This window comes from Ursus americanus, chromosome 33, assembly GCF_024610735.1.
Source record: "Ursus americanus isolate L20-20 chromosome 33, mUrsAme1.1.p, whole genome shotgun sequence".
NCBI classification, from domain to species: domain Eukaryota; kingdom Metazoa; phylum Chordata; class Mammalia; order Carnivora; family Ursidae; genus Ursus; species Ursus americanus.
Genome location: NC_142159.1, coordinates 21,440,010 through 21,968,329, shown reverse-complemented (window position 1 = coordinate 21,968,329; position 528,320 = coordinate 21,440,010). Strand labels below are relative to the sequence as shown.

The 528,320-nt window shown below is 49.0% G+C and overlaps 6 protein-coding genes and 1 long non-coding RNA gene across 18 annotated transcripts; 6 read left to right on the top strand and 1 right to left on the bottom strand.

Annotated features, from left to right (window-relative positions):
• The first annotated feature begins 26,703 nt into the window (after window positions 1-26,703).
• On the top strand, window positions 26,704-78,195 carry TNFRSF8 (TNF receptor superfamily member 8). Of its 4 annotated transcripts, none has more exons than XM_045777948.2 (14): window positions 26,704-26,879; window positions 33,719-33,835; window positions 41,117-41,269; window positions 44,911-45,004; window positions 45,356-45,522; window positions 48,099-48,215; window positions 50,595-50,744; window positions 57,703-57,796; window positions 57,998-58,143; window positions 59,526-59,627; window positions 59,717-59,770; window positions 66,623-66,648; window positions 68,790-68,997; window positions 72,619-78,195. In XM_045777948.2, exons 1-14 carry the CDS (start codon window positions 26,858-26,860, stop codon window positions 72,861-72,863), a joined length of 1,695 nt encoding a protein of 564 aa, XP_045633904.2. In that variant the 5' UTR covers window positions 26,704-26,857; the 3' UTR covers window positions 72,864-78,195. The 4 variants fall into 4 exon arrangements, with proteins under 4 accessions (XP_045633904.2, XP_045633902.2, XP_045633901.2 ...); XM_045777946.2 differs by having other exon boundaries at window positions 45,353-45,522; window positions 68,793-68,997; XM_045777945.2 differs by having other exon boundaries at window positions 45,353-45,522.
• A 17,183-nt stretch (window positions 78,196-95,378) lies between these two features.
• TNFRSF1B (TNF receptor superfamily member 1B) lies at window positions 95,379-129,208 on the top strand. Of its 3 annotated transcripts, XM_045777932.2 has the most exons (11): window positions 95,379-95,547; window positions 113,933-114,032; window positions 115,775-115,903; window positions 116,488-116,637; window positions 117,158-117,251; window positions 117,679-117,917; window positions 118,440-118,517; window positions 119,124-119,158; window positions 124,513-124,720; window positions 127,160-127,474; window positions 127,561-129,208. In XM_045777932.2, the coding sequence occupies exons 1-10, from the start codon at window positions 95,470-95,472 to the stop codon at window positions 127,441-127,443; spliced, it is 1,395 nt and encodes a 464-aa protein (XP_045633888.1). In that variant the 5' UTR covers window positions 95,379-95,469; the 3' UTR covers window positions 127,444-127,474; window positions 127,561-129,208. The 3 variants fall into 3 exon arrangements, with proteins under 3 accessions (XP_045633888.1, XP_045633890.1, XP_045633887.1); XM_045777934.2 differs by having other exon boundaries at window positions 127,163-129,208; XM_045777931.2 differs by having other exon boundaries at window positions 127,160-129,208.
• Window positions 129,209-137,190: 7,982 nt separating this feature from the next.
• Window positions 137,191-377,435, top strand: VPS13D (vacuolar protein sorting 13 homolog D). Of its 4 annotated transcripts, none has more exons than XM_045777919.2 (70): window positions 137,191-137,306; window positions 140,323-140,494; window positions 146,193-146,270; window positions 148,657-148,847; window positions 148,946-149,026; window positions 152,144-152,260; window positions 154,768-154,872; window positions 156,072-156,242; window positions 156,648-156,748; window positions 157,449-157,617; window positions 157,777-157,878; window positions 158,048-158,249; window positions 159,450-159,629; window positions 160,722-160,852; window positions 161,687-161,762; window positions 162,185-162,355; window positions 163,353-163,483; window positions 164,723-164,855; window positions 167,100-169,310; window positions 170,447-170,598; window positions 173,263-174,294; window positions 177,578-177,668; window positions 179,441-179,567; window positions 181,401-181,581; window positions 191,153-191,335; window positions 196,035-196,257; window positions 201,237-201,447; window positions 203,558-203,729; window positions 203,900-204,012; window positions 206,396-206,608; window positions 209,808-210,073; window positions 211,428-211,561; window positions 215,162-215,317; window positions 216,527-216,737; window positions 217,255-217,329; window positions 219,651-219,857; window positions 221,053-221,142; window positions 223,576-223,716; window positions 225,824-225,946; window positions 228,310-228,384; window positions 231,997-232,099; window positions 233,114-233,266; window positions 235,345-235,480; window positions 236,585-236,632; window positions 238,756-238,906; window positions 239,007-239,217; window positions 243,013-243,260; window positions 244,791-244,982; window positions 245,289-245,415; window positions 246,986-247,128; window positions 250,576-250,706; window positions 250,926-251,101; window positions 254,004-254,127; window positions 254,855-255,090; window positions 258,136-258,244; window positions 263,484-263,647; window positions 264,538-264,646; window positions 267,382-267,561; window positions 269,324-269,440; window positions 270,424-270,573; window positions 278,139-278,288; window positions 279,198-279,294; window positions 281,508-281,656; window positions 291,683-291,817; window positions 292,621-292,788; window positions 326,105-326,237; window positions 328,999-329,194; window positions 363,400-363,531; window positions 372,330-372,570; window positions 374,394-377,435. In XM_045777919.2, exons 2-70 carry the CDS (start codon window positions 140,398-140,400, stop codon window positions 374,523-374,525), a joined length of 13,164 nt encoding a protein of 4,387 aa, XP_045633875.2. In that variant the 5' UTR covers window positions 137,191-137,306; window positions 140,323-140,397; the 3' UTR covers window positions 374,526-377,435. The 4 variants fall into 4 exon arrangements, with proteins under 4 accessions (XP_045633875.2, XP_045633874.2, XP_045633877.2 ...); XM_045777918.2 differs by having other exon boundaries at window positions 231,994-232,099; XM_045777921.2 differs by lacking the exon at window positions 228,310-228,384.
• A 33,522-nt stretch (window positions 377,436-410,957) lies between these two features.
• On the bottom strand, window positions 410,958-449,922 carry DHRS3 (dehydrogenase/reductase 3). Of its 2 annotated transcripts, XM_087858497.1 has the most exons (7): window positions 449,215-449,922; window positions 448,893-449,042; window positions 419,059-419,202; window positions 418,274-418,393; window positions 417,737-417,975; window positions 413,400-413,525; window positions 410,958-411,475 (listed from the first exon to the last, which is right to left on the bottom strand). In XM_087858497.1, exons 2-7 carry the CDS (start codon window positions 449,040-449,042, stop codon window positions 411,391-411,393), a joined length of 864 nt encoding a protein of 287 aa, XP_087714623.1. In that variant the 5' UTR covers window positions 449,215-449,922; the 3' UTR covers window positions 410,958-411,390. The 2 variants fall into 2 exon arrangements, with proteins under 2 accessions (XP_087714623.1, XP_045633872.1); XM_045777916.2 differs by having other exon boundaries at window positions 448,893-449,922.
• Window positions 449,923-450,172: 250 nt separating this feature from the next.
• On the top strand, window positions 450,173-452,049 carry LOC123779614 (uncharacterized). The gene is made up of 2 exons (XR_006776241.2): window positions 450,173-450,427; window positions 451,100-452,049. It is a non-coding gene; the product is annotated as an uncharacterized LOC123779614 (long non-coding RNA).
• A 7,060-nt stretch (window positions 452,050-459,109) lies between these two features.
• On the top strand, window positions 459,110-503,791 carry AADACL4 (arylacetamide deacetylase like 4). Of its 3 annotated transcripts, none has more exons than XM_087858314.1 (4): window positions 459,110-459,295; window positions 496,020-496,236; window positions 499,444-499,507; window positions 502,721-503,791. In XM_087858314.1, the coding sequence occupies exons 1-4, from the start codon at window positions 459,161-459,163 to the stop codon at window positions 503,493-503,495; spliced, it is 1,191 nt and encodes a 396-aa protein (XP_087714440.1). In that variant the 5' UTR covers window positions 459,110-459,160; the 3' UTR covers window positions 503,496-503,791. The 3 variants fall into 3 exon arrangements, with proteins under 3 accessions (XP_087714440.1, XP_087714441.1, XP_045633909.1); XM_087858315.1 differs by lacking the exon at window positions 459,110-459,295 and adding an exon at window positions 485,610-485,690; XM_045777953.2 differs by lacking the exon at window positions 459,110-459,295 and adding an exon at window positions 493,576-493,818.
• A 14,146-nt stretch (window positions 503,792-517,937) lies between these two features.
• On the top strand, window positions 517,938-525,396 carry AADACL3 (arylacetamide deacetylase like 3). The gene is made up of 4 exons (XM_045777922.2): window positions 517,938-518,105; window positions 521,024-521,240; window positions 522,712-522,775; window positions 524,622-525,396. Exons 1-4 carry the CDS (start codon window positions 517,938-517,940, stop codon window positions 525,394-525,396), a joined length of 1,224 nt encoding a protein of 407 aa, XP_045633878.2.
• The last annotated feature ends 2,924 nt before the right edge of the window (window positions 525,397-528,320 follow it).

Sequence of the window (528,320 nt, the reverse complement as noted above, 5' to 3'; positions counted from 1 at the left end):
AGGACCGATACATTGCTCTAGAGCAGGAAAGATAAGCTCCCATTCAGCCATTGACACCTTCTGCATACCACATCAGAATGGAATAGAATCGAAGCTCTTAAATGCTTTAATAGCGCAGGATATAGTTTCCATTGGAATGGTGACACAAACAGGGGCTACACAGGGATGTCACACAGCACCTCCATCATTGAAGATATTCCCACGGAATTTGTCATGCCCTCATGGAACTGACATCTCTTCCAATGATAACACTTATGGACACGCTCCAGGCTTATCAAATGTTGGATGCGATATTACATGGTGGAATGTTTCTAGTTTAAGGGACTACCCGTTACAGAGTCCTCTACCGCAGGCCAACATCACGACTTATAAACCACCCACGAACATTACGAATTGTTGGAAATCTGGGCACCCTGTAGTTAAAACGGAATGGTTCACAGGACACTCTATGACACCAGTACAATCCTACCTAAATGAGTTTTGGCACATGAGCGGTAAATGGGGCAATATGATCTTTACCTGTGCTTGTACTCTAGATAATTTTGAAGATTTATTTATTTATTTATTTATTTATTTATTTATTTATTCATTTATTTATTTAAGAGAGAGAGCACAGGGGTGAGGAAGGGCAGAGGGAGAGGGAGCGAGAGTCTTAAGCAGACTCTGGGCTGAGCATGGAGCTCTACACGGGGCTCGATCTCACGACCCTAAGATCACCACCTGAGCCGAAACCAAGAGCTGGGTGCTCAACATCCACATATAATGTTATTTTAATATCAAAATCTGAAGTCAACCCATACAATGTAACAAAGGAAGCGATCATACCAATATGTCCATTAGAACAATTACACTCGGGGTGCCCAGCTGGCTCAGTCAGTGGAGCACACGACTCTTGATCTCAGGGTCGTGGGTTCGAGCCTCATGTTGGGTGCAGAGATTACTTAAGAAAAAATCTATCCTTTGGTTAATGAAACCTCAATTTTCAGCATGGCGGAAAACATTGGGAGTTGATTTTAACGCAGAGTTAGCGACACGGATTGATCCGGATGTGCAATAGTATTTCTTCTCGTTGATCCAACCATTGGCTGCACAGTGGGTGGAACGTACCTGGTTAGCACAGCATCCTACCTGTGAGAATACACCAGAATGGATTCATCCACACCAACTGACAGAGCTAAAGGAGTCACCTTGGACAAGTGTGGTGTGTTCCCCAGGAGTCCGGGCCCACGTATCATTGAGAGAGAGTGTTGGAATGCTACACACTCTATGAGAACATTCCATGGGAAGCCACAAGGGATGCATGGTAGTACCGACCCAACACCCAAACTCCTCAGGCCAAATATGTTTGAACGTATTTTACCTAACCCTCTGAGAATATACAAACCCATGCCGCAGAGCGTTGAAATAACCTTCCAAAAGGAACGATTCTATTTATACTGTATACAACCTGAATAAGGTTTAGGGCACAGAGCTAGGAACAACCAGCCATGAATGGCCCAAATGACCACCCCAGGGATAGGATTAGGTTTAGAAAGCCTACAATCCTGCTAGGATTAGGCATCATCGCTAACTTTATTACCTCTGGAATTCAGGGAGCAGAAGTCCAGACTATGAAGCAGGAACTATTTGCATTTAAAAAACACATGAACCCCCCAGTTCATGCAGTCATAAATTCAGGTTCCAAGATCTCCTCGGCATTCAGAAAACTATCTTCCCTTGTCTCAGCTGTGCATGGTTACCATGCCTGCCAACGGGACTTCAAGCCGAACACCGACCATAAGGTCCAGGCCCTCCAACAAAATTCACTTCAGCTTAGAGATTTCTACGTAAGAGACCAATTAAGAAATAGTTGCCATCGAATGGATAATGTCCTCCGGAGAGCATGGAATGATATTGGAAACATTATTGCAACAGGAAAAATGTATTCTTCTGATTGGACAGACTCTCTTTTATGATTAGACACCTCCAGACCTCGAGGGTGTGATAGTACCGGGCGATGTCAACTTTCATGGCTCAGACTATTAGGGGGTCAAAGCTTATTAGCATATGACACATGTGCTGTGTCACAACAAATACATGGTAACATTGTACTTCTGGCAGCACATACACCCCTCTGGCTTGACGGATGTTTATTACCCCCAGAGATGGTATTCCAGTGGTCTCATATCATGTATTCCACCGGCATGAACTGGAAATTAATCCTAATCTTTGTCCTTTGACAAGGACATCCACTGAAAAGTTATTTTTGTCACGGGACTCTTTATTTATTTTTTAAAGTTTATTTATTAGGAATTTCTACCCCCAGGGTGAGGCTGGAGCTCAAGACCCTGAGATCAAGAGTCACATGCTCTTCTGACAGGGCCAGCCAGGCGCCCCTGGACATGGGACACTTTCATTGGACAATTTGTGCTAATAGCTTTTCAGAGGTCACGTTCTCTCCTCATGCTAGAATGAATGATATTATCATCACCATAAACAATGAATGTATTAAAATGTTGTATGCTGTTAAGGTAACACTTTTAGATGAAAACTTGGAAGGACCCAGAGCAGCCCATCAACTCTTACCCAGCAAGCCTACCCACTTTGAACACGTTGCACGGGCCATGCGTGCGAGGCCTCAGCACTCAACACCAACCTACGTGCGCTGAACAAAGATACACAAGACTTACATAAAGAACGTTCCTTTCTAGAGCTGTTAGCAAAACCCTTCAAACACATGATTTTTTCTGGTTCATGGTCTGACTTTAAAATACTTAAAGATGGGATGGAATTCTGCCTGTGCACACGTTTGGGAATCCATTAAGGAAATTCTATTGCTTTTAGTTATTATTTTTGTAATATATGTTATTTTTTTTTTTAAGATTTTACTTATTTATTTGACAGAGAGAGACAGCCAGCGAGAGAGGGAACACAAGCAGGGGGAGTGGGAGAGGAAGAAGCAGGCTCCCAGCGGAGGAGCCTGATGTGGGGCTCGATCCCAGGACTCTGGAATCATGCCCTGAGCCGAAGGCAGACACTTAACGACTGCGCCACCCAGGCGCCCCTGTAATATATGTTATTAAACACACTGTTAGAATGTTATACCCCCCTAGGCTGAAAAAGGAAAAGTCACAAAAAGACTATGATTAGCCATAACCCCTCTGTTCTTCTCTAGATGGACCAAGAGCCGATGTCAAAGATTCCATAAGAATTTTTGGACTTTTATCTGCCTATAGTTGGAAATGTGAGTCTTATTTCATTTATTTGAATTACTTTGTTAACTTGCTAACTTACCTTCATTAAATCTAGATTTGGTTTTTCCTCTCTCTTTTTGACTTAATTTAATTATTAGATGTGACTTTGAGTTGAAGTTTGTTGACTGACTGATTGATTGATTGATCCAACATGGGGCTTAAACTCAGAACCCTGAGATCAAGACCTGAGCTGAGATCAAGAGTTGGACGCTTAACCCACGGAGCCACCCAGGTGCCCCAGAGTTTTTTTTATTTAAATCCTTACCTCATTTTGCTTGATTCAGTTTAATATATCTAACTTCTTCAGATTTGATGGGATCTTTATTTTACGACATCAATTAATGTTTCATACGGTTTGTGTTTTGTTGATTTTGTTTGATTTTCATGGAAAACGTGATTAAATAATTGAGATCTGCCTTCTTCCATGTGACCAAACTAGGACTGCTACCCTGCTTTAAGACATATTTGATTTCTGCATGAATCTTACAGATTTGTCATGAGCAATCACGGGCGGCCTGTCGAGAGCAAGATGGAGTCAGTCACGCCAAGCAGGGGCCTGTGTCAAGCAATGTCCCAGGCAGTGAAGGGAACTGCAGCTACCAGATCTCGCTGAGACCCGCACCAGCTGAGGATGCCCCAGAACTGATAACCAACAGAAGCAGACCGGGTCTGCAGGGGCCCGAGACGGATTCAACCCCTTTAAAAGGGGAGGATGTTTGCAGCGAACTGTCAGAGTCTTCAGATATGAGCCCTCTCTGTCTGATCGCCTCGAGAAGGCAGCCGCACCCAAGGCTCTGCCCGATGGATCTCTGAATAGAAGCCCGGGGTCTGGGGACTGTCCCTGCACTGACTTGCTGCCTGTTTTCTCCTTAGAGTCAGTATCAGTCAGTCGGGTGGGGGAGGGGGTGGGAAGCGACTCACTCTCCAGATTTCTCTCAGCACGCACACTCTGGGCCATCTTCTTATGCAAACCAGCAGCGAGCTAAGAAGGAGTCCCTTGGGGCTGTGGATGGTAACTGTTGGGTTTTTCTCAGCCCAGAACAGTCCCAGTCTCCAGGCCTACCTGAGGCCTGAGTTGGGGCTGGGCCTCAGGTGCCCAAGACCTCCAGGATTTCAGGCCTGATGAGCGCCAGGCCCAACCAGGCTTTAAGGCCTTTTGGCTCCTGTGTGGCAGGAGAGAAGGTCCTGGGTGTGGGGCTGCCCCTTCCTCAGTGCTGTGGAGGGACTGGGCGGGGGAAAGGCCAGAGGACTTTCTGAATGAACTCTAAGCGCTGATGGGCAGCTCCTGCCAGGAACAGGGTCCCTCCTGGCTGGGACTGTGGCCTGCTCCCGTGCCCCCTCCTGGGCTGTGGTGACAGTATGACAATGGTGCCCACATTCTGTTCTGGGTTTTACTTTCCGAGCCTGCTTTTCTCGGCATCCACACCGCACTCCTAGAGGGCTGACATCGCCCATGCCTCCCAGCGCCCTTGGCCTCAGCATTCAGTCATCCAAACAATAGGGCAGTGAGCCAAGCCCCACTCCTGTCAGTGGACAAGACAGGCAATCCCTGCTCCCGTGGGCTCCCATCCTAGGGGGAAAGTCAGGCTCCTGGCAAATAGTTTCAGATGGTGGTGTGAGGCTTTTCTTGAAAGGAGCGAACAGGGTGAGGTGACAGAGACTGGCCCCAACAGTTTGGGGTTGGGGGAAGGTCTCTTTGAGGCGGTTTCATCTAAGCCAAGACCGGAAGGATGAGAAGGGCAGCATTTTAAAGATTTATTTTTTTAGGGCTGCTGGGCTGGCTCCATCAGGGGAGCATGTAACTCTTGATCTTGAGGTCTTGAGTTCAAGCCTCACGTTGGATGTAGAGTTTACTTTAAAATTTTTTATTTTTTTATAGTTTTATTGGGGTATCATTGACGTACACACTTTACCTATTTAAAGTGCTCAATTTGGTGTTTCGGCCCACGCGTACACCCCTACAGGCACAGCCAAGGTAGCGAACGTATCCGTCACCTCCCAAGTTTCCTTGGAGGGCCAGCGTTTTGAAAAGTTGGGGAATAGGGTTTCAGACAGAGGGACTGGCGTGTACAAAGGCCCTGTGGCAGGGACAAGCTTGGTGGCCACAGGAACAGAAAGGAGGCCAGTAGGGAATAGGATAAGGGATAAGGTGGAGGTGGTGAGGGGCACGAGCCCCACCTGGGGGTCTTTTTGGCTTTGAAGAAAAGCTTGGTTCTGAATCAAAGTGCTTCCTTGACACCCCCTTGACCAGTGAGTGCACAGTCACTTTGTATTTGGCCATCAGACCCTCTGGTCCTGTCCTCACCAAGGCTCTTCTGAGAAATCAGCCATGTGGGTCTTGACACCCGCTAATGACTTAGTAAGTGGTTTCCCCCAGAAATGATTTACATTTTAACCGGGGCCTTCAATACCTCCACCCATGGGAATGACTAGTGGTGGAATTTCAGGCTGAGGGACAGGCCCATGGATGGAGCCTTGATCAATCACGCCTTTGTCTCCGAATTCTCAGCCCTCAGAAAGTGAAGCTGGCTTCTTGAACGTTCTGGTTGTAAGTTACGATTGGAGGACAGGGTGCCTTTGACTCCCTCCCTCAGACCCTCCAGGGTTGGTCCTTGTGAGTCTCCCCCCGCTGGACTTCCAGAGACCCTGCTCTCATGGGGGTGGGGAAGAAGGGGAAGTGGACCGAAACACAAAGCCAATCCTCATAGAGCAAATTCCTTTACAGCAGCCGCTCTGGGAGCTTGAGAGCAGCCTCTGGGGCAACCGGGAAGTGTGGGCTACCCCTGGGGCTTCAGGACATCACCATCTGGGGATGCCAGTCACAGCAAGGACAGCCACCACCCTAGAGAGCGGGGAGAGGCTTACTCTACAGTCACAGACGGGTCCGAATCACGGCTCTCAAAATTCAGTAACTGGGTGGCTTGGGCAGGTTATTTCTCTGAGCATCCGATTTCTCATCGATTTTTAAAAATCATCCCTTAAAAAAAAAATAGTCACTTTGCAGGGCTACGGTGCTGGGTACCTCGAAAGCACTTTTGACTCATTCATTCTGTATTTTTTTTCACTGATGTCCATGTCATGCCACGCTCTGAACATTGGGGGCCAAGTCCCTGCCCTGGGGTGGGGGTTGGTGGGGGGAAGGATTCTTTTTCTCCTAGGAAGCCGCCAGACCCTGGCCTTGGTTTTTCCATCTGTAGGGTGGGCGCAGTGCTCCCTGGAGGGAAGCGTGGCTTACCGGGCTAGGCAGGGCCCTGTGAGGCACGGTCCCCGCTTTCCTGAGTGGCTGCCCCTGGGCCCTCCTGTCCAGGCACCCGGGATCAGGGACCTCGCTGCGGGGACACGCCCGAGGGGACACACTCTCCTCACCTGTGCCTCCAACTGAGCTTCTGCTACTCTCAGTTGTTTGTTTCCTTCTTGTACCCGAGGCCTCTGATTCCGTGATTAATATTGGACTGGGCTTGGTTTCCTGAGAGTGGAAATGACTCACCCCCATTCACAACGGCTCTGCTGAAGCAGGAAGGTCTGGGGGAGATGGGGACTCCGTGATGGGGAGCCGAGGCCCACAGGGTCATCCCCGCCACAGGCTGGGCCTTGGCCAGGTCTCTTTCCCTCTCTCCTCTTAGCTTCCTCCTCTGTCGCTCTGGAAGGTGGAAGGCAATATTGGAAACTGGAAGGAACAGAGGGAGCCCCTACACGGCTCCAAGGCCCAGAAGCTCACGAGGATTCAAATCACCTCCTGGGGCTCGGTCAGGAGAGCAGGGCCTCCGCATGGTGCTAGTCACACGAACCTTTTACCCTTTGCCGTCGATATCACGGTTCATATTGTGCATGAAGAAGTGGAGGCTCAGAGAGGGTGAGTGACTGGCCAAAATCCACACAGCTAGTAAGTGGCAGAGGTAGAATCTGACCCGGGCTGTCTGGTTTTAGCATCTCTGCCAGCCTAGAAGAGCAGGGCTGGACGTGTCCTGCAGGCAGGAGCCCCCAGGCCTCCTCTGCTTCACTCTCCCTCTGCTTCAGACCAACAGGACTTACAGCAGACTGTCAAATCCCAGCCCATTTCACAGATGAAGGCACTGAGGCCTGGACGGGGATAATTGCATGGCCCCAGGTTCCAGGGCTCCCTGCTCTCCATCTAGTCTTCCCATCCCTAGAGCTGTCCCTCATCAGGCTGGAGCCAAGACTGAGCCTGGACGTGGGCACCGAGGCCCGGGGAAGCGCCCCACAGCAGGAAGACCAGCAGGCTGCTGGCCTGCCGAGGTGCAGGGGAAGGTCACCCATCTGGCATCACCGGAAGGGCCAGGGAGGACCCCTGATGCCCCGGAGCCTGAAACCCCTGTGTGAGTGATGCCTGGCTGGAATGGTGAATGCCACGGGAAACTCATCCCTTGGCAGGGGGAACACCAGACTGTGAGCATGTCATCTGTGGTCCCCACAGGAGAGGTCTGGGGCCATCGCGGGCGTCTGGGTACCCGGTGGGAGTGGGGCAAAGGGCAGAGAAGCCCTTTATATTTCTCTGCTTGCAATTCGGAGATTTCTACGTCCACTGTTTTATTCTGCGCTCATCACAGCCCTCTGAACAGCCTGGCAGTTTTCCAATCCACGCCTGGCCGAGAAGGCAACATGCGCCCCCCGTGAACCCCGTCCACCTCCAGGTATTCACGCCCCTGTGCAGTCCCCGCCCACACGGGGAGAGCCAATCTGTGTCACCAGCAACACGGTGTGGAAGTGACGAAACATGACCTCTGAGGCTAGATCATAAGACATTGTGGCTTCCATCTTGTTTCTGGGGGATCACCTGCTCCGGAGGAAGGCTGCTGCCCTGTCGGGTACTCGAGCCACCGTGAGACTGATGTCTCCTGCCCGCAGCCATGGGAGTGGCTGCTGCTGGAAGCGGGGAGTCCAGTCCCAGCCAAGCCTTCAGATGCCTGCGGCCCCAGGGGACGTCTCTGAGCCAGAATCACCCTGTCAAGTCCCTCCTGAGTTGCCGACCCACAGAAACAGTGCAGTGTAATGTGTATTAAGCTGCTAAGTTTGGAGATACACAGCCACAGAGAACTAATATGTTCAGAGAAAAGAAATGCCTTCTGACATGGTTGGACCAAGACTCCCATACCAGTGCTCTTTTTCCTGGGGAAAGCAAGGGTGACAGGGGCCTAGAGGGAGAAGAGAAGACAGCTGAGACCTCAAGGTCAGACAGGATTGGAGCCAAATCCCAGCCCTACCACTCTCAAGCTGTGTGACCTCAAGCAAGTTACTTAACTACTCTGAGCCTCAGTTTGTGCATCTGTGAAGTGGGGATAGCAATACTGACCTGAAATCTTGTTGCCAGGGTTAAATGGCCTGGGTATCCTGCTTGGGGGGGTGCACTGCTGGATCTCATCTGGGCAGCTGGGAACCCCTGATGTTTTTCCCTTCCCAACTTTAAGGAGTGAACTTCCTGCCCCCAGCCCTCAGTGGCCACTACTCACCACCCCCTGAAAAGCCAGCGCTGAGTGTCCAGGATCCAGCGAGTGTTCTGGGCCTCGAGACAGGGAGACCTCGGGGGGGGGGGGGTTGAGTTGGAGGCAGCTAGACTCATAGGTCTCGCCAGAGAAGCCCCCTAACGGAGAGTCCTACTTCCATCAAGGCTCCCAAGGAAGGTACTCAGAAAAGGACCTGGGCGAACATTTCCAAAGCCCAGGCTTTCCTCTTCCGAGTTTCAGCCTCCTAGCTGCCTGCTGCTGCTTGGGGCAGAAAGAATCCCTTTATCCGCGGAGGGTATTTTGGGGCTATTTGGGGCCAGGGTTCCCAGCTGTTGGGGAAGTCCCTGGATTTCCTGAGCCAAGTCGGAACCTTGTGTCTTACTCAGCATCTCTTTGGTGACACAGGCTCCCCGTTCCCTTCGGAGCGCTTCCTGCCGTGCCCGCCTCCTGCCCCCTTCCTCTGAGATGAGATGGTGCGGGCAGGCTCCGCTCACCTTCCTGCCCCCCCCCCCGCAGGCCCTGGGGGCTGGCTTCCACAGCTCGCACAGGCGGGCACGGCCCCTGTGATCCCACAGCAGGGCCCGCCGCTTGCTGCACCTTGCATGGGGCCCAGGGACTTCCCCTCCTGTTCTTCAAAGCACTTTCACACTTGTTAGGGGGTTCGCAAACCACCTGGAACCCGCAGGAGGTGCCCGGTGGGCTCTGTCCGGTGCCTGCTCTTTATAATCCTATGAGCCGCCACTTTCCTGGGTGGCTGCGATTCCGACAGTAGAGGCTGGGCTTCCCGGGGCTCCAGCCCGGTCCCTGGCCACACAGCATGCCCTTCTCTCCGCCGGCCAGTTGTGCGCCCACGGTCCTGTGCCAGGCACCGGCTCAGGCTCCTGAGGCATCCTGGTCCTCCAGAAGCAGTTTCCTGCGACCGAGGGATATATGAACCAGTCATTACAGTCATGACACAGTAAAGATCAGTTCTAGAATTGAGGTACCAAAAAACGACAGAAACCGCCTTTCTGCCTGGGAAGATGGCTGGGGGAGGGGAGGGGACTGTGCCAGGAAAGTGACAATGAGGAGATGACCTTTAGGGGAGCAGGCTGTGAAGGGGAGCAGGAGTCCGAGGTGTGTTCCTGGTGGAGGACAGGGATGGGTAAAAGTGGAGGACCGGGATGGGTAAACGCATGAATGAGGCGGAGGCAGGATGGCACGTGTGGCTGGAGCCGAGGGCAGTGGGAGTCGCTGAAGGGGAAGCCAGAGCAGTAGGACTGAGCCAGGAGATGCGGGGTCTCCAACACCACTGGCTTTGAGGACCGCCGGCCCAGTGGATTTCCTTGTGCTGTGCCTCGGTTCTTCACCTGCACGATGGGCACAAAGTGGGTTCTTCTTCATGGGGTTTGCCGGAGGTTTCGAGGAACCAATGCCTGAAAAATCGTAGCACAAAGTAAGCACTCATAGGCAGCTATTGTTATCACTATTAAGTAAATAATCTGATTTTTCATGGGAGAATGCCCCCCACCCCCATTGCACTTCTGCAAGGCTTCTGTGCAGGGGAGGGTTTGTGAAAGTTCCCTGAAGAAGTCCATGAGGGGAATGTTGGGGCAGGGGGAGGTAGAGACAGGTTTCCAGAGCATCGCTAGTGGGACCATTTTTACTGGATGTGTAATATTCCAGTAAGTGGATGCACCACAGCCCATTACCCTTCACCCCTGTCGTCGTGATTCTTAGGGTATTTCCAACATTTATAAATAATGCTTTAGGAAACATTGCTGTGTTTATGATTTCCTTTATTCTTTTCCCAGCTCAACCATTACCTTCGTTTTTTTCTTTACTAGGGTGAAATTACTGAGCCCCAAGTTGTAAACATTTTTTTTTTCTTTTCTTGGCAGGGGGCTTTTGTTAAAAATTGCCATATTGCTTTCTGAAAAGGGTTGTAACACTTACCAGCAGAGTATGAATGCATATTCCAATTTCACCACCATTTTGGGGTTGGATTTTACCAAAGTTGTTTTTATATAGAAGACAAAAAAAAAAAAAAAGCACAACACAAAAACACAAAAACCCCTGATGATTTAAGAAGTCTAAGAAGGTATCAAAGGTTGTTTCATTTGCATCTCTTGCTAGAAAGGTGGAATTTTTAAAACTTATAATTACATGCCCTTGTATTTCCCCTGGGTAGGCTGCCTTGGTGGTGCTGTTTGGTTGTGCCTGTATGGGCTTAACAAGTGTTTATTTATTCAGGGCGAAGGCTCTTCTATAACAGAAAGCCCTGAACTGGGAAGCAGTTGTCCTGGGCTGCTCCTGACCCTGTCTGGCTCGTGAACATCATGGGTGGTCACTTCCATAATCACTCACTTAATTGTTGAACATACATGCTCATACATGCTGAGGGGAGGCACTGGGCCTGGGCACCCAGGGGAGAGCCCGGAAGGGGGTCTCCTGAAAGGATGCACCATTACAGGAAGCTTTTCCAAGTGGAATCCAGGAGCTTGAGGAGAGTTGGGTGTGGTGGGAAGGGCCGTTCTGGAATGCGCTGGTGGGAGACTGCTGGGAGGGCCAAGGAGATGAAGGTGTTTCTGGAAGACCGGGGGCTTCTACCTTGCGGGGACAGACCAAGACGCATAATCCTGAGGATCACTGGGCTGTTCTGGGCTCAGGGCAAACAACTGGCCATCTTTAACTGGAGCACCTAGAACTGGCTGCCTATTTCTCGGTCTCCAGGTCTGAAAAAAAATATAACACAAGCAAATGAGTCCTTGACCTGCCGTCTACCTGGGGGTGCTCAATATATATGTTTAGAATGCAGAATGAAAGGAATAGAGAACCCATGGGATGGAGAAGCGCTGGAAGGGAAAATTATCCCCCTGCGAATGAGAACTTAATTTGAATGAGACTTGTGTGGTTTATTTCTTTCAAGTAAGAGTTCTAGGCTCTTCCTCTAGGCAGAAAACTCTCAGGGGATGGGGAAGTATTTGTGGATTGACAGCCAAATGCTCTATACTCTGTCCATCAGTCCCTTCAACAGTTAGTCCATCCATCCACCCACCCATCCACCCACCCACCCACACACCCATCCATCCATCCATCCATCCATCCATCCATCCATCCATCCACCCACCCACTCACACACCCACCCATCCATCCACCCACCCACACACCCATCCATCCATCCATCCATCCATCCATCCATCCATCCATCCACCCACCCACTCACACACCCACCCATCCATCCACCCACCCACACACCCATCCATCCATCCACACACCCACACACTAATCTGTCACCTCACCCACCCACCCATCTATCATCCATCTACTGATTCATTTTTTAGCAAATATTTATTCAGGGGGTGTTGGCTTTTTCTGCAGTCCCCTGACTCTAGCTGTCCCTTCTAAAAGAATCCCCAGGGCAAGAGAGAAGGTCTGGGTTGATCCGTGTTTGAACCTACTCAGGGCTAGCCCAATATATCTTGGAGTGGGGGTGGGGTGAGACCATTGTGCCGGGAGCCTCCCAATCTCCTGAGTCCCCCACCTCCAGGGTCAAGGGGTGCTGGGCAGGGCGTCCTGTGTTGGGGGAGCTGCCTTCCCTGGCCCTCGGTCCCACGGGGCCAGGCAGCAAACTCCCTGGAGCTGGGGAGGACGCCTTCCGTCCAATCGGGGCAGGTCTTTCAAAGAGCAGGAGGGGAGTGCGGCTTGTCCTGAGTCATCTCTGCACGTGTTTGTCCGCGCTTTCTTTTTTCGCTGCTGGTAGCGTTCCTGGAAACCGTTCTGGGTACCAGTGCACCTCTGGATGGTGGGGGAAGGGAAGAGTTAAGGCAGAGCCCTCAGAGCAAGAGCAGCCCACTTTTGAAGTGACTTCACAGCTGCGGCCGGTGCCGGGGAGGTGCGCTGGGGAAGTCTGCCGGCGCCCGCCGCTGGGGTTCACCCAGGTGCGGCTCCGCTTGGGCCCCGCACGTGGGCGCAGCGCGCTTCCCAGGCCGCCTAGGTGGGCACGTCCCCGGCCAGCTCAGCCTTCCGCCCGCCGGGATGTGCCCCCTCCGCGCTGTGCTGGGACTGCTGCTCCTGGGGGTGCTGGGAGCCTTCCCGCAGGTAAGAGGGTGGCAGGAGCCTGGGAGGTGTCAGTGGCCCAGAGTCCCCTCCTTGCTACCACTGCCCTGAGCCCCCGGGAGTGTGGGGAGCGTGGGGGACAGGGGAAGTCTCCTCACCTCATTACCGCCCAGCTGGGGTGAGGGGGCACAGATGACAAGCAGGGGGACAGGAACGTGCAAGGATTCACAGGTGGGAGGTTGGCTGCCTGACAGCTGGTGGGGGCCTCTCCTCCCCCCACCGCAGCCGAATGCTGCCATTATTCATTCAATGGGCAATAATGGAGCTGTGGGGGTTGCCTGCAGGAGGAGGGCTGTTTGTGGGTGGGGGTCCTGGGCAGGCCAGGTGGGGTCTCCGTGGCCAGAAGAGGTTGGTGTTGGGGCTCTCCTTGCTACTAGCCCCTGGTCCCTGAAATGGTTGGCGAGGGGGAGTTGAGTCCGGGTGAGATGCAGGGATGAGGGGGCTAGAGGGGCCAGATTAGTCCCCTTGCCCCCACCCGTCTGGCCGATGCGTGGATCCCGGGCCCTGGAGCACGTGGTAGGTGTCTGCCCCTGGAAAAAGGTCAGTGGTGGGGCTGACCTCTGTTGTAGGAAAACCCCAGAACCGAATTTGGGGACCACTTTAGGAAAACTGAGCCCTCACTAGTGGCCAGCCCTGAGCTAGGCATAGGGTGGGGGCAGAGCTCAGATTAACCGGACGTGGTCTACTCTACTGGGCGCTGAGCACAGGGTCTGAAGAGGAGAGAGGCCTGTGGCTGACCATAATACCCTGGTGGAATGCAGTAGGTGTCGGTGAGACCCTGCTGGGTGAGACCCTGCTGAACCTTGGTACCAAGCGCAAAAGGTGGTCTGTTGGGGGAAGGGGCAGGCCCATCCTCTTTAATCCTACAGAAAGGGAAGGCCCTATTGTAGACGTTGGCCCTATTCATCCCATCCTTGGGTCAGGGGGAGGAGGGATGTGGAGTGGGCTCCACGCAGGAGGAGGAAAAGTGTAAGTAGAAAAGGAGGACAAGCAAATGTGCCCCCCACCCAGCCCCACCCAGTCTTCCACAAGACAATGTGAGACAGAAGGCAGAGGGGGCATTGGGTTTCCTGGCTGCAGAACCCTCCTGGCCCTTCTGTTGATGACCTGGGGGAGGGTGTGAGTTTGGGGTGCCAAGGGCTCGGGGAGATAAAGGGAAGGAAGGAATGTGAGGGGGACTTGCGGCTTTGCTCAAGTGTGGTGGCTGGAGCTCCCGGGTTTCCTTTCTATAGAGCGAAACCCCTGTTTAAATTTTTTTGAAGTATGTATTTAATTATGCAAGGAATATATGAATATATCCTCAATGCAAAAAAATACAGATAAAGCTAAATCTTTGGACCTCCCCTCATCCTGATTCCTTTGGTCAGTGCCGTCATGCTTGGTGTTTCCCTGGCACACCTTTATAAATGCATGTCCCTGTTTTATTAGTTTTAGAGAAGTAGGTAGGGTTTCGCATAAACTATACGGAACGTACAGTTCTTCATTTGGCTTTTACGTCTGCCATATGTCTTGGACATACTGTCTTGGCCATCCTCTGTTCCTCTTTTATTTATTTATCCCCCTCCCCCCGTTTATCTTTGAAAATGCTATGTAGTATTCTACCAAGTGGGGGTTCCATACTTTTATTTATTTAGGTCCCTGATGGGTGGGTGATAAGGTTCCTACCTCCGTTTCTGTTTGTTTGCAATTGCAATACACACCCCCCCCCCAATAGGGATGCTTTTGGGAATGTGTACGCTTCTTTCCCAGAGAAGCAGCTGAGGCCAGAACGTAAAGGTTATAGGGTACAAATGCATTCAGGTTACAAGATGCCACCAAATTGTCTTCCAGGGTGGCTGGACACCCCCCCCCCCCAGCAGTGCCTGAGCGTAGTGACTTCCCCACATCCTAACCGACTTTTGATCTTATCAGAGTTTTTATTTTTGTCAATGTGACCCGTGAAAAGGGCCATATCCTTGTTGTCTTCATTTGCATTTTCCGCCTACCAGAGAGCCTGCGTGGTGACTCTCGCGGGCTCAGACACTGGGGCAGTTCTTGGCAGGAATTGGGCTGCCCGTGGGGGAGGGGGCTGCCTGCCCAGCTTCGTAAAGCCCTCCGACTCCCCCAAGCCTTCTTCCGCCTCTGCGGTCCCAGTGAAGTTTTGGGAATTCATCGTTCAAAAAAAAAAAAAAAGAAAAAAAAAATCCCAAGTCGGGGTTGAATTTTAAATCCTTTTTTCTCACCGTCTGATTTGAGACTCCATCATTTTGTGGCTGACGCCTGAGGCAAGAATGCCTTTTTGCTGTGTGTCACCTTCTGAGAAAGAGCTTTGGCCTCTGACGCCCCACACTGCAGTCTTTCTCCCCGACGAGAGTGGTTTTGGTCATGTGACCCAGGATGACTCTGATATGAATCCTGAGAAGCTTACATGGCCCTCATGCCTCCCCCTGGCCTCCATCTTTCTCATCCGGTCACCCCGGGGGTCGGTCGGTCAGTCGCTGGCGGCAGGGCAGGGAGGCCCAGGGCCTCTCCCTGAGCTCTGCAGACTTTACATTCTTGTCGTCCTCTTCCCGCCGCAACAGAACTCCCTCCGGCACCCACGCCCTCCCATCCCAGCTCCCTTTCCTTCCAGGAAGATCTAGGCCTTTGATGCTCCGCGGGGCACGGTTCTCCTGAACGAGCCTTTGCTGGGGTGATTCATAAGCTTGACGTGTCTCTCGTCCCACAGGGCTTTCCAGAGCTCCACTAGTGACCCCACAGAGCGGAGTGCTAACAGTGGGTTCTAGGTACCGGCAGGGGGGCGGGAGAGACTTTCCCGTCTTGTTTGGGAAAGGGGACTTTTGCCCCAGCTCACAAGCTGCAGGAGGCAGAATTCCACCTGATGCACCGGGAGGAAGGGACCCAGCGCGGGTGCCCGATGGGAAGGGGGAGAGGAGGTGTGGGCTGGGCTTACTCAGGGCCTCCCCTTCCTCAGAGAGAGGCCTGGGCAGCCGGGAGAGCACAGTGGGGTGAGGGGGGGCATTAGTCAGCTTGAACTCAGTCAATGCTGGAAGAAGGGCAGCGTTTACTGTAAGTTTGACTCTGCTCCCACTCATATCTGACCTAGACTTGTTTCTTGAGTTGATTGTGATTCATCCTTAAGCTCAAATGCACCTTCCTCCAGGCCTCTTTTGCCTCAGGAACATCATCAGAGGGAAAATGGGGCTGAGGGAGATCTGGGGAGCCCCAGAAACTTGGGGGTCGTTGGCCCAGATGGTTAGTTTAGCCCAGCCTGGGCCGGCATGGCCTCATCGGGCTCATGCACTGACCCTGGGGGTGGCCCGTCTGGGGTCACGGCCGCCATTTTCCAGACAAGGATGCAGACGCTCAGAGGCAGGGGACGGTCTTGCCCATAGCGCCAGGACGGGTCAGGGGCTGAGTGGAACCAAGGCCTCAGACCCAAGGGACAGAATGTCAAAAAAGGCAGCTCAGCCAGACCGGTTCTCCAGCTTCTCTCTCTCCTGCCACCTCCCCCTGAGGCGCTGTTGGGGTGGAGGGCGGGAGGTATCCTTCCAAAATCTTTGCTGCCTAGGGTTGGAAACCACTGGCGTTCTCAGTGGCCTCCCTGGTGGGGCGAGACCTTTTCTATGCTGCCCAATTCAATTACTCACTGACTTCTTTGGTCTTCGGGGATATTCCTCCAAGTACTCAACTCATTCATAAAATTCATTCATAAAACCATAAAGGAGCAGCCGCTCTGCGCCTGGCGTGTACTCAGTGCTGTGGAGAGGTAAGCCATTATTAAGCTCCTCCTGGATGCTAGGTATTGTGGATGCAGGATGAAGGTGAACCGGTCCTTGCCCCCGAGGGTGTGGGAAGAGGGACCCAGAGGAGAGTGACCAGCGCTGTGGGGAGATCTGTCCCCCACCGCAGGGGCCTGTACTCGCTTCTGCTTGTGCTGGTTGGGGACAGCCTTTGCTGCGGGGTGGGGGAGAGAAGGGGGCCAGGGGGCAGAGGTCGTGATAAGAAGCTGTATATCGTGGATCACGCCAATGTCCTCGCCAATGGCCGGGTCGAACAGCATGTCTGTGGGGGGGTGTGGGGATGGGCTCTTGAAACTTCATCATTGGCTTCTGTGCACGGTCTCTGGGCCTCCAGGAGCTGCCTGCATGATGCGGTTCCTGCAATGCAACAGGCCGAGAGTTCTCTCTGTCCACACAGTCTCGTGCTGGAACAGGGGGCAGTGGACACTGGGCCCCTGGCTTCCCTCCCCACGCAGGCTGGGATGGTGGAGGTGGTCCCTTCTAGCAGGTGGGCTGACATGAGGAGGAATCCAAGGCACCTCCAAGAGCGGACAAAAGCTAAAGTACCATGGGGAGGGGGGGCAGCTCCCTATTCTTTAACGCCGTTCAATTTTCCCCGGCAGCCGCTGGTGTCCCTCAGTGGGGGTGGGGTTGCCGCTCCTGGGACTGCTAGCCCAGGGCTGGCGGATTTGATCACATCCGAGGTATCGCTGAATGTGAGGCCCGAATCCTTGCTGCAGCCCCAGAACTTTCAGGAGGACCGTGATCTGAACAACTGGCTCAGGGAGCTGGTCTGGGGTTTCTCTAGGGCAGGCGGGGCATCGGTGAGAAGTGAGGAGTTACCCGTCGCAGAATTTGGACCCAAAGCCAGACCTTGATTATGCTGACTTCCTTGCCTCCATGCGGTCCATCCCCTCTCGTATCAGTTGCTCTATAATCTTCAGTGGCTCCCATTGCCAAAGGCAACATTTCCCAAAGTCACTTCCAGGGAACAGGTGTTCCATGAGGAAAGGGTTCCATGACCAACTAAGATTGGGAAACAATTTGTCTCTGCCCCCCAACTTGTCGTTGGTGAATCAGAGAGCAAGCAAGCTCCTTAAAGGCCCCACGTTTTAAGCTGTAAACTCTCAGATGGAATCCAGTGGTTGGTGGGTTGGTTGTATTTTATTCTTTGGTTTTTTGTTTTTTGTTTTTTTCTTGTCACCTGTGGATATCGGGTGGAACCAGCATTTGGTGGCACGCCGTGTGGGAAACGACGAGTAAATGCAGCCTGTCTGGCCCCGAGTCCTGGGCCTCTTCTCCTTCTGCTCCCACTGTCTCGCCCCGCAAACCACAATTTCCCTACTGCTCTGTTGTTTCCCGCTTCTGGACCTTCTCCTCTGTGGTGCCTTCTGCCAGGGAAGTTCTCCCCTCATTTTTCCTGCCCAGATCTTACCTTCCTAAGAGAAAAAGCGGAAGTGCTCCTCCTCCAAGAAGACGCCACGAATCCCCCACGTTCTTGTTCTCTCCCTGTTGCGTGATGCTCGCGTCATTCCGCTTTGCTTTGGTGATCCCCGTGTTTTTCTGATCGTGTCTCGAGGCTCTCCTTCAGTGATTCGTCCAACAGATGGCTGCGTAGTGTCTCCCGCGGGCCGGTCGTGGGAGCTGCGCTCGTGGGCTGGGACTCTCTGGCACTGGCTTTCGTGGGGCCCCGCAGCGCCGAGCCCAGCGCCTGGTCCCCTCCCCGCCCCGGGCCTTCAGGGAATGCTCGGTGGAAGGGGACACGGCTTTATTCTTTGCCTTCTGGGTTGGGGACCTGGTTTAGTTCCCTCGTGGGGCGTCTTTACCACCCATTTAGTGGCTCAGAACAACACAGAGGATTATCTTTCCGATCTGTAGTTCCTAAATCCCAAATGGCCCTGGGCTGGAATCGAGGTGTGGGCAGGTCTGCGAGCTCTCTGGAGGCTCGAGGGGGAAAATGCATTACCTTGCCTTTGCAGCTGCTGGAGGCACAGCATTCCACGGCCCAGGCTCCTTCCGCCTTCTTCACGCTGGCTGCATAGCCCCTCTCTGGCGCTGGCGCCGTCCCCAGCTTTCTCTGGCACGGACTCGTCTGCCCTCTCGAGGACCCTCCAACTGTGCTCACTTGGACAATCCAGGGTCGTCTCCCCACCTCAGGGTCACTCGTTAGCAGCCTCAGTTCCCCTTTGCCACATAAGAGACATCATCAATGGCTCTGGGGATTAGGACGGGCACCTCTTTGGAGGGGCACTATTCTGCCCACCCCAGAGCCCTTCTGGTCTTCTTCCATCCCACGGGGGAGATTCACAGGGAGCACGGCTACAGTTCTTGTGAACTCCATCCCAGGGAAGGTCTCAGCTGTTGCTGGCATTGGCTTCTACCAGGGGTGCCAGACTCCCTTCTCTGGGGGCGGCGGGGGGGTCTGTTTCTGGGTCTACTGTCTTTGGGTTTTATCTCCAAACGTGCAGCCATGGATGGACTGTGTGCCTGTGGGTGTGTTTAAGGTTGGGGAGGAGCACGGCTTCTATTTTAGGTGGTCTCTTGGCCTGGAGCTCCAGTGCGCCCGGTGGGTGGAGAGCGGGGCTCAGGATCCCCAAGGACCAGGAGATGACAACACCCAGCCTTCTGGCAGAGTAACCGAGTAGTTGCTTAGGAGCAGGGCTGTCGTCAGCAGAATACCGGTCCCTTAAAACGGCCACGTCCTAATCCCTGGAATCTGTGACTATGTCACCTTACACAGAGAAGGGCACTTCGTACCTGTGATTAAGGGTATAGACCTTGAGAGGGGGAGATCAGCCTGGATTATTCAGGTGGGGCCACTGTCCTCACTGGAGCCCCTTAAAGCAGGAACTTCCCTGGCTGTGTCAGGCAGAGGCGATGTGGAAGAAGAGGGAGATGTGACGGAAGGATGTGACAGAAGGATTTGCCCACCAGTGTGGCCTCTGCAGAAGGAGGAGAGGAGCGGTGCGCTAAGCAATGCCATCCAGGGGACACAGCAGTTTCCAGAAGATGACCTTCACTGATGGGTAGCAAAGAGATGGGACCTCAGTTTTCACGGCGAGGAAATGGATTCTCCCCCATAGCCTCTGGCAAGGATGCAGCCCAGCCCACACCTTGATTTTCACCTGCTCACACTTGACCTGGACTGGGTGGGGGGGCGAAAATGGGGGATCTCTGAGGGAGCGGCAGGAAGGATGAGTTGGGGGGTGTGCTGGACAACGGGAATGGGGTGGTCGGGGAGCAGCACGTCCCATAGGGAGGGAGGGTAGGGGTGGAAGTGGGGATGGGAAGCAGGTGGGAGAGGGGGCCAGAGGATGCACAGGCCAGCTGGGTCTCCTGGGCCACTGTCGGCACTCTGGGTTTTATTCATAGTTCCATTGGAACCCTTCAGCAGGGGTGGAGGGAGGAGACCAGGTCTGTGTCTTGAAAAGATCCCTCTGGCGTCTGCGCTGTGAGTGGGGCACGGGGCTCACGGTTGTTGGGAGGAGGGCTTTGGAGGGCTACTGGCAAGTCCATATTGGAAGGCGATGAGGAAGTGTTAGTGAATTTGAGGGTAGTGCCAGGGGTTAAGCAGTCAGGACTAGTGACACAGAATGTAGTGGATCAGAGCCCACACAGGACGGTTCGGGCCAGATCCTGGCACTAACACTGTTCAGCTGTGTGATTTTAGGCCAAGTTTCTTAACCTTCCCATGCCTCAGTTTCCCCATCTGTGAGATGGGATAGATAGTAGGTCTAGGGTGGGACCTGGGATTCTGCATCTTTAGCAAGCTGCCAAGTGGGGCCAGTGCTCCTGGTCCAGGCACCTCACCTTGAGTAATAGAGGCAGGGATCCCCTGGGATAGGGGTGGGGTGCCATCCCCCCAGCTCTGCCTGCCTCTGGTCCCTTTGGCTACTTTGCATTTGATCTGACTCCTCCAGCCCCCCACCCCCCACCTCTAGCCGCTTGGTTCCTGCAGGTGCGGCCCAGCTCTTGTTCCTCTATGCCGCTGAAACCAGGTGGGGCTTTTTGAAAGTGAAATTTACCAGGTTTTGTAGGGAAAACCAAACCAGCCTGAAAACAGGCGGGTTTAGAAATGGAAAGGCTTCAGGCTGCTCTCTTTTTATCTTGATGCCACCAAGGTCAGGCCCCAGGGGTCTGGCTACACAGCTCATTACCCTGTGGACACCTCGCTTGGCCTTGAACCCGCTGGGGAACCCCACCCAAAAGCCCCCCTTCCAGTCCCCGGGCTTCCCCCTCCCACTCTCCCCTCTCTGATGCCCCTTCTCTTCCAGGTCAGGGCCAGTTCCCCAGGGGCAGCAGGAACTGATGGGCCATCCAGGGTCTGGGCCCATGGCCAGCGGGGATTGGCGGTGCCTCAGTGTCCACGGGGTCAGTCTTCTTGGGGCTGCCTTTGTGCTGAAGGGGAAGGCCTGTGTGAATGGGCAGTGGTGCAGGGCAACAGGGGACGTGGGGGCCAAGGGGGAGATGGCAGAGGGAGAGCAAAGAGCAGGGCCAGAGGTGAGGGCTGGGCCTGGGGCGTGGGACTGGGCCAGCTTCTGGGGATCACAGAGTTGCACAGGTGAAGCTCAGGGCTCCAGATGCCCCCCCCCCCCCAGTTTATGGGAAAGTGCGGTTGTCTCCCCTCCTGGAGCAGCAGCTCCTAGAGGGTATTCGGGGGCCAGCTCAGCTCTCTGACATACAGTAGGTGCTCGACACCCTTGTGGAGCGGTCAGAGTGGTTGGGAGTCAGCTGACCTCGACTCAGATCCCGCTCTGCCACCAGGTGCTACGTTGGGCAGGTCCTTCTCTCTGAGACCAGTTTCGGGGGTAGTAGGGTCTCACAGTAGGGTCCCACAGGGCTGTTGGGTTCAACAACTGCTGTTGTTACTTCTGCAACACGTGTGCACTGCGCTGGCCCCATTTTCTGGGTGCTTGTAAAGCCATGCATGACGTCATAGGCAAAAAAATTCCCCACTGTCTCTGCCAGAGAAGGCCAGCCACAGCTGCCTGGGGGCATCTGCAGTGGATGCTGGGGGATGGCGCTGAGCTGTGTCCCCACCCGGACTCGGCCTCTGCCCCTTCCTCACAAGCCCCACACCGGAGCGAGGCCCCCACTCTTCTCCCAGGGCATCCTGGCTGAGGTCCCAGCGTCCCTGGGGACCGCGAGAAGACAGCGCCCCCTCGTGGCAGCCGTGGATTTACAAGGTTTATTGTGAAAATTGTTGCCGTCTTTCTTGAGCACCCATGATTGACCCGTGTGGTTTTGTACAGTTGCTTTCTTTTTCTCTCTCCCTTTATGTATACATAAAGAATACAGAATCAAATATAAAGTCCGTATTCACCAGCTATGTCAATATTCTCTACAGACCCACTCAGATTCAGAATCCAATCCAGACATTGCATTCAGCCACAATGTCTCATTAGTCTCCCTATTCTGGAACATTCCACAGCTCTTCTCTCTCTTTCATGCAAAGAGTCCAGACCATTTCTTTTGTGGAAAGTCCTCAGTTTGGGTTTATTCGATGTGTCCTCATGATTTGATTCAGATTATAGACTTTTAGTAGAAAGACCACAGATGTGACATGGTGTCCTTCTCAGCACAATAGACTCTTTTTATTTTACAGATGGGCAGCCTGTGGCCCAGAGAGGGGAAGAGAACTGAGGACACAGTGAAGCTCAAATATCCTGTCGGCACTTAGTAGCTGTGTGACCTCGGGTGGGTAACTGAACCTCTCTGAGCTTCAGTTTCCTCATCTGTAACATGGGCTGGTGATCTGGCCTCAGAGGGCTGGCAGTGACATAAAGGAGGAGATGTGTGACTGCAGTGGGGGAGAGCGATACGCAATACCATGGGTTCCCCATTCTTCTCTGCACCCCCCACCCCACTGACTCAGGATGTGGTGGCAGGAAGTGAAGGGTAAGAATTCAGGCTCCCCTCAGTTGCTCCCCTGACCCTGGAGAGAGAGCAGGGCCTGGACTGACAGCCCCCTCAGAGTCCATAATTATCAATGAGATGAGTGGGCAGCCAGAAGGGGAAAACCCAGGCCAGGGACCCAGAATTTTCCCCACTCTCGGCAGGCCTGAACCTTTGCAACCCCACCCCGCTCGACCTGTAGGTGTCCAAGCTCACTTGTGAAATGCCGTGGGTCAAGCAGGTCTCTGTCCCCAGAGAGGCTCCCAGGAGCTCCCTGGTTTACGTGAGAAGAATGAGATCCTGCTGGAGGGAGGAGGCTGGGTGTGGGTGGGTGAAAAGACTGTCCTCAAGCCTGGGGCTCTGGGTTAAATGAGAAAGGAGGCACGCATGTGCCACGGGACTGGTGGTGTACAAATGTCAGATTATGTTTATTTCCCATTTATATGGTAACATTTCAGACGTGCAAAAAAAGAAAAAAAAGAATAACGTAATCAAGGCTCTACATATCCACCTTCCAGCCACACTGGTGTCCTTCTGCTCTTTGACTATAACAGAAGTATTCATTTATTGGTGTTCACTGTTCCCTTGGCTGGAGAGGAGAGGAGAGAAGCCCCTTAGACCAGCCAGGTCTCTCCCCTGTGGGGGAAGCGGGGAGATGGTTTCTGTTTTCTCCCCAAACCAAGAAAGCCCGTTCATCTCATTCATCTCACAAGTGGCCACCTGGGCTCTGCCAGGCACCCCCTAGGAGGCTGCACATAGAGAGATGGGACACAGCTCCCTCCTTCCCTCTCCCCTCTCCCTCCTGTCTGCCTTCCTGGAGCCTAGAAACCTGCTTCATGTTCCTCTTTCTTTCTTTCTCTTCCTTCCTTCCTTCCTTCCTTCCTTCCTTCCTTCCTTCCTTCCTTCCTCCCTCCCTCCCTCCCTCCCTCCCTCCCTCCCTCTCTCTCTCTCTTTCCTTCTTTCTTTCTTTCTTTCTTTCTTTCTTTCTTTCTTTCTTTCTTTCTTTCTTTCTTTCTTTCTTTCTTTCTTTCTTCTTTTTCTTTCTTTCTAGATTTTATTTATTTATTTGAGAGAGAGAGCATGAGCAGTGAGGAGGGGCAGAGGGAGAGGGAGAAGCAGACTCCCCGCCAACCAGGGAGCCCAATGTGGGACTTGGTCCCAGGACCCTGAGATCATGATGTGAGCTGAAGGCAGGCGCTTAACTGATTGAAGCACCCAGGTGTCCCATGCTCCCCTTTCATTCTAGGGCAAAGGACAAAGTTCCTCCCCTAGGATGTCAGCAGAGATTTTTCTCTCTTAAGCCCCCGTCTGACAAAGGGACTTAACTTTCAAAGAGCCCTGGAAACATACGGGGGAACTTGTTAAAAATGTGTATTCCTGAAAAAAGTGAGTGTTGGCCCCTACTTTACACCGTGCACCGAAATGAAACCTGACTATGGAAGATTAAGGGATATCATCTAGCAGATAATGTGGGAGAGCATCTGAATGACATCAGGCCAGCAAATATTTCTTATAAAGGACATTGACCATGAAAGAAAAGATGAATAAATTGTCCCTCATTAAAACTAAGGCCTTCTGTTCATCCAAAGGCTCCCTGGGCACCTGGGTGGCTCAGTCGGTTAAGCACCTGCCTTGTGTTAGGGTCATGATCCCAGGGTCCCTGAATTGAGCCCGTATTGGGCTCCCTGCTCAGTGGGGTGTCTGCTTCTCCCTCTCCCTCTGCCCCTCCCCCTTGCTCGTGCTCCCTCTCTCATTTGCTCTCTCTCTCTCTTTCTCAAATAAATAAATAATCTTTAAAAAAATTAATTAATTAACAAAAAATTTCCCTTAAGAGGGGCGCCTGGGGTGGCTCAGTTGCTCGAGCGTCTGACTCTTGGTTTTGGCTCAGGTCATGATCTCAGGGTCTCGGGATCAAGCCTGATGTCAGCCTCCATGGTCTGTGTGGAGTCTGCCTTGGATTCTCTCCTTCTTCCTCTCCCTCTGCCCCTCCCCCCACTAGCATGCTCTTTCTCTCGCTCTCTCTCTAAAATAAAATAAAATAAAATCTTAAAAAAAAAAAGGGCCCCCTTAAGAAAGTAGAAAGGCCAGCCATAGAAGGGGAGAAGATATTTGCAGCACATTTATTCACCAAAGGGTTTGTATCCAGAATATATAAAGAGTTCCCACACATCAATAAGAAAAGTCAGACAATCCAATTTTTAAAAAAATAGGCAAAAGACTTGAAGGAGCATCTTATACAAGACAATATCCAAGTGGCTAACACACATGTGAAAGAGACCCAACATCATTACTCCCCAGAGAAATGCAAACTAAAGGATACAATGAAATAACACTGCACACACAGCAGCATGGCTAAAATTTTTAAAACCGACACTCCCAAATGTTGGCAGGGATGGGGAGCAACTGCAACGCTTACACCCTACAGCGAAGGGTCAGTACAGCTTAGAAAACTATGGAGAGTCTATCAAGGCCGAGCATATACATACTTTATGACCCATCCTTCTATCCCTGGGCGGAGTCCAACAGAAACGTGTCTATTTGTGCACCAAAATATATGTATAGGGCTGTTCCCAGTGGCATTACTCATAATGATCAGAAGTGGAAACAACCCTAAGGCCCATCAAGAGTAGAATAGATAGACCAGTTGTCCATATTCACGCAATGCAACACTACACAGCAACGAACTTGAATGAATGGTTGCCATATGCCACAGTGTGGGTGAGTCTCACAATATAATGTTAAGCGAAAGAAGCCAGTTGCACGAGAGCAGTGATGGTTTTACCTAAGTAAAGCTCAAAAGCCGACAAGACAAATCTATGGTGGAGAAGTCGGGTTAGCAGCTGCCTTTGCGTGTAGTGCGTGGGAAGGGGCGCGAGGGAGGGTGCTGGGTGCCGGCAATGTCCTGTGTCTTGATCTGGGTGCTGGCTGCAAGACATGGTCACGCTGGAAAAATTCAGTGGGTGGGCAATGTCTGTAGAGCGTATTAGACCGCAAAAAACAAATTTACTAGAAATTGGTATTGCTGGGTCCATGCCAGGGGCCAGGTAGGAGGCAACTGAATTAATCAGTCCGGGGGAGAGGGGACCAGGTGGAGCAGGCGGGGGGGACATTGGTCAAAGGCCGAGAGAGTTTGCCGGGGGGTTGGATGTGAGCATGAGAGGAGAGAGGGCAGAGCCCAGGTTTTGGGCTGAGTGACGGAAGGCTGGAGAGCCATCACCTCCCCAGGGGGAGCGGGTCTGAGGCAGGTGTGAAATCAGGTGTTTCTGTCCTGATTCTCTTCTAAAACTTGAGGCTCAGTCTCAGGCCTGGTGCTGATAGTGAGTAGAGATCGGGCCTCCTGGGACCCGAGGGGCAGGAGGGATGCGTGTCTGGGATCAGCCTGGTCTCACCAATTTATCCTGCCCTTCAGGATGGAGTTCGGAGGGACACCTGCAAGGAAGGCCCCAACCACTCCTACGACGAGACTGCTGGGAGGTGCTGTTACCGCTGCCCCGTGGGTGAGTGGGGGTGCTGGGGAGGGACTGGAGGGGATTTTTGTCCTCAAGTTATAAAACTCCAGGGTGATTGGTGAGTGGGCAAGACGGAAGCCCACATTGTCATCATCACGTTGGCTATAGATTTCTGAAGGTTTTGTTTTTAGTTACTGGCTGGCCCCTTATGAACACTAACTGTACTCACACTGGTCTGAGACCTTCAGATGCATTGCATGAACTTATCAGTATCCTTTATTAATCCCATTTTGCAGATGAGGTTGGCGGGGTGCTGTAAGGTTAGGTATCTGGCCCAAGGTCACAGAGCTGGGAAATGGTGGAGCTGGCCAGGGCTGGAGCCCAGGGTTCTGTGACTCCGTAGCCTGGGCTCTCGACACCCCTTGACTGTCCCTCATTTCTGAGTCTGGAAGCCCTTTGTGGTCCTCATCTTTTCCAGCCCAGAACATGCATTTATCTCTGGGCCACCTGAACCATTGATCTCTCTGGAACCAGGCTCCCTGCTCAGAGTCCCTTCCTGGAAGACTCACGCAGCCCCAGCACCATGATTGGCTCCGAGTAGATTATCAGCCTGCCCACCCTCACTTGGCCGGTGCTTCTCAGGCCCGAAAAGGCGAGCAGCCAGAACGGGGTGGTGAGGCACTGGCATCCTCCTGGTTGTTATCAGAATTCCCAAGGCACATCCAGTGGCCGGCGCCGGGTGGGGCACGAGATAGAGCTGAACCCCGGTCTCTGAGCTCCGGCGCAGAGGCGGGAGCGGGGGAGACGCTAGTTCCCGCATTGGAGGGCATGAGGACTGCCTCGTGCTTGGAGGACAGGAGGCCACTGGAAGTGGGGGGTGACCTTCAGGATAGGTAGGAGGCCCACCTACCCATCCTCTCAGCCTGCCAGCATTGCTGTCTGGAGGGTGACGTCAGACCATGGCACGCAAAGTCACCAAGGGTAAGTGGCCGGAGCTGGGCGGGAACCCCGGTCTGTCGCTAGACCTGCAGCCTTTCTGATCCATCGCAAGGGCAGACCGAGCCTAAGATCAGCGCTCCCCCCAAGGACCCAGAAAAACATTTTGGGAAAGAATTTGATATTTTCTATTTCTAAAAATGGTTCAAAGTTGTCATGGTAGGGGAAAAAGTAGAACTTTATTGGATTTTCTAACCTTTATTTTATGGTTTCGTGTAGGTTTTGAAGTACCTGTCAGGTAGGGGCCTGTGCTTTCTTTAGTGCCTGGGACTCCTGTGCCTGACTGGCCAGCCCCCACCCACTCCCCCTATGCCTGCCCATCCCCCACCTAACCCTTCCCCCACTCTCTTACGTGCTCACTCCCTCCCCTCCTATCTCCTTCACCCCCTCCCCATTCCTTCTGCCACGCATTCCCCATCCCATCCCCCCACCTAGCTCAGGCTGCTGGGGTGGGGCTGTCATAACACAACACCACAGTCGGGGGGAGTGGGCGTGGTGTGCGGGGGTGGGGGACACCTCCACGACAGACATTTGTTTCCAGACCATTCTGGAGGCTAGAAAGTCCAAGATCAAGTTTCCAGCAGGGTTTGGTTTCTGGTGAGAAGCCTCCTCTTCTTGGCTTGCAGAGAGCCCCCTTGTCATGGCGGAAGGAGAGAGAGGGGTGGGGGAGAAGGAGAGAGAGAGAGAGAAAGAAAAAAGATACATTTTTCTTTTTCCTCTTATGAAGCCACCAGTCCTGTTGGATCAGGGCTCCACCCATAAGACCTCATTTATCCTTAATCACCTCTAAAGACCCTATCTCCAAGTAAAGCCACACTGGGGGTGAGGGTTTCAGCATATGGATTTGAGGGGGATGCAATCAGGCCGCAGCTCCATCCCTGCCCCCACCCGCCCCCTTCATCCTCCCACTCCTCCCATCCCCCTTTGGCTTGCTCTGGCACCCATTGGTCCAACAACTCTTCATGGCTCCATCTTATCGTGAGGTCACTGGCTACCTTTCCCAGCCTTTACCCCTTGGCCTTTCTTCTGTGCTTTCAAGTATCTGGGCCTTTGACATGCCTGCCTGCCCTCACTGCTGCTGGCACCTCCCGCAGTCCTGGCACCCCTTCCTCCAGGAAGCCTTCCCTCACCAGCCCAGGGCTGTGTGGCGGCTTGCACACTTCTTCTCCCCTGGACAACCGCAGTCAGGGCTCAGGGATGGGGGGTGCCCACAGGGCTCTGTGACTTTCCACAGGACCCATGATTCCAGCTGCAGGAAGAAAGACAGACACTTGCTTCCCACGCCCTGCAGCTCCCTTCACCCCCGCCTGGCACAGTCCCCACAGGGTGAAGTGGGTGGAGACAGAGTGATGGCTGCGCCCCCCGCTCCCTCCACTTAGACGCTGTGACTTGGGAAGAGAGGTTTGCCGTCCCCCACGTTCGCTCTCCGTGGCCCCGTGACTGGGGGTGGCTGAGGACCTCTTGCCCGTGTGGTGGGCGGGGCATTTTGCTGGAGTTTTATTGACCCTGTGCTTCCGGCAAGCAAGAGGAAAAAAGAAAAACCCACAAAAACCCCTTCCTCAGTCTCTGGGGGAAATTTCTGACATTTTGCCCGCCCTCTGCAATCAGCGCTCAGCTCAGCTGTGTGGCAGTGTTGGCTGGGGGTGGGTTGCTGGAGGAAGGAAACTGGGAGACCTTTGAGACTGAGAAGTTTAGATGTCACTGAATCTCTCTTCTTACCCAGCCTGTAGTGCCCTTCGTAGCATCCTTGACAACTGCTCCCCGGCCCTCTGTTTACATACCGTCAGTGATGGGGAGCTCACTCACAGCTTCACACCAAGGACAACAGTTATGGCCCATGGAGCGTGCTCTACGCCAGCCCAATGCCGGCCCTTCACCTGCATTAGCTCACTGAACCCTAGTAGGAACCCCAGAGAGGAAACTTGGACACGGCAAGGTTCAGAGATTTTCCCATGGTCACGCGCTAATAAGTAGCTGGTGGGGGCCACACTGGAGCCCCCACTGGCTATCTCAGAAAGTCTGAGTCTGGCTAACTCAGAAACCTGAGCTCTTCCCCCTTACCTGGTGCTGACGCCCAAGGCAGAGCACGTCAGCGAAGAGCCCATGTGGGGGCTACAAGCCCCTTACTTCCTGGATCACCCCCCTCCCCGACTTTAGTGCCCAGACCCGCTCCCCAGAGTGAGAGGAGGGGAGCCTGCAGAGGTGTGAGGCTGCCTCGCTGTGTGTGTGGGGGGGACAATGTGAAGCCAGGCCCCATGTTGGCAGAGAGCATGGCTTGCTTGGGGCCTGGTGAGTGTATCCCATCTTGTCCCAGGAACTGAGGGATACTCCAAGGGCTGTGAGCAGGAAGGAGGAGGAGGAGGAGGCGTCCTTGGCCCTCTAGCCCTTGGCCAAGCTTGGGGGGCCACAGTTCCCTACCCAGTCTGTTCTCCCTCCGTCACCAAGAGGGACACATGGCAAACATCTTTCAGCCCCAATTCCAGAGCCCAAGAAGAACGCATCTGATGGTGCAGATAAGCCCAGATGTCCATCTCTGCTCTGGTTCCCCCCCCAACCCTCCCAGACCACTGCAGGGGGTAGGGGCAGGGTAGGGGGTCGTTCTCCAAGAAGGGCAGCCCGTGGGCTGGGAAGCCCTTCCAAAATGCGTCTGCTGCCTCAGGCTGTTAGAGTTTGGGGTAGTGCTGCTGGCGGCCATGGGAACACACTCTTAGGGAACCTGACCTGACTGGAAGGGTCTTCCTTGAGGAGACGACATCTAAAGGAGTCCTGGGGATGCGCAGGGGTTGGCCAGGCCAAGGTGGGGAGGGGGTGTGCTCTGGGCAGAGGCAAAGAATGTGCAAAGGCCCGGGGGGGGGGGGGAGCAGGGTGGGTCGCTGGAGAATTGGGAGGGTTCCTTTTGACAGAAGCCCGAGCCTAGGGTGTGCAGGGGGAGCAGGGGAGGGCAGGCCGGAGGGGCTGGCGGCCCGACTAAGTCCGGAGCAGTTCTCAGTGTGGGAGTTTCTTTGGCCAAAGCAGCTGCGGCCGGGTTGCAGGACCCTGAGTCAGAGGTGAGGGGCGGCGTGGGAATGTTCGCACAACCTTTGAGAATATCTGGAGTCAGCAAAGCGCCCTGAGACCGAGGGTGTATGGCTGGAGACAGATCAGGGGCAGAGGGACCCCTTCTAATACCATCTCTGCAGCCCTGGAGCCTTTCTCAACCATTTTTGTTTCTGATTTTGAAAGTGATTCAGGGCAGAAGATCTGTGTGGAAAATGGGAGAAGAAAACAGGAATGAATCAACGCTCATAATTCTTTGGCTCTGGCTGCTTCCAGCCCCCGGGGCCTTTCTGTTCCTGGCATGAGCCACGCTTGTTCTGCCCTCGGGGCCTTTGCACGGGCAGTTCCCTCTGTCTGAAGTGCTCTTCCCACAGCCCTCTGTACAGCTGCCCTCCTCAGTTCTCGCAGACTCGGGAGAGGCCTCCCTGGTCGCCCTCTCTGGAGCTCTCCTGCCTCTCCCTCTGCCTTCTCTCTTGGCTCCTGCTTTATTTTCTTCAAAGTTTGTGGGCACACTGGAAACCGACTTGCTAATTTCCTTCTGTACCTGCTTGCCTCTCTTCCCCCAGGCTCGAGGACAATCTCCACGGGAGCGGGGACCTCACCTTCTCTAATCTCGAAGTCAGAGCCTGGCACAAAGGTGGTGGTCAGTAAATGAGTTGAATGAATATATAATCCTACCACCAAATTAGTCACTTGAGTCCTTGACTAGATTTCCTGCAGCAGGGGGGTTTCTAGACTTCACCCCAAACAGCCCCTGGTGCTGAGAGGTGATTTTAAAGGGATCCAGAGTGGGGAACTGGATGGGGTCAGAAGATCAGGAAAATTCCACCAGGGGATGGCATTTCAGTGTGACCTGGTTGGATACAGAGGGTTCCCGGTGGGTAGAAATGGAGATGGATGGACACCTCGGCCTGGGCAAAGAACATTTGTATTCATTCCCTAGGGCTGCCATCAATAAAGTGCCACAAACCGAGCAGTGGACACAACAGAAATGGGTTATCTCACAGTTCTGGAGCCTAGAAGTCTAAGATCAATGTGCTGGCATGGCCACGTGCCCTCTGAAGGCTCTGGGGAAGATTCTTGCCTGTTTCCCAGCTTCTCATAGCTCCTCGGCTGGTGGCAGCATGAGTCCGGTCTTTATCTGGCTGTGTTCCCGTATGCACGTCCTGTGCCTTGTATCCAAATTTTCCCCTTTTTATAAGGACGCAGGTCATTGTGGATTAGGGTCCAGCCCAATGACTGCATTTTAATTTAATGACCTCTGTAAGGACCCTGTCTTCAAATAAGATCACATTCTGAGATACTGGGGTTAGGATTTCAGCGTGTCTTTTTTGGGGGACATAATTCAGCCCATCACGACATTCCAGGACATAGGAGGGGTGCCAGAGAAAAGATCAAGGTACCCAGTGGTGGCTGCTGCATGGAGCCCATGAAGTGAGCCATGTACAGAAATGCCAGAGCAGGGCTCGGAGCCAGAGGGAGGCCTGGAATTGCGAGGCTGGGTCCATATTGATGAGGTGGTCAGAGCACGAATTGATCAGATACCGGTGTCAGGCCCTGTGAGAGGGGAATCACTGGTGTGCAGAAAGGAAAAGATTCAACCTTGAGGAGCTGACAGTCATGGGAGGAATTCAGATACTAAGACAATTCATCCCACAACTAAGTGTGATGACACTGGATTAAATAGATTACAGCAGAGTTTGGTATAGGAGGGTGAGGTACATGGATCTCTGACAGTTTAGAGCAGGGATCCAACCAAGTTGCTGACAAAGTGACACCTTGACAATGATGTGAAGGCTGAGCAAGAGTTTTCCAGGGGAAAGGGGAGAGGCGCGTTCCTGGCAAAGGGCCAGCTTGTGCAAATGCCCTGGGGGCAGAAGGGAGCATGGCCCCTTTGGGGGACATGGAGATTCTGGTGTGGCTTGAGATTAGACAGTAAGGGGACTGTCGGTGGGCAGAACCACCTTAACCACAGTAAGGACCTAGGGCTCTATCCTGGGAGCCATGAGATGCCTTTGAAAGTTTTAGGCAAGGGGTGATGGGGTCACATTTACCTCTCTGAAAGACCACTTGGGGAGGTACTGAAATTTTCTGAGTTAGAGGATGCCAGCCATCAAGCTAGTATTTCTGAGAGGTTCTTAACACGTTTTTCTAGAGCAGGCGATTACCTTGGGGTCTAGGGACTCCCAAGTGTCCCTGGGTAGATTTCAGGAGGGCCTAAACCTGAATGAGTTCACTCCTTTTCATCAGTCTCTAATTTAAAATGCCCTGTATGAATTCTTTCCGTCATGAATTAAGACAACAAAGCACGGTAATGATATTGTAGTGTCTGCAGCTTTTTCAACAACGGAAATCAGATATTCTCATGATATCTTGCAATGATATCACAGTTGCCACAGATATCACGAAATAATATTTATGCTCATCGGTACGTTGAAACTATGATATTTATTAGATTTTGTTTAATGAGTTTGCAAAGAATCACATATATTGCTATCACTTAAATTATTTTAATGCTTTGATAACCGTGCTCTCACATAGCTAGGTTCCTTGGTAATCCCATGTGTTTTATTCTAGGCACTTAGAAACATGATTCCCAGTGGTGTCCCACATTTCCCCAGAATGACTAGGTGATACAAGAAATGTTGGGGGCCCATGGTTTAGCCTAACTTACTTATGTCCAAACAAAGTTAGGGTAGAGGAATAACTGGCTCAATAACAGAAGACGGTGGTGTCTAAATTCGGTTTGGATGTCCTCAGGAGTCCACTTCTCTCTGTCCTGGACTCTACTTGCGTCTGAATCACCTCCTTCTCTGGCAGGCCGTGGCCACGCTGCACCTGCCACGATCCGGCAGCTCTGGACTTAAACTGCCCTTTGCACCAGGAATCCAACAATAAAGAGAGGCGGTCTTAACCGGTAGCTTTTGTGAAACTCTCAGAGATGGGGCTCATTGGCTGGCATGGGTCATGTGTCTCTGAACCAATCATAGTGGTGAAGAAGATGTACTCTGATTGGCTTATTGGGGTCACGTGCCAATCCGGAAGACTGAGGTATTCTGATTGGCCTATCTCCGTCATGTGCCCATCCTGAAGGATGAGGTATTCTGATTGGCTTATCTGGGTCACGTGCCCATCTCGGACTCAAGCTGCGGGTGGTAAGCATGCCGGCTGGTGTGGTCGCTGCGCGCAGAGTTGGGCGGGCAAGCGAAGGTGTTCTACTCTTTTGCCCCACGGAGTCGGTATGAGCCGCCATGCTTCTCCCATCCTTGTAGAGTGCGAGTCAGGGACTGCAGGCTGGTCTGCGTGTGTCCAGTCAGGCTGGCTCTGGCTCTTCGGGGTCTAGGACTTACGGCTCCCCAGTTCCTGCGGTGAAACAGGACTCCCGCCCGGAATGACAGCAGCCGGTGCTCCTCCAGCGCTTGCTGTGTGCTAAGCACACCTGTTTATTTTCACAATGCCTTCACCTCACTGTACAACCCGAACAGGGGGATCCTGTTAACTTCGTGGTGCCCATGACTCACTGGATCTTGCCCAAGCCAGCAGTCGGAACCCCCAGGCCCAGGTCTTCCACGCAACCTGTGCGGCTTCTCCCGCCTGCCCGCTGACCTTAGGCAAGGCCTGCCCTCTCCCCGGCAATGCCTCGGTGTAGAGCCCGAGAGCTGGACTGCCGTGTTTGGGGGGTTTTGGGGTGGAGCTGCGAAGGGCTTTAGGGATGAGAGGTAAGGTCTGGGGTGGTGAGGTCTTCGCCAAGGCGGCCTGGCCTGGAGCTTCTCTGTTTTCTTCCCCAGGGCTGACCTCGCAGCAGCCGTGTGCACAGGGGCCATCGGACTGTGGGAAGCAGTGCGAGCCTGACTACTACCTGGACAGGGACGGCCGCTGCAAGGCCTGTGTGACCTGTGTTGGAGGTAAGGACCTTGTTCTTCCCTCTAGGGGCAGCTTCCGGGGCGGGGGGGGGGGGGCTCTGGGGGGTAGGCAGAGAAGGTGGAGAGCCTCAGGATTTGGTGCCTGGACTCCGAGTTGGCCCCCTGGTGCCTTAGTGTACCCCTCTGGATTTGTGAATTGGTATCAGCCATGATATTTGGCATCCGTTTTTAGAGACTTTGTTAACATGTTTCTTCAAGGGAGGGACTCACATTTATTGAGTTTAATCTTCACAAAACCCCTAGGCGAGTATTTTTTTCCCTTTTTAAAAAAGTAATCTCTATGCCCAACTTGGGGCTCAAACCCATGACCCTGAGATGAAGAGTCACATGCTCTGCAGACAGAGAGCCAGCCAGGCCGGGGGGCGGGGGTGCAGATTCTTTTTTTTATCCCTGCTTTACAGTGATTAAACCCAGGCTTAGGGAGGTTAAGGGCCTTTCCAAAGTTACAAAAGCCTGGTAAGTTGAGCTGTCTGTCTGACACCAAGAGCTGTGTGCTTTACCTAAGACCGCAAGTGCTTCCAGGAGGCTTCCCATAGCACTTTCATTGTTAATCTCTTATTATGGTTAGTGAGTGTGGTTTGTGTGCTCTCTGGTGTTCGTTTTGTTTTGTGTGGGTTTTTGTGGGGTGGGGTTGGGAAATTTGTTGAGATTTCTTGTGCCCTAATAAATGTTCATATTTTTAAAGCATGTTTAGTGTGTTTGGAAAAAAAAACATGTGCTCTTGTTTATTGGGTACAAAATTCTCCATATACCTATTAGATCAACCTTGTTAATTGTGTTATTTAATAATATGCGTTCTTTTAAAATAATTTTTTAAGTTTATTTAAGGAATCTCCACACCCAACGTGGGGCTCAAACTCACGACCCCAAGATCAAGAGTCACATGCTTTATTGACTGAGCCAGCTAAGTCCCCCAAAATAATATGCACTTTTTTTTTGCAGTCTTATTTATTTTTGTCACCTTCTCAAAGGTTGACGTCTGGGATAGATGTGTAAAATCCATCTCCCCTGTGCTTGTTTTTCATCAGATTTTCATTGTGTTCTATTTATTTTTGCGCTCTATATGTCAAAGCTATGTTATTAGGTACAATGTTCACGAATACTGTGTTTTCTTGGTGGGTTGGACCTTTCATCAGCATGAAATATACCTCTTTTCTCCTTACAATGTATTTGCCTTAATTCCATTTTTGTTTGATATTAACATTGCCATTCTTCTTTGTCTAAGTTAGCATTTCTCTGGTATATCTTTAAGTTTTTAAAAATATTAAAATGTTTTAAATGCTTTAAAATGTTTAAAAAAGGTTTTAAAACGACTGCATTGTATTAAATGAAAGTTATATGCATTCATTATGAAACATTCAAGCAATACAGAATTGTGAGGAAGAAAGCCAGCTCTGCCCCTTCTCCCTCGTTGGAGGTCTGTCTGACACTTCTCTGTATCTCTATATAGAGGGAAGAAGAATGGGAAGGTTCACAGCCAGACACACACACACACACACACACACACACACACACACACACACACACACGAGAGGGAGGGAGGGGCAGAGGGAGAGGGAGAAGCGGACTCCCTGCTGAGCAGGGAGCCCAGGGTGGGTCTTGATCCTAGGACCTGAGATCATGACCTGCACTGAAGGCAGCCGCGCAACTGACTAAGCCACCCAGGTGCCCCGAGAAAAGGGATTTTTAAGAGGATGAGATCATACTGTTTATGATGTTCAAGTGATTACATTTAATTTTATTCAAATGTATCAGAGGAAGAAGAAACTAAAGTGAAAATAAAACAATCACAAGAGTGCAGTTTCTAAAAATAAAATCCTCTAAAATTAAGAAGAGGTTATGAAAATCAAGAAGCAGTTGGAAATCATTAAAGGAAAAACTATCTCTTGTGGTAAAATCATGTTCTGCTTGTTTCAGTTTTTAGATGGGGTAGAGTAGATTGGCTTCCTGTAATGAAAAATGAAGTAATTAGCTTGCTGCCTCCTTGTCCTCTTCCTGACTTTTATTACTTACTTACATTTTTTTTTTACTTTGTTATTGCCTATGGTGTTTATATTCTTTTCCATAATCCTGAGTCCCTTGGCCTGTTAGCTTTACTTTGCTATTTAAACTTACTCATTGTGCACTACGAGTACATTGACCATGGCTTCTCTGTTTCTGAATTTTTCATTTTGATTTATTGCTTGGTTGGTTAGATTTCACTGACCTATGGATTTTTCAGGAAGGACTCATCTTTGCGCATCCCTCAAGGGATTCTTTCGTGTTTGAGACTGTTTCTTGCCTTTATACTCGAATGACAACTTGGACAGGTATATGATTATTCCTAGGACCTGTTTTCTCTAGAACTTTGTAGGCATTGGTGCATTGTCTTCTTGTGGTGAATATTGCTGTGGAGGGGTCTGCTATCTGCCTTCTTTTTTCCCCTTTGTAGGTGACTGCAAGAATAATTCTTTCATTATCCTTAAGGATCAAAAACTTACCAGAATATGCCTTGATATTAATTGTTTGGGAAGAATTCTTCCTGGTACCTGGAATGTCTTGTCTCTCTCTCTCTTTTTTTTAAGTTTTTATTTATTTAAGTAATCTCCATACCCAACATGGGGCTTGAACCCACGACCCCAAAATCAAGGGTCTCATGTTCCACCGACTGAGGCAGCCAGGTGGAACATAGACATAGAATGTCTTTTCTATCAGCAGATTTAGTTCTTCTTTATTTCAGGGAAATTGACCTGGATTTTTATTTCTGCTAAAAATATATCTCAGTGTTAATTTTATGGATGCCTCTTATCCTTAAGTTTGATTGTGTTTACCTTTCCTCCCTGTCTTCTTCTTTTCTTAAAAGATTTATTTTTTTGAGAGAGAGAGACAGAGACAGAGAGCAAGCATGAGTAGGGGAGAGGGGCAGAGGGAGAAGAAACAGGCTCCCCGCTGAGCAGGGAGCCCGATGATGATGATGATGATGATGATGGTGATGGTGATGATGGTGATGGTGATGATGGTGATGATGGTGATGGTGATGATGGTGATGGTGATGATGGTGATGATGGTGATGATGGTGATGATGGTGATGGTGATGATGGTGATGATGGTGATGCAGGGCTCCATCCCAGGACCCCAAGGTCATGACCTGAGCTGAAGGCAGACATTTAACTGACTGAGCCACCCAGCGCTCCTCTCCCTGTCTTCTTTAATTGCATTAGTATCTTCGTCTTTTTACCTTGCATTCACTGATATTTTCTCAATGCTTTCTTCATGTCATGAGCTCGGTCTTCTTTCTGATCTCTTCTGCTGCTTGCCTCCCAGGTGTCACCAGGGCTCCCAGGACACTGGTAACGTATTTATTGGATTTCTTGGTGGTGCTTTGCATGTCAGTTTGTTTTCTTTAGCTCCCAAGTCTTCCTTTTTATCCCATCCTTTTTAAATGATCCTCTTTTCTTTGAGGTTTTCCTTTTCTGAATTTGTATTCTTTTTTTTTTTTTAAAGAGATTTAATTTATTTGTCAGAGAGAGAGAGAGCACACAGGCAGGGGGAGCGGCAGACAGAGGGAGAAGCAGGAGCAAGGAGCCCGATGTGGGACTTGATCTTAGGACCCTGGGATCATGACCTGAGCTGAAGGCAGACATGCCTAACCAACTGAGCCACCCAAGCGTCCTGCTGAGTTTATATTCTTATTAACTTCTTTTATAGTATGAAGCACTCTTGGGATTGCTTTTGTTTCAGACTGGGTTCTTTATCTTTCTAAAATGTATTCTATCTCTTTTAGATCTTTTTCTTTTTCTGTCTTCCCTTCTCCCTCCCTTCCTTCTTTACTGCTATGTAAAGGGTCGTCTTCTCTTTTTTCGCTTAAGCTTAGCAGGGGCTGCAGCTGTTTCTGTCTTCTTTCTGCCCTGCTACAGTGTGGCTTCTCCTTTACACCCACCCCACCTCACTGGGCTCTGGTTTGTCTTTTCTGCTCAAAGCTTCAGCTGGGGGCAGAGTGTTACTTTTCAAAAATACTGTAGTAAAATGTACATAACATAAAATTGATCATTGTAACCATTTTTAAAAAAGATTTTATTTATTCATGAGAGAGAGAGGCAGAGGGAGAAGCAGGCTCCCCGTGGAGCAGGGAGTCCAACATGGGACTCAATCCCAGGATCCCGGGATCGTGACCTAAGCCAAAGGCAGACGCTTAACCGACTGAGCCACCCAAGCACCCGATCACTGTAACCATTTTAAGCATACTGTTACATGGTATCAGGTGCATTCCCATTTTTTGGCAACACTGTCACCATTTTCCAGCTCCGGAACTTGTTCGTTTGCCCCAGCTATGACTCTGTCCCCATTGAACGCTAGCTCCCTAGCACGGTGCCCCCAGCCTTTGGCAATTACCATTCTACTCTCTGTGAATTTGACTACTCTAGGAAGTTCATACAAGTAGAGTCCTAAAATATTTATCTTTCGCGACTGCCTTATTTCCCTGAGCATCATGTCTTCAAGACATGGTAGCAGGTGTCAGGCTAGTACACCATTGGATGGCTCGACCACATTTTGTTTATCCGCTCATGTTGATGAAGACTTGTGACGCTTCTACCTTTCAGCTGTTGTGAGTAGTGCTGTTGTATACACGGATCGACAACTATCTGTTCAGGTCCCTGCTTTCAGTTCTTTTGGGGTATGCACTCAGCAGTGGAATCGTTGGATCATGTGGTCATCCTGTTTAATTTTTTGAGGAATCCTGAGTGTTACTTTTGAAACTGATTTTAGGAGCCGGAGGGCCTGGGTGGGAGGCAGAGTGCAGCCAGGGCTGGGCGCCATCATCCTTGCTGGGGCAGGGGTCTGCCTTCCCTTCCGCCAGAGGCATTACCAGAGCTCCTGCTGCCTGAAAAGAGGAGTGGGACCTCTGCTCATTTCCACTGGGCCTGCCGTCCTGAAAGTTAGCAAGTCCGGCAGCCTTTTCCACCTTTGCCCAGGCCTGTGATACTACGTTTGGGCTGCTACTCTGAGGGTTTTTATCTTGAATTTTCCAGGGATGTCAACTGTTTGCTCTCAGTCGGACTCTCTCTTTGATTTTCTAGAATTCTCAGGATTTTCCTCTCCTCAGGATGGCTCCTGGGGTGCAGGCGAGAGTTAGGGGCTACTCTGGGGCCACTACAGCAAGCAAGAGAGAGAGACGAGACAGCCTCCTGGGATGGTTTTAGGGGCCAGGCCTGGGAGAAGCGCCCATCCTTTTTGTCCAGATCTCATTGGCTAGAATCCTGTCACATGACCCAAACCCAACTGCAAGGGAGGCTGGGAAATGTAGTCTTTCTGTGAGCCCACATGAAACAAATTGGTGCATACAGCATTGTGCTCCAGAGGATTCCTTTTTATGGTTTCAATTTCCTTTCTTTCCTTCCTTGAGCTCCACTGGATTCCGTTTTATAGCTGCAAATTGCTGAGAATAGTAATTGTACTGATTCTAACGGCTTGTTCTGTGTTTTGTTTTGTTTTCTTTTTTTTTTTTTTTTTTTAAGATTTTATTTATTTATTCGACAGAGATAGAGACAGCCAGCGAGAGAGGGAACACAAGCAGGGGGAGTGGGAGAGGAAGAAGCAGGCTCATGGCGGAGGAGCCTGATGTGGGGCTCGATCCCAGAACTCCGGGATCACGCCCTGAGCCGAAGGCAGACGCTTAACCGCTGTGCCACCCAGGCGCCCCTGTGTTTTGTTTTCTTTTATCTGCTTTTTCAAGAGTTAGTTCTGTTTTGATTGTGGAGATCTTTTCTCTTGGTGCTGGTTTTCTCTCGTGCTTGGTGACCCTTCTGCACATTGTATCTGATCACTGGGGTCGGGGAGTGTGTTCTTTAGTGGCTGATCTTCTGGGTCTGCAGGGTCCCTTCCTCCCACGAAGGACCAGCCCCGGGGCACTGTCACGCTCACCTCACCCAAGAATCTCCTGGGGGAGATGCTTGGCTTCTGGATCAGTGGCCTAAGTGGGTGAGAAGTGTTGGGAGACTGACCCAGCTGGGGGCTCCCACTTCCCCGGGACCTGCCCCTGCCCTGCACCCGCTGGGAAACTGGAGTACCCCACCCCAGAGCCTCTCCCAGAATAACCCTCTTGGGTATATTTTGGGCTGCAGGCTTTGGTCCCCTTCTTCCATGCAATCCTACCTGCCTTCCATGTTTCAGGAAGCCTTCACCATTTCTTTGACCAAGGATGCCCTGTGTTGCTTTCCACAGATGTTTGCATTTGCCGATTACTTACACCAGGGATTTTTTTTTTCTCTCTTTTTTTTTTCTCTTGAGATGAAATTTGCCATTTTATTTATTTTTAAAAATTAAATTAAATTATTTGTTCTTGCAAGTAAGCTCTTCGCCCAACGTGGGTCTTGAACTCACGACCCTGAGATCAAGAGTGGCGAGCTCTACCGACACAGCCAGCTGGCCCCCCTAAAATTCACCATTTTAAAGTGTGCAATACAGTGGTTTTATTGTACTCACGATGTGCACCCACCACCACTATCTGACCTCAGAGAATTTCCACCTCCCCCAAAAGAAGCCCCTATCCTTCTGATTCTCCTCCAGTTCCACTCCCTTACAGTTGTACTCTACATTCTGTCTCTGGATTTGCCTCCTTGGACATGTCACAGCCATTAATATATGGCCTTTAATGACTGGCTTCTTTTACTTTGCAGTGAAAGGTTCATCCGTGTTGTAACACAGGTCATTCCTTTTCATGGCTGAGTAGTATTCCATTGTATGGATATACCCCATCTTGTGTATCCATTCATCATTTGATGGACACTTGGGTTGTTTCTACTTTTTGGCTGTTACGAGCAATACAGACATGAGTATTAGGTTTAGGACCCTCCTCCCAAACCCCTGGCAACCACTGATCTTTCTAGTGTGTCTCTATAGTTTTGTCTTTTCCAGAATGTCACAGAGTTGGAATCACACAGCACGTAGCCCTTTCAGACTGGCTTCTTTCATGTAGCAATGTGCATTTAAGGGTTCCTCCAGGTCTTTTTTTTGGCCCATTTAAAATGGGGGAATTAGTTTCTTTTTAATACAATTGTAATGGGGATCTGGGCGGGGAAGTGGAGGCTGCCTCATTGGCCCCGCCTGGCTTCTTGCCTCCATTGCAGGAACACTCTGGAAAGAAGGGCTGAGCATGCCAGCTCCCTGCCCGATGGGAGGCCACAGCGGCATCTTCTATCAGGGGCCAAACTGGCTCTGAGGGTTCTCTAGGTCCCTTCCCCCATCCTCCCTCTGTCCACCGTGACCCTTGTTTATGTCCCTTAGACGAACTTGTGGAGAAGGTGCCGTGCGCAGGGAACTCCTCCCGCGTCTGTGAGTGTCGGCCTGGTATGTTCTGTGTCACCTCAGCCATCAACTCCTGTGCCCGCTGTGAGCCCCACTCCACCTGCGCACCAGGGATGGTCGTCCAGTTCCGGGGTAAGTATCCCCAGCCTCAGCCCAGCAGCGAGATCTGGGCCTAGCTGCACCTCTCCCCCGCCACTGCCCCAGATCTCCAGATGACCTCCGACCTCCCACTTCCTGCTTCCTGTTGGACAGACCTCTCTCTCCTTTCGAGATCCTGTAGGCACACCTACTGCAGAGCCCCCTTCCCTGTACTTTGTGTCCCGAGCTCAGAAAGACCCTGGTGGCCGGAGGCACAGGCCTGCCTGGACGAGGTTTTGGGTTGGTTTGAGGCTCGGGGCAGAAGTTCTCTGATGCCTCGTAAACAAGAAGCAAACCTCAGGTTTCTGTCCTGGGAGTTCCCCAGAGGATTAGGGCCGGTTTCCCCAACTCACTATTGAGGCATTGGGAGTTAGAGTTGCTGAGAACTTGGGTTTCTTTTTCAACTTGCTGTGTGAGCTCAGGCAAATTCCTTACCCTCTCTGGGCTTCTAATTTTCTGACAATACAAGGAGGCTCATGGCCAGAAAGGAAGTAAGGGGCACAGATGCTGTGTGGGTGGTATTGAGGGCACCTTTCGGAAGGGAGGCATGGGGAATGGTTGGGCTTTGGACCATGGCCCCATGGCGGTGCCATAGCCACACAGGCTAGGGAGGAGGCGAGATGGAATCAGAGGGAGCCACGCCCACTGGGGAGAAAAGTGCCAACACCGAGCCATGACACTACCACTTCTAACCTGGTCCTTTTCCAAAGCCCCATCCTTACTACCTTCTCCCCCACCGTCCTTCCTTCCTTCCTTCTCTCACACCCCACGGACAGCACATCTCCCAGTCCCATAGCATTTGTCCCCCTAATTCTCTTTCCCATTCCCCACCCCCATTTCCTCCTGTCATTCCTTGCCCATGGCAGACAGGCGGGGCCACCCTTGCAAAACCAAATCTGATTCTCTCTGTCTCTCTCCCTGTCTCTCTCTCTCTCTCTCTCTCTCACACACACACACACCCTGCTAAAAAAACACTTTAGTATCTTCTCATTACTCTAATGATAATGACATGATTCTTTGGCAGAAGAGAACAGATTTTTGGAGGAACTTCTTTTTTTAAAGCTGCGCCATTTGGCATTTCTGGGCTGCTGGCTTATTTGGCTCCACGTCTGGGATAGATGAGCAAAGAGAAAACCCAGGGGACTCACCACTGCACCATTCCTTGTGTTCCAAGGCCTTCTCCTCTCCGCTGTTCAGAGTTGTCTTCGTTTAGTCACACGCCCACAGCCGTTTAGCTGTTCTTAGTGGGAGGACTGGGGAAAAGGGCATCCGCTCCATCTTCCTGCCGGCAGGTTCCAGGGCGTGATCCTGCACACGGCCCTGTGCCATGTTGTCGTCCTTCCTCCAGCCTCAGACACTGCGCCAGCCTCCCTCCTTTCTTGGCTTCGCATGGTCTGCTCTCTTTCGGTTCTATGGACGTTCGGTGCTTCTCCCTCTTACCAGGCCTTTGTGTATGCGGTTCGCTCTGTCTATGACACCCTTCCGTCCTGTTCCCTCAGTCAGCTCTCTGTCCAGACATCACTTCCTCAAGAGGCCTCCTATGGCTTGTCACAGGTCATGTCTGCATTGCGATCTCTTATCACACAGCATCCTTCGCAAACATGGATATGAACATTTGTGTCTGTCTTGGTTTGATCAGTGCTGGCCTCCCTCCCCGGGCCGTGGCTTCGTGAGGGCCAAGACCATGCCTGTTATGCTTCTCGTCATCTAGGGCCACAAGCGGGGCCAGGGGGTGGGGTGGAAAATGTCTGGGCTGGGCATCAGACACCAGGGGTACTGTTAGCTTTGCATCTGTGGGGCGTGTTCTCACCCCATCCTAGGCTTCAGTCTCCCGTCGGTGAAATGTGAAGTTGTCACTAGAAGGCCTTGGGGGGACTTTCCAGCTCAGAAACTTGGATCTCTGGGAAAAGTAGCTGGAGTTCTCGTTTCAGCCAGTGAGGCCCTGTCGGTGGTGTTCCTGCGACTGCCACATGGTGGCGCCAGAGGCCGCTCTCTGCTGCCCCTGGACCCGTGCTGCCCCTAGCGGTCCCACTGGCCACATGGGGCCACAGAGCATTTAAAATGTGGCCCGTTGTGTTGAGATGGGCTGTCGGTGTAGAATATTCACTGGATTTCAAACACTTAGCAGACAAAAATGTAAAACAGCTCATTAGTTATTATTTGTTTTAATTTTATTTATTTATTTGACAGAGAGAGAGACATCCAGCGAGAGAGGGAACACAGCAGGGGGAGTGGGAGAGGAAGAAGCAGGCTCCCAATGGAGCAGGGAACCCAATGCGGAGCTCGATCCCAGGACCCTGGGATCACACCCTGAGCGGAAGGCAGACTGGCGCCACTCAGGCGCCCCCTCATTAATTATTTTTTATATTGACTATCTACTGACCTATTTTAGATCTGTTGGGTTAAATAAATTAACTTCCCGTTTCTTTTTACTTTTTAAAATGTGGTTACTAGGCAATTTCAGATGACATACTTGATTCCCATCATATTTCTATGGGACAGCCCTGCTGGCCAACTCCTGGACTCCCCCATGGGTGCTCCCAGAGGGCAACTCTCCAGCCGTAGAATGGAAAGTAGTTTCTGCTTTAGAGTTGCCCGTAGTTAAGCTGCATGGAAACGGCTGGCATAGGCGTTCTTTCCCGAAGGGCTCAAAACTCCATCAAGCAGATGGAATTTGCCGTCTTTTACAGCTGAGGAAATTGAGGTCCAGAGATGGGTAAATTGCTCCAGACCACAGAGCAGGGACCGTCTGAGCCAGGCCTCATCACCCCACCACACTCAGAAGCACACATCCGCATTGCTCGTGCCGCCTCCCCTGAAACCTTCAGATCATAATCCCACGTGTGGGACACTTTCTAAGCAAAGGACAGGAATCCAGATGGGGAAGAGGACATGCTATTGATTCGGCATTTACTATATATCACACAGTGTGATGGGCACAACGAGGACGCGATAGAGGTGTCAGGCGAACTCAGATCTGCCTGATGGAAAGTGCTGTGTGTTTTCCTCTTTACTCTGCTTGCACCCAGTATTCTCCAGGGATCTTTGGGTTGCTGGTAACAAAATGTCAAAATTTTTTGGTTCATGTAACTGCAGAGTCTGGGGCTAGCTCTGGATAGTGTCAGGCATGGCTGGATCCAGGAGCTCTGTCTTTTCCTCTATCTCATCTCTACTCCACTATGTGTAGGTATCTGTAAGACGCCTACCAGCAGCTCCCGGCTTCTTCCCACCCAACCCCAGTGGAAAGACAGCTCCTCCTTCCTACATTTCAAAACCCAAAACCAAGACCTTGATATTGTACCTCACGGGCATGCCTTGGGTCATGTGCCTGTCACTGAACCAGCCATCAGGGTCAGAGGAATCAGATGGAATGATTGGTCCAGCCTGGTCTGTGTTTGCTCCTGGAAGGGAGGGATGTGAGTCCGTCTCAGCCCTTGGACACAGATACTGAGATTGGAGAGTATTCCCCAGGGAAAATCGGGCCACTTTACCCCAACAGGGATTGGACACTGGGCGGGCACAGACATCAGTTCATTCCGAACTCTGGGTTGTGGTGGTAAAAGATCTGTGCCTAGAGTCTTTAAGCTCCTCAGTGACGTCTGTCACTCCTGCATTGCGGTCCCTCCCCCCTGCAGGCACAGCAGAGAGGGACACCGTCTGTGAGGCACCTTCCCCAGTGACCAGCCCTGACTGCAGCACCAACCCCGAAGCCTGCCAGGCTCCCACCAGGTGACTCCCTCTCTCCCATCCAGCTGAACTTGGCGTGGGGCTGTCCCGGCCCACGGATGCCCGGAGCCCAGCTGGCTGTGGTGTGGGTGGGGTTCAGCCCAGGGTGTCAGGACTCCAGGGTGCCTCTCTGTCAAGGCCACAAGCCACTTGAGGCCCCACCATGTGCTCAGTCTTCCCTGAGCACGTGAGAGAAAGGCCTAGAAGACACAGTCCTTGATCCCAGGAGCTGACTGCAGGGCTGCCAGAGGCTGTGGGCAGAGGGTCTCTGCAGAAATGGTTGCCCTTGAGCACAGACCTCCCTTTGCCCTCTGAGGACAATGGCACTGCCATTTCTGGTTTCCTTCTCAGCAGCACCACCCGCCGGGCCGGGCCGCTTGGTTCTTCCTCAGCAAGCTCCAGGGCCAGGACCAGGACCATGCTTCTTGGAGGGGGCGCTTCCCTCACTCTGGAAGATGATTCCACAATGACGAGGGCCCCCAGCTCTCCCTCCTCGGTGCGGAAGCCCAGTCCAGATCCAGGTGAGCTCTCCAGAGAAGCTGTGGGTTGTTCCCCAGGGCAACAGCCTCTCGTTGGCGGGGGACCCGTGTGTGGCGGTCCAGGCAGGGGGGCCCTGGGCTGTGGTCATTCCCAGTCCGGGGAGAAGAGGGTCTCCAGGTCTCTTGGGGCTGAAGGCATCGAGGGCCAGAGTGGGTCATGGAAGAAGTCATTCGTTCGACTGCTTGTGTGTCTCCTAAGTGCGACATGGAGGGGCTTGTGAGGGAGCAGGTGTCGATCTGATGCCCTCCTGGTTCCCATGGCGACGGAGGGGCCACTCTGTTTGCTCCTGCTTATGACTGACTAGCTTTCCATGGTGGCTCATGTTTATCCAGTCTTTGGATATTTGGGTTGTTTCCTCTTTCTGGCTGTAATAAACCATGAAAAACAAGTCTTTGCGTGAATGTATGTTTTCATTTCTCTGGGGTTTGTCCGTGTTTTAGTTGACTTCTTAATAGGATGACTTATAATTCTGGGTTTGGGCCCTTCATCCTATAGTGTTTTGCGGAAGCTCTCCTCCCACCCGGTGGCTTGCCTTCTCCTCCTCTTTATGGTGTCTTTGCTAAAGAGATGTTGTTTTTTAATTTTTTAAAAAAGATTGATTATTTATTAGAAAGAGAGAGAGAGAGAGAGAGCATGCACGTGCATGCGTGCGCATGTGTGAGCAAGGGGAGGGGGAGAGGGAGAGAATCCTCAGGCAGACTCCCCGGGGAGCGGGGAGCGCAGAGCGCAGAGCCCGACGTGGGGCTCGGTCCCAGGACCCTGAGATCATGACCTGAGCTGAAATCAGTAGTCCGACGCTCAGCTGACTGAGCCACCCAGGCGCCCCTAAAGAGATGTTCTAAATTTTAATGTAGTCATGGGCACCTGGGTGGCTCAGTGGGGTGAGGCATCTGCCTTCAGCTCAGGTCGTGATCCTGGGGTCCTGGGATCAAGTCCCGTGTTGGGCTCCCTGCTCAGCGGTGAGCCCGCTTCTCCCTCTGCCTCTGCCCCTTCCCGCTGCTCGTGCTCTCTTTCTCTCAAATAAATAAATAAAATCTTAAAAATAAGTTTTAAAGTAGTCACATGGATTCATCTTCCCCTTTATGACCGGTGCTTTTTAGGTTCTGTTTTATATCTTTTCCTCCACCCAAGTCTCGAAGACATCTGTATTTATTTTCTAGAATCGTTACCATTTTCCCTGTCATGTGTAGATCCGCTGTCTGCCTTGGCTTTTGTGTACGGCGTGAGCAGTGGTCATGTTGAAAGGTCCACGTGGGTGTCCAGTTGAACCAACACCTTTTCCCGAACAAATTGTCCTTGCCCACTGTCATGCAGGCCGCCTTTGTGTCCAAAGGTCCGTGTGTGCCCGGGCGTGATCCTGGACTTGACGTTCTGTTCCGTTGGTCTTTTCGCCTAGTCTGCGTGGATGCCATACTGTCTCGATCCTTGTAGTTTTTCGTTAAGTTACGACGGATGGTGGAGCAACTTCTCCACCTTTGTTCTTCAGCCCTGGGCCGTCTCCTGGTCACGTGCATTTCTGCATGCACTTTAGAATCCACGTTTCAGATGCCGCAAAATGTCATATTGGGGTTTTGGTTGGGATTGCGTTGAATCTAGCTCGGTTTAGCGAGAGTCCGTATCTTTACAGCGAATCTGTATCTGTCCGGTACATGGCAAAGCCCTCCATTTATTTAGATCGTTTTTATTTTTATTAATTTTCCTCAGGTCTGCTTACACTTCTCCCAGTAACGTTTTATTATTTTCTGTGTAGAAAGATTTATAGCTTTGTGCTTGATCTCTAGGTCTTTGATGTTTCGGACAATGATGGGAGTGGCATTTTTTTTCAGTATTTTGTGTTCTAATTCTCCATCGCTGGTATTGTTTTGAACCATGTGACTAGCCAATATTCGGCAGCCTAACCTATCAAAACAGCAGTTTCATATGGATCGACCCAAACGTTTTGAACCATGTGACTAGCCAATATTCGGCAGCCTAACCTATCAAAACAGCAGTTTCATATGGATCGACCCAAACACTCAGTTGATTTTGATGTCATAACATTATATCCAAGTACCTAGCTGAATTCACTTGTTAGTCCAAATAATGTATCTGCTGATTCTTTTGGGTTATCTGTCCTCTTTAATGACGCCATCTCTCCATGACAGCTCGATGTCTTCATCTCCAGGCCTTACTGCTTTTCTCTTTTCCTTGCCTTCCCACATTGCCTGGGTCCCCAGTGCCACACCGAGTGGAAGCTGTGGCCAGTAGGCATCCTCACCTCACGTTGATCTCAGAGGGAGGGTGGCCTCCGAGTTCTGAGGAGGATGCTGACACAGCAGTGAGGCTGGGGAGAGGGCGTAGTGGCAGTGCTGGATTGCAGAGGGAAGGGACTGGAAGCAGGGGGGCAGTTGGGGGGCAGTGAGTGCTCTTCTCCTGTGTGGCTTTAGACACATTCCTTCCCTCTCTGGGCCTCAGGACTCCCTCCGAAAGATTGATCTGACACATGTGGAGTTTGGGAGCGGAGGTGGGGTCTCTGCTAAGGCGACCTGGCCTGCAGCTTCTCTGCTTCCTTCCCTAGGGCCGACCTCGCAGCAGCCGTGCGCACAGGGGTCATCGGACTGTGGGAAGCAGTGTGACCCCGACTACTACCTGGACAGGGACGGCCGCTGCAAGGCCTGTGTGACCTGTTCTGGAGGTAAGGGCCTCGTTGTCCCCTCTAGGGGCTCCTTCCTGGGAACAGGGGGTCTTGGCCGAGAATCTGGGGTTGGGGAACCCCGAGTTCGTTCTGGACTGCTCAGCCCTCAGGAGCCTAGCTCGCCTCACTGGCATCTCTGAGCAGTTGCCTTTACTGAGTTCCACTCTCAGTTGCGGGTTGGTGGTGGTGAGTCCTTCTCAGAGAGCTCCCATTTGCTCACTCTTGCAAGGAAACATTCGTTATTGCCTACCTGTTCCAAACTCGTCTCGTTATTTTTGGTAGCTATCTTCTGGTGTGTGGATTATGATTCTCTCCATTGTACAGAGGAGAACGCTGAGGCCTTCAAAGGCCACAAGCCCTCGAAAGTGGCAGGGCCAGAGTTTAAGCTTGGAGGTTCTGGGCTCTGGTCAGTCAGTCACTGCACTGTCCTTAGAGCATGATCAGGACGGGCACTTACTGGGTAACTGCTGTGTACACGGCCAGCTCTGCACAGCCTCATAGCACCACCGGCTGCCCCCCCGACGTCCATGAGGGCCACGCAGGGCAGGGGAAGCTGCCCAGACGCCCGACTACCATGGCTGGTCTCGGCCCTGGCCCCTCACAGAGGCCACGTAGTAGGGGTGTGTGATCATGTCTCCTCGTCCAAGGTTTCTTTCACACCCTGGCTGAAGTCAAGAGAGGCCAAAGCAGAAAGAACACTGTTTGTTGTCACTGGGGCCCCGTACCAGTTACTAAGGCCACATAGCAAGTTTTCTCAAAACCACTCATTGTACTCAGGAATTCCGTGGCTCAGAATTCAGACAGGGCGCTGCGGGGATGGCTGGCCTTTGCTCCACGATGTCTGGGGTTTGAACTGGAAAACGTGAAGGCTGGAGGCGGGAATCATCTGAAAGCATTTTCATTCATGGGTCTGGGGTTGGTGCCGACTGATGGTGGGGCCTCGGTTGCCCTCTGTGTTGGCCTCTGTGTGGCCAACTTGGGGGTTTCCTCGGGGCCTGGTGGCTGGATTCCAAGGATGGGGTAGGGGTGAGCACAAGCCATATCCCTCTGTTGACCTCTCCTCGGAAGTCACGTGGCGTAACTTCCGCCAGTTTCTACTTCTTGAGGCAGTCACAAATCCCACTAGAGTCAATGGAAGGAGAAAAAGCTTCTCAACGGATAAGTGGCAGAGGTCTAGAAGAGCAGATGGGGCCCAGAAATACTGCTCTGGCTGTGTTTGGAAAAAATATAATCTGTCATAGCCACCATGTCGGTTGGAGAAACGAGGTGGCTCTGGGTCTGAGAATTCCTTCGGCTCTAAGGATGAAAGCCCTGTGAAGCAGTGGGGTGGAGAACAGGGGCCAAGAGCACAGACCCTGGAGCCCAAGAGCCTGGGTTCGAACCTTGGCTCTACCAGTTTGCAGCTTATAAACACAAGCAAGTTTCTTAACGTCTCTGTGCCTCAGTTTCCTCATCTGCAATGGGCACAGTAATAGTACTCTCTCGGAGTGCTGTTGCAGGAATTAAATAGGTCAAACTAGGTTAATCTGGGCAGAATGCTAAGAATAGGACCCCCCACGCACACTCAGTGGTATTACTGCTCTCTTGCTTGTACTCAATGATATATTTTTTAAAGATTTTTTTATTTGAGCGAGAGGGAGAGGGAAAGAGCACAGAGGGAGAGGGAGAAGCAGATTCCCTGCTGAGCAGAGAGCCCGATGCGGGGCTCGATCCCAGGACTCTGAGATCCTGACCTGAGCTGAAGGCAGACACTTAACTCACTGAGCCACCCAGGCGCCCCATCATTGAAAATTTCAAACGTGTTCAGAAATAGAGTCAGGAATGGTTATGGACATCACCCAATTTTAAAGAATGATCAAGTGGCCAGTGTGGGTTCATCTATACCCATGCCCGCTCACCCTCTTCTCTAGATTATTTTCTTTCAGCGGCTTTATTGCCACAGGATTGACGTGCAGTGCCACGCACATGTCCAAGTGTGCCGCTTGGTACATTTCGACATGTATGCAGCTGTGAAACCATCACCGCAATCAAGGAAAATGATTTCCCCAGAAAGTTTCCTCGTGTTCCTTATCTTCCCTCCCACCATTGCTCACCCCGCTTCCATTCCCAGGCAATCATTCTGCTTTCTGTCACTGTGGAAGAGTTTGCATTTTCTAGCATTTTCTGTAAACATAATCATATAGTACATACTCTTTTTTTTCTCTCTGCCTTCTTTCACTCAGCCTATTTTGAGCGTGCCCCAAAATCTGCTCAACAGACTAGTCACGTGAGTGTTTGCTTCCAGGCAAATGCTTCTCTGCTCTCCTGGGGGTTCTGTGGACCCCCTGCCCTTGCCGTCCCAGATCCTTCCTCATGACCCTTCTCTGTGTCCCTTTGAAGACCTGGTGGAGAAGACGCCGTGCACGTGGAACTCCTCTCGAGTCTGCGAATGTCGAGCTGGTATGTTCTGTGCCACGTCAGCCACCAACTCCTGTGCACGCTGTAACCCCCACTCCGCCTGCCCACCAGGGATGGTCACCAAAGCCCAGGGTAAGCTGTCTGCGCCCTCAGCCAAGGGGCTGAAGTCTGTGCCCCTGCAGCTGAACTTCTCTCCACCCCAACTGGGCAAATGACCTTCAACCCTAGCTGTTAACTAGGTCAGGTTTGGGCTTTGGTTTTGTTTTAATAGTTAGATCTGGTAAGCGGAATATAATCTAGATCTGGGGGCGCCTGGATAGATCAGTTGGGAAGAGCATGCGACTCTTGATCTTGGGGTTGTGAGTTCGAGCCCCACGTTGAGATTACTGGAAAAAAAAAAAAACCACTTAAAAAAATCTAAATTTGGCATTTTGGTAAGAAATTCTTTTTTTTTTTTTTTAATTTTAAGATGTTACGTATTTGAGAGAGACAGAGGGAGAGAGACAGCACAAGCAGGTAGAGCGGCAGCAGAGGGAGAGGGAGAAGCAGGTTCCCCGCCGAGCAGAGAGCTGAAATGTGGGGTTTGATCCCAGGACCCTGGGATCGTGACCTGAGCGAAGGCAGACGCTTCACTGACTGAGTCACCCAGGCGCCCCTTGGTAAGAGATTCTGATGATTTTTGAAGAATTCTTCCTTCTGAAATCGGGCTGGTAAAATCTCCACCTGTTTGAAAGGTTGTTTCATTGACTCAAGATTGAGCAACATGAAATTTTTGAAGATGGTTCCCACTCAAGATGGTAGACATTCGGGGCGCCTGGCTGGCTCAGAGCGTGCAACTTGTGATCTCAGGGTCATGAGTTTGAACCCCATATTGGGCATAGAGCTTGCTTAAAAACAACAACAACAAGAGAAAACAAAGAAAAAAGGATGGTAGACTTTTGCCAGAGTGCAAAAAAAATATAAACTCTCGACGGTGGGGAAAAAAGAGGTTCGTCAGCAGACAAGAGATTTCAAGAAATTTCTAGAAGGTAGAAAACAGATGAAAGGGTGGTGACAAATGAAATGAGGGGAAGACCAGCTCGCCCCGGAATTCACTCCATGGGTGCTGCAGGAAAAGTGAGAGCTACCTTGCTTGTCAGACCCCCACCGAGGCTCTGGGCTCAGAGCTGTCAAGTAAAATGAAGGATGGGAGTGAAGCGGAGAATTGAACAGCGCAGTGGGCTGCAACTTCATCTTGAAAATAAAAATTAAAAATCCGAGACACTGGTACACCACGGACACGGACCAGTTGGAACGGATGATGGCTGAGTTTTCAACCTCCGGTGAAAATGGTCAGCTTTTTGGTTAAAGACAATGAAGGAATATCTGGGGAACATAGGGCTGCCGGTGTGGTACCGCCACCTTGTGTAAAGCCGTCTTTGGTTCTGTGTTTGCAAGTACAGCCTGTTGACAGGCTACCCCTGCTAAGTCACCCTGAAGTGAAGACTGCCAGCCTGCACCCCCCACCGTGGGCCCAGAGTTCCCAGGCTGACCTCCTACTTAGGGAAGAGACCCACTGTAGAAAGGCCGGGCTAGCCCCACAGCAGAAGAAACCTTACCCGCTACTGGAATATACAAATAAATATGTATATTTTTTGAAGTAAATACGAGTGAGCAGGAAAGCTATTCAGGCTGATAAGGAAAACCAGCTGCATGATGGAGAATAACAAGATACATTAACAGAAAGCTTACTATGGATGGGGCAATAGAAATATGGCTTCAGGAATAGGAATAGACATTTACAATTTTAAATTAGTGTCCACAGAAAAATTCAAGAAGTTGTTACATCCATCAAGAGAGAACAGAATGCCGTGAAGAAGAAACAGTAAGAGAGAAGAGGACCAAAAAAGGCTTTAAGAATGTGTGCTTGTTACCAAGTGTGGCCTCTCAGCTCTCAGTTCGCCTTCAGCACCTGCGGTGCGGTAAAGGATTGGGCTCTTCACGTGATTCTCCTAGTGAACATGATGTTAAATTTTGCCAATAGAGGGCACTGGGGAGCCATTGCAGGAAGAAGGAGGCTTCTCTCAGCCGCATTTGCTTTTTCTTGCTCTTGCTGTGCAGTCTATCAGCAAAGCACGGGGGTGGGGACATCTGGTCGTGCCCTGCCCCAGTCGTGCTCCCAGAGAAGACAGTCCCTGGGCAACCTCACAGCCCCAGCCGGGGTCTGGTGACCACCTTGGTGTGACCCTCCCAGTAGGGACACTGCTATTCTCTGGGCATCGCGTCAGCAGAAGTGCCATAATTCCCTCTGTGCACCCCCTACCCCAAGCCTTGGGTCTTCTGCATTGCCATTTCTTATGGCCCTCCTGACCTGGTCACTGTGTACTCTGGGCCTTGTCCCCACAGTGATGCCCCAACTTTCCTTATATACTTGACCTGAAAAATATGAGACTTTAGATTGAAGGGACCTACCAAGAGCAAAGCAGGATGAATGAAGATTACTCACACCTAGACATAAGAGATGTATTTATTTATCCATTCACTAGTTGACAGACTTTTGGGTTATTTCCAGTTTGGAGCTATTATGAATAAAGCAATTACAGACATTCTTGTACAACTCTGTGTAAGCATATGTTTTCATCTCTCATGAGTAAATACCCAGGAGATGGATGACTGGATCACCGTGCCGGCCACACAGAATGTCTTTGAGGGCCAATTCAAAGCCTGTCACCACCGTGATCTGATCTTACCCCCATAGTTATATAGATGGAGAGAATCATATGGTCAGAGCTAGAGCTAGAACACAATGATCCTGAATTCTAGCCCGGAGTACTCTCTACCAGACCACATCAGCTCCTTCTTAGTTCAGAACCTAGAATTTTCTATTCAGTTAAGATTAAGTTTGAAAGCAGAAAAAAAATATTTTCAGACAAAAGAGGGCAGAAAGATTTCCCCTCATGTGTCCTCTCTTAGAAAGTTACTTGCAGGGGCGCCTGGGTGGCACAGCGGTTAAGCGTCTGCCTTCGGCTCAGGGCGTGATCCTGGCGATCTGGGATCGAGCCCCACATCAGGCTCCTCCGCTATGAGCCTGCTTCTTCCTCTCCCACTCCCCCTGCTGTGTTCCCTCTCTCGCTGGCTGTCTCTATCGCTGTCAAATAAATAAATAAAATCTTTAAAAAAAAAAAAAAAGAAAAAAGAAAGTTACTTGCAGATGTTATCTGGCTAAATGAGGAGCCAAAAACAAACAAACAAAAAAAGCCATGAATCTAGAAAACAGTGACTCTATCCCAGGAGAGCAGGGAAGTCCCCGTATGACAGCTGTATTGCAGACCAATTGAGCCAGTTAAGAACAGAAAAATAGAGGAGGGCTCCAGTGAATTGTCTTGTCTGCTGGAATGAAAGAAAGAATTGCAGTACACTTCATAAATAATACGTTTGAAAAACTTGATGATATGGTGAAGGCACATTTTTCTTTTCTCAACAAGAAAACGAAAGGCAGTTAAGAACTCTAGGGAAAATAAAAAGCTGACAAGAAATTTACACTTCAAATATGAAGATGAGAATTTCATCTGATTTTAAGTACTTGTTGGATGCACAGAAAGAGAATCCGTTTGACCTTGATGCTGACTAAGATCATTCTCCTTTAAATGGCCCAAGGATCAGGTGTTTGGATTTAAAGAGAAATATTTCAGTCTGGTAAATAATATCCTTTTTAGTTCTAAATTGGGAGTAAGAGTGGGTAGTTTCTTTTTCTTTTTCTTTTTTTACTCTTTCTATGGGCCCTTACCAGAGAACACAGGCAGACTAAATAGGGGCTAAACAATACCTTCTGCTCACCTCCAGATTTAAAGGAGGAGGAAAAGGGGAGGGTCACTACACCAGGGAGGAAGGAGGAAGGCTACAGGTGAGGTGTGATATACATGGAGAGGTTAAGAGAAACCCAAGGAGCACTGGGTCCACCTTCTCCACTTAGAGTAGGACAGCAGTACTTTTTTTTTTTTTTTTAAGGTTTTATTTATTTGAGAAAGAGAGAGAGTGAAAGAAAGCATGAGTAGGGGTTGGGGGGAGGTAGAGGGAGAGGGAAAAGCAGACTCCCCATTAAGCAGGGAGCCCAACGCAGGGCTCGATCCCACGACGCCAGGATCATGACCTGAGCCGGAGGCAGACACTTAACCCACTGAGCCACACAGGTGTCCCCAGCAGGTCCGTAGCTGCTTTCCAGTAGGTGTTCCAGTGGGAGCTCAGACTGAGGCTGCCTTAGAGGCCAGAGGGCTCTCTCCTCATGGTGTTAACCTGGAGTAGCCACAGGTGATGTATTTGAACACAAGAACTCCTCCAATCCTCTCAAAGTCAACTCCAGTTGAAACCAGTGACATTTTAAATGTAATTCAAATACTGGTTTGCAAATAAATAGGAATTATCATAACAAATCCTATCATCTTCCTCATAGCCTAAAGCCTACAGGCTTCAACTAATTCAGTTAATAGTGTGGTGACCCTGAGGAGAGAAGTAGCATCTCTTCGGAGACACCCCCCCCCCCCGCCACCCCCCCCACCCCCCCACCCCCCCCCCGGCAAAAGAGGAGAGTTCCTCAGGACCCTGCTAATCCAAGAAGGAAATTAATCCTTGCTTCACTTTCTCTTCAAAGTGTTTCAGGAAAAATCTGAGAAGTATCATGAGAGCTTTTAGAAGGGAAATGAATGTGGGTGGGAATCTGCTTTGTACCACATCAGAGGAGGGGTGCCACCACAGGGACATGGGGGTAGAGAAGGATCACGGCTGGGCGTGACCTTCTTCAAATGTGGGCCAGTTTTCTAACCCTAGCAAAACAGTTAATTGTAAACTTGTAAGAATGTGCTCAGTCCCCAGGCAGGAGGTGGCGTGGTCCGATGGAGTGTGCGGTGGGCTGGAACCTAGGAGCCCTGCCTTCTGGCTCTAGTTCTGTGGTTCTCTGCCATCTGTAAAAAGAGTGGCTGGGTCAGATCAGAGGAGACCATCTTTGAATGGGTCCTCAAAGGCATTCTGTCTGGTCCGCACAGGACACAGCCTTCCCCCTCCGAAGTACTCAAGAGGAGTGAAATTATATGTCCTCCAAAGACTCGTACAAGGACATTCAGAGCTGCCTTATTTATAATAGCTTCTAACTGGAAACAACCCAGATGTCCATCACCTAGTGAATGGGTACATAGATGGTGGTATGTCTCTACAATGGAAGATGACTCCGGGCAGCCTGAGTGTATTTCAGAAATATTATCCTGAGAGAAAGAAGCCAGACCCCAGAAAGTACTTACTGCCCGATTCCATCTAATGAAATTCTAGAACAGGCACCCTGATCTATAGTGACATAAAGCAGACCAGTCGTTGCCTGAATGTGGGAGGAGGATTTATGGCAGAAGGGCACGAGGAAACTTTCTTGGATGCTGGAATGTTCTAGATCTTGAATGGAGATACAGTTACATGGAAGGATACATTCTTCAAAACCCATCAAATGGTGCCACTGAGGGGACATTTTCTCCTATATACATTATGCCTTACTAAAGTTGATGTCAAAAGAAAAGAACTTTCAAAAAATGGAGGCTCCGTTTAAATATCAAGCGATAGTATTTACGTTTATTTATTTATATGTATTTATCAGGTTTCTCTGTTACGTAAAAACAGAAGGTTAGAGCCACCAAGCCACCGTCCTGTGTGATCACAGTTGGCTGGAGATGGGGGGCAGCTTTTCCACTTTGATCTTTTGAGACATAAACCTGACTGTCTCAGCCAGCTCTAGCTGCAGACATAGCGGTGACAAATGACGTTGACATTTCAGGGCTCAGCTCTCCTCCACGGGTCTACTGGGCGCTTTGCCGTCTTGCCTGGGCTCGCAGGTTTGGTTTGGGTTTGCTTTGAGTGTTTCTCATACTTCCTGGGACCAGTGGGGGCCATTACCTGCCCAGAGCATCATCTCCTTACAGCCAGGGTGGAAGTGCAGAAAGACCCAGGCGGGGGACAGGCACACCGTTCCTTCCATCCTGCTCCCCTGACCATCTGAGAGTCACAGGGCATTGGTGAGGCGGAGACACAGACACCTCCCCCACCTGAGGAGGTGGGCCCCACATGGAATCTGCACTGATCCCATCCCATTGCTAATTAAATCCCCACTTTGGGGAGCAGGACCTAATTTTTAAGAACAGCTTTGTTGCTGTATACTTGACAAAGCCCAGAATCTGTAGTTTTCAGTGTGTAATTCAATGATTGTAAAGACATTTACCAAGTTGTAAAACAATCACCACGATCTAAGAAGCCTCATGCCTTTAGTAGTCAATCCCCGTATCCGTCCCCGCTTGGACAAGCACGGATCGATCCCGCTCTCTGTTCCTGTAGATGGACCTTTTCTGGCCACTTCCAGAATATGTGCTCCGTGTCGGGTTTCTCTCACTGTGCACGATACTGTCGAGGTTCATGCGTGCTGTAACGTGTGTTTGCGCGTTGTTCCCTTTTATTGCCGCACCATATGCGGGTTTATCCATTTCCCAGTTGATGGACGTTTGGGTTGTTTCCGCTTTTTTGGCTCCGAGAAGAATGCCGCTGTGAACACTTGTGTACAGCGGATAGTTGTGCCCATGTTTTAACATGGCTGCTCACCAGCCTCTCCCGTGCGCTTGCTCTCCTCCCTCCCCCACCTAGGGGCCACCCCCGCTTTGATTTCCTCTGCTTAGATAGCCCCACCCACGCAGACACTCCAGCAGTGGCCCCTGAGGGGAGCCTCCCCGGTCAGATGAGGTCGAACCTGACCACGAGGGGAGCCTGCGTGCCTTCAGGTGACACCTGCGTCACGTCTGTGGGCCCTACCACTCCTGTGAGCCCCCGACCGTAGGGATCCTGTCTCTTTTGCTCACTGTCATGTCCCAGCTTCCAGCTGAGTCCGCAATACATAGTAGATGCTCAATAAGGAGTTGTTGCCTGGAGGGAAGGACGGAGGGAGGGAGAGAAGGAAAGAGGGCCAGGACACCAGCCTGAGTCTCTCTGGCTGCAGTGTCCTTCTGACCTCACCATGCCGCCTCCCTGGAAGTTACCAGTCCTTCTGGGTAAGGCTCCTCGATGCCAGTTTTAAGACCACTCCCTGCAGGTGCGGTCGAGAGGGATGCCCCCGGTGAGTCGCCTCCCCCCGAGGCCCGCCCTGAGTGCAGCACCAACCCACAGGACAGCAAGGCGCCCACCAGGTGACTCCCTAGCTGTTTTTGGGGGCAGCTGGGCTGGGGGTGGAGGTGGGGCCTGGGTTGGATCTCGGTGCCAAGGTCACAAGTCATTTTGGAGGATGTGTGCCCGGCTCTGTGCTGGCACCACTGGGAATGATTCCTGAGCACACTCTCCCCTTTCTTCATTTCCACCGTCAGTCTGACTTCTGGCTTCTCTCCTGGCAGCGCCACGGCCCCTCTGGTCTCCTCGGCAGACCCCCAGATCAGTAAGGAGCATGGAGGGGGCATCACCCACGCCTGGGGAGACACCCCCATATCAACAAGCATGCCCATCTCTTTCTCTTCCACGGGAAAGCCCGTTCTGGTTTCAGGTAACGATTACCTCCCAGAAAGGAGGGTCTGCCTCCCAGAGGGCCAGGAGGAGGGAGGCTTTACCCCTGGGCAGCAGCGTCCACTGGGCGGGGGAGACCAAGGCTGACCCCAGGTTTCTGGCTTCTTGAGCAGGAGCTGCGCCTTTGTTCCTCAATTCTGGGCAGGGATTTTCTTCACAGCTTTATCCCCATGGGCCATAATTGCTACTCAGAAAATGCTTGGAGAATGAAGACATGGTGACCTTGACTAGTTGCTTAATTCCTTTGAGCCTCAGTTTTGTCGCACGTACCCCGCAGGGCGGTAAGCAGTGTGGTATTTGTGGCCAGCACCGTGGAGACGTTCTGAGGGGCTTCGGTTTAGGGCTTGCAGTTCTAGTGTCAAACACTAGGTGGCGGCAGTCCTCCGGCCAGTCGTCCTCAAGCGGGTCCTGGACTTGCCGCCTCAGCAGCTTGTTAGAAGAGCAAATTCAGGGCTTCGCCCCTGCCCCGCGGAACCTCACAGTCTGTATGGTAACATGGTCCCGGGAGATCTGCGTGCTCGTTAAAGTTTGAGAAGCACACATATGGCACCTACTACTTTTAACATCTGAACATGGACTTAGGTAACTAAATGATCTTCATAAGGGACAAAAGAGAAAAAGGAACAAGTACTGAGTTACCTTGTAATAAAATATAGCCACGTAGCGGCTAAGCATGTGGGCGCAGGAGCCGCCGGGCCTGACGTGGCCCAAGCCGTGATTCTTGTGGTTTACCCTTCACCATTTTAGCGAGTTGCTTAATCTTCACAGGCCTCGGTTTCCCTCGTCTGTAAGAGGAGATGGTCATGGTGTCTACATGGTATTCAGGGAACAGGTGCTGAGTGCCTGCCCTCGTGGAGCTTCCCATCTGGAGGGGAGCTGGGGGTCCTTCCAGACTCCCCGCTTCACCCTCCTCGCTGCTCCCCCACCCCCGACTCCAGCCACACCGAACGTGCTGCCGGCTGCCCGGGGCCGTGCCTGGCATGTGCCCTCCTCCACGGCCCCCAGACGGTGTTCTTTTGGACCTCAGTTCCTTCCTTCTGGCTCCTTGATGCCTCAATTTCTCACTGTCTAGAAACAGTTTGTTCTTCTGTCAACTGTTTAGCTGCCCTGATAGGCTCCCTCGAGCCAGGGGAGGGAGGGCAGGTGGATAAGGGCTGCACCAGGGAGGCCTCAGTTCCCGCTTGGGGAAGGACCGGGTCCCGCCAGCCCCAATGGCATCTGCATCCCAGGAGAAGGAGAACACAGTCCGGGGTGAGGACGGTCTGGGGCGGTTGCCGCCAGGCCCCTGGCGCACTGCCACGGTGTAGACTCCGGAGCCCCCAGCCTCAGGACAGAGAATGCAGGGCTGCCTCTGTGTTCCAGGGCCAGTGCTCGTCTGGACGGTCTTGCTCCTGGCGGTGGTTTTGGGCTCCGTGTCTTTCCTACTGTGCCACCGGAGGGCCTGCAGGAAGTGGATTCAGCAGAGTGAGTGGATGTGTCCTTGGGGCCAGGGGGAGGGCCGGGTCTCTGCGCTGTCCTCGGAGGCTCTCCGGCCAACTCCACTGCCGTTTCAGAGCTCCACCTGTGCTACCCCGTCCAGACCTTCCGGCCCAAGCTGGAGCCTGTGGGTAAGTGTCCAGATGTGCAGAGGGGGCCACTCGGGCCACATGGACACAGCAGCTCCGGGCCCTGGGTGTGGGGCTCCCTGTAACGCGCATGCAGCGTGGGTGGGAACTGTCCTCTACGGCTCTCCACAGCGTTTGGATGGCGGGCTGGCGGGAAGGTTACAATCCCTCTTGTCTTTCATTCTTTCCTCCACAGTGCCCACCCCCCGGAGAGGCATTCCTGAATGCCTTCCTTTCCTTCCTGGCCTCCCTGCCCCTTCCTCCCCCCTCATTGCTCTGCACCCCCTCTCCTACTGGCAGCGAGGGGCCTAAGGGACTGTAGGGCAGGCTGATAGGGCTGGAATCCGGGTTCTGCCATTTACGAGCTACATGGCCCTGGTGAGTTTCTTCATTCCTCTGCCGCAGTCGCCTCAGCTATAGAAGGGGACGGTCAGAGGGTGGGCGTGCAGCTCAGTTGAGGCCGGCTGGCCGGCGTGGTGCAGAGCACTCGGTGTGGGGTGTAGCAGGTGGTTGCTGTCGGCTGACAGGCTGGCCTGTGTTTGGGACCTTTTTCCTCACCGGGAATCTCAGGGTTTTCTGATTTCTAGGCTGTTCTGAAGCCCTCCCTGGTCCTGGCACTCGGATCCTGGCCCAGCTACCAGGCCAACTTTTGCAGACCACCTGTCAGAGTCCCTGACCTATTTCCAGCCCCCGTGTGTGTGTGTGTGTGTGTGTGTGTGTGTGTGTGTGTGTGTGTGTTGGCGGGCGGGGGTGGGGGGTGGTGTCCCAGCCATCTGTGCCAAGTGCCTTTTCTCCCCTGTGCAGCCCTTTCCAGGCAGGGCAAGGTCTTCATCAGCACTCCACAAGCACTGATTGAGCACCTACTGTGTGCTGGGCCCTGACCACAGGGGAAGGAGTGGACACCAATTGTCTGAGTTTCCCTTTCTGGTTTCAAGCCAGGTTTCCATAGAGGGTTTCACCGACCCAGGAACCCCAAGGGAGTTGGGTGATGATCTCCATTCATAAGGAGGAGTCAAGGCTCAGAAAGGTGGATAGCTGGCCAGGGCCACACAACCGATGAGACTCAAGACTCACGTGCTGGTCCTTGAGATTGTGGGCTTTGTCTGTCCCCTCTGCCTTCCTCCCCTCAAGCTCTGTCTACCTCCAGTGTCCACGCATGAGCCCAGTGGGCAGCCTCGGGCCAGATCACGGCCCTTTTGCCCCCCATCTCCTTAGGACCCTCAGAGACCCTCTCTGCAGCCTGCCTTTGGACTTGGGCATAAAACCTATCCACTGAGGCCTGTTTTGAATTGATGAGTTTCACAGCAGGTGCTTGTGCGCTCTTAGCGAGGGGGGTTTTTGTGTTTTGATAGTTTCAAGCCTTTTTCCATGAGCTGTCAGCCTTCATGTCTCATTGAAACCCGTGTTTGCTTTCTTGACATTTTTCTAGTATTAGAATTTCCATTGCTGTCAGTTTATTTTTTTCTTCAAACCTTCGTGATGGCAGTTTTGCCACAGAGACAGAGAGAGAGAAAAGCACCTTCCCTTAAGAAGCCAGACCTACAAGAAACCAAGCCCTGAGACTCTGTGGCGGCCATCCGGTTTGGGGCTGTTTCTGGCCCTCTGGCTTCCGGCGGGTCCCTGGGGGTTCTGGGTTCCCAGGTCTGAGCTGGAGGGAAGGTGAGGCCAGGATAAGCACCCAAGGGCTCAGGATGAGAACGGACTGAGTGAGGTGGATGCCCCATTCCCTCCGGAGCAGTGGGTGCTCGAAGGGGCGACGGAGCTTTCATTCACATGCTTGCTCATTTGTGTACTCGAATCGTGTCCAAGTGGCTCTGCGCTGGGTGCAGAAACGGGTCCTCGCTCTAACGAGTGTTCGGACCAGCGTCTGTGGCTTCCGGGGACTAAGGGCTAGCAGGACGGGGATGCGTGCCCCAGCCCTCCCTGTCCTGAGTTGATTTGACTCTGTGGCCCATGTCCTCGGTGGCAGGCTTTCGTGGAGTGCAGATGTACAGCGGACCCGGGAGGCGCCTGCTGTTTTTATCCCCATTTCACAGATGAGGAACCAGGGACACAGGAAGGTGCAGGAACTTGTTTAAGGCCACTTGGTTCATAATAGCCCGGGGGTGGGAATCGTGCCTGGTTGCAAAACACGGACTAAAATTCTTCATTTTAATGGACACTAAAGTCCTTGTCTGTTACTTCAGGCAGGTTTAAGTAAAATTGTTTTGCAACAATTTCAGGCTTACAGAAGAGTCACAAGGACAGGACAAAGCACATGTTTTTCTCAACTTTTTGAGATGAGTTGGTGACTTGATGCCTTATCATTTCCACATACTTTAGTGCGTGTTCATACAAACGACAGTGTATTTTTATGCAACACAGCGACACCATCAAAATCCGAGACTTCACACTGATGCATTGCCACGGACGAATTCTCAGACCCCATTCCATATCCTTCCTTTGTCCCAACCATGTCCTTTACAGCAGAAGACTCCAGAATTTCGGGTTGCATCTGGTTGTCACGTCTCTTGTGTTTCCTTCAGTCTGGGTCCATTCCTGTCTTTTCTGTCACAGTTGTGACCTGGCCACTTTTGAGCATTCCACCACTGACTTGGTGGGCCTGGTGCGTCCTCATGGTTGGAGACTGGAGTCAGGTCGTGCATCTTTGGTGGCGGGAAGATCCCAGGAGTGATGCTGAGCTCCTCTGGTGGCAGCCATCCTGCCAGGTTCCAGCCGGTCGGTCACTTTCCCTGCGTGGCTGGCTGGGAGCACTTGACGTGAGCGCTGCCTGCCAGGCCGCTCCTGCACGAGGCTGTTCTTTTCTCCTTGGCAAGCAGTAAGCTCTTTCGGGGGAGGTACTTTGAGGCTCTGTGAAAAACCAGTTCCTCATCACACTTTCTTCTTCTTCCTCTATTTATATCTGCATGGACTCGTGGCTTTCTATTTTATTCTCTTGCCATCATTGTTTATTTTTTTAAAGATTTTATTTATTTATTTGACAGCGAGAATAAGAGAGAGAGAACGAGCATGGGGGGGGGGTCAGAGGGAGAAAGAGACTCCCTGCTGAGCGGTGAGCCCGATGAAGGACTTGATCCTGGGACTCCAGGATCATGACCTGAGCCGAAGGCAGTCGCCAACCAACTGAGCCACCCAGGCTCATTATTTAGTTTGATGTTGAGATTCGGCCCTTGAAGCTGGCCCCCCGTGTCCTTCTCTCCCATCCTTCCATGTTCTGAACACTTCTTTACTCTAAGACCATCCCAATTTACCTGGTACTTCCATGCCCTCACCCTGGAATCAGCCGCGTCTCCCAGGAGCCCAGATCTGAATCTAGGGGTGCCTGTTGCCAAAGCCTGGCTGAGCCTCTGTGCCAGACTCCTTCCTCGGGTCTGTTCTGCTTCCCACGGCAGCCAGGCCTCCAGGCCAGATGGGGGCCGGGACTGAAAGGGAGCGAGCGGCTGGGATGGACAGGACTGTTTAGCATCTGTTTAGCATTTAACTAAACTCCGTTTAGCGCAGAACTCAAGGGCTTGGCTGGAGTGGCCCTCACGGCAGCCCCAGGGGTGCCATGCACTTGTCCGTTGGGGGGGCACCGACTCATCCTTGGGTGCTGGACACATTTATGAGAAGATCATAGTTACCCCCCAAAGCGAGGAAGCCAATAAATGAAGACAGTGGACTGAAGCCACATTTTTAGAGAAAGTGCACTTAGGAAATCTGACCTCGGTACTCCGGACGGCCTGTCCTGGCTCTTTATCGAAGTGCACACGTGGCTTGTAAGGCAGCTGTAGGCAGACATTGGTGCCTCCGGATTCTGGTGAAAGGTGAAAAACCTTTAGGTTATTTTATGCTTGTTTCCAAGAGTCGGTATCAAATGCTGGTTTTCTCTTCACTGTGATCAGCGCTGTGCCGCGTTAACGTCCCACCACGTGCTAGGCAGCCTCCGGGCCACGTCCCTTTTTCACATTGAACTTTTTTTTTAAAAACGTTCAACAGACTTCAGTTTTTAGAACCGTTTTAGATTTGTAGAATATTTGAAAAGACAGTACAGAGAGTTCCCGTGTGCCTCACACCCAGTTTCCTCCTCTGTTTGCAGCTCACGTCAGTGTCTGTCACAGTAAATGGGGCAGTATTGATACATTACCATTAACTAAAGCCCATACTCTATTTAGGTTTACTTAGGTGTTGGTTTTTTTTATAAGAGACTTTTTTTTTAAAGATATTTACTTATTTGAGAGAGAGAGTGCATGTGTGCATGAGCTGGGGGGAGGGGAGCGGGGGGAAGAAGCAGACTCCTAGGACCCCAGGATCATGACCTGAGCTGATGGCAGATGCTTAAGCGACTGAACCACCCAGGCGCCCCTAGGTTTACTTAGTTTCAGCCAACGTAGTTTTTACTGTTCCAGGCTCCCACCCAGGATACCATGTTACATTTAGTTGTCATGTCTGCTTGGGCTCCTCTGGACTTTTCTGACTTTCCTGTTTTTGATGACCTTGGCAGTTCTGAGGAGTGCCAGCCAGTTATGGGCAGGATGCCCCTCTATTGGAATCTAATGTTTTCCTCCAGATGACAGTGGGGTTACAGGTTTGGGGGAGGAAGACCCCACAGGCTCCGGGCTGTTCTCATCACGCCATATCAGGGTGTGTGCTCTCAGCGTGACTGATCACTGGGTGCCTGCACGTTTTGGGTCTCATTTCATCTTCATAAAAGCCCTCCAAGGTTGGCATGCTGTGTCCGATTTTCTAGATACGAGGACTAAGGCTGGGAAGGTGGAGTGAGATTGTGTTGGGGGTTCCCTGCCGGGAAGGTCTCTGCTTCAGGATTGCTAAGCTGCCTCATTGTTTGGCATCTGGCTTGTTTTCAGTTTCTTGGTTATTATAAATACCACCTCTGCGGACAGCCTTGTTGTGTTCTCTTGGGTTATTTCCTGAGGGTGTGTCCCTGACGAGGGATTACTGGGTCAAAGGGTGTGAGGATTTCCCTGCCAGATGGCTCTTGAGAAACATGGAACCAGTTCACAGGGCATGAGCCGCCGTGTTCCTTTTTACCCACATCCTCTCTAAGACTGAGGTTTATCACTTTTATTTATTTTATTTTATCTTGTTACTTTGTCACACTCTTTCCCCCTGGCCACCCAGATCATAGCTGGCTGTTTACAGAAGTCAACATTGCTCTCAAAGGACAAAGATTAGGCTTTGGTGACATCATTTAAAAGAATGTGCCTCAGGTCAGAAGTGTTTCTCAAAGCAGTGGCTTGGGGAGCAGACAGTGGCCACCCAGCGGAAATGAGCGCAGCCTCTCCAGGTGACCACTTTGTTGGGAACAGACGAAGGAGACTTTAACATTTGTTAAATCAAGACTCCAGAAGGGGTGTCTGGGTGGCTCCGTCGGTGAAGCATCTGACTCTTGATTTCAGCTTGGTTCATGATCTCAGGGCTGTGAGATCGAGCCCCGTGTCGGGCTCTGTGCTGGGCATGGAGCCTGCTTAAGATTCTCTCTCTCCCTCTGCCCCTCCCCCAGCCCTCATGCTCTTTCTCTCTCTCTGTATAAAAAAAATTAAAAAGAAGAAGAAGAGGAGGAAAGAATCCAGAATTGTGTCATTTTTTACATGTTCTTCTTTTGACCATCATTCTGGTTCATTTCCTCTTTAGACGCTTCTTACGTTGCTGGTAGTCACTTAGAAGGCACACGTGAGTGTACCCCCAAACCGACCGAGTGTCTACACAGCACATTCAGACCTCCTGTCATGTTGGTAGTATCGCAGTTGGTTGGCCTCCAGTGAGTGTTTCAGCTAGGATTCTGGGCTGGTGGTTCCCAGAGCTGCTGATGTCAGAATGTTCTGGAGATGACTCAGCTTACTGGCATTTTCAGAGCAGATTTCTCTGGTCAGGTGCCCACACCTAACAGCAGCATATTCCAAGTCTCTAAGAGGGCCTCCTCAGGACTTCTAAGGGGAGTGTGTCCCCGGAGGGCGGTCTATGCTGGGAGTTGATTTGCCCATCGTAGACCAGACGCCTGGGTGTCATCTGCAGCTTTCTCAGATGGCCCGTGGGCCATGGTTGAATGTCACCGTATGCTTGGCCATGACCCGGCCCTGTATTTGATAGGAGAGAAGCGCTGACGTGGAGGGTGGGGGTTTGGGATGAGAAGATCAAGTTGCACCCTAGGAATCCATAAGCCAGTACCTGCTGAGTCCGGCGGGGGCGGGGGGGGGAATGGCAGGCAGTGGGGTGATGGTGAGCAGCTGTCCTCCTCGAAGGTGGTCCCACGAGCTCTTTTAGGCGCATGTTACTGAAAACTGAACTCCCACCAAAGGCCTCCAGGGTCGATTGGCTTTGGGTGTGTCCAGTGCAGGGTTCAGCCAAGGCCCCCAGGATCGGTCATAGCTGCTCTCAGCCAGCCTTGAGGTCCTCCACACGAGCTTTTACCCAGTGCGAGCTTTTACCCACTGCTCCAGGGAGTTCTGGGTTCTCTAGCCCCGGGGGCTACAAGGGAGGGGCAGTAGCCACAGACCCACTTCTGAGCCAGCAGAGCCCTCCTCTTCGGCTCCTGAACCTCTCCTGAACTTCTCCTGTGCCTAGTGAGGTGGGGGGGCTGGGAAAGGAGTCTGGTGCCCTGATTGGCTTAGTGGCTGGGGGAGAGGTGGTTCCCAGTTGTCCTGCAGCTGCTGCCGAGGCGAGTGCCGGGAAGTGAGCCTCTGTGCCCAGGCGTGGGCGCGGATTCTGAAACTGTCCACTGTTGTCCAGATCGTCCACTGTTGTCCAGCCTGAGGGCCTGACAAGTGTCAGCTGCCACCCATACATGGGCTGGAGCAGGACCAGGCAGCTGCTAGACCCTCCTTGGTGAAGTCACCACTCTTTTTCTTTTTCCAGACTCCAGGCCCAGGAGGAACCCGACAGTAAGTAGCCTTTCCTTGCCCTGCCTCCCCAGTTTTGTGCCCCTCAATTGGACTCCTTCACTAACAGATCTGCTGGTTCTGAGAGCTGCTGGTGGGTCATTCCCCTCCCACAGTGACGGGGGTGTGGGCTCCCCTTGCAAGTTCAGGCTGGGTCTGCCCCATGTGGGGTATTCTGAGCACAGTGGGGCCACGGCCAGGCCCTGGCCGAAGATGGGGAGCCCCACCCCCTCAGCAGTCTTTGGCTCCTGGCTCGCCCTGCCGGGGACTTCCAGAAGGGCCTGGCAGACCATGGATTTGGTTTTGGCTACTTTGGGTGCCAGGTGGGGTTATTTCCCCTTTCTCCTTCACTCCCTGTGGTTCTCATTCTCACAGCTGGGATGACAAATCCATACTTGAAAACTTGGCCATCATGGGGCGCCTGAGTGGCTTAGTCAGTGACGCGTCCGACTCTTGATTTCAGCTCAGGTCATGATCTTACGGTCGTGAGATCGAGCCCTGCCTCGGGCTCCGCACTGAGCATGGAGCCTGCTCCAGATTCTCTCTATCTCTCCCTCTGCCCCTCCCCTCCTGCTCATGCTCTCTCTCTCTTTCTCAAAACAACAACAACAACAACAACAACAACAAAAACTTAGCCATCCCGTGTGGAGCACTTACTGTGAGCCGGGCACCTTGCTTTGTGCTTCTCAGAGTGACCGTGGGTAGTCCTGACAGCACTCAGAGGTTGGTACTGTCATCCATTTTACAAAAGAAGAAACCCAAGCACAGACAGGAGAGGCGGGTCCGCAATTGGAAAGTAGATCAGCGAACCCTGGTTTGATTTAAACCCTGGTTTGTGTGGCTTCAAAGCTGGTACCCTGAACCGTTGCCCCGAGCTGGAAGGACCTCTTCACCTGCCTTTTACAAAGAGCTTGCTTGTGCAGGTGCTGGGCCGGGGGCTTTGCAAACCTTACCCTGAACCTACAGTTACCAGGGAGGGGGCCCAGACACCCCACCCTCACCAGGCTGGGCCTGGCACCCTGCTCTGCGTCAAGCCTCTGGGAGCAGCCTCGGGGGGAAGGGGTAGGAGAAGGGATGTTACCCTCCAGAGCCGAGGGACAGGTCAGGACAAAGTACTCTATGTGGCTGGGTCTCAGCTGTGTGTGGTTCACCCATTTTTTTTTTCCATTTATCAATTTTTCCGTGACTTTCTTTTAACTCAAACATTCATACATGGAGAAAGGTTTCCATCCTTTAATTTTTTAATATAGCAGACAGAACCACAATATGAATTCCGTTTCAGATTATGGGAGGTCACATTCAAATATGCTGGGGTCAGATAAGTGGCTGTTACAATACCAGGAAATTTCATGAAAAGGGCATTTAATGATTTGTGAGATAATCAAACATTTTTTGGCCATGGGAGTCAGTGTTTCCATAGTAACTTGTTTTAAATGCCGTCTTTTGGACTTCAGATGATTGTAAAAGGGTAGTCAGGGTTGCGTGGACATACTTTGTGAATCACTCGAGCTCATTCCATTTTGAAGGCTGAAGGTACATGTATGTGTTAGAACATTTCACGAGACCACCTCTCCTTCAGACTTACCTATCAAAGTCAAAAACGAAACCACCATTTTCCTGAAGACACGGCTATTTTTAGAATACATTAGTGTAATCATAACCGACCACTGTCCCAGGAGTCAGGGCTGGGGAGTTGGGGTGGGTCTGGAGTGCACACTTACCCACAGGGGCTTATAAGCATGGCTTCCAGAGCGAGGTGCAGGGTTCAAGTGCTGGCCCCACACTTACTTGAGCAAGTTACTTGACTCCTCTGTGTCTCAGTTTCCTGGTCTGTAAAATGGGGAGGGTGCTAACATTAGCTGCTTTATAGGGTGGTTGGGACGATTCACACGTGTCAAGGCCACACACATGGTAAGCGCTGGACGGGATGCTGGCTACTATCGTTATTTAGTACAAGTTAAAAGCAACAGGACTTCTGAAACTCAACACAGGGCATTGGGCTCTCAAAGCCGAGAAGCCGTGGGTGGTGTGTGGCAGCTTTAAGGAAGAGAGGGGGACTCACCGGAGTCTACAGAGGTGACAAACAGGGGCTTCCCGGGCGGTTGGGGGCACCCTGCATCAATCCACACCCTCTGTGCCCACAGCAGCTGAAGAGCATATCGGTGGTGGAGTCGGGCATGGGAGAGCTGGGCTTGATGAGCCCCCCGGCTGTGGAGAGCCCCCCCAACGGGGCAGCCTGCCTAGAGAGCATGCGGCTGCTGGAAGCCAGCCCCCCTGCTGCTGGGAGCCCCTCATCCCCCAGGGACCTCCCCGAGCCCCGGGTGACCTCAGAGCATACCAACAACAGGATCGGTGAGTCTGCCGATTTGGCGGTGCTGGTGTGGTCAGGGCTGAGGGGGCAGGGGGAGCTGGGCACCGGACCCTGGGCCCCCGACGGGAGCCAGAGACCCTGGACCAGGAAGGCCGAGCGAGGAAGAGGCGTGGGTTCTCCCGCAGGCCCTCATGAGTAGGAGCAGCTCTTTGTGAGAGAGTTGAACATGCTTAGATGTATTGCTCACCTCCTTCCATCTTGGTAGCCTGATTTAAATTTCTGTAAAATCGGAGTAGTAGTGATTCTGCTCTCCAAGGGCATTGCAAGCATTTGTGAAGTTGTCTTGGTGGGTAGGGGTGAAGGTGGGGGAGAGGGGCTCCCCCTTCCTGGGGGGGCCCGCCAACCTTGAAGTGAGATGTGCACGCCACCCCCACCCAAAGCAAAGAGCGCCTTGCAGGGACAGGAGGAGACATGCCAGTGACAACAAGACCTGCCACTTGTCTGGGCAGAAGTCCTCTCTCGTTGTCACATGGGCTTCTGAGGACAGTGTCTGCCTCCCCTTTGCACACCCGGGGCAGCGGCACTGTGAGGTAGGTGTGGTGAGAGATGTTCCCTGTCGCACAGCTGCGGGGTGGCAGAGTGGGGACTGGGCCCCACCCCACGCCTGCGGGACTCCGAACGCTTTGGCTTGCCCACACCGGTACCGGCCTCCACAGAGGCACGGAGGCCAGCCCTTCCCGAACTGCGGCCGCCCTCCACCTCAGGCAGACCTTCCGCGTTGGCCTCCCAAAGGCCTCCCTGCCTCCTCTCCCTCTTCTCTCCACCCTGGTACACTCAGAGTGTTTCCATCAAAATACGGGCCTGTCCATTCTGCACCCGGCTTCAACCCTCGCGGGGGGGGGGGGGGCGGTCCCTGTCACTGTCAGGATGAATTCCAGAATTCTTATTCCAGCATTCAGGCTGGTCACTGGTCACAAGCTGCCTCCTCCCCACGAGACTCACCTGCTTCCTGACCCCTCCCGCCTGCTTCGCCCCCTCACTGGCAGTTTCCAGGGTTCACAGAGCCCTCTCTCCCTTCGGAGCTTCTCTGTGGGAGCTGCTTCCTCACCTGGGACAGCCACTCCCCCTTTGAATCTAGTCAATTCTTGATGTCCTGAGGTCCCTGCTTATTTGCCTCCTCTTCCAGGAAGTCTTCTTGGCCCTCCACTCTCCTGTGTACACCAAATGCCCCTCTGATGTGCTCCCCCAGACCCAGTACTCTCAGCCCCCCGCCCTGTGACTGTGTTTGTGGCCTCCCCACCTCCTCGCTCCCACCTGGCTGTGAGCTCCCTGAGGGCAGGGCCTTAGCGAGCCCCATCTCTGTTTTCTCTGGGGGGTTAACCATTGCCGGGATAATACCAGGGGGGCATCTGTAATTGTCCTACACATTTCTATAGCAGGCGTTGGTGGATAGAACTCTGTGGGGCAGGGTCTCTCTTATGAAACCAAGGCATGGTAGCCTTCAGCAAGTTTTATTTAAAAAGAGTGTTATTTGGGGCAGTACCACCAAAGCCATCTCCTTTAAAATTCCTAAGATGTCCTAACTTGAATGTTTGGGTCTGCTGAGTGCAGTGCCCGGAGCTGCGGGGGTGGGTGGAGGGAGGTACCAGCCTCCTAGGACGGCTGCGGTGTGGGCAGCCTGCTTCAGCCGGCCTGTTCGCCTCGCTGGTAAGCGGGGTGGTTGGGAGAGAGGGCCTTGGAGGTTCGCTCAGGAGCCTTTCGTCCTTCTGACACCACCCCAGAGGAGCACCCCTGCCCACTGAACCTGTCTAGTACCCCAGGGGGACCAAACTGCAGCCTGAGCTTTATCCCTCTGCCCCTGGGCACCAGACAGGGGGAGCCCCTTCACCTCCCACCCCACCAAGATAACTTCCCTGGATTCTAAAGCCCTGGGTGGGGTAGAAGGTTCAAGCAGCTCCTGAAAGACCCTCCTTTCTCCTCCTATCTTGCGGGGGATTGCAGCCCTGTGATGAGGGATAGAGTCGGGATGTGAGGGAGGGATAGCCTGGCCCCTGGCTTTGGTTCTTTGGACAAACCCACTTCCACTTCTCTCCCACCCTGCTCCCTACGCCTCATCTTCTCTAGCCCTGTCTGGCTGTTCTGTGCCCTCTCTAGCTCCTCAGGGTCCCCTCTCTCTCTGGCTCCTGCCTCTTCCTAGCCCCTCTGCTCAGGCTCCCAGGGCAAAGGGCCTGCAGGCCTTGGTGGAGGGTGTGTGGCTGGGGCCTGGGGCCCTGCTTTCCCTTTTGGGGTGTGTGAGGGGCACCCAATCCATAGCTTGCCACACTTGCAGCTTTCTTCTAGTCCTCGCTGCTATTTTGAATACTTCCCTCTTTCCTGGAGGTGTTAAAAACCAAAACAGAAGAGCCAGCATTATGCAATGGGGTTTTGGGTGCAGGGCCCCCAAGGATCTTTTGGGTGTTCCTGAATCAGAGGGGTATAACTGGGTGACCCAGAGAGGCAGGGATCCCCAGCCCCTGCCCCGCCCTAGCTCTCAAGTTCCCTCTTGAGCTTCCTCATTCAGACTCCAGAGAGAGTCCCAGGGACAAACTGCTGGGAGCTGGGACCCTGCCCCGAGCTCAAGGCCGTCAGAAGCTGGGCTGAGTAAAGGCCAGGCTCCTCACTTCCCAGCTTCTTGGGCAGCTCACTTAACTCCCCTGAGCCTCTGAAGCACCCCCATTCCCCACAGCAGATGGTGGTGAGGACTGCAGGGAGTCCTGCCTCTAAGGGGCCGGGCTGCTGATTCATCCGAGCAACACACACAAGCAGCCCTACTCTGCACGGGTCAGGCAGAGCCTCGAAGGCCTCAGGCGGGAGATGGGCAATAAGTAGTAAATGCTGAAATACCGCCCTGAGCAAAGGATCACGGGCTGCTGTTCATTATTAACAGGCTGGGGGTCTTAGACTGTGATCTACTGTCTGGTTTACCTGAGCAGGAAAGGTTCGCAGGCCACAGGACATTCACTACGAAAACCTGGAGCAGCCCAGGCAAACCAGAACACGTTAGTCACCCCGGGTTTCTGACGGAGGCACACGGACAGGAGTGTAAGGGCAGCCAGTCGGGTGGGAGTGTTCTGAGATTTCTACTAACTGCCTGGCGACTTTGGGCCAGTCATTGAACCTTTGGGGGCTTCAGGTTCTTTATATCTGTCCACAGGGACAGGAATAGACTGTCCACAGTGCGGCAGTGATGTGAGGACTTGGGTGTCATGTGTGGAAGGGTCTGGATGGTGGCCAGCACGCTGGCCTCCTCCGCTGCTCACTGGGGCCGCAGTCACTCCCTTCTCTCCCCAGGGCTCACTTTCTCTCCCAATGCAGTGCTCTCCTTCCTACCTGATCCCCGCATAAATGCTGAGAAGATCATGGGCCTGTCCCACGAGGGGGCCTGTCCCACAAGGGGGCCAGTCCTTAACTCCTCGGCACACAGTTTCTAGCTGTTGTATGTCCTTCGAGCCTCAGGACGCCCGTGAGGCGGATGGGGCTGGCTCTGCATCAGAGAGGTTGTGCCACCTGCCCGAAGCCACACAGTAGGAGTGACTGAGTTGGAACTTGGACCTCCTCTGCCTTCTCGCCCTGTCCAGCTAGGGCCCCGGTCCCCTCACTTCACCCATCCCTTTGCCTTGCAGACAAGATCTACATCATGAAGGCTGACACGGTGATTGTGGGGACCGTGAGGACCGAGGTGCCTGAGGGCCGGGGCCTGGTGGCGCTGGTGGGGCCCGAGTTCGAGGAGGATCTGGAAGTGGACCATGCCCCTCGCTTCCCGGAGCAGGAGACAGAGCCGCCTCTGGGCAGCTGCGGGGATGTCATGTTCTCAGTAGAAGAGGAAGGAAAGGAGGCCCCCTTGCCCATGACTGTCTCAGAGAAATGAAGCCTGGCCTGGGTGGGGGCTGAGAGGGCAGCGGGGTGCCCCCTGGGAGACCAGGGTAGCCCTGGTGGCACCAGGCCGGTGGCAGAGGCCCATGGGGCCTGAACTGAGGTTCCAGCATCCAGGACTACAGGGGTTCCGGTGGTCTCTAGTTGCATCCTCACCCTGCTGCCCCCCAGCCCAGACCCTCGGGGAGCCCGGGCTTGTGCAGGAGAGACAAGCTAGGGGCCGGATCTGAATGGCAGAGTTTGTGGGAGTGGCAGATGGACAGCGGAGACCGGGCACCTTGTCTCCTGGCACTGGTGGGCGGATGCCCAGAGCCCTGAGCATCAGACGGACACCGCCGCGGCTGGAGCTCCCTTGCGGCAGAGGCTGTGAGATACATACCCCTGTGCCTTCTACTCTCCCCCTGGGCTGCAAGAGTGATGCCCCCTGGACCTCGCCACCATGTCGGCAGCCCCCAGTTACTGTAATGGGGCCCCCTGTGGGCACTGAGCCAGCGCCTCCTGAGTCAAAAGGGAAGCCAAGGGGTGAGGCGTCGTTGGCTGACCCCATCTTGGCAACAGCCACTGCTCCGTGCCCTGTGCCCTGTGTCGAGGTGAATGCCCAGCCTGGCCCCCAGCCGTGCCAGGGCTCGAGTGAGACCCTCCTGGTGCTGCCAGCCCTCCCCTATTCTGTAGCCCCCAAGGAGGGCTGGGGGCCTGGCGTCACTGACTTGTCACACAAGGTCCCCACCAGCAGTCCCCTCCGTGGGAGGCATCTTGGGACCCAGATGTCTGCAGAGGCTCAGAAGCTGCAGTGCCCCGCCCCAGCCGCAGATCCTGCCCACCCAGCTGCCTGGAGAAGGGCCCACTGAAGGGGAGCCCTAGGCCCTTCCTGGGTCCTTGTCTGCACTGTGGGCACCTCTGCTGTGTCCTGGGAAGATGCGCCTTCCTCACACCTGCCGTGCACACGGAGCCCGGGACCCCAGCCCTGCCCTCGCGCTCCAGCCACTCTGCACCTGTGGTTGGGATACGGATGTCAAAAAGCATCATGGTTTCGCCCAGACATTCTGCCTTATTCTGGATTCTCAGAAAAGCAAGTAGTCCAGTCTGGACTTGAGGACTTTTGCATTTCACGCTAAGGAGTAAAGCTGTCCCGACTTGGGTCTGCTGGCCTTCTCTCCCCAGGGCTTTCAGACTCATGTAAACAAACAAGGGGCCTTGGAGAGGGACGTGTGGGCAGATGACGGGGCTGCCCGCAGCTCAGGGCGTTCAGTCTCAGCCGCCTGGAGGCCCCTGGAATTACCCACTGGAGGCCAGGCCCAGGAAAGCTGCTGTTTACTGACCAGCCTGCTCACTCTCTGGAGGAAGTTGGGGCTGGGTCAGGAATCACAGGGTAGTTTCTGAAACTGCTCAGATGTTTGGGGGAAAGGAGAAGGGGCTAGGACACTGAGAGGGACTCACATCGGAACCTGAGGACGTTGCCATGTGGTGGACAGTATTTGCCCAGATGTCTCGTGCAGGGACAGTGTGGGTGCACCGTGCCTGGAGCTCTGGCTGGAAGGGGCTGGAGGATGCCCCACCACGCTGAGCAGGGCGCTGGCTGTCTTGACTTGAAGATATGGACCCCATGTTGGACAAAATGAAGCACTCCCTTGCCTAAAGTCCCTTCACAAAACCTTCGATCCTCTGAAACTTTTGATACTAAGAAAATTTGTAAGGTCCCTTAAAAATACCAATCGTAAGTTTTCAGGAAACTATCTTTGAGATTGGAGAGTATTTGAGAACATCTGAGCAGGAAGGGTCTGGGCAGCGGGGGTCCCTCTTCACCCACCCTCCCCCAGGATAGGGGATCCCTCTTCACCCATCTACCGAGGTAGCCAGCTTCTGTGCCCTGTGTCGAGGCGAGTGCCCCGCCTGGCCCCCAGCCCTTCTGGGGCCAAGTGAGACCCTCCTGGTGCTGCCAGCCTTCCCCTATTCTGTAGCCCCCACGGTGGGCCTAGGGTCGACTGACTTGTCTCACAATGTCCTCACCAGTCCCCTCCGTGGGAGGCATCTTGGGACCCAGAGGTCTGCAGACACTCCATGGAGGGAGGCTGCTAGGAGCTGGGGCAGCCATTCCTACTGCTGGAGTTTCTTCCTTATTCTCGGAGGCAAACCCTTCCTCCGTGTAGTTGCCACTCTCTGGTCTAAGACCTATCCTCTGAGGATATTTAAAAGAAAGCCTTTCTTGTCATCAGACTCCCTTTGGCTATTTGCAGAAAGAGATTCTGGGCCTTCCCGTGGCCCTCCCTCTGGGCTGGGCTGAGCTGCCCCACAGCTTGGGAAAAGAGAGTTCCAAAGTAGCAGCGTGAATGCCCAGCTTTGGGGTCAAGGAGAAGACTGAGGGGTAAATGGAAGCCTTGGACTTGGGACCCGAGCTGGGAGGGGCCCAGCCTGCAGCCCTGATCTCAACTCAGGGCCAGTGTGGGGCCTGCTCCCCACCACAGGCAGCCAGCCCAGGGGTCCCCCCTCTGACTGTGGTGCCCCTGTGGGGTGGAGGAAGGAGATAGAGGGCTGTGGTCAGGCCTCACCCACCCCATCCCCAGGACTCCAGCTCACGCCCAGACTTTACAATCAAACCCAGCCGTTTACCCAGTGTCTCCCTGCCATGTGGTTGGTCCGAGAGCTAGGGCGAATTTCCCTGCCCTGACCAGTGGTCAGGGACCACTTCTTAACCTCTGTCTGTTCTGACATCCAGGTGGGCAGAGGACAAGGGCCTGCTGCTCAGGGTAGCAGATGGCAGGCCGTAGGAACCTTCCCACGCACGAGCACCATCCCTCTTCCTGAACAGCTGTATCAGGGAGTGACGGTGAGTGATGTGTCCCAAGAAAGTTACTGCGTTCAAAGGAAATTTATTCTTTCCCAAGGCAGTCTGGTAGGTGGTAAGCTGTTCTCGGTTTGTAGAATCTCTCAGGCTGGGGCACCCCCTGAAATGGAATAAGAGGCTGAATCCAGAGCCTCAGTCTCCTCTCACTCCTCCCCGGGGCTGAAATCAGGGAGACCAGTCATCCGGAATGGCTTGTTGGTCTAAACGGAAATGAACATCTGTGCAGGGACAAGGCGGTTTTCTGGCTGCAGGTTCTTGGGTGCCTTCTTTCCCACCCGTGTTCTTGACCGTGTCCTCCAAGAGATAACAGTGGGGGGTGTAGGGTGGGAGGGGCAGGGCCTGAGACAGATGAACTCCCAGCATAAGGCTTGATGGGAGGTCAGAATGAGAATATTAAAAGTTTCAAGGTCGGCTCTGTGGGCCTAAGGAGGAGCTGGCAGGGGCCGCCTTGGGCTCCTGCACCCTCCCACAGGTCCCCCACCCTGGCCTGGCACCCGTGCTGGGCATGCACCCTGGGGCTATGCCCAGGGACCAGAGGAGCACAGGTCACCAGTGGTTATGAGCGAGGTGCAGCAGAGAGGCCTGTCTACTGCTCTCTGGAGCGTGGACACAGAACAGCAGCGATGGGCAGGTGGGGATGGCTTCTGAGGTCAGACTTGGGATCAAATCCCAGCGCTACCACTCAGCAGCTGGGCGATCGTGGTTATGTGCAGCCCAGGGGTCACACGGGTCCAGCTGTTGCCTGATACCACTGGGTATCAGTCTCTATCCGATAGGGTCATGGGATTCTGCTAGAGGCCGCCTGATCTGTGGCTCGTGCTTGCTGCTGGCAGCTTGTGTCCTGGGCACAGCGTGGCTGCCCCCTGACACGAGCGAGCCCTTCCTAAGCTGGCAGAATTCAGCTCCAGGTACCCTTCAAAAGTGCGTTGTAATTGGTGGTTGGTTCCAGCAAGTCTGTGTTGGCTCCAGTAAGGTTCACCAGGGCTATCAGGCTCTCCTGGGACCTGGCCTCCCTTGGGGCCAGGTTGCAGTGGGAAACCCTACAGTGAATAGGCTCCTTCTTGCTCTGTGTGGTGCCCCAGAGAACACCTCAAGTCAAAGTCCTGGGACTGGGCTGTTTGTTCAATGTCTGAAACTCGGCAGCGTTTGCAGTGTGCTGTGGGTCCCTCTGCAGGGGACATCCTGCTCACAGTTCTAGTGTATTCCAGTACTGCTCAAGATTTTTCTCGAGTGGCCTCCCTCGCCCCCTTTTTCCCTTTCTCCCATCCTTTTAAAAACACCTGTGATGAGCCAGGCCCAAGTCTAGCTGCAGAGACAGACTTGCTTTTGTGGGTCCTGTGTCCAGTGGATGGAGACCGATGACAGTGCATAACTGATCAGTGAACAAGGTGATTCCAGAATTCATCATGCCGTGTGCTATGAGAAGCCCCCATCAGGGGTCTGTGGCAGAGTGTCTGTAGGGGAGGACCAGCTCCGGCCAGGTGGCCGGGGAAGGCTTCTCTGAGGAGGTGTCCTCTGAGCTCAACCCGAGTGACACGACAAGTGAGGGGCTGGGGACTTGCAGGCAGAACATTCGGGAAGTCAGGAGAACAGCCGCTGCAAAGGCCCTGAGGTGGGAATGCTTCTGGCCTGGAGATTCAGGAAGCAGGGCGGAGAGAAAAAGGGGGTGAACAGGAAAGCCAGCGGGCCAGATCACAGAGGGCTTGCTGGGCTCCTGGGAGACACTTAGATTTTCTCGTAAAAACCTCAGTCCACGGTGGTGTGTCTTTTTCTCTATTAGAACAATAAACATCCTGGTATTATCTCAGTAATAGGCGTGAAGGGCCAAAGCAGTGGCACCAAAGGTTGCCTGAACCTCTTTCTGAGGGCAGTCTAGGAAAGAGGCAGCGGGGCCTGGGCGCCGGGAAACAGTTGACCGGGCTTTCTCAGAAAAGGCAGAGTTCGGGGTGCCTGGGTGGCTCAGTCATTAAGCGTCTGCCTTCGGCTCAGCGCGTGATCCCGGCGTTCTGGGGTCAAGCCCCACATCGGGCTCCTCCGCTGGGAGCCTGCTTCTTCCTCTCCCACTCCCCCTGCTTGTGTTCCCTCTCTCGCTGGCTGTCTCTATCTCTGTCAAATAAATAAATAAAATCTTAAAAAAAAAAAAAAAAAGAAAAGGCAGAGTTCAGACGACATTCCTGGCTGATAGCAGCACAGGGTCCACGGCTGATGTCACTGCAGGGGGCTGGGAGCCAGGCCGTCTAGCTTCCCCTTTCTTTGGGTGTCTTCCAGGAGAGTAAAAACCACACCGAAAATTCCTGGGGGAGGCCGGGGCCTTTGTTTGGGTGCGGGGGCGTGGGGCCTCTTCGGACCCGGCCTGCGCTGGCCCCCTTCCACTCATCAGCCCGGCTTCTCCTGCCCGGGAAGGGCGCCGCTCCATCAGGGTTCACTTCCCGCTCGAGCAGTTCCAGCCACATTGCCCTCAACTTCGGTTTCCTGGATCTGCAACATGGACTTAATCACTCCCTTACGAGATGGTTCTGAGGTGCTGGGGTAACCCGGGTCAAGTGCTTGGCCTGGCGCTAGGCACCTTCCCTGTTTGGTATGGGGCGGCCCCTGTAGGCATTTCAGGAGCTTTAGAGCTGGCTCCTGCCTTTCTACATTCTTTCTGTATTTGGGCTTCATTAATAATAGCTGAAAGGCTGAGTATCAGCGCTCCCTTTTACAGACTGGGGCTCAGAGAGGCACATAAACTGACCCACTGTCACACAGCCAGGGAGGCGCCCTCCTGTCCACGTGGCTGGGGTGCCCCTGTGGTTGAGGTGCATTTATATTGAAGTTATCGGGCCCTGTGCCCTCTGGACAAGCTTCCTTTCACTTCCAACTTCCCACAGCTGGGAGGCAGGAAGGAGGTCGGTTTTAGTCCTCCTCTCCTGGGGAGGCAGAGTCGCCGCAGGCAGCTGGGTAACCCGCCCGAAGTCAAGGGGCCGGCCAGGTGTGGCTTTCTGAGTCCCCCTGGTAGGGCGGAAGGACACGGAGCTAGCCCAGGCAGAGCCTCTGTCCTTGGAGCCGAGCTCCCTGAAGGTGGCCTGAATCAGAGGAGACTCGGGACTGGGAGCACAGGCAGCGCAGAGAGCCTCCAGACGATGCTATCGCCTTGTGCGTTCTCAGCCTCTCCTCGTGCCCCCCTCTCTGCCCCACGCCCCCGAGGAGCCCTGGAAGGAAGACCAGTCAGGTGCAGGCCTCCCCGGATCACAGATGGGAAAACTGAGCCCCACAGAGGTTAAAGCCGTTTGGCCTAAGGTCCCAGCTTGGTGCTGCTTGGTGGAGACAGGGAGGCTGGGGGTGGGGGGTGGGGATCACTGTTCAGTCCAGGTGAACGGTAGAGATGACTTGGTGCTTTTCATTCTTTCCTTTACTTATTTTTTTTAATTTGGTGCTAAAACAAAAGTAACTGCGGGAAGTCAGTTGGGTTCTTAGTGATAAGGCAGCTTGGCAAGCGTGGAGGTAGTCCGCGTAGTCAGAGACGAGAACATCGCAGAAGCCGTCTGCAGCCACCTGAGCACGTGGCTTGCTTGGTCCAGCAAGGCTCCTGCTTTGAAGGGCCGGCGCTTGGCTTACTGCTCTGCTGTGCTGTCCAAAAAATTGTTCATCTTTGAACAAGGCCCTGGGTTTTCATTGGGTCTCCCAGATTACATAGCTTCTCTGCATACGGGGCAGCAACCTTGTGTGCTGGGATCGTACTCAATGCAGAGACACTTTTCCACACTTTGCTACTCACCCTCACGGTGACCATGATTACCGACGAGCTCGCTGCGCCCCACTTTTCAGTAACGTTGAACGGCTAGTAAGTGACCTGAACCGTCCCGGTTCTCTCTTGCTCGTCATCAGCCACCTCAAAACTTAGTGGCTTGCGACAAGCTCCATCACTGATTTTGCTCACACACCTGCAGTTCGGCTGGGCCTTGGTGGGAAAGCTCACCTCTGTTCACAGCTGGCTCCGGGGATCGCACTTCTGAGACAGCCGGCAAGTTGGCGCGGGCTGTGGATTTCTCGCCACAGGCCTCTCTCGGGGAGGCTAAGGCTTCCCCACAGCATGGCGACCGCGTTCCTAGAACAAACAGCCCCAGCGTGGGAAGTGGGACCAGCCAGGTTCTTAAGATCCAGGCCCAGCAACGGGCCCAGCGTCACTCTGGCCGTACACTCTTCGTCAAGCAGCCCCAGAGCCCAGGTTCAAGGTGAGGGGCTGCAGACCCGCCAGCCCACAAAGGATTTTGAGATCTTACTATGTGACAGGCACTTTGCATGCTGCCTCGTTCCCTCCTCCCAATAATTGGACTGCTCTCGCTCCCAAAGTTGCCGCAAGGAGGCTCAATCACGTCTCCAAGGTCACCTGGATGGGATTGGAGTTGAAGTTGGTCTGTGTCCAGAGTGTGAGCTCTGACCACAGGGATGCCCTGTGCATTCAGGGGCCTCCCCACCCCCCACCCCACCCCCCCACCCCCCGCAGGCAGAATGTGGCAGGGCCAGAAATCAAGCCTCCCTCTGTTTGATTCGAGAACGTTTGAGGCTTTTAAAGTAATTGGCTCCAATACCCCAGGTTCCAGAGGGAGAAACTGAGGTTGGGTGGCAAGAGCTCTTGCTGGGCGTCCCCTGAGAAGGAGGGCAGGGTCTGGCACCTTCCGAGGCAGGATGGGGGCCCCCTCTCGGGGCTGCACCGGCCTGGCCAGGAAGTCACAGAGAGCTGGGGGCAGATTATGCAAGAGTCCGTTGCAGGCACATTGTTTTTCATTGTGATGACACTTTGCTCAGGAAATACCCACAGCGTCGTGTGAAGGGAGGGAGGTGTCGTGGCAGGCATCAAGGGAGGGCTCCCCGCCGCAGGCTAAGACCCCTCGTGAACGCTGGGGCACTCTCGAGATGGACCAGCGTGCCCCAGGCCAGGTTCAGGCCCCGGAAGTTCTCGGAGAGCCTCCCTGTCCCCTGTGAACTGGGCTCTGACAGAAGGGGTACAGGCTCCATTCCCGCCATCCAGGAAGTCCTACCTTAGTTAGAAACACAGTAAGAACTCTTATTGAGGCTTTCTTTGTTCTGGAAACCCCACGGTGCCCGGGGCAGTGATCGCTACTGTTACCCCTCTGTTCCAGGCGCGGAGACAGAGGCACAGAGCAGTTCCATCTCTTGCCCGAGGTCACACAGCTGCGAAGTGGGGGCGGCCAGCATTCCAACCCAGGCCACCTGGATGGAGTCCAAGTTGCCAACCACTGGGCCATGCTGTTCCATTGTAGCTGAGGCTGGGGTCACCACTGTGCTGCGCCCCTGAGTCCCAGGCCCTGCCGAACGCTACTCGGGTGTCCGCTGGGCTCAGTAAACGTACAGCGAATGGAGTTTGTCTCCTGCCTGCCATCTGCCTTTCCTTTCTGAAGGCCGGCTCTGACCAGGCTGTTCTCTCACAGAACCTTCGATGGTTCCCCAGTACCTGTAGGCCAAAGTCTGCCAATCAAGCCCTCACAGGCCGGTCCTGCTACCTCCCATATCTCCCGTATCCAGACCACTCTGAAACGTGGCTGTGCCCTGTCCCCTCCCATCACCAAATACAGGGGGGCACGTCTCACCGTGAAATCTCAGCCCAGCACCCCGGTTCCCAAGCCTCCATCCTCAACTATCTTCTCCAGAAAGCCTTCCAGGACCATCCAGGACCAGGACCTCTGGGTCCTCTGAGTTCCCACAGCTCTGACTGTGAAAAGGGTTGGAGGCCTAGTTCCAGCAGGCTCCCAGGAAATATCTCTGCGTGAAAAGAGGAATTCGTCCATTCATTGAGCCGCTCCCTGAGTCATTTAAGCAACAAGCCGTACAGAGCACCTACTGTGTGTCAGGAACTGTGCCGGGAAACTCGGTGGGGCTGGGAGGAGACGGGGGTATAGGGTACTCAGGGACTCAAAGCCCACCTGGGGAGGCATGCCAGGAGTCTGACAGTGGCCGAGAGCGTGATCATTGCTGTGACCAAAGTAAACGTGGGGCTCTAGCGTCCGCTGTGTGGCATCGGGCCAGGACGGTGGGCGTCTGCCGCCTCCTCTGTAAAATGAATTAAATAAGAGTACCCGTCCCAAAGAGAGACGGCAAGGATGGAGCTCATTCATTGATTTGGGAGTTCATGAGCTCAAACTCTGTGTGCTGCTAGGTGCTGGGGACACAGCCCTGCCCTTGTGGAGGGACAAGAGAGAGAGCATGAGATAGCGCCAGCCAGCCGTAACTGCTTTAAGGACTGAAAAAATGCAGTGGTGTGCAAGGCCCCTAGTGTGGGTCAGGGGTGCAGCCAGGACTTGGGGATTCGGCACATGACGTACAAAGGTCCGGGCTGGGGGGTGAGAAATTCGGGGCATGCAGTGAGCAGCTGTGATGGGGGTGTCAGAGACGAGAGTGGGGAGGAGGGTGCCTCTGTCCTGCATTCCCATGTCGAGGTCTCTGAGGAGGGAGGGGCGAGATGGTGGAGGCAGGGCCGTGTTCTAGGGGCCGTTCTTGTGCAGGACCTGGGAGGGAGACTGGAAGGGCTGGGCTGGGTGTTGGTGGGAAGTTGCCACAGCCTCCCCGGGGGTGGAGGAGCTGCAGGGGAACGGGGCCTGAGGGGAGTGTCCTTTGAGTGTGGAGGGGAAGAGGGAGGCTGAGCACCCTCCGGAAAGTGAACCTTCCCCTACACACTGGGGGACCCAGGGCTGACCACCGTCAAGGTCTGAGTCTCCTTTTATTGAACACCTACTATATGCCAGGTGCTGTGGACTCCCATATTCTGATTTTTGCAGCATCCCCGCAAAGAGGACTTACTTATCCCCATTCTAGAGATGAGGAAATGGAGGCTCAAGGAGATGCAGTGATTTGTCCAAGGTCAAGGTCACATGCCAGTAAATGGCCTGAGCTAGGACTTGAACCCGTGTCTAGGTAGTGGCAAAGTCGATGCCTTCTTGGTGTTTGAGATCCCACCGTCATTGCTAGGTGCTCCAGTTTCCTGGGATCCGCATTTGGGCACATGGCTGGAGCAGGGTCTCCATGAACCGTGGGTGAAGGGACACGAGAACTCTGCCTGGCACACAGTAGGTGCTCAGTGAATATGTGTGGCATCTGCAGGGAAAGTGGGACAGGCCTGGGGAATGAGGTCCTGTAGACAGACACCACGTGCGTGCTGATCTAGGGGTGGCCGAGTCACTGTCATCTAATTCAAGAAGGCCCCCGGCCCCTGAGTCAGATCCCTCTGTCCCTCCCCAAGCTCTGCCTCCCCAGCTTCTGCAGGGGCTGTGCCCACACTGAGTCATCCCTGTCGGGCCCTGCCCAGCTCATCTCTGACCAGTAGACATGTCCTCATAAACATCTGAATGAGTGAAGACTGGGAAATCATACCAGGGGAAAAATTATTTATTTCTTCCTCCTTTTGAATTGGGGAAGGGAAAACTTGCCGGGAAGATGAGGTCAGTGACTTCAGTCCTGTGCACTCCTTGCTGATGAGCAAGGAGAGGGCTCGTGGGCCGGGTACCACGTCAGGGAGATGGGACAGAGCCACGCGATGTCCAGCCTGGCAGGACACTGCCCCTTGCCCGCCCCCCCACCCCCAGATTGCTCCCTGGCTGCTCCGGCTCTGAGCCACGGTCTCCCTAATGAGAAAAACATGGGTGGGGTCACCTGGCCTCGAATAGGCCCTCTGAACTGGTGGGGCTCAGAGGTGAGGCGGCGCCCTGACATGGCCTGAGGCAAATGGGGTGCAGGGGTCAAGGCCGATGTGCAGGAGGAGTCGGGACCCCCAGACCTCAGAGCCCCATGCAGCCCCTCCCTCTCAGAGTACAGATGGGGAAACTGAGGCCTGGAGATGAGAGACGTGTCCGAGGTCACCAGCCTCAGAACTAGAACCCAGGTTGCTGGTGCTTTAAATATGAAAACAGGGGCGCCTGGGTGGATCGGTGGGTTGAGCGTCTGGCTTCAGCTCAGGTCATGATCTCAGGGTCCTGGGATGGAGCCCTGTGTGGGGCTCCGCAGTCAGCGAGGAGTCTGCTTGTCCCTCTCCCTCTGTTCCTCCCCCTCACTCTTTCTCTCTCTCTCTCAAATAAAATAAAATGTTAAAAAATATATATTAAAACCCCAAATCCTTACAGATACGGAAGTAAATATAATCTGGGGGAGGGGAGAGGATAAAATGAATAAATACAGTAAAAGTATAAGGAAAATTATAAAAATTATGCATGATCCCATGCCCCTTATGACCACTTCAAACATTCTGGTTTCTTTCCCTTCCTCTAAATAACTTTTTAAAATTATCTTTGGTGATTTATTAACAAAATAAAACCTCCCAATCTAAGGTTACGACTCTTATGGGTCTTTGTTCATAGCTCTCCTCACGTGGTTAAAACCATTTCTATCCCACAATTATAATTCACTAGCAATTCATGACTTGGACTGTCTGCACGACCTCACCTCTACGGAGCCCCCACTGCGGGATTTGCTTCTAGCGATTCTAAATGGAACTTCTAGAGGGTGCCTGCTTTTAGTTATTATTCTTTTTTTTTTTTTTAAGATTTTATTTTTAAGTCATCTCTACACCCAATGTGGGGCTCGAACTCACAACCCCGAGGTCAAGAATCGCATGTTCTCCTGACTGAGCCAGCCAGGCGCCCCTCTTGTTCTTTTATTTTGCATAGCAGACCTGCTCCTTCTCAAACTCGGTGCTGTATTAGGGAATCACCTTTGCCTATTTCAATTTTAAAACAATGCACATTATTCTGCATAGTCTGGATCATGGATCCAGACCACGGAACTTAAGGGTTCTGGGGCCGTAACTCAGGAGTGAGCCACGTTAGTGGGGAGCAGACCTTCCCAAGCTCCCTCCAGATGAAGTAGCAGCCCTCGGGTCTGTTTTACAAACGGGTTTCAACCCTAATTGTCGTCATTACTGATTTCCCACTATGTGCCAGGTGCTTTTTACCTATCATCACGCCTACTCTTCACAGCAGGCTTTGGGGGCAGGTGTAGTTGTTGCTGCCGTTCTGCAGATCAAGAAACTGAGGCTCAAGGAGGTGTAGTGACTCTTCTAAGGTCACACAGCCAGTGAGTGGCAGAGTTGGGATCCAGATCCCGGTAATCTGAGAAAACTGAGTTGTCTCTCCATCTAAAATTCCACTGGAACAAAGAGTTTTATGGCATATATATATATAATATATACACACACATATATATGTATTTGTGAGTCTCTGGTTTAGCTCATTTTCTTTTTCTCCAATGCCAGACTTCCTGTAGAGAGGGCAAGAGACCCCTGTAGCTGGAGACATCTTGGAGGGCTTCAAGAAGGAGGTGGGGTTGGAACAAAGCCATCCCATCAGAGGAAAAAGGCATCGCACTTCAGCGTGAGAGCGTTTGTGCCCAGACTGCCTGGGGGTCCAGGTGGGAGCCCTCTGGGAAGGTACTTTGGAGGAAGCCTTTGAGGAAGGGGAGGTAAGGACAGGTTTAGGAAAGCTATTTTCTCTAGGAAAGGCCAAAGAAGATGTGACAGGTATGACCTTTGCCTCCTGGCTAGCTTGTCTGAAGAGCTAAGGCCACCAAGTAGGTATAAGCTACTGGTGATGGGGAGATGGGCCCGGTAATCCCACCTCTCCCTGAGGGCCAGCCTGGAGAAAGCCTTGTGTTCGGGGCACAAGAAGAACCCCAGGCTCTCCATCTGTGAAGTGGAGCCCCTTTAGAACGAGTGGTACAACTTAGCATATTAGGCACTGCCTGGGGGTCTGGCAAATCCCTTATGAAATGGAATTTTTCAGATTTTAATGATATTCATCGTAATATCAATTTGTTCTACGTTATGGATTCACACTCTGCTGGCTGTGTGGACGTGGATGAGCCATGTAAGATCATCTCTTTTTTTTTTTTTTAAAGATTTTATTTATTTATGTGACAGAGAGACAGCCAGTGAGAGAGGGAACATAGCAGGGGAGTGGGAGAGGAAGAAGCAGGCTCCCAGCGGAGAAGCCCGATGTGGGACTCGATCCCGGAACGCCAGGATCACGCCCTGAGCCGAAGGCAGACGCTTAACGACTGCGCTACCCAGGCGCCCCCATGTAAGATCATCTCTTAAATCATCTCACAGGACTACTGGGCTCCGCCATTCAGCTCGGCTGGAGACATGGCAGAGATCAGGTGGGAGTCAGGGTGGGTAGAGTGGAGGGATAGGGAGGGGTGCTGACACCTTTCACCTGGACACACCCGGACATCCGGAGAAAAATAAAAAATATTAAAAGACACAGAAGATGCTCTGAACAAATGAAGGCTACACCGTGGTGACGGGGATATGTCGATGCTGCCACGAAGTTAACTGTCTTCCACACTGAATTATTAATTCCGTGCAAATCACGGCTGGAGCTCGAAGAACGTACAAGTGTATTTCAAAATGCGTATGGAAGAATAAAGAACCCTGTAGAATTCAGTCGATTGTGCAAAAGAAGAGCAAGGGGGACTCACTCTAGCAGATACTGAACAGCCTACAAAGCTCTACTAATTAAAACCATGTGGAAGTATCCTAGGAGCAAGAAGACCTATGGAGGAGGAGATAGTCCAGCGTAGACGCGCGTAATCATGACCGGGGATTACAGGCTGGGTCCCGGCCGGCGGGACAGGAGAGACCAGCTCACTCGGTAGAAAAATGAAGCCGGGTTTCTAGATTTTACACACCACATACAATCTGGTTGTATTAAAGACCTCGATGCAAGATGTAAAATCATAAAGTGAATGAGAAGAATTATGGAAAAATACCTCTTTATCCTACAGGTTGAGAAGGACCTTTTGATGAAGATGCAAATGGAAAAAAGGTTGGCGGATTCGATGCCATTACAATGAAGGATGGATGGATGGATGGTAGATTTAGCAACCCTAGGCAAGGGCACCAGACCTATGACAGAATGAGAGGAGTATTTGTGATGTCTAAAAATGACAAGGGATTAATATCTAGAATATACAAGGAATTATTGCAAAGCTACAAGAAAAAGACAGGAAATAATAGAAATACGGTCAAAGGATGTGAATAGGCAGTTCACAGAAGGGGAAACCCAAATGACTAACAAGTAACGGAGAGGTGCTCAAACCCACGAATATTCAGAGAAATGCAAATGCAACCGGAGTGGGTTCCACTTCACACCCAGCCAATTGGCCAAAATCAGACTGCTGGCTGACGGTGAGTTTGGGGGAGAGCGTGAGGAAGTGGGACCCTCTCACCCCCCTGATGTGGCCATGCCGGGGCGACTTCCGGCAGGTTGTCAGGGAAATAGGTACACGGTTACCCTCAGACCCAGCAGTAGTCCCGCTGCAGAGAAATCCAACCCCCCACAGACGCCACAGGACACCCGGATGGAGCTCAGGGTGGGAGGGGAACGGGAGTAGGGACGGGGAAAGAAGGAAGCAAGCGCAGAGCTTTCCCTACAGGGGTGTGATTGAACCGGATCTCCGTGAGGTCCAGCAAAGAGCGAGAGAGAAGTTAGGCGAAAAAAGAGTCCATTCATACCGGCTAGCAGATTATAAAATCCTTGGGGATTATTCACAAAACAGGGGAGGGGAGTGGAGGGATCTGTTGAGGGGAGCCCCTCCTGCCCAGGCCAGAGCTGCCCAGTTTGTCATGGGGTGGAGACCTCAGAGGGGACCTAGGGAAGGCAGGGAAACTGAGGCAGGGTAGGGCGCGCCTGGGGAGAGTGGGGCAGAAGGCAGCCATTGTGTCTTTGCGTCTTTAACTAGAAAGTGGGAACCCGCTGCTTCCCAGCTCCCCCGGGGCCTGAAGGGGAGGCAGTGAACTGGGGTGAGGAGGGGGGTTTGGAGAGTGGGGTGGGAGGTGGGTGGCAGGTTGGAAGGTTGGGGGCTAGAGGGCAGAGGGGTTGGGGGTTGGGGGTCAGGAGACTTTGGGACCCTCATCCCTCAAGTGGGAGGAATGTTCGCAGGGCCCGGGTGAGGCTGAAAGCAGAGAGGAGAATTGAAAGCCGTCTGAAAATATGAAGGGCTATAAAAGGAAACCCACTGACGAGATCAAAGGTCCTCGCACGTGGGCACGCGGGAGTCCCCCATGCCACTGGTGGGAGTGTAAACGGGTACAGCCCCTTGGGAGAGGGATTTGGCAGGACCTAGTGAAAATGAAAATGTGCAAACCCCACCACCTGGCAGTTCAACTTTCTAGGTTTACGACCTAGGAGTCTAGGAGGCGCTCAATCCTGTGTTTTGGGGTGGCAGGCACAGGGATGGGCATCCCCCAGCAGGGACTGGAGCAGAGCTCAGCCACCCGCCCCCGGGAGTCCCAGAGCAGGGAGCAGGGAACACAGGGTGGGGCAGGCGTGCAGGCTAGCACGCCAGCAGGTACAAACAATGAGCCAGGTTTGAACTCATCAACACGGAAAGTTCTCAGAAACGCAGCCAAGGGGAGGGGAAGCAATCAAGGGCCAGAAGAGTGAGGCGGGTTTTCTACCATTGCTGTAAAAGCAGAGGGACGGATATGGAATGATGCTCCATGTTGTTGGTTTGAACCAGAAGGCAGCGAACGGACTGGAGAGAAATAGGGCACAGTCAGAGGAACAGTTGCCTTTGGGGAGAAGGAGAAGCGATGAGAACTGGGGGGTCAAGAAGGGCTTCGATTTTAATGATAAAATAATTTGAAGCAAAAATAATTCAACAAAATACAGAGAACCTACTGTTTTAAATATATATATAAAATCAGTGTTTGTGCTGCTTTTCTAGGTGCTGGGGACCCAGGAGAGAGCAGAACAGTGAAAGTGCCTGCCATCATGGTGGGAGAGACCGACAATACACAGACAGAATTTATACAAGTGCTAAGAAGGAGAGTAAAGCAGCTGTTTTAGTTAGGGGGTCAGAGAAGCCTGTCTGGGGAGGTGACACTTCAGTAGAGGCTGGCGGAAGCGAGGAAGTGAGTCATGCAGGCATCTGGAGGAAGGGTGTTCCAGGCAGAGGGAAGTGTAAGTGCAAAGGTCTGGTGGTGGGAACGTGCATTGCGTGTTCAGGACCAGCCAGGAGGGCGAAGGGGTGAGGGGTTACGATCCGAGGTCAGAGAGGAGTGAGGACAGCCTGGACGTTAACACTGGTCAGTTCCGGCTGGTGGGAATATGGGTGTTTTTGATCGACGCCTGGAATTTTTTTTTAAATTAGAAAAACCTGAACAATGTGAGGTTAAAAACAGATGGGTGTAAAATACAGTGGCCTGGCCTGCGGTGGGATGAGAGGGAGGTCTCATCTGGTGGGGTCCTGTGCGGGATCAAGGGCCAGGCATTCCTGCAGGACAAGCACACCCTCTTTGTTCAAGGCGGGGATTTTGAATCCGGCTCAGCCCTGCTCTGCCCCCACCTCCCCACGTCTTTGGATAACCGGATCCTCAACCGTCAGGACAGGAGAGGCACTGGGTCCTCGTCCCCAGAGGGCAGAGGGGCCAGGTGATCATGCCATGGCTGCCTCTTGTGCACCCAGCGCAAACAGGGCTCCTCGGTCAGGTCAGGCATCCTTCTTAACAGAGCCCACGCGCAGGCTCACAGCCTTTCCAAACTCAGAGCCCTGCCGAGGAGCAGGAGGACATCAAGGAAATCAGGCTCTCTCCCCCAATCTAGTTCAGCTCCCTCCGGTTATAGAGGAGGAACGTTGGCTCAAGGTCACACAGGGAGGGACTAGGATGGGAATTCCCCCGGACTCTTAGCTGGCCCCATTTGCAGGGCTTAGAAACTGAGGGTCTTCAGAAAGTTTCGGGCTGGTTTGGGGGTTGGTTCTTGAGGCAACTTAGAGCAGGGAGGCTTGGGCCGAGTGAGGGGAGGAGGAGGGCTGGAGGCTCTCTGGATTCCCTTCCCCAAATTGCCTGGGGTCCTCGCTGAGGGTTGGGGAGAGGGAGAGCTGCACTCCTTGGCCCTCCTCTCCTTTGGAAGGACATTGGGACGGGAGCTGGCAGCTCGCTATGGCCAGCTTAGCCCAAGATGCGGCCCTGGCATGGCAGGAGGGCAAGGGGGAGGCACGGAAGAAAGAGGCAGTTTCGGGGCTGTGGCTAATACCAAGTGTTACTTCCTGTTCGTGATTTTAGGACATGAGTCATCAAGGGGCTGGCCCAGAGCATTTAGGGCGCTGAGATAAGCAGGACAGTGGGAGGAGAGAAGGTTGCTCGCCCTGGCTGTGGGCCAAGCTCGTGGGGAAGGGGAGGGGCTCAGACGGCCCATGCAGCCCCTGCAAGACAGGATCTCACAGGGGGGCCCCCAGACCAGGTCAGAGGGAGCTGGCTTCACTGCTAGTTCTGTGAGCTTCCCAGAGCGTGAGCTGCCACTCCCCACCCAAACCTCAGCTCTGCCTTCCAGACCGCCCTTGGCCACAGCACCTGCTGCAGCTAAACCCTCCGTGTTCCCAAAAGACAGCCATTAGTCACCTGAGGGCGCACTAAAAAGCCAGATCAGCAGGCCATCAACAGACAGGATGGGGCCCCGTGGGGCCCAGGAACCTGCATGTTTAACAAGCCTTCCAGCTAACTCTGATGCGTTCTGAAGCTGGAGAGCCATTCCTCCAAGCGCCTTGCACACAGCAGGTGTGCAGCCAATGTTGGAGGGCAGACGGGCTGTTCTTGGGCCCGATGCCTTCCACGCCACCTGCCTGCAAAGCAGAGTCATCAACTCGGTGGGGCGAGATGGTGGGGGGCTCTCTGAGGGCCACGGGCTGCACTGGGAAGGGAGGACAGGCTCCAGGGAGCCCCAGGCCAAGGGTATATCCTGGGCATGCAGCCCTTGTGTTGGGTACCAGAGGGCCACAGTCCTGTCTGCTGGAACCTGCTTATTCTCCACGACCAAGGAACAAAAACAGTGCGCTTTTTCTGCACCGTGAGGCTTTGCTGTGTGAGACATGCATGGCCTAGGACACCAAGTTGAGTGGGTAGAGCCTGGGAGTGATGGGGATGGACTAGCTTCTTAGGGCCTCGACCCTAACATCCACTCACTCACTCCCTCGCTCACTTCTGCACCCCTTTATTGCCCCCTGCATACGCTAGTCCCGTTGTGCAGTCCAGCTTTACTGAGCCCCTTCCTCTGTGTATCTATCACCTGGTCACCGGGGAAACAGCAGGGACCATGACCAAATCCCTCTGCCATCAAAGACCACCCAGTCCAGTGGCATGAGAAGCAGCCGCCTGAGCAGAGTTCCTTGGCCGTGGGGGACAAACTCCGTTGGAACGCACTGTTCCCTTTACTAGCTGTCTAAGTTTGCTCTAAAGCTTGGCCCTTCTACAGCAAGACAATGTCTGTAAGCCATCTGGCCCAGAGGAGATTTCCAATAACTGCTAGTATTGCAATTACTAAGAGAGGAGAGGGACATGTAAGCAACTAACCATACGGAGGTGAGTGTTTTGCTAAAGGTCTGTAGAAGTACCAGCCCTGCCTGGGTTGCTGGGATGTGGTTAAGGGCAAGTTTCACCAGAGGGAGTTGGGCTTCAAGTTGAAGGGACAGGTAGGTGATCACCAAGCAGATGGAAAGGGAGGACATCCCAGGCAGAGGAACCCTCACGGACAAAGGCACGGAGATGGGGACTCAAGGTTATTCAGGGAGTCCAGGGTGGTGAGAGTATGGGGCAGCGGGGGCGGGGCGGAGGTCTGCCTGGCAGACGGTCTGGGCCAGGATGTGAAGCCTCCGGCGTCTCAACAAGGAGACTGAGCTCAGTTCTGAAGGGTGCGGGGAGCCACAGGCTAGGGCGTGGAGGACCCCAGGGGTTCTCCGTGTTGGCGCTGTGCACATGTGCGGCCGGACAAGTCTCTGTTGTGGGGGCTGTTCTGTGTGTCGTATTTAGAAGCACCCTGGCCCCCACCCACGAGACGCCAGCAGCACCACTTTGCCCCCCGCAATCGTGACAATCGCAAATGTCCCCAGACACTAACAGACGTCCCTTGCGGGGCAGGGGGCAAAAATCGGCCCTTGATTTCAGAACTACTTGATCAGGGGGAAATGACATGACTGCCTCATGCTTTTGAGAGCTGGCCCTGCCTGACCGCACCATGGAGAACAGAGGAGAGGGACGGAGCTTGAAGGCCAGAGGACCAGTTGGGTGGCCACTGGAGCATCACAAGGGAGAAATGGCCAAGGCCAAAGCTGGGGCTGTGGGGTAGGAGGAAAGGGGCCGGGTGAGCCAGACTGAGGCAGGGTGTTAAGGGGACTTCCTGTGCTGTTGCTGAGTCTTACCAGATTCCCAGTTGATAGGTACAATATGGTGGGTGCCGAGATCAAACCCCAACTTGAAGAGACAGCTCCAGGCCACCTGTGAGGTTGTGCTGAGAGACTGAATGTCACGTGGTTCAGCCAGAATTTGCCATTGCCCAACCCCAGCCCAAAGACGATGCTGGGTTTGGAGAAGCGGAGAGAAGGGATTTGGAGAAGGGTGTGGCCATTGTGCTGAGCACGCCCTGCTGCCTCTTGGGGGAGGGGGTGCTTCCCTTTATCTTGGGCAAGGCAGAGGGGCCTTACAAAGACCACTCAGAGCTTGATATCCAAGGAGTTTAGGGCCCAAAATCCTGATAGGAGTTCTTGCCTGCGTTGTGCACTCCCGAGTGGCCAGCACCCCAGGGCGGGCACCCTGCAGTGCTCGATAGAGGTGTGTGACATGAGTTAGAGTCCGAGGCTAGATGGGCCCGAGGTGGCCGACCCAGAGCAAGACGGGGTGCGTGAGGTGTGAGCCCAGCTGCTACAGGTGAAGGACAAAGGGCAATCGTGGATTCCAAGGAAGAGGTGAGGTTGGGGCCATCTTCCTCTGGGGGAGGAGCCCTCGCCAGGAGAAGCCTGCAGGAGCACCATTCGTGCTGCACTGCGGGCAAGGGGCTGCAGGCCGTTGGGGCCAGCAGGAGGTCGGGCAGCTAGAGTGCTGGGGAGCTGGGGTCAGAGGAATTACCAAGAAAGCCTTCAAGATGCCTACGAAAGTGCCTCCAGAGAACGAGCCAGAAACTGCTTCCCAAAGGCCCCAATGTGAACGGGGTGACACCTGCAGCTGCCATAGAACAGAGGGTTGGGGGAGGGTTGGGGGAGCTTCTCCCTAGCCATACCTGCCAGAGTCAAGAGAGAAGTCACGAGATCCTCTCCCTCCGACACAGTATCCAAGGCTGGGTTCCGCGGGAAAAGGGAAGAAGCCCCCCCCCCCCCCCGCCCCGCCACCCCCGAGACTGGAGCTCTGATGAGTTCCCAGGACAGGACCGAGGGTTGTTTCTTGCCTGAGATGCCTGGAAAAGCTAAGGACCTGCCCAGGATTTCATGCAGAGGCTAGGCACAGGCAGACTCCCGCAGCGCGTTTGACGGGGAGGGTGCCTCTGTCTTGGACCAGTGCCAGCTGGCGGCCTGTGCTCAGCGACAGGCCCTACCATGCCCCGGCTCTGCTCTCCACGGCAGTGGGCTGACCCCACAAACTACATTTCCCAGTTCCTTTGTCAAATGTTTTCCATCTCAGGTTCGGCCAGTGGGAGGCACTGGTGGGAGATGAGTGCCGGGGGTGGGGGGGGGGGTGGGGGGGGTGGGGTAGGACACAAGGGAGAAGCCAGGATATTTCCCTCCTCTGTGCTTCCTGTGCTGTCTGTCTCCTGCCGAGGCTCTGTCTCCTCCATGGTTCCAGATCACCCTGATGTCCTGGCTCCCGGCGGAGGAAGCGGCTCCAGCCCCAGAGGTGGAGGTGGCTTCTTAGACTTGCTAATCTCAGGGTTGTCTCCCCTCCCCTAATTGTTCTTTTAATTCCTCTAACATCTTTATAACCAATTCCTTTGTAATATATATTTTTGTTAACTTCATGCTTTTTTTTTTTTTTTTTTTTTTTTAAGAGAGAGGGAGCACAAAAGTGGGGTCGGGGAGGTTGGGGAAAGGCAGAGGGAGAGAGAATCTCAAGCAGGCTCCATGCCCAGCTTGGAGCCCAATACCAGGCTTGACGCGGGGCTCGATCTCATGACCCTGAGATCACGACCAGAGCCGAAATCAAGAGTTGGTAACTTAACTGACTGAGCCACCCAGGTGCCCCCAAATACTCTTTAGAGAATCACTAGGCAGAGGGTTTGCTTTCCTCTTGACTTGGCTGTCACCCACCCCTTAGGTCCAGCTGATGGAGGTGGGCTGGGAGGTGGGATCCCAAAAGGATCCCCACGTTTGGGTGGTGAAGGTGCCATTTGCTGGGATGGGGAGCCACCAGAGACGATGAGTCTGTGGGACCCACTGGGTTTGAGGTGTGTGTGGGTCATGCGTGGAGAACCATTTGCCCCTGCTTCCACCAGGTGACACCCCGCTCCTGGTCTTTGGCTCTCTTACGGATCAGGGAATCCTCAGACTCCCAGGTGAGACTTGTAAGGGCCATAAAGAAGAAGTCTTTATGCTAGTTTGAGAGGCTGACTGTGCGGAGTTCAGTTCGTGGGCTGTGCTAGCCGCACCCTCAGCATGGCCTATCTCTCAGAAATGTTTGGGAACCAGGTAATTTCCCAGACTCCTGGTCAGGAGGTGGGATTTTCCACCCCACAAATCACTTCCCAGTTTCTCATTCAGCGCCTAGAAGCGCCATCCTTGCTGTTTCCATCATGGGGCAGCCTGCCACGAGGGAACGGGGGAACAGAAGAGTCTCCTGCCGTCCTGCCCACCCCACTCTTCAGAAATGCCCTGTGTGCTGGTGGTGAGGACTCCCAGAGCTGGGGGAAGACACTCTGGCCACACAGGGCTGGTCCTGGCATTAGAGTTGCCACTCAAAGGAGGGTGGTAACGATGGCAGCTTGAGTGGGAGCTCAGTGGTGATGTGAGCCCTAGGGAAGCCAGTCAGCCCCTCTCTGGGCCCCCTCAACTTCCTGGATGGCTTTCTGCCCCAGCCTCTGTTTACCTGTCAGTTACCTAGACAGGGAAAGCAGGGCAGGGTATGGCTCACTCTCAGAAGGGCTTGAAGAATGTTTAAAGATAGGGGGCCCTGGGGTGGAGCACAGGACTCTTGATCTCAGGGTTGTGAGTTCAAGCCCCACACTGGGCATGGAGCCTACTTAAAAAATGTTTAAGGATAAATGAACAAATGAATAATAGTAATAGCAGCTAATATAGTATCACGGTTTAAGTTACAGATATATTTTGTAAGCATACACACATTTATGATATATACTATCTTTTAATTTTCAGAAAATGTCACCCTATGAGGTTAATGCAGAGACTCAGGTGGTCTGGCTCTAGTTTAAATGACTGAATTATGTAGAACACCGGTGGTCTCCCCAGAGCAAGTGTCACCTTTGTGAGATGTTTTTCCAAGTTAGTGCCCCACCCACACAGGACCGGGGACCCTGCGGGAGGTGGGAGGGGTAGGCGGACGCAGCCCAGGTTGAGAGGCACAATCTGGGGGCAGCAACAAACCCGGTGGGAGGGGGACTCGAAGGGGAGGGGGCCCCCCCGCGAGAAGGAGGCTGCGGGGTCCGCGAGGGCTGGGAGTGGCTGGCGCTGGGGGGAGACAAACCCGGGGGTGGGTCGGGCGGCGGAGTCGGGGTTCCAGCTGGGCCCCGCGGGGGGTGAGAGCCGGGGGGGGGGCGTGCGGGGGGGGAGGTGCGGGGCCGCGCGCCGGGGAGGGGGCGTGGGAGGAGGTGTGGCACAGAGGCCCCGCCCCGCCGCCCCGCCCCGCCCCGCCACCTGCCTCCCTCCAGCCGCCCGCGCGCGGGGTTTCGCTTTCCGTCCAAGGCGCCGGAGGCAGCGGAGCGCGGAGAGGAGGCGCGAGGGCGCGACAGTCAGGGACGGCCGGGCCCGCCCGCGCTCGGCCGCCGCCGCCCGCACCATGGCGCCCGCCGCCCTCTGGGCCGCGCTGGCCGTCGGACTGCAGCTCTGGGGCGCGGGGCACTCCGTGCCGGTCCAGGTGGGTGACTCGCGCGGCTCTAACGCCCACCGCCTGGCGCGGACCCCCCATCCCGGGGCGCCCCGGCCGCGCTCTCCCCCGGGGCGCGTGGCTCGGGGCGACCCAGGCGCCGCCGTCCGCGGGCGAGACGGACGCGGCGCGCGCGCCTGGACACCCGCTGGAGCCCCCCCCGCCCCCCGAGGCCGGCGTGGCACACGTGCGCTCGGCCACGAACTCTGGTACCCGCGGCGCAGCCCGGCTCCGCCCGCGCAGGCCCGGGTGTTTGGGGGCTGGCCGGCCAGCCCTGGGCTGACCCGGCTAGAGCCTGGATTCCAGCTCCGACGGACACCCTCCCCCTGCCTCCCGCGGCGGGGGGGAGGGGGTTCCGTACTGGGGCTCTGTCCCCGCTGCGGACGCGGGCACCCTCTTCAGACTTCCTCCTCCTCTGGGCTATGGTTTTCCTCTTTCTTAGAAATACCAGGGTTGCACGCCTGAAAGAACAGGGCCAGGTGTGCAGTAAGCGCCTAATAAGGGCACGGGAGAACTGTGGGCTGTGTCCCGTGCTCTTTGCACAGACCCCCTCCCTAGGACCGACTTGGGATGTCCGGCGACCATTTCAGAGCCTGTTCTCTGTGGGCTCTGAGTAATGGGGAGGAGACAGTGTGTTCAGGTTCCCCTGGCTGAGCTCTGGGGACACACAGGAGGTAAGGGAGGATTTCTGGGCGGGTTATCAAAGACAGCTGGGACCCTCAGGGACTCCAGGAGCATGGAGAGAGGTGCTGGTCAGCATGACCTGCACGCACCACAGTAGCAAGGTGGAGTCTGCAAAGGGATTGCTCATCCTTTGCCTTCTTTGGCTGTCTCCATAGTCTGGTAAGACAGAGTAACCCCATTTCACAGAGAAGGCAAACTGAGGCTCAAAGAACTTGTATTTCATTGAAGGGCCTGGGGGTGCTCTTCCTTTAAAGGGGGCATTTTTCCCTCCAACCCGCCTGCACCAGCTGGGGAGGAGGTATTCCTCCGTCCATTCCTCATGAGCTCACCCTGATGGACGTGTGGTGTGCCGACTCAGGGGAACATCTTGACCAGGAGGAGGGAGGCAGGTGGCACTGGCTCATGAGGTAATGTGAAGTGATTCACTGGCTGCGACTAGAGATAACTTTAGAGTCCAGTTCTTGAGGGCAGAGGATGGAGGCTGTCAGACCAGAACTGACTCGCTCGCCGTGGGTGCGAGGATGTGTCCTGGGGTCTGCCCCAGAGGTTGTCCTGAAAACCGAGGAGGGTCACAAGAGTCCCAGCTCTGAGAGCCTGAGTGCAGGATCAAGTCACAGACTCAGGCCTCAAGGGGTGTTGTCCTGTGCTGGTGAACCTTGGGGTCATGGGAGCCCCTCGGTGGAAGAGGTACAGGGCTTCTCTGTGGGACACCAGGCCTGAGTCCTGGAGTAGTGGGAGGGGTCCTCCATGCCTCTCACTTCCCAGCCCTCCTGACCAGCAGGTTCCCTCCCCCAGGACTATCTCCACAGCCTTGGGGCTGGTCTCCTGAGCCGCCCCCCCCCCCCCAGCCTCTCCCACTGATCGTCCTTGGTGGCATCACTCCTCTGTCCCTGCCTGAGAAGCCTGCTATGGCTCCCAGTGGCGGAGGCAGAAATTTCCCCCAGAGTCCCATGTTGGAGTGAGTCAAGGGTCTGGGTTCTTTCTGCCACCTCTCTGCATCTGTACCCCACATCCAGTGAGATAAGGTCATTACGCTGTCCCCTTTACATGGCACTCCCCTTGCCCCCTCTTTCAGGGCCTTTCCCACATGCCTCCCTCTCCAGGAAACCCTTTCCTCATTCTCCCAGTTGGATTGGATCTTCGGCTCTTTGTTCTTCCCAAGGACAGACTCTGTTCTGCTTTTTAATCTCGTTGTGTCTTATCCACTTCAACAGTTGGAAATTTCCTGGAGTGCAGGGCCTGTGGGGTCCTCCTCCTTATTAGTACCACAGTAGCTTCTTTTTTGGAACGAAGTGCCAGGCGCTGTCCTAGGCCTTTCGTACAGAGCCCCACTGAAAGCTTCCTTACAGCTACTCCTAAAAGGGGGATGCCGTTGTTCACATTCGGAGATGTAGAAGCTGAGCCCCAGAAAGGTGGTGACGTTTCCCAGGATTGCAGAGCTGGGGGCGGGTGGGGGCTGTGGAGATTCGAACGCAGGTCTGCCGGATGGCAGAGCTCCTTTCGCTACCCCCTCCCTGTATCTGGGTGCCCCTGCTGCCCCTGTCAGGTCCCGCACACTCACTGTGTAGTCAGGAACATTGGCTGTGACTCAGTGTAGTGGCAGAAGGAGCCCCCAGGAGACCCGACCTGGCTGCGGCTGCGGCAGCCTCATGCCCTTAGGGCTTTTGCCTCCTTCCAAAGCCGTATTTGCTGGCTGGTGTGGAACGCTTCGTTCCTTCCTCCGGTCATTCATTCATTCGGCAAATAAAGGCCAGGAAAGCCTGCAGGGTAGGTGAGCACTTAGTGCCCTCTGATGGGGGTGGGCTGCATTCCCAGCCGTCTGGCTGTCTGCTTGTTGCTGGGGATGGGGTCAGGCCCATCTCCCACTGCAAGTCTTGAGGCTGAGGGCTCCCCACTTCCCCCCTCATCACCCAGGGACCCGGGGCCAACTCGAGTTAAGGGGAGAAGTTGGGGCTCCCAGACTGGCTTGGGGACGATGGCCTTTGGTGTGGAGATGGGTGAACAGTGTACTTGCTGTTCCAGGATGTCCCTTTGTGCTCTGCCTGACATCGCAGAGGGGAACCTGGGTGCTGACTGAGGATGTGGCCTGGTGGCGGGGCACTCCATCAGAGGGCAGTGGGCAGGCGGCCAGGGATCCCGATGCGTGCCATTCATTCATTTCCCCGACATTCATGGACCTCTACTCCAGGCCCACCCTAGTGCTGGGCTCTGGGGACCTTGAGATGCCCATGACCCGGCTCCAGCCCTCCAGGAGCCCTATCACCAATGGTCACAGACCTGGGCTCTGCCCCTACCTGCCCTCGTGAGCCGGGCCAAGTTAGTGAGCCTCCGTTGTCCCATCTGTGGACATGGGAAGTATTTCCCACCTTGCTCTCCTCACAGAGCCGAGTGGGTGTGAAAGGCCTTGCAGCAGAGATGGTTGAGAAGATGGCTCAGAACCTGGCTGGCATTTTTGTGTTGGGTAGTGACCCTCACTGCCATCCTGGAGCCTGACCCAGGGGCTCCTGGAGCCCTGCTCCTCCCCAGGGCTGGGAGATCGTTTATGGTCCTGACCATCCTGTGCTTCCTGGAGGAATAGCCAGGAAAGTTGTGTGTTGGGTGGGGGAATTTTGATGCCAACCATGGTTCATGCGTGCGTGTGTGTGTGTGTGTGTGTGTGTGTGTGTTATATTTAGTGCTAGTTCTCAGTTTTGCGCCATGCTGGCTGCTTTTTTGGTCCTTGAGCATGCCACACACACACACACCTACCTCAGGACCTTTGCACTTGCTTTGCCCTTCATCTTGAAAGCTCCTCCTGCTGATATCCCCTAGTCTCATTCACCCCACTTCTTTCTGCTCAGATGAATCCTTCTCAGAGAACCCTTCTCTGACCATCCTGCCTAAAAAATCTCCCTACCAGGTGCTCTCCCTTGCCTGACCTGCTTGGTTTTTTTCTATATAACACCCATCACCTGTTCTGTTTCTTTCACTTTCATTGCATCTTCCTCCTGGAATGTGAACAGGGAGAGGGCAGGGACCTGCTTGCCAGTATAGACTCACAGCCTAGGGCAGGGTTTCTGGTACTCCTGATACTGGGCCATGTAGGTGTTGTGGGACCGGCCTGTAGCAACTTGCCTCTACTGGCTTGATGCTGGTAGTCACCCCCCTTTCGTTGTGACAACTAAAAATGTCACCAGGTATTGCCCTGGTTGAGAACCCCTGGCTTAGAATAGTGCCTGGCATGTAGTAGGTGCTAAAAAATATTGAATAAATGAGCAACGATATTCGTTTGACCTTTATCATGGCCCTGTTTCAGGGATGAGACCGAAGAGTGTGAAAAGCCAGCGGTGGCAGGGCTGGGTTCCAGGCCGTCTCCCTCTGTTTGGGGTATTTCTCTGGGCTCTTCTTCGTGTTGCGCTTGGGTCTGCTGAGGCTAGGGGTGCTCTCCCTAAAGTGCTCCCTCCTGTCCCCCACCTCCCCACCCGAGCTCGTGATGGGGCCACCCACTGGCAATGACTCAGGGCTCTAGTAGGCATGTGACTTGCCTAGAAGCAGGCAGGGGGGGAAGCTGGGGGTTAGGGAGGAGAGAGGGGTGCCACCAGGGGAACGGGAACAGAGTAGAGAAGCTGCCACTCCCAGTTCCGGACGCTCTGGCGGGCCGGGGGGGAAGCAGTATTGATGACTTAGGGGAAGGGCCCAGGCCTCAGTATCAGGCAGACCTCAGCTCAAATCCTTACTCTGCTGTTTACAGGCCATGTGTTGTTGCCAAGTCGTTCCGTCTCTGGGAGTCTCTGGGTTCCCATCCTCCCTGGCTGGCTGTCACGGTTAAAAGTGCTTCGCCGGCTGTACAAGCGCCCTGGTGGCTAGTTGAGCATTTGTGGTTTTGCGGGGCCTGACCTGACTCTGGGTTGTGGGATGGTGCTGGGGCCGAGGTGGGGACAACCATGGATCAGTCTCTGTCTCTGAGCCATGGGGCCCCAAGGTGTGGGTGGCAGACCTCCAGCTGCCCAGAGCTTCTTCCCAACGTCCCTGAGCACAGCTCTCATTCTGCCTGCCTTTCCCTGGCTGTCTTTCCTACCCCGATGCCCCTTGCTGGGCCTCTCACACCACCTGTCCAACTGGCTGGCCTGCGGACCCTAGCATGTGGCCATGGCTGGGGGGTCAGGAAATCACACCCCTGCTCCGTTCATGAGTTACAGGTGCTCTGTGTCATTTGAGAGTGAACGAGGGGGTACATGTGGCACAGTATAGAGGAGTCTGATGACCTCACTGTGAAGGGGATGTTCTGGCCTCAGCTTTCCTACCTGCAAGATGGGCCTTCTAGGCTATCTCTAAGAACTCTTCCATTTCTAACCTCTGTGATCCTGAAATTCTGTTTACTTGTAATCTCTAGAAGGGAACGCCCTGCGAAGGATCCCCTGAGGCTGTGCTGTCCATTCTCCAGCCTCCAAGGGGCTGCCCAGACAGCAAGGCCCTGAGGAAGGAGCGCCCGCCTGGGTGTCGGGAGAGCAGAGTTCCCAGCCGAGCACTGTCACTGGCTTGCTGTGTGACCTTGCTCGGGTTACTTAGCTTCTCTGGGGCTCAGCATTCCCATCCATAAAACCTCGCACCACTGATCCCCACACTCTCTTTGGAATGTTGGGGAAGTGCCAGCTTTGCACGCGCTTGACAAAGGCCGTAGACTGAGGGGTGAGGGGTTCCAGAAGTTTTCCCAGGAAGGAGAGCCCAGCACACCCCACTGTTAATATCTTGGCTTCCCAGACTGTCTTCCTGCTGACCTCAATCCTGCTTGCTGTGCCTGGAATGATTTCCTTGCCTCGCACCGTTGGCATCAAGAATTCCTGGCTGCCTGTCAGCTTGCTTCCTAGACGAGATGCAGAAGCTTCAGGCAGAACAGAATTCATGGGTTTCCTGCCTCCCTGCCCCTTAGTAAAGTTAGAAGCCAGACCCGTTGGGGCCGCAGACTGTGGGTAAGGCAGTGCTGTGGGCATTCACTGCAGGGCCTGCTGTCTGGGAACCCAAAGGTTCGGGGAAGCCTGGGTGGGGAGTGACAGTTTCCGCGAAGAAGTCCTTTGTCACCTATGATGGGCACATGGCCCTCGCCGTTGGTTCTGAGTCCTGCTGGCCCCCTTCACAGCCCAGGGCTGTGGGCATTTGTCCCCCTCTGCTGAGCTGTCAACTGGGGGGCTGGGACTCCGAAGCTCAGGGCCCACCCCTGTGGGGCCCACGGTCATTTTCCACAGTGGCGTGTTGTGAGGTCACGGGCGGGGGGTAGTGACATCACTGTGGTTTGGGGCTCTTGGGTTGCGCACGCCGTAGGAGGAAGTGTCTGTTTACCGACTGGGGTTCGGAAGAGTAGACTTCCTTCTGCCCCAAACGTGAGCCGTGCTGGGGGAGCCGAGTGGGGGGCGGCTGCCCAGGAGGCCCCAGGCTGCAGCTGTGGTCTTGCCTCTGCCCTGCTTTCTGGTTGACGGTGACACCGTCCTACCTCTCTGAGCCTCCATGTCGTCTTTGCAGAGGGGGAGGGGTGGGGACAGACTATGTCTCAGGTGTCACCTGTGCAAATTTATGCTCACTGGACTCTTGGTTCAATTTCTAGAATGAGAAGGCCCATCAGCCAGCTCTTTCACACCAAGCGATGCATGGGTACGGAGGGAGGCTGCAGGACCCACTTCCCAGGCCCCCAGTGGCCGCCGGCCTCCCCACTTGGGCAGCAGATGCCAAGTGGGCACGCGTGGGGAAGACAGGCAGGGTGGAATGCGGGCTGACTTCACAAGCCCCGGGCTAAGTCTGTTTCTGGAGCTCTGGGTCCTCAAGAGGCCAGCAAACTGCTGCTCTGTCCCCGGCTTGGAGCCGGGGCCCTGGGTTGACCCAGCTGCTCTGACCAGAGACTAGGGTAGAAATCCCCAGGGGCTTTTGTTTGTTTTCCTTTGCTGTCCAGACAGTGGCCCACCCATCTGTTTCACTCTGAGCTTGGCCTTGAGTGGGTATGGCTGCCGTGGCCACGGGTTCAGGGAATTGAGTGGGCCTGGGGGGTGGGGAACAGAGTGCGGAGGGGTTTGGGGACAGGCAGGCTGTGTACGGGTATCTTCTGGGCCGTCCGTGGGAGACCTTGTCAAATGTCTACCAGGAGAGACGCCCGAGGCTGCAGAAGCGACTGGAGCATGAGGCTGGGAGCTGGGGGTCTGAGACCTGGTCCTGGCTCAGCCTCGAGCTCTGGAGGGCTTGGCCAGCTTCCTTCTCCTCACTGAGCCTCGGCTGCCCTGGCTGGAAATTGAGATCAGCAAGGACCTCGCCCACTCCTGCCTTGGAGTCCTTTGGCCCCAAGTGTTAGACTGGGGGAGGCAGTGCAGGGGTGGGTAGAGGGTGGAGTGAAGTTCTGGCCTCCACATGGCCCCCACTCAGAAGGCCCTGGTCGGAACTTGACAGTGAGTCTCCCGGGAAGGGCTCCCAGCACTTCACCTTAGTGAGCAGGGCTGCCCACCAGCATCCCGGGCAGCCCTGTCTGTCCTTCCTCCTGCTAACCCACAGCCCGGGGCTTCTGTCTGCCACTCGCAGAGACCCCGGGTTCAGCTCGTTCCTGGCCAGCTGTTGCCTGCTGCTGCAGGGCTCCTGCTCCTTGCTGTCCTGCGCTGCCAGAGGTCCGGAGCCCCCCGCCCCCACCTCATGGCACGATGCCCTCCCTGTCCTCCCAGCCATCGCCCCCCACCCCGATGGCTCCACTGTCTTCCGGGCCTGGCCCCTTGGCCCCCTGACCCTCATCTTTTCTTGTCACTTTCCTGGCTCTGCCTCTCCATCCTGTCCTCTTCCAGGTCCTCCTTCTGCAACGACCACATAGGGATCCCTCTAAAAGCTGAGCCCCCCCAGGGTGGGCAGGTTGGGAATGAGTGAGCACCGGAGGGAGAAAGGTGTGGAGGGAGGCATGGAGGCGGGAGTAGCAGGGGACAGTAGCTAGATGTCCTGGCGGAAGCTAAAGCCTCAACGAGGAACAGCGATGGCTCATGAGGCTGTCAGCTGTTTGGGGCCGGTTAACCCAAGTAGTAAAAAATATAAAGATTACATTAGAAAGTGGGAGCTTCTGTGATTTTTGGGAGCATTTCTCAAACATTTTACATGTCTTTTTTTTTTTAAGGTTTTATTTATTTGAGAGGGAGCGAGAGAGAACATGAGGCAGGGGGAGGGGCAGAAGGAGAGGAAGAAGCGGGCTCCCTGCTTGGGGAGCCCGATGCTTGGCTCGATCCCAGGACCCTGAAGGCAGATGCTTAACCGACTGAGCCACCCAGGCACCCAGCACTTTACATGTCTTATTTCACTTACTCCTCACAACAGCCCCCCGAAGTGTATACTGTCTGCGGATGAAAAGATTGGCGTTTATTAACCTCATTTCTTAAACAAGCTAACTCTCGTGCTGCTGGCTAATAAGGGGGGAGTCTGAATTCAGAGCCAGGCAGCTTCACTCCAGAGTCCCTGCTTTCAGCACCATCCTCCCCTCCTATCAGGGTTGAGGCAATAGGGAGCCACTGATAGTTTTAGAGCAAGGGAGTGACTAGAACAGAGACTAGAGTAGGAGGATCGCTCTGGCCCTGGCAGGCCAAATGAGGTAGAGAATGTGGAATAGTTGAAGCCAGAGCCCTGGGCTGAGGCAGTAGCCGAAAACAGGAAGGAAGGATCGAAGGCTTCAAGGAGGAAAGGAGGCCTTTGGACTGGACTCAAGATGTGGTGTGGGACAGAGATACTCAGGAGGAAGAGGAGTTGTCTCTCTCTGTCCCATCCTGAAACACAAGGCATGTCTGCCTTCAGCCCTGCCCCAGCTTGAGCCAAGCGATTCTGGTCATTGTTCCTAGAGCTGTCATGGGGAGCCGTAGGGTGACCTGGGCTCCTGCTGGGGTGCCGTGAGACCGGGCAGGCTGACCCACTCCTCCCAGGTGTGGTGTGGGATGTGACGTGCCCCCCACTGGCGGGGGGCAGGACTTCCGGGGGGGGCCCCGCTCTGCTGCCAGAGTACCCGGGGACCTTGAGCTCCTCTCTGAGCTTCGCTTTTCCCCATCGGTAAGGTGGGGATAAAGGTGTCTCTGTCACTTCCCATGGGGGCTGGGAGAGTGCAGTGAACCAAGGGCTGGGGTTGACATCTGGGGGCGGGGGGCTTCACGGGGCCAGGCAAGGATCTCATGCCTTTCCTGAGCCCTCAGTCCTCACAGCCCCCTGGGGAGGGGACCATCACTGCCCCCATTTTATAGGAGAGGCAGCTGAGGCACAGAGGGTCAGCTCTGTGCTCAGGGTCTCAGCTCACTGGAGGCAGAGCCAAGATTCCACCCCTGGCAGTCGGGCTCCAGAGCTCTGCATGCAAACCACCACCCAGATGTAATGGTGGTCGCCTGTAATGGTGGTCGCCGTGGCTGTGAGGGACTCTTCTCTGAAAGCTGCCAGTTCGTCTCCCCCAACGAAGGACAGACATCTCCCTCTCTGAGCCATTTCCCGCCCCGTTCTCCTGCTGGCTCCAACTCATTTCAACTAACTGGAAATGAACACTTCTGCTTCTGTTAAACAATTCAGCATCTATTAGGCACCTGCTGTGTCCTGTGCCCTGCGCCTAGAGCAATGAGTAATAAGAAGCCAGCAAGTAACGCTTGGCTCTTACTGCCGGTGAATCATAATGGCCCTATGTGGCGGGCACTGTGTTTGTCCCCATTTCATAGATGACAGAACCGAGGCTGCAGAATGGCAGAGCTGGGATTAAAACCCCGGTGCCTGGCTCAGAGCTCCTATTACGCTGTGTAGCGAGGGGCATGGAGCCTGTCTTTGAGGCGGAGACACTGCAAAACGAATGATGAACCAAAAAGTGGTCTGGGCAGTATAGAGATGGACCCAGGTTGTCCCTGGGGCCCTCAGGAGGACCTCTGGCCCCATCTGGGCGTTCAGAGAAGGTTTCCCTAGGGTGAGAGTGGAGAGGACTCTTGAAAGAAGTGGGAGAGTTGGCCGCGGGGGTGTGGCGGAGTGGGTGGGGGTCAGGATGTTGGGGCAGGGGAACAGCAGGAGTGAAGGCATGGTGGGGGCGGGGGTGGGGGGGAAGGCGCCACATGCTGCCCTGTCTGGGAGGCTATGGTGGGGATGCTGCAGGGGCTGGACAGCGGTGCCCGGGTCCCAAGCTGGGGACACTGAGCTTGGGCCTGAGCATAGTGGAGCCAGAGGTTTAAACCAGGCCAGACTTGGCTGTAGGAAGGTGGCTGCAGGTCCATCTGGAAAGCCGGGGGACCAAGAGGGAGGAGGCTGTAGCCAGCAGGAGACGCCGAGAGCGGGAAGGTAGGAGCCAGGTACATTGAGGAGACCACTCCGACAGGCCGACAGGCCGGTGTGTGTGGGGGTGGGGGGTGGGAGTGGGAGGGGGTGTCCTCGGCCACTAGCTTCTCGGGGGCAGGACCACACCCTGCTAGATGCAAGCCCTGGCATTCAGCACAAAGCCTGGCCCCAGAACCGGATACCAGCCCGGGCTTCCTGTCTGGCCCTGGCTCACTTCTAAAGCAACATCACAGGCAGGAGGCAGAGAGTGGGATGTGTCACCCCCGGGCCGCCGCCTGTGATGTGGTCCGTCTTTCCTGACGCACATGCTGTTCCTCTCCATGACGGCAGACAGGCCTCTGCTGCCCGGCCCCAGCGGCGGCGCCGCCGGCTCGGCCTGGCCTGATGTGGCTGCACCCCCCGAAGTCCCCGGGCTCCCCCGAACCCCCCAAGATGGAGCCCCAGACGGCTCTGCCGCCTCCCACCGGATCGCAGGGCCCCAGGGGCTGCCATGCAAATGATGGGGTTTCTCTATTGCTCGAAGATGGTTTCCACCTGTGTAGGGGTGTCGGGGTCCTTCGGCAGACGTCTCCGCCCCTCCCCATGGCCGCGGCCTCTGCCCCTGGGACCCTGGAGACCTTTCTGGGAGAGACACTGCATCCGCTCACGCCTTGCTCGCTGAGTGTTCTCAGAGGGGTCACTGTCCCTGCCGGGGCCCCTCTTCTATGACACAAAGAAACAGGACCAGACCACAGGGTATGAAACTGTCCAAGGACACGGAGATGGACATGGCTGTGACGAGCTCCCGTCTGCCACTTGCTGGCTACGTGCTCTTGGACTTAGTGCGGACTCTCCAGAGGCCTCTGTTGCTTCATCCCTAAAACGGGGTGATAGCGACCTCCTCGCATTGGTGCAGGAATAAAGGAGAGAATGCATGCGGTGCCAGTGCTGTGTGTATACAGTAGGCGTTTCTCCTGGGTCTGCACGGTCTCTCTGTCTTTCTGGCCCTGGGAAAAGAGTAGGTTTGAGAGGCACATGCTACTCCCCGAAGCCTGAAGCTTCTCCCTGGGGCCTCTTCCCACCGTCTCCCCTTCCTGCCCTCTCACCGCACACAGCGGAGCTCCTGGGGGAGGCCGGGACGGTGATCCCTTCCCAGTGATACTGGCATCTAAGCTGGGGGAGGGTCTCCAGAAAATTCGAGAGTCTTGAAGAGCCCAGAGATGTTGTGCTGACAGTGGCCGGAAGAGCAGAAGGCTCCATCCGGAGCTGCCGTGCTCTGAGAAGACAGTGCCTGGTGACAGCCGCTTCTCCTTCCCCGGGCCTGCCCTGCTTTGCCTTTCTCTCTCTCACTGTCTATTTATAAATAGGAGAAGGGACGGAGGGCCACCACCTTGGGTACATACGGGGCCAGGGCCGGGCCGGGCTCCAGGAACGGGAAGGACAGGAAGTCATCTGGTGCAGGGTTGCCCAATTCCCCAGGACAGCGCTGACTCAGACTCCAGAATGAGACTTGCGAGGCGGCCCGGGCTCTGCCGCTCGCTGGCTGATGGCCCCCGTGAGGGCCCGGTGCATGTCCACCTTGACCTTGTCCCTCCTGCCCTGCTCTCAGGCTGCTGGCATTCCTGCTCCTCCAGGGCAAGAGTGAGGGGGGAGGAGGTCGGGGGGGGGGCGGCGAGCAGGAAAAGGCATGCCTGACTCCCCAGGTGACTCTCGTCTGGCTGTAGCTTTGGCCCTGGCAGGTCTCCGAGGCTCCCGTGCTTTCAGGTGCTCACCGCCATATTACTGTCCCTCATCCTGGACACTGCGTCCCTGGGTTTTGGCTCCTCACCCCGGCTCTTTATTTTAGGGGTCCTGTGAAGCCCCTTTGAGACCACCTGAGGCAGCTACCCCAGGAAGCTCGCCATCTGGCCCGTGGGACTCTCTCTCTCTTTCTCTTTCTCTCTCTCTCTCTCTGCCCCAGTGAGGCCTCCACCCCACTGTCATGGCAGTTGGCCTGCCACGGCCTCCCAAATTTAGCTCCTTGAGGAGTAGGCCTGGGGTTAGCCCATGGGTGACCCTATAACTCCAAGGGTCACAGGTCAGCTTCCCCACACTTGGCCTCCAGGTGGGAGGGAAGCCCCTCCTCTACAAGGCCCACCTGAGCCATCTAGCACCTCACAGGCCCCGGGCAAATTGCTGCCCAGAGTCCTGTCCTTACCTCGTCCATTTTTAGCTGAAACCAAGCAGAAGGAGCCAGTTCTTATAGTCTGTCTGACATAAGTCTACAACTCAGGGCCTTTGCAGACCCTGAGCGCTCCCCCAGGGGGCCCCCTGGGAGCCTGGGAGCAGGTGATGGACCCAAGTTCAGACGCTCCCCCCCCCCCCCCGCCTTTGTTCCTACAACAGCCCCAGGAGGAGGCAGGGCAAGGTGTTGTGTCACCATTTTACAGCTGACAGTGTTGAGGCTCAGAGAGGGTAAGTGACACCTGCAAGTCCCCGGCGTATGCCCCCAGATGCTCTCACCTCCGTCTAGGGCTCTTCCCGTGATACCAGGTTCTGGATCTCGGGTCCCTCTCCTGCCAGAGGCCAACTGCACAGGCTGCCCTCGCCCTGGGAGAAGGCGTGAGGGGCGGAGGCTGGGGCCTGCCAGCCCCTCCCCGTACCCACTTTCAGCCTGGCCTCACACCCCCGCCCCACCTCCCGGCTCATTCAGTCTTTCCGCCTCTCATGTGGGCGGCCACCCACTCACCCACCCGGTCCTCTGAGGTCTGCGGAGGGGCCTGAGCTCTCTGACACCCGTCGTTAAGAGGGCAGAGCTGGAAAGGGCTTAGAGCGTCAAGCAGGCCCGCAGCGCCGTTTTCCAGACAAGGAAACTGAGGCACAGAGATGCCAGTGACTGCCCACCACAGAGGGGGTGCCTGAGTCGGACACGGAGGACCTCTGGGTGGGCCCAAGGGCGTTGAAGTCCAGTCTTCCTGGGGTGGGGGTGATGAAGGCACCAGCTTGGTGCGAGGGAGGACGCGTGCTGAAGGCGAGGAGACCGTCTGAGGCTCAGTTTCCTGCTGTGACTTGAGAGTAACCCCAGTGCTGACCTCACAGAGCTGGGATGGGGACTCAGGGCCGGCGAGGTGCTTGAACAGCTCTGCACGATGCTTGGTGTGGAGGAGCCTTGGGAGGAGGCGCGGCCGCTGGGCCTGTGTCTGCCGTCCTGACCCTGGCCCCCGCCGCCCGGCCTAGCTGCCTGGCCTCCTCCTGGCCGTGCCTGCACCACGCCAAACCCATTCTCCCGATGCCTTCTGGCCCCAGGCGGGGCAGGGACTGGGCAGCGTTCAGTGCAGTAATGCCCAGCACTTGGACTGGCAAGTGTTCGGTGTGTTTGTTGAATGACTGAACGTTCCCACTTTTGTCCCTGACTTTCTCTGCCTTTAAATGGGAGGTCGCTAAGATCTAGTGTCTGAGACCCCTGCTGGCCTCCAGCAGCTGCACCTCCATCGTGGGCCCCACTTCTGGGCTTTATCCTTCTTTTCCTGGGCTCCCAGGCATCCTTCCAGCACTTGGCAAAGCTGAGCCTGCAGACGGGTCCTCTCAGGAGCCCAGTGACACAGGCAGTTCTGGGAGGAGCCAGGTCTCAGGTGGCGAATGTCCCTGCCTGCTGTGGAAGACCGGCCTGTTCTGAGGTTCCTGGGGGGTCTGCTGGGAAACCAGGTCAGAGCTGAGCTCAGAGGGTGGTGGCCTGAGCCCGAGAGGGGTACCCTGCACGGGGGTGTGTATGTGTGTGTAGGAAGGAGAGCCCGAGTGACAGACAGAACCTGTATGTCCTTGTGTGCCCCTGTGAGCCCCTGTGAGCCCTGGTGAGCCAGGGCCCCCGTCCCTGTGTGGCACGGAGGTAGATGAACCGAGGGCGGGGGGGGGGGGGAGGGCGCTGCAGTGACCCGGGGACAAGGAGCTGGCTCCTTCTGCTGTCCTGAGGAGGGGACCGAGGATTTCTCTAGTGGGATCAGGACAAGAGTCACACCCCAACTCCACCCCATCCTTCTTGGATGACCTCAGACAAATGACTTGATCTCCGTCAGCTGTGAGCTGGGCATGCGCCCACTGGCCTTTGGGGGCAGAAGTAGGCTTCCATGGAGTGCCTGCAGCCTGGCCCGCACACAGTAGGTGCTTAATGAATATCCCGTCGTTTCATTTCCTCCTCAAAGGGCTAGAGCTGAGAACGTGGAGGAGTGACGGAGGCCAGGTGGTGGGAGGGGGTGCTGAGTTTTGGGGGGCACCTGGGGTTCTGGGTCTGTGTCAAGAGGGAAGGGAAGCTTGGGTCCTGTGTTCTGGGGACCTCCCCAAGAGAAGGGAGGCAGGAGGGGAGGCAGCAAGGAGTGGCGCTCTCGCGCTCTAGCCTCGGGGGGCTGTCGCTTCACCTCTGGGCTGCTGGGAACGTTGCGGGGAGACTCCGTGGGACCACGGATCTACACGTACAGTCAGTCGCTCCCGGGAGACAGCAGGTGCGCAGTGCACTTTTGCTGCTCTGTTCTGCGGGTTTCTCCTGTCCTGGGAGAAGGGGGCCCCATGTTGAGCAGAGGAAAGGGAGCTGCTGACCCTGATGTGAGAGTGGGTGAGGGGGCGCCCTGATGGCCTCCTTGTGCGTGGTCCTCCATCAGCCTGCCACCAGCCAGGCCCTGGAATGATCTAGAACTTTTGGGAGACCAGGGAGGTGGCTTTGCTTCTTTCCCTCTCCATTTCACACAGTTAGAGGTGTCTCATATATTGTATGTTAGATAGGCCCTTCCTCCCTCCCTCACCTCTCTTCCTCCCTCCCTCTCTCCCTCCCTGCTTCCCCTTCCTCCCCTCCCCCACTTCCCTCCCTCCCTCACCTCTCTTCCTCCTTCCTTCCCACTCCTCCCTCCCTACTTCCTTCCCTCCCTCTCTTCTTCCCTCCCTTATCTCCCTCTCTCCCTTAACTCTCCCCCCCTCCTTGCATTCATCTGTTTTCCTTTCTCTTATTTACTGATTCCATCCATCCATTCACCCATACACCTATCCATCCATCTTCTCTCCAGTCCCCCATCCCCACACTGGGTCACAGCTTGCCCCCTGTTAAATGAGTCGTTAAGAGTCATCAGTGATTTCCAGATTTTTCACCTGGGGACCTTGTATTTTGGAAGATTGGGTTTGCCACACTGCTGAGTAAATTGAGTACTATCCAATTTATTTCCTCATTTTAAAATGTCAGTTAGAGCTCCCCTGTGGGTGGGTGATATGTGGGTGTGAGCCTCCCCAACACCAGCCAAAGGATCTAGAAGCTTCCATAGATCGCGTTTCCCCAGAGCCCATTGGCCCCGTGCTGGGGCCGTCCAGAGACCCCTGGCCCATGTGGCTTCTGGGGTGACCTGAGGCCGGCTCCCTGGACTGTGGGTCAGCCGGGCCTCTGCTCTGGGGAGCTCCACAGTAGAGGGAGTGGTGACCTTTTGTCCTGCTCTGTGGAGGGGCTTTCTGTTCCTCATTGTTAAGCCATGACAGGGCTGTGGTTGGTTTTTTTTTTTTTTTTTTTTTTCTCCCTGTCCAAGAGGATAAACAGGCCTGGAGATTGCTCAAGGGAGGGCTGACCTCCTCTGCCCGCTGCCAGCCCCTCTGGTCTGGAATCGCACTGAGCAGCAGGAGGAAGTATAGGGAAGGGTGTTCATAACAAGATGCTGACCGGAAAAGGCCCTGGAGGGGAGGCCTCTGGGTAGTGGCCTGGGGGCTGTGGGGTCCTGCTGCCTGCCTTTGTCCAGGAACCCTTGGCCCGTGGGTGGAGAGAGAGCACAGACTTGGCCAGGGCAGGGCCCTTTCCCATCAGGCCTTTTGGACCCTGACAGGAAACCCTCCCCCCAGCCAGGGCTGGCCTCCCAGGGCTGTACCCTCCCAGCTGCCCTCAGGGTGCGGCTTTCCCTCTGCCCACCCCCCCCCCCCCCGGAGCTGCACCGGCCCGGGGCTTCTCAGCCCCACGTGAGCGAGGGGCTTCCTTGGTTACTGCCGAGGGTCCTGGTGGGGATGAAGCCCACGGTGTGCTGGGTTGGGTCCCCGAGGCCTGTGCCGGCCACCCTGCGGGAGAAGGAGGTGCAGCCCTCCCTGCTCTCTGGGCTGCTCTCTGGGGGTGCTCAGCCAGAGGGAGAGCCACAGCCCCTTCCCTTCGGGAAGCTGCACAGTGGCAGCCTGCAGGGAAGGCCCATCGGGGGCCCGGGGGACAGTCAGGCCCTCCGCCACGTTGGTGCACAGTCGAATGGTGTGTGTAAAGGGGGCTGCAGAAGGTACGAATCTCTGGTTTAGGGGCTGCCCCGGCCTTTGGTCTCTGGGTCTCCTCTCTGTGCCCCCCGCCAGGTCATCTTGCTCTGTCCACAGGTGCCAGATAATCGGATAGGCGCAGCAGCGGAGTGTCAGAATCCCTGCGGCGGGGGCGGGGGTCTTTCTCTTTCTTTCTTTTTATAACCGAACAGCTTCCTGAGCCCACTCCCTGAGCTTCTGCCCCGTTTGTTGGGGTGGGAGTCATTAGTAACATCATTATGCAGGCCCCCCAGATGTTTTGGACACTGACAGTGAGCCTCACCCCCAACTGTGAGGAGCCCTGGTAAGGGGCCTTGCTTTTGTCCAGCCCTTTTGTCCAGCCCGCTCCAGGACCACACGGGGAAGGAGGAAGGGCTGGGATTGAGGGTGCGTGTGTGTGTGTGTGTACACGCGTGTGTGTGCACGCACACGCCCAGCTATGGGCGTGCAAGCTGGTAGTCCGGATGGGAATGGAAGTTACTTTTTTCAGCTCTGTGCTGTGCAGAATGGTTCCCGCTTCCCTTGCTAGCCACCTGTGTCTTCCCCAGCCTCACTAGAGGGGCTTTGGCACTGGCCCTGGGATGGAGCGGGGGCTTCAGGGGGCAGGCCAGCGTGACGGATGCACCCCCTGTTTATGCTTCGTGGCCGTGGTGCTGCATTGGCCCCCTTGACGAATGATATTGTCATGAAGCCCGCTGCACCCTGAACATCTACTGAACACTTACAACGTGAACACCAGTACGTGCTAGGCTCCGGGGTAATAACAGAGTTACGCCCACCCCACAGGCTCAGAGGGCACCCAGCTAGTGGGGGCACAGCCCTGTGGGCCAGGAGCCCCTGAAGGAGGAGGTCGGGATTCTGGGTCCGAGTGATGATGGACCTGGGAAGCTTTCACGGGGAGGCTGCCGTCGGAAGAGATATGTAGAATTTTATCTGAGGAAGCGTGAAGCTGTTCCAGGTGGATCAGGCAGTGCGGGCAGGAAGCGCCACAGATCGCTCTGTCCCAGGGAACCCCAGCCCCGGGGCTCGTCTCCCCCATGACTTGCAGCTGTTGGCCCTGAGCTGTGTGCAGCCAGGGTGGGGGTGGTGCTGCCCGCCAAGCCACTCGTCCTCTCCTCGGGGGGCCCGGCAGAGGCTCTGGCAGTCCCGACTCCCAGGCAGTGTGTGGAGGGGGAAGGCCAAGGCCCACTTCCTTGCAGCCTGACCCCCCAGGGGGGTCCCTGGAGCGTGAACTATACGTAGTGTCAGTCCTGCAGGGAGGCCGGGCCGGTACTGGGCAACACCTAGGGTGCCTGGGGGCTGGGCGCCCTGCTGGTACAAGGGGACCTGAGTTGGGGGGGGGCGATAGTATCCACTGGGTAGAGCACCTGGCACCCCATAGTGCTCAAGGCATGGTCATTGTCATTATCGTCATCGACCGGCCTTTGTCTACTGAGCCCCGACTTGTGGGCCCTGTGCTGGAGTCTGAGGGCCTAGAGATGATGGGGCTGTTGTTTCTGCCCGTGTCACAGACATTGGTGGTGTGTGCGTCTATGTGTGCACATGTGTGTGTATGTGGGGGCACACGTACTTGTGCACGGTGTGCAGGTGCACAGGCACCCCCCTACCCCACTTGAGCAGAATGAGCTGATTGTCAGCAGGGGCATATCCAGTGTTCAGAGAGAGCCCAGAGGAGGAGGAACCTGGCACAGGCTGGGGGAGTCAGGGAGGGCTTCCCAGAGGAGGCAGCACTCAGCTGGAAGCACCAAGGGTGTGTGATTCCCAGGTGCAGGAGGGAGCAGGAGGCATCCTAGGCAGAGGGCAGCTTTGTGCTGAGCACCGTGGTTCTCTGTGACTGAAGCCACTGCCTTCTGGGCAGCTTTGGGTCCCCACGTCTGTCCCCTGGAGTGTTAGAGGAGCTAGCCCCACTCTCCGGCCAGCTGGCTTGGCGCCACCACCTGCAGACATGCGCGTGTGGCAGTGAGGGAGGGAGAAGAGGCGATAAGAGAAGGTGGGGGCTCTCCTGTCCACCTTCCTCTCGAAGGGGGCCGTCCGCACATCGGGAGAGCCCCAGAGGGAGAGGGCCTAACACTGGCAGGCCACAGGACCCCCATCCTGAGGTGTTAGGGGTGACAGGATCTAGGCATGGCCGTGCTGATGGCTGTCCTTCCCTTCCCTCTTCCAGGTGGCGTTGCTCCCCTATGCCCTGGAGCCTGGAAGCAAATGCGGGCACAGAGAGTACTTCAACCAGAGGGCCCAGATGTGCTGCAGCATGTGTCCGCCGGGTGAGGGGCAGCCGCTGGGGCCCTGACTCCTGGACGCCTGGGGGCTGGCGCCTTGCAGGGAGCGTGGGGATGGGGCTCGGAGCCGGGTAGGGTCACGGCCCTCAGTTCTAACTGAATTCCTTCTAGTTCCATGAGTTGGCCCCATGCTGCCTCTTGCCTCAGGGTCTTGGCACATTCTGTTCCCTCATGCTGGCATAATTCCCAACTCCCTTCCCCAGGTTAACTCCTACTTTTCCCGTAGACCTCAGCTTAGATGGACCCCTCCTCCAGGAAGCCTGCCCACACTGCCTGGTCAGATCTGGCCCTTCCTTTGAGCTCCTGCTGGCCCCCAGGCATCCCCCATGGCAGCAACTTTTCACCCTACAGTCATGGCCTGGCTCCTCTTTTGCCACAGCCACTGTGTGCTCCTGTGTGTGGGCTTGTTCTCTGCGGAATCCCCGGCGCCTGGCACGGCGCCTGGCACATAGTGGGTGCTCAGTACATATATGACCCAAGCAGTGTGTGCTTACCCATCTCACAGTTGGTGGACCTGAGGCCTAACCCCAGTTGGGAAAGCTGAGTAGCTCAACTCTTGGTGTCCTCCACCTGCTCGTTCATGGATACATGCCTTCCTGTACCATTTGTAAAGCATCATCTAAGTGTCAGGCACTGTCCTAAGTACCGGGAGTACCACGGAGAGCAGGGCAGACAAAATCCGCACCCTCATGGATTTTGCATCTAATAGAGGCACAGGCAAAGAAGCCAACAGAGGAAATAGTTGTGTGGTCCTATCAGAGTAAATGCTGTGAAGAAAACAGGGCAGGGCAAAGCCGATGGAGCAGGACACACTGTTTGGTACGGGGTGGTCAGGGAGGGCCTTTCTGCAGAGTCGACACTTGCAGAGACATGCAGGAGGTGAGGCAGAGACATGCAGGAGGTGAGGCAGTGGGTTATACAAATATACAGGGAACGGCCTGCCAGGTTGGAGAAACAGCAGGTGCAAAGGCCCTGAGGTGGGAGCCTATCTGGTGAACTTGAGGAACAGTGAGGCCAGTGTGTGGCCCACAGAGAGTAAGTTAGCAGGGGCCACAGTAAGAGTTTAGATTTTGTTCTATAGAAGCTAGGAAGCCGTCGGAGGGCCCTTGAGCCATTAGCCTGAGGTGTGGGTGGGCACACGTGTACCTGTCATCTCCCGCTGCCACTTTAAGAGACCTCCCAAGTGACTCTCTGTTAACTGGCAGTCTCTGTAAGAAGTTACTGGATTAGCACAGCGGTGGGTATGGCAGGATAGGGCTCAAGGCTCAAGAGAGAAACCCCTTAAAGGTTTGCTTTGGTGTTCCCCCATCTCCTGGCATGCCTTCTCTCCTGGCCCACAAGAGTCCCATATCCTCATCCTTGATAGGAAATCAGGGACAGCATTCCTACTAGTGGTTGTGGCCCTGCTAGTTCATACCCACAGGTGGAGAATTTTAGCCAACTATAGAGAAGAAAGGAGCTAGCAAACCAGTTCTCACTAAAGTGTGATTGACTAGTACCAGGCAGTTCCAGTGGTGGAATGCCAGGCATCTGGAAAGAGCAGAGGGAAAGGCATTGTACGAGCATCAGGGCTGTGGCGATGGAGTGACAGCTGGGGCCTGCAGGATGTGAGATGACTTGGCGAAGGACCTGGAACGCTTTCAAAGAGTCTTCCTACACAGGCTCGGGACGCTGGGGCTCTGGGGGGTGGTGGACGAGCCACTGACCTCTGGCCTTTGCTTTCTCAGGCTTCCATGCACAGTCGTTCTGCACCGAGACCTCAGATACCGTGTGTGCCCGCTGTGAGGACAGCACCTACACCCAGCTTTGGAACTGGGTTCCCGAGTGCTTGAGCTGCGGCTCCCGCTGTAGCTCTGGTGAGTGGGCTCAGAGAGGGGGCTGGGCCCCGGAGCCTTCCCCAGGCCACTGTGCAGTCCGCCCCTCCGGCTGAGTGCTGGCTAGGATTACCCCAGGCCCGTTGTCCTCATGCCCCAGAACAGGAGGTTATATGGGTACAGCCCTTCCCTGTTGACCAATGGCCTTTTCTTTCTTTCTTTTTTTAAAGATTTATTTATTTGAGAGAGAGCGAACAAGCAGAGGGGAGGGACAGAGGGAGAGGGAGAAGCAGACTCCCTGCTGAGCAGAGAGCCCGCCGTGGGGCTTGATCCCAGGACCCCGGGATCGTGACCTGAGTGGAAGGCAGGTGCTTCACTGGCCGAGCCACCCAGGCGCCCTGCCAATGGCATTTTCATCCTGTCTCATCACATGCTCCCCAATAGCCCCATGGGGCAGGCAGGCCAAGGGCAGCAGGGGGAGAACTGGGCCCATTTTCGAGCTGAGGAAGCCAAGCCTCGGAGAGCAGGTGTGCTTGCTCGCGCTGTCACGGAGATGCTGCAAGACCGTAGCGGGCGGGGCCGGTGGAGGCGGGGCTGATCCTGGGCTGCCCTTCTGGCTCTTGTAGACCAAGTGGAGACTCAAGCCTGCACTCGGGAGCAGAACCGGATCTGCAGCTGCAAACCGGGCTGGTACTGCACGCTGCAGAGGCAGGAAGGCTGCCGGCTGTGCGCACCACTGCGCCAGTGCCGCCCGGGCTTCGGCGTGGCCAAACCAGGTATGCGGCCAGGGCCCGCGGTCCTCAGGGACCCCCGTGGGCCTCTCCTTCATGGGTGCCAACCCATCAGCCGGGCCTGGGAACATGGGCGGTGGCGGCCAGGTGCTTGCTACCACGCAGCTGTCCACCCCTCCCCGTCGCAATCTTCCCTCCAGCGTGCAGGATCAGGCACCTACCGTGGGCTAGGCCTTGGGGGGTCCAGAGAGGGATCAGATTAAACCCAAAGATCCTGGAAAATCGGTGCCTCAGAAGGTGGACCCACGTGATCCTGGAGACCAGGAAGTCACGAGAATTGGTTCAAGTACAAAGTGCCTGGCTGCGCGTGTGTCTGTGTGTGCGCGTGCATGTGTATGTGTGTGCGGTCACACGTGTGCAAGTGTGCTCCCGTGTGTGTTTTAAGGGGCAGAGGTGCAGACAGAGGTCCGTAGGCCCCTCAGACTTCTCCTAGGCCCCCCGTGCTGAAGCCCGCTTGTTCTACTAAGAGTTTGAGGTGGTGACAGATTCCGATTCTTCCCTGAAGGAACTGCAACGTCAGATGTGGTGTGCGCTCCCTGTGCCCCAGGGACGTTCTCCAATACGACGTCATCCACAGACCCTTGCAGGCCCCATCGGACGTGAGTGGCTGAGCGGTTCGGTTCTGGAGGAGCAGGGAGGGCGGTCCCTGGGTGACTGTTGGTCTAGAGCACAGAGCGGCCATGCCACGGGACGTGAACCCCCACCCCCCCAATCCACTGCCTTGGGAGCCTTATTCACCACCAGGATGGCCCTATCCCATAGTACGCGGGCGGGTGGGTCCCAGGACAGCCAGCAGGTGTATAGTTGCCTTGCCCTGGAAGTCAGCACTGGGTCGGGGGGCATGGGGAGTGGAAGGGGTGGGCACAGAAAGGGGTGGTCTTGAGGGCGGGTGTGGCACAAGTGCTGTCTCCCGCATCGTGGCTGCTGGGACTCCCTGCCTGCTGGCCTGGCTCCCATGAGTGAGCCCGGCCACGCCGAGCCCTTCTGGCCTCTGTCGTCCCCTGACCAAACCTCCCCCTCCCCCAGCTGTAGCTCGGTGGCCGTCCCTGGCAACGCCAGCGTGGATGCAGTCTGCACCTCTGTGTCCCCCACCCTGGGAATGGCCCCACGCCCAGCCTCCACGTCCCAGCCAGGGCCCACGCAATCGCAGCGTGGGGAGCCAACTCCAGGGCCCAGCATGGCTCCTAGCACCTCCGTTCTGTTCCCCATGGTTCCAAGCCCCCCCACTGAAGGGCTCAGCACAGGCGACATCTCTCTTCCGATTGGTAAGTCCCAGGAGGGCTCGTTCAGCCTCTCTACTATCTCAGAGCCTTACTGAGCACCTGCTGTGGGCTGGACCCTGTCCCCTGTCCTGGGAGGCAGGTGGTGTCTGCCTGTCTTCTGCCATGACCTACCTGGCACTGTCATTAAGAACTGCTGGGTGGGAGTGGTGGGGTCAGCGTTTTATCTGCAAGGGGAGATGGTCTCCTGGTTGCCGTTTCTGATGAACTCATTAGCCGGTGCGCTGGGCAGGTCACCTCATGGGTTTCCCTTCTGGGGTTAGGACTCCCATCAGGCCACAGATCTCAAAGTGGTCACCCGGGGGCTGAATGTGGCCGACAGACATGTTTTGTTTGGTACGTAGTTTTTGGCTTGTTGGTCTTGTAATTGAATTTGAGAGCCTCTGGACTGAGCTTGCCCCTCCCATGGCAATCCAGGCATCTTTGGTCACGGACTTGGCTGCCTGGCCCCCGGTACGTTTGAGTTTGCTTTCTGCAGCTGCTTTGAGCTTCTCTTTTTCCTTCTAGGACTGATTGTAGGTGTGACAGCCTTGGGTCTGCTGATAATAGGGCTGGTTAACTGTGTCATCATGACCCAAAAAAAGAGTAAGTTTTCATTCCTTCCTCTTTCGTGCATTCATCCATTTGCTCTGGAAGCTTTTCTAGGGCTCCTCCTATGAGTCTAGCACTGGGCATAGCCTTGTGGGTCAGACGGAGCTAGCTACTGGCAGTACCTGTTCCGTGGGAGCTCAGAGCGGGGGGCAGAAGGCCTTGCCCCTAGTTTACCTACTAGGAGGCAAGATGCCATCAGAGCATTCCAAGGGGGTGGCAGTCTGGGATTCTTGTCTGGAAATCCTGGGGGATTTCCCCAGGCCTTCTGGAACAGTGGCTTCGGAGCTGAGTCAGATGTCCGTGGGTGGACGTGTGCAGGACAGAGAAGGCAAGCTAAGGAGAGGGCATGGAGTGAGCAGAGAGGGGGGTGCTGGTGAACAGGTGAGCATGGTGGAAGGGAATGGGACAGGGTTGCGCCAGCTGGGGAGCTGGGAACGGGGGCTCCCGTGTACCTCGTCTGGTGGGTGATTGTTGCCGCCCAGGGCGGGGCCTACTCTGAATGGTTCTGCTTGGGCCCCGTGCTCCCCTCTTCGTTCGAGCAGGTGTGGCCTGAGGAAGCCACTCTCCCTGACTTGTCTGTCCCCTCTCTCTTCTTCGCAGAGAAGCCCTTCTGCCTACAAGGAGAAGCCAAAGTGGTAAGTGTCCCTCTGCCTCCCTCCTCCTCCCCCGGTCTCCTTCCTTGGTGGGCCGTGGTGTTCCCACGGGAAGTCGTGGATGGTGAAGGTTGGTCCGTCCCGTGTGAGGCAGTGTGCAGCCCTGCGGGGCTGAGGAAAGGCCAGCCAGTCTATCCTTGGTGGTTAGGCAGCCCTCCCTGGGCTAAACGAGAATGGGAGTGTGAAGTGCCCCAGCAAAGAGCAGGGGGTCCGTGGTGTCGGTGTCACGCACCTGGTCACGGACCCCTGTTGTGATGCTGGGCAGATGTGAAATGACTCACGACGCTTGTCTCCTCACCATTAGAAGGAGACGGTGTGGCTTAGCCCCGCGTGAGGGCTGTGCTGGTCACTCAGTGGCCACCGTTCTCGGTGTCTCCCTGAGGCCTCACAGAGCACTTCCTCATGGAGCCGTGCGGGGGGTACCCTGGTGTTCCAAAGAGGGCCTGGGAGGGGGTCGTCTCCGGGCTTGAGAGGGAGCCTGGGGGTTTGGGTGCCGCGTCCTGCTCTCTGCTTTGACCAAAGCAGCCCACCTTTGGTCTCGTTTTATAAAGCGGGGTCTGGGAGGGCCTCATGCTAGAACACTGGCGTGGCAGCTCGTCAGGCATTTGGTTGCCAGTGACTTAAAGCAGAGGGGCTTTCTTTTTCTCATGTCCCAGGTTGTCGAGGGGCTGCCAGGTGCTGGAACTGTTCAGTTACATCCTTCTGTGAGGCCAGCAGGACCCCAGGCTCTGTCCCCTTCCGCCTGTCGGCTTCTGTTCTCTTGCCTGTGGCCTTACCTCGCAAGATCGCGGGCCCCACTCTGTAGGGGAGCTCCAGGTTTGAGGCAGAAAGAAGAGGGGAACGTGGCCAGGCCGGCGCTGGTGCCTTTGCCAGCAAGTCAGACACTGTCCCTGAAGCCCTGGGTGGGCTTCTTCTCTGGTCTCATGGGCCAGAGCCGTGTCATGGGACCACCCCTGGCTGCTTTTCCAGCCTCTGTGGTGGAGGAGAGGAGGGCAGGGCTTGGGAATGGGTGCTGGAGGAACCAGTACACCGTGTCTGCTCTAACCTCTACCTGGTTGGAAGGGCAGAATTTTTACCCACTTTACAGATGAGGAAGTAGAGTCTGAGGAACTCCCTCCATGTCCCCAATCCTGCTCGGGCAAGGTTTCTCAACTGTAGCAATTTTGATATCTGGGGTCAGATCATTCTTTGTCCCTGGAGGGGAGGGGGGCTGTCCTGTGCACTGTGGGCTGCTCAGTCATACCCCTGGCCTCTCCCCATGAGATGCCGCTAGCATCGTTTCTCGGGAGTGACAACCAAAAATATCTCCAGATATCGCGGAATGTCCCCTGGAGGCCAGAATCGCCCCTGACCGAGAACTACCGTGCTAGGAAGAAGCTCAGCCCTTGGTGGCCCAGTGCCCAAGGTTTACACAGGGAGTTGGACTTGGTAGGGACCTGAGACTGATCTCAGCTCCTGATGTGGCTGGCAGGAAGAGAGGTGCAGAGAGGGACCGTGATTTGCCCAAGGTCACACAGCACTGTCTCTGGACTCGTGGCCCACCTGTCCTGCAGTGTTGCGTTAGACAAACGGACCCGCTTGCAAGTGCGAACTGTTTCCCATTCCCCCAGGGTACAAATGCCACGCCCTCCTATCTTTTGGCTTCAGTTCAGGGGTGCTCACAGCTGGTGCCTCGTGGGGTGCAGAGCAAGTGCACCCCCAGGCTCTACCCAGCCTCCTTGCTCCCGCAGTGTCTGTCCCGACCAAGTGTTTCCCAACACTTGCGCCCCGGAGGTGTCTTGGGCGTGGCCCAGTGGCCTCCACTTCTCCTTTCCCTTCACTGAGTTTCTGTTCACTGAGTGTAACTCGATTGTTCTTTGAGTGCGGTTCAGCAGAGAGCCCCGTGGTGTGCTGGTAACTGGCTCTCTGGGCAGCTCAAAAACAAAAAACAAAAAACAAACCACCCAGACTCTGATTTGTGGTGTTTGTTCACACCATATAAACATTCCCCCCAAGGCTGGTTTCAAGCTCCCGAGAGCTTACTCACTGGTGGCTGGGAAGAGGCCCGGAGCCACCCACGCCAGGCCTCTCGCCTGCACCCGGCCACCGAATCCTCACACAGCCCCGCGAGGGAAGCACTACGGCCGATTCCATGTTACAGAGCAGGAGACAGACTCAGGGAGGGTCAGTGACCCAGGGAAGGTTAGACCCCTGGGTGAGTGGCCGAGTCCAGCTTGGAAGCTCGGTGGGAATCCGCAGGCTTTGCCCTTCCCCGCTCCCCCCATGCTGTTCCGCCACGGTAGACATTCGGCCCGCAGCAGGGCCTGTCCCCACAGGTTGGGCCTCCTCCCCGGGGCCCTCCAGTGCCCCGGCTCCCACCCCGGCCCCACGCTGAGCCCGTGCCCCACTCTTCCTCAGCCTGCGGGCAGTGGCTGTGCCTGCCAGGAGGGAGCCTAGCTGGGCTATGCATGGGAACTCGCCCACTGTCACTCCCGCCGACGCCCTCCGGCATGGGCTCGTGTCTCACAAGAGGAGTGAACGATTGTGAGGCGCTGAGCGTGTGCCAGGCACAGTTCTGAGCATTTAGTCTCACAGCCACGCTCCGACCCAGGCAGTATGATTATTGCCCCAATTGTCTTGCCTAGGAAATTTGGGCTCAGAGAAGTTAAGTAACTTTCCCAAGGTCACACAGCTAATGAGAGCAGCCTGAGACACCAACCTAGGAGGGCCTCTCTTCTCCAGCCCCAGCACGTACACTAACAGCACCACTCACAGATATGCACCCGCCCTGGTCTTGTCCCCCCCCCCCCCCGTAGACAGGTGCGTGTGCACACTTCTCACCCCCCCATCCCCACACCTGTACATACAGATGTGCAAGCCTCAAGAGCACACGCTCACACAGACAGACAAGGAAGCTGTGGCATCTGGAGGACCCAGCTGGTGGCTCTGCGGTGGCTCTGCTTCTGCCCCTGGGGGGGCTGGGCCGTGATGGGGGCTGGCTGGCTGGAACCCTGTGTTTTGGAGCGAGCCTTCTCAGTGCCCCCCTCCCAGCCCAAGCAGCTGCACTCAGGATGCACCTGCCGCACTTGGTGCCTCCCTGAACTTTGCAACTTGGGGCTTTGGGGGAAGGAGGTGGACTGTGACCTTTGGGGGTTCCTGTTCTGCCCAGCCCTAGCCACAAGGAGAGGAGCAGGATGCTGGCCCCCAAAGCCCCTTCTTTGGGTGTTTTGAGGAATGACTTTTGGATCCCCCTCTTGTGCCTCCTTCCCCTGCCTGTCCAAGCTCGCAGCAGGGGTAGGAGGGCCTGCCGTCCAATGGCCTAAGTCAGACCACCTGGGCAAGGGTTCAGCAGAATGTGAAATGCCTTCCATTCCTCCAAAGCTGGGGCCGTAAACCAGGGAGGCAGGATGCCGTGGGAAGGCAGCATCTCTGCGACACTGATCTGGGTCCGCTGTGCCTCCACCACACACCAGGCCAGCTGTGTGATACGGAGCCGGGGACTCACCCTCTCTGGGACTCGGTGGCCTCAAGCGACAGCTTGCAAAAAAGATCCTTCAGTCCGATGACAGTGGACTGGCCGCAGGGAATTAAGGGCTGGGGCAGGCTCATTTGTGGGAGAAGCCATAGCCATGGTGGGCCGGGCTGGGCCCCCCAGGGGGCTGCAGTGATTGGCCAGAGAGGGTGGGCTGCCCAGAGCACCCTTGAAATTGTTGGCCCCTGGAGAGCGGAGCAAAGCCAAGGGGTCAAGGCCTTTCCTGGGGAGCAGGGGCTTGCATGCCCCCACCCCTTGACCCTCACCTCTCCCTTCTGTCCTGGGCCGCATCCCCCCAGCCCTTCATTTGCCTTGGCTGCCATCCCAGACGGGACCCTCGCGCTCGGCACAGGCCAGAGGCCAAGGGCAATAAATGAGAACGTGGGCCCTTCTGTCTCCTTTCTCTCTGGGATCCGGCAATCACGCAGACCCAAGGCAAGGGCTGTGTGCCTGTTCAGTTGGTGTGGACGGGCCACAGGCTCTGATGGAATTCCCACGTGCTCCCCAGCAAGGGGGCCCGGAACTTGGCACCTCCTTGTCTTGAGCCTCCAGAGCTGAAAACCCAGACATGCAGGAAACGGGTCATGGGTTTTAGCCCACCCGTACCATGTCCTGACTGTGTGACGTTGGGCCAATAACTCAAGCTGTCTGGGCCTCGGGTCCCACCTCTGCAAACACTGGGCTGTTAGAAGTATCCGTACCGTGTCTTGGAAGGACTTCCGCCCCTCGGCACTGGATGGCACTCAAATATTGGCTAATATTTTCTTATCGTTGGTGTTATTCGTGTTCTTTTATGGGGAGACGATATGAGGAATAGTCGCAGAGCAGGCTTGGGCAGTGGAATCTGGAAAGGGGTGCCGGCACCCCACGGCTGAGGGTCCTAAACAAGGGCTGTCTACACTGCACTGATTGCTCAAACGCAAGGGCCAGCAAACATTGTCGATGAAGGAAGGGCCAGGCAGTCAATATTTCAGGCTTTCTGGATCATACGGTCTCTGTCAAGGTCTCTCCAAGCCTGGCGCTGGGGCAGGAAAGCAGCCACAGACGTCAGCCGGTGCGAGTGGCCATGTCTGGACACTAACACACTTCATACCATTTTGCAAGTCACAAAATGGTATTTAAACATTTTTTCCCCCAACCATTTAAAAAATGTCAAAACCCTTCTTGGCTCGCAGCCTGTATGTACAAAAACAGTCGCAGGCCAGATCTGGCTCGTGGTGGTCGCGTGCCCACCCCCTTGTGTAACAAACCCGTGCAGAGAGCTTACTGCGGAACAGGCATTGTTCGGGACACGTGACGAATATTCAGCCATTTGATCTTTACAACAACCCCAGGAGGGAGGTTCTTAATACTCCCCCAATATAGGAAAGAAAGGAGGCACAGAAAGGTTAGGTAACTTGTCCAAGGTCACACAGCTAAGTAAGTGATGGAGTCATGATTTGTACCCACGTGGTCCTGTGGGTCCAGAGTCTATGCTCTCAGCTGCTAGGCTGAGCCACATCACCCTGTGCTGATGCAGTGACCTTAGGAAAGTCCCTCTCCTTCTCCGGGCCTCTGTTTCCTGATGCAAAACGAGGATGAAAGGCCTGCCCCACCTCTAGGACAATTTGGTGAACAGGACCACACGGCCCCCACCCTCTCAGGGCTCACACTCCAGTAGGCCAGCCAGATGCCTGGTCTCACAGAGACCACGCAGAATTCTCCTGTCCTGAAAGCCCCGTGTGTGGGGAGAACGTGCACGCGGGGGCAGGAGCGCGATGGAAGCAAGTGGAAAGAGGAGCCGGCTGACCGGCTGACCGCCCTCCCTCCTCTCCTGCCCCTCTAGCCTCACCTGCCTGCTGATAAGGCCCGAGGCACCCCAGGCCCCGAGCAGCAGCACCTGCTGACCACAGCCCCCAGCTCCAGCAGCAGCTCCCTGGAGAGCTCAGCCAGCGCCGCGGACAGGAGGGCGCCCGCCGGGACCCAGCCGCCAGCACCGGGTGCAGAGAAGGCCGGTGGGTCCGGGGAGGCCCGGGCCAGCTCCAGCAGCTCAGGTGAGAGGCGGGAGCCCACCTGGCTTCCTTCCTTCCCCCCGCTTTCTGTTCCTTCCTGGTTTCTGTCTTAGCCGGCTCCTCCGAGGCCTCCCGTGCAGGGCAAGGCCCGAGTTCCTAGCAGGGCATCAGAACGACTGTGTGACTAGCCTTGGCTCGCCTGCCAGCCTCCTCTCCCTACTACCCTCCACGTGCAACGCGGAGCCACTAACCTCGTTCATTTCTCCGAACCCACCAAATCCTGCCTACCTTTGCCCATGTGGGTTCTTTCCCCAGGAACACCCTTCCTTCTAGACGATCCCAGCTTGTCCTTCGAGTCCCCAGTGTCCAAGAAGGGAGTTACCGTGTATGTCATAATATATAAATATATAATATTATTATAGTGTCACATAGTTACATATTATATAATGTTTGTGGTATATTATATAAATTATTGTATAATATTAAATATTATCGTATTTTGCAGATGAGGATACTGAGGCCCAGAGAGGTTGAAGAGTTTGTTCAAGGGCACACAGCTAGTAAACGGAAAAGCCAGGAATACCCCCTGGGCTCTCAGGTTCCAGAGCTGCGGGGTGGAAAGCTGGATGAATAAATGGATGTCTTCAGGGCTCCACTCACTGTGGCCCATTGCCCGGTCCCTTTGGGCCTGAGGCATCAGGATTGTGGGGACCTCGTGGGTTCTGGAGAAGCCAAGGCCCCATTTACACAGAATGCGTTTTGCCCTGGGCCTGGTCTGTGGCAGGGGTCCCCTGTGGTGAGAAGCTTCAGTGCCCATAGTGGAGGGAGGCCCTGCCGGGGTCCCTCCCCAGAAACCCTGGGGCTCTCTTGGGTGGATTCTGTAGTGGCAGGCTCCTTAACCCTGCTGAGCCTCAGTTTCCTCTTCTGGAGATGAGCATGGCCTCTCCTTGGCAGGGTTGCAATATCTTTTCCTACTCGTCACCTGTTTCTGGGACTGCTCCCTCCCCGACTGCCGCCTGCACTGAGGTGCCCCACCTCTGTGTCCCCCGCCATAGCCCACCCTCATCATTCTGATGTCTTGTCGGTGCCCCCACCCCAGCCTGAGAGCTCCCCCAGGAAGGGACGTAGCCCGTGGTCCTAAACCTTCGTTGAATGAGTGAACGGAGCTCCGAATATCAACTCTTGGTCTTTGTCCGTCTCTGGGATTTATCTTTCTGATTTCCTAGCCACATCTCTTCCACAGTCATCCTGGTGCAGCTTCCTCCTTGGCCCAGACATGGACTCTTGACCATGGCTGCCCACCTCTTGTACCCTCCGCCCCTGCTCTCTGCCCCACTCCACTCTCTGGTGTCAGCTCTGCTCTCTCCCTCTCTCCTCCCACCCCAATACCTCCCTCTACTGTGGGAACATGTCGCTGTGCCCTCTCGTGGTCCCCCATCCGCCCCTGTGGTGTCTCATTCACCATGTGCAAAGGCCACAGTGACTGAGTGACATTTGGGTGCCGTGGGGGCTTGGGTGGAAATTTCCTTCCAGCCCCATGAGTTCACCTCTCCCTCCCTCGGCCTCTTTGGGGCTGTTCTGAGCAGAGCAGCTTGCTGGCCCCCCTCCTGCTTTCAGGCTCCCTTGGAGCCCTCCCCGTGCACCCGACACCACGTGTGTTTGGGTACCTGGCAAGTCCCCGCAGTGACAGCAGGAGCAGCTCTCCCTCTTAGGGGGGCTAGTCTGCATCTAGCCCCTTACACTTAGCTCCTCGGTTCATGCAGCATTCGGTCCCTCACCCACTAGTTCGCGAACGCAGGTGCCCACGGGGCCGGGCGGGAATGTAGGCATGAACCTGCTCCAGGCATCCTGGCCTCGGTGATGAGGACAAACCACCACCCACCCCATTCTGGAATCCCAGATTTATAAAATCACTGAGGCAGCCCCACGCTGTGAATGAAGACAGTGCCACGGTCAATGTTTCATCTCTGTAAGGGAGCAATTTCCAAACCCTTTGATGTTGACTGGGGGCCCAGCAGATAAGGGGCCGCTGATGGAGGAGTCCGGCCTTTTCCTGGTTGTTCTGGCCGGGACTGCCGAGGCTTCCTGCCGTTACGGGAAGAGAACTCCTCCTGGTTGCTTGACCAGTGTTGGGTAACGTATTCTTCCTGTCCCTTCTCACTTCTCTGATTCTTTGTGGGGAGTGTTTTGTTCTCCGAGAACCGTCACCTGCTTTATGTAACTGGCTCCTCCTGTCTGTGGGGTGAGTTGAGCTGGGAGTTATTTGACAGATGAGGAAACTGGAAACAGACACATGAAGGTTCAGTAACTTGTCCGAGGTTACACAGCAGAGCTGGGCTAGAACCGTGGCCTCTAGGCTCTGGGCCCGGCGCTCTTCTTGACCCTTTTGACTTAATGTCTCTCTTGGGCAGCAGAGAGGCTGGGAAGACCTCCTCCACTCCAGGACCCCCCACTGACCGCCCTCCCCCATCTTCTGTTCAGCAGAGCCTTCGTCAGGTGGCCACGGGACCCAGGTCAACGTCACCTGCATCGTAAATGTATGCAGCGGTTCCGACCATGGCTCTCAGTGCGCCTCCCAAGCCAGCTACACGACGGGGGACGTGGATGCCAGCCCCTCCGGCTCCCCAGATGACGACCAGGTCCCCTTCTCCAAGGAAGAATGCCCTTTTCAGTCCCAGTCAGGGGCTCCAGAGACTCGGCTTGAGAACCCGGAGGACAAGCCCCTGCCCCTTGGTGTGCCTGACGCTGGGATGAAGTCCAGTTAGCCAGACTGGCGTGAGTCGTGTCTCAGCCGAGGTGGGCTGTTCGCTGGTCCTTCTAGGCCCCCCACCCTGCAGGACTCTGGCCCTTTCTGAGCCAAATTCCTTTCATGGCCCCCACAGCCTCAGCCTTCCTCTCATCTGCTGGCAGAAGGACGAGGCAGGAAGAATTGTGGAAAACCGCTCCCATCACAGTGTGCGTCCTTCTCTGAAGGCTAGCTGGACGTGGACGTGCTGGCCAGCCTGGAGCCACCCCTGCTGCTCTGAGAGCTGCCCCCCAGCTGCTCCTGCAAGTTGGGCTTCTGGAGCCCTTATTTTGTTTTTTTATTGCTGGGCTCTACCCAGCAGCTCTGGCTTCCCGGGAGGCCCCAGCGTCCTGCCTTCCAGCGGGGCCTGCTGGGGAGGAGGGAGGCGGCGTGAGTCATCCACAGAGAAGGGGTGGTGGAGAAAGGGCAGTGCTTGAGCCTGAATGCCGAGACTACAGGATGCTCGCATTGGGGGCTGGGCTGGGGGGAGGGGTGTCATTGATCAGATGGTTCTGTGCAGGGGCGGGGGCGGCAATGCCTGCAGGGGACAGGGGTCCCCCGTTAGCTGGTAGCCCGTCCAGATCCATTCCTGCCAAATTCACCTCTTGCACAATGGTGGGAAAATCAGACCCCCAGAGGGCCCAGCCAAGCAACCTGCGTGAATACTGTAGTTTGGGCAAGATGGCAAACCTCTAGCCGAAAATCTGCCAACTTAACATGGGGCAGTTAAACAACAACAACAACAACAACAACAATAACAAAACCCCAACAGGAAACACCATGCAGGCAAACAAGCCAACAAAACGATGAAGCCAAACTCAGAGTTTGCTGTTCTCTGCTTTTCACCTTCACTCCAATTTACCTAGGGCTCCCGCCCTTCCTCCCTCCGTGTCTGGGGTGGCCAGGCAAGGCCACACCTCTTGTCAGGGAATTTCAGGAACTGGAGATGCCTGAGGCCCACAGCCATCTCCGTCCTCCTACCTCAGCCTGGCCCTCCCTCTGCCCCCCCCCCCAGGCGGTGCTTCTCTTCTCCTCAACCCCCCTCGCTGTTCCTGGAGTCCCAGGCCCCAGGGAAACCACGGGGCCACTTGGGTATCGCGCCCGCCGTGATCTCAGGTGGGTGTGGGATGCTGAGAGCCAGTCTTGTGTCCGTATGTCTGTTGCGTGCCGTGGGTCTGTGTAGCTGTGTGGTTGCATTGAATGGCCTGCCTCAGGCAGCTGAAATCCGCAATTTTGTTAAAGGATTCTTTTCCATGAAAGAGTCATTCCGCATCCCCCAAATGCATGCCCAGAGTCCTGCAGAGCATGGACGCCTGTGGGCTTGACTGGATTCTGGAAGGTAGAGGGGGCTCCTGGAGAAGCCAGTTGGGTCCCAGGTTGGATCCCTTGTGGAAAAATCCCACTGGACGTGGACTTGGCAGCTGAACTTTTGGAGGGTAGGAGAGTCCAGCCTTTACCATGAAGAGAAAGTAAAAGCTTCCCAGAAATCAGGATTCCCTTGGAGTCAGGATATCCCACTGCCTGGACTGGCCGGCGTCTCTGCCCGCCTTGGACGCCGGGTGGCGATGGAGCGTGTCTGCCCCCTGGTGGACCACGTGGGGGGACCTCAGGCCTCAGGGCTCTTTCCCAGGGCGGCTCTGGATTGGAAGGGGGCCCTTTCTGGATGTGGCCAGTTCCCAGGCTGTGTTTGTACTGTATATTCTAGACAACATTCCTGCTTCTAAATAAACCTTTTGTTTGTTTTACGCATTGACTCCTGGCTCTGGCTTTGCGTCTGAGCTGGGGTTTGTCCATGGTCCTACTTGCCTGCCTCCAATGTGGAGGGGGAGATAGAGTCCTGGCCACTGGACTGACTGGCCCGTGCTGTGCCTGGACCCCAGAAGCTCCCCAGAAACAGCTGCGCTTGCTGAGAACCTGGCCACTCCCTCAGGCCCGGAATCACCCTGCTGGCCTCTGACTATGCCCTCATCACAGGCCCTGTCACTCAGCGTCATCGGCTCTTGGGGTGACACTGCTCTTGGGGTAAACTGGGGTCTCTGCAGATTTGCTTGTTCACATGCAGCCCCCCTCCTCACTTAGGGGAGTGAGATTCTGGCCTCCCTTAGGGGAGTGAGATTCTGGCCTCCCAGAGGCTCCAGTCCGGTGACATCCACGAGGCCTGTCACAGTGTGCTCAGAGGAGCGTGGGCGTGGGGGCCAGCTCTGGGAGTACGGAGAAGGGCTCCTGGGCAGGAGCAGTTTTCCAGAACGAGTGGTGGGGAGGAGGTTGCTGGCAAAGGAAGTTCATGTAAAGGCCAGGAGGGGAGAGAGACCCTGGCCCTTGAATTCACTAAGCCAGCCCCTGGGTCACTCACCCTTTTTCCTGGGTCACGGTCACTCCCTCAGCACTACCCTCCCCATTCTTGGTGATTTCCTGGACCACTTCTCCTCCCATAGCCCTGCCCTCTACCCTCTCCATACCCTAGAGCAGGGCTCGGCAAACTTTTCCCATACAGAGCCACGTAGTACGTATTTTAGACCGGGGGGCTCTTACGGTTTCTGTAATGAGTACTCAGCCCTGGTGCCGAGGCAGAAACAGACACAGACCACACATCCACGAATGAGGGTCTGGAGTGTTTTCCGCGCCACCAGGACATTGCCCAGTTCTGTGCAGACACCGAGAGACACTCTACAAGGTGAAATCCGTCCGACACGTCTACCTGGCGGGAGCATCGGACCCCACAGGTGAGAGGCTCAGTCCCACAAGCCCGCCCCACTTCAGATGCCGTCACCTGTCCAAGTGATTGCACCGTGTTCGTGACTCCTCGGCTGTAAAGCAGAGGTTCCCACGAGCCCCTCCTTGGGTTCAATTCGTTTGCTAGAGCGGCCCACAGAACTCCCAAGACCAGTTTACTCACCCGATGACCAGTTTCTTAAAAAGGCTGGAACTCGGATTCAGGAACGGCCAGAGGGAATAGGTGCGTAAGGCTAGGTTTCTGGGGGAATGGGCTGGAGCTTCCACGGTCCCCTCCGTGGGCCACCCTCCCAGCTCCTTCCCGTGGTCACCAACGTGGAAGCTGGCTGAACCCTGTTCTTTGGGGTTTTGATGGAGGCTTCATTACACGGGCATGGTTGATGAAATCATTGGCCGTTGGTGATTGATTCAACCTCCAGCCCCTCTCCCCAGCCCAGAGGTGTAGGTGAGGGGTTCCTGCCTTCTGATCCCATGGTGGGTTTCCCTGGCAACCAGCCCCCGTGCTCATCGTGCTCATCGGTTTTCCTCCAGTCACCTCAGTAACTATACTCAGCTGTGGCTCAAAGGGGCTTGTCATGAATAACAAGACACTCCTTTCACCTTTATGGCTCAAGCTATTTCCAGAACTGAGGACACAAGGCCAAATATTAGAACAAAAGATGCTCCCATTGCTCTGATCACTTAGGAAATTTACAGCGTTTTCGGGGCAGAAATGGAGGACAAAGACCAAATAGGTAGATCTTATTATAAATCACAATATCAGGGGCGCCTGGGTGGCTCAGATGGTTGAACCTCTGCTTTTGGCTCAGGTTGTGATCCTGGGGTCCTGAGATCGAGCCCCACGGCGGGCTCCCTGCTCAGTGGAGAGCTTGCTTCTGCCTCTCCCACCGCTTGAGCTCTCTCGTCTGTCTCTCTCTCAAATGAATAAATTTTTAAAAAAATCTTAAAAAAAAAAAGAATTAACCACAATATCAGAGGGATAAATTTGGAGCACCTGAGGGCAGCCACCTGCCTGATGGGGTAACCAGTCAAAATGGGCCACGCGCAGCCCCTCCTGCCTCTTTTTCTTTTTTAACCGTGATGGCGCAAGTGGTTTGGCTGAAGCAGGGCCAGTGTGGGGTGAGGGGTGAGGGGAGTGGGGGTCACGGTGACTGTGAATCTTCTCCATCTAATCTTCATGCTGTCAGCGTTGCTACGGGGCGCTCCGATGCACTAGCCCAGAAGTCAGGACTTGAGGACCCCCGAAACCCAGGTGCCCTGGTGTGACCACTTCCTGTGTGACCTGGGTGTGGGGGGGGCAGTTAATTAACTTCTCTGTGCCTCAGCCTCCTTATCTGTTAGAATAGGATTAAAATCGTACCTCCCGCAGAGTGAGGGGTTCCTTGAGTTACTGTCTGTAAAGTGCTTAGCACTGCGCCTGGCATGTAGTAAGTGCTCAATAAAGGTTAGTTGCTGTTTTGTGTGTAGGTAGGCGCCGGGGATGCAAGAGTCCAGGACAGCCGAGGTCCTTGTCCAGAGCTGACCTGTGAAGACAGACTGTGGAAAGGAATTCGTGTAGGCCGTGCCAGGGGATGGGAAGGGCTAAGAAGAGGAAGCAGCACAGAGACAGAGGGGTGCGGGTGCTGCTAGCTTGCGGGGTGGGTTGAGGAAAGCTCTTTGAGGAGCTGGGGTTTGAGCAGAGGCCTTGGTGAAGGGAGGGCAGCACACCCTTGGGACTCGGGGGTGGGGCAGGACATGAGGTCGTGAGGGTGGCTTCAAGAAGCCGCTGGAAAGGATGTGGCGTTTTATGTTCTAGTGTGTAGGAGGGGTCCTGAGTGTGAGAAGTTCCTTAAGTTGCCTGGTCTAAGAGTTGGGAAACAGCTTCGATTTTTTTTTTTTTAATTTTTAAAATTTATTTGAGAGAGAGAGAGCGAGAGAGAGAAGCAGAGGGAGAGGGACAAGCAGACACCACACTGAGCAGGGAGCCCGACGCAGGGCTCAGTCCCAGGACCCCGAGATCATGACCTGAGCCTGAGCCAAAACCAAGAGTCAGACGCTATGACGGACTGCGTCACCCAGGCGCCCGTCGAGCTTCAATTATATTATCTCCATTATTGCCTTAGGAGATAGGCCAAGTACCCATTATCCCTGCTCTGCAGAGGAGGGCACAGAGGGGCAGGGCCGGAGGTTTGATGCTTATCTAGAGTCAAGTCGGGAGGACAGCCTGTTCCCCGTGGGAGGTTCTTGATAACCAGCTCCTTAGAATTTCACAAGAAAGTCAGTGAGGCCTGGGTTTAAAGGGCAAGTACTCTCTCTCTCTCTCTCTCCTGGGACTCCCCTAAACCGCCTGGAGCTCCGTAGTTAAAAGCCAGCAAGCAGGACCAGCATCCAGAAAGCCAGGAGGTTGAGCTGAGAGGGCAAAGCCAACCGTGAAGAGTCCTGGGATCCTGTACTTGCTTCCCCAGGTGCCTGCCTCACAGCTGCTCGCTGTCCCTGCCTGGAGCTCAGAACCTCCATCCGTAAGATGAGGAGGCTGGCCCTGAACTGTGGTCTGTGCTTGTGCTTCTTCCCACAGGGCTGTCTGCATTTTCCTTTTTTCTTTTCTTTTTTAAAAAATGATTTTATTTATTCATTTGAGTGAGTGAGAGAGGGAGGGAGAGCACGGGTGGGGGGAGGGGCAGAGGGAGAAGCAGACTCTTCCCTGAGCAGGGAGCCCGATGTGGGGCTTGATCCTGGTACCTCAAGATCATGACTTAAGCAGATGCCTAACCGACTGAGCCACCCAGGCGCCCCAGGCTGTCTGCATTGTCACAAGAGACTCTGGACCCACAGTGTCAAATACAGTAGCCCCCAGGCACGTGTGGCTGTTGAGCTCCTGAGTGTAGCTAGTCCAAACTGGGGTGTGGGAGCTGCATCTCCATTCAGAATACCAAATTTTGAAGACTTAGTACAAAACATATATATAAAATATCTCATTAGTAATTTTTATATTGATTGCATATTGACATAATATTTTGGAGATGTTGGCTAAATAAATGATTAACATTAATTTTACCTATTTCTTTTCACTCTAATGTGGATACTAGAACACTTAGAATTACGGATGCGATTTGCCTTGTAGTTCTATCAGACAGTTAAATGCCTTCAAGATTCGATGAAATTAGTTTGTAATTAAAATTGCAACCTCCCCCCTCCCCCCCGCCCCGGTCCCAGGGTGCCTGGGTGGCTCAGTGGGTTGAGCATATGACTCTGGATTTCGGCTCAAGTTGTGATTTTGGAATCGTGAGATTGAGCCTCAAGTCGGGCTCTGCGCTGGGCGTGGAGCCTGCTTAGGATTCTCTCTCTACCTCTCCCCCTGTCCCTCCCCCCACCTCTTCATGCACTCTCTCTCTCAAAAAAAATTGCAGCTCCGCCGACCCCTGAGATCCCTACCTCCCCTGTGGGACTCTTACAGTCCTTACCACCTGCTCCGATATTGTATAATTTATGTCTCTACTATATCTATTGCTTGCTGTCTGTTCCTCTTGTGAGAGCGTAAGCCCCAGTAAGGCAGAGTTTTGCTATCTTGCTCAGTGATGTAGCCCCAAGTGCATGGAATAGTGCGAGACACATAGTAGGTGCTCAATAAATGGTGAATGAATGAATGAATGTAGGCATAGGAGGTATGGGGGTTCCACTGTCACCAGATCTTCTTATTTTTTTAGAAAAGCTCCAAATACGGATTTTCATGTATAATCTTCAGCTTTTTAAAAGATTTTATTTATTATTTTGGAGAGAGTGTAAGCAGGGAAGAGAGACATAGGGAGAGGGAGAGAGAATCTCTTATGCAGGCTCCCTGCTGACGTGGAGCCCAATTCAGGGCTCGATTCCACGACCCCTAGACCATGACCTGAGCCCAAATCAAGAGTCAGACTCCCAACCTACTGAGCCACCCAGGTGCCCCAATCACCAGCTTTTTAAATGTTGTAATTCTGATTCTTTTAAAGCATTGTGTGAGCCAAAAGAAACATTTCTGTAACATCCAGTCCTCTCTGGTCTAGAGGATTCTGGAGGCTGAGATACACTAGGCCAGGTGAGGAAGGGCCTCATGGAGGGAGTGCTGAACCCTCAAATCTGGCCTGTCCCAGAAAACGTGCCCCTTGTGGGCCAACATGCATCTAAGGGTCTTGCATGGGTGGTGATTAAGGGACATCCCCCATCTCGTGCAGCCCCTCACCTGTGCTGTGTCTGTAGCCTGTAGCTTCAGTGGTCACAGCATGGGTGGGGACCAACAGAGGACTTTCCCTGTGGCCAACATCACCACTTCTTCTTGGCCAGGCCAACATTTGACCTCTCTGTCCCCTAGGTCCCCCATAACAGGAGTAACTTTTGCTCTAATAATTGAAGACTGCTCAGGGAAGTGGGCTGGTGCAGGAAGGGCTGGGGGCTGTATTGGAGGGGGCTGCCGGCTTGCAGCAGAGTCCAGACTATCCCGTGGTCTCTCTGCATGATCTTAAGTAAGTCCCCTCCCCTTTCTTGTCTTTGGTTTTCCCTGCTGTACAGTGAGGGCTTGGAACCAGCTCTGTATCTCCAAAGCCATCACCTGGGTGGCTGGGACCCCTTGCAGACTCCCCGAATTAGAATGCATGGTGGGGGGGGGGTCTTCTTATTGAAACTCCCCAGGCCACCTATCTAAAACGGTATCCCTCCTTCCTACCTTGCTCCCCTGTGTGATTTTCCTCTTCAGGGCCTATAACCATCTGGTTCACTCTATATTTTATGTTGATTTTGCTTTTTGCCACCCTCTCCTCCCCTGCTGGTATGTAAGCCCCGTGAAGGCAGGGATTTTTAAAAATATCACCTTTATTGAGGAATAATTGACAAAACAATTTAGCAATTTTAAGTGCACACTTCAATGCATTGTGACAACTGTATACAGCCTTGTGTCCACCACGACAATCAAGATATAGCAGTGACATCACCCTAAAAGTTCCCTCGTACCCCAATTTTTTATTTAAAAAAAGTATTTTCAAGTAATCTTTATACCCAGCATGGGGCTTGAACTCACAACCTTGAGATCAAGAGTCACATGCTCTAACACTGAGCCAGCCAGGCGCCCCTTTGTGCCCCTCCTTAGCCAGTCTCCTCCCTCCAGACCTGGTCCCTAGCAACCACTGGTCAGCTTGTGCCATTCTAGTTTGGTCTTTTCTGGACTATCACAGAAATGGGATGGTTTCGACGTGTGGTCTTTTGTGGTCTGGCTTTTTACCCAAAGCTAATACTTCCGAGGTTCCTCCAAGATGGTGCTTGTATTAACAGTTTGTTCTTTTGTATTGCTGATTGGTGTGCCATTGCATGGGTACACGACAATCTGTTTATCCATTCTATCGATGGACATTTTCATTATTTCACTAACAGTCAAAATAGTTTTGGACTGCTAGGAATAAAGCCGCTGTGAACATTCCTGTACGTTCTTGGCATGCACCTGTGACTTCATTTCTCCTAGGTAAATATTTAGAAGGAGGATTGCTGTCCGGTACCTTCACAGATTCCAAAGTGAGGGCCCAAAGACTTTCAGTAATACGAGTTGAATGAATGGTGTCCTTGCATCTGCATTTTAATAAACTCCCCAGGGATGGCTGGGGTGTTTCTGTGCTAGGAGATCTGGACTCTGAGATCCTTCGGCTCTAACGGGCTACTTCCCTTCTGCCTTCCGTCCGCGGAGTCTGACGTTTTATATCCAAACCTTAGCCCCTGCACAGACCCAGGACTGAGATTCTGATAGGTTGTTCCCACCTCAAAGGAACTCAGGCCTTGCCAGGAATGTTCAGCCCACAGTCTCCTTCATTAGCTTAGCATTATGAGAGCTGGTAATTATTATGGTAAATACACTATTGCAACCTTGCCACCGTGCCTCCTGTATCTTTTGGCTTTTTATGAGCCTGAGGTCTTCTTCCTGTCCTTCTGGGGCTAAGGCAAGATGACATGCTCATTTGTTCATTTATTCCTTCATTCATGTATAGCACCTTTAAATGAAAAAGATAAAATCGCTGCTTTCAGGGAACTTTCAGGGTGGAGAAAGGTGACAAGGCAAGTATAAACAAATAAGATAATTTCAAGTAACATTAAGGTCTGGGAAGAAAATGCAACCAGGTGGTGGTTGAAGGGAACTTTAGATAAGACGGCAGGAAATGCTCTCTGAGGTGGAATATTTGAAGCCAGAAAGAATTGACTGTAGGACTCTCCGAAGTTGCTCTGCAGCCCCCCAGCCACAGAATGCTGTGGAGCACCTGAACTGTGGCTGGTTAGTATTGAGATGCACAGTAAGTGTAAAAGACACACTCAATTTCAAAAACTTACTATAAAAAGAATCCTAAAATATTTCATTGATTCTTTTTTCTGTTGGCTACAGGTTGAGATGATCATATTTTGGACATACTGAATTAAATGAAATACATTATTTGTTTTTACATTTTTTCTTCTTTAAAAATGTACCAAGTAGTAAATTAAAAATTACGATGTGTCTTGTACGTGTGGCTTGTGTTATATTTCTACCGGCCAGCAGGTATCTCGGGGAAAAGCATTCTAAGTAGAGAGAATGGCAAAAGCACAGGGTCCTGGGGTGGGAACTGACGGCCGCTGGGGGCAGTGAGCCAGAGAGAGTGGCAGAAATAGGAATGGATCAAATCCAGGAGGATCTGGGTGTCGGTTCATTCAAGCATAAGGGGGAAGCCGTTTTAAGCAAGGAAGTGGCTTGGTCTGAATTGTGTTTTAGCAGACCCCTGTGGCTGCTGAGTGGGGAACCCACTGTGGGTGGGCCAGATGGAGGAAGAATCCTGGGTTCTGACACTGTCGAAGCCACACGAATCGGTGGCCCTGCCCTCCGCTGGGACTCAGTCTCCTCCCAGCCGCATAGGCTGGCGGATCCTTTGGAGGTTCTCCCGCACCCGCAGCGGCATCCGCGAGCGGCCCCCGGCGGCAGGGGGCGCCTCCTCGATGACTCGGCGATCGGCTGGCCAGGCTCCGGCGCGTCTCCCGCTCGATTGGTCGGGTCGGGGCGGGCCGGAGCTCCGCCGGCCAGCGCCATTGAGGAGCCGGGAGAGGAAGCGCCGCGCAGTGCCGGGCTAGGCGGGCGGCCCGGGACACAGACAGGTACGGGCCGAGGCTGGGCGGCGCCGGGCGGCGGGCAGGGTCGGAGACTGCAGGTGGGCCGTGAGCCCGTTGTCTGTCGCTCCGGCTCCGCTTCGGACCCGGGGCCCGGGCCCGCCCGCGGGGAGCGCGCCGCTGGGAGCCCGGGGAGCCCGGCGTCCGGCCCTCCCGCCGTCTGAACTCCCCTGGGGGCCCTGGGGCGTCCGCGCTCCCCACGGCCCCGAGCCCCCGCGGGCACCCCAGGGACTGACAGGCTTGGAATTGCCTGGCTTCTCGGGACCCCGGCGTCCTTGTCCTGGGAGTCCGAGTCCCCGCCGGACCGGCACCCGTTCCGGGGTCCCGGCAGCCTGATGCCCGGGGATTGGAGACGGTGTCAGCCCGCGTCTCCGCGCCTGAGCCGCGGTCTCAGTGCGGGGCCCCCGTGTGCGAACCCCACACCTCACGCCCGAGAATGGGGCGCTGGTCAGTTCTCCAGAGTGTTTTAACCACCCACCAGCCTTCTGGGGTCACGCTCTGGGATGGGGACATCAGGCCTCAAACCAGTCTTTACCCCCGCTCCCCGGGATCGCACCCAAGCTGAATTCCTGGTTTCAGGTGCGGCACCCCAGCCGCCAGGCGCCGTTTCCTCCGGCCTTTATCTGGGAGGTGGGGGTCTCCATTCCTTGGAGCCCCCGGAGTGGAGGAAGGGCTGTGGGACCCTCACCTTCAGGGCAGTCCCATTCCTGTGGGGCCCAGGTCCTGGCACTCGCCCCCTCTGGTCTCTTATTCTCTGAGCTCTCCGGCTCCCACAGCGCTCAGGCCCGGCCGGCTTGGGGAGCAGCGCCCTGGTCCCTTTGCCGGTCCTTCCTACTCCCGGCTTTGGCCGCCCCTCGAGGGAGGGGCCTGGCTCAAGGTCATGCCCGGCTGTCTGCCCTCCCGTGAGCTGAGCACTGATCCCCAGTGTCACCTACCACACCGATTAGGGGAGGTCAGGTTCGAGTTAGTGCCAGGCGGCTGCCTGGAAGCCATGGTGGACCCGAGTGTAAACACTTTGGGATTCTAGCCAGTCTGGCGGCTCTTCCTGACACCAGATTCCTTAAGGGAATCCTTGAAGTGGCTTCAAGCCTGGGTTAGATGCTTAGCTGAGCTAATAGATTCTTTCTGGCTTGAGTCTTAAGTTACTGACCAGGGCATTTACAGTGCTTCTCACCCCAGCTTTTCCCTAATCTGTATTTTGCATTCTTCTACCTTCAGGGGAAGTAGAGTAGGACCGGGTTTTTGTACAAACTGACAGTTGTTTCCCTCTATTGGGAGAGCATTTGTAGTTGGCACTTCAGAGAGTTTGTTGGCATTTTAGGGGTGAAGTCAATGGCATTAACTTCAAATAAAGAGGACTCTGGTTTTGGCTCCCTGCCTAAGTGTGTTTGGAGCCTACATAGTAATACTAGAATAAGTCAGGTTCACGTTTTGTTTTCACAGATTTACTTGTTTGAAGTTATAATATAGAAATGTTTCTTTTACCGGACTGTTAAACATTTCTTATTTTTAAGAATTTGTTCTTGAAACTCTCCTTTAAATGAATGTATCCAATAATATCTAGCAAATTCTTAGTTTTACACAAAATATGGCTGAAAAAAATCTTTGGAAAGAAATCAGTATTTCATCAAATGCTATTTATTTACATGTTTATTTTTACTGTCACGGATGGCAAATAAAAATGAATCTTGCTGGAAGTGCAAGACACTGTTCACAAATAAAAGTCAGTCTTTCCTGGACCTTCAGTTAACTCGTACAGGGCCTTGTGTTTTGGGTCGTTGTTGGGTGGTAGCCTTTCATTTGGGATAAGTGTATCTTCTGGCACTAAGATGAATCACTGGAGGTGGGGCAGAGTGCCTGGAAAGGATCCTGAAAGGGCCGGTTCCAAGTGGGACACATGCCATAGCAAATCTGGAGTGTCCAGCATGGTGGGCTGGTGTGTGATGTGCTTGGCTCAGAGCAAGCTCTGGAACTCACAGTTCTAATTGGGATCTGCTAGCTAGCTGAGCAATTTCAGAACACATTTCAATTTTTATGTCTCAGGTTCCTTCGTGTTAACTTTTTGCAATACTAAAAAGTAACCTGTATATTTATGCTATGCTAATAAACACAGTTTTCTCATAGGTAGTGGTAAAGCAGTACTGAATGTAAGTACTGTAGCTGGAACCAGAGGATTTCTTGTATTTGTATTACTAAGATAGTTCATGGTATGAGCATCATCTGGTGCCTGGGTTCCTGTAATGCAGGCCCAGAACATTTAAGAACAGTGATAAACCCCTGCCTTCTCCCTTTCACTTATGTTATTTTATGAATGATCTTGATGAACAAATTTGCACAATTGAATTAGGGAAGGCTTAAAGAGGATCATTGCAGAATATGAAGTTTATTGAAATCTCTTAGGGCATTTTTGCCTTAATCTAGGACGGGATCTTTCTTTCTTTCTTTCTTTCTTTCTTTCTTTCTTTCTTTCTTTCTTTCTTTCTTTCTTTCAGGGCAGGGTTTTTCAACCTTGGCCCTGTTGACATTTGGGGTGGATGATTCTTTGCCGTGGGGGAGCTGTCCTGTGCATTGTAGGACGTTTAGCTGTCTCCATGGTCTCTACTCACAAGACACCAGTAGCAACCCCCAGTCACGATAATAAAAAATGTGTCTAGACATTGCCCAGTTACACTTGGATGAGAACCTCTGACCAGGACAGTCTAGTCCCAAGGTGAATTACTAAAGGCAAGCAGTTTAATGATCAGTTACATTGAAAGGACAGACAACTTGAAATTGTAGGCATGTTTTGGCATATTTACAAGTGACTGTGCCTTGTAGCTGTGTCAGAACGTAGACGTGTTGGTTAGATCCTCTGCTAACAGGGCGTCTTACAGTGCCGGTCACCCCATCTTTTCATAAATCTGTGCTTTGCATTCGTCCACCTTTAGGGAAGGTAGAGTAGGAAATCAGCTTAGAAAAGCACCTGGTTTTCTGTTGATTTCCTTTTTTTCTCTTTCTTTCATAGATTCTTCTATGACCATGAGAGAGACAAATAAAGAATGATCCATGATTTTTAAACACCTGTCTTGAGGATATAGTCATGTTGGAAGGTCTTGTAGCCTGGGTTCTCAATACCTATCTGGGAAAATACGTCAATAACCTGAACACTGATCAGCTCTCTGTTGCGCTTCTGAAAGGTGAGTACACGTATCTCTTTTTGGTAAAGTGTGCCACTGCAGATGACATATCTATTTTTTTAATATTCATTTTGTTGTACTGAGAATAATAAAACATAATGCCCAGATGGCTTTGTACTAAGCATGTGTAAAAGGAAATACGTTCTCGCACATGACGCTGATTATTATTACAGGGTGACTTAAGTATGTAGCTGTATTGCTATAGATTTTAGGGAACTATTAAATATTAAAAAGAAAAAGACTATACTGCAGGCGACTGCACTTTATCCCAGTTAATTTTTTAGCTTTATGAAGCTTAATGGAGGTGGTCATGATGTAGTGACAGTGGCATTGGCTTTGGCTTCAAATCCTCTGGTGTTACTTATTAGTTATGTGAACAAGCCATTGAAATTCCAAGCCTCAGTTTCTTTAGAAGAAGTGGGTAAGGGGCGCCTGGATGGCTCAGGTCATGATCCCAGGGTCCTGGGATCGAGTCCCATATGGGGCTCCCTGCTCAGCGGGGAGCCTGCTTCTCCCTCCCTCTCCCTCCCCCTGCTCATGCTCTCTCTGTCACTCTCTCTCTCAAATAAATAAATAAATAAAATCTTAAAGAAAAAGAAAAAGTGGATAATATACTTCTCCAGGGTTGCTGTAAGGCTCAAATGGATCAAATAGAATGACACTGAAAGCTCCTGTCCTGCTGGTGCATAATAGATGCCAAGTTGAAGCTTTAAAATATGTTGCTGTGGGGTCTTTAACAGAATAAAGGTTGAGACGCTTTAGCCTTTACAGGCCTATCCTTGGTAAATGCCTATACGTGATTTAATGCAGTGCAGGGAATTGGTGTGAGGATCGGAAAACTGCTTTTTTCCCCCTCCTCCTTGTTTTAATACAAGTTCTCTTTCCTCAACAGAAAATGGAATGCTTGAACAAATCTAGAGAAAGGAGATAGTCAGTCTGCACGCATGTAGCATCCCAGAAAGTGGAAAGGCGATCTCAGATACAGCGGGAAGTTCACCTTCCTGGGGGTGTGGGTTTTGGCAAGTGGGCCAGGACAGGTTAGTGGAGATGTGGTGGTGGTACAGATTGTGGTGGAGTAGGAGAATAGGGTGCCCGTGGCTCACTTGTCCCCAAAAGTGTTGTTCCCAGGTTTTTCTGACCCATGTAAACCAGTAAAAGGATTGCGGCAGCCGTAGGCTGTGGGGAGCTCTCTGGTCGCCCCTCCCACTCCCTTCCTTTCATTGGAAACGAAGTAGGTTTTTTCTTTATCTCTAACTTCTGTCCTGACCTTTTCCTCCTGTCCTTAGAAGGGAGCTGCTAAGTGCAAGGTGAAAGTGACCAGTCTGTCAGGGAAGAGGTTGTGTTCCAAGTACAAGAGTAGTGTCAAGGTCACCTCTTTGGTCACTTACTGAAGTTCTCATACACGCTGTGAAGCTAACCAGGTTGCACAGGGCAGGTAGCAGGGCCTAGAAAGGGAGTCGCAAACCATAACCTTGTTAATAAAAGAGCTAGCTTTTCAAGAGTGGCATGGTAAGAGGATGTTTGCCGAAGAAATGAATAAATAGAAATTTGTGGTATCTGATATATCATGGACTCTATACTAAACAGATTTCTCATCTGTTTTAGAATGTATCTGGCAATGACACCTGTGTGTATCTGATTCTTCAAAGTGCTTTTCTATTCGTCCTGTTTAAATAATATTTTCTATGCAGAATAAAAAAATTATTTTTCTTTCATAACCAAGGTTAACGTGCTGCCCCATCCTAAAGATTCAAAGCACACCACAGTGCTTGGCTAGGGAGGCGTTGGAGCATGGAGCATTGCAGTGATAGTTAAAGCAGTGTTTGGGGGCAGAGGGTCCTGTATAGGAATAAGCATGTTATTTCGGTCCATCTGCAGATATTTAGTGTCTGAGATGTTTTGGGAGATGCCAAGAAGACAGAGATAGTGGTCAAGAGTATGAATTTTGTAGCCAGACTGTTTTGTTTTGTTTTGTTTTAGGGAAGGAGAGAGCGAGTGGGGGTGGGGGTGGTGCAGAGGGAGAGAGAATCTTCTTTTTAATTTTTATTTATTTATTTATTATTTAAAAAAATTTTTTTTTTTTTTTTTATTTATTCAACAGAGATAGAGACAGCCAGTGAGAGAGGGAACACAAGCAGGGGGAGTGGGAGAGGAAGAAGCAGGCTCATAGCGGAAGAGCCCAATGTGGGGCTCGATCCCGTATCGCCGGGATCACGCCCTGAGACGAAGGCAGACGCCTAACCGCTGTGCCACCCAGGCGCCCCAGGGAGAGAGAATCTTAAGCAGACTCAACAACCAGTGCAGAGCCCGACTTGGGGCTCGATCTCATGACCCTGAGATCACGACCTGAGCCGAAATCCTGAGTCAGAGGCTTAACTGACTGAGCCATCCAGGCGCCCCAGCCAGACTGGTTTTGAATCCTATTTCCTCCATTTACCAGTAGCTTGGGCAGATTATTCCAATTCTTCATGAATTCTCAAATTCCTCCTTTCTGTAAATTGGAGGGAATATTAACTGTCTCGTAAGGTTTTGAGGACTAGACACATTAATGTAGGTCAGAGAGCTTAGAACCATTCTGGGCATATAATGGGCCCTCAGTCACTCATCATCCCCCGTTGTCACGATCGTCAGCATATGATTGGACTTCAAGGGTGGATTGTGCACACATACTAAAAGTGATAAAAATGCAAAATAGCATACAAGTTGTCGAAAGAGAGAGAACTTGTATATGATTTCATTTGTTCCGTCTCTCAGCAAACACCATTAAGCACCTGCTTTGGGTACGGCTCTGTGTTATGGACTGATACAGAAAGGGGGGACAGTAGTAGATACCAGGAGCTCAGGCGTAGGGTCTGAGCCTGGTTTCACCATTTACCAGCTGTTTGTGACCGTGAGCAAGTTACTTAAGCCTCCTCTTGCCACTTGAGATCAGACAGACCTGGTACGAACTCTAGGACTACCACTTACCAGCTCGGTGATTCTTTTTTTTTTTTTTTAAGATTTTATTTATTTTTTTGATATATATAGAGAGCACAAGCAGGGGGAGCAGCAGAGGGAGAGGGAGAAGCAGGCTCCCCACTGAGCAAGGAGCCTGACTCGGGGCCCAGTCCCAGGCCCCCCGGGATCATGACCTGAGCCAAAGGCGGATGCTTCACTGACTCAGCCACCCAGGCGCCCCAGCTCTGTGATTTTTAAGCAAATTGCTTACCTCTGCACCTAATTTTCCTCCCCTCAGAGTGGAGAAGATAATTGTGTTAACTCATTGTTTCGAGGCTTAGATGCTGGAGAGGAAGTGCTCGGCACTAGGAAGATCTCACTAGATGATTGCTGTTCCTATTACTCCACCACGGGGGTCCCTGCCCTCGGACACCTGTTAACTTGTTAGTCATGCCAGGCACACTGGAGATGCAGACACACTGCGGGGAGGGGGGTGTGCGAAGCAGGGGAGTCACTCACCCTGTTGGGAGCACCCTGGGGAGGCTGTCACGGAGGGAGCCGAGCAAGAGTTCCAGCTGGAGTTCGGCAGGCAGCGCGGGGTGGGTCACTGCATTCCAGGTGGAGTGAAGCTTGTGAGCACAGGCAGAAAGCAGAGAACTCGCAGGGCATGCTCAGGATGGTTTGGGGCCAGAAGATAGCAGCTGCCGGTGTCACGTCATGGGGCCTGAACTGCGGGCTGCAGGCCTATCTAGATTTGTGGCTCAGCCCTCCTTTTTGTTCCTATCAGCTCTGCACCTCGGGCTGGCTTTCTCAGTGACGCAGAGCCGCGGGAAGAGAGTTCAGCAGTCATCAGTGCTGACGGAAAAGCCACCAGCCTCTAGACGGACCCCAGTTCTAGGGACTCCGCTTCTTGCTCGGCTAAGCTGAGGCGTTTGGGGAGGAGACGTCCAGGAATAAGCCTGCACGTTATCTGCTGGGAAAGACGGAGAGCACTATCATTTATCAAGTCCTCACCTACTCTGGGTCCCTTGAGGGACCTTTCCCAGCAGGGCCAGGTGTGGGTGCATGTTTGAGTGGGTGGGGAATCAGCAAGCCTTCCCTCCGGAACCACCTACCGGCTGACCAACCGCTGCTGCTGTTCTGCCCGATTCCTTTGTTTCTGACGTGCTGGAGGTTGCCCTTTCTCTTCGTCCTGTCCCTGGTTTCTCCTCCTTCCTAGAGCACCTCTTTCGCTCTCCGCACTTTAGCGTTAATGTTTCCTGGCGTGGGCTGCCTGCGGTTCCTTCCACTTCCCCAAGGTGCACAGCAGCCAAGGAAACCTAGTGCCGTCTGCCTTTGTGACAGATTTGGGTATTGAAAAATAGGGCAAATGATTCAAAGTGCAAATGATGCTCTTCCAAAGAAGAAACCATATGCTTTCCCCCTTTAAGTCAGTTTCAACTGTTGAGGAATGTGTTTCATGTTTCCCCCCCCCCCTTCTGATCATTTACTCCCCAGATGTGGAATTAGAGTTGTTTCCAGGCCCTCTGGGGCTATTAACCTCTCCTTTTGGTTAGTCTTAAGCTATGTGGGGACCCACGTGGGGACACAGGTTCCTGCAAAAGTCTAAAACGTAAGCTGGTTGCATTTGCTCTGCACCTGCCAAGCTGCTAGATTTCAATACTTTAGAAGCCAATTACCCACAGTCTTGAACAGTCATTTAAAGGAAAAAGTAATTGTTTCTTCTATTAGTTTGTCTATGGCTGGCTTGCCTCTCTTCTGAGTTCCTGTACCAGTGGTTCCTGGGTGGTTGTCTGTACTCCCTGTTCTCAGAAATTGCCTTAAGTTGTGCAAACAGTTTTGTAGAATGATGGCTATCTCCTCCACCCTTTAGGATGGGGACCGTGCCTTCTCTTTTCATATTACCAGTGGCCAGCACAGTGCCTGCTAGAGACTGGGGAGTGGTATGTCAGTGTGGACACATGACTTCCACAGCCGGGAGAGTGAGGGCAAGAACGGGGCAGAGAGCCTTGGCTGTTCAGAGACGTCTTGTACCCCTGGGCTTAAGTCCTGTCAAAGCTGGATCTGAAAAGGCCCTTTGGCAGTGGTTTGTTCTTTGCTTTCGAACAGGTGATTAAGCCTGTACGCGTAAATGCGGAGCAGAACGTGCGGAGCTGGTCTCTCCAGAAGGGGGAGTAGAATTCCTTTTGATGACCAGCTTTATTTAACTCTCGTGGGCTCTCAGATGTTGCGTGCAATAGACCCATTGGGGAGGGGGTTTCTGGAGCTCGTTAAAAATTTCAAAATTCTGTGTTTCAGTCCCAGAGATGTCTCACAGGGGGCCCTGGAGCCTGCATTTCTTCCCAAGTGACTCAGATGTTAATGGTCGTCTGGTGAATATTCACCCAAACCAGGGGTCTGCAAATTGGCCAGCTGACCAAATCCAAACTGAGATGACTTTTATATTTTTAAAGGCTTAAAAAAAAAAAAAAGCCCCAGAGAGAATACACAACAGATACCATAAAGCTTGTACTGTCTGGCTTATTATAGAAAAAGATCCCTGCTGGTACCCTTCACCTGCCGGTGAGCTTCCGCTGTCAGAGTGGGCTGGCCAGGAAGCTAGTACAGACAGAGTATGCAGGCTGGGCGCCGTGCTGCTCCTGGCTGTTTATAGCTGGGCTGAGCTGTAAAACTTTCCCTTTCACCTTCAAAGATTTGCACACAGTAGGTGCCTGCTGCCTGTGTTGGGTGAACATTTCATGCTGTTGTTTTTATTTTTCAGGTGCTGTTGAGTTGGAAAACTTGCCTTTAAAGAAGGATGCCTTGAAAGAATTGGAATTACCATTTGAAGTCAAAGCCGGTGCGTGGCACTCCGCAGGAGAGGGCGGCAGTCGTACTCGGCTGCTTCCAGTGCTTGGGACAGGAAAACCAAAAGCCCTTGAGTTTGGCTCTGTTTGAGCAGGAAGAGGCAGGATAGGAAATAGGGAGTTTAGATCAGTCCTCGAGTGTGGCCTTTTCTATCAGGATGACCTTGGGGCAGCGGCGGGGAGGTCAGGTGTTTCCCAGACCCATTGAATCAGAACCGCCAAGGGAGTGTCATTGAACCCGGATGTTTAATAAGCACCACAGGTGATTCTTAGGTATCCTGAAGTGTGAGAATGTCTGTCCTAGATACAGGGGGGTTCTTATTTTTGGGGGATTCATAGTATTACTGAGAGACAGTTTATATAGGAAACCAGGGATGTACTGTATGGTGACTAACATAATAAAAAAATCATTAAAAAAAAAAAAGAGAAAAATAAAATAAAATTACTCGGAACAGCACCTAGCACACACAGTAGAGGTTTGCAGTTGTGATAGGTGTTCTGCAGTTACTTAGGTTTGGTGAGGAAACAAGAATTGTCCTGGAATAAAAATATTCTTTGTTGGGGTGCCCAGCTGGCTCGGTCAGGGGAGCCTGTGACTCTTGATCTCCGGGTTATGAGTTCGAGCCCCAGGTTGGGTGTAAAGATTACTTAAAGTCTTAAAAAAAATTCCTTGTTAAATGACCGTGTATAGAATCAGTCCCTATTCAGACATTGTCATCATTCAATAATAGCCTGTTGATGTCAGTCTTTCCATCATTTTTGGGTACTTATATTACAATAAAATGCAGGGACAATGCAAGTCAGTTGCTAGGTGAAGTAGCATAGATTTCTTGCAAAAGATTTAGGCTTTTTTTAAGTCAATTCAAGTGATGGGTGAACTGCCAGAATCACAGGCAAAGACACTGATGAATTAGAATCTGAAAGAAACTCAGGAATGATGATACTGAGGGTACTTCCAAAGATTATTATTTGAATATCAAAGGATTAGGAGAGGCTCTTGGGGGATATTGATGTTGTTTCCTAATATTTTTGCAAAAATGACCCTATTTGTACTTGTTTTGCAAAAATTAAATGAAATGTAACGGAGGTTATATTTTGCTGTCACCTAACTTATCAAACATGCCTCTCCCCCGAGTAGTTTAGGTTAGAATTGCAGCTGCACACCAATTATTATTAAACTCTGCAGTGAAAATTGCTATTCGGTTTCAGTTATGATATAAACTATTAAATAGAAAAAGCTTACTTTCATTTTGCTAGATAAAATCCAAATTAAAACGTTTTTTCATTATTTGTTGCCACATTTCTTAATTTATTACTGGATTACACAGTTGGTCACTTGGTGTTAATATTCTCTTACCTTCAACAGATCAATCCCACTTGAATTCTAGATCTTAGAGGGTAGCAATTGATAACATGTGTTTCTTTCAGAGGGAGCATATTAGTTGGGCCGTGTGGATCTTTGAGAGATCCTTTAGGACAGTTCAGATATCCTTATGCATTATTCCTTAGTGGTGACTTGCCTCTTACTAATTGAATTTAAGGAAGACCTGTGTCCTAGGAGACTCGGCTAGAAATGTTAGGACTTGGGAAATCAGAATCACGGTTCTAGCAGGTTTCCAGTCAGTCCGGGTTCTCGTGAAGAATTAGGATTCTTCCTCGATAGAGTGCCACAGTAGTACTCTGACCCATGTTTCAGTTGGTATGTTCAAGACTGGATATATTGTAAGTAAGTCCGTTAACTCCCAAGAAGTGCTTCTCAACCAGCCCGGGAATAACCAACAAGAAACGAGTTTCGTGCTCAGGGGCTCCTGCAGGTGCTGTGGGGAGAAAGACACCCCAGGGAAGTTTAAGATGTAGTTCCGTTGGGGAAGAGACACTTCTCGGAGGAGGGCTGTTGCATTTGATAGGGTCAAGTCACACTGGGCTTTTCTTTTTTAAAGATTTTATTTATTTGAGAGAGCGAGAAAGACAGAGATAGAGACAGAGATAGCGACAGAGATAGAGACAGAGATAGTGACAGAGAGCACAAGCCAAGAAAGAGAGAGAAGCAGACTCCCTGCTGAGCAGGGGGCCCAATGCAGGGCTCGATCCCAGGACCCTGAGATCATGACCTGAGTGGAGGCAGATGCTTAACCCACTGAGCCACCCAGGTGCCCCCACCCTGGGCTTTTCCATCTTTTGTTTTATTGTGCCTCGTTCTTACAGATCTCAGCCTGCTAACTTCTGTTTCCCATGTACGAGAACCTGCTGCCTATTTTCTTAGATTAAAAAATAAATTGTAAAAGTCCTCATGCTTCTTATAGAAAACTAAAAGAATATAGAAAAACAGTAAGAAGTAACAACGTGTATCAGCACTTGACAAGACTTTGCTTTCCCCAGGCTTCATTGGGAAGGTAACTCTTCAGATTCCGTTTTATCGCCCCCACGTGGACCCTTGGGTGATCTCCATCTCCAGCCTTCACTTGATCGGAGCCCCTGAAAAGCTAGAGGATTTCGATGATGAGAAGGAGAAGCTCTTGGAGAGGGAGCGCAAGAAGGCTCTGCTTCAAGCCCTGGAGGACAGATGGAAGGCAAGGCACACCCCGCTCGGCCACCAGACCAGCTGCGGTGAGACAGATGAACTGAGCAGAGCACTGGATTTGGCTAACCCCAGCTCTTTCCTTTGTAGAATGAACGCCAGCGGAAGGGGGAGTCCTACTGGTATTCAGTTACTGCCTCTGTAGTTACGAGAATTGTGGAGAATATTGAAGTAAGTCCTCCTGACTTTTGTAAAGTACGAACATGACAGGGACTCCTGTGTTGCGCTTCTTAGTACTTTGTTTCTCGTGGGTTAAACCGAAACGGGCTGTACAGAGCCTTGGCTGACGGCTCAGGTGTGGCCTCTTCTAGGCAGTTCCAAAGGGAAACCGGAAAAGCAAGTCTCCAGCTCTGGGAAGACATAGGTTTTTCTTGCTTCAGCTCGTATGAGTAGGAGTTTTCCTTTTACTCACATTTTGCTTTGCTTTTGAATGTTGGACTCTTACTTGCTAAAAGGATATATACCTCCTTCGAAGCCGGGTCACCTAAACCTTCATGACTGATCATTTCAGGGCAAATCACTTCACCTCTCTGGTCTCGGTTTCTTCTCTGTAACGTGAGAGAGGTTGAGTGCATGGTTTCTAGTTGATTACATAGTGAATTGCGAACAGCCCACGGGGGTGTTTCAATCTCTCACTGATGGATCTGGTGGCGGTTTGAGGAGTTAACAGCGTCAGGGCTTTTGGCCCCATTTTCTGCTTTAATTACAATTTTGTTTCATCCTCGAAAACTAGATCAGGGTCCACGCGATTTTTATGAGTGCCATAAGAGGGAGCCTCTACTTGGTCCCTCCGGGGTTTTCTTGCAATGCCAAGGTGCCACAGGCCAAATGGTTTCGAGGTATACTACTTCCCCCCAAGATGCAGTCTGAGTTTGTTGGTTTCATAACTGTCATAACGTTGACAAAGAGATTGGTACATTTGAGGTGAGTGCTTTGAATTCTGGTTCAGGCAGGGTTTGTTTTTTTTTTTAAGCTGTCATTAATTTGAAAAAATTCATCATTATTTTTACTATTAGCTTTATTGAGATTTAGTTCACATGCCGTGAAGTTCACACTTTTAATGTGTACACTCTAGTGTTTTTTTTAGTGTGTTTACAAAGTGCCTGGATTACCACTCCCTAATTCCAGACCACTTTCATTAGCCCCCAGAGAAACTCCATACCCACTTAGTAGCCACTCCCATTTCTCCTCTCCCTCCAGCCCCATGCCACCACTAATCTTTCTTTATGGAAACTGCGTATTTTGGACATTTCATATCCATGTGATCGTACACCATGTGGCCTTTTGTGTCTGGTTTCTTGTACTGAGCATAATGCTTCCAAGGTTCGTCCATGTTGTGGCGCGGACCAGTCCTTGATTCCTTTTTATGGCTGAATAATGTATTCAGTCAGAGATAGGGACCGTCAAAGATCAACAAAGTTGAATGTTGGTTAAAGCGGTGAAAACAGTTTTTATTCCGTAACTGCTGACAGAAGCGGAAAGAGCAGAGCTCGGTTCCAAAATACACAGAGGTGACGGGGTCTTTTAAAGGGAGAGTGAGGCAGGGGATCCTGTTGCGGGAGGGCTCAGGTGAAAAATGACAAAGGGTCAGTGTCCATGTGATAAGGCCAGCTGTATCTGTTAGCTGGGCTTCTGTGCTCCCGCAGAGACTGAGACTGAGAGACAGGCCCTGTCCTTCCTGGTGATTACATTTCAGAGGAATGGCTTTCAAGTCCTTGATTATAGGAGATACATACACGTCTCATAGGGACAGAGAAAGGATTCACGATTGTAAGCCCTTTTTGGTAAATGCTCTAAGAAAGGGAGGTCAGGGACCTATTGTCAGGCTTTGGCTGGAACAAACAGCTCTGAGCTTTTCCAGACAGGAACTCAGAACCAGGCTGGAATGTCCCAGGGACGCAGGCTTACGCTGTTAGAAGCCGTGTTAAATGTGGTCACCTCTGTCAGTGCGGAGGTTGAATGGAGTGTTCATGCCGAGAGGTTTTGTGGGTTTTGGGATATACTACATGTTGTTTATCGGCTTCTCAGTTGATGGGCATTTGGGTTGTTTCCACTTTTTGCCTGTTATGAATAATGCTGGCGTAAACATTCACATATATGGTTTTGTGTGAATATATGTTTTCAGTTCTCTTGCGTATATACTTGGGAGTGGAATTGTTGGAGTCATTTGGAAACTCTGTGTTTAATTTTTTGAGGAACTGGCAAACTGTTTTCCAAAGAGGCTGTGCCGTTTTACAGTTTCACCAGTGATGTAGGAACATTTAAACTTCTCCACATCCTCATCAACACTTGTTACTGTGTGTCTACACTTGCCTGCTGTTGTCTTTGGTGGTAATAGCCATGCTGGTGGGTACGAGGTGCTACCTCACTGTGGTTTTGATCTGCATCTTCTTAATGGCTAATGTTGAACATCTTTCCATATGCTTATGGCCACTCGTATATCTTTTTTGGAGAAATGTCTATCCAGATCCCTTTTCCATTAAAAAACTGGTTTATTTGTTTTTTATTGTTGAGTTGAAAGAGCTCCTTATATATTTTGTTGTGGTTTTTAAAGATTTATTTATTTGAGACAGAGAGCACAAGCAGCGGGGAGGGGCAGAGGGAGAGGGAGAAGCAGGCACCCTACTGAGCAGGAGCCTGATGCGGGACTCGATTCCAGGACCCTGGGATCATTACCTGAGCAGAAGGCAGACGCTTAACCGACTGAGCCACCCAGGTGCCCCAAGAGCTCCGTATATATTTTGGATTCTAATCCCTTATCAGATGCATGATTTGCAAATATTTTCTCCCATCCTATGGGTTGTCTTTTCACTTTCTGTTACAATTTTTAATTTACCGAAGCAGAGTGCCTTTTCTCTAGCCCACCTCCAGGGGCCAGGGGAAATAAGTACAAAGTATATGTGTCCTGCTGGTGTTCCTGTGTCTAGTTGCAGGAACACAGAGACAAGATTACACTATCGTAAGAGGGGCAGGCCAGTTATCTAGAGCCACAGTATTTCCTTTAGTGGTTTTTAAAGGGGTCTTGTGAAATGGTTTAATGAAAGTATTGTAGCTCTTTTCTGGAGGTAGTACAAATCACAAAGAAATGTCGTTCATGTCATTTGTGATTATAACTCTCAGGATTGTGGTTATAATTATCATAGCATTGGACTTGTGTGTGCTGTAAGCGTTTGTATAAACTGCCTGCCGTGACTGACTTAAACGCTCAAGGGCATTTTGACGTCCGCCTATAGCATTCTACCTGTAGTACATGGCTAAATGCTTTTCCCTTTGTTCTCCCCTTTGCAGTTAAAAATTCAAGATGTCCATTTGCGCTTCGAAGATGGTATTACCAATCCGTCCCATCCTTTTGCATTTGGCATCTGTATTAAGAATGTGTCCATGCAGAATGCAGTGAATGAGCCTGTGAGTATGAACTGTGCCTGCGAGCTAGGGAGAAAGCACTGGTTCTTGGAGATTTGGGGCTCTGCCTTTGGTCATTTCATGTTCTGTAGAGGAGGCCGCATTCTTTTGCACCATGTTCTTTGGCGGGAATGTATGTTTCTTGTCTGTGTCAACAGATTTATTTGCCGAAATCGGGAAATGGCAACTTTTCTCTGACTTTTCGTTCTTCCACTCATACGTTCAATGGTGATGGGATCCCTTTCATTTTATGCACGAAGAAACTGAGTCACAGAAAGGGTTTCAGCTCTGCTTTTCTTCTCGTGCTATGTGTACTCCTGGGGTAAGCTAGTTCTGTTTCACAGAGTCAGCCGTGCCCTGGGAAGATTTGTTGATGCCTTACACATCCTGAACCCCATGCTCCACCTCCTTTCTCCCTTCTCCTTCGTGGTCTGTAACTACCTGTGGATCACGTCCGTGGTGGTTCAGGCTTGTCTAAGCAAAATTATCCCATTATGTTCCTCCGGTCCATTTTGCTTCCCTGAAACCAACTTTTCCCCTTTATTCTCTAACATGTTACTGAATGTTAAAACAAACAAAACTAACATCTTTTGAGCCCTTTTCTGTGCCAGGTACTTAGTGCTTTGCATTGAATTCTCGAGTACTTTTCACCACCCCCGTTAGCCTCATATTACATACAGCTAAGCACGCTAAGGTGCAGAGTGATGGAGTGGCAGAACCAGGTCTCGAACCCACATGGACCAGCTACAGAGTGGGGGTTTGCAAACTGGACTGTGAGCAAAGCCCCCTCCGCCGCCCCACTGCCCGTTTTTGTCCGTAAGAAATGACTGGATCACGGCCACACCCATCATTTACATATTGTTCAAGGCTGCTTTGTGCTCTAGTGGGTAGAGTCGAGTAGTTACAGCGGACACTATACGGTCCATGAAGCCTTCGTATGTTCTGTCTGGCCCTTGTCAGAAAAAGTTCGCCGCCCCTGCTCCGGAGCGTGTGTTCTTAGCCACTGCGCTGAGCTCCCCAGCCTGTGCTCAGCCTTTGCTTCTCATTCCTCACCCTCAGTATCCATCTGCTCCCAGCATCCTGCCGGTTTTCCTTGCAGAGTGTCTCAAATGTGTCTCTTCCTGTCATCCTCACTGTGACTGCCTTACTTCAGGACCCTCTAAGCTTTAGCCCGGGCTCATAAAGCAACCTGTTCCATGACTTCCTTGCTTCCATCCCATGCCCTCGATTCTTTCTAAACCAGTGCTTCCCAGTCTCTTCCATATCACGTTACACACAGAAAACAGATATCATCTGGCCAGCATGCTGGGGCAAGTGCATGCGGCTGCTGGGGACTGGTGGTTCTTAGCCAGGTCTTTCTAAATGTAAATTGAGCCTATAAACTTGCCCATTTCCTGACACACTCACGAGTCTTTTTCTCTAGCACACCGAGGAGGGAAGCTCCACTTTGCAGTGTTGCCAGAGTCCTGTTTCTCAAACCCACCCCTGACCCTGGTGGCATTCCTATACCACAACCCTCAGCGGCTCCATGTCTCTGAAAGTATCAAGTTCAAACTCCTTAGTGCGCCATAAACTTCCTTTCCTAGTGTGTTCGCTTTTTAGGGCTGCCTTAACCAATTACCTCAAACGCAATAGCTTAAGACGACAGAAATTTATTCCCTTTCATTCTGGAGGCCTGAAGTCCAGAATCAGGGTGTTTGTAGGGTTGGTTTCACCTGGAGGCTCTGAGGGAGAAACCGCCCCCTCTTGCTTCTGGTGGTTGCCTTCACGTTCCTTAGCTCGTGGATGCAACCCTTCCGTCTCTGCCTCCATCTTCCCATGGCCTTCTCCCCTGGGGTCTGCCTTCTCTTCTCAGAAGGACCCCAGTCATTAGCTTAGGGCCCACCCGCATCCCGTATGACCTCGTTTTAATTTGATTACATCTTGTAAAGACCCTATTTCCAGTAACGTCCCCTTCACAGGTTCTAGGAGGACATGAATTTCTGGAGGGAGGGAAACTGCTTAACCCAGCACACCTAGTCGCATTCCAAGCTGCTTTTGTCAGCACTTAACTCCCCACTCCAAATGTGTGTACCAGTGCTGCCCTCACACTGAGTATGGTGCTCCAGTTACACAGATGTCGTTGCCGTCCTCTGAAGACACCAGGCCTTCTGTATGGTGGACCTGACACTTTGACACATGTCCCCATCCTTCCCCCCACCCTGCCCTGTGCCGTAACCGTATACATCTCTTGATGTTCATCCACACGGTGACATTTTCCATTGTTTGCTCATAGCGTCTTCTGTATTCTTCTGCTTCCCTCTGCTTAGTTAAAACTGTCGCGTGTTTGTATCCCGTTAGCTGGATTTCGAACACTCTAAGAGCAAAACCGTGTTTTAATTGAGTTTTGTATCCCCAGCACCTTGCAAAGTGCCAAAGCATGCCTCCTCAGAAATGGTTTGTTGAATGAATGAATGAATGAGTTTGTGAAAAGAGAGTCATGTTTTTTTTTCTTCTGTGTTTTACCTCAGGTACAGAAATTAATGCGGAAAAAGCAACTAGATGTGGCAGAGTTTAGCGTCTATTGGGATGTCGATTGCACTTTGTTGGGGGATTTGCCCCAGGTGGAGTTACAGGTATGATTCTGGCAGAAGGCTTTACGGTAACACAGCACGGAAGTAAAGAGTGCGGGGCCACGGCCACACAGGTTTCTGTTCTCTGTGGCTCTGGTCGCCATTCCCATGCCCCTCTTCCTCCACGGGCATCCATTCTCAAGTGGGTTTGCTTGAGGTACTTGGTGTGCATGTAATTCTGAACAATGCATAGTGTTTCGTGTATGTTTCACATTGTATTTCAGTCTAGGTTTCTTCGTTTTCTTTTTTTCACTTAAGGCTGTGTTCTTAAGATCGATTAATGTTGCTGTTTATATTCCTGGTTTATTGCTTCTGACTCCTGCATAGTATTCCATGCTACATGTAACATGTTATAGTTATGTATTTTTTAAGCTGTCACAAACTTGACGTCCAGATTTTAAATGAACAAAGCACCAGCTCTGACTCTTAAAGAAGAGCTTTCTTATTCTATGTATATTGAAACTTCCCCTTTGGTGTGGTATTCCTTTAAGAAATACTTAGAGAGTCATTAAACTCACGGGACATAAAGTATTACTGTTTGTGAAGGATAAAAAATTTTGAGTTTAATCTTTTGGTAAAGAAATTATAGGTGGTTCAAGTAGAATGCAGAAAAAGGACTCATTTTTTTCCCCGTCACAAAGATTTTCTTTGGCTTGCATGCTGTTGTACAGAACTGTTTTGTTTTGCTAATTCGATTAAATAAATACTGTACATCCACACAGTAGAACTGTATGCAGTTATAAAAAATAAGAACAAAGATCTTTATGATGAATATGGAATAGTCTCTAAGATTTAGTATTAAGTTTAAAGAACCAAGGTAAGGCAGTGTACATACCATTTGTGTGAGAATGGTTAAAAAAAACCAAAATCATGGCTCTGTCTGAACATATGTAGAATGCCTCTGGGGCGATACAGAAGAAACTGGTATGATTGGTTGCCTCTAGGGAGAATAATTGCGTCACTGGAGGATGGGAGTCAGAAGGCGATACTTCACCTTTTTTTGCCTTTCAATTTTGAACCACGTGAATGTTTTACCTAATAAGAAATATAGATAAGATTTTAAAAATGGTAGAGAGCTTTAGATTCCCAGTTTTGTCCTGGTTTGGGGTTCTGAGGTAATATGCTAAATTAGGTCATATACCAACATGTAACTTGATCCTGAAAACATTTGCTGTAATGACAGACGTTCTTGTGACACTCAGGAGGCCATGGACAAGAGCATGGAGAGCCGCGATCATCACTACATCCTGGAGCCTGTGTGCGCGTCTGCTCTTTTGAAGAGAAACTGCTCCAAAGAGCCTCTGAGGTCTCGGCACAGTCCCCGGATCGAGTGCGATATTCATCTGGAGACCATCCCCTTGAAACTCTCTCAGGTACTCTCTTTCCTCCCAGTGGTTTATACTCTCCCTGTGGGACCAGTAACTGGGGCGAAGGAAGCACGGGGATAGCACCCCAGCGGGAAAGAAAGTGCCCTTGAGACCAACGCTGTGGCGGGTGTAGCACCCGCTGCAAGTTACTCGGTTGGACTTGGTTGCTGTCCGGTCAGTTTTGATTTGGTTTTGAAGCACTGAGCAGAATCTAGGACATACAGTAAATACGAATACTTCCCTGTCCGTGGTCAGACAGAAGTGCCACGTGATGTGGAATGTGGTCTCCACTGCGCAGTAGATTTTGGTTCAGTGCAATACGAATTGTCCTCGGTAGAGATGGGTGTTAACTGAGTAAAAGAAACATGTCAGCGTTAACCCAGTTTTTCTCTCTTAACCTCTGCTGAAAAGCTCCAGTACCGGCAAATCATGGGATTCCTCAAGGAGCTGGAACGAAAGGAGAGGCAGGTGAAGTTCCGGAGATGGAAGCCCAGAGTGGCCATGTCTGAGAAGTAAGGGCTTGCAAGCGACCTGTGCCTCTGAGATGCATTGTGGAGGGTGACTGTCCTTGTCCGTGGATCAGAAGTGGGTCTTACTGTCCCTGGCACTGGCTGGAGCTAAAATACGGTTGATTTTACTGGCCTTTAAACTGTCATTTCTGTGGTTGACCTGCGTTGATGTTCTTACTGTATATTTGGTTGGTGTTGTGGGTCTGCTCGCAGATGGAGCGCAGTGCATTAAGGCCCTCTCGGTCTCACTTAGCAAGTAGACTGGTGTTGCTCCGGTGGGGTCCGACCGTGTGGGAAGTACTTTGTAGTGATCTCTGAACCTACTTCCCTACGTCCGTGCTCCCGTGCTCTTTGGGTAACATTTATGTAGTACACCTTAGGACTTCCGTAGCAAAAACGAATCTTTTCCTGTTGCAGTGATAGACTTGACTGGTCCAGTATTTTAAAAATTTTAAAGATCCTGTGTATTTCCATGTCTTTTCTGAAGTATGCCATTTAAAATCTGTAGTATCCAAATCCTTGCTAATTATCTTAACATAGTCTTTACCTTGTAGTCACCAGTTAATTATCTGTCAGTGCACAGCACTGATATGGGTAATTCAAACCAATCGAGTAATATATTATTATTGATGTCTGAGTTGAGAATCTGTTACTTGATGTTCTTTGTGTAAGAAGTGATTAACATTGTTATGAAACATCTCAGCTGCCGAGAATGGTGGTATTTTGCTCTGAATGCTAACCTGAATGAGATCAGAGAGGAGAGGAAGCGTTGTACCTGGGACTTCTTGTTACACCGGGCCCGTGATGCCGTGTCTTACACCGACAAATACTTCAGCAAGCTGAAAGGAGGCTTGCTGCATGCAGATGACAGGGTGAGGGGACTGTTGTTATCGTCATCGTTTCTTGGCTGCCAGTGGGAATGTGGGGAGGCAGATTGGTTCCCTCCCAGTACTTGGAGGGGTTTGTGAAGGTGTCCAGTTTCTCTGGAGCTCTAAGACCTGTTTGGTTTGTTTTTGTTTTAACCCAAACAGGAGGAGATGCGTCGGATTGAGGAGGAACAGAGCTTTGAGGAATTGAAGATTTTGCGTGAACTGGTTCATGAGCGATTTCACAAACAAGAAGAACTGGCGGAGGTAAGAAGTCCTCTGTGGGGAGATGCGCTCAGACCCAGCACGCATGGTGCTTCAGTCCCGACGTGCTATGCTTCTCGGGGGGGGGGGGGGGGCAGAGAAGACTCAGTGGCACATCACAGCGTGGTTCTGTCTCTGGGGACTCACATTTGCTCATTTCTGGTTGATGCAGAGCCTACGAGAACCTCAGTTGGATTCTCCAGGAGACTCTCCTGGGGACCCAGAGACCAGTGGAGGCAGTGGGATGCTTCAGTACCTTCAGTCCTGGTTTCCTGGCTGGGGTGGCTGGTACGGGCAGCAGACCCCTGAGGGGAGGCCGGTCGAGGGGCTGTCCGCCGAGCAGCACGAGCAGTGGACTCCCGAGGAGATCCTAGGTAAGGTGGCAGCGGGCCTTCACTTTCCTGCCCTTGGCGGTCCTGAAGGGAGGTGCTTGGTTCATGAAAACTCATCTGTTATTTGTGCAACAGCCCGCGGTATTTTTCAAATAAAAGAAGTAGACATTTGCAACACAGTTTGTCTCGCGTTCATAGATTCAGATGGGGGATGTTTTTGAGAGATACTTCATTTGCAATCTCATTGCACAGTTTCAGAGCTGAGAGGCAACGATTTTAAGAGAATTAAGGGAGTTTAGAAGGTTTAAACTCTGAGGCTTGAAGATCAGTCCAAAGCCACTCTTTAGACCCACGCTGTCCAGCATGGTAGCCATAGTCACAGATGGCTATCTATCTATCTATCTATCTATCTATCTATCTATCTATCTATCTATATTTTTAAAAAATATGTAATTGAAGCAAGCATACATAAAGTGCACACACCATGCTTATATAGATCGGTGACTTCCAGAATGAATATCCCTGTATTACCCGCACACTGGTAGAGAAACTGAACATTATCAGAACCCCAGAGGGCTTTGTGCATTTTTTGCAGTCACTAGCCTGCACATTATAATCTTTTTCCTGACTTGTAACACCTTAGATTTGTTTACCCATTTTCAGATGGCTATTTAAATTCAGATTAATTAAAATTGAAAGAAAAACATTCTTTTTTTTCTCTCAGTTACACGAGCACATTAGCCATGGAGCTCAGAGGCACCTGTGGTTGGTGGCCCTGAGCCCGACGGTGCAGGTACAGAGTGTCTCACCGTGTTGGGCAGCGTGGCTTATTCTGTACTCTGTCCTGAATCTTCACATCCTCCCTCGTTGGAGAATGAGCTGATAAGACCTCTTTTTTTTTTTTTTTTTTTAAGATTTAAAAAATTTATTTATTCATGGGAGAGAGAGAGGCAGAGGTAGAGAGATGTAGGTGGGACTCGACCCCAGGACCCCAGGATCACCGTTCGAGCCAAAGGCAGACGCTCAACCGACTGAGCCGCCCAGGTGCCCCTGATAAGATCTCTTATAAAACAGTGGGGTTGTTTTATATTAGGAATGAAGCAGTCGCCCATGACTTTGGAGTTCTTCCCTAAAAAAGGGGGTAAACTGTTAAATAATGTCATCACTGTGATTCGTGTGCCTGGTGGTGCTTTTTGAATTCTCCCGTGTGTTCCCCTCATGTCTTTCCTTCCTCATGCTCAGGCACTGAGGAGTTTTTCGACCCCACTGCCGATGCGTCCTGTCTGAGCGCGTACATGAAGCGGGACCTGGTGTTTGCCCGACTGAACGTGCAGCTGCAGCGGGGCACCGTGACGCTGCTGCACCAGGAGCCGGGCGGCCCGCAGACGGAGGAGAGCGCCTTCATGCAGCTCGAGTTCTCAGGTGCTGCCCGCAGAGCCGCCGGCGGCTGCTTCTCCCCTGGCGCCTTGTTCGTGGTAGTTGTGTTCTAGCAAGTTGCTGTGAGCGCGGGATGGTTGAATGCTAGGTCCCTGCTGCTGGGGGGGTGGTGAGTTACAGGGTTAGGTGCCTGCGAGCCTCTGATCATAACATTCACCAGAGGATCGGTACAGCCCCTGTGTTACGTGTGTCCGTGTGCAAAAGACAGCTTATTTCGTGGGTATCGTGGATTCGTTGATACTGAACTTGGCCAGGGGCGCTGTGCCTCATGCCTGAGTGAAGCGGATCTGCTGGACGGCCTGGCACGGCAGCGCTGTGCGTGGGGCCCGTTTTAAACCGTGAAATCATCAATAAAAAGCACAAAAATGCAAACTTGGCACTAAATAGACCACGAGAGGGACACAGGTGTGTGGCATGAGCTGCGCTGAACCAGGAGGGCGGAGTGATGCTGTGTGATTCACCCTCGGCTGCGAGCGTGCACATTAGGTGATATCTTTCTGCTCTGCACATGTCCTCAGAAGCACCACGAGGACGGATTTCGGGTTGTAAGTAAGTTTTAGTGAGTAGGTGAATTCACAAGCATGGAACCCACCAATAATGAGGATTGACCATGGTTGACGTGTGTTTGTGACTTTGAATTAAAGGTGTATAAATAACCATGCAGATGCTGGTTCTCGTACATCTCACACACGCTTTTATTTCGGTCCATGAAATAGCCACTTAGCTCAGTGATTTAAAGGTAAACAACCGAAAAAAAAAAAAGCTAGTTTGTTTGACTTTATAATCTTGAGAGCTGAGATATCATAAACTTAGTGTGAACCAGCAGATTGCTTGAACTCAGTTGTAACATGCTCTGTTTAGAATTCATTCTGCTAGGAAACTTCTAATATTCCGTGTGTATTTATAGAGAGAGATTTATACAGACACAGTGATACATAGATAGGATTTTTAGTTCTACTTTCAAGGAAGAAGACTTCATGGTATTTAATCATCCTCTATAGAATATTATATCTCATACGTTTAAAATACTTCGGCTTATCATGGCGTAGTGTCAACTCTTACATTGATGTTTTGTAGATGTGAAGCTTCTAGCAGAATCTCTTCCTCGAAGAAATTCCTCCTTGCTCTCAGTCCGGTTGGGTGGACTGTTTCTTCGAGACCTGGCCACAGAAGGCACCATGTTTCCCCTTCTGGTGTTCCGGAATTCAGTACGTACAGCGGTGGGATGGCTGCTCTGTCCCAGGTGGGGTGAACTGTGATCTGTCTTAGGTGAGCAGTAGGTAATATTAACTCAGTTCATTCTGACATTTGGTCATCTTGAGACAGATGGGCTGATTAAAAACAAACTGGAATTCAGTAAGGTTTTTTTTTTAGTTTGTCAGAGAGTGAATATTGGAGGGATTTACAGTAGGGCCTTCTTCCTCTCCTTTGTCGTAGCTGCCGTGGAGCGGTTGGCTCTGTTTTGGAAGAAAATGCCAAAAGCATCACTATTTTCTGCATTTCAGGGTCAATGTTCGCATCTCCTCTGTCTGGAATTCATCTTCATGCATTCTGACCCTAAGTCACTGATAGAAAGTCTCATCTTTTCCAGAGTTCCAAGAACCACTTTAAGTTATCTATATATGTAATCTTTTATAGTCAATATACCTTATTAATTAGATGTTTGATCTTATTAAGTTGGCAGAGAAACAATCAGAATAGTTGAGCATTTAGCCACTTGCTCTGTGATTTTTTTAGGGGGTGGATTGCGGAGAGGCGGGGAGTGCAGCGTGAGAGTCTAAAAAGCCGTACATACTTCCTGCTCATTTAGGAATCATTCATTAAACGCGCTGACTGCAGAGTAGCATGCCATCCATATTGGCTCGGAAAAAGGCACAAATGAGAGAGATCCGTCTGCAAGTCCTCTAATCTGATGTCAGATGAGTTTTGATTTGGTTGTGCTAAGCGAGAGTGATGTCAAAGGACAGAACTTGAGGAAGTGTGTGCACGGCAAATTGTCCCCTGTCACCTGACACTTACGCATTTTGTGTATGTTTTAATAGCAAAAAGAAGTTGGCAGAGTCTCACAGTCTTTTGGTCTCCAGACAACATCTGCAGACAGAAGTGATCATAACCCTGGTAATTTGTCGTATGTTCTTAAAACTAATCTTTAGAAATAAGATGCTTACAGATCAGTAGTCCTGGTCAGTTGTAAGAGAGAGTGTGTCCTGTTTCGTCCCAGCGGTCTGTTGTGTGAATCTGTGTTTGTCTTGGAGACCGTGTTCTCTGTTAACCCATGTGTGGCCGGTGTCAGCCCGTAGGGCTGCCGAGGCCTGGGTTTCCATGATGGGAGTGAATACAACAACCCAGTCTTGAAGATTCCTGTTGAAAATTAGAGGCAGTCCTCATTAGGGCTTCTATTTTATAAGATTTTCATAAATGAGAACTAATTGGAAAATAATTTAGGAAATGTCTTTTTTCCAGAATTCCTTACAGGTTATCAAGAATAAGGTGCTTGTTTTTGCTGTGTTCCATTTTCTTTCTCTTGTTCTTCCCTTTAGCTGCAGACCCAGATGACCCGGTTTTTGAGATGCTGTATGAGAGAAATCCAGTGCACAGCCATTTTGAGAGGCGGCTGAATGTCAGCACGAGGCCCTTGAACATCATATATAATCCCCAGGCTATTAAAAAAGTAGCAGACTTTTTCTACAAGGGAAAGGTTCATACCTCAGGTTAACTTTTTTGTTTGTTTGATCTAATGTTACTTTCTATAGACATCTTTCTTGTCATTTTTAGTGCTTTGGACAAGGGTTATTATACATTGAACTGACCTGCTAGTGGCTAGAATCATAAAGGCCTGGAGAGCACAAGGATAGGGTTGTCCTTAGTTAGGGAAACAAAGTAGATGTCCTTGGAAAGTTACTCTTCCAAAAGGGATCAGTATCCTTAAATATTTTCTTTGTCTTTGCTTCCATTTAGCATACTTTTAAAAATTCCTTCCATTCTATTAGGATGGTGGTTTCCTTGGCTACCCAGGATATTTTAGGCCCGTGAATTTAGGAGAAACGTTCAAGAACTTCCCTCTAGATGGCGGGGTCAGTGGTCTGTTTCGCTTGTTTGGTGCAGCGTGACACACTGCAGAGCTCATCCTCGTGCTGTTCTACGTCCCCATGGCTTTATTCGTGCCTCCCTTCTTTCCCAGAAGAGACTTGAGATAGTAGGAGCAGAGAAAGCACCTTCGTTGACTGGGAAGTTGATAAAACAATAGTCCTTTCCTGCACGTATCCCCTCTCTCCCTCCTTATAACGATGGAGCTGTTTTAGTTTTTGGTCCAGTTTTTGAGTCTTCATGTCAGTGACAGCCATAAATGCTGTGTCTTTATTGCTCTGTCACTGATAGAATACAGAAGGCGTTTCCTTCCGAATTCCACTTCCTCTTTTAACGTAGTGGTATCCTTTCAAGATTTAGAGTAGCCTGAGATCGTTCAGAAAATGGTTCGAGAAAATTCTAGTACCTTAGGCGCCTTTCCCCCCCGCATGGCTGGGCCGCCACCGTTGCCTCACTCCGGTTACCGTATGCAGTGCTAGTGCAGGCGCGAGCAGGAACTGTTGTCGTGCGGAGGGTTCTTTAGCTTCGGTGGAAACTCGTGGTGAGAACAGATGTTGCAGTGGTCTTTTCCACCCAGCCGCTTGAAAATTCTCACTCTCTCGTGCGTCTCTCGTTCTGCAGGTTTTGGTTATCAGTCTGAGCTTGAGCTGAGAGTGGCCGAAGCCGCCCGAAGACAGTATAACAAACTAAAGATGCAGACCAAGGCTGAAATCCGACAAACGCTTGATCGTTTGCTAGTGGGTGATTTCATCGTAAGTGGGGAAGGGGCGGCCGTTCCCTCCATCAGGCCCTTCACCTCCTCCCGTTAAGCACGCTTGTTTCAACTACAGCCATGAAGTTCACTGAAAATATGAAATCCTTCTTAGTTAGCAACAACTGAAGCCTCATGGCTTTTACAGCCAGAGTGTCCGAAATAAAAATGAATGGCTGGGACTAGACCATGTTTCCTCCCTGTGTCCATCCTGGGGCACTCCTAAGACTTGTTCTCGTTCCATTTTCTAGACCCGATAATTTACAAATGTTTCACTTAAGAGCACCCCCCTCACTTAGAATTATCAGAAGAAGAACACCTGGAATGGTGCCCCAGTGTTGGTTCCAGGGTGTGATAGTCACTTTGTGATGCCAAGTGATCAGCTGACACGAGGATGCCGAGGAGGAGGGGAGCCGAGAGACACCTTAGCAGTCCGGCAGAACTGTTTCCAGCACGGTGGCACGGAGGTGCACTGCTCAGGTGCGGCAGGTGGAGAGGGCGAGCCTGGCCCCCTTCAGAGAGCAGAGCCCCCGTGAGCGTCAGGGACGGCAGCAGTGTTCCCAGTGAAACGGTATCGACTGTGGTACAGGATGAAGAATTAGTCCTGTTTTTTGTTTCTCATGTGTGTGTTTCATCATAAATGCAGCCATTAGTATCCTCTTGTTGTCTTGGAGAGGTTTCTTTTTGATAACCATTTACGTAAATTAGCTTTTTACTACATCCATATATTTGAGGCTAATTTTAGTTGCAGGGAAGAATAGTGAACACACTTATGGCCTGGTGTGTTTTTTACGTTTCAAATGTCAAAGCTTATGTTTCCCACTAAGATATTTTGACGTGAAAGTTCATGGTTGCCAGTGTCTGTGAAGAAGTAAAAATATTTGAGTTTCCATGTTTATTGGAATTCCATAATTTCTGCAATACTGTGAGATAGTAAGTCCTCTACACGTAGAAGCCGGATCTCTCTTAAGCCACGGATCATCACAAAGAGCAGACAACCTCAGTCCAGGAATTTGCTCATTTTTTTCCCTCCCACTTTAAATATTTACCTGTGGTAATGTCTCAAATCCTTAAGCATTTGATTCTACTTCTGTTTCAAACTTTTTGCTCTAATACATGGACCTTGGAGTTACCCCCAGCCCCTGGGTGCGGCTTTCAGAAAGGCTTGAGCCCAGCTGGGAAAGCTGTTTAGTTTTTGTAGCTGTGGTTATGTTATTTATGGTTTATTTTACTTCTGCAGGAGGAGAGTAAAAGGTGGACCGTACGACTGGATATTTCTGCCCCTCAGGTGATCTTCCCCGACGACTTCAAATTCAAGAATCCCGTGTTGGTTGTCGTGGATCTAGGGAGAATGCTGTTGACAAATACCCAAGGTACGGTGTGAATGCGAAGTGCTGAAGACCTACCTTGCAGAGGCCGATCTGTCTATGCTTAACCCAGGGAAGCTTAAAAAAGGCTCTTTAGGGGCTCCTGGGTGGCTCAGTCGGTTAAGCGTCTGACTCTTGATTTCAGCTCAGCTCATGATCTCAGGACTGTGAGATCGAGCCCCTAGTCGGGCTCCATGCAGAGTGTGGAGCTGCTTGAGATTCTTTCTCAGTCTCTCTCTCTCTCAAAAAAGGGCTTTTTATGACATTTTAATCCCAGAGTTCACTTGTTACACTTCTTTTATGATAGCTGTATTATTGGGATACGTTTTAAGATGGGCAGTTCAGTAGTTATTTGGATATTGACAGAATTGTGCATGTTATCTAATCCCAGAACATTTTCATCATCCTATGAAGACATTCCAGACCCTTCAGCTGTCACTCTCCATTACCCCTTCTCCTACGCCCTGCCAGCCATTAATCTTCCTATGTCTGTGGATTTGACTACTCTGAACGTTTCATATGAATACAGTCGTGCAATATGTGATTTTTTATGTCTGACTTTTTTCGCTTCGTGTAATGTTTCGAGGTTTATCTATGTTGTAGCTTGCTGTGCTTCATTCCTACTTATGGTTGGATAGTACTGCTTTGTGTGAGTACACCACAGTTTGCTTATGCATTCATCAGTTGGTGGACATTTGAGTTGTTTCTGCCTTTTGGTTACTACAAACAGTGGTGCCATGAACATTCGTGTACAGGCTTTTGTGTAGATACATTTTCAGTCTCTTGGGTATACTTCAGTGTGGAATTGCTGGGTCATATGGTGACTTGGTGTTTAACATTTTGAGGAACTGCCAGATTGTTTTCCAAAAGGGTGGCACCATTTTACTCTCTTACCAGCAATGCATGAGGGTTTCAATTTCTCTACATCCTTGCCAAGGCTTGTTATCTGTCTTTTGGATTATAGCCATTTTTTTTTATGAGTGTGAAATAGTATCTCATTGTGGTTTTTATTTGTATTTCTTATGCAACATTTTGGATTTTAAGAAACACTATTTCTCAGAACTTCATTTCAGAAATAGAGGTTTAATTTATTTAGGGATATTAGGGACAGATACATAAAAAGAGACTCCTGGAAGGTTATTTCACTACTGTCACTAGATCTGAAAAATATTTATTGTTTATCTTGAGATGGGCAGGAAGAAAGAGGATTCATGGGATGAAAGGTTGAGGAAGCTGATCAAATTATCTCAACCTCGTCTTTACTGAGAAGAGCCACCCAAAATGAAGAGGTAGAGCATTCGAACCGGAGTGGGAAAGTTTGGTGCTATGGGGAATGTTAAAAGGGAATTAGATCTGAAGAAAAGGATCCCGCAACCACGGAAAGCACCTACTCGAACTTGTAAACCATAAACATGGAACAGAGACATGGGTGACAGAACCCAGTGGTGTGATTTTGTAGTTGACTCAGCACTGAGCAGTAAAAGACTGGACTGTGGAAGTCTGTAGAAGAGAAGGGTTGAATTGTGAACTCAGGCTCGAATGGGACACTGAGCAGTTACTGCTTGCAAGCACTGATCTGGGCACTCAGGGTATTGTTGAGGAAGACAGGTGAGGCCTGGGTTTCTTTGGAATGTTCTTGTGGGAGAACAAAACGAACACGTAGACAAATACAGGGAAAGGTGAACAGACAGCTGATTATGGAGAGTGCTGTAGGAAAGGTTGGTGAGAGCAGCTTGTGGCAGGGGCGGGGAAGCGGGTCATTGGTTTCTGCTCCCTGACCTGTGTTCCGCTGTCAGCAGGCCTCCATCTTTTCTCTTTTGTATTTCGATTTCCAAATTAATAGATAAGTTTATATCGGGTAAATGATAAAATCAGAATATCATGCTTAGAGTTTTCATCTGTGTGTTTTTTTATTTTTATTTTATTTTAATTTTTTTTAAAAGATTTTATTTATTTATTCGACAGAGATAGAGACAGCCAGCGAGAGAGGGAACACAGCAGGGGGAGTGGGAGAGGAAGAAGCAGGCTCATAGCAGAAGAGCCTGATGTGGGGCTCGATCCCATAACGCCGGGATCACTCCCTGAGCCGAAGGCAGACGCTTAACCGCTGTGCCACCCAGGCGCCCCCATCTGTGTGTTTTTTTAAATTGGGGTTGGTTGATTCTCTCTTTTTCCTTGATTATTACATTAAAGGAAAGAGTAAGGAAGGATCAGACGTATACTTTGAATCTTTTCCTTTTTTGTCTGCAGATGACTCCAAGAGGAAAAGTGGTGATGGGCTAGCATCCGAAGAGAACCAGTTTAGTGACGATGAATATAAGACGCCTCTTGCCACGCCTCCTAACACCCCCCCTCCTGAGACAAGCAGCGGTCACGGAGAGAAAACACCTCCATTTTCTGGGGTTGAGTTCAGTGCGGAGCAGCTTCAGGCACATTTAATGAGCACGAAGATGTATGAGAGGTACTCGCTGTCATTTATGGACCTCCAGATCATGGTTGGACGAGTGAAGGACAACTGGAAGCACGTCCAGGATATTGACGTGGGACCAACCCACGTGGTTGAGAAATTCAATGTTCACCTACAGTTAGAACGGCGGTTGATTTATACTTCAGATCCCAAGTACCCTGGAGCTGTGCTCTCAGGCAACCTACCAGACTTGAAAATCCACATCAATGAAGATAAGATATCTGCTCTAAAGAATTGTTTTGCTCTCCTGACCACCCCGGAGATGAAGACTTCGGACACTCACTTTAAAGAGAGGATCTTTCCCCAAGGCGGGCAGCGGGGAAGTTTGCAAGACTCAGTGATGAATTTAACCCAGAGCTTTGTGACGTTGGAGCAGCGTACCCGGGAGGTTCTGGTGGAGTCACAGCTCCTCCTGGCCGAATTTAAGGTGAACTGCATGCAGCTTGGTGTGGAGAGCAGCGGCCGCTACATTTCCGTGCTCAAGGTGTTTGGGACCAATGCTCACTTTGTGAAGAGGCCTTACGATGTTGAGGTCTCCCTGACCGTTCACGGATTGCTCCTGGTGGACACGATGCAGACTTACGGTGCTGATTTTGACCTATTGATGGCTTCGCATAAAAACTTGAGCTTTGATATCCCCACAGGAAGTCTCCGGGATAGCAGGGCCCAGTCTCCTGTCTCTGGATCCAACGTGGCCCACCTCACTAACGCTGCCACACTGAATGACCCATCGGCTACGGGTGTTCCACTGGACAAAATTCTCACCAAAGAACAGGAGTCCCTCATCAAATTGGAATATCAGTTTGTGAGTTCAGAGTGCCCGTCGATGAATTTGGACAGCACTCTTCAGGTGATTTCATTACAGGTGAATAATCTGGATATTATCCTAAATCCGGAGACAATTGTGGAGCTGATTGGTTTTCTTCAAAAATCTTTTCCCAAGGAAAAAGATGATTTGAGTCCTCAGCCTTTAATGACTGATTTTGAAAGAAGCTTTAGGGAAGAAGGAACTTACCAAGCTACCTATGAACAGAACACCGAGGTTGCCGTGGAAATCCACAGGCTTAACTTACTGCTCCTTCGGACAGTGGGGATGGCAAATGGCGAGAAATATGGCAGAAAGATCGCAACTGCAAGTATTGGCGGCACCAAAGTTAACGTCTCAATGGGCGGCGCGTTTGACATGAACGGTTCTCTCGGCTGTTTGCAGCTTATGGACTTGACACAAGACAACGTGAAGAACCAGTATGTTGTCAGCATTGGGAACTCCATAGGCTATGAAAATATCGTCAGCGACATTGGCTACTTTGAATCTGTATTTGTTAGAATGGAAGATGCGGCCCTCAGCGAAGCTTTGAGTTTTACGTTTGTTGAGAAATCTAAACAGGAGTGTTTTCTCAACCTCAAGATGGCTTCCTTGCATTACAACCACTCTGCTAAATTTTTGAAGGAGCTGACGTTGTCCATGGATGAGCTGGAAGAAAATTTTCGAAGTATGCTGAAAAGCGCAGCCACCAAAGTCACTACGGTACTAGCTACCAAGACGGCTGAGTACAGTGAGATGGTGTCGCTCTTTGAAACGCCAAGGAAGACACGGGAATCCTTTATCTTAGAAGAAAATGAAATGTATGGGTTTGGCCTCGCTGGGTCTCATTCTGACACCGTAAAGCTAATCTTGAACATAAACATTGAATCCCCTGTTGTGTCTATCCCTCGGAAGCCCGGGAGTCCTGAGTTGTTGGTGGGACACTTGGGACAAATATTCATCCAGAATTTTGTGTCAGGAGATGATGAATCCAGAAGTGACCGTCTGCGGGTAGAAATTAAAGACATTAAATTATATTCTTTGAATTGCACCCAGTTGGCAGGCAGAGAGGGTCCTGGGTCCGAAGTAAGCCGGGCGTTTTGTTCTCCTGGGTCTGCCAGTGCCAACAGTCAGGAGGAAGCTCATTTCACCCGACATGATTTCTTTGAATCTTTGCATAGAGGTCAAGGTGAGGAGTGTAAATCTTTTGTCTCATTTTGTCAAAAGATTCCAAACCCAGCATATGTGGTACTTTGCTTAAAACAACAACAAAAACCTTTTCTTTTAGAATTATCCCCAGTGAATATTTAAGAAATCAAAATAGAATTTTAATAGAATGCTTCATATCAGGTTGGTATGTTTTCAGTATTTCCCATTGGATACTATATTTGGCTAAACAATTTTTTTTTTTTTAAGTGGTCCCGGCCACTTTAACATTGGATGAATGCCCATTTACAGGGATGCTTCAAAGGGTGGAGTCTATTAGAGTATTCTTTAATTTGGTCAAATACATCTGATTTTTTCAGTTCTAAGCCATAGATCTTTTCTAGTTAAATATTGTAGTCCAAGTTACAAAAGTGGAATATGGAATTTAGTCCGTGGATGTTATATTTTCCTTTCACTATTCTACCATCTTCTGTGATGGGTTGGTCCACGGTCCTAGGAATAAAATGTCTCTATTTGTGTTCTCGATCTGATCTGCTAAAACCGAACAGTTCAATCTAGTAGTCTTGGTATCCACAGACATCAGGTGGGCCCTGAAGCCTGGCTTTCCTTATTGGTAAAGAAATGCATGCCATAGAGAGTTTCTCCATCTGTGGTTCTCAGATGTTAACTCACCAGTTCACTTACATCCTTGCCTAAAGATTGCTTTCTCTGCTTGGGATGAAAGGTGTTCACTTAGAACCTGATGATTGTTCTTGATTTTGATGTAGGCCCAGTAAGAGGGATCAACCTGTAATTGAAAGCTGGGTAGGGATGAGCAGGGATGGGTCTGGCAAGTGCTGACTTGGGAGGCTAAGAGAAGCTTAGAGACCTGGCCTGGATTAATGTTCACCACATTTTTTTTGAAGCCACCAAATGGAGTATGTCATGAAAATATTGTTTCTTTTTGTGTATAAATTTATGTTGTACCTCTGTTTGCTCTGAGTTTTGGTATTGGTCTTGCTATGAGTTTGCCCTTAATCAGAGACCCCAGGTGCCAGGCTGTTCTGCCCTTTGGGTCTAAGGGTAACTCACGGGCTCTATTTTCTATACCCTGCACTTCAGCAACAATGCAGTAAATATTAGTATTTCCAACCTGTCATTTTCTCTCTGTCATGCCAGCTTTTCACATCTTGAACAACACCACCATTCAGTTTAAACTGGAGAAGATCCCTATAGAGAGAGAATCTGAACTGACTTTCTCCCTTAGTCCAGATGACCTGGGAACTTCTAGCATCATGAAGATCGAAGGGAAATTTGTCAACCCAGTTCAGGTAAACACCTGTTGATTTTCATGTCTGGGCCGTTGAAGTCCTGTATTTACTTTATATTTATATCATATTAATATGTTCATATCTTGTTATATATTTGTGTATATAAAATATTAGAAGGAAAATGTGTAAATTCAAAGAGACATTGTGACTGCCTATTACTGTTGATAACTTGTTCCGTGAATGTGGAGCCTTTTCATCATGTCCTTTCATTGCTGGGCAGTCTGTTGGCCCTCTTCATGTGGAGGGACAGTGAGTTCTACAGAGGGGGGAGGCAGATCTTGAGTTCCGTTGCCATTTAAAAACAGGCAGAATTATTGCTTAAAAAGTCAGAGCCTGTCTTTCCCAGGAGGATATAGTTCTTGTCACTCTTCTGACGTACTTGGCTCAGCCTGTAAAACAACCTGATCATTTGAGCTGTTGACAGACCCTCTCAACGGAGAACTAGTCTTGCCCTCTTTGAAATGAAATGGGCCAGTATAGGGATTTCGTGTGTGTGTGTGCACGCGTGCGTGCGTGTGCTTGTGTGTAGTGAGTATGCCTCTGTGTGTGGGGAGTATATGTGTATACAGCTGTCATCCTTTTTCCTTCAAAGGTGTAATTCTTCCTGCTTTCACAGGGACGAGCGCAAAGAGCATATCATTATATCATTGTAAAACAGCAGGGACAGCAGGGTCTTAGGGCTGTGGACCCTCGCCTTGGGCAGTAATCGGTCCCTAGGCTGTGTCTGGCAGCCGCCCTGGAGTTCTTCAGTAGTGCTGCTCACAGAACATGTGTACCTTTTGACATCAGTGGTTCCTGGATATGGGTCCCTGGGGGAGGGAACTTTCCCCAAACCTCTCCCGTCTTGGCCAAACTTTTGCATTACCAGTAGTGGCTGCTAGGGTGACTTTTCACCTTAATAATGGCACATAACATGCGTTCTGTTGGAATATGTTGACTTCCTGTTCTTATGGTTACCGTTCACTTACTGTGGTTTTGATGAAAATCTTCTAAAAATTATGGTAAATAATTCTTTAAATTATTATTTAACAATTAATTTAATAATTTTAAAATATTTTATTAAAAATTTAAAACATACAAAACCGTGGAAAAATTTAATGAACTTCATCTACCCGTCGCTCAGATTTAGCAGTTATCAGTATTTTGCCACTTTTGTCTCATTTCTCTCTCTCTCTCTTCTTTCTTTTTGGGGGGGCGAGAAGGGGAAGAAGAAGAGGGAGAAGGAGAGAGACTCTCAAGCAGGCTCCGTGCCCAGTGCAGAGCCTGACGCGGGGCTTGATCTCACAACCCTGAGATCATGACCTGAACCGAAATCAACAGTCAGATGCTCAACCAGCTGAGCCACTTAGGTAGCCCTTTTGGTGAACTATTTTAAGCAAATCCCAGAGTCATACCATTTTTACTGCTGTATATTTTGAATGTATCTCTACAGTCTGCGTGCATTTCCTTACATAACTACAATGGTATTATCATGTCCAAATGAGGATTCCTTGGTACCGTAATAAATTTGAATCCATTTTTAGATTTCGGAGACAAGTTTGATTTTTTAGAAAAATATGTCTTTTCACTTCTGGTTGGTTTGAATCAGGATCTTAATGAGACCCTGTACATTGCATTTGCGTCATGCATCATGTGCGTCGTGGTTTAGTTTCCCTGTCGTTTTTCCCCACCCTATTACTGTGTTGTAAGAAGTAGGTCAGTTGCCCTGTAGATTGTCCCACGTTCTGGATTTGGCTGTTTGTGTATGGCGTCACTCAGCTCGTTCTCCCACATTTCCTGTGAACTGTACATTAACTCTACAGGTTTCACTGGATGCAGGTTCTCTTTTTCTTGGCCAGAACACTTGAGCAGTGGTGCTGTGTACGTCATATTGCATTATATCGGGAGGCACATAATGCTTGGTTGTCTCTGTGTCAGTGATGCTGAAATTGATGATGAGAACCTGATCTGTCCATTGTAAAATTCCCTGGCAGTCCTTCACGTAAGGGCTTATTCCACAGAAGAGCTCTGATGGGATACATTAGTTCGTTAGGGGCTGTAAAACAACCACTTTCCAGTTCTGTCATTTCTATATCTGTTTGGAATTACTCTGTTAAAAAATTGCCTACAAGTATATAAAAAACGTCTGTGAAAATATTTTTAATAAGTTATAATTAAAACAAAGCAAGGGGAGAGGAAACAGAAGGGATCATGGCTTGTCATTATCATTACAAAACACTTTCTGTTTGTTTAGCTGAACTGCACCAAGGCTATTACGCCAACTGGTGATGATCGGCGAGTTGTAGAACCATGAGTCTTGTTTCTCAGTCCTATGGTATCACCACACTGGACTTTTGGCAGTATTCCCATCAATTTTTGCAGTTGTTTTTGTGGGGTTAGAAAGGGTGATTTTACTGATTCAGGCCTACAGTCAACAGTACTTACTGAACATTGATTGTGTAAAGATTATTTTGCGAGGGAGGTAGGGGGAGGGCCTCATCAGTAGACATGGGTCAGTGGGAGATTAAGGACAGAAAAGAAACAGAAGGGGTAGTCCCTGCTGTCAACCGATGTATAACATCTTGGGAAAACCCATAAACATCAACTCTGGAAATTTGTGGGCAGTGCATCTGAGTGCAATTAATAATAGTAGTGGAATAACTGAATTCTTCTTTTTAACTACAGGTGGTGTTAGCAAAGCATGTATATGAGCAGGTTTTACAAACGCTGGACAATCTCGTGTATAGTGAAGATCTGAATAAGTTTCCAGTCAGTGCTACCTCCTCACCCTGCCCTAATTCTCCTCTGCCTTCCCTCAGTACCTGTGGAGAACCTTCCATTGAAAGGAAGGAGAATGGATTGTTCAGCCACTCCAGCCTTTCTAACTCTTCTCAAAAGTCCTTGTCTCTGAAGGAAGTCAAATCTTTTACCCAGATTCAAGCCAACTTTTGTATATCAGAGCTTCAAGTCCAGCTGAGTGGAGATCTGACTTTGGGGGCCCAGGGTCTTGTGAGCTTAAAGTTTCAGGATTTTGAGGTGGAATTCAGTAAGGACCATCCTCAGACTTTATCTATTCAGATTGCCCTGCGCTCTCTGCTGATGGAAGACTTACTAGAGAAGAATCCAGATTCCAAATATAAGAACCTAATGGTGTCTCGGGGAGCGCCTAAGCCATCTAGTTTAGCACAAAAAGAGTATCTTTCTCAGTCTTGTCCTTCAGTATCCAATGTGGAGTATCCTGACATGCCTCGGTCTCTCCCTTCCCACATGGAAGAAGCTCCTAACGTCTTCCAGCTCTATCAGAGACCCACCTCGGCATCCCGGAAGAAGCAAAAGGAAGTCCAAGACAAGGACTGTCCCTTGACCCCACCCCCTTCTCCAACCGTGGATGAGCCCAAAATACTTACTGGAAAGAGTAAATTTGATGATTCCTTGGTACATATCAATGTATTCTTGGTGGATAAGAAACATCCAGAATTCTCTTCCAGTTATAATCGAGTTAACCGGAACATTGATGTTGATTTTAACTGCTTGGATGTGCTGATCACACTGCAAACCTGGGTCGTGATACTAGATTTTTTTGGAATCGGCTCCACTGCAGACAACCACGCAATGAAGGTACTGCCTGAGGACATTCTCCAAAATGTGAAGTCAGAATCGAGTGCTCTCCTGGAGTCTGAACTTCAGGATCCAGTTAACACCAAGCTGGATCTCAAGGTATCACTCCCTTTTGGCTCCTTGAAGTTCTAAGAATGAATTTTGCTTTGTTTGTTTAAATGCACTCATTGTTCATTTACCCTAGGAAATAGATCTTATCGACAGGGGAGCTATATTTGGTCTTCCGGATGTCTGTTAATATTTTAGAAAAGGTTTAGCGTAAATCCCCTCTGGAGGCAGGGAAAATAAATGGTGTAAGTAGCGTTCTGTCTTTCCTTTGGGTTGTGCAGTTTGGTGGGATGCCTCATTTTGTTGGAGCCTCAGGTTGCTGGTCTTTCGTCATCCGACTAGTTAAGATAACTAAGTGAGATAATGTGTGTAAAGCACCTAGCCGAGTGTCTGGTGCATAGTAGCCACCCTGGAATGTGGCCTTGGTCCTCCGTCCCTGCTTGCTCACAACGTTGTTGGCTTTCACTGAGGCAACAGGACAACCACTGAGAATGAAGTCTTATGTCAGACCGCCAGGGTTTGAATCCTGGCTCTTTTGCTGTCACCTCTGGCTGTGTGGCCTTGGGCACAGTTTTTAACTTCTTTCTCCCCCGATTTTCTCATCAATGAACTGGGGGTGTTGAGTGGTGCCTCCATCATTGGGATGTTGCAAGGATTCGGGGAGATAACTACATCAGCGGGGCCCTTTGCACAGTGCGTGGCATGAAGTGAGCATTCAGCGAACAATAACTTGTGTAGTTTTGCTATTATGTGGATTACTACTACACTTATAACTTGTCCTTGGTACTCCTATTGTAGATGTTTAAAAACACATACAAAAGATGGTGTTTGAGTTTAAGGTTATGCTGCTCTGTGTGCTAGCACGGGAAGATGTGTAAGCAGGTAAAATCGATCGACCATTTGGGGTCACGTCTTCGGAGCTAGCACCATCCAGAGCCCGGGGCCCCTGCAGTGGCTGATGCCATCTGTGCCTGGAGGGTGAAGGTCTTCATCTACTTGTCGTAGCAAATGCGGACTGGCACTGGCTGCTGGGGAGCGGTCAGGGAGGAGAATCATGTTTAATCCAGTCGCTGTCTTCTTCTTACCTTAGCTGGTGGGAGGCTGCATTCCTCTAGAAATGGAAGAGCTTTCGGGACAGAGTTGGGCCTGAACCAGTATCACCTCTCCTGCTCGGTGTCTGTGGACCAGTGCCATCGCAGCACTGAGGCCTCCGGCACCTTGCTTAGCCCGAGGAATGGCAGCTGGAGAGGCTTCCGTCCTTGTTTTGCACTTGACGTGTTTGCAGCCGTGACTTTCGTCTTCTGGTGCCCGTAATGCACGGCCTCAGGAACCCTTCAGTGTTGGGTGTGGAAGTGCTCCAGGGGGCTTTGCACAGATAGAGGGAGCTGGCTTCACAAGAGAACAGTGCTGGATAGTGGCCCTTGGCAATGGGTTGTTTTAGAATTTTTGAAAACATTTTTATTGTGAACATTTTCAGACATCACACGAATAGTTGAATGAACTTCCCTTGACTTTATTCCTTTGAGATTCATCACATTTACGTTATTCGTTTTTTTCTTTTTACTGAAGTATTTTAAAGCAAATTCCAGATCTATCATTTTACCTCTTCATGCTTTGGTATTCATTTCTAAAAAACGTGGACATGTTCTTACGTAACCACAGCTAACTAAATTAATGAGAATTTCTTGGTATTCTGTAACACTCACTAGTCCATGATCAGATCTTTCTGATTATCTCGGAGTAGCCCTTTTACTAGTGAATTACAGAGAAATGAATGGTTAAGAAACTTCATGTCTTCCCTGTGAGCTCTGCAGTTCATTGGAATACGTTGCTTCGTCTACAAAAGGGGGAGAATTAAAAAAAAATGACATGTGATGCTTTTGAATGGGAGTTCAGATAAGGTTCACATGTTACATTTGTTGTCCTATCTCCTAAATCTCTGTTAATTAAAGAAGATCAGTCTTTACCCCCCCCCCCCCCCATGGCATTGGCTTGTAGAAACCGGGGTAGTGTCCTGTAGAGTGTCCCACAGTCTGGATTTGTCTTTTGGTTTCCATTTGGTGACACTTGACTTCTTTGATCTTCTCATTTTAGGAATGAAGTTAGCTCCTCAGATTCAGGTTCAACTCTTTGTGAACACTTAGTAGGTCACGCTGGGTGCTTCCTGTTGCATCATGCGGGAGGATATGTAGCATCTGGTTGTCCCACTTTTAGTGACACTAGGATTCATGCTCAGAGTGGGGTCGGGTGGTGACAGCTGGATCCCTCTAATCAAAGCATTTTTAGCCCCACTATATTTGTTTGTTGTTTGGGTGATTAAGTGACTAGAGGCTTTCTGTTTCCCTCCTTCACGATCATCTCATTTCCTGGAGACCCTGTCTGTGTTAGTAAGCTTTCTGCAGCCTCCAAGTCCACTGCACCTAGAATAATCCCCTCCTTTTTTTCTCTGCCTTTCTCTACAAATGTTCCTCCTTCTTCCTTTCTTCCTGTTATTTTTTTTCCTTCTTCCCCCATCTTTTTTCCTCTTTATCATTCATTCATCAAACTTTTACTGAGCACCTGCTTAGTGGCAGGCCCTGAAGATGCAGGGTGAGTCTGGCACTTGGACGCAGTGAATGTGAATTGAGTTCCATCTTTTCCTCTCTCCTTCCTTCCCCTCAACCGAAATCTTATCTCTAGTGGTGACCCTGAGGTACTTGTCTCAACACATCCTAGATATAGAAGTCCTTTGAATATTTGAAATGACAGTGTTATGATACAGGATTTATTTGTTTCAAGGAATGTGGTTCCTAAGATACAGGATTTTGGCATTCTTCTATTTCTGCTTGTCCCTTGAAAAGAAAATCTTTGACTGTGGCTCCTAGGCGAAGTCCCAGTTGGTCGCAGAGGCTTTTATTAAATATTTGTTGAGTCATTAAACAGGATTCTAAATCATATTTATCATTTTGCTTAGACAGATTTCTTAGGGTAGGACTTAGTGAGTCTCCATGAGTGGTTACCGAATAGTACAATACGAAAACAAATGCAAAAATGAGAAAAATTGTTTTATAATGTAACACGTTTCACTCACCAAGTATAGACGAGGTGAGCACAGAGACGCCACCACAGGCCCTGGGTTTTAGGTTGTCCGGTCAAGCCCCTTTCTCCTCAGCTCTCTCCTCAGATTACGTGTGACTGATAAAGAAAGCTAAAATGAAATTGGCATCCACAAAAGCGTTACCTTCATGTTTCCTGAGCCTTTCTGTATCTTCCTCGATCAGGTTCTGCTGTTTGCCTGACACATGCCTTTTCTCCCCCAGTAAGATCTGCCTTGCTTTATCTCCCACGTTCTTAGGTTCATTCGCTCTCTCTCGTGCTGAATAAGACCACCAGTGAGCTTGCTAAAGCGAGCGTGTCCAAATTAGTGGCACACCTGGAAATGATTGGTAAGTGGGGAGAAACCAAACTTGTAAGATCTGGTAAGAATTTGAACGTCCTGCTCACAAATCTAATTGTCTTCACGTGCAAAGTAAGGTGATCAGTGGCTTAGGTTGTGGTTCTTGGTCTGCCCATTTTTGGTGGTGGTGGTTCCCAAATACTGGCTTATGGGTCAGAATCATGTGGCCAGCTTGTTAAAAATGTATGTGTCTGTCCCCCCGCCACCCCCCCCGCCCCATCCCAAAATATGATTCATTAGGTTGGGATGGGGCCCTGTGTTTTTTTGTTTTTTGTTTTTTAAAGATTTTTTATTTATTTGACAGAGATAGAGACAGCCAGCGAGAGAGGGAACACAAGCAGGGGGAGTGGGAGAGGAAGAAGCAGGCCCATAGCATAGGAGCCTGATGTGGGGCTCGATCCCATAACGCTGGGATCGTGCCCTGAGCCGAAGGCAGATGCTTAACCGCTGTGCCACCCAGGCACCCCCGGGGCCCTGTGTTTTTAACAGACTCTGTCTAGGGTGACTATATAATTTTTTGTCCAAATTGGGACATTTTGAGAGTGAAAGGGGACTTTATTAATAATTATACTACCTGGGAAACCGGGGTGTATGTTCACTCTATTGCCATGATGGGGGAGCCACCAGTAGGGGGCGTGATTTTAGGCGGGAGGATGTCACAAAGCTGACATTCTTTCTATTGGGAGCCTGTAGGTTGAAGTTGTTAGTTGAACACAAGTGATCAGCTACATCAAGTTCTAAATAGGAGAGGTTTATAAAGTGTGAACAAAGCGCTGTTCCTTCCTTAAGGAACAGATAATGAAATAATGGAAGGTCAGAGCTCAAATGTTGATTCTGTAGTATGAACAAGACTGTCTTTGGGGGAAGAAATGATCTGAAATTGAGATTTCATGCCTGATATAAATTAGATTAATTATAAAAGCTCAAAGAGATAGGTCTTTAAAATCGGGAGAAGTTTGGGTGTTTTTGTTAGATGACATTAAGGGTCAGCTACAAGTATGTCTTCAATTCATTGAGAGCTGAACTAGCACGGCGAATATAAACACCTAAGTCATTGCTTTGTGTACTAGTCAACGATAAAGCTTGTTTTATGGAAGCAACAGTTTTCAGTATCGCTTTTTAATATCCACACCATGTAACGAATGATTCATCAGAGGCTCACATCCCACGTGCACATGTTTTAACATCCCTCTTTGTTCTTTTCCACCTTCCAGGGGTTTCACTCTTGTAATACTGCAGCAGTTTTAAATTTCTCTCCAGCGTCTGTCTCATTAATTGCACTTTTTTATTGAATCACACTAACACCCACTTAATGTTGCCTGAATACCTGACGTATCTCTGACACTTCTCCTTTATTCTTTTATCCATAGTACAATTAGGAGACCTTTTGTTATTTCACTAATCCTAATTAGTGGTCTTAATCTCCGAAAGGATCCCATTTTGTCTGTTTTTAGAAATATTTTATCCTTTAATTTGTGTATGCATTTAATTTAATTTCTTTCCCCTTCTAAAGGTTAAAGTACGATATTGCTGTATTGTTTCACCACCCCCCCTTGGACTTTTGCATTGAGACTGTTTGAAACAATGTGGAAAATGTTTTCGGTGGGTGTATTGGAATATGAAAATTTGCCTTTGACATTTAATTTGATTAAATAGTGAAAAGTCTGAGGCATGTGTATATCGGCTTTTGTGCCAGACATATTTAAAGGTATAGGACAAAAAAAGATACGTAAGAATGTGTTCTAACTTTAACATCCCTAGATGGAGACCTGGCCTTACAGGGAAGCATCGGGAGCCTGTCCCTGAGTGACCTCACAGCCCACGGAGAATTCTACAGAGAGCGGTTCACTACCAGTGGGGAAGAAGCACTCATCTTCCAGACTTTTAAGTAAAAATATCAGTTTTTCTCATTTGACATTGCATCATACTCGCTTGCTATTTCAACTTTTTGTTGGTTAAACAAAAGTTTAAAAAAATTTTACCTTCTTAGGTAAAATTGATATGATCTAGTTACAGGGAATCCTGATTTATAGTAAAACTGATCTGTATTGAAGCGGGCTGCTCAGTCTTCATAAACAGATGGTGTGTGATTGAAATAACTTTTTTTTTAAAGATTTTATTTATTTATTTATTTGACAGAGAGAGAGAGAGCCAGCTAGAGAGGGAACACAAGTAGGGGGAGTGGGAGAGGAAGAAGCAGGCTCTTAGCGGAGCACGGAGCCTGATGTGGGGCTTGATCCCAGGACTCTGGGATCACGCCCTGAGCCGAAGGCAGACGCTTAACGACTGAGCCACCCAGGCGCCCCATGAAATAATTTTTTTAAGAGCTTTTTTTACGTAATCTCTACACCCAACATGGGGCTTGAACTCACAACCCTAAGATAAGAGTTGTACACTCCACCGACTGAGCCAGCCAGGTGCCCCCAAATAATTGTGATTATTAAAAAGCCTGGGCTCTCATGCCGGCTTCATGCTGACTTGTTTTGTGACCGTAGGCAAGTCACTTAATCTCCATGAATCAGTTTTTCTATCTAAATATTGAAGGAGTGAAGTTAGGTCGGTTTCCATCTAGCTCGCAACGTTCTGGGATGATTTCAGCCTGAAAATGTTGTTGAAGGTATGGTTGTTAAATTATATTATGCATTTTTTTTCTGTGTAAAGACGATCTATATCGAATCTTTTCATTTTTAGAATTTAGAAGGCATTTTTAGACCTATGTAGTTTTTAAAGAATGGTGTCTTCAGAAGGCTGAAAGTTTAAAATGGTGGGTTTTCAACATTTTGGGGAGCTGTTAGAAAGTATAGATAGCCAGCTCTGCCCCCCAAATACTCGGTTCTGTGGGAGTGCTCAGTTGTTTTTTTTTTTTACATTTGTTTATGTGATTCTAATGTTTAACTAGAGTTGAGAAAAACTGTCCCCAAAGATGTCTGAGAACTTTATTTTCATTTTCAGGGGAAGTATATCATACTCTACTGAGAATGTAGATTGACATGTTTATATTATTACCTACCACAGTGGTGTAATCTATGATAAATAAGATAATTAATATAAAAGTCCTAACTGTCTGCCTGACACAAAATAGGTGCTTAAGCAGATGTGAGTTTCTTTCCCTTGTGACTGTGTCCCGTACAATTTATTATTACGATGCCATGTCTTTTAAATTGAAAACTATTCATAAAAGTGTTCTAATTTGTCTTGGAATATAAATGCTGAACCTCTCTGGCCTGCATTTCACTGAAGTAAAATGAAGATGTCTTCCTACCTCCAGGAGACAGTTTTCCCCAGAAACATTGATTGTGTTGCCTGCTGTTCCTTACCCATTGTTTCATGGACTTATTTTTTATCTTTTGAGTCCATATTGTTACAGTCTTTGAGCGGGAAGAATCACTCTTCCCTAAAGGCAGGGAAAGAGCCCTGATGAAAGGTGTGAGCCCCAGGTGGCTTCTGAGTGAGTTCTAGAATCAAGAGTGAGTCTAGTGCCAGGGCTGCCCACCCTGTTCACAGCCATGGCCATCACCCCAGATTTTGATTTCACAGCCTCGGCACATTGCTGCAGCTTAGAAAAGGAGTGATTATTGGAGTTTGCTTCGTCAAACCTGATTGCAGAGTGGCATTTTAATAGTTAAAGCTGTTTTCTAGGGGAAACCCCTGAACGAGCCTGTTTTCTTCCAATACTGCTTTATATCTGGCTGCCAAGTCACACTTCTGCGCTTCCTCCCAGATACGGCCGGCCTGACCCTCTGCTCCGGAGAGAACATGACATCCGGGTGAGCCTCCAGATGGCCTCCGTGCAGTATGTGCACACGCAGCGCTTTCAGGCTGAGGTGGTGGCCTTCGTTCAGCACTTCACTCAGCTGCAAGACGTCTTAGGGCGCCAGCGAGCAGCTATCGAGGGGCAGACGGTAGGAAGGCTCATTTCCCCAAGTTGCTTTTCCAGTTTGATCAATAGAACTTTTAAGCCTCTAGGGAGAAGTCTGGAAAATTTCACTGCAAAAAGGAAAGGACTTTAGGTAATTTTATGCTTGCTAGTGTCCTCCACGTAGCCAGCTCTCTACAGAAGTCTTATTGTGATTGGAGAGCTTACATTCCTTCTTCATTGTGTCCTGTTTTAATGACCTGTAAGGTTTAGCTTTAGCTTCCTCTAAAGAAGATAAACGGAATTTATGGCTAACGCTTAAGACTTCTGGTCCCTTTTAGTACTTCAGTGGAGATACTTCTCTTGAAAAGCGTTTCCAAGGAACATATCAATTATATAAAGAGAGTTTTTTCCAAATAGATTAGCGGTTCCCAACTTCTTTGTTCATGGTTCTCTTAATGTTTTGGATATATTTCCATGGCACATCCTCAGCAAAAAGACACACCTAATGGTCTTTCCATTTAAAGAATAGTTAAGTCTAAACAAGTACCTAAACATTTCCTAATGACTCAGTAGCCGTTTAAAAAAATAACACATAAGTGAAAGACTAATATTTTTATTTTCGTTTGTAAATAAATTACTTGCTAGCAGGGGTGTAAGTGCCCCTTGGGCACCGTACAGCTTCTCAGACTTGGGGCCAGGCTGGACACGGCAGCCGTCATTCATTGTCTCATGGCCCATTATCACAGCAACTGCCAAAGACCCAGTGTCGCGAAGATGAGACATCATCGAAAGGAGTGTAGCATGGTCTAACATTGAACATGAACTACCTCAGTCTAGTACGCGCAGTGTCCAACAGATGATGTGTTTGCCTCAGAAATTTGAACTGTCCTGGCAGCACGCACGTGCGTGGCAGCGTCTTGTGGTGTCTTGGCACAGGGTCTGGGAACCACAGAAGACGTTTACAGGGCAGTCCTTTGTAAAACTTACTTATTTTTAAGCTTTGTTAGGTAAAAGATTATAATGAAATAAATAGATACTGTCTTTATAGTGACAACATTTAAAAAGTTCAATTTCATTTAAATGTTTTGGGTATGTTACATATTGATTTAGTATAGAATCCAAGTAAAAGGACATTTGGAGAAAAGTCTCCTTCTCAGTTACTTTTCCTCAACCACCCAGTTTCCCTCCCTGGAAATAATCAGTGTTACTAGTTTCCTGTGTATCTTTGAGAGAATATTTTTTAAAAGATAAAAAAGCACAGGGGTGCCTGGGTGGCTCAGTTGGTTAAGCCTCCAACTCTTTATTTCAGCTCAGGTCTTGATCTCAGGGCTGTGAGTTCAAGGCCTGTGTTGGGCTCTACACTGGGCGTGGAGCCTACTTAGTTAAAAAAAAAATCTATATCTATATTTATACCTATATATAAAAGCACAGTCAAATTATAGGGAATGTGGGAAAAAAGGATCAATCTTTTCCGTGTCCTAGTACCCCAGGTAGATTTTAATTTGTTTTCATTGTTTTTTTAAATTTCTCCCTATGCATGTTTCCATGGATGTATTCATAGAGTATATAACCTTTTCTTTTCTCTTTAGAAACTTTTAAAATAATTTTTTATTTGACACATACAAAAGAATATCTGTAGCATGTCAGTTTCGAAGTATGATAGTAAAATGAACAGTCGGGAAATAAATAAAAATTAAAACATTGCTAATTCTGCCGCATATGTTCCTTCCCCTTCTCATTCCTGTCAACTCCTTAGGTAACTGATCTGATTTTTGGGTCTTGTGGTCCCTTAAAAAAAAGATATAGTATCTTATTTCATTTGTTTTGATCTTTACAAAAATGGTATTAAGCTGTGTTTAATGTTCTGTTACTTTTTTTTAGTTTTCATTTAGTTAGATACATTCATTTTTTTTTTTTTAAGATTTTATTTATTTATTTGACAGAGACAGCCAGCGAGAGAGGGAACACAAGCAGGGGGAGTGGGAGAGGAAGAAGCAGGCTCTTAGCGGAGGAGCCTGATGTGGGGCTCGAACCCAGAACACCGGGATCACGCCCTGAGCCGAAGGCAGATGCTTAACCACTGCGCCACCCAGGCGCCCCAGATACATTCATTTTGTTACATGTGATTGCCTTTCATTTAATTTCACTGTTGTAGTTCATGGCGTGGAGCACAGATTTATCCATTTTCTTGTTGAACATTTGGTTGTTTACAGTGTTCTGCTCTTGTGTACTATGTCTCTTAGTGCACACGTGTGAGAGTTTCTCCAAGCAGGATTTCGGGGCCATGGGGTATGCACGTGTTTATCTTTACAAGATAGTAGTGCCAGATTGTTTTCCCTAAACGATTATACATTCCCATTGGCAATGTGTAAGAATTCCTTTTAATTCATATCCTTGTATGAATTCATATCCTCTAATTCATATCCAACACTCATATTGTTAACCTTTTTATTCTGGGCCAATAATGGTGTAAAATGGCATTATTACATTTATGGTCTACTTCTGCCTTTTATTTTATTTTTACTTCTTATTTTTAAAATAATGGAAAAACAGTTTAATTCCTACCTATACTTTTAAAAAAAGCATTTAAATTGAGAAATAGCATACAGTACATACAGTAATGTAATATAAAGTGTGTTAATTTTATGTATACATTTTTGAAAGCCATCATGTTAACCTTTTTTCATAATCTGTTTCCATTTTGCTTTGCATTTTTCATAGCGATCCTATTTAATAACTGTATAATCCATCAAATCAGTTTACTTAACCATTTCCTTGTTTTTTAACATTTAAATTGCTTCCAGTTTTTCATTCTTATGAGTAATGCTTCTATGAATAGTATTGTGTACCTAGTTTTTTTTTTCTTTCATTTTTTGAGTTATTTTTATACTATTGAATCCTGTGAACGATATTGTTTGGTCAAAGTGATGAACATTTTTGTGACTCTCAATTGGATACTTTTAATAAATGTTGTCTGTTAGAATTATGTACCCTTAAAATGATTATTGTCACCTGTGTGGTTTAAGCAGCAGTGTTACGGAATCGCTCGGGATAGGAAGTGAGACACTGTGCATTAGTGTGTAATTGGGTTTAATTTCCTGGGTTAAGCAGAAATTAAACAGGAGGGGCGCCTGGGTGGCACAGCGGTTAAGCGTCTGCCTTCGGCTCAGGGCGTGATCCCGGCGTTACGGGATCGAGCCCCACATCAGGCTCCTCCGCTATGAGCCTGCTTCTTCCTCTCCCACTCCCCCTGCTTGTGTTCCCTCTCTCGCTGGCTGTCTCTATCTCTGTCGAATAAATAAATAAAATCTTTAAAAAAAAAAAAAAACTAAACAGGAGTCTTTAAAGTTTTTGGTATATCAAGTTGGGTAAGACAAGTAGATGGTAAAGGGATGACCTTCTCTGTTTTGAACAGTGCTAAGTGTGTGGGCGCCGAAGAAAAGCTGATCTTCTCAAGATCTTTAATCCTAGCTATTTGTATTACGTAGGTTTAAGATTTTGCATTACTAAGATTTATGGAGAGAGCTAAAGACCTACTTTTATTTGCTGGTAAAATTGAGGCTATTTTGAAATTTCAATACCTTTCTCCTGGTGGCAGGTGGTATCCTCTACCTTTGACTTGTACCTGAATTTTTATTCCTCTCTTTTCTGGTGTCTGTAAATAATGATCCAGTAGGACTTGACGTTTCTTTTTAGTCTTGATGTTTGAAATTATAAGAGCATCATGTACCTCAATTGGGCCAAATATGAATTTATTTTTTATCCCAGAAGTGTGATCTTGTTTTCCTCTGTCTTCTGCTTTACATGTTGTTTCTTTTATTTGTTAAACTTCTTTATTCTCTGAGCAACTGGGAGTGCAGATTTTTGGTGGAGCTAAGATGTGGTATTGCAGTTTCGAAATCTTGGTACAAGAATCTGGGGTCTGGGTGTTGCCAGTATAAGCTGTTTCACCAGCAGCGAGTTATTTTTCTTGCTGTTCTTCTTTTGACTCAGTTATTGGAGGAAAATGGAGATACAAAAATAAGTATGCTGTACATTCGCTTAATAATATATTAATGATGCTTTGGAGTTTTCGGAGTGCTTTCACATATATTATCTCATTCGATCCTTATGACAACCTTGTTTGTTCATTTTTGTGAATTATTTAGTGAATCTTCATTGACAAATGATCTATCATACAGTCTGCCAGGTGGTAGGAACATCATGGAAAACAAGAAAGACAAGGTCATTGCCTTAATGGAGCTCATGTTTTAGTGAGATGATATAACCCAGGAAAAAATATAATTAGTTACGATTATAGCCAGTGAGGGAGTGGTGGGCAGGTGTGTTATTGCCGTTTTATCAGTGAGGAAACAGTAATCCTAACTCTGCTTGTCTGGAGCTCTGGCTGACTCATGATTCAGCTTTTCTCTTAATGGGGAAGCATATAACATGTAACTGTAAAGGCGTGTTAGAAAACGAAGAGCTATGCGGTGTTAGTGTATTAGTTTTGAACTGCCCCTTAATACGTTGAACTTTATAAAGTAGAACTGTATGCTACTAGGTGATTGCTTCTGCGTGCCGCAGGCGGGTGGTATCATTTTGTCCTTACAACAGCTCTTGCAGGTAGGGCTTATGATTCCTCCCATCTTACAGGTAAGGAAAGTGAGACCCAGAGACCTAACAAGTTACCCAGGCTTGCCAAGCTTCTGAGTGGCCAGGGTGGGGGGATTCTACTCAGGCTTCAGAGCTCCCATTCTGAGTGCCTCCACTAACCTGCCAAAATGCTAACAGTCTTTATCTCTGAATGTGAGGTTATGCATGATATCAGATTTCTTCTATTTGCTTGTTTTTCCCTTCTAAGTGTGCTGCAGTGAATCTGAGTTAATTTGTAAATCTGAAGTTTACTCAAAGAACAAAGCAAAGGCGCAGTAGTCACGGATTGATAGACAATACCAGCAAATCATCTACTACGGTTAGGAAGTGAACATGCTACTTATTGTGTTGTAAATTCTCCTGACTCACGTGCTTAACACCAAAGAAAGAAGAGCTTTTTTATACTATAAAGGCTGTATTTTTTCTTTTTAAAAAGAAATGTTTTTTATAGGTAACAAAAAAAATCAATAAAAATATGAATAAGTAGAAAATTTAGACTGTCTTGTTCTCACTTTTGTAATCTGTATTTTTCACTGATTAATATATGAGAAACATTTCATTGTATTAGCGTATTATGCTTTTTGTCCCCTTTGTCGTGGTATTATTTGCTTACAGTAAAATTAAGCAATTTTAAGAATACAGTTCAATGAGTTTTAACAATTGTATAGTCTTGTAAGCCCGGTCACATCCAGATTTTTAGAACATTTCTGTTATTCACAAAGTTTCCTCGCTTCCCTAGGCAAAGTCTCCTAATCCCTGCGTCCTGGCAGCCTTTGGTCTGTTTTCCGTCAGAACAGTTTAGCCATTTTTTTTTTTTTTTAGAATTTTCTATAAATGAAATCATACAGCATAGTTGTGTCTGGCTTTTTTTCACTTAGCATGATGCTCTTGAGCTCCATCCATATTGCTGCAAGTAGCAGCCGTGCGATTTCTTTTTATTGCTGAGTAGTATTTTATTTGTTGAATGTAATACAATTTGTTTATCCATTCACCTACTTTATGTTCATTTGGGTAGTTTCAAGTTTTTGGCTATTATGAATAAGACTACTGTGAACATTCGTGTTCAAATCTTCGTGTGGACGTATGTTTTCATTTCTCTTACGTAAATACCTAAGAGAGGAATTGCTGCGCCATGTGGTAACTGTGTGGTTAACTTTATAAGGAACTGTCTTCAGAATTGTTCTGGAAGGGGGCTCCTGGCTGGCTCAGTCGGTACAGCATGCAACTCTTGGGCTCCATGTTGTGAGTTGGGGCTCCACATTGGGCATGGGGCCTCCTTTTAAAAAAAAACAAAAATCAGGGGGTGCCTGGGTGGCTCAGTCATTAAGCATCTGCCTTTGGCTCAGGGCGTGATCCCAGGGTCCTGGGATGGAGCCCCACATCAGGCTCCTCCGCTGGGAGCCTGCTTCTTCCTCTCCCACTCCCCCCGCCTGTGTTCCCTCTCTCGCTGGCTGTCTCTCTGTCAAATAAATAAATAAAATCTTAAAAAAAAATCATTCAAAAAAAAAAGTTTAAAAAATTGTTTTTGCGATTCTAGATTCTTTGCTTTTTCTTGTGGATTTTAGAATCAGCTTGTCAGTTTCTACAATTAAGCCTGCTGAGATTTTGATTGGGATTGTGTTGAATCTGTAGGTCAACTTTTGGAGAATTGAAATCTCCGTACTATTGCGTCTTTTGTCTGAGTGTGGCGTATTTCTCCATTTATCCAGGTCTTCAGTTTCTCTCAGCAGCGTTTGTAGTTTTGAGTGTACTGGTCTTATTCATCTTTTGTTAAATTGATCCCTAGACATTTTATATTTTTGATGCTGTTATAAGTGCTATTTTGAAAATTCAATTTCCGGTTCTCTGTAGACTGTACATAGAGATACAATTGATTTTTATACACTGACCTTGCACCCTGCAACTTTGCTAGATATTCTTACCAGTTCCAGTTACTTTTTAGAGATTCTTTAGGATTTTTTATGTAGATGATCATGTTGTCTGTCAATAGAGATTTACTTTTTCCTTTTCAATTTGTATGCCCTTCATCTCTTTTTCTTCCCTTACTACGCTGATAGGACTTCCATTACAATGTTGCGTAGAAGGGGTGAGAACAGACATCCTCACCCTGTGTCCAGTCATGGGGAAAAGCATTCAGTTATTCTTGGGGTTGGCAGACTATGGCCTGTGAGAATATACGCCTACACACACACACACATAAAGTTTTATTGGAACACAGCCACGTTCATTCACTTACGTACTGTCTGTGGATTTTTTACAGTTTTCTTGATTTGGTATGGATTTTTGTATCTATGTTCCTGAGAGATATTAGTTTGTAGTTGTCTTTTCTGGAATAGAAAATAATGCCTTTTCTGGTTTTGGTAACGGGGCAGTGCTGTCCCTGTGGAATGAATAGAAAAGTGTTCCCTTTTCTATTTTCAGAAGAGTTTGTGTAGAATTGATATTATTCTTTCTTTGTATATCCTGGATGCAAGCCCTTTGATAAATGTGCTGTGAATATTTTCTCCCAGTCTGTGGCTTTCTTCCCTATTTCCTAACACTATTCTTTGAAAAGCAGAAGTTTTTTTCCATTTTGGTGAAGTCCAATTTTTTTCTTTTATGGTTAGTTCTGTTTGTGTTTCGTCAAAGGAATCTTTGTCCACCACTAGGTGGCGAAAATTTTCTCCTGTGCCCTCTGTTCGAAGTTTTATAATTTTAGATCTCTTCCATTTTGAGTTAATTATTTTTAAAGATTTTTGTTTTTTAAAGTAATCTCCACAGCCAGCATGGGGCTTGAACTCACAGCCCTGAGATCAAGACTTGCATGCTCTACTGACTGAGCTGAGCCATCCAGGTGCTCTTGAGTTAATTTTTGTGTATTTTGTGAAGTGAGGGCTGAGTTGTTTTTTTTCCCCATATACATATCTAGACTGTTCATTTCCCATTGTATTATCTTGGCACATCTGTTGAGAAATAATCGACCATATAGGCATGTGTGTATTTCTTCACTTTCTATTCTGTTCCATCGATTTATATTTGATTGTATGCCAATACAATCTTGTCTTAACTACTGCCGCTTTCTATTGTGTGTTGAAATTGGGTAGTGTAAGTCCTCCAACTTTGTTCTTTTTCAAAGTTGTTTTGGCTACTTCAGGACCTTTGCTTTTCCATACAAATTATAGAATCAGCTTGTCTTTCTACAGTAAAATCTGCTGGGATTTTGATTGGAATTGCACTGAATCTATGTATCTGGAGAATCAACATCTTAATAATATTGAGGCTTTGGATCCTCGAGTATGGTGTATCTCTCCATTTAAGTAGGACTTCAGTTTCTCTCAGTACTGTGTTGTAGTTTTGGGTATTCTGGTCTTACACATCTTTTGTTAAATTGATCCTTAGGTATTTGAAATTTTGATGCTGTTATAAATGATACCAACTTTTTAAAAAATTTCAATGTCCAGTTGTTTAAGTGTGAGAAATATAATTAACTTTCATATATTGACATGTTGACCTCTTACTCTTCAATCTTGCTAAACTTATCCTAGTTCCTTTTGATTCTTTAGGATTTTCTACATAGGTGATTATGTTGTCTGGAATAAGAGAGTTGTATTTTTTCCTTTCCAACCTATAGGTCTTTTTGCACAGACTAGGACTTCAGCATAATGTTGAATAGAAGTGGTGAGAGCCTTGCCTTTTCCTTATCTTAGGGGGAAACATTCTGTAAATATGATGTTAGCCATAGATAGTTTGTGCATGTGTTTTTTTAAGGAATCTCTCCACTGCATCTAAGTTGTCAGTTTGTTGGCATGAAGTAGTTCAAAGGTTCCCTTATCTTTTTAATATTTGTAAGTCCTGGGGGTGCCTGAGTGGGTCCGTTGGCTAAGCATCTGCCTTCAGCTCAGGTCCTGATCCTGGGGTCCTGGGATGGAGCCCCACATTGGGCTTCCTGCTCAGCGGGGTGTCTGCTTCTCCCTCTTCCTCTGCCCCGCCCACTCATTCCTGCTCTCTCCCTCTCCCTCTCTCTCTCAAGTGAGTAAATAAAATCTTTTTTTTTTTTTTTTAAAGATTTTATTTATTTATTTGACAGACAGCCAGTGAGAGAGGGAACACAAGCAGGGGGAGTGGGAGAGGAAGAAGCAGGCTCATAGCGGAGGAGCCTGTTGTGGGGCTCGATCCCATAACGCCGGGATCACGCCCTGAGCCAAAGGCAGACGCTTAACCGCTGTGCCACCCAGGCGCCCCGAGTAAATAAAATCTTTAAAAAAAATTTTTGTGAGTTCTGTAGCAATGTCCCTCACTCCTTCCTGATAGTGACAATTTTTGTTTTCTTCCTGTTTTCTTGATTCATATAGCTAGAATCAGTCTTTTCAAATAATAAACTTATTGAGGCCTGTGTTATGGCCCAGGCATGTTCTCAATGAGTATGCCAGCTACACTTGAAAGATTGTATATTCTGTGGCATTGGGTATTGTGTTGTATAAATGTTTAATTGACTTTTAAAAATTATCTGTTTTCTAAATAACTGATTTCTGGTTTATATTATTTTTTTTCCTTCTACGTACTTACGTTCATTTTGCTTTTGCTTTTTCTCGCTTCTTATACTTTGATCCCTGATTTTCATCTTTATTCTTTTATATAAAATAAACATTCAATACTATGCTATACATTTTTCATTAAGTACTGTTTTAAGTGTGTCCCACAAAATTGACTATGCTACATTTTCCATATCAGTTAGGCCAAAATATTTTTCTGTTTCCCTTGTGATTTCTTCTTTGACCCTTGGGTTATTAAGTGTGTAGTCTACTTTCCATATTTGGGGGTTTACCATTATCTTGTTATCGAGTTCTAGTGTAACTCCGTGGTGCTACTAGCATATACCCTGTGTGATTTTACTTGTTTTAGAATTATGAATTTTGGGAACTTTTGGGAACCAGAAGCTATTTGGTTGTAAAATTGAGGTGTTGATTGGGCCTCTGAATTAGTTTTTTTTCCTGTTTCAGGTGAGAGATCAAGCACAGCGCTGTTCGCGGGTTCTCCTGGATATTGAGGCGGGTGCTCCTGTTCTCCTTATCCCCGAAAGTTCCAGATCAAATAATCTGATTGTAGCAAATTTGGGGAAGTTGAAGGTCAAGAACAAGTTTCTCTTTGCTGGTTTTCCTGGGACCTTTTCCTTACAAGATAAGGTGAGCAGTCAACATCCATTCCGTTTTCAGTCCACCTGTTTGAGCGCCGGTTGAAGATTTCACGTGTTGCCGCAAGATTACTTGTAACTGCTGTTACTTTTGTGGTGTGTGCGGCTTGAGCGATTTTTTTGACATTTTATCGACATTTCAATTAACCTTTTAATAGAGATAGTGTAAATTATAACTTTTACCTGTCGTATGCAAACAACCAACAGAACCAACCTTCTGTCTGTATAATGCTTTTCTCACAGGCTGACCTTATAAAATGATCAACTTTTTACATGACCTGCCTTTTTTCAGAGGATGGGATTTGGCCTGTGGTTTATCTGAAGCCGTTCATATCTTCATAATAAAATTTTGTACAGTGTATGGCTCTACAGTTTAAAACAACTTTAGTACTTGTATATTTCTTATGGCAACGTTTAGAGGTAACTGCGCTGAAGATCGTTGCTTTCATTTTACATTCACGTAGTAGATTGCAGCCGTGGTGCGGGAGGTGGTCTCACGAGCCCCTCCCACCCATTTCTGCAGTCCACGAGACTAACGCTGCTGGAACTTGGGACAGGGTCTTGTTGTTCTAGGTGTGTGTTCTAATGGAACCTTGCTGGTTTCCGTGGCAGCTTTGCAGTTTATCTGCTAATTAAGAACAAATTCATTTACTAAGATTCCCAGCTAGTTATGCCCGTCTTTAGTCTAATAGCTAATAATATAGGGAGAGAGCCTTTGAAGGAGGAGGTACATAACATTTCATTATGAGCTCTTATGACTGGCAATAATAGCTATAAATAGCCAGCATTTGTTGGATGCTTCTTATATATCAGCCAGTGCTAAGCTCTTTACATATTTGTCCTTTTTTCCCCCCTCCTTAGCAACCTAAGGGGGTATCTGGTTTTATTAACCCCATTTTTTGCGCTAAAGATATTGAGACTAAGGTAGGGTAGGTCATTCGTTTTGGATAATACAGCTAGTCACAAGTACAGCATGGGCCCCAGACTTGGCATGCCTGCCTTCCATACTCTTAACTGTGCTATGCCTTCACCTCCCGCTATTAGGGTTAAGTCTGTGTGGGGAGAGTTAACTGGGGAGGGCTGTCCCTGCGATGTGCCTTACAGGTCCTGGCCTGCATAGCTGTAGGTCTTTTGAGTTTTCTAAAGGGTGTGGCTGAGTTCATTAGAATAATTTCGAGGGAAGAACTCCAAAAATGATCACGGGAAAGATACAAATTTGAGCAGTTAGTGTTTGCCTCTCTAGGTGTAGAAAGAAAAGAAATTGAGAAAGTGTGAGGAGGGTGCTAGTTCTTACCAGGACTTTGCCAAGGACCTCAGCTTGGTTCAGAAAGTAATAGGAGACTATATTGGTTGGTAATGCCTGAACTCAAATAATATTATTATTTTCAAATTACTGTCTCCTCCATATTTTTCTTCCTTTGTTTTATTTATCACTCATCCATTTACTCACTCTTACAGAGCTACACATCCCGAGCTGAAAATATTTGATTCAGCGAGCGGGAGTGGGTAGAGTAAGAAGGGTGCAGACAGACAGCGGGAACGTAGCCGCCATGTTTGTTTGTCATAACCTTGGGTTCAGACCAGAGCGAGGACGAGGGGTTGAGGGGCGGGTTGTCCATGTATCACCTCACTTGTAGTCACTCAAAGAAACCAGATGCAGTGATCCCAGCAGAGGGTGGCACCAGAGCAGCAGTGCTCAGCACTGGGGGGCAGAGCGCCACCACCTCATAGCTTCGTAGACAGGCCTTCAGGCAGAACTAATGATTGAGAACTTGCTTCTTGACCTCGCTATGGAAAGCCCTCCTGTGGGAATGATAGGCCTTCCCTGCTTTGATAGGAACGCATAGGCTTCCACTTAGGTATGATTTTTAAGAGAGTAAAAATAAAATCAGTGTCTGCTGCTCTTTCACAGTAGAGCACTGGTAACCTGGGGCTTAACGAAGAAAGTGTGTTTTCACAGTTGAGAGAGAAGCATTTTGCTGTTCACTGACCAAAGTCTTAAAGAACATAAAAGAAAGATCCATTTGTGAAAAGAAAGATTGTAACTGCTAAAAGTTCTAGCTTCTGAAATTTCCTTAGTATGATGTATTTATAGTTAACATGACTAGCTTTTTTTTTTTTTTAAGATTTTAATACTTGAGAGAGAGAGCAGAGAGATAGCACATGAGTGGTGGGAGCAGCAGAGAGAAAGGGAGAAGCAAACTCCCCGCTCGGAGCTTGATCCCAGGACCCCAGCATCATGACCTGAGCCGAAGGCAGACGCTTAACTGGCTGAGCCACCCAGGCGCCCCAGCAGGACTAGATATTAAACAAATGTGTCAGAACTTCTGTTTGCACATGAAGGTTGTCCTCACCATCACCTTGGGACACTTTGTTCCAAAATCTCATTCCAGCTCTGCTCGAGGGAGAGCTGAATCCCTCCTTTGGAGCAATCTTTTGAGCCGACAGTAAGCTCTACAGGATATCTGTGTCTGTGGTAAATCTTTGTTTTGAGAACTAGATTTTTTAGGAAGAGATCAGCTAGAACCAGAATGGGTCATCAGGTCGAATAATACCGTTTTTGTTTCTCTCTCCTTCCTAAAAAGGTAAAGGACTGGTGTTCTCTATCAGTCATATCTATATATGGGCTCATGAGCTAACTCAGAAGATAGCCTCTAAAGAATTGCCAAAATATTTGAAGAAATTTTTGCGCATGAGTTTCTGCTTTGTTAAATAAGCCAAATAACAGCACATAGTCTGTAGCATTTTAATCAAAGACTTTTCCTGTATTTGTTTTTGAGGATTTGATTTTAAGTGGCAGTGCGTACAAGGATCACTTTTTCTTCAAGGTATAAATACACTTTTTGCCTCCTGGTTATTCTGAAAAACCTTATGGGATTCAGCAGTCGATTCACATTCATTTCTTTAAAAAGAAAACCTTTCAAGAACTAACTCTTTAGGTACCACGTACTTGGGAAAGCCTGCTTATCACCTTTTTGTCTCTTTGATGAGTCACTTCCCTCCTGTGTCCAGAGAAAGGCTTTCTTAAGGACCAATAAAGGAAATTTCTTTTGTTTTTTTGGCTCTAGGCAGTAATTTCTTGATAATCTGATTTCCTTAAATCCTAGAAAAACTTTTATCTTGTTATGTGCCAGGGATTGTTCTGTAGAATTCCCTAAGGGCTGCTTGGAGTGTGTCGCCTGGTAAAGCCTTGGTAATCAGATAAAGCCCTCTGCGGAGCTCACCTCTCCACAGGCACAGTCAGCTCGGTTGATCTAGGCCTACATGAAGTGAAGACTTGCTTTCTTCACCAAACATCACTTTGCGTTTACATTTTCCCTTTAGTGTATTTGCATGTGTGAGGTTTGTCTAGTATGCATTCCAGTGGTTAAAGAACAGGAAGTAATCCTGAAATCAAAGCTCACGGAGGGGTTATTTGCCTTTGAGTTCCCCTGACTCCAGTGTGTTTGGGATTGTTTTACACAAATCCATGTCTTAATGAGTGCAGGCTTGGATTTTTTTACATATGCTTTTACTTTCATTCTTCTCAACCGTAACTCACGCTTAGACCATAATTTCTAAGTCAGCCTTTCAAAAGCTTTGAGTTAATTCCTCAAGCCATTGATTTATTTAAAGCAACTAGAGAGGGGATGTAGAGATGAATCAAGCGAAAGAGCAACGAGTACTCTCTAGAGTTTAAATAAACTAAGCAAGGGGGAAGGGTTTTACTGTCGAAATATTTAAATAAGAGCATTTACCTAGCAATTTGCCTTCCCCCCAAAAAATGCGGCAAGTAAGAACTTTTAGTTGGTCCCCCCCCCACCACGGTTACTTGTAAGTCACTGTACTCAAGATAACTGGGAAGGAGAACAGTATTACCATCTCCTTTTCAAATGCTGAGATAGTGAACACACAGGGCAGCGTGGGCAGGAAATCCTGCCCTTGCCCCCAACGTGCCTGTGAAGGTGGGTCCGTGGCCCCGAAGCCTGCAGCACAGCACGGAGGCTTGGGTGAAGTTTAAAAGTCGGTTATGGAATCATTTGGGTGAAGACGATTTCCCCTGTTAGCAACGAACTGAAGGTACTAAGTATATAAGAAAAACGTGTAGTGTTTTCAGTAGAATTACAGAATTTATGGTACTCCGGATTTGCCCTAAATTTTTATGCCCTTGAACAGAAACATAATAGGAATGGCCAGCCTCCTACGTTTTCCATTGTTTTCATTTGCACAGTTACTTAAAGAGATGAGAGACGTAAGCCCAGAAGGAGCGACTTCCAGGAGGTGCAGACACGCTCCCATGGCTTCATTCCTATGGAACCATATTGCTGTAGATACAGTCTCAGAATAATAAGCTCCTCCCCTCCGCAGAGCCACAGCACATATCGTAGGGCCGAGAGGTCTGCTTTCACTGTGTTTGACCTAGACTAAACCACTAACAGTTAGCGTCTTAAGCCAACAGATAATGTATTCCTGCAAGATTGCTGTAGTGTTCAACAGGTATTGAATTATAAGTAACATCTCTGCAAGTAATTACATGTGACAGGAAATGTCATGACCCTGTTACCCTTTTGTTTATGGGATTTGGGGGCCTTGGGAAGTGCCAAGTGTCATAGAGTCTTTGAAGAGCCCAGGGACTGGGATAGGACTTCCAGCAAAGTAAAGATACCATCACCCCCATTCCTGCCTTCTAGTTTTATTTTGTTTCTTCCCAGGAATCTGTGCCTTCAGCTTCCCCAACGGGTACCCCCAGACACAGTATGAGGAAAATGACGAGCACGGAGGACCCGAAGGGAACGCATTCCGAGGGGCTGTTCATGATGCCTCCTGCTGGAATGAGTCTAGGCAGCCTGAGGAGTGAGTCTGTGCCGAGTACCTCGACCAAGCAGCAAGGGCAGCAAGCCGCGCCCTCCGCCGGCCAGGTTTCCAGTAGTCCAGGTAAGAGGAGAAAGGAGCTGCATGGCGAAGGTGGGGAGTTCATGAGACTGTGGCAGGTGCCTCAGGGGTGCATCATAGTGGTAGGGGGTCTGTAGTGATAATATGATTTTGATATTGTTTTAGAAAGCTTCAGAGTCTTAGGATATAGATTTTAGCAGTGAGTGACTTCTAAAGTACAGTTAAATTAGCAAGACACAGTGTGAACACAGAGATTTACGTGGTCTCTTAGGACTTTTTCCTTTAGGTCAAGGTAGTTGCCACAAGATGGTATTAGTATAACTAGAATGATTCCTGCATCCTTAGACACATCCTTGCAAGTCACTGTCCAGACACTATCCACTTTCTACTTAAGTATTATTCTATTTAATTCTAAAAGCAAAGAACTCTTATAAAATATTAGTGTGAATTAGGTTACAGCAGAGATATTATAAGTAACAATTTTGCGAAGACAGGAACCATCCAGTTATTGGTGCTCTTCTCTAGAATTTAAGAATTAGTCATTCTGGATGAGAGCCTGATTTTGGCCTTTTGGATTTTTTTAAATTAAATTAAATTAAATTTTTTATTTTCTTTTAATTCCAGTATGTTAACATAGAGTGTTATAATAGTTTCAGGTGTACAATACAGTGATTCAGCACTTCATAATCACCCTGTGCTCACCACGACAAGTGCTCGTCTTAATCCCCATCACCTATTTCACCCAACCCCCTTCCACCTCCCTTCTTTTTTTTTTTTTTTTAAGGTTTTTTTTTTTTATTATTTATTTGACAGAGAGAGAGACAGCCAGCTCTGAGAGAGGGAACACAAGCAGGGGTAGTGGGAGAGGAAGAGGCAGGCTCCCAGCAGAGGAGCCCGATGCGGGGCTCGATCCCAGAATGCCGGGATCACGCCCTGAGCCAAAGGCAGACGCTTAACGACTGAGCCACCCAGGCGCCCCTCCACCTCCCTTCTGAGAACCGTCAGTTTGTTCTCTATAGTTAAGAGTCTGGTTCTTGGCTTGTCTCTCACTTGCACTCTCGTTTCCTTTGCTTGTTTTGTTTCTTAAATTCCACATATGAGTGAGAGCATATGGTATTTGTCTTTCTCTACTTATTACTTATTTCACTGAGCGTAGTACTCTCCAGTTCCATCCATGTTGTTGCAAATGGGAAGGTTTCATTCTTTTTTATGGCTGAGTAATGTTCCATTATATATACATACATATATATATACATACATATATATATATATGTATGTATATATCCTCTTTTTTTTTTGAAGGTTTTATTTACTTATTTTTGCACGCGCGCGAGAGAGAGCACGTGCGCGAGAGAGAGCACGTGCGCATGCACAAGCAGGGGGAGCAGCAGACGGAGAGGGAGAAGCAGACTCCCCACTGACCAGGGAACCCAATGTGGGGCTCGATCCCAGGACCCTGGAATAATGACCTGAGCTGAAGGCAGACGCTTAACCTACTGAGCCACCCTCTTTATCCATTCCTCAGTTGATGGATACTTGGACTGCTACCATAATTTGGCTATTGCAAATACTGCTATAAACATTAGGTGCATGTATCCCTTCGAATTAGTGTTTTTGTATTTTGGGATAAATACCCAGTAGCATGATGACTGGATCATGGGGTGATTCTATTTTTAATTTTTTGAGGAACCTCCATAATGTTTCCCGAGTGGCTGCACCAGTTTGGATTCCCACCAGCAGTGGAAGAGGGTTCCCCTTTCTCCGCATCCTTGTCAACACCTGTTGTTTCCTGTGTTGTTGATTTTAACCATTCTGACAGGCATGAGGTGATAGCTCATTGTAGTTTTGATTTGCATTTCCCTGATGATGAGTGATGTTGAGCATCTTTTCATGTGTCTTTTGGCCATCTGGATGTCTTCTTTGGAGAAGTGTCAGTTTGTGTCTTCTGCCCATCTTTAAACTGGATTATTTGGGTTTTTTTGGTGTTGAGTTGTGTAAGTTCTTATACTAACCCTTTATCAGATATGTCTTTTGCAATATCTTCTCCCATTCAGTAGGTTTCCTTTTAGTTTTGTTGTTTCCTTTGCTGTGCAGAAGCTTTTTATTTTGATATAGTCCGGCCTTCTGTCTGTTTTAAATTTATTTTTATTTTTTAATCCATTTTTATTTTATTTTATTTAAGTGGGCTCCATCCCCAGCACAGAGCCTGACTTGGGACTTGATCTCATGACCCTGAGATCATGACCTGAGCCAAAATCAAGAGTCAGATGCTTAACTGACTGAGCCACCCAGGAGCCACTAGTTTTTTTTTTTTTTTTTAAGTTATCTCTACACCCAATGTGGGGCTTGAACTCAGGACCCCAAGATCAAGAGTTGCATGCTTCTCTGACTGAGCCAGCCAGGCACCCCTGGCCTTTTGGTTTTTAAATGTATTCTGGGTAGGTGATGGATGGAATAAAGTGAGGTGGTGCTCCAGGAGTCGGAGAGGGGAACAGAAGGTGATTCGCCACAAAAATCAGTCTGGTGTGATAAGGCTTTGAAAGATGTGGGACCCTCACTAAGAAGGCTGGTGCATGTCTTTTGGTCTATGCAAGAACTGACAGTACGAGGTTCTACTCCCTGTGGTCCCTTGTGGTCCTAGAGGTGACAGGAAAGTGGCTTATGGTTGGACTGATGATTAAATAAATGGGATTATCCTAATCATCGTCACAGTGCTGGTTGTTGAACACTTATTGTGTGCCAGATGTCATGGCACGTTGTTCCATAAATCATTGCATTTCACCCCATAGGACCCCTGTAGAGTCTTATTTTTATCCTCATCTTAGACACAGAGAGAGATCAAGTAGCTTAACCTGCCCTGGGTAGTGGCAGAGTCGGACTATGAACTTAGGCAGTTTGACCCCAGAGCTGAATCCTTCATCTACGTGATACTGTCCACCAGTCTCTATACGTGACGCGTCTGGAGCGTGGAGGGGGTGCGCATGGTGCCACCCAACACTTGCTACCTCCTGCCGTTGCTGTGAGGACAGTGAGGAGTAGGAGGGCCAGCCTTCTGTGTGGGCGGATGCCTATGAGAAGTGATTTGGGATGTTTTAGAGGTCGATGGAAAGATCTCTCTCCAAATGGTATTTCTCCTTCCTGTTTGCTGTTTCTGGAATTTCTTTGTTTATGATTAAGATGCGATTAAAGTAGTGGTTTTCAAACTTCTTCGTGTATCCTTAGGGTTCCATGATGACCCAGGGAGTCTCTGAAGCCCTTTATACCTCCCCCCACCCCCTTCTACCAGATCACTTCCACTTCTGTCTCTTCCACGTATTTATCAAAATAGTAAAAAATAAAGAACTGCTTTATTTATTTACTTATTTATTTTATTTAGAGAGAGAGTGTGTGTGTGTGTGTGTGTGCATTTATTAGATCCTAATGAGGTTGGATATATTTTCATATACATACTGGGATGATTTTCTTTTTGTAGTGAATTGCCTGTCACGTTCCTTGCCAGTTTTCCTACTTGTGTATTCTTTTCTTACAGATTTTCAAATCTTTATAAAGTGGGGCCATTTCCCTATTATCTGTCAAATATATTGCAGTTTTTTTTCCAGTTTCTCCTTTGCCCTTTTTATTCATGCTGTTTTTGTCTTGTAGAACTCTTTAATTTCCATGTAGCTAGATCCATTGTTACTTTCCTCTGTGTGTTCCGCTTCCAATAACACACTCAGAAACACCTTCCCCATGTTTTATCATCTCATGGGATGAATACCCTTAATTTTTTTAAAAAATAACTTAAGGATTATTTTGTCAAGTTCTGCTCCCCCCCCACCTCAAAAATTCTCTTTTGGGATTTTGACTGGAATTATATTAAAGAAATAGATTAATTTGGGGGAGAATTTATAAATTTACAATTTTATATTAGAATATAAGCTTCATGGTGGAAAAGATATTTGTATGTTTTGTTCACTGCTGTATCCTAGAATAGTGTCCTGGATTTAGAAAAGTAGCTGGCACAAAGTAGGTGTTTTAAACATATTTGCACTAATAAATTTTAAGTCTGAAGAACTGATATGTAGTGCGAGCTGAATGCTGATGTGATATCTGGCTCTGCTGGATATTAGCTTGCTATTAGACACGGCTCCTGCCACTCTGCGTAGAAGATGAGAGGGTCACCAAGCAGGCCTCTAAATGCGGACATACTGAGATGTTCTAGGAAAGACAGAATGGTGCAGGAGAAAGAACAGAGAGGACCCAGTTGAGATTGAGAGGGGAGGGTGATGCCATAGGTAAGGCTGTTCAGATAGTGAAGGGCTTGGAAGTTTTGGGAGATAAAGGCCAGTGAGCCCGAGGCTTCAGGAGCAGAGTGGAGAATGGCTCGAGAGGAGGTTGGAAAAGTAGGCAGTGGGCTTATGCAGGGTTTTATAAGGATTTAGGAGGAGTTTTACAGAAACAACTTTGGATTAAGCATAATCATTAAAGCGTAGAAGGAAGAGAATGTTATGGTCTCATTTATTTTTTTAAGGATTACTCAGGTATTTTGCGGGCAGAATGGTTTTGTGAGGGCCAGGAGGGAATGGTGTAGGTATATTGGAGGGGAGCTTCTGGGGTGCCAGGCAGAATGATGGTGGTTTGGATGAGGTTGGTGGTAGCGGAAATGATGACATATTTGTTTAAGAAAAGAATTTTGGTGCTGGAAAACTTTGTAAGCCTTTGGGTCGCATCCTCTCCTTGGGAGGGATGGCTGTCCAATCATGTCGGTCATAAATCCTTTAGGCTCAGCTTGTGTCTCAGGACAGTAGCATGTGGGTGACGTGGAAGGGGAGTGGACAGGAAGTGTCTAGTGCAGGGATCATCACATAGGGAGGCCTTGGTGCCAGAGTGCAGACTTTTGGATGCTCAGGTTTTTGAAGCAGACAGTTCTGAACATTTTCCAAAGACAGAATGAACTTTGTTTAGCTTTTTAGTTGTGTCCGGAGCCGGTCCTTTCCGGATCTTATTTTCTTCATTCTGTCTCTTCCGTTGGGTGCATGTAGAAGACCATGTCTGCCTGCTGGATTGCATTGTCGTGGATCTACAAGACATGGACATCTTTGCTGCAGAGAGACGTCCACGAGAGTATTCTAAGGCCTCAGACGACAGCAGTGGAGATCTGGTATTCCCTTCCTATTTCGTGCGGCAGACGGGAGGGAGTCTCCTAACTGAGCCTTGTCGGCTGAAATTGCAGGTGGAAAGGAACTTGGACAAGTGAGTGGTTTATATCTGGATCATTATCTATTGTAGGTAGAATCTTAATAACTTGGAGATCAGTGCTGCGAAGGTAAGTCTGGAAGAGAATAGGTGTTCACTTATTTCTTCTATGTCGCAAATATTTATGGAGTCCCAGCTGTATACTAGATGGGAGTTCTACTGTGTTGGGAAGAAAAACCTTCTGCCTTTATGGAGCTTATGTTGTGTTGATAGAGGGATATCGGAAGGCAAATTAGAAGGTGATTCTAATTTAGAGTTTGACTCAGTGTTATAAACTGTGTTATAGGATTGCCCCTGAGGCCTTGGAAACAAAGACGAAGGGGCACGAATGTAGCATGGCTTTTGGTGGACGTAGGGAGGTGGTGATGACAGGGAACGTATTTTGGAAGAGGTGACATTGGCTTATATTTTCCAAGCACAATAGATTCTGGACCTGGTGTTGCTACTTACCCTGGAACTCCATTTTAATCAGAATAACTGTTGAGATGCAGTTCTGCCCATTTTTGCTCCATTAAGCAATCTGAAAGTACTCCATAAAGGCAATGAGCTGACTCTAATTTACCTTTTCATTGGTAAATTAAACACATTTCTGCAGTTTAGAGTATTGCTTCAGTTGTCATTACTTCCATGGGATCGTCCGGGAAACATCTTAAATATAAATGTTCCCAGACCTCACCTGAGACCACCAGAACCTGAGTCTCAGGGCCGAGCCTTGGGTGATGTGAGCAAGGTCCCCTGGCGGTGCTCATGCTGGCCTGGCCCACGCGCCCAGCCGGGAGCTGCTGTGCCCCGTGCACGATGGCTGTCCGTTTGGGGCATTCATTTTGGAGAAAGCAGCAACGCTTGCATTTTAACTACAGAGACGGCCGTGGCTGTCAAGTCATGAAAGACGTTCTCCTTTGCAGCATTTTGACAAGCAGTCTCGTTACTTGTGGGGAGTGCGATTTTAATCCGTCTTTGGCCACTCCCTTTGTGGTTCTGGGGTTTGGGCGAGCCATTTAATGCCACTTTTTTGTTTCTCTGTGCATTAGCGACACCGTGTAGCTGCTCTCCCTGGGATTTTTGCATTTCATTCTTACTTGTTATTCGAGTGCTGCCTGGCTGGCGCTCAGTTATGCTTGGCATGGGCTCTCTCTGGTTTTACTGGCCTAGCAATCTTAGGAGGAGCTTCGTTATTTAGAAATGGAACACTTTGTTTTCTTTTCAAGTAATGCTTTCCCCCCCCAAAAATGTGCTTTGTTACCCTGATTATGTAAACTTGACCCGCTTCGCTTCCATCACTGTTTATGTGCAGTGATTATACTGTTAGCCCCGATAGGCGGTGATAACTCGGTACGAGATACCCTCTCAGCTGCTTGCACCCCAGAAGCAGGAAGCTGAGAGGGCACCGGGTAGTCCTTCCCAGCTCTTCTCGTGTGGCTTGCATCACTGCTTTCTTTACTTGATCATATATAGTTTTGCTCTGCAGACAGAGTAATTTTTTACATTCTTCTGCTTTCCATCCCTGTCCTCTACTTCACGTGCTCAGAGCATGGTGTCTGCAGGAGCCACGGTGCCCACTTCTCCCCGGGAGGGTGGGGGGAGAAGCTCTTTCGTGTGGGACAAGGTGTACTACCCCCTGGCCCGGGCATCTCAGTCCTACTCCTGCCCATCTCAGCAGAGACAAGTAACAGATTCACCTTTTATCCTGACGTCCCATCTGGGCTCCGTGTGAAACATTGGTGTCCGCCTTTAGTTAACATGAGAGCCGAAGAGTTAAATGTAGAGGTTGCCATTTCTTTATTGCCTCCCCAACGGTAATGTTTCAGCTCTTTCTGGGTCTCATGAGATTTTTCCTTATTAATAGATTACTTAGCCAACTCCGATTTGGGGACTTTATAAATGCATATTTCGAGAAAAAAGGGGCTTTTTGTAGCCGAAGCAGGACATAGTTGTGCTCATGTGCTCCACTTGGAGCCACATGAAATTTTTATTACTGGAAGTTAGGAATGAACTGATGGATAACGTAGGCGGGTGCATTTTAGCTCTTCCTTACGTCTGGGTGTGAGCTTTGTCGGTGTTAAGTTGCCGATTTGTTTGCCAAAGTGACTTTTTTTTCTTTCCTCAGAGAAATAAGTCATACGGTGCCAGACATATCTATCCATGGCAATCTCTCCTCAGTCCACTGCTCCCTGGATTTGTACAAATACAAGCTGATTCGTGGTTTATTGGAGAACAACCTCGGAGAGCCCATTGAGGAATTTATGCGGCCTTATGATTTACAAGACCCAAGAATTCACGTGAGTGAGACCTCGTGCTGCCCCGTAACTCTTAACTCTTGCCGTCCCAGCTGATGGCCACCTCGTGCGTGGATCCCTCCAGCTCACCTGCGAAGACAAGATGGAACAACGAGCAAATTACTGTCTTGACATATTAACCCCCTTTTCAGATTGGCATTTTCCTCTTGCAGACTATTCTCAGTGGAGAAGTGTACACGTGCATGTGCTTCCTCATCGATATGGTGAATGTAAGTCTGGAGCTGAAAGATCCAAAAGGAAAAGAGAGTACTGGGTCCTTAGCCAGGTATGACTTTCAGAGTGCTGGTTTACGCCTAGCGGCTGACATGACAGTGACAGTATCCCAGACAGTACACGTATTTCGCTTTATTGGAATCCGCTTTAGCGTAGAGCAGAGGTTGCAGAGTGGTGGTTCACGACCGGAGGTGGTCTGCACAGTGCTTTTGGGTTGGTCTACATGGTGCTTTTTCAAAGTTTAAATTCATTGCTTTGTCAGTAAAGACAGGTTATTAGGACGTTTCAGTGGCCTCCACACCTGGTGCTGAAACCGATGCATTTGAAAGAACTGCAGATATTATGCAAAACTTTCCTGAGAATCTACTGGTGTTGGTTTTTTATTTCTTTTTTTTTTCTTTTTTTTGTTTTTATGTCAGCACTGTTTAGAAAAATCGTATAGTTGACACACAGCGTTAGGTTAGTTTCACGTGTACAACATAGTGATTCAGCTTCCCTGTGTGTTTTGCTGTGCTCACCACGAGTGCAGCCGCCATCCGTCACCACAGGACACTGTTACAATACCATGACTATATTCCTTGTGTTGTGCTCTCGATCATCGTGACTAATGCATTCCACACCTGGAAGCCTGTACCTCCCGCTCCCCTTCCCCCACCCCCCTCCCCGCTCCGAATCTACTGGAGTTTTACAAGTACTGGATTCTAGCACCACAGTTAGGGAGAGCTCGTAATGCTGCTAATGATGTCCGTAGAACATACCTTTAACATAATGCGGTATCTGCATGTATACGGGGAGAGACAAAGAGCCACCACGGTTGTACTTCAGGTGCAAGGAAAGGGGGAAGCATTCCAAAGAGCCTGGGGTGTAGGAAGGTGTTAGGCTTCAGTGAAAAAGTCTTATTATAATACATTCCTAATGTAATCTTGCTGCGGTGCTATGTCTTCAACAGCTTAAAAAGTAGTAATAAATAAAAACTGATATGGTGGGGGTGGGGGGCAAAAAAGAGGTGACAGACGTGCAGACACTGATGCCGTGTGTCCATGGTGGCCGTCAGGCTGCTCTTTGGCTGTGGTCACTGTGGCTGAGAGAGCAGCCGGCGTCTCGATGTGCCAGCGAGAAAGCCAGGGGTCCCGCAGTGGTCTTGAATGGCCCAAATGTGCCACCCCCCTCATGGAGTCAGAGCACGGCCCCACAGAGTGCAGAGGGGTCAGAAGTATGGGCTGGGGGGCGTCTGCCTAATCGGGGAGTGGCCCTGCTGACTGCCTCCCCAGCCAACATTTAAAAATTGGGGGACGTCACATAGAAAATTTGGATTTCAGCCTCTTTTGAGAAGTTGAAAGCTTTGACTACGTGCCCGTGTGTTCACTGAGGAGCTTCTTGGGCAGCCTTTAGATAGGGCGTGTGTTGCCTGGTGACTCACTGAGTGTATCACTTACGTGGTCTGGGTGGACCAAAAATTTGTCATGACTGGTGTGGAACCTTGAGGACTGCATTGTGTTTTCACACTTGATCACCTTTTCATTTTGATCTCTTGACGATCATGTGAGATTGGGCAGATATGAATTCTATTGTCCAGAAGGAATTTTTACCTAGGGTAAAGTCATATGGCTGGAAAAGTGGTTCAGTATTTGAAAACAGGACTTCAAAGTCTAGAAATTTCCCTACGGAAACAATCTTTTTTTTTTTTTTTCTTCTTCTTCTTCTTCTTTGTCTTTGCCTCGAGAATCCATCCTGGCCTATGTCTAACTCAGTTGAATAAATGGTATAATGAAGCTTGGGTCCCAGATTATCTTGCAAGCCAGCATCTTTTTTCCTGATGACTAGCTATGCCCTTAGTTTTTTACAAAATGAAATAATTCTGTATGGAATGTCATGATGGTACTGAATAAATGATGAATTGCACATTGCAGCTTTCTCTGTTATTAAAAAAAAAGGCAGCATCAAATGCACTTCCTCTTGATGGATCAGTTACATTATTTCTCTATATGAAGAGTATTATTTGTTCTGGTTGTTTCCAGGAAGCTATAGTGGTTAAATAAAAATGTGGCAGTCTCTGGAGAGAGAATCCTGCAGGCAGGCTAGGAGTTGACAGATGAAGGTCTAACGGGACCCTTCCCATCCCTCGGGGATTGTTACACATATATAGCCTCCTCAGACTTGAGATGAGAAACGAGAATGCTAATGCACCCAGATATAGTAGATAACGTTATTCCTCATGGAGTTCCTGTGGACAAGAGCATCTTCCTGGAACTGAAAAGTAAGAGGCAGGGCATAATGGCTCTAAATCCTTTTTGAGGAGTCTGTTAACAAAATCAGTGAAAGTTATTCTCCTTCATAAAGCTCAGGTATACTTATGATTTTGTTCTGTTGTCTTGAACTTAGATGATTTTGTGAAATGGAAGAGTTTAATATCCTATCTGTTTTCTCCCTTTTAGATTCGACTTCAAAAAATGTAAACTGCTCTATGAAAGCTTTTCCAACCAAACCAAGTCCATTAACTTGGTTTCCCATTCCATGATGGCTTTTGACACTCGCTATGCCGGGCAGAAGGCCAGTCCTGGCATGACAAACGTATTCAGCTGTATTTTTCAGCCTTCCAGGAACAGCAGCACGACCCAAGGATCCATTCAGATGGAACTGCATTTCAGGTAGTGGATCCAGACCCCGACTCTCCATTTCTTTATCAAGAAACTTCCTTTTGTGGCCAGTGGGCCAGGGCTCTGTCAGCTTTAGAACATCCTAGGACTGAGGAGTCACTGAAAGATAACTAGAGAATGGCTCACCGGTGCAGCTCACATAATTGAGTGTTCCTGTCACCTTGCAGTTGCATTTATTGGCCAAAAGATGTCTCTGTTGCTTTAAAAAAAAGTTTAGGATGAGCCCAGAGTCTTAAAATCAATGTCTCATCTCTGTTCTAATATGTAAAGCAAATTGAGGAAGGAAGAAGTGATTCTTGTTTAAGAGGAAAGAGGACGTTTGGGCTATAGAAATTATAGGAAGGAAGGTGGTTTTGACTTGCATTATTGATTTATCTATGCATGTCTTGCTAACCCACTTCTCCATTTAAAAGAGCTTTAGCCTCTTTGGACTAGATTATGTTTTTCTTCCTGGTATTATGCTAGGAAGTGGTGTGAGTATAATGAGTGTATGTTTTGGAATCGTACAGATCTGGCCTCAAAACCTTGATCAACCACTTTCTAGCTGTGTGTCCTAGGACAAGTTCAACCACTTTGACCTGCAATTTTCTCCTCTGTAAGTTAGAAGAGAATGACTGTACCCACCTCACAGGGTGGAGGCAGTAATTAAATAAGTAATTCTGGCCTGTTGCTTGGCACAGATGGTAGCTCTTATGATTATTACTGATGTAGCTGGTGTTGTTTTATGATATACTACCGTAAGATTTTATAGGTAAGTGAGGATAGACCTGAAAACTGAAAAAATAGGTTTGATCCAAAATCCTCCAATGCAAATCCAAAAGGAGACCTTTGGAAGCAATGTCAGTTCTATTCCATTAGTGCTTAATGTTATCAGATATGCTTCAAATAAAAACTAGTAAGTAAAAAGACTGGGAAAAACCTCATGGAGAAAAAAAGATCAAAATTTTTCTTGTGTTCATATGCTTGATTGTACTTGATATATTTCAGTGTGCTGCACAGTGAGTTCTCAGGGTTGAGATTTCCTTTAGGGAGAGGTCATGGTCACTCTCCATATGCCTTTAGGAAGTCTAGCAAAGTGGACAGTCAAACCTTTGCCTGAACTTTTTGGATGTTCAGAATTGAGAATGCGCATTGCCTCTTACTGAGTCCTTCCACGAGCCGTCCACTTTCCCTACTGTCATACTTAAATCCTCCTGGCAAATTTGCCAATCAGGTGGCTTCTGCCCCATTTTACAGATGCAGCATAGAAGCTAGGAGGGCATTGAGTACCTCTCCAAGGTCACACGGTGGGTGAGTGAAGTGGCCAGGACTCACACTGGGGCCTCTGATCTCAGCGCCCATGTCCCTTGGAACAGTCCTCAGGTGTGGCCACTTGTGTCTAGTCATCTGGCTGACTGTGGTCAGAAGCTAAGCTGGCTGTGATTTGTGGTTCTTTCATTTGAAGATGTTTATCTGAGCAGGAGGCTTCCCTGTATTTGGTCCTTCTGCAGAAACCATTTCCTTTTGGGTTTGCTGTATTATTGATCGAGCTTCTTAATCTAACAGCTAGATGTTGTCTCACCGATCATATTTTTAATACACAAGGAGCCTTGAGATATTATTCTGTTTATATACCGGAGGTGTATAATTTCTTGGAGCCAAATAGTAAAGTCTTACCTTGGCTCTTGTGAACAGAAATACCATTGTGAGTGAGAGGGGTTAACATGTTCTCTTGATTGGAACTTTTGAACGCTTTCTGTGTCTCAAGAAGAATTGCTCTTCTGTTGGGATTATGTGTGTCAAATATAAATCACTTCACAGTGTTTAAAGGCTTGAAATATTTTCCAGAAAAGGGTATCAGACATACTTTGACTTTTCAGTTAGTGAATAACTCTGACGATCTGTGTTCAAAATGGGGTGGAAAAATTTTACTGAGGGCAACATTTTTTCTCTAATACAAAAGAGTAAAGTGTTTCTGTGAAAAATGCTGTGACTGTATGAGGGAGACATGCATCACTGTGCCCTTTCTCCGGAGGCAGTGAGCCAGGTTTAGGAGAAACAAGAGACCAGAGAAGCCAGACTTAAAAACATCTCAGAATCCGCTTTTGCTGGATAGGAGCCCCTTTTAGGGGAGGTAACCAGGTACGGGTAGTAGCTGGAGCCCCAAAGTCACTTTTGAGCTCACAGAACAAAGTCAACCCAGAAAACCATTAAAGGTATCCTGAGCCCACTTTCCTCTGTCCCACCCGTCTCTGCCCACTCATATTCTGGTAGAGCCTCACCAGTTTGAGACTAGGGTTGGGGTCCTCCGTGGCTTTTCACCTCAAATAGAGAATTCGGGGTCATGGAGCCTACAAAACCACTATTGTTTCTCGCCCTCCCCCAACTCCGCTTCTGGGGTGCTTAGGGTTATGCCCACACATAAATGTCATCTTGTTTGTCCTCCTTCTCAGGCTAAAGATCTGGGCTCTCTGGTCAGATCCAGCTGGAGAATTAGTACTAGTGTGTACATTCGGTGTTTGTGAAGAAGTGATCCCAAACATCAAAGAAAGGGCGCCTCACTGATCTTGAAGTAGCCTGTAGGGAAGGCAGCTGACATTTACTGAACACACACACCTGTTACGTGCCTGGTGCTTTGTCTTTTACAGTGTTCATATTTCTCATTTTATAAGTGAGGAAACAGGCTCAGAGAAGGTAGGCGACTTATCCAAGATAACACAACTTGTAAGTGACTGGATTTTAGCCTGTGCTCTTTCTCCTGCACCGAGATTTCTCAGCTTCGGCATGATTGACGTGTTAGGTTAGATTCTTCTTGTTGTGGGGCTGTCCTGTCTGTTGCGGGGTGTTTAGTAGGATCCCTGGCCTCTGCTCACTGGATGCCCATAGCAAACCACACCCCCGTCCCGTGTTGTGACAGTCACAGATGTCTCCAGACATTGCCAGAAGCCTTCTGGGGGACAGAATCACTCCTGGTTGAGAACTGCTGGATGGCACTATACTGCTTTCTTACAGCCTAAAAATATGATTAGCTTTTGAAAACATACACTGAATATCTTATTAAACTATTATTCATAGTTTATTGATACCCAGAGCGGTCAATTTAAAAAATACTGGAAAAACACCTGCCCAAGCTGAGTAATACACTTGCAACTTCATAAAATACATTTCTCCTTTCCGGTTCTATTTTTTTGTTAAATCTTTTTCCTTGCAGATCTACGAAGGATTCGTCCTGTTTTACGGTCGTTCTCAACAATCTGCGTGTGTTCCTCATATTTGACTGGCTGCTGTTAGTCCATGATTTTCTTCACACTCCCAGCGATATTAAGAAACAGACTAATGTTACTCCTTCTCGCCACCGCAACTCCAGCAGCGAATCTGCTGTAGTCCCCAAAACTGTGAAAAGTGGAGTAGTTACCAAGCGGTCTTCCCTTCCTGTGTCCACTGAAAGGCACCTGGAGGTCAAGGTCAATGTAACAGGTGAGCACATGTAGGTGTGAGTCACCAATTCTCAGTCTGCATGTCAGGCTCAATCTGTGTCTTCTCATGTCTTCACAGTGCTCACCTTCTCAGATGTAAGTGTGAGCACTTACACATTTGCATACAGATCAGCAAGTGTTGAAATTCTTGACCTCCATTTTCTGGTGTGAACTGCTGGCTCACACTCAAGGCTGCAGGGTTCTGGGCCGTCTGCTCCGCCTGCCCATGGCACATGCCCAGCTTGAGCACTGCCTGGCCAGTGGTCTTTTTCCCCGAGTATTAAATCTGGCTTCAATTTTCCGTTTGATCTTCAGTGCTCCAACAGATGTGCCTGACTGAGTTTAGGCAAATCTGACGTGTGAAAATCTCAGTTTAAAGATAAATTAAGTGAGGGGATTGTTATTTTCTTTACAAAAAGAATATGTTCCTTTACAAACAGATTTACTGTGGTTTTTGTTAACTAGCGAACTCTCCTAGTAGATCTGTATGTATTTGTGTATCTTTTCTTGTGTTTGTGATGTAGCCCAACTACTGCTCAGTGGTTTGGAAGGAGCTGGCCAGCGCAGTGCACTTTAAATGGGTTTCGTTTCAAAAGTTCAGTCTAAACATGGGTTTTGATGAAAACGAAAAGTAAATTTGCCATGTACAAACGAGTAGAAAACTGTGCATTTAGTAATTTCAAAAAAATCTACGTTTAAATTAGTATATGTTCTTTGTAAACAACTGGAATAGCTATGTAGATGATGTTGTGCCTTTCCCTGCCCGACCAGCATTAGGACATGTATCTATTTCCGGGATTTTTAAACAGGTCATTGCTTGGAGAAGGGTTGATTTCCTGGGCTTCTGAATATCTCATAGTCCTCCCAGGAGACTTAGCTTAAAAATACATACTAAAGATTTTTTTTTTAATTTATTCATTTGAGAGAGAGAGCAAGCCAGAGCACAAGCGGAGGCGGGGGGCCGCAGGAGGGGGAGAAGCAGTCTCCCTGCTGAGCAGGGAGCCCGACATGGGACTCTATCCCAGAACCCCGGGATCATGACCTGAGCAGAAGGCAGACACTTAACCAACTGAGCCACCCAGGCGCTCCTTAAAAATACATTCTAAAGAGAGAAGAGACACTGCTTCCCAGTCTTTTCTGCCTGTGCAGTGCTCTTTTGGCTCAGCTGTGCCTGGCCAGATACAGAGAATTTGTTCAGGGTGGCGGTGAAGCAGAGTGTCGACAAACATCCTGGAGAACAGGTCTTGTTGGCTCATGTCCCCCCTGCCCGGCGTAAATGAGTTGCCTAGTTTGCAACAGCCTGGTGCTTTCCAGCTTCCCAGCTTTGGCTTGATTGACAATGCTGTCCTTTCCAGGCACGGAGTTTGTGGTCGTTGAAGATGTGTCCTGCTTCGATACCAATGCCATTATTCTCAAAGGCACCACAGTGCTCACCTATAAGCCCCGATTTGTCGATCGCCCCTTTTCAGGAAGTTTGTTTGGCATTGAGGTAAGAAGTCTCTGGGTCGATTAAAATACTTAATGTTTGGCTTAAGAGAAAAGCATATGGAAGAGAATTTACCTCCTCAGCTTTCATTAGGGGAAATAATTAATGGAGTTGGAGAACTCTAGCCCCCCTCTCTTTGTTTTGTCCTCAGATCTTCCAGGTTATCCTTATATGTGAAGTCAGTCCTCCAGCGTCAGGTTGTAAATATGCCGAGGGACTGGGCCTCTTGCTCTTACATCGTCCCTTCCTCGAGAAGTTCAGTGAAACTCTTCCAGTTCCCAGTACTATGTCTGCGGGTCTAGTCCTGGGCAAATTAGTCAAGGTGGGGAAGCAGTCCTCATTTCCCCGAGTCCCCTTCCCGGTGTTGAGTTGTCTCTGTGAAGACCTAGGGCTTTGTGGTCTTGGAAACTTGTTTTTAAAAGGTGTGAAGGATTTTATGTATTATGCTTTTAGGAATATCTAATCTGTAAAGGATCTCTCTGGAGACGCATGCGTAACCTAATGGAGGGAGTCTCTGATAGTGCTGCTGTCGGCTCTAATTTAATCTCACGAAGGAGATTCTTTGCAGTGGAGTGGCCTTTGTAGCCTGAAAATTACATTATGCAATATTAAGTATAAACTTCTCTGTTTCTTTTAAAGTCAGGGTTGTGGAGAGGGAAGGAGAAATGAGGCAGATTATTATTTCTTTTTTTTTTTTTTTTTTAAGATTTTATTTATTTATTCGACAGAGATAGAGACAGCCAGCGAGAGAGGGAACACAAGCAGGGGGAGCGAGAGAGGAAGAAGCAGGCTCATAGCTGAAGAGCCTGATGTGGAGCTCGATCCCATAACGCCGGGATCACGCCCTGAGCCGAAGGCAGGCGCTTAACCACTGTGCCACCCAGGCGCCCCCAGATTATTATTTCTATCAAGTGTTCTTAATCCACTGATCTCTGCTAACGTTCCTCTTGTTATAATATTAGAATATTTGGTCCAGGTTACTCATCATTTCCTTTCCCTTCATGATTGAACTTTTCATGCCCTATTCTTTCCAGTGATATTTCAGAGGTCGAATGAACAAAACTTATTTTCACTGTCAGCAGCATATGGCACTTTTTTTTTTCTCTCTCATCAGATATAGCTGAATAAAACCTGTAGAGATTTCACTTCTTGATTGTTTGTTTCTCTCATGTAAAGAAACCTCAGTTTGAGAGGAAGGATTTACATGCTGGTGTGATGTGAGTTGATCATGAAATTGTAGTTCTTCTGCTTTCCAAGCCTCTCCAGTACCAGCTTTGAATGGAAAATATTGGTGATTCATTAATGAACTGTCAGATACAATTGAGTTTGGTGTAGCAAAAGGCCCTAAAGAAAAAAGGAAAATGAAACTTTTTTTTGCTCTAAAGTCTTAGAAAAACTATATGGCAAAATATTTGAGATTCCTGGAAATTCCTTTTAGTCTTGTTCCTCAGGCAGCACAATTGGATCTGAATTTTAAGACCCCTCCCCCCCACTGCCTTGGTACATCACTGGGGGAGAATTTATAAAGGAAGCCAAATGAGTTGATTTTGAGTATAGTAAAGGAGCTTGGCTTCACATGTTTTCCAAGAGTACTAGAGAATATCCCCCACCCCTCAAAAAAGGGGAAGGAGCAAGGGAGACCAACATGAATGCTTTCTTCTGTACAATTCTTTTTTTTTCCTTTGTTTTTTTCAAATTTTTATTTAAATTCTAGTTAGTTAACATTTAGTGTAATATTGGTTTCAGGAGCAGAATTCAGTGGTTCGTCACTTACCTACAACACCCAGTGCTCATCACAAGTGCCCTCCTTAATTCCCATCACCCCTAGCCCCTCCCCGCCCACCTCCTTCCATCAACCCTCAGTTTGTTCTCTATCGTTAAGAGTCTCTTATGGTTTGTTTCCCTCTCTCCCTCTTTTTATCCCCCTCCCATATGTTCCTCTGTTTTGTTTTTAAAATTCCTCATACCAGTGAGATCATATGGTATTTGTCTTTCTCTGACTGACTTATTTCACTTAGCATGGTACACTCTAGCTCCATCATTGCGAATCACAAGATTTCATTCTTTCTGATGGCTGAGTAATATTCCATTGTGAAATACATACCACATATTCTTTATCCGTTCACCTGTCGATGGACGCTTGGGCTGTTTCCATAGTTTGGCTTTTTTTTTTTTTTTAAGATTTATTTATTTTAGAGAGGGAGAGAGAGAGAGCAGGGGGAGGGGCAGAGGGACAGGGAGAGAATCCTCAAGCAGACTCCATGCTGAGCATGGAGCCCAGCTCGGAGCTTGATCCCAGCACCCAGAGACCATGACCTGAGCCAAAATCAAGAGTTGGCTGCCCAACCGACCGAGCCACCCAGGCACCCCTGGCTATTGTCCATAATGCTGCTATGAACATGTACCCCTTCAAAGCTATGTTTTTATATCCTTTGGGCAAATACTTAGTAGTACAATTGCTGGGTCATAGGGTATTTTTATTTTTAACTTTTCAAGGAACCTCCATACTGCTCTCCACAGTGGCTATACGGTTTGCATTCCCTCCAGTAGTGCAGCAGTGTTCCCCTTTCTCTGCGTCCTTGCCAACACCTGTTGTTTGTTGTGGTGTTAATTTTAGCCATTCTGACAGGTGTGAGGTGGTATCTCATCGTGGTTTTTGATTTGTGTTTCCCCCATGATGAGTGATGTTGAGCATCTTTTCATGTGTCTGTTGGCCATCTGGATGTCTTCTTTGGAAAAACGTCTATTCATATCTTCTGCCCATTTCTTAAATGGATTATTTGTTTTTTTGGGTGTTGCACTTGATAAGTTCTTTATAGATTTTGGTCTTCTGTTCTTGAAGTACAAAGATAATTTGGTCCTAGAATGGGAGTCTTCTCTCCCTTCTCTCTTCCCATAAATATGTTTATCAAACTTTTTTACACAACATTTCAAACATATACAAGTAAACAGGTTAATATAATGAGCCCCTACATACCTATCACCCAGCTTCAATAATTAATGTATTTTCAATTATGAAAGTAACAGTTATATTACATCACATTGGGGGAGGGGAGGAAAAAATTACCCATCCCTTTGTCCAGAATCTTTGTTGACATTTTGATGTGTTTCTTTCCTTAAAGTCCTGTGTAGTAGTATTTTGATTGGGCTGCTTGTTCACATAATCCATGTTGTAACTATCTTCCTACATTCCATGTGGTCTTTTAAATTGTCACTTTTAAATGACTGCAAAAGATTCCATATGATATAAACTGGGTTGCTCTGAATTTTTTTATTAACTATTAAATAATGGTTCAATGATTTTTTTCCCTGTATTTTGTATTATTTCCATAGGCTAGTTCCCATATTTGATTAGTGAATCAAAGGGTATGAGATTTTTAGGCCTTTTGCCAGGTGTCAGCGAACTGCCTTTTATAAGGGAGGGGAACTACTGCCCACGCTCTTGGCTGTGGGCAAGAATACTGGCCTCCCTTTTGACAATATTTATTTCACCAGTTGTTGTGGGTCTTTTGATAACACGGGGCTGATTGCTACCGAAATAGTGGGTTTTTTCCGCCGATGTTTAGACTCTTCTAAATCAGACATTAATTCTTCATTTTCTAGGTGTTTTCGTGCCGACTAGGGAATGAGCACGATACGGCTCTTTCAATTGTTGATCCAGTTCAAATTCAAGTGGAGCTGGTGGGGAATTCTTCTTATCAGAATAGTTCAGGATTGATGGATGCATTCAATAGTGAAGATTTCCCACCGATCTTAGAGGTAATGATGAAAAATCTGTGGACACCTCGATACACTCTCAAACGCTGCCCTGTGCCTGAATGCGAGGTATTTGCTGATCTCGACAACATTTTCGTCACTTCGGCGAATACAAAAGAAATGTGACATTGTCTCTGTCCCAGAAAATCTTTCAGTCTTGTTGAGAATCAAAGACCTGTTAATTGTCTGGTATCATCTTGAAGTTCTGTGAAAGCTGACAGAAACAGAACGCAGCAGAGGGGGGAGTCTGGATTGTGGGTGGAGCCGAAGGTAGGGCAAGTCTGAGGGGGCGCAGGGGACAGGATGTCAACAGGCAGAGGAGGAGAGCAGTCCACGTTAGGAAGTAGCTAAGTCAGGGGCGAAGGGGCCCAGCCCACATGAAACAGAGGGAGGTCTCCCCAGAGCAAGGACGTGCGTACGGGAGTACAGAGGATGCAAGGTGAAGCCGGGGAAAGTGAAGCTGGGCAAGGAAGGCATAAGGATTTGGCGTTTAATTCCTTTGGCCAAGGAGGAACAATTAATCCATTGGAACCATGGGAGATTGAAAGGGAGAGAAAAGCCATGTTGGTTTTTTATCTTTAAAGACAAAATAAGTAATAAAGCAAGCACCACCCCCAGACATTCTAACGGTTCCCTCAGTTTTGAGTGGTCTTGTGCTGGTGTCTGCATTGCTTGCCCCGGCGGCTGTATTGCCGGTGTTGGAGGGAGGCCGGACGTGGGGAAACACTGGTGTGGCGCTGGACTCGTTTAAGGTTGTGTTTGGAGAAAGAAGAGGTAATTTTTGTTGAGTGGGCAGTTGGTTTCAGAGATTTAAAAACATTAAATCGATGAAAGCAAAATGGGTTCACAGAATGCTAATAGGTGATCCTGTCCCCCATCCCTCCCCCAGCCTTTTTCTGATTCTCTGCTTTGATGATTAATCTACTTGTAAGAAAATCATCCAACTGAAATATTCATTGCTTTAGTAAATTTCCTAGCTTTTTATTTTTTATTTGGTGCAGTTTTGTGAACATTCGACCTCATAGCAGAGACGTCTTACCTCATGGCCCTTGGTGGTTAATTTTAAGATCTTCCCAGTCTTCAAAATGAAAAATTAATGTAGTGTCTGCAGGACTTCTAGAACTTGAGCTGGGGACTATACATACATGTAAAAGGTGTGGGCGTAAAAGCAAATGCAACTTGAAAAAACTGCTGCCTGTTCGATTTTGTTAGATTCAGTTACAAGCCCTGGATATCAGACTCTCCTACAACGATGTTCAGCTGTTTCTTGCCATTGCGAAATCCATCCCAGAGCAAGCTAATGCCGCAGCACCGGACCCAGGGGCCTTGGAGACCACCTCCGTTAGTGGCTACCTTCCCGGCGCGTCTCGGCCGGGAGAGGAGAGCAGAGAAGGGACGAGACATACCCTAGATCCTGTCTTGGGTAGGTGTTGAACTGTGAACCCCACTCAGTCTGCCTAATAGCTCCCCTTCTGGTTATCTGTCAAGATTGTCTTTTACACAATTAAATTGTTCAAAGTATAATTGTATGTCATTAAGTGTAATTATAAGTATGATGCTGTAATTTTTTAAAATTTAAGAACAAACACAGCACCCCAAACCAACTGCTCTAGCCTACACTAGTTTTCCTTTTACCATTTCTTCCAGAGTTATGTGGATAACGCTACTGTTTAGTTTTAAACATTGAGTTTTCCTCTATTGTTATGTGGATAATACTAAATTTCAGTTTTAAGCTTTTATAAACACAGTCAATATAGGGAAAAGACCCTTAAAAATTTCAGGGTGCACTTTGATAAGTCTCCAGTTCGGAGCCCATTTTTGTGTAGAGAAACGGAATGTTTTAGCCACCAGCTTCTGAATTTCTTTTTTTTTTTCTTTAATTAGTCAGTGGACTCATTTCTGTAAAATTGTTTATAAAAAGTACGTACTTTTTCTTCTAGAGTTACAGCTGGCTAGACTGCAGGAGCTGGGATTCAGCATGGCTGATTGTCGCAAAGCCCTTTTGGTGTGCCAAGGTAATTTGCACAAGGGTTTCCATGACCTGTTGTTCACCTTGATCATACGCTTGCTTCCCATTTCCCCCGCTGCTCCCACAAGGTGACTTAAGAGAGCTGGACTGTGTTTTGAAGCCTTTCCGTAGTTTTCTGTGGGCTGAGCAGGATCTTGGACTGGGCATAATGACGAGCAGCAGTATTTCATAGTGGATAAGAATATGGGCTCTGGAGCTGATGCTGTGTTCACTGTGCTTTTTGATTACTTATTAGTGACTTGGGCAAGTCACTCAGCCTCTCTGTACCAGTGCTTCCTTATCTGGAAAAAGAGGATAAGAGGACTTCCCTTGGAGGTTTGATATAAATAAGCACTGTCTACAAAGCACTTTGGGAAAGTGCCTGGCACACAGCAGGTGCTCTAATGCTGTTAGCCAATGTTGCCGGTGGTCGTGGTAATGGTGGTGATGCTGGAAGTCATGACCACTGAGCTCCCATGTGCCTCATCCTGTGTTTTCTTGTTGAATCTTCATAGCCCTTCGAGGTGGGTGTTATTATCCCTGCTTCGGGTAAGGAAACTGGCTTAGATAGGTTAAGTTAACTGGTCTGAGGTCACCTATTAGTGAGGGGCTAAGATCGACTGAAAGCCAAGTCTGCCTGTGTTCTTTCTACTTCCCACCTTCCTCTGTGTTGCCCTTTTTCTTAAAACAGGAAGATAAAGCAAAAGCTGTATTTTTTCTAGTCTGTACTTGTGTGTACATTTCTCTACCTCTTTACATACTATATATGTCCACATATATATATATATATACATATAATACCATGTATGTTGGCAGATTGTACTGCAAATGCAATTGTATAGCCTCTTTTACAATATAGTTTTATTGAATTACAGTTGCAATATTATTATAATATACTTAATATCAGCATCTTCCCATGTCATTAAAATTATTTATAAATACTGAATCTTTTTACATTGACCTAATGATGCATTTTAATTTAACTGTTCTTTGTTTTTCATTCTTTAAATAAATATTATACACAGTTCGTAATAAATATTTTTTGGTATGAACTTCTGTCTATATCTTTTAGTATTTCCTTGGTGGAGGGACCTAGTAGTATAAATACTGGATCAAAGATATAGATATATTTTTCAGACTTTTTACTCAACTTGACAAATATTTTTCTAAAACATTGTACCACACCGAACTCCAACCAGTTAGGTGTGAAAATGCTGGTCTTACCACACAGTTGTTCACATTAACTATTATTACCTTTTTCTTTCTGGAAAAAAAAAAATGAAGGCGTATCTAGTTATCTTGGATTGCTTAGTTTTGTTTTTACTTAGATGTCACTGTTTGTTAGTTTAATTAACTTAATACCCCTTAGTATTTACATTTTCTATTCTTTTTTCTCTTTAACACATTTCTTTTTAGTTTCTAAGAGCGTTTCCGATTTTTGTTAAATTTTATTTCTTTAGTAACTAAGGCGTCGTTCCATTGGTTACAAAAATGATAACAGCAACTAATGTCAGTAGAGCCTTTGATACGTGCCAGGCTCTGCTCGTAGGAGAATCTTACGTGTACTCATCTGTTTCCTCCTTGTGGCAGCACTGTGAGTGCATGCTGTGGGGCACAGAGACACCAAGTAACTTGCCCAAGATCCAGCATCTTCGAGGTGCTGGAATCAGAAGCCAGGCCACCTTCTTCTAGAGCACGTGCTCTCAACCACTTACCCCTGTGCTGTGTACTGGCCTCTGGTAATTTATAGATATGGGGTTGCTCTGATTTCCTTTCCTTTATAGCTTTAGCAATGTAGTGTTCAGGGGGCTGTTATTTTAACAGTTGAATATTACACACATGCCCTTCTCATTGCTCTTTGTTCTCAAGGAATTCCTGATTGGTTGAGAAGACAAGTGTGTACAGAGTAAGACATTTGGGAACAGTCACAAAGCAGCACACGAGTACCTACAAAACTGCACAGTGAAGGGTACATACTTCCCTACCGAGTGACATCTAGGATTTGGACCCTGTCTTTTCCTGTCCTCTCTTCTCCTCCGACAGATGTGATAGTAGAGGAGGGATGGCTCCTGGAGGCATTTTGAGCCAGATCACGAAGGGCGATGAACTTGAGTGGAAGGTGTGCCAGGGGGCTTCGTTCTAAATTGCCTGGAAGTAGAATTCCTATCATTATGCTAGTTTTTTTCTTCTCGTTTAAGTCTAAGAGTAAGTACATTTGGGAGCAGGGTTCTCTTGGGCTGTCCAGTAGGTCCCTGCAAACATTGCCTCTGAGCTGCTCGAGTAGCTGCGCAAACTGGCTGAACCGATCGCCTTTAAATTTTCCCGCAGGCCAGCTGAAAAAGGCGGCGAGTTGGTTGTTTAAGAATGCCGAACCCCTGAAGTCTCTTTCCCTGCCCGAGCGCGGCCGCGAGAGCCAGGGGCCCGTGGCGGCGCGGCTGATCTCTGGCGTGGAGGTGAAAGCCGAGAGCGTGTGCATCTGCTTCATCGACGACTGCATGGACTGTGACGTCCCCCTGGCCGAGCTCACCTTTTCCCGTGAGTGTGCTCCTGACGTTCAGATTCGTCCTGAAGATTTGCAGTGATGGCCGAGTTACTTGGGGCCCGTCCTTTTTTTTTTTTTTTTTTTTGGTGATATTCACGCTCCCCACTTAGTAGTATGGGTGAAATTGAGATAATGGTTTTACATCTGTTTTTCATTATTTGTATTTTAAAGAAATGTGCCTTTATTTGCCATATGTGGCCTTCAGCCTCTAGTTTGGGAATAATAGACATTGTCATTGATGAAATTTCTGTTGTATTAACAGCTCTACCTGAATAATTCCTCATGTCTCCATTTTGTTTATCTTTTTATGTATCTAAAGACTGCAGGGAGTCCTGTTATTAGAGGTATTTAAAGATAAGCTCTGCACACAGAGTCTTACTAGAATGTTCACCTCCCAGTGTCCTCCGTAGGGCCCTGAGAGCTGTCCTTCAGTAGCAGGGGACGAGGGAACGAGGACCTCCCCCTCAACCGTGTCATCGCAGGCACAGTTAGATGGGGCTTTTGTGGAGAGTACATGAGAATCTCACCACTGGGTTTACTTTCAATTTTCTGCTGTTTTGACCTTGCCAGCCTCTTTTTCCTTCAAGGAAAATTCCGTCCCGGGGATTGAGTTGGCGTTTTTGTGCATGGGAAAGGCTTCCTTTTCCCTGTGCTTCAAGGCCCCACGGGGGCCACGTGATTGAGAGTAACAGCTGGAATTTTGACTGAGTATCCTTTCTGCAGGGAATAATTACTTGTTATTTTTCTATGGTAATCTTAAAATTTTGAGCTAATGTTTGTCAGGACATAACTGCTCTTACCAGTCTGACTTCCGATTTTCAGATAGTCAGGGTGAAATATGTTTTTTATGTTCCTGCAGACTTCAGATACACAGAGACACCTGGGTGCCGGGGCTGGGCTGGGACAGGAAGGAGGCAGAGGAGGCCTTTGCCTCAGGCATGACATTGAAGGGGTGCCAAGAAACTCGGGAATTAAGACAAATAACATTTTAACACAGTGTTTAAAAAAAAAATCAGAATTCATGCAGAAAACCATGGTGAACAAAATATCAAGATTTTGCATGCTTTCCTATGAGGTCATCAGTATCAGCTATGTTTAACATCCGTCTCTTCACTGAGACTTAATCCGAGAAAGAAAGTTCTGGTTGTTTTTGCCCCACTGCTGCTGTAAGGTGTGCTTTTTTTGCAGGTCTGACTTTTCTGCAGCAGGCAAGAGCTAGCCCTGAAGGGTACGCCCACTTTACCCTCTCCGGGGATTATTACAACCGTGCTCTGTCAGGTCAGTACCTAAGCATATGTGGTCGTGGGGTTGAAGAACCACCCTTCAGTGTTTGCCTGGGCCTATTGCTGCATAAAGTTGGCATGAGGGAAAGGGGGTGGGGCCGGGCAGGGAAAGGTGAAACAAAAGTGACTGCCTAGGCACAAAAGGTATGGATTTTTCTTTTTTCTAACATATCTAATATGTTGCAATTGACTTCTTTAAAAAGAAGTTTTCCTAGTTAATTCTTTTTGATGCTGGAGTTTGGCTCATTCTAGAACATGGAATTGCTCAGGAGCAAGGGATCATTTGTCTGGCCCCGGAAGAAGCTAAATCTCAAAGGAGATTTCTGCCATAAGCATTTTAAACTTCAAGCATCCTTCCTCCTTGCTGGACCCGTCTCATTAGAGGCATCCTGAGTCAGTGGCCATGTATAACCTGCCGTGCCCTGCTCCCTCAGGCAAAACACAGTTGATCAGAACCTGGATAATACTGCAAAGCTTTCTCAGGTTTCTTTCCTTCCACTGAAAAGATCAAGGTAAGGGCCCCCCCGCACAGACATTCAAGTAGCGTGATAAACCAGGGCTGAGCAGTTTGAGTGTAAAGTTCTTTGCCTTAAGAGAGTTCTTAGTAGGTGTGGGCAAAATAGAGCTGCACAGCCTAAGGCTTAGGCCTCGGAGCGACTGCTCCCTTTGATTTCAGTGCAGAACGAAGCGTTATTAATTGTGCTGCTGCTGATGATGGTTCTAGAGTACGTGTCGCATTTACTTTTGTATGTTAGTTAGCATCTTTCTCTCCATGTTCTGGATTCATTTTCTAAGAGTGGTAGCACTCTGATTTCCTAACTGTTCAGCACGTTTAACTTCAGAATACTGAGCCAAGTCTTACGAGTTGAGAGAGACTCTTGGCATATGGAAGCCATTTTTCTGAGAATCACGTATTTTCCCAGGGCAGATCTTGCTTACTTTTAAAGTTGTGTGAACACATTGAGGTCACTAAGCGCCAAATGGTGCGAGGAGACAAATGTACCTTCTTGATGCTACATATTGGATTGGATTTCTGTTGGTCAATCACCTGATCTGCGGCTGATGGAGTATAGTTAGAAAACTGTTAAAAATGTGCGAGGAGACGAATGTACCTTCTTGATGCTACATATTGGATTGGATTTCTGTTGGTCAATCACCTGATCTGCGGCTGATGGAGTATAGTTAGAAAACTGTTTGAGTCTTTAAAACCACAGGGAGGTACCATCTTTCTTACCCAGCAGACTGGCAAAAATGAAGTGTGACCATACTGTGAGCCACAGAGCTCTAACTTGCCATTAGAATTGTAATTTGGTGCAACGACTTTGGAAAACAATCTTACGTGTAGCAAGGTTGAGTATAAGCATTATACTTCTTCTAGGTCTGTACCCCAGAGGAGCTCTGGCCCATGCGAGCTCAGAAACCAGTTCGAGACCACTTGTGGTGGTGTTCCTCCTCGTAGCTGTAAAACTGTGGCCTCCAGGGAATGTTCCACAAAAGTAGAATGAATACATAGACTGTGGTGTATTCCTAAGTGGATTACATTCATTGGGGAAAATAAATGTGCCGCAGCTACATGGCAGCGATGGGAGTGAATCTCAGAGTCATGCTGTTGGGCAAAAATAGAAACTCGCAGAAGGACGCGTATGGCTGGATTCCATTTATGTAAAGATCCCCAGTAGGACAAACTCACCAGTATGTTCTGAAGAAATGCATGTGTATGTGCTAAAACAATAAGGAAGAGCAAGGAAATGGTTAAAGCTCCAAACTAATGTTTACTTGGAGTCGGGTGGGAGAGGGCTGGTGGGAAGGGGGGCTGACTCGAGAGAGTGGCACTCAGGGGCTTCAAAGGGACTTACACTTTTCTGTTCCTTAAGCTGCATAGTGGCTACATGAGTGCTTGTAGTAATTTTATTCTTTAAACCATACTTAGAAGTTGTTTTGTTTTCATACCTTCAGTACATATGACATTTTAAGATTAGAAATTTGAAAAACTTAAGTTAATTATGCTATACCTATTTATTCCAGCAGTGGATTCTTGATGTAAGCAGGAGACTCAGACTTAAGGGTTTTTTTCAGCCACCGGTAGTACTTTTCCATCCTGAGTCTGAGACTCCTTTTTCCATCTTGAGTAGATCAAGAGCAGGTGCTGCCTACTCTTTAAGAGAGAAGGCACATATACTCTTGCCCTTCCTCCCACCTCTGGACGGCCATGCGGGGCGCGTATCTGTGCTTCCGCTCATGTCCTCTAGACAGCACAGACATCTGTAGGGTGACCTGGAGCTGAAGATGGTGCTTTCACTGTGAAATCACATTGGAAATAGAAAACTGTTAAGCTATAGTTTGTCCTTGCTGAGCGTTTGTGAATAGTGTTCCCCTATAAACTCTTGATATCTGCTTAACAGATGTCTTATTTCCTGTGTTCTTTTAGGCTGGGAGCCATTTATTGAACCATGGCCATGCTCTGTATCCTGGCAACAACAGGCAGCGAGTCGTCTCCATCCTCCTCGACTGAAGCTGGAAGCCAAGGCCAAACCCCGTTTGGATATCAACATCACCTCTGTGCTAATTGGTGAGTGGAAAGTTGTCTCTAGAAGATCGGTACCTTTCTGTGCATAAGTCCCTTGTTTAGGAGACTGTTAATCCTGGTTTAGCAAATACCTAGGCCCACACTGGACATCACTTATTCACCATGGCTGCCTTCCTGATAAACTTTAACCTAGCCTCATGGTTCTTTTCAGCCCTTTGTGCCAGAGTTGGCATCGCATATTAATGCTATCAGTGATCAAGCAAGAGCTCAGACTGTTTGGGAAACATAACTCTCTCTCTGTTTGGGATGAACTCTCTCCCTGATGGTGCTTGGTCACAGGTTTTTTTTTTAAATGTCCTAGGAGTGAGTTTAGATTCACTACTTTCAGGCTACTCACGCAGAATAGTTCTTAAAAGGTATAGTTTTGACCTTGTCTTTATAATAGGATAAGTTGCCTGTCCTATGTCCCGTCAAGTTATCATGTTGACCTGACTCTGAAAATCACTGGGTTGAAGGGTTGCCAAGCTAATAACGTGTGTTCTGAGCGTTTCTTTGAAAACATTGAAATATCCGTTCCCTGGTTCAATGTAGTGAGTCAGAAGCACTCTGTGCTTACATTTATGTCATGTAGGAGAAAAGTCACGCTATTGTACAACCAGGTATGACCTACCTTTGCTATGAAAACCCACACTCACCGTTTGGATTATTGATCTGTGTGATCTGATTTTTGGTAATACTGTAGTTATCTGAGTGATAACACTACCGCACATCTGTGAACTTTCTTAGGTGTGTGCGACTGAGGCTTATAGGATATCCATTGGCTTATTCCATGTCAGTTTAAGATGAAGAAAACGTATAGTGAAACGAGACCATAAGTTTATTGATCCCCAAATTTTAAAAACCACTGTTTTACATTGTCAGATTTCATTCATTAAATTTGCCTGGATAATTGCTCTCACGATCCTTCTATATTGTATTATTTTGATCCTCTGTCATTTCTTACATAATGTGTTCATCTGGAAGTTTAGATAAAGTTTAGGATGGCGTTTTAGGAAGCTACGATAAACAAGAACTTACTTCGAACAAAAGAATTTTATTGATATTTCTGATGAGCATCTGTCAATTTAAAAATGTCTTGCAAAAGGCATTCTTGTCTCTGGTAAAGCTCTTGTTTTTTTCACCTCCAATTCCTTATTCCTAATACTGTGTTGAAACCCCGAAATATGACTGTGATCTCTTAGCATTTAAATAAATCTTATATATAGCCAACTATAGGAACTGAAAACCAGAAACCAATAATTTTTGGGTTAAAAATGATCACACCTTAATTAGTAGAAAAGGTCTTTATCCAGGGGTGGGGCATCATAATTATTTTGTTAACCTGCCCTTCCCATAGTATTTCTCCTCTCAAAACAGTAAAACCACTCCTGGAGAATTGTCAGCTAGATTTCAGCCTCCTGAGATTGGTGTTTTTTTTGGTTTGTTTTGTCTTGTTTTGTTTTTTGTTTTTTAACAGCCTCCTCACTGATTTTTCTGTCTTGAAACCCTGTTCCTTCGCATGGCATAGCATACTCTTACAAACTAACTCTCTTTTCTAGACTGCTTTGCTATGTCCCTACCCCAGTATGTTGAGCCAGAGTCACACCAAAGTATTCAGTGTTTCCTAAAAGTACTATGTACTTTCATGTCTTTAAAATCGTTGCATTTGCTGTTCTCTTGGCCTGGAATGTCCCCGCACCCCTAGTCCCATTGGTAGGTAAACTCCTGACCTCTAACCTCTGCTCATTCCTCACGACCCAGAGCAAAGGGCCCCACATCTCTGAAGTTTCCTGTGGATCTTGGTGTGTACTCTCCCACTCTGCCAAAGCAGAATAAACCTTCCCCTGTTCAGTGTTCCTGTAGAATTTTTATGTCTTTGTTTTAGCTCCTTCCACATAATGGTTTTGTGGTGTTGGTTGTTTAGCTAACATTGATTTCTTCCAGTGGAGCATGAGTTCTTCAGGGGACAGGCTTTCTGAGAACCCAGCATAGAGCCTAGCACGCAGTTAAACATTCAGCAAAAGCTTGTTTTGCTGAATAGAAATTATTTGACTTGAACCCTCAACCTTTTCTATTTCCGTACTTAATATCTTTGGGGAATTCTTTCTAGACCAGTATGTAAGTACCAAGGAATCGTGGATGGCGGATTACTGTAAACAGGATAAGGAAATAGATTCGACCACATCAGAAGACTGGATGGGCTCTTCAGTGGATCCTCCATGCTTCGGACAAAGTAAGATTCTCCTCTACAAATGTCTGAGTAAATCACTGTTGGCCAATACAGCAATGTGTCATTGAGAAATCCAAATAGAATCATCATTTTCTGTGAAAAACCTACAGGAAATTCTGACTATCTTCTGTAGTTCTGTTTTAATCTTTGCAGGAGACATTTTTCTGGCACAAAATCCTGAACTTTTAGTATGGGCTCTAATTCCACCTTTGTGGGAGAGAAAAGATCTGCGACATACAATTTTCTAAATTCTGATAACATCGCATATGCGCTGGTGTGCCTGAAACACATCAGGATCAGCCACTGGTCAGTGTGTTTAACTTGGCAAAACTTTTCAGTTGATTGGGACTTTTCGACTGGATTTTAAAAACTATCTTTTCAGTTTTCTAAATCTAGAGGTACAGAGTTTGGATATATTCTTGAAGGGAGGGCAGGCAGGATCCCATATGGAAGAAATTGGTAAAAGGAGGGCTCCGTATTGTTCGTAAAGTAGAAAAGAATTGAATACCCAGCCTTTTGAAGAATGAGCAGTCCGTTTGTTCTCTGTTAACGATGTTTTCTCTCCTTATTTGATGCCTCACCATGGAGCTCTGACTTCCTTAGAGCTGGGGAGGTTGTGGCGGCCAACCGCGTGGCCCTTAGTTGTTCCACAAGCCATTGTCCTCCAAATCCGACTCAGCCCCAACTCTTTCAGTGTGGTTTCTTTGGGGAGTCCTGGCTGGACTTCACATAGCTCATGAATGCTTAAATATTCCATCTGGTCTGCAAACATGTCACGGGAAGATGGATTTTCTTAGTTTGTGAAGTATTTGAACTGGTTCGTCTCTCCTCAGGGTGTAGAAGTGGACTCTCTATGTGCCTTCCACTTCTGGAAGGAGGGACAAGGAAATGTCAGCTGTGTTTGCTCTCTGTATCCGCAGGTTGTTGCTTCTCAGTCTCCAGGTCCTTGCTTAGGAGCCAGGGCTGCTCAGATATCATCAGCTTCAATCCGGGCTCCTCCTGTAACCTTCCCAATTTGTGTGTTAAAGGAGTGTAACAGTCTACCCAGAAGACTCTAAATAATCTTTGTAATATGTAATGTGTCCTGGAGAGTATGTTTCGGCAGTTATTATTCATACAAGGGGATCTTAAATCCAGACTCAGTGTAAACACGAGGAAGGCCTAATCTTCAGGATTCCGATGAAGGATTTTCTTTTGTCTCCACCCCTCCATCTTTTTAAAAAAACACTTTCTCCTCTTTCTTTGTATTAATAAGCTGCCTTTATCTGTGTTAAATGCTGGTGTGAAATTAAAGCTGGATTTTTATTTACTTATAGATTTTTATGGTTCCTTAGGCTTGCAAAAGTCAATCTTTCAAATTAGACAATAAGTGAATATAGCTGCATTTGCAGACTCTTTTCCTATTGGAAGTTCTGGGCAGCACCACGCGTGGCAGATGGGATTGTATCCGTTTAACAGGTCTGCTAAATTAATGGTGGGGAATTTGTCTTGAAAGTCAGTAGACTTGAACCTTGTTGAACCGATCACGTCTTTCAGGTCCTCCTTTTCATGAACATTTAATTACACCCCCCCCCCAAATTTGTGCATTTCATTCAGGCCAGCTTCAAAATGAGACTTCGAAATAGAGATTCTTAAAATAAGTTCAGCCTAAGGGAGCTGCTGATTTCTCACTGTTTCTTTAGCGGGGGAAAGAAAACAGTGGCCTCATTTTTGACCTCATTGTTGGCTTCGTTCAGTAAGGGCTACGATTCTGCAGGTCGACCTGGATGGCATGGCCCCTTATGGAGTTTGTTAGTTTGGTATTCAAAGGACATTTGATGGAAATACCAAATGTAAACGTTAGAAACGTCCGTGTTTAATTTATAATGTAAGTAATACGATGAGGTAACTCCTTAGTGGAGACAGTTTACACTTGGAACGCAGATTGACTCTTTCCCTTGAAATTTCGGGACCCCCGGCACTGCCTTTCCAAATTGGAATGGAGCAACCGCCACCCTAGTCTGTGCTGGTCGGTCTTGGTCACTTTTCCATGCCATTCAAGAGCGTACACACTTTAAGTGAAAAAGCCTCAGAAGACTTGTCATTCTGTTGAAGAGAACGTTGACGATGTTTTCTTTCCCCGGTTGAGAGAAACAGGAGCACGCTACTGTGACACATCCCGCACAGTAAAAGCTAGCCTAAAAATGTCTCGCTCGCTTTGTCACATGCGTTCTTAGCTCTTAGCAGGCACAGAGGGGAGCGATCCTGGAGCTGCATGATGCTTGCTATGTTTGTAATGTACTCTCTCTGTGCTTACGTTTGGAGGTGAGTCTTCTTATTCACTGTATTTATTCTTACCCTCTAATTTTGTCTCTCCTGTCTACCAGGCCTCCCCCTTGTCTACCTTAGAACTAGGAGTACAGCCAGTCTGACTAACCTAGAGCACCAGATCTATGCTAGAGGTACAGTATAGCCAAGCGAGGGCTTGTTTTATTTTCCTGTTTGAAGAACTGCCTTGCACATCAATTTTCTGTGAATGGGAGCTGAATGGGACATCGCAGGTTTGAGCACTAAGAGCACTTCCAGCTGATGAATGCAGTGACACCTGAGGTCGGGAGCAGGCCGAGGTGCTGCGTCTTCCGTCCGCCCTCAGCCCTAACCCTGGGTGGACGGGACATCGGCTCCACGGGGTGTGTGCGGAAGTACCCAGCGTGGGAGGCGATGTGTCATTTTGAAAAGCGAGAAAACAGAGCAAAGCCGTCCTCCTCCATCAGACAGTGCTGCAGATCTTTGTGTATAGAGCCCGCAGTGGACCCTTATTCTTATGGCAATGTAAGGGGCTTCAGGGAGTAGACACTACCATGATCAGGAATCGAGCTAAGAAGAAATTTCCCAGGAAATATTTGCTTAGACACCAACCTTGATTTCTTTAGCTATAAATTGAAGTGCTTCAGAGATAGAAAAGAAAATGTGCCTTATTTCTGTCTCTGACCCTTGAAGTGCATATGATAGAAAACACCGTAAACCTCCAGGAATGGGAATCCCACGATGTTCATTCCTTCAGCTGTTTGGAGGAGTGTGATTTAATCAGCATGATTTATGTCTGTCCTTGGCTAACACCAGGTCCTGCCAGGGTCGTGATATATTTTGTAAAAAAGACCGTGTGAGCTTCCTCTACCAGGAGTTCAGACCAGGGATGTTGATGCATGGGGGCAGTACAGGGGTTTTTCCTGCAGGGTTTTACCGAGATGGAGGTGTAGGGGAGGGTTCACAGAGGAAGCCCACGACTGAATCTTCACTTATTAACGGATTTAGACACTCAGCTTTTCTACATCTGTTATTTAATCTTTCAGGCTAAGCAGCCTGGGCGCCTTACTGATGAGGGAGACGAAATAATTTGCCTTCACGCACATGACCAGCTGGTAGCAGGCCTGGGACTTGAATCTATTTCTTATGATTTACAAACCAGCTCCTTTCCGATAGACTGGACGCTTCTATGGCGTGAAAACGCACACTGTTTCTAAGGGCCACATTGCTCTGTGAAACAAGTCCAGCAGACTAGAAGTTTCCTCAGCCCTGTAAAGCCCACGCTGGACGCGAGGAGCCTTAGGTTCTCTCGGCCTATGAAGGAATGAGGTCTGATCCCTAGAGGCAGATTCTCTGGGACCACCAGGGAATACTGCTGTCTTAGTTGGACTTGGGAACGTTGTCCTCTGGTGCTGTGCCAAAGACAAGTACACAGTTGATTTGGACCCTAGTGTGGGAGGTGTCGGATTTGTCCTCTGGTGTGGGGTTTGTGTTTGTGAGCACTCCGTGTTCGTTACTCTCCGCGAAGCGGGTGTGTGTAGTCAACACAGGAAGCCTGGGGACCTAAGCAGTGTGCCTACCCTGACTGCTTCATTCCAGAGCAGCGTACCTGTGACTGTCTTTATATGGAATTCTAGCACTTTCTTCCGTATTACAGGGTGATCAAAGCCATTTGCCACCTGTTCTTTTTTAATCTAATTTGCAAATGGAAACTTACAGTCTGGCTCCCAGTGGGATATGAAAGCACATCTGGCTTCTTTTCCTCCCGGGTCCTTTATCTGCTGTAATAAAGCAGCTCTCTCCTGCACTCCTGGAGAGGGAGGTGCCTTTCAAGGTGGCACAGTAAGTGCTGTTTACCCGGCAGACTGCTCTTAAATCTTTTACTCCCCCTCTGCTCCTGTCACCAGCCTCACAGCTACTCCTTAATTTTGTACTTGATGTCATTTTTTTTTTTTTTAAAGCCAACCTTGCAAACGAAGTGAGGTCATTGGCATGAGAAATGGGTGTATTCTCACTAGGAGATATTCTAAGAGATTATCATCGGAAGGATGTGGGGTGTCTGTAAAGACGAACCACAGAATTGCAGGGACACACTGTAGACTCTTGGTTTATTCATCGGGTTACTGTTTCTCAGACTCCCTTGAGCCATTGTCCTTACCCAAACAGAACCTGCCTTAGCTTCCACTGCTTGTTTTTGCAGCATTGATAGTACTCACTTCTGAAAACTTTAGAGGACACAAAGAAGAAGGAAAGAAAGTGGTTACTTTGTAAAAGGCAGTGGCAGCTATTGACTTTATGACCCTGGCCCAGGCCTCACTCTGGTGGTGGGAGGAGGCAGGCTCTGTTGGCAAGTGTACCTTCTTGTTTTCCTGGCAGGAAATATGTGGACCGCGAAGGTGCACTTAATTTTGCTCCGGGTTTGCAGTGGACAGGTGCGGTCACCTCGAGGTGTCATTTTCCACCGCTGCAGACCGTTTGGGTCCTGGTCTTTCACAGGCTGTCTTTGTGCTTGAAACCTGGATGGGCAGGAAGATCGGGCCACGCTGTCCTTTGGCGGAGAGCCCATGAGGGGTGAGCACGTGGCTGCCTACTCTGTTTCCTGCCGCCCCCTCCTGCTTTCTCTTAAGTACGACCCACGACCCACCGACCGGTGGCGGAGGCGCAGGCCCCTGGGAAGAGGAGCCAGGCCTCTTCCCTCAGCACTCCGGTCCAGGCCAGAGCAGCGGTGCCGCCAGAAGGATCTCAGGGCAGCCTGGGTGCTGGCAAGCCATTTCTGGCCACATGGACTCTCACTTCTCTGTTTTCTTAGAGTGTTTATAGTCAGGTCTCTGGAATTTGGGTTCTTACGGTTTTGGACGGATCAGTATTTCTTTCCAGTTTCCCTGCTTAGAAGCTATTTTGTGAAGAGAAACCATACTTGATGCTCCTTGTGTAGTCTCCTTTTTTTTTTTTTTTTTAAAGATTTTATTTATTTATTCGACAGAGATAGAGACAGCCAGTGAGAGAGGGAACACAAGCAGGGGGAGTGGGAGAGGAAGAAGCAGGCTCATAGCAGAGGAGCCTGATGTGGGGCTCGATCCCATAACGCCGGGATCACGCCCTGAGCCGAAGGCAGACGCTTAACCGCTGTGCCACCCAGGCGCCCCCCTTGTGTAGTCTCCTTAGTGCCTACCTAATAGCAGATGGTGCTGGCATCCATGGAAAAAAATGAGCTAAAAATTTCATTTAACAATTTTGGGATAGCATATTTCTGACCTTCCAGGGAGGGGGAAAAACTGTTAGTTTAAGAGAATAGAAAAGAATGTTTTTATTTTGTTAAAGTATGTGTAGTATGACTGAAGTATAGCTTTTATAGAAAGGGAATCGTTTTGGACAAAGTTGGAATAAGTATGTGCCGTCTCTTGCTACAGTTTGGGCCGTTCACTGAGAATATATTCCTTGGGACTCGTGGAGGTCCGTTTCTCTCTCTGGATTCCAGCCCGGTTAGGGCCCGGTGCCTTCTCCTGAGTGAAGGCCCACAAGAGCTGTGGGAGGACTGGGGGCTGGGAGTGGTCCCAATCACAGCCAGTCGTTGGGGGGACTGTCACCACATAGCAGGCAGCAGAGGACGCGGAGCTCCCCTGTGTCCCATCGACACACCTATGGTGGCTCCATGTCTGCGGCCGCCACCGTCAGCTCCTTTGCATGAGAGACGGGGCACTGGGGAGGGTGTCTGCTGCACAGACCGAGGCCTGTGCTAACCGCCTTCCTCTGTTTGCCCATAGCAGAGGTGAAGACCCGCAAGCGCCGGCAGCCGTTTGTCCCTTTTGCTCTGAGGAACCACACAGGCTGCACGCTGTGGTTTGCCACTCTGACCACCACGCCCACCAGGTAAGGCCCACCGAGTGCGCCCCGCTGAGCCGTCTCTGCCACCAGAGGCTCCTGAGTACCAGCCCAGCAGTGCGAGGTGTGGGCCCTTTCTGGAAGCTCTTAGGATTGTATTTGAGTCGATAACTCGCTGTCTTGCTGAGATGTATGACGGAGGGGGAACCTGTAGCCGGAGAAGTAGGTCCCGAGGCTGAAATATCTGAGTAATGACCCCGACCCGGGTACACTTTATGTTTAAGGTAAGAGTCAAGCAAATTAAGGATGCGAGTAGGAAGGGGGAAAGGAAAAGCCATCCCATCTTTTCTCCCCAGTCCCCTACCCTTTTAAAAGAAGCTAAATGGGGTGATTAAACCAAACAGCCTGCATTTTTCTTCCACGATGGCTTTGAAAACACCTCCCATTTTACCCTCACCGAGAATTATCTTCCAAACCTAAAACAGTCACCCCAGATGGAAGTGGGTGAAAGTTGGAGAACAAAGGAGAGTTTACCTGGGCCCAGTAAGGATGTTCTCTACCAGCTTCCGGCCTGTGTAGACCTTGGCTCTACCCTCCAAATACATGCTGATCTTTCCTGTTTAGGGAACGAGGTGTGTGAAGTAAATAACAGAATTGGCCAATTCAAAACCACCTTTCTCCTGCCATCACGAAGTATGATAATGCTCCCAAGGAGATGTTTTTTAAAAGCGGTTTAGGTCTGTTACATTCCAGATAGTCACTTAAAAACTACTTCTGCAACTCATGACTGAGTTCACAGGTCCCACTATGTCCTGGGCTCTATCGCTGGAGGGACGTGGCGGTGCAGTGATCGCTTTCAGCTGTTTCTAAAGCTTCGCCGACGCTGGGTCACAAAGATAAACTGCAGTTCCTGACCTTTTAGGTCATCCTGGTAGCCAGGCTCTCTGGGCTGCCTCTGTGGCTCGAGTTCCAGGCGGGTTTCTGCCCCCAGCACCGAGCTCTGGGTGAGAGGGAGTTGAGAGAGAGCGACGGACGAGCTGGTATTGTCTGATTTGGTTCCAGGGCTGCGCTGTCGCACAGTGGGAGTCCAGGGCTCGTTCCAGAAGGGAATGGCACATTTCTTGATGACGCTCACAATGTCAGTGAATGGCGGGAAGTCCTCACGGGTGAAGAGATTCCCTTTGAATTTGAAGCAAGAGGAAAGCTTAGACACAGGTAAAGCATGGTTCATTCTTTTCCTCCCCCCAGAATATACTGTATAAATCTCTGCATTACAAAAGATGGTCCCTAGTGTTCTGCCGTTTCACTTGTCTTTATTAATGATTTAATGTCTCATTTTTAAAAGGTGTTTCGAAAACCAGTGTTTCCTTTTGCTGTCTTGGAAACACACTTCTTTCCCTTAATTATCCCTTTATTTGACGTGAGAGGTGATGGCCGGCGTGTTGTGCATAATTTGTCGAGGCATAGGCAGATGACAGCACTCAAGTTCATTGTCTCCGAGCCTGGTGTTCACGATGCAGTGGTGACTGGGTTTCCTGGGTGTTTTTACTTTTTTTGAATTGTAGTTTGGTTGACACACAGCGTTACATTAGTTTCAGGTGTACAACATAGCAATTGACAACTCTACACTGTCCTGTGCTCGCCACAAGTGTGACTGCCATCTGTCACCATGTGCAACTATTACAGTGCTACCGACTGTATTCCCTGGGCTCTACCTTTTCTCCTCGTGACTTGTTCATCCCATAACTGGAATGACGTGCTGTTCTTAAAAGGTTATCAGAGCATGTTGATGTTGGTTTTAAGATACGTGTGTGCCACATGGCACTTTCAGCGAGCAGGTGGTTTCAGGAAGCAGGGCCAGGAGTGATAAGAAATTCTGATTCTAAGGAGGATAACAGTGACTCATCGAGGGAGACCGTTGGCCCGTGCACTGTTGAAACAGCCAGCCAAAGGATTGGAATAAACATGAAAGAAGGTTCTGTCTGGTTACTGGGAGGGAGGTCATAAAATGTCCTTTTATTTGCAAACATGTTTAAGGGGAAGGGCTACCCAGTGGATAGTGAGTAGGTTAAGATTTTAGCATTTGAGCCTCATATCCATTGTCAAACCGAGCTGAGATCGAAGAACCTGGCCTCAGCCTTCTGTGCTCTTATGCTTCCATGGCGCTTCGAGTCTTTGTGTGCAGACCTGCTCCCGAGTGAAACAGTCTTCCTCGTGCACGGCCTGTACGAGCACACGTTATTCTCTCGCGGCCTGCATTCCGCACTTGTGCTGCCCCCACCACCGCCCCGTGATTGCACGGGGAAAATCGAGTTTACAAAATCACTGTGCCAGGCACATGTACCTGGAAGCCGTGGTAGAATTTCCAGGGACGAGTGGTGAGCGTGTTCCTGTTCCACAAAGTTCCTGGAGAAGCTAATTATAGAACTGCTGGCTTTATTCCTTCATCAGCCCTGCCTCCGTTGTGTCAGAAGGGGTCTGACCTCTCTGTCATTTCCGTTTTAGCGTACATGTCTAGTAACCCATTTCACGTCCCACTGTTCTGCTTGAATTCATCAAAATAAATGCCTCTTCTGGCTTTTCCCTCTTTGGCACACTGTACCCCACTCCCTGCCTCCCTCCCCCTTTCCTGTCAGCCTCAAATCCAGTTCCCCGCTTCAGGCTTCTGGCTTGAATTAGGCAAAATCTAAAATAGAATTAAATGTGCAATTTCCTCCTGTTCCTCCTGTTCTGCCCACTGCCTTCTGCTCCAGTTTCAGCCGCACACTTCAGCCCTGAAACTCCGAGGGCTCCGTCTCTCATAACCTGGCTGTAGTCTTGTACGACCCAAGCCAAACAGCTGAATGTGGTTCTGAGAGAAGTAGGATCTTCAGCAAGGGAACCAAGAAGAAAATGTCATTTTATGCATTTCCGAGAGTATGGTTTTATGATGGAATCGCTGGTACAACAGTTTTACTAGCCCACTGGAATGGTTCTAGCTGACGTCATGACTTTATAGAGGTGGGAGGTGGGTGGGGGAGGGCCTGGGCTTGTGCACAGGATTTGCAAAGTTTGTACAAAGGGAGGGTAAATGCCACTCTTGCTCTGGCTTTACACATCTTGCACGTTTATTTTAAGTATAACACCCAGTTAAAATATTCTCCTGATTTTTCTTGCATTAGGTAATCACCAAAAGGCTTAGCCAACTGGGTTTTTATGTCGTTATATAGTAAATCAGATTTGACTCTTTGCTTCTACTTTCCTTCCCTTTTTAAGATCGTGCTTAACGTCCTTTCCCATGTTCTGCCTGATAGACACACCCACGACCTCCGGATTCATCAGCTGCAAGTGCGAGTGAATGGCTGGGAGCAAGTGAGCCCGGTGTCTGTGGACAAAGTTGGGACATTTTTCCGCTATGCAGCACCGGATAAGAATTCATCTTCCTCTACGGTGTGTGGCTGTTGAATGGGGGTTTAGGGGCACGATCGTGCCCCGGTCAATGCCCTTACAGCCAGATAGTCAGACACTTCAGCCTTATAACCTTGCTCTAGTGAAATTTTCTTGTTCCTCATTTCTCCTAGCTCTAGGAAGACCACAGAAGATTATTTGGGGTCAGTCATAGGCATTCGTAGTCAATATGTAGATAAGCCACCAATGGTTAATTTCGGTAGAAAAACAAGATCTAAACTTAGCATTAATACATACTACCTCACCTGCGCAGACCCATTTCCTGTTCATTTGGCCAAATGTATATTGGCTCTGTTTCCACATATTGTTATGCTTCCTTTTTATAGGATCTTCTTTACATTTCTTGTAATGCTGTTCCTCAGTCCTTCTAGGTCTGTGTCTCCAAATTCTCCTTTCTGGCGTAAAGACCGATGTCCACTGTTACTCATTTTCTGATCACACATCCTTTCACACATCCTCTCCCTAACGTTACCCCAGCTTGCAGTGTTAGGGATTGGAAGGCCAGCCTGGGGAGTGACGCAGGTGGCCTCCCTGTCTGGAACGTGCAAGTGGAGGCTGGCATCATGACTGATGTAGCCGCCATGGGTACTCTTGCCCAGCACTCAGTCATACTTTGTAGCATAACTGCCTTCCTTTCTGGGGAGCCAGTGATGAGTAGGAAAGTGCAGATTTGCAAAGACATCCTAGCTTTCCTTTTGCTCCCTTTATTCATGAAAAATATTCTCAGAGAACACTGTTCTTTCTACTTCTTCTCATGTGCCCCAAGTTTCTTAGAAAAGGAAACTTTCTGGATTACATTCCTGCCTAAATTTACATCTAGTCATGAAAGGACTAATTCCCCCAGAGATACCTTTCTGTTGTATTGATGTGATCTGGAGAAATTCTGTGTATGTGGAATGGTTGAAAAATAAGTATTACTTTTCCCATATTCTCTAAGATAAGATGTTTTCTCTTCATGGCAGACCATACTTTACAAAGATTATTTATAAATCCCACCCTTTCAAGCAAATTACATTGTCGTTGAATTTAATGATGCCTGTAATCTTAGGTCTGTGCTGACTCTCTGACTTCTGGACTCTTTCTTAGATTGGCAGCCCAAGCAGCAGAATGAATATTATTCATCCCCAGGTTTACGTGAGTATGGTCTTCCCGTGCCACTGAGTATATATACTGCATTTGAACCACACGTAGACGTCCTTGTGATCACAGAGCTTTATGACCTCTATGTGACTGGAATTAATCTTTGTCCTTTCCTGTTAACGATTACCTTCCTTTTAGGAACTTTCAAGGAAATGTTTTCACTAAGTTGGTATGTAAGACCGAGTGTTACGGGGAGGAGGAGAAAATGCAAATGTTGTGGTCCAAGGTTCCCTTCTCCTCTCCCCCCCCCCTTTTTTTTAAGAGAGAGAGAGAGCATGCGTGTGTGGGTGGAGTGGAGAGGGGCAGAGGGAGAGGGAGAGAGAGAATCTTAAGTAGGCTCCATGCCCAGCACAGAGCCCAACACAGGGCTCCATCGCACAACCCTGAGATCATGACCTGAGCCAAAACCAAGAGTTGGACGCTCAACTGACTGAGCCACTTTCTCTTTCCAAGTTAAAATATAAATTAACACTGTATGGCTGGCTATATGCATTCCCTAGGTTTGGTCCCAAGGTCATAAAAGTAAATAAGAATGGAAAATAGTAAGATTTTTTTTTTTTCCATTTGGCTTTTGAAACATCATCAGAAGATGATATTAAAAAACCGTCTTCAGGTTTTCGCTTATAATTTCTTCTCTCTGATGGTAGTAAGTTTTGAAATGTGAGATTTTAGGTAAGCTTGGAGGCAGCAACATCAAAATTTAAAACCATCGTTCTTGGGCGTTGGCTCTGTCAGGGCTTTACTTGGGCTAGGTCAGTGGGAGCTTTGGTGGTGTTTGTGCCCTGGGTCATGTCCCTCTAAAAACCCTCCAGAAAATGACAGTTTGTCTTTTCATTGGGACTTCCTGAAAGTCTTGGTTCAAAACATGGAAGTCTTCATTTTACCGTGCCTTAGGTTGGTTTCCACATACTGTTTCATAAAAAATTTAGTAGTATGAAAAGCTTGGATGCGGTGTCATTTGTTTCTCCAGTAAGAATAGCATTGTCAGTATGTTCTGGACACTCATTCAAAGAATGATAGTTGCAGAAACCTTCTCTTTGGTGTACCTGATGTGGGGTTCGATACTTAAAAAAAAACTCCCCGGCACTTGGTAGTAGAATAAAACGTGTGTTGAATGTGTGAACGAACGTGTGGAAGCAGAAAGTAGTGGCTGCAGCCCAAGACCGAGATAAATGATTTCCCTCCACTCCGTTGAGTTTTGGAGCCTCCGCGTCCGTTTGTGAAAGAGCGATTACTTGAACAGAGCTGAAAAAGTTGCGGAGAAAGGGAAGTTTGATTTTAAAGTCCTTTGAAAAACAAATACTGCTTTTTCTACAGGCACGTCAACGAGTTGCTATGGGCCTGGAGAGTAATTTTTACGACATTTAGGGGGGAAAAGTAATTATTGTTCCTGTGAAAGGCATACCAGTACAGACAACTCTTTCTTACACATTCTCTGGGTTTTACAAAGACAAGTTCTAACCTCAGAAGACTGCCTTCTGTTTTTCTGTGTGTGTTGGGCCGTATCCAGCCCATTGTGAGTGTTCAAGGAGTGTTTCTCACTTTAATGGTAATCTGGGAGAAAAATACCACGGAAGGTGAATCATTTCATGTTTTGCAGAGTCTTACCCAGTGTTTCTGAAGGTCTGGTTGCTCTGGATGATCTCTATCCCCCCCCAGTGGAGTTGAAAACAAGCCTCATTCAAGTTTCCATATAAGGGCTGATGTGTAGGAACCCAAGGGCATTGTAAATGAAGGGTAATTTCGAGCAGACAGTTTCTTATCAAATTGCAGGAAGTTTGGAAGATTTAATAGGTTATTATGGGTCTTAGTTTCTTTATAATGTGTCTAGAGGCCTAGGACTGATTTTTCTTTGTGACACATTTTGTGATATCGTGTCTGAGTAGAGTATCTGTCTTTCTAGAAATGTTTAGAATTGGCTATTTTAACAGTGTCTATCTATAGGATATTCACTCCTATTAATGATGAGTGATTTTAGGGCTTAATGACTAATTTCACTGCAGTGTTATAGTAATAATGAGATGCTTTTGATTTAGGCATTCTGGTTGTTGGTGGTATGTTTTGTGTGTTTTTTCAAGAGCCCAGCTATGGTACTTTTATTCCCATCTTTCTCGCAGTTCTCTTCACTCCCGCCTGTCCGGGTGGTCTTTGCCGTGACAATGGAAGGCAGTGCTCGGAAAGTAATCACCGTCCGGTCTGCCCTCATTGTGAAGAACAGGCTTGAGACACCAATGGAACTGAGACTGGATAGCCCATCAGCTCCAGACAGTGAGTTTTGCCATAGTCTGTCTTCCTTTTATCTTGAGAGGGTCAGACTTTTGGGTGGAAGACCATTCGCTGAAGATGCTGACCTTTTTTTCTGTGGCAGAGCCCGTGGTGCTTCCCGCTGTCATGCCAGGGGATTCGTTTGCTGTGCCTTTACATCTCACGTCTTGGCGGCTACAGGCCCGGCCCAAAGGATTGGGTGTATTTTTCTGTAAGGCTCCTATTCACTGGACCAATGTCGTGAAGACTGCAGAGGTTAGCAGCAGCAAACGAGAGTGCCACTCCATGGATTTGGACAAAAGCCGATTCTTCAGGTATGCATAGCTTTGCAATGGCATGTAAATTTTGCTTTAAAAAAAAAAAAATTCATTCTCTCTCTGAGGACCCGTAGTGATTCAGTAGTGCTTGTTTAAAACCCTAAAGTTCTTATTCCTTAAGTTCTTGTGTTAGAGTTTGTAAGGATTCAAGGTTTAATCTTTGGTGGGGGTGGGACTGTTGCTTATCATCTGATATTTATGGGAGAAACAACCAACAAACACACCGCTCACACCTGTAAGATAAGAAACTTGTATGTGTGTGTCAGCATAAAAACAGGCCATGTAGAGAGGCAAGAAAAAAATATTACCAGTTCTCATTCCTAAATTGAGAAGCAGAATCTTGGGGTTGGAAGTTCTTCAAATGACAGATTTCAAAAGAATTTGGAGGAAGGCTCATGCACCTGGTACTGACTTTCCCTGGGGACCTTAACAAAATTATCTAATCATTTAGACTCCTGTTTTCCCCTTCTGAAGAGTATAAGTAATACGTTTCTAGATTCAGTGTTGGAAAAAATACTGGGTTGGTATTGTTTGATCTTTCTAAACTTAGACTTTAAACTTACTTAAGACTAGAAACTATCATGGGGCACCTGGGTGGCTCAACCGTTAAGCATCTGCCTTCGGCTCAGGGCGTGATCCCAGGGTCCTGGAATCAAGCCCCTCATCGGGCTCCCTGCACAGCGGGAAGCCTGCTTCTCCCTTTCACACTCCCCTTGCTTGTATTCCCTCTCTTGCTGTCTCTCTCTGTCAAATAAATAAAATCTTAAAAAAAAAAAAGACTAGAAACTATCAGCTTTAGTTTTCTCTCTAGCGAAGACAGGCATTCATTTAGTTTAAACTTACAGAAGAGGTGTGTGTAAGAAGGATTCCAGTATGCCCTTTACCCAGATTGGCCAATGGTAAACAGACTGAAGGGAGAAATGAGTAAATAGCCATAATGGACTGTTTTAACACTTTCCTGTCAATAATTTATACAACAAACAATAAAAATATAAAAGATACAAAGGATTTGAACAGTGCCGTCCATCAGTGCTTGTCATAATGGCATTTATAAAACACATTAACAAACAAGTCTAGATTGTACACTTACTTCAAGTATGTATGGAATAGTCATCAAGAGAGACCATCTACTGGACCGTAAGACAAAGATCAATAAATATTAAAAGAATTGAAACCATACTCAATAAATCTCATCATCACAACAGGATTAAACTGGAAATCAGTAACAGTAAGATGCTTGTAAAATCCCTAAATATTTGAAAATTATACAATAGATTTCTAAATAACCCAGGGGTCCAAAAAAATCACAAAGGAAATTAAAAATATTTTGAACTGAACAATAATAACAGCTAGACATTAAAATGTGGGGGAAGCAGCAAAAGCAATTCTAGAGAGAAATATAGGTGTTTTGTTTTTTTTGAAAAATGTGTAGCTTTTAATGCTCTTATTAGAAAATAAGGAAGATGTAAAGTCAATGCTCTAAGCTTTTGCCTTATGGTAGAAAAAGAAGAGCACATTAAACACAAACAAATAGAAAAAGGACCTGATAAAAATAAGTGTGGAAATCAATGAAATAGAAAACAAACAATAGAGAAAACGAACAGTGCCAAGTTGGCTTTTTGAAAAGATTAATAAATTCAATAAATGTCTGATAAGACTGATCAAGGAGAAAATAAAGAAAACACAGATTACCAATATAGGGAATGAAAAAAGGAAACATTATTACAGATCCTACAGACATTAAAAGAAGATTCTATGAACAATTTTATACAAATAAATTCCACCCTGGAATGATAGATTTCTTAAAAAGCACAGATTACCAGAACTGACACAAAGAAGAAATAGAAAATACAAATAGCCCAATATCTCTTAAAGAAATATAATTTTTTAAAATAATTTTTATTTTGGTATATTAGTCACCATACAGTACATCCCCAGTTTTTGATGCAATGTTCCATGATTCATTATTTGCGTGTAACACCCAGTGCACCATGCAATAAGTGCCCTCCTTAATACCCATCACCGGCTTATCCAATCCCCCACCCCCTCCCCTCTGAAGCCCTCAGTTTGTTTCCCAGAGTCCACGGTCTCTCATGGTTCATTTTTAATAATAAGCTTTCCCAGAATGAAATCGCTAGGCCTGTATGGCTCCACTAGTGAATTCCACCAGACATTTTAGGAGGAAGTAGCACCAGTTCTGTGTAAAGTCTTTCAGAAAACAGGGTAGGAGGGAACAGTTCCTCATTCATTTTATGAGGCCAGCATATACCTGATACTAAAACTGACATAGATATTATTGGGGGAAAAAAGAGGGAGAGAGGGAGAGAGAACTACAAACTAGTATTTCCCCAAGAGATAAAAAAAATCATAATAAAATATTACCAAATAGAAATCTAGCAAGTGAGGTTTATTCCAGGAATGTAAGATTATATTAACATTTGAAAATTGATAAGTGTAATTTACCATATTAACCTAAAAGACTAAAAGAAAAAAACCCCATCAGATTATCTCACTAAATGCCAAACAGACAAACAAACAAAAAAGCGTTTGATAGAATTCAGCACCCATTCATGGTAGTACTCAGCAAATGAGGAACTGGAGGGAACTTTTCCAGTCTGTTTAAGGGCATTTGTCATAAACCTACAGCTACCATCGTGCTTAATGATGAAACCTTAAAGTTTTTTTCCTTGAGATTGAGAACCAATGACTTCATTTGATATTACCATAGGAGTCCTAGCTGTTGCAATAAGGACAAATAAACAAGAAATTGAAAGAGCTTAGAGATCTGAAAAGAACTAAAGTTTAATATATGCAAGTGACATGTATGTAGAGAACCATGGACTACATAGGAAAATTATGAGGCCTGATAAATTTATCAAGATTTCTGGATTTAAGATCAGCCTACAGAAATCAATTGTATTCTTATGTTCTAGCCATGAACATTTGGAAATGTGATTTTAAAAAGATAGCACTTATAATAGTGTAAAAGCTGTAATTGCCCAGGAATCAATCTAAGGAATTGTGTACCAATTGTGTATCTATGCTAGAAATGACAAAACCTTGTCAAAAGATAGTAAAGAAAACCCAATAACCCAATAACCCAATAGATAGTAAAGAAAACTCCAAAGATAGTAAAGAAAACCCAATAACCCAGTAACTAAGTGGAAAGTTCGTGGATTGGAAGACTTGATATTTTTAGGATTTTCATGCTCGCTAAATTAATCTGGAGATACAACCCAGTAGGCCATCTGCAGGATGGTGAATAAATAAATAATGGTATATTCATCCATTGTCATGTGAGTCAAATTACTGATGCAGACAACAGCATGGCTGTGTCTTGTAGAAACTTCATGTTACACACCAAAAAGCCAGATACAGGGAATGGTAAATACTGTATCATTGCATTTACGTGCAGCTCAAGAACAGCCTCAACCAACCTACAAGTGATAAATCAGTATCAGACAGTGTTGCTTCTTTGTTGGGAGAGGATATTGATTGGAAAGGGATAGGAGGGAACTTTCTAGAGTGAGCGAAAGATTGTATAACTGATTTTGGGTAGCGGTTAATGAACTATATACATGTTTGTCAAAACTCACCAAACTTAGCATTTAACATTACCCATTTTATTGTGGTTTAATTATACCTCAGTAAATAGGTTTAGATTGAAAATTGCAAAAATCTCACTGAATTTTTGAACCGTTTTAAGGTTATGCTTTCTAATACTCCACTAACGAGGAAAAATTCAAGTTCTTTATTCAGGCCGATGGTTTTTACAGTGTTTTGTCTTCATAGGTTTTGTGTGGCCATAAAGAAGGAGAATTACCCGGATTATATGCCCTCAAACATATTTTCTGATAGTGCAAAACAGATCTTCAGACAACCTGGACATACCATATACCTCCTGCCAACTGTGGTCATCTGCAACTTGCTACCTTGTGAACTTGACTTTTATGTTAAAGGGATGCCAATTAATGGGACCCTGAAACCTGGCAAAGAGGTGGCCCTCCACACAGCTGATACATCGCAGAACATTGAACTGGGTGAGGGGTTAGTCACAAAAATCATTGGTGGTAATTCTATGGAAATGTCACTGAGTATTTTGTGAGCGTTTGGTTTGGTAAACATTTTAGAGAAATTATAGCACACGATATCTCAGTAACCCAGCTCAAGGGATTTATGCAGCTAAAAAAAAAAAAAAACTTCTTAGAAAATTATCAAAAGAAAAAACAACAAATCCAAAAGATGTAGAGAGGAAGCACTCACAGAGCCTTTTTTCTTATGTTGCTCACTTGATGTGCGACCATAGGAAGTCATTTCATCTTTTCAAGCCATGCTTTTTTCCTGGCTGTAAAACGAGCAAAATCTTAGGTCCCTCCCCTTTTCAGGAAGGGGGAGGACATGGGTTCAGCACACACAGTACTCCAGGCATTACGTCAGGTGCTTTCACACGCGTGATCTCACGTAGGCCTTACGGCAGTAGTTGCCTCTCTTATTTACCGCTGAAGAAATTGAGGTTTGGAGTGTTTCACGCACCAGGTGATTTTCAGCCACAGGGACGAACGAGGTCAACGGAGAGAACCGTTACTGTATTCGCAGCACTTAAGGCAAAGAGAGATTCCTGGAGTTTGGGCAGGACATACGGTGCTTTAAGTCTGTTGTAGACACGTTGAAATAATGATGACGGAGACACTTGTGTTGCTCCAGCTGTGTGAGTGACCTCACTGTGTCCTCTCATTTGAGCGTCACACAACCCCTGTTTCAGGCAGACAGCTGTTAGCCCCATTTTACAGGCGAGGGACCTCAGACTCACTGAACTTAAGCAGCATGTTCAGTGGTGACCAGCTTACATTTTAGCGAATGTGTAAGTCCTTGAGCTTGATTTCGAAGAGAAAAACAATGTCGTGCTAGTTGTCCATTCTAAAGAAAAAGGTCTCTGCTCTGACATTCAAGTATCTCTTCAGCAAATGTCCCTGTAGAAAACGGACATGTCCCCGTACCCCACCACCCCTGCACGCACACCCAGCACTCCTGTCTTCCCAGTCACACTCCACATGGATGATCGGTTTTAGTGACAATCGCACGACAGACCTACCGGTATTCTCCGCATTTGACAGAGGAGATGCAACGAGGTTAGCTTGGCTCCCCCTGCCCCCCGAAATCACACAGCTGGTAAGGATGGACTGGGAACTGGAAACCAGGCAGTGGGACTGCAGAAGACCTTGCCTCTTACCTAACTGCACTTGCCTTTCCTGTGTTCCAGCTGCCTGTCCAGCTCAGGGCCTGGTGAACAGTATGCTCACAGTAATCACAGCTCTCACTGATAGCTTTTTGGTAGTTTCATCCTTCTGATTATACAGTTCAGACTCTCTTGTGTACCTTCCAGACCATCTGGTTTGCTTCAAATTCATTCTCGCCCCAGCTCTAGGAAAATGGCCGTTCTAAGGAGATTTTTGCCAGTTACATGTGTAGTTACTGATTTTTCCAAAAGGAATCCAATTTTGTTTGGCTGTGGGCTATTTTGACAAACTAAAGTGAGAACCTAGGCAGACAGTCGCTTGTATCTTCTTTAGGGGTATCCCTGGAGAATTTTCCACTCTGTAAAGAATTGCTCATTCCACCGGGGACTCAAAACTACATGGTAAGAATGCGACTGTATGACATCAACCGGCGGCAGCTGAACCTCACCATCCGGATTGTGTGTCGAGCGGAAGGATCCTTAAAGATCTTCATTTCTGCTCCATATTGGTTGATTAACAAAACAGGTATGTACAGAGGCCGCTCAAGTAGGCCTTTGGCGTTGGTCATGGGAATTCAGATTTATTTGCTCAGCTAACTGAATGGAGCCAATGCAAATAGATTACTTCAACAGTCTGAGCTGCTGAAACTCTCCTGCTTCCATAATAAGTGCTTAATCATGGTCAAAAGTGTCCTTTCAGGCAACAGACTGAACCCACCAAATAAATTCAATTTTCACGATTCTCCCCCTTGATTTTTTTTCCTTTACCTTCTACATCTGTCTTGCGTAGACTGGGTGGGATTGATGTAACCTTTCCCTCTCCTTCCTGAAGGGTTACCACTGATCTTCAGGCAGGACAACGCAAAGACAGATGCTGCAGGCCAGTTTGAGGAACACGAGCTGGCCCGGAGCCTCAGCCCTCTCTTATTCTGCTACGCTGACAAAGAGCAGCCAAACCTGTGAGTACAGTTATTTATGGAAAGGGGAAATAAGCTCCTAGGCGAGGGAAAAAATTAGCAAAGGCTATAGTATATCCGTGCAAGTCGAAATATACTGTAGATAACAGTCCTGACTTGGCAGGGGAATAGGACCATGACCTAATGGGATTTTTTCGGATCTAATTTCTGTGTCATTTGATATTGAAAATAAACCATTTGGTGGGTTTATAATGAAAGCAAGTTTTATTTTACATGTATTGAAGTAGTTCTATTCATAACTCTGCTAGTGAGGAGAACCCACATGGTCCCTTCCCTGCTCTGCACGTTTTTTTCCTGCACAGAGCCCTCAGCACAGGCGGCAGGGCTGGCATCAGAGGGGACGTAGCCTGGCCCTTTGGTAAAATGTCGGTCCCCTTGACCCAGCCCAGGGCATTTTTTGAAATAAACTGGGCCATTTCAAGAGCTCAGAGCACTCATTGCATGTTTAAAGGCAGGGAGGAGCCGCGGTTGTGAGATTTAGATGACCTGGCCTTTGCGCGTGTGGTAGGAGCATGAATTCCCTTTTGTTCCTGGTTTTGACATTCTGCTTTTTATAGGAGTCTGCTCATTTAGAGCCTTACTCAGAGGGAGGTGAGCGCATAGCGCTACATGCCGTCCCCTGCTGCGGAGAAGGACAAGTGGGCCGCAGGTGGCCGAGGAAGGCTTCGGGAGCGCTGCCCGCCAGGGGCTGCAGATGCGGCTCCCAGGCAGGGCTGCGGTCCCACACTGACTGGGGACTGACGGGACTTGGAGGGCCTTACAGACAGCCCCTCGACACAGTCTCATGCTTTCCCGAGAGGATTCTGACAGTTTTAGATCGAGCACTTCATTTGTGCTGCAGTCGGACTTATCCAGGGAACCCGCGGTTCACCAAGCATCTCTACCTCGCCCATCACATCCCAGTGGATTAGGCAGGGCAGGAAATACTGTTTTATTTTAAGATGAGGAAACTGAGGCTCAGGTCCAAGGTTACGTGGCTTGTTAGTGGTAGAGCCAGAATACACATTCAGGAATTCTGTCTCTAGGATCCGTGACAAGACACTGGCCACCCAGAGGGCGCTTTGCCGTTGTAATATACCAGGCTGAGAAAGAAGATACCATTAGCTGCAGCTCCTGTACATACTTTTCTCCTGTGCATAAAGTCGTGTGCACACTTTTCTCCTATGGCCAAGGTATTTTACGAACCCTTGAAACATCTGAGATAGGAAAGTATCAGTTTGCCTCGGCTCCTTGTTTCTCAGAGGAATAAGGTATCGTAGTCCTTTCGTTATGATTTATGCTCATAGAATCATAATGGTTTCTCCAAACGTGTCCAGGTGTAGATGTCAGTACATTTCACACGTTGCGCTACTGTGGCTGCCTCTAAGATCAGAGTTCTGACCACTCACTGGCTGATTGCCCTGCTGTGTTGGGGAATCACACGAGAGTGAGGAAGAGTCAGTGTTAGAGTTCTGGTTTGGGGTGATAGCTACAGCAGTGTTTCCTGATCAGAACAGGTAGGTAAGACTTTCTTATGGCTGAATACATATATCTCTGCTTTTCTGCCCCACAGCTGCACGATGAGAATCGGAAGGGGGATTCATCCTGAAGGCATGCCGGGCTGGTGTCAGGGCTTCTCACTGGATGGTGGTAGTGGTGTCCGAGCTTTGAAAGTCATCCAGCAAGGAAACCGCCCAGGGCTGATCTATAACATTGGTGGGTTCCATTTGGAGCAGCGGGAGAATCAGAACCGTTGACCGATGACCTCAGGCTTGGAGGAATAAGCCGGCCATACGTTTTGGCCTGGCTGCAAGTGCTGATTTTCTCATTTGGCATTGGGTCAGGTATCTGTTCTCTGAATGCTAGATTGATATCAACGCAGATCTGTTCTCCTAGGGATCTAAGGAGCCTCCTGAACACTGCCCTTTTGAGGTCTGGGGCTCTGTTTAATTTCAGACTCACCTGTGTCAGGAAAGTATCGGTTTGGCTTGAATCTTTGTTTTTCATGGGAATAATAGGAACACTTAGAGTGCTTTTCATCCTCCAAGCATTTCCCACGCATTCATTAAAACTTGCAAACCCTAAGAGGGTAAGAAGCATTGTTCTCCTTGAAACTGAAGCAGAGAGGTTAAGTGACTTGCCCAGATGCAAAGGGCAAGTCTGGGTCAGAAGTAGGATTATGATTGGGGCGTACACACTCGAAGCAGAAAATGTAATAAAATGTACTTAGCAGTTATAGTAATTAGAAGCCCCTAAACTAGCTTAAGTTCTTGAGGTGCAGGGTGTTGAGGGAAGGGGAGAATACCGTACCTATATACCTCATAGCCATCTGGAACACTCAGAAGACTTTCTGAAGGGTTAAGATAAGTTTGGTTTAAATATGTCTCAGGTTCAAAATGTTAGCAGTGCACCCTTCCTTTTACATAATTTCCAAAGATCTCAAAGCACTGTTGAGTGTCAAATGCTGGAAAACCATCTAGAACTGTGCTGTCCATTGAACCCTCTACGGTGATGGCAGCGTCCAGCACAGCAGCACGAGCCGCACGTGGCCGCCGAGCACGCAGGAGTACCCCGCGAAGAAATGGGGCAGGTGTGACCGAGGAATTGAATCTTTCGTTGTACTTGATTTTAGTGAATTTAAATAGCCATTCAGGGTTAATGGCAACTGGGATTGGACAGGGCAGACACAAAGAGTCCTGCTGTAGAAGGAAAATCCGAGGTGGTATCATGTAGCTGTTTACCCTGAGTCCCGTGGAGGGTCAGAGGTGCAAGAGTCTCCTCCAGATCCAGCTTCCTTTGCCTGTTTTTGGAACATGAATTCGTGTGCATTCTCCCTGGACAGGAGAGCAGTCTTCTTTAAGGTTGATGTTAAGATTTTTAGTAGAAGAAGTAAACTTCCTGCGATCCTCCCGCTGGGGATCATTTTCTTTTTTTCTCTTATTATTATTGTTGTTGTTGTTGTTTGTTTGTTTGCCGGGGGTCATTGTCTGTACTTTGTCTTTACCTCTGCTTGCTCCACCTCTTGACGAGGCAGAGGCCGCTTCATGTTGTGTTTGCCTATGTGCTGGGGTCTCTTGTCCTTGAGACAGTTCCCAAAGAAAGATACCACAGGTTGGCTAGAAGCTGCAGTTGGGACGAGTTGGGGGAGAAGTGGAGCTTGTGCCTTCCGAAGCGGCTGGCACTCCGGAAGCAGAGTTCCCGCAGAGAGGCCAGCAGGTTTCCAGTCAGACATACGCTGTGAGCACACGTATAAACTTTGGTGCGAGGAACATTCATTAAACGTCATTGCATGTGTTTTTAGGAACAGCACTGTGATAGGGATTTTGTTGTTACATCAAAGAAAGGGATAGAGGGGGTAGGCTAAGATAGGACTTTATCATCCCTAAGGATCATAAGATCTTGGCATATATTATCAAGGGAATTTGTGGACTCTCTCCCTTGAATATTTTTGAAGAATTAGATAGGTGACTAGCTCCCAATCAGGAGAGTTTAAAAGTGAAGTCCCAAGATGAAAAGTCAGGGAGGACCTTGCCAGTTAGCCCTACGTGTACCTCCAAAAAGAGGATTTTTGTACATTTTTATCTTATCAGGTATTCGTTTGTTGGGAGTTTGCCAAGACAATCCAAGACAGAAAAGGACACAAAAAGCCTACTTTTTTTAAAAAAAATTGTTTCTTTATACTGTAGACTCTTTTCGTAATATCAAATTAAATATATCTTTCATAGGCATATTTTGTACTGGCTGAGAGCGACTAGCTGCAAATACCGACCCCTAACAATGCTTTCCTGTATGTCGCAGAAAAAGATGATAGAGCGCATCTCCCTATTCAAGTATTACTTAGCGTTTCTTAGGTACAGAAGTTCAGACTTTTTCTGTTTTTGTGATTTGCTCAGTCTTTTAGGTATTTTGAAGACTTAGATTAAATAAACACCAGCTTTTTCAAGCCAGTATGGGTGAATTATGGAGTTAATGGACTGGAATATTTATAATTGGGGTTATGTTGGGACACCCAGGACACCTAGTTATCATGTCCTCAGATCTCTTCTTTTTTTTATGGTTCTCTTGTCACTTGTTGACTGCTGACTGGGTCCTTGTAAATGTCCCATCACGATACAGCATGGGCCCCTGAGGCAGCGTGCTTGGGGTTGAACCCCAGCTGTGCCACTTCCTGGCTCTGTGACCTAGTGCCCGGGTGTCCTCTTGTATGAAGAGCACAGACTGAAAATACTATCTCTTAAGGTTGTTAGGAGAATTAAATGTAGAGCCTTTGGGAGAGGTGCAGCCTGCATTAAGAATTCAATAAATAATATTTTTCTTATTTCTAACTATAAATATTTTTATCCCTGTATAACCAGAGCTCAGCCTAGTGCCTTGAATACAGTTGCTGTATTTATTATCTGAATCAAGGAATAATTTATCCCACTGACTTTTGTAGTTTTTAAAATTGTCATCAGAGTTTTTAAGATAATTCAGTGTCGTTTCCCTTCTTTCTTTCTTTGGGATCCAGTGTTGGGAGATTTCCATCTGATCGATTATGACTTTGTTTCCTTGGTATGTGTTTCGTTTGCTAGTCTGTTTTTTCAGGACGTGGTAGGTGCTGGAAACATTTATCTTGTGAATGAATACATCCTATGATATTTAGCTTTATGTTTCAGCTGGGTTCTTGGGCAGTGGGCTAAAAGAAAGTCCTAGAGGAGAGTCTGCTGCATTCAGGGCTGTGCAGGATCCAGTTAAGTAATCTGAAATTTCTGCCATATCCTGTGAATGGGACAAGTTCACAAGGAGGACATTTTGTGTCCCAGGTGCAAACAGAAATGTTTTATATGAACTATTTTAGCGGTCCGCTTCATAAACGGAAACCAGTAGCTGTGTCGGAACCCTGTGTGTCTTAACTGCTGCTGCGATGGGACATCCTTTATGGAGAAGCTAGGAATTACATGGATATTGGTATCGCCACCGAAACTTGTTAAGGCCGAAGTGGGCATAAAGAATAAGACTTGGAGTGCAGTTGTTTTCCTTCCATTCTTGGAAGGCTTGACAGCATCTCTGGGTGATATTGCTTTCTCAGGGACACTGTGTCCTTGTGAAGCCTACTGGTTTCTGTCAGACCACGAGTTTTCTTTCCTCTGACTAACTCACGGAAGTGGTTCTTATTATTTGCAGGTATTGACGTCAAGAAAGGCCGAGGTCGATATATTGACACCTGTATGGTCATCTTTGCCCCTCGTTACCTGTTAGATAATAAATCATCTCACAAGCTTGCATTTGCACAGAGGGAATTTGCCCGGGGACAGGTAAGTAGTTTACTTTCAAAGAATGACTAGTGTTTGTCAGTAGCATGGAGAGTTGTAGTGCCATGGCTTATCTCTCCATCAGCACTGTGAGTTTTGTGATGTGAATGACCGTTTTGTGCCTTGGGAACCCTAACTAGCTCGTGGTAGAGTAGGTGGTTACTCAGGAAACATTTGCTGTCTTGACTTGTTGACTAAAGCCAGTGATCCTGTGTATTTCAGGGAACAGCCAATCCTGAAGGTTATATTTCCACCCTTCCTGGTTCCAGTGTGGTGTTCCATTGGCCTCGGAATGACTATGATCAGCTTTTATGTGTCAGATTGATGGATGTTCCCAATTGTATTTGGTCCGGAGGCTTTGAAGTCAACAAGAATAATTCCTTCCATATCAACATGAGGTAAATTCAGGGTAAATTTTTCTAATTCTGGGAAAAAAACTACCTGGAAGTTGGATAGGGACTGTATTAAATCTGTAAATCCACATTGGGCAGCATTGCCATCTGAACTTAAGTCTTTGGATCTGTGCACATGGGACACCATTCCATTTATTTGTGTCCTGTTTAGTTTCTTTCATCAAATGCTTTGGCAGCTAAGGACACTGAAATCATTGCTATTTCGATGCATTTAGAAGCAAAATTTAAGCTTTTATACTTTATGGTTAGTTCTCCATTGAGAACACTCTTGTAGAGGAACAGAAAATTGGCTGATTTAAGAGTAGATGATGCAAAATAGTATCTATATTTGACTTTTAAAACATGCATTATCTGAGGGTTGGTTTTGTTTTTTTTTTCTTTGTGGTCAGTGGTGTACCCTTCATAATTTCCTTTTGCCCTGGCCCTGATTAGAGTCCATTGCAAAGGGGTTTTCAAGCTGTGTTCCTAGGAATCATCAGGGAGTTTAAGGAGGTGACTTCAGGGGCTGAGGGAGCCAAGTGGGCGGGGCTCCAGTGTGCTTTTCCCTGCTTCAACCAGAACTCTTGTCTGCTAGTATCCTGTGTCCTCACCAGACTTAATGGGGTGGGGAGGTGAGAAGTTACTCCTGTAGCTAAAACCACCAGTGGTTTATGTACTGCTTGGGTGGAGAGCGCCTGGAAATGTTGTGTGAGAAGAGGAAGCCAATTCAGAATTAAGCAAAAGTTGCTCATGACTGCTTCAAGGAAGGGAGGGAGGAAGGAAAGAAAATATTTGGAGGTGGGGGAAGGAGATGGTTTGTATACCTCTGTGGACCCTTTGGGGCAGTTTTAGTGCACAGAGCTACTGAGCGCAGACCCTCAGCCTCTTTCTTTGCCTTTCTCCTTGTTCTCCTTTTGCAACTGTTTAAGCCTACAGAAAACTCACGAGTGGTATAAAGAACACCCCTTTATCTTTCACCTGGATTAACTACCTGTCAGCATTTTGCTGTGTCCCCACACATGCACGCGTGCAGACTTTTTTTTCGAGCCATTTGAAAGTAAATTGAAGTCATCCTGTTTAGTTCAGCCATAAAAACTTCGTTTATCTACCTAAAGACAAGGACATTTTTCTGAGTATGTGATCATTACACACTGAAGAAATTTAATATTGGTTTCTTTTCTGATTTTTTTTTTTTTTAAGTAATCTCTACACCCAACGTAGGGCTCCGATTCATGACACAGAGATCGAGAATTGCACGCTCTACCGACTGGCCACCCAGCGCCCCCTGATAAAGTCTTTTGAAACGTCCTTCATAGGGACGCCGGGTTGCACAATCAGTTGGGCATATGACTTTTGGTTTTGGCTCGGGTTGTGATCTCAGGGTCATAAGATCGAGTCCTGCGTCAGGCTCCGGAGCACAGGATGAAATCTGCTTGGAATTCTCTCTCCCTCTCCCTCTGCCTCTGCCCCTCCTGCTCGTGCTCTTCCTCTCTCTCTCTCTGAAATAAATAAATAAATCTGGGGAAAAAGAAAGAGAGAGAGAGAGAGAGAAACAAAGAAAGAAAGAAAGAAAGGGAAAAAGAAAGAAAAGAAAAGAAAAGAAAAGAATCCTTCCCAGCAGCTCCCCTCCCCCTGTCGAGGATCTGGTCGCGGATCATGCATTTTATTCGGTGGATACGTCTCCTCCACTTTAGAGTAGTCCTACTTTTCCTTTTTTGCCTTTTTTTTTTTTTTTCCTTTTTTGCCTTTTTTGACATTGAAATTTTTAAAGATCCCAAGCCAGTTTCTTCTGGAATGTTCTATTTTCTGGATTTTTCTGAGAGTTTCCTACACGTAGATTTAGGTCAAACATTTTTGGTAGGAATACTACCTGTGTGGTGGTATGTGTTTCTCAGTGGGTCACACAGGAAGCCTGTGACGTCTGTTGGTCCCGTTACTGATGTTGCTAAATCCAGTCGTCACTTGATTAGGGTGGTGTCCACCAAATCTTTCTATTGTAAAGTTACCTTTGATTCTTTGTGAACAGTAGTGGACCGCTGGGGGGATAATTTGAGACTGTGTGTATATTCTGCTCCCCAAAAACCTTTCACCCAGTGGTTTGATGGTTCTTGCCTGAATCAGTGATTGCCTTGGTAGTTGCAAAGTGGTGATTTTCTAATTTTTTCATATTTTTACATTTATTAACCAATATTCTTTTGTAAGGAAGGGCTCCCTCATTCTCTCCAGTGGCCTATCTATATTTAAATACACATACACGTATACATAAACACACACATATATAAGAAAAATCATGATTTACATACTGGTGACTACTGGTGGATTCTTCCTCACCTTCCGTCATCCTACAGTGAAATCCCTGGTTATTAGTAACATCCATATATTAATTTGAACCATGTGAAATTGCCCTTTTTTAATGTCAAAGCAATCTCATATTAACACTATTTACTCATTTACTACACTGGCACTATTACCCAAAACAAACCCACTATGTAAACTGTATTGGTCTTACTGTATAGTGAAATGTGCCGTTCAGAAGTTGCTTGGATGCAACTAATGAATCATCGAACTTTACATCAAAAACCAGGGATGTACCGTATGGTGAGTACATAACATAATTTAAAAAATATTAAAAATAAAGAAAGAGAGAAAGAGAAGAGAAAAGAAAAGGAAAGAAAGAAAGAAAGAAAGAAAGAGAGAAAGAAAGAAAGAAAGAAAAAGAAAGAAAGAGCTTGGATGAATCCTTATTTCAGTGTGATTACATGGTCAGTTTCTACTTTTCAAATGTGATCAAAGAGCAGACAGTGGGGTCAGTTGAGGTCCAGACCATCTCACGATGGCGAGAAGTCTGAGTTGAATGGTAGCTTGTTTCCTCCGTGGTGTGCAACCTCTTGGTTTCCTTTATGTGCAGAGACACCCTGGGAAAGTGCTTCTTCCTGCGCGTGGAAATTACTCTCCGAGGAGCTACCTACAGGATCTCGTTCAGTGACACGGACCAGTTACCCCCTCCTTTCCGAATTGACAACTTTTCTAAGGTATCGAGTGGGGTCGTGAGCCAGTTTGGCTGTTTCACATGCGGGAAGGTGGAGTGTGTACTGCCTTTAAGATAAGGACGAAATACATCTTAAACTTGGGTTGGAAACAGACCACATGGGGATCTCCGCAGCCGGACAACCCTGGACGTCCTTACCCTCCGGAGGTGGTGTCTGCTGGTTACTTTGATTGCTGGGCAGCCTTGTCCAGAAGTGACTTCTCAGCACCCCCCACAAGCATCCTGGCTGGATTGTTTGGAATCAGAATCAGATTGCCCAGTGACAACGGGAAGGGGCACTTCCACTGTTGCTTCATTACGGTGAACATTTTTTACAAATCTTCCAAGGAAAGCCAAAATGGGAATCAGAAGAGGCTCTTTTAAAATTATGCCTCTGAGTAACAACGTCTTGTAATATGTGACTTCCCATAGCTGATTTCCAGAATTTGTATTCCTTTCTGTGTTCAGAGTGTATCACGCGGGTGGGGTGGGGTGGGGGTGAAAGCAGAGGAGATGGCCTGTGTCCTTTAGCTGTTGGGCTTGGTGCAGTTGGGAAGATGATTAGAAAGGCATTTGAAGAGGCTAGAGGATTGTGCTTATGATTGTGGTTTTGCCCTGTGTAGGCTTTGCTTGGGCAGGATCTGGAACTTGAGCCTAGGGAGCACTGACTCACTTTCCCGTAACACCGCCCTGAACGAAAGTCCTCTTTATCCTCTCTGCCGTTACTGCAGGTTCCGGTGGTCTTTACTCAGCACGGCGTAGCAGAACCCAGACTCCGAACTGAAGTGAAGCCCATGACTTCATTGGATTATGCCTGGGACGAACCCACCCTGCCTCCTTTCATCACGTTGACTGTGAAGGGGGCGGGCTCCTCGGAGCTCAGCTGCAACATGAATGACTTCCAGGATAACCGACGGCTGTATTATGAAAACTTCATTTACATTGCTGCTACATATACATTCTCGGGGTAATTCTGGGTTAAACTGCTGTTCTCTTAAAGCAGGAGGCTCTGATTATTAACTGGTTTTAAATTTTAAGCAGTTCTCAAGGGGTACAAAGGATGAAGGAAGATTCCTTCCATTCTTTACCAAATCCTAGGCTCAGTGTCTATCTTGAGAGGTCTTAGGCTAAACCCTCGTCTTCTGGCTAGATTAAATTTATCCGAAGAGGCACGACTGTTCTTTTTTCAAAGATCTCCCCAATAATCCATTCTAGTATTTAACATTCCTCCCATAAGGTATTATTCTCGTATCCTCAGTTCTTCTTGTTTAAGGTGGTATTTTTAATGAATTTTTTTAAATTTCTTGCTATTTTTATCTCTTTTCTCATTTGAAACTGACTAATCTTTATCATAATTATTCAAATCGGCATTCTGACTCCCCTCTCCTGTTGAGAACACTGGTCATCACCTAGAGCCAACCAGAGCAGCTCAATTTGATAGTAATCCCAGCCGCCTGAGAATTATAACCTTCCCTGTCCTCTGACTAGTTGTATTTAGGAAACTCAGGTGAGGAATAGCGAGTTTATTCCAATTCTGTTGTGAGATTGGTACGTAGAGATTCAAAACATCGGGCTTTCAAAAACTAGTCATTCTACCAACATGTTAAAATGATTGTTTCTGTTCTGGTTACAGGGCCAGTTTTAAAGTTTACCTGTGGGAAAAACAGGGAAAATAGCTAAATCTTTAGCATGACAAACATAACTCACCTGTGGAACAGGACATTTAAAGTCTGATTCCTTTCCAAAATGTTCTGAATAATTTTGCTTATGAATGATATTTTTGTATGTGCCTGAGGCTCACAAAATCACCTCTGGGTCTGGTGGTACCTCTCACCTACCTAGAGCCCAGAGTTCACTAGGAATGAATGGAACGGGCATCTTGGCTTAGAATGGCGTTCTTTGCTTGTGTGTTACAGATCTCTTTGGAGGTAATGGTGCCAGGTTGTTTATCTTGTTGTAATTAAGTCGGTCTGCTTATTTCTTTTTAAAGATTATGGTACTTGCCAGCGTGACATGCTTAAGGTTTTAGCGCCTGAAAAACCAGTTCTTAATCTGTTGCTAATCATGTTTTTCTCTTTATGTTCTCATGTTAAATTCCAGTAGTTATTATGCTCTTTAACTGAAGAATCCTGATGGGTGATTATGAGTTTAATGGGTTGGGCAGATAGGGAGCAGATAAAACGAGAGGTTCCTGGGAATCTTGGTGTGCAGAGAGATTGCACCATGTGTTGGCATATTTTAGACACTATATCTTTGCATTTTTGCAGAGAACAAATGCTGAGGAAGAGACTAGTTTTGTTTTTGTTGGCTTTTAGTTTCAGTTGAGGTGAAAGGCACACAACATAAAATTAACCGTTTAAAGATGAACAGTGCAGTGACGTTTAGTGCATTGGCGATGATGTGCAGCCACGCCCCATCTAGTTCCAGAACATTTTCATCAGTCCGAGAAGAAATGCCCAACCCATTAAGCAGTTACTCCCCATCACCCTCTTCCCCCCCAGCCCCTGGCAACCACCATTCTGCTTTCTGTCCCTACGGATTTACCTATTCCAGATATTTCACATAACTTGAATCACAAATATGTGACCCTTTGTATCTGGCTTCTTTCGCTTAACATACTGTTTTCAGGGTCCGTCCACGCTGTAGCATGTGTCAGAATTCCCTTCCTGTTACGGCCGAGTAATGTTCCGTTGTATGGACGTACCACACTCTGCTGTCCATTCCTCTGCTGATGGACATCGATGTGGTCTCCACCTTTCGTCCACTGTGCAGGGTGCTGCTGTCAGCGTGCCTCTGCACGTGTTTAATACTCATGTCCAGTTCCGTTGTGTATACGCCTAGGAGCAACAGTGCTGGGTTCTGTGGTATTTCTGTGTTTAACTTTCTGAGGCACTGCTATTTTGTTCTCCACGGCCGCTGAATCACTGTGAGTTCCCATGTTCTCAGTGTACAAGCGTTCTGATTTCTCCACAGCCCCCAGCACTTGCTGTTTTACATTTTTTTGATGTGTAGCCTTCCTGCTGGGTGCATAGTGATTTCTGCTTGTGGTTTTGGTTTGCATTTCCTTAATACCTCCCGAAGTTGAGCTTTTCATGTGCTTATGGGCCATTTGTGTATCTTTGGAGAAATGTCTGTCCAAATCCTTTCCTCATTTTTAGATTTGTTTTTATGCATCTTGTTGAATTTGAAGAGTTCCTTGTGTAATATGGATACAAATTCTGTATGAGCTATAATGATTTACAAATATCTTTTTTCCCATTCTGAATTGTCTTTTTTACTTTCTTATTGGTGTCCTTTGAAGGGCAGAAGGTTTTAATTTTGTTGAAATCTAATTTATGTGTTTATTTTTGTCACTTGTATTTTTTGGTCATGAAAACTAGTTTTTCACTCCGAATTTATCAGTCTCTTTTTAATGATAGGGATTAGTGGAAACAGGAGAATAATCTAAATAAAATCTTATCGAAATGCCCCAAAGTGTAGCTAGGCTGCAACATTCCATAAAGCTTAGGATTCTTAAGCCATGGAGAAACACAACACGATCGAGTTGGAAGCAGGTGATTAAAAACGCTTTGTTTTCTTTTCATCCTAAAGGGGCTTGTGATTTCTTGCCAAGCCTTGGGGATGCTGTGATGCTGATCTTCTGTCTGGCAAAGAGTAGAGCTAATTCTTGGACCCTTGGAACGTCTGGCTTAATTTTTGGGGGGCGGGGGAAGCGCTAAAGATCTATAGTCATTCTTTTATGTCTGAATTTTAAGGCACTAAAATCATCAGGAGAGGGGAAATATCAGTATGTCTTCTGACAAATGAATCTTTGAACTATACAAGAGAACAACATAACCTGGATCTTTCCACAACTTGATCAAGTTAGACTTTTTCTTCTAGGATTAAAAAAAAAAAAGAAAGTTTCCTCTTTATAGGTGAGGTTTTAAGCATTTGAATCCGAGTACTTGAATGCGTGTGTGAGCCTGTGTAGGTATACGTATGTATGTATGCATTACTGTTCCAATTCTAGTCTACAGGAGGGGACGGGAAGGCCTGTGGCCTCCAGCAAGACCACTGCCTGTGCAGAGCTTGTCTTGGATGTCTCCCCAAAGACACAAAGAGTCATTTTAAAGAAGAAGGTAAGAGAACCGAGCACTTAGAATTTAGAAGAGGAGGTTCTTAGCCCTGGAGGGGACTCCGGTCATCCAGTCCAGCCCCTCCTCGTGCATGGGGTGGGGAGTGGAGGCAGGACGGTTGCTCAGGGTGGGAACACCGAGGTGCAGAAATGACTTTAAGAGGAGGGAGATGACCAACTGTGATTTTTTAAAACACATTTACTTGAAGGCTGTGTTCCTGAAGGTTTTCCATAATGTAAATCACACAATCCAAAAATAACCCTGATGAGTGAACGTCTCTGACGAAGGTCACCTTTTATAACCAAAAGTGGTGTCACATGTGTCAGTGCTGTAGCTTCATGTGGATTTGAGTTTATACAACTCCTCTCAGATTTTTAATTGGGGACAGGGGTAGATTCAAATCATTTCGAATTTTGTACATCAAATGAAACCTTAGTACATGTGTTTTTAATTCACTTTTTGTATTTTTAACAGCTTCATTGAGATATAATTCATATAGCATACAGGCCCCCCACTTACAGTGTACGATTCGGTGGTTTATAGTATATCCACAGATATGTGCAAGCATCATCACACTCGATTTCAGAACATTTCATCACCTCTAGAAGAAACCCTGTGTCCTGGAGCTGTTACTCCCCAGCCCTAAGCAATCCCTCATCTACTTTCTGTTGCCATATACTTCCTTGTTCTGGACTTCCATAAGAATGGTGTTTTCTGAGTGGCCTCTTACACTGAGCCTAATGTGTCCAAGGTTCACCCCTCTGTCACCCTATCAGTACTTCCTCATGTATTCTTACACCAGTTCAGTCCTATAATTCAGATTTACTTACAGTGTTACCACACTCTTTTTGTGGAAGTCTGTGCCTATGTGTGAGATGCATTTTGGAAATAAGATTTGGGAATGGTGATGACTAAAGAGTCTACAAGGCATAGTAATTCAAAGTAAACAGTTCTGGAGGCTTTTATTGGTTATTCTGAAGGAGAGAAACTTCGAAAAGCAATAATCTAAAAATGAAAAGCAGCAAGTCCGACAGAAGTCAAGTGAATTGAAAAAAAAAAAAAGGCAGAGCCCTTGGAAACAGTGTTGTCAGATGGCTTTCCAAGAGTGTTCAAGCTGATGAGGGTGTTAGCATGAATGGAGACAAACTCAAGAGGAAGGTGATTTGCCAGCTGCAATTCAAGCACCAGGTGTGATCAGCAAAACAGGAATGATAAATAACTAATTTCCAAGGGCTAGGTGATGGTGAAGCAGACGAAAACAGATTTTTTTTTTTTATGAAGTAGGAAAAACATTTTGAAAAAGATGTTATAATTTACACAACATTTTTACTGCTGTTAATTTCCCCTGATGGGGGTGAAAACTGGTACACTGGAGGGTAGATATAAATGGGCTACGTTGACATCCCAAACTAGGCTGTGTTCCTGCCCTTCAACTGGAAACCAAGAGTAGAAAGTCTGACATCTTGGGTTTTTGGTTGGTTGGTTGGTTTTTGTCCTTTTACTTTTTACTTTGAAAGAATCTCAAACTCAGAGAAAAATTGACAGAAATTCTATACAAGGGATACTGTGATTTTTATTTGTCCTGTTAACTATTGATGTTAATTTTTTTTTTAAAGATTTTATTTACTTATTGGACAGAGAGAGACACAGTGAGAGAGGGAACACCAGCAGGGGTAGTGGGAGAGGGAGAAGCAGGCTTCCGCCTGAGCAGGGAGCCTGATACAGGGCTCGATCCCAGGACCCTGGGATTATGACCTGAGCCGAAGGCAGACACTTAACGACTGAGCCACCCAGGCACCCCTGTTGATGTTAATTTTAGCAATTGGTGAAGGTGTTGGTTGCCAGCCTTCTGCACTGTGAAGCAAAGTTTCTCTCATTCCTTTGTGTTTAGTGTTTAGTAAATGCTTGTAGACAGGTACTTTGAGACCATGTAGATATCCTGATCCTTATCAGATTTTCTCTGTATTATGAACACGTATCGGCTTGGACTTCCATAATGAAATACTATAGACTGGATGACTGGACTAATGGGAATTCATTTCTCACAGTTCTGGAGGCTGGGAGGTCCAGGATCAGGGTGCTGGCCATTTGGTTCTCTGCTGAGGGCCCACTTCCTGGCTTGTAGACTTCTGCCTTCTCACTGTGTCCTCAAATGGCAGAGAGGCTGAGGGTGGGGGCAGCGGGGGTGCAGGAAGCAAGCTCATTGTTGCCTGTCCTTGTAAAGGCACCAATCACTAATTCCATCAGGAGAGTCCTACCCATATGCCCTGATCTAAACCTAATTATCACCCAAAGGTTCCATTTCCAAATACCACCAAAATTTCAGATTAGGTCTCTAACATAAGAATTTGGGGCAGGGGTGTCAGCATGGTCCATAGCATCATGTATGTCGTCAGGATGGTTCTTCTTTTCTTCAGTGGGTTACCTGTTACTGTCAGGATATATTTAATGCTCAATTCCCATATCTGGCCAGTGGGGGCTCTTTCATCTGCGGTATCCTTTTGACATACGCCCCTCATTCCTTGAACATGTCCTTACCTTCTAACAGCAAGTTATTCTGGGCTCATCTGTACTTTCCCTGCTGCTTTCCTGGGTTTGCCCCTTCTTCAAGGAGCTCTGATCCCTCTTAGCAGAGAGTGGAAGTTAGGAAGCTAAGATGTGTACCCTAGGTGCACTTGGGTGATGACTGTAATGTCATTTCCAGGCTCTCCCAGGGGACAGAGCTAGGGGTTTTCTGCACGCGTGTGTCTGTACACGTACGCACCCACGCTCTAATATATGTATGTGTACATACAGACTGTACATGCATATACATATGCATATTTTATATAAGTATTTATATATTTTGTATATTTCTACATCTCTGTATTTTAAGAACCAGCAGTTCACACTGATATTTCCAATTCCAGTCCAACATCACAAATTCATCCTAATTTTCTCCCTTTCCATATTTGTAAGTCCCTTATCCAGCACTAAGAACATATTTACTAATTTGATCACTTCCTCTGAATGTAACCCATCTTCTGTCACCAGAGTTGCGCCCCATCCCCCGTGTAAACACAGCCTGGGACCTGACTTGGGCTCCGATCTCCATGTCCTAGACAGCAAGCACCCCTTTCGACCTCCACCCCTCACAGGAATGCTCTTCTCAGCTCTCTCTGTCTCTGACAACCCACACTAAGCTTCCAGCCTCCGGTCCCTTGGTACGGATCATCACCTACCTTGGGCTTCAACACCACACTCTGGGCTGTCCACCCCCCTCCCCACTACCAACACTCACAGTCCTCGTGGACTTCTGTCTTCCTCAGTGTCATCTCAAGGTTTTCGGACTAAATTGGGAAGGAAGGGGGGAAAGGAACTGGAAGGAGAATGGTACATCTCAGATTTTTAAATGGAAATATCGGTAGTTCTCAACTTTGATGAGTCTACACGTAAGGGCAGACAGTAGAGGAATCCGTGTATGAAAACTTGATTTCATCCAGCATCTGTGCTTTGATTCCCAATCTGGAACACCTGCAGGATAATTGAGCTGCTTTTCCATGTGATTTTGGCACCGTGGCTAGAGGTGCTGTCTTACTGCAAACAGAGATGTGAGCATGTGGGGGCCGCAGGTATGCGCTCAGTTTCCTCTCTCTTTACAGACACAGGAGGCAGGAGCACAGAGGAGAAAGAGCATCGTGTCTTTCTGGCTTTGCATTTTGGTTTTGCCACTTAAAGATATATGATATCTGGTATTTTCACATTCCTCTTTGAGCCTCATTTTCTTACTGATCTAACAAGTCTGTGAGAAGGATCAACTGAGATGAGGTACCCAAAGTGCCGGGTGAAGAGCTGTACATAACACAGTAAACAATTCGGGAGGCCACACCCTGTGCTGAGTGCCTTCTATTTGTTACACTTATCACAAAAACCCTAAGAAGTGGCTTCATTTCCCCCTTTGACAGATCAGGAAACAAGGCTCTGAGAGATTTAGTAAGGAACCTGTCCGAGGTCATTTAGCTATGAATTGGTGCAGCTGGGTTTCAAATCTTGGCATTTGATCCGGCGTTCATACGACTTCGTTAGCTTTGACTCTGCAGAATGCAACGTAGAAGCTGTCTCTCTAGACGGGGGCAGCATGGTCCCCGGTACCCCGTGTGTGGTACCCACAAGTGTTTGATGCTCTGGAGGAGCTCCCGGCTGGTGAGAGTGGATGGTGATCCTGACTGGGCTAGCTGGAGTGTACGTTCACACAGAAAGCATTCTAGATGGTTAGGGGTTACTGCACTAGAATATCTGGATTGTGTTAGGCCACGTGAGCAAAATGATTAAGCATGTTGGCTTTGAAATCAGGCTGTGGAGATGAAATCTTCACTCCTCCACCATGGGAAAGTTTCCTCATCTCATTGAGTCGTAACTTCCTCACCTGCAAGTAAAGATAGTAATAGGATATAGGTCATCGGATTGTTTTAAGGATTAAATGAATTACTACCTGTAAATCCCATGGATCAAGGACTGGCACATGGTACATTCTCAATTATTATTATTATTATTATTATTATTATTATTATTATTATTACTTCTTGAATATAATGGATTTTATAGATTTCCATGGATTGACTTGGAAGTCCAAGTGCCGTTCATAAAATATTCTGAAGAAGAAACTATATTTAGAATTAACAGCAGTCAACTTAGTATAACCTTTGAATTCAGTCAACTTTATGTTTGAATATAATCAGTTTATAAATTAGAAACCATCAATATAGTGTACTTCCATTATAAATACGGGAAGGGAGAAGACATCTGGTAAATTCTGGTTGTGTGCCAGTTATGAGGATTATCAGTGATCAAATATAAAGACTATCATATATACTTTATATAATTGGATCCCTCTCGAAGGTAAGGGCACCCGAGGGTCACCATCTGGGACAGCAGTTATCCTAGCAGTGCAGCTAATGGAGATTGGACTGAACCTCGACTCACTAGTTTGCTCAGAAAATACTAAGTATATGAAAAAAAATACATTCTTAAAATATATATTATTTGTAATGTTTGGTTCAGGAGTTCAGCATATTTCATCCTAAGTGCAGCTCAGGATTGACAACAGTGGAAGTTAGAATTAAGCATGTATATAATGTGGAAAATGTCTTTGAGGGTAGTTTCCACTTCAGAACTGAGCCCTCCTGGGAAGCTCTTGACATCCTTACCTGAAGCTTGTCTCTGCCTGTGACGCCTTTCTGTGTCCGTGTGTCTCTGCCCCCAGGAACCCGGGAAGCGCTCCCAACTGTGGAGGATGACTGGCACGGGCATGCTGGCCCACGAGGGATCTTCAGTGCCTCACAATCCCAGTAAGCCCTCTGCGGCCCGCTCCCCAGAGGGCTCCGCCATCTTGGATATTGCTGGTTTGGCTGCAGTAACTGACAACAGGTACTTTTCTAGGCAACTTTTGATGCAAGCTCATTGCTTCCAAACTCCGTCTCAGTGGAGATACACACCAAAAAGTGAGTCTGTAAATGAAGTAAGAATTTGTACTTTTATATTTGTATTTTTCTTCAGTGAGAGACCCATCACATTCCCAAATACTAGTTTGGGGCCTTTATTTTATTTTTGTTAAGCTATTATTGAAATGCCCATGCAGGTGTAGAAAAAATGTCAAACAGTAAGAAGGATATGTTATGAAAAAGTGAATTATCTCTTTCCACCAAACCTCTACCCTCCAAGGTTCCCTAGAAATGAGGAGGTTTTTAAAAATCTTTTTAAGAATTCTTATTAAATATTTCAAAAGCAGAAATAAATTATTGAGAGAATAATCAAATGTGTTTTTATGACCAACTCCTTGGGTTCGAATCAGTTATTGGGGACAAATAAGTTATTTGATTTGCCTGTGCCTTAGTTTCTTTATGCAGTCCGTGTATTTGTTTCCAGTTGATACCTTACTCACTTCCTTAAGTACTTTACATGACTTACAGGTGAAAACCTAATATAAAATAAAAGTAACTGGGAATTAAATAGAAAAAAAGCCTCTTGAAAATACTTTCAGATCTATTTAGCAGACAACCCTTCTCAAACTGCATGACAGCCCGTCACTGTGGGAATGCAGGGAAGACTGGTACTCCTTTGTGTACCCCTGTTCGTTGCTTTCCATTTGTCTCCTTCCTCTTTCCTCATTAAGAGCTGCCGTGGGATTCAGGCTACCTGCCCATTAGGTTTTAAGGGTGGAGGATATTGGAAGAAAGAAGAACAAAACCATGATCCTGATACTCTCTTGGCCTAACATATTTGGCTTCTAGGACTCGCTGCATTTTCCTGTATTCCAGGTATGAGCCACTGATGCTCAGGAAGCCGGATCGCAGGCGAAGCACAACTCAGACGTGGAGTTTCCGGGAAGGAAAGCTGACCTGTGGGTTGCACGGATTGGTTGTCCAGGTCAGTAGTGTCTGACACCCTCAGCTGCAGCAAGCAATGGTTGAGCCTTCTCTGAAGCAAAGTCTCAATTAAGATAAATACAATGAAAGGGAAAAATCATTACAGAGCAAATATGCATTATTTCATTATAGTCAGAGAATCAAGGAGCTTTTGTTGTGCATCTGTGGGTATTTACAGGGAAAGTATTCTTGAAAGTGATATATAAGAAATGTATTGGGAATGGTTGCCAATAAGTAATGGGATATTTTTTCTTGGCTTATCTGGATTGTTTTTCTTTGAGGATATAAATTACCCATGTGGGGTCCCTGGGTGGCTCAGTCGGATAAGTGTCTGCCTTCAGCTCGATCATGATCCCAGAGTCCTGGGATCAAGTCCCACATCGGCCTCCCTGCTCAGCGGGGAGTCTGCTTCTCCTTCTCCCTCTCTCCCTCCCCAACTCGTGCTCGCTCTCAAAGAAATAAATAAAACCTTTGAAAAAAATCTTTTAAAAAAATTACCTATGTAATTTTTAAAAGAAAGAAAGAAAAATGCCAACTAAAAGCCCACCACTAAGTTAAGTGGATTAATTTTAGGCCTGTGGAGTTAATCTAATATCTACAGCAGTCTTCTGTGAAGTGTTCTAGGAGATGGTGAGAAATCATCATAGGCTCTACATTCTGTTTATTTCTGCATTCTTAGCGGTGCCCAAGTAAGCATTTAATTATTGTAGCAAATGTAAGAATGAAGATTGCTGGTCAGTGTCCTCTGTCCTCAACCAGTCTATCCCATGATAAATTGCCAGGGACTTCATAAGCAAATACATGCTTAGAAAATGACCAGGAGATGGGGCGCCTGGGTGGCACAGCGGTTAAAGCGTCTGCCTTCGGCTCAGGGCGTGATCCCGGCGTTCCGGGTTCGAGCCCCACGTCAGGCTCCTCCTCTATGAGCCTGCTTCTTCCTCTCCCACTCCCCCTGCTTGTGTTCCCTCTCTCACTGGCTGTCTCTATCTCTGTCAAATAAATAAATAAATAAATCTTTAAAAAAAAAAAAAAAATGACCAGGAGGGGCACCTGGGTGGCTCAGTCGTTAAGCATCTGCCTTCAGCTCAAGGCGTGATCCTGGAGTTCTGGGATCGAGCCCCACGTCAGGCTTCTCCGCTGGAAGCCTGCTTCTTCCTCTCCCACTCCCGCTGCTTGTGTTCCCTCTCTCGCTGGCTGTCTCTCTCTCTGTCGAATGAATGAATAAAATCTTCTAAAAAAAAAAAAAAAAAAGAAAAAAAGAAAATGACCAGGAGTTTGGATTTTCTGCCCTTCTGGCTTCAAGCCGGAAATGAGACCACGGATCTGGGATGAGCAGGTAGGAAGTTGTTGCAGAGGTTTGGGCATATAGCTGAACAATATGTGTGACATGGTGCAGTTTCTGCCTCAGCCCAGGGCTTTACCCAGAAGGTAAACACGAGAGCATCAGGCCCCGGCTAGAGGACCCTTAGTGTGTTTGTCCCTGGTGGACACCAGGCTGTCCCTTCACAGTGGGAGGTTGTTCACCAGGTCAATGAACAAAATTGGAAGGAGCCTCTGCCTGCTGTTTGGTGAGATTTATTTTCTTTATCTTTCTTGCCCTGAGATTTTCTGTCAAACACAAACTGCTCACTTCTATGAAGCACACATCTGGAATGGATTTGTGATTTTCAATTAGCAATACAATTCAGGCTTCTGGAGGCAAGAGAGGGCGCGTTGTAATTGTTGGGCCCCGAGTCTGACCTGGACTTTCCTTCCGGTTTGTTCCTAAGCCCATGTAATTCAGATTCCCTTAGAGCAGCGCCCCGCCCCCATCCTTTGCTGGTGTTTGTTGTTTCTTGAATCTCTTTCATCATTTCTGTGGTTGTGAATGACCCCATAACAACAGTATTCAGCTGAGCAGGGTGTGCTCTGGTTAGGGAAATAAGCTTGTTTCAGTCTTATTATTCTAAATAAAGTAATTGAAGGCATTTAGCATCTGATACTGCCCTGATAAGGTTGTGTACACACTTTCTTTCCGAACTTACAACAATCATAAAAAGCTTTCTCCGTGTTGAACTCTGTCCTGTAAACCCAGGTCAGAGTTTCCTTTTCATTACTCAGTATTTAAAAATTAACAAAAGGGATCATGACACTCTAGCCATTATCGTCTCTAGCCCTGTATCGGCTGTCCCATAGGCATGGTCCCATAGCCTTCTGTTTGGGACAGATAGCAAGAAGGTACTTTCCTCTAAAGGTCTGAATAGCTGGCTCTCAGATGACATTCACCGTTCCCTGTTTCATTTTAGAAGAAGCACCATCTTTTGAATAGTTGAGCTGACTGTCCAACCATAGGCCTGTTTGTGGAGCTTCTTATTGGAAGGCTGAGTGATAGTTATAATTACTTTATTTTCAGAATGTTTTAGATTTTTAAGCAAATCCGAATGAGAATACTCATGAGAAACAGGACTTTGGTACTTTTTAAAAAAGCTTATGTTAATGACTGGAAGTTATTACTAAACCAATATACTCTATTCTTACTCAGAATTCCCTAAATTCATACAGCATAACTTTCCATCTTGCTCAGGTAATCCTCCTGGTTTTTATCTTCAGTAAAGCTGAAGAAATAGTAAATGCTTTCTTCAAAATTGATCATGACCTTTCCAAAGAGAATTTAAATATGATAACTTGTTTCAAATGACATGTTACATTGTCAGAGTCAGTGCCTTTCCCTTTTCTTACACATCCTTATTCTTTTAGGCCAAAGGAGGGCTTTCTGGTTTGTTTGATGGAGCTGAAGTTGTTCTTGGTCCTGACACTTCCATGGAGCTTCTGGGGCCAGTCCCACCTGAACAACAATTTATCAACCAAAAAATGAGGCCTGGTTCTGGAATGTTATCCGTCAGAGTCATCCCAGATGGACCAACTAGAGCGCTCCAGGTGATGATTTATCATAAGAACTGACGTGAATCTCACTGTACTTTCCCCCCACACATTGGTTAGTCATTCCACAAATATTTATTGAAACTTTTATGCTGGCTATGAGGATATGATGTCCTCGTTTATAAAATAGGGGTAAGACCTACTTCACAAAGTTGTTACAAGAATTGAAGTATAAAAATACAAGATGATATAAAAAAAAAGGTGTAAGACTTAAAGAAGGTAATGCCAAGAATGGTAAATATTGTTATTATCAGTCATTAAGTATTAGAAATGTTTAATTGAAATAAGTATTAGAAATGTTTAATTGATATGTTAACAACAAGAAACATGGGGTCCCTGGTCAGACAATGATAGTATTGTGTTTTGAAAGCAGGAGTGGAGGGTGTTGGACAGAGTATACAGGAAGGATTCGTATTCCCGGACTTGGAGGCCTCCTGAGAGGAGTAATATTTAAGCTGAGATCTAGAGGTTGACTGAGAGGAGTTAGCCAAATCGAAAGGGAAGGTGAAGGGGCCGTGCCCAATAGGAAGCGTGTTCATTCAACAGTTACTTACTAAGTACTTACTAGAGCCGAGCTCAATTCTTGGTACTGAGCACATACTATGGAACAAACAGACAAAGTTCCCTGTGGTCTTGGAACTCACATTCTGGAGGGGTAAACAAACAATAAACAAAGAACATAATAAGGAAATTATATAGGATTTGGGAAGTTGGTAAGTGAAGGCCTGGAGATAAGAGCGAATGACCCAATAGGCACACAGAGTAGCTCCGAGATAATGCGGGAGACAGAAGCAGGGGTCAGATTATGAAAAGCCTGATACATGCTGCAAATTTTGTGGTTTTTCTGTGACAGTGAGGAGTCAGGGAATGACATGATCAGAAATGTATTTTAGATTGCTCATTCTGTCTGCAGTGTGGAGGACTGGAGTGGACAAAAACTGGAGATCAGTTGAGGGCAACCACAGTAATCTGGATGAGAGATTGTGGCAGCCCGACTAGAGTAATGGCAGGGGTGTGGCAGGGGTGGGCCCAAAGTGGGTGGAGAGAAACAAGCCAAAAGGGAAGCTTACTAAGGAGTAAAGTCCGGCAGATTTAGTGATTGACTGAAGGTGAGGGTGAGAGAGAAGAAGGAGTCAGGAATGGCTTTCAGGATTCTGATTTGGGCAACTATGAGGACAGTAATCCATGTAACAGAGCAAACTTCTGGGAGAAATGAGGAGTTAAGTTTTGGACTTGTTAGTATATACTGTCTACATGAAAATGTCTAGAAGTCAGTGTAACTATGGGTCTGGTGCTCAGGGGAGAGATTTGTGCTGGAGATAAAGTTTTATCAGGTCATGGTGTAATTAGAGAGCTGAGGGAAAAAGGAGAGATGCTGGCATGTAACAGTGAACTCTCCGAGGTAGTATGTCGTAATCCAGAATACCTCTTATAAAAGCACCCTTCTTTCAAGGCCGACTTTGAATGCAGTGGTCTTGAGGTTTGCATATTTTGATTTGACAAGTAATTCTAGATCACCTGTAGATGCCTAGCCCCCCCATAGGAGGCTCTCGAGGTCTGTAGCTTGGCATTTGCCATGTAGACTTAAAACCAAGTTTATTTCATTATTACCCAAGTCTTACCTGGCAGCATTTCCGAAACCATTCACTTCTAAAGGATTATTGAGCAGATAGTGACTTTTGACCTATACAGTTGGTGTGGAATGGGTTTCACTGTGAACGTATGAGCCCTCTTAGTATAGTATTTTATTCGACTTCAGATAACAGATTTCTCCCAACGGAAAAGTGACCGTTCATCATATGAAGTGGATGAACTTCCTGTTACTGAACAAGAGGTACAGAAATTAAAGAATCCAGACACAGAGCAGGAATTGGAAGTAAGTTTTAAGTATTGCAAATTCATTTCTTTATCATTAATTTTTAGAATTTTGCTGTATGGTTTTCTCAGTTTTAGACCTCTTTTTTCTCTGCTCACTGTGAATTCTAAATATAGTTGTTGCTTCATGGTGTTAATGTCATCACAACATGAATGTGTGAATATGTTAATTAAATAACAGCTAAAGTTGAATCAGAATGTAATAATGATTGCAAAAGGAAGATGACAATAAAGAAAACTAAACTATTTGAATGTATAAAGGTCAAGAATAAGCAAACTAGATTTTTTGAGGGGCCTCAGTTTTCTCTTGTCATCTTTCTTCCTCTTTTCCTTGTTTGGGCATTGGAAAGTGAAAAGTTTGAAAAGGAACATGAGGTGAACATGAAAACCTACACTGGGGCACCTGGATGGCTCAGTTGGTTAAGCATCTGCCTTTGGCTCAGGTCATGATCCCAAAGTCCTGGGATCAAGCCCCGCATCGGGCTCCCTGCTCAGCAGGGAGCCTGCTTCTCCTTCTCCCTCCGCCGCTCCCCCTGCTTGTGCTCTCTCTTTCTCTCTCTGTCAAATAAATAAAATCTTAAAAAAAAAAAAAAAGACATACACTTATTGGATATTTATTCAATCATTTTTTTAAAAAATTAAGGACCTACATGTAAAGCACTGTGTCAGATATTATGGAAGTCCAATGAATAGCTTACTAAAAGCTTGTATCCCAAATAGGGAGAAAGAGTCTCAATTATTTTCCTATAATGAAATGTAGACTGTCCTCAGTGCTCTGAGAGAGGTATTATCATATCATATCATTTTGGAGTTCTGGGTGGGGCGGGCACTGTGCCCAGAGAAGGGCTCCTAGTGAGAGGCTGGAGTTGGGTTTTTACCTGCTCAGAGGTAAAGTAGAGGGATTTAAAGCCATTTGTTTCCTTGTAGTCCCTTGGCTACCTTGACCTCTGTTTTAAACTGTGTTGTATTTTGGTTTCCTTTCAGGTGCTTGTGAAGTTAGAAGGTGGAATTGGGTTGTCCTTAATTAATAAAGTCCCAGAAGAACTGGTCTTTGCAAGTCTTACAGGAATCAATGTGCATTATACACAGTTGGCAACAAGTCATATGCTTGAGCTCAGCATACAGGACGTGCAGGTAATGGGGGGAGTTCAGAACTTGTTAAATCTCCTTGTGTTCTTGCTGAGTACCCGAGCAGATCCAGTGTTTGGTGTCGTAAAAACATTAATGCTGTGGTGGAGATAATCTTATTATGGCCTTCAAAAAATTATTCTATGAAAATAATTGTTGCTGTCTATGTTTGTCTCACCAATTTTTCTGTATAGTAGCCAGTTCATCAGTAAATTAGATAATTTTAGTCAAAGTGGCATGGAGGAAAGTGGCACATGGTTCCCTATTTGCCAATAGGAAAAAGTAACAGGAAATCATTTAACCATCATTAGAGAAATTGAAGTTCATTACAGGGAGAAAAAACAAGGGAACTGGACTTGTGCTTCTGGCCAAGATGTACTAACAGGGACCAGATTTACTCTCCTACCTGAAGCAGCCACCAAGTCCAGATAAAATAAGGAGACAACAGGTTCAATGCACTGTAAATCAGGCATTGAAAGACAGTGACCCTTGAGTGGTGGGAAACAAAAGAGCTGAGCCCTGCGTTCACTTTAGCTTACTGCCTTGAGAAAGTTTCCAGGCCATGGCACTGGGAGGGGAGACTAAGACAGAGCCCAGCCGAGTGAATGAGTTGAACAGGCCAGGCAGAGAGTCCAGGGACCAAGTCATCTAGAGTTTCACAGGGCAGCATACTGCATAGAAAGGTCTAAAACTGCATACAGCATGCTGCATAGAAAGAAGGCTCAGGAGATCTACAGAGGGGTTCTGTGAGCATTCGGCAAAGGACAGATCAGTGATGTATGGAAGGAAACTACCGTCTGAACCATCCAAAAGGATCTCACAGGGACAGCATCTGCTGCTCACTCAGGGCTGGGGATGGGATTTGTTCCCCCAGCCAGACTAGAAACACTAATAACATATGTGCCATTGAGAAGAGTCCTCCAGAAAGTCTTGCCTTCGTGGTGAACTATAATTAGCCCTCTGCTGAGCACTGTTCCAGACCTGCCTAACAAATCATTAAAGGAAAGTCTGAAAGGATCAATCTGTTTCCAAGTAATTTAACTGTATCCCTGAACAAAGCTCAAGATTTAATGGAATACAAAAGTACCCAGCACCCAACAAAGTAAAATTCACAATATCTGGCATCCTGTCAAAAATTACCAGGTGTGCAAAGGGGCAGGAAAACACAATATATAATGAGAATAATCAGTTGAACGGACCCAGAGCTAACACAGATGTTAGAATTTTCAGAGAAGGACATTAAAACTGTTATTATAACTGCATTGTACATGTTCAAAAAGTTAGGTAGAGACATAGAAGATATGAGAAACTCAAACTTCTAGAGATTAAAATGAAATGAAAAACACACTGCATTCAATTAATAGCAGATGACACAGTACAGAAAAAAGATCAGTGAACTTGAAGACATAGCAATGAAAACTGTCCAAATTGAAATGCCCGGAGGAAAATAATCCATAAAAAGAAAACAGCATCAGTGACCTAGGGGACACCCTCAAGCAACCCAACATGGGTAATTGGAGTCCCCGAAGGCTGAGAGTGAGAGGAGGGCATATAAAAAATATTTGAAGAACTCGTGGCCAGAAATTTTCCAAATTTAATGAAAACTAAACTCACAGATAGAAGCTCCAGCACGACCAGAGACACGTGCGCGTATGCATGCCCACACATGAAGGAAACTACTCCAAGGTACATCATAATTAAATTACTCAAAAACAGTGATGAGTCATCCAGGTTAAGCAAGATCTGTCACATGCCAGGAGCAAAAGTGAGAATGAGAGCTAACTTCTCATTGGGAATGATGCGAGAAGATAGTAATGTCTTTAAAGTACCGGAAGGAGGAATAACTGTCAACCTAGAATTCTGTGCCCAGCAAATGTATCTCTCAAAAACAAGAGTGAATCATTTCTGCCCGGTTCCTCCCATTAGGCGCCAAGATGCCCAAGAAAGCTGGCGTGATGAACAAGGGTAAGAACCAGAGCAAGGAGCCAGAGAGACTACTTCCTCCATTAGGTCCTGTGGCGGTTGATCTTAAAGGTTGTGTCACCATAGCCATCCATGCCAAACCTGGGTCCAAACAAAACGCTGCAACAGATGTGACAGCAAAAGTTGTGAGCGTGGCTATCATAGCCCCCCCACAGCCCCCCGCCAGTCGGAAGGAGAGGCTAATGCTGAGCTCTCTTGGTGCCTTTCCAAGGTCTTGGAGCTCAGGAAGAGTGATGATGTGATTTTGGATAAGGGTGGTAATTTCATGAAAAAGTGGTAAAGCTATTGGCCTCCACAACTGCAGAAGAGATCTTGGAGAACGTAAAGCAGCAATTCAGAAAAAAAAAGCAAGTTATGAGAAGTACATCCATGAGAAGCTTTTTAACTGCTATTAATGAAGAGGCTGTTAAATAGGAAAATATATTTCAGTGCACGGAAGAACTTGCAAAAAAATAAATTTAAGAACAGGACTCATAAAAAGAAGTAGGAATTTTAAAAGTACTGTACGTTCAATATAGGTTCCAACACCCCTGACCCCAAACAGCTTGGAGCATGTTAGTCTGATTTATTGCATTACAAAATCACGGAGCTGGAAGAGATCTTCAAGATGACCTCAGTCAGCCCCTCTCATCCTGTGACGGGGCTTGTGCTATCCAGAAGTTGAGAGACTTGTTCACGATCACGCTGTGCAGGATGGCAGCTGGAACCCAGATCCCTTGACTCCTGCTTGGATGGAGTTTATCCTGATTGTAAAGGAAGAGATTTCCACAGACTTCTAGGGTTCTGAGGATTGTCTTCTCTAGAGTTTACAAATGACAAAACCTGTCACACTGCTTTGTGGTCTTATATATTTTTTTATATTTTTTATATTTTAACAGGCTTATCTAAATAAAAAATGCCTTTTGTGTCTTTTTAAAACTCTATGGAGCATTTTGTGAAAAAGAAAATGAGAATAATCAGGACTTGTAATTTCACGTTAATTATTTTGGGGAAGTCACTGAATTTTCGTCCTCCTTGGATGTTAACTGCAATCTTCAAAGCTGTAGTTCTTATGAATCTCCAAAGATCCTTAAAAGAAGAGGGCCTGGAAGCTACTTTCCGCATTTGTAAAAGCCTATCAGAAATCATATCTACTTTTGCTTTGAAAACTAACAACAACAAAAAGCAAGAGTGAAATAAAAATGTTTTTAGACATACAAAAGCTAAAAGAACTCATTGCCAGCAGATTCACGCTAAAAAAAAATGTTAAATAACATCATTCAGGCAGAAGGAAATGGTAGCAGATGGAAATCTGGATCTACACAAAGAAATGAAGAGCACCTGAAGTGATAAATACACAGGTAAATAATGCAAGATTATTTTCTAATTAATTAGATCTCTTTAACAGAGAATCAATTGCTTAGACAAAACTAATAGCACTGTATTTTAGGGTCTATATATAACATGTTAGAGTAAAGTGAATGACAACTGTAGCATAACGTTTGGAGAGGAGAAATGGAAGTATGTTAACTGTAATGTTCTTACGCATGAAGTAGTATGCTGTCATTTGAACATAAACTGGTAAGTTAGAGATGAATACAGTAAACCCTAAAGCAGCAAAGAGCTACAACTAATAATCCAACAAAGGAGAGAAGATGGATAACCCAAGAGAAGGCAGAAGAAGTGGAAAACATGGAAGAGAACAGATGAGACAAATAGAAAACAAATAGCAAGATGGTAGACTCATTCAGACCTAACTGTATCAATTAAATAAACGTAAATGCTATAATCACCTTGAATTGAAAGGCAGAGACGATCAGATTGGATTAAAAAGCAAGATCCAATTATATGCTGCCTCCAAGGAACACATTAAATATAAAGACACTAGCTTGAAAACAGTGAAAAAAGACATACTGAGCTAGAACTAGTCCTAAGAAAGTGGGAACAGCTGGATTCCTGTCAGAATCATTACAGAGCAAAGCGTATTACCAGGAGTAAGGAAGGTAATTTCCTTATGATAAAAGAGACAGTTTATGAGGAGGACATAACGATCCCAACTATTCATATACCTGATCATAGGCCTTTGAAATGTAGGAAGCAAAAACTGATAGCACTGAAGGAAGAAATGGACAAATACATAATCATAGTAGAAAATTTCATCATCCTCTCTGAATAATTGTTCGAATTATCAAATAAGCAGCAGCTCATCAAAGGCGGACTAGACTTGAACAGTACTACCAGCCAAGTACCCGCCAAGCAGCCTCATCGACATCTATCCAGCAGCCCACCGAGCAACAGCAGAAAACACGCTCTTCTCAAGTGCACAGGAAACTTTTCCAAGAGGGACCACATTCTGGACCATGAAACAACTCCCAAGTGCAGAAGGAGTCAAGTCACACACAGTCTATTCTCTGATCATAATGGAATCAAAGTGGAAATAACAGAAAGATAGTTGGAAAAATCCCCCAAATGATTGGAAACTAAAAAACGCACTCCTGAATAGCCCAGAGACCAGAGAAGAAATCAAAATAGAAATTAGAAAATATTTTGAACTGAATGGAGATGAAAACACAACATGTCAAAGTTGGTGGAACACCACTGTGGCTGTACTGAAGGGAGATTTATAGCACTATTAGAGGAGAAAGGTCTGGAAACCGTGAACTCAGGTATCATCTTAAGAAACTAAACAACAAAAAATTAAGCCCAAAATCATTTGCAGGAGAAAGGAAATAATAAGAATCCCGGTGGAAGCCACTAAAGTAGAAACTAGCAACCACAGTAAAGTAAATACGTAAATACATAAATACATAAATACATAAATAAAGTCAAAAGCTGGTTCTTTGAGAAGATCAGTAAACTAACAAATTTCTAAGGAGTCTGATCCGGAGGGAAAAAAGAGAGAGAAGACACAAATTACTAATACCAAGAAAGGGAGAGGTGCCAGACAAGCCCAAAACTTGACTGTTCTCTGGGGATAGAGCTTAGGGGGGAGCTACAAGCTCGTGCCAGTCCTCCACTGGCTGCCCGGGTGTGGGGCTGTTGGTTTTTGAGGCCACTGCGAACCTGGGGAGGGCGGGTGGGGAAGGATCCATGGGAACACCACAGAACTGGCTGTTCTTGCTGAGTTTCAGCTAACTTTAATAAATGATCCCTGGGTTGTTGCAAGCCTTTGGTTAACTGTTGGAGTTTTTAAAAAGGTTGATTTTGACAGTTTCCGCTTGAGTTTTGTCGTCATGCTGTCAAGACAACTCTTTTCTCTGTAGAGTTGCGCTTGCAGCCCTTCTTTCCAGCCTCCACCAGGATTACCGTGTCCTGGAAACCAGTTCCTGGTGAACATTTCCAGAAGAAGGATCCAAAGACTTGGACCTTGGTTCTTTCCCCAGGTGGGCAGCCTGCGTTCCTCCTGAGGGTGTGCAGTGCGTGCCCATGACCGGGGCATCCTTCTGCTCACACCGTGCATCTCCATCCACCCGAAACCCCCTTTCAGAAAAATGTTTTTATCATATATTGCAGAGAGAAAATAGTTCCGGTTAATCACATCCCATTTGTTTGAGGACAGCTAAAAAGTTATTATCTTGTACTTCTATTTCTTTGTCTTTCTTTTTTCTTTTCTTTTTTTCTTTTACCTTATAGAGAAGATCCAAGGAGCCCTTGTGCTTCATGAATTTCATTAACTTTCTAATCAAAAATTTTTTTTACTGTACCTCTTGATTTAATGTGTGCAGTAAATCATAGAAAATAAACAGGCTTGAGAGTTGACTGTGATTACAGCACTGGGAGAAAGAATGTTTAAAAATATTTAAAAGTAGAAAGTATGGTCGCGTCCTTAGGGAGCATCTAATCTAATTGGGAGAATAACACTGGAATTCGCGCCTCTTCTCCATCTTGTACCAAGTGTGTTGGGGAGAGAATAAAGGAGAGGTCAGAAGAGGGTGAGGACTCTCGTGTTTCCTCCATTGGATGTGACCGATTCACTCAGTGGATTCTGAGAGCATCAGCAGTGTGCCGGGCGTGGCACTAGGGCTCTGGAGATAACAGCCGTGACTCAGAAGATGAGTTCTGCTCCCTGTGGGCTAGCAGCCTAGGGAAGAAGTCAGCCAACAGGGGAGCAAGCAAGCGAGGAAAGTGACTAGCATCTGCTCTCAAGAATACAGAAGGACGGTGCTGCTTTTGAGTTCAAGTGGCCTGGGAGGATCTTCCTGCAAAAGTGCGAGCTGAACTTGGAGGAGGAGAATGAGTGAGCCATGGAGAAGGATATGAGGGTTAAAAGCATTCCCTCAGAATCCAGAGACTCTGAGAGAGGAGACGTTGCCCCCTTTTGAGAAGTAACCGGCAGGCTTGCGTGTGGGGGTTGGAGCGAATCTGGAGGGGGGTGCTGTGCGGTGAAGGCGGGGAAGTGGCCAGTGGTGACATCGGGCAAGCTGTGGAGGCCATGTCAAGAAGTTGGGTTTCATCCCAAGAGAAAGGGAAACCACTGACAGGTGTAACGGAAGGAGGGACATGGCTTGATTTGTATTTCTGAAAGATCGCTTTGGCTGCTGTGTAGGGAGTACACGGTAGGGGTGAGGATGGAAGTAGAAAAAAGTGCTGGCAGTCTCCCGCCCTTATCTCTGCGACTTGAGAGCCAGCAGGTTATCCAGATGGCTGTGCGGCAGTCCGTGTGATATAATGGAAGGGTCACAGGATTTGGTGCCAAAAATGCCTGCCTTTGAATCCCAACTCTTCCGCCTCACTAGCTGTGTGAATGTGGGCAAGTGATCTGCGTTCTCCAAGCTTCTGTTTACTGGGTTTTAAAATGGGGAGGAAGACTCTTGGCCCTTAGAGTTGTAGTAAGGGATATGTTAGGTGATGTGTAGAAAGTACACTTAAATGTGTAGAAAGTACCCGAAATGTTCTCTTCCTCGTTTTGATATGGAGCTTTGATGGAAGACAAAGTGGAGGTGGCTGCTTCCTGCTGGGAGCCTTCTGACACCATAAACGTAGCGAGGTGTAGAGTGTGTGCTCAGCTCCGGTGCTGATTGGCGTGGGCAAATAGAGCTGTCGCTAACGCCACTGACGTCATCGTTTCATTCCTAGCATGGACTCCACTTTAGCAAAGGCCGCTGTTTCCATTTGGTAGCCATTTGAGCCTCTGATTCCCTAGTTTTGATGGTCTAGTGTCCATTCACTTCATTCATAGCAGTTGGGAGCACTGGGCTTGGGGTCAGACAGACCTGGAGTCAAGTTCTAGTTCTGTGATGGACCAGCTGTGTAACCTTAAGCAAGGGCCTCTCTCCTCAGCTGCTTCGTCTGTGCCATGAGGACAGGGATCGTCCTCAGCAGGTTGTGGTAAGGACTGTAGCGGAGCCCTGACTTGGCCTCACAGGTATCCCGTGACTCAGATCATGCACTTGAGGAGGCCAGCTTGGTGCTCACCACACATTCCTACTACGATTATTACTGGTCTGCACGAGGATCTATTTTTCCAGCTGCTGTTGAGACAGAGTAAAATGGCAGGGGTACTTTCTGAGTGTCCTACCTACGATGAGACCCCGCTCAATGATAAAAGAGAGCTGAGAACTGAGCCGTTGTCCGTTCTTGTTTTGTTTTGCTGCTTTTTCCTGTGCCAGGTGGACAATCAGCTCATCGGTACCACCCAGCCCTTCATGCTCTATGTGACTCCCCTGAGCAATGAGAATGAGGTCATCGAGACGGGCCCGGCCGTGCAAGTGAACGCAGTGAAGTTCCCTAGTAAGAGCGCACTGACCAACATCTACAAGGTAGGCTGCTGGGAGAGGCCAGTGGGCTTGGCATGGCGGCAGGAGGCCGGTTTGTTCTCTCACGGCCGAGGCTCCAAGCAGCAGTGCAGGGTGTGTGGCTGGAAGTCGTCCTGTGCCGTTAAGGCACTATAACTGACTCCATGCTGGAGGGGGACTTACAGCAACCCCTCCTAGCACCTTGTATTCTCAACTGTGTCTTCGACCGCACATGATGGTGCGGAGTCTGTAGGGGCCGGAGTCTGTGTTTGTCAGAGTGAAGTCTGTAGGAAAGCATAGCATCTTCCAGATTGATCAGGACCAGGCATGATCCAGATGTGTTAATAAAATAGAATAATTAGAGAGTGGTAGGAGGGGTCTGACCTTGGGACAGACATCCTCCTGTGCAAGCTGTCACACTGTTTAATAAAAGCATGGCATTTAAGGGTGATGAACTTTCTTTCCTGGAGAAGTTTCCAAGTATAAATGAGCTGATACAGCAGCAAATTCTGGAAAAGTGGGAGCTAAGAGGTTGCTTCCCGTATTTCTGGCCTTTGTCACCATTACCAATGGGGGCCAAGCCTGTATGTGGCCTTCAAATCCTACTGCTCCTTAAACTAGCTGCTGTCCATGTGATCTCAGCACCATAACGCTGTCCACCGCAGCGCATCTGCAAGTGTAATCCTGACTGAGGAGACACAGATGCCCTGGAAACCAAACAATAGCGTGGTGAATTTTGTATTAAACCTCTTCTGGAATTTTTGGCTAATTGTAACAATGTGGAGAGAGATGAGCCAGAAATCATTTGGCAGTGTGGTTACAAAATCACATGAGTAAAGAAACCGTGCCACGTCATTTTGGGGCCTTCTTAATGGCCCAGATGAAAGTTCCTTCTGGTGTTTACACTATTAATCAGAATTTCTTTATCTTTAGCATCTGATGATCACGGCTCAGAGATTCACAGTGCAAATTGAGGAGAAACTGCTCCTCAAGCTGCTGAGTTTTTTTGGCTACGATCAAGCAGAATCAGGTACTGTTGAATATTCTAGATTTGTGTCTGGGAATTGACCCAAGAATGGCATTTTCTAGTCTGCTTGTGAAAATAGGCAGCCTCTGGGTACGCGACAAGCTCCCTTTCTACCTCACAGCCCGAGCCCAGAAGCTGAGGCTTGTGTCTCAGCGGCTTTTTTCCAAGTACAGCCTAGTGATGGGGGGGGGGGGTGGGGTGGTATTCTTAGAGGTGTCCTGGGGTATCTGGGGTTAAGCTTTTGCGAAGCAGCACACTTCTCCTTTTCGTGGTGCATTTTTTGACTCATCTGCTTGAGGATAGCAGAAATGATGTTCGTCATTTAGCAAACCACTTTGTTTCCTAACCTTTGTTTAGTAAACAGACTCGGGGCCAAGAATCAGAAATCCCTTTGGCAGTTCCTTTGGTTTAGTTGAGGGAAAAAAAATTGACTAGCTTTAACTTCTTAACTTTTTACATCCCTGCCCTTATGCCTTAATGTCATTACCAAGTTTTCTAGTTACTTGACTTTCTTTTTTTTTTTTTTAAGAGTTTATTTATTTATTTGACAGAGGGAAAGAGGGGAAGAGAGAGAGAGAACACAAGCAGGGGGAGTGGCCGGCAGAGGGAGAGGGAGAAGCAGGCTTTCTGTTGAGCAGAGAGCCCGATGCAGGGCTCAAACCCAGGACTCTGGGATCATGACCTGAGCTGAAGGCAGATGCTTAACTGACTGAGCCACCCCGGTGCCTCTACTTGACTCTTCTTTGGAGAGGGGAGCGAGAGAAGCTATTGGAAACCCTGCATGTTCCAGCAGTCACTACAGCAATCATGTAGAAATCACGAGATTCCTCCTCGTGGCCTTTGTAAGACTGAATATAGAGCTTAGAAAGAACTTGGTAATGCTTAGTCTTTTGAAGACTAAACCGAATATCGAGCCTGAAGAAATGATGAGATGGACTTGTATGTTTATATGCCCCCATTGGCTAGAGAAAAAAAAATCACTGGGGACACGTGTGCATATGTATATACTTACAATGCAAGAAAAATATTTTTGCTCTTTAGCCCAGACTTAGGATTCAAACTTTAAGTGTATTTGGGATCGGGAGCAAGATCCTGTCTGTTTAAAACCATGTTTTCCACTTTGGGTTGGAACACCAGTGTGTGTTTGGATTCAGACAGCCACTTGAGGGCCTGCCTGCCAGGTAGCCGGTGTCTTTTGGCACCTTCCTGGGAAGTTTTACTTTCAATTTTACTGGACATGCTTTTCTTGTAAGTTGCTGTAAATAAATTTCTCACCAAACATCGTATAGACGTTCGTAAAATCCTGGCCTGTGTTTTACGGGGGCATCTCGTTCACCTTCTCTGTTTCTGTTCCCTGAAAACAAACGGGCAGGTCTCTGCTACAGTGTCATTTTCTAAAACCTAGTCCCTTGTTTTCTCTAAATAGAACCATAATAGCATCCAGCATACATGGGTTTGATAGGCAGATCTGTATAGTCTCCTTGGTTGTATTTCTAAGGCCCGTGAAGCCAAGTGAAAACAAGGTGACCAGATGGCCGTGGGCACAGGAGCGAGTCCAAGAGCACGTTGCCGTGTGCCAGCCCAGGTCACTCCTTCTCACTTCATGAGAAGTAAAAAAAAAAATCCGCCTCGACTCTGCTGCGTTCACAAATGTCCACCGTTTGGGAGACAGGGTGTCTGTTGTCGTGACGTCAGCTCTTTGTAGCCTGCAACCTCTTCCTTTTTAAAGGCATTCTGTCACACTCAGATGCTTTATTTAATTGGTCATGTTGTTCATTATGATTCAGTTAAACTCTACTCCAACGGATGATATTTGGATATCACCTTATGAAATAAATGCAGATAATCGGGGTCATTTATGATAATCATAATAATAACAACACAGTTTCTAGAAGACTCATTGCCAGCAAACACACCCATGACCTCTGGCTTCCCCACATGCATGATTTTTTCCAAAGATGATGTCTGCCAGATGGTATAGAGTCACAAATCAAAAAAAATGATGCTATTGTGCTTTTTTGATGAACAACATGGAACAGATCTCCTTTTACAAAGAAGGGGCATCAGGATACTGCACATCTCACCAAACCCTGAAAAACTAAAGTTAGAGAGATATTTACATTTTTGTATGAATATTTTTCAATGTTAGCATTTGAACTGTGAGATTTCAGGAGATTCATCTTTTTAAAAAATTCACAATTTTACTCTTGTACCAGAGGTGGAAAAGTATGATGAAAACCTCCACGAAAAGACGGCTGAGCAAGGTGGAACACCAATTCGATACTACTTTGAAAATCTCAAAATCAGCATTCCCCAGATCAAGCTGAGCGTGTTCACCTCCAACAAGCTACCATTGGATCTAAAGGTGAGGTGATATCTGGATAGGTTTTAAAAATGGCTTTCCCTGGAGAAGAAGAGTGTGTTTACTATTTGCTTTTCCTGTCCAAGATCATCATCTATAGCAGATATTTTTACAGGTTTCCCTTTTTGAAGGTTTGACATCTACGTACACATATATACACACATATGTACATGTGTATACGTGTGTGTACATATGGACATTTGTATATGCACTTCTTTTTATATTTAAGTAAGACTTTCTAAAGATTGAGGAGTAATGAGAGCAAACAGAGAATTACATAAAACCCATCTGCCGTCTTCTTAGCTCTTCTTGGCTTATCTCAACGAGGTAAGAGCCTACTTTCCTAGGGCCACTCCCACATTCAGGAGAAAAGCTACAACCAAGACAGTGTCTTCCTTCTGTGCCCAAGAGCTGCCTGCCCTCCTAGTTCCCTCCTCCTCCGTATCCATCTCTTTGTGAATGGGTGACACTAGAAATGTCTGCCACCTTCACGGAACACACTTGGCCGCATACCATGGAGGTGCTGCCTCACCTACCACCGTTATCAGAATGCGACACGCCTCAGATCATCCTGACCCACACTTGACAGATGCGGCCTGAATTCCGTCTTCATTTGCCGCAGTGAGATCTATTTTAACGAAGGGATGGGGCTGGGATTCAAACCCAAGCCTGTGTGACTGGAAAGTCTGTACTGTGCTGTACTACACCACATACCGTCTGCCGCCTCGAGCACTGGGCATCAGAGAATTTCAGAGCTGTAGGAGTTCTCAGTGATCCCCTTGCTCGGTGAACAAGGATGTTGGAGTTAGAGCGATCTTTCACTCAGGCCTGTGTAGGTCGGCCATGATGGGAGCAGGAGGAGGCCCCAGGTGGTTGTTAGAAAGGCTTTTCTTAGGGATGCCTGGGTGGCTTAGTCGTTAAGCATCTGCCTTGGGCTCAGGGCGTGATCCCAGAGTCCTGGGATCGAGCCCCACATCAGGCTCCTCCGCTGGGAGCCTGCTTCTTCCTCTCCCACTCCCCCTGCCTGTGTTCCCTCTCTCGCTGGCTCTCTGTCTCTCTGTCAAATAAATAAATAAAGTCTTTTAAAAAAAAAAAGAAAAAGAAAGGCTTTTCTTAGATTGAGTCTAAATCTGCCTCACTGCAGCTCGGACCCATTGCTTCTGGTTCTTTTCCTTTGTTGCCCTTGAAGATGGTTGTCAGCCCACTCGTCCTCCCCACTGACCACCAACCCAGGACGTGGCCATCACCCCACGCGGCCTCCTTTCAGATGCTGCATGATGACCTCTCTTCTGAACTCATAGCTACAGACCTGAACAAACAAATAATAAACGCGGAGTCGTAAATTCAGCTGCCTACCGGGACTATGCTAGCAATGCGCTAAGTGAAGCAGTACGGTGGGGACCATGGCGTGTGGGGTGTGCATCCTTCATCTGAAGGAACAGCCTCGGCTCAGCTCCAGCCAGTTGCTGTCACAGGGCAATGGGAACCCGGCAGTGTTGCCGGATCCTCACATTTTTTTCAGTGAAGCAAGAAATCTGGGTTTTTTTGTGGAATCTCTTGGTTTTGAAATGTTGGCAACCAATTTGAGTTGTTTTCCTTAAAAACTTTTTGGGCCTGACAAAACACATGTGTGGGCCGCATGTGGCACATGGTTTGCCAACTCACAGCTTCTAAAATAGACCTATAGGTAATGAGACAGTAGCCTGGTCAACACCAGATCATACTTGGATAAGGATAGGGTAAGGGTGACTGCTTCATTTCCGTGGCAAGCTGGGGATGAGCACTCGGGAGTGCTGGTTGGGACCAGAGGCACAGGAATCGCTTTGCAGCCGTCCTGAGAACAGCGTGGTGTGCCCTTTCCAACAGACTCTCCTGTCTGCTTGATAGGCTTTAATTTCATGTTTCCCAGGAGGTACTTATAATTAGCATGGGAGTGGGGGGAAAACCATGGGAAAACCACTATCTTGCTAATATCCACAAGTATCCACTTGACTTATGTGACCCCTTGGAATGGGTTTGTTTGATAAAGTATATATTCCCCCAGAACTCTTGGCACTCACCCAACAAACCAATGTTAAGCATTTCCTGAGAGTTAAGGACTTCTTGTTTTTTAAATCATCTTACTTAGAAACACAGACACCTAACTATTCCTTTCAAATTGCTCCCAGCAGAGAACTTTCCCCCAGACTGACAAATGCAATCGGATTTCCTACAGTTGAAGCGGCTCCAGACCCCGGGTTATATGGTACCGACGCGTGCGTGTACGCCGTGCATACAATAAACTGGGAGCCCATTAAGTCGCATGTTTCATTTGGCACTGTGCTGAAGGGACCTCTGGAAGGCATTTTCAAGTGATTGTTCGGGAAATCCAGTGGAGCGGCCATGTCATGAGGTGTGGGGCGGGGGGCACCCTGAATGGGGCACATTAATGTTTCAAGCAGGGTGCTGGGAATTGGGACTTCAGAGTTAAATTCTCAGCTTGTGGAAGTCACCGTTTTACTGTGTCTCGAGTTCTCCTAGTGGAGTCTGGGACTCATAAAATAATGTCATTTATTCAAAGAGTTTCCTAACAGAGTAATATCCCTTTATTAGTAGCTCTTAGGAAGAGCAATATGCTCTTTGAGATGAATATGTAATGGCTAAAAGTATGTGCTTAGGGAATGGAGTGCTGTCCCAGAGCAGGGATCACAAGAGTCTGACTAAAAGGTAACCATGTCTTTGGTATTGAAGGAATAATTATCTTGATTCTCTTGACTCCAGGCCAGAAGTGATGCTGTCAGAAATCTCAGAGGGAAGTCTCTTCAGGTTTACACTGAGGGTACATTATTGCCAGATATAGTGTCTGTTCAGAAGGACTCAAAGCAGTTTCCCATCTGCTATCTCGATTGGATTCCTTCCTCTGTGATGGGAGAAGGGGGAGATAATAGTTCCATTTCACAAATGCAGAGACATTCCTCCCCCTGCCCCCCCGCCCCGTTCTCTCCATTATTCTCCCCGGCGTGCACTACTAGAGACTAGCAGGGTAAGATCGAAAACGCCAGGTAGTTTATATGTACTTGGGTTTTTTTTTTTTTAAGATCAAAAGAAGCCAGGAGCCTTTAAAAGGTTTCACGAGGTGGCCTACAGCAGTCCTTTTCCCATTTAGAGCATTGGGGTATTACAAAAGAAGGGCTTTAATTGAGCAATCTAGTTTGGAAGAAAACCCACATTTTAATGGTCAGAGAGCAAGAGGGTGGGGGTGAGGGGGAATTTCAAACAAAGACACTATTTAAAAAGCCTAAAACTGTCTTCTCAAAGGCTTGAAATAATTTGTTGGGAAACTTCAGACCCTTTACTTTTTTTCCTCCCCTCCCTAAATAAAAACCAGATTTGTTAAAAGGAAAAAAGATCCAGTATTGTTAATTGTATTTCAGAAAGTGCCAGAGAGGGAAATATCCCTGTAGTTTTAAACACGGTCCCAGGAGGGAAATGGGCAAATACCCTGCTTCACATAAACAGTCTCTATGTACCATAAATAAACCTTTAAAGAATGAATTCCAGACAGTTTTGTTTAGTGCAGGGTAAACTAAGAAAGGAAAGGACGTGGCCCAGGGACTGGCTTGTGATCCGAGACCTTATGGCATATGGACAGGTATTTCTTCTTTCAACTCCATAAAGTTTCTGGAAGACTTCAGCGGTTTTCGTCTGGAGGAGGCAGGAATAGACAGTTTCCTAGTTTTATTAGGACCCTCTGAGCACAGATTGCTTTCTCCAGAATCCGTTTTATAACAGGAAACTGTCTGCTACTTGAGTAAATAAGCACCGACTTTGTATACTACTGTATTTGATTAGTCATTTAGTTACTACAGGAAAAAGCCCTGTCTGGCTCTTTCCCCTCTCATCTGTTTTACTTTGACCAGAACAACCTGAAGGTGGCAGAATAATTCATACCAAAGGCTGTATCCCCGCTGTTTCAACCGTGGGAGGCCCCAAAGCAGTAAATGACAGAGGTGAAGATAATTTGTACTGAAGGGCCCGAGTACGTCCTTAGTTCAGACAAAGCACATGAGCCGTTCACAAAGGGAACAGTGTCTCTCGTGAGGGTGTTGTCAACTTGGTAGAGGCTTCAGAGTCTCTGCTACTATGTATGGTTCCTCGTCTTCAGTATTGGGTGGCGATGAGGAAGTTGGGGTAAAAAAGCTTTTGCCTTAAGCCTTTGTTTGGATCTCATTTCCTCTTCTCTGAGAAGAAAGTAATGCTCTGAGTTGTATTGGCAAAACAAACTGCCAACCCCATGTCAGTACCTTTCCCAGCAGATTGACTCTGTGGCTCTCAGCAAAGCGGTGAAGCCAGCAGGGCCTCGGTTTCTCCGCCGGCGCCACATGCAGGGTGCAGTGGGCATGAATGGCTAGCAGCAAGTGTTTCAGGGGACACAAGATAAACCTGCATTCTGGGCGTCGTGCTTCCCACCTTAGGGGTGGTTACTGTCGTGAAAATGAACACGTTCGAGTCTAAGATCTTGTAATAACTAACTGCACCGGTTTAGGTGATCCACTGAACATTTCTTTGGGTTTAGTTATTTAAAAAAAAAAAATGAGAGTGTTCGGCTGAATTAGCGTGTTAGGCTGAATTAACCTAAGAATGCTCTTAATCTCTAAAATGTTTTGTTCTCACATTATTTAGTAGGAGGTTACTAGTGACTTCCCAGGGCCCCAGATCTAGGGGCCTTTTGTCTGTCCTCATCTCTGTAAGGTCCTCTGCCATATTTGGCATTGCTGACCCTCCCCGTTCCTTTCTGGTTCTCCACTTATTCTTCTATTTGTTTCTTTGTTTTCTTCACGGTTTTCTTTTTCTCTGCTTCTCCCGACCCATCTATTTAAGGGCTGTTTTTTCCTCTGTGAACCAAACTGTCTGGTCGTATCACTTGCCTGTTTTAAAAATCGTATTATTGGTCTTTTATCGCCTGTAATTTTAGAAGCTCTTTATTTAAGTTTGGTCTTTGATATGAGTTGCAAGGTTTTTTCCTTCGGTTTTTCAGTTGGCTGTTTACTTTAGATGTATGTATGTTTTTTTTTTTTTAATCACATAAAAGCTTTTTATTTTTATGTCATCAAGTTTACCAGTCTTTTGCCTGTTTGAATCTGTATTTGAGTCCCAAAAAAGTTTCCCCATTCTCTGGTTTTAAAAAATTCCATCTATATTTTCTTCCATTACACAATTTCATTTCAATTAAAGATGTTCTTGTCCCAGAAGAATTTAAGGCAGCCTCTGGAAATACATGCTAAAAGATGAAAAAATAAGGGAGAAAATAGAAGGTGCATGAAGTTGCACATGAGATTTTACTGTAAAGGCATTTTGATTCACTGGGGGTATATAGATGTTTTTAGTAAGTGCTATTAGACCAACTAGATAGCCATTTGGAAAAATACAAAATTAGATTTATTACTTACACAGTATACAAGGAAAGATTCAGTGTGGATCAGAGATTTACAAACATTATTAGCATGAAATTTGTTTTCACATTCAAAGAAGAAAAGTATTTTGTATGCTGTCTAAAATCCTTGAAATATCTATCTTGTTAAATAAAAATATAATTGGAAAATAGACCATATCCAGAAATTGTTAACTGGCTTATAGTGGAGCCAGATTAGCTGAGAATTGCAAGAAAAGCTCTGTAGAAAAAAACCCAAAAGTCTGTTTGAAGGTATTGGAAAGCTACCAGGACATCTAGGACTTGAGGGTCCCAGATTTATGTGAGGAAGGAAACTCAACAAAAAGTGCCCAACATTTACTCTGCTTTTATTCTTGAGATAATCCTAACCTGTAAGTGGTATGGGGAGAAAGAGAAGTCAAGCCAAAAGCAGCTCTCAAAGGCAGAGAGTCTGAGTAAGGCTTTTGGCAGTCTCGTGGGGCTGACATAGCAAACATGAGCTACTAAGAAAGCTGGTAAGTGAGGGAGGGGCTAATATCTTACAGAGAAAGGACAGACAGAAAAGAGCCCCCAGTGGTCTGAGCTGCTGTATGTCTTGGGGCAGGTGCCAATTCTAGGTAACCTCATCTGAGAGAGGCCAAGCTGAAAGTGGTGGTCAAGAGGCAGGTGAAAAAAGTAGACCTTTTAGCAGTTTTCTGGTGCAGGGGAGACTAAAGGTGGAGGAATTGAATTGGTTGTCACTTGAGATCACTGACACTATACTAGATCTCATAAAGACTGAAATAGACCAAGAGTTACAAAGACTGAATTCCAGCCTCAAGAAAGCCCAAATCCTGATTGCGTGAAGCCTCTTTAACCGCCTGCTAGAAACTAAAGACTCATCTGAAGTCTGTAAAAATTTTCATAGGAAGTGTTATATTCAGTTACAAATTACTGGGCCTACCAAGAGAGGGGACCAAGAATAAAAACAGACACTAGAAGCAGACCCACAGATAAACCAAATGCTGGCATTATCAAACACATAATTTTAAAGAATAAATGTGTGTTCACGTTTACCAGAAAACTATAATTTATATTTTGAAAATAATCAAATAAAGGAAAATAATAGACCAGAATTGTTTCATGAAAATAGAAGAAAGAAATCTGAACAAAATATTAACAAATCAAATACAGCAGTGTATAAGAAGGAAGATATAACTAAATTGGCTTTATTCCAGGAAAATAAATATAAGTATTTTCAGATAAATTATGTTAATTTATCAACAAAATGAAAAGAAGAAAAAATATTATTATCTCAATTGTTGCACAAAAGCCGTTTGACAAAATTCAACATCTATTTATGATAAGAATCAACAAGCAAAAAAAGAGAAGGAAACTGCCTTATCTGATAAAATGTATCTATAAAAAAGCTACAACAAATATACTCAGTAGTGATATACTGAAAGCAGGGAAGGGGCCAGCCCATTATCACCACTTCAGTTCACTGTCATACTGGAGATCCTAGCCAATGCAATAAGGCTAGAAAGATTACAGAAGAAATAAAAGAAAAAAAGTTATAAGAACTGGACAGGAAAATTAAAACTTTGTTATTTGCAGAGAACATGAATATGTACCTAGAAAATCAATAAGAATGTACAGATAAGTTACTATCTGAATAAGTAAATTTACAAAGGTCACTGGACACAGTATACAAAAATCAGTGTATTTCTACATTTCAGCAGCAATTATAGAGAAAAGGAAAATTTGAAGGATGCAGTTTACAACAGTGTTAAGAAAACTTCAAACATAATATCATTATCTATTGCTGTGTGACAAACCACTCCAGCACTTGGTGGTTCATTTATTCGTTCACAATTCTATGGGTCAGCAATTTGGGCTGGACTCTATTGAATGTTTCTTCTGTTGGACTCACGCATGGTTATTCTTCAGGCAGTCAGCTGAGACTGACTGGTATACGAAGACCTTACTCACATGTCAAGTGTTAGGTGTTGACCGTCAAGAGAACCTCCTTCCACATGGTCTCTCAGCTTCTTCACGTGGTAGAAGTGTCAAAAAGGGCAAAGCAGAAGCTCCAAGATCTCTTGAGGCCTAGGCTTAGCGGTCACACAGTGTTACTTCCACTGCATTTTCTTGGTTGAAGCAAATTACACGGTCAGTGCGGATGAAGTAGTCTTCATTAATGGTATAAGATGTAAAGAATACATGGCCATTTTTAATCTACTGCAGATACCTAGGAATAGATCCAACAAAGGGTGTAGATAAGACCTCTGCATGGAAAATAATGTAATATTATTAAGAGAAAAGAGAACTAAATAGATAAGGGGACCTACCACATCAACACATTGAAAGATTTAATACTGTGAAGCTTTCGTTTCTCCTCAAATTGATCTATAGATTCAATGCAATCTTGATGAAAATGCCAACAATTTTTTTGTGGCAGATTGACAGACTGATTCTAAAACGTATTTGGAAATGAAAAATGCAAAGAATAACCAGGGTAATCCTGAGGGGAAAAAAAAACACACCAAAAATTGGAGAGCTTCTACTATTAGATTTCAAAACTCATTACAAAACTATTGTAATTAAGACAGTGTGGTATTGGTAGGAGGCAGGACAAAATGAAACAGAAAAGGGAATCCAGAAATAGACACATAAATTCAGTTACTCAACTATGACAAAGTTTACACTGTACTACAATAGGGGAGAGGGTGATCATTTCAGTGAACATTACTTAGTTAATTAAATACCCATCTGGAAAAAAAATGGATCTTGATTTCTGCTTCACAACATATAAAAAAATCAAGTCCAAGTAGATTATAGATTGAAATGTGAAAAGTAAAACAATAAAAAATTTTTAGGTAAACACAGGGAGTATCTTTAGGACCTTGGTGTAGAGAATAATTTTTTTTAAAGATTTTATTTATTTATTTGGCAGAGAGAGAGAGTACAAGTAGGCGGAGCGGCAGGCAGAGGAAGAGGGAGAAGCAGGCTCCCTGCTGAGCAGAGAGCCCGATGTGGGGCTCGATCCCAGGACCTGAGCTTAAGGCAGACACTTAACCCACTGAGCCACCAGGTGCCCCAATAATAATTTCTTAACCAGGAAAGAGAAAGCTTTTCCTAAAGGAAAAGGTCAATAAGTTGGATTTCATTACAACAGAATGTCTGATCATCAAAAAATGCTATTTTAAAAGTAATAAGTCACAGAATGGGAAAAGATAATCGCAGTTAATTGTAGTACATCTGCTCACCAGAGGACTTGTATACAGGATGGATAAAAAAAACGGGGATGCCTGGGTGGCTCGGTCATTTAAGCGTCTACCTTTTGCCCAAGTCATGATCCCAGGGTCCTGGGATCAAGTCCCACATCAGGCTCCTTGCTCAGTGGGGAGCCTGCTTCTCCCTCTGCCTGCCGCTCCCCCTGCTTGTGCTCTCTCTCTCTTTCTCTCTCTGACAAATAAATAAATAAAATCTTTTATAAAAAAAAAAAAGAGAAAGAAAAACGCCTACAAAGCAATAAATAAAAAACAGACAATCCACTACAAAAATCAGCAAAAAACTTGAGTAGGCACTTCACAGAGAAGGATATCCAAATGGCCAATATATGTAGGAAAAGGTGCTTGATCTCGTGCTTCACCAGGAAAATGGACATTAAAACCACACTGAGATACCATTACACACCCATCAGAAGGTTTGTCTTTTGAAAGGCTGTCTATACTGAGTGTTGACGAGGATGTAGAACAACAGGAAATTTCATAGAAGGGAGTGTAAACCAGTTCAGCTGCTGGGGATGACTGATGGGCAGTACTGTGTGTACTAGGGTTGAACACGTATATTCTTTGTGACACAGCAGCTCCACCCCCAGGTATATATTCAAGAAAAGTGTGTACAAATGTGCCCCAAAGACATGTCCACGAATGTTCATAGCAGTGTTATTCGTAATAGCCCCAAGCTTGAAACAACACCACTGTTTACCAACAGTGGCTTAATAAATTGTGTTTTATTTGTAATTCGAATACTAACAATGAAACTTCAGCAACTGCAGCTATATGTAACACCCAAAGTACATACTGATGGTTTCCTTAGTATAATATTCAAAACAGGAAAAACTAACATACGGTGGTAGAAGTCAGGATAGTGGTTACCTTAGGGGAGGAGGGAGTAGTGACTGGGAGGCCACAGCTGGGGAGGGGGCTGCTTCCAAGATGGGAATAAGAATTTACTCTCTGGTCTCCCGGTGGTAGTTACGTGTTTATTGTGTTCACTTTCGGGGAAAAAATCATTGAACTCTACATTTGGTCAGTACACCTTCCTATATGTGTGGTAACTTCAGTCAAGAAAGGAAAACACAACACACATGCAAAACAGACCAGAAAGAATTATGCTATGAAGCTAATAGTGTTTATTTGTATGTGATCTGTGTTAATTTGAGTGACGTATATATTTCTTTGCAAATATTTTACTTTTATAATTACAGGGAAGATCCTTATTTATAAATATCGAAGGCTTGACTCTCATTGGAAAGTTGATATGACTTGTAGCTTTCATGGAATCCAAAATTATAGTACCCTGGAAGGCCATCAAATGGCTAAAATATGTCATTTCCTTTCTTCCTTGACTAGGCCCTAAAAAGTACCTTGGGATTTCCACTGATTCGGTTTGAGGACGCCGTGATTAATCTGGATCCATTCACTCGGGTACATCCCTATGAGACCAAGGAGTTTATCATCAATGATATCCTCAAACATTTCCAGGAGGTGAGCTTTGGAGAAATACTTAGTGGCTGGAACATAAACAGAATGTTTGTTTTGGTTGTTTGGGAATCTTGGTTACTAAGGCGTTACTACTGAGAACCCAGTTAAACATTTGCTGTGTTAGGGGTCAGGTCACAGCCCGCGAAGCCCATACACATCCTGAAAATCCTGAAACAGTGTATTTGATTTATGAGCTGTTAGTCTTGTCCCTCAGAGAGCTGGTCTCATGGGCTGCTACCAGATTCGTCACAACTCTTAAGGGTTTAATTGATGCTTTAATGATAACACAAAATACCATGACCTCTCTATTTACCGGGCATGGGCCTACTTTCAACAACCACGTCAGTGTTCTTAGAGCCTATGAGATCCTGCCCTAGAGTTGAACTTCAAAATTTTCTTATCAAGTTGGACATTTTCCATTTTGTGTTTATTTTCCAGATTCTTCGATAAATAGGTCAAGATCATATCAAATTTATTAACTGTCAGAGTTAAAATATATTCTATTTCTGCTTCCTTTTCTCCCTCCTCCCTCTCATTTCCCTCCTTTCCTTCTTTGCTTCCTTCCTCAACTCTTAATTGGTGATATTTCCATTAAACTGTGAGGAGAGTGACACAACAGATGTCCCTGGAATTCTGGAATCTGACAGTGGAGGGATGCAGAAAGTGGAGGGTTGCTTGGTAGGTCATTATGGGTGTTGACGAGAATGGGGGACGAGACAGATTTCTAACCTTTTTGCTCGGGACATTCTACCTGCAAGTATCGACAGGGACTGGTTCTCATCTCTTCTGCCTGCCCCATTTCACAGGAGCTCCTCAGCCAGGCAGCTCGGATCTTGGGATCAGTGGACTTTCTCGGCAATCCCATGGGGCTGTTGAATGATGTCTCTGAAGGGGTTACCGGACTGATAAAGTATGGAAACGTCGGCGGCCTCATCAGAAATGTCACACACGGTGTATCGAACTCTGCTGCCAAGGTAAGGAAAGAAAGGTGAAACCCACTGTCACTAACCTCAGGAGCCCTACTTGTCCCTGTGATTCTGTCGTAGCTGTGCGGCTGCAAGAGGTTACGCACATGGCCTGTGCTTCGTTCCCCCCGCCCTACCTCCCCGACCCTCTGACGCCCTGGCGGCAGGTCCACTACGCCCCCTGCGATATGTCATCTTCCTGTGTCCACTGGCACCGCCTTTCCCTGGGCTTCGGTTGTCCCCTCCCTGGGTCACTGCACTAGACCCCCAACCCACTGGGCTCCACTGCAGCCTGCACACCGCTGGCAGAGTGAACCCACTTTTTATAAACCGAGGATTTGATTGTGCTCTTCTCCTGCCTCAGATCTGCCAGGTATTTCCCACAGCTTGCAGGAGAAAGTCCAAACTGCAAGGAGGCTTCTAGAGCAGCGGAAGCAAGGACAGTGGTGGAATTCTCCTGGGTCCTTCTGTCTGGCTGACTTTTTTGTTCATTGGCCTCTTGTTTGGTGAACATCTCGTTATTCCACAATTTATTTTTTGGCAGGAACTCACTGTATGTGTGAAACTGGGAAAGGGGAAGGTAGTTGGAGGGGAGTGGCTATTTGACAGTGTGCGGAGGGCCTCTGCTTCCCTCCCCTTCCTGTTGGCTCCACAGACTTTCCTGCTAGAGACTGACCTTCTTGCGAAGGAACCAGGTTTGAGAAAGCACCTGCGCTCGGGGCTTCTTTCTGGTGGAGCCCGTGTGGCAGCGAATCCGCAGTGCCGTGGGCCACACACCGCAGGCTCTGGCGCAGAGAGGCTATAACGGTGCCACACAGGCGGCCGTCGTGAAGGGCAGGTGGGAGCGTTGGGCAACACTTCTGCATAGCGTGGCGATCCCGGTAACGGGGGTTTATTCCTGTTTTCCACACTCTTCTCTGGAGGTGGTAGTTCTGTAGTCAGGCCAGTTTTCAGGATGGTAGTTCTACTCAACAGTGTGCCGTTTGGCTCGTGGTCCAAAATAGGCAGCAAAGAGGCGGGAGAGACTTTCTAAATCATGGTCGGGAAACAGACGCGCGTTCAGAGTCTGAATGAGCACACACACTCCTACCTTGAAGCGCTGCACGTGCAGACCTGGGACCTTCACCCCGACGGTGACAAGAAGCGTCACAGTGGTGGCACAGATCGCCCAGTGTCCTTTCAGCTCCTCAAGCTGCTGTGAACAGTTGCACTTAAATATTCAGTTGTAAAGGCCGAGCTGCGAGATTTTATTTAATTTGATGAAATTCTACTTAGCATGGTAGAGAAGCCTCCTTGGTTTTATAATTACTTTCTTTGTTTTTATACCCATGGGCGTTGCTTTTAGAGGAAGAAATGTGCTGATGATTTATTGAGAGACCTTGCTCAACCTAGAATCAAAACACACCGACCTCACGGGCTCACTGTTAAGGACAAAATGACAGAGCACGTTCTGAAAACTTTGAAAAATAGAGGCTGGACAAAAGAAACAGGTCCTCACTCTGAGTCTTACATGTGCATCAATGTAAAATGTTCAGACTTTAGCCACCAGGGAACCATCAGTGCCCCTGAAACAAAAGCCACAATGTTCCAGTCTACGGAGAGGGAGGAGGGTGTCAGGCACGAAGCATGGGAGACTCAAACTCCATCTGGGCCAGCTTGGCTGTTAGGAACCCTCTGTCGTTAACCTTCTTGACGAGAATGAAGAAGTTGGAAACTTGCCTGTGGCCTCTGCACAGATGAGAGCTTGTGCGTGTTTCTCCAGAGTTTCTCTGTAATATCCTGGTGGAAAGGGTTGGCCCTTTCTTTAGTCCCCCTCATTTATGAAAGTCTCATGTGTTTCTTGGTTCTTCTGCTTCCCCTGGAAAACGGTTTTTGAAGCCTGAGGATCCGCACAAGAAGAGAACTTCTACAGAAAGAAAGGGCTGAATGCTCCTTATCTCCAGCCTCACCCCCAAATCTATATGAAGGTCCAGGTGGCCCTGATGAGGCACTTTTTCGGAGATCGGACTTTATGTTGTCATTGGATTTGCATGGGGGACTGCCTTCCAGGGCCCAGGGCGTCTTGAATGGGAACCCTGCTCCCCATGTGGTTGGGGTCCTTCTTCGTGTAATTCTCTTGCCTTTAGTAAGCTAATCAGTGTTGGCCTCAGAGACTGCTACTCAGAGGAATTGCTGTGTAAATTTACTTGGGTACCAAGAACCCTGGGTGTGTTATAAAAATTAGTCCATCTCTCTAAGATGAGAAAGCAAGGAAACTTAACATTACCATTTCTTGTTGGAAATGGTAGCTCCAAAAGCCGGGTCTGTCAACTAAATACCCACTCAGGTCATCTGTGATTCTGTATGTATGTAATTTGGCTAAAGACCTCCATTTTCTTGAAGTTTTGTGGGTTGAAATCAGACCTTTAATGTTGCTTTGGGGAGATGTTTTGTTTGCTTTTGTGTGTGCATGAGAGGAGTTTAAGGAAGTGCAAATGACCACAATAATCAGCTGTTGGCCTGTGGGAAGTATTTCTGTAAAGAGTGCCTGAGTTCTCATGATTAAAGAAAGGGGTCAGAAGACTAAACTGCACCTCCCCAAGCCCCCAGCCAGCCCGACTTGGCTGCAGAGACCAAAGGGCTTTAGCCCTGGTTCATCATGCTTTGAGCGGAGTGGAGACGCTCCATAAACCTCTTGAAAATAATTAGACTGTGTATCTGTGTATTTTTCTGGAGCAAGAATCTCAAGTTGTTATTGGCTTGTCAGAGAGGCTTATGGCTTCCCCCAAAATCATCCGGCACTATTGCAGACATAGGGTTATGCATTCAGGGGGAGTGTAGGGCTGGCGGTTGGGGATACCTGGCTTCTAACTCTATTCCTGCCTTTAAATAATCTTTTTCTCTGTTAATCCTGAGGTGGGTTTTTTTTTTTTTTTTTTTTTTAACCTACGAAAAGATGATGTTACTCTCCCCCGCACCCCGCCCCGGTCGTACTGACCTGAGGAGCAAAAGAGATGAGGTATGTGAAAAGCCAGTGAGAAGTTAAAAAGGAATTCATTCTGTCACATAAGAAGGTAATAGATCTGCAAGTCTTCCTTGTCTCTGGATAGATGGTGTGAATTATTCACAGCAAATTTTTTATTTCAGGTCCATCATATCCGCTTCTGGAATTCTTCATTACAGTTTTAACTGTTATTTAATTTATTTAATATTAGCCTAAAGGAAATAGTACTAGGAAATAATCTATGCCCTTTGTCCCTTCTATTTCTCTAAGCCTTTTCTTCTCATTCCAACCCCCAGAAATCTGCTTATGGATTCCAAATCTAAGGTGTTAATGACTTAGTGACTGGCCACCAAGCTGTGAGCATGTGTTCCGTTGAGTCCTGCCTGGATCTTGGCAAAAGGACTCTAACCCTTCGAGTAGAACCTCAAAGATCTGATCCCCTTCCTAAGGCCATGACAAGACGATTGCTGCTAGAGTCTTTTCTAGGAATAGGATTTATTTAAGAGAAGCACAACATTTCAAATTCCAGAAGCCTATCAGAGGAACAGGGTTCTTTCTGCAGCATGAACTGCAGAGAGCATACTTTGACCTAGTCAGGTATCACTCGAATATTCTGGAAGACCTTCTCTTTCAAAGCCAGAGAACTGAGGAGAGGCCCATTGCCTAAATTCCCACTCTTCTGTGGAATCTAATTTTCTTCTATCTGTGATTATTGTGTAATACTTTCATATACTTACAGGAAAATTCTATAATTATTCTAAAACAAAAAAAGTTTTTTTCGAACCAAGAGAATTTCAGATGTCAACAATAGAACAAACGATTCCATTCTCTTTTCTGGCCCTGTAGAAGCTCAGCGTTTGCTCCGGACAGCTGTCGTTCGGTCTTCACTCAGGAAGCCAACAGCTCTGTAATTTCTTCCAGGAAAGAGGAGGAGCACTTTTGATCGTCACTAATGGAACCCCTGCTCTGTTCTGTCTCACTTTCCATCCCTCCGCTTGTGTCTTTATCAAGGCAATGTGGGATGCTTTTGATCCGGGGTAACTTTTAGATCCCAGGCATCTTTTGACTTATGTTTACGAATGGAAATAATTTAATAACTATCTCTTTTTAACTGTATTTTCATCAAAATCATTAGATACCGAAATTCATGGTTCGGTACTCACTGCATGTTAATTTTGCTGGTAACCTTTGCAGTTGTATGGTGGGCTTATTTCTTTCTCTTTTGTTTTTGGCATTTATTTGCACCCAGCCCAAATTTCTCAGCTCAAATCCTACAGATCTAAATTTTTGTCAAGGAGATGGGTGTTTTCTGTTGGTTTTCGGCTAATACATTTTATCCTGTGCCATTTTCATCATTGTTTTATTGTTTTAAATCAGGTTGGTTTGTTATGAGTTGGATAAAGACCTAATAGTTCTACATTATTTCTTGGTGCAAACAGCATTAGTGGGAAAAAGATGGAGGAACAAGGTTGAAACACCCTGCTTCATTATGGAACCCATACTACTTTATTAATATTTATTGACCACCTTCTATTTGTCAGGCCTTGTGATAGAACTCTTACAAATATGTGTGTTAATCACTGTCTTTCAAATCAGGACACTGAGGCTTAGAGAGTTGAATAATTTTCTCAAGGTGACACAACTAGAAATGACAGGAATGGATTTGGAACCAAGTCCAGCTAATTCTAAAGGCCTTGTGTTTTTTTCCCCTATATGATGTTTTTCCTTTGTGTCTGTAAGGCTTTTTTCCAGGCACTATAGAGCACATAAAGAATTAATTACTGCTAACTTCCCACCGGGAGCTTATTATCTGACATCACTTTGTTAGCTGGTAAGGAGACTGCCATCATATCCTCTGTGTCACAAAGGAGGCCCTCAGGAAACGGCGGTGGTCGTGGTCATTCTTGTTAGATTGGTCATGACCATCACCATCCCTCTATGGGTAGTAAGAACCTTGGAGATTGCAAACATGGTTTTACTCATGTGGTATCATTTGGGCATCAGAGTAACCGGCTCGGTAGATAGGATGGACGGGATTAGCCCCATTATATAAATGAAGACACTGAGGCCCAGAGAGGTAAGGAGACTTGCCCAGGGTCAGTCAGGTCACTGTAGAGCCAAGATTTGCTCTTCTGCACCAGCACCTCAATTCTCGTTTTTACTTTTTATTTTTTTTAACTTTTTATTAACATATATTATGTGTTTCAGGGGTACAGATCTGTGATTCATCAGTCTTACACAACACACAGTGCTCACCACAACACATACCCTCCCCAGTGTCCATCACCCAGCCACACCATCCTCTCACCCCCCCCTCCCCTCCAGCAACCCTCAGTTTGTTTTCTGAGATTAAGAGTCTCTTATGGTTTGTCTCCGTCTCTGGTTTCGTCTTGTTTCATTTTTTCTTCTCTTCCCCTATGATCCTCTGCCCTGTTTCTTAAATTCCATATATCAGTGAGATCCTATGATAATTGTCTTATTCTCTGATTGACTTATTTCAGTTAGCATAATACCCTTTAGTTCCATCCACGTCATTGCAAATGGCAAGATTGCATTTTTTGTTGGCTGTGTAATATTCCATTGTATATATATACCACATTTTCTTTATCCATTTTTTATCTATATCCATTATATATATATATATATATATATATATATATCTCCACATCTTCTTTTTTTTTTTAAAGATTTTATTTATTTATTTGACAGAGAGAGACAGCCAGCGAGAGAGGGAACACAAGCAGGGGGAGTGGGAGAGGAAGAAGCAGGCTCATAGCGGAGGAGCCTGATGTGGGGCTTGATCCCATAACGCCGGGATCACGCCCTGAGCCGAAGGCAGACACTTAACCGCTGTGCCACACAGGCGCCCCATCTCCACATCTTCTTTACCCAGATAGGCTCTTCCCATAGTTTGGCTATTGTGGACATTGCTGCTATAAATCAGTTCTCGTTTTTAGTTACATTTTTGAGATATTGCTAATGGCTTGATTTGTTTAGACCTGCCTCTTTATATTAAAAAAATAAAAACAACAACAAGAAAAACACAAACAAAAAGCCCTGCCCGGTCTTAGAATGAACTTTGATAGCTTCTAGGAAAACCATCTGAAGATAAATATAAGCAAGTTACATGAGAGAGAGAGAGAAAGAGAGAGATGTCTGTTGGGATAGTTCAGTGGAAAACCTAGCTAGGACTTTAGTAATATTTTGTTCCAGTTCTTTGGTCTCTCTTTGGGGTACAGGGTGTGGAGGAGCCACTTGCCTCCCAAGAGAACCTTTCACTGGCCCTTTGTGCCCAGGAGACCAGATCTGGGGCAGAGCAGTGATCCAGTGGACAGTGACTTTCGTGTCCCCACACCCAGAGACTCTCAGCCAGCCTCTGCCATCAGCCAGTCTCCTGTTGTATACACTGGGACTTTGTTGAGGGCAGAGGGGTCCATCTGCCTTTTGTTTAAGAAACAGCATTTGTTTGTGTTTGTTTTGTGGGCAATGTATTTATAAGGCTCAAACAAGACTGAAAGCACTGTTTATTCAAGGCAGAAGTTTTGTCTTTGCACAAAAGAATGTACTGAGTGCCTGCCTGCAAGGATTCTGAAGGGGAAAAGGCAATTTATGACTTGTATCTGTTTTTGTCATTATTATGACTGCTTCATTTTATAGTTGAGCTGATTATCCTCATAATAGCTTTTCCATGTACCTATACGCAAGTAATAGTGAATGCCTTCTTATAAGTGTTGGGGTCTTAGTGTATTTAAGTTGGCACAAAACTTTAAGTTAAATGAAATTCAATTCAGACAGCACTGTATCCCTTAGAGAATGTAGAGTTTTCTGTTTTCACAAAGACTTTGATCTAAGTAAGTCACCCAAGGGACTTCTTTTCCAGCCAAGAGGAGGTGTCTTCAAGTTGTTGTATATAGAGAAATGACTCAAATTCTTGGCAACAGAGTTTTTGTTTTATTTTCCTCTGATAACCTGGAATGCTCAAATGATTCCTTTAGTCTGAGCTGTTTTTGGTTAGAGGCAAATTTTAGATGCTGAATGACCCATCCATGATCTATCCTAACTTGGTCAAATCTCAGATATCTGTGGAAATTGGAAGTGTGTTGGGTGGCATGAGAATCACATGGGTGACCACAGTCCCAGGTGTCCCCGCTACCCTACTTAGCAGCCGTGCTCACGAAGGAGCTTAGGGAATGGGGTCTAGCTGCCCCCTCTGTTCACCCTAAGCAAGCAGTTCAATAGCCAGAAGTAGCAGGGAGACAATACTACGGTCAAAGCTCTGTTTTTGAAACCGGAAGATTGGAGAAGTTCACATTTGTCTTGATGCCCCCATAGTAGTTCAGTTAAGAATCAGGTCTTTCAGTTATCTTCTTAGACTGAGCATCTCCTATTTCAGAGGAATCTACTGCAGCCTTTGTGGTAGAAAAGTATGTTCAGTTGCTAAATTGAAAAGGCAGGAAATATTTGTGTCCCCCAAAGAATAGTGGTTTTCTACCCCAGTGTAAACATGGTGAGTAAAAGAATAATATGTTCAGGCTTTTTAGGTTGACTGGTTCCCCCCAGAGATGTGGTGGTGCATCCCTTGTCTGCATTTCAGGGTGATGCGTACCAGGATTTGCCCTTTCTTGCAGAGGTGAGGACTATAACCCATGTTGATAAACACACGAAGGACAAATCAAATTCCCATTCTTGGCAGGAAAAGCTCAAAATACTTGTTCTATTTGGAAGGTCTTTTCTGTTTTCCTTTAGTTCTTTCTCCCTTATAATAGTTATCTCCAGAAGGCTCTGTCCATTTTAAAGGAAAGCCGACTCCAAGCGTTTTCTTAGGAGAAAGAGGGGACTCCTTGGTCAGTATCATCCTGCAAGATCAGAAAGGGACATGGGTTACTACAGCCTGCATTTACTGAGCAGCTCCCGCAGGTGAGGTGGGAGACTGTCTCACTTAATTTTCGCATGGACCCTGTAAGGAAGGAGAGGTTGTCTCTTGTACAGATGAGAAGAGCAAGACCACAGTGGTCAGTGACCTTGATTAAAGCTTAGTAATGAGTGAGTGTTGGGAGCCTGGATATTTTCCTCCCCACAGCTCAGCTTCACATAAAATCCTCTGCTCAGCCCAAACCATGTAGAAGCTAGAACACAAGCAGTTGGAAACGAAGCCATTTAAGAGTGAAGCTCAAACAGTTTTCCATTCCTTCCCTGCTTCAACTCCTGTGTGTTGGTGCTCGCGGTTTTCCAGCTGCGATCCCTGGGCTTTCGGAATTAGTCTTTGCTATCTGGGGATCCCTAACCTCGGGTAAGATGCTTGAAATGGGAGAAAAAGATTGAAAGAGTTTTCTTTATCTAAACAGAAAATGTATGGACTCAAAGGCATTTGAGGAAGCTGACTGTACTTTCTCACACCTCCGACGTGCTTGATCCCAGATTGACTCAGATGCGCACAACGGAGGATGTGTGGCACTTGGGCCTTTGCTGCTGTCCTGGCCTGGCAGCAGGCCAGAGCTTCGGGCTGCCTCCCGTGTGCCCCTGTAGCGGTCTTCCCCTAAGCGTGTGTGAAATTGTCATTTCCATCTCCCGAACCTTGCTGCTTTTGGCATTTCTAAGCCACTAGGATGCCATTTTAAAGCAAAAGATTTGATTTTTAGCATGGAGGATGTGAAAGGGGGGAGAGTGGTGCTTTTCCCTGCAAACTGAAGGCAGAACAGAAACTCATTTTCTTTCCTCCTCATGTCTTTTCTCACCTCCCCTTAGTCTTTGGATAGCTGGTCAGATTTTGTAGAGGTGTTTCTGTCTCTGGCTTCTGCAAGCAGGTGGGCTTTCGGGGCTTGGTGATACTGTCACTTGAGTCGAGAAGCCAGTTGGAGGAGGCTGGGGGCAGTGTGTTGTCCCTGAGAGTAGTATGGTTAATTCCACTGACCTGTTCTGCGGCGTGCTTCTCGGAGGAAAGAAGAAGTAAGATTAACTTAGGATTTAAGCCCTCCTTGCTGGGATAATAGTAATACTGCTTTATATTTATTTTGATTTTTAGTTGTTGATGAAGCATTGATATACCTGTGACCATTTCTGTAAGCCTGAAACCAGACAGGCGATATTATTACCACCACCATGAAGAAACTGAGGCCCATGGAGATAAATAACTCACCCAGGACAGTCAGACAGAAAGTAATAGAGCTTTGTACTTCTTCCTTGGTCTCCTGAATTCTAGAACATTGCTGGACAGGACTTCTTGTATCTTACCTGATAGTACAGAAACTGACACGTACTCCGTATTAGACTTGGGTTTTCTACCATCAGTGTTGTGTGTGAGCCTTGTTAAGCAGGCCCTGCACCCACCCGCAGAGAACACAGGTGGAGAAAACTGTATCTTTCCTTTTAGAGGCTTCTTGAGTCGTTCATTAACCATGGTGCTGTTGGTGTGAGATATCTGGGAATCTTGTGTTTGGAAGCACACAAACAGAATGTGTGGTGAGAACAATTCTAGGACCAGAGTTTTATGGTGAAGTGGGGGATGATAGGGTGAACAATTTAAGCTTATGTCAGGACATTACATTAAGTAATTTCTGCAGTGTCGCAGGTGAGGAGAAATTCCCTGGGAGAGACCATGAAAGAAAAAGAAGATTCTTTCAGAAGGGATGAGAGGCTAGCTTTGCCTTGGCTTTCTTCATAGCCAAATGATGACATATCCAGGCCTCTTTTCTTTTTTTTCAATTACTCATTAATTTATTCAAAATCAGTGCTTGATCTCTTGTGTTAGATATTGAAGTTATTACAAAGACAGCCGGCCACAGTGTCTGCCCTTAATGAATTAATGCTCTACTAAGAATGATAAGCAATGTATATTCAGACTTTGTATTGATAGTTTTAATTTCAAATTTCAGGCCTAATCTTTAGGAAGGCTCAGCATGTCCCAAAGTGGTGACTCGGGGGCACGGTTAGTCGGTAAATAGTAGAGGCACACCACACTTACCTCAAGCAGGCACGTGGGAAGGATAGCTTCCCCTTTTCTTTTCTATTAAATGCCAGTGGGGAAAACTTCCCATTTATTTATTTATTTATTTATTTCAGATTTTTTTATTTCTTTGAGAGAGAGAGCTTGCAAATGGGGGTAGGGGGAAGGAGAGGGAGAACAAGAGGGAGAGAAGCCAGACTCCCTGCTGAACGCAGAGCCCTACACGGAGCTCGATCCCAGGACCCTGAGATCATGACCTGAGCTGAAATCAAGAGTCAGACGCTCAACTGACTATGCCACTCAGGCGCCACCCCCCCCCCCCATGCCATTTCTAAGAACAAGGAAATTTCCCGGTTTGGCACGTGAGGACAGCGGAGATAAACTCAAAAACCAGGAGCCAAACAGGGGAGGTCAAGTGAAGAGTGAAGAGAAAGTGATGGCTCTCCAGGTCACTTCCTATTTTCCCAGTCACACTTGCTCCCCCCTCACCTTTGCACTTCTGCTCATAATTTTACCTGTTTCGAATGCCCTTCTCCGCATCTCTGGCTAAATGGCTCCAAGTTTGTAAGGTCTAGTGCCAATGCCCTGAGAGATTTTCTCCACTCTGAGTTCCAGGGGCACTCTGTGCTTCCATGAAGGTGGGGACCACGTTTGCCCTTGGAAAATAATAGCCAAGTGTGCACATGTCTCAAACATCCCCTCAGCAAACATTTATCATTGTCAAGGGCTAGGTGCTGGAGAGTGAAATGTGGGTTTTTGAGGTCTATGGAACAGGTAAGGCAGACAAATAAATAATAATATAGAGAATGAGTGTTTCACCTGGGGTCTACACAAACTATGTGCATATCCATGGGATCCGCGCCGTGGGGGCCAAGGGGCAAGAACACTGTATTCTGTTTTTTGAGGGTGAGATGGGCTTGAGCAACATCCTGAGGCAATTGTCTGTGTTCCTGTGCATCCTGGAGACTTAAAGCTCCCAAAACACAAAGATCTTATCTGTCTTCGGTTTTTTTTGTTTTTTTTTTTTTTTTTTTGCCCATTTCCCGTGACAGCTGCGAATATTTGTCATAGGAGAACTGAAGGGATCCAGGCTGTGTCCCCGTGTGCTCTCCTCTCTCTAGAGTCATCCACCAGCGCTTGCATTCAACACACGGTCACTGACTAAGTGACAGTCCTGCAGGATTTTTTATACAGTTGAACTATTTTACGGCTTTAAAGTTCACGTCTGACTTTCTTCCCAAACACATCTGAAGCTGACTGAAATCCAGAATCGTGCTGCATGGATAGAAACACCGAGAGGAAAAGGCTGCTGACTTTCGGGGTCCCCTCTCCCCTCCCCATCACTCAGGGTCTAGGACATCAGCCGGGATCAAAGGAGGCCAGGCGCACATTATTGGAGCCAGCCCAGGCTCTGCTTTAAGGTATCAGGAAGCCTTGGGAGATGGTTATAGAGGGAAGAGGGGGAAACCCGGTCCCTCTTAATCTAATGAATGAAAATAATATTTATGGGAAATATCTGTTTGCTTTATTTAAGGAAGTTGTTTAAGTAAACATTTCCTGCAAGCTATTGAATTTATACAAAACGCATTGGTTTGGAAGCAGTAGCTTTCAGTGTTTTTGCTAAAATGAAAATTAAGCAGCACATGATTCCAAACAGCCCGTTGTTTCAGCTTTGTTGCCTTTGAATGTTTCAAAGCAGGATATTATGGCCAGTGGGATTATATTTTCTTTATTGGTAGCTTGAAAATTGGCAGGGATGATGCCAAAGTTGTAACAGAAGAGCTGCTAATAGCTCCTTGTACTTTTATAGAAATGTAACCTTTGCAACAGAGTCTTGTTATTATTTGATCTTCACAAACTTAGACGTTAAAGAGGGCAAGCATTATTTGGACTTGATGGAAGAAGAGATTGAGTCACAGCAAAGGTAACTGACTCCTGGAGGGTCAACAGGGAGCTTGCAGAAGAGGACAGGACCCAGGGCTCCTTCCCTTAGACCTCGTGGCTGCCCTAGAAAGCACCATTTCCCCCGCAGGAATTAAAGCACATCTGTGAGGTGATTGAACCTTGCAACATCGCAATGGGGCCAGCAGGGCAGGTGTGACGATCACTTCCCTTTTAGCGATGGGAGATTCAGTCACACAAGTTAAGTGGTTTTGCCAAAATTGTAGTCACTGCTGGTGCCCGGGCCTCACAACTGTGAACCCCCTGCTTGTCCCCGCCAGACTGGCTTCCCAGGGGAGGGCCGGAGGGGCTTTTGGACATGGGGAGACAGTTGTGAGCTAGTCTGACTTTCCAAGAGAGGGCTTCACGTTCCTGGTACCCGTGCTATGTTGCGTGAACGCCTCGCTCTAAAATCTCCGCCAGGCATGCAAGGCTCCAGTCACAGCATCACTGAGAAACGAAGCAAAAGGGCAAAGCCAGATCTCACCAGCCTGCTGCTACCTACCTGTTTGATTTTGTGTCCAGTGTCCTCAGCAAGGACAGTTTGTAGGACTGCTGCAGTATGTTATTTAAAAATCAAAGACAAATTGAGGTGTCTCAATGAATAAGGTACATGGAGAGAGAAAAACTCTTGGGACTGAACCCAAGGAAGAATTTGCTGCTGGTTTCTCTTTAAAAGAAAAAACACAAGAGTGAACAGTGCCTAACTTCAGTTTTACAAAAAAAAAAAAAAAAAAAAAAAAAATTGAGCTCTGTGAGAAGCCTCGTTTTAGTGATACTTCATATGGTAACTTCACTCTCTCACCTCTCCCTTTCCACTGAACCCCAGCTTATATTCTTCCTGAGAGAGGTCTCGAGCTTACAACTCTTGTCACTCTTTCCAGCTGAACATCGTACAGCCAGCTCTTCCCAGGCTCGAACCCTCAACACAACCTCTGATATCTTCATAGGCACTCCTGGAACACAGAGCTGGGAAAGAATTTGAAGGTCAGCTTTTCACCCTCTCAGATTACAGATGGAGAAACTGAGCCCCCGTAAGTTTCTTACAACTATTTAGTCACCGGGCCAGCTCTACCCTTCAGGCCTTCTTGGCTACAAATCTGGTATTGTCTCTGAGATGGGAGTCGGCAGCTTGTGGGGCCCGCTTCTTGTCCTTCTAGAAGTGAAGGAGAAAGAAGTAGTGGTCCCAGGGCCCTGACCTTGGGTACACTTTCTCAGCATTCTCAAGGTTGAGTCAGCCTGTTTGTACCGTCTGTCTCCACCCTAAATTGAGCTCCTTGAGGACAAGAGACTAAGTCCTATTCATCTTGGTATTTTTAACCCCAAGCGCACCCACCGTGCCTGGTATGCAGAAAGGCCTGGAGGGCTCGTTGAGCCAAACCAATCTGTTTTGTGTGAAGGTCAACCCACCCAAAGCGGGAGGGAACTATAGCTCCTTTGAAGCGCCTGGCATCACTGGTCCTTCAGCTGGTCCTTCGGCACTGTGTCATCCAGCGAGCAGAACCGCACCTCACCTGGAAGCAAAACAAGACCTCCCCCTCCCACGAAGCACAAATAGGGAGGCCGCCCTGCAGAGTGAGATTTAGGGAGCAACGGGTGAGATGAGCTGGACAGAAAACTTGGCTAGGCACGTGGTCTTTGGTTGATAACCATGATTAAGGTAACTTTGTTGGTTAAAGTGGGTTTCTTGGAATTTCTCCAAATGTTCTTGTATTTATCTGCATGTTGTTCATTACGATTGTTGTCACTGGGCTCCTTCCGAAGTCTGTGTGAGTTAGGAGAGAGGGAGGGGAAAGAAAAGGGGAAAAGGGAACCTTCTGTCTGGATTCTGACCAAGCAAAGAAACGGCTGCTTGCTGTTTTTCTCCCTGAATGCCACAAATAGGAACGTGTGCCGTCGCCCGCTGCCCAGCAAGCCTGAAAGAACTTGATTATGAGAACACTGTGATCTGAACGTGGGCCTTTCCTGAATCCTCCTTCGAAGAGGAACCAGTCGCTGCCTCTGGCTGCCGGGAACAAAATGACTTCGGCCCTGAGCCCCGTGGGTGCTGGCAGTTCTCACACTGCCTTCTGTACAGCCTAGTCACTCTCCTCTCTCCCGTCGGGCCAAGTGGCATGTGGGCGAGGGGACGATGGAGCCGGGGGGGGGGGGGGTGGTAGAGTGGGGTGTCTGGATGCCCCCTCTGCGGGCGTGGCGATGGGGTGGCCTGTCACTGGGCTGTCACCGCCCTAACCAAAGTAGGGGCCTGAAACCGTCCCTTTTTGCCTTTTTACTTTAATCTAGAACACTTTAACAAAACAGCAGACCAAATGGTGACTGAGTCCTGACCCTTCTCCAGGCCACATGTAATCACCATCTTTCTGCCTCAAAATCTTCATCTGGGTCCGAGCCCTCAGTCACACCGTGGAGCTCCTCCACTTGCTTGCCGGAGCAAGATTGCAAAGAGTTAACACTTTTGCTTTTTCGGAAAGTTATCTGTGAAGAGTATTAGTTGTTTAATAAAGCGTGCCTGCCCTCCCGATGAACCCGCCAGTGACTCTGCAGCTGGGGTCATCCCAAGTTCACGCGGTGGACTTTTGACTGCCTTCTGTGTCTGTGAAAACAGTCGGCAGCTCCTGCGGGGATCATTCATTCAGGCCTGTAACACAAAACTGTTGCCAATGGGCACCTGCTGGGCGGCTTCCCAGGAGGGCTGGGAGGGGGATACCAAACTCCTCAGGCATCTGCAGAGATAAGGGCGGCAGGGGGTCCGCTGGGAGCGCGCTCCCCGGGCTGCACTTAGAGCCCACTGCCCGGCCAGCAGGCTGGTGTCAGAGTGTATCGGGCAGGATAGGATGTGAGCTAATTAAAGGCCTTTTACAAAGAGTAGAGAGTGTGTGTGTGTGTGTGTGTGTGTGTAGGAGGTGGGGGGGAGAGGTTTGGAGTGCATTCCCCAAATTTCTAGCACATTCTTTATTCCTCTCTTTTATCCCTCAAAACAGAAGAAAACAAATTAGAGTCTGAACATTTGGTTATTTCCAAGCTCAAATCCTCATCCAGTCTGCCTGATACTCTATTGGTTTTAGATGCTATTTTTATGGAATTACATAGACCAGCAAAGACAGATTTTACCACGTTTTCCCAGGAGACATCCTGTTCTTGAAATATTGTCGGTCGGCTGCTTGAATTTTGTCCTTTTCCCCCAGTTTGACACAGCTGGGCCCCAGAGTTCCTTCTTGAGATACGCTCTAAGCTTTCCCCCGTGTGCTTGGAAAAGCCGCTTGCTGGCTGTAGGGGGCGCTGCTGGGAGGGTGAGTCTGCTCGTGCCCAGGGAGTGCTCTGACAGTGGGCTTGCTGAGGTGGTGGCCCCGGGGGGTCTTGAGCACACTGCGAAGTAGCAACACAGTAATTCATTTTACAGTTAAACTGACCTAAAAAAGTCACCTGAAAACGCTTGAGTTACTTGCTCTTTTGCTTGTTTATTTAGCTTATATCCCCCGCCCCGCCCCTGCAGTAAACTAACTTATCTATGGATCCAGGTACTTTGAAGTCTGTGGTATTTTCTTCATCTGCCTGGTGATGATACGTTTCCTGAAAGCAGTTTTGTTCCCCTGCGACCTCAAGCCTTCATTATATTATTTCTGATACAGTTCACATAAGCTTGGCTGTGTCAAAGAAACATTTAGATCAATCTTGTACTACATGGTAACAATCCTAGGAAATTCCAATCCAAAGCCAACAACCTGCTTCCTTCATTTCTGGACTGCTGGTGTATCTGGCCTTGTCTGTGTTCTGATAAGGAGTAACCACAATGTTAATTTTGTATTTCCTTGCCTTTGTCTCACAGAATCTGTTCCCAAAGCTGACGGTCCAGGAGGCTTGTTCACTGTCACGTGACTTGGGAGGGAGCTAGTCACAGAGGAGTAATTAGCCTGACCATGGGAAGTACGTTAGCGTATCCCTCCTCGGAGTGTTTAAAACGCGTGTTACACTTCTCTTTTCCTCATTATCGCTATATAGAAAACACAGGAAGGACGCCATACCGATTACACAGTTGAAGGGAATTTTGAATCTAAGCTAGTAGCTGAATACGTCGCTTTAAAAATGTTATTGGCTAATATTTACGGCCTGCTTCACTGTGCGCCAGGTACTATTCTGAGTGTTCACACGAATTGGCTTGTTTAATCCTCACAGTGACCCTGCGAAGTGTCAGTCCCGGTTTATACGTGAGGACATGGAGGCTCAGAGAAATTAAGTAACTTGCCCAAGGCTGTGAGGAGAGCCAGGGCAGGAACTCAGTCAGGTTCTCTGACTCAGAGGCCGCGTTCTTGGCCCTGCCCCTTGCAAAAGTCGTACCCCGTGTAAAGGGCTTCATTCTTGGACCTTTCTGCGATATCAGATTTGCAGGAATTAACCATGTAAGGCTGCATTCTCAAGGGGGTGCAGAGAATTTGAGTCACGGCTTAAAGTCCTTTCCTGTAGTGCCTTCTGTTGTATAATTAGCTCTTCCGTGGATGCTACACCGTCCAAGCCCAGGCGTGTGGCCGCCAACCAGGGAATGCTCCAGCCCCGTCCGAGATGCCTAGTGAAGGCATTTCAGCTTTGTTCTAGCTGCACACGCAGAACTGACCAAATATAAAGTTATAACATAGCCTCACGGTAACAAATCCGTAAATGTGTCTGAACAATAAGTTCACAACTGCCAGGCTCTGTCCTGGGCACGGAGGAAACAAACAGGAATAGAAGTTCTTCCCCGTTCAGGGTCATGGCCCAGCACAGGAGAAGGTCCTGTAAACAAATGTGTCCAAGAAATACTCTTGTCTCTAGGACAAAAGTCCGTGTGGGTCCAGTGGGCGCCAAACGAGGGGGCAGACCTTTCAACCCAGGGCAGGGAGGGCCTGCACAGAGGATGAGATGCTTGTGGTCAGTCTTGAAGTCCAAGGAGATGTGGGCTGTGTGGTCAGGAAGCGGGGGGTGGGACAGGCCCTGAGGGGCCCACAAGGGGCAACCTGAACAGAGGAAGCTCAGAGGTGTGGAGCAGCGGCGCTCGGGCGGGGGGCCGCTGGGACAGGAAAGCGTGCTGCTCCGTCAGCCAGTCTCTCCAGGAGAAGACTGGCGCTCTATTCCCTATCTTTTTGTTTCCCTTCCTTTCTCCCCATACCAGGTATAACGGAATCCCAAGGGAAAGAGACCTAATGGAGTTTTTCACTTTTTAAGCCTAGTGTGGTTGTCATGATTTGCCCAGAATCTGCAGATATAAAATGGTAATTATTCATGTTTTGCAAGTATTTTCACATATGTGGGTACAACAGTTACATCTTTCATAGAGGGGGGCCAAAGCAGTCAACAGCCCCCACCCCCTCCGGAAAAAACAAACCTAACTTGTTTTTTATATAATTAGAGCCCAAACCAAATCATGGCCTGTTCACAGCAGGTAGATTGCAAATCTAGCCAAACTGTTCTTTCTGGCCAGAGTGACTCCATCCAGTACTAAGGCACCGGCTGCCTCCGGCATTTGCAATTAACCTGATAATTGCATCTAGACAGAGCAGAAAGTTACCCTCCCCAAAGCCCAGAGCAAACACACTGCAAATCCTTGTTCAAGGAGAAGGCATTTAGGCTTCACTTTAAACAACTGGACTAGAAAGGCGGGAAGGGAGGTCGTGGGCTGGTGCTTCAGCTCTGCTTTTCTGCAGAATTTGGAGCTCGACAGATGCAAAACCATGATTGGGGAAGTTAATTTATCTGACCCTATTTGATCAGTCCATGAAACTGTTTCACCGTGTTCTTTAGGCCTGGCTAAACTAGATACGGCCTAAATTTGAGAGGAGAGGGCACATTCTGTGTTAGAATGTGTTTTGTGGCCTGTCTACTCTCAGCCCTCTCCTGCATCCCCCAGTCAGCAGATTTTTCTCTGGAAATCCTTTCTTTCCCATTTCCACTCAAGGCTGGTAACAGTGTCCAAACAGTGTCCACTTGCGTTTGGAATCCCAGTTTTTCATGTATGGCTTCAGAGGGGACGTTTATCTTGAGGTAGACACGACTGCTGTCTCGCTGCCAGGATTTGGGCCGAGGCTCCATAGGACTCTGGGTGATTTCGTGGCACTTGAGCCTCACGCTCGAGATTGTCATGCAGGCTGGCGTCGGCCCAGCTCTTGGGGTGAGAGAAGGATTGGGTCCTCTGGCTCTCAAGATGGAGCTTCGGTTGGGCTGCGTGACACATGTGGTCAAGGAAGGGTTCCTTGAGTAGTAAAACCTGACAGATGTCCGTCAGGAGTGGGCTCTCCGGTCCTCGCCTCCCCAGCGCCTCAGTGTGTGTTCTGTGGTTGCTTCGCCGCCCTCGTCACCCCGAACTTGAGCATCTGCCGCTGCCCTTGCGTCCTGGACTCGGGAGACTGAGTCACTTGCATAGGAGCTGGAGACGCTTGCCTAGCACACAAAACTTGCTGTCTCTTTCCTTTTTTGTTGCATTCTCAGCACATGCTTTATTGCTCCTTTCCGTGGATCCTTTCCTGCTTGGGGAGGAAAACACGGTCTGCACTCACTGACCACGTGGAGGCTGGCCTCTTGTCCCCTCATCTCTGAGGGATGAATAAGGAGTGAGAGGGGTTTTCACCTTGTCGTGGAAGTTCATCACCGTTGGGATGTTTGCGTAGTAGAGCTGAGTATGCTCGCATTTGCCTTTTCCCTCCACAGATGCTTCTGGCTTCGGCGTGGTCTGGCTAACCCCACCTGGGATGCCCGTGCTATGAATCAGCACTGGCAGTTTTAAGCATAAAGAAGAACTAATACTTGATCATTTCCTGTGTGCCGGGCACTTTCTGCCATCTCTCCTTTCTCCTCCCTTCCAGCGGCTCAGATCATATGTTGGAGTCGTTCTCAACTCTTGTCACACCACGTCTCAAGTGCATCCACCAGTCCGGCCAGCCGGACCGCATGCCCCCCACCTGCAGGCAGTCGCCGCTGGCCGGCCTCATCGGAGCAGCCTTCCGCCTCCACCCTGCCTCCCCCTTCTCACATCTGTTCTTAAGATGGCAGCGGGAGCTACCGTATGTGTCAAAAGGTGGCTCAAGTGGTGTCATGCCTCGGCTCAGACCCCTCCAGTGGCTTCCCCTTCCACTCCGCACAGAAAATGAAAATCCGTACCGTGGTTTATTAGGTGTGCGTGGCCTGCCCCGTACTTCACTGACCTCATCTCGTACCCTCGCCGCTCTCCAGCTCGCTCAGCCCATCATCAGACCTTCTTGCCGTTTCTCAGCTGTCTGCCTCAGAGCTGCTGCCTTGGGGTCTCTGCAGTAGCCATTCTCTCTTGCTGGAATGTTCTCCAACCACAGGGTTTTCACCTGCGTGTTCTTTGTCCAAATGCTACTTGGTCAGTGAGGCTCTTCCTGGCACTCCCTCCTCCACCTAGACTTGCACCCCCTCCTCCAACATCGCCTCTCATCCTCCTTCCCTGCTTTGTTTTTTACTCAACATATATTATCACTTTCATTTTCTTTATTTACATTATTGTCAATGCAATTAGCATGTAAGTCCTACGAGGGACAGAAGTTTTGTCTGTTTTATTCGCTGCTGTGTCAGAACAGCCAGGCCTGGCCCAGTGTGGATGCTAAGGGAGTTTATGTATATAGGAGGGAACTGAGGAGAGGAGCAAGGAGCAGACAGACCTCGGAGTTAGGCATTATCTCAGTTTGTAGGTCAGGTGCCGAGTCTCCAGAAAGTTGCCCAAGATCACACATCCCATAAGTGAAGCCAGAATTTGAACCCAAATGTGACTCCAGAGCTTCTTGGATTTCCACTTTCCTGCGCTGTTTTCCTATGGGCGTCTCTGCCTCTCTTATGGCGACCATAGAGACTCTGGATTTGTATGCACGTATGTAGTAATATGAACACATTAAAATGCCTTAGAGAGAGTACTTGGCCAGAATCTCTTAGTCTCCTATCATCTGGAGCTTAATCTCTAGAATAGACAAATAAGTACCAGCAAAGTCCTAAAACAGATGCCCCTCAACATCAGAAAATGTGTTTAGCACACAGAGCTAAAGAGATCAGGAAGCAGCACATTTTGAAAATACAGACTGGCCCAGTCAAACCAGTGAAGTCTTTTTGATCATTGATTCCCAAAGCTACTCTGGGTTCACCAGGGGCTCACTAGGGAGACCAGCCCCTGTCAGTTCCAGAGTTGGCACTGTCCCGTGTACCTCCACACCGCGTGCCAGGGTCTGTCCGTAGCACTGGGGATATGAAGGGGGACAAGACAGGTGCGGCACTGGACATGCCCTCAACAAGCTTCACTCCCCCTCGAACTTAAAGGGCCGCTGTCGCTGAATCCCTAGAGTGGCTAGTTTTTAAAGGGACAGTCTCCCAATTTCACTTTCTCATTTTGTTCTTTGAAGTTCTTAAGTTCGTTTTAAGTCCATTGTGCACTCTTTGGCTAACAGTAGGTTGTGGTGCTTATCTGAAGGCTAAGAAACATCCAAGGCAATGAATTCCTGTTCTCCTGTGTCCCCGGCCCTTTGGTAGACCTAACAGCAGTCATTATGGTTCAAGATCCCCCAGGAGACCCCTTCTTGCCCATCAGCAAAGCCACATGCACCCTATGCAAAGAAATGATAGCTGTTCCATCCGTCTTAGGGAATTTGTTCTGTCTTGTCTCTTGCCTTTGCCTTGGACTTGGGATGGGTTTGTTTTCTTCCCTCGATGCTGCCTGTTGGATATGCCCTTAGGCTTTACACCTACAGCCCAGGACCAGTGATGCCTGGGCTCACGCTTATCTGGGAACGGTGCTAAGAAATCAGTCATCAGGGGCGCATGGGTGGCACAGCGGTTAAGCATCTGCCTTTGGCTCAGGGCGTGATCCCGGCGTTATGGGATCGAGCCCCACATCAGGCTCCTCCGCTATGAGCCTGCTTCTTCCTCTCCCACTCCCCCTGCCTGTGTTCCCTCTCTCGCTGGCTGTCTCTATCTCTGTCGAATAAATAAATAAAATCTTTAAAAAAAAAAAAAAGAAATCACTCATCAGCTGCTACTAAATATGTTTCCCTCTGTTTCCAGCTATGTCAAAACTTACGGATATTGAGAGATACCATTTCATGTTTGACCCCCGTCTTGTACTCTTTGCTGTAGGTACGTGCCTTCAGAACCTTCAGTTAGTAGAAAAGCAGGCAGTGGCAGCAGTAAGTTTAGAACCTCTTGTGAAAGATACGGCCACAGAGGGGGGAAAATGGAGGGAGTGACAGCTTGAATGGCAGGGAACTTCAAGGAAGGCCTTTTTAAGATTGAGGAGATTTGATTATATTTGTCAGTCTGAAAGGAAGGAGGCAGGAAGATTGGAGATATGAAAGAAAAGAGGATTGCTTCAGCAACATCCAAGACGAGGTCTTACAAGAGCGCGGAAGAAGTCTCTAGATTTGGCAAATACACCATTTGTCCAATTTAAGCTGGAGGAGAGGAAAGAATTCTTTTCCCTGACTAGAATCTACGAATGGATGAAGTGGCAGTGGGGCTAGCGCGGAAGAGTCAGAAAGGAATGCAGAGCTGTCTTTATTTGGCTCTGAGAGTGTTCCAGGCACCGTCCTGCGTGGTTAGGGGTGCAGAGATGAGCAGACCTTCCATGGCCCCTGTTACTGGACTCTGAGCTTCTTGGCATCGCGTGCCACAGCGCACCTAGTCCTGTGAGCAAACAGGCGCCAAAAGGACCGCGTGGTCGCGGGTACAATGCTGGTATGGCCGCACACAGAAGGCGTATGGAAGGAGTGGCTCGTCCTACGGGTTTGGATGCAGGGAGAGGCCACGCAGAGCTCTGCGGAGGCATCTGGGAGAGCCAGACTGAGGTTGGGAAGGCAGAGGTTTGCAGCCATTGATGCTGGAGGATGGAACAGTAAGAGTAGGAGGTGATGTGGGTATGTCCCCATAATTAACTTTCTGCCCACCTTCCTACTAGATAGTTCCATTTTGAGTAACAGTAGCCTTCCTTCCTAAATCCAAACCAACACCTTCCATCTAGTATTCCCTGCTTAGGTGACTAGCAGTCGTTTGTAAAATATTATTGGTTATCTACACATAAAGTCTAGGTGGAAGAAATGAACTGAAATTGAAGACTTGGGTACCTTCTGAGTTTAATTTTAATTTAATCAGCTTTATCCTTAAACTTTTTAGGGTCAGATCTCTAAACTAGCAATGCCCAATAGAAATATAATATGAGCCACATAATTTATATAATTTAAAATTTTCTCGTAGTTGCATTAAAAAATTAAAAAGAAACAGTTGGTTGAGCTTCCAACTCCTGGTTTTGGCTCAGGTCATGTTCTCAGGGTCAAGCCCCGCATGGGGCTCTGCTCTCAGTGGGGAGTCTACCTGAGGTTCTCTCCCTCTTCCTCTCCCTCTGCCCCCCCCCACTTGCGTGTGCACTCTCTTTCTCTAAAATAAATGAATATTTTTAGAAAAGGTAAAAAGAAACAGAAGAAATTATTTTAAATATTTTTATTTGACCCGTAATATCCAAAATATTATCATTTCAGTCTGTAATCAGTATGTAAACATAATTGAGATGTTTTACATTATTATTTTTCATGTTGTCTTTGAATTCCAGTATGTATTTTATATTTACAGCGTATCTTAATTCGTACTAATCACATGTTAAGTGCCCAGTAGCCTCCCGTGGCACGTGGTCACCTTCGTGGACGTTGTGGCGCTAAACCAGGAGAGGAAGTTAGGGTCATGTGATAACAACATTATTGTGTGTCTGAGCTGATGAGTTTCTGGTCTCTGTGGCTAACTTGATTATTTGACTATGCAAGCTATCTCTCTTCACTACATTTAGCCTCTCATCCTTTTGCTAAGTGGTTCGTTTCTAAGATTTCCCTTGTTCTTGTTGGAGGAAGGAAGGTATTGAATAGAGAAAGCAACTTTAAGCAGTTGGCTTTTGTCTCCATCATGGCAAGGAGAAGTTTTCTACAAGATTCTAAGAAATAGCTGTCCAAGTTGTCTTTAATTTTTTCCCCTCAGGTTATTTGTTGGTTTCCTTTTTCCTCTTTCCCTGCCTGCTTGCCAAAATTTAGAAAACATTCTGTTCATGATGTTTTTGAATATGGTGGCATTTCAGATACAGGCATGATTTTTATGAAGCTAATTTTTATTTTTAAAAATGAATTCTGCCTTTGGTTGCATATTTAGAAAACAAGTGCCATAAACGTTTTTTAAATTATGGAAGAGTCAGTCAATAGAGTGTTATATAGTGTGTGGACAGCTGAAAGGACAATCAAATGAATACCTGGGCCTACGTAGACTCAGCTTAAATGATAGAATGTAGTAATAGAATATTATACTAATGAAATAGAACGTGCTAAAATATACTAGTACTTTTGAAAAAGCCTCCGTGCTCACATTCCCTTTTTCCACTGTTGAGTTAAATGGATTGGGTTTTCTTCCTCATTCCAAGTGTTGTTCTTTAGGCCTGAAATCTGTTAACCTGGAAATGGCTAGTTCAGCTGGCTTTAAAAACCCCAGATCTACGGGAAGTAGATGGGTGTGAAGTCTGAATGTCTGCTCCCAGCTCAGCCTTTCTGGGGCTGAAAGACAGCAAAGGCAAGAATGCCCTACGGAAAGGCCACTAAGGAATCCAGGGGACAGGCAAAGAGCGGAGGTTTCTTAGGAGCTATTGAGAAATCGCTAAACTGCCATTTTATTTTTATTTTAGCCCATCTGAGGCATTGGGAACATCTGAGTCCATTTTTAAAAGAACCTTTGGGGTGCCCCCTGGCTGGCTCAGTCAGTTAAGTGTCCGACTCTTGATATGATCTCAGGGTTGTTAAATCAAGCCCCACCCCACAAGGAGCCTGCTTAAGATTCTCTCTCTCCTTCTCCCCCTGCCCCTCCCCCTTCAAAAAAGAAAGAAAGAAAGAAAAAGAACCTTCTTTTGGCCTTTCCTTTGAGCTTAGAAACAAGCCAGGTCTCAGGAGAAATGAGACAGGACTTAAGTGCCTGGAACTGAGCTGCCTCCCATTCTCATCCTAACCCCAAAAAGAGAGGCTCACCTTGCCTTGTACTCCCAGCCTCCAAACTCCAGTTCTGAATCTGTAGTCTTCTCTTCTCTCACATTCGTCACACTTGCTGATGAATAACTTCCTAACAAGTGAGTTGCTGGTTTTTGTATTTCTAACTTTCCCCAAATGCAGGCTTTACCCCACCCACCCCCATAAAATGTTTGGTAGTTGTAAGAAGTAGTACCTGAGTTTCCACTGTGGATCCTCGGTTACTCTTAGATGGGTGGGGCTGTTGGGAGAAGCATCGGAGTGCCCAGATGGACAGAAGATGGATGGAGACTGAACTGGACCCACTTTCAGGATCCTTTCTTACCCAGGAGCATGGCTGGCTCATGCTCATTCTCTCCCCACAGCTCTCTTTTGCTTTCATCCCCTCCGCCTTGAATTTGTATCCCCACCATGTCAGTTACCGGTACATGAAACAGTCCTTGCCAGAGCGGTCGTCTTTTTCTGTAGTTAGATTTGGTTCACCAGACCAGCTCCGACAAAGCAAATCTTTGAGTTCTGGTGCTCCACCTCCCTCAGCAAATCCTTTTGTAAGAAGCTGGGTTGGAAGAGCAGAGCTCTTCTGTGCAAGCAGGAGCTCTTGAGATCGCTGGTCCTGATTCTCACCCTCGCGTGCCTTCCGTCTTTCTTCCCAGCTGTCAATGGTGCATGCTAGTTCCGTGATCCATGTAATGGACGTTCACAGGACTCCATCCTTCTCTGGAGCCCACGTCACATGTGAGAGTGATGGGTTTGGGGAAAGGAGGAAGTGGTTCTTTCTTCTTTCAAAGACTACATGGCATAGGGCAAAGAATGGGTGATGGAAGGGGGCAGGGTGTCTGACTTGGGATATTTTAGTTAAGGAAGGGGATTGGAGCCTGACTTTCTTGTTCGGGGATTTGCATGTAGTTTTCTGAAACTTTATTATTTATATACTTCTTTTTGCTTCCTTCATCTGTCACCACCACTGCTAGGGAAAGGAAAGATGTCTCCTTGGCATCTTTATCGATTTTCACTGGCATTCACCAAGGAATTTTTCCATGGAGGGAATAACAAAAATCGTGGTTGGGTTTCCTCCATAGATGACCCAGTATCAAATGTAGGTTGATTCTTAGCAGACTTTTGTTGGAGATTATCATGGTCTTTCCAGTTTCATCTGTACAATGGGGATAATAATAGAGCCTATCTCACAGGGCTGCTGTGTGGATTAAACTCATAAATGATTTCATAGACGGCCAGCCCTTAGAACAATGCCTGATACATAGTAAACATTGTTGGTTTACAATTCCAAAAGTTATGCTACAGTCTTCAGCAGTCAGGAGTTTTCCTTTACCTGTTTTGCTGCATACTCATTTAAAACTTCATTTATTTGAAGAAACCAGTTGGAGACCAGTTTCTTTCTAAAAAGAAACCTCATCACGATATCTCAAACCCTTGAAGCCTCTCTGACTTTTTCAGTGAGAAGCCCAGCTTATTCTCGTGCTGAGCATCTCTGGCTGCTCTTTATGGTACCACCCATCCCCTGTCTTCCCAGACTTTCAGCATTGAAGAGAATATATTTATTGGAAATACAAAGTACTTCATAAGAATGAAGTCCTTTGTGACTCGGAGTGAGATAGGCTTGAGCTTCTTTCCTATTGTGAAACGTTCCCAATTCCATTCCTCATTTCTGTATTTTGAGATTTCAGTCTATTTATAATTGGCTTCTTCCTGCTTTCCTTTGTTCCAGAGCAGGTATGAGGTGGTTCCTGTCGTACAGGATGAGACATGCAGGCTTCAGTCGGGGTGGAAGGGGGAGCAGAGCACTCCCTAGAAGAAAGAAAAGGATTTGCAGTACTAACGCTCAGCATTTACACATTGCTTTGTGGTTTTTTTCCCCCCCGAAGTACTTTTAAAACCACGGTCTCTTTGGATTACCCCAGTGACACTGTGGGTTGTGTTCTTCCTGTTTTATAGATGAAGATACTGATCCCTGAAGAGAGAGTGTTTTGCTCACCCAGCTGATACTGGTGACAGAGTTGAGATCAGGATACCTGGCTTTTCAAAGGCTGTGTGCTTCCCTAGAGTTGAAATCGTGTATCTGCAAAGTCAGGCGTTACGCTGTGACCACCTCAGAGGGATTTTCCCCTACAACATAACCTATCTCCTGGTTCAGTCGTGAGGCATTGGCTATTTGTGCATATTGAGAAACCTTGTTAAGATGGCAGAACTGGAGGTCACTCATGGTGTGGGCAGGCCTACTCCCCTTGACTAGCACCGATGGTATGGAAACCCACCTTCAGCTTCTCCCGTGTGCCTCGGGCTTTTCAGCAGTAGACGAGTGGGAAGCCTGGCACCCTCAACTCCATCCCCTACCCCTTCTGGGGAAAAGCTTATCATGAAGCTGTTGAAGGGCTACAAGTAGGACATCATCCCCTCCCACAGAAGATTCATCCTGCCCACATGATTCTTTACAATTGGTGTAGGAAAAACGGGAAATTGAATGTGACTAAGCTGTGGCACGTACCTGTTGTTGCAAATCGGCCTTCCTGATACCCCCGTGTAGGCCGCTTACTCCTGTGCCTCTGGCCTTCTAGCCAACTCCACCAATCCTTCTTAAAGAAAAGGCAAAACCTTTTTAGGAGAGTGCCTCAAACCACTCTGAGCTGCTAGATTAATCTGAAACAACATCTGAGTTCACAACTGGGTCAGGGTTGCAGAATAGCAAGAGAGACTTGCCAATTCAGCAGGCGTGTGTCTTGAGCTAGTTAAGGCCCAGGACAATCTTGAGGTCTGATTTTGTTGCTTATGTTTAGACCTTGTGTGCTGAGATAATTCTGGGTGGCTTTGAATAACTTTGTTTCTTAACTGAAAAGGAGTGTCTGTTGCCTGATAAGTGTTTATCCGTGAAATAGCAACATGGTGTAGGTCTTAGGGTAGGAGGGCTTTTACATCTCCGGAGACAGCCCCCCCCCCGCAGAAAAAAAGCAAGGTCATTGGCTCAGGCGTGTTACTGAAGTAGAATGTCAGTCCTAGATTTAAAAAAAAAAGTATCTGTATTATTCTTATGCAGGGTCTCTTCTGGATTCTTTCCCCTTTCTCTCTTTGCCTTAAGGGCTATACATAATCATAACCAAATAGACTGAAAACAGACAAACCTGTCCCACTTCTAGTGGATAGAGATCTGGGGTCCAAATATGCCTCTTTCTTGCCAAACCTCAACTTGTTCCATGTCCTTTTCTTTCTTTCTTTTTCTTTTTCTTCCTCCCTCCCTTCCGTCCTTCTTTTCTTTCTCTCCCTCTCTCTCTCCCTCCCTCTCTCTTTTTTCTCCTTCCCCAGTTTCAGCCTGTCCCTTCAGCATCTGGCTGAGTGAGGGCTCGCTGTTTGGTTTGCCTTGTGTCGGTGACAGATACCCATTGCAAGCTGCATCCTGGGCTCCTTTAACTCTGGTCTCCTTACAGGGATCACAAAAGGAGTTTTCAACGTCAAGGCAAAACTCACACTGAGAATCGTTTTTAACTGTGGCTATTTAACAATGTGAATCAGAGTGAAGTGGTGAAAACCTTCGTTGTTAAGTGACTTAGGTCTCACATGACTTGAAGGGCATTTTTCTACTCGTGTACCGACAGAGTTGGAGAGGACTCTCGAATGTAAGCCTCCAGACCACTCTGAAGAAGCATGTAAAAATCGATGGCCCCACTGGGTGTCAGACACTGTGCTGGACATTTTGCATTATCTCTGTAACCCTTGAAAGCAACCCTTTAGAGTCTGGTTCTTTGCAGACAGGTAAACTGAGGCTCAGGAGGATTGAGCGGCTGCCACCAGCATGCACATTCACGTCCACCTTACAGGCACAGTGTGTGCTGCCGGGCTCTCCGAGTGGCCGTGCTCCAGCTCAGCGGATCTCTGGCGGTGCTGCCCGGAGCTGTGCTCATAGCTGACACCCGCCGTGGAGCAACTTTCTGGTTGGGAGAACATAAGACCCCCTCACACCGCCCAGCCCTGTCAACTTCTCTCCCTTTCCTGTTATAGGCAGCCACCATTTGCCCCGGTGACAAGAAAAGTACTGTCACCAGCAATTACTCAATGGAGCAAGGATATTAAAGAGGAAATTTCCATTAGGTAAATAACTGTGAAAGAAGAACCCCAGAGAAGGGGGGGGAGAAATTCAAGCCCAGGCTCCTGTTACACTGGCCAAATATCTCTGGCATCCCATGCTTGCTGAATATCATAAAAGGGTCAGGAAAACTGATCGGACAGAACAGAGGGACACAGTGTGAATTTTTTCTCTTGCATCATTCCAGCATCTACTTGAATTTCAGTTTTGTAAAATCAACTGTCCCGAGCCTGTCCCCAAACCCAGGCTAATTTGTAGGGGCTGTGTTTCGATGGACAATGGGATTCTTTTTGGAAGGTGGGGCACTGACAGTGTGCCTCAGCTATGCCGTAGAACTGGCATCTTGAAGTGCTTCTGAGATTTTTACCCCTTTGCTGAAAATAGGGCTTTCTAGAAATTAGTGACTTTGGACTGTGGCCAGAGTTCACGAGTGTGGTGTGTGCTACAGCTTCCTCCCGTGAAAGAAGGAGGACATCGGTGTTGTCTTTGCAAGTGTAATAGCCGGTTTTCTGAAGGACATTCTGGTCCTTGGAAACTTTCGAAGTCTTAAGTTTTCTGTGGACTTGAAATTGCTACAAAACGAGCTATATTGACTTAAGTCTCCACAAATGGGCCTTCTGATGTCCAGGTATTGTTTTTACCAAGGACAGTTATGAATTATCTACAAATTACCCTCCCAGGGCTATCCTGTCCCCATGCTCAATCCTGACACCTGCCGTCTGTCCTGTGCCTCCGTGGCCTTCTGCACATAGCTTCCGCTTCTCTGGGGACGCACTTGCCAAGCATTCTGCAAGCACACAGCTCCTATCAGCCTCCCAACAGCCCCGTGGAACCTGATTATTCCCATTTTGCGTGTGAAGGAATTGAAGTCCCACTAGCTCCTGTTTTCATTGGACGTCACATATGTATCAGGCTCTATGCTAAGTGCTTCACACGTACTGTCTAATCCTTACGGCATCCCTGTAGGTGGATATCCTCATCCCCATTTTGAAGATGAGCAAACAGGCTCACAGAGGTGAGATTGCTTGTCCATGATCTCACAACTAGTAAGTGTCACAGTCCGAATCCGAAGGCGGGTGTGAAGGTCTTTCGGTTAATGCCAGATACATGCCTCCTGACCGAGGTCCGTGAAGGCAGGAGGCAGAAACCGTGTCTGTCTTCGGAGCGTCATTTGTTAGCCCGGCACTCGGTCCATGCCGCGCACGTTTGATTGATTTGGGGTTGATGCAGAGCTGGACTGTGCTTGCTCACGTCCTTATGATTTTCAGCCTTTCCCCCACTGCCTCTGAGATTAGATTTCCACTTATCTGAATATCTGTCCCCGAGCTTCCTTCCCCATTTTGATATCCATGAGCATGCCAGAGAGCATCTGCTCTGAAAAAAGTTCAAAATGAATTTGAATTTCGATGCATCTGGCTTCTTTTTAAAGTACGTAGGTGGGCGCCTGGGTGGCTCAGTCGGTTGAGCAGCCAGCTCTTGGTTTGGGCTTAGGTCCTGATCTGAGGTTGTGGGATCGAGCCTCGTGTCAGGCTCCTCGCTCATCGGGGAGTCTGCTTGATTCTCTCCCTCTGCCCCTCCCCCTGCTCATTCTCTCTCTCTCTCTCAAAATAAATAAATCTTTAAAAAATGAAATGAAATGAAATGAAAATACATAAGCAGAACTGGGGATGGGTGGTAAAGGATGTCCTGCCCCGGTCCCTCCCACATGGCCTTGTGGCTCGCATGGATACCTCTGCTCCGGTTTGATTATAGTGTTCTAACTCAAGGTCGTGGGTGAAATAACACCTCCCCGCCTCAGAGAAGACCAGTGCCAGAGGACACCCATACAGAGTGCTTACTGGAATCACCACCCTCTCCAGCCCATGTTCTTACCCTATCTTTGAGGGAGAAATAAGATACGGGGTGTGATTTATTTTCCCACCGAGGTGGGGAATGAGAGAGTTGGGATTAAGTATGACTAAGTGCTCCCACAGTGAGAGGAGGCCACAAGCTTTCGGTGCCCTGGATTCATACTCGGAAGCCCAGTGGACTGGCCCAAGGCCCAGCCTCTTTGACCACGGTACCCTTCATCTCACTGGTTTCAGATTAGTTCCTATAAAATGTCTCTCCCTCTAAAATCTGATTAACCTCTAATCAGTACGGGTTTGGCTGGACCATGGATTTCAACATCTTCCTGTTCCCTGAGTTCTCAAAGTCACAGTTATGGGGGTGAAGATTTTGGTAATAGTTTCCTTCAATAATATCTTTGTATCCTTTACATTTACTCACAAGTGGCAAAGGACAAGTCCAGTCGGCTTGGGTGAATAATTTTTTTGTCCACAGGAAAATGAGAATTCAGACAGAAGTCCTAGGGCGAGCTGAGTAGGTGTGGGTACCTTCTTGCAGCCAAGAAGCACATGACAGAATCCAGCATTTAGAGGGAAGTGGGATCTCTTAGGTCATCTTACTCCGTCCTCCTGAGGTCAGTGTGGTGTTTTTGTACAGAGAACGCCGGACCAGTCGGTGCTGGGGGAGCTGAGGGTCCTGTAGCAGAATCAGTTAGCAGTGAAGCTCTTAGCAGAGGCTGACTCCTAAACCTTGGGGATTGAACTTGTTTTATTGATTGGGGGGGGGGTGCAGGTGTTGAAGGAGGGGGGTGGTTTTGGGCAGTACATTATTCTTTAAAAAATCAGATTATTCTTATTTTATTCTCCCATATTCTCTTACGAGGAAAAGTATTATAGGATTTTTCATTTCTTCCTAGTCAGCTGCCAGAATTTGATAGACAGGACCTTAGCTTAATATGTTTTCCAAGGAAAGACCTCTTTTCAAGGGAAATGAGAGTTTGAGGAGGTGGGAAGGACCAGAGTGAGACGCTGGACGTAGCGTGGGTGCGCTGGGCCTCTTCAGGTGGAGACGGCACGCCTCTGGAGACGGCTCTCTCACCCACCGCTGCCTCACTTCCTCTGTGGCATCGATCACGGAGAGGCATTTTTGTCGAGCCCCCGAGTGGAGAACACTGGCAGCCACCACAATTCCAGAATGTAGCAGGGACTCCTTCTTTTGACTCTTGCCAAAACAAGGATCACATTTTCGTCTTCTCCCTCGATTCGCAAGTGTTTTCAGTTTGCGTTCCAGGCTCTCGTTGCTGCCTGTTTCATGTCGGGGATCATTACCTTCCCAGTGAGACTGTCGTCCTGGACGGTAGGTCCAAGGCTGCCATGTGCCCTCAACAGTACCTCAGTCTGTGCTGAGCCCAGAGTAAGTGCTTAATGAAGACCTTCTAACTGGGATCGTGCATCGCATGCTGTCAGAGCTGGGAAGGATTTTGGAAACCACCAAGTCCGACACTAATTTTATAGATGGTACCACTCCAGAAACTCATTCTGGAGGCTGGTGTTTATCTGCTGGAAAGAGGGGGTTTTGTTTTGGGTTTCTGTTTTTGTTTTTGTTTATGTGAAAGCCTAGTGCAAATGACCATAATTCTAAACCTTCGAAAGGCCTTCTCTGTGGTGCAGGATGTTCCTCCTCGGACTAGTGGCTGACTGATAATAACAGTAAGAATGCTCACTGGATTCCATACCCTGAGCCACGGTCACTGATTCACCCAGCCACACAGCAGTGTTGGTACTGTCGTCATTCTCCACATGCCGACAGTAGGGCACCTTGCTCAGGCTCTGTAGCTACTGGAATGGTTGAGGGCAGACCAGAATCTGCTTTGGTCAGATGCCCAAATCTGTGGCTCTCAGATGGGATCCCTGACTAAAGCCCCATCTGGTGATTCACAGTGCTGGCTTTGCGACGTCCCGTGGTGTCTCCAACCTAAAGGCGATTGGAAGATTAATTTTCATGAACTTTAATTCTCCAATTAGACACAGAGTGACAGGGAAGGCAAGGCCAAAAGCAAATAATGATAGGGATTGCATCTCTAGAAAGGTCAGTGATCACTGCCCTGGATCATAAAAGCATTTGGACTGAGTAAAAGGAAGGAGTGTTCCCATCTCTTGCTCCAGAAACCATTACTACTTCACCTGGAATTGCTGGTTCTTCCTCTAGTCCCTCTTCTGTGCCTGGAACTCACCTTCTCCTGTCACTCGTGTCATGAAGCCTCAGGCCTGGTGATGTAAAATGTCCCTTGAGGCACCTGGGTGGCTTAGTCGGTTAAGCGTCTGCCTTTGGCTCGGGTTATGATCTCAGGGTCCTGGGATGGAGCCCTGTGTTGGGCTCCCTGCTTAGTGGGGAGTCTGCTTCTCCCTCTGCCTCTGCCCCTCCTCCCCGATTTTGGGTGCTTGCTCGCTCGCTCGCTCTCAAATAAATAAATAAAATCTTAAGAAAAAAAGTCCCTTGCCAACCAGTATGAAACAGGCCCCCCATGGCCAGGCTACCCAGTGTACTGGAATTCAAGGCAGGCAGTTCGCCTTGAATCTTTGCACTGAGCTCTATATCTAAATAGCATTCCTGTGAGTTCTCCGAAAGGTTAGTCCTGGGTCATTGGCACTTAAACCACTTGTTTTGGTAGATCCTTCCCAAGAAGGTTAATTATATATTTGATATCCTTTCCTCTTTATGCCTGAATGATGAGGATAAGTACCCTGTGGTTTATTAACTGTCACTTTAAACCTTTTCAGATTGTCTTGTGACAAAACAGAGTTTTATGTCCTTTTTATTGAGCTTTGATGGATGAGACAGCTTCTCTGGTAAAAGAATGCCAGGATAAATAAGATCTTTCTCTGATTTGTGGAGGAGGATTTTGCATTGGAAGTCATGAGTTCAAGTCTGCCATTTCGTATGAAAGGTGACCTAACCTATTAACCTTTCCATATACTTCATTTTTCCTTTTGACCAATGGGGCTGGGCACGTAGGCACCCGGTAATTGTTGAATAAGTGAAAGAAAAGACATTACTTTAGGGCAGTTGATGTCTCTAGAAGTTTTGATCCCAAACCCTAAAGCAACAATTTGCCGTGTTTCCTGTTTTGAGTCACACTGATTTAGAGCAAAGAGCCTCTGTCCTTAACATTATAGAATCCCAACACTTACCTCTCCTCCCCCAAATCATTTTGTGATACGTTTTTCAGTAAAGTGCAAGAGGACTGTGGAAGGTGGATGCCGTTATGGACGTTTAGTAGTTGTTTTGCAAGCCTTGTGTCCTCCAGTGTAAAGCGTCCTACAATCTGTATGTGTCCAATGCTTGAGAACCAGTCTCCTGGGACATATAGTATGGGTAATTCAGCAATTAATCTCTCTCTTCTCTCAGTTGGCATTTACTGAAGCCCAGCTAGGAGCAAGGCAAGGTATTTATTTAAAATAATTAAAATAGCAAAAATAGTGCTGAGGCTTTAAAACTCTTTTCCTTCTGTTTTTAATTCATTCCAGTTCGCGGGGACATTATCGGATGGCTTAGGGAAGACGATGGACAATCGGCATCAGTCCGAGCGGGAGTACATCAGATACCACGCGGCCACAAGCGGGGAGCACCTCGTAGCCGGCATCCACGGCCTGGCTCATGGTAAGTCACATGAAACCGGAAGACTGGCTCTGCCGCCACAGTTCCTCCGAGGTCCCTTTTCACCCATCCGATTGCAAGTGGAAATCCTGGCTGGGGAGCTTGGTGTACTTGATAGCCTTCCAAGCTCTCTTCTTTTATTCTCCTTGCAACTGAAATGTTACAGCCTGTGACAGCTCTTCACTCACTTTCAAAATGGTGCGCACATTGCAATCCCCTCCTGTTCTTTGGCTTCTCTTCCCCAAAGTGTCATAAGGTGTCATCATTTGAACCCGTTTTTGAATATGGAACTGCTGCTTCAACACTTGCCTTCTGCTTACTGAGCTTTCCTTCCGTGGCAACTGAAATGTGAAACCGGCTGCCGGGTTTGTGGCCCAGGTGTTTCTGAGACTTGTATAAATGCACATTCAAAAGGATTGTAAATCCATGTGCCCAAGTGACATAGGTGATGGCATGAATGTATTAAGTCACTTGAATTTGTTTGAATTCTGACCTTTAATGCTTTAACTCCAACTCATTTGCCTTTTGTTGCGTTTTTCTCAACAACTTCTTAGTGTGGCATTCAAGGCCCTTGGAATTGTAAACCCAGACAACTTTTCCAAACATTGTCGCCCAGCCACACTGTATTTCAGCCACCAAGAGCCATGGGTTGTTCCCCAGACAGGCCCCCAAGGCCTTGCTCACGTTCCTCTGCTCTCCCCTCCTCTGCCTCACTTCCCTGCCTGTCAAAGTCTTACCCAACCTAGAGGTCTCAACTCAAATGATGTTTGCCCAATTAGATGTGTCCCCAGTTAGAAATAATGACCATTAGAGCACATGTAGAAGTCTGGGTTGTGTATCTAGGCAGCTGTGTGTACCTTGCTTTCCTGATAGACTGTGACGGTCAGGAGAGCAGGAAGAGCATTTTGTATTCGCCTCTATGCTTGCAGAGCCTCATGGGATACCGGGCATACAGCTCCTGCTTAGTAATGCTTAGTAAATGACACTGTTTGTACCAGATTCTTAGAGATAGTCTGAAGCTAGCAGAAGTCATATCAAGACTGACCAAGTTTAGATTAGCCACACTTGGAAGAAGGAGGAAGATGGATAATAGAAAATCTTATTTCTCTTCATGCTTAGGACACAGCATTTAGGGCAGAGTTTTTATCAGTTTTCCTAATGGTGAGGTTTCGATCAAAATGCCTTTACTTTTCCTAAGCCTGCCCAACTGGAAAGGGAGCAGCTCCAAAGGAGACATCAAGCTAGGAGTAAAATTTAGCTGAAATTAATCTATTTAGGGACTCAAAAAGTGGATTGTTGGGCAGCCATTTGGGGTTAAAGATTTAATCATTCTAGTAACTGTAATGATAGTGCATGGGACTAGCAGGGACTGTGTTGTTTTTTTTTTTTTTTTAAATGAATACAAAATGCTTTGCTGTGTATAATTGCCTTTGTCTCGCATCCTTGGAATGTGGAGAGAAAGCCTAGCTGTCTTCACTTTTCGGATGGTCACAGGAGTATGCTGAGAAAATGGGTGGGGTTCAAGGTTGGTTGCAGAATCCCTTCCAACCGAGGACCATTCGTGCAATACATGCAGCATCTCCAGGAACAGGTAGCCTCATCCAAGGAGAATGCATGAAGCCCTGGATGGCATGAGAGCGGTAGCCTGGAGTGAAAAAATGCTTCACAGATAACAAGAACCAGAACCCATTCAGTCTCCCTGGTTTAAAAAACCGGGAGTCCTGCTCCATTTTCTCTGCAGGCCCTGCTTGCTCCAGGCTCGGTAATGTCTGTCTCTCCATGAACTCAGTTCAAAAGGTTGGGATAGGGCTGTGGCCTCACTGGAGCAAATGGACCCAGAATCCAAAAGAAACGTGGATTGTTAGTGCGTTCTCACCCAAGGAATTTCCTTTACCGATTTGTCTCACTAGAGATGAAGAGTCTAGAGAGCTTCCTCATGCCCCCACCGTCAAAGGGTAAACATCCTGTGAGTGTCCCTGGCACACATCCTGGAAATGCTCCCTGGACAGGGCCCCACTTCTTCCCTGTAATGCCTGTGTCCTCTTCAGCCTCTGCCAACTTCTGGCCACTCCTGACGCTCTTTAAGGTCATTGCTGTCAACTTGCAAAACGTTTGGAATGTCTTTTTGACCTAGGTTGGTCTTTTGAAAAGACTCCGTGGAGAGTCCCGGCTGGTTCTGGCAGCTTTTTTTCGGGGGGGTGGGGGTGCGCCTTTCATCCAGTCCTCATGATTTACTCTGATTGCCTAAACCTGATCTCAGCAAAGTATGCGGTAGCTTTTACCCGGTTTCAAACTTCTGGTGGTGTTGGCCAGCCACACAATGTTCTTGGAAACCAAGGATTTGTATTTAGTTCTCTCTGCCTTGTATTTTATGGGGTCCCAAGTTTCCCCAAGGCCACTATTGCTCGTCTGTTGATGTAGTCCTACTGTCTGCATAATCTCTTGATTGCCCATGTGCTTCCCACACTTGAACCAGAAAATAGCCACTGTTAACCTCTTAGGTGTTCTTTGATTTTTTTTTTTAAACTGGGACACACTTCCCTTCAGACTAACATGTAATATATATTCTTGGACTCTAAACTTAGTGGGCAAGTCTAAGTCTGCCAGTTCCTTAACTAGAGTTGGCCCACCTGTAGCCTGTCAAGAGGTTGACAGAATGCCTCTAAGTTACCTTGCCAGGTGCATGGAATTGATGGAGTTCAGCTTTAAATGCTTTTGCTTTTGTCCTTGGCCAGGTTACAACGGCCCTTGTCTCTTTTTCTAGGTATCATTGGTGGATTGACCAGTGTGATAACCTCAACAGTGGAAGGAGTGAAAACAGAAGGGGGTGTCAGCGGTTTCATATCTGGCCTTGGGAAAGGGCTTGTTGGCACTGTAACCAAACCAGTGGCAGGTGCCCTGGATTTTGCATCAGAAACAGCCCAGGCGGTGAGAGACACAGCCACACTCAGTGGCCCCAGGTCAGTGGTCACGGGGTGGGGGTGGGGGGGTCACTTCTGCAATTTATAGCCCAGCTCTGCTCTCTCTTCCGATCTATGCTGATGTGTTTAATCATACACATTCTGCCTTAATGATGTGGTTTTTAAAAGCTCGAGTACATGAATCTAAAATTTCTAACCTGCCTAATATAAATACATGAAAATAAGGCACGAAAATCTGGCATGAATTCTTCTGGATCTGTATCTGCCTATCTATAGCTATGTCTGTAATTTATTTATATATAAAATGTTGTTTTTCTCCATTAGAGGGGTCAGAAATAGGATTGCACCCTTACAGATCTCCCCTGTTCACCAACCTAACTAGACCCCCCCACATGCCCATTAAGAAAAGTATCAGGCTGCAGGCTGTGTCTGGCTCCTAGGCTCCATGGGATGTTCTAGAATCCCCACAGTTATGGTTCACCACGTGAGTCTGTCCTTTCTTGGTTTTCCTTCCACTTGGACGTGCTGGCCAGTCCCCCAGCCACATGAAGGAATTCCCCGGGCAGGTTGACAGTTCTGCTGTGAGATGCTATCTTGCCTCGATACCAGCTGAGAAGGGAAATCAGGGACAGCCCATATGGCTCCACATCCCCCAGAATCCAACGGCTTTAATGTAGCTCTTTGTGTTAGTAGCCTATTTGAGCCTTCCTTTTTCAGAGTGACTAATTGGGGATCTTATCAACAAAGGGTATAATGAATGTTACAGTTCCCAGCCAAGCTGGACGCCACTTAAGCCCAGAAGGATTTTGCTGCTCCCTGGTTAAGAGATATTCCCCAAGTGAATTAGTGTGCCCTTTTAGAATGTCTAGGGCCTGGGCCTTGTCCACACCCTATCTGTCGCTCCCTCGAATAGGATTTGAAGTGAAATCGTCCCCAATTAAAATGAATCCATGTGTCTGTCACCAGGAAACCTTACTGATGACACATTACTGCAGGGGAAATGCTTAAGATTGTAGACTGGGACCATGTAATATGTTTTGCCAGAATGTCTTCCATCTGGAAGCAGCTGCTTTTTAAAAAAGGATCTGTAGAGTTTACTTTAGTTAAGTTACATTCTCTTCTCAGATACAGAGCTAAAACAATCCTTGAGTATATTTTGAAGCATTTATGAAATTGGGGGGAGGGGCAGTAGGGAAGCTTCAAAAGTATTTCCAGTTAGTTTTTCTGTCTGCTGGAAGCCCCAGAATTCCCCCGCCACTATTTTGTTAGGACAATAAGACCTAACGATGATGCGTGAGTAAAGCAGGAGACCCCTAAGAATTCCAAAAGAAACATCCTTATTCGTAAAATCCCCAAGGGGCCAAGGGATTGAATGATTTGTTTCAAAAGGGGTCTGAGGTATGTGTGTTTGATTTTTAAAATATCATCTTGTGCTAGGGACTTGAGTGACGTTGACCAGAAAGAAATGATGTGAATTTTCTACAGTATCAGTTTGGAAGCCTTGATGAAGTTTTGCCTTCTTTTTAGGAGCATAAGAAAAGGCACAAAATGCTTGCCGCAGAAAATAAGGTGTCCTCGTCAGTTTCACTGGTCATCCCAACTGACGTAGCAGGTTCCACTCCGTGTCACCCGGTGTATACCTGTCAGCCAGTCATTTCTAGTCAGTAAATAGTGATTGAAGATTTTCTAAGGACTCGGGGTTGGGAATCTAGCAGAAAGCAAGGCCGACCCTGCTCTTCCCCTGGCCCAGTGGGGAAGCAAACATAAAACAAATAATGACAGTAATAATTACTTGCTAAAATTGTGATAAATGACACAGGAGCTTTACAGGGTGCTTGCTGTGAGACCATGTAATTGGAGAAGGCGAAGGGGAGAAGGAGGTTGGCTAACCTGTGGTCAGTGCGGTCAAGAAAAGCTTTTCAAGGGAAGTGCTGTTTCGAAGTCCAGTGTGCTATCTGTTGCGGCATGGAGCCCCCTGGGAAGTGATGAAGCCTGAAGTATATGGTGAGGGTTGGCCAGGTGAAGGGAAGAGAGAATCACATTCCAGGCAGACGGGGTCCAGAGAGGCTGGCAACTCGCCTAAAAACAAACACTGAAGTCTAGCTGCAAATTTCCTGCAGCAGCTCTCTTCGCAGCCCTTCACTCCTAGAAACAAAAGTTACAGTGCTAAGTGAGAAGCAGCCAGGTAGTCATCGGCCTGGGAACCTGGGAGCTTCAGTGAGGGGCAAGTAAGCTTCTGCATCTCCTCTATGTTCTCCGAGGAGCCACTGGTGGGAGAGCCGTGGCCAAAGCTGCCAGAGGCGAGTGGGGCATGTGCCGGGCTGTCTGATTGGGAGCCTTGAAGAGATTTGGCCCTTTACCCTTTATTGCACTGAAAGGATACTACAGCTTCTTCTGAAACACCGTGACCAGTTTCACTCTGTCCGTTTGGGTCCCAAAGCAGGTTATCAATGAGCATCTATGTGTTAGAAAAGAACACTTGGCCTGGAAAACAGCAGGTCTGGGTCCCAGTCCCCCTCTTAGCTTAAGTCTCCTCACCTCCTTAAGCCTCAGTTTTTCTGTCTATAAATTGGGGATGAATATACCTGTCTCTTAGAGGTCTGAAGCCCAACCAGGGTTATTTTAATGTGGATGCTATAAGGAACTATATGAAACGCTGGACAATCCTATTTTTGAAAGTCACATTAAAGGAGCACAGAGATTCTTGCAGGTGGAGAAATGTTTCAGTGCCTTGAAGGTTTGTTCTGACGACACTGTGATCTCTTAGGAACATACTAGTTCTACCAAGGGATAAATCACCCTGGTTTCTTGGAAGTGAGTTATAACCATCTCCAACCATCCCAGTTGATTGAACAGGATCCAGGGGTGTTACTCAGGGTTTTTCCCCACTGTTTAGACAACAGGGACTAACAAATGATTTGAAGGGATTAGAAGTGAGATTCTGACCGAGGGCTGACCTGAGCCCAGGGATCCAGCCAGGAATAGAACCCAGGAGTCCAAGAGTTCTGCCTCTGAGTCTGCTCTTGGAACGAGACTTTCTGCTTCCTTTGTACTATTTTGTCCAAGTGAAGGCTTAGATCTTAGCATCTATGTTTTAAATGACTCAAATTTTAAGCAGATGATAGCAGAGTAAGCCATAAAACTGTGAAAGAATATTCCTTCCAGTAATCCATCTGAAAAGTGGCCTTACAGGAAATATTGGCTCTTTTTCGTGTTTATTTGAACATGATTTTATTTATAGGGAGCCCCCCCCCCCCCGAGTTCTTTTAGATTAAAATACTTCCAAGTTTCTCTCCTTGGTGGTGTGTGCAGGCATTCCAAAGAGACAGTCACCTAACTTTTCCCTGAAACTGCCATGCCATCTGATAGTTCTTGGGAAGGCAGGTGGGGGTGAGGGGGAGAAGAGGGCGGAGGACAGCAGAGCCTTTGGCCTCCGCATGAATGTTGTAGACCAGTATCCCCTGCTGCATTCGTTAACTGTACAAGTATGTGTGGTTTGGAACTGAAGTAAGAAGCCTTTTCCAAGGCAACGTCGTGCTGGCTCAGGTTGCGTCTTCTCGTCTACGTGTATGGGGCCACATTTGTCTGTTCCCAAGTAAAGTTCATGAAAATGGTACAGCTGGCAGCCACACTTGTGGTGCATGGAAGCCATGTTGAAAAGCCCACCACCCTCCAAGCAGGCCAGGCCAAAGCAGGGCACCCGCTGGGCTGCCTGCCCAGCTCCTGTTTGCGTGGTGGTATTCGATGGTAGTATTTGAAAAGATATTCGGGTGGGTAGAAAGCCAGAGAGATGCAGGGGCAGCCATTGCCCAATAGAAGGCAAAAATAACGTTGAAAAGGGGAGTATTGGACTCTGGGCTATTTATTTGCCTGTTTACTTCTCTAAAAACCATCTGTTGTAGGCTTTGGGTTACATGACATTTTAGGAAGGTAGCAGATGAAGATTTATGAAGTTGGGCCCTGAGGTTTCCTCCAAAATATTTCTTCACCTTTTTAGTCCAGACCCAAAATGGGGAGAGAAGTGGGAGCTGGCAGAACTTGAAATATTTAAACTAATTCAGCAAAGCTCAGGAGTGTTGGAGCTTATCTCGTTATTTAAGTTAGATAAGGAGGAATGGGGAATTTGAAGGATAATGATAGATCAGTGCTTCAGAATACGGCCATCAGGACTCTGATAATGCTCTGGAATCCCAGGACCCCCGTCTTGTGCACGTAGATGTAAATTCCAGTTGCTCTGAAAGCTTTCAAGAAACCTTTTGGTCGATGTCATGGAAAAGATTTATGGTGGGCATATTTGACTTTTTCAGTACAAACACTCCCAAGACACCACCCAAAATTCGTTCAAGACACTTTCCATTAATGGCCTCCTGGATGTGAAATTGAAGCAGATTTTCTTAAGGAAAAGTCCTTTTCGTTAGAGTGTTTGCGTTGTATCTAGGACTCTCCAAGATGGAAGGGAAGATGCTTTTGGGTCACCAGAGCCTGAATGCAGTCATCGGACAGGTTGGAAAAAAGTCCACAAAGGGAATTTAGGAACTGCTTTCACTGCTCTCTCATTCCAGTTTGGAAATACTGCTTGTAATTATTCTACCCTGAAAGCAGCCATTTGCTCTTCTTGGTATTATACACAACATATTAAGCAGAACTGGTTTGAACTGAGCCTTCAGGGAACTTTCAAAGGTAAAAATCTTAGTAAAAATTAAAATGTTCGTTAGAATACGTGAGTGCTATCAGCGTTTTCCACCTGTGTTCCACCTGCGGCCGAGGAGAGCGAACTGACCTCCCATGTGTCTGGAGGCAGAAGCAAGTCCAATATTGCTTGGAAGGTTTCTGTTTTACCTTAAGACTGTAAATGAATTTTACCTTTTATCCCATATTTGTTTTAATAAGATAATGTTTCTAATTGCTACCAAGTAAAATGAGTCCTTCAGAAAGACACACCAGGTCATCCTGTAGCTTCCTCCTCATACTCATTTAAGAGCCACGAGACATGCTTTCCAGATGAGCCCTGTAGACCCTCATAGCACTGATGGAAAGACAGGTATATGAACACAAGGGAAAAGCCAGAGCCTAGTACCTGTTTGACCCTGAGGCTCGGTTTCTGACCTTTGGGCATATCTGTCTTTTGGCTTGCTAGCTGTCTGCCACCCAGGGCAGCCAGCGCATTGGCCAACAAGCCGGTTTTATCATGAGAAGGGATTTGATTTCAGTGGCACTGAAAGAGGATCGCTGTGTCCATCCAAAGGAAAGGGACTGTTCGCAGCTCCCTTCTGCTGTCCGAAAGTGCACATTGGATACAGAGCAGCCAGTTGACCTGTCTCCTGCTCACCCTTGGGTATGTAGGAGGTGAGAGCCGTATATTCTCACTTCCTGATCTTGCCAAACCAGGCCCTTCCAGAGAATGCCCCAAGGTGGATGGATCACTTTCTCACTCTTGCTGAGCAATCCCCGCAGAAGAAACAACATTCAGAGCCGTGTCACAACATAGGCTATCTCAGAGCTCGGGTCTGAAATTCAGCTGCTGAAGTTACACGACATTGTTTAGAAACATCTTTCATGCCTTATAAGTTAAAATTCCTCTCACAGGAACACAAGCCAGAGAGCTCTTATTTTTTCCAAGACAGACTTCTTCCCTCTTGCTAGACTGTAAATACCATACTTTCCTTTCACTCAGAGGCTCCGAACGATGCCACTCTCGTTTTAACATAACTTACGGAAAGCTCTGATCTGTTGCTGAAAAAAAAAAAAAAAAGGAAACCTGCACACACATATTTGAGAAGAGTCTTTCCATTTCTGAAATCCCATGACTCATTTTTATGCAAGATTATCTGTTAAGAAAAAAAACCACTTTTTTGGTCATGGTACATTATAATCGTTTCTAGAAAGGAGAGTGTCTATTTTTTGCCATTTTTGGCATGCAGAGATGGCTGGCTTCATGGGAACAGCACAATCCTGTTTCCAAAAGTAAAAATAAACTGAATGTAGGCATGTACATCTTTTAAGTACAGTCCTTGTATCTCAACCAGCAGGTCTTTGCTCAAAGAAGATAGAATGGAAAGTGGAAGTGCTTTCAGATTTTGGTTTCTTCCATTCGAAAGTTAAATAATCAACCCAGCCATTGTACATGTCGGGTCCTTTCCTTGTTCAGTGACTTGATTCATAAAACTCCCAGAATGACTGTGTTTGAGATTTTTATTTTGAACTTCAACAGAAACAGAATGGTGTGTTCCTTCCTGAGAAAAATTTGTATTTTGTGCGTTATAGAGAAGAATGAAAAGTCGTCGACTGTTTCTGGAATTCCTCTGCAAAGGCATTAAGTTCCCTTATTTTTAGGTTTTGATGACTACCCTATGTCTCTAATGATTTTCCCTTACAGAGTTGTCCCCTTTTGCCCAGGATGTAATTGGAATCCCCCTTAAAGAGAGGATCCAGGTTTGAGTTCAGATCCCTTGCTCCCAGAAAGTTTTAGGGTGTGAGGTAATTGTGAGGTACATAGGGGAACCAGTGGGCTAGCAGCGGACTGGATGAGGACTGTAGTGTTGTTTTACAAGCGAAAGCTTGTAATCCTTGGAGGAGGGAAAGGTAAGTTTGGGGGTTGTAATGAACCCAGAGTCTCCTTGCCCCCACACCTTTATTTAGTCTCTTTTGCCAGACCACCTGTCAAAGACAGATTCGTGCTAAGTTTCTCACTAGCTTGTCAGATGGGAGGAAATAAGATTTAATCACAGTATACTCTAGAAGAAACAGTTTTCTTCTATTGGGCTTATATAACTCAAATCAAGTTAACAGTGTTTACTAGTTTATATCCTTAGTGGATTTACTTGGATACATAGAGGAAACTGATTTCTCATTAGCACAAAATTTGTCCATGTGGGTCGTTTTAGAACTGAGGCTCTCAAAATATGGCTTGAGGACCCCTGGGGAACCCCAACTTTTCCCAGGATCCATGAGGACAAGCCTATTTTTATATATTTATATATGAATTCTTACATAGGTAGATAGCTAAATAGCCATGGTTATAACAATATTCTCTAATGAGCGTGCAGTGGAGTTTTCCAGAAGCTACACAGTGTGTGATATTGCACACAGTGATTGACTGTAGAAGCAGATAAGAGAATGCAGCTGTTTTCTATTAAGCAAGACTTAAAGAGCTTTGCAGAGACGTAAAACAGTGCCACTCTTCGCACCTTCTGCGACTCCGTGAATACGCTCCCAGCCAGCAAATGCCTGTACCTGGTTGCTTTCCTTGACAGGATGCTCTGTGTGAAAATGTGGTGATGATCCATCGTCCTGCTGGTAAATAGCGCCTATCAGCAGCGGTGGATTAATGTGGATTAAACTGCAGGAGCCCCCGTGATAGGATGCTTCACCTTGGCTTCCTGCTGACAGTTGTCAGCCCTCCTGGTTTGCTCCTGACTTTTACTGGGTTTCCTGAGGTAACAATTGGAAAGATTTTATTACGTACCAGAAAGACCTCTCACAATAATTTACCTAATTTAGTCCTTCACCCTAACCTACCATCCCAATAAATTTTAACTTCAGCAGCATGGTGAGTGGGGAGCACATTACTTCAAAGCGTGGGGTCCATTTTGTCGAAGGCCTCTTGCTGCTGCTAGCACTGCCCTGAGCTCCTTCAGGAAATGGAGAAGGTATATCTGGGTCAGAGATCACTTGGCGAAACCTCCGCTTTCTCCCCTAGCAAAGCTGGTGGAACAGGACAAGCCCACAGTATTTGGATAAGCTCCTTTGAACTCTTTGTGGAAAGCAGTTTTTATGAGGCAGTTCTGTATTAACACCAGAGGCAGCTCCTAGTAGATTTTCCCTCAACATACTTCAAACGTAGGTGATGCCAGGGGTGACCCAAGTGGCACCATAAAATCCCGGGGATTGCAGAACACTTCAGAGGAGAGTCGGAGACGAACTTGGCTTCTCATTATGAGGAGGATGGGCCCCAGGAGTCCTGGCTAAGCCTGGTGGGTTAGGACTGGTTGGATCCAATGGAACCTCCCTGAGTTCTGCCAGGATGAACAGAGGGCAACTTCCTGATCTAACCCCCGAAGCACAGTTAGGGTGGTCATAACTGGCACCTGCCCACCTCCAAAGGCATTAAAGTCCAGATTACCATGTGTGAGAGTTTTCGTATTCCTCATGAAAAGTTATGAAAAGCTCTGTGAGTTTTTATGCCTTTGTTTGAATTGTTGAGGGGTCCCATTAATTCAGTTTCGCTAATTCTGAATGTGTGCTACTCAGATCCCGTTGCTTAGTAAACACACTGGTTCAGTGTAGGCAAATTGACAGTAGAAGTGCCTTATTGGTGAAGTATTGACCTCCTTCTATGTTCTAGGCATATCATAGGTATTCAGTGCTGAGAATATTAAATAATTAAAATCGCAATATTTAAATATTTAAATACCGAGAATATTTAAATACTAAATATTTAAATACTGATTTAAATAATTAAATACTTGGAAGAAGCTCCCAGATTCTTGAGAATCACCAAGTTGTTTGTGTGTTAATATTCTTAAATTGGTCTCAAGTGCTTATTAAAGCAAGTTTTCCTATAGCTTTCTTGAAGTACCCCTTGATCAGCGACTTGATTTGCTCTTTGTTCTTGAAAGTCGCAGCACTGCATTTGTGTTGTGCTGTGTACTGGGGAGGCTTGGCTGTTTTTCCAGCTTTATTAACAGGTCTGTCACTGCTCTTTCAAAACCCTTAAATGATCTCTACTCTTTCTACCTTATGCGTATTTACTAAATATTAATTTCTTTTTTTTTTTTAAGATTTTATTTATTTATTCAACAGAGATAGAGACAGCCAGCTAGAGAGGGAACACAAGCAGGGGGAGTGGGAGAGGAAGAAGCAGGCTCCCAGCGGAGGAGCCTGATGTGGGGCTCGATCCCAGAACGCTGGGATCACGCCCTGAGCCGAAGGCAGACGCTTAACCGCTGTGCCACCCAAGCACCCCTAATTTCTGCCTTAATAAGAACAGTGACTTTAACAAGCTATGACTTGGACCATAATTATCTCACTATAACAATTTTTTTTTTATCTTTTCAAATTAAATTGTATTTTGTCAATGTAAATATGTGTCCACACTTTTAAAACTCAAAGACTTTTCAGCATGTCTGAAAACAAAAACCAGCAGTCCCCTGCCCCATTCTTCCCTACCTCTGATTCCTGCTCCCCCAGAGGCAACCACTTTCAACACTTTTGGCTGTTTCTTTGATTTGGAGGCATTTGCCTCTGTGTTTCTTTAAAAAAAAAAAAATGCTATTTGTTGCTGTGGTTTGACTTCCTAGCCCCTCCCCTTCTTTTTCAGTATAGTTATGTTGTCCTTTTCGGGTGAATCAGTATTCAGTTTTTACATTATTATGACATGTCAACAGCATTCCCAGTGAAGCTACCTAGGTTACTGTGCTTCCTTTTTGGTTTCTTTTTTCTCCCTGGAATTACTAACTGCTTTGATTATTGTTGTTTTCTTCGTTTGCTACATGAATATTCCCATTGAATCCTCAGACTCTTACTTACTTTCAGCTTTTTTTTACTCCAAGTTTAGTAAGTCCTTTAAAAAAAATTTCTTTTTCTATCTGCCTGTTACTAACTTATCCACAGATTCTTCTCTGTGTGATTAAAAATGTACGAAGCAGTTTATCGGTGTTACGATTCTTCTTGCAAGTTCTTCCCCCGGGTGCCTCCTGCTCCTGTCTGGACCGACTGCTCTCTAGAACGCTCCAGAGCCGGTGCCCTGGTACTCTTCTGAGTTTCTTTCTCCCACTGGTTTGTTTTGGTCTTTTTCTTTCATGAACAGAGACAGTTCTCAGGTGGTTGGTGATTCTTGACTGTCCGTTCTCCCCTTTAAAGCGGAGGCGCCGATGAGCGGCCCAGGAGCCCTATGTGGGGCCCGAGCCACTCGGGGCAGGATCGCGGGGGCCTGCTGCCTCGAGTCTTGAGTCTTCCGCTGAGGAGGAGCAGGCTGAAGGGGATGAGAAAGGGACCTGCAGGTCTAGCTGCTTCTTAGGCTTTTAACCCGTCTTCCTGTTTTCACCACCCCAACGCCCTCGCCTCCCTGCTGCTCCCTATTTGTCCCGGGCCGTCAGAACTTCTTGGTGCCCCATCTTTCTGAAATTTGGGGGGTTTTACCGTACTAATTAGCTTACTGCTCTGTGGCTTCCACTCCCTCAGGCTTACATTTCAGCACCACATGTCCATCTGCTTTTCAGCTTCTAAAATATCACTGACACCTTCTCTTTATCCTTTTGGATTTGTGCCATTTGTATCCCTTTGCTCTCGCGTGAGAGAGGTCTCTGGACTAAATCTGTCATATTTAATCGGAAGCCCTATAACTTGGACTTTTCACTAATTCATTCATCCCTTGATGTCCTTTCCCCTCCACATCCGACCAGTAGCTCCGAATTAGTGTGGTTTTACCGAAACCCATACCTGTTATTTTGGCTAAAACATTCTTTAAGTTTGGTGGTAGTAAGAAATTAAATAATAACATTATTGCTGACGATTTCTGACCTTTGCTATGATGCAGGAATTGTTCTAGGGACTTTATGTGTATTATCTCATTTAATCACCACAGCAACTTCTGAACAATGTCTGCTTGGGCGGTCAGCGGCCCTTCCTTCCCAGGAAGGTTTAGAATGCCGTCTGGTGAGAAGTCGTTGCTACTCCCGACCCCAGCTCTAAGTCTGGTCTTGGTCTTTAATCTCTCATTCTGTGTGTTGTAAAGAAACAGGTTGTAGAAGGCTCTTGTCAGATCCCAGGGACATGAAAGAAATAGCACACCCCACGGCAGTGACATGGCCCTGTCACCAGCCCTCATGGAACCATAAAAGCTATTCAGAGGGGCCGGCAGCTGGTGAGCGACTGTACTTAGATCCTGGGTGCTGATGGGTGTTTTGTACTTTCCAAGGGAAGTTGCTGAAAGTTTTCTTATCTTGACACTCCAAGGGCAAGAGGTCTTTCTTCAAAGAGAAGCGCTCGTTTCAGAAAGAGATGTGGAAAGAACATAAAATCACAGATCTTCCCCGGTTCTGGAGAAGAAATGGGAAGTAGCACTGTGATAGTCAGCGTGAGAAGAAACCAAGTGTTTGCAGGAATCAGGAAGGGGTTCCCGCAACACTCTTTGCTCCCCACATCTGTAAAACAAGGTCGGAGGGCCTGTGGGAGGCAGACAGCCCTGGATCTGAGTCATGGCACTGCTGTTTGTCAGCTCTGGCCTGGAGCAAGTCTCTCCCTCCCCATCTCTGAGGTGACAGTCCTCTCGCTCCTGTGGAGTGGGGTCAGCAGTGGCTGCCTCCGTGGGTGCTCACGTGGATTAGGGGGCGCGTTGGGCGTTAAGCACTTAGTCTGGTGCGGGGCGTGTAGTTAGGGCTCAAGAAATGGCGTCGGGGCCCGGATTCTTTCTGCATATGTATTGAGCATAAGTCAAACGGGGATTATGTCCTCACCGCTCACTCACACCTTGTCCCTGAAGACACACTGACCGCTTGCTCTAGTCTACGACACCAAGTTCACATGCTGTGTTGGCTTTCTGTCCCTCCTATCCTCTTTCTTCACACAGACTAGACAGTTAAAGTCAGGCCCGCACACCGGTGCTGGTCACGGGGTTGCAGTTGCTGGGTGGGAGAACTCACCTGGGCTCTCAGCCTTTGTGTACAAGAACCCCTTTGAAAAAGGTGCGCAGAGGCCACGAACTCGCTCTGAACCCACTTGTGAAGAGCAGGTGATCCCAAACTATTGTTAGTGTCTGCTGTAAATGATACGCCGCTGGGTTCGAGCAGAGTTCAGCCAGAAGCCCCACGTGACATGGAAATCTGTCCTGGAGCCAGGTTTGTCGGGTAAAAGTTATGTAGCGAATGTCTCCAAACATTGGCATCTGTTGTCTGCTGAGGCTGGGACGCCCGGGAATGATGGAGTGCTTACGGAAATTGGGACGGGGCATGCGACCCTGTGACAGCTGACAGACGGTTTCAGGCCACTGTTGCTCATCCAGTTTTTTTGATAAACAAACAGCTTTAAAAGCATTACGTGGTTTGGAAAGCATTCCTCAAAAACAGTTATATTTTCCAGACGCATGACAGTCCACTGCGGAGTTCTGTGGAAGGGTTTTGAACTGTAGAAGCAGATCCCCCTTCGGTGGGGCCGTTGGAACCATTGCGGGCTTATCTGTGTGAGTCCCGCCAGGACGGCCTCCCAGCAATGTTATCGTGGAGGTCGGGGTCCCCTAGGTCTGTTAAACAAGCAAAAAAATGCTCTTGGGGTCAGGGCTAGGGTTGAAAAGGAAAAACTCGTGTTCATTTCTGGGTAGATGCGATGGGCTCTTGGAAGCGTGGCTTTCATCGTGCACACTTTATCTCGTGGCTTCCGCGTAAGGGAAGGGAGAGAGAACTCTGAGTTATTGCAAAGCTCTGAGCCTTTGAAAATGGGCTTCCTCTAGATTATAAATGTCCACTTTGGAATTCATTTCAGAGCACACCTTCCCATTTGTCCTGTTCCCGGAAGTGTAGCTCCTGTTGCCTTTAGCTCTTCCTGGGAGATCCGGGGTGTTGAGGGGCGAGGGAGGCAGCTCGTGGGGGAGTGGTGTCCGGGCTCCGCAATGCTTGTGGGACTTAGACTCCTACAGTAGGAGATGTGCAAAGTGCGCCAGCAGCAGATTTGTTTCTTTTTCAACTTTTACTGAATCCTCATATGCCACAGGTTTTTGGTTGTTGTTTTTTTCATTTTGGGGATAAGAGTCACAAGATTTTATTCTTAGTCCCAAAGTGCAGTGGTGGTGCTGACAGAGTAGCATGGAACATTCTGATTTATTGTGTTGAAGTGACAGCAGTTCACATTCTTTTAATCTGACAGTGTAGGATCAGTTCCTCCTTGACTCAAGTCTCTACGATCAAAATAACCTATCTGGATGTTCCCTTTGGGTATTGGAGGCTACGTGGCCTCTTGGCAAGAGGACAGGGTCGTAAATCGTGAGACCAGAACCCTGAATTCAGCCCTGACATCCCTCTGCCTTGTGGTCTTATGCCAGCAGCCTTTTGTCCCCTCCTCAGGTCAGCCTCCCCACTTTGGAGGGAGCCTGGTCATGTCTGCCTGGCTGAGGCGGGAGCTCCCTGAGGAATGGCGCAGACAGGGCTGGCTTCACCATCACGGAGGAAGCTAGGCATTGGGATGCAGAAGGAGCCCAGGCAGGACGTATGAAAGCTTGATAATATTTTCTAAAAATAAAAAGGCATTAGGTTAATCTGAGGCGGTGTCGTACCTAAAATATTCCCGAACAACCCTTGGCCCTAGCCTGAACCCCAGCTGGGCTTAGCACCATTTAGGTTGGTTACATCTAATCCCCCGCGGGGTTGAATCTGTGGCCATGCCTGCCCTGTCACTGCTTCAGCCCTCCCTCCGATTTCACCTCTGGGAACACTAAAGTGGCCCCAGACACACGAGGGCAGTGTGTGAGGACAGCCTACATAAAATATAACATCCGGGCAAACCCTCGTACACAGAGTGCTCCCCACATACTCAGTCATTGTAGAGGTACTTGAATGTGACATAGCTTCTTTGAGCTGATGCCCAAGAAATCAGTGTTTAAAAAAAAGCTCTTGCTGGAGACCATTTTGCATCAAGAATGGATGTGCCCTACCCACAATGCTAGAGTAAATAGCAGGGCCCCGGAGCGCATGGAGAAGGGGGTCCAGAAAACATGTAGGAGACAAGTGTGCACAGCAGTGAGTCTACCGACGGCGGCTCTGGCCTCATGTGGTGGCCGCCGCTGCATCCCTCTTATGAGCAACCCGCGTGCCTGCATTTTTGGAGTCGGGCCTCTTTGGTTACTTATGATTGTATGTCCCCAGATATCGTCATCCAAATGACCCTGAGGTAAAGTCCCGCAGGAAGTGGGGGCATCCAGGTCATGGTGTGTCGGCTCTCAAAGTCTGTCTTGGTCCATAAGAGAGTTTCATTCTCAGTGGTGAGCTTTTCCAAATTTTAATATATCAGGGCATCTTTGTGTATCTGGGCTCACGATGAGCCAAAGTGAGCCTTCAGAAGACCTGTTACTCACCCGACACTCAGTGGGGACTGGCTTCATTTGTGAGTTTTGAGGTCACCTGTGCCATGATGTGGGCGTGTGCAGGTGCTTTGCTGACTGCCCTGGGAGAGGCGAGCTGTTGTTATGACTGAAGACTTCATTGAACCCTGAACTCATATGTGAATAACCAGAGACAGATTGAATGGATTACACATTTTTCTGGAGAATTTCCTAAATTGGCCAACCTAACTTTTTCTTGCCCTTTCTCTTTCCTGATTTAAGTAGTTCTCTCTAACCTTTATTTCTTACAAACCCAGAACAAATAGTATACAGTGGAAGAAGGGCCGTAGATACAGGAATTCTCAATAGCTAGAGACAATTTTCTGTGATCCATTCATTCCATGGCACCTCCTGTCTACCCAAAATAGGTGCTTTGGGCTTTGGAATGACAGACTCATTAGCTCGTCTCGAAACGTCAGCACAGTGGCTAAGGAAACCTTTGAGGAAAACACAAAAATGTGTGTACGGTTCATTCAGAAATAAATACATGGTTAGCTCCAGTCAGGAAGCACCACTTTCACCTTCACATTGGACCCGGCCCTCACTTGAAGCAGACCACTGGCCTCGCTAGACGCCATCGATGAAGTGCATGTTGTCGCTAGCGTGGGATTTCTGGTTTTATTTCTAAGCAAGCTTGGGCCCTAGGCTAGTACTGCACAACAGTGGCCAAAAGACCAGACTGGCAGGAAAGCACTTCTAAAGCCAGCAGCGACTCCCCTCAGAGGCTTTCCTACCTGGTCCTCTCCGCATGTCTTTGGTTTAGTTTTTAGCTTGGGTTTTTTTTTTTTTTCCCACCCTCTGTTCCTCTTACTTCTTCTTGCTCTATTATGGTTAGACTTTGGTTAGAAGAGTTCTGATCATCATTCCAGACTCCCAGTAGCCTCATGTAGAGGAGGACCCACTGAGGCATAACAGATGACAAACCGTGCTGGCTCACCTGATGAACGTGGACTCACAGCTCACCGCTCGGAGAGCCTGGATTCAGCTCTGGCTTGACCCCCTCTCCGGCCGTCAGATGGCATGCTCGGGAGTGAGCTGCACAGGTGCCCTTCCGGAGCTATGCCGGGAGTACTCTCCTCTTGGCTTGAACTCTCAAACTGAAGTGAAGGCCTGCCCATCGGGCTGATTGTTCAACCCTTTGTACACTAATCAGAGATGCTGAAGATCCGGGACAGAGCACGTGGGCAGACCCGGGAGGGCAGATGCACGGGACCTTCTCCTGTTCGATTCCTTGAGACTGGGTCCCCCGTGCTGGCCTCCCTTCTGCGCACCCCAGCCTCGTAGCCCAGGACTGGAAAAGGAGTTTACTTCTTCCTGTATTAATATTCCAACAAAGACCAGCTACTAGTCAGTGTTTGCAGTCCCATCCCATCCCTTTCCCTGCGGGACCATGGAAGACTGGAGTAGGGTGGTGGACTGTGACTCCTTTTAATGTCTCGGCTCTGTGAAAGGCAGGCTTGCCCCCACAGTACCCCCAAATTCACACACTGGCCGGGAGGTGCTCCCCAGGAAGACCCAATTGCTGTTTCGTAGACTGCTGGGCAGGGATCAGACTGAAGATTTTGCTTTCGTGAGAACAAAGTGCAGTCGTACGTTCAGGAGCAGCTCCGGGCCTATATGTAGGGCCCAGGGCCTGCTGGGATGGGGTTTTACACTTGGGCTGTCCTTTTGCCCTTCCACTGAACTCTTTCATTTCAGTCATGAGCAAACAGTCAGTGCCTGAACTAACAACCCTGCAGTCCTGCAAAGCACGGCTCGCTTACAGTACCGAACAAAGGGAAGGAGGGCCGCGTGGGCCGGCCCAGGCCAAGGAATGCGGCTTCAGGGTTCTGCTCCATAAATTTAACCAGCACGACGAAAAGGAGATAATATGAGCCTTCGTGATGATCTGAAAGGGGGAGGTTCTGTGTCCCATTGATTGCGGTCTGGCCCAGTGCCAGGCCCAAGCCTGACCGACAGTTGAACCATATCGTTAAGGCGTGTAACACAGCTCGAGTCTTGTACTGCCGCCAACGAGTACATGTCCACAGGGCAAACGTTTATAAGGAGTTGAGGCGGCTGTCCTGTTTAACCCTCTCACACCGCGTGTAATAGACCCAGCTGCCATTCAGAACTTGCCCATCTGAGGTCATAAAGGAAAGCCAGCACGTTTCTTTTCTTCAAACAGAGCTTTTCAGGACTGGGGAGAGGGAAGAAACGCTGTCTAGAGAGGGTTTCCCTCTGGAGAAGCGAAGCAGTCTACCTCCGCCCCCCTGGCCAGAAACGGGACACCATAGTGCTTTATTCAAAGTAGCTCTCTGTTTGCAGTATAATGTTGCCGAAGGAAGTGGGGCTGACACCACAGGAAACCGACCCGTCTCCGAGGAGCCTGTGCTGGCGGCGGGGGTGGTTGGACGCCGACGGCAGAGCGTGCTCCTCGAGCTGCTGAGATGCACGGTGATTCTGTCTCCCATCCCTGCCATGCATCCTCCTCGAAGGCTGGGAGTCGCCTTACTTTCGGGCTTTCCAGAGCTGAGCCCGAATGCAGACACAGAGCAGGTGGAAGGTTGTCCTGTAGGATGGCCTGTGAGGCCAGGGTGCTGACTGTCACAGACAGGCCACCAGGGAGGGCATGGGGGAGCGGGGGGTGCCGTCAAGCCAGGCCTGGAGACGCCTGGGTTTTCGCAGTAATGCTGCACAGAGTAAATGGAAGACAGACGAGGCTTCAGGTGTAAGTAGCGAGGAGGAAAGCGTGGTCTGTGTTCCGAGGACCCTAGGAAAATGGTGGGTTAAGGGAGTAGTTTAGTACTGTCCATCCTTTGGCCAGACTGGGGGCCTACATGTCCTATGTCCACACCTTCCAGCAAGACATACATTCCTGTCATTTCCAGAGCCCTTGTCTGCAAGGGACAAGGCCTCGGAAGTGGATACCCGTGTCCCGGCCGACGGTGTTCCAGATACTGAACGCTTACGCGTGCCAAACACTGTTCTAAGCATTTTATTTTTATATATTACTGTCAGTACTGTTTCATTTGCACAGCAAGCCGGTGAGGTGGGCATTTTATTTTCCCCATTTTACAGGTGAGAAACAACAAGGCACAGAGAGGTTACGTGACTCGTCTAAGATCGCAAAGGTAGTGAGAGGGAACCAGAATTTGAACCCTGGCAGTCTAAACGCAGAGCACACATTCCTAACTTCTGTGCTCCTTCTGGATCATCCCTTGGTCTCTCCCATCAAGACCTCATGGATTTAAATCTGAGGCTTCTTACCAGGTCTCATGATCTACTTCCTTTCGATTCTTGGACATGGATATGGAGTGTGGGAATAGGGTATCTGCCTCTGACCCAGAAGATACGGGAGAAGATGCCAGTGCAGTTGTTGGGGGAACAGGGTGTGTGTGTGTGAGGGGGTATAGTTTCTATAAACTTTGGATCTCATGATGTGAAGGATGCTTATCACATTCATTACCCCCCTACCAGCTTAACCCCGAGACCGTGTGAGAGGCCCGTGGGAGACCCTCACCTTCCAGTGCCCGTGCCTGGAGAACCTGGTCACTGAACTTCGTCTCTAGGAGCTGTCCCAGGTCCTTCCTCCCCCCATCCCCCCGCGCCCCGTCCCCCCACCGCCGCCACCGCACCACTGCAGAGAGACCACTGCAGCCTTCCCATGCAGGATTTGTCAGTTTCACAAACCAGCGCTGCTACATCCTGGCTCCACGTTATCCTTGCTCTGCCATCCAGCAAAAGCTGTTTTCACCAGCTGGTCACCTGGGAATTCCAGCTGCTACACAGGAAGCCTTGGAAGGAGACTGTTCGAGTAGTATGTGCTCAGCAGGCTATAACCTCCTTTTTGTGGCCAAGGATAGCTTCTGCTTACTTTGATGCTATGGGGCCTGAAAAAAAATGCTTTTAGGGGTAGGAGAAGCCCCTGAATGGCTGGCCTGCCCTGAGGTCATTGGGTTCTCTTTGGTCATGCTTCTCGGTCAAGGTGCTTCAAAAGCCTGGGTGGAACTAACTTATGGTGTGGACTCCACTTAATGATTGCTAAACCCAAAGTTCAGCAGGCCTTGCTACTAGATGTCTCTTCATTGAACACCTGTTTGGAGGTTCTCTTTGTCACATATTTGAATGCATTTGGCCTCAAGGAGCTATGCTGTACCTTTTGAAGTATGCAGAGAGAAATGCTAAGGGAGTACTGAGCGGTTAAATTGTAGGAAGAAATTCTGCTTTTTAAAATTGCTTTTGTTCAGTGTAACAATGGCTGAAGATGCCATGAGGTGGCCAGATGATCCACTAACTGGGATTTACAGAGATTCTTATCTGCAAAGATTTTAAGACAGTATTAGAGAGTTTCAGTGCCTTTTGTTCCATGCAGAAGGCAGTCTGGTCCGAGCTTTTTGCATCCTAGTGATCCTGTGGAAGGGGAACGATGAAACGCAGCCAAAGAGTCACCTCTTGGTTTATGTGTGACTCACCCTCCTTTGTCTGTGTCAGGGTTGTCCCAGACCTGCCTGCTTCTCTCCACCCCAGGGAGCTTGCTCTTTGGAAAGCCCATGCCTACTCTCCCGATCTGCCTCCACCTCGAGGTCCAGAGGGAGAAACCAACCCTCAGCTGGCAGGAGAGGCTAGAACAGAGGTTTTTGTATTTGCCGTGGGCGGAGTAGGGAGAGGTGCTGTCACCTCTGCTCTGGGCAGATTCCCAGAGGTACCTGCTTTTTCGCAGAGGTGCAGTGAGGCTCAGACAGAGAGGCTGGTGCCGACTGTAGATGGGTCTATGCTTCCCACAAGCATGTGTCCCAGTGCCCAGGGAGGCCACTTGCCGAAAGCTCGTGGTGGGGTGGGCTGGACCAGATCTGAGAAGACTTTGTTCTGCTAACCCCTCTGTCTGAAAGGATCTATCATCTTTCCCCGCTGCCTCGTTGGCTCCCAACAAGCTCTAACACATTTTTGAGTCCACATTGTTTCTAGTCCTGTAGAGGCAAGCCCCCGACCGACAATTCACATGGGTTCAGTCTTGTTGGTTCTTGTTCCTAGGAGGACAAGGCGCTCTGAAGGTTTGGTGTCGACTCTGACCCAGGGGCTGCGTCAGGTTTTTATGAAAGCATAGAAATGCACCTGAGATGACCCCACGCCCCTTTCTTTCATTTTTTGAATTCTCACCACCTGGACCATTAATTCTGCTTTCAAAGGGGGATGGGGAAAGGAGAACATTTCAAAGCAAAACTGATTTGGTCTGTGAACCGGCTTGTCTTCTAGGTTGTACTTCACCCTGATGAGAATCAGAAAGGACAGTCTATAAGCCCCTGAAATGCAATTTCCAGTGAAACCCGAACTTCACTCTAGTGGCTCTGCAGCTGGAGAGCCTCAAAACCAGTTCCAGATGTTCTCTCTCCCTGTGTTAGCAGGCAGGGAATTCCGGGCAAGCTGGGAGGCAGCGTGCTCGTGCACCCATTCTTAGAGTGCCCCTTCTGCAGCCCCTGACTGGCCTCACGGGGCTGTTCAGGGAGAGTGCTGTGAGCACCTGGGCCCTGGCCCTGGCCACCACCTCCCACTCAGCCGTCAGGGCATGTCGCTCCGAGCTGGCCACTTGCTGTGAGCAAGAGAAGCCCTCGCTCTGCTCTTCAAGGTCAAAAAGCAAGATAGGGCTGGAAAAGTCAGTCAGATGGGCTGGGAAGGAGGCCTCCTGCAGAGGACCCTGGGGTTCCCAAAAGCAACACCAGCGGCTCTCGCCACCATCCAGCATAGGGTCAGGCAGTGCCTCCCAGTCTTGAAGGAAGTAGCGAAGATAGTAGTGGTCAAGTCATTGTCCCCTTCCTCTTGAGAAACTCTGCTCGGTCTGCCCCTTATCCGGACGAAAGTCATTCCAAATGAAGCCTGGCTATTCCGACTCCTTTTCCAGCCTGCATCCAGCCCGTGCTTGTGTACAGTGTGTGATGATAGAAATTTGAACTCACTCATGCTTTGCTCTTTAAGTGTGCTTTAGACGTTTTGGTGTTTGTACCTCACTGCACCCTGAATCATCTTCTAAAAGAATAGTTCTGTTGTTTGAGTTTAAAAATATGTACAAAGGTGAGCTGTTGTGAAAATTCAAGCGATACACGAGCACTTACAGTGCGTAGACACTGTTCCGAGGACCTTGTGCAAGTTACCTCCTCATAGCAAACCAGTGAGATAGAAACTCTCAGTCCCATTTTAAAGAAGGAAGGAAAAAGAACTCAGTTGCAGTGGCCATTGATAATGCCCAGAAGGCCATTGATAATCCCCAGCCTGGCAGATATTTCTGTGTGCACGTGTGTATGTGTGAGCACATGCATGTGTGTGTATATGATTTTACACAGACAGGAGCACAGGCCTTGTTCACTCAACAGTGACCCTGGAACATCCTTCCATTCCAGAAGTAAATCATCATTTTTAACATTTATGTAATATTAAATTGCATATAATACACTTCCCTATTTTGAAACGCATGACCATTGCCTTCTAGGAAGTTGAAACGTTTTGTGCTCCCACCCACAGTGCTTGAGAGGACCCATTTCTCCAACCCTCTGCCAGCCCTGGCTATTCACCCGTTCAAATGCCAGCCAAGAGTTTTATGAAGTAAATCCTACACTGAGAGCAAGGCATTGTGGTTCTTTTAAGTCCACGCCGACCTGATCCGAGAGAATGAACGTTTCCATGTTACTGCGTGCGTTTCTTCGATAATTAGGAGTGTGGAAGCATCTTTTCCTGCTTCCGTTGGCCATTTGGATTTCTTGTTTTATGAATTCCCTTTGCGTATTCCTCGCCGTTTAACCCCTTCTACAGCCCTCGAGATCAGAGTTTGTCTCCCTTTTTAGTGTTTGGCTTTGTCTCCTACCCTCCTGTCTTGGCCCGACCCTTCCAGTAGTTGTCATTTAATCCATCTCTCATCCATATTAGTACATATCTTTCTTCCAAATATTAATGAAATTTAGATTAGTCACTGTGTGACTCCCTGTAAGTTAACGTCTGCACCTTCACTTTACGAAAGGAGAGCTGTCACCGCTCCCAGTTCTTCAGTCGGTTGTTTTAGCATTGAGAATGAGGCTTCAATCACATGTTTTAGGATTTTATGCGCTGTGGTCTGTTAGCCGGCTTTTATCTTGTTTTTTTCCTCCAATTTCTCCCTATTTGATTAGCACTAAATTCTGTTGTAAAACTTGGCAGGTTAGTACTGATGCTATAACTTATTGTCTTAATAAAAATCTTACCCTACCTGTAGGCAGGACCCTCCTTGAAGCCAGGCTTTCCTGGGCAGCCCTCTGTCTGTGTGGTGCCAGACCTCCTAGCAGTCTCATCACAGATGCATTTTCTAGGTTTCTTCCCCACCCATTTCAAGAAAGTCAGTCTTACCTTCCTAACTGAACTATAAGCTTCCTAAGGTTAGGCTTCTGCCTTCATTGCTATCCCTCTAGGATCTCCAGAATGTTCGATACAGTGATGGGTCAGAGTATTTACTAAAGAGATTTTCTTGAGCACTTATACTGATTATAAGTTTACTGAGTCCAAGGGAATCAGAAAGACCCAAGATCAAGTTTGACTTTGCCACTTACCAACTGAATGGCCTTGAGCAATCTTGATAATCTCTGTAAGGCACGATTTCCTCCTCCATGAAATGGAATACTAGTTTAAAAACTTCCTATAAGAATGTTGTGAGATGAGCGTGCCCCGTGTATAGTCAGCACAGTAAATGCAGCTGTGGGGACACAGTGTGGACCGTGGCGGCCCAGCCGTCTTCGTTCTGGTGTCTCTCACGTAAGGTTGATGGGGAAAATAAGGAGGTAAGAGAGCTGGTTGAGGTGGCAGTACACTAAGTTTTTCCCTGGAGTATCCTTAGAGGCTCTTTGTGCTCCTCTGTGTAAAGGCTCGTTGTTGAGTCTGAATCTGGTTTTTTCCAACATGGAGCCTTATAATCACTCAGGGACTCAACACGATGCCACAAGTTTAAAACATGCCAATTTCTCTCTCATGCTGTGCCAGTTTTTCTTAAATGGAAATATGAGTGGCTGTGCTTATGCTTGCATGTACATGTGTGTGTGTGTGAGAGAGAGAGAGAGATGCTTAAGAAATAAAGATGGGGTCGATTTTGCCTGGCATAACAAATTCATCCCTGGTAGCCTCTAAGCATTTTACCAAATGGACATTAATTGGTTTCCTTCTGTTCTATTTTTATTTTGTAGTCATTTTAATGTATATGGAGCCAACTCCTTCAAATGAGACATTTTGTCATCCAAACATGTTATTTAGGTTAACCACCACGGGCCTAGCTTCAGTGGCATTGAGGACTGTGGAGGAGGGGTCCAAGGGCTTGTTCCCCCATGACCTAACCACAGCCGTCTCTAACGCACATGTGCCAAAACCCAGGCCGCCGACAGCCCTGTGTCATCCACATTGTGAGCTTGGCACACCCGACTCCTGGTGCCAGCTCCTGCCCCTCCCTGCCTGCCTCCGGTGGCCCTCAGCCCTGCTGTGGCCTGTGGCACAAGAGCCCTTCTGGCCCACGTCACCTTCGTGCGCTGATTAGACAGGAATCCACAGATCTGTTGAGTGCAACGTTTAATGTGACGCAGATGTGGACACACTGCAGATCTTTCTGCTTTACAAATTTTCAGCTTTTTGCATTTCATCAGTGTTGCTTATTATTTACAGAATGTAACTTGAGACAGCAGAACAGATTGTAATTTTTTAAAAAAGGTTTGGGGGGTGATGGGGCCGCAGGGGATCTGGGAGAAAAAAAAATCCAGTAGTGTGGAATGTTGTTTGCTGTCCAGACCAAACAAACCAGTTTGCCAAGGGTTGATGGACTGTGGCAGTCAGTCCCATTCATGTTCACACTGGCAGCACTTAATTATAAGGCAGCGTGACCTTCTTATCACCAAATGAAGAGCAGTCTTTTGTCACCGACTTGAACGTCATGGCACCAGGCAGACACGAAGCTTTTGTCAAGGCCCCGAAGGGTATCATGGAGCTGCCAGCCTGTGTCCTGCTTCCTTCCTGTCCAAAGAGAAAGGACACCTTGGAAGACTCACTCCCCACTCAGACACGTGAATGTTCTCCTTGCCTTATTCCTGCTCTGGCTCTATACCCACCCACTGTGGAAAGAGCCAGAATAAAGAAAAATCTCTTCTTTTGCCTGAAAAATCCAAGATACTCTTGAGGCCATTGGAATGATGGGCCAGAGCCAGTCGGACACAAGTTCAAAGAGAAGGTGCCATCTCTTGTTGGTAGAGGGGGCAGATCTGACTAGAGGCTTCTGAGAAAGCCCAGCCACAGGGTCAGTTTGATGACCAACAATAGAAAAGCACCAGCTGGTCAGCAGGAAGATGAAAAGGAGTCGGTGATGGATGGGTCGATTCCTTTCTGCTTCTAGGTCAAAAGAGACTAAAACTTGGGACTGAGCTCATGAAAGCCATACATTAAAAAGCCTGTGAAGAGAGCTCTCCTTGGAACGAGAGCTAGTGCAGAGAATCGGTCACCTTGGTCGGAAGGTTCTGAGCTGTGTCAGCACGGAGTGTCGAGGCTGGATGAGCCTGGGCCTCTGAGCAGCTTCCGGAGTACCAGGCCCCACTCTTTTCCTGTGCTGGAGAAGTGCAGACGGTGCGCGGTCCCCCAAGGCCACCAGGCAGCCATCCAGTGGCTCCCTGGGAGAACGCCACCGAGGGAGTAACTTTCTGGCGTGCCCCCACGGAAGAACGACCCGAATGCCTGTGCTCCAGGGGTTCCTGGGTTGTCACCAAGTCCCTGCCTTTCTTGGGCTTAGACTGCCCCCCCCGCCCCCCGCTCCCACGGGTGTGGCAGCAGCAGCTCTGGCCCTCCTGCCGCCGGTGCTGGTGCAGTCTTGTGACCGTCGGTCTGTCCAGTTATTGACTCTGCCTGTGCCAGGAACTGTACTGGGCGCGGTGGAACAACAGTGCGTAAGACACACAGAAAACTCGGGTTCCACGTCGCTTCTGCTCAACACTTCGCTCGCGCTCCGGGCCACGGCTGGCTTCAGAATGCGAGCCCCCCTCCCTGGAAGAGGTTGGTGGCTGAAAAGATGGGGTGTCATCCTTCCAGGGTCTCAGTGTGACCCTCTGCCGCCTCCAGGCTAAGCTCAGGGCCTGAAGCAGAGCCTGCTTATCCCCAGGACTGTGGAAGCTGCGGGTCAACTTGGATTCTCGTGACAGTTGTTAGTTAATCTTGTGTCTGGTCCGTTTTTGAGGCATCTTCTTCCGTTCCCTTTTTCTCCTTTTCCACCCTCCCCCTCCCCCACACTCTGCCTGATGGTAGAAGATGGTATAGAACTTCCAGCCTGGATGAATGGGAGGTCTTGAAAAAAGCAAACAAACAAATCACCAGCAGCCTCTTGGTGGGCTGCAGCACCGCATACCTGCTCTGCCGTGGTCACGGGGGAGGCCGCGGGCAGGGGGTGGGCGATGATACTGAGGGTGCATCCCCAGCCCCTCTTCAGGGCAGCTCCGTTTGCAGGTGTATCAGGTTATCTTACAAATGTCATTTAGGGAAAGGGTTCTGCCACTAAAACTATCTTTAAAAAAACCTCTGTTATGATGAATTTTATGAATGGCAGTGTTCCAAAACTCCCGATTCCAGTTGTCAGAATTTGCCATTTGGTGTAATTTAATGAGCTGCGAGGTGGCTTAGCTCCAGCTCTTTAAGGACAGTCGCTAAGCACACGGGATGGATGGGATGGACCAGGTGGGTGAACACTCAGGTACCTGTGCCTCTGAACATTCGATGTACTGCTTCTGGGACATTTGTACATGTTCAGTAAATCATGTTTCCGTGGTTTTTCAGGCTTAAACTTTTCAAGTTGTGCATTTTGGTATTTTCCATTGATTGAAGACCCAAGAATTCTGAATAAGGGTAGGGGAGAGGGAGACAGCTTTTATGAGTACCTACTGTGTGCCAGACATGGTACTGTGTACTTTTCATATATTCATTATCTCAGCATTATCAACCAACCAGGCAAGTATCATATTCCCATTTATTGATAAACAGTCTGCCAGCAGTCTAGTAACTTCTTCAAGATCACTCCGCTAGTAAGTGAATGGACTGGGATTTCAGTCTGTGTTTGTCTTTTTCCAAAGCCTTCCGTTCTTCTCTATACCACCATTCTCCTAAATTTCATCTCTCTCTTAAAAGAGATCAACTTTTGGAAGAAGGTAGATAATGTAAAGATTAAAAGAAAGAAATTAGTAATCATTTGCCAGAAATCAGTCTGAAAAGATCTGGTTTATTTGGTTTAATCGGCTTGTTGTCATTAGCCTTTGCACTTAAGAGCCACAAAATCAAGTTTACCAGGAATTGTGTGCTTTGGCCCAAGTGAAATATCTTGGGATTGACATTTGAGGTGACAGGTTAGCAAGGAATTTGCCTGTGGCTTGAGAGATTCCTGTAAGCACTGCACTCTGATTTCAAAACACTGTGTTTAGAACACAAACAAAGCTTGTGTTGGTCAAATACCTCGTTTTTGTAATGATGTTGAAAGTTGCAAACCGCTTTATAAGCTGTCTACTGTTAAAAAAAAAAAGCAAAGCAATCCCTGAATGCATACAGAAAGTCATTTTAGGAAATCCGAGGTGATCAGGCCATAATCTCACTATAACATTATCCACTTGATTGGAATTCTTAATGAAGCCAGCCGGCTTTGCCCCTCCCCCACCCTCATGAACAGGTAGGCTCACACCCCACCCCCACCGAGGCAGTTAGTTGCCTCAGAAAAAAATTTTCGAGTAGTGTTGTTCTTCGAGGTTAAATCCCAGTAGGCGTATCTGTTGGCATGAGTCCTACCAGCTGTCACAGTTGCAATGTCATGGGGTCCCCAAAACATGTGTTGGGTTATAGGAAGCCTTGACCCCTATAAACAAGTCAGGTGTGAATCCCACTGATGGGAGAAAGCCCAGCCCAGGAAATGTTGTCCCCACTGCAGGATGTCAAATTACTAAAAACTTCACAGCGATAGGAATATAATTGCTAACGATTTCATGAATCAGCATCTTTCCCACATTTTTCAATTGTGACAATACAATGAGAATTTTGTGTGTTACACATATGACTTAAGAACTCTAGAGAGAAGGAAGTAGAATGTTAACAAGAAAGCAGAAGAAAAAGGGAAATATTTCTGTCTGAAGTAGTTTCCCCAGTAAGAAAACTAAGCGAGAAAGATTGGCTGTTGGACCCTAGCCAGCGCATCCTGGCTAAGCTAGGTAAGGGCCCGCCTTGCGTACCCGCGGCACTCTCCACAGACACGTCCTCGTCGCTGTCACCATCACAGGCAGCATTTCGTTGATTGCCTATCACATACCAGGCACTGTTATAAGCGCTTAGATGCATAAGGTACTCTGCACAACAACCTCATTATTATCATCCCCATTTTACAGATGAGGAAACCAAGGCTCCAAGAGGTTATACAACTTGCCGTAGGTCACAGTTTGTAAGTGGTGGAACTGGGGTTCCAACCAGGCAGCCTGGCCGCAGAGCCTGGCCTCTCCCCTGGTGCCCCCCTGCTGCATTAGAATTGCTTGCTCTTCTTTTCTTTTTTTTTTTTTTTTTAGATTTTATTTATTTATTTGAGAGAGAGAGAGCACAAGTGATGGATGAGGGGCAGAGGGAGAGGGGCAGAGAGAGAGGGAGAAGCAGACTCCCCACTGAACAGGGAACCCGATGTGGGGCTCGATCCCAGGACCCTGGAATCGTGACCCGAGCTGAAGGCAGACGCTTAGTTGACTGAGCCACCCAGGCGCCCTGAATTGCTTGCTTTCGTTTATCTTCTACATTAGACTCCAGCAGGGTCCCTGGAAACTTGATTCATCCCTGTCTTCCCAAAGGCCTGGCGCTAGGCTATGCACATGATAGCTCAGGAAAAGTCGTTACATGGGGTGGGGGTACGGGGGCAGAGGCAGACGCAAGGCTCTGAAGGCTCTGAGCAAGCTCGTTTTTCTGGCTGCCTTAGTTTGGATCCTCGGTTTCATTCTGCCCAACCTATTTTTTCGTGTGCTCAAAATCCAAATTGTCGTAGCAAATATTTGCTGCAATTTTCTGGGTTCAAGGTTTAGTGCAGCCAGAGCTTAGCAGATATTATTAAACCAGTGGATTGAATGCTGTCCCTGAGTGGGTTCTAGAAAGTGGATTTCTGTTTGTCATGGAACTCTGGGGAAGAATTTCTCATGTAAACTGAGCCAAACTTTAGAGGCTTTCATCCTCTCGTGGAATCTTCTCTGATTACAGTTTCCACTGAAAGGAGTAAAATCTGTGGAGGAAAATGCTTTCCCACTTAGTCTTTGGAGGTGGGGACAGTAGGGACAAGGGGGCTAGAGGTCAGGGATGAGATAGAACTCATGGTGTGGCAGGCTTTCTTGAACTTCCAGACAGTCTGCCACAGTGGGTATCGGAGGCAGTTTTAACCAGTTCGTACACTCCAGTGCAGAGTCTTGTTTAGACAGACTATTGAGTCCTTTCAGAGAACTGACAAATGTTTGGTTGAACCATTCAGTCGAGAATCCTGGTATCTTGTAGCTGCCATCCATTAACAGTATTTGAAGAGATAGTCTGAGTTGACCTTCTGTTCTGAGCTTAACTGTTTGTGCTCAGTTGAGCACAGTATATAGCTGGAAGATATTTAATTAAAACAAAAGTCTTGGACACACACATAAAGTAAATGCAGGCACAATCCATCACTCTGTTGGGGTCAGTACACACAGCCCCTGAGGAAGGTGGCAATCATCAGGCAAATACACGTTCTGTTGTACTAGGAAGTCACATGTTTGACACATACGCTTTCTCCTCATTTACTGATTGTTTTTGAACCTCCCTTGGTTGATAGACATTGGCCATGAGAAATTTCTCAACCAACTAATAGCTGAACTTAAGCTGTACAGGGGTATGGGCCTGTGTGTACAGCATCTGTCTTCAGCTAACAGAGCTATGACATAGTTACTCATCAAATAAGCAAAGAACAAATAACGGCTGGCCAACTGTTGACCCTCGGGCTGAAAGGCAAGACCAACCCAAGTGGAACTGGTTAGATCTCCTCGTGTCACCTTGTTTGGATTTATTGTTGCTTAAAGAAAATGACACGGACTGTTTTCATGATCCTCATCTTTGGTTTGGGGCCTCCCGTGTATGTCTGATAGCAGTGGCCAGATGCAGACCTCTTCTGTATCGATCCCACTCACTGGGGGGATATCTGCTGTGTATCAGCCACTGTATCAGCAGCCCCTTCCCTGGGGGAGGAGGCGTCCGCGCCGTGCCGCCGACTCTCTGACATTTTCATGGAGTTCAAAGCTCAAGTTCATTTGGTGCTGACATTTTGGATTAGCTGGTTGACTGGAAGGCCTGTTTCTTTCTATACACTGTGAAATTTATAAACCGCAGCAGCTGAGAGCTTAAAATGGCCGACAAACCCCCAGCTGGCAGCAATTAAATACACCACAGACCTTTGGCTAAACAAAGGTTTGTGGAGGCAGAGTTGCTGCATATGCACTAAACAGACTCATGTTTTAAACCATCTTTTATGTCAAGTGTTAGTAAGAGACGCTGTCAACTAATGAGAGGTGAGTGGGCGGAGTTCTGCCACCTCTCGTGTCCTGGAGGATCCATTACCCCCAGGGCTGTAGTACTGAGACCCTGCCCAAGAAGCAGCACATCCTGACAGGGAAGGTGATCAAGGGACGGGGAGCAAGGCAAGCGGGGGAGGCCAGAGGATGGTCCAACAGTGGTGGGCCAGCGTACCTTAGAAGTGGACCCTTCGACTCTAGCATCCGCAAGCAAGGCTCCACAGCTACTCCATTTCTTGTAATGGGCACCATCATCCTTTAGGTTGAAAAGAAAAGATGGGGATGAGAAGACAGCAAGAGGGGCTCCTGGGTGGCTCAGTTCGTTGAGCATCTGCCTTTTTCTCAGGTCATGATCTCCAGGTCCTGGGATCCAGCCCCGCATCCGGCTCTCTGCTTAGCGGGGAGTCTGCTTCTCCCTCTCCCTCTGCCTCCCCCACTCCTGCTGTCTCTCACACACACACTCTCTCTCTCTCAAATAAATACATAAAATCTTAAAAAAAAAACTTAAAAAGGACAACAGGATGCCATTTCATATCCATTCAAGCAGCAAAAACTTGAGAATCTAGACCAGTACTGCTTAACATGCAGTTTAAATTTAAATTAATTTAAATTACATTTTAAAAATTCAGTTCCAAATAAATAAATGAGTAAAAATTCAGTTCCTTGGTCACACTAGCAATATTTCAGTTGCTTAGTAGCCATACGTGACCAGTGGCTATGTTATTGGACAGTGCTGTCCTAGACAGTACCAAGTGTCAGAAAGAATATAGATTGCGAAGCTCTCTTACATGCATTGTTGGTGGGGATATAAATTTGAAAACAAAGTAAATCGTCTTCTTAGGTGAACATTCATGCCTGGTGATCCAGCAAATATGTCCTAAATATATATATATATATATATATATATATATATATATATATATATATATATATATATATATATATCCAAAGCAGCTCTTGCCTACGTTCACCAGGTGACATTTACAGGAATGTTCATAGCAGCCTTGTTTGTAATAGCAAAACCTGGAAATAACCTGTGTACCATTAACAGGAAAACGGGTGAATGATAGTATATCCATACAGTGGAATGATAGTAATAAGCAGGTACGATAAATGGATTATAGATGCACACAAAAGAATGGCTAAATCTTAGCAGTATGACTTAAAAGAAGAAGAAGTAAGTCCCCAAACATAAAAAGGCAGTGACATCCTTTTTCAAAAGCTTAAACAACTAAAACCAAAGAGTATAATGAGACTATACCAGAGCATATGTTGAAATGTGGTAAGACTACAGGAAGGAGAGACGCAAAGGAATGATAAGTACAAGATTTAGAATAGTGACTGTCTTAGGTGGGGGGCGGGGGGAGGGAACAGCAGAGGACCACACAGAGAGATTCAGGTTATGGTCAACGACGGCATTTTTGTGTTGGGGATGGTGGTTTCACAGATGTTTATTATACCATTTAAAATAAAGGAAAAAAAGACCAATGATGACAGTGGGCCTTGAACTGAGGATAATGATGAGCGTAGTCCTAAAGCCCAGTTTAAAAGAGAATAGAGCCCTTTCCTTCCAGGGAACATGAATACAGGAAAGTGACTTAAGAACTCACTCAGAGGGGCGCCTGGGTGACTCAGTCCTTAAGCGTCTGCCTTCGGCTCAGGGCGTGATCCCAGGGTCCTGGGATCGAGCCCCGCATCAGGCTCCCTGCTCTGCTGAGAGCCTGCCTCTTCCTCTCCCACTCCCCCTGCCTGTGTTCCCTCTCTCGCTGGTAGTCTCTCTCTCTCTGTCAGATAAATAAATAAAATCTTAAAAAAAAAAAAAAAAAGAACTGTCACTCAGAAATAGACACGTCGCATTCCTAATATTGCTATTACCTGCAGCCACACTGGTTTCGAAGGGTTATTTGAATTTAGAGTGCCATCATCAACAGGTGGAGAAAACAGTTCCATCACCCAGTGGCCTGCACTGGAGAAAATCACCTTAAAGTTTTTCCTGGCGTACGAGGTTTGAAAACACTAGCTTATGGGATTTTTTAAATAATTATTTGATTAAGTTTGGTGCCAGATTTGTTCACACAGTGACTTTAAGTGCACACACACACACACACACACACACGCACACACGCACACACACACACCCTGTAGCCTCCAACTTGGGCTTTAGAAGTTAAAATTTTAGGTAAGTTTTGGAGAAGAAAGGATAGTTTTTCAGATACCAACAGCAATGAAGCAATAGGGAATTCTGGGAAGAATTCCTTTAACCCCTTTGTGCTCCTAGTAAGAGTATCTCTAAACCACCCCTTCTGGCAGCCCCTAGAGTTATAAGGCTATAAGGGAAAACTATTTCCTTCCAGGGCAAAGCTGAACTCTTTTTTCTTCTATGTCCATGTGAAAAATGAGCCTTAAATGCCACAGTGAGCTCCTCCAGTCAGCAGTGTCTGAACGCTATGCCCAGCCTCCCCTTGATAGTTGGTTGGTCAGAGAATGAGGACCTTGGAAGTGGGAAGACACTTTGTAACCTGTTGAGGAAGATGGATAAGAAACGTAACAGATAGGCAGTGTATACCCACTAGGGAGCTACTTGACTTTCCTGTTCTCTGGTGTTTGGATGGGCTTATGGTTTACTTCAGAGATGTGCTGGGAGTGGAGGTGAGGTTGGGTCAGTGAAATTTGGGGAGGATCCTGAGGGATGCCATGGAGTAAAGAAATAACTGTATACACCGGACAACTATTTGATAATTAACACGGGGCACACTTACTTACATTCTCAGCTATTACAGGATGTGATTTCTAGGAGCTCAGGTCCAGAAACAAGCCTCCTTTCCTTGACCCTTCTGGCTTCTTTGGATCCCACCAGAGGAATTTAGGACTCTTTGTAAGTCTTCTTCTCATTGGTAGCAGGCTGTTCCCACTTTGGGTACTAATGAAAAGATTGTTTCTTTTAAGGAAAATACATGTGTTAGCAAAGACATTAATTTCATGACTGTGCCTTCCTGCCCCTTCCTTGGTTTTGGTCAGTGGCTGAATAAACACACCCTAGACCTTTCTTTCAGGAAGATATGACTCTAGCTGGTTCACATTTTGCCTTAACTTTGTTGACCTCCAAGGTTCAGAATCACTGGTCTTCAAACTCTCCACCAAAGTTTGTATACCACCTTTACTTTTGAGTTCCATGGCTAAAATGGCCCGTATGGCTGCCCGCCCCAACAAGTGCATTCATTCATTTACTCAACTAATGTTTATTGTTTTTCAACCAGGAACCGAGTACTGTTCTAGATCCCAGGATAGCAGTGAATGAAACAAAATCCTTTTCATGGAGCTAATGTTCCAGATGGGGTGCCAAGCAATTAAGCAAATGTTTTATCTAAGTGAGATGTGAAGCAAATGTGTTTTGGACACGTGGCTAACTTGATCTAACTTGTATTTTAAAAGCGTTATTCTTGTTGCGTGAGGAGAACAGGTGAGGGGGAAATAGGATAAATTACAAGACTATTGTAATAACCCATTACAAATCTGGAGATGGTTTGTTGGTTATGATAGAGATGGAGAAGTAGTTGGAATGGGGGTATATATGGATGTTGAGCCCGCAGACCTCCCAATGGATTGGGAAGATGTGGTGAGAAGCATCAGGATGAAACCTTACATTGACAAGCTGTGGGGAACGGGCCCCGTCATGTTCCTCTTGGAGGGGACTTTGGGCTTCTGCCCCAATAGCCCAAACCTCTTCCAGGAACTTCATGGGTGACAGAATAGTAGGGAAAAGGACCCTTCATTAGCCTGCCCTGGGCAGGGCTTGGGATGACAGGAGTTGTCTCACGGGCAAGGCGACCAGAGCAGGGCTTTGCTGCCTGGGAAAGGGTACCACACTCCTTCCCTGTGATTGGCCAGCATCCCTCAAACAGCAGTTGACCGGCTTCTCCACCGGTGGCCCTACAGCAGCTCCTTACACTGCACTCCCTACCTTCAGTCAATGAGCGTGTAAATAGCCAACTAAACCTTGAGGCCAATATTTAGAAGGCCTAAATCTTGCAGAAGAAATTGAGACTATGTGTAGTGGGAGACTATGTGAGTACATGATGTAAATAAAGTTTTTTTACCCATTCCCTTAGTACAGGCCATTGAAACTTCTTGACCGTCTCCTTACATCACCCTTGAAGAGCTCAATTAGTGGTATCTAGGGCATCCTTAGTCCTGAGCTTTTAAAAATTTATCACTGGATTTCTGGCTCTCCAGCACGTATCAAACATTAACCAGGTATGGGACTTAATGCACCATGGCCCAGAGCAGAGTGTTGACCTGGGTCCAGGAGCACTTTGCAATGTCCCAGTTTCGCCACTGCCTCATTGCGTGCGTGGCCTGTGGCAAGTTTCTGGCTGTTTCTGTCCATATTACTACCCCTGTTTGCCCACCCAGGCACTTTGGTGCCTTTGCAAGTAAGTCTCTACACTACCTTTAGTACATGGTTCTGATGCAGTGATTCAAGCCTTATTCCTCTCTGTCAGCTGTGTCTAGAGAGGGGTGTTTTGCTTCAGTGGAATCCAGGAACAAATAATGAAAAGTACAGCGAGTACAAGGCCGAGGACAGACCCGGCACACTCTTATCAGTCATCTGAAATATGCACAGCCTTTCCAAGACAAATATGGACTCCTGTTTCTAGGAAAACACCGAAAAGTACTTATCAATTACCCTGTATATGGTTTGTGGAAAAAGACAACATCAGCCTACCCTGAAAGCCATGGCAAAGCAGATTCCTTTGGGCAACCGACAGCCGAGTGGCATGAGTTACAGCCGCTGCAGAATCCCAGACTGTGGCCTGGGCCCAGTCCATGGAGCCTCTCCTCGCCCTCCTGAGATTCCTGTGTCCCTCGCCCTGTGCCCAGGCACTGAGCTCCTCCTAAAAGAAGTCCAGAAGCCTGACATGTGCTTCCTAGATGCCCAGGCTCCCTCACTGTTCTTCCTGGCCCTTGCAAGTCCAGAGGCGCCTCTCCCAAAGATTCCTAGAAAAGCGGGGTTTTCCCAAGTCTCAGTAATAACAACAACAGGAGCCATCCCTGGTAGCTAGCCCACATCCTGTCCAGCACAGGCTCCACGAGCCGTCCTGTGAGGAACGTGTCCTCCCATTTTACGGAGAAAACTAGACCCTGGCATTAAAGAAGCGAACTCGCTTGTCCATGGTTGCCTAGTCAGAAAATGGCAGAGACAGGGTTCTCGAAAAAACTAGAGTCTCAGGGTGCCTGGGTGGCTCAGTTGGTGAAGCATCTGCCTTCAGCTCAGGTCATGGCCCCAGGGTCCTGGGCTCGAGCCCCACCATCGGGCTCCCTGCTCAGCAGGGAGTCTGCACCTCCCTCTGCCTCTGTGTTCTCATGCTCTCTCGCTCTCACTCTCAAATAAATAAATAAGATCTTTAAAAAATAAACAGCAAAACTGGAGTCTCAAACGGCTCCCTCCTAGTGCATTCACAGGTGGTGCTGCAGCTTAGTTCCGGTCGCTAAATTCGGAGTCTGCCTTGTGTGACATCGTGCTTTTTCTTTCAGATGAGGAAGGGAGATCATTTGAACCATCACACTTAACCTCCCTGCTTGGTGTTCCTTTCCCCATGCAGGACTCAAGCCCAGAGGGTTCGGAAGCCGCGCTGCTGCACCGGGCCCCAGGGGCTGCTTCCCCGCTACTCTGAGAGCCAGGCCGAAGGGCAGGAGCAGCTCTTCAAACTAACGGACAACATTCAAGATGAATTGTAAGTGGAGCCGTGGGAAAACGGCCGTGTTGGCTCGCTGAGTTCGTTGTCTTTTCTGTCTCTGAGTCCGAGAAGTTTCTCTTGTTCCGAGCATCATTGTGCCTCTTAGACTTTGGAACTTGTCGGAGATTCCTTGGCCCAAACGTTCTGTATGTGTAGGTATAACTACTTGTCCGAAGTCTCTTACTCAAAGCAGCGATTCTCAGACTGAGTCCCACAGTGGGACCTCAGTGTTTTGTTTCTCAAAAATGGCCGTCTCTTCCTAGTTTGGAGAGAGGAAAAGGAGTCACACGTTCTCAACCTTAAGGCTTTTTTCTGTGTAAAACGTTCTTGAGCTCTGGTGTTCTACTGTTTGCTGCAGAATGCCTAGTGAAGGAAAACAATCAAATGGCAAGCAACTAGTAGCTGAAAATTTTAGAAAAGCAATCTTTAAAACATTGTTTTGTTACTCTTTGAATGCTAAGCCTTACATACCTCGGGTCTTGGAGTATTTTCAGTTAGTGAAATTATTCCAAGTTGATATGATAGGATTCAGTATATCACTATTTCAGGATATTCCGCGGAGACCCTTTTATCAGAAAATGCTCTGTAACTGAAGTAGCTGTTCGAACCCTCCAGTCCGGAGAAGGCGTTTGGTTATGCCTGATGAGTCGCAAAATGCTCGCTTAATTTCTTTTAAATTCATGCTTATTTATCTCCTTTAAGCTAAAGCAAGAAAAAAAGAGGGTTCTGAGGGCCGTGAATATTTTTGGGTTGATGGAGGAGTGTCTGAAGCAGAGGTGAGTTCAGGATAGCCTTCATTGTCATTATTAGAGACCGTGTTAAGCCGACCTCATCTCTTATTTTTGTAGCAGTATTTGAATGGAGGCATCAAAAATTAAGTCCAGAAATCATTTGCTGCTTACTGGATAGGACGGCTTCTTCCTGGATGTGTTTCGTGTAAGCCAGACCCCCCGCAGTGTTACTGGAAGGTCTCTTGAGGATAGAGGTGTATTATATTGCCTTAGCTCGGGCTGCCGCAAGAAGTACCATTTTCTCACAGTTCTGGAGGTTGGGAAGTCCAAGATCAAGGCACTGGCCAGTTTGGTTCCTGGTTCTCTTCCTGCCTTGCAGATGGCCAGCTTCTGGCTGTGTTCTCATACGGCCGAGAGCGAGCGCGTGCAGGCAAGAGCTCTGGTGTCTCTTATAAGGACACTAATCGTGTAGGGTCAGGGCCCTACCCTTATGACCTCATTTAACCTTAATTAATTCCTTCCTCCAAATAGGGCTTCAACATAAGGACTCTGCAGGGACACAGTTCTGTCCACAGCATGCTTCTCGAATATGTTCCGCTTTTGAAGTCTAGGCCCGGCTCTGATCACCATTGCAATACCCAGAATCCCCAGGCAGCTTCACTCCGGGGAGGACTTTCCATTCCTGCCTCCTTGGGGAGGATTTGGTGGCACAGCTGCCTGTCATGCCACTTTGCCGGTGGAACTTGAATCAGAGGCCCAGACAGTCATTCCGCAGGTCTAGCAGGGCTAGAATGGCAGCCGGAGCAGCACTGGGATTTTTGTCTGTTCCAGTCACTAGTCCGTCCTCAGCGGCTAGAACGGGACCTGGCACATAGTAGGCACTCAGTAAATATTAGTTGAATGAATGATAGCTGGAGACCTGCGGTGTAGCAGTCTATTAATATGTGTTCGCTTTGCCATCTTTTGGAGGTTTTTTGGTCACAGGTTGAGATTATAAATTACTGTACGTTGTGCTTTTAATTTCCTCCCCCACTCACCCCTCTTCAATTTGAACCGTCCCTGGCCCTTACAAAATTCATTTTCAGTAGAATGACACGCGCCAAAAACACGAGGGAGAATTTGTGTGGTACAGCTAGCTCAGGCTTGTTCCCGGTGAGGCACGCACATGGAAAACAGAGCCACGTATGGCTGAAAACTGAAGTCAAACTGAAGTCAGTAAAATCGATTTCAGGAAACTCTTGACGTTCATATGAACGGGGGAAAGATATTGGCATGAATGAGTTTTGACTCGAAAGATGAAAACCGTGTGTCGCTACCCACGTTTGTGGGTTAAATCTCTCCAGTGAATGTTGGGGAAAGCACGTGACCGTGGCCTTCCTCGGGTACAAGGAAGGAGTCATCAAGGAGGCGGGCAGATGTTTCTCTGAAGTATCCTCGGTTGTCAGGCTGGGTCTTCACGGTGACGTGAACATTAGAATCATCACTTTGCAAGAAAGGGGTTTTCAAGAAAAGCACACAAGTGCCAAATTATACCTCTGACTTTTATCCTAGAATTGTAATTAAAAACATATTTAAAGACCTAATTATTTGCATATTTTCCTTCAGAGTTAACCCCTTAAAAGGGTCTTTAATACCTTGCTCTACTGTTCTAACTAAATGTTTCCACATTTTTTTCCAGTTCGACTCACTGTTTCACTTCTGGAAAATGTTGTGTAATTACTTCCTGATGTAGTGAAAACCCCACAAAGTCCCCAGTGCCATGGGCACTTCAACTTTTTTCTCCCAGATCAAATTTCATTTAATTTTTCATTTTATTTAATTAATTAGTATTAAAAAGATAGTTACTGACATATGATTTAAGGTCTGGCCTGCTGAAAAGGCTTCAGTTTCAGAAGAATCGAGTGTCTCTCTGATATGTTGCAGAGTTACCATTGCTTCCCATTCTTTTCAGTTTGGGTTTTGAAATAGGATCCTGGGTTAAGATGATGTTAAAGTAAAATTTGTCCCATCTGATTAAATTAATTTTTCCTTATAACTAGCATCTAATCTGTAGCCAGGGACATCATTTTCATTTAAAAAAAAAAAAAGAAAGAAAGTTCCTATTTTATTTCTAACACTTCATCACAAAGTGACACACCAATATTATAAGCATTAGGGTGGTTCTTAACCTAATCAAAATGGGTGCCTGTGAGCCACCCACGTGACCTGATACTGTGTTCTGGAGTTTGACAACTGGGTTGTATTTTCAAAATGTAGTTTCAGAAAATAACATTTATGAAGGTTTTTTTTTTTTTAATACAGTGAAGTATAAAAAAAGAAAAGAAAAACAGCCTGTAAACCCACCAGCCAAAGTTCTTTCTGTGTTTGATGCAGGAAACTCACACACGCGGTCAGCACATTGAGAGTACAAGAAGAAATGAAATCAGGAGCAAAACTTTCCCTTCTTGCCCTCTTTGTAAACATACTGCTTATGGTATTTTCGATCTTGTCTATCCTTCTTGACAAATGGCAGTTAGAGACAGAAATCAGAAATTTTTTTAGAGCACGGGTTATAGTATTGATTCTAACAGCACAGAATCATCAAAATAAACCTTATAGTAACATATACAGTCTGAAAGCAAAAACAAAAGACAGGTCCTTTTGAGGAATGGGATAAAGTGCATTAGCTTCCATTTTCTAAACCAGATAATAATCTGTCAATAACCATTGACACTTAGGGAATTGGACATTCTTCGATATGCCCCTAAATAAAAACTTGTGTGTGATGGATTAGCGAGCTATGCTGATAAAAAGTTAATGGCTTGATTAAATCTTTAATAAGTTAAATCAAGAGTTCCAAGAGAATTTTGTAACTTTACTACTGGGTGAAATATATCCAACATACAAAGTTGCATGTGGTCTGGCAAATTCCACTGGACCTAATTCACTGTCAATTTGTAAGCCTACCTAACACGTAAGCCTACTTTGTGCCAGGACAAGTAGGAAATTTGCTCTTCTCTTGACAAATTCGCAGTCTAGCAGGGGAAGCAGACCGTATTACCAACTATCTATAACATATGATTGCTTTTAAAATAGAAGCATGAGCCATGTGTTATGAGGCCTCAAGGGGAAGTGATTAATTTATGCTTGGAGAGCCGGGGAAGACCATGGACAGTTGGCCTGGTCCTGCAGGATGAGCAGAATTGTGCCCGGCAGAGAAGAGCGAAAGCCCCGTACGCAGAGAAGGGTGCTGGGCAGAGGGACAGAGCTCCTGGCACTTCTGGACGGTTGGGGTCCGCCAAGTGGGGTGGCAGCACCCGTGTGGAAAAGTGATCCTAAGAGCCGTACCGAGTTCACCTGCCCTGCAGGCAGTGGTGAGATTTTGAAGAGGACGCCACTCAGAATTACGTGTGCAAAACGTAACCTTGCAGCAGAGAAACGGATCAGAGTCAGAGAGACGAGACAGGAAGGCAGTAGGGGCCCTGGGCGTGATCCACATCAACGGTGGAGGGGCCCCAACACAGACGGTGTCTGTGAACAGGAGTAGGGGGGACAGAATCGAGGGTATTTTGGGAGGTGGCATCAGCGTCCTTTCGAGTCACGCTGACTAAATACAGAATCAGAGTGAGGAGGGGGTGAGAGTGACCCTGGGCTTCTTGCCTTGCGGTTGGCTGGAGAGGCCGCCCAGTGCACCGGGCAGGGCTGAGGGAGGAGGGGACTGGAGAAGGAGGAGCAGCCCTGCCGAGCACGTGCTGAGCGTGAGGACGTGTAGGATGTGTGTGGGTGGAGAACCAGGCTCAGACACCGACGTGGGGGTCACAGATGGACTTAGAGGGGTGACACATGGGGGGGGTATTCTGGGAGCACTTCTGCAACAGGATGACTCAGAACTTTCCTGATTTTGAAATGACTCTAAAACTGAGGAGAATATAGATATACAAAAATAGAGTTAATAAAGCCAAAAATTAGAAGTGGGAGGAAAAGAAAGAAATCAAATTGAAGAGGGGGGAGAACCGTTGCTTGGCAGATTGCTCTCTCCGTAAGGACCATTCCGCCCTGAACCTGTTTTCCACGTGGCCGCTTAGAGGAGCACTCAGTTCTCCAGCCTGCTCATGCAAGCGTTTGGGGACTTGCAAGGGCCTTCCCCCCATCAGGGTCACTTAGCATCTGTCTCAACGGAAGGAGGAAAGAGCAGTGGCCGCCATCAATTGAGTGTGTCTCCGGGGAAGAACTGGCTGGTTCTGGAGGCATGCCGGCCATGTGACTTGGAGAGGACGTTATGACCTCTGCCGGGTGGCTGTCACTGTCGGTGGTGGTGGTGCGGTGAGTGGCTGTGAGCGCCCCGTGCTGTTCGTGATTGGGAGGTACTGTTAGCGAGAGTGGGTTTTACCTCTGTGTCACCCAACCTTGCCAGTCACCCACTGTTAGCCCCTGTCGTCTGGGAGAACGATGTCAGTCATGCGCCGCAGCCTTCCTTTCTCCCAGAAGAAACCTTCTGACCTTGATCCCAAGGTCAGACTGCCCTTTCTCTCCTTAAGGGAAACTGAAAAGTAAAAGTTTTACCTGAAGTCTGAAAATCTTGTTTTTTAGAGAAGCAGTGGTAGTTTCTACACCAGCCTAAACTGTATCACCGGGATAGCGGCTGACTTCCCAGCTCCCCGCGTTTGAAGGCTAGAGCGTATCCGCATCCTCCCTCCCTCTGCGTTCTTAATGGGTCACAGGCTAGAAGGACGCGCTCAGGACCCACCTGAGACCACGTTGGCTTTCTTCCTGTGCCATCCCGTGAGGTTTTACTGCAGCCCCGTCATCTGGGGGCCAGGAGCAGCCCTGCGTGAAACGGGGTTGTTCCAGAATGACCAGTGGGAAGCCCAGTGTCCAGTCGCGGCTCTGGGGCCGCCGCTGTGTGAGCAAACCGTGAGCCTCTCGAGCGAAGCAGCTTCCGCAGCTGGATGGCCAGGACAGGCCGGAAGCGCTGTGGCTCTGAAGAAGAAAGGGACAGAGGACAGCGCCACCGGCGGAGGGGAAGGCCCGAGAGCGCACCTTGGCCTGCTTCCCCAGTCACCCCAAGTTGTGGTTCCCCTCACAGACGACTGACACATTTGGGATCTGTCTCCGTAGCAGGAGACCCCCAGGCTAGAGCTTCGTTGTAATCCTCCTTCGATGTGGTTTCTAGATTTTGTGAAAAAGAAAATGATGACGACGACGAAACCCAAAGCGTTGATGGTCGGTGGTAAGAGCGCAGAGAAGCGTCAGAAAGAAAAGGGAGAGGAGCTGTTTGCAAAGTCAGCCTCTGGGTTCTTGCTCAGTCGGTGCTAGGGGACCCGGTGCCCCAGCCATGGCTTCACTCTCTCCCTTTCTCCTCCGCTCGATTGTACCATTGGCTCTGATCTGCTTTTGATTCGAAAAGACTTCAAAGAGTGTTATTACCTGGGGTGGCTTCAGGGTATGAACGGGGCCCCTGGTCACAGAACAGAGGTCTGGCCATGAATTCTTCAGACTTTGCTACTTGGTGAAGAACCTGGCGGGTAGCATCACGTCTGTCAGTTGAAGAAATGGAGCCACCGGGACAGCAGCTGGCCTGCCTGGAGTCGCCCGGCCTGGCAGCGTTTCCTCCTGTGTGCGAAGTGCCACTGTAGAGCCTCTGAGCTCAGAGCCACCCTTCCTCCCGCGGTGGCTGTCGCCGGATTGAGGACTTATGCCGTCTGTGGCATCTTGGAAAGGAGTCTATTTTAAAGCCTATAAAAGTGTTCCAGTATGGAAAGCGCACTAATAATGTCAGCCACCCTGGCCCGGGTGTGAGGGCAGCTGCCCGGATGGAAGGGCCTGGCTTTCTAGAGGCTGTGCCTCAGCGTCAGCCACGCCAGGTGCCCAACGGGTGAGAGTGGGGGCAAGGGTCATGGGGTAGGTCCATCCCGTGCTGGACCAGAGGAAAGGAAATAAACTCAGTTGAATTTTTATTTATCTTTTTTAAAGATTTTATTTATTTGAGAGAGAGAGAGAACAAGCAGGGGGAGGGGCAGAGAGAGAAGCAGACCCCCCACTGAGCAGGGAGCCCCATACGGGGCTCCATCCCAGGATCTCAGGATCATGACCTGAGCCAAAGGCAGATGCCTGAGCCACCCAGGCACCCCTCAGTTGGATTTCTAATGCACATTCCTGCTCTCACCCCAGTTGCGGCGGCCAACTTTAGGGTCTCCGTTGGGAGCCCTTGCACGCCCAGCCCACCTGGGCTCAGAAAGCACAGGCCGTTTCCAGCGTTCATGCCAGTTGCTCAGCGAGTTCTGGCCCTGTGGTGCTTCCCGTCTATGTCAGGATGCTTGTTTCCTTTCTCTCTCTCTCTTTCTGTCTGTCCCCCTCTGTTTCCTCTTTTCTTCCCCCTGGACGAGCTGTTTTAGATTCCATGCAGTGTGATCAAGCGATAATGCTGCCCCCTTGATACTGTCAGAACCTAGAATGTGGGAAATTCTGTGCTAAGTGGCCTGCGCGCCGAAAGCTGCTGGGTATTTCTAATTTGGGCATTGAGACTTTACAAGTCTGCATTCTTGGCCTCGCCAACCAGTTAGAATAGAACAATAAACCCCAATTTTTGTCATGCAAGGCTGTAATTAAAATGGCAGCTGGAACAGGCAGATACGGGGTATGTAGGGGGTGGCTGACTCGGTAGTGGCGGGCGCTCGGGGAGACACGGGGGTGTAGCACATGGTCCCCACTCTGCCACCAGCTTAGAGAGCCAAGTCCGTGACTGGCAGTGCTTTTGAAGGTTTAGAGTACTTCAGGGAGGCTTCGTGGAGAAGCTGGAACTTGGAAACCCTCGGGGGGGGGGGGGGCGGTGCTGGGTAGGTTGTGTGCTGAGGGACAGGGGCGGATCTGGGAGCCTGCAGGTGAGCGAGGGCCCAGCCTAGGCTCGGGGCTGAACGGAAGGCGACCCACGCCCCGGCGGGCAGGCCACCCGTCCCTTCAGCCGTTTTTGTGACCACCACCGAGAAACAAAGCCATCCTGGGACCCCAGTCCCCAAACAGCTCCAGGGGGAGCCTTGACTCCACGGCTACAGTTTGGAAATTCCTCTCAGGACATCAAGTCTCAGGGGGCCGGAGCTTGACAGCCAGCCTGTCGTCAGCTCTTAGTATTCTTGCCGTCATCCGGTCTCTTTTGCTGTCCCTCGACGTGGCCGCCCCATTGTGGCCGGCTGTCACAAGATACCGCGGAGGCGGCCAGGCCCCGGAGAGCTGCCGTGGCCGTTTCCAAGGGTCACTGCCCTTCATTCAGGAGCTGAGCTGAAAGGTCTGATGTGCATAAATTTCCACTTTAAATTGGGGAGCTCCGTGGAGGAAGGGGAATGGGATGTTTTTCCGAGTGGCCCTACCGCCCCTCCAAGTAACGGCTGCACGTTGGTCCAACAGGATTATGGCCTCAGAAAGCACTTTCTGACGTTCTAGGCTGTTCTGAACATGCAGTGGCGTTCTCAGGGCTCCTGGCCGCTGAGGTGTGGAGCCGAGAGCCGCGACAAGGGAGGGAGCGGACCCAGCCTCCCGCTTGGGAACCGGGTTTTGTTCCCAGGCGTCGCCCCCGCCCCCCGCGCCCCTGCATCTCCATCCCCGCCCCTCCCCGCCGTTTCTCCCCCTGCATTAGCAGTGACCCTGGCCAGCGGCTGCTTCGTCAGTCGTGAAAAGCGTTGTATTTTGCTCCTCTGTTGTGTCCGACAAAGCCTGGGTACGTTTCCTCTGTGCCTTAAACTGCCCACAGTCTCTCGCGGCAAACCCCCCCCCCACGCAACACGATCTGACGACGCGAAGTTGTTTCTCTTGCTGACACTGTTGGCCGTCGTCACGAGCTGCCCTTCTCAAGCACCCCTGTGTCGGGGCCCCCGTGCTGTCAGCCCCAGGAGGGCAGTGACACTTTTTTTCCTAATTTGCAAACGAAACCGAGGCTCATGGTGCAGTGAACGTGGGGGAGCCTGGCCTTGAGGTCGGGAGCCCACACTGGGCCTCCTCCGGTCCTGGTGGCCCCGCGACCAGCAGCGACCCCGCCGTCTGGGGTGGAGGCTCGGCCCGGTGCGCCGCCCTGATTCCCCCCTCTCTCGGCAGCTTCATAGCCGTGGAGAACATCGACAGCTACTGCGTGCTCATCTCCTCCAAAGCCGTGTACTTCCTGAAGAGTGGGGACTATGTGGACCGGGAGGCCATCTTCCTGGAGGTCAAATACGACGACCTCTACCACTGCCTCGTCTCCAAAGACCACGGGAAGGTGTACGTGCAGGTGACCAAGAAGGCGGTGAACTCGAGTAGCGGCGTGTCCATCCCTGGCCCTTCGCACCAGAAGCCCATGGTGAGTGCGCAGCCGGCCTGTCTGCGTCGCCCCGGAGCAGGTGTATCCCGCGGTGCAGAGATAGAAAGGACCCCGGGAGCACCGCTGCCCTGCGTGTGAGCGCTTTTCACCGGGAGTTCGTTTTAGGTTTACGCTGGGCTGTTATTAATCCCCAGGGGCACTGCTTCTCAGTCCTCCATACAGAAGGAGCTCAGCGTGTGTTCTCTGGGGTGCCGCGGTCCTCCCGACGACCCAGCCCTTCTGCCTCCACTGCCCATCGATAGCGGTGCGGGCAGTAATGCCAGCTCTCGCGAGTGCGAGGACCTGCTGACGTGACACGTGGGTGTTTTATTCCTAACCCGTGATGCTGCAGTGCATTGGCTGTGAGCACGCACGGGCTTCTCGGTTGTTCCTCCCATAGAGCGATGGCAGACTTGTTTCTCTGCGCAGAGAAGCACTAGCTAGCCTGGCCCTTCCCCGCAGTAAATTCTAAATAAATATTTATAAATAAGATTTATATGTTGCCCCCAAAGGGTACAAGGCATTGTCATGGCAGAACTTTTAATAATAACATCCCCATTAATCACCAACACGCATTAAGGACGTGCTGTCTGCCAGGCTAGGTACAAAGTACTTCCTGAGGGGTTAGCTGCTGTTATACCGTCCCTGTTCCCCCTTGACTGGTATGGAGGCTTGGTGAGGGCCGGTGACTCGCTCCAGGTGGTATGGCCAGCACTGGCAGGAACGGGGGTTCAGGCCCCGGTGGCGTGACCCTGGAGCTGGGAGTCTAGACCACTCTGCTTGCCGCCTCCACTCAGAGAAGCTGTTGGCTCAGCAGAAGCACGTGTGAGGAGACTCACCACCTCTAGCCGTAGTCTGACTTCGGAGGCTTTTCGTGAACCCGAGGTGTTAGTCATGCTCCGTTTTCAGCTGGTATGCCAGGATTTTCCAAGCTGCGTTCAAGAACGATGGGCCATTCAAAATGGCCCTGCTTATCCCTGGCTCGCCCTACAGATCAGAAACCGCAACCAACCTTATTGAGCCTCTCTCCTCAGGAATCCCTCGACCTTCCCCTGCTCAGGAATGCACTTGGGTTTGGCTTGGCTTGTGCCGGCTCCCCCGGGGTCGTTGGCTTAAGTCAGGGCTGGTAGATTCACAGAGTTAACACCCAGAAGTTGAGTATTTCCACAAGTTTCTTTGGACGGTGGGAGCCTTGCCCAGCTATGCTTTTGCTCCTTTCAAGGCAAGTGAACAACTAAGCATTCTTGATAAGAAAGGCCTTTAGGCTTTCGTCTGAGGATCCTTCTTCCCTCTTTGACCGTCACCAGACGTTATGGGTGAATCCCCTCGGTGCAGTTCTTTCTTCTTGCTCTTTGTCTAGCCTCAGCAGACCCTCACCCCAGAGCTGAGGCTGCTGCTCCCGCACAGGGAGTCCCAAATGTCAGGTATACTGTGGCTTGGCTACCCAGTCACCTGGGGCGTATGTTAAAGATACAGATTCCAGGAAGCCACCCCACATCTTGAATCAGCCTTCACTGGGAGCAAGCCCTGGGAACCTTTCTTAAAAGTAAACCCATACCAGGGGCACCTGGGTAATTCAGTTGGGTCTGACTTTTGATCTCGGCTCAGGTCTTGATCTCAGGGTCGTGAGTTCAAGCCCCACAATGGGCTCCACGCTGGGCAGGGGGACTTACTTAAAAAAAAAAAAAAAAAAAGTAAACCCATCCCGTTCCGATGTGCAGCCAGGCTGGGAGCCGATGCCTGGGCCAGTTTAAGTGTCCACATCCTGTAATCTGCTTGGCCCCTACCTCCGGGCGAGTTACTGATTCTATTCTGCTCTCCAGGTGCATGTGAAATCCGAGGGCCTTGCTGTCAAGTTATCACAAGAGATAAACTATGCAAAGAGTCTTTACTATGAACAGCAACTTATGTTAAGACTCAATGAAAATCAAGAGCAGTTGGAGCTGGACTCCTGAGAAATCCCAGCTGCCAGAGAGACGCCCCCAGACACAGACCCCAGATCGATCAGGAGGAAAGGCCCATCGGCTTGGCCTCAGAGGCAAAACCAGAATAAGGTTTGGAGGACGGTATGGAGAAATGAGGGGAGGATACAAATGGAAACCATATTAATTTGTGGGTGGGGTGGAGGGTTACTTTAGATTATGGGGAAGTAATTTTTAAAAGGTTTTGGTTGAATAACGTTAAAAAAAATGTATTGAGATGAATCTAATTTTTAGATTGCCCTGTATTTTGTTAACATGTATATATGTACAACTGTGTGTTTGTAAATATATAGAAGCATTTCTGAACAGGGCCTGTGATGTGTGTAAAGGTCTGTTAACTGTAAAGTAATATAAAATTATATTGGATCTTCTATTGCACTAATTCTACACGTCTAATTCAGGGTACTCTCTATAAAAAGGCATTCTTGAAAGCCGAAGAATGTTCAGTGTTAGTTTTGGAAACTAGAGAAGTCACAGGAACGAAGACTGAGTGAGGTTGGAAGTGCCCTGGCGGGGCGCCTTTGAATCCTGTGGCCCCCAGTTCGGATTGGGGAGCCGGTGCCTCAGAGCCGGAGCTGGCCCCCGAAGGAGATGTGGCACAGTGGCTCAGAAACCCGTCTTTTATTTATTTCCCACCCCTATTTTAAAAGTAGTTCCTAGATTATCACAAATTCGTTTTTTATCTATTTGGCTTTCTCCTGACTAGTCTTACCCAACTTTGAGGTAAATTGTGTTCTGTTACTCTGTGTGTGTGTGTGTTTGTGTGTGCATTGTGTGTGTACGTGTGTGTGCACGCACCCATGCACACACCAGCATTATAAGTTTTTCTTGGGTTATCATCAGAGAGGGTCAGTTTGAAACACTGGTAGGCTCTGTTGATTTAGAAGGAAAAACATCTCACAGAACTATTTGTTTTAACAAATCAAAAATCCACAGACTTATCAGAAGTCCCCAGGGAGAAGGCTCTCTTTTCTGGGCAAGAACGGGGAGAAGGTCCTAGGACTCTTTCCTTTGTGATAAAGCCACAGGCAGGTGCCACAAGTGCACAGCCCTGGGGTCAAGGATGGTAACACCGGACGAGAAGGGAGAAAGTCTCAGAAAAGGGAGTGAGATCTGAGTATCAAAAAGCTGTTTTGTCAGTTTTTCACAGAACCAAGATTTGGCTAGAACATCTCTTGTCCTTGCTTTTAAATTCCAGCCAGTTAGCAAGACCTGGTATGCGTGCCCTCTTCCTCCTGGGTCTTGTTTTTGTTGTTTCCCTTTTCTGTAAGGAATAAACACATTGGGAGGGGGGTTCACTCTAGAATGAATGACTAGCCTTGTGATTTTTTAATTTGCATTTGAATAAAGCTCATCAGTTTCTATGACCTTGTCTCCGTCGCTGAGATCTGAGTCAGTGGATCAGCGGATGTGTAGAAGGTTTTGGTGTTTATAACTCGAGACCCAAAGCCTCCAAGACGCAGATGAGGCTGTCCCGTCCATCTCGCTGTCCCTCCGCGCTGTGCGTGCATGCGTGTGCGTGCACGTGCCTGTGCATGCGTGCGTGCGTGGGGGTTTTCGAAGAAGCAGGAAGGGAGCTTCAGCACAAATGCTCAAGAGCTTTCACTGAGTAGCGTCCCCACGGATCGTCCTGAACTCTCAGGTCTGTGTCGTCGTCACGGACACGAAGGTGGTGGACTGCAAAATCGACGCTTGGCTTGTGAAGGGTTGCGGTGGGTTTCGGTTTGTTGGTAGCGTGTTTGTCTTTGCTGGGGGGCAGTCGTGACTCCCCGCTCACGCACGATCCACAGCAGGACGACCCAGCATCACCTGCCGCGGGTCCTCACCAGCCTCCCCACCTGGGCCCCACAACTCTGCCTTGTGGTTTTTGCCATCAGTGACCCACTGCCAGAGATCACGATCTCTTAAAGATGAGACTCTCAGAAGCCTTGATTGTTTGCCTCACTGAGCCTTCTGTCGCTTTCTGGAATGAAGTCAGTGGAATTTGTGTGACTGAAGCGGACGGCCTTCATCCCCGGTGGCAGCTGTGACGCAGGAGGCCGTGCGGAGCTGCTCCCGCGGGGTGAGAGGTGTTGCGATGCCCTCCTCTCCTTTCTAATTTTAATCAGCTCTAGAAATAGTCACCCCTCCCCGTGGATTGCGCAAGCCTGGCCGCCGGAGGAGCCTGAGAAGACGCTAGAGCTTCTCAGGCTCTCTGCCCTCACCGACCTCACGCCAGCCCGGGGGTGGGGACGGGGGAGGCTTCGGGGGCCTTGGGCAGAGTTTCCTGCTTGGCCAGGAAAGAATTCAAAGCTCTGAAGGAAGCAGGCCCTGCCCCTGGCTCCTTGAATGCCCCGTTTCTTTTTAAATTGGTGTTTAGCCCGTGATGTCTGAGACTTTGTTATGATAATTTCTCCCGATTTTCATGCTGTCCCAAATACACAGTTTCTCTCTGAGAAAAGTAAAAGAAATTGAATGAGGAGAAATTGGATAAGGAGAAATCAAAAGCCATCCTAATTCCCCGACCCAGCACAGTTGGCCAGCCCACAGGGCCCCGGCTGCAGGAGCTGCTGCTTCGCCCCCGGGGAGGGCTGGCCCGAGGGAGGGCCTCCGCACCCCTGCTGACCGAAGGGGGGGAGCGGCCCCTCACCAGCCCTGGCGCCTGGCGGGGACTCACCTGGATGTTCAGAAGGCTCGCGGGCCACTTTGTTTTTAAGCATCATCTGTGCCTCAAAATACCATAGTAGCTGCTTGATAAAACCTGGAATTAAAATCTCTGGTTCTCTACTGTGTGAACACGGTTACATACAGTCACCAATCTGTTAAAGACTCTTTCATCTGTTTCTCACGTCAGAGTTGTTATTTTTCTTCCTGTGGAATAAAATGCTTTATTGACTTCCCAGACAGGTTGTTTTCTTCTGGTTTCTTGGTGTTCCATAGATTCTAGAACCATTGCCAGTGACAAATGCCAAACATATTACAACGTTCGCAGTAACACGCAGCCTCTCCCCTGGCTCCAGGAAAGCGTGCTACTGGGGCAAAGCCCTCACCCTGAAGAAACCCTCGCCTTGAGCGTTCTTGACTTTCCAAGAGTAAGCAGCACTTTGGTCCTCCAGAGCCCGGCTTTGTGCGGGCAGCTCCTCCCCTCCCCACTCAGGTGACTGACCAGGCTAGGCCTCCGAGAGTGGAAGTTGTCGTGTTTGCTGAGAAGGGGGAACTTCGGGAGGAACAGGTTTAGAGCTCACTTTGTATGTGTTAAGTTCAAGGTGCCTACCTGACACCATTGGAGATGTCAAGAAGGCAGCGGGGCACAGGAGGCCAGAGCTCACGAGAGAAGTCCAGGCCAGAGGCGCCCCACTGGGAGTCATCAGCATCCAAACGACAAGTGGAGCCTGGATGAAATCTCCAAAGAAGTGAGCTGAATGGGGCTGGCAAAAAAATAGAGGCCCAGATCTGAGCCTTGGGGCTCCCCAAAGTTTAGAGTGTGGGCAGGCGGAGAGGAAGAGCACAGGAGACGGCAGGAGCATCCGGAGACACGGGCTTGAAGTTGGGAGGGTGTGGGTCCTGGAAGCTGAGCCTAGAACGGTTTCGGAGAGGAGGGAGGTTATCAGATGCTGCTGGTAAGTCAAGTAGGATAAGGACCGACAATACTGGGTTTCCAGCATCGAGGTCCCTGCAGCCTTCTAGACCGGTTTCAGCGGAGTGGAGAGGGGAGAAGCCGGATGGCATTAGAGCCCAGAGGAGAATCGAAGGGGGGACATTGGCAACAAGGAATATCTGACAACTCTCTGGAGTAACCTGGCTATAAATGGAAGGAGAGAAGCGGCTGGTACTTCGAGAAGAGGGGAGGGTGATAATAGAGGAAGGTGGTCGAAGGGGAGAAGGGAGACTAGCCAGGAAGAGGGGTAGATGTGGGGAAACGTCAGGAGATCCTCGTTTCCGTTGGTTCTCTTTGGTCAGATCAGCAGAGAGTGAGCACGGGGTGGGAGGTGACGGAGATTTGGAGGAGGGGAAACTGTAAGACAGACATTTGAGATCATGGGCAAGTGAGCAGACCAGGGAGGTAGGGACAGGTCAGCCAGGAAACATGAAAGGCCCATTCGAGGTTGGGGATCATTAAAGTGAGACCAGGCAGCCTGGTTCTGGTTTTCTCCAGCCACACTCAGCCGCACGATTTAGCGTGGAATAGGCAGAGGATTGGATTTAATGAAGAACTGTCCCCTCCTGCCCATTCAGATGTTCCAGCCACCATGGCCCACTGGAGCTCAACAAGAGCCAGCCAGAAGCAAATGTCAAACAGAGATCTGAGAGCTCAGAGAAGGGAGGGGTTCCATGTTCCAAACCAAAGCGCACAGCCAGAGAATATGCCCTTCCAAGTGGAAGAGACTCTGGGAGCTGTGGTTTGCACCCCCAAAGGCAGACCGCCCAGCTAGAATCGGTCAGGGGCTCCGGGGCAGGGGGGCAGTGTTGAAGGATGAGCTGTCCGAGCACTCTGGGCCTTGGAGAAACCTAGCGCAGAAAGGGGGTGCCTGGGACATCTGCCTTCCCCCCAGCTCCGCATGTCACCAGTTCACCGGGCAGACCAGGTCCTGCCCCTCCGGCCGCTACAGATCCAGGCTTCCTTTCTCTGGCCGGCAGATGATTCGAGCAATCATAGACACCAGAGTAAGAACTTGCTGCTGGATAAACCTGTTGAAACTTTTAAAATTAGCTTAGATTTTTTTTCATACAAATGCAAACCAAAAATATGATTTCACATGTGCCTTATGTGAAAGCAGGTCATGCAGTATTCACCCCTTCCTGCCCCCGCATATGCCCTTGGGATAACCTCGTGCAGCGCCCACGTCCTCCCAGCGTGCGTGTGTCTACAGTAGACCTCCGCACACATGCTTTCCCGGCGTTGGTTTCTGTGAATGTCAGAATCCTATATGCTCTTTTGCAACCTCTGCTCCGCTTTGGGTCCGCTGCACCACACCCCCCAGCCCAGAACAAGTCCACAATCAACAAGCACCCTCCCGCTTAAGTGCACGGGCACGCCCTTCGTTTCCGCGGAGTGGCTCCTGGGAGCTGAGTGCAGTGGGGTACACTCCAGGTCATCTCCCAGACCTGCTGCTGGGGGCGTGGAGGGCTGCGGCCTCTGCGGCGTGGACCAGTGTGATGGGCGCAGACTGGTGTCCCATCTTTCTTTCGCATTCGCCTGGCCGGGGATTAGGCCGTCTTCTCATTTGTAGGGGACTCGGCAGCCACGTGACAGCAGCTGGCCTCTCAGATCCATTCTTAGGACCACATTGTTTTTTCCTGTTTAACTTTAGTTTTTTGTTTAATGTCCTACATGGTGCGGATAGATTTCCTGATAGGGCGCCACCCCTACTCCCTGGAATAAGCCCATTCGGTCAGAACATGTGATTGTGTTATTCTTCTGACACATTTCCTGGCTCTGTTGGCCAATATGTTGTCTTTGCATCTTTAAAGTGAGAGGGCTCAATTATTTTCTCTATCTGCCTCGAGGTTAGAATTAAAATTATGTCAGCTTCCTAAAAATGGGTCATTTTCTCTGGCCTGTGACACTTAAATTACCTGAAAAGTTCCTGTTCTCATGTTCTAAAGTTAGATGGAAGATTCTAGGCTCTTCTTCAATGGCGCCCCTTCATCATCAGCCCCTGGTGCCTTCTGCTAATTGGAACGTCCAATTTCCATTTCTTCATGCGTCCATTTTGGCAGGAGGTTGGGCGATTTTGTTTTTTGTTTGTTTGTTTGTTTTAATCCTCCAGTTCTGGTGGGTTTTGCCTGTTACTATACAGTTGCAAGTATTCTCTTGAGATGATTTGAAGGCCTCCTGAGTCTGGTCATTTCTCTTCCTCCTTCCTAATCTTGCGTATTTGTTATTCACTGTTCTCTTCAAAGAACCACTTTGGGATTTCTCTTTGTTATTTTATTTTTATTATTTTGTTGATTACATCTCTAATCTTTTATTTCCCCTACCTGGCTTGTTTTGATTTCTCTTACCGCTCCTTCTTGCTTTCTAAGATAAGTACTCAGTTTTGTTTTGTTTTGTTGTGTTTTGTTTTGTTTTGTGTCGGCCTTTCTTCTTAAACAAACAATGGCATTTTTAGATTATACATTTTCTTCTGAACACAGCTCTGTTCAGCTCAGGTTTGGGTATTAAGTATTCTCTCGTTTTCTGTGTAGTTTTTACTTGGGCTTTAGATTTCTTCTCTGAGCTAAGAGCAACCTAAGACTATGTCATTTCTAAATATTAAAAAAAATGTATCCTCACTAAATTAGTCATTTCAAATATTATTGGATTATAAGCAGTAAATGTAACTGATGGGTTCTGCATTTTAAAAAAAAAATGTGCTGCAGCTTTCTTTTTTGTCCAAGTACTTGGTCGATTTTTATATATGTTCCACAAACATAGAAAACAAAAGCAGATGCTCTCTGAGGCGTGCAAAGATAGGTGCGTGCATACGTGTACTTGCGTCCTTGCATAGACAGAAGTTGGAGCTTGTCGACTATATCAATCAAATCCCGTATGGTCTTACTTGTGTGTGTGTAAGAGAACGCTGACCCACATCTTCAAGTGGCCAGAGAGGCCAGTTCTAACTTACACCATACTCCCCTGGAAAGTGCATAAGGTAAACAAACTTAGAAGAAAGAGGAAAACAGCAGCCTTAATTAGGCTGCCTCCAAGCAATCCAGTTGGAACTTTAGAAGGATTTGATACCAGAACAATAGCACTACACAGCTGTGTCCCCTTCCGCGGGAGCTGGGCCCACCCACTTGTCGCCTTCAGGGAGCCCGCCCACTTCTCCGCAGCCCTGACCCAAGCAGCACGCCCCAGTGTAAATAGTTCCCAGGGGGTAATAAAACCTCACACCTCCTGCTTATTCTGAGCAGCCTCAAAAGCACAAAAAAGTCATGGATACGGTTTGCCTTGGAGGAAATGGATGCATCCAGACCAAATTGACCCTTGGAAGCCCTGAACAAGTGAGCCCCAGAGGGAGGGGGGTCTGGGGAGAGGGGCTGAGATGACTTTAGCTGGAGATCTCCTGCCCTTGGGGCATGTTTTCCTAAGGCACTAAACTTTAGGGGTACACGGAGACTTCTGGGAAGTTTGGCCCAGCCTCCAGAAAGACAACTCCATTTTGTTCGACGGACCCATTCCTAGCACAGCTTCCGAGCTTCCGCCCCGCCAACACCAGGGAGGCACTGTCCAGCCTTGTGGTGAGCATCCGCCTGGGTTCGGGCTCAGGACTGGGTGCCAGGCGTATGGGATGAGTAGGGTGTCACCCTCACTGGCCTACCGGGCTGGTGGACCTCAGGGTGGGGCACAGAGGACTTCACTGGGGAAGAGACAGGGAGCCAGGGTCCAGAAGGACTGCGAAGAACTAATGACGCAGAGGAGAGGGGGTGCTCACGTGGAGTCCTGGACATGGGAGCTGTTCGGCACATTTGAGGACTGGAGTGCAATGAGCTGAAGCTGAAGAGACCCGGCCAGAGGCCAGGCCGTGTTGGACTTTGTAAGCTCCGTGGGCAAAGATTTTATGCAGAGGATTTCACTGTAAGACTGGCATCTAAAACTACCTCTCTAAAAAATAAATAAAATAAAAGCCTCTTTGGCTGCGAAATGGAGCCTGGGTAGAGTGAGTCCTGCTGCACTAGTCCAGGTAAGAAATGGTGGGAGTGGTGGAAATGGAAGTGTGTAGATGGGATATGCTTTTGAGGAAGAATAGATGAGACAGAGGGTTGGATCTAACGTAGACGATTACAGGGGATCAAGGGTAGTTCCCAGGTTTCCAGCTTAGGTAACCAGGTAACCGGTGACGTGATTACCAAGATGGGGGAGCACTGGGGAGAAAGCTGGATGCTTATGGCTGGTCCGTTTACTGACCAGGACGTGTTGGATGCTAAATGAGCAAGTGACTGTCCTCTCAGGGTACGGGCATATTCGGTTTGAGATGTCAGTGGCCTTTCAAGCGGAGAGGGTGGTACTGCTGAGAGGAATTCACAGAAGCCTAGGAACAGAGAGCACACCTTTGGCGCAGCCTGAATTGGGGTCGGGAAAGGCGAATGAGAGAGGCGAGATATAAAATGAAAGGACCCTGAAGTGGAATTTTGTCCTAGTTTGGGATGAACTGGTTTTCAGTCCTTTGCCCCACCAGGCCCTGCCCCACCCACCACTAATCCTGACCACAGAGGCAACTACTTTCAACTCTTTTTTTCAATTTCTTCGGGTGTCTACCACATGTTTCTACTACCTGTTCTTGATTTCTTCCCATCAGAGGTATTATCTACTGATTTCCTACTGTAGAGAATTAGGATTTAGTTCTTTCTACCCTCCCCCAACAACCCCCCCCCCACAATACTCCACACTGAATAAAGAAAAGAGGGACATCATTACAGATCCTGTAGATATTTAAAGGATAACAAGGGGATATTATGAATAACTTTTTTAAATCTGACAACTCAGCTAAAATAGACACATTTCTTGAAAGATACAAATTACCAAAATTGACGGAAGAAATAGAAAATCTGACTAGCCCTAGGTCTATTAAAGAAATGAAATTTGTAATTAAAAACCTCCCCACAAAGAAAAGGCCTGGATGGCTTCATTTGTGAATTCAGTCAAATATTTAAGGGAAAATTAATATCAATCCTATACAAATCCTTTCAGAAAACAGAAATCATTTCCAAATCATTTTATTGCTCTGATACCAAAGCCAGAGGTTTTACAACAAAAGAAAACTAAAGACCAATATCCCTCAACACAGATGCAAAATTTCTTAACAGTTTTTTAGCAAATAAACTCAATGAGTCATGTAACCCAATTGAAAATAAGCAAACACTTCAACAAACACTTCACAAAAGAAATATACAGAGGGCCAAAAAGCACATGAAAAATGTGCAGTATCACTCGGAAAAATGCAGATTACAAGCACAGCAAAATACCACCACATACCTATAGAATATTAAAGTGAAAACATCTGACAATAGCAAGTATTGGCAAGGGTGTGGGACACATGGAATCCCCATACATCGCTGGTGGGAATGTAAAATAGTAAAACTAGTTTGGAGAACAGCTTGGAAGTTTCTCGGTTAAACACACCACAGGACCCATCTGTTCTACTAGTTGCCGACCCAAGAGAAATGGAAATATGTCCACACAAAGACTTCTACACAAATATTGAATCATAAGAGCCAAAAATTGGAGACAACTCAAATATCCATCAACAGGTGAATGAATAAAAAAAACGGGGGGGGTATAACATAAGGATGGAGAACGACTCGGCAGGAGGCCTGAGCAGACTACTGACACGCATGATGAGAGACAGAAGTTCTCCTTAGGGAACCACTGAGATAGTCCAGGCAAGACAACAGACACGAAGAAAGAACCAACCCAGTACTTTGGGATATGTGATCAGGAAGGGAAGGACAAGGTCATGGTACTTCCTTGGTTGGACATTTGCCCTTGTTGCCTGACCAGAAATCGGTTCTCCCTTCTTCTGGAAATAGACCCTAAACTCCTTATGGAAAACCATTTCTCACCCACTCTGTCCTCACAGTTCAAGAGGGCCTCCAGCCCCTAAGGGAGAGGCAGGAACTCGGTCCTGGTCAGCCAGACAACCCAGTCTTCCTAGCGACTGTCTTCCTAACATCCCCAAGGGGGGGATGTTCTTCCTAGTGACTGTCTATATATATAATCCAATTGCTAACCGGTGCAATCCTATCTCTGGATACAGGGATTGATTCTGGAATGAACACTTGGTCCAATCATAGTGAATCCAGGGAGTTGGGCAGAAGTCACCAGGAAGAGATGCTTTCGTTCCACTGGACTTGAACCTGGAGTTGTCAGGAACAGCGTGTCGGGAGGGCCTGCCCCTGCCTGAAGCCACGGAGAGAGGCTGACCCAAGAGATGAAGGGAGGCCAGGTCCTGAGGACATCACTCTAGGCGCTGGGCTGTTTAAGTCTGTCCAAAGGGCCATTTACTTATGAAGGCCACTTGCAACAGGAAGGGTGTTGACTGCCCTACGTGAACATGGGGAACTGGGAGGTGAGTTTCATTTTGGACCCAGCGAACCTGCAGCCTATGGCTCACGCAGTCAGCAGCGTGGGAAAGATAGAGATGTAGGAGTCCTTCCTCTGGAGACGATACTTTAAATAAACCGCAGAGTAAATGACAGTGCTCAGAGAGGGCATGAGGTGACAAGAGACAGGAGCTAAAGTCAGAGACCTGGGGAGACCTGATGGAGGGATCGAGAGGGGATGAGAAGCCAGGGCAGGTCAGGACGGAGGGTAGGACAGCAGCGGGGATGTTCTGTGGGAAGGGCTTGAGGAGGGAGAGCCTGGGCAAGGGTGTCCAGCTCTGCTCTGAGGTCAGGTTGGACAAGACTGAAAAGAGGCCAGTGGAAACTAGGCCGCTGGTGACTGTCAACCCAGCCGTTCTGGGAATGGTGGGTGTCGAAATAGGGTCCAGAGGCGAAGAGGTGAGTGTAGATGGCTCCAAAGTTGGTCTGCACGAGAAAAAGAGTGAGGGAGGGTTTTTTTCCTTTTAGGTGCTTTTTGAACAGCGGGGAGGTGGACGGGGGAGGGGATGGTGAAGGGGAGAGAGTAATTTAGGGGCAAGTGGAAGGCAGGGAAATGGGATCTCAAATGGGGGACCAAAAGGCCTCGTAGTGCAGAGCTGGCCTCTTGGTTCTGAGATGCGTCCGGTTGTATTTTGATACATTAATCCGTGTGTTTCATGTTCTCAGTTTTGTTTCCTGTGGGTTGTTTTGTTTTGTTTTGTTTTTTACTCCATCAAACTCGATTGGGCGGGGAGGGGCTCAGAGCCTCCGGAGGGACAGGCATCAAGCAGACGGGTTATCAGGGAATCAAGGTTGGGTTGTAGGAGTGAGATGGTACATACACTCCCCCCACCCCACCCCGGGAGGAGCTGGCAGGTGAAGGTTTCCAGGGGAGTTCCATCAGAGCAAGGTCGTTACTGTCCTGGTGCCGGGGAGGGCACAGGACTAAGGAGGGGGCTCTGGGATGTCTTTGGAAGATTCTTGGTTCTTTGTGGGGGCCCTCGGAGTTTGCCGCAAAGGCTCTGGGGTGGGGTGAGTGTTGGTCGTCAACGCCGTCCATCAGGAATGGTCAGGGGCTGCAGGACAGAGCAAGGACCGACTGGAACCACCTTGACCCAACAATGACCTTCAAAGCCTCGCGACCACTGCTCACCTTTGCCTCTCAGATCTCAGACGCCTTCCCTTTTGACGACTCTACCTTGGACACATTCAGGAAGAGATTCTGAGAAACACAGTTCTCGGTGTGGCCAAGGAGGTGCGGATTGTCCCATGCAAGTGTAATGCAAGTCACATACGTAATTTAAGATTTTCTAGGAGTCACATTTTACAAAAAGGAAAACGAAATTGGAGATTAATTTTAATAATATATTTAACTCATCTGTCCAAAATATTATCATTCAGTGTGTAGTTAGTATAAACAAGAATGAATGAGATATCTGTACTGTAGCTTCTGAATCGGGGGTGTGTTTTACCCTTGCCGAGCGTCTCCACTCAGACTAGGCAGGTTTCGAGAGTCACAGGTCGCTGGTGGCTGCCACGCTGGACAGAAGTAGATGATAGGACGGTTCGGTTCGCTGTCACGCAGAAGCACAAAGACAATGCTTTTGGGGTTTTTTTTTAAATTTTATTTATTTTATTTTTTTAAGTTCCATGATTCATTACTTGCGTATAACACCCAGTGCACCATGCAATACGTGCCCTCCTCACTACCCATCACCAGCCTATCCCATTCCCCCACCCCCTCCCCTCTGAAGCCCTCAGTTTGTTTCCCAGAGTCCACAGTCTCTCATGGTTCATTCCCCCTTCTGTTTACCCCCCCCTTTCTTCTTCCCTTTCTTCTCCTACCGATCTTCCTACTTCTTATGTTCCATAAATGAGCGAAACCATATGATAATTGTCTTTCTCTGCTTGACTTATTCCGCTTAGCATTAGCTCCTCCAGTGCCGAAAGACAATGCTTTTGGAAGTGACTGGCTCCTGAGCCCTCAGGGAACGAAGGCCGGGAACTTGATGCGAAGAACCCTGTTGGGGGGGGAGGGGAGAACCCTGTTCACGGAATGGGCACCCGAGCCCAGCTGGGGAGCGGCCCTCAGCCTCCTTGGCCAGCCCATCATCCGCTCCCTGTCTAGACCGAGAGAAACCAGCTGGGTCCCACGACTGCGACCCCACCTGGCTCTGCATGTGGACATAACCTTTCGCAATAGCTCCGGGCACCCCCAAGCCCTCCAGACGGCGTGTGGGCTGGACCGTGGAGGGGCGGCTGAAGGTGGTATCAAGGGGCAGGAGCCCTTCCCTGGGCTGGACAGAGCCCAACCAGCTGGACAGTGGAGGACAGAGTCCCATGCGACGTCTCCTCCACCCCCGTCATCCTCCTGGATCCCCGAGAGTGGCCAGAAAAGGCCACCGTGAAGAGTCATGCCTCTGCGTGAAGTCCTGGGTGCTCGGGGAGTTTTTTTGGATGAAGGGTAGATTGCTATCGGCTATTCAGCCTTGCTCTGTGGGCTCATGAATCTGTTTAGTTTTGGAGTTTTGTGGGAACACATTTGGATGACAGGAGGACGAGGACCAGTCAAGAAGGCCACAGAGAGAACGCAAGGCCCACCGGCTCTGGTGTCGCTGTGGAAGCAGAGAGAATAGAGGGAAGGAAGGTGCTGAGTTGGCAGTACCTATCGGCCTTAGGGAAGGTTAGTTCAGATCTAATTGGCCATGAAATTTGGGGAGCATCTCCCCTGAAGACCCCTGGGGATTCGAAGAGGCAAGAAGGCCATCTGTTTTGCTCCCGTCTGGGCTCCCGGAGCCTGGCTTTGTTTGCCAGACACCGATATCAGTTTGGGCAACTGTGCAAATAAAACCAAGGCCTCTGGCCAGCTGTCCAGGCTGTTCAAAGTCCCAGCAGAGAGGCAAGAGGTGTGCACGTGCAACGGGACAGGGGAAGAACCAGGCCTCGGTGGCCGGGTCTGACCCCACGGCACCCCGACGCCCGCCTGTCCCCACGTGCCTCGGCACAGCGGTTAGCGGTGGCACACTTCACTCGGGTCGTTTCCGAAGACGACACTGATGATGGTCTAAGAGCTGAGGTACTGGGGAAGGAGACATCCTCCCACCGTGCAGTCCACGTTTTGACCCTCAGCGTTGTTCTAGTCCTCTAGTTACCAAGAGAGGCCCCACAGATGACGGCAGAGAATGTCTGTGAATATTAGTGTTTTGATTCAATAATTCATAACGCTGAAAGCATGTCCACAGACTGAACGCAGGGATGGCGAGTCATGGGTTGTAAACTCTCTCTACCAGGGTAAAGGGTGGCTCTGACATCTTGAGCACAAGTGGGTGCTTTGCAAACGTGACCAGGAGACCTGCCTACAACTCACGTCTTGTCACCTGAGCCTAGTCTGTGATCAGATTGTTGGGTTTAAAAGTCCTTCAGATTTTCTTGATGGGATTTCTGAAGCATGTCTATTTAGAGATAAAATGTAGTATTTAAAAAGGGAACAGGAAGTAGAGTAGACTATGTGAATATTGTTTGTTATACACTGTCTTCTGCCATCTGTGTTTGTTTTTATTTATGCTTTCTTATCTTTTTCCTCCCTCCCACTCTTAGCATCCAGAATCGAGCCCCCCTCCCTGGTTCCTTATGTATTTTTCCAGGGAGATACACACAGACTATCTATCATCTATCTATCTATCTATCTATCTATCTATCTATCTATCTATCATCTATCTATCATCTGTCATCTATCAGTCTATCATCTATCTGTTTATCTATCCAGGCAATGACATATATACCTATATACTTGTTCTTTTTTTTTTCCTTAAGATTTTATTTATTTATTTGAGAGAGAGAGAGCCAGAGAGAGAGTCCAAGCAGGGGGAACAGCAGAGGGAGAGGGAGAAACAGGCTCTCTGCTGATCAGGGAGACCTACTTGGGGCTCGAACCCAGGGCCCCAGAATCATGACCCTAGCTGAGGGCAGATGCTCAACTGACGGAACCACACAGCCACTCCTTGCTTGCTCTTTTCATTTTTATTTTTTTTACAAAAATGTTAGCGTACTACTTCCTGGCTTTCTTTGCTTAGTAATATAACTTGACTATTATTCCATATCAGCACATAAAGACCTTTCTGGGGTGCCTGGGTGGCTCAGTCCGCTGAGTGTCTGTCTCTTGGTTTTGGCACAGGTCATGATCTTGGCGTCATGGGATCAAGCCCTGTGACAACAGTAGCTGTGGCTGACACCATTTGGGGAAAGCTCCACTTCTCCATGCTCTGACACATTATAACAAACCTCTCAGGCCAATTCTTCTCCTTGTGTCCATATCCCTTCCTGCCTACTCAAGGATTCTGCACCTGCAGCGGTCCACTCATTGTCCTGCATCACAAGTCCCCACCCGTCCTGGACCGTCCTCACCAGAATGCACACATGCTGTTATTTCTCTCACTTGGATTCACCCTTGATCCCGTACCCCAATCCAGCCACTCCTCAAGTCTCTGCTCTCTTCAAAGTAAAATTCCTCAGTGTCTCCATCTCCTTACACTCTCTTTTCCAAATCATCTATATCTGTATCGAATCATGATGTCTGCTTTCTGTCAATATCTCAGAGAGGAGGGGTAAAATCTCCAGTTACTATTGTGGATTTGTTGATTTCTTTTAATTCTGTCAGTATTTGTTTCATGAACTGAAGCTATATTATTAAGACTATCAATGGGGCACAATTAGGATTATTATGTCTTCTTGCTAAATTGACTCTTTCCCATTATACAATGTCCCTCTTTATCTCGGGAAATAGTCTTTGTCCAAAATTCTTCTTTGTCTGATATTAACATAGCCCAGCTTTCTTTTGATTAGTGTTTTCGTTGTATACTTTTTTCCCCAACCTTTTTGTTTCTTCCTTTTGGTGTCCATATATTTAATGAACAGCATATAGTTGGTTTTTGTTCTTGTATCCAATCAGATGCCCTCTGTTTTTCACTTCGAGTATTTTTTCCATTTACGTTTAATGTAATTACTGGTGTGTTTGGGTTCAGTCTACTACTTTTCTATGTGTCTTCTATTTGTTCCATCTTCTCTCTGTTCCTTTGCTTTTCCTTTCCTTTCTTAATTTGGATTGAATATACTTTAGAATTACGTTTTATCTTCTCTCAACTTTTTTAAAAAAATGACTCTTTTTTTTTTTAGAGTAGTTTTAGGTTCACAGCAAAACTGAGTGAAAAGTACAGAGTTCCTATACACCTCCTGCCCCCAGCATGGTACAAACTCCCTCACTATCAACATCCCTCACCAGAGTGGTACATTTGTTATAATTGATGAACCCACATTTACACATCATTATTTTCATTACCTCCCCCTCCCTTTTTAGTGTTACTTTAGATGAAAATACTCATCCTTAACTCCCCACAGTCTACCTTGAAATACTCATACCACTCCTCATATTATGAAAAACTTTGAACAGCATAATTCCATTTACACCTTTCCTCCTATGTGCTATTGTTGCATATTTTATTTGTACATTTGTTTGTTATAAATATCATCATATGTTGTTATTATTTTTGTTTTAACTAGTCAACAGTCTTTTAAATAAATTTTTGTAAACACCCACCATATTTACCATATCTGATGCTCTTTATTTCTTCTTGCAGATCTATGATTCCATCTGGGATCATTCCTCTTTAGCTGAAAGAGTCCTCAGTATTTGTTGTAGTGAAATTCTGCTGAAACAAATTATCTCAGTTTTTGTCTTCCTGAAAATGTCTTTATCTTGAGATTTGAAGATTATTTTCGTTGGATAAAGAATTTTAGGCTGGTAGTTTTCTTTCAGCATTTTAAAGATGTCATTCTATTATTTTTCAGCTTCCCATGTTTCTGACGAGAAGTCAGCCATTTTTCTTATTGTTGTTCTCTTGAATGTGATGTGTCCTTTTTTACTTTAGCTGATTCCTAAAAAAAAAAATTTTTTTTTATCTTTGGATTTAATAGTTTGACAGTGATGATCTAGGTATGGTATTTTTAAATGTACTCTCCTTGGGACGTACTGAGTATCTTGACTCTGTGGATTGATATCTGTCATTCACTTTGGAAAATGGCCATTATCTTTTACAATTTTCTGTCCCATTTTCTTTCTCTTTTCATTTTGGAACTATAAATACAAGTACATCAGCCTATTCAATATTGTCACACAGTCCTTGGATGCTCTGTTCTATCTTGTTTTATTATTCCTTTTTCTTCTGTGTGCTTCAGTTTGAATGATTTCTATTGACCTATCTTTGGTTCACAAACTCATTCTTCTGCTATGTCCAGTATGCTATTAAGTGCTTCCAAAGAATTATTCATTTCATCTACTACATTTTTCAGTTCAAGGATTTTCTTTCTTTTTTTTTTTTTAAGATTTTATTTATTTATTTGTCAGAGAGAGACAGCCAGCGAGAGAGGGAACACAAGCGGGGGGGGGGGGGTGGGAGAGGAAGAAGTAGGCTCATAGCGGAGGAGCCTGATGTGAGGCTCGATCCCAGAACGCTGGGATCACGCCCTGAGCTGAAGGCAGATGTTTAATGACTGAGCGACCCAGGTGCCCCGAGTTCAAGGATTTTCATTTAAAATATTTCAGGGGTGCCTGGGTGGCACAGTCGGTTGAGTGTCTGACTCTTGGCTTTGGCTCAGGTCATGATCTCAGGGTCGTGAGATCGAGCCCTGCATCAGGCTCCGCACTCAGGGTGGAGTCTGCTTTAGACTCTCTCTGCCACCAGCAGCCCCTGTCTGCCATGTGCGCTCTTTTTCTATAGTAAATAAATAAACCTTTTAAAAAATAAAATATTTCATTTCTGTGCTGAATTTCCCCATTTGTGCAAATGTTTGGATCACTTTTTCCATTAAATCCTTCAATACATTTATATATTTTAGTCTTTTTCAATTCCAGCATCAGGATTACATTGAGTTTGGGGCTGTTGACTATTCTCTTGACTACGGGTCACATTTCCTACTTCTTTACATGTCTAGTAATTTTTTAATTATATGTTAGACATTTTGAATGTTATATTGTGGAGACTCTAAACTATGATATCATCCTCTGAAGAGTGGTGTTTTATTTTTTCTGGTAGGCAGTTCAATCACAGGAGGATTACCTTGATCTTGTTGAGAACTGATTTTAGACTTTGTTAATGTGAGTTTATTTCCGTTTTGCCCATAGTCCTAGGGTGAAGCCCTTACTTGTAGGGTGTTTCCCTTCTAAACAGTAAACTTCCTGGGTTTTCAGTGGAATTCTCAGGGTATTCACTAAGCTTTCACCTCTCTGGATGGCCCAGAACCCCCATATCGCTTTAGCACTAAGACCTCTGAAATCTCTGTTCAGCTTTCAGCCTCCAAGCAGGTTTTCTCCTAGGCATGGTGGAGTCTTGTCTTGTACATGCATATCTTAGAATTCAACTACAGACCCAAAGGGAATCTCTGAAAATTCGGGGGGTTCCATCTCGGCTGCTTCTTCTCTTTGGTTCTTTCTTCTTTGGTAATCTGCCCCCAAAATTTTAGCTGTCTTAGCAACCCTAAACTCTGAGCTCTCTTTTCGCCACCCAGTGAGACTAGCTCTCTGCTTGGAATCTACTTCCCTGTGGCACAGTTTGAAAATTATTCCCAGGCAGAAAGTCAAGGTGAGTGTGGAGCTTAGCCTTGTGGGCTCTCCTTCTCTTAAGGATCGTAACTTTTCATCAACTGTGGTTCAGTGCCTGATCTATAGTTATTTATGACAGGCAAATAAGTCCAATACAGCTATTCTGCTCTGGATAGAACCTGAAATTTCTCCTGTTCTTCTCTGAGCCCTTTCCAATTAAGCTTTTATCCTTAAGACCCTATCCTTGGAGGCGCTTGGCTGGCTAAGTTGGATGAGCATGCAACTCTTGCTCTCTGGATCGTAAGTTTGAGCCCCATGTTGGGTGTAGAGGTTACTTAAAAATAAAATCTTAACAAAAAAAAAAAAAGAGAGAGAGAGAGAGACCCCATCCTTTTTCAAGGTTATCATTGACCTCCACTTTGTCAACTCTCATCTGCATTATAAAGTCTCGTCTAGCCCGAACAATCAGCAGCGTTCTTCAGTGTTGGTCACTTTCTTATTCTTAAAGCACTTTTTTTCTCCACTTGGCTTCCCAGAAACCAATTGTTTCTTCGTTTTCCTCCTACTTCACTGACAGCTCCTCTCAAGTTTTCTTTGCTGCTTCCTTCTTGCCTTCTTAGCCTCCCAATGTTGGAAAGCCTCAGGACTCACTATCAGACCTCTTCCTTTCTCCATCTACACTATCCTTGATTATCTAATGTGTCCCAAAGCTTTAAATATCATCTACATACAATTCTTAGATTTATACCTCCAACCTGGGTCTGTGCCCTGAAATCCAATTGGAGCCCTAACTGCCTTTTCAACATCTCCACTTGGAAGTCTAGAAGGCGTCCCAGCCTTAACATGTCCACAACAGAACTCATGGTTTTTTTCTTCACAAGCCTGCCTCTTCCCTTGGTTTTACCCATCTTCATAGATCATTCTATTCTTCCCATTGTGTGGACCAACCATTTTGGAGCCATTCTTAAAACCTTTAACCCACCTCCAATCCACACTGGAAATCTCACCCCCCTGGATTATTGTGATAACCTCCTGAACAGCTTCCTTGCTTCCAGTCCTTGTCCCCTGTGTCAGCTAGGGGCACAGCAGGACAGCAATGGTGCACTTAGAGGGTATGATTGCAGAGGTTCTCAAAGGGCCTTTTTATTAGTTATGGGTGGGTCAAGGGTACCAATAAGAGATAGTGAAGCATCCTTGTAACCACCGCTAGGAATAGATGGAGTTATAGATTCTGGAAAGGGCCACTTGTAAGTCATGGCCTTTGGTAGAAAAAGTCAGCTCCTACCATGCTACAGTCCAGCAGAGAGGGAGCCGGGGGAATCTCTGATCGCCTGCCACTTGTCTCCCACTGGCTGAAACTAACCGGAAGCCACATGGTTGGGACTCTATTGAAACAGGCCATGGAGATGGCCTCCCAGGGAAGAGAGTAGGATGGAGACAGGGAGAGAGGACTAAGGCAAATGGGGAGTGTCCATCCTGTGCCATCCCCTCCCCATACAGGCACATACTATGTGTTCACTCGGGCAGACCAGAGAGGACAGCAGAGCCCCAAGACGGGTGGAGCCCGGATCTGTGAAACAGTAAACGGAGAGGAGCTGCCTGCCAGCCAGGCCTTCTCATCTTGGTTAAGAGGGTGAGAAACAAACTTCTGTGCTTGAATTAATGAACAGTTGGGAGTCGATCTGTTACACTTTCACCCACTTCACTGACACTTCTATCAAACGCGCACCGGAAGAGTATCATTTCCATATGGTTGTTGGGAAATTAAATAAAATACCTCTGCTAGGACAATGCTTGGTGTGTTGTAAGTTCTCAAGCAATGGTACCAGTCGTTGTTCAGTTTTTGAAATGAATACATAATCATGCCATTAATAATTTTTTTTCAGATGCCCTGTTATAGGCTTTAGGAAATTCTTCTAGAGAATAGATGAACTATGGAATATATATATTTAGAGAGAATTACAGCCTCCCCCCACCAAGAAGCTTCTGGTCCACTTGGCCTCCAGGCCTCCAGAGAACCCAGTACAAAAGAGAACTTGTCCCACCCCTGTCCTGAGCCAAACACCCCCCTGGGATCACACCGTGCATGGTAGCCAGGCTCCAGAGGTGGCCTTAAAGGACCAGGCCTCACAGCGTCCATTGCCCTGGGAAAGCCCCGCCCACACTGACTCTGGGCTGAGCCACGACTCAGTTTAGGATAGAGCAGGAGTTATTCTGTGCCTCTTCCAAGCCAATGCCTTAAGAAATCCTAACACCTTCCATTCTTGTCCTTTTTTTTTTTTTAAAGATTTTATTTATTTATTCGACAGAGACAGAGACAGCCAGCGAGAGAGGAAACACAAGCAGGGGGAGCGGGAGAGGAAGAAGCAGGCTCATAGCAGAGGAGCCTGATGTGGGGCTGTATCCCATAACGCCGGGATCACGCCCTGAGCCGAAGGCAGACCCTTAACCCCTGTGCCACCCAGGCGCCCCCCATTCTTGTCCTTTTGGGAGCCCTAAGGTGTGTTAAATAGTCCGGCTACCCTGGGGAAGAGACCCCAAGACGCCATGGAGTTGGAGAGAGAGGCCCAATCACCCAGCGAGCCAGGGGAGCCCAGCTTTCCAGGTGTCCCCCCCCCCAAAGGCAGCCAGTACATGCATGAGCGACGTGGAAGCTCTTGGAGCCTGGAGGAGCCCCAGATGACATCCCATGGACCAGAAAATTCACCTCGTGGAGTCTAGTCAACCCTCAGATTTAAGAGAGATCAAAAAAAAAAAAAAAAAAAAAAAAAGATGGTTGTTTTATGCCACTAAGTTTTGGAGGTTTGCTACATGGCAGCAGGTAACTGGACAGGGACCCAAGCCGGCCCACGTGAGCAGCATTTGTGGCCTTGAATTTCCAGCCCCGCCCCCATTGCCCACTCCTCCCCCCCCCCAACTCCCACTGCTCTCATTGCAGGAAAACCGAAAACCAAGGGCGATGTTGCAACCGGGGAGCTTTGCAGGGGGGAGGAACGCTCTGTACTCTCTTCACTGGTCGGGGGAGTCTGGATCCTGCCCCCTCGGCCACTGGCCACCGGGAGGCTGAGCTCACTCCCCTGGCCTCCATTCCTCTTCTTGATTGGCACTTTAATGAGGGCAGAAGGGGCTGACCCCCTGCCAGGGGGCCAGTTCATGCCCCGTTTATCTCACAGCTCCAGGCAGACTAGAACAACACTGCAGGCGAGCAGCCGGCCAGGAGCCCCCGCCCTTGGTGATGGATTGAGTGACCGCAGCGGGTTGGCAGCTGAAGTGTGTGGTGGCTGCACTGTCCTGTCAGCGTGCAACAAAGGGGCCAGCCGGCCCCTCCTGCTCGCCAAGTGCTCTTCCCCCCACCCCCACCCCCGGGGGAAAGTGACAGCAGCTCCCTCGGAGGGGCCGAGTTCACTCCGACTGCCCTCCCCCCAATGCCAATGCCAATGCCAAGTTTCAAAATACAGGCCTGGGGATGGAGCCCAATGGGCTGGAGAAACTGTTTTGGGGGGTGGTGCAGAGAGGCTGGGGAATTCTGGGCTTGCAGGAAGAGTTGGCACAGAAAACTTCCACTCGGGCTCCTAGCTTTGGGGTCTGAGATGGGGCGGGCTTCTCAGCAAACACCCCTCCTGATGGTGCTGGGCCTTTTACTTGCTGTGCAACCTTGAGTGAGTTTCATAACCTCTCTGAACCTGAGAGCCCTCATCTGTAAGAACCACTGCTCCTTAGAGCTCCATGACCAGGTCCCTGTGCGGATTACAGGGGATTACACCCGTTGGGAGAGCCTCCCCCGCTAGAAAGCAGGGTCCTACACGTGAGGCCTCAGTTTACCTGGCTGTCTCCAGCATCTCCATTTTCTACATGGAGAGGAGAGACGAGCTCAGAGGGGAAAATCTGCCCGGGATCCCAGAGAGTAGAGGAGGATCAAGGATTCCGACCCAGTGTTGTCTGGCTCTAAAGTCTATGCAGACGTTCCCAAAGCCCCAACTTCTGGGCTGGAATTTCCCGGTAAGGATGGGTGGGAAACCAATGACACAGCTCCGGGGCGCTTGCAGAGGGAAAGAGCCAAAGCCTCTTTGGGAGAGCTCACTTTGCAAACCGTCAAGTGTTCCAGGTGGGGGACAGCCTTATTGTCCTGGTGCTGCAGAGTGAACCTGAGGTCTGAGCCGCTCCCTGTACCTCGAGGGCAGTTTTTCTGGCTCAGGGGAGTCTCAGTGGCCTGGCACAGCCTCAGGGTCCCCCGATCCCGGGTCCTCCCACCAGGACCCAAGCCTGTGCCCGGGACAGGACCGGTGCAGAATCCCTGCTGCTTCGCCCCTAGAGCTGGGAAGTGGGAAGGATAGGGCTGGACAAATGATTCTTTGGGTCCCAGTGAGCCCTGGAAGGGGAGGAAGGGGCCTTCCCAGGCCTCCCCGGAGGGGAAAGAACCAGCCTTCTCTTGGAGGAGGCTTCACCTCCCCATGAACTCCCGAAGGCGGGAGGCCAAGCTCCAGCTGAGGTCAGAGAAAGTAGCAGGATGACAGTGGGGCTCTACGTGGCCTTCCCTGCTCCCCGGACACCTCTCCAGCTGTCAGACGAGGTGGGATGGGGGCAGATGGGGCCCTGGGGGTAGGCTGAGCCAGGAGAGGGTCCCCCTAAACACTGACCCAGCGAACCAGGAGGGACCCAGCCTTTCAGCCCAGAATCCCGGTGCCAGACCTTGGACCTAGCTGTGTGGAAGCTTAAATTCTTTTTCCCACCGCAAGCCTTCAGCCTGTGCTATTCCTGTTGTCTCAAAAAGACTTGGCCCACTGCACCTGGTTAACACCCAGCCAGCCTTCAGAAGTCACCTGAGACGTCACTTCCTCTGGGAAGCCTTCCCTCACTGACAGCCCTGGGCCCCCGGATCAGAGTAAGTCGCATCCCCGTGTCATGCAGCCCTCTAGCTCCATGAGCCCTTCCTTCGTAGCTCGTCCCTGTTATACGGCACCCTCCGTTTATTTGGTAATGATGAGTACTGGGTTCATGATGACGAGCCCATGAAGTCAGGGACCATCTCTGCTCACTCGGGTGTCCCCAGCCCCCGGCAGACAGGCTGGTATACAGTAGGTGCTCAATAGATACTCACTGACGATGTGCAGTTAGCCGTGTGTGTCTCACCATAAACCGTGGGTTGCATGGGGGCAGGGACGTGTTTGTTTTATTCACCGTCCTGTCCCCCAAACTCGAGACATGCAAGTAGGAGGTGGCAAATTTGCTGCAAAAGAAGAAAGGAAGTGAGAACAACCATCAACACAAGAATCGAGAAAACTATCCCAGTTTGGGGCAAAAGCCACCCAGAATGGGGAGATTCTGAGTCCTTTTAATTCAGAAGAATGATTCCACATGCTTCAATGAGCCAAGTCCCTGGGGGGAACCATGACATCAGGGAAAGCTGACTGAGCCTGACACAAGATCAACAAACTTACTCCAACTGGTAGACCTCCAGATTCTGGCTTCTGCCCACTTCTGGGTGTTGGACAACCAAAGGAGAGGGGGGACCCTAATACAACCCAGGACAGCTCTTGGGAAGGAACAGATGTCAAAACCCAGAAATTTTCCAATATTCTAAATTTTGTGGATAAAGTAAAATGTCGGGAAATATGTAAAGGAAGAATGGCTACAATATATAAAGAGTTAGCTAAAATAAATAAGAAAAAACCACGAGTCCAATATATGTGAACAAAGGACATGATCGTTTACATACAAAGAAGTTGGAGGAAGGCAGCTGGCACGCATCAAGCTTATCCTGTGGTAGGCACTCATTAAGCGTTTACATCTCATTTAATTATCACTGGAAGTGCAGCAAGAAAATCTAACCAACAAATGTAGAGTTTGGTGACGGTGACATGTTCCTAACTTTTTCCTACATTATCTGTGAAATGCTGTAACCCTTTTATTTGTTTCAAGAAAACCCCTGAATTCCCATCTTAATTAAATCTCTCCAACCAAGCAGATTTCTGATATAATCCATTCATTCGGGTGTGAAAGACTGGAAACCTTTTCCATATTCACAACCCCGATTGCTGTGTCTAGGATAAAATTAATTTATTTCTGAGTTGTCTGGGTTCTGCAGATAATGTAAGTACTATTGTATATGCCAGCTACTCCTGAGAGACTCAGGGCAGTTCTGAGAAATACCAGAAGGACAAAAATATATTGTAAGGCCTCAGGGCAAAGAGAGTGTTTTGATTTGGGTATTCTGAAAGTGCTGTGTGGGCCTAAAGCTCCTATAAATATGCAAATGAAAAGAAAACAGTTGGCTGAATTGGGGGGAAAAAATGATCACAATATGGCCACAAGGAGGTGGTGGTCTTACCCCCTTTCTATGTGATGGTCTGGGGCTCAGAGGTGAATCCACCAGCTGAGCTTACTTGCTCCGAATTGCCACTTTGTAAAAGCTTTCTTTGCACTAAAAATCTAAAAAAGAGCAGATTAAGGAGGTCCTGCAAGACTATTTTATATTTACTAAGTTGGCAAAAAAAAAAAAAATGTTTTTAAGGCCACACCCAGCATTGGCAAGCATGCCGAGAAATTCGTATCCTTCCCCTGCTGCTGATGGAATCGCGAATTGGCGTCACCCTTTTGAAAAGCAAGGGGCTGACACCCAGAATAAAAGCCATAAAACTAAGTGTGTTCTTGGGTCCTGTAGCCCCCACTGGAATCCATCCCAAGGAAAAGGTTTAAAAGGTGCAAACCCCCACAGCTGGTCAAATATCCATGACCGCAAGTTATCAATGGCAAAAACAAAACAAAACAAAAAAACAAAAAAAAAACACAAAAAGCCCTGCCACAGCCTACACACCCATTAGGAAAGGAATTTACCAGAACTGTGGGAAAGGTGCATGAAGGAGAGTCTACAGCCATTGAAATGATCTTTAAAGTGGGAATTCTGAGGGTTATGCACGGAACACGTCTATAGGGTGTTAGGTAATAGTTGGGAACCGTGAATGTCAGTAAAAAGCCTGAGCACTAGAAGGGTGTGTGAGTTGAGCTGAGTCCCAGGACCATTCACAGGCAGGAAAATGGTCCTTGCTCGGGTGTTTGGTGAGTGCCCAGCTTTGCTTTTTTTTTTTTTTTCCCCTTTCTTCTTTCTTGACACGACACCATCTCTTTAATAATACCAAAGAAATACTTTAGAACAATGAGCCCATGGGCAGACCATCTGCTCCGGGAAGCCCCTGGCCCAGGAACTGTGGGAAAGACAGGAAGCAGAAAGGTCAGCGTGCCCCAGGGAAATCCCACTGATGGACGGGCCGGCATTCAGGAGAACCTATTTCTGGAGGGGGGGGGGATGCTGATGGCCACGATGTCCCATTCTTAAAGTTGTCAGCTCTCTTTGAAGGATCCCATGATTTTCTTCCTCTTCCCTTCTTTCCTTCCCTTGCTCCTTCGACCCATCTGCATGGGGCACCTGCCCCATGACAGATGCGGCTGTCGAGGGAAGGTCAGGGAAGGCAGCCCTCGCCCCACGACATCGCTACTGATGCCTGAATGCCTTTTTAACATTATTTTAATTTTTAAAAATAACAAGTGTATATTATTTTTATAACCAGGGAACACAGAGCTAATTTCATGTCAGGAAGTGCAAAAAAGGTGATGCTTTATGGAAGCCGAGGCAGATTCCCTGATATCAGGGTCTCTTTGTCCGAAGGACAAACTCATCCTTTCCACGCCTGGCCCACGCTCTCTGCCTCCTCCGTGGCCCTGCTCTGGAATGACGGGGTGAGGTCGGCGGGGCCCACCCCCAGGAGCGCTCTGTCCACCTCCGCCGGGTTCCTGACCCCCAGGAGCCCCAGGTGGGAGGGGATGACAACATTGGTGCTGCAGAGCCCCCTCCTGGGAACGCAACCCAGGGGGACCAGGTTGTCCACATTATTTGGCCGGAGACCGGACGCACTTGTTGGACGGGAAGGATGGCTCTGGGTCCCTCGGAGGAGCAGGCAGGTCTCGGAGGTCACTGTCCGGGAGATGATGTTGGCCGTGACGGAGCAGGAGGGTTCCTCCCGCCCTCCCTGCCTACAGATGGCTTGGGCCTGTCTGCCGGCGGGGCCCAAAGCAATCCGGGTCTCATTTCCCCCCACGGGGTTGCGGCCACATTTGTCTGTGGAAGAGGAACACCAGCTCTCAGGCCTTCCTGCCAGGGGGGCAGGCTGCCTTGAACAGATGACAAAAGGATAAGCTACCAGGAGGGCCAAGGGCAAATCTAAGGTCGTGGCCTTGGCCGGGCCTCCCCGCTGCCCATCAGTCCTGTGCTTCGGGCCCGCCCCGGCCTCCGCCTCACCCCACACTACTCCCTCCCCAGGGGCGTCTCCTCCTTAGAAGGATTCTTTTTTTTTTTTTTTAATTTTCTTTATTATATTATGTTAGTCACCATACAGTACATCCCCGGTTTCCGATGTAAAGTTCGATGATTCATTAGTTTCGTATAACACCCCTTAGAAGGATTCTGACCTCAGCTCCCCCAGCACATCCTGCAGGCGGCCTTCACGGACCACCCCAGCCACCGACTGGTATTTCCCCCGGTGGCTGGTCTGTGTCCTGGTTTATCTGTCCATCCACCTGCTGTCTGCTCAGCTCTCACAGGCTCCTGGCCCAGTGCACTGTGTGTCCCCGGGCCCTGGCCAGCGCTCAGCGGGCACTCATCCGCAGGTGCCCAGGGAGCCAGTGAACGCCTGGCAACGTCCGGCCCCGCCCCCTGTTGGTGTCCTGGCCCCACGAGCCTGCGCATCAGAGTCGGGTATTTCTTCCGAGCCCCATCTACGTGGCCAGGCTGGACGGGAGAACAGGCCAGTGGGAGGGGACAGCCAGGAGAGCGTCCTCAGGACCTCCTCCAGCTCTTCAGCAGACTCCCTTCCTGCTGATGCTCCCTGGGGTCTCCCCAACCCCGGTGCCCTCCTCTGGCATGCACTTCGTAGCCTGATGACCCACGAGGCTCTTTCTGTCCATGGGACCCGGCACAGAGAAGGTTCCAGTGCCTGAGGGGCATGTCTATTTGTGGCGCCGAGCCTGGGGCAATGGCCCTTGCTTGGGGGACCCCTCAAGCCCACTTCGCCATAGAGAGGGGCTCTTGGCTTGCCCCTGAAGATGGAGCTGGTCCCCTAAGGTGTGGCTCAGGCCAGAAGCAAGTCAAGAGGAGGGGGTGTGGGGTGACGGGTCCCGCGGGAGATCCTGCCCTAAATCTCTGCCATTTTCAGGAAGGACAACTCCGGCCCCGCCGTGATAGTCTCCGGCCCCGTCAAGGGCAGCTGCTGGGTCTGCCAGAATCGTGTGACCCGCTCAGGGTGAGGGCGTTGGGTGAGGGGAGGGCAGGGCAGGGGCGCCCGAGTTCAGACTTGAGGCGGGGCAGGCTGGGTCGGATCCCCGAGAGTCTGGATGCGACGTCAGCAGCTCCCTGCCAGCCGATGGCCTGGGAGCCCGAGGACCCCATCCTCACCCTCTCGCCTCGGGCGGCAGTGGTGGTGGCTGGGGGAAGAGGCAGGTGACAACCCCCCCGAGAGGTGACAGCCACGGGGCGGGAGCTGCGCCACCTGAGTGGGCGTGGAGCAAGTTCGCTGGGTGAAAAGTTCACCGGGAGGGGAGCTGTCTGTTTCCCTCGCTTAATTTATCCACTATTTGGCTAACCTTGCTCTGAACCCAGGCCCCGAGACCCCTTCCTTTCTCCCCTGCCTCCCCACTGGGCTCCCGAGCCCCGCCACCAGACCTCCCGCCCTGTGCCGGCCTGGAAGAGGCCTGGGCCCGAGGGCCGCCCCGGGGGAGAGGCTGGCTGCCCCGCCAGGCAGTGATTTACGACCTGAACCTTCCCATCCTTAGTAACCAAAATAAAGTCCAGTTGCTGTCGAGGTCCGGGCTCCCAAACGCCAGACATGGGCCGAGCGAGCGCTCAGAAGGCGCCCCACCCCGCCCGCCTCCGCCCAACACAGAACCGCTGCTCCCGAGACAGTGACCTTTCCTTCGGGGGCCATCTGTCATCCCGGCCTGGGGCAGGAGCCGGGCGTACTGACCAGCTGGTCGTAGAGAAGAGGCGGGCCTCCTTCCCTGGCCCTGGGGCGGCCCCTGGCCGGGCCTCCGGTCTGTCTTGGGCTCCCCGGGGCCGGTGGCGCAGACCCTTCCTCATCGGTGCCTCCTCTATTCCTGACATGTGTAGGGGAGGGGGGGTCAGCAGGTTGGGAGGGCTCGGGGGACGGGAGAGGACAGCCATCGCAGCGACAGCCGCCCTGGCCCTTGACACGTGCGATCTCCCGAGCGCAGGTGGCAGCCGGCCCGGCCGGCAGAAGGGGCTGGGCTGGGCAGAGCCAGCATCCGAGGCCTCCGAGCCGGCGGTGACCCAACAGGCCAGAGCTCGCAGCGGCGCGCTCACTCTCCCGTTCTCACCTTTCATTCACTAAATCGCTTTTCAGAACTAGGCAAGTGCCACGTGTGGCAGCCGCCAGTTACAACAGAGGACGCATAAAGCATGAATCGCCCCATCTCCCCCCAGCATCTCAGGCGCCCTCCCCCCACTCACTCTGTGTGTACCCATGCGCACAGACACGGGGGGGGGGGTTGTGAGTGTGCCCGTGGGCGCCACGAGAGGCCGGGGACCCCCTCATTTGTGCAATCACGTGACCCACGGCTCCTGTCACTTGAAGGCTGTTGACTAACAGGCTGGCGGGGGGGAGGCAGCCCCCAGGCCCCACAATGCCACCTCCAGAGAGCCCACCCATCCCTCACATCCACCCCTTTCTGCTGGGGCCGCCCCCTCTCTCATCGGGATTACCCAACTGCTCCCACAATCAGTTCCCTGGATCCAGAAAGACCTTTCTAAAAAGGCAAGCCTGAGCATGTCACTGCCCTTGGGAGAAGGGCCCAGATCCTTACCAGAGCCCAGCAGATCCTCTCTGATTGGGCCTCCCCGCTTTCTCCAGAGCTCAGAGGGTGCGTTGCTGGCGTACCCCTCCCCCCAACACCCTGCCAGGCTGCTCCAACCTTCTTGCCCTGCCTCAGACACTCCTCTAGCTGGGCCTTCGCTCTGGGCTCCCCCGAAGGGAGCAGGCCCGGGCCTCAGCCTACATGTCCCCTCTCTGGGAGGCCACTGCCACCAACAGCAGCATGTCACATCTAAGTCGTGAGCACACGGGCCAGGCCCCTCTTCCCAACGGGCTGCAAGCTCAGTGAGGGCAGGCCCTGTCTACTAAGTTCATGGCCACCGCTGCTCCCCCGCCCCCCAGCCCCAGCACCTGACCCGTGTCGGGCCTTCCAGAACTCGGAGCGGCCCTGAACGTCGGGGGCAAACCGTGCACCATTCTCACATTTCCCAAATCCCTGCATCCGGGGACCACTGTCCCCTGGTTTCAGAGGCCACGACTGGCCCCCAAAGTCCTCTTGCTCCCACTGGACGGGAGCTCCTTCTACCACATGGGGACAAAAGGCTTTTATAGCTAGCTCCGGCCTCCCAGACGCCATGCGCTCTCAGGGGCTGCTAGGGAGTGGCGGTGCAAGGAGGGGCAGACGGAGGGGCATAGTGGCGAGCCCAGGAGATTTCCCTGTCCCCCTCAGGGCAGCCCCAAGAAGGACTGCCAGATAGGACTGGTCAGCTGCCAAGCATGCCAGGGCCAACTGCCCACCGGGGTGCCTGCTGACTGCCAGTCAGGAGAGGCCAGGGGGCAGCAGGGGGCCGCCAACCGCCTGTCACCACACAGGCCAACTGTCAGTCAGGAGAGGCCAAAGGCCCCCTCTGGGAATGCAGGACGGCCGGTCAGGCACGGCCCAGGGACAAGTCGGGGAGTCCGCCAGTGGTCATTCTGCGGATCGCTGCTCTGGCTACCCAGCATCCTTTCACCTTTCTTCTGTCCAGGGCACCCCACTGGACTTCTGGGAACCCACCCCATTGCAACTCTCAGGCCACTCGGTTCAATCGGCTTGATTCCCTTCCAGGCTGCAAGGACAGACAGCATGACTCGGGTCTGGCCAACCAGAGCATTGCATTCCTCTGGCTCGTGTGATTGGATCACAATGGACAGGTGACTAAATCAAGCTAATTACAACCGATCAGAACTAACTCTGATTGACTAGGAAACTCCGGTCTGTCTTTTTTCTGCTGCCCTTGAACTGGGGCGATGTGAAGCTGGGGCTGAGCAGACACCTTGCCCTCACTGGAACCAGATGTCTGAGAGGGAAGCCAGCCCACAGGACATGAACTGAAGGGCAGAGAAAGAAACTGGGGTCTGAACCAGGTCCTGGAAACGTTACTAAAACTCCTGGATCCAGCCATACCTGAAATCACTTACCATTGGGCTTTCGAATGATGTGAACCGATAACCCCCCCCTTTTGCCTCAGCAAGAATCATTGTGGGTGGGACCGGTAGTCACTCAGGGGCCTGCCCGTGTCTCATGCAGGGCCGTCTGCTGGGCAGGGTACCTGTTCTTGTCTGAAGCTCAGGGTGGCTCCAGGGAACTTGTGACTGAAAGCCAGAGGCGGTCAGGTTCCATATGTGCTTTCCCTGCTCCTGGCCGTTGAGGTGCGTGGTGGTGGCTCCCCCAACCAGATCCTCCCTCAGCCTTTGTCTCAAATAAGTGATGGAGAAGTGGGTGGCGGGGATTCTCTCTGGTGGTGGCCAGAGCAAGGAAGGCACAGATGAGGAGACAGGCTCTGGGAGGTTAAGGGACCTGCCACACAGAGCCAGGACGCAGATTTGGCTGGCTCCGGAGTCCAGCCCCTTCCACTGTCTGTGTGCACCCCGGCTCCCGGCTAGGTCAGCTCCCCAGGCCGTCAGCCGGCCCTCAGCCAGCAGGGACCCTGAGAAGATGGGGGCCAGGCCAGAATCCCCCGCACCCCCCCCATAAGAAGCGCACTGCCACGGGGTGTCCATCGTGGCCTGTGGGGGCCTTTTGCCTCCCTCTGTCAGCACGCCAGGGCTACCCACAGCTTGCCCCAGGCGGGGCTCTGCGCAGGGTCCCCAGCGTGACCTCCCCAAGCAGGATCCGGTTACATCGCAGCCAGCAGCTAAGGAACAAACACAGCTTGTGTCTTCCTCCAAGTGCTTATTTCCTTTGTCTTGTGAACATTGAAAAATGAAAGGAATGATAAGGATTTGGGGGCGGGGGGAGGGAGGGGAGAAGCCCGGAAAATTCCGCAGTGTTGGCGGAACTCGCCAGGAGGGCGGCGTGAGGGAGTTTTCAAACCGAGTCCAAAGACAGAGAGACTCAAGTGTGCTGCTGTGGGGGAGGCTGGAGGGACCCGAAGCCTCCTGGGGTCCCGGCTCCCGCCCGGGGGTTTAGGGGTGCACCCGGGGATGGGCTCTGGAGCTGGCCTCTCCTCGGCCAGGCCTCCGAGCCTCCCCGGGCCTCCGCCTCTCTGCCAGCGGGTGCCCCGGGTGCCAGGTCCGTTGTTCCAGCTCGTGTTGGACGAGAAAGGGGGCAGTGTGCGTTCTCAGCCAGGGGCCAGTGAGCCCCTTGGGGGACACGTGGGTTAATGGCTTGGTTGTCACAACCAGGAGGGTGAGGCACTTGGGCATCTAGTGAGTAGAGACCAGGGATGCTGCCAGCCATCCTACAGTGTCCAGGACGGTCCCCACGGAGCTGTCCCCGCCTAAACGTCCGTAGCGCCTTGGTGAGACACTGGCAGAGTGCCCTGCACATTAAATGGTAAATGTTGGTTTTATGATTCAGGGGCCCATCTGGAGTATGAGGGGAGGTGGGTGGGGGGACAGGGTGTGCCGTGAAGGGGGGGGCACGCCGTGGTGGCTGCTGCCTCTGACAAAGGCTCCGCCCGATGGGGCCGCATCAGCTCCGTGCGCTCCTCCGGGTGCCCAGTGAACGTGGTCCTGCCCTGCTGCACACGGGGCGTCCGCTCCCCAGGGGGAGGGGGCCAGACGGGCCCAGGGAGCAAGGAGACAGTAACGGCCCAGAGTATCCTTCCAGAGCACGGACTTGAACAGACCGTGGTGGACACACACGCTGGACGATTATTCGGCCATGCAAAGGCCCAGTGACCCTGGGCCACGGGCAGGGTGAGCCCTGAACACGTTTGCTAAGGGAAAGAAGAGAGCATCCTGTGTGCGTGTTCCCGAAGATGTCTGTGCTGGGGGTTGCACAACCCCGCGATGTACCAAGTGCCACCGCATTGCACGCTTGGAGTGTGTGACCTGTGCGGCATGCGGCTTCTATCTCAATACAGCCGCACACGGAGCAGTAATCATGGCATGAGCCCCCTCCAGTCCCGTGAGAAAGGCGCCGAAGGAGGGAAGGGAGAGGCTGGGGTGGGGCAGCCCAGGCCTCCGGGGTCAGGTGCACGCCTCCCTGAGGCCCCGTCTGGGGCGGGCTGGTGCGTGCTGGAAAGGGGGCTATGCAGGGCAACCAGGTGACCTTAGCGACCTGGCGTCTAGGCTTTGGGGCCCTCCCAGCTGCTTCCATCCAGGGAAGTCGGTGACCCCCCGGGTCACACAGCTGTGCGCTGGCTGGCCAGGCTGCCCTGCCCGGGCTTCCCCAGTCAGCTAGTTTGGGGCGGTGGCCCTGATTCCGAGGCCTGCTGTCCACCTGAGGGGACCCACGTGCCGAGAGCAGCTCCCCAGCAGGGCCGTGGCCATCACGCCCCTCCCGGTGATGCCTGCCTGGGGGACTTCTATGCTTATTTTCTTCCCGAGCCACAGAGAGACTTGGACGCAAAGGACCTGCCCTGAGCCAACCGTGGTGGGAAGGGGCCAGAGAAAGGTCCTGTCCCTCCGTCCTCCCTGCCCCCCTGGCCCCCAGCGAGTGCTGGAAGACAGCAGCCCCCCGCCCCCCATGAAACACCTCCCCATCGGGTCTCTTTGCTCTGCCCTCCCCAAGGGCCTCCTCCAGCCTCACTACCCGAGCTCCAGCTTCATTTCATCCCAGCCTCGAGGGAACTACAACCAGGCCCCAAAGGACGCTGCCGTCACAGGTCTGGCCAGTACCCTGAGGGTGCTTGAGCCCTGGCTGGGAGCTGTGGGAGCGCCAGCATCACGTCATGCCCTTGAGTTTCCAGAGCCTTTGCACTGGACACTCATCCCTGCCCAGGAGGCAGGAGGGCAGGAACATCTCGTCCTTTCTACAGGAGAGGAGGGGTGACCTCACACACAGGAGCCAAGAGCCAGTGAAACTCCAGAGTCTGGAGCCCTCTGGGGCCTCCTACCTCTTGGGGAGCCTCTGGGCCATGGTGAGCTGGGAGAAGCTGGGTGCTCGGGGGTCTGCTGGGTTCCTGGAAGTGGAGGGCCTCAGGGGGGCCGTGAGAGGCGTCGGCAGGCCCAGGCTCCGCGCCACAGCATGCAGCCCACAGCTTACGAAGAGAAGCGTGTTAACAAATGTTGGTGAATTGGACCCCAGGATGAGAGCCCTACGGAAAGGGAATGGTTCCAAACCTTCTGCTCTGCCGAGGAACGCGGCTGTCACCCCTTGCTTTGCCTGAAGTGAGGGGTGTCTGTATATCGACGTTCTCTTCACAGACATAGACCTCTGGGCTCTTTTGAATCACCCCCTCCCACCCCGGCCTTTACAAGGCCCTTCCTGAAAATGCGAGAAGCCCCGTCCGAGGAAGAAGTCCTGAGACACAGTGGTGGGAGGAGGAGCCCCCACGGCAGCCCCCCTGACCCCCAGCCCTCACCTGGAATCGTTTCTTCCCCGTGCGCTGCTCAGCACTCAGACAGCAGGACTCATCTGTTCGGAACCTGGCTCCTTTTTTTGTCCCCCATCAAACTGGGACATCCCCGGGGGGCGTGGGCTCTCTGTCCCATCAGAGGGACTTGTGGGGGAACACGGGGCAGGGCTGAGCCCTGTCGACACCCTGGTCCCTCCTGGCCATCAGTTTGGCCCGAGAAGAAGAGACTCCTTAAAGCGTTCTGGCCCCGGGAGCGAGGCTGCGGCCATAGGATTCAGCCCTTGGCCACTTGCCAGGCCAGATAGCCTGGTCCCTGGAACCCTGCCAGGATGGGCTCGGGTCTGGCGCCTCCCTGGGCTTGGTGCCCGCCTCCGATCTGGTTCTCTCTGGAGGAGCCCCTGGCATGGCAACTGGGTCGTTTCCCAGGGCCCAAGCCTTGTCTGCAGGGTGGGCGTGCCCTCTGCTGCTCCTCAGGGGCTCAGGGAGCCGAGTTCAGGGTTTGTCGCTCTCCCTTGGCTAAGCTCGGGGACAGAATTAGCTCTCCTCCCTCACTCTCAAGGCTTTGCAAGCACCCAGACCATCCTGGGGAGGGACCAGGGCCTCCTGGGAATCTGCCCAAGGCTTTTTCCCTGGTTTCTCTGGGAAGAGATCCAGAGAAAGACTCAAAGTGTCCCAGCGGAGAGGGAGGGGACGGGGTAGGACCAGGCCCTGCCTGGCTCTCCAGAGAAGCCCCTGGGGCTCTGGAAAGATGTGAGGTCCCACTGCAGCCAAAGCAATTCCATTCTCAGTGGGCCCTGGGGAGGGCTGGCTGGCCCTTGTCACTCCCAGAGGCCACTCAGACTCCTGGGATCCTTACTGTGCTCCTGGCCTGCAGGCCAAATGCTGAATTTCATGGAAACTTCAGGAGTCAAATCCTCTTGGTTGGCCGGGAGCCAGCTGGGGGCATAGAACTCTTCCCGCCGCCCAAGGATGATCACAAAAGTCAGGGCTCAGCGGACAGGATCTCACTTCCTCCTTATCCACCCCTGCCCACGAAGATGGGTCCCCACCTGCAACCTACCTCCTGCGAGAGCCAGAGACAGGCTTGTGGGACAGCAGAGGGGCAGGCCCAGCCCATGTACCCCCGCCCCCCGTGTTGTCCAGACACGCCACAATGGGTGACTGATCCGTGTGGGCTCGGACGTTCCAGGCCCGACCTCACCGGGCTGGCCGGGGTGCCGGGAGGACGATTCAGCAGCTTCTCCCCCACCCCACCCCCACCCCACTCCCCACCACCTTTGGGGGCACATTTCCTCAAGCACCGAAACGCAGGTGACAAGTCACTTGCTGCAGTGATGGTTTTGCAGGCCAGCGAGAGCCAGATTCGAATTCCGCCTCTGCTGTTCCAAGCCCTCCGAACCTGGGCATGCGATTTCCTTGCTCTGAGCCTATTTGCTCACCTACAGAACCATCGCTCTGACACCACCCCCACAAATAGGTCAGTGCTTCTCTGGGGCTCTGCTCAGGACCCGGTGTGTGCACGCAGAGGCCCGCACATCCCAGCGCAGCATCTGTCTGCTTCCCTCCATCCTCGGCCGACTTCTCGATTTTTCGTCACGTTCTCGTGGACGACATCCGCGGCGTGGCCGATGGCCTTGTAGTTCAGAACGATTGACCACGCTTCCACGGTGAGTGTGTGTCCAGCGGCAGCCACGGCAGGCTTGACCACATGACCTGCTCTGGCCAGTGAAATGTGAGCCGAAGTGACGTGCACTGTTTCCGGGCAGACAACGTCAGAGCGCGGGCTGGGTGGCCGCGTGCGTCTGCCTCTGCGGCAACACATCAGCCCAGATGGGGGCTCCTCGTTCAGCCGTGCTCCCAGCGCGAAGAGGGCACAGAGCAGAGCTACCGCCACCCTTGGCGGACGGGTGGCAATTCTAAGACAAGCCTCCATTGTCAGAAGTCACGGAGACCTGGGGTCACACCCTGGCTGACATACCTTGTGGCTGTCGGTGCCGTGGGTAATTCACAGGTAACACGTGATGCTCTCGACTCGGTGGCCGCTTGGCAGGTGCTCCACGAACGGGGGATGTAACCGTGACTTGGCATTTCTGCACACAGTCCTGACTGACGATCGTGGAGCCTTGAGATGAACCTTCTGCTAACATGGATTGTAAGTGCCGCCCTATGCAGAGCCCGGGGAAGCTCCTACCTTGAACTTGAGGCCTGTGACCTCCTCTTGCATCCCTGGGGAGCCGCTGCCCGTCCCCCTCCCCCCACCTGCAAGAGGCACGTGGACGGAGGCCCCCATCCACCTGTCCCCCTGCCCGAGGTCGGGTTCACAAAGCTTGCTGCGGCCGGGAGAATAGACACCAGAGGAACCATGGGGCACCTCTCCCTACATCTCCTTGGCCGTAATCCTCCCTGGTGACTCAGCCCGGGTCCATGGTGCCTTTCCAGACCTCCCCCTTGCTTTTTTTTTTTTTTTAAGATTTTATTTATTTATTCGACAGAGATAGAGACAGCCAGCGAGAGAGGGAACACAAGCAGGGGGAGTGGGAGAGGAAGAAGCAGGCTCATAGCGGAGGAGCCTGATGTGGAACTTGATCCCAGAACGTCGGGATCACGCCCTGAGCCGAAGGCAGACGCTGAACCGCTGTGCCACCCAGGCACCCCTCCCCCTTGCTTTTTAGTTCACATCTAGCCCCTGCCATCAAATCTGGCTCAGGGGCCCCGAGCAGCCTCTTAGCAGGGGACCTCTGGTGGTCCTCGGAGTTTTGGCTCCTCAGTGACATTGCCTCTCAGTACCCAGTCATGCTCGGTAGATGGACCGCCGTTCAGTGGGTGCTCACTAAGGACTGGTTCTGCTCTCCTGAGTTGGTCACGCGGCAGCTGGTGGGGCTGTGGCAGGGCAGAGGCTGGCTCTCTGCAGACTAGTTATTTAAGGTCGTGGATGGTGAGGCCAAGTGCGCCCCAACCCATGGCTGAGGTGGCAAGGAACCACGTACCCCAGGTGTGGGCCCCAACTTCTTGCGCCGTCTCTGCCCTCTTCTTGCCTGCTCCACTCCTGGCAGCTGGGGACCCCGAGCGGACCAACCATCTCTTAAAGGATGGGGTTTTATGGTGGGGATCAGTCCCCTCCCCACTGCCAAGGACAAGGGGTCGGGGATTTCAACAAAGGAACTCGCAAAAACCATCTCTTTATTTTTCATTCCTGCCATTCAACCAGTTTGCACAAGCTGAGGATGGGTGGATTTTGGAAAGAAAAGAGCATCGGGGTACAGACCCTCCTGGAAACAGTCTATGCACACTGCTAAGGCTGGTTAGACTCGAGAAGCAATTTAACAATAAACTCTACAGAATTAGAAATGTATGAAAGTGTCAAGGTGGCTGCTGGCTGGTTTCTCACCTCCCCATGGGGGTCAGAGTTACGCCCATCAGTCCTGTGCAAAGGTCCTGGGGCTGGCCTGGGGGAGGGCACCTGGGTTCTTCCTGGGGCCAGGAGCAGTCCTGCTCACCCAGCAGAAGTGTGCCAAGGGACAGGCGCGTGGGTGTGTGCCCAGTACCATGGCCCCCTCAGGTTCCGTGGCTTGCGAGCGTGTCTCTGCATCCAGCCTTTATGTCCGCCCTTTGAAAGTGTTCATGCAGGTGTAGGTCCCTGAGAATTTGTAGATCTCCTCCAGTGCAGCCTGTGGGAGTATGCTGGGGGAGTGGGAGGAAGGCAGACGGTCAGCGGGGGCACCAGTGGCCAGGTCACTAACGGCCACAGAGGACCACGTGGTACAGCAATGGCTCCCGTAAACCGCCCCCACCCCTGTCTCCAAGCCGCACCCACCCCTACATGGAGGAAGGGCTTTCAAGTAAGTGGATAAGCGATGTTTCCAAGGTGAAGGTGGGTAGGAGAAACAAACTTCTAAATTCACGTTCTTAGCATCTGGGGGCCCACAGGTGCCTGAGAGATCAATGAACTCCACGTGCCACTTGTTCAACAGTATTTGCTGTGTGGGATGGAGGAGTTAGGAACCACCGTCGCCTCCTCCAGGGAAACTCCCCAGACTCACCCCCAGGCCTCTCCTCGGGCTCCCCCACAGCCCCTGTGCTGTGCAGGGGCTGGGGAAGGGGGTGGCCTCTGCTTCCTGTGGAAAAGTAGTGGTGGTAGAAGAGGGAATGTAAGCTAGGGGCTTCCTGTGGAAAACACTGACATGGTCTAGACCAACCAGCTTTTTTCTAGAATGTTCAGAAAGGCTTCTGAGAAGCTCCCTGTGGTGGAGGGTGGCAGTCTCTGCTCTCCTAGGGGCTCACAGAGGCAGCAAGGAGCATCTCAGAGCAACAATCAGGATGGACTAAGGGACACAAAGATGGGGCCCAAATGCCCCCAGGCGCCCCCCGCCCTGCCCCCTACTCGGTGTCTCTGAAAGAGCTTTGCGGGTGGACTGAGGGCTGTGCCCCCTCCGTGAGGAGGTCCCCGTGCCCACAGCTGGAGCGTCTCCTCGGCTGTAGACACACAGCCAGAGGGGAGCCGGCTCCTGGGCCTTGATGTTTGCTGAAGGCACCTGGGTCCTTCCCTTCCTGAAAAGGCCCTTCAGGTCAGAGTGGTCCAGTCAGCTGAGGGCTGGGGGCAGGAGACGCGGCCCAGAGGAGCCAGGAGTCCATGGTCACTGGGGCTCCAGGGTCCAAGCTCTCCCTGAAGCACCCGGTTTAGGTGGGCACCTGGAATGGCCCCTTCAGAGCAGGACTGGGAGGGGCGGGCTGTGCTGCTCAGAGTCTAGAGAGTTCTAGGAAATGTGATGCTGGGCTGATTCCGAAGGCGGATGATCTCCTCCTTAAAGCTTACCTCCTGAGGCCACTTGTCCTGGTACATCCCACCTGACCAGCCCTGGAGCGTTTCTGGGAATCCCAAACACTGAGATCTCTGTTTTCCCCCATTAGATCGAACTTCCCGAACCTCAGAGCCAAGAACTAGTCTCTGGAACAGTGGTTTTCAAAGTGTGGCCCGGGAACCCTTGGGGGATACCTGCAACCTCTTCAGAGGTCACACTGTTTTAATAATAACATTAAGACGTATTCGCCTCTGCACGCCTCTCTCCCACGTGCAGCTGAGTTTTCTGGAGGCGACGTGACATGTGACATTATAACCGACTAAGATCAGAAGAAGATCTAAGCATCCAGTTGTCTCCAATTAAGTCAGGCAATAAAGACTTTTGCAAAAATGCAAAACAATGCCATTCTTCCTACCACTTTTTTTTTGGTGGAAAATACACTTTTTATAAAAATACCATATTTATGTTAACAAGGGTAAACTTTTTCCATTCTAATTTCTCAATACGGTGACTAGTAATAGATACAACTCACATAAGAGAAAAGGGGGCTTTGGGTTTCTCTAATATTTAAGATTGTAAAGGAGTCCTGAGACCCACAAGGGTCAGACCTGCGGATCCAGCCTAAGTGTGGGAAATCCCGGGCACACAGGCCGCCTCTGCTCACTTTCTGCCCATGGCAGACATAACTAATCGAACACACGCGTCCTTTCTCCTGCCTGCCGCCTCCTCCCCACCAGGGTTCCCCAGCAGAAGGGGCAATGGCCCGCATGAGCCTGCCCCAGAGCTCCCCCACCCCCTGCCCTTACCTTTTCAAGATAACGAGGGCATGCATGGTCCATGGGAGGAGGAGGAGGGCCTGGTTGAGCTGCACAGCTTCCACCGTCCTCCGGGCCACCGTCTCTGGCTTCAGCGGCGGGAAGAGGTTGGGGAACCTGACGCAGGAAGAAACGACAGGGGTTTTTTCTAGAGAAGCCAGCGCTCCTGCTGACCGCCTCCGTGGCTAATGGATCTGGCCCATCCCTCTGGCATCTGCTGTTTGGGAGCCTTGAGGCCTCTTTGGAAGGCTCTGCCAGCCCCCCACCTGCTGCCCCAAAAATGCTGGGAGTTCCCCCCTTCTTTTTCTTCCCACTGAGCCTCCCTTTGAGACTGGAGACCTTGTAGCTCACCCCCGGGGACCCCTTCTCCAAAATGCTTCCCAGGGATCCTTTAAAATGTCACCCCAATCCTGCGGCTGCCCGGCCCAGACCGTCCCAGGGCTCCCGGTGCCCTCCGCAGCCCTGCTCAGTGTGGGCCCTGCTCACCCACTGCCTGACCCTTCTCCCTTGTCACTCTGCTCCTGCAATCCTGGCCAACCTTTCTGTTCTTGCCACTCAAGCTCTTTGCCAGCTCAGGGTCTTTTACCAGCTCTCCCATCAGAGAGGGTTCTCGGCTCGTCCCCCTGGGGTGGCCTCTGATCTCCTCCCCCTGCTAATTCCCTTGACTGCATTTGCCACCTCTGGAATGGCCTTGCCTATCTGCTTGTCTCCTTGTTCACGGCTGGTCTGCCCCATCAGACTGCGAGTTCCACAAGGGCCGAGGTCCGGTCGGTCGTGCTCTGTTTTATCCCCTCTGTGCAGAGTCTGGCACACAGTGGGTGCTCAATCAATGCTCCTGAACAACCTGCTGTTCCCCAAATGTGTCTTGCTCATCCTCTCTGGAGGCAGGGGCTGCAGGAATGCCCCTCTCTGCCCAGCTCACCGCTTTCCTCGCTGATTCATTGATTCACTGACTGAGCCATCCAAACATTTACGGGGCGCTTTCCTGGGGGCTAGTAAATGAACGACTGAACGCGTAAACGCCAGGGAGCTTTCTCACGCCTGCTCAGAGGCCTCTGGCCCGATACCCGCACTGCGATGACACTCCCTAAGTGCCAGGCCCCTGCGGAATACAACAGGAGCCATTTGCTCCAATTTATAAAGAAGGAAGCTGAGGCTTTGGGGGGATTAGGGGGAGGCTCTGAGGACTGAAGCCAGGCCAGCATGGGCCTCAGGCTAAAGCTCTGTCCTCGCCCTCATGGGCCTGGAGGCACAGGGCTGACCGCGATCCCACAAAAGGCTTGTGTGCTGTTCAGGCCCCAGCAGCACTTAGGGCTCAGGTGAGTCGCCCGGAGCTGATGATACCTTGAGCAAAGGCAACTCTTGGGACCCGAGCACGGGCTGGGTTGGTCTCAGAGAACCCATGGCTGCTCCCCCCACCCCCCGCCGCCATTCCCCACGAGAGGCTTCCTTTGCCATCCCAACATGCAGCCAAGATGCTCACAGCCCTGCGATCTAGAAGGGCAGCCATGGGGGCCCTGCAGGGGTGAAAGTGCTGAGGCCGCTCATGGAGGCCGGAACCCTACAGACACAGTGGACAGTCTGGTTTTCCAGCCCCGACCTGGGCCGGTCCTGCTCACTAGTTGGGGGAAGGGCAGACAGGAGGGATAGGCCAAGCTCCGTGGGTTCAGGGGGGCCGTCCTAGTAAGAGCCCTGCAGGAGAACCTGACAGAGGATGCCAGCACGTCCGCCCGCTGGAGGGTCTTTCTCCTTTCCTTCCTGGTGGGTGGGATGTGTACACAGGGAACCGGCAGAGCTATTATTCCCACGGACGTAGCCCAGACTTGGGGAAGAAGCATGCCCAGCCAGTTTCCATCTGTGTGGCCCCGGGCAAGTAACTTCCCTCCTCTGAGCCTCAGTTCCCACGTCTGTGAAATGGGGACAAGAGCGCTCTCACAGGGCTGCTGAGGGCCAAATGCAGCCGCGTTTGTAAAGTAGCTGTTGCGGCTGGAACATAGCACAGGACCAGTAAAGCGCAATCTGCAAACAATAGCTCCCACCTCTACCGGCTTGCTCTTGCCAGAAAGCCTATCAGTTTTTTCATGGTTGGGGAGGGAGCCAGTGCTTTTCTTCTTCTTCTTCTTCTTCTTCTTCTTCTTCTTCTTCTTCTTCTTCTTCTTCTTCTTCTTCTTCTTCTTCTTCTTTCTTTTCTTTTAAGAAATGGGAGCTGGTTGAACACCAATCATCCTTTTATGACTCTTCCCCCAGACCCTTCGGGGCTCGGCCACACATCCGCAGGTGACTAACCTTCACCTGGCGCTTACTACGTGCCAGGCAGGCTGGTGGATTCGCACCCCGGAGCCCATCTAACCTGTGAAGCAGGGGGTCCATTACCTATCCCTTCTTAGAGATGAAACCAAGGCACAGGAAAGCTGAGTGACTTGTCCAAGGTCACACAGAGCTGGGATTTGGCCCGAGGCTATGCGGGCCCACACCCCGAACCACTGTAGAATGATGGCTTGGGGGAACCTTGCATTGCCTTATTGTGTGGGACAGGAGAATGCTGTGAGACAGGCACCCTGCTAGAGGTCTGCTGATACCCTGCCTACTTCTGTGTTCCGGAGCCCAGCTGAAACCCCGGATAGTCCCTGCTGCTCTTCTATCCAATATGCATTTATGGAGCACCTCCTGTATGCCCAGATGAAAAGAAGCCAAACCAAGACGTGATGCGGGGGGAGGGGCACATGGAACATTAACTGTCATTAATCCAACCTCCTCTACATACAGAATCTAAGGACAGCAGAGCAGCGGTTCGTTCCTGAGCATCTGTGTGCCGGGCTTTGCACCGGAACCTTCCAAGGGTTACTTCTACCCCTCCTCGTGAGCCCCTGAGGAAAATAGGATTTCCACACTTTTTCAGACTAGCAAAGTACAGCTCAAAGAGGTGGCAAAACTGGCTCAAGATTTTGCAAGTGTAGAGACACGGTGGTGTCACCAAACCACTCTCAATGCTAACAGCTCGGGGGGACCGAGGGATCCCCACACGTCTTGCCCTCTGCCAAAGGCCCTCCACTGCTGACTCATTCGATTCCCACCAGGACCCTCCACATCGTCCTTGTTTCTGGAAGAAGCTGATACGTATAATCTGGAAGGCAAATCTAGAACTGTGTGCTGTGTTGCAAAAAGCAAGGAAAGCGGCTGTTGGGTGATTCCGCATTTTCATTTATCTATGACTTTATGCCCCTTCACAACCCCACATCATTATAGCAACAATTATTGGGCACTTACTATATACACATGTGCTGTGGCATGCCAGGTCCCATTTTATTCTTATCACAGAACCCTAGGTGTAGATGCCACACCGTCCCTTTGTTTTTCTTTTCTTTTTTTTAGGGAGAGAGAGAGAGAGCAAGCGGGGGGCAGGGAAGGGGCAGAGGGAGAGGGAGAGAGAGAATCTTAAGCAGGCCACGCTCAGCGTGGAGCCCGATGTGGGGTTCGATCTCACGACCCTGAGATCATGACCCGAGCCCAAATTCAGAGTGGGACGCTTAACCAAATAAGCCACCCAGATGCCCCCTCATCATCCCATTTTACAGATGAGCAATGGAGGCTGCAGTGGGAACTCACTGGACCCAGGGTCCCAGGGGACATCACAGGTGTAGTGAGTTGGCACCAAAGTATGAGCTCTAAGCCAGTGGTTCCCATTCCCTTTGATTTAATTGGCCTGGAGGAGAGATGGTTGGGCTTCCGTATTTCTTTAAATTGAGCTATAATTTGCATTCAATAAAAAGGCATAAATTTTTAGTGTATAGCATGATTAATTTTTACCTATGTAACCGCACTAGGATCGGGAAGAGAGAACATTTTTAAAAGCCTAGAAAACTCCCTTGTGGCTCCTCCCAAGCTATGGCCCCCCGTGCTCCAGGGATGGCCACCGCTCAGATTCCTGTCCCGTGGCCGGGCTCTGGGGCTTCAGACAGTACGCTCCGGCAGAACGCACTCTTCTGCGTCTCCCTTCTTTTGCTCCGCGTAAGACTTACAGATTCATCCACGCTGCTCCTGGATGAACACTCCATTCTCTTTTGATAGTTGGGGAATATTCCACGGCACGCGTCTGGCACTGATACTTTACAAAAGCCCCCTGAGCGGAGAAGCAGGACCTAAAGCACTAAGGTACCCACTGCCCTGCAGACGGAGACTCGGGACCGAGACCCAAAGCCGCAGATAATGGGCTTCTGAAATGGTTCTTGCTGCCAGCGCTCTGTGCGCGTGTGCCCCGTGCCCCTGATCCGATCTGCTGCGGGCCGCGGCCAGGGGTGGTGGGGGAGGCAAGTCCCCTGCTCACTGACCTGACCCTCATGCCCTGGAACATCTCGGTGCTGGTGTGGAAGGGCAGTACGGTGGTTGCACTGACTCCCGGACAGTCCAGCAGCCCCAGGGTCAGGCTCTCCATGAAGGCGAAGGCCGAGGCTTTGGACGTGCAGTAGTCGATGGCGCCGGGGATGGCAGAGAGAGCCAGCACGGAGTTGAGACACACGATGTGGCCGTTCTGCAGCTCCAGCATCCGTGGCAGGAAGGCCTTGGTGGTCTGGGGGCGGGCGGGAGGTCAGTGTGGGGCAGCCGCAACCTCCAGCAGCCCCTCTAAACTTCTTCGGGGGAGAACGGGCCACCCCAGGGCACATGCACCCCTCCGATGATGAGCTGTCCTAGGACGGGAGGGGAGGGGGCCAAGCCTGCCCGCTGCAGGGCCCTGACCGCACCCCATTCCAGTACGTCCAGATGCCCCAGCCCTGGTGAGCCTCTCCCCATGCCCAGACGGCACCCGCGAGGGAAGGAACGGGTCACTGTCACACCCAGGGCTGGCTGTGGCCCCAGACGGCCCTTACCCAGAACTGGCCCAGGGTATTGATGTGCTGGGACTTGAGAAGGGCGTCATCGTCACTGTCCATGAGGCTCTTCCCGTGGACCACGGCAGCATTGTTCACCAGGATGGTGATGTCGCCCACCTGCGGGCAAGGGGGCCACGGAGCCGTTAGGGCACCTCGTCCTGGCGGCCGACGCCCACAGCGCAGGGACCTGCCCCCTCCACACTGGCTGTGTGCCCCTGGACAGCCACATTGTCTCTCCGGGCATCGACCTGGATTTGTGAGACGGGGATGCCAGCCATACTGGGGTGGATCTGAGGGTCTGAAAGACTTTATGGCACAAAGCAGGTTTATAATAAACGGGGTTATTGTTACATAAAAGCAGGTAACATTCACCGTGTGCCAGATACCAAACAGGGCGGTTTTTGCTCCCTTAGAGCTCACTGAGACATTCAGTGCAAACAGAAGGCTGGAGTCAGGACAGGGATTTTCCCAGAGGGCCAGGGGACATTTGCCCCACAGGCTCTAGGACAGAAACTCACAAGGCCTAAGCTTCCAAAGGGGACAACAGGTGTTACGCAATCAACCCACACCCCTAATCCCCACCCCGAGTAACACACACATGCACGTGCACACTCACGCACACACGGCACGGGCCAGCTTCCCGGGAGAGTCCCCAAAGACGCCCCGGAAACAGCCATTCTGCCATTAGCAAGGCTCTTCCCAGGCCAGGTGAGATTGAGCTCCTTGGCTGCTATTCTCCTGGGTCCAGCCGAGCTCAGGACAGACCCTTCTAGGCTACTTACCTTCTCCCGGACAGCTTTGGCCGTCTGGTACACCTCCTCCCGGTTGCCCACGTCGCAGATGAAGTAGTGGCACTCGGTGCCCATCTGTCGAATCTCCTCCGTCGTCTCCTTCAGGCATTTCTCAGTCCGGCCCCAGAGAACAATCTGGAAGGAGAGGATGACAGCACTAAATAAGTGGTCATTGAGTAAGCCGTTGTGATTCCGTGATTGGCATCGGAAATTCAGCAATCTGCCCAAGGAACTGGCAAGTAGAGTAACTGGCCTCCCTGATTGCACCCAAAGGCAGTTTGCAAAGCACAGTGACAATGTGCTTTTCTAACGGGATAGAGCCTATTCTGAAATGAACGAGTAGTTTCTGAGCCCATTTATGACCGATCAATTGATGTGTTAGTTACAAGTCCTTCCTAGACGTTGCTTTCCACAGGACGCCCCCCTGCCAGCTCGATTCCAGAAGCCACAGCAGAACTCCTTCTCTACGGTATTCTGGAATGCTCTCAGGAACAAGCTGGCCTTCTCTCCCATTAGATCTAGAGCCAGGTTCATGAGCACCAGCCCCCAGAATGGACTGGAAGGTCCTGGCCATGAGGCCCACAGAGGCGAAGTGGATCTCCCCGCTAGCTGCGGTCCCACGGGGGAGGAGGGCGCGAGGAGAGCACCAGGCTTCCACTGAGCAGAAGATGCTGTCCGCACTGGTAATGAATGTGGGCCCCACTGCACCAGGAGGGGACCCTGGTACGGCCGATAAATGGATTCCTAACGCGGTGGGACGAATCTGTGAATGGCTGGTCATAAAAGGCTCAGAAGAGAAGCCCGGCTAATTCTCAACCTTGATCTAAGCAAGAACAACCCACCTAGCTCCCCATGACATGACAGGTCGTGGGTTCAGAGAGGCCCCTGATGGTAAAAGGGCTTGAAGATGGGGAACTAAGAATCCTGAGCCCAGAGTGACAGAATGGGGGGAGCTGGAAGGCATCAGAAAAAGGAAGAAGGACGCCTGGATGGCTCAGTCGGTTAAGCATCTTGATTTTGGCTTGGGTCATTATCTTGGGATCAAGAGATCGAGCCCCATGTCAGCTTGCACTCAGCACAGCGTCTGCTTGTCCCTCTCCCTTCCCCACTGCCCCTCCTCTCTCTCTATCTGAAATAAATAAATCTCAAAAAAAATAAAAATAAAAAGGAAGAGATGAGATTTTCTTGGGGATTAGTCTAATGGGTTTCTATTTTTGTTTTTTCTTTCTTTCTAAAATTATCAATGAAATTCCTCCTTGAGGGGCACCTGGGTGGCTCAGTCAGTTAAGCGTCTGCCTTCAGCTCAGGCCATGATCCCGGGGTCCTGGGATTGAGCCCCACATCGGGCTCCCTGCTCAGTGGGGAGCCTGCTTCTCTCTCTCCATCTCCCTCTGTCCTTCCCCCCACTTGTGCTCGTTCTCTCTTTCCCAAATAAATAAAATCTTAAGAAAAAAATTCTCCTTGAAAAATAAAACTCAATATGGAACCCAGTGTGTGAAACGAGGGAAAGGAAGAAATTACATGTCCAACTGCATATTTTCTTCCTCTAGAAACAACTAATGAGAAGGGAAAAGCTGTGTTGGGCAGGCAAACATTTTCAAGTGGGAGTTACAGAGGGGGCTCCAATTACACCAGCCCAGAATCCAGTGGATTTCTCCAGTCTGCTTTGTGACACAGTAGGGACAAGTCACACAGACAAGTAGTTGGAGGTGGGAACAGTTTATCAACTATGTACCTTAAAATCTCAGAACTTTTACTTAAGTGGAAAGGGCCCCAAAAGGATGTAGCTGGCAGGCTATACAAAAGAGCTGGGGGTCTCCCACGGATCTGCTTTTTTTATTAGCGTTTTTAAAACTTTTGAAATATTTTTAAAAAGAAAATAAAAGCGCTTTTTTCAACTCCTCAAACATCCCTGGGAAAGCCCAGTTTGAAGACTCCACCTAGCCCAAGCACTGTATTTCTTGTAATTGAAGTCTTAAAATACAGGCAGGGCTTTAGAAGGAAGGATCCCATCCGTGGCTCTCCATGACCACAAAAGTCCATCAAGGGCAAACAGACTGCAATTAGACAGGCTCCAAGGAACACTTTCTTGTCTGTTGAACTAAAAACAGACCAAGAATGTGTTCCTCCAGGAGAGGCAGGGAGATACACTTCAGGAAGAAGAAAGCAAACATCTGTTGTAGGAGGGCAACTGGGTGTAAGCATCGCTCACTCCACCAAACCTCACCCTTGCCTTGTGGTCACTGTCCCCCAGTTTCCTTCCATCCTCCCTTGTTACCCCACCTGTCTGTCCGACCATCCATCCGTCCACCATCCATCCATCCATCTACCATCCACCCATCCTTCCTTCCTTCCTTTTCTTCCATCCACATACCCACCCATGCACCCAATCCTTCATCCATCCATCTATCTGTCCATCCATCTACCATCCATCCACCCATCCTTCCTTCCTTCTTTTCTTCCATCCACATACCCACCCATGCACCCAATCCTTCATCCATCCATCCATCTGTCCATCCATCTACCATCCATCCACCCATCCTTCCTTCCTTCTTTTCTACCATCCACATACCCACCCATGCACCCAATCCTTCATCCATCCATCCATCCGTCCATCCGTCCGTCCATCTATCCATCCATTCTTCCTTTCTTCCATTCACCCACCCAATCCTCCCTTCCTCCCTCCCTTCCTTCCTTCCTTCCTTCCTTCCTTCCTTCCTTCCTTCCTTCCATCCACCTCTCCCTTCTTCCTTCAACTCACCCTCTCCCACCATCTATCCACCCTTCCACCTAATTTCTGAATATGGCAGCCTTAGGTGAAGGTGATCCTTCGCCTTCTTTCTCTGCTCTGGTGCCTGCCCAACCGTACCCCACCTCCAGCTCCTATGGGGAACAGGACCACGGGGCTTCCACAGTTCCCTAGGGTCTGGTAGAAGGCAATGCCTCTGGGGACTCTGAGAATTTCTGGACAAGTGGATAGAGAGCGGAAGCTTGAAGCTGGGGTGGGTGCTGGCAGGTGCAGGGGTCCTAGCAGCACAAGTGATCACCTCAGAGGGTCTGGAGCAGTGGCACGGACTGGGGGCCCTTCATTCTGGGAGCCTTAGGTTGCTTCTCAGCAAGAACAGGTGGGCCTGGGGGTCCAGCTGAAGTGGCACCAAGGGCCCAGGAGCTCCTGGCTGGATTAACTAACTCTTCCTAATCCCCCAGTTCTCAGATAGGTAAGGAGGGTAGAGTCTAAACCCCCCGACCCCTGGTCTGCCCAGAAAACCAGGGAGGCCAGGACCGTCTATGTGGCACCCTGAAAAGGGAGGGGGCTGGAGTAAGGGGAGGGGGATAAAATGAAAGCTGGGTCCCCTTATCTTCCATGGGCAGGGGATACACCCCAGGTTTCACTTCCTTTTCGGGATCTGCTGAGGATGCCGGGGTGGGCTGGCTTGCTCGTGCTCTGTGCTCAGAGCCCCCACCTCACCCTGGGCACTAGGACAGGTTTGCTTTCTGCCCGCCTCACCCCAACCCCGGGCTGGGAGACCCCTGCGGGCCTCAAGCCTGGCTTGTTCATTTTCATATCCCAGGGCCCAGGAGCGCGTGTGCTGTGTGCTGAGTGAATGAATGTTCAGGGCCACAGGTGGGATGGGCTGGGAGGAGGTTTAAGGCTGAGGCCATCCGGGTCGCCTGGGTGGCTCAGTCATTAAGCATCTGCCTTCGGCTCAGGGCATGATCCCGGCGATCTGGGATCAAGCCCCGCATCAGGCTCCTCCACTGGGAGCCTGCTTCTTCCTCTCCCAGCCCCCCTGCTTGTGTTCCCCCTCTCGCTGGCTGTCTCTCTCTGTCAAATAAATAAATAAAATCTTTAAATAAAAAAAAAGGCTGAGACCATCCCATCTTCCTCGGCTGAGCCATTTGGGGTCCCAAAACCTTCAACACAGAGTCTGCTTGGACCAAGATTCAGGGAGATCCAGATTCCCCCAGAGCCTCAAAACCGTCCCGGGGCTGAGCTGTGAGAAAGTCAGGTCAGAGGCGTGGGCCCTTGAAGGGGACAAGGCGTGAGTCTCAGATGAAAATGAGGCCCCGGCCCATGCGTGCGTGCCTCGATGGGTGGCCCGGGGCTGGTCCTCTGGGGATGGGAGGTGAGGGAGAGAGCTGAGTGGAGAACAGTTGGAGCTGCTCCTGCCACTGTCCCTTCCTGGCTTCTCCTCTAGGATCCCCCTGCGGACCCAGAGGCACTGACGAGGGAACCGGCAGGTTCAGCCCAGCAGGCCTGCCCATGTGGTCCCTGCCCAGAGTCAGCTGGGGGTGACCCCGGGCAGCTGACAGGATAAGAGTCCCACCCAGCGCCAGAACGAGGGAGAGGACGGGCAGGTAGGACGCAGGGGTCTGAGGAGGGTGGGGTGAGCAGCCTGAGGAGGGGGCAGATTTATGAGCCCGTGGAACCCAAGCCGGCCTCTGAGTTCACTCCCAGGACAGGCGGCAGCTCGGGAGGGCCAGTGGCCCCGGGATCCACTCTTAGGCTGGGCTTATAAAGTAAGGGCTCAGGGTGGCTTCACATCTGGGGCCTCCCTGGCCCTCTGGGGGGATCGGTTAGCTCCCGTCCTTCGGGCTGCGTGGCTGGCCTCTGTGGAGGGAAGGCGAGCAAGACCTGTAGCCTTCCAGGGCCAGGGGGCTCACGCTGCGGCCGCCTCAGGGAGCTGGGGTGCCAGCGAGGGAAGACAGTGACCGGGTGAGAACGCCGTCGGACACAAATTGCGGCAAGCAGGATAAAGAGTAAGTGGGGGAACTTCATTTAAATCTGGGGATTGATGAGGTCGTTATATTATGCCCATTGTACAGAGGACGAAACTACGGCCCAGAGAGACTAAGCAACTTGTCTGAGGTCACACAGCAACTGAGTGACAGAGCTGGGATTTGAACCGAGGTTTCTCAGCAGCATTCACTCTCTCCCAGTAGGAGAAAAGCCATTGCCTCTCTTCGGGGGTCTTGTGGGGATTAAGCACGCGGAAGCTGGCACCCACTAAGTATTCAGGACATGCCCTCTAGCATTATTTCCCATGGACACAAAGAGCTGAGAAAATCAGCACAGCCTCTTGAAATACCTTCATCTGCGGCCGTTAGAATGATGAGTGTTCACGACGCGGGAAAGCGCTGAGGGATCTAACGCTGGGGGAAAAGACTGCAGCCTTGTCCAGATAGGATAATCTCACCTCTAAAAACATAACAGGTTTTTTTAAAAAAAGATTTTATTTATTTATTTGAGAGAGAGCGAGTAGGGGGAGGGGCAGAGGGAGAGGGACAGCAAGCAGACTCCCCCGACCCCTGCTGAGCAGGGAGCCTGAGATCATGACCTGAGCCAAAATCAAGAGTCAGACATTTAACCGACTGAGCCCCCCAGGCGCCCCTAAAAACCTAACGGCTAATGGAAGTCGCCAGGCTACGTAAGAGCAGAGGTTGTCTCAGGTGGGATTGTGGCTGACCGTGCTTTGCTTCTTTATGCCCGAGTGTACTGAGAAAATCGTCTCTAAAGGACGGTGACCGTTATTTATGATCTTAAAAAAGGAAGGCAGAAGAGAAGCTTCCCCAGAGATCATCCCCTGAGCAGCTCCTTCACACACGGGTAGCTCAGCACTGGGGGTCCCAGCCCGGCCTGCTCCCCACCCCCCCCCAAAGGCTGTGCCTCTCGGGAGCTCCCCTCCATCGTGAGGCGGCTGTCTATGTGGACCTCTCTCCCCATCGCTGTGTGAATGAGTGAGCAAGCTCCCAGAGGACCGCAGTTAGGGTTCACGCCCACAAATCACACGCTGCACTTGGCCCCAAGTGCGTTGTCATCACCATCTCCCTTTTAGATCCCGTGTCTTGGAGGGCAGGGCATGAACCTCACTCATTCTGAGCTCCCTGTGATCCTACCTAGGGCCCAGCACAGGCTGTTTTTCTCTGTTTTAGATGCCAAGGCTACTGTGGACTCCTATTCATCCTACAGAACCCTGCTTGAATGCCCCCTCAGTTCTGAAGCTTCTCTGGGTGCTCCTTCCATTCTCCCTACAATAGCGACGCCATTATGCTGCTAACATCTGGTGAGCACTTTCCACGGGCTCCTTTCATCCCTACAAGTCCATGAGTGGGTATGGTTATTCTGTCCATTCCACAGGGGAGGCTCAGATGGGTAAAATGACTCACCCAAGGTCACACCACTTATAAACAGTGGTGCAGTGCGACTCAGGACTCACAGTCCCAACTGCCAACACTAACCTTTTGTTCGTGGATACCCCTGCCTCCCCCACAAGCTTGCAAGGCCCTCTGGGGATTCCTATCCATTCTGTCCACCTTGTAACCTTACTACCCAGCATGGGCCAGCCACAGAGTACAAGCCAACTAACATTGTCACATGGTGTTGGCCCGGGGAGGTCTCTAGAAAAATCTGCTGAACAGAGAACAGTGAGTGACTCTACTCCACCCAGCCTGGTCTTCTTTGCCCGAAGAAGCTTGCATGAGTGCCTGGACTTGGCCTTCGTTGCTGGAGCTCAGCTACAGAGCACAGCGCCCCCCCCCCCCCGCCAGTGACATGAGCTGGGTGGTCTCTGGGTGGGTCCCAGGAGGAGCATCTGTTTATAACTGGCAGCCCTGGAAAGATCCAAGTCCCTGGGATGGTCTTTAGCAGAACAGCTCATGTCTCATGGGCTCATGTCTTGGAGCAAAGTAGTGCTGAGTTGGCTTCTCAGAAGGAAGAAAATACCCCTCCGAGTCCGCAAACCATGGCGGGGGTGGGGAGGGTCACAATTCGGAGGGTGCACAGGTCTCCTCCACTCTGAGCACCTCCGGTGGGAGGACAGTAATAAGAATCCAGCCTTGTGGGGCGCCTGGGTGGCACAGCGGTTAAGCGTCTGCCTTCAGCTCAGGGCGTGATCCCTGTGTTATGGGATCGAGCCCCACATCAGGCTCCTCCGCTATGAGCCTGCTTCTTCCTCTCCCACTCCCCCTGCTTGTGTTCCCTCTCTCGCTGGCTGTCTCTATCTATCTCTGTCAAATAAATAAATAAAATCTTTAAAAAAAAAAAAAAAAAGAATCCAGCCTTGTGGACAGATGAGAACGAGCAAACACCAAAATTCAGTGTGGCCAGGAAGGGGTGGAGAGTGGTGTGCAGGGGTGCGGGCAGGAAATGCTGAGAGCGTGGACACCCACTCTCCAGCGTACGTTACATTTTGAGTTTTCCCCTCTTTCATAGTCTTGTCCATTTCCAAAAGAGATCCCCTACTCTTTGAGTAGAGTGGCCTAGAACACAGGCTCAGGAGCCAAACTGGCTGGGCTCAATTCTCTGATCTATCACTCAGGAGTCACGTGAACTTAGCAAACCCATGGAGCTTCTCTGGAAATTAAGGTCATTAATTTCAAAGGGTGGCTTGGAAGATGCAGAAAGGACATGATAAGTGCTAGCTATTCTTCTTCTTCTTAATCCAAGAACAGAAATAGGTCCCCCCCTTGCTCGCAGAAGATCCCACCATCCCCCCATAAAACTGGAGTCATCAGGGGACCAGTACTGGAAGACCCCAACCAGGGCTCCACGGCCTTGCGTCTAGACACAGCCTTAACTGGGGCAGAACCCCAGGATCTTAGAGAGCTCTCCATTTCCATCCTTGCACCTGACCTAGAAGACCCTCCTTTGTCCACACCCCTGGCCCACGAAGGTGGAGACCGTCATCAATACTGTCCCACCTCCGAGTGGGCTGTGGGGCACCCTGTAGGAAGATTCCCAGGAGAGGTTTTTGTGCTGAGTCTGGGAACTCTGGGGAATCTAGTGAGGAGCCTTGAGGGCTGTTGAGGGGTGGGAGGCTTGGTAGATGGGGTCCCAGCCCCTCCCCGCTGGCCATCCAGAGTAGGGGCACCTTTTTAAAGAAAATATTTCTTTATGTATTTATTTTAGCCCCGGGGGAGGGAGAGAGAATCTTAAGCAGACTCCCGGCTGAGTGTGGAGCCCAACACGGGGCTCGATCCCAGGACCCTGAGATCAGGACCTGAGCAGAAACCAGGAGTCGGATGGGTGCTTAACTAACAGTACCACCCAGGCGCCCCAAGAGCAGTGGCACTTTTTTTTTTTTAATTTATTCATTTGAGAGAGAGCGAGAGCGAGAGCGAGAGCACGAGCGGGGAGGAGAGTCAGAGCAAGAGGGAGAAGCAGGCTCCCCGCTGAGCAGGGTGCCCGACATGGGGCTCGATCCCAGGACCCCGGGGATCATGACCTGAGCTGGAGGCAGACGCTTCACCAACTGAGCCACCCAGGCACCTCATTTGGGGCACTTTTCTTAGTCTTCTGGAACAGCTCTTTCTACAAAAGTTCTATTGCTAAAAATAAAGTTTGAATGCTAGCGCTCTGGATCCTTTGCCCTTTCTCCTCTGGGACAGAAGATTTTCTCTAGCAATGAATCCCAGTTGGCTGCCTCTAGCTCCTGCCATTTGGGAGTGCCAGCCTGTCCCCCAGCACATGCAACCAGCCCACCAGCCCTTCTTCCAAAGACAACACTTCAAAATCAATGACTGAAAAAAAACAATGACAGTGATGGGTTACCTCCTCGAGACATTTTGGACCTTCGGATCTTTCCACCTTCCCTTCCAGGAGCCCCGTTTCCACACTCTACATGCCCCTGTCCGTGCCCTGCCCTTAGGTTCATTATCCGTGTCCCTCCAGTGACTCCTGACCCCAGCAGGTCAGAGGTGGCCGCAGCACCGGGCCTCTTTGCTAGGGACTTGGGCTAGAGGTGTCTCCCCCTTCCCATTCCTGCACTGCCGAGCTGCCCCCGTGACAGGCAGGACAGGCTGGTGTCGCTTTTGCTCCCTGTTTGGGCCTGCCGAGAAGGTTCTGGCTACCACTGGCTTGCTGTTGGAGAGGATTGTTATGAAGCTCCTTCTGTGAGATCAGGCAGCACTGTCCTCCTCCCGCGAGTCCCTGACTGCAGCCTGGAGCTGGACAGAGACGTCCTCCCTCCCACGTGCCGCTTGGAACTGGCCCTTGGGCGCCACCGGGATAACCACGAGCGTCATGCGGGACACCTGCTGCAGTCGCTCACCTAGTCCTCTGACAGCTCCAGGAGGGAGGTACTGTGCCTGTTCTCAAAATGAGAAAACTGAGGCACGGAGGGGGCTATGCGACATGCCCAAAGTCACTCAGCCGGTAGGCAGTAGAGCCGGAACTCCAACCCGCTGGGTCTGATGCCCAAACCTGCGCCCTCGGCCACTGGACTTCCTCTGCAGGAGCAAAGTGACCCAAAAAGGGACCCCTGACAGCCGCCACCGCTAATGTCTCCTGGGCGCTCCCCGTGTGCCAGGCTCTGCTCTGGACATTTGAGATGTCATCCTCACAGCTGCCCTGCAGGTGTTAACAGCTTGACTTGTGTTCCCCAAGAGGGTGCATCTAATTCCTGATCCCCGATACCCATGCATTTGGAAAAAGGGTCTTTGTAGGTGTAATTAATTAAGGATCTTGAGAAGAGATCACCCCAGATTAGGGTGGACCCGAAAATCCAATGACAGGTGTCCTTATAAGAGACAGAAGAGAGACACACAGAGAAAAGACAAGACTCGTCCCAGGCGGCAGCCACAGAAATGTGGTCCTGGAGGAATGAAGGAAGAAGCCTAGGTCACCTTGGGGCTGGTGGAGTGGAGCCCCCAGGAGAGGGTGGCGGCACTGACGGGTTGAGGTAGAGCTCATTACGCACTGCCCTGGACCACTGGGACCAAGAAGACATGTCTGATGCACAGATAATATGGGGCCACCGGAGCCCCCCGCTTCTACAGCAGTTTTAGGTTCACAGCAAAACTGAGCAGAAGACACAGAGATTTCCCCCCTGCACCCACTCCCGCACAGCCTCGCCGTTACCGATGTCCCCCCAGAGCGGAGCACCTGTTACAGCTGACGAGTCCGCACCGACACGTCCCAATCACCCAGAGTCCGTGGCTGACGTCAGGGCTCAGGGCTGGCGGTACGTGCTGGGGGTTTAGACAAATGTGTAACGACATCGACCCACCACCGCGGTTTCGTATAGAACAGTTTCACTGCCCTAAAAATCCTCTGGGCCCCCCGTTCATCCTTCCAACCCCTGGCAACAACGGACCCTTTAGGGTCTCCATAGTTTGGTCTTTTCCAGAACGTCGTATAGTTGGAATGACGGTATACAGAGCCTTTTCAGGTTGGCTTCTTTCTCACGTTAGGGCGCCTCCATGACCTTTCACGGCTCGATAGCTCAGTTTTTGTCAGTGCTACATAATATCTCATTGCTTGAATGTTTTGGTGTTTTTATCCATTCACCTACCGGAGGGCATCTTGGGGGCAAGTTTCGGCAGTTATGAATCAAGACCCTTGTGCACGTCCTTGCTTTTTTACTTTGCAGATCTCTCCCAGCCCCTGGGACACACATCTCCCTCCATGACGGGAGTCTTACGTCCTTGAGGATAGAGGGCACCCCCCGCCCAAGCTCCTACTTCTTACCCGCCAAGAGCCATGCCTTCAGCAGCTATTCGGAAACCAAACGTGACAACGGGGCGGAGTCCCATCTCATCTTGGGGTGTGATTCTTGTGAATCTTTTTGGTTCCAGGACCACTGGGAAAACCCCCCAAGGAAACTACCTCAAAGGCTGACTACAAAAGAGTAGACAACGTCTCACTTCCAGCCAGAAGCTCAGGAACTGCCCCGCCCTCTGTCTACCCTTAGACCGCACTTGGCAAAACCTGGCAGTGGGCAAACTCGGGCCGGAGGTGCGAGCTGAAGGCCCAGGACCTTGGCCTCAGTTCCTCCCTCTGGACCTCTCGGTAGAGAACACCACCTAACGTTGAGGTGCAGGTGTGGTGGGGCGGGGAGCCTGCGGTGTCGGGCCGCTCGACAGCCCATACAGCCTTGAGCAGCACCGGCCGGAGAAATGGGACCAGAAGGGCAGGGCATGGATGAAACTGAGACAGGCCAAGCTGCACTAGCAGAACTTCCAAAGCAATGCTTCAGCCTAGACCCCAAAGCCAAGCTTCTCCACGGCTCCCTGTCCTGACTCACTCGCTCCCACACTCAAGGGGGATTACTGAGTGGTGACTGCGCGCCAGGCAGGGTTGGGAGTTCTAGAATACAGCAGGACATAAGTCCATCCCACTCTCCCGGCGTCACCCTCATGTGTGTGAACGGGGAAGACGGGGACAAGGAACAAAGGAACAGACGGACTATGTAATATATAAAGGCGCCCAAAAGTGCATGGGAGGAACCGGAAGCTTTGTGGGGGGGGGGGCTGGATGGAATGATCATGGCGTAGGAAGCTGGGGACAGGGAAACCCTCTCTGGTAGGGTAACGTTTGGGAAGAACGGAGGGAAGTGAAGGAGGGAACGATACAGCCATCTGGGGAAAGAAACTTCCAGGCAGCGGGAGCAACCAGTGCAAAGGCCCCGGGGCGGGAATGAGCTCAGGGTGTTGGGGGACGTCCAGGAGCAGAGCTGAGTGGGAGACATAAAGTTGGGGACTGTAGCTGGGAGAGGTGTGGGGGGCTGTGAGTTCTATTCCCAGTGAGAACGGAAGCCCTTCAGAGCGTTGTGACCAGAGAAACGAGAGCCTCTGACTTGGATTTTGGAACCAGCTCTGACTGCTGGACTGGGGGTTTGGAAGGAAGGTGGGAACCAGAGCAGTGGAGGGGGGGGGCGGGGTCGGGAGCTGCTCTACAGGCAGGTGGCAGATGAGACAGATGGAGGGCCCCGGCGCTGGGGCGGTTGGGTTGAGCTGGTGGAAGAGGAGGGGTGCAGGACTGGGCTGCCAGAGGAAGAGGGGTTCCAAGAGGCCCTGGAAGGGTTTGGCCTGAGCAAATGGAAGAACGGTTGTCATGCTCTGAGCCCCTGAGCCTCCCTCTCCAGGGAAGGTCGGTTTTGGCAAGTCCCAGGTACGGAGGAAGAGAAAGATCTGACTTGGATCCCCAGGTTCCCCCCTCCTTCCAGAACACTCGGCTTAAGCAAAGTGAGGGGGAGGGGCGGCGGTGAGTGAGGAAACAGTTCCAGGTGGCAAGGGCAGCCTCCCCAGGAAGAGGGTGCCTGGATGCCAGCCAAGCAGGCCCGCTACCCACCTAGCCCGCGGCTACCCACCTAAAACCACCCGTTCGCAGTAACAAAGCCCCGGCCGCCCAGCCCTGCCCCCGACAGCTAAGGAGCCGCTGGAGCCCGCTCCGCGCAGGGAGGCGAGTCTGCGCTCACATGATGGGGTGAGGGGGTGGCAGGAGGAGCCACCGGGCGAAACCTCAACGGGTCTGGCAGGAGGCTCCAGGAAGTCTTTCTGAAAGTGGTCCCAGGGGCGGGCGGAGGGTGGGGACCCGCAGGGGTCCCGGGAGGGGGTGGGACGGGGCTGGGCTGGAGTCCTGGGTGGGGACTGGGCCAGGATCCCATTTGGCGAATGGAAAAGGAAGGGAAAGGGTAGGGGAGAGGAGTGGGAGGTAGATGTGGAGGGGGTGGGGCGGGGCTGTGGTCCCAGAGGTGAGGAGGTTGTGGAGGGGCGTCTGGGAGGTGTCCGGAGTGCGGCTGGTGTAGGGTCGGGGGACCAGGTTGGGCTGGGTTGGGGTGCGAGTGGGGGGGCACGGATCGGGAGGGGGTAGGGGAGGTGGGGAGGAGGGCCAGACTGGGGGCGCGGATGGTGGGGGAGGCGGGGAGGAGGCGTGTTGGGCTCGGGGCACGGATGGGGGGTGGAAGGGGTGCCCCTCCAGCCGCAGGGACCGCCCGCGCTTCCTCCCCGCGGCCGAGCGGTAAACAAACGCCGTGACGTCAGGGGCGCCGCTGGCCTGAGGCTGAACCCGGAGCTGTAAATGAGATGCAAGGTGCCAGCAGCCTCCAGGCCGCTAGGCCTGCGCGCCACACACGCTCCTCCGCGCCGGCCTGAGGTTACCCCAGCTGCACACACGGACAGGATGCTGCAAACGCCACCAGACATTGCAACACGCAGCCAGTCTGCTGGCCGCGGCGTGAACCCTCCGCCGCCCCCTGGCAGGCAGCGGCCCAGCTGGAGCGCAGCCTCCCTCCTCCCGAGCATCCCCGGGGGCAGGCAGCTTCCCCCCAGCTGGGGTCAGCCTCTCCGCTGGGGACCCCATCCCCTGCCTCCCCAGGGGGCCTCCAGAACCGAGGGCTGGGCCTCTGGGGTCAGCTTTGGGCTTTCTGCCCAACAGATTGGGGAAGTGCCTGCCTTTGTGCGAGGCTTTCTGGGAAGCTCATGCCTCTTCATGGAAGCAGAAGTGCTGGGTGCCCAGGCCCTTCCTCTGGGTGTCAGCAGACGCCAGCGGGTCGGATCGCTGCCCCCCCAGCCCGTCCCCACCTCCACCGAGCAGGAGACCGCCTGTGTTCCAGGGAGCTTCCAGAACAGCCCTGGACTGCATGCCCTTGGTGGCGCCAGGTGTCCCAGCTGCCCTTGGGACTGGAAGGCAGCTTGGCCGGGGCCAGCAGGCCAGCACGGTGCTCTGGAGTTGATTTGCTGTGTGACTTTTGGATGAGTCACTTGGCATCTCTGGGCTTCACCATCTCCCTCCGGGGAAGTGGGGAGAATCGAAACTGGCCTCCCTGCGCTGGGGTGGGAAGGTCACAAGTGCAAAGAAACCCTCAGCAGGCGGCCGTGGCTGGCTAGCAGCCTCAGATGTGGGGGCCCGACCCAGAACTTGGAGACACCCAGGGAAACTGAGGTGGGGCCTCTCCTCTCCCACCTACCAAACTTGCCTTCCAGGTTTATGGTGTGTGGCGGGGGCTGTGGGGACATACGGGTAAACAGTCCCCTGGCCCCAAGGAGCCCCCACACTGGCTCCCCTACTTAGACCCCACTCATTCAAGTCCTTGTGAGGATTGGGGGAAACTAGAAAGGACCACAGATCTTTAAAAAGGACCCCAGGAACGCAGCAAGCCACAGTTTAACACCAGCTTCCCTGTCACTGAAGTTAATATTTAAATCTCTCTCCCTCACATCACCCTGTTTTATGGTCTTGACAGCATTTTGTCACTGTCTGAAATGTCAACAGTTGGTTCTTTGCTCCCCCGACACACTTGTTCTAGAAAGTAGGCTCTCAGGATGAATTCCCAGCACCTGGCATGGCTGATATGTGACTGAATGAATGAAATCATGTGGACCGGCCACATCATTTGTGGGGCTCCTAGTTCAAAAATCACTGGGAATTTCAAGCCAGCAGCAGCAGGACATTTGAAAGTGCAAGGCCGTCCTGAGCATGGGGCCCTGACTGCCCGCACGGGGGCCGCACCCGGAAGCGGGCAGGGCCATTCCACAGAGGGAGCTCCATTGCAATAGTGTGGGGCACCCAGTGCCAAGTCACCCCTCACCCAACCCCTCAGCCTCAGTTCCCAAATCCAAAATCTCCACAGTCCTTTTCGTTTTGTTTTTGTTTTTTCTCTCTTAATTTCATCCACACATTTAAGTAAGTCCTCAAGGGGTTGTGGAGTCGAGCTATTGGCCCATCTTACAGATGGGGCACTGAGGCCCTGGAAATGTCAAGGGCCTGGCCAGGAGTGGCTGAGCTGGGAGACCAACCCTGGCAAGACTTCTGATTGCTCCTGGTGGAGGTGAGAATATAGCTGTCGTTTTGGGAAAGACAAGGCAGATTTTTTCATTGGGATATCTCTTTCAGCATCCCCTTCCCATCCCACCCAGACATTCGGAGGTCCCCGAGCTCGTGTGCCCAGTAACACACAGCTGCTGTGTCCCAGGAAGACCTCTGGCTGATGAAGCATTATTTATGGACCAGCCTCCTGAGGACAAGCTTTAAATTCCTTGCAAGTTGTGCCAAGGTAACTAACTATCCTACAGGCTATTAATTAGGAATTGGTTTAATCTCTGCTGGACGAAGGTCAACCGCCATGGAGTTGACCCTTCTGGCTGGCTGGCGTCGTGCTATCCGGCTGGGGATCTGGGCCCGGAGGGCTGGGGGATTTGGGGACGCTGAAGACACTGCATTGGGAACCGGCCTGGCCGGCACGTCCTGCACCGGCGAGGATGCTGGGAGCAAACCTGCATGGGCCTCTAGCAGCCCAGGAAGCCCGGCCAGGAGGGGTTTCCCCTCAGCACCAGCCCTGCCTCAAGTGGAGAAGTCTGCCGGAAAACCAGCCTCCCCTTACCTCCCAGGAGCCCAGTCCGGGCCTGCACCGTGTAGAAACCCTTCTAGGGCTCCCCAGTGCTCTCCCCATCAAGTCCCAACCGTGCACCGTGGCCACCAAGCACCGTGAGGGGTCGCCCTGCCCACCTCCCACCACCCTCCTCACACTTCCCTTGCAGCTAGACCAGACACACTCTTCCCCTTTGCCTGGGGTGTTTGCTTTCTGTGGCCTCCCCTCGTCCTCCTCGATGCCTCGCCTGAGACCCCCGGCCTGGCCACTGCCAGCCTTCCTTCCCCAGAAGCCAGACCACCTGGCTTCTAATCCCATGACCATGGGTGCTGTGTGATGTGAGGTGAGGACTCAGCCTCTCTGAGCCTGAGTTTTCTCATTTTAAAAATGGGGACAGGAATAGTTCAACCTCAGAGTCGCTCTGAGGAGCAAACCAGATTGTCGCTGTGAATCGGTTCGTGCGTAGGAAGAACTGCACGGACAGCAAAGTCAGAGACTGGTTGGAAAGCCCTCCCCTGTGCCCCTCGATGGCTCCCACCATGTTCTGCCCATCCCAACACTCATCACACCAGAGATGTCTCTGAGGGCCACTGGTCCATTTCCCCAGCTAGCCTGAGGCTGGGACCCAGAACCTTGGGTTTTTTCCTTGTAGTGCCCACTGGGTCCCTGTGACCTAGGAGTGTCCCCTGCCTCTGTCCTTCCCTCCTGTCAAATCTGCCCCCATTAGGAAGCCTTCTGGGTTGACCCAGAGTATTCTCTTCTGTGGGGCGGCTGCCCACCCAGTGCAGGGTCCATAAAAGTCCCGTTTCTGTTTTGCTCTCCAAGGGCAGACCTTACGCGATGGACTGCCCTAGTCACAGTGCCAGCCGCTCTGTGGCGGGAACTGTGACATTTTCCATCCCTGGTGACTCTGGGGGGCACTTGGAACAGAGGTTTGTATTCAGCAGGTGCTCAAGGTAGGGACAACCAGCATTTTCTGAGCCCCTGCCCTGCATGTTGGACCATCTCCTGGAATCTTCCCAATGGCCCCAGGAGGGAGACTGGGATTAGCACTGTCACTTTGCGGAGGAGAAAGCTTCCCCAGGACACCCGGTCCTAATCCCCAGAATTTGTGAATGTGTTACTTTCTGTGGGAAAGGGGGATTAGGGTTGCAGATGGAATTAAATTTGCTAATCAACTCACTTAAAAATAGAAAGATTATCCCAGATTATCCAGGCAGGCCCGGTACAATCACAAGGGGCCTTAAAGCTGGACAAGAGGGACAGGAGAGGGGAGTAAAGGGAAGATGCGAGCACGGAAGTTGCTGGCCTTGAACGTGGAGGAAGGGGCCATGAGCCAAGGGACACAGGTGCCCCTGGAAGCTGAGGGGGCAGGACACAGATTCTCCCCTAGAGCCTCCAAAAGGAACGCAACCGTGACACCTCGACTTCAGCCCAGTGAGACCCGTGTCGGACTTCTGACCTCCAGAGCTGGAAGAGCGTAAGTGCGTGCTGTTTCCAGCCCTCGTGTGCACTAGAACAGCCACCGGAAGCTCCTACGGAGAGCTTGAGGGACTTGGCCAAGGCTGCCGGCCGGAGCGGCTGGCTCTGAAACTCGAGTCTGTCTGCCCCTGTCTGTGGGCTCCCGTGGCACAGCAGCCCCTCCCCAGCTCCCCTGTCAGCATGGCTTAAAACAAACCTGTCGCAGGGGCGCCTGGGTGGCTCAGTCGGTTAAGTGTCCAGCTCTTGATTTCGGCTCAGGTCCCGATCACAGGGTCATGAGATCGTGAGATCGAGCCCCACATCGGACTCCGTGCTCAGCGGGGATCTGCTCGTCTCCCTCTCCCTCTGTCCCTCTCTCCCCCACTCCCGCTCGAGTGTGCTCTCTCTCTCTCAAATAAATACAGAAATCCTTAAAAATATAGAAATAGGTAAATAAAACCACTCATAAGGAAATGCTTTTGTAGAGAGAGCACAGACGAGTTGGAGTGAGAAGTCAAACGTGATCCACGGCCGTAGCGCTGTGACCAGCACTTCCGAGCACTCATTCTGTGCTCAGGACTTTCTAGACATGACCTCGTTCAGTCCTCATTTCACAGATGAGGAAACTGAGGCTCAGACAGGTCTAGAAGCTTGCCCAGGGCCCCTCAGCCACGTAAGTGGAAGAGCCAATGTATGAACTTTGGTTTGTTGGTTTCTGAGCTTAAAATCTGAACTAGTACTCTATACTGGGTGCTTGAACAAGAACAAATGGATGCGGGGGTGCATGCTCAGGAGGGGTGGGCACACACGCGTACACACACACACACCCCTCCCAACATAGAGGCTCAAGAGATGGCCCCCCAAACAGGACAATGGATCTGCCAGCCAAGGAGGCGCAGGCCCTCAGAGGGCACCTAGTCCCAGCCCACTCCGCGCTGCTGCAAGTTCACAGGGAAGTGGCCTGGAGAGGTGAGGTGGGCCCCCTCGGTGCCAAGGGAGAAGTGAGGACATGGGGTGTGGGAGCCAAGGGTGGCCTGATGTCATGTGGGTGTGCCTGGCAGGGCTGCCTGCCCGCAGGAAGGTCACGCTGCCCTTTGTGGTCACGCCAGCCCCAGCTCCCCATGCTGACCTGCCTGCGAGGGTCAGAGCAGACTGCACTGACTGGCTGGGTTCTAAAAGGACCCTGGTCCTGAGAGTTCTAGTCTCTAGGACCCCAGAGACGCTTCTTCTGGCCCTGGAAGGCCCCAGTATGGGCTTCCTTCAGCTCACCTGCCCATAGCCAGAAAGAAGGGAGAACTGGCTTCTCACACCTAGGAAAACACCACTATGAACAGTGACCCAGCAAAGGGGCTTGCTTTCCTTTCCTATCATAGTGGCCTTAAATCTTCTAGAGAAGGTCACAAAGTCCGTTGGCAGCCTGCTAGGTCACCTTGACTGGCTGCTCATTTTGCCTCTCTGCGAACTACAAACTCCCTGAGGGCAAGGAGGTTTCAGCTCCACCCTGAAACAACCGTTTTGTCCGTTTAGCCACAGTGTCCGTAAATGACCTGATAAGGTCTGCAGGACTAGACTTGGGAGGACGGGCTAAGGGTGGGCCTGGAACTCCTGGAAGTTTCTACTTGAGATGACTGAAAACTGGATTGGTCCTTCTACAAGGAGTCCTGGACATCAGCTCCCAAGGCCCTTGCTCCCGGTAACAGCACTTCCAGTGCCCCCACAGAAGCCCATTTCCCCACTCTCAAACACTGTGACTTGGCTGGGGCTGGTCCACCCCTGACTCAGAGACAGGCCTGTGATCCATCACTAGTGACTGCTTCAGGCTCAATCCTGTCACAGCCAGAGAGACTTAAGTTCCCTTTTGGAATTGCTGAGCAGAAAATATGGGTCTATCCCCTGGGCTAGGAGCTGGGGGTGGGGGGTATTTAAGGCAGCAAGGGGCAGACGTGAGCAGCCCCGTGGCAGAGGAGGCCTGGCCGAAGAGAGACCAAATCCTGACACCCCTGTTTGGGCCCCTGAAGCCATGCCCGGAAGTAGACCTGCTCACAAGGGTCCACCAACGAATCTAAGGGCCACCTCCAGACCGACCATCAGGAAAGCCATAGTTACTGTGGTTTGATTCATCTAGACTCCCTGGCTGCCAAAGGCACCCGGCACAGAGTCTGTGAGGAGCTGTCAACATGACCTATTCTGTTCCATAGAATGATTAATGAAGAGACACCAAAACTCACTGGTTTCAGAGGACACCGTGGGTTTAAATCCTGCTTGGTCGCTTACTAGCTGTGTGGTCTCAGGTTACTAACCTCCAGAGTCCCGACCAGGAGAGAGAAGATGGTCACAGTACCCACACTGGCGCTCACTGTGGGGAGTTAATGACTTTATTACACCTGCCGTGCTCAGCACGGTCCCTGGTCACAGCAGGTCCTTCGTAAACACAGGCTCTCGCTATAGGACGGGTGGGTCACGCATTTGCTCAGGCAACCAACATTTATGAAGTGCCCACCTTGTGCCTGATACCGTGCCGGGGTGCTGAGGACCCCTGGTGAGTAAGACGACTTGTCCCCTGCTCCCAGGGGGTCTTAGAGAATTTTTGGAGAAGACACAAGGCCACAAGCAGCTGCAAAGCGTGCCGGGTTGCCATGGAGATCTGTGACTTTGGCCTCACCATCGCCCACCCCTGACCAATTGAGCTGGTTGGTTGCAGAGATGAAAATAACTAATATTATACCTACGGAGGGGAATGGGGGTGGTTTGCAGGGGAGTGGGCAGCCGGGAGCGGAGCAGAGGCCCAGCCCTTGGCCAGCCTCTACTCTTCAGCCACAGAAGGGCCTGCATTGGACCAGCCCCGGCTCATGAGGAAACGGAGGGTCATTACCAGCCATCTCAACAGCGTCGGAGGCCTCAAGTAGGAGGGAAAACAGGGTTTTGAGCCCTCCCTGTGGGAAGAGAGATTCCCTCCCACTGTCTCTAGAAAGGGTCAAGAGCTAAAATCACTGAGGGTTTCTGTGGCTTGGGTGGAATCCCCACCTTCCTGGGGATTCTCAGAACCAGAACAGATCTGGCCAGCAAGTTCCTTGCCCTTTGCCCCCTGTGCCCAGCAGAGTACCTGGTTCCATAGGCAAAAGACAGAGAGCCATGGCTGGAGAGTATCCACTGTACCGGCCCCCCACACTGCCCCCGGCCCCTGACTCCCCACTCCCATTTCGTGCAAATGATGGACCAAGAGGTTTACACATGTTATCTCACCGAATCTTCACACCCTCATTTTTCAGATGGGGAAACTGAAGCTCAGAGACACAAAGTCCCTTGTCTGAGGTCACACAGCAGTTTGCTGGGAGGCCCCCCTAGGTATTTATGGGATTAAATAGGACACGAGTGGTATTTAGGGGATTAAATTTATGCAAGTGCTGTGGCCAGTGGGATGGCCTCTGCCTCGAAAAATGCCTAGCAGCTGGGACATGGCTGGGACATGGCCTTTGGATCAGCCCTTGGCTCTGGGACTGGCGTGGCCAAATCACATGCCTTCGGGGCTGGATGCCGAATTCGGGAGGCTGTCTCAATCCTGGTTGAGAAATCAGGGTTTCTAGCTCACGGACGCCCTAGTGGTGGCGGAGGGGGCCTGGCTGAGGGCTGAGCAGGGCCCCAGAGTTCCAGGCTCCTGGGGTGAGAGTGGTGGGGGTCCGTCTCCTGTAGGGCAAAGGAACCGGCTGAGAGGAGGGCCCTTTAGTGCATAAGCTTCCTCACTTTGGGGTAAAGAGCCAGAGATTGAAGGGACGCCTGGGTGGCTCTGTTGGTTAAGTATCTGCTTTCAGCTCAAGTCATGAGCCCAGGGCCCTGGGATCGAGTCCTGCATCGGGCTCCCTGCTCAGCAGGGAGTCTGCTTCTCCCTCTGCCTGCCACATCCCTGTATGTGCGTGCTCTCTCTCTCTGACAAATAAATAAATAAAATCTTAAAAAAAAAAAAAAAAAGAGCCAAAGATTGAGGACCTATGAGACGACACCGGAGATGGAAGTGAGGATCGGCTGGGGAGAGGGGTGTGTCCTGAGCATTCCCTAGAACAGCGATTTTTAAGCTGTACTTTTTCTTTAAAGTAATGGCATTCTTTCAAAATGCACACAAGAATTTTACGGGAATTCAAAAGTATCAAACAGAAGGAAGCTGATCTAGTGAAGTGGAGGTTGAGGGCCCCTCTGAACCCTATTTTCTCCGCCTCCCATGTGGTTCCACCTTCTTGGAACCCCTTGGATGCTCTGGAACCCAGTCTGAAAACGAGGTCCTAGAACCTCAAATGGTACTGGGGTCTGCCTGGGGGGCTGGTGGGGCCCAGACGGGCCAGAGGCCTGTAGGAGGCGTGCAGCCAGGAGACAGCGACCTATAAATACTTCCCCAGGAATATGTTTCAAATGGGGACAAAGTAATCAGATCGTTCACGATCAGAATGCTTTTCTAGCCGCTTCCCTGAAAGGCCACTGAAAGGGCAATTCAAGGTTGCATTTCCCCAAGCAGGGAATGGCCAACTGAGTCAGAAAGGCTTGTGTCGGTGGCCCGTTTCGGGTGACTGTGGTTGGCATCCACCACCACCAGGCCACAAGTCTGTGCTGTCCACCTGGGCTTGGCTCTGGCTTCTGGGTCACAGGACCCCAGAGGGGCCCCTGCCTGTGCTATGAGCTCTGGTCCTGGACCGGAATCCCAGCCTGAGGGACTTAGATGGGTTTTGATTAGATCTAGCCCCAAACTTCTGAACCTGTGTCTGGGGAAGGCATCAGGGACATCCAAGGACCCCGTACAAGCTTAAAAACGTGTACTGTGTATTCTTCTTAGGACGGGGTTTGTACTTTCTTCAGATCCTTAAAGGGTTCTACAAACAGCAAAAGATTAAGACTGACTACAACTCCCTCAGTTGCCTCTTCCTTCAAGAAGTCTTCCAAGATTTCCCCGAATATAGTGATTGCTCCCTTCTCTGTACTACCAAAGCTCTGGGTCACTTGGGAGGATCCGGCGGGGCAGCCGGGGCAGCCGCAGAATCAAATGGAAGTTGCTAGCACTCACTCTTCCTGCAAAGCTGGCTCCTTGCATATTTGAGGTGTTACCCTGGTTATCCAATGAACGAAGTACAACTGTGTTGTTTTCCAGCTTATCAGTTGCTTGTTTAAAGCAAACCCTGATAACCACCGACTACCTTAACCCTTTGGCAAGCATCCCAATCATTGTATGCAAACACTGAGAAACTATTTTTGTAAAGGGGACATGAACTCCATCCCCAGCCCATCCTGTTGACTACGGTACAGTTTATCAATCCCCTGTCCAGAACCCGCTGTGTACTGGGCCCCACTACGTAACACCTTGTCTCTCGACCCCTCCGTAACCCTGACTGGGGAGGCGGGGCCGGGCTGAGACAATCTGTTCTCACGGCAAAGGGCCTCATTTCCACGCTAGGAATCCTGAGTTCAAAGTCTGTCGTCGGCCAAGCATCTGGGGCCACTCCACCCACATCTGACAAATGTGCGGCTGGTCACACCCGTTTCCCCGGCACGGGCAAGACGGTCGGTGTGAAAAAGCACTGAACTATCATGAAGACTACCACAGTGACGCGGGGGACAGTACCACCGTCACATCGGTGCCACAGTCACATCGGGGTACGGTACCTGTCACCTTAGCACGATAGTGACCACAGCACCCCAGCCGCAAATGGCAGTCACGGGGCCACCGGGAGCCTCCAGTTAAGGTGCCACAGGGTCTGAGTTACGACTCAAGGGGCATGAAGGATGTGAACGGGGGCCTGCGCTGCACCCTTCCCTCCTCCCTCCAACACCCTGAAAACCCCAGCAGAGGAATGACATAACCTCTGAAGGCCACAGGGGAGGTCATGTGGAGAAGGGCTGTCCTCTTTTAAGCCTTGGTGGATGGATGCTGGTATCCTCTCCTCCTGCCCTCCCTGTGTCACTGTCCTCAAGGAGGTCACTCTGCTAACAATGATGCATGGGCCCTAAGGAGTGGAAGGGGCCCAGAACCTGACCTCCCCGTCGTAGGAATCCACAGCATGCGCACGTAAAGAGCAGCCCCCTGGGCTGCAGAAAGCTCCAGAGGGCAGGCGGGCGTTCCAGGGGCGGGAGCCCGGTCTCCATCCCCGTGGCCTCCTCACTGCCTGGCGCAGCCCGCCATCCCCCCTGGACCAGGTCCTTGAAGTCGCCAACTAAACACGTATGGATCTGCCATCCAACCTAAGCCATGGCTTCTAGTCCTTGTCGTCCTGAGCCCGCTGCCTGGACACCCTCCAACTGCTCAAGGACCCTCTCGAAGTGTTGACCAATACTGACCACAACGCTCCAGAGGTCCTTCGACAAAGTGGAACAGAAAAGTGTCTCCTTCACTCTGGGCACCAATACATTTGCTTTTATTTTATTTTTTGGGCGGGGGGAGTTCATCTTTATTACCATTAAAGTCATCTCGCTGGAGTTGGCTCATCTTTCCAAAGCATCAGAGGCTCTGTCAACCTGGAGACAGTTGTCACACCAGACCATTAAGTGCCACGGGAGAGAACCTCACTTCTGTGCTTCTCTGCGGCAGCTTCAAGGCCTGGCCCACTGAGTCAATGAACCCATCTGACAGAGCCACAATTACCCGGAGCCATGTCACTCTCAAGCTGGTTGGCGTTCTTTGCCAGAAGCATCGGCAAGAACAGATCAGGACCTGGCAGAGAGCAGGCCCCGCCAGCGGACTCTGAGGCCCGGGTCCCCGATGACTCCCACCCAATCCACCACGGGCACTCCAGCCTAGATTCCCCCTCAGCCCAACCACTTCCATTGGACTGGAGAGATACGGGAAGACACCTCCAGCATCTTCTGAATCCCTGAGCTTAGGAATGCTCTCAGATGAGGGCAGAGCAAGTCTGGTGTGATGGTCTTGGGGTGAGGGGGCTGCAGAAGGACACAGTGGCCTCCTAACAGCTAGCTCCTTGCCCCCGCCTGACAACGCCTCCCTTGTCTTAGCTTCTGGCGGCCCCGTGATCCCGCGAAGACTGAGGTTAGATCTGTCACTTCTCTGCTCGTGACCCTCCAGCGGCTTGCAGCTTCACTCAGCTTCAAAGCCAAAGCCAGTTCATGAGATTGTTGATTCCCACCTGCCCTGCTCCCCACCTGCTGCCCTGCCCCTCCCCCCCCCTCCTGGAATGCTGCTACTCTCTCCTTTCCCACTACGTCCTCTTGGTCTGCTTTGCCCCTTCTGCTTTCCCCTTAGCACTTATTGCGACCTAATGTGCTCTCTATTTTATGTCTCTGGTTTATTATCTGTCTGTCCCCCTCCCTGAACTGTCAGCTGTTCACAAGGCTGGGGATTTTTGTCTCCTTTGCTCCTTACTGTATCCCCAGTGCTATACAGGGCAGGCAGATTTAGAGATTTGTTGAGTCAATGAAGGACTGAATGGAGGAATGAATGAATGAGTTCCCACTCACCATTCATTTGCGAACCCGTTTTGGTATTTGGTGCTCTCTTTTTGCGAATCCAGAGTACTCATTTTTTTTTTTTTTTTTGGAGCTCAAATCCCTCCCGCACTGGTCCCACCGTGGACGCGTGTCCATCCGGGAATACTAGCATCTAAACAGATTCCCTACTCTCCTTTCCGTTTGGCTTTAACTTTTCTTGACCTTCACGGTTCATCTGAATAATATGTTTCAAATGTTTCCTTTCAAATATCTTATATAGTTGATGTATTTTTAGATTGTGTCTTTCGAAGGCAACAACAAGGCGAGCCTCTTCGAATATTCTAGGTGCGGTCATGCGTTTGCACGAGGATAAAGGAGAATATGTTGGGTCTGGAATCCTTCCGGCACCGATGCCCAGAACTCTGCGGGATTTTGATGGTGGTGGCAGGTTGGGACAAGGTCTTTCCGGGACAAGTTGCAGTAACTGTGACAACCAGAGAGCTTTCCCAGGTACAAAAAGACGGCCAAGGGCTACCTTCTTCTAAATCTGGCTGAGGTCATTTCTCAGTGACGACCTTGACAAATAACAAGCTGGAAATGGAGCAGGAAAAGTAACCATAAGGATAGACAGATCAGAGGGCTCTGTGCAGGGATCAGAGCCAGAGGCTCTGAGAAGCTTGAAGCTCAGGAGAGCCTGGAGTACAAGCGAGAATTCGTGGACGGGCTCTAGACTGAACATGAACTTGTCGACTCATTTCAGTATCACCAGATCTAGTGAGCAAGCTCTAAAGCCCCAGAGGACAATTTGGTGACTTTAGGATAAAAGCTGGAAGTTCTCCTTGATATGCTAGTTGGGGAATTGGGGCCCCTGGATCCCCTGAAAGCTACAGGTTGAAAATATTAATATCGCATATAAGAGTTGAAATAAACCCGTGGCGAACAGCTAGCTGGAGGCTGTTGAGATAGCTGAGCAGTCGGAGTGAGCCTCCCACCCACCGCAGGCACATTTCTCAACACCGAGCTGCTGCTTTTTCGGTCGGTGGGATCTGAGGAGTAGCAAGAAAGGCTGAGATCAGCAGGGAAGAGGACAAACGTGTTCTGAAGCGGTCTCTTCCTCCCAGCTCGGGGAGCTTGGCAGTTGCTCTCCTGGGATGGCTGACCCATGATATGAGAGCTTGAAGGCATGCCAGGATCGTAGGGGTCATTGTGTCCTCTCGTTTTACAGGTGTGCTTCCTGGCGGCCACCCAGAGAAGGTAGTTACGTTCCTAGGGTTGTAGCAGAGCTGGGTCTGGAACCCAGTCTCTGCCTGCCCGCCCAGGGAGGCTAGGCCACATGGCTCTAGTTGTGTCGCTGGGCTCCCCACGGGAGGTGGGTGGGGCAGTAAGAGGGAGGTGTTTGCCCATTCATAACATGGCCGAAGTGCAAGGCCCATTGTTTGAAACCCAAGGACCTGATGCTCCAAGCTGAAAGACTTTCTCTAGACGCCACGGGTAGGACAGGCCGCCTACCTGTTTGCTCCAAGCCACATCAAATGGGAGCCCGGTCCTTTTCCCAGAAATTTCCAGCCAAGTCTGCATTCAGGGTGAGGGCGAGGGAGATGGGCCATTGCTGTCTCTCATAGCACCCCCTTTTTTGTGACCTTCACACATCATTGTTTAGTAAGCTGTTTCATCCTGGTGGCTCTGGGTCCCCCAAGAATCCCTGTCTGGACCCCTCTCCTCTTGTCCTCCTTTTTCCTGTTCTCATCTGTACTGGCCTGACTCAGGGTCCAAGGTATGGACTCCCTGCTTACCTCCCCAGCTCCCTGTCCCACTCCACAATATTGTCCTTCTGTGCCTTCTGCCTCCCTTCCCCGATTCCAGTGGGGTACGTAGTCTTTGATCAGGTGGGTTCTTGCACCTGGAGTGACCTTTTCACATCCCTTCTCCTTGGAACTCTTGACTCAAATGCTACCCTCCTTCACGAAGCCTTCTGTGAGCCCTCGTTGTAGATTACCAGCTCTACTGGGCTCCCACTGGGTAGTGCCCCCCTCCATGGGCAATTCACACCCATTTAGAACCTCTGAACGTGATCTCATTTGCAAATAGGGTTTGGGGGGATGTCATTAGTTAAGGCTCATTACTGCGTGAGGCCTCATTACCCATTGACTGGTATCCTTATACGGAGAGGACAGGACACAGAGTCGGATAGGGACAGAGGTTAAGGCCACGTGAGGAGGCAGACGCTGGAGAGGTGCCACCATAAGCCAAGGAGCCACAAGAGCTGGAAGAAGCAAGGAAGGAGTCTCCCGTCGAGTCCTTAGACGGAGGGGGCCCTGCTAACACCTGGATTTCAGACTCCTGGCCTCTATAACTCAGAGAGAGTAAATTCCTGTTGTAAGTCACCAAGGTAGTGATAATTGTTACCACGGACAGAAGAAATGAATACACACTGTAATTTGTGCCTTCACTCTGAGCACCCAGCCATGTCTCTGGGTCTTTATGCATCTTGGTTGTACCCAACCCCCCCCCCCCCAGGCCTAGAGCTGTGCCAAACACCTGACAGACACCTCAAGCAGGTTCGGTGAACTGGGTAGTCATTGGTCATCGTGGCATAGACGGGCCTGGGCCTGCCCCGGAGTCAGGAATGGGAAGGAGGTGGGAATTGCTGAATGGATGGGGCAGGAGAATAGGATTCACAAAATCTACGGAAAGGGCTAGCTCCTGGCTAGCTGCTTTAGCAACAAGGCTCTCGACCCACATATTGTAAATGCCATAACAGCCAAGCAACGGCAGCTCTGAGCCAGCTCTCCTCCTACCTCTCGGAAGTGAATGGGTCCCTGAGTCCCGGCTGAACCCTTCGTTCATGTTTGGACTCGGCCCTCATCTGTTGCCCCTGCCGCCACGGGCCTGCAGTCCTAGCCCAGGACTTTAATCCAGCCACTTGCCTCATATTGGAGCAAAAGCTGGAACAGTCACTGCGAATACTTCCAAACAAACAGTCCTCTTCTCCTCCTCCCAGGGGCCCCTGCTAAAACCTGGTCAAAGTCAAAGACTTTGGAGGCTGTGCCAGCGGACAAGCTAGCCAGGAGCCTTGAGGGGAAGAGGGGTGGGCCCAAGCTCTGTGAATGCTTTCATGGGAGGAATTCCAGGGGAGCACAGAAAACAACACCACCACCACCAACATCCCAGTGTAGTGGGACTAACCCAGCGGGAGCCTTCCCCTGGGAGACCCTAACCATGGTTGGCCCTGCCTTGGTTAACCTCCGTATGCTGTGGGTAAGGACAGATGTCTCCAGGTGAGGAACTTTCCAACTCCCTTGTGTCCCTTTAAGAAAAACCCTCCTTTGGGTCACCTTTGCAGCCTAAGGCACACTCCTACCCGCAAATATTGCCAAAGATCATTCTGGGAAACTGGGTTGTCACTCTTTTCCAAAGGTCAGCAGACTTCTCTTCTGGGTATGCCATTTGTTGGTTCTGGTCTTCCTTCCTTCTCTCCCTTTTGGGGGCCTTCCCCCTCCAGATCTAATGCCACCCAAATCCAGGTTGGAAGGGCTCTCAGACACGGCCTTGCCTTCCGCCACGGGGAGGAGAAGGACAGTGAGCTGTGGTTCAGCAAGGTCACCTGTGTCATGTCACTGCAGTCACTGCAGGCTGTGGCTGGTGCCACCCTCCCCGGCTCTCGGCAGCCCCTCCAGGACCACCCCGAAGCCCACAGTTTGCACAACCCGCTCAGTGGGCTCCCGTAAACTCCCCACTCCACAACCCTGGGCCCTCTGTCCCCAGGACGAATGGGCCCCCAAACACCCCTGGCTTGGGATTGTCCCAGGGCCCTCTCACTGGTCCCAGATGGACTCAGGCAGATTCCAAATTCCCCACCATAGCAGCTGGTAGAGAGCTCATTAAAAAGTAGCTTTAGTAATTGGTCAGACAGTTACGAGTTATAGGGAGCACTCTGGTTCATCCTGAGGGCTGATGACTAAACCTAGCATGAATGGCACTGGAAGTTTCACAGGCCCCCATGGATCCCGTTTCTGGCGACCCGATAGCAATTTAAGACGTATTTCTTATTCCCTGGAAAACAATGTCTATTCCAAGTCAGGTGGGACACGGTTCCCAGCACATGAACTTGAGGGTGCCAGTCGGCACTATTTCACTAACCACCACCCCACCCCCAGCCCTCGCCGCCGCCAATGCCATATACTTCTTTAATTTAGGATTGTTTATAGTCAGTCAAGTTTTTCCAGATTGACTAAAAGAGTTCTTCGTAAGCCTACTGCAGCCAGTTACAAAAGCAGTAAAAGAGACCAGGACTGGGGCCAGCTGGAAGAGTCCGAAGAAAGTTTCTGCGGGATGCAGACAGCTAAGGAATGACAATCACACACGACTGTCCCAAACCCCACACACCCCCACAAGGACACCTTCATCGGCCCCCCTCCGGATCCCCCTCCACAAAGGGCTTTGGGAGTCCTCCCACAGGGCATCACCCCAAGGAAATGAAACTGCTGAGAACGCTTACTTCTCCTTTTTCAGTGTGTCCAAGGGTTAAAAACACTTCCGAACTACCCTTCCAACTGCAAGGTCAAGCAGCTGTCCAAACCACCCAAGGAGAAGCAGGAGCCAGGGACAGCTGACTCCAGCTAGCTTGGCCACCAGAGTCCTCCCCTCCCCCACGCTGGGCCGGCAGGGGAAGAGTTAATCGGCCATCGGCTTTGGCTGATAGTTCAGGCTCCAAAGTTCAGTCCCAGTCTGAGCCACCCCGGAGGAATTGTAAATCTCAGGGCAGTATTTAACAAAACAAAAGCAACCTGGAATTACAGGCAGGTTTGCTTTCCTACGGTACATATTTACTTAATCCCCTAGGTATGTGGCTCCTTGTCAGATCAGCTGGCTTTGCTGGCCCTTTCACCCCCCGCCCCTTGCTCTCAACAGTTGAAGTTTCAAACTCATTCCCTGTTTTCGCTCTTCCTCCTCACAGGGCCGGCTGGAGACAGTCCGGCCTGCCAGCCTCCAATCTCTCTCTCCTTTGCTCTAGTCACCGGGTGAGTCAGCCTGGCTCGGGTCAGAGTTGGGTGACAGCCGGCTCACCCTCCCCATTCTCAGGCACCAGGTCTGGGAAAACCAGAGGAAGAGATGCTGTAACCACCAGAAAACTATAGGCAGCCCTTGGGCAGGAGGGCCCTCCCCACAGTGCCACCTCCTCATTTAATGGAGAGGGATCCCCTCTGGTGCTGCATCTGGGGGGAGGGGGCAGGGTTGAAGGTAAGAACAAGGGCTTTTTATCAGCTGCTGGTTACCCCTGTCCCCCTCTTTCTAGATTTCCAAACACCTGAGCGTGGGAGTGCTTGTCAGGCCCGACTAGCCATCCAAGTCCGCTCCCTCCTTTCAAACCCAAACCAAGTATCCCCTCTCTTCGAGACTCCAGAGCGGCAGCCGCCCAGGTTGGGGCTGGGAAGCGGGTTGCCAAGGAAAATACGAAGCCAGCTAGCAGGCGGCTCCCGGCTCTACCCAGGAGCGCACACACCCTGCACTCACCAGGGTGCTGGAATGGGGGGGAAGGCGAAGGGGGAAAACACAGCACCTTCCTTTGGGAGGGAGGAATGTGGGAAATGGGTGGGTCTCCTCGGTTTCGGGGTGGCGGTGAACGGCCAGCCGGCCACCGACCCCAAAGGAGCGGACCAGCTCCGGACCTGCCAAAAAAGACAGTCTGGTGCCCGGGAAATTTACAAGGTGAAACTGACTAGCTCAGCACTCGCGGGTGGCGCCGAGAAGTAGGGTGGCCGGCGATTCTCCCCGGGCGCGGGTTCCGGCTGCGGCAGCAGGTGGGCGTCCCCCTCACCTTCAGCCCCCACCCCCTGGAGTCGCAGTGCCCGGTACCTTTCTGGCGCCGCGTTCTGCGAACTCGCGAGCGAGCTGGCGCCCGATGCCTCTCCCGCCTCCGGTGATGAGGACGTTCTCCCGCGACAGGTCCCGCAGCTTGGCCGGCAGCACCAGTCCGACGGCTGCTTTGGCCACTAGATAGATCATCTGCAGAGGGAACACCACCAACGCGCCCAGCCATTTCCACACCATCCTCCGCGCCGCGGAGCCGGGCAGGGGGGCGAAACTCCCCGGACCGAGCAAAACAGGAATTAAAAAAGAAAACACCCCAAACAATAATAAATAAACCGAATTAGAGGGGGGGAGAGAGGCGTCCCACCTGGCCACTCTTGAAATCACCTCTTCCCAAATGCAAAACACCGGGTGAGGGGGAAAAAAAAGATAAATCCTCCTCGGGAGGAGAAAAAGCTTCAGAGAAGGTTGGGACAGTAAGAGGGCTGGAGGGGAAGCCGGAGGTGGAAAGTTCTAACAAGAAGTTTCTTGCCCCAGCAGCCGTTTCGGCTGGGGAATTCTCAGGTAATGTTTACAGGCTGACAGAGGAGTTTAGGCAGGGGGGAAAAAAAGGCACCAACCACACGCGCGCACCCTGCTACAGTCCCGCGGTTTCAAAGTGCAAGATTAAAAAAAAAATGCCGTTTCCAAATTGTAGCGCCCCCCCACCCCTTCTCCAGGAAAAAAAAAAAAAAAAGTGGGGGGGCAGTGCTTGGAGCTCCCAATTTCAGCCCGCGAAAGTCTCTCGACTCATTGCTATTCTTGGGCTCAGGAAATTGCTTAAACGCGATCTGATTGCCAGCAACGTGCAGGAGAAGTGGGGGGTCCGGGTGTCAGTTTCTTTACGTGCATGGCTCGCCCTCGCGCGCGCTCGCTTTCTCCGGCTCTCGCCCTCCCTCTCCCAGCAGAGGCCGGGAGTTGCCGCTCGATCCGGCTCCCTTTCTCTCCCTTGTTAGCATTTATTGCCTTCTTTTTGTCCTTTCCAACTTGGAGAGGGCCCGGGTGCGGAGCGCGTGGGGATCGGACGCCCTCGTCAGCGCCGCCTTATTCATTCGCTCCCGGGGCAGCGGCGGCGCGGAGCGAGAGGGCTGCCCTTTCCTCCCCCCCCCATTTTTTAATACCCCATTAAGTCTGATTGACAGTTAAAGTTGTTCGGAGGCTTCACTACCGTTCCTCTGAGTGGCTGCCGCGGCCTCCCCTCCCCCTGCGCAGTGCGGGGCGCGCGCGCGAGCGCGCACACGGGCTCGCTCCGACTCGCGCTCTCCCCGGCTGGCTCCCCTCTCTGCAAGCCGGGACTTGCCGGCGGTGTCCCTGAGGGCTCGCAGCAGTAACTCGAACACGCTGGAACCGACTCCTGCGAACCGGCGCCCTTCCCGAGACATTCTTTCTGGCCCGGGCAGCGGTCTCCCCGAGCTGGGGCGCCCGCGGGCCAGGTGCCGGGTCCTGCGCTCGGGGCAGGCCCGGGGGAGCTCGCGCACGCTTTGATCCAACCAGGTCGACCCGGGGTTATTTCAGGCTATTTGGTCACCCCCTGCCTCCAGGTAGGACCAGGAAACCACTCCCGCCCTTTGCCCAGACGCCTTCTGTCTTCACTTAGAGGGCACTTTCTTAGTCTGCCCGAGTCCTTCTTGTGGCTGGGGTGGGGTGGGGGTGGGGATGGGGGTGGGGAACAGCTGGGGAGCAGGACTGTGCTTTGAGAGGCGGGGGTGAGCAGGGTAAAGGAACCTCTGCCCCCAAGGTGCCAATAAAATCCCCATAAGATTAGCTGGGAGCATATTTATTGCTCATCTGGGGTAGAATTACCTTGACTGACAGCAATTTCTTTAATAACAAAAGCCTGTAAACAAGAGGTCCTACACCGGAGCCCCCTGGGCTGTGCAGGCAGCGACTTCTGTCTTTGGGTGTCCTTGGGCTGCCCTAGCCTGGCACCCACCTTCTCACCTCCTGCCCTCCCCCCGGGGAGAGTGTCTGCTCTGCAGCAGGGTGGGACCCTGCTATTTGGAGATGTCTGTTGCAGGAAGTCTGGGAGGTGAGTCACACAAAAGCAGCCCCAGTTAGAAGTGCTGATGGGACTTGCCTCCCCCTGCCCCTGACCATCCCAGGCCGGGAGGATGAGCCAGGGATCTACTCTGTCATCTGGGACAGGAGTCCTCCAGCCAGGCTTGTTGGGGCGAGGAAGCCGGGCCTCACCCCCAGACCTTCTGATTCAACAGGGCTGGGTGCACTGGAATCCCTACGTTGTTCAGTGCTCCACCTGGGATTCTGCTGAGGTTCCGGTGAGAGAGTCGCTTTCAGAAAAGCTGGTTTGGGGGAGGCGGTGGCCGGGCAAGACCTCCCCGCCAAAGGCTCTTTGGTTCTGGGGAGACGTTCTGCAGGTGAAGATCCTCCTTCCAGGTGAATCGGGAAGCTCATCATTCGGAGAGCCGCCGCAAGAGTGGGGTTAGAAGAGAACTTCTACGCGCAAGGCTTATAGTCTGACATTTAATCCTCCCACTGACCTTGCAGTCGGGGTAGTGGTATCTCCATTTTCCTGGTTACCCAGCCAGAAACCACAGGAAGGAGGGATTTAAATTCGGACCTGATTTCTCCCCCCACACCACCCCACTCAGGCGTAAGGGGAGGAGAGAGGTGGGATGCGGCTCCCTCCTGTCTCCATTCAACCCTCCAAAAGTGTGACCAAAGGGCAGGCCATTGCCTTCATCTGACTCCCAGGCCGAGGCCAAAGGCAGGACTCCGTCAAAGTGCCTGGGCCCTCCCACCTTGGAGGTCTCTAAAAATGGGAAAGAGATCCCATCCCGAGAGAGACAGGCGCTTTCCACCCAGCCACGCCTGGTGTCAGCGGGCCTGCTAATGAGACGCTGGGGAAACCTGGAGCTGGAACCCACACTCAGCCTGTTGTCATCTGTTATCTGTTATCCTCGGAGCCGCCTAGTGGCCGATCTGCGGCACTGCGCCTCCAAGCTGCCCCAGTGGCGGCCTCCCGTGTTCCTGCTTGCTCACCAGCTCTCCTTTTCCTTCTAGACCTTTCTGCTCCATCAGGGCAACACCCCAAGCCTGAAAGGGCCTGCAAAGATCATAGCCCCACCTCTGCACGTGCCTGCTCCTTGACAGAGGAGAAATCCAGCAGAGATGTCAAGCCCTTAATAAAACACTGTGGCATGTTCACCTGTGTCCCCTGGTCCCCAAACTGCTACCCAACCCATTCTGATGCCAGACCAGCTGGGGGACCACTGGGTCCTGCTTACGTTTCCCCTGCATGTGTCTTTGGGTTGGAGGGCGGGCAGGGGGCAGCCACGAGGTTGAGGATCCACATTAACCTTCAGGGTATCGGGCCATCTACACATACTCTGATTTCAGAAATGACACGGTCTGCAGAGGTGGGTGCCATCCCAGCCGTTTAGTGCAGGAGGAAACGGAGGCATGGTATCTCCAAGTGACTCACGGAAGGCCACAAGGGAGGGTCCCCTTCCCTCTCCCAGCCTTCAGCTCTGGGGGGAAAGCAGAATAAAAAGGAACAAGTCAGGGAGTCCTAAAAGGGAGGTGGGGACCGGCTTCTGGCTGGGAAGCAGGCCCCTTTTCCCACCTGTTCTACCTTCACGATGTGGGTTTGGTGGGGCTGCCATTCCCCGTGGGTCTCAGGCTTCTTCCATCAGCTGCCCAGAGGGGTGCAGTCTGTCACCTCCTCTGTGCACCCCCCCCCCCCACCAGGTCCCTAGGAAGACGAGGTTGAAGCACTGGGCTGGGGGGGGGGTGTCCAGAGGGTCCCTGTGGCTTGGCTTTAGTAAGAATTGCACTGGACAGGGGTTTCCCCCCCTTTCCCTCCTCCCTCATCCCCTGTCCTTTGCTCTTGGTACCCCTCCTCCCTTAGTTTCCTTGGGGGCAAAGGGTGGGGAATTTAACTCCAGGGCGAAGTTTGAAATTTCACATCCCGGCCCAGGGAGAGGGCCCCACAGCCAGCCGCACCCCCCCCCCACCAAAAACCGTGAAAGGAGCCTTTGTGGGTTTGATGGAGTGGGGGGTGAGCTGCAGCCTGGAGAACTAACTTTTTCCATGACTCAGCTCTCCTGGCGCAGGGCGGGCACGGGAGGTGCGAGGACCCAGCAGGGCAGTTCTGGAGCCGCCTTCCAGCCCAGAGCCAGCGGGGGGGTGGGGGGTGGGGGGGGGAGGGGGGTGTCAGGGTTAGAGGTGGGCCCCCAGGAGAGCCTCCCCTGAAACTAGCAGGGAAACTTGCTGGCCTTGGACAGGCCACTGGGCTGTAAATGTGTCCCTCCCCCCTCCCCCACTGGGTCCCCTATTCTTTACTTAATATTGCAGCCCTGGTGCCTGCCGAGCACTTGAACGTTCGTGGCTTGTTGCTTATCACCATCTCAGCGGAGAGCTGGAAAGATAAACAGGCATCAAGTCTTGCCTTTTATTTATGAGGCTCAGAGAAGTCAAGAGTCACCCAAGATCACACAGCGAGGAGACGGAGATGAGATTTGAACCCTGGTCGAATGCTAAGTTCTGTCGCCTCTCTCCATGGATGTCTCTCACAGCGAGTAGAATCACTTGGGGCACTTGTCAAAATGCAGATTCCTGGGCTTCCAGCCCAGACTACTAGAACCAGCATCCTAGGGTGGGGGCCCACGAGTGTGCATGCAGGCCAGGCAGGGGATTGTTGGGCACCCGATGTTTGAGAACCACCCAGTACTGCCTCTCCACAGCCCCTTGCTACTTCCAGCCCTTGCTCTTGCACCCCTGGGCAAGCCCTTCCCTCCTTTGCCCTTAGGGTGTGTCATGGCCCTGAGCCCTCACTCATGGGCTGTTCTGGGCTGATGGCTCTCACCAGCTCTACAGAGACCCAACATGGAAGAGAGCAGAAGCTGGAAGAGCAGAGGGGCGTCCGCTCACCCATTCAGTCCACCCAGCAGCCAACCCACCCTGGTGGGGTCCTCTCCCTGGGCCGCTGGATGGGCCTGGAGGCAGGCGGGGTAGTAAGGCGTGATGGGTCAGAGAGGAGCTGAGCCAAGCAGCTCTGGTTCAAGTCCCAGCTCCGCCAGCCCCTCCTCCTCAGCTTCCTCATTTGTGAAGGGTGGATAATAATGAAGATAGATTCAGCTACTCAGAAAATCCCCTCTGAGGAGCTCAGTGAGTGCCAGCTCTTGTTTCCATGGTGGCATGTTCCCTGCTGGTCAGGCCCTTCCCATCTTGCCTAGGAGCCACTCTGGCCCCCTGCAGAGAGACTGGGGGGGGGGGGGAGCTTGCAGTGTTCCCGGACCGCCCCAGAGCAGGGCTTCCAGAACACCTGGCCAGGCTGGGAGCTTTCCCTCACTTCCTCCCATTACCTTCTACCACCACACCCCCACCAACCCACTTTCTCTAGGACCTTTTCTCTCTGGCCAAGGACACACCTATTCGTTTTGCAATGTTTCTTTTAGCTCCTATGTATTTTTTTTTTTCCCAGGAAACCCTTCCTAGCTGCCCCCTCGGTCCCCAGTGTCCTCGCCTCTGCCAAGCCTGGCCCTGGAGTCCCTTCACTTGACCCCAGTGTTTCCCTCCCTCCCAGCACACTCACAGGGCGCTGTAACTGGTTCCACATAGGACTCTCACACCAGACTGGGAGCTTCTCAGGGGTAGAGGCTGGACCACCTTGGTGGGCGTGCAACCCATGCAGCGGTGCTGGACCCCCATGGGGGGGTTAATGCTCTGCTGTCAACATCTTGAAATTGATCATTTTTTACTTGTGTGTTTTGTAAGTGAAGTCAGACCTGCTCTCCCCCAATGAAGAAACAGAGTCCCTAACACTAGGCCTCAGGAGCAAAGGTAGTGAAAGATTTCATACGTATATTCATTCATTCATTCATTCATTCATTCATTCATTCATTTGCCGGCTCTTCATTGAGCAGTTACTGTGTGCCAGACCTTGTTCCAGATGGTGGAGACACAGCAGTGAGAAGGACAGCACGGTCCCTGCCCTCATAGGGTGGGCATTACTGCCTTGCCTAGAGGTGAAGCATATGAGGAAGGATGGAGGGGAGATGCTCCTGCTTCAGGGTCCAGAACAGCCTGCAGGGAACTGGGAGTGGATGCAGGGACAGCAGAGGCGAGGTTGTGTGGGACGGCTCCAGCTATCAGGCAAAAGGTGGGTGGGCTGTGACACCTGGAGGCTCAGCTGCCATGAACCCCCAGCTCAGGGACCTCCTGGGAGGAACCTTCCCTCCAAGGGACCCTCCTTTAACAGCGATAACTTGACGCACGCGCACATGCACACGCACTCACACACACGCTCCATTTGACCATTGGCGACCTTGCCCTGAGCAGAACAAACAGGCAGTGTTGGATGAGGGGGCTGGATTTGGAGAACCTCGTGGTCTAGCGGAAATCAGTGTTCCGTGAAGTTTAGGATGGGCTGCCTTGTGTGTGGGGGGCATCTTTGCCGAGACGGACACCCGGGAGGACAGGAGCTGTGTGAGATGGCCAGCCAGCCGGGGGTACCTGCCGGGCCAAAGGAAACAGAGAGGACAAAACAGACTTCAGACACTGGAAGGTCCCTGGGGGGGGGGGGGGGACACTTCGTCTGCAAAGGCTGGAGACTTGAAAAACTTAATCAAACACCCTTCCCCCAACCCAATACAGAACATTTACCAGGTGGGCCCCTTTTGTCCTTGGTGAGGACTGGATACATGTATAAAAAACCAGAACCAAACCCCAGAGCAGATAGAATGGCTTCTCTCGTCCATGAAAACCTGCCCTCCATAGGTGAGTCTCTTCCGTGGAGCGACCCTTCCCTGCGCTCTCCAGGGCCGTGGTCAGCTTGCGCAGCTGGTGTTGCTGGTGGGTTCTGTGGGCTCCGTGGGGGTGGACGCTGGGGCAGGCCCTGTTTATTCTGGCTGCCAGGGCTGGGTAGAAACGTAGGCCACAGCCAAGGCCAGGAACGTGGCAGGAACATAGACGGGGTGGGGTGAGGTGGGGGTGCAACCAGAGAAATCTTGGGTGCAAGCCAGGAGGGCACACAGCGGTTGTCGCCTGCCTCCTGCCTCCGGGTGGGTCACACAATCCTAAATCAGGGCATGGAGTATTGGTGTAAGGGTGGCTCTGGGGGTGGCATGACTGGCTTCAAATCTAAGCTCTGTGTACTTAGTCGCTGTGTGAGCTTGGGGTGGCTCTTTGCCTTTCTGGGCCTCTGTGTTCTCATCCCTAAAATGGAAATGTTACCACCCACAGAGATGATGTCTTTGAAGGGCTCGGTACCGGGCAGGGAGAAGATGCTCAGTGGGTGTTCTTTTCCTTCGTCCTGGCAACATGTCCTCAAGGAATATACAGTCTGGGGCAGGGTGGGGCGGATCGAGAGCCTGAGTGACAGGGTCCCCGTCCAGGGGGGAGGTAAGGGTGGGGGATATCTGAGTGGCAGGGTGTAAAGAGCCTTCCCTGGCACCAGAACGGGCCCAGAGCTGGGGCCAGAGGAATGCTCCATCCTTACCCCACAAACCCTTTCTGTAGACGGCTCTGTGGGCCATACAGCCTCTGTTGCAAGAACTTGACTCTGCTGTCATGGCAATAGACATTATGTAAATAGACAATATGTAAAGAGCTAAAGATGTGCCCTCTCTCACGATCGTGGCTGTGTGCCAATAAAACTTTATTTATGGACACTGAAATGTGAATTTCATATAATTCACACACTGTGAAATATCATTCTTGTCTTGATTACTTTCCAAACACTTAACCATGTAAGAACCATTCTTAGACTTGCAGACTGTACACAAAAAGGCTTGGGCCAGACTTGCCTTGGGGACTGTAGTTTGCCAGTTTCTGCCCTGGACTACCACCATCGAGCCAGCAAACATCAGTGTTTCGAGAGCTAAGAAATAAATGAAGTGCGAACCTCAGAAAAGCAGAATCTGTTTTCTTGCCCTCTTTCTGGAAATGGATCGTAGGGACTGGCTCACATTAATGTCCGCTGTAAGAAGCAGAGAATCACTAGTAGTGAGACCGAATGTACCGAGAAGTTAAAAAAAAAAAGCAATCAGACACCAGAGTCTAGTGATGGATTTAAGACCCCACAACCAGCTAACCTTTATTGAATGCTCACTGCACCCCGGGTGCTATTTGTAGATGATGAAATGCAGTATCTCATCTAGTCCTAACAGATGGGGACACTGAGACCCCAAATGTCACTTGCCCGAGGCCATTTGTAAATTCTCAAACAGGAGGTAGACCTCTCGGGGTCTAACTTGCGATCCTAGTGCCTCCTCTTTGTTGCCTCTCAACAATAGACTTGCCTTAAGATTTATTACATCTCTGCCATATATTATGAGAGTGCTTTTCCTTATGATGACAGAGAGCCCCGTCCCGCATCCCCTTGGCTCTGCAGGTGTATCCCAGATACTCCAGATTCTGTTTCTTTTGCTGCATCTGGCCTGCTGTGGCTCAGTGGGCAAGGATGCACGGCTCCCTCCTGCCAGCTCTGGTTCCATCATCGACAAGCCCTTGTTTGGGCAATTACTTAGTATCTTTTTGCATGTTGCCCTGATCAATTTATAAAATACGAGTAGAGAAATAGCCAAACAGAGGCATGTATATTCATGATATGAAGATTATGTCTCCTAAATATAAGAAACTTAATAATAGGGACACCTGGGTGGCTCAGTCGGTGAAGCATCTGCCTTCGGCTCAGCTCATGATCCCAGAGTCCTGGAATCGAGCCCCACATCTGGCTCCCTGCTCAGCAGGGAGCCTGCTTCTCCCTCTGCCTACCACTCCCCCTGCTTGTGCTCTCTCTCTGACAAATAAATAAATAAAATCTTAAAAAAAAAAGAAACTTAACAATACTCATTACTATTTTACTTTTTCCTGAGTGCTTATTAGACACCAGGTCCTATGCTTTGTGTGAATTTTGTCCCTTAGTGGGCTGGCCACTGGCTGCTGGGGCACTGTTGCTGTCCCCATTTAATAGATGAGGAAACCGAGGCCCACATAGGAGAAGCAACATGGCCACGTTGTGTGGGCTTGGGCTGTGTTGCTGAAACGGAAAGGAATAATCCGATTTTCTGGACGTCGTGACTCTGTACCCTCAGTCAGGTGCTTGCTGAGCTGGGGTGGTCACTTATGAAGGAAAAGAACACACCCCCAGCCCCCACATCATACGCACAATATTGACAATATATTACCCTGTTACAAAGTTAGTCTAAGAAGCAGGGCATAATTAGGAATTTTATACTTTTTTTTTTCTTTTCTTTTTTTTTTTTTAGCTCCCTGGGAGGAGAAGTCTGTTTTCCACAATTAGGGCAGCAAAACCCTTAGAAAGTTAGGATATGCATTTGCACCACCAGCATGACCCCACGTTTGGAAAGAAAAATCCAGAAGTACATATTCATATTTATTTAGTTACATTTGGTCGGGATTGACTGTGTGTCGGGCAGTATACTAAATGCTTCACGTCCATTGAATTTCATCTCATTTAACCAAAACGGCTCCTTTGAGGAAGGATCTATATTCCCCGTTTACAGCTATGGAAAGGAAGGTCACGCAGCTTGGTCAAGGTCTTGGAGCCAATGAGTGGCAAGTATGGAATTCAAATGTAACTCGGTTTTCCTGCAGAGCCCCTGCTCTCTGCTTCTCCCTCCCCCTGCTCTGGACCTTTGTCTTTCTCGGTCTCTCCGCGTGCACACACACGCCACCCACCCGCGCACGTGTGCGCGCGCATCACACACAAAGACAGGAAAGGAACGCATCAGAACGTTACCAGTGGCTGTGTCTGGATGATAGTAGGTGCATGTGGTTTTCATCTCCTTTTTAGGTCGTTTTACATAATCCTAACATTCTATAACGAGCTTATATTAAGAAAAACCCACTCGATGATCTTTTCGTACAAGTATGCTTGTTTTAGAGTCGGCAGGATACAGAGGTTCTGGTGTCAGGCCACAGAGCCCCCGACCATGGGCCCCCTCAAAAAATCTGCTAACGAATAAGACAGGGGAGCCAGAACCTGTGCTTCTCGGAACTGCCTAATCCGTCCTATAATACCTTGCTTTGTAGGAAAGTTCTGTGCATAAATCCCATAAAATCCCATAATGGGGAGCTGACACGGAGCCCACCCAGAACAGAATCTGCTAACGATCCCTGCTTGCCAGGAGCCTGCAGAAGCGATCAGACGGGTCACAACCCCCATGCCTGCCTCCTGCCTAAACCTCTTCTGATAAGGGCTCCTTTCATGAGTTTGTAGAAACACTTTGTTCGGATCACGTTGGCTCTTCATTTCGTCTCACTTGTGTGCTGAACGTCCGCGGGGCCGGATGGGGCTGAGGCTAGTGCTGAAGTTTGGGACCCAGGGAAAACCACAGGTTTGGAAATCCAGCCGGGAGGAGCCGCCTACCCCAGCCCACTGCCTCCCTGCGGGACCGGGCCCTCCAAGGAGGCTGCTGCTGTGGGTGAGTGTGGCCGCCCCACTCGGGAGCGGCAGCGGGCGGTGGGCGTGGCCTAACAAAGTGGGCTTGGGGGAGGTGGGGTGGGGTGTGTGTGTGTGTGTGACCCCGGGCAGGACTGTGAAGCAGTCTGTGCCTCCACTTCCTCAGACTGCAAATGAGGGTGATATTAATTACCTGGCTGGGCCACCTGATGCTCTCGATAGGTGTCCTTCCCTTCCTGCCCATCCCCCAACATACCGTACCTGCTGCTTCGGTTTTCACGGCTCAGGGTTTGACGCACGTCTGTAAACTGTAGGTCTGAAAACACAGAAAAGTTGCAAAACTGGGACTAAGACTTCCTGTGTACTCTTCACTCATGTGTTAGCTAACATTTTCTAGTATCTTCTATCCATCCATCCATGCGTTTAGTTACATTTGGTCGGGATTGACTGTGTGTCGTATATATATTTTTTTGTCTGTATATATATTTTTTTGAGAGTACATCACAGACCCAATTGCCTGATAATCCCAAATACTTCGTCTATAGTTCTTAGAAATAAGAACTTTCTACCACATAACTACAGTGCTTTTTTTTTTTTTTTAAGATCTTATTTATTTGTTTGAGAGAGAGAGACAGAGAGACAGAGAGCACAGGGGCGGAGGGAGAAGCAGGCTCACTGCTGAGAGGGAATTCGATGGGGGACTCAATCCCAGGACTCTGGGATCATGACCTGAGCTGAAGGCCGACACGTAAGGGACTGAGCCTCCCAGGAGCCCCTACAGTACTTTTTTTTTTTTTTTCAAAATCAGGAAGTTGCCATTGATATGATGCTGTTATGTAATAATCTACAGGCCTTATTCAGACCGCCAGTTGTGTCACTAAAATCCTTTGTAACAAAAGAAAAACATTTTTTTTTTCTAGCCTGGGAAACAGGCCAAGGGAACACGTGGAAGTTAGTTGTCATGCCTCTTTTGACTCCTATGTTCTGGTCTTCTACCTTCCTTTGACTTTCATGACCTTGACATTTTGGAAAAGCACAGTTTGCTATGGGCTGAACTGTGTTCCCCATAAATTCTTATGCTGGAACCCTAATGCGGGTACCACAGAATGCAATTATATTTGGAAATGGGACCTTTAAAACGAGGCTGTGAGGGTGGGCTTAATCAAGTCTGACTTGTATTATAAGACGAGGAAATCTGGGCACACAGAGAGACCCCTGGGGGTGTATGCGTAGAGGGGAGAGACCTTGTATGGACACAGGGAGAAGGTGGTGCAGGGCAGGGAGGAATTTTCTTTTTACCTCTGGGTTCTTTTAGCTGTTTTAGGAATTAAATTGATACGAGACAGATGAACAGGAGAGAAAACTGAAGTTTTAATACACGTGCATGGAGGCCCAATAATGAAATTGAGACCCAAGGACCAAGGCAGGCAGTCTTTATACATTTTAGACAAAGAGATGATAAATTTGTGAGAAATTGACAGGACAAAAGAAAGCAGGTGTTTGGGAGATTTAATTAGTCAGGAATTCTGAGCAAATTTAGGCTGAGACCCTAGATTAGGGAAAAACCCAGCAGGGTTTGTTGTTTCTATGGTTTTCTCGACTTTAAAGTCCCTAACTCGGTGAGGAGGATGTCTTTTTACTTCTTAGTACAGGGAGGGTGTTTCTCATGCAGGAGATTTGTGTCCTGCTCTCAGGGGGACGGAGGAGGGTCTGAGTGTCCTTGTTCCACTGGTTGTTTTTCAAGGAGCTTCAATTCAAGACAAGCAATATGCCATTGGGGTACATTTTGGGGTGGCCCACACAGTTCCCTCCTCTGACACTGTCCTGGAAGCTCAGATTCTGAACGCTGAGCTGGAGACCGGGGAGGGAGAAACCCAGTTAGTCAATGAGCGGTAAGAGACCTGCAAAGAAAAGAAAGAACATAGATCCGAATGAGGATGAAACATCAGGAAAGGACAAATCTGAACACATTGCTGCACATCCCACCAGACCAGTCCCCACAGACTCTGGAAATAGATCAGTCCAATGTAATGTCTATGCTTCATTTACCTGGTGAAAAATATTCACTCTTTCTTTTGACCGATTTAAGTTATATGTTACTTGGCCTGTTTGGTTTACACAGAGGCAACATTTTTCACCAACAATTGCACGAGCTCCTCCTTGCCGGACGGTGGGTGTATCTAGGGCCCGCCGATTTTGGAGAACCACGGAGCCTAAGCTGTTAACTCCTGACCGGGGTGTTGTCAATCGAACTCTTGTTCTATTACTAGAGAGAGTTTAGGGTTGCCTTTTCTAATTCGTAATCTCTGAAATTTGGGAATAAGACTTTTAATGAAGACTAGACCTTGGAATTGTGACATCCCAGTGGATTTTCTGGGATTCCTCAATGGACACGTTTATGGGGCATAATTTTATGAACAAAGGAGCCCAAGTCTGCAATTTGGCTGGCATTTAGGGTGGTGTGCTTAGTGAAGGAAGGAGCCAGGCATCCAGCTCCGCACCATTCCGACCATTTAGGTGGGAACACTCTATGTACTTTGTTGCCACGTGAAATTAAAAAAAGACCAGTGCCGTTTATAGGCAAGGTTAGGTTGGAACCCGTAGCTTTCAAAGTCTGGAGGGTTCCATGACCCTTGCCACTGCTAATGTTAATATCTGCCTAGCTCTATTCGTCATGTGGTCCTGTCAGTTTCTGGGAGCAGAACAGGTTGAGAAATAGCTGATGTAGGAGGCCTATGGTTGGTTCTGGCAGCGAGAAAGCTTAGTATTGTCACCCAGCCAAGTAAGTCCAGAATTTCGATCCACCCAAATATAGTCTGTGGCATTGGGCAATCTAACAAGGGGGACAGCTAAGACACCCCATGTCATACAGGGCTGATCTGCAAAAACATTTGGTGATTTGGCAAATGTCTGTGCTGGTTATTTTTAATCTCCTTGCTGAGTTTGCAGATGCCATGGTCAGCAGCAAGCCACAGGGGTTTGGCTGCAGTAGAGTCCTGGTCTACCTCCCAGGAGAAGTCCGGTGACACGTCTGTTTTCAGTGCAAAGGGAAACCCTTTCAGCCATTGTTTCTATTCTGACAAGGGATAGTCCTTGAGCTTCTGTAGAGATTTTCTGGGGCCCAAGTAACTCTCTGGGGGAAAAGGCAGGGTGACATTCTCCTGGTTGTGGATACCATACCTATGGCCCCATCCATCTTCTGTACTCAGTCCTCCAGGTGTCACATCGGGAGGAACAAAGACCAGTTAGGGTTCCTTGCATTATCTGAATGTTGACATAGCCAATAATCAGACTGATTAGTTAACATGGCCAGCTTTGGTAAATTGGCATAAAGGGCGTGTTTGGTGTGTGCCCGACCTGCTGAAATAGAGAGGGTCGGTAAGATCAAGGCAGGTTGGAAGAGAGTCCATAGTGCAGACATAGAGAGGGAAGTAGGAAAGAGGGAGACCAGCACTCCCCAGTCAGCCTTCTATTAAGGGACTTAAACTGTGAAAAAGGAAAGTTGCTTTTGTTTTTGTTCTTAATATCACGGAGCCTGTAAAGCGAGAACGGTAGGTGAAACAGGTTTCTTGATCTGTGCTCTTGGGAAAAGCTGTCTCCGTGGTGGTGTGGTCTGCTCCTGACGTTTGGGACTTGGCCATGGAAATCCTTATTTTCAGGTCACCTGGAAGAGCTGTCTCCCAGTCGTCTCGAGAGGGATAAGCGGAGTCTATTTTGGTTGGTGCAGCTTGCACGAATCCAGGAGGATTTTTCTTTTATTTCGATGGCAGTGTAGGGACTCAGCAGGGTCCTTCCCAGGGAGGTGATAGAGCGTGTTTTCTTCTAAAGATCTTGATGTACACCTGGCCCTGGTCGAAAGGGGTGGCAAGCTCATCAGGTGGTGGAATGGCATGCCTCTTTTGCTGCCGGTGATATGCTGCAGGTATACCAGTTAGTCCTTATCCAAAGTTAGTCATAACATCGGATTGTTCCCTTAATCCCTGAATGAAAGGTTTAGAGATACCCATAGGCATTGGACAACCGAACATTGTTTCAAAGGGGGTCAAGCCATATCTCCCATTTGGAGAATCCCAGATCTTCATAAGGGCCAAGGGCAATGATTCCTGCCATTTAAGACTGGTTTCTTGACAGATCTTTCTTTCTTTTTTTTTTTTTTTAATTTTAAGAACTCTTTTTTTTTTTTAAGATTTTATTTATTTATCCGATGGAGATAGAGACAGCCAGCGAGAGAGGGAACACAAGCAGGGGGAGTGGGAGAGGAAGAAGCAGGCTCACAGCAGAGGAGCCTGATGTGGGGCTCGATCCCATAACGCCGGGATCACTCCCTGAGCCGAAGGCAGACGCTTAACCGCGGTGCCACCCAGGCGCCCCTTGACAGATCTTTCTTAAGTTCCTTTTTATGTCTAGATTTTTAGGTTTCCTTTGCCCTGATCATTGAGGCTGACAGAGGGTATGAAATTTTAATGAGTACCCCCCCCCCCAATTTTTGTAATCAGGTGATTGATCTCTCTGCTAAAGTGAGTTCGTTGGTCTGACTCAGTCCGTAAAGGAATGCCAAGGCAAGGAATGATCTCAAGTATAACTTCTTAACCATTGTGGTGGCATCAGGACATCTAGTTGGATGGCATTCCATCTGTCCACTAAACCTGCAAACGATAATCAAACAATGAGAACATCCCAATGCTGAGGGCAAATCTATAAAAATCCATTTGAAATGCCAAAAAGGCAGTGTGGACCAAAAAGGGTAAACTGAGTTCTTCCAGAAATCTGGTGAGATTTACAAGTAGCGCACCGGGAAATACTTTGGCCAGAAATTTTGTGGAAGCCAGGGCAAAACCAATGGTCTTTTAGTTCCTTAATTATCCAGTTTGACACATGCCCCTTTGAGTGGGAGATACGTACAAACCAAAAGGTTACAAGAAAAGGGGCTAGGGAGTCCCTTTGGCCCAGGGTAAAAGCCATCGGGTCATTGTTTGGCATCCTTTTGGGCCAAAGTATCCTTTTCAGATTGTGGGGCATTTGCCTGATAATGAATAATATCACTCACGGATAAAGGTAGAGTTAGAGATTGGGTGGAGAGAGGATAAGGAGATCCATTTTGGGCTGCACACTTAGCAGTTCTGTCTGTTTCTTAGTAGGGCTGAGCAGTGAACAATGGCAATTTCAGAAGGAGGCGAATAGCTCGTAGTAGGTCAGCAATTACATGCCCATTGGCGATGGGAGTACCCACAGAAGCTAAGAATTCCCAGGATTTCCAAATTTTGCCAACAGCATGGCCGACTCCAAAGGCTCACTTGGAGTCTGTGTATGTAGCAGCTTTTCCTTCTACCAACATGCGGGCTCTATTAAGAGCTATGAGCTCAGCCACTTGGGCTGAGTTGACAGTGGGTAAAGAATGTGTCTCCAGTGTTTCCGGCGGGGAAACTGTGCCATAACCAGTTATTATGTGTCCCTGGAAATTTTGTTCATAGGAGCCATCACAAAATAGAAGTACGTCTGGGTTGTCTGGAAGGACATTTGAGAGGTCCTCTTGCGGCTTTGAGACCATATCTATGGTTGTAAGGCAGTCGTGGGGAATAGAGAGGGGCTCTCCAGCATCAGGAGGGGGAGTAAGGCAGCTGGATTTAAAGGTTGCCCTGGTGGAAGAGGATGGAAGGGGGAGTCAAATGAGCCTGTTTGTAAATGGTCCATTGCCATGTAGAGAGGTGCTGTGTCCTATGAACTTGTAAAAGAGCAGACCGCACCCGGGACACATACGGGTGGTGGGGATCCTCGGCTTTGTCCATCAAGCTGGCAGCTTCAGCCACTGCACGTAGCATGGGAGCGTATCTGATGCCATAGGGTCTAACTGGCATGAGAAATATGCTATAGGCCATGTCTGAGAAGCCACAGTTCATCCTAGAATTGCCCACAGCAATGCCATTATGTTCATGGCAATGTAAATGAAAGGGCTTGTCAAAATTAGGTTGAGCCAAGAGCCGGGGGTGTGGACAGAGCTAATTTGAAGGCTTCAAAGGAGATTCATGCCTCTGGAATCCAGGAAATAGACTCTAAGCTGATGTCGGAGAGAGTAGCAAGCAAAGGTTCAGTAAAAACCGCAAAATGAGGAATTCGTCGGTGGCAGTAGCCGGTGGCCTCTAAAACTTTCCGGAACTGTTTTCTCGTTTGGAGGAGAGGGGTGGACAGAATTGACTCAAGGTGTTTCGGAGTGAGCTTTTGAATGCCCCGTGATAGCTCACGTTCTAAGTGGAAAGCAGTTGTCGGCACTCATTGGAGCTTAGATCTACAGGCTTCACGGTCTCATGCAGCTGGTGTTGGCAAGAGGATGGGGGTCTAGAAGAGCTCCCGGCGGAGTTTGATTGCAGAGTCATACTGCGTCAGCGTGGACCCTGGGGGAGAGGTTAGAGAGTCCTGATCGGCCTTAAGGACTTGAGAAAACATTGAGGGACACCCACAATATCCGTGTGGTATGCGAGTCTGGGTTGTCTCCCTCTAAATGTAAATGCAAAAAAGGAAATTGCGAATCGGGATGCAGCGGGCTTGAAAAGAAAGCAGAGGAGAGGTCAAGGTCTATAAACCAGGCTGCTTCCGCAGGCAGGAGGTGAGGGTCAGCTGTGCTGGGGACCACAGCTACCAAGGAATTACAGAAGAGTATATGGACCTCAGGTCCTGTACGAATCAATAAACTTGTTCTCCCTCTGAGTCAAATTTGCCTGCTTTCAGCCAAACTGTGGAAGGAGCCGAGATGCCCTTCAACAGACAAATGGATCAAGAAGTTGTGGCCCATTTACACAGTGGAATATTACTCAGCCATCAGTAAGGATGAATACCCACTATTTACATCGACATGGACGGCACTGGAGGGGATTATGCCAAGTGAAATAAGTCAAGCAGAGAAAGACAATTATCATACGGTTTCACTTATATGTGGAGCGCAAGGAATAGCATGGAGGATGTTAGGAGAAGGAAGGGAAAAATGAAGTGGGGGAAATCAAAGAGGGAGACGAACCATGAGAGATGATGGACTCTGGGAAACAAACTGAGAGTGTCAGAGGGGAACGGGGTGGGAGGGATGGGTTAGCCCGGTGATGGGGATTAAGGAGGGCACGTACTGCATGGAGCACTGGGTGGCATATGCAAACAATGAATCATGGAACACCGCATCAAAAACTCATGATGGTGACGAACAAAATAAAAGAAAAAAAAAATAAAGTCAGACCCACTTCAATTAAGAAAAAGAAAGAAAGAAAAAAAATTTGCCTGCTTTCTTTACTGGCAAGATTGGGGTGTTCCAGGGTAGGAGAGTAGAGACAAGGATGTTCTCCTGCAGGAGAGTGTCTTAGAGGCTCAATTCCTTGTTCCCGTATCTTTGGGAGAAAGGATATGGAGCCACTAATCAAACTGGTTTCTTTTCCAAGAAATGTGCACACGTTCCCCACTTTGTAACAATCCAGCTTCACTTGCATGTGTGACCCAAAGACTGATTGGGACATCTTTTAACTTTTTTTCCCCCCATTTAAGTCAGCTCTATGCCCAACTCATGACCCTGAGATCAAGAGTCTGTGCCCTACTGACTGAGCCAGCCAGGCGCCCCTGATTGGGACACCTTGAAAAGACTTGTCTTCCTCAGAAGAATTTGGAACAGAAGTAGGAAGAAAGTAGGAAACGGGGGGCTTGGTCGGATGGCAAAGAAACAAAAACATCCTTCTCACTGTGATTTATAGGGGCATTAAACTTACATAACAGATCGCTATCCAGAAGGTTTGCAGGAGAACAGTAGCAGCTGGAAAGGCCGGGTGAGGGAGAGGAGGCTTACAGATGCATGCTGGGCTGGCCTGAGGTCTAGCCATAGGGCAGGTCTCCCTGAGACAGACAGCCTGGAGCAATCAGGGCTGCTGCCCAGTGGAGACAAACCCTCCCAACCAACGGTAGAGAAAGTCGCGCCCACGTCAGCTATGAAATCCTGTCCCCAATCCTCTAAGTTTTATGGTTGGATCCATGTGACTTAAGATGGGCTGACCCTCTCATTTTTGGGGGGTTCTGGGGTTTTGGGGAATTGCTTTTTAAACCTTACCTTTCTTAAGTGTGGGACAATTTCTCTTCCCATGTCCTGGGGCGGGGGAGGGGGGTTGTTCTTTTGTTTTACAATGTCTGCGATTGTCTGGGGGAGAATAGGGAGATCTCGGAGTGGGTTTCAAGTTTTTCTGAGTCACGGTCTTGTCTTTGCAAAGATGTGAGATGCAAACCAAGAATCATTGCTTTTAGTAAGTTCTTTTCAAAGGACTGGGAAGCTGCCTCCATGACCCGCCCAGTCCAACCCATCACGTGACTGTGGATGTGTTTTTTATATCAGGGAGGAAATTTCCCACTAAAGCAGAAATGAGGAGGTCTCTGTGTTCTGGGGCTTCCAGATTTAACACAGTGCACCTTTGAAAAGTTTGTGCAAACCGTTCAACAAAGGTGTTTGGGTGTTCCCCTTCTTTCTGAGTATGTATTTCAACCTTAGGCCAATTAACTTTGGGAGGAAAGCCTTCCTCTAGCGCCCCTATGAACCCTCAGATATCAGCCTCTAGCTGAGCTGGCTCCTGGTTAGTTGTGGGAGGGTGGGGAGCGGCTATGGCCATGTTTCCCCTGCAAGGGGAGTTTCTCCAGGGCGCCCTGTGGCCTGCCCGATGGCCACCCCATAATCACGGGCTGGGTGGACTCCCCTTAGTAGCCAGACAAGCTCTCTGCGAGTCTGTGAGTGGGGCTGTGAATAGCCATTGAGCTTTCTGATTCCTCTCTAAATTTGGTAGGATCCGTTGAGAGAGGAGGTTAAAGGGTTTTATAGTTTAAAGGCCTGCTGCTGTCCAGAGGACATGAACTTTATTGCGGTGGGGGTCCAGGATAAGTCCGTAAAGGACACTGCCTAGGAATGTCTGAAACTGATAGTTTGAGGACAAAGCCCTGGAAAATATGAGGAATTAAAAGGCACGGCAAAACGAGCTTTATGGCCCTTCCTGGGTGCTCTTACTGGATTTACTTCCTGACATTTCGTGTTTACACAAGAAACCTGTATTCCCAGAGCCTGGAGATCAGGCCCGAGGGTTCTCTGCAAAGCTGGTAAGGCAAGGGAGCTTAAAATAGGCAGCTGGTTCTTGAAGGGTTCTTCTGGGGAAGATGGGGTTTTAGGATTTAAGGAAATTGGTTGAGGAGATGAGGTTGGGTTTGAAAGGGGAGGTCGAGACCTGGGGCCCAGAGATCCAAAAGCCTAAAGATCTTTTGGAGGGCCAGACACAGGGAGTTGGGGATACAGGGAGCTCTAAGAAGGGGGTGAATGTCAGATTTGGTTTTTGCTTTTTCTTCTGACTTCTGTTCTTTCATTTTATGAAGGGATTCCCTAAAGCTAGCCATGTTATACTTTTTTTCTTAATTTCTTCTTTTTTTTTAAAGATTTTATTTAATTGAGAGAGAGAGCATGAACAGGGGAGAGGCAGAGGGAGAGGCAGAGGGAGAGGGAGAAGCAGACTCCCCACTGAGTAGGGAGCCTGAGGCAGGGCTCGATCCCAGGACCCTGGGATCATGACCTGAGCTGAAGGCAAGACACTCAACTGAGTGAACCACCCAGGCACCTTAGCCGTTATAGCTTTTTGTTTTGTTTTGTTTTTTGGTATTTTCCTTTCAGTTTGATCTTCCCATAAATACCAATAAGGCAACTGTTTGGAATAGGAGCGCTCTAAATTTTTTCCAAATATAGAAGTTTTTCTGATTCAACAGATCTATCATCTGGCCGCTGACAAAGAGGGGTCACCATTGGGATATTAGAATATTTACTCCAGTAGCAACTCAGTCCAGTAAGTCTCTTTGTGGAAAGACCTGGAAGCAACTTTCCAGGCTTAAGACTAAATCTTTACATGGATGCAAGAGGTGGCCCTGGAGAGGGCATAGATAACCTAAAATTTACTCCCAGGAATAGTCTAAGAAAGCAGAGACCTCTGTGGCATAAGTGTAAAGAAGGGTGTCATGAAAGAGGTGTCTGATCTCGCGGGAAGACGTGAGACGCTGACCTGTGACACCAGACAGGTGCTACTGAAATGGCACTTTCTAGCATTAACAAACAACGAAGATGGAGACGACCAAGGCCCTGATGGGCTGGGACCTCTCGTGACAAACGTCCTGATGCTTGTAACTGCCTGTCTCTGGTCCCGGGTCTGTTCGACTGGCCACCAAGGCGCACCTGGGGAAGTGTAGCCTCTGGATGTCAGAGACCAGAGAGGATGTTTGCTCTGGTCCCAAACAAGCTCTTAGGACACAGAACAAGACCAGAGGAAAAACCTCATCTGCTTTTATTATTTATTTATTTTTTTATTTATTTTTTGAGAGGAAGAGAGAGAGAGAAAGACAGAGACAGAGAGAGCACAAGCAGAGGGAAACGCAGAAGCAGACTCCCCGCTGAGTCCCCGATGCGGGGCTCAATCCCAGGACCCTGGAGTAGGACCCGGGCTGAAGGCAGACAGACGCTCAACCAACTGAGCCTCCCAGGCGCCCCCCGGTCAGTTACTTCGTAAACCGCCTCTCAGCTCGGTCCCTAGATCATTCTTCACAGTCTCTTCTTGCCATCCCAGGTACTCCAGATGCTCCCTCCAGCTTAATCAGAAAGCTCTTCCCATGTGCCAGCCCGTGCTCAGGGCTGTACATGCGTGATTCTCAGAACAGCCCGTGGAGGTGTGCACTGTTATGATGCTTTTTTTACAGATGAAAGAAACCGAGCACGGAGGGGCCGAGTCCACACAGCTGAGAGGTGGAGGTGCCCATTGGTTTGGCCCCGAGGTCTGTGGGCCAGAGAATGTGGGTCCCGGAAAGGCAAGCGGATGTGAACAAGTACATAAAACACAGCCAGGGAGGCGACTCCACCACCACTTCAGTCCTATGAATCTGGGGCGAATGCCACGTGGCTTGTCTCTGTTTGCAGGGGACATGTGTTTGCCTTTGTATTTCGGGGCTCAGCCCACTCCATACCACTGCTGATGGAGCTGCTCCCCCCACATTGACCCTTCCCCCCTCTTTTGGAACCTGCTGGGATGATAATAGCTATTATTGATTGCTGATCTATTATACACTCATTTCTGCTGTAGTACATTTATAAATATAATTTCTTTAATGCTCGGGGCGCCTGGGTGGCTCAGTCGGTTAAGCATCCCACTCTTGATCTCAGCTCAGGTCTCGATCTCAGGGTTGCAAATTCAAGCCCTGTGTTGGGCTCCATGCTGGGCATGGAAACTCCTTTAAAAAAAAAATCATTTAATGTTTATAACAACCCAACATAAGAGGCAGGTACAAACCCAATTTACGGATAAAGAAAACGGAGGGGAAATGACCTGTCCAAATCTTCCATGTGATTGGGAGCTTCTCCAGGGTAGGGCTGGCGGCTTTGCAGGCATGTGACCTATGCTGTCACACTTAGAAGGCCCCCACATTTGGTTCGATGCTCTCCTGTTGCCTTTGGAAATCCCTAATCATTTTTGAACAAGGGGGATGCATTTTCATTTTGCACCGGGCCACAGGGCAGCAGGCAGTCCTGTGTCTGGCTCCAGCGACCTCGCACTATTTCTGCTCTGCACCCAGTGAAGACGGCCAGAACGCCAGAATGCCAGAAACACGTGTTTATTGGCATCGGTGGCCTTCCCCAGCCTGGGGATTAGCAGCGGGCCGGAATCATCTCATGTCCATAGAGCCTGGCATGGTGGAGATGAGCAGGAAATGTTTGTTGAACAAACTGACCAATGAATCAACTATTGATTCGACCAAGACAGAGAAGGGCCGCCATCCAGGATGGGGCTTTCCCCCAAGGCTGGCCTGGCAGGAAATAGCCACCTGCCACGTTTACCTCTCACCTGCCCCCAGATTCAGACTGGGGAGAAAGGAGAGGGCAGTGATCTGGAAAGGAAGGCCTACGTCTGTGAAGGGAACAAAGACGTCTGTTGTGGACAGGGAGGGAGTGGAGCAGGGAAGTGCCTGCTTCTCACCTGAGCTGTGAGCGCTCCCCGTCCCCGAAGGCTGCCTGGCTTCAGGAAACTCATCTACTTCCTGGCGTCCAGCACACAGATGCTGCTGTCAGGGGGTGCAGAAGCCAACCAGAGAGCCCCTGATGATGGAGGCTGGAGAGTCAGCCAGGCCTTCCTCAAGTCTTCAAGCCTGAGTTGAATGCCACCTCCTCCCAAGAGTCCTCCCAGATTTCTCCAAGGCAGAGGGGTCCAACCCATCCTGTGTGTTCATTGCTCTGGGTTTCTAATGAATTTTAAATGGTGGCTTGGGGGCTCCATTCAGAAGAAGCGATGCCCAAGACGGTGAGGACACAAATAATCAACATGGCTGCATTTGACTCTGGCAAAAATATCCTGCAAGTAGGGGTGATCGCAACGTACCCAACCTCTGAGCTCCCAACCCTCCATCTCTGTAAGCTTCACTCTCTTGCCTCCCCTGGGTCTTGCACAATGTCACTGCCTCAGTGAGGCCTTCCTGGAGGTCCCATTAACCCTGGGACAGCACCTTCATTCTGCACCCCCCCACACTCTCTTTCTCTGCCTTCTGTTCCCCTGTAGCACTTTTCATCGGACTTCCTATCCTTCCATTGTTGTCTATTTACGATCCGGATCTCTCTGTTGGAAGTCTCTGAGAGCAGGAATTCGTCTGCTGTGATCCCAGCACCCAGAACAGGGCCCAGCCCATAGTAGGTGTTCAATAAATATTTATTGGGTGAGTCAGTTCCCACTATACAATTGAGGGATCTGAGGCAGGCGAAGGTCAAGTCACCAGGCCAAGGTCATGTGGCCGGTGACAGGCAGTCATTTATTAACCCATGGGGGAGCCTCAAACATGGAGTTCCCACGTGTCCTAGCGATTCCGCTCCTAGGCACACACCCAAGAGAAGCGAAGACATATGTCCACACACTATCTCGTATGCGAATGTTCACAGCATTATTCATAATAACCAAAAAGGGGCCATCAACTTACAAAGGGAAAGCGACTGCGGTACATCCGTGTGCTGGGGTGTTATTTAGCCATAAGAAGAAATGAAGTGCTTTACAGGCTTCACCATGATGTTGTCAACATTTAGGCCAAGTGAGAGAAGCCAGGCAGTGAAGACCACGTACCGTAAGATCGTACGATTATGTGAAATGTCCAAAAGAGGTAAATCCCTGAAGATAAGAAGCAGATTACTGGTTGCCTGGGTCGGGGTGGAGGGTGGGGGGAAAACGGCAGAGTGACGGCTAATAGATAGGTTCAGGGCTTCTCTCTGGGGTGATGCAAATGTCTGGAATCGATTGTGACGATGGTTACACGACCATGTGAATATTCTAAATGTCGCTGGATTGTTTGCCCAAAATAAGTGAATTGTATGGCACGTGAATTGTATCTCAAGAAAGCTGTTATTAAAACCCCCTCTGGAGCTCCACACTGGATGTTGGAGGCGGGAGAGGTCCAGCAAAAGTAGGCATAGACCCTGTCCTCCCATCTCACACATGGTGGGGAGACAGGCAGAACTCTCTGGTCACAAACTCAACTTCACATTTGTGGGGACGTCCTACAGGAGAAGGTGGGGTACAGCGTGTGTGGCAGGTAAGTGGGGATCTGCCCAGGGCAGGGCAGGTGAGGTTGGGGAAACAGTATTGGAAGGGGAAAGACCACCTAGGATTCCTGTCCCCCACACTTAGGAGCCTCAGGTTACACTGTCCCCATGGGACCAGCATCTTGAGACACTGGGCCTAATGTGTCTTGAGCTCCACCGGGGTCCGGCAGGGGCCCCTCCCTAGGGGCTGGCACCCGGGTACCTGCGGGGGTGCCTAATGCTTTTTAAATGCCTGGCTGACAGCCAGATTGGTTCAAATCCTACCACCGTAAGATGAAAGGTGGCCCCCAGCAAGATATGTCCACATCGTCATCTCCAGCGTGTGACCTAATTTGGAGAAAAACATCTTTGCAGATGTGATTAAGCTAAGAATCTAGATCCTTCTAGATTACCCGGATGGGCTCCAATTCCAAAGCCAAGTGTCCTTAGAAGAGAAGAGCGGCTCACAGAGGAGAGGAGAAGCTGTGGAAAGCAGAGGCAGGGGCTGGAGAGGGGCAGCCACAGGCCAGGGGACGCCTGAGCTCATCAGAGCCTGGACGAGGCCAGGAGTGATTCTCTCCTGGACCCTTCCGAGGGACGGAGCGTGGTCCTACCCACACCTCTGCTTTCAGACTTCTGGCCTCTGCCATCGTGAGAGAATGAATTTCTGTTCTTTTAAGCCAAGTTGGCAGAGATTACTATACCCGCCTCCTCCACGTACCAGCCACCTTACCTGGAACATATTTCTTTTTCTTTTCTTTTTTTTTTTTTTTTTAAATATTATTTATTTATTTATTTGACAGAGACAGCCAGTGAGACAGGGTACACAAGCAGGGGGAGTGGGAGAGGAAGAAGCAGGCTCCTAGCGGAAGAGCCCGATGTGGGGCTCGACCCCATAACGCTGGGATCACGCCCTGAGCCCAAGGCAGACGCTTAACGACTGAGCCACCCAGGCGCCCCTACCTGGAACATATTTCTTAACACTCCTGAGCCTTGCCTTCCACATCTGTGAAACGGGGCAGTTTCTACATCCCGGGGCATGTGAGGACTCGAGATGATACGGGTAAAGCTCTCAGAGGAAGGCCTGGCACTGGCTGTGGGCCTCTCACTCGGTAGCAAGCACTGAAAGTTCTATTGCCAAACAGTTCCGGCCCCGACCAGTGCTGACTGTCTCCGGCCGGGGCACGAAGGGACTTGAGAAGCCCCCACGCCAGCCTCCAGATGATTTGTCACACCTAAGTCAGGACCCTGGCTCGTCAGGGGCGATGGAGGCTGTGTGGCACGAAACGGTGCTAATGACCCCCTTGTCATGCCATTTTTAGCCCCGGGAAAGGGCTGGCAGGACCTTGCAGTGGTCAGAGTATGGGAATTAGTGGCAATGACCCCAAGGAGGTCAGCTTTCACACCCATGGAAGGGATGGCAGGATCTCACAAGTGGTCGGAACATAGACTCTGCTCTGTGACCCTGGGTAAGTTACTTAACCTCTCGGTGCCTCGGTTTTCTGACCTGTAAAATGGGCACAACGTTCATCATGTTCCTAGCCTGTAGTGTTTGTAGATGCTTAGACTGGAGTTGGAAAATTGCTGTGCTGTTATTAAATACATATTCACCTCAATAAAGAGGGCATTCCTTTGAATCTGAAACCTACCCAAATTTCCACTGGAGGCAAAGCTGCCTCTTGACTGCTTGACACACCCTGCCTCCAAAGGGAAGACCCCCCTGCCCCCCAGGAGGGTCCTTGGCTGCACAGTGCTTAGGTTTTCCCAGCCAACACCTTTGAAGGCTGGGAGAAGTGGGTGAGTGCTTCGGCCCTTACCCCGTGTGTCTGGGTCTCTCCCTCTGGGAGGCTCACCCAGCTTCGTAGTGTAAGCCCCCGTTTTCTTGAGGGCCCCAAGCTCTGAGTTATTAGACTTCTTGGCTATCTGGGAGTGTCCCCAAGGGGTCTGCTTCCAGGGCTGGGTCAGCTGGGCTGAAAATGGACTCCATTTTCTCACTCATGGAATGGGGTCCATAACATCATCCCTCAGCCCGGGGTGGAATTCTGAGCCGCACCTTGCTTGGCATCCCCCAGGACACTCTGGGGGCATCTGGGGAAGACAGGGTGAAGCCCCAGCCCGGCTAGGATGCCCTGTCCTCACGGCACAATGGGGACCTTGGCTGGCGGTGTGCAGGGTTCTGCTCTGCCACCCAGAAGGCTCTGTATGGTTTTCCCCCCCTGGAATCTGTTTTGGGACCTTGGTGTGATCAGTGACCCTCCACGTGTCGTCCAGTTTCTAATTCCAGAAAGCCATCAGTTCAGGTGTGTTGAGCCAGCTTCAGAGAACGTCTCTGTGCGGGGCAGGGGCCTGGGAGGCCGGGGAGTCCTCGAGGTAAGCTTCCTCCTGTCCGTGTGTTCATCCATCCATCTGTTCGCCTACCCAGCAGAGAACAGATGGGCTGAGCCCATCTGCTTTCTGTCTCTGTGAATGAGGGGGAGTTAATTAGGCAACTGGGGCCTCAGTGTCCTCATCTGTACAGTGAGGATGACAACAGGGCCTACCTCTTGGTGTGCTTTTATTTATTTATGTGTGAGAGAGGTAGGGAGCCGGAGGGAGGAGCAGAGGGAGAGGGACAAGCAGACCCTACGCTGTGCACGGAGCCCAACACAGGGCTTGATCCCACGACTCTGAGATCATCACCTGAGCCGAAATCGAGTTGGATGCTTAACCGACTAAGCCACCCAGGTGCCTCTCTCTTGTGTTTTTTTTTTAAGTTTTTATATTTTATTTTGATAAAAATAGAGCAGAAATATATATAGGCATTAACTTCACAGAATACTGGTAGTAGGAATATTTGAAACCGGGTCGTGTCGAATGGTCACAATTTCTTGGACTTAAATATCCTTTTTCTTAACTTTTTATTTCTTTGTGATATCTAGCTTAAACTTAACTTTATTAGTTTCTTAGGGATGAAAAAATCTTTTTAAAAAAAGATTTTATTTATTTATTTGGGAGAGAGAGAGCGAGCAGAAGCAGGGAGGAGGGGCAGAGGGAGAGGGAGAAGCAGACTCCCCACTGAGCGGGGATCCCGACGTGGGGCTCGATCCCAGGACCCAGGGATCACCAACGGAGCCACCCAGGCACCCTGAAAACATCTTTAGTAAACATGACTTTGTACCCATGGTATAAGAGGCTGTCAGTCACAGGACCACACTTAAATACCACACACATAAGAGCACACTTGGAAGAAAAAGATACTTGTCTTCCTAGTTATTTCTTGGAGGAGAAAATGAGGTGCAACACACTTGTTAGAATACATTACAAGAAGAGACATCTTTTTCTTTTTTTTAGTTTCAGATTAGAAATTTAGCTTTTTTTCTAGTCTGCAGCAGATAATTTTTGTGTTTTAAAAAATCGTGTAGCAGCAATATTTTTAGTTAGGTGGTTTTTTCTTTGTGATAAATGTATAATATAGCCATGTGTAGAGTCCAGTTTTTTTGTTTGTCTCTATGTGTTTGGGCTCTTTATTATTTTATTATTATTTTTAAAGGTTTTATTTATTTATTCGACACAGACAGAGGCAGCCAGCGAGAGAGGGAACACAGCAGGGGGAGTGGGAGAGGAAGAAGCAGGCTCCTAGCGGAAGAGCCCGATGTGGGGCTCGACCCCATAACGCTGGGATCACGCCCTGAGCCCAAGGCAGACGCTTAACGACTGAGCCACCCAGGCGCCCCTACCTGGAACATATTTCTTAACACTCCTGAGCCTTGCCTTCCACATCTGTGAAACGGGGCAGTTTCTACATCCCGGGGCATGTGAGGACTCGAGATGATACGGGTAAAGCTCTCAGAGGAAGGCCTGGCACTGGCTGTGGGCCTCTCACTCGGTAGCAAGCACTGAAAGTTCTATTGCCAAACAGTTCCGGCCCCGACCAGTGCTGACTGTCTCCGGCCGGGGCACGAAGGGACTTGAGAAGCCCCCACGCCAGCCTCCAGATGATTTGTCACACCTAAGTCAGGACCCTGGCTCGTCAGGGGCGATGGAGGCTGTGTGGCACGAAACGGTGCTAATGACCCCCTTGTCATGCCATTTTTAGCCCCGGGAAAGGGCTGGCAGGACCTTGCAGTGGTCAGAGTATGGGAATTAGTGGCAATGACCCCAAGGAGGTCAGCTTTCACACCCATGGAAGGGATGGCAGGATCTCACAAGTGGTCGGAACATAGACTCTGCTCTGTGACCCTGGGTAAGTTACTTAACCTCTCGGTGCCTCGGTTTTCTGACCTGTAAAATGGGCACAACGTTCATCATGTTCCTAGCCTGTAGTGTTTGTAGATGCTTAGACTGGAGTTGGAAAATTGCTGTGCTGTTATTAAATACATATTCACCTCAATAAAGAGGGCATTCCTTTGAATCTGAAACCTACCCAAATTTCCACTGGAGGCAAAGCTGCCTCTTGACTGCTTGACACACCCTGCCTCCAAAGGGAAGACCCCCCTGCCCCCCAGGAGGGTCCTTGGCTGCACAGTGCTTAGGTTTTCCCAGCCAACACCTTTGAAGGCTGGGAGAAGTGGGTGAGTGCTTCGGCCCTTACCCCGTGTGTCTGGGTCTCTCCCTCTGGGAGGCTCACCCAGCTTCGTAGTGTAAGCCCCCGTTTTCTTGAGGGCCCCAAGCTCTGAGTTATTAGACTTCTTGGCTATCTGGGAGTGTCCCCAAGGGGTCTGCTTCCAGGGCTGGGTCAGCTGGGCTGAAAATGGACTCCATTTTCTCACTCATGGAATGGGGTCCATAACATCATCCCTCAGCCCGGGGTGGAATTCTGAGCCGCACCTTGCTTGGCATCCCCCAGGACACTCTGGGGGCATCTGGGGAAGACAGGGTGAAGCCCCAGCCCGGCTAGGATGCCCTGTCCTCACGGCACAATGGGGACCTTGGCTGGCGGTGTGCAGGGTTCTGCTCTGCCACCCAGAAGGCTCTGTATGGTTTTCCCCCCCTGGAATCTGTTTTGGGACCTTGGTGTGATCAGTGACCCTCCACGTGTCGTCCAGTTTCTAATTCCAGAAAGCCATCAGTTCAGGTGTGTTGAGCCAGCTTCAGAGAACGTCTCTGTGCGGGGCAGGGGCCTGGGAGGCCGGGGAGTCCTCGAGGTAAGCTTCCTCCTGTCCGTGTGTTCATCCATCCATCTGTTCGCCTACCCAGCAGAGAACAGATGGGCTGAGCCCATCTGCTTTCTGTCTCTGTGAATGAGGGGGAGTTAATTAGGCAACTGGGGCCTCAGTGTCCTCATCTGTACAGTGAGGATGACAACAGGGCCTACCTCTTGGTGTGGTTTTATTTATTTATGTGTGAGAGAGGTAGGGAGCCGGAGGGAGGAGCAGAGGGAGAGGGACAAGCAGACCCTACGCTGTGCACGGAGCCCAACACAGGGCTTGATCCCACGACTCCGAGATCATCACCTGAGCCGAAATCGAGTTGGATGCTTAACCGACTAAGCCACCCAGGTGCCTCTCTCTTGTGTTTTTTTTTTAAGTTTTTATATTTTATTTTGATAAAAATAGAGCAGAAATATATATAGGCATTAACTTCACAGAATACTGGTAGTAGGAATATTTGAAACCGGGTCGTGTCGAATGGTCACAATTTCTTGGACTTAAATATCCTTTTTCTTAACTTTTTATTTCTTTGTGATATCTAGCTTAAACTTAACTTTATTAGTTTCTTAGGGATGAAAAAATCTTTTTAAAAAAAGATTTTATTTATTTATTTGGGAGAGAGAGAGCGAGCAGAAGCAGGGAGGAGGGGCAGAGGGAGAGGGAGAAGCAGACTCCCCACTGAGCGGGGATCCCGACGTGGGGCTCGATCCCAGGACCCAGGGATCACCAACGGAGCCACCCAGGCACCCTGAAAACATCTTTAGTAAACATGACTTTGTACCCATGGTATAAGAGGCTGTCAGTCACAGGACCACACTTAAATACCACACACATAAGAGCACACTTGGAAGAAAAAGATACTTGTCTTCCTAGTTATTTCTTGGAGGAGAAAATGAGGTGCAACACACTTGTTAGAATACATTACAAGAAGAGACATCTTTTTCTTTTTTTTAGTTTCAGATTAGAAATTTAGCTTTTTTTCTAGTCTGCAGCAGATAATTTTTGTGTTTTAAAAAATCGTGTAGCAGCAATATTTTTAGTTAGGTGGTTTTTTCTTTGTGATAAATGTATAATATAGCCATGTGTAGAGTCCAGTTTTTTTGTTTGTCTCTATGTGTTTGGGCTCTTTATTATTTTATTATTATTTTTAAAGGTTTTATTTATTTATTCGACACAGACAGAGGCAGCCAGCGAGAGAGGGAACACAGCAGGGGGAGTGGGAGAGGAAGAAGCAGGCTCCTAGCGGAAGAGCCCGATGTGGGGCTCGACCCCATAACGCTGGGATCACGCCCTGAGCCCAAGGCAGACGCTTAACGACTGAGCCACCCAGGCGCCCCTACCTGGAACATATTTCTTAACACTCCTGAGCCTTGCCTTCCACATCTGTGAAACGGGGCAGTTTCTACATCCCGGGGCATGTGAGGACTCGAGATGATACGGGTAAAGCTCTCAGAGGAAGGCCTGGCACTGGCTGTGGGCCTCTCACTCGGTAGCAAGCACTGAAAGTTCTATTGCCAAACAGTTCCGGCCCCGACCAGTGCTGACTGTCTCCGGCCGGGGCACGAAGGGACTTGAGAAGCCCCCACGCCAGCCTCCAGATGATTTGTCACACCTAAGTCAGGACCCTGGCTCGTCAGGGGCGATGGAGGCTGTGTGGCACGAAACGGTGCTAATGACCCCCTTGTCATGCCATTTTTAGCCCCGGGAAAGGGCTGGCAGGACCTTGCAGTGGTCAGAGTATGGGAATTAGTGGCAATGACCCCAAGGAGGTCAGCTTTCACACCCATGGAAGGGATGGCAGGATCTCACAAGTGGTCGGAACATAGACTCTGCTCTGTGACCCTGGGTAAGTTACTTAACCTCTCGGTGCCTCGGTTTTCTGACCTGTAAAATGGGCACAACGTTCATCATGTTCCTAGCCTGTAGTGTTTGTAGATGCTTAGACTGGAGTTGGAAAATTGCTGTGCTGTTATTAAATACATATTCACCTCAATAAAGAGGGCATTCCTTTGAATCTGAAACCTACCCAAATTTCCACTGGAGGCAAAGCTGCCTCTTGACTGCTTGACACACCCTGCCTCCAAAGGGAAGACCCCCCTGCCCCCCAGGAGGGTCCTTGGCTGCACAGTGCTTAGGTTTTCCCAGCCAACACCTTTGAAGGCTGGGAGAAGTGGGTGAGTGCTTCGGCCCTTACCCCGTGTGTCTGGGTCTCTCCCTCTGGGAGGCTCACCCAGCTTCGTAGTGTAAGCCCCCGTTTTCTTGAGGGCCCCAAGCTCTGAGTTATTAGACTTCTTGGCTATCTGGGAGTGTCCCCAAGGGGTCTGCTTCCAGGGCTGGGTCAGCTGGGCTGAAAATGGACTCCATTTTCTCACTCATGGAATGGGGTCCATAACATCATCCCTCAGCCCGGGGTGGAATTCTGAGCCGCACCTTGCTTGGCATCCCCCAGGACACTCTGGGGGCATCTGGGGAAGACAGGGTGAAGCCCCAGCCCGGCTAGGATGCCCTGTCCTCACGGCACAATGGGGACCTTGGCTGGCGGTGTGCAGGGTTCTGCTCTGCCACCCAGAAGGCTCTGTATGGTTTTCCCCCCCTGGAATCTGTTTTGGGACCTTGGTGTGATCAGTGACCCTCCACGTGTCGTCCAGTTTCTAATTCCAGAAAGCCATCAGTTCAGGTGTGTTGAGCCAGCTTCAGAGAACGTCTCTGTGCGGGGCAGGGGCCTGGGAGGCCGGGGAGTCCTCGAGGTAAGCTTCCTCCTGTCCGTGTGTTCATCCATCCATCTGTTCGCCTACCCAGCAGAGAACAGATGGGCTGAGCCCATCTGCTTTCTGTCTCTGTGAATGAGGGGGAGTTAATTAGGCAACTGGGGCCTCAGTGTCCTCATCTGTACAGTGAGGATGACAACAGGGCCTACCTCTTGGTGTGCTTTTATTTATTTATGTGTGAGAGAGGTAGGGAGCCGGAGGGAGGAGCAGAGGGAGAGGGACAAGCAGACCCTACGCTGTGCACGGAGCCCAACACAGGGCTTGATCCCACGACTCCGAGATCATCACCTGAGCCGAAATCGAGTTGGATGCTTAACCGACTAAGCCACCCAGGTGCCTCTCTCTTGTGTTTTTTTTTTAAGTTTTTATATTTTATTTTGATAAAAATAGAGCAGAAATATATATAGGCATTAACTTCACAGAATACTGGTAGTAGGAATATTTGAAACCGGGTCGTGTCGAATGGTCACAATTTCTTGGACTTAAATATCCTTTTTCTTAACTTTTTATTTCTTTGTGATATCTAGCTTAAACTTAACTTTATTAGTTTCTTAGGGATGAAAAAATCTTTTTAAAAAAAGATTTTATTTATTTATTTGGGAGAGAGAGAGCGAGCAGAAGCAGGGAGGAGGGGCAGAGGGAGAGGGAGAAGCAGACTCCCCACTGAGCGGGGATCCCGACGTGGGGCTCGATCCCAGGACCCAGGGATCACCAACGGAGCCACCCAGGCACCCTGAAAACATCTTTAGTAAACATGACTTCGTACCCATGGTATAAGAGGCTGTCAGTCACAGGACCACACTTAAATACCACACACATAAGAGCACACTTGGAAGAAAAAGATACTTGTCTTCCTAGTTATTTCTTGGAGGAGAAAATGAGGTGCAACACACTTGTTAGAATACATTACAAGAAGAGACATCTTTTTCTTTTTTTTAGTTTCAGATTAGAAATTTAGCTTTTTTTCTAGTCTGCAGCAGATAATTTTTGTGTTTTAAAAAATCGTGTAGCAGCAATATTTTTAGTTAGGTGGTTTTTTCTTTGTGATAAATGTATAATATAGCCATGTGTAGAGTCCAGTTTTTTTGTTTGTCTCTATGTGTTTGGGCTCTTTATTATTTTATTATTATTTTTAAAGGTTTTATTTATTTATTCGACACAGATAGAGACAGCCAGCGAGAGAGGGAACACAAGCAGGGGGAGTGGGAGAGGAAGAAGCAGGCTCATAGCGGAGGAGCCTGATGTGGGGCTCGATCCCATAACGCCGGGATCACGCCCTGAGCCGAAGGCAGACGCTTAACCGCTGTGCCACCCAGGCACCCCTGGGCTCTTTATTTTTAATTCAGCATCCAAAAATGATTCTTTGGATAAAACAAGATAAACCCTTCTTTGGGGTCATGGTCGTAGTCGTCACTTTTTCTAGGGAAGATTAAAATAGGAACTTGAACTGGGTTCTGAAAATTTACTTAATCCTGAAGGACCAATTTTTAAAAATCTAGGTATTGTGAAATACGCCCTTCCATTGTATGTTTGATACTTTTTCCCTACTGTTTCATCAAAAGGTAATTCTTAGCTGACATAATGAACTCCATCTTAGAGTTCTTTACCTTGAGGATATTTACAATCGTTTAATTTATTGATAAATCCATCTCATAATCCCGGGCGTTCTCCTGACCTCATTCCTGCATTGCTAGGAACCTGCGGAAAGTTCCGCACAGCCTCGTACACGTGGTAGGAACGCCTTCACCTTTGGCCGTGATCTTGAGAAGCCGACACACCCTTATACCAGAGTCTGTTTCATATCAGTGTGTTCACCCCAAATGACTCTTGGCAGGCCGTGTGCTCGGCAGTCCTCAGGAAATGCCAACTGCTGCCTAAACACCTTGAGTTCCAGCCACGAGCAGCCCCACCGGACGTGCTCCCCAAACAGCCCGTGCCTCTTCATCTCCTGCAGCTTCGGAAATTTCAAGAGGACACAGCATAATCCCCCTGCCATCCTCACAGCTCCCTGATGTCCGAGGTCCCCCCGCCAAGCTGAATCCATAGGCTCAGTGGAGTCACGCAGGTCATGGGAAGAGAATGGTCTGGGAGTGAAAAACCCCAAAGCCCTGAGTTTCCTTGTCCTGTTTGTCCACTAGGAAGCCACTCTTGGGAGGAAGGAAGAAGGTTGGTTAAGAAGGTGGACTCAGGATTGAGCTGCTCAGACCAAACTCCTGCTTCAGTGCTTCCTCGTCCAGGCTCACTTTGCTCATCTGTCAAATGGGGATAAGAGAATACCTACTCTACAGGCTTCTACGGAACAATAAATGAGATGACAGTCCTGAAGTACTTGGCACGGTGCCTGGCACTTAGTAGGTGCTCAGCAAACATTACTCTCTGGCAGGTTCAACCCCTGCCCTTTCCTCTGGGAAACACAACACGGCAGAGGGTCTCTGCCCTCTCTGGATCTAGCTCCTTCCCTTTCCTTTTCCTGGCTTCTCTTTGCTGGGAGGGAGCCCCGCTGGGTCTCAGACACCCTGAGAGAGCTTGCCAGACAGAAGCTGCAGCACATGCTAGTGTTTCCAAGACAGGGCTCCAGTCCACGCGTCTCCCATGCCTCCCACCGCCCACAACCTGCTAAACCCCTCTGCCGACAGGCTGCGAGTCATTCCTTCATCTGGCTCGTGACTTACATCCAGACTCACCGGGGAAAGCAGGCTGCTTAACGACCCCTGCCGGTGTGTGCTGTCTTATTTGATACAACGAGGCACCATTATCCCCACTTCACAGATGATGACACGGAGGCACGGGGGGTTAAGCACCTTGCTCAAGGTCTCAGTTACAATCAGAAGAGGAGCCTGATACAAACTCTGGTCGCCTGTCCCCAGAGCTCGCGTTCATGAGCTTCAGGTTATATGGAGTGACCCTGCTGTCCAGCAGCAGCAGTGTGGGCTGCTGGGAAGATGAGCCGAGATAATACCCCCCCCCCCCACTAACTCAGTCCTTGTCGTGTTAGTAAGTGCTTGCTAGAACCTAACTCTGCTGGTATGGCTCTTGCCATCCCCCTCCCCTGCCAGGATCATGTAGGAGCACCCATCACAGGACCTGGCTGCTGCCCGGTCTCCCCCCCACCCCAGTGGAGTCCAGAGTAAAACCCCCGGGGAAACAGGCAGGCGCTGGAAGGCGGACTGCGATGCAGAAATACAGATTCTCATTACATTTAGGAAAATCACAAAACCCTTTCTTGACTAAGAAGGTTATAATCAAGCCAATGCCATCAGAAGGATCAGTTTATACCCCTGGGTTCCAGGGGAGGGGCTGGGAGGTCAGGCCTGCTTGGCTGTTCGGGTCTGGGCAGGAGAAACCACTTGAGTGGGGTTGGGAGGTTGGGCATGGTGTGTGTGTGTGTGTGTGTGTGTGTGTGTGTGTGTGTGTGTGTGGCGGGGTGCACATGGTGTGGAAGGGCAATGGGGTGGTGTGGATGCTGGGAGCCAGGAGCAGCATGACCCTCCCTGTTGTTCTTCTGCACCCCACTGAAGTTTCTGAACTAGCAAGATGCTGAAAGTCCCTGGGCTTTGCGTGGCAGACATCGACAGGGCCGAGCAAAGCTAGGTCTAGACAGCACGGTCGAATGCAGGCAGGAGCGCTGGAGAGAAGCAGAAGGAAACGTTAAGGAGGTAAGAAGCAGGGCTTGGCTCTGGATTGGATGCTGTCCGGAAGGAGGGTGATTCTTAATAAATCTCATTTAGAAGCAGGAGACTAGACAGAGGTGAAAGAAGCATCAGTCACTCATAGTGGCCTTTTTTGGTCATTATATGGTGACATGGACAATATCCGTATTTTGTCTGTGTTCAGACATGATTTCGGAGGGGTCTTGTTTTCACATTAATCCATCACCGTTACTGGGTGGACTTGTCTGGTGTCGATGTTCTGTGAAATTGTCTATGTTCATTAGGAAAATACCAAGGCCCAGGTGACGGTGCGGGACAGACACTTGCAGGAATCGGGAGGAGACTCTGGCTTCCAGGTGCACTGGAAAGAGGTGTAGTAAAGTGTCTGGCATACGACGAGCATTAAGGTGTGCGCTCTGTATAGTTTGGTATTTTGGTTTTCCCTAAGAAATATATCCAGAATATCTTGTTTGCTCATGTGTGCCCACATCCCTGAATGATGCTTGGCACAGAGTAGACACCCTGTTTAATATCTATTTGTACAACAAATAAAAGTTTGTTGAATGAATAAGTGTGGGATTTTATTTAACCATTCCTCTATCATTGAACATTTAGGTTATTTCCTATTTCTGTTATAAATTATGCAGTGGTCTACACATATTAAGTGGAACAATATGCTGTCCTGCTGCCCTAGTCCCCACCACTCCCTATCGCCCCTGATGCCGAGGTCACTCGTAGTTGCTATATTTCATCATACACGCACTACAGGTTTTCTTAAAGTAAAGAAATACTACTCTGGGGTCACCCGGGTGGCTCAGTCGGTTAAGGGTCTGCCTTCGGCTCAGGTCATCATCCCAGGGTCCTGGGATCGAGCCCCACATCGGGTTCCCTGCTCAGTGGGAAGCCTGCTTCTCCCTCTCCCACTCCCCCTGCTGGTGTTCCCTCTCTTGCTGTGTCTCTTTCTGTCAAATATATAAAATCTTGAAAAAAAAAATAAATAGTACTCTGTACCCACGTCTATCAAAAATGGAAAGATAAAAGCAGGACTGAGAGAGTTGCCCATTTCTAGAACAACAGGAGTAAGCAAGTCCTTGGCAAAACCGGTGAGTACCTTGTGGGCAAAGTGCACAGATGTGCACACTGTCCTTGTCTTGTACCCAACCTGCGTCACTCATTGACATGGTGCCCTTCCTCGCCCGCAGGATTTGAGAGAGTGCACTTTGTCCAGCCTGTGTGAGAACACTCCTGCGTAACCCACACCCAGCTGAAGAAGCAGAATGTGGTAACGCCAGAGCAACATGCACCCTCAAGGCTAACCTTTGTCCTACCTGCTAACACCGCAGGCTTAGTCCTGCCTCCTTGAACTTTACATGTGTGGGACCCTACTGTCCGCATTCTTGTGTGTAAACACTGTGCTCCTGAGGCTCATCTCTGTTGCCATAGTTTGTTCATGTTCATTGCCATGAATATGCCACTGTGTGGATATACCGTCTGTCCTCCATTTTACTCGGGATAAACATCTGGGATTCTGACAATTTTTGGCTTATTGCAAGTAATGCCTTTAGGAACATTTTTTATATCTTCTGGTGATCGTATGGATACTTTCTGTTAGATATACACTTAGGGATGGAATTGAAGCTGTTCTAGAAAAATTTTTAAAGATTCTGCCAAACAGTTTTCCAAAGTGCTTTAATCTGCTTGAAGCATTTTAACACGGAGCATTCACTTAGTTCTAAGCATTATTTGTGTCTGCATCTTACAGATAAGAAACCCGAGGCGCAGAGAGGTGAGTTAACTTCTGGTAGGTCACACGGCTGGTAAAGGCTGGAGCTGGCCTTCATGACACACCATATTGTGTCTCATGAATCCCAACCTGGTTCCTACAAAATGTAGGGTCTGGAACATAGTAGGTGTTTAGTGAGGGCTTGTTGAATAAATGGGCCAATGAAAGAATGGGTCCCCCCCCCAAAAAGGGCTGAGGGGGCCTCTCAGTCTACTCTCTGGCTCAGTGGTTGATTTATAGGGAAGAATAATTTGGATTAAAGACCTAGAAGTGCTGTCATTGCTGCAACATTTTGAAGAATTTTGTCTCTTTAAATTCCATAGATAATACATCATCATTACGGAAAGACTAGAAAAACTGACGGGCAAAACAAGTCTCTCCACCCAGAGAGTCACTGTGAAGACATGATTAGCTTTTTCAATATAAATACATGCTATTATGTCAGTGAGATCATCAATCTTTTCCTTTGTGATTTCTGTATTTTTAAGCGTTGTTAGAAAATTATTTTCCTCTCCGAAGCTGTAAGAGTTCTTCCATGTCTTCTTCTGGTGCTTTTATAATTTTCATTTTAAAAAGTTTGTATTTGCTCCATTTGGTCTTTATCATGAGGCACAGCCTACAACATGGGCTCAGGTTTTTGTTGTTGTTTTTCATCTGGCTACCCAAATGGTCCCACATCATTTGTTAAAAAGCCCATATTTACTCAAATTGTTAAGGCTTTGAAATATCTCTTAATCCCTGCCTGGTGAGTTTCCTTCTATTGTTCTTCCTCAGAGTTTCCTGGATAAATTTGCTTCTTTATTTTCCTTTTCTTTTCTTTTCTTTTTTTTTTAAAGATTTTATTTATTTATTTGACAGAGAGGCAGCGAGAGAGGGAACACAAGCAGGGGGAGTGGGAGAGGGAGAAGCAGGCTTCCCGCTGAGCAGGGAGTAGATACAGGGCTTGATCCCAGAACCCTGGGATCATGACCTGAGCCAAAGGCAGACACTTAACGACTGAGCCACCAGGCGCCCCTTTATTTTCCATTTCTGTTTGAGATTCTGAAGTAGCTTTTGTAAATTTCAGGGGGCGGTGGGGAGGAGGTCTATCAGCATTTTTGCTGGGATGTCATTACGTTTTACAGTTATACCAGGGGAAATAGGCAACTTTAGGTATTGAGTCTTACCATCCAAGAACATATTGTGTAGTCTTTTTTGTGTTCCTCAGTCATATTTTCAAGTTCTCACTGTAGATTTGTGTATGATGTAAGGAAGTGATATAAATTCACTCTTTTGCATGGGGGTATCCAGTTGTCCTGGCACCATTTCTGGGAGAATGGTTGTTTTTTTGCCCATTGAATTTTCTTGATATTCTTGCCAAAAATCAATTGGCCATAAATGGGATGGCTTCGTTCTGGACTCTCGGTTCTGTTCCATTGATCCATATATTTATCCTTATTATGCCAGTACCATACAGTCTTTTTTTTTTTTTTGAAGAATTTATTTATTTATTTGAGAGAGGGAGAGTGAGCAAGAGAGCACAAGCCGAGGGGAGAGGCAGAGGGAGAAGCAGACTCCTTGCTGAGCAGGGAGCCCAATGTGGGGCTTGATCCCATGACCCTGGAATCATGACCTGAGCCGAAGGCAGACACTCAACCGCCTGAGCCACCCAGGCCCCCCCCCACAGTCTTGATTACTATAGCTTTTCACTAAGTTTCGAAATAGGGAAATGTTGAGTCCTTTTTTCCAACTGTGTTCCTTTTTTTCAAGATTGCTTTTGGTATTCTGGATCCCCTTGTGTTTCTATAGGAAGTTTAGGATGAGCTTGTCAATTTTTGCAAAAAAAAAAAAGACAGTTGGGGGGTGTGCCTGGGTGGCTCAGTCCCTTGAGAGTCTGACTCTTGATTTCAGCTCTGGTCATGATCTTGGGGTCATGAGATCAAGCCCAGCATGGGGCTGCATGCTGTGAATGAAGCCTGCTTGGGATTTTTTCTGTCCCTCTCACTCTCTCCCCCACCCCAGCTCCCCCCCCTCAAAAAGAAAATACAATTGGGATTTTGATGGGGAATGTATTGAATCTGTAGATCAAGTTGACAGGTTTGCCATCTCGACAATATTTTCTTCCTATCATAAACAAAGGGTTGAATTCATTTAAGTCCTCTCTAATTTCTTTCAAGTGTCTTGGAGTTTTCAGACTATACGTTTTATAATCTTTTATTAAATTTATTCCTAAATATTTTATTCTTTTTGATGTGATTAAGAATGGAATTGTTTTCTTAATTTCTTTTCAAATTGTTCATTGCTGGAGTCGAGAAATACAAATTATTTTTATACATTAATCTTGTACCATGCCACCTTGCTGAATTCATTTATTAGCCCTGATAGTCTTTTTAGTGAATGCTGCGGGATTTTTTTTTTTACAAGATAATGTCATATGCAAATAGAAATAGTTTTGCTTCTTCCTTTTCAATCTGGATGCCATTTACCTATCAATCTATCCATCCATCCATCTCCATCTCTCTCCATCTAATTATTTGTTTGTTTTTGCCTAACTGCCCTGACTAGAACCTCCAGTACAATATTGAATAGAAATGAGAATGACTCTCATTGAGAGTGGACTTCCTTGTCCTGTGCCTGGTCTTAAAGAGAAAGTATTCTCCCTTTTACCACATGGCAGACAGAATAATAGTTCCCCAACGATGTTCACATCCTAATCCTAGAACCTGCAAATATATACCTTGTATGGCAAAGGGGAATTAAGATTGCAGATTGCTAATGAGTGTAGAATAGGGAGATTGTCCTAGGTTATTTGAGTGAGCCAAGTGTATTCACAAGGGTCCTTCAAAGAAAAAGGGGGAAGCAGAGGAGGGAGAACCAGAGAGAAGGCAGTGTGAGATGGAGTTGGCCCAGGGTTTTTTGACTTTGAAGATGGAAGAAAAGGGTTGTGAGCCAAGGAATGTGGGTGGTCTCTAGGAGCTAGGAAAGCCAAGGAAACAGATGCTGGTTTAGAGCATCCAGAAGGAATACAGCCCTCCCGACACGTTGATTTTAGCCCAATGAGATCCATGTCAGACTTCTGATCTCCAGAACTGTATGATAATGAGCTTTAGTGGTTAAGCCACTAAATTTGTGGGATGCCTGGGTGGCTCAGTTGGTTAAGTGTCCGGCTGTCGATTTGGGCTCAGGTCATGATCTCAGGGTTGTGAGATCAAGCCCCCTGTCAGGTTCCATGCTGAGCACAGAGCCTGCTTGGGATTCTCTCTCCCTCTCCCTCTGCTCTTCCTCCCCCCTCTGGCATGTGTGCGCTCTCTCTCTTTAAAAAAAAAAAAGCCACTAAATTTGTGATAATTTGTTACAGCAGCAATGGAAACTAATACTCACCATTAAGTACAATGTTATGTTAGGCATGGTTTTTTTCACTGATGTCCTTAATCAGGAAGCTCTTTTCTATCTTGAGGGGTTTTTCTTGACTGTTTTTTCTTGAAATCGTTTTGGATTTTGTTAAGTGCTTTTTCAGCATCTACTGAGATGATTATGTGGTTTTGTCCTGTATTCTATTGACATGATATAGTATATTAATTGAATTTTACATGTTAGACCAATTTTGCTTTACTGAAATAAATCTCACTCGGTAATTTATCCTTTTTATATGTTGCTGGATTCAGTGTGCTAGCAATTTGTGGAGGATTTTTGTCTGTGTGTTCATAAGGTGTGTGGTTCATATTGGCTTGTGGTTTTCTTTTCTTTCTTTGTCTTTGATATCAGGGTAATACTGGACTCAGAATGATTTGGAACGTGTTCTCTCCTCTTCTATTTTTTAGACGTGTTTTTAAGGAATGGGAATTAGTTCTTTAAGTGTTTGATAGAATTTCCCAGTGAAGTCATCTCTTTCTGTTGATCATGCTTGGAGTTCACTGAGCTTCTTGGATGTGTATAATGTATTTCATTGACTTCAGAAGGTTTTCAGCCATTATTTCTTTGACTATTTTCCTGTTCCTTTTCCTCTCTTCTCTCCTTTGGTACCCCCACGATACATATGTCCCACTTTTCTCAAAGGCTCTGTTCATTTTTCTTTATTCATTGTCTCTCTGTTCTTGTGAGTACATAATCTCTATCAGTCTACCTTCAAGTTTGCTGATGATTTCTTCTACTAGCTCAGGTCTACTGTTGAGCCCTTCTAGTGAATATTTCATTTTGGATATTATTCTTTCCAATTCCATAATTTAATTTTTTTAATTTATTTTTAAAGATTTTATTTATTTATTTGACAGGACAGAGACAGCCAGCAAGAGAGGGAACACAAGCAGGGGGAGTGGGAGAGGAAGAAGCAGGCTCATAGCGGAGGAGCCTGATGTGGGGCTCGATCCCATAACGCCGGGATCACGCCCTGAGCCGAAGGCAGACGCTTAACCGCTGTGCCACCCAGGCGCCCCCAATTCCATAATTTTAGTTTGGTCTTTCAAAAAATATAATTTCTATCCCTCTGTCGGTATTATTTCTATAAAATATTGCCATCATACCTTCCTTTACTTCTTTAAGCATGATATTCTTTTTAAAAAATATTTTATTTAAATTCAATTTAATTAACATATACTGTATTACTAGTTCAGAGGTAGAATTAAGCATGATGTTCTTTAGCTCTTTAAACATATTTGTATAAATGGGCAGGTGGATAGGACAGAGCAATATATTATATCCTGAGTGTATTTTGGTCAGTTTGTTAGAAGAAACTACATCTCAAAATTGTAAAGAAAGAAAAACTTATATATATATATACACACACATATATACACACACACATATATATATACATATACACACACTATATATATAGTACAATACAAAATATATATACTATATATAGTACAAAACAAAAAATACATTTTGTGTATATGTATATATACATATACACACACAAAAATAAAATAAAATACATTGAAAGGATAGAATGTAACTGTAAAGATGAAAATTAAAAAAGACTTTAACAAAACTAAACAAAAAAGAAGAAAAAGAAAAGGAGAAGAAGGAGGAGGAGGAGAAGGAGAAGAAGAGGAAGAAAACATGGGGGAAAAAAGAGAGACCATGATGAGACAGGTGAAGAGAATAGAGCCATACACAATTCTGGGTGCATTTTGGTCTGTAAGGAAAAACTGCATCCCCAAATTGTAAAGATAGTAAAACATATTTATAATAGCTGCTTTGCAGTCTTTGTTAAGTCTGACATCGGGGTGCTCTCAAAGGTAGTTTCTGTTGCCTGTGTTTTTCTTCTGTATGGATCACACTTTCTTGTTTCTTAGCATGTCTCATTTTTTGTTGCTGTTGAAACTTAGATATCGTATTGCAATAACACTGGATAGTGATTCCTCCACTGCTCCTCCCTGAGCTTTTTGCCTATATTGTCTGCTTGTTTGTTTAGTGACTCGTATGGACTATTTCAGTAAAGTCTATCTCCCGTGGCGTGCAGCTCCTACGGCACTCCTCAGGGGTACAGACGTAGGAAATGTACAATCCACCTGGGAGCACATGGTTTTCATTAGGATTTTCTTTAGCTTTCCCTGATCTCTCCATTAAGCTATCTGCCTCTGTGGATGTCACCCAGCTCTTAACCTCCACTTATTGCAGGCTAGTGACTTACTTTCAATAACACCCTGGGGCACATCATTGTTCTACTTGCTTCTGCATGCCCAGCTCCAGGACTGGCTTCTCCAGTCCTCTGGTCCTGCAGTGTGTGTGGCTTTTGCAGATGGCTTTTCTAGCACCAGCTCCTGCAGTAGCTCTCCCTTCCATCCCCCCTTGGGTAGTTTCATTTCAGAGTGCCTCCAGCAAGACACCACCCTATGAATGAATGGCTTTCCCTAGGACCCAGGGAGGGAAGATTGTCAACAAATTGGGGGTGAGGGGGCAGGACAGATGTTAGCAAGTCCCACTGGTACAGCAGGAGAGCAACTTGCCAAGTCAATGAGTCATGCCATGCCTCTCCAACAAGCTCTAGACCTCAGTCCAGTGGGGTGAGAGGCGTTCTGTCTCAGCCCTAGAGGTAACAGTCGTTCCTTGTATCTGTAATTCCTATAAACTTTAGAGCTCTCTTTACTTCTTGCTAGCTAATCTCTTGTGACTCTTGTACCCTATTATAGTTAATAATTCCTCATGTTAGTTTTCTTCACACATTGTAGAAGCTGGGTGCTGGCAAAACCACACATACTCCAGGAGCCTGCCATGTGAGCTCCTGGACACAGGGAGCAGAGCCTTCTCTCCTCAGATGTCTCTCCAGCACCCTTTCTTGACAATGCCTCCTTGCCAACAGACAGAGGAAAAATATTGAAATTTCCAGCTCCATTTTTACAAAGCAGATAAAAATTGAGTTTGGAGCTGACAGGCAATAAATTGAGAACTGGCAAAAACTGAAATGTCTATCCACAGTAGAAGGAATAAAGAGTTGTGGTGTATTCATACAACAGAATGCTATGCAGGAATGAGAATGAATAAACTGATCAATATAGAAGATGTGGAAGATACACCCGTTTATATAAAAGTCCGAAATCAGCCAACCGAGTTTGGCTGTTAAAGGAACAATGGTGGTTACCTTTAGTGAGTGTAGTAATGGGGAGGGGGTGGTGGTGATGGGGAGAAGGGACCGTCTAGGTGCTAGAGGTGTACTACATCCTGGTTTGGGTGCTGGTATTTGGGTGTGTTCACATTGTGGAAATTCTTTGAGCTGTACACGTAACGATTTATACAGTCTTACATATGCATGGGTATGCATACATTTATTTATTATAGCCAAATATCATTTGCTTGAAAAAGAAGATATTCACACAGCCATGTTCTTTCCAGCGCTATTCACAATTCCTCAGCTAATTATATCTCCTTCTTTTAGAGGAGAAACTGAGATGCAGAGAACAGATATAACTTATTGAAGGCCACAGAGCCAGGAAGCTGAAAAGGCAGGGTTCAAACCCAGGCAGGCTGGCATCTTAGTAAGTCTTCTTGACCCTCTGCTATGCTGCCTCTCCCCACAGCCTAGACTGGGGCATCAATCAAAGTGGGGTTGGGGCAGCTAACTGGAATGAGATGTGCTTTGTCCACCCTAACCAGACTCTGGTGAGGAAGGCTGGCTGTGTGCCTCCTATTCCACAATTGAAAAATCAGGTCACAAAGGTCTGAGGCCTCTCCCTTGGGTGCCCAGGTGCCAGGTGCTGTCTGAGCCTGCAGCTGTGCCAAGGCTTTAGGAGACCCATCTACCAAGACACCTCCTGATGGGCAGGACTGGCTTTCTTGGTGCCTGCATTCTTCGGAGGAGTGAGTAGTCCTTCCAGCTGCCATTGGCTCTGCTGGATTTATGTATGAGAAGCCAGGTCAGGGCACTGAGTCATGGCTAAGCCCCAACACAGTGGGAACCAGGAGACAGCTGGAATAAGCAGTCCAGGGTCTCCCAACACAAGTTCCTGAGCTGGTTCCTCAGAGCAGCAGCTCCTCAAAACGCCGGAACATGCTCATCCTGGGGCTGGTGCTACTGTCCAGCTTCTCTGTGGGAGTCTTCATCTGGGCTGTGCTTCAGCACTTCCTCACCGCCGATGTCCCCTCCGCTTTGCAACATCCCACCAAGTTCCGGTTTCTGCACTGCATTTTCCTGTACGTGCTCACTTTGGTGAGTTTGCTCTCAGCCTCTGTCACGGGCTGGGGTCCCTTCCTCTCTCCCTGTACCTTACCCCTCCTTTCCTCACCAGACTCCCCCGAGGCAGTCTTTGCTGCACTGTCTTTTGCGTCTGTGGTTCCATTTCCCTCCCTCTTCCCTTCCCTTCCTCACTCCCACCCCCACTTTTCCTCCTTCAAACATCAAATACTTTTGAATGCCAATCACTGGGCTGCTTTCTGAGGATTCTAAAAGGATTTCAGACCCGGTCCCTTCCTTCAATGGGCTTTCAGCCTGACAGGGAATGAACTGGCTTCACCCACAGCATCTTTGACCCTTGGCGCACTTACTTGCCTGTAGGTCTTCTCCCCTGCATAGACTGTAGGCACCTTGAAGGCAGGGACTGCCTTATCCACCTTCGCAAGCCCGGCCCCAAGCACAGACCTGCCACCCAGAAGGTGCTTTCTATTTGCTGATCAAGACATAAGGGAACTCACCCAGCCTGTCGGAGTGGCCGTGCTGGCCTGGCTTTGAGTAGGGACCGGCATTGTGGATAGGCCAGCATATGCCCAGACCTGCAGCAGATTGGGAAACAAAGGCTTGGCATGTGGCAGGAGGCAGGCAACTGGATTTAATCCGAATATCTTAAGGCGGGGTGATAGCAGCCAAACAGTTCACGCCACTTACCTGGGGGGGGGGGGGCAACCGTGGAAAAAGGAGGATAGAGACCTCAGCAAGAAGCCCAGGCTGCAGCCAGCCTGCCAGTGTGTGCATCCCAGCTCTGGCCATGCGATCTCGGGCCATGTACTGAACCTCTCTCTGTGTCTGTTTCCTTACCTGTGAAAGGGAAACAATAGTGTCCATCTCATCAGGTTGGTGAAAGAATGAGATGACGTGATTAGGGCTCAATAGGTTTGGTAAAGAAGTAAAATACGTTTCTGTGCTGCTGGAATGTTCCACTGTGGATACGGATGACTCTCAGAGATAGAACAAGTCTAGTTTATAATTACAGAAATGCTGCTAGCTCAAGGAGACAGGCTGAGGGTGCAAAACTCTCATCTCTCTTATTTATCAGGGCCATGCACCTCACCGGAGGTCAGCCTGCCTCAAACCAGCGGCCGCTTTCTCATGGGACTAAGGCTAGTCTGAGACCCAGGAAAGGCCAGACCTTTCTAACCTTCAGTGTTTTCTCCTCGAGAGTAGCTCACAGGCCCAAGCGCCTGCTGATGACCGCTGCGCTGGGGTGCTCGCAGGAGGCTCGGAGCCGGACCTTACAAGTAACACAGCCAGCTATTTTCCCAGCAAGATGGGCTTATTCAGGAAGAGCAGAGGAATTGCAATTGGGGACAGCAAGTTATGGCAAACCACAGACAAGTCCAGCGATCAGAGGAGGGAAACCCTTCTTTATCGAGAAGTGGGGGGAGTGGGAGGGCTGCTTTGAATTAAAGTCCATTGGAGGAAAGCTGGAGGCCAGAGTTGGAATCGCTTCTCATTGGCTGAGTTGTGGTATCTTCTTATTGGCTGAGCTTGTTGCTAGGCCAGGAGAAGTTCTTCCTGCCTCCTGTCAGGCTTTTTCTTGGGAAGTTGAGCTACGTCTTCCCATTGGTCTGCAATTGAGAAAGAGCTGTACCTCCCGAGGGCTCCCCCTGCTGGCCTCCCACTCCATCTTCCCAGACGTTTCCCTGTCCAGTTTCACAGATATGGAGACACTTGGGAGGTCCCATCCTGGTCCCTTCAGCACTGGCTGGGTGCCCCCAGGACACACTGCCCATCCCGGGGTGCTGCTGATGAAGATGATGATGTCCAAGTGGTTACGGTTCACTCGGTTCTGGAAGACAAACAGATACAGGAGGGATAAGAAATTTGAAGAGGAGGAGGAAAAACCTAAAAAGATTTTATGACCCAGAAATCAGGTGCCTTCTTTTGGTGTCAGACAACCCTTGGTCTGAACCCCAAGTTTCCCATTTGTTAGCTTTGTGGCCTCCATTGTCTTTGAGCCTCCATGTTTTTCCTGTGAAAAATGAGGATAGCAAGAGATACTTTTTATAGGGTTGATGAGAAGATTAAATGGGAAATGCAGCCCTGGGTCCACATGAACAAGGCAGATGCAAGACTGCAAAAACATCCTAGCAATTATCGGTGACAGGTGTCATCTACAGTCCAGATGGGTCCTGACCTCTCCTAATGTTTCCCTTTCTTTCTCTTACCTCCAACAGGCAGAAATATTTGAGAAGCTGGGAATTTGCTCCATGCTCAGATTCCTCCAGTTATTGGAAGGCAGTGTGAGAATAAAGAAGGATGCTAGACTGATGGTAACGGACCTGTATTTTGGGACCATACCTGTGAGGCTGTTCCAGCCCAAAGCAGCATCCTCTGGCCCCCGGCGAGGCATCCTCTTCTTCCCCGGAGGAAGCGGGTTTGTGGGGAGCCTGGGTAAGGACTTCATCTACGTGCACAAATTTGCCCACCCTTCCATGAGAACCTTTTTGTAGTGACTCAAAGGAATCAATGGTTGGAGATTTTTATAGGGAGCCCAGACGAAAGGCTTTGGGCTCATGTCAGCAGATGGTGTGCAAATCTACATAGGAGATGGTAATTTTCTGTACTGTAATAGTCTTGGTCAAGGTGAGGCTAGTGCTGTGTCTCAATAGGGCTTTCATGGATGGTCCTGGAGGGTTGATTCCTCTCTTCCCTCACCACTCACAGGCAGCACTGGCTGGTCCTAGCTGCTCCCCACCCACACTACCTCCCAAACCCATGCATTTCTCCCGGGCTTTGAACCCCACCATGATCCAAGACCCCATCTTCTCTTGCCTACCCCCTTGACACTTCTGCTTCTCCTGTCGCCCCTCATTCCATTCTCCACCCGGCAGCCAGAAAGACCTTTAAAAAAATACAAGCCAGAGCTTGTCAGTCCTGTGCTAAACCTTTCTTGTGGCTCTCCAGTGCCCTTCGATGGAACCAAGCCATTGAACCCTGATAGCTTGGAAGCCCCTGCCCACCTTTCCGACCTGGTTCCCTGGGTCTCCCTCCTCCCAAAGCAGTTCCCTGCGCTGCAGCCACACCACGCACATGACTGCGTTCCAGACACTCCTGGCTCCTCCCCACTCTGAATCCTCTGCACTTGCTGTCCGGGGCACCTCAAAAGCTGTCTCGCCCCTCCTGACTTTGCATCGCTGGTGGGCCCTTGTTTGTTCTTCTAGTCTGACCTCCAATGCCCCTCCCCGGAGAGGCCTCCCTGAACATCTTACCTAAGGAACCGTCCCTTAGAGTTCTATGCCCCTGTCTCCATCCCTGACCTCATCCCTTTACATTTTCTTCATGGCACTTGTCACCATCTGAATTTGCCTTGTTCCTTCGTGTGTTTTCTTATGGTCTGTCTTCCCCAACTAAAAATGGAAACTCCACGGGGCCAGGAAGACTTGTGTTTTATTTTCTGCCTCATCCCCAGTGCCTTGCCTGTGCTTTTCCATTTTCGAATGACTCTATGAGTGCATGAATCCGGATGGGTGGATAATTGGCTGAAAGGATGTGTTCAGGAATGAACACACAAGTGGATGGACAGATGGTTGGACGCGTTGCCCGCCCGGCCCTGGAATTGGGGTGTACCGCCACCTGGTGGTGGAAATAACCACAGCCTCATTTGCTGCCACAATGCTCTCCTTTTTCAGAAGTTAGCAATGGTGATCTCCCACCTGAGGGCCCCAAGATCGTTCTTCCCTTTCAGAGGCCCCCAGGAGGAGCACCCCGTTAGTTGGCTAGGACTGTTAGCCTTCCTCTTTGGGCCATGATATTATTTACAAAAGTAAAGCCAGGACTCATTCAGCAAATATTCCCTGAGTGTCTACCTTGTGCCAGACCTTCTTCCAGGTACAGAGCACTGAGCGGAGAACAAGGAGGGTCTTCATGGAGCCTACTCAAATGAGGAGGAGGCTGGGCAGTGAAAGAGCAAACAAACAAGTAGGGTAATTTCACAGAGTGAGAGCCTGAGGGGGTGGAATAGGTAGAGAAGGATTCAGATGCATCCTTAGTTTTTCAAGAACAAGCCTCTCCAAAAAGGTGGAATTTGAGCCCAGGCCCAACCAACGGATGAGGAGGAACCAGTCCTATAGAGGCTGGGAAACAGCATTCGAAGCCTCTGGGGGTGGGGGAGGCAAAGGGGGTGCCGGGGGCTCCATCTTGAAAGGGGCACCAAGAAACATAGTCTAATATTTTTATGCATTATTTTTGAAAACTCGATAATAATGCAAAAAAAATCTATGATGGACAAAATATCAAGGTTTATCTAATGGCAGGATCGACAGGGCGGGGGAATTGGACAAAGGCAAAGTAGGCTCTTGTCTACTTGAGATTTTCATACGAGGGTGTTCATCAACTTGTGGTATTTACTTGGGGATTCCTTCAAGTAGTATTTATCTTGGTTGCTGAGCATCCGGGGCCCATGGCAAGTGCCTCCCTTGCCTCCGCGGGGTCCCAGCCCTGTTAAGTCTAAGCCGAAGGGAGCGCAAACGTGGAGCTCCGGAACAGGAGCTTGAAGGAAAGAATGAATGTCCCGGGGGGGGGGGGCAGAGCAGGGAAGCAGGGAGATGGCGTGCGAAGGGCCAGCAGCGGCTTCCACCCTCTCTGTGCTTTGAACCCCCCTCCCCGGGGATGCTTTAGAGTCGTCCCCACACCCAGGTCCTGCCCAGGCCGCTGTCTGGTTCAGGGGTGGGGCCGAGGCATCAGCATTTTTAAAAAGCTCCCAGACGATGCTGATTGGCAAGCAGGGCTGAGGCTGCCGTAGGAGCTGCCCACTCCCCACTCCGTTTGGACCCCTCCTCCATCACCTCCCTCAACGAAGTCAATGAAGCCTGCACCCCCCCCCCCCCCGCCACCCTTCACTTCTCCAGGTCATATCAGTCATTCCCAACCTCCCCGGATGCTGGCATTGTCTGGCGTGACCTGGGAACTCCTGCTGCCCGTGCCCCCCCCCCCCACCAGAGACACTGGTTCAGTTGGTTTGGGGGCTCCTTCTGGGCATCGGGACTTGCAAAAACTCCCTGGTACTTCCACGCACAGCCAGGGTTGACAACCACTGAATTACAGATTTGTTTGGTACAAATGCTGTGTCTGGCACTGTGCCAGGATGACCAAATACTGTTGAGAAGGGTCTTGTCCTCTGACAACCTCAGAGGTACCACTCAGCTAATAGAAATGGCCCATCCAACCCTTGCTTATTTCTTAATAATATATGTCTGTATGCATGCGTATGTAATTACCATTAATATTCTAGGGCAGGCATGCCTCCCTTCCCCGGTCTTGGTTTTGTAGGTTTCCAATCACCAAGCCTTTCTTGGTCCTCAGCCTCCCCCCTCACTTTTGTAAAAAGGAACGTTGTTGCTGGTGAGCCCCGAGATGCAGCCAAGCCCCAACGGCATTTTGGTTGCGCCCAGGTAGAGCCGGCCAGAGTCACTGCGGAGGAGGCAAGAATAGGAACAGAAGGAGACTGTCACACCCAAAGCTGGTGCTGCTGGCGGTCTGGCCCTGGAGGCCGGGGGAGGAGGGCAGGCAGCAGGGCTGGGCCCTGGGGGGGGGGAGTGTGGCGACATCCCTAGAGACCACTCAGGGTGACTGCTGCTGTGACCGGTTCTACTCTTGCAGACTCCTACCACAACCTGTGCAGTTTTTTGGTCCTGGAGACGGACTCCGTGCTGCTGTCGGTGGGGTGAGTTGCTGGAGAAAGTCAGTGGGTGTTGCATAGGTGGGGGAAGGCAGGAATGAGCACATGGCTGGTTTGGAGAAGAGAGAGAGAGGCCCTGAGCCCCAGGAGGCACTCTTGCACATGCACATAAGGACCCGGGCACTGCACTGTTCAAAAGGACAAAAACCCAGAAACGACCCAAAGGCCCATCAGCGCGGAGTGCGTGAATAAACTGTGGCAAGAAACAAGTGTGGGTGAGGATGTGGAGAAAAAAGAATGCTTCCGTGCTGTTGGTGGGAATGCACATTTGTGGAAGACAGCGGGGAAGTTCCTCCAAAAATTAAAAATAGATCTAACCCATGGTCTAGTAATCGTGTTCCTGGGTCTTTACCCAAGAAACAGGGAAACCCTCATTTGAAAGGATACATGTGCCCTGTGTTCATTGCAGTGTGAGTTACAAGAGCCAAATTATGGAAGCAGCCCAAGTGTCCATCAATAGAGGAGTGGATGAAGATGTGGTAGATATACAACGGAATATTATTCAGCCATAAAAAGGAATGAAATCTTTTTTTTATTTTCTATTTTTTTAACTAGTGATTCATCACTTACATATAACACCCAGTGCTCTTCACAAGAAGTGCCCTCCTTAACGCCAGTCCCCCACCTAGCCCGTCCCTCACCCACCTCCCTCCAGCAACCCTCTTTGTTCTCTATCACTGAGTCTCTAACGGTTTGCCTACCTCTCTCTAGAAAGAATGAAATCTTGCCGTTTGCAACAACATGGATGGAGCTAGAGAGTAATGCTAAACGATATAAGCCAGTCAGAGAAAGATAAATACCATATGATTTCAATCATACGTGGAATTTCAGAAGCAAAACAAATGAACAAAGGAAAAAAAGAGAGACAGACCAAAAAACAGACTCTTTTTTCCTTTTTTAAAAAAGTTATTATTTATTTATTTATTATGTTTTATAAAGATTTTATTTATTTGACAGAGAGAGACAGCGAGAGAGGGAACACAAGCAGGGGGAGTGAGAGAGGAAGAAGCAGGCTTCCCGCTGAGCAGGGAGCCCAATGCGGAACTTGATCCCAGGACCCTGGGATCATGACCTGAGCCCAAGGCAGACGCTTAACGGCTAAGCCACCCAGGTGCCCCTAAAAAAGTTATTATTTAAATTCCAATTAGTTAACATACGGCGTAATATTAGTTTCAGGTGTACAATATAGTGATTCAACACTTCCATACATCACCCAGTGCTCATCACGACCTTAGTCCCCATCCCCTATTTCCCCCGTACCCCCGCCCACCTCCCCTCTGGTGACCATCAGCTTGTTCTCTGTAATGAAGAGTCTGTTTCTTGGTTTGCCTCTCTCTTTTCTTCCCCTTTGCTCCTTTGTTTGGTTTCTTGAATTCTACGTAGGGGTGCCTCTGTGTGACTTACAGCAACTCACCAAGCCTCTCTGGTCTTCTTGATGAGATCGAGGAAGGCAGCATCTTTCTGGTACTCGACATACTTCCTGACTGGCTCAGCATTGTGTCTGAAATCCCACTGAGAGAGTTTCTGTCAGACTCTCCATCTGAGAAGGCCTTCGTGGTAATGAGAATACTCCTTGAACACGTAAAAGTGTTAACGAACACCTGCATGAATACCTTGCAGGAAATTGCTTACGGTATTGTTATTCTGGAGAGTTGAAAAGACCCAGGGGGTGCCGGAGTGGCTCAATGTTAAGTGCCCGACTCTTGATTTTGGCTCAGGTCATGATCTTAGGGTTGTGAGATCGAACCCCATGTCAGGCTCCATGCTGAGTGTGGAACCTGCTTAAGATTCTCTCTCCTTCTTCATCTACCTCTCCCATCATTGCTCTCATGCTCTCTTTCTCTCTCAAAAAAAAAAAGGGAAGGAAGGAAGGAAAGAAGGAAGAAAAGAAGAAAGAAAGAAAGAAAGAAAGAAAGAAAGAAAGAAAGAAAGAAAGAGGAAAGAAAGAAAGAAAGAAAGAAAGAAAGAAAGAAAGAAAGAAAGACAAGACATAGGGTGTGGACCAGACTGAGCACATGAGCAACTTACAGGTATAAAACACAGTCGTGTTAACTGTAATCACCATGTTGTAGGTTATTTTTTTAAAGATTTTATTTATTTATTTGACAGAGAGAGCAAGAGACCACAAGCAGGGGGCACAGTAGAGGCAGAGGGAGAAGCAGGCTGTCTGCTGAGCAGGGAGCCCGATGCGGGACTCGATCCCAGGACCCTGGGATCATGACCTGAGCAAAGGCAAATGCTTCACCGACTGAGCCCCCCAGGTGCCCCACCAGGTTGTAGGTTAGATCCTCAGGGCTTGTTATTCTTATAACTGGAAGTTTGTACTTTTGATCAACATCTCCCTCCCCTCCCCCTGCCCCAGCCCCTGTTAACCACCATTCTGAGTTGTGTCTTTTGAGAGTCCACAGATAAGTGAGATCATACGGTATTTGTCTTTCTCTGCTGGACTCACTTCACTTAATGTAATGTCCTCAAGGTCCATCCATGTTGCCCCAAATGGCAGGATTTCCTCCCTTCTCGTGGCTGAATAATATTTTACTATAATTTACACATCTAGAAGTTCATTTTCAAGTCCTTTCTTTTTGTCCTTGAATTCCCATGAAGAGGCACACTTTGGGGGCTTACTCAGAGCAGCCCTCAGTGTCTGTTCCCTGCCTGCCTACCTTTCCTACACCTTCACCCTCATGGCTCCTCCCAACCTGCTCCCTCCTTCCTCAAACCCCCAAGAGAAGGCAGCTCCTTAAGTCACTGGGTAAGAACAAACCTTGGTCATTAGACTTTTGATAAAAAAAAAAAATTCTTCCTGAAAGAAACTTCTCCTTTATTTGGAGAAGCCCTTTCTCTCCAGACAGCCAGCGGGACAGACAGTAACTTCCTTCGCCTTTCCTGGCATTCCTGGTTGTCCTGTTTCTACTTCAAACAGCTTTCGAGTTGCATAATCTTGGTGTAGGGTCTGCATTTCTGGGCAGCAGACAGAGCCTAGGGCCGGAGTCAGGAATCCCTGCCTGGAAGACCAAGGAGAGGCTCTTCACGTCCTCATCTGCAAAAAAAAAGGGGGGGATAAAAATCCTTACCTCACAGGACCATTCTGGGGACTTAGTCAGAGACAGGATTGCAAGGAGGAGTCGAGGACACAGTTAAATCGTTCCCAAACAGCTGGCCACACTGCTATGCTTTTGTTCCCTGCTTCCTCCTCAGGTACCGCAAGCTTCCCGATCACCATTATCCCAGCATTTTCCAAGACTGCCTGAACGCCTCCATTCACTTCCTGAAGGCCCTGAAAACCTTCGGGGTGGACCCCGCCCGGGTTGTGATCTGTGGAGACAGCATTGGGGGAGGGTATGTGGCCTGTGTCACCCAGGCCCTGGTGGGCAGATCAGATCTTCCCCAGATCAGGGCCCAGGTCCTGATTTACGCAGTGACTCAGCTCATCAATTTCCAGTTACCTTCCTACTGGCAGAACCGAAACGTCCCGTTCCTCTCCCAGGAGTTCATGATGATGTGTATGTTCAAATATATGGTTATCGACGTTCACTGGTGGGATGCCATCTTGAACGGGGCTTTCATACCCCCGGAAGTCTGGAAGAAGTACCGGAAGTGGCTTAGCCCTGACAACATACCCAGGAGATTCAGGAAACCAGGCTACCAACCTCTGTTTCCCGGCCCTTTTAATGAGGCCGCCTACCTGGAAAACAAACACCTTTTGGATGTAGCCAATGCCCCTCTGCTAAGGGATGATGAGACCATCGCGCAGCTTCCTGCAGCCTTCCTGGTGAGCTGTGAGCACGACATCCTCCGCGATGACACCTTGCTCTATATGAAGCGCTTGGAGGACCAGGGGGTCCCTGTGACGTGGTATCACGTGGAAGATGGCTTTCATGGGTCCTTGATGTTTTTTGATAAGAAGCTTTTCTTTTTCCCATGCTCCCTGAAAATTATAAACTCCGTCATCAGTTATATAAAGAGCATATAGTAACCCTGGGGTGCTGCGTCCTTTGGTGAATTCTATTTTGCTGATTAAGAAGACGCTAAGTCAATGCTCGGCCCATGCGAGAAGGATAAGGGAGCTTAGAACAGTCTTGCTTAGTATCTAAAAAAATCCAAAATATGGGGCACCTGGGTGGCGCAGTCATTAAGCGTCTGCCTTTGGCTCAGGGCGTGAGCCTGGCGTTCTGGGATCGAGCCCCACATCAGGCTCCTCTGCTATGAGCCTGCTTCTTCCTCTCCCACTCCCCCTGCTTGTGTTCCCTCTCTCGCTGGCTGTCTCTCTCTCTGTCAAATAAATAAAATCTTAAAAAAAAAAAAGAAAATCCAAAATGTCTCTCTTTCTTTCTGGCACCAACAACGGTTAACCCTGGATCTAGCAACACTTGCCAACTTTCTCATTCAGGTGAAACAGATCTCAAAGGGAGGGGGAAAAATCTTTAAAAATTTCTCACAGCCTTAACACACTATGTCTGAACACAGTAAATGCCAACAATTGGTCATACTGTCCCCGGTGAATCTATACTCAGGAGGCGAAGCACGGCTTGGAGCCATACTGCCTATTGGAGGAGGGGCACCTACTTGTCCTTGGGGTCAGAGGTCACCAGCCAAATTCCCACAGACTGGTTCCAGATCAGTCTCCAGCTGGAGAAATGCTGTTGCAGTAGAACTCTTGCCTCAAGTCAGCTACCCATCGGCTGGACGAAAGGCAGATTTTAGGGGAGGTGATTGGAAAAGGAGATGGGGAAGAGGGAAGAGGGAGGCCATGTGCGAGAGTGTGGGCTCTGGGGGGCTGGGCGGATGTTGTTTGGGCTCAAGTCTTTAATCTGAATTCCAAAATCAGATCCCGGCCTACCAAGAGGCAGGCTCTCAGGGCCAAGGCTGTCTTGGGAGCCTCTGGATGCCATCTGGCATATGCAAACTGCATTCTTGAAGCCAGACACCTTACTACACACTCTTTCTTTGGTGAGCTTATGTATCATTCCCACTTTTACAAAGAACCTTGCCCTAGAGGTGCTGGCCAGCTCGGTTGGTAGAGTGTGTGACTCTTGATCTCCAGGTTGTGAGTTCGAGCCCCATGTTGGGTATAGAGATTATTTAAAAAAAATAAAATATTAAAAAAAAAAAGAACCTTGTCCTTGCTTAGCCCATACCACTTTCTCTGCTCACAGGGAAAGGGAAGAGAGTCTTGATACCGCATGCCAGCACTGTCCGCATAAGTTTTTACATGGGCCCATGTTTGCTAGATACATCAGTAATAACACTGAGCCTCACCACTGTCTATACCCACCCAAGTGCTGGAGTTGGAGGTTTTCCCTTTTCTTCCACCATAACCTGTTTTGGTACCAAGGACCTCACCTATGATCAATGGAGGAGGGGGTCTTACAGGTGTCTTGGATCCTTGCAAAGGCAAATATATACACAGGCAGTTTGGATTGGGCTTCTTGGGACATGGGTAGGCATCATGATCCATGTGTTATATGCAAGCAGCTTTGATGGAAGAGTGTGTTAATTATCCATTACTGAGTGGCAACATTACAGTGAACTTAGTGGCTTAAGACCATACACACTTATTATATCACAGTTTCTATGGATCAGGAGTCTGAGAACAGCTTACCTGCAATTGAGGTGTGGGGCTGTGGTCTCATCTGAGTCTTGACTGGGGACAAGTCTACTTCCAGACTCAGGTCATTGACAGAATTCAGTTTCTTGAGGTTGTAGACTGAGGGCTTCAGTTCCTTCCTAGCCAGAGGTCACCCTGAGACTCTAGAAGCCACTCACAGTTTCTTGCCACATGAGATACCCCAAATGACTGTTTACTCCCTTCAAATGACTAAAGGAGAGACAGACTCCAGCAAGATGGCCACTAAAATCTGAAGTACTTATAGGGGCACCTGGGTGGCTCAGTTGCTTAAGTGCCTGCCTTCGGCTTGGGTCGTGATCCCGGGGTCCTGGAATAGAGCCCACCATTCGGCTGCCTGCTCAGTGGGGAGCCTGCTTCTCCCTCTTCCCACCCCCCTGCTTGTGCTCTCTCTCGCTATCTCTCCCTCTCTCTCTCAAATAAATAAAAATCGTTAAAAAAATAAAGTACTTACAAACATGTAATCACATGTATGTCATCACCTTTGCCATATTCTGTTAGTAGTAAATTGCAGGTCTTGCCCATACGAGGGGATCACACAAATGTGTGAATGCCAGAGGGTGAAGATGATGGGGACCACCAGTCTGTTCACCACCAAAGGTCTCATCAGAAGTTTATTAATTAAAAAAAAAAAAACAGTGGTGGAGACAAATGCAAATGAAAACACATGTCCCCTTTCTCCTGAATGCCCTTGAGCTCTGCTGAGTCTCAGCTTCCTCAGTGGAAAATGTGCACCTGGAAAGCTCACTTCAGGAAGGAAAGGAAAGGAAAGGAAGGAAAGGAAAGGAAAGGAGGTGGTCTGTACACCACAGCTATGCAGCTGGGGGACACAGCCTTACGTCCTGGCCTGGACAGCAGGTGGTGGCTCACGGAGGTTGTGAGGGACAAAGGAGCAGAGACTCCAGAGGGGAGAAACAACTCAGAGTATGTCCAAAGTGGTAGTTTTGTTTGTGAAAAAAACCTCATCAAAAGAGGCAGCAAGTCTGGGTAGTACCATCTGGGTGAAAAGAATTGCTTCATGCTGAAGCCAATCAAGTGGCCTCCCCTCCCCTCTCCCATACAGGGGCATAGTTTTGAGAAGGTGGGAATTTGCTCGACGCCCAGATTTGTCTCAAGCCCGGAGATGGCAGGGTATTTAGGAGCCTGGGGGAGGGGCTTCCTTAAAACTTGGACTTGCCATTGCGTTTACTAGGATCCTTATTATGCTTATGCTACTGAAACCAAACAAGTACCAGGGAGTCTGAGTTATGCAAGAGCCTCTCTCTCTCTCTCTCTCTCTCTCATTCTGTGTTTACTCAAATGAAGGTGGGCAGGACCTTGTTCAAGCACTTTCCTCTTGTTGGTGGGGCTATTCCGTGTCCTCTCCTTCACTGAGAAGTCTCCCCCATCTCCAAACGCTTGTCCTCCCCTCCTCCCTGTCTAGCAGACCACCCACCATAGAGCTTGGTCAATAGGGATAAGCTAGTATTTATAGTGTTAAAAATTATAATAGTGTTTAAGAAACAAAACAGAGGGTCATCGCAGAAGAAAGGAAAAAATAAAACAGGATGAAACCAGAGAGGGAGACAAACCATAAGAGACTCTTACTCATCGGAAACAAACAGGGTTGCTGGAGGGAAGGGGGGTGGGGGGATGGGCTAACTGGGGGATGAACATTAAGGAGGGAATGTGATGTAATGAACACGGGGTGTTATATGCAACTGATGAATCACAGACCTGTACCTCTGAAACCAACAATACATTATATGTTAATTAATTAAATTAAAATAGTGAAAAAAATAAAGCTGTTACAAAATTGAAAAAAAGTATAATAATGTCATATATGGAATGACAACTTCTGAGAGGGATTTGGAACATAGTAGCAGTCCCTTTTTTAAGTTATAGGACCTTTTTATCAAATTGAAATGAATGTGTCACCCTGACGTATTAAACAGAGAAAAGCAGAACTGTCTGGTTGAAGTCTAGATAGGAGGTCTACCTACTCAGCCTCTCCCTTGAGCCCAGACCAGCTCCAGGGTCCCCTGAAGCATGATTTATAATCACCAAAAATGACTGATGTCACTGGGACAAGGCAGAGTTAGGGGAAGCCACCTCCATTTCTGTTTATGGAAGATCAAATTTCTTTTCTGTTTAAGTCTTAGGTTCTTGCCTTTGGCTTTTCATTGCAACTGCTTTCTCCACAACCATCCTGATTACTAAATGGCCAAGGGCCTCTGTGCTGCACCCTTAGGAACTCTGTCATCTCCATCTTTTCACTCCTTCATGAATGGAAAGGATAGATGTAGCTGGGCCACTTGGTGGCAGCGTACTCCAAACTAAATTTGTAAATTTATTTAATTTGTAATTTAAACCTAATTACAGGTTTAAATTTCTAAGGAGGATATCATGGCAGGTACTTTTCTCCTGCTGTGGTTGGAAGGGGCACAGACAGACAGCTGCTAGCGATGCAAGATGAAACCAATGGGTCCCATCTCCTCAAAGCTTCTATGGACAACAATCCGGAAGATGAAGGAGAAATTGTTATTGTTAACAGTTCAGTTAGAGCCCTGCTTCTCAAACAGTGGTCCCTGGGCCAGCTGCACCATCCTTGCCCAGGAGCTTGTTAGAAATGCACAGTCTGCACAATGAGATACCACCTCACGTGTTAGAATGGCTAAAATTCACAAGACAGGAAACAACAGGTGTTGGCAAGGATGTGGAGAAAGGGGAGCCCTCCTGCACTGTTGGTGGGAAAGCAAGCTGGTGCAGCCACTCTGGAAAACAGTATGGAGGTTCCTCAAGAAGGTAAGATTGGGCTACCCGACGACCCAGCAATTGCCCTACTGGGTATTTACCCCAAAGATACAAATGTAGTGATCCGAAGGGGCACCTGCAGCCCAATGTTTATAGCAGCAATGTCCACAATAGCCGAACTATGGAAAGAGCCCAGATGTCCATCGACGTGGAATATTACTCAGCCATCAGAAAGGATGAATACCTACCATTTACCCCGACGTGGATGGAACTGGAGGGGATTATGCTAAGTGAAATAAGTCAATCAGAGAAAGGCAATTATTATATGGTTTCACTCATATGTGGAATATAAGAAATAGCGCAGAGGATCATAGAGGAAAGGGAGGGAAAACTGAATGTGAAGAAATCAGAGAGGGAGACAAACCATGAGAAACTCTTGACTCTGGGAAACAAGCTGAGGGCTGCTGGAGGGGAGGGAGGTAGGTGGGGGGACGGGATAACTGGGTGATGGGCATTAAGGAGGGCACTTGATGTAATGAGTACTGGATGTTATATGCAAATGATGAATCATTGAGCATTATATCAGAAACTAATGATGTACTGTATGTTGGCTAGTTGACTTAAAAAAAAAAAGGAAATATACAGCCTGGGGCCCCTTGCAGACCTACTGAATCAGAATCTGCATGTTTAACCAGATTCCCAGGTGATTCATGTGCCCATGACAGTTTGAGCCAAATCATCCTGGGGGAAAGAGAAAGACACTGAAGTCAGCCAGGCCTGGGTGAATTCTGACCCTGCAGATTCACGGTCCAACTTTGAGCAAGTTTTTTATCTGCTACCAGCTTTGGTTTTCTTATCTCTAAAAGGGGAAAATAACACTTTTCTCAGATCAGTCTTTTTTATTGTGGTAAAAGACACACAACATGAAACGTCACCATTTTAAATTGTGCAATTCAGCAGCATTCAGTGTATTTGCAACATTGGGTAACGATCACTACTGTTTAGTTCCAGAACATTTTCATCACCACCCAAAGGATACCCTGTACCTTAAGGCACATTTCCATTCTGTTCCCCCTCCAGTCATTGGTAACTGCTAATTTTCTTTCTGTCTCTATGAACTTGCCCTCTCTGGTTATTTCATACGAATGGAAGCATCCAAGACATAGCCTTGTATTCTGGATTTTTTCAACTTGGTCTTTTTGAAAAAAAAAATGTTACTGAAAGAGAATAAATCTAGAAAAAAGTGCACAAATTATAAATATACAGCTCGATGAGATTTTACACCAACTACATTCAGTAACCATTACCCAGACCAAAAAACAGCATTTCGGTGTCCCAGAAGCCTCTCCCCTGCCCTTGTCCTGTCACCATGACATAGACTGGATTCATTTTTCCTGCTTTTGAACTTCATAAAATGGAATCGTAACTGTTCTCTCTCATGTCTGGCTCCTGTTGCTCAGCACTGGTGGGATTCATCTACGTTGCTGCACGTCCTCATAGCTTGTTCACCGTATTTGCGCTCTAGTTCCCCATCGTGTGAACAGATGGTCATGTATTCATCCCTCCTCTTGATGGGATGGATCGTTTCCAGTTTTCATCTATCATGAATGGTGCCGCCATAACCATTTCTGTCCATGTCTTTTAGCACACATGTTCAACTTCTGTTGGCTCCATTCCTCGGAGTAGAACCGCTGGCTCAGAGGGTACGCATGTGCTCAGAATTAGTGGACGCTTCCCAACAGTCTTCCAGAGCAGTTGTGCCGAGTTATCAGTGGTGTATAATACGGATGCTCCATATTGCCACCCACACTTCTTGATATCCAGTTGTACTTGAGCACATTAGAAGCGGACCATTGAAGAGCTCTCATCTGTTCTGGATTTATACGGCTATTCTACGATATGAAATAGCACAGACAGCCCAGTAATCGTGTTTCCCAATACGGCTTTGCTTTACTGCCTTTTAAATCCAGAATTGACTATTAGGATCTGAACCTGTCAAGCTACTAACCAGCTTGTGGCTACAAGGGGAGGGGAGTGTATCTACCTGGTACCTAGTGGGAAAACTTCCTTCCTCTGAGCACATGAAATCAAATAGTCCCTCATCTTTGGGAAACACCAAAAGTTTATTTTGCAGTTCAAGTATTTTCAACAGAACTATCTATTGTACCTTCAAACAGAGGCTCATTGGCTAGCAGTCAAGGAGTCATGAGCTTGACTGGGGAAAGAAGTATTGTTATTTTCATGAACCTCTCATTGAAATTTAGTTTTCTTTTTTTTGTTGTTTTGTTTTGTTTTTTGTTTTTTTCTGGCAGAAATGTGGACCACAAGCCACAGTAATATTGCTTGTACAGGGGTCTTAATCACCAATAGAAATCACAAATATTTTCATGTATTTCCATTGTGGCAAATACTACAAAACATCTTTTATGTTCATCATTATTTCGAAATGTGGCATTCCTAGATCTGCCACTAGATCGTGCTATTTACTGGGTTTTTTTTAAGCACTTATATTTCTATATCAGAAATTGAAAAACCATCTCAACAACTCCATTTTACTATAATTAATTTTCTTGGTAAAACTTGGTCTGTTTTGCAGTTAATTAAAAACATTGTTTTTACCCCAAAAAAAGTACTAAAAATATTCTGAAAAGAGGTCTGCAGCACAAAAAGATGAAGAATCCTCGCTTTCAACTGACAATCAGCCACCAGCCATGAGTGATCAGGAAGGAGAGGAACATTCCAAAGGGTTCTAAGTGTGTCTGCAGGGTCACTTTGCTGGTCTGCCATTCTGTCTAACATTGAGCCCATCGTGACCTTAAAACGGATTATTAACAAAGCTATTGTGAAGATTCGGCCAGGATTACTTACTTCAGAGTCTGGAAAGTTGACTCAGCCTTTAGCAGCTCAAAGCTTGTTCACCTGTCCTTGAGGCAGGAGGGGCTCCTGAAACAGACGAGGCCCCTTCTTTTCCCAGGGGGCTTCCTCAGCCAGGAAGTCTCTCCCCAGATCGCTGCTTGGGGAGGGCGCACCCTGAACACTTATGAAGGAATGAATGCACTTCCTGACGCTGCAAACAAGAATTACACATAGAGACGCATTTCTCCAAGTCCGGCGCCATGTTGGTGCCACGTGGAGCGGAAGTCGGCGCTGCAGGCGTCGGGTCCGAGTTCAAGTTCACGTGCAGTCCGCTGTCTGGGGTGGGGGCCCTTCCACCTGGCTCCCTGCACCAACGTGCCTGAGTGGGGCCCCTTAGATCTGCCTGCATCGGAGAAAGAGACCCCAAGGGTCAGGCGGCCTGATACGGCTTTGCAGCCTCCGTGTGCAGCCGGCCCTCCTGCCCCTGCAGACCCTCAGGTCGGCCTCCCCCCAACGGTGTCCTTCAAAACCCTTGGCCAGGGACTCAGTTCGGCTCCAGGGACTTCCACCTGAGAGTTTCAGCCCAGGAATGTGATTTCAGGAAACAACGTTCAGCTCATTTCCCCTTCAAATGTGCACCACCTCCCCGTCCCCCCAGCCCCTCCACCCTCACTGCTTTCCCCTCTACCCTTTGCAGCTCACATGGGTTTTCCTAAGGGATTAGTAGCCCTTCCACGACGTGAGAGGTGGGGAAACTGACAAAGCCATCCTCGGTGTCCATTTTTGGAGCAAGTTCTGAAGGCAGAAACTGTACTAAGCAAGATGATTCTTGTCATTTTTTCAGACCTTCCCCTTTTATTCACTTGGAAGCTGGAAAACAAAGCTAGAGATTCCCGACGGGTCTTTTCACAGAGGATTTGTGACCCCGTACAGCGAGCGCATGTGCAGTGAAGGCAAAGTGAAATGGACGCAGCAGCGGGCACGGGTCGGAAGTTGGAAGAAGAGAAGGAGACAAGCATGTCCCCTAGAAGGGCCAACAACGTGTCACACTCGAGGCAGGTAATTATTTGTTTTTTATTAAGATATAATGGACATACATGGGGCGCCTGGGTGGCACAGCGGTTAAGCGTCTGCCTTCGGCTCAGGGCGTGATCCCGGCGTTGTGGGATCGAGCCCCACATCAGGCTCCTCTGCTATGAGCCTGCTTCTTCCTCTCCCACTCCCCCTGCTTGTGTTCCCTGTCTCGCTGGCTGTCTCTATCTGTGTTAAATAAATAAATAAAAAATCTTAAAAAAAAGATATAATGGACATACAAACATTGCATTAGATTTAGGTGTACGACATAATGATTCGGCGTACGTATGCATAGATATCGCAAAATGATCACCCCAAAAAGTTTAGTCAATACCCGTCACCACACATAGTTCTATTTCCTTTTCTTGTGACGAGAATCTAGCAACTAGTCTCTTAGCAACTTTCAATGTGCGGTGTTGTTCACCAGAGTCCTCGTGGCATGTGACATCCCTCAGAGTTCATCCCTTACTTATCTTGTAACTGGAAGTTTGGGTCCCTTTTGACGCCTTCACCCATTTTGCCTGCCCCGCATTCCCCACTTCTGGCAAACACCAAGCAAATAATTCTTAGAGAAATTCTTGAGTAAGGAGAGAAGTCTACTAAGTCTTTTTAGATGGTGTCCTGAAAAGAAGAGTTTTAAGTGGGAGTTCTATCGGTGACAGTAACTGGTAGACCAAAAAGTTTTTGCAGACACATTGATTGCATTTGCAAAAGCAAATCTCACATGCTTATTTCTCAAAGCCAAGGGGGGCTTGTAGGGGTCTGCTGCCCCTTCAGGACTCCCCCCAGAGACGCTAATATCCAAATCCCCAGCACCTGCAAGTATATTACCTTCTGTGGCAAAAGGGACTTGGCTCGTGTGATTAAGGATTTTGAGGTGGGGAGATTATCCTGGATTATCCAAGTGGGCCCAATGTCATCCTAAGGGTCCATTTAAGAGGGAAACAGGAGAGGTCAGCATCAGCAAAGGAGGTGGGATGACAGAAGCAGAGGTCAGAGTGATGCCAGGAAGGGACCCTGGGCCAAGGAGCATAAGCACCTCTAGAAGCTGGGAAAGGGAAGGAGACGGGTAGGAGCCTCTAAGAGGAACTCAGCCTTGCCGACACCTTGACTTTAGACCTTCTGCCTCCAGAACCGTATGAGAATAAATTGGTATTGTTTTAAGGCCCAAGTTGGTAATAATTTGTTACAGCAGCAGTGGGACACAAATACATTGTTCCTCCCTTCCTTCCTCCACCTGCTCTGCGCCCTGGGAAGCATAGAGCCCGCCAATAGTATCCTTTGCCCTTGGCTTTCTCAAAGGGTCTGGGCAGGGGAGCACCTCCACATGAGAGCCTAGGGAGGAAGAAGAGTGACAGAGCAGTCAGCTCTGTCCCTGTGGGATTGCCACGTGTAAGCTGTGAGCCTCAGCTTAGCTGACAGGAAGCCCTCTCCAGGCAGCCTTGTTCCGAGGGGAGGGGGAACGGAGCCTGATGTTACCAGCTGTGCTATCCTATGGGGGTCTTTGCAAGTTATCCTAATATGAGGGTCTAGTCCATTCAGGCTGCTGTAACAATATTATCACAGACTGGGGGACGTATAGACAAGAGAAATTTATCTCTCACGGTTCTGAAGGCTGGGAAGTCCAGATCAAGGTGCCGGCAGATTCTGTGTGAGAACGCACTTCCCAGTTCCTAGACGGCTGTCTTTTCTCTGTGTCCTTATATGGCAGCAGGGGCAAGGGAACTCTCTGAGGTCTCTTGTAAGGGCACTAATTCCATTCATGTGGACCCCACCCTCATGACCTAATCACCTCCCAAAGGACCTCCCTCCAAATACCATCACACTGGGGATTGGATTCAACATATGAATTCCAGGTGGACACAAACCTTCAGTCTATAACATGCATATGCCATCTGTTTTCTGCTGGGACCCTGACTGATAATTACCTTTCTTTCTGATAAAGCCGATTCTCAGAGCATGTGGCTTAAGTATGTGGGCAAGTGTGCTGCGTGATATTAGGAACCTGGTCCCAGGCAGCACTGAACATACACACGTGTGTCTCTGGCGATCCCTGGCTAGAGACCAGAATGCCCCCTCCCAGCAGGCAGATGTCATAGCAAGCTGAGCATGTCTAAGTCCTTCTCTTAGGATCTCCATTCACAAAAGCCACTTTCCTCCCCTTGGAGGAGTGAGTGTAGAAGTAGAGGGAACACCGAGTATTATTCTTCCAGAGATCGCTTTACCCAGGGGAAAGGTGCACCCAAATACTTTCTAGCTTCTGTCTTTGGGCAAGTAGGATTCAAGGCAGGAAACATCAAGTCGTAAAAGAATACCATTCAATGTTGATAAAGGTGCTGTTATGGGTTGAATTATGTCCCTCTAAATTCATTTGCTGTGAGTTTTTAATTTTTTAGAACATTTAAAATTTTTAGGTAATCCTTACACCCAACATGGGGCTCAAACTCACAACCCTGAGATTAAGAGTCCCATGCTCTGCTGCTGAGCCAGCTGTGTGCCCCCTAAATTCCTATGCTGAACCTCACCCCCAGGACCTCAGAATGTGACCTTATTTAGAAATAAGGCCTTTGCAGAGATCACTGAAATGAGGTCATCAGAGTGGACCCCGATCCAAGACACCTAGAGTCCTTACCAAAAAGGAAAGCTCAGGCCACAGAGACACGAGTGGAGGGAAGACGATGTGGAGACAGCCATCCACAGGCCAAGGAGAGGGGCCCGGAACAGACCCTTCCCGCACAGCCCACAGAACAAACCAGCTCTGCAGATACCTTGGACTTCCAGCCCCCAGAACTGGGAGACTATAAACTTCAGTTGGCTAAGCCCCCCAGCCTGGGGTCCTTGGTTAGGGCAGTCCCAGCAAACGGATACAGGCGACTTGCACAGTAAAGGGATAGTGCTGTGCCAAATAGCATCACAGCAAAACATACAAAGGAAAAGACTGCTGGCAGTTCCCTAATGTGCGCACAGGAGCACCGACACGGCAAGGGGACGTAACAGGGATACCTGACCTTGGGCTGGGACTCCTCGGCAGTCCGTGGTCGGTCTTCAAGGGGGTCTGAACATCACCATCACACTAGTGTTTATTCCATGGGCCAGATGCTGGCACTCGGCACCCTCCTTGCCGTTCTAATCTCTCTCCTGTGTCCGGGGCCAGATACAGGACAGTGGCATTTCCTAGGCTCTCTTGCCCACGGTGCTCCCGTTGGCCCAGGAGAATGGGTTCTGTGAGCTTTGGAAGGCAGCTAGGAGAGAAATCATTCTTCTCGGGCGGCCGCTGAACATGGGCTCATGAACCCCAGTAGACGGAAGGCTCCACGTTTTGCCCACGCTTCCAGGTGTCCTCTGGAGGGACAGTGGACGTTCCAGTTCCAGAGATCAGCCAGCAGCAGTGGTTTCCTGTGACACTGGCAGGTCCCTTTTCCCTGCAAGCCTGCCCTCCCTCGCTCTGGCTCCCTCCACCCTGCCAACAGTTTTCAAATTCCCTGTAGTAAATCTCCTCTTGCTTGGGGGACAAACGGCTGCAAGGCAGAAAGATCCCGTGAATTCACCAAACTCCATTTCGTTTTCATCCTCTGCAGGTGGAAGGTTTGTTTGCCTTCCCCAGGGTCCCGTGCATTTAGGCAGAGCCATGTGAATGAGTTCTGGCCAATGGGGTGTATTTCCCGGGCTGGCCCAGGGGTTCCTCCACAAGCATAATGTTCGTCAGGCTCCTGGCAAGGGTCAGAGAATCGTGGAGGTCCTAGGGGCTGGCAGAGCAGCAGATGGAAAGAAACACGGATCCCATAATCACCAAGTGGTGTGGGTGTTCGCCACACATGCAGATGTCTGTGTTGGGAGGGGGAAATATGTCTTTCTTCCCGCAAAATCTGAGATACAGGGGTCATTTGTTAGAGCAGCTGGCATTACTTATCCTAATCTATCCAGGAAATAAAAAATGGTTCAGTGTTTATACGTACGCATTCCCTCATTCTCCCCGTGATTTTGCACGATTTCCAGGTGAAGTGTTTGTAAACCTCAATGGTAACAGACTCCAATCCCTCTCCTCGTAATCGGTCGATCTGTGTTTTCATTTTTTGGGTGAAATTCAGATATTTATATTTTGACAAAGAAATTCTTTATTTTCATTTTTTTAAAAAAGATTTTATTTATTTATTTGACAGAGACAGCCAGCGAGAGAGGGAACACAGGCAGGGGGAGTGGGAGAGGAAGAAGCAGGCTCCTAGCGGAGGAGCCTGATGTGGGACTCCATCCCAGAACGCTGGGATCATGCCCTGAGCCCAAGGCAGACGCTTCACGACTGCGCCACCCAGGAGCCCCAAAATTCTTTATTTTCAAAATCATTGTCGTCTGGTTTCACGAACCGTAGAAAGCATTTTTCGAAGCATGACGTGAGAATGGATGAGAGATCTCACTGCATAAAAATGAGAAACATCACTGCAGAAAAGCAGCATTAACAAAGTTAAAAGGCAAATAGGAAAAAAAATCCTTAAAATATTTTCAAAAATGTTTTATTGAAGTATAATTGACATACAGTGTCCTGTTAGCTCCAGGGGCATAACTCAGTGACTCAGCAATTCTACACATGACTCAGTGCTCGCCACGGTAAGTGTTGCCCCTATCTGTCCCAATGTGATCACTGCAAGTACCTTTTAAGTCAACGCAACAAGACAGACAAAAATAGCAAAATAGATAAAGGGTATCAACACACAAAATAAATGCGCGTGAGTCCGTAAAGGAAAAAAACCCAAATAGCCACTGAAATATGAAACAATGTTCTACTTCACTGGGTTCGAAGAGATGCACCCTGAAACTACACGGAGAAGCGGTTATTGTCATCCCAATCTTACGGTCTTGGAAGCCGAGGCTCAGCGAGTGTAAGTTACTCGTTCGCGATGAGAATGCTGGCTTGGGCAGAGCCCGGCTCCAAATGCAAGTCTTACTAACGCAGGGTGTCCATCGTGGGCCCTCCTGACCTGCTGGACCAGATACCTTCTCATGTAGGGGCTGTGTGTGCGTTGCCGGGCTTTGAGCAACATCGCTGACCTACTCAGGAGATACCAGTCCCAGCCCCCACCCCCCGGGTTGTGACAACCACAGATGTCTCTGGACATTGCCAGATGTCTCCCGGAGGGTAGAATCGCCCTGTTGAGAACCACTGCTTTGGCACCACCGTGGGGGAAGGGGGAGAGAGGGCAGGCATGATCATTCTTACCACGGACGTGAGACTTTGTCATTAGGGATGATGTTGAACACTGACATCAGTCGCTGACCTAACCTGAAAAGGCAGGTAAGTTCCCTGTTTCCTGCTTTACGATGAGAAGGACGAAGCTTGTTTATTCGTTCCTTCATTCAGCAGCCATTTGCTGAGCACCTACGAAGTACCAGACCCTGATCTAGCCTCTGAGGATAAAGCAAGGAGCAAAACAAAAATTCCTGTGCTTACAGAGGTGACATGTCACAGACTATAAAGGAGTAAGTGAAGTGTGTGGTATTTTGGGTGATAATAAAGACCAGGAAGACAAAGTAAGTAAGTGGGGGTGGGGGGAAGGGCATAGGGATGCTGGTGGGGGCTTATACTTTAAAATAAGGTGGCCAAGCACAGCCTCACTCAGAAGGTGACATTTGAACAGAGACCTGCAGTAGGGGAGGGGTTGAGTTCAGCCACTGTCTGGGGAAACAGGGTTGCACAGAGACTTGCAAGTGCAAATGCCCTGGGGCCTCCTTGGCAGACTAAGGAATAACAAGTGTGGCCAGAGTGGAATTGGGGGGGGGGTGGTGTCCCCAAGCACCGTTGGAGGGAATGGTGTTTCTGATGCCCATGGTGACATCTCCAGGGCTATTTCTAGTAGCAGTGCCCTAAAATATAAGCTGGAACTTCAGAGCCCTCACTTCTAGCTGACTCAGGCTGCGTGAGCCTCTTTCTCCACTGCATGGGCGCTGTCCTCAAACTGCCACCTCACCTGAGTCTGTGACTCACCTGGCATGGCCAATGCTGTAGAGATGGGGAGGTGGGGAGGGCAGGGTGTGATGTATAAGTGGAGGAGTGTGGTTGGCTCCAAACCTTGTCCTAGTGGCCTGCACTGAGCACAGCCTCCTCTCAGTCTCTTCTGTGTTGAACACAGCACCATGGTAGCCCCGCTCCTTCTTCTCCTCCAGGCAGCCTGCGTGTTCTCTGTGGGGGTTGGGCTGTGGGTCATTGGCAGCCACTTCTTCACTGCGGACATCCCTGCGGCCATCGGCCACCCAGTGAAACTGCGGGTCCTGCATTGCCTTTTCCAGCTGTTGATGACTTGGGTGAGTTGGTGTGTTTTATTTGTCCCCTCCTCCTGAGGAAGAAGGAGGGAGTTGGGAAAACACACATCAGAAGACTCTAGTTGCATTTGTGCTACCATCATGGCCGTAGAGGCTGACAGTATATTATTCTCAAATTGGAGTGATCCCTGTTGGGTAACGTATTAGCCAAGAGGTTTGCAACCTCTTCATGGTGCTGCTCACGCTGAGCTGTGCTCGGAGCCACGAGATGAAAAAACAATTTACTTCCTCCAAAAAAGCCCTGCACTAGTCCCCCTCCCCTGCCTCCAGACTGACTTTCTTCCCAGCACACGGAGTGATGCTGTGAGGTGGGGAATGAGTTTTTCTGAATCTGGAGCGCCCATTACTACCTGCCAGCTAGCTAGAACCAGCCAGCAATGAAGAGACACATGGCCGATTAGTAAATTAGTACTGATGAGCAAAACTACAGAATGTGACTTTAGAGAGAGAGATGTGTTTTTTGTTACTTTGGAGAGATGGACAACTACGTAGTATCGTCAGATTCTGCTCATTGTTCCTGGTGTGCGAATTTAATAAAACTGATATAAATGGATCATGGGGAGACTTGTGTCCAAGTTGCCCATGGGGATTGGTGGTGCTTTTCCAGAGGGCTGATAAATGGAACACAGAGAAGGAGTGTTAAGTCTCTTACATAACGGAAAGTGATCACAAACACCTGTTCTCATGAGGGATCCATCCTGGAGAAGAACCCACAGGCTGAAGGTTTCCTACCTTCAGGGCCAGCTTTTGCAAAACCCGATGATACGTCCTGTGCTTTTCCTGTGGTTTGCCCTTGACTCTCATAGTTGGGTAGTCCGGGTTCCCAAATATGGTGACTCCGTTTCCTCATCTGCACAAGAGGGGGAAATAACAGTCTAGACTTCGTAGCATGGGCTCTAAGGAGGTAAGCCATCCCGAGCACAGCTTGCAATGCTTGGGGCAGAAGAAACCCTCAATAAGTATTCGTCTTACTGCTATTTGTGATTTGGTTTTTTCTACGAAGATGGGTCATGTGACTACTATATGTTACCCACCAGTCCCAGCTCTGGGATCAATGATGGACGAGAGAAAGGACGTCCCAGAGAGAGTCTGCCTTCTGGATGGTCATGCTGTCCCGGCAGTATGGGGAGACAGAAACAAGCCAACCCACTGGAAGTAAATTGATTTACACAGTGGCAGGTGCTATGAAGAAAGTAGAACAGGGCAGGAGGGTACGGTGGGGCTTCTGAATCTGGGGTTCCCTGAATCCACAACAGCAACAGAAGGCAAGGAGTCCCTGAATATGGGGGGAGGTAGAAATCACTCCATTTTCGCTTGTCTCCAAAGGAAAAGTGGTATTCCCTTCCATTAGGGACAGAAGTGACAAACCACAGTCGTGACAGCAGGACCTGAGACTTTGTCACCAAGACTATTATCAGAGCAGATGACATTTCTCGCAGATGTTGTGAGAAACTGTGTGTGTGCCTCGTTTCTCTGAAGTTGTAATAGTGTTAAATAGGCCACTAGGTCTTGCTATTCTGTGTGCTAATAAGGAAGCACGAGCATTACTTTTATTTTATGTGTTGGAAACATTCAGCCTCAAGGTCCATAGGCATCACTGAAAGCCTAAATGGCCTTGGCGTAGAGCCACTAGGAAGAGGGTGCCCGGGGAGAGCCTGCTTTGTTTACTTTAATTGCTTTTTATGCAGACTTCCAGACATAGGAGACAGAATACCATAAAGACGCCCTGTGTTCCCACCCCCCAGCACTGAGTGCTGACTCCTGGCCAATCTTATTTCCCCTGTGATCCCGCTTTCCCCCCTTCGCATTTCCTAGGAAGCAGATCTTGGGTACCATATTTTATCCAAAAAGTTTCAGTAGGTATCTCTAAAAGACAAGAACCCCTCACCTTTTATTTATTTTTATTTTTATTTATTTTTTTACTTTGTATCTTTTTAAAAATTTAAGTTCAATTAATGAACATATAGTGTATTATTGATTTTAGAGGTAGAAGTCCATGATTCATCAGTCTTATACCCAGTGCTCATTACATCACATGCCTTCCTTAATGCCCATCCCTCAGTTACCCCATCCCCCCACCGCCCTCCCCTCCAGCAACCCTCAGTTCATTCCCTATGATTAAGAGTCTCTTATGGTTTGTCTCCCTCTCTGATTACATCTTGTTTTATTTTCCCCTCTCTTCCCCTATGATCCTCTGTTTTGTTTCTCAAATTCCACATATGAGTGAAATCATAGATAATTGTCTTTCTCTTTTGGAGTTATTTCACTTAGCATAATACCCTCTAGTTCCATCCACATGGTTGTAAATGGCAAGATTTCATTTTTGATGGCTGAGTAATATTCCATTGTATATATAGACCACATCTTCTTTATCCATTCATCTGTTGATGGACATCTGGGCTCTTTCCATAGTTTGGCTCTTGTGGACACTGCTGCTATAAATTTTGGGGTGCAGGTGCCTCTTCGGATCACTACATTTGCATCTTTACCCCCCACCTTTTAAAAAACATAACCACAATGCAGTTATCAGGTCCTAATAGCAGCTAATGCTTGGAATGGCCACGTTGGCTAGGCTGGTCCAGGAGGGCATCTTTGGGAAGAGGGGTCATGTCCAGGCCACAGTGGGGGGTGTTCTGGGTTAGAGGAACCCTTGCGGGGTGGCCAGAAGCCTGGTTTATGGGGCTGGGGGCCAGGTGTCTGAGGAGAGAGGAGGAGAGGGGCAGTGTGGGCCGGGGTGGGGTGCATCTACCGCAGGGGTCATGGGGGAACACAGGGTGGAGCAGGGCCGTGGTCCAGTCTGCCCGCCAGCCACTCCCCTGGGGGGCATGGGCGGTGGCGGGACTCCAGTGTGGCTCACACTGAAAACCTTCCCGCCTCATTTCCTCTTCTCTCATCAACAGGGCATGATTTTTGAGAAACTGGGAATCTGCTCGATGCCCCAGTTTGTCCGTTTCATGCATGATCTGGTGCCACTCAAGGAGGACCCGGATGTTGTGGTCACAGATCTCCGCTACGGGACTATCCCTGTGAAGCTGTACCAGCCCAAGGTGTCCTCCTGCACCCCCAGGCTCGGCATTGTGTTCTACCACGGCGGCGGCATGCTCTTAGGGAGCCTGAGTAAGAGTCCTTCCCTCAGACCTCCGCCTGTCGTGGGACAGCGTCCGAGCAGAGCTGGGTGGGCGCCTGCCTTCCAGCGAGAGGTGACCCTCCCATCACCTTCCTGGATCAGTCTATACGCCGCTACAGGCCAGGGCACGATCAGAGGGTTAACGGGTCCCAGAACAGGCTGGTGGCAAAGATATGGAATGTTTGGACCTCTTTCTGGAAGTGAGGTGACCTATATACGGAAAAAATATATATATATATGTATATATATTCATATATATATTTACCTATGTGTGCTATCGATGTATATATATGGATATACAAGGAATTCACACCACATAAAATTAATCACTCTTTTTTAAGATCTTATTTATTTATCTGGCAGAGAGAGAGACAGAGAGCACAAGCAGGGGGAGAGGCAGAAGCAGAGGGAGAAGCAGACTCCTCGCTGAGCAGGGAGGCCATCGCGGGGCTCGATCCCAGGACCCCAAGATCATGACCTGAGCAGAAGGCAGACGCCCAACCGACTGAGGCACCCAGGCCCCCAAATTAACCACCTTAAACTGTACAATTCTGTGGCATTTACTAACTCCCCGTGTTCAACAACTACCACCTCCGTTTAGTTGGAAATCAGGATTTTTTTAAAAGTTAAAAAAACAAAAACAAAACCAGAAACACACCCTTTTGTTTCATGCCAGATATTGCCTGAGACAAATTCTGGTACAGACAGGAGAACCGAAAATTTGAGGAGAGTTAATGAGAGAAAAATCTCAAAATTGAGACGATTTTATTATCTTACCTCCCCCACACTGGTGCCTCATGAATTTGAGGGGAAAAACACTTTTATTTGGTTTCAGCCCTGCCTTCTGAGCTGTGGAATGCCAGAGGCCCACGGCAGTAGCCTCGGGAAAATAAGGGATTTCGTGCAGCCGTGGTTTTGGCTCGGTCGGCATAATGAATGGCATTAACAGTCAATGGATATTATATAATATTATTAATATTTACACGGCAGGCACTGTAGCGACCCTTTACGTGTGTGATCTCATTAACCCCCATACATTCCTGTTGTTCTCATCGTGCCCATTTTACAGGTGCGGCAGTCAAGCCTCAGGGAGGGGAAGACATTTGCCCTGGGCTACCTCAGCTGGAGCGAAAAGGAGGCAAAGTCAGGATGTGAACTCTGGTCTGAATCCAGAGCTCACACCCCAAACCACTGTGCCCTATGGCCAAACAGCATCTCAGATATTTTGAATTAATTGCAGAGTCCATGGGGGAGGGGACTCTTAGACGAAGCTGTTCAGACACGACCTCCAAGGAGAAATTCTAGAAAGTGCTGCACAGCCGGAAGAAAGTCTGCAAAACGTCATTAGGATCAAGCCCAGTTCTCTGTCCATGGTGGTTGACAGAGAGAAAGGGCAGCCCATGGCTGTCAAAGGAAGCCACTAACCATCCTAGTGAGTGTTAAAACCCTTTTATTTTCTAGGAACCCACAACGCCATATGCTGTCATCTGTCCAAGAAGAGTGACTCGGTGGTTCTAGCAGTTGGGTGAGTACAAGAAAGAGGAGGTGGTGCTGGGTAATGGGGTGGGAGGCAGCACTGGGGGCAGGCGGGGAGATGAAGGGCCACCAGGACACGGGGATACTGGGGCAGGGGATGGGCTCTGAGCAGCTGTGAGGGGAGGAAAGGAGAGATAGAGAGAGAGGCAGAGAACGACACTCCTTCCCGTGGGTGGCCCTCGGGCCCCCTGTCATCTGGAAGCTGTGTGGAGAGAGGTCTCTGTTAGGGAGAGCAGGTTCAGAGCTTTATGCACGTGAGCCCTGCTGGGTGGAACATACTTCACTGAGCAGAATAGCCCTGCATGTGCCAGATACTCAGCACCTCCTTCCATGAAATGCCACGGTGCCCTGCGTGGTAAACTGGACAAGCTCGAACATTGCCACAGCATTCCCAAGCACTTCCGAGAGGGGGGTCCACTCTGGTGAGATCTGCCCCAGGAAGCGAGAAGAATAAAAAGCCACTCTCTTCTAACTGATCTTCAGAGTCGCCCTCCCAGTTTGGAACCTCAAGGAGGGGTTAGAGGACGTGGGGCAGGAGAGACCTGGCGTGGCCCCTCCCTGAGCCTCCACATCAGGCGAACTGAATACACATGACCAACTGTCCCTGTGGTGGTGTGGCCTCATCCTCCCGCCCCTGCCATCTGACACTGTGTCCCACAGGAGCAGGGTGCTTCCTCCTGATTAATCTTTCCTGCAGCTTTGTTTCAATGCCCGTGTCAGAGATATACCAATTGCCGGGGTCTTAGCGGGAATGCCATTTCCCAGCTTCCTTGTGGCACAACTGGTTGAGTAAGAGTGAAAAATACAAAAATTGGTCCTGGATGAGGGAGAGGGACCCAGAGAAACCAACCACTCACTTTATAATTCTCAGCTCCAAAACCATTTCTGCAGTAGGGAAATCTTAATCCAAGCATTAACCACGAATACTCCCCTCAGCTCTGGTCGTACTGAACCAAGATGTTGTCGGTATAATATACCAGCAAATCTCTGCAAGAAAATTATTTTATGAATCCAAGGTAGACAAGGTTTTAGAGTTGAAACATTGCTGTCCCAGCATGAACTCAGGGTAGCTTAAAAATAGGAGACAGCAGAATGGAAATGGTTGGCAAAAGTTTGTTGATTCCATATATGCATTTAATTTGAAATGGTAACATTTCTCACAACACCCAGATTTTTGGAATCTCTTGAAAAATGGGGAGGTCTAGCATGCCGGGCTGGTATGCCTGCGTGGCAGGAACCTAAGCATGGAGGTCAGGCCCTCGCCTGCTCGCCTGGCTCACCGGCAGGGCAGTGATGGTCCAGAGTGGACATGGCTGTACTGGAGGAGACCCGCATGTTCACTGCTGTCCCCGGGCCATATTTACATCTATAAGATCCTCGCACAAAACCTGGGAGCGTGGCAGGATTCAGTAGAATTGAAACCCAGGCAAATCTGGAGTTGCTCATCAAGGAATCATAAGAAGAGGGGACAAGTGTGAGTCAAGGACGCAGCAGCAGGGAGTTTCAGAAAGATGGGGTTTGTGTTGGTAATTGCTAAATTGTTGAGGACTAGGTGAATGATGGGGCTCTTGTGGTCATAGCCTGTCCCCCGAAGGGGCATTGACACAGAGGGAATAGCAGCCACCACTCACTGAACCTACACGCCAGGCATGGTGGGCTTCGCGTCTACACTTCCCTTAAGCCTCATACCTTAACTTCACCTGCTCAGGCTTCAGAAAGAGAAGTTAATGGAAGAAATTTGGCCTAAAGGGTGCTAGACACAGGTATTTTTGGCTTTGCTGGTGTGAACACCCAGTGTTGCTGGGTGTGAACTGTGTTCCTTGATTCCTCTTTAGATACCGCAAGTTGCCCCAGCATAAATTCCCGGTGGCGCTAAGGGACTGCATTGCAGCCACCATCCACTTCCTGAAGTCGCTGAATAAGTACGGGGTGGATCCAGATCGGGTCGTGGTCTGTGGAGACAGTGTGGGAGGGGGAATGGCAGCGGTCATTTGTCAGAGATATTTGAGCTGTCCAGATCTCCCCAAGATCCGTGCTCAGATCCTGATCTATGCCAGTCTCCAAGGTGTGGATTTTCAGCTCCCCTCCTATCAGCAGAACAAGAATGTCCCACTGGCCAGTCGAGACTTCTTCTTCCACTGTTGGAGTACTGTCCTGGACATCAATCCCTCCTGGAAAAGCACCATCATGAAAGGCGCCCATTTGCCTGCTGAATTCTGGGAAAAGTATAGAAAGTGGTTGGGTGCAGAAAACATCCCAGAGAGGTTTAAGAAGAGACCCTACGAGCCGAAGAACTCTGAGCCCCTGAATGAGTCTGCCTATCTGGAGACAAGCCTTGCTCTGGATTCAATAAACTCACCCCTGATTGCAGAAGATGAAGTCGTGTCTCAGCTCCCCGAAACTTTCATTGTGAGCTGTGAGTATGACCTTCTCCGGGACGATTCACTGTTGTACAAGAAGCGGTTGGAGGACCTGGGAGTCCCGGTGACTTGGCACCACATGGAGGATGGTTTCCATGGGGTGCTTAGCACCTTAGATATGGGCTGTTTGCACTTTCCCTGCTCCATGAGGATTCTGGATGCCATGGTTCATTTTCTAAAGGGGTTGTGACCATCTTTCCTTCCTGGTAGAGCTACGAGAGTATGCACGGCACCGCCATCTGGTTCCCCAATCGGGCTCTCTCTTGTGATGTAGGTGATGCTGAGTGGGGCTAGGGAGGGTGTTGAGGTTGCCTTGTCCTTCTTGCTTCAGGTTCTAGAACTGCAGAATGAATGTTTCTGATGTCTGAAGGGAGAGCAGTACGAGAGATAGGTTTGGGGGGAGGGTGGCGCTGTGCTCATATTCACCATTGGGGAAATTTGAGCTGACGATCTGCAGTGGTCATCTGAGAGTGAATGGTCATGCAGGTGCTGCCTCTGGCTTCCCGGAGGGAGAGTTCAGGCTGGTCTAGGCTGTGGGTAGCAGGAGTGTCCACTTGGCTGACCTTGGAATGAAACAGGGACACATCACGTGTAATCCCATGGGCTTTCTTCAATCTAGCTTGGAGAACGGGGCTCTGATGTTCTAGACTGCTGGGTGGAGGTGGAGAAACTGCTGTCATTCTCCTCCTCTGGGTACACAGTGACATTTTCCCTGCTGTTCCTCTGCCTCTGAACTCAGAGTTTCAACTTTCTAGGCTGGAAGAGTTAGAACAGAATGGCTAAGTTTTCTGTAGTGGCTGGCCCCTAGTGGCGATGAAGACACCTGATGGGGGGAATTCGGGAGCTTTTGGAGTCAAAGGGGCCGAAAGGACTGAAGATGTGTTAGCAAAACCTTTTTCTGTTTTAAGACACAGAACCAGCTCAGATTGGCCTAAATCAGAGAAAGAATGTATTGGTAGCTATGAATTCCAAGGATAAATCAGGTATCGTTTGATCCAGGAGCTCAAACAATGCCACTAGCTGCATTCTCTTCTTTCCTCCATTCTGTGATCTGCTGCACAGACTGCCCCTTCATCTCTGCATATGGTGGCCCTGAGCAGCTCCACACTCACATTCTCAAGAGTCATGTGCCTCATTCTCAGCCAGCCCAGCAGAAACCACATTGTAACTCAATGGCTCCATTGGGTTTCTGAGTAGTATGTCCATATGCCACAACCTAGGGGATGTAATGTTTTGACCAACCATTTCCCATGCCAGCCTTGGAGTGGAGGATGGAGTCAGTTCCACCAGGTGCTTGGACTGAGCATGAGAGAGGGAGGGAGTACTTTCCTCACATCAAAGCTTACTTTTCTGCAGTAGACATTGATGCTTACTCTGCCAGGTGGACATCAATGCTTATGCTACTACAGAAGCTAAATGAACCCTGAATCAGAGTACTTGGAAGTGGCAAGAGATGTTAAGGACCACTAGGCAAGTTGACCACCTGTCCCTGAGGAATAAACATTCCCATGAAAGGGCAGGCCCAGGTTCCCAGGCTGGCCCTACCTGGTCTTCAGGAGGCTCTGCTCCTGGTTGGCTAACGGCTTTTATAGGCCAAGATCCAAGTCTACTGCACAGAGGCCCCCAGGCATGTCCTTAACTTGCTTTCAGTTGAATGTTTGTGCTGAAACATGGGGCAGAAAGGAATCCCATTTGGTGGCTTCTGGATCCATTCACAGCAGAAGACCAGCAGGTGTCTTTGTTGGAGAGATAGGAACCACTCACTGGAAGCACCTCAGCTGTTGGACAATCCTGGGATCTGAGGAGCATGGTCTCTTCTAGAATAGGCCTCTGAGTTGAGTCTAGAGTAGGCTCCTGTCCTGGAGTATGGTCTTCATTGTTTCACCCTGTCTCTGGACATAGGTAGAAGGACTGGGCTGACCTTGTGGGAACTTGGGTGGTTAGCTTTTCTACTGTGGGGTGGCGAGAAGTGTGGGAGCCACCGGAAGACCACGCCCAGAGGAGAGGAGTTGGTTGCATTTTCGGGGCTGGAAGAGCCTCTGGATTTAAATTTCCATCTCCCTGTGATAAGAAAACAGCTCTTTTTTTTTTTAAGATTTTATTTATTTATTTGACAGAGAGACAGCCAGCCAGAGAGGGAACACAAGCAGGGGAGTGGGAGAGGAAGAAGGCAGGCTCCCAGCGGAGGAGCCTGATGTGGGGCTCGATCCCATAACGCCGGGATCACGCCCTGAGCCAAAGGCAGACGCTTAACGACTGTGCTACCCAGGCGCCCCAGAAAACAGCTCTTTTGAGTTGCTGCCAGGCATTTTACAGCATGACAACCCTGCTCACACCCTCAGTCTGGACAGGTAGTTAAGAACCTTAAGCTTAGGATTCTTGCCATAAGTTCCCACTTTACTTTTCTCAGGGCACCCTATAAATAACCATTTGGGGGTCAAGCCCACAAGAAGTGAGTGACCTCTGCCCCAACCACCTTATTGGTAGCAGGTACTTGCTACCCTGCTCTCTCTCCTGCTCGTTTGAGACCTGAGACAGAGGACTGCCCTTCCCTCAGCTTATTGCACCCCACCAACCCCATTTCTGGAATCTGTAAGCAATAAATCTTGTGAGTTTATTACCTTTGTGTGAGCGTATTGAAATTGCACCTTCAATCAAAATGACCCCGGGTTTCCACTTCTCCAGGGTGGGAGCTGGGATGCTGACGGAGCCACTTGCCAATCCCACGTGGGTGCCTCGTGTCTCCTCATTCAGCAGGTCATGATCTGAATATTTTTAATTTAATACACCAGCTATGCGCCCCCCAACACACTCATGTTTGTTCCTCACATGAATTCTACAAAGTAGGTATTCTTAAACCCATTTTACAGATGAGGAAACAGAGGCCTAGAGTCATTAATAACAATGCTCACTTCCTATCTCTTTCCTGTTAGGATCAAGGCCATGTGGTTGGCCAGGTGCTGCGCAATGAACCCCTGCTCCATCTGACAACACCCCCTTTCTGCCATATCCCATGGCCCTTTAGCTCTTTCCTTTCCATCATTCAGAATTAAAATAAAATACATGATTGAGCCACATGATCTTATTTGAGTCATTTGCTGTCCACCTAGGTGT

Excerpts from the sequence above, each read along its gene's own strand:
- AADACL4 (XM_045777953.2), top strand. The coding sequence starts at position 493,660 with ATGCTCATCCTGGGGCTGGTGCTACTGTCCAGCTTCTCTGTGGGAGTC. Across the intron at positions 493,819-496,019 it reads TCCTGTACGTGCTCACTTTG|GCAGAAATATTTGAGAAGCT; the intron begins GTGAGTTTGCTC and ends TACCTCCAACAG. Across the intron at positions 499,508-502,720 it reads TCCGTGCTGCTGTCGGTGGG|GTACCGCAAGCTTCCCGATC; the intron begins GTGAGTTGCTGG and ends CTTCCTCCTCAG.
- TNFRSF1B (XM_045777932.2), top strand. The coding sequence starts at position 95,470 with ATGGCGCCCGCCGCCCTCTGGGCCGCGCTGGCCGTCGGACTGCAGCTC. Across the intron at positions 118,518-119,123 it reads CATCATGACCCAAAAAAAGA|AGAAGCCCTTCTGCCTACAA; the intron begins GTAAGTTTTCAT and ends TCTTCTTCGCAG. Across the intron at positions 124,721-127,159 it reads GGCCAGCTCCAGCAGCTCAG|CAGAGCCTTCGTCAGGTGGC; the intron begins GTGAGAGGCGGG and ends TCTTCTGTTCAG.
- AADACL3 (XM_045777922.2), top strand. The coding sequence starts at position 517,938 with ATGGTAGCCCCGCTCCTTCTTCTCCTCCAGGCAGCCTGCGTGTTCTCT. Across the intron at positions 521,241-522,711 it reads CATGCTCTTAGGGAGCCTGA|GAACCCACAACGCCATATGC; the intron begins GTAAGAGTCCTT and ends TTTATTTTCTAG. Across the intron at positions 522,776-524,621 it reads TCGGTGGTTCTAGCAGTTGG|ATACCGCAAGTTGCCCCAGC; the intron begins GTGAGTACAAGA and ends ATTCCTCTTTAG.
- DHRS3 (XM_045777916.2), bottom strand. The coding sequence starts at position 449,087 with ATGGTGTGGAAATGGCTGGGCGCGTTGGTGGTGTTCCCTCTGCAGATG. Across the intron at positions 418,394-419,058 it reads CCAAAGCTGTCCGGGAGAAG|GTGGGCGACATCACCATCCT; the intron begins GTAAGTAGCCTA and ends CCTTGCCCGCAG. Across the intron at positions 413,526-417,736 it reads TTCCAGGGCATGAGGGTCAG|GTTCCCCAACCTCTTCCCGC; the intron begins GTCAGTGAGCAG and ends TTCCTGCGTCAG.
- TNFRSF8 (XM_045777945.2), top strand. The coding sequence starts at position 26,858 with ATGGCACGCAAAGTCACCAAGG. Across the intron at positions 33,836-41,116 it reads CTGTGTGACCTGTGTTGGAG|ACGAACTTGTGGAGAAGGTG; the intron begins GTAAGGACCTTG and ends TATGTCCCTTAG. Across the intron at positions 59,628-59,716 it reads CAGGAAGTGGATTCAGCAGA|AGCTCCACCTGTGCTACCCC; the intron begins GTGAGTGGATGT and ends CTGCCGTTTCAG.
- VPS13D (XM_045777918.2), top strand. The coding sequence starts at position 140,398 with ATGTTGGAAGGTCTTGTAGCCTGGGTTCTCAATACCTATCTGGGAAAA. Across the intron at positions 217,330-219,650 it reads AGCCCTTTTGGTGTGCCAAG|GCCAGCTGAAAAAGGCGGCG; the intron begins GTAATTTGCACA and ends ATTTTCCCGCAG. Across the intron at positions 372,571-374,393 it reads CTTCGCACCAGAAGCCCATG|GTGCATGTGAAATCCGAGGG; the intron begins GTGAGTGCGCAG and ends TCTGCTCTCCAG.